Consider the following 576,716-nt stretch of genomic DNA (forward strand, 5'->3'; position numbering starts at 1 on the left):
GTCACTTAACTTCTCTGAGTCTCAGTTACCTCATCTGTAAAATGGGGATTAAAACTGTGAGCCCCCCATGGGACAACCTGATCACCTTGTAACCTCCCCAGAGCTTAGAATAGTGTTTTGCACATAGTAAGCGCTTAACAAACACCATCATTATTATTATTATTATTATAAAATAATGAAATGAATGTCTCAGATAATACCAGGCAAGAAGGAAGAGAAGCAACAGTGGCCCAGTGGAAAGAGCATGGAGCTGGGAGTCAGAGGACCTGGGTTCTAAAGCCATTTTCTGGTTGTGAGACCTCGGGCCACTCCCTTAATTTATCTGTGCCTCAGTTATCTCATCTATAAAATGGGGATTAAATCCCCCTCCCTCCAACTTAGACTGTAAGCCCCATGTGGAACAGAAACCGTGTCCAACCTGATAGACTAAGATCCACTCCAGCACTTAGATCAGTGCTTGACACGTAGTAAGCACTTAACAAATATCAAAAGAAAAAGAAGTAACACTAGACAAGATAAGACAGACCTGCGAGATCACAGGTGAGACAGAATACAGACCATAACGTTTTGGAACGTGCCTCAGCTTCCTCATCCGTAAAATGGGGATTTTACCTGCTCCTTTCTACTTAGACACTGAGATCCATGTGGAACAGGGACTGTGTCTGACCTAATTAACTTGTATCTAGCTCAGCTCTTAGGACAGTGTTTGACATATAGTAAGTGCTTAACAAATACCCTAATAATAAGTCAGTCTCTTAGCACTAAAATGATGCTTACCTCAACACAGCTCTGCAGGGTGGGACACTGTGAGGAGAATGAACAGCAAGAATACACCAACAGCCAGAAAGAGAGCTGAAATTGGGAAACCAAAAGCAGGGAAGACATAGAAATTAATTAATAATAATACTTGTTAAACCCTTACTATGTGCCAAGCACTGAACTAAGCACTAGAGTAGATACACGATAACCCGTTTGGACATTCATTCATTCATTCATATTTCAATCATATTTATTGAATGCTTGCAGTGTGTAGAGCACTGTACTAAGCGCTTGGGAAAGTACAATACAACAATAAACAGACACAATCCCTGCCCACAATGAGCTCACAGTCTAGAGGGGAGAGACAGACATCAATACAAATAAATAAATTACAGATATGTGTATAAATGCTGTAGGGCTGGGGTGAGGGGTGAGGGGGAGAACAAAGGGAGCAAGTCAGGGTGATGCAGAAGGGAGTGGGAGAAAAGGAAAGGGGGAGCTAGTCTGGAAGGCCTCTTGGGAGATGGGCCCTTAATAAGGCTTTGAAGTGGGGGAGAATTAGATTCTGTTAAATTTGAGGTGGGACATGATTCCCTTCCCACATAGGACTCACATTCCAAGGTGGGAGAGCAGGTATTTAATCCCCATTTTACAAATAAGGAAACTGAGATGCAAAGAAGTTAAGTGACTTGCCAAAGGGCACCCATAAACTTGTGACCTGCTCAGCCTGTGACCAACAGAAAAAGGACAAAGAAAGGCAACTAAAATGATCACAGAGACAGAGCAGCTTCAGCAAACGGACAGATGGAAAAGATTAGGACTCCACAGTTGGGAAGATAAAGGTGGAATGGGGAAAAGATTCAAGTCCACAAATCAAGAAAGGTCAACATGGACTTTTTGTTCACATACCGCAACAGACTAAGAGGGAAAGTCACTGGAGCCTGAAGGTGGTAGGTTCAAAACAAATGAAAGAAATCACATTTTCACACAGTGCATGGAAAACACATGGAATGCATTACCACAGAAAGTTGTGAAGGTAAAAACCCACAGATTCAAGAAAGTTCTGGATAAATTCAGGGATTATTAATTCATGTTGGATCATCCGTTCCCAAGGCTTCGACTATCATCTTCTATGCAGATGACTCCCAGGTCTATCTCACAAGCCTAGACCTTTCTCCTTCTCTGCAGTCTTGCAATATCTTCTGCCTCCAGAACACCTCTACATCCCACCAGCAACTCAACCTCGATATGAACAAAACCGAGCTCAACTCCCCACCTGAACAACCCCACCATCATCCTCACCTCAGAAGTCCACAACCTTGGTATTATCCTGGACTCCTCACTCCTAGTCAACTCTCAGATTCAGTCTGATGCTAAATCCCACCACCATTTCCTTCACAACATTTCCCGATCCACCTCTTCCTCTCTGTCCAAATAGCGACCACCCTTACTAGACCTGTTATACCCTTACTAGACTATGGAATCGGCCTCCAGTTTCTCCCCTCCCCAGTCCATACTTGACTCTGCTGCCTGGATCATTTTTCTAGACTGTAAACTCATTGTGGGCAGAGAATGTGTTAACCAACTCTGTTTGTTCTGTTATACTCTCCCAAGTGCTTAGTACAGTGCTCTGCATACAGTAAGCACTCAATAAATATTATTGATTGATTGATTAAAATGTACTACACACTTCTCCTCACTCTTCAAAATCCTCCAATAGTTGGCCGTTCCCTTTTGCATTATGTATGTGATGAGAACTTTAATGATTTGAGGTAGAAATGTAGGTTTAGAAACTGTTAAAATTTGTCTGATAAGCATTCTTTGTAATGCAAAATAAATAACCCCAAATAGGAATTGCCAGACACTCTACATGTAGGACAGCCCAATTTGCAGAAGGCCTGAAAGTTAGGCAGCAAATATTTTCTTTCACTGACATCATGAATAGTAAATGGCATATCTCTGGATGATTTCCTGGAGAAAAACTAGTAGTTTTGTATATTTCTTATAAATTTGTAATAATCCTACCTGGAAGAAAGCAATATTTATGTCAATATGAATTCAAAACATTCTCTAACTCTTAGGTGAAGCGGTACAGAGCTGGCCTGAGGTCTAAATGTCAGAAAGGGGAGGAGGGAAAGAGAAAGAGTGTGTGTGTGTGTGTGTGTGGGGAGAGAGAGAGAGAGAGAGAGAGAGAGAGAGAGAGAGAGAGAGGAAGAAAGAGAGAGAATTTACTAAACTGACTAGCAGACTTCTCTTCTCATTAAACCACTTGATTTGTTGGAAGTATCTTTCTACTAGCTCTCCTTAGATCAGGTATGTCAAATATGCAACCCTCATGTGGCTTGCAGTTGAAATCCAGCCAGCAGCAGATTGTAAATTCCCCCTCCGCAAATCCTGAATGTAGTCTGTCTCTTTGCGCTGGACTGAGGGGGGCTGTTGCTGTCTCAGGCTGTTTTTTTTTTCAGGATTCCAGGGGGGCCAGAAAACTCTGCAGAACATCCCCCAGGAACGGGAACAGCATGTGTCTCTCTGTCTCTCTTACTGCTGCAGTGAACTGAATGGAAGAACATCTGGACGAGTATAAATGTGTGTGGGAATGCGGGAATGCATATCTCTCTCTCTCTCTCTCTCTGTGTGTGTGTGTGTGTGTGTGTGTGTGTGTGTGTGTGTGTGTGTGTATGTGTGTGTTCGGGGTCCCCCACCCCCTGCCTTTCTGTCCCGCTGAAGCTAAGTGTGTGGGAGAGTACAACATAACAATAGACAGACACATTTGAACACAAACCCAAGGGCTGGTTTCAGGCATTTGACTCTGAAGCTGGGAGAAATTCAGTGCTGCCTCTCATTCAATCCAACATCATCTCATTATGCTGGGTGACACGCGACATTCTATATGATATCATGTTATGCTGCATGGCTTCCGTCCCCTACATTCCACTGAAACTTCCCTCTCAAAGGTCACCAATGATCTCCTGCTTGCCAAAACCAACGGCTCCTACTCTATCCTAATCCTCCTAGAACTCTCAGCTGCCTTCGACACTGTGGACCACCCTCTTCTCCTCAACACACTATCCAACCTTGGCTTCACAGACTCTGTCCTCTCCTGGTTCTCCTCTTATCTCTCTGGCCATTCATTCTCAGTCTTTTTTGTGGGCTCCTCCTCCCCCTCTCAGGCCCTACTGAGAGCTCACCTCCTCCAGGAGGACTTCCCAGACTGAGCCCCCTCCTTCCTCTCCCCCTCGTCCCCCTCTCCATCCCCCCGTCTTACCTCCTTCCCTTCCCCACAGCACCTGTATATATGCATATATGTTTGTACATATTTATTACTCTATTTATTTTACTTGTAAATATCTATTCTATTTATTTCATTTTTTAATATGTTTGGTTTTGTTCTCTGTCTCTCCCTTCTAGACTGTGAGCCCACTGTTGGGTAGGGACTGTCTCCATATGTTGCCAACTTGTACTTCCCAAGTGCTTAGTACAGTGCTCTGCACACAATAAGCGCTCAATAAAAATGATTGATTGATTGATTGATCCCCTCACTGTAGGGGTTCCTCAAGGGTCAGTTCTTGGTCCCCTTCTGTTCTCTATCTACACTCACTCCCTTGGTGAACTCATTCGCTCCCAGTTTCAACTATCATCTCTACGCTGATGACACCCAAATCTACATCTCTGCCCCTGCTCTCTCTCCCTCCCTTCAGGTTCGTGTCTCCTCCTGCCTTGAAGACATCTCCATCTAGATGTCTGCCCACCATCTGAAACTCAATATGTCCAAGATGGAATTCCTTATCTTCCCTCCCAAACCCTGCCCTCTCCCTGACTTTCCCATCACTGTTAATGGCACTACCATCCTTCCCGTCTCACAAGCCCGCAACCTTGGTGTCATCCTCGACTCTGCTGTCTCGCTTACCCCTCACATCCAAGCCGTCACCAAAACTTGCCGCTCTCACCTCCGCAACATCACCAAGACCCGCCCTTTCCTCTCCATGCAAACCGCTACCCCGCTGGTTCAATCTCTCATCCTATCCCGACTGGATTACTGCATCAGCCTCCTCTCTGATCTCCCATCCTCCTGTCTCTCCCCACTTCAATCTATACTTCACACTGCTACCTGGATCATCTTTGTGCAGAAACGCTCTGGGCATGTTACTGCCCTCCTCAAAAATCTCCATTGGCTACCAATCAACCTACGCATAAGGCAAACCCTCTCTCGGCTTTAAGGCTCTCCATCACCTCGCCCCCTCCTACCTCACCTCCCTTCTTTCCTTCTACAGCCCAGCCTGCACCCTCTGCTCCTCTGCTGCTAACCTCCTCACTGTGCCTCGTTCTCACCTGTCCGGCCGTCGACCTCTGGCCCACGTCCTCCCCCTGGCCTGGAATGCCTTCCCTCTGCACATCCGCCAAGCTAGCTCTCTTCCTCCCTTCAAAGCCCTACTGAGAGCTCACCTCCTCCAGGAGGCTTTCCCAGACTGAGCCCCCTCTTTCCTCTCCCCCTCCCCATCCCCCCACCCTACCTCCTTCCCCTCCCCACAGCACCTGTATATATGTTTATACAGATTAATTACTCTATTTATTTTACTTGTACATATTTACTATTCTATTTATTTTATTTTGTTAATATGTTTTGTTTTGTTGTCTGTCTCCCCCTTCTAGACTGTGAGCCTGCTGTTGGATAGGGACTGTCTCTATATGTTGCCAACTTGTACTTCCCAAGTGCTTAGTACAGTGCTCTGCACACAGTAAGCGCTCAATAAATACGATTGAATGAATGAATGAATGCATGTGCACATAATGGCATCATGCCTCTTTGACTCCCTTCCACCATCTGTACAATGAGGCCAGCGTTAGCTTCAGACATTTGACCAAGTGAAACACGGGAAACATTAGCCAAGCCTGTTCAACCCTGTCATCATCTTAGTAGTGACTGTACTTATTCAAAGCTTAGTGTACGCAGAGCACTGGACTAACTGCTGGGAAAAAGACATAAATGGGAGTTAAACACGGTCTTTGGCCCTTCAGGGACTTATTATCCAAAAGCAAGTTTGGGAATGGCTTGGTGACAGACACAGTAGGAAAGACAAATGAAGGGAAGCAGCGTGGCCTAATGGACAGAGCACGGGGCTAGGAGTCAGAAGGACCTGGGTTCTAATCCAGGCTCTGCCAAAATACAACAGAGTTGGTAGACATGCTCCCCGTCCACAACCAGCATACAGTTTAGAGGGGAAGACAGACATTAATATAAATATCTTTTCATGATAATTTATAGATATATACATAAACGTTGTGGGGTTGAGGATGGAGGAAATACCTACTGTCCAGTGGTCAGAGATCCAAGTGCAGAGATGACGCCAAAGAGCGAGGGAGCAGGGGAAAAAAGGGTTTAATCAGGGAAGACCTCTTGGAGGAGATGTGCCCTTAATAAGGCTTTGAAGGATGGGAGGGTGGTGGTCTGGTGAATATAGAGGGGGAGGGAGTTCCAGGCCGCAGGGAGAATGGGAGAAAGGGGTTGGGGCACAGTGAGTAAACTGGCCCTAGAGGAGCGAAGTGTGTGGGCTGGGCTGTTATTTTCCCCTCCCTGCTCCCTGTTAACACAGGGGTCGTGTCAGACTCAGACTAGGTGCTTTAAATTTTCGCACACCTCCCACGAGAAGAAAAAGAAGCATGGCCTAGTAGAAAGAGCACGGGCCAGTCAGAGGACCTGGGCTCTAATCCCGACTCTTGCCAATTGCTTGCCAGGTGAACGTGGGCAAGTCACTTAACTTCTCTGTTCCTCAGTTTACTCAACCGTACAATGGGGATTCAATACCTGTTCTCCCTCTTACTTCAGACTGTGAGTCCCATAAGGGACAGGGATGGTGTCTGACCTAATTAACTCATACCTACCCCAGCACTTAGAAAAGGGTTTGACACATAGTAGGTGCTTAACAAGTACCATAAAACAAATGAAATGAACACCCAGAGCTGACCCAGATTGAGGCCTGCCTCCCAGGAAGGAACTCACTCACTCCACATGCCACCTGTTCCATTGGTGTATGGAAGGAAGAAGCAGAAGTAGCTAGCATATCTCTTTTATGGTATTTGTGAAGTGCTTACTATGTGCAAGGCACTGTACTAAGTGCTGGGGTAAATACAAAGTAATCAGGTTGGACAAGGTCCCTGTCCCACGTGAGGCTCACAGTCTTAATCCCATTTTACAGATGAGGAAACTAAGGCACAGAGCAGTTAAGTGACTCACCCAAGGTCCTACAGCAGACATGTGGCACAGCCAGGATTAGAACCCGGCTTCCATTTAGAATGTTTGGAAAGTTGTGACAGTTGAACTCTGAGGAGCCTGAGAACTACTTGAACTATCATTTTCACACTCTTATTGTATTGATTGTTCTTGTTTTGTATTGTCTTATTTCAGCCTCCTCCAAGCCTTCCCTGACTAACCTCTAATCCTCCCACCTTATTCTTCCTCCCTTCTGTCTCACTTAGGTACTTGGTTTCTGTACCCTTTAAGTACTTTGATACTCACCCTCCGGGAACCTCACCTCCCTTAGGTATATATCCTAATTCTCTGCTGCTTCCCCTAAATGTCATAGTCACCCAACCTCTTGGTGTACTGCTCTGCATAAAGTGCTCAATAAATCCCATTGATTGATTGATTAGTTTCCCATGGGTTCCTCACCAAACTCTTCCCCCCTGCCCTGATCCAATTACCTATTCTTGGACTGTTAGGTCTTTGTGGTCCAGAGACTGTGCTTGAATGATCATACCTGTAATTTTCCCAAGTGCTTAGTACAGTGCTCTGCATACAGAGCAGCATGGCAAGGTGGATAGCACACAGGCCTGGGAGTCAGAAGGTCATGGGTTCCAATCCCAGCTTCACCACTTGCCTGATGCATGACCTTGGACAAGTCACTTCACTTCTCTGTGCTTTCTGCCTCTGTACCTCTTCTGTAAAATGGGGATTGCAACTGTGATCTCCTCATGGGACAGGGACTGTGTCCAACCCGATTTGCTTGTAAACACCTGAGCACTTAGTACAGTGCCTGGCACACTGTAAGTGCTTAACAAATCCCACAATTACTATTATTCTACAGTAGGTGATCAGTAGATATTATTTAATGTCAATGAATGAATGGAGTCTCTGACTCTGCTCTCCTCATTCAAGCTCACTAAGGGCAGGGAATGTGTCTGCTAATTCTGCTGTACTGTACTCTCCCAAGCGCTTAGTACGGTGCTCTGCATATACTAAGCATTCAATAAATACGACTGACTGTATCATATTTACTGGGCACCTATTTTATGCAGAGAGCACTGTATCAGGCAGCTGGGAGAGGACAATAGAAGTCATAGTCCGTGATCTCGATTTTACAACTGAGTGGGGGGAAACGATCACAAATCGTATAGTACGATGGGGGGGTGGGGGAGAAGAAACGGATACACCTGGTAAAGGGAAGTGAGGCTAAAATGAATAAATAAATGGAATAAATAAACCAGTAGGGACTATGTGGTGGGAAGGCACCAACTCTGCTGCACTGTACTCTCCCAACTGTTTAGTACAGTGCTCTCATACAGTGAGCCCTCGATAAATACCACAGATTGATTGATTAAACTGGGGATTAATCCGGGAAGGAATCTTGGAGGATCATCCTCCCCACTGCCATCTACACCCACAAGATATTAAGACTTTTATTTCCCCATTTCATTTCCTTTTATTCTACATAATGATAGGCTACTAATCATTTTACAAAGAGTTTACTAGTAATTGGCAGGCTTTGAAGCAGCGTGGCTCACTGGAAAGAGCACGGGCTTTGGAGTCAGAGGTCATGGGTTCAAATCCCAGCTCCATCAACTGTCAGCTGTGTGACTTTGGACAAGTCACTTAATTTCTCTGGGCCTCAGTTACCTCATCTGTAAAATGGGGATTAAGACTGTGAACCCCCCGCGGGACAACCTGATCACCTTGTAACCTCCCCAGTGCTTAGAACAGTGCTTTGCACATAGTAAGCACTTAACAAATGCCATTATTATTATTATTATTTGAAAATTGCAGACTGCATATTAACGGCTAAAACCTCAAAAGCGGTCCGGTCCGTCCGCAGGAATGAGCTCCATACTTCTTCCTGAGATGAATCACCAGAAACAACCCTGATGTTCTCCTGCGTAATTGGTGTTTACTCTCCCGACTTGAGCTCGACTTGCCCGGAGTCGGATCGCATATTCTATCATCTGAAAATTCCACCTCTATCTCGGCTGTCCCTGGAGGGAAGGGACCAACCCCCCTCAACTTTTAGCGTTTACACTTAATCCCCTCTTTGCTCTCTGCTTATGGCAGCATCCCCCTTCTTTGTTCCCTGTTTTTCGCAGCATCCCCGCTCTCGGCTCTCTGCTTTTCGCCGCTTCCCCCCTCTTGGCTCTCCATTTTTTGCAACACCCCCCACCCCCACCCCACCCTTTGCTCTCCCTTTTAATAATAACAATGGTATTTGTTAAGAGCTATGTGCCAAGCACTTTTCTAAGTGCTGGGGGCAGGGGGGGCAAGGTGATCAGGTTGTCCCACGTAGGGCTCACAGTCTTCACCCCCATTTTCCAGATGAGGTAACTGAGGCCCAGAGAAGTGACTTGCCCAAAGTCACACAGCTAAGTGGCCGAACCGGGATTAGAACCCATGACCTCTGACTCCTAAGCCCGGGCTCTTTCCACTGAGCCACGCTGCCAACTTGTACTTCCCAAGCGCTTAGTACAGTGCTCTGCACACAATAAGCGCTCAATAAATACGATTGATTGATTGTGTCCCCCCCCCCCCGCCCCTTCGGTTTCTGCTTTTCGCAGCATCCCCTCCTCGGCGGAGAACTTCTCGGGAGCGCAGACGCCCGTCCCACGGGCCCGCTCCCCGGGGCGCACCCCCCCCCCCCCCCGGGGGGGGGGGAGGGTGTAGGGGCCGCTTGAACGGAGGCCCGGGCCGGGGCCGGCACGTGGCCTAGGCAGGGGTGGGGCTGCCGGGCCAGAGCGGAGCGGGGCGGGGAGAGAGCGGGTGCCCGCCCTTGTCCCGCGTCGATTGGCTGAGTGGCGGGAGGCCGGAGCGCGGCGGGATTGGTCCCCGAGGAGCGCGGGGGGGCGGTGCCGATTGGCTGCCGCGGCCCCCGTGACGAGGGTGGTGCCTGACGGCTCCCGTGGCTCCGGGGCTCCGCCGATCCCGCTCGCCAGGTTCCAGGTAGGTGCGCCGCCGGGCAGCGCGGGGACCTCCGTCTCCCCCTTTGGGGGGCCCCGCCGGCGGCCCCTCCGCGGAGCCGGGGATCGCGGGAGTTGGGCCTGTGTCCTGGAGAGCCCCGAGGCCGGGAGGAGGGATCGGGCTGCCGCCGGGCGCCCTTCCCCCCACCCCGCGTCCCCCGGGTCGGTCAGCCGCTCATGGGCTACACCCCCTCGCTCCCTCCCTCCCCCCACCTCGTCTACACCCCTCGGAGGGGTGCGGGTCAGCGCCCCAGTGATGGGCAGACCAGAGGATCTCCTCTTTCACCCCGTTTGTGTGTGTGTGTGTGTTTGTCATTGTGTGGGTGTGTGCGAAAGACACACAACTCTGCGTCCCAGCAGGCCCCTCCCGGGAAACGGATCCAATCGCTAAGGAGGGGCGCCACCCGCTTCTTCCCCACCCCCATCCCGGCCTTTTGGACTGGGGAATCGGCCCGTCCTCATATACTGACCACCCATCCTCCCTTTTAGTCGGATACGGGGCACTTAAACAAGGCACGCTCTGTTGGACTTTCTTGTTTTCTTTCTTTCTCTCTTGGCCTGTCGGATTCGTGAAAGCCGATCATCTGCTTGCTGCCCGTCTTTTACATTTACAAGGACTACTGGATTATATTTCGATTTCTTTTTTGGTTAGCTACGGTATTCTGATGTTCGGGAGAAGTGCACATGCCTCACCACCCAGTTCACACATTGAAATGACATCTAGTAGTTAAAAGTCGGCTGTTGTCAGTCCCCCCCCCCCCCCACCTTTAGAATCTAAATCTTTTTCACAGGCAGAGTGAAAAGGCGGTGCAGATAAATAGGGGGAAGGGAGAAGAGTTGGGTTGGCCCAGTTGATAAGCCATTGGTTTCTTTGTCACTTCGGTGATACCATCAACAGTGGTACTTGAGCGCTTACCAGATGATAAGTATTTGGGAGAGTATAATGCAACTGAGTTTATACCAGTCTTTTTCCATTTATCTAATAGGGTGGTACTTTTAGAGTAGATACCTTGCAAGAACCAACAAAGGTCAGTGAAGTACCTGGTACTCTTTGGAATAAAGGTCCTGTGTAAGGAACTTCAAAAGCACAGCCGTCTTAGTAGTGTTTTCTAGCGGGGTCATCAACCTTTTCTTTTCAAGGGGTAGCAGGACTGAAAGGAAAGACATTTTCTAACCGAAATGACACCACCTGGGCAGATGACAGTGTGAGGACAGGACAGGGCGAGTAGGTTTTTTTGAGCGGAATCAAGTGGGCGAGCTAGGTTGTTGTTGGGGAAGAGAGTAGGTAAGTAAGAGGGAGAGAGCTGACTGATGGTCATAAAGCCATCTTCTGCTTGATTCGGTGAGGAATGGGTCGTCACTACAGGTTTTGGAGGAGTGGTTCATGGGGGCAGAATGACGTTGAAGGAAAGGGATCTGGGCAGTAGAGTGAAACGTGTGTACTGGAGGCACTGAGGTCAATGAGGCGGTTGATGCAGCGTTCGAGTTGGGTGGTGACAAGGGCTTAGACCAGCAGGGTGGCCATTTGGATGGAGAAGATGGGGCAGAGTCTGGAAGTGTTATCCAGGACAAGCTGACGGGCAAATGGAGAGAGAGGGAGGAGTCAAAGGACAGTGCCAAGGCTGTGGGCTTGAGGGACAGGATGGTGGTGGTGTCAGCTGTGAGGTGGAGGAGGGGATTTAGGAGGGACGATGAGGAGCTTTGATATTGGACCCTCCCGAGCGCTTAGTATGCAGTGCTCTTCACACAGTAAGTGCTCAATAAATACGATTGATTAACTGACTTTGGCTCCCATCGACCCTTGGAGGTGGGCACCTGTGCTTCTGTAGCCACTCGTGCTCTTTTTCAGCTGGGGCATCTCGGCCGAGGGGCTTGGAGAACCTAGCCGAGCATTGAGCCCTGGCTGTCGGAGTAGCGGTTTAATGAGTGGAGGTTTCAACTCTTCTTCTTCTGCCTTCCTTTCCTTGCTCCCCCGTGTCAGTCAATAACACACAGAGGAGGAATCTGGACCCTGAGAAGGGAATTTCTTCCCTGTGGAATGTGGGGCGAGGGGGAAGAGTTTGAGGTGCAACGTGGGCCTGGGAGTCAGAGGCCCTGGGTTCTAACTGCTGCCCCATACCTGCCGTTTGACCTTGGGCGGGTCCCTCAATTTCTCTAGGCTTCAGCTCCCTCATCTGCAAAATGGAGACTCAATGCCTGCCCTCCCCTCTACTTAAACTGTGAGCCCCATGTGGGATCTTACATCCAGTGCATAGGGTTGTGCTTAGCATATAGTGCTTAATAAATACCACAGTTATTATTGCTCATAATAAGAAAGAGGGTATCAGGGATTCTGGCTGTGATGTGCAACTGCTCTAGACCGTAAACTTGTTGTGGGCAGTGGCTGCGTCTGTTTAGCATTGTACTGGACTCTCCCAAGCACGTAGTACTTGAACCCATGACCTCTGACTCCAAAGCCCATGATCTTTCCACTGAGCCATGCTGCTTCTCTGGGGATGAAGACTGTGAGCCCCCTGTGGGACAACCTGATCACCTTGTAACCTCCCCAGTGCTTAGAACAGTGCTTTGCACATAGTAAGCGCTTAATAAATGCCATTATTATTATTATTACAGTGCTCTGCACACAGTAAGCACTCAATAAATACGTTTGAATGAATGAATGCTCTTCCTTGCCTGCTGTAAGGAGAGCCCTGTATTTCAGACCAATTTGTGAAGGAACAATCAGGGTCAAGGCACCTGCTGGGAGGGCTGTAAACCGGTAAATGTTTACAAACACTGAGATACTTATGACAATGGGGTGGGGTAGGAGATTAAAGCACTACAATTATCGATGTAAATAGAATACAAATTATCCCCTTTCACTTCAATGGTAAGTCTTTTTTTTTTCTTCTGCTCTAGTTGTTGGCAGTAGTGAGTCCAGGATTTAAAGGGCCATTAGTACAGCTCGAGATCAACTTCAAGGGATGGAAATGCCAGCAGTTTTTAGAAGAGATAAGTTAAGTTTTTGGCAGGCAAATGACTTCCATTTTACCTTTAACTATTATGTGGCTTTTATTGCTTGAAGGAACAACATTTAAAATTGCATTCAACCGACAGCTTTTTGAGGGCAATGGATTAATGGGTAAAAATGTAGGGAATGAGTAATTAATAATACTTATAATGATGATGGTATTTGTTAAGCGCTTACTATGTGCCAGGCACTGTTCTAAGTGCTGGGGTGGATACCAGCAAATGGGGTTGGGCACAGTCCCTGTCTCATGTGGGGCTCATGCTCTCAATCAATCTGCGCATCAGGCAGAAACTCCTTACCCTTGGCTTCAAGGCTCTCCATCACCTCGCCCCCTCCTACCTCACCTCCCTTCTCTCCTTCTACAGCCCACCCTGCACCCTCCGCTCCTCTGCCACTAATCTCCTCACCGTGCCATCGACCCCCGGCCCACGTCCTCCCCCGGGCCTGGAATGCCCTCCCTCTGCCCATCCGCCAAGCTAGCTCTCTTCCTCCCTTCAAGGCCCTACTGAGAGCTCACCTCCTCCAGGAGGCCTTCCCAGACTGAGCCCCTTCCTTCCTCTCCCCCTCTCCATCCCCCCATCTTACCTCCTTCCCTTCCCCACAGCACCTGTATATATGTATGTTTGTACATATTTATTACTCTATTCATTTATTTTACTTGTACATATGTATTCTATTTTATTTTGTTAGTATGTTTGGTTTTGTTCTCTGTCTCCCCCTTTTAGACTGTGAGCCCACTGTTGGGTAGGGACTGTCTCTATATGTTGCCAACTTGTACTTCCCAAGCGCTTAGTACAGTGCTCTGCACACAGTAAGCACTCAATAAATATGATTGATTGATTTTACAGATGAGGTAATTGAGGTATAGAGAATTGAAGTGACTCATCCAAGGTCACACAGCAGACAGGTGAAGAGCTGGGATTAGAACGCATGACCTTCTGACTCCCAGGCCTGTGCTGTATCTACTACCCCATGCTGGCTTCTCATGGTAATGGTAATTCAAAAGATACCATTGGAAGTTTGATTACTGTTTTGTATGCTTAGAAGTTTGGCCGAGGTTCTGAATGTGGACAGAAATTATGTTGATATGCCATGTGTAAACTTGTGGGCATTGAATGTACCTGTTTATTGTATTGTACTCTCCCAAGCACTCAGTACAGTGCTTTGCACCCAGTAAATGCTCAATAAATATGATTGAATAGAATGAATAGAAACTGTCATATTGTCCTGGTATAGTGCTCTGCACACAGTTGGTGCTCAATAAATGCTGTTGATAGATTGACTAGACGATAGGCTCGTTTTGGGTGGGAAATGTTTTTACCAACTCAGTTGTATTGTCCTCTCCCTAGCTGTTAGTACAGTACTTTGCACACAATAAGCACTCCGTAGATACTATTAATTTAACAGGATGTAGCCTCCCATTGGGATTGATAGGCAAACCTCAGGCCCGGGACTGCCGGTCTGGGAATCAGAGCGAAGAGTTACACAGTCTCCTCTGAAGCCGATTGCGTTCCCTCTGGGACACAGTGTGCAGTCAGGTCATAGATGGGCAGAGAGGCAAAACACTGTCAAGGGCAAATGCCCGCTTTGCCCACATACGGCAGCTCCAGGCAGATAGCAACTTGATGTCCAGAGAATATTACAAAGAGAAATCTGCGTGACCACATTCAGCTCTGGAAGCTGAGGTGGAGGGGAATAAAATGGCATTTTGGTAATCAGATCAGGAAAACAAAGCTGGAGGTACCTGCTAGGCACACAAAATCATTTGTTATTAAAAATTGGGCCTCATTCGTTTCTAAAGTAGAACACTTGAACTCAAAATAATCATCTCCCTTTTGGTACAAAACCAAGAATGTCAGGCGATCTGTGTTCTTCTAGCACAAATAATGCACTTTGGTCACATTGAAAATGCCCTCTTGTAATGGGAAAAATAAAATGAAGAGAAATGCAACAGTTCCCTGAAAAGGACTCTCATTAAGAGTAGTATCATTTGATATTTAGAGATATTTAAGTGGGAACCGAAGCGGCAATTAAACCTAAACTTTTAAGTTTTGCTTTAACCGAAAGCAGTTTTAATCCTTAATTTGAGCAAGTGAGCGAGAATAGCTATGCAATGTATGTAACCCTCTTCCTTATTTTAAAAATTTCAGCTCTCTATCTGATTTAAATTGTCTTCTTTCTCTAACGTCTGGTGGAGTAAGTCATTGCTACCCAAGAGACTGCCTTTCATCTTCTTAGGATATCACTTTCTTACAGTAACCAAAAATTGCTCTGAAACAAGTTTTGTTTTTCAACAGTTTTGTTTTAAAACAAAACACTATTGTTTTGAAACTCAGCTGTCTGTGTTTATCCCTTGATTCTTCTCTTTTACATTTTTCTAAACTGTAGCTTCCTACTATACTTTTCCGATTCACAATCTTCTTCTGGGAGGAGAATTACCTTATCTTTGTCCCAAATTCACTTTTCCAAATTAGGTTCTGAGCAGTAGAGATAAAATACCATGAATGTCTTTTGGGTAGAGTGCTTTCTTTTAAACAAATATAGCTGTAAGGGCATTTTCACTTGAAAATTGGGCTATAATTTTTGCTCTTCTTGTTAAAATAGGTTTTCATGGATGAGCTATTTTCTCATCAGGCACTGAATTACCACTTTCAATTCCTTTCTTTATGCCTCTGGGACATCTCCACTTGGGTGACCCAACAGCCCCTTAAACTCAATATATCAAAAACTGAACTCATCTTCCCTCCAAAACCTTCACCCATTCAGTGAGTGGTATTTATTGAGCACTTACTGTGTGCAGAGCACTGTAATAAGCTCTTGGGAGAGTACACTATAACAATTGGTAGACATGTTGCCTGCCGCCCTTTCCTCTCCATGCAAACGGCTACCCTGCTGGTTCAAGCTCTCATCCTATCCCGTCTGGACTACTGTATCAGCCTTCTCTCTGATCTCCCATCCTCATGTCTCTCCCCACTTCAATCCATACTTCATGCTGCTGCCCAGATTGTCTTTGTCCAGAAACGCTCTGGGCATGTTACTCCCCTCCTCAAAAATCTCCAGTGGCTACCAATCAATCTGCGCATCAGGCAGAAACTCCTCACCCTGGGCTTCAAGGCTCTCCATCACCTCGCCCCCTCCTACCTCACCTCCCTTCTCTCCTTCTACAGCCCAGCCCGCACCCTCTGCTCCTCTGCCGCTAATCTCCTCACCGTGCCTAGTTCTCGCCTATCCCGCCATCGACCCCCGGCCCACGTCATCCCCCGGGCCTGGAATGCCCTCCCTCTGCCCATCCGCCAAGCTAGCTCTCTTCCTCCCTTCAAGGCCCTACTGAGAGCTCACCTCCTCCAGGAGGCCTTCCCAGACTGAGCCCCTTCCTTCCTCTCCCCCCTCGTCCCCCTCTCCATCCCCCATCTTACCTCCTTCCCTTCCCCACAGCACCTGTATATATGTATATATGTTTGTACATATTTATTACTCTATTTTACTTGTACATATCTATTCTATTTATTTTATTTTGTTAGTATGTTTGGTTTTGTTCTCTGTCTCCCTCTTTTAGACTGTGAGCCCACTGTTGGGTAGGGACTGTCTCTATATGTTGCCAACTTGTACTTTCCAAGTGCTTAGTACAGTGCTTTGAGCACAGTAAGTGCTCAATAAATACGATTGATTTGATTTGATTTTGTAATATATAATTTAAATATCTGTCCGTACATGCTTTTCCATCATTGTAGACAACACCATTGTGCTCCCTTTCCCAGAAGCTGACACTCTTTGACCCCTCTTTGTCCTCTCTCTTCTATCATATCGAGTCTCTAAATCCTGCTGGTTTTTCCCTTCTGTGATATTTCATTTCCCCCCTGCTTTTCCATCCGTGTGGTTTTTCCTTCTGTGATATTTCATTTCCCCCCTGCTTTCCCATCCGTGTGGCTACCGTTACTTCCCCGCTCAATTGCAGTTAACAGCCATTTTGCTAGCCTCCCTGCCTCCAGCCTTTTCCCTCTTCTGTCTATCCTACATTTTTGCTGCCGAGATCACATTCCTAAAACGTCATTCACTACACATCACTTTGCTCCTCACCCCATCACTCTACTCAAACTGCTCGTCTAACTGTACAGGACTTTCTCATTTCCAACCCTCTGAACCCCACCTTTTCCCCTGCCTGGATCTCTCTCTCTCTGACTCTCTGTCTCCCTGTCTTTCTCCCTTTTTTTCTCCATCCCTGTCTGTCTCTGTCCCTGTCTCTCCCTGTCTATCTCTCTCTCTCTGCCTCTTTCTCTTTCTTTCTCTCTCTCCCCATCTCTCTGTTTCTGTCTAGGTCTGTCTCCCTGTGTGTCTGTCTATCTCCCTGTCTGGGTGTCCATCTCCCTGTATGTTTCTGTCTCTCTCTCTCTCTCTCTGTCTCTCTCTCTTTTTCCCTCTCTCCCCAAAGCTGCCGCTTCCTTGCTTTCAAAGCCCTCCTAAAAAAAGCCACCACTTGAAAATGCTCCCGTTTCTTTGCTGCCTTCCCGCCGATCTTCTTTGGCCACAGGGGCCTAGTGCAAGTGGCTCCTTGGATCCCTGCCCCAGGGCCAACTAGTGGTTTGCCTCACTGTCCCCATGGGACCACACCAGCCCCTGTGGCATTGGCTGGTGTCGCATTGGCTCTGTCGTGGCTGCAGAGTCCCCCCCCCCCCACCTTCCCGCTCGCATCACAAGGACTTCAGCCTACACTTGTACCGCACAGATTCCAGCCTGTGTCCAGCTCCTGCTTTAACTGCGGAGACCCGAACCCCCTTGGGTGCCCCGAGGATCCCAATCCCTGCTCGTGCCCTGTTCAAGTTGCGAGGGCCCAGCCTGGGCTCGCACCGCAGAGATCCAACCCATGTCTGTCCCTACTGCGAGGACCCCAGTGCCCCCCTCCATTTCTGCCAGGAGGAGCCCAGCCTATAATAATAATAATAATAATGTGGTATTTGTCAAGTACTTACTATGTGCCAGGCACTGTACTAAGCGCTGGAGTAAATACAAGCTAATTAGGTTGGACACAGTCCCTGTCCCAAGTGGTGCTCACAGTCTTAATCCCCATTTTATAGATGAGGTTACTCAGGCCCAGAGAAGCTGAGTGACTTGCCCAAGGTCACACAGCAGACGAATGGCAGAGCCAGGATTAGAACCCTGGTCCTTATGACTCCCAGGCTGGTGCTCTGTCCACAAGCCATGCTGCCCATTCATGGCGTGAGGATGTCAGCCCCCGTGGCACCCCCAAGACCTCAACCCACTCTTGTGGCAGGGGGCAAGAGGTGGAACTGCCATCCAGTCTCCTCTTGATTCTTTTCCATCCCCCTCTAGGCTGTAAGCTCGTTGTGGCCAGGGAACATGTTTACCATCTCTGTTATACTGTACTCTCCCAAGCGCTTAGTACAGTGCTCTGCACACAGCAAGTGCTCAGTGGGTACCATTGATTTCCAAGCGTGAGGCAGACTAGCTTATGCTACCCTTCCTGCCTCCAGTCGGTGGGAGTGAAATGCCAATGGAGTCACCTTCATGGGACAGTAGCCCCCTTTGTCCACTCAGAGTGGAATGACGTGGTGAATTCTACAGTGGGAGTTTGCTTTCGTCGGAGTTCTGCAAGAATTCACCTCTCTGGTTATAGGGAACTGGGTGTACATTTTTATGATATTATGTAAAGCGTCTAAGAATTATAGCACTTGAAGGAACTTTGAGAGACTATCTCTTTGAAGCCTCCTGGTTCCAGGCAGATGAATGCCCAGCCCAACCAGAACAGACGGTTGCCTTTTTTCTTTTCTTTCTTTTTTTTTAAAATTTAATGATCCTTAGTGATCCTTGATAGCTGGTCTCAGGGTTGTGATGTACCTAGCAACTCTGTCATATTGTACTCTCCCAAGATCTTAGTACAGTGTTCTGCACACAGTAAGCGTTCAAGTGCCAGTGACTGATGTCCAATCAAATTCTCTCCTGCTTTAGTGAGAAACAAAGCAACTGCCCAGCACTTTTCTCAGAAAACCTATTCACATGCTTAAAAGCAATTAATGCTACTACTAATAATGATAATTGTGGTATTTAAGCACTCACTATGTGCCAAGCACTGTACTAAGGATAATCAAGTCCCACGTGGGACTCACAGTCTAAATAAGAGGGAGCACATGTATTGAATCTCCATTTGGCAGATGTGGGAACTGAGGCACAGAGAAGTAAAGTGACTTCCCCAAGGCCACACAGCAAGTAAGTGGCAGAGGTGGGGTTAGAACCCAGGTCTTCTGACTCCCAGGCCCGTGCTCTTTCCAGTAGGCCATGCTGTTTCCTTTAATCAAAGGCATCCTTTAGTCTTTGATTTGACAGCATTAATAGCCTTCTAGACTTCGAGACTGTGAGCTCGCTGTTGGGTAGGGACTGTCTCTATATGTTGCCAACTTGTACTTCCCAAGCGCTTAGTACAGTGCTCTGCACACAGTAAGCGCTCAATAAAATATGATTGAATGAATGAATAGCCCTAATAACTCTTTCCCATAGGACCTATTTTTCCCTGTAGTTAAAACACTTTTCCTGCTTTTATTTAGATGTTCTTCAGTTTCTCACTGTCCTTTTCAAACTACAGTTGCCAAATTCAGACCAGGTAGTAAGCATGTGGCCCCTCCAATGTGCAGTGGAAAAATTATTTCCGGGATCATGCACATCATATCATCTTACTGTCCTACATCTTATTGTCAAGATGCCAACTTGTGCTTGACTGTGACCATCCAAATCCTTTTCTTCTCTGCATCATCACGCTTGTCATCATCATTAATAGTATTAGTAATATCTGAGTCTATGTATAGATGTTTAATGTGCGACATTGGCCTGGTCTCTGCCTTTAAGAAGTTTACGATCAAATAGAGGTATTTATAATCGAATATACTTTTATCTAGCTAATTTTTCCTCATTCTAAATTTATGGCAGTGGCCTTGTTTCAACTTTTTAATTTTTTTTATGGTTTTAAGCGCTTACTATGTGCCAGGCACTGTACTCCAGGATAGATACAGGCTAATCAGGTTGGACACAGTCCATGTCCCACATGGAGCCCACAGTCTCCATCCTCATTTTACAGATGAGGTAACTGAGACACAAGGAATTGAAGTGACTTCCCTAAGGTCACATATTAGATAATTGGCAGAGTCCAGATTAGAATCCAGGCCCTCCGCCTCCCAGGCACGTGCTCTGTCCAGCGGGTCACACTGCTTTGATTGAGTTTCAGCCAGTTTTCTGAGCCCATTTGCCCAATTTATCAAATTCACTTTGAATTCTATTTCTGCCTTTCAAGGTATTAGGAACCCAGTTAAATATTGTGTGACTATTACTTCATCCGTCATCAATAAAAAATATTGACTAGCATCTGCCCCAATCAATCAGTGGTATTTAGTGAGTGTTTACATTGTGCAGAGCACTGTATTAAGTGCTTGGAAGATCACGATAGCGTTGGTAGCCCCTACGTTCTGTCCTTTTGTGACAGGCTTTGAAATGCCATGCTCTTATTGGGTTGTAGGCTTATCCATTAGATTATCAGTTCCCCAAATGCCAAGTGTGGTGCTTTGCACAAAGTAGGTAGCTAATAAATCCTGATGTTGGATACTCTCCCAAACGCTTAGTACAGTACTCTGCACACAGTAAGTGCTCAATAAATACAAATGAAAGAATGAATGATGGTTAACTCTCTTTTGAGTGCAGTCTCCGGGGAAGTATGCTCCTACCCTATGTCCATGAGCCGTACCTTTGCCCCATTGGAAAGAACATGGCTTCGAGAATCAGGAGGTCAGCAAGGAGGCTGATACAGTAATCAAGGCGGGATAGGACGAATGCTTGGATTATGGCAGTTTGGATGGAGAGGAAAGGATGGATTTTTAGCAATGTTGTGAAGGTTGATCTGACTGGATTTACTGATAGATTGAATATGTGGGTTGAGTGAGAGAGAGGAGTCAAGGATAATACCAAGGTTATGAGCTTGTGAGTCAGGAAGGATGGCGGTGCTGTCTATAGTGATGGCAAAGTCAGGGGGAGGGCAGGGCTTGGGTGGGAAGATAAGGAGTTCTGTTTTGGACGTGTTTGGTTTGAGATGCCGACAGGGCATCCAAGTAGAGATCTTCACAGGTGTCTATCTTTAACTACTTTCCAAAAGTTAATTTCATTAATACTGCCGACCTCTTTCCTCCATTTCCTTAGGCTCTTGGATACATCACTTCCACCAAGGTTTCCAGCCACTTTGTTGATTTTTTTTTTCTCTCCTCCTCTAAGTAATTGTAATCTCCAAAGGCTGGGTTGCCCAGCACCTTTCTAAATGAAAAGTCGGCACTTGAATAGTCCCCATTCGAGGAGAATTTTGGAGATTGATCCTTGTGGAGAAGAAGTTGGACATGTTTCAGCCCCTTCCCTGTGGGTTTGTAGCTTCCCGGGGTATTTGCATGAGCCACTGCTAATCTGATTAGTAGAATCTGTCACCTCTCAATCACTGAGCTGCTGCTTGTCCACTGCTGCCTGTTCCTTGGGTATATGCTCTTCCCTGAGTGATTAATAAACATTTCTGTCCCTTTAACAACCATCTCAGCACAAGTTATCTCCAAAACTAATCAGCAAAGAGTCCTCTGAATGTAAAGAGATGTTTCCCTGTGCCAATACCTTGGGGTTTAGAAAAACCACTCATCAGCTGTATTTATTGGGCTTCTACTGTGTGCAGAGCTCTGTACTGAGTACAGTAGAGTTCATAGGGTCTGGACCCTGCCTTTGAGGATCTTACTACCTAAAGGGGGGAGACAGACATTAAACTACAGGTCTGGGAAGCAACGGAATGTAAGGATGTATATACGTGCTATCGGGGTGGGGTGAGGTTCTGAGTGCTTAGGGAGTACAGACTTTGTGTATAGGTGATGCAGAAGGTAGGGAGAGTAGGGTGGTGGGATGAGAGAGGACAGAAACTCCTTACCATTGAATTTAAAGCACTCGACCAGTTCGCCCCATCCTACCTCACTGATCTCCTACTCCAGCCCCGCCCACACACTCCGCTTCCTCTTACTGTGCTCGGATCCCCTCTACCCCTTTTCCACCTGTCCCACCTAGCCTAGAACCCCCTCCCTCTCCACATACACCAGATCAGCGCTCTCTCCACCTTCAAAGCATTATTAAGGTCACATGTCTTCCAAGAGGCCTTCCCTGACCAAGCCATCTTTTCCCCCCGCTGGCTCTCCCTTCTGCATCAGCTGTGCTCTGTCTGTGACCTTTGGATATTTGATATCTGCCCCAGCCCCTCAGAACTTATGTACATATTAAATTATAAATTACTTCTTTATACTAATGTTTGTTTCTCCCTCTAGTTATAAACATGTGGGTAGGGAACATGCCTCCTATTTCTGTTGTAGGCTCCCAAGCACTTAGTACAGTGCTCTGCACCCATTTCAGACCTGATCCCTGGCCCACAGGAGGCTTCCGGTTGGAAATGGTGTAGGACAGACAAGGGGCACCATGAGAATAGTTAGAACAACAAGAAGACTGCCGAACAAAATCCAAGATATCAAAAATGTTGTTTTCTTGCTGCTTCAGACTAGAGTAATGATAATTGTGGAATTTAAGTGCTTACTATGTGCCAGGCACTGTACTACACCCTGAGGTGGATCCAAGCAAGTCAGGTTGGACAGAATCCCTGTCCTGCGTGGGGCTCACAGTCTTAATCCCCATTTTACAGATGAGGTAACTGAGGCCCAGAGAAGTGAAGTGACTCACCCAAGGCCACACAGCAGACAAGTGGCAGAGCCGGGATTAGAATCCATGACCTTTTGATGCCCACACCCGAGCTTTATCCTCTGTGTCAGGCTGCTTCCTGTATCAGTACCGGTGTTCCTGGGCCTTATGCTTCATAAAACTAGCATTTGGCTTGACACCCTATATTTTAGTGTCCTCTGTGCAGCAGGGGTTGGATGAGGTGAAAAAGTAGCTGAACTGTACTATCTCCCAGAGTTGTCTGAAGTTTTAAAAGAGTACTGGAATTGTTTCACAGTACTAGGTTAAAAGGCCAGTTGTTGTGAGGAGCCAAGACTTTGACTAGGATGTCATGTGTTATTAATAGGCCAGCCTTGATTGAGCTTGCTAATGAGAAGCTGATCTATAGAGGGAGGCACAGATATATTATTGTACACCCAGGAATCTCCTAATGTGGATGTCATGTTCTTGCAGAAGCCTGCAGTAAGGAAATGCCCCTTGTTGAATCCCTTCAGACCTTCCAATTCGCTGTATCTATTCAAACGTGCATTGTCTTCCCTCATTCCTGCTGTTTCATTCATTTCTTGAGTGCTTACTGTGTGCAGAGCATGCTAGCCAAAATGCATGGCGAAGCTCCTCCACTAAACTGTAAGCTTCTTGTGGGTAGGGATCATGTCTACTAACTCTTGTACTCTCCCAAGCCTGGCACAGTGCTCTGCATGGAGTAAACATTCAGTAAATACCAATGATTGATTGAAAACACTTGGTATTGCAGAACTGACTATAGTTAAGATCTCTTTGAGACCATCTGCCGGGACATTCCCCTGCCTCCCCTACTCTTGCTTGGTTAAACATTTGGATTCTGACAGTGGTTTTGGAGAAATAAATGTCCTTTTATAGTAAAGTGTGAACATTGGAGTAAGAGTTTTTTATGGTATTTGTTAAGCAATGTTCTATACCCTGGGGTAGATACAAATGAATGGGGTTAGACCTAGCCCCTATCCCACCAGGTGCTCACAGTCTAAGTAGGAGAGAGAACAGGTATTGAACCCCCATTTTTGCAGATAAAGAAGCTGGGGCCTAGAGAAGTGAAGTGACTTGCCCAAGGTCACACAACAGGCAACTGGCAGAGCTGGAATTAGAATCCAGGTCCTCTGACCCTCGAGGCCTGTGCTCTTTCCACTAATCCACACTGCTTCTGTTAGGCTGATATTTACAGCTATATCTGTTTTATTTCTGGTCCATGACTATGTAAATAACATACTGTGCATTGTTAAGTATAATTTGCTCTCCAAAAATGTACTTAAGAACTGTGACACAAGCTAATAAAAGTAATATGTCATGGTTAGTATTTCATTGTAGTTCCCATGATAATAAAGGTTAAATATCTTTGTTTTGGAAATTCTAATTTTGTTGGAATGTAGTAAATAGGAAAACTTCTGAGTTGGAAGGAACTAGTTCTTAAATAGAATCACTAGCATTTTTCCAAAATATCTTAGTTTATGATCTTGATCATGACAAATATGTCTGTTTTGTATTTTTGCTGTGTCTGTAGTATTTTATGTCTCCAGGCTTTCTAGGAGCTCCATGTTTACCACATTATCGAAATTGCTTTTGTGTGTTCCACCGAAGTAATGGGGAACATTTCAAAACATTGCAAATCTCCAAGATACAAGTCAGCATTTTTCCAACTGGGGATCGTGACCCTGAAGGGACAGCAGGGGTGTTCCAACTGGGTCTCCAAATCGGAGTTTGCTCGTTCGTGATGTTCCCACTAATTTTTCTTTTGCCTCAGTGGGTGGGGGCTGGTGGTGAGCTTGGCACCCGTTCTTTTGGCGGAAAGTTTCCAACTCGGTTTGGGAGTTGTATGACGCCTGGAAGGAAGTGCACACCAGTGCCGCTTCCTGTCCTGAGAGGACTTAGGTGGACACTTTCCTCTAAGGTGCCGGCTTGCGTGCCCTTCTATTTGTGATGCATTGTGAGGACACCTTCAGGATTGCTGTGAGCCTTGGCTCTGCACGGCAACACTATTATTGTTACATTGGTGGTCTGTTCCTAATGATGGGTGTAACACAAACGTAAGACAGTTCTGGGAAGAACACAGTTCAGCAGCTTTTTCACCTCCTCATCCAACCTCTGCTGCCCAGAAGACACTGAAATATAGGATGATCATAATTATAATGATGGTATTTGTTAAGCGCTTACTCTGTGCCAGGCACTGTTCTAAGCGCTGGGGTAGATACAAGGTAATCAGGTTGGACACAGTCCCTGGCCCACATATGGCTGACGGTCTTAATTCCCATTTTACAGATGAGGAAGCCAAAGCATAGAGAAGTTAAATGACTTGCCCAAGGTCACTCAGCAGACAAGTGGTGGAAGGCGGTATTAGAACCCCTGACTCCCCGGCCCGTGCTCTGTCCACTGCGATGTCAAATCAAACATGGGTGTCATGATGCATAAGGCCCAGGAACACTGGTACTCTAGTCTAAAGCAGCAGGAAAACAACACTTTTGATTTCTTGGATTTTTTTTTCACCAAGACTCTACTTGATGATGATGATATTTATTAAGTGTTTATTCTGTGCCAAGCACTGTAGTAAATGTAGGATAATCAGACCGGACCTAAACCTTGTCCCACAACGGGGCTCACCGAAAATCATAGAAGCAGCATGGCCTAGAGGAAAGAGCTCAGGTCTGGAAGTCAGAGGACCTGGGTTCTAATCCCGGCTCTGCCGATCGCTTGCTGTGTGACCCTGGGCAAGTCACCTAACTTCTCTATGCCTTAGTTTTCTCTATTGTAAAATGGCGATTCAATACCTGTTCTCCCTCCTACTTAGACTGCGAGCCCCACACAGGACACAGACCGTGTCAGACCCAGTCAATTTGTACCTACTCTGGCACTTAGAATGGTGTTTGGCCAGGCATGAGCTTTGGGGACTTGTACTACTGCCCACTGAAGGGGAGATTGCTGGGACATGCCTACAATCGGCTCTCGGATGCCACTGGGGCACTGCTTCTGAGTTTACAGTGCCATGTTGAACCCTGGAATCCAGGACCCAGTAGGCAGTGGCTAATAACTGAGCACCCAGAAATGCCACTCCAACCAGTTTTGTCACCCACAGGCTCTGTTCTCCCAACCACTGCTCCCATTGTTCCTGCTCCCTAATAAGGTAGCTTGGGTAATCAGTGGTATTCAGCGCTTAGAACAGTGCTTTGCACATAGTAAGCACTTAATAAATGCATCATTATTATTGTCATTGCGTGCTTATCATGTGCAGAGTACTGTGTTAACCGCTTGGGAGAGTACAGTGCTACAGAGTCGGTGGGTGCGTTCCCTGCCCCCGTGAGCTAAAGGTCTATCCATTGATTGATGATGTTTATTGAGTGCTTATTATGTGCAGAGCACTGAATTAAGCAGTTGGGAGAGTACAGTGCAACAGAGTTGGTAGATGTGTTCCCTCCCCACAGAGAGCTTCCAGTCTAGAGACTGTAGAGGGCAACAGCAAGTGATGCAAGGTGCCTGGGTTAGCAGTGCTACTCCCTGAGCTTCTCTTCTATTTTATTGTGGTTGAATTAGTTGTTGGAAGTGGGGATTGGGGATGGGGGGTGGGGGTGTGCATCCCCCAAACTCCTTATTCATTTCTTGATGTAAGTCCCAGCTGTGAGTGGCTCCATTTTCAGAGCTCGCAGAAGAGACCCCAGAACGTGACATTGGTGGGTAGCTTCAGCTGGGGCACCAGGGTCTCTTCATGGAGCCTTGAACCTGGCCCCCGGCAGTGATCAGAATCTAACCCTGTATTTCCCCGTAGGCTAGTTTCTTGCCATGTTCTTCCCACGGCCGTTGCTGTGGTCCACGTTCAGAACTCACCGCCACCAACCTTTCGCCCACGTCCTGCCTCTGTCCTGGAACACCCTCCCTCTTCATATCCAACAAAAAAAATTACTCTTCCTACCTTCCAAGCTGTATTGAAGGTGCATCTCCTCCAAGAGGCCTTCCCTAAGTCCTCATTTACATTTCCCTCGTTCTCTTCTACATCACCCTGATTTCCTCCCTTTACTCACCCACCCCGCCCCCAGCTCCACCACACTTCTGCACATAGCTGTAATTTATTTGTATTAATGTCTGTCTTCCTGCATATCTGGCCCCTCCACTGGAATGTGTGACCTGCTTGCTTTAAATGCTGGTGGGATTTGTGCTTGTATCCACTCCAGCGCTTAGTACAGCACTTGGTACATAGTAAGTGCTCAACAAATACCATAATTATTATTATTTGGTATCAGATCAGCATCGGTTCTAGATAGCACGTTATTAACAGCGCAGACCACTAGCACTATAATCAACATCTTCGAACAGATTCAGTCCTGAAGCCTCAGAACCAAAGCTTGTCTATCCTTGATGGGAGACTCTATTATTAACTTTTCAGATTTTCTTCATCTGTAATGTAGGAGGTTTTCACTAGGTAGTTTTTTTTGTTGTTGTCATTTTTTTATGGTATATAAGTGCTTACTGTGTGGAAGCCACTGTACTAAACACTGGGGTAGATACAAGTTAATTAGGGTGGACATGGTCCCTCCCCTTCATGGGGCTCACAGCCTAAGTAGAAGGGAGAACTGAGGCATAGAGAAGTTAAATGACTTGCCCAAGGTCACACAGCAGACTAGTGGTAGAGCTGGGATTAGAACTCTCACTCCCAGGCCCATGCTTTTGCCACTAGGCCATGCTGCTTCTCATAATTGGATTGCACCCTTCATCCTGAATTGGCATTTATTAACACTTTATCTGAAACTAGATTGTAAGACTCTACAATGTAAGCTGCTTGTGGGCAGGGAAGGTGTCTACCAACTCCATTATAGTACATTTTTTAAAGTGTGTAAAACAGTGCTCTGTACACAGTAAGAGCTCAGTAAATATAATTGATAGAAGCTTACTAGTTATGCTATTCCTTAGCTCAGAGTAGTGTGCAGGAGTGTTCGTAAGAAATTTAAATCATGATGGTTGGCAGCGCAGTTTATAGAGCCAAGTAAAAGACAAATGTTTAAATCCTGTTGATTTAGCAGCTTAAAACTGCAGAATGTGGGTTTATGACTTAACCAGCAGTCGGATTTTTTTTGTGTGTGTGTGTGTGTGCCAAATGGTAAGTTATTCCTAGGACCAGAAAAATGAGTCATCTCAAAAGGGTTTCAGCCCCAAAGTCCCCCTTAGACAGTGACTGCTGTTTTTCTGTGAGGGTCTAGGGCAAGTGGGGAGTGATACATTGGAGAGCTAACTAGTATTTCAAGTTTACAAAAGTTTTGAAATGTGCAGGTCAGAAGACCAAGTGATGATGGCATATCTGTGAGAAGCAGTGTGGCCTAATGGATAGGCCCGGGAGTCAGGAGGATCTGGGTTCTAATCCCACGTCTGCCACTTGTCTGCTGTGTGATGTTGGGCAAGTCACTTCACTTCTCTGTGCCTCATCTGGGAAATGGGGATTAAGACAGTGAGCCCCATGTGGGACAGGGAATCCGTCCAATACGATTTGCTTGTATCTACCCCAGCACTTAGTACAGTGCCTGGCACATAGTAAGAGCCTACCAAATACCACAGTTATAATTGTTGTTGTTATTATATCTGCTCTAAGATGTCCTGGGCAGGGAATGTGTCCACCAACTGTGTTGTACTCTTCCAAGCGCTTAATACGGTGCTGTGCGCACAGTAAGCACTCAGTAGGTACCATAGATTGTAGAAAAACCACCCTCTGCGTCTTTTTGAAAATACCAAGGTTAACATTAAATTTTCTCAGAGGGAAGGTAGTGCTGATGACAGTTTTTTTCAGTCATGCAGCTGGATGCCTGCTCACTATGGACAGGCACCACGGGAAAGCTGGCATCCTGTCTTTTTTTCCAGTGGCTCCTACGTTCCATCATACCTCGTCTGAGAAGCCTTGACACGTGGTTTCAGTGAGATTGCTAGACAGAGTCAAATGGCCTCAAATACCGGTGAAAACATGGCAGCCAAACTCACTTTATTTTCCTCACTATTGAATGTATTCATTAAAACAGTTGAGGGGGCAGGATAAAAATCATCAGTGTTCTACACAAGAATTCCTAGCTGGGTTCAGCAGTTGGGAGAGAACATCAAAAGACCTGGAACATTTAAAAATAACTTTAGAGAAGCAGCATGGCCTAACAGATAGAGCACGGGCCTGAGAATCAGAGGGACCTGCATTCTAATCCCGGCTCTGCCGCTTGTCTGCTGTGGGACCTTGGGCAAGTCACTTCACTTCTGTGGGCTCCAGTCACTTCAACTGTAAAATGGGGGTTAAGACTGGGAGCCCCATATGGAACATGGACTGTCTCCAACCAGATTACCCCATATCTACCCAAGCACTTAGACCAGTGCCTGGCACATAGTGAGCACCTAAGAAATATCATTAAAAAAAAGAGAGATTGGGGATCTGGTGGACGGTCCCCAGTCTGAAATTTTAACCTCCTGAAAGAGAATCCACCTCTTTTGAACAAGTTCTTTTAAGTCCATCAATCAATAGTATTTATTGAGAGTCTGATTATTATGGTGTTAAGCACAACACATCAAGCACTGTTGTAAGCAACGGCTGGTGTGTGCAAAGCACCCAAGTGCTTGGGAGAGTACAGGAGAGGTAGTAGACAAGATCCCTGTCCTCAGGAAGTCTACAATCTAGTTGAGAGACAGACACTGAAAGAAATTACAGAGAGGAGGACGAAGGACGTGGGAAATGTTCATGTGTTAGTATCGAATAATAGCACTTATACCCATATCTTATCTTCTAAGGGAGATGATGAAACCACAGTTGTTCAGGGAACACAGAAGTGCCCAAATGGCAGTTGGTGAGGTATAAATGGGAGAAATGTTCTGTACTGGGATTAGAGGAAAATATGATTACTTCTGTAGGTAAACAGTTTCAGTGTTTTTCATAGTCGATTTTTCCCCTTAATAAAAGAGTCAGACAGTCCATCATATTTAATGAGTGCTTCCAGTGTGCAGGACACTGCACTGAGTGCTTGGAAGAGTACAGTATAACAAGAAAACAGACATTCCCTGCCCATATGGCTTACAGTTCTTTGATGTGCCATCTGAACCTGATCCATGTCCTTTCCTCTGTGGTCATGGCAAACTAGTAGCCGTTTGTATCCTTATTAACCATTTTGACTTTTTAAATGTATGTTTATTCAGGGACACTCAACTATCAGTTAAGTTGACTCTTTCCATAAGTATTTTAGGTCAACCCTATTAAGTGTGTACGCTCCTTTTTGGTAGGGAGCATGTCAATTATTTGGTACTTCCGAAGCACTGACAGTGTACCCAGTGGGCTCTCAGTAAATTCTGTTATTTCTATTACTGCTTTTATAGGTGATAATGTCTACCTTTAGCCTCCTTTTCTGAATAAGACTAACTCTCTAAATGTCTCCTCATAGATTGTGTGCTTTGAACGTAGGATCAGTCCTGTGTCTTTGCATCCTCTCCAAGAAATCTACCCAAAACCTAATGTGTGATACTCCAAAATGGATGTTCTACTTTGGTGGGCTCTGACTAGTGATTCTTAGCCAGGTAGGGCATGGTTTATTTTGTTTATTTGTTTTTTAATAATTTTACTTAGGCTATGACTCTCCTAATAATGCATCCCAAAATTCAGTGTATCTGGAAAATATAAACATTTTTGTGTTCTTGTTCAGTTTGTGGTCCTCTGTGGTATTTCTCTCATTTCCCTTTTCCTTCACCTACCATTTAGCTAGTCTTTTGCAGCTTCCCACTTGTGATATTTATTTGTCCTCCCTAAACCTGGCATTGGTCATATTGCATTTCGTATCATTTAATTCAAACTTTCCTGCCAACTGGTCTAAATTGTTTTGGATTCAAGTCCTGTCCTCCAAAGTCCTGGCAGCCATGCAACTACATGCCTTCTGCAAGTCATTTGAGAAATGTTGCATATTGCATCCAAAACAAATCCCTGGGGAATGGCAACTGCTGTCTTCCCAACTTTATATTCCCCTGTATCTATATTTTCATTGTGATTTTAGAGCCATTTCAAAATATTCCATGTATATCTTATTTTCATAGTTATTTCATTAGTGCGGGGGTTTTCATCTTTTCTAAGATACTGTGTCTTTTTAGCCTCAAGTTTCACCTGAAGTACCCAATCCATCAGATATCTCTTTCTCAAATATTCCTCCTCTCTCATCCAGGCCCCTCTTAATAATAATAATAGTAATAATAAATTGTGGTGCTTAAGTGGTTACTATGTGCCAAGAACTGTACTAAGGGCTGGGGTAGATATAAGATAAGCAGGTCCCACATGGTGCTCACAATCAAAGTAGGAGGGAGAGCAGGTATTAAATCCCAGTTTTGCAGATGAGAGAACTGAGGCCCAGAGAAGGGAAGTGAATTCCCCAAGGTCTCCCAGCAGACGTGGCAGAACTGGGATTAGAACCCAGCTCCTCTGACGCACAGGCCCATGCTCTTTCCACTAGGCCACGCTGCTTCCCTTCTGCCCAGTTTCTCCTTCCCCTCTTCTCAGCATGTGCACAGACACACTTTCACTCACAGAAAATAAAGCAGCAGAAATTGGGTAATGCAGGGAAAAAAAAGCCAGTAAAAACCAACATCGTTCCCATGGTCTTTCCCTTGGTTCGTTATAATGGCTGTATTCTTTACAGTGCTTTGATAACCTCTGAATTCATGTATTTCATGACCCTGTGTGAAAAAACAAACATTCTTGCTTTCTTTGCATGTTATCATCTTGGCCTTTGTAAATAGATTTTCTTCCCTAGGAATTGCTGCACAGTCTGTCTGGAAATTAAGTTAACTTCTCTGAGAGTCCCAGGTGCCTTTCTATTTCTGCCCTTTTTTTTTTCCAGTCATCTGCGTATTTTCCAGGCCTTGACCCTGAGTCCTTAAATATGATCTTAATGATGCTGGGATTTTATTATTCACTTCACTGTACCCATTAGTGTAGATTTCCTCAACGTTAGTGTGTTCGAAAACATTTCATTCTGTTCACTCTCGATTTTACTTCCATTTCTGTGCCTGCTTCAATAGAATTTATGGAAGACCCTGGGGTCACGTTAATAGTTTTAGGGTAGGCTGAAAGAAACTTTCAGCCATCTCGGTGCTACCTGTCATTTGTTTTTCCCTTTTGAAATCCTAGGCTTCTGTGTATAACCTGCTATTTATTACTTCTCCCTACTAATTAAGGTGTTTGTTAGTCATGCTTCTACTATATTCATAAAATGCTCTTTTTATCCTTTATATCCCTTTCTATTTACAACTCCCTGTGTTCCATAAATATTTCAACTCTGTCCTAGTCCGCATATGCTCATATATTGCCTCCTTGGCAATTTGCCTGTGCTCTCCCTTCCCATATAATTGCTTTTAAAGTTTCCAATCTGAAAAATGACTAAAGTGTTCAGGAGAGATGGCTTTTCTTTTAAAAAGATCACCAGGCACAGAGAATCAGCAGCCTCCCTAAGTAGCCTATGCTAGTGTTACTTGATCCATGCAGTCAAAAATGTCTTCCTCCTAGTAAATTGAACTCTCTCTCTTGATAATTTTTCAGGTTGCTTAATTGTTTTGGATTCGAATCCTGTCCTCCACAGTCTTATTGAAGGCACATCGCCTCCAAGAGGCCTTCCCTGACTAAGCCCTCCTTTCCTCTTCTCCCATTCCCTTCTGTGTCACCCCGACTTGCTCCCTTTATTCATCCCCCCTCTCAGCCCCACAGCACTTACGTACACATCGGTAATTTTATTTCTTTATATTAATGTCTGTCTCCCTCTCTAAACTGTAAGCTCATTGTGGGCAGGAGATGTGTCTTCCACCTTTGTCATGTTGGTATATTTTACTCTTCCAAGCAATTAGTACAGTGTTTTGCACACAGTAAGTGCTCAATAAATGTGATTGATTGAGAACAGATATTGAATCCACATTTTATGGATGAGGAAACTTTACACTTTCTTTTTTTACTCAATTTGTTGGTGAAGCTCCTTTTCCCAGTATTAGCCCCCATTTTCCAGACTGCTGAGCTGGGGGTGAGGGGTGGGTCAAACCAAGATGGGAGGGAGGAGGAGGAAGAGGAGGAGGAGAAGCCTAAGTAGGGGACATCCCCCATCCCCGTAAATTTGGCAGTCCCAGAAACAAGCTTCAAGCTGAGAGAGGAAAATGACCAGTGGCAAAACGTTGGAAAATCAAAGCTCATTGCAAGATGGGTCTGGCCAGTTTGCCCATGGGGCGAAGGATGGGGACACACATGGAGCTGTGGGGGAAATTAGGAAAGAAAGTTTTAAAAAGCGAGGGGGAAGGGATGGAAGTTTTCAGCCAGAAGTGAGAGGAGCAGGGAGAGTACAGAATCAAGGTGGGGTGTATCTGATCGCCATTCTGGAAAGCCAAATGCGCTTTGTCGAGAATCAATGTTATTGAGTGCTTACTATGTACAGAACACTGTACTAAGCACGTGGAAGAGGACAGTACAACAGAGTTGGAAGACATATTCCCTGCCCAGAAGGAGCTTACAATCTGGGGGCATGGGGACAGACATTAATAGAAATAAATTATGGATATGTACATAAGTGTGGTGGAGCTGTTATTCCCCAACCTTCTCTTTTTCAACCTAAAATCACAATTCCTTTAACCTTTCTTCATAGAACCTATTTTCCATAGCTTGAATCATTTCTTCACTCTGTTCTCGCCTCCTTTCGGGTTCTGTGCAGTGTATTAACCAATAAATACGACTGGTTGATCCCAGATCCAGCTTTCTAGTATACTGGACCCAGTATTCTAATAAGAGATCTGACCAATGTAAAATATAGTAGAAGAATACTTCCTGGTATTTGCCTATCAAACCATTTCATCCTTATATTATGTTTTAATTTTTAGTCACGGCACTGATAATTCACATTAGGAGTTGACTAAGAGCTCCTAGAGGGCAGAGATCATGTATATCCACTCTTCCATATTGTACTCTAATAAGCACTTTATACAGTGCCCTGCAATGAGTAAGAGCTTAGTATATATCACTGATTGTTTCCTAGGTCTTTTTAAATTTTTTCTGTACTCGTTCCTAGAAAGTTTTTGGCAGTCTTGGTACTGTTAGTGTTTTTTTTTTATTTTGGTCCCAAAGTGTACTATCATACACTTATTTCTTTAGGTCCTACAAAAACAGGATGAAACGTTTTTTATTTCAATTTATCAAGGTCATTTTGAATTTTATTCCTGTCTTTTAAAGGATAGGAACCCCAGCTCCAAGCCAGCTTTGCTTTTACCTTTTTTTATGGTTTTTAAGTGTTTACTATGTGTCAAGCACTGTTCTAAACATAGGGGAACATACAAGTTAATCAGGTTGGTCACAGTCTAAGAAGCAGCATGGCTTAGTGCCTAGAGCATGGGCCTGGGAGCCAGAATGACCTGGTTTCCATTCCCTGCTCTGCTACTTGTCTGCTGTGTGACCTTAGGCAAGTAACTATACTTCTCTGTGCCTGTTACTTCATCTGTAAAATGGGGATTAAGACTGTGAGTCACTTGTGAGACAGGGACTGTGTCTGAACTGATTAGTTTGTATCTACTTCAGTGCTTAGTACAAGTGTGTGGTACATAGTAAACGCCTAATAAATACCCCCACAGCACTTGTATATATTTGTACAGATTTATTACTTTAATTGTACATATTTACTATTCTATTTAGTTAATGATGTGCATATAGCTTTAATTCAATTTGTTCTGATGATTTTGACACCTGTCTACATGTTTTGTTGTCTGTCTCCCCCTTCTAGACTGTGAGCCTGTTGTTGGGTGGGGACCGTCTCTATATGTTGCCGACTTGAACTTCCCAAGCGCTTAGTACAGTGCTGTGCACACAGTAAGTGCTCAATAAATACAATTGAATGAATGAAATACTGTTAAAAAAACCCAAAAACAAAACAAAAAATCCTCCAGGTATTGAATCCCCATTTTGTAATTGAGGAAACTGAGGCACAAGAGAAGTTAAGTCCAAGAAGTTGTTCAAGGTCCCACAGCAGGCAAGTGGTGGATCTGAGATTAGAACCTAGGACCTCTGGCCTCCAGACCTGTGCTTTATCCATTAGGTGACACTGCTTACCTGACCATATTTGCATGTGAGCACTGTATTGGACAGGGATTGTTTCCGATATCATTATCTTGTATTGATCCCAGTTCCTAGCACAGTGTTTGGCATATGGAAAGCACCATAATAAATGCCAGAATTAAAAGGAGGAAATCGGATGGGCATGATTTGGTCTTTAGTAGTTTTTTTGCCAGTGTATTATTTTGTTCTTGGAACTAGCGTGGCCTAGTGGAAAGAGCCTGGACCTGGGAGTCAGAGGATTTGGGTTCTAATCCTGATTCCCTCACCTGTCTGCTGTGTGACCTTGAGCATGTCACTTCACTTCATACTCACACCCCATGCAGAACAGTTCTGTCCAAACTGATAACCTTGTATCTACCCCAGCGCTTAGAACAGTGCTTGGCACATAGAAAGCACTTAACAAATACCATAATGATAATAATGTATGCAGCATTAAGTTAGCATGCTTGAAACAAGTAGGGTCATCCTTTGACTTCCCCATTGAACCGAATTTGATGTCATGCCTAGGTCACTGATGAAGATATACTTAGCCATCTGTAATGTTTTCCAGTGACAAAGCTTGTTCTGGGGTCTGCGATGTCTCATTGAACAGTCGATCTCCCGGACCAATGTGCAACCTAAATTTAGTGTTAATGAGTTATTTTGTCCAGTTCCCCGAGGTTTGTACACATACCTGGAAAGCAATTTTTCTTCATCGGCTGCCTTAGATTCCAGAACTGTACCATTTAATGAACGTTGTCCTCGTTGTCTTTTAAGATGTGCTTCAAATACTGTGAGATGACTTGTTTTACTTATTTCCCAGAACGACCCTGGCTTATTGGCCAATATTATCCTCATTCTGAGAAGAGGAAATTGAGTCTCAGAAAGCAATTTACCCAGTTGAACAGCCAGTCAGTATAGCATTAAGTTTAGAGCCTATGAATCCCAGTGCATTGCCTAGCTCTTTGAGCCCCACTGCTTCTTGACAGCATGTATTGACGGATGAATTCGCACTGTTTTTGCCTGATATTAATTACAGAAAGCTCTAGATTAGAACTACAACTACGTACATTGACAGATGAATTTGTACTATTTTGCCTTATATTAATTGACAGGAAGTTTAAGATCACAACTAAAACTACCACCTCGTGGATGAATCCCAAATCTACCTGGCTAAGTCATGACCCTGCTAATTCTCCCCAGTTTTGCATTTCCTCCTGCTCCAAACATCTCTCTTTGGATGTCCCCCTGGCACTTGAGTTTTAACATGTCCAAAACTAAACTTTTCAGCTCTTCTCCTTCCCCTCAGGATCCCCAGACTATCCCCAGGGATTTTCCAACTGGAAAAGTAATTTATTTCCATCATTTGTTTGTGTAGAGAAAACCCATTATTTTGTTTCAACAAAGTGGACAACTTGACATCAAGTCAGTGTCCTAGTCCGCCTAGTAATAATATTTATTGAACACCTACTGAGTGAAATACACTGTCCTGAGCATTTGGAAAACTACAAATGAGATCCGAGACAATGTCCCTGCCCCAAAGGAGCTTGCAGTGTAGTAGGGGAGACTGACATGAAAATAAATTACAGATAGGGGGAAGTAACAGGATATAAGGATTTATGTAAGTATTGTAGGAGTGGAGTGAATATGAGTGCTTAGAGAGTATAGACTAAAGTGCATAGGTGATGCAGAAGGGAGGGAAAAGAGGGGTAGGAGATGAGAGGTTATTCAGGGAAGGCTTCCTGGAAGAGATATGGTTTTAATAGGACTTAGAAGATGGGGGAGAGTAGTGGTCTATTGGATATGAAGGGAGAGGGAGTTCCAGGCCAAAGGAAACTTATCTCCTTATCTGTAATTTATTTGTCTTCCTTGCTCAGCTAGATTGTAAACTCTTTGAGGGCAGGGATGGTACTTTCTCACTTTACCCAAGCACTTTCTTTAATGTTCTGGGCCCACTAGGCTTTCCAGAGATGATATTGAAAAAAGGTCATTTTATTTCCTCCACCGACTTTGGCAGATTCTTTACTTTTTTTTTTTTTAACTTGACTGATCAAATCAATTTGCAGTGCTGCTTTCTCCTGTCTCTCAATTATAGAATTTAGTGCCCTGTGAAATAAACAATCTTTGATTTTTAAGAACCTATAGTTGGAGAAGCAGGTACTTTTCAGAGCTTTTAACAGAAAAATATGCTAATTGGATGATAGCATTTGCATTTTGAAGATGAGTGTGTTCTTTTAAGAAATGCTATTTTCAAAATGAAGTGCTTGCCTATTGGATGGGTTTTGTTTCTTTGTGTCTCTTGGCCAGGGAGTTGTTCCAAATTAGGCCACAGAATGTCGAGGGTGTCAGGTTAAGTCTGTTGCCCAATCCTTTTGTTAAAAAAAACCCCAATTCCCCCCCCCCCAAAAAAAAAGCAGGTTCCCACTTCTATGTTCCTGTTCCTTTGTCACTTCAGTTTAGCTTCTGAAGACTAACTTCAGAGAGAAAAACAGTTCAACTATATTACCGTAGCATCCCTTCTTTGGACTAGCGAATGTTCAAATAAATACATGGATTTGGAAATTATGACCAAAGAAGCACTCTCCTTTTTTTGTCATAAGAGAAATCAGAAAGGTCAGTAACTTTTTTAATTTAGAGGACTGAACATTAAAATCAATACCTATTCATATTAGGAATTGAAAATTTTGCCATTACAAGAAATGATTTCTAGGTTCTACTTTTTGTAAGGTAGCTTGGAGCCCAGTGGAAAGAACCCTGCTCTAGGAATTAAGAGACCTGGATTCTAGTCCTGGTTCTGCCTGAAGCTGGCTAATGTAGGCACTTCGCATGCACTTTACAATGTGATGTGCCCTTGCCCATCGACTTGCTCAGTCAGTCGTATTTATTGAGTGCTTACCATGTACTGAACTAAGCGCGTGGGAGAGTACAACATAATATAGCAGATACATTCCCTGCCCATAAGCTTACAGTCTGTGCACTCTGTGTCCCAGAAGAAAAGGAAAAGGCAGACTGTGGAGCACTATGCAGGAGCAAGGGGTATTTCATGCCAGAGGAGGGAACTCGCAAAGTTGGAGCAAGAGTCATTGGAGGCCCTTTTTTTGGTATTTAAGCATTTACTATGTGCCAGACACTGTACTAAGCACTGGGGTAGATACAAGATTGGACAGAGTCCGTGCCCCATATGGGACCCACAGTCTTAATCCTCATTTTACAGACGGGGTAACTGAGGCACAGAGAAGTTAAATGACTTGCCGAAGGTCACACAGCAGACAAGTGGTGGAGCTGGGATTAGAACTCAGGTCCTTCTGACTCCCAGGCCCGTGTTCTATCCACTAGGACGTGATCCTTCTTTTTTTTTTTTTTGCCCCTTCTTTCTTTACAGCCGTTCTTCTTTCTTGTAATTCCACCATAGGACGTGGAGTTTGTGAATCAAACAGCTGTGAAACCCGAAGGTGGAGCAAAGAAAACCTTCTTTAAGCAGATGACTAAAAAGTGTAAACCATAAAGGGGGAACGTGCAGTAACAGAGTTGTTTGTGATTTATCATGAACAAAAACTTAGGGTATTTGTGGGGCCACCAAGGGAAAAAGCAGTGAATTCTATCTCTAGAAGCTTCAGAGTGATTGAAAACCAGTATTCAAACTGTACCTCTTTGAACCACCTCAATGCACTCTTAATTTCAGTTATGAAAAACAAGTGTCTCTGAAAATCTGAATCCTTGCACATAGAGCAATGGAAATCTGTCCCAAATCAGAGATCCTCTCTAATTTAAGCTCTGCTCTGGCTTCAGAAACAATTCAAAGGATAGTAACCTCTCTTGAATATCAAGCAGTCTCAGTTGAGTGGAACCAGGCCTATCATTAATAATAATAGTAATAACTGTGATATTTGTTAAGCACTTAATATGTTCCAAGCACTGAACTAAGCGCTGGGGTAGATACAAGATAATTGGGTTTGACACAGTCCCTGTCCCACAAAGGGCTTAGAGTCTTAATCTCTAAGTGGAAAAGGCCCAGGCTTGGGAGTCAGAGGTCATAGGTCCTAATCCCGGCTCCACCACTTGTCAGCTGTGTGACTTTGGGCAAGTCACTTCACTTCTCTGTGCCTCAGTTCCTCACCTGTAAAATGGGGAGGAAGACTGTGAGCCCCAGGTGGGCTCTACCCTAGTGCTTAGAACAGAGCTTGGCACATAGTAAGCACTTAACAAATACCATCATTATTATTAATCTCCATTTGACAGATGAGATAACTGAGGCACAAAGAAACAAAGTGACTTGGTGACGTTCACACAGCAGACAAGTGGTGGAGCTGGGATTAGAACACAGGTTGTTCTGACTCCCAGGTTCAAGAAGAAACTAGACTGAAATAGATGCTTGTATGCTTTTTTTGTGGATGATTGTACTTGTGTAATACAAGGTTGGCCACCCCTAGCCCATCAGCCACAGGGTGGCACATGAAGCCACCCTGTTTGGATACCTGAGGTAGCCAGTTGAGCAAGGCGTTGAGGGACAGTCGTGGTTCAATCAAAATCCTCTCCTACCTCCAACCCCCTAACCTGCCTCTCCCCAAAAAGGTTGTGGCCATGAATTCTGAGGTCTGGGTTTCTATTAGTTGTAGGTTCTCTTATGGCCTCTTGGGAAATATGGTATTAAATCACAGCTGCAAGCTCTTTCCCACTGAGTATAGAGTTGATAGTCTTTTTTTTCCTTCTGCTTTTCTTCTCTCAGTACCTTTGACTGATACTGTCTTTCACTATCTGATTTCTTCCTTTCTGCTTGATTTCTCTTCATCATATCTCTTCCACCCCCATCCCCTCAAAGCCTTTCCCCGTCTCATACAGAGCAAGACATTTGGAAGATGCGTAAGCACAAACTAATTGCCTACTCCTCTGCTTTGTGTCAGTGGTTTGGATGTGGGAAGAATTAGCAGCTTCTGAGTTTTTTTTTGAAGAATAAATCCATCTAGTAGTGATTATTATTACAGCTGATACTAATGTAGTGTATATATCCATCCATTTCATATATATATATATATATTATAAGTTATGATATTAAGTGCTTACTATGTTCCAGACACTGTACTAAGCACTGGGGTAGATACAAGATAATGGGGTTGGACACAGTCCCTGTTCCACATAGGGCTCCCAGTCTTATTTTTCGGAGAAAGTCATTCATTTGTTATTCACAGTATCTCTTGAAACCATAATTATCCTTATGTTATTGAAGAGGAAGTTCACACAAAGGATAACTAACACCATCATCATCATCTATATTTTTTAATCCCAACAATATTAGTATTAGACTGTCAGCTTTTCAAATGTCCACTTGGCTGTATGACCCAGCACTTAGGCCTTGACAGAAAGAGTGCAACCTCTCTGCCTTGCTTCTTTTCTCCACTCTTCAAAATTAAGGAATTCATGGTGTGGCTGTGTTGGTTTTTTTTTTTTAGCATAGGCTGAAGGAGTACTTCCATGTACACATCAAGGACTGTATTAACCCCACTGTGGCTTTTTTGCTACCCTTGCACAATGGGTAATAGAAATGTACCATTTTGCTTGTCCTCCTCCACACAGTAGAATTCCGTTTAGAATTATAGGGGATATTTATTTTATCTTTTTTGATTTAAAAAAAATGTAGATTTCCAGATTCCTTTGAGTGCTGTCCCCTACCTCACATCTCTTGCAAACCAAGAAATGTCATCTTGGTGTCAGATTACTTTGAAAGTTGATCTCCTTTACAGTAATAAGTGACTGCTGGAAGTGGCTAAGAGGTGGTTAAGTAATTATTTTTTTGGAATACTTGCATCTCTTCAAATGGTTAATTAAAAAGAAAAATCCTTGCTTAGAAAGTTAGGAATCTCTCTAAACTCTAAGTTCCTTGTGGGCAGAGAACATGTCTACCGTAATATATCTGGCTCAATATTTTTGTTTAGATACTGTCTTTTCTCCTGAATGCCTTACAGAAACCCCATAAAAATAGGGGATTATAGAATACATCCATTTTTGGGGGCTGGGGTGGTGTTGGGGGATTTGTTTCCACCTGAGGCATCTCAGGGATGTTAAATATAAAAGATTTGATGAAAATCTAATGGCTTGCCATCATGTCCATTACACAAATTTGTTAGTTTGTATCGTATCTCGAGGTATTTGTAGTAATGGAAGAATTTCAACGCGAAAGGTCTTCACCAGGAAAGGTACTCTCCTCTGGTTCCTCGCCAGTGGTATTTATAAAATGTTGACAGTGTGCAGGGCACTACACTAAGCGCTTGGCTCTTAACATAAGTGTTGGGAAGCAGTGCGGCCAAATAGAGCATGGGCCTGGCAGTCATAAGGACCTAGGTTCTGATCCTGGCTCTGCCAATTGATTTCTGTGTCCTTGGGCAAGTCATTTTACTTCTCTATGTCTCAGTTCCCTCATTTGTAAAATAGAGATTGACTGTGAGCCCCATGTGGGACATGGACTGCATCCAACCTGATTAGCTTGTTTCTACCCCGGCTCTTAGTACAATGCCTGGTACATAGTGAACACATAAATACCATTTTTAAAAAGTTTGCGTGGATGTTTGGGCATTAGGAACCCTTCCTTGCTTGCATAGTTGTGCAGGCATGCTATCAAAACCAGGTGCTTCATTATTTTTCACGGATTGACTGCAACAATGATCTGTGGATGGTATTTGATAACTTTTGGTGTACAGAGCACTGGATTAAGCACAATAGAGTTGGTAGACATGATCCCTAACCACAAGGGACTTACAGTCTAGCGTGGCTGAGTGGAAAGAGCCTGGGCTTTGGAGTCAGAGGTCATGGGTTCAAATCCCGGCTCCGCCAACTGTTAGCTGTGTGACTTTGGGCAAGTCACTTAAATTCTCTGTGCCTGTTACCTCATCTGAAAAATGGGGATTGAAAACTGTGAGCCTCCCCATGGGACAACCTGGTCACCTTGTAACTTTCCCAGCGCTTAGAACAGTGCTTTGCACATAGTAAGCACTTAACCAATACCATTATTATTAAGAGGAACTTTTAGTCTGGAGTCATTTTAGTCACCCATTTTGGACCTCTCATCTAAGAAGTTATCCAAACTGTTCTTGCACCAACCGAGATTTTCAGCCTGCCCAACTTCCTGTGGTAACCAATTCCATATGTTTGCCATCTGCTGTGTGAAGAAGTTGTTTTTTTTTATTATTCATTTTGAGCATTCCACCTTTAGTCCTGGTATAGCGGCATTTGGTGAACAGGAATCCTTTGTTTACCCTGCCCAGACCTTTCATGATTTTTGAGAGTTCAGTCAGCCTTGGTCTTTCCACACTATCAAATCCTAATCTTTCAAGTCTTGTCTCCTATAGAAGCCCTTATATCTCCTTGATCATCTTGGGTGCTCTTCACTGTAACTTTTGCAGCTCTAGTCCAGCCTTCCTAAAATGCAGCAGGCAGAACTGTACACCATATTATGTGTGGATGTACCCTGTTTTTATATAATGGCAAAAGTATGACTTTGGTATGGTTTTTCTCTGCCTTTTATGATGGTGTTCAGTATTTCCTTGGCCTTTTTAGCTGCTGCCAGACTGATAATTTGAAGAAACAGTCAACAGACGTTTTTGACATAATGATGGTATTTATTAAGTGCTTAATAGGAGCCAAAGTACTGCACTAACCTTTGGGGGGTAGATATAAGATTACATGTGAGGCTCAGAGTCTGATTTATAGAGCTGAGATCTTATCCCCATTTTATGGATGAGGAACCCAGAGAGGTTAAGTAACTTGTCAAAGATCACCTGGCAGCCCAGCTAGAGCTGGGACTAGAATCCAGATTTCCCAGACCCATGCTCTATCATTAGGCCTTGTTTACTGGTTATTCAAAGCCTGTCATAATGTCAGTTTTGGAAGGATTATTTGTCCCTAGGTGTATGACTCTGCACTTGCTCACAATGAAACTTCTCTGCCACGTTTTTGCACACACACTCAGCTTTATACAATCAATCGTATTTATTGAGCGCTTACTATGTGCAGAGCACTGTATAGCGCTTTATACGATCTTTATGCCCCACATTTTGCCACCCCTTTTAAATAAGCTTCTTAATCATACCTCGCTCTCACCTTGTCTGCCTGTGTCTGTCAAACCTTAGTCATATTTATTGCACACTTACTATGTGCAGAGCACTGTATTAGCCACTTGGGAGAGTATAATATGACAATATAACATCCAACCTGTTCCCCAGGCCTAGAATTCTCTCCTTCCTCAAATCTGACAGATGACAACATGCCCCTCATTCACAGCCCACTCTCTCCCCCCGGCCCAGAATCTTTCCTCCTCCAACATGCCTTCCCCAATTAGTTGCCAGCACCCCAAATCATACAAACTCACCAGTCATCTCTAGCACTTATGCATCTGTACCCTTCTTGAGTATTTTAGGGGCCTCAGTTGCCTCATCTGTAAAATGGGGATTAAGACTGTGAGCCCCATGTGGGACAACCTGATCACCTTGTAACCCCCCCAGAGCTTAGAACAGTGCTTTGCACATAGTAAGCACTTAATAAATGCCATTATTATTAGAGAAGCAGCATGGCTTAGTGGAAAGAGCATGGGCTTTGGAGTCAGAGGTCATGGGTTCAAATTCCGACTCCACCAATTGCCAGCTGTGTGACTTTGGGCAAGTCACTTAACTTCTCTGTGCCTCAGTTACCTCATCTGTAAAATGGGGATTAAGACTGTGAGGCCCCACCCCCCGGGTGGGACAACCTGATCACCTTGTAACCTTCCCAGCGCTTAGAACAGTGCTTTGCATAGTAAGCGCTTAATAAATGCTATTATTCTTATTATTATTGTTATTGAACTGTACATTCCATTACTTTGATGACTTGGTTTTAAAATATTTTTAGCATCTGTTTTCCCCCTTAGAGTGTAAGCTCCTGGGCAGGCACCATCACTTATCAATTTTGAATGACCTAAGCACTTAGTACAGTACCTGGTACCTAGTGGATGTTCAGTAAATACGGTTAATACTTGGAAGAGCTTAGCATCACCACCTTCCCTCTTCCAACTCTTGTACCAATATGTTAAATAAGACTAATTCTAGCATTGGCTCCAGGTGGACACCACTAGTAACACCCTTCCATTCCTATAAGTGGCCATTTTGAGGCCTATCTTTTAGCCAGTTTTCTATTCCAGCCCAAACATGCCTTTTAATTCCCAGGTGACTCAGATTTGACAAACAGGCTTTGAGGTGTAACCTTGTCAAAGACCTTTTAAAAATCTAAATACATTATAGCTCTAGGTTCTTCTCTATCCACACACCTATTGATCCCTTCAAAGATGTGAATTTTCCTTATCGAAACGCAACCTGATGGGAGAAAGTCACTATGATTTCTCAAAGTACTCACTACCCTAAACTTGATTATTGGATTTACTAGTTTTCCTGGCACAGAAGTAGAACTTAGAAGTCTATCATTTGCTAGATCACCAATGAAACCTGAGAGAAGGGGGCTGTTATGTTGCTGATGAAAATATCTAAATGTGAACTTTCCACCTAAACCCACTCCTCAGTCAGCGGTATTTATTGAGAGCTTACTGTGTGCAGAGCACTGTTCGAAGTGCTTGGGAGAGTACAGTGCAGTAGAGTTGGTAGACACATTTCCTGCCCACAGTGACTTTACAGTCTCGAGGGAGAGACAGTCTTTTTTTTTGTGGTCTTTGTTAAGCATATACTATTTCAGATACTGGAGAAAAAAACAAAACCACTGGGGTAGGTACAAGTTAATTAGGTCAGAAACAGTCCCTGTCCCACATGAGGCAGTATCGAATTCCCATTTTACAGTTGAGGAAACTGAGGCACAGAGAAGTTAGGTGACTTGCCCAAGGTCACACAGCAAGCAGTTGGCAGAGCCAGAGCCAGCCAGTCAGTCCTTTGACTTCTGTGCTCTTTTTGCTAGGCCACAGTGCTTCTATATAATTTACAGATATGCCCATAAGTGCTATGCGGCTGATGGTGGAGCGAATACCAAATTCTCAAAGGCCCTAGATCCAAGTGCATAGATGACGTTCCTCCTAACTTTCCCATCCCTGTTGCTAACACCACCATCTTTCCAGTCTCACAAGTCTACAGTCTTGGTGTCATCCTTGACTCTTCACTGTCTTTCCGTTCTCAAATCAAGTTAACTATTAAATCCTGCCAATTCTTCCCCCACAGTATTTCCCAGATCCACCTCTTCCTCTTCCTCCAACGGCTACCTCCCTGTTCCCAGTTTTTGCCACAACAATCAGTCAATCAGTGGCATTTACTAAGTGCTTACTGTGTGCAGAGCACTGTACTAAGTGCTGGGGAGAGTACAGTATAACAGAGATTAGACAACTGTATTAGCCTTCTTGCTGTGGCACAGAACATCTTCTTGATGTATCGCTCAGTCAGAATTTCTCCACTTCTCAGAAATCTCCAGTAGTTACTTGTCTCCTTGGGAACTGCTGCAGCCTCTTAGCATTCTAAAGGTTGGTAGAGAAGCAGCATGGCTTAATGGATACAGAATGGACCTGGGAGTCAGAAGGACCCAGTTTTTAATCCTGGCTCTGCTACATGTCTGCTGTGTGACCTTGGGCAAGTCACTTCACTTCTCTGTGCTTCAGTTTCATCATCTGTAAAATGGGGATTAATACTGAGAGCCCAGACTGTGAGCTCTTTGTGGGCAGGGATTGTCACCGTTTATTGTTGCATTGTTCTTTCCCAAGTGCATAATAAAGTGCTCTGCACACAGTAAGTGCTTAGTGAAGGAATGAATGATGCAGATTGTGTCCAACCTGATTTAGCTTGTATCTACTGCAGCATTTAGTACAGTACCTGGCGTATAGTGCTTAACAAATACCATTAAAAACAAACAAAAAAGCTAAAACAGAAAGACAAAAGCAAAGATCTGCAGGATACTGATGTGTTATTTTTTTAACTGCTTAATATGTGCCAAGCACTGTACTAAGTGCTGGGGTGGATATAAAACAACCAGGCTGTACACAGTGCCTGCCCTGGTTATGTGGTTAGTGGAGCAGAATTTTCAGGGTCCTCGGGATTCAGAACTCCTTAGTCACAGTGGCAGCCACAGAGAGCACCAGTCAGTCCAACAGCCATTCGTGCTTACTGAGCACTAATCATGTGTAGAATACTGTACTAAGCACTTGGGAGAGTACAGTATAGCAGATGCATACACACACACACACACACACACACACACACCCCACCCCCACCCACACCCCCATCCCCACAGCAGCAGCTGCCACAGTCTTCCTGAAGCTTTGTGGAGTCGGTGCCAGGCTCCCTTGTCTTGCTGGGGTGGTAGAAGGCAAGATGGCCTGGAGGTTGCTCGGTGACATGGAGGAGAGCTGGTGCAACATCCTGGGGAGGAGCCATTTTGGTCAGGTAGAGGAGGATGCCGAGAGCCCCCAGAGCCGTGATTAGCCGGCGGGGCGGACAGATCAATCAATCAATCAGTCGTATTTATTGAGCGCTTACTGTGTGCAGAGCACTGTACTAAGTGCTTGGGAAGAACAGGTTGGAAACACATAGAGACGGTCCCTACCCAACAGTGGGCTCACAGTCTAGAAGGGGGAGACAGAGAACAAAACAAAACATATTAACAAAATAAAATAAATAGAATAGTAAATATGTACAAGTAAAATAAATAGAGTAATAAATACGTACAAGCATATATACATATATACAGGTGCTGTGGGGAAGGGAAGGAGGTAAGGCGGGGGGGGATGGAGAGGGGGAGGAGGGGGAGAGGAAGGAGAGGGCTCAGTCTGGGAAGGCCTCCTGGAGGAGGTGAGCTCTCAGTAGGGCCTTGAAGGGAGGAAGAGAGCTAGCTTGGCGGATGTGGGGATGGAGGGCATTCCAGGCCAGGGGGATGACATGGGCTGGGGGTCGACAGCGGGACAGGCAAGAACGAGGCACGGTGAGGAGATTAGTGGCAGAGGAGCGGAGGGTGCGGGCTGGGCTGTAGAAGGAGAGAAGGGAGGTGAGGTAGGAGGGGGCGAGGTGATGGAGAGCCTTGAAGCCGAGGGTGAGGAGTTTCTGCCTGATGCGTAGGTTGATTGGTAGCCACTGGAGATTTTTGAGGAGGGGAGTAACGTGTCCAGAGCGTTTCTGGACAAAGACGATCCGGGCAGCGGCGTGAAGTATGGATTGAAATGGGGAGAGACAAGAGGATGGGAGATCGGAGAGGAGGCTGATACAGTAGTCCACATGGGATAGGATGAGAGCTTGAACGAGCAGGGTAGCGGTTTGGATGGAGAGGAAAGGGCGGATCTTGGCAATGTTGCAGAGCTGAGACCGGCAGGTTTTGGTGATGGCTTGGAGGTGAGGGGTGAACGAGAGAGCAGAGTCGAGGATGACACCAAGGTTGCGGGCTTGTGAGATGGGAAGGATGGTAGTGCCGTCAACAGAGATGGGAAAGTCAGGGAGAGGGCAGGGTTTGGGAGGGAAGACAAGGAGTTCAGTCTTGGACATGTTGAGTTTTAGGTGGCGGGCAGACATCCAGATGGAGATGTCCTGAAGGCAGGAGGAGATGCGAGCCTGGAGGGAGGGGGAGAGAGCAGGGGCAGAGATGTAGATTTGGGTGTCATCAGCGTAGAGATGATAGTTGAAGTCATGGGAGTGAATGAGGTCACCAAGGGAGTGAGTGTAGATCGAGAACAGAAGGGGACCAAGAACTGAACCTTGAGGAACCCCCACAATAAGGGGGTGGGAAGGGGAGGAGGAGCCTGCAAAGGAGACTGAGAATGAACGACCGGAGAGATAAGAGGAGAACCAGGAGAGGACAGAGTCAGTGAAGCCAAGGTTGGATAGCGTGTTGAGGAGAAGGGGGTGGTCCACAGTGTCGAAGGCAGCAGAGAGGTCGAGGAGGATTAGGATAGAGTATGAGCCATTGGATTTGGCAAGCAGGAGGTCATTGGTGACCTTTGAGAGGACAGTTTCCATGGAATGTAGGGGACGGAAGCCAGATTGGAGGGGGTCGAGGAGAGTGTTGGTGTTGAGGAATTCGAGGCAGTGTGTGTAGATGACTCGTTCAGGGAGTTTGGAAAGGAATGGTAGGAGGGAGATGGGGCGATAACTAGAAGGTGAGGTGGGGTCAAGAGAGGGTTTTTTTCTGGATGGGAGAGACATGGGCATGTTTGAAGGCAGAGGGGAAGGAACCAGTGGAGAGTGAGCCGTTGAAGATGGAAGTTAAGTAGGGGAGAAGGGATGGAGCGAGAGATTTCATGAGATGAGAGGGAATGGGGTCAGAAGCACAGGTGGCCGGAGTAGCACTTGAGAGGAGGGAGGAGATCTCATCTGAGGATACTGCTGGGAAGGATGGGAGAGTAGCGGAGAGGGTTGAGAGCCGGGGGGTTGGAGAAGCGGGGGGAGTGTCTTGGGGGAGGTCAGACCTGATGGATTTAATTTTATTAATGAAGTAGGAGGCCAGATCGTTGGGGGTGAGGGAAGGAGGAGGGGGAGGAACCGGGGGCTTGAGAAGGGAGTTGAATGTACGGAAGAGCTGACGGAGATGATGGGCATGGGTGTCAATAAGGGAGGAGAAATAGTTTTGTTTGGCAGAGGAGAGGGCTGAGTTAAGGCAGGACAGGATAAAGTTGAAGTGAACGAGGTTGGCATGGTGTTTAGACTTTTGCCAGCAGCGTTCGGCAGCTCGAGCATAAGAGCGAAGGAGGCGGACAGTGGCAGTGATCCAGGGCTGTGGGTTAGTGGTATGACAGCGGCAAAGGGAAAGGGGAGCGAGTGAGTCTAGCTGAGTAGAAAGGGTAGAGTTGAGAGCAGTAATCTGATCATCAAGATTGGGTAGAGAGGAGAGGGAGGCAAGGTGGGGTGTGAGGCGCTCAGATAGATGGATGGGGTCAAGAGAGCGGAGGTCTCTGTGAGGGAGTAATATGGATTTACAGGGGAAAGGAGTATGACTGAGGAGGCAGGTGAGAAGATTATGATCAGAGAGAGGGATTTCAGAGTTGGTGAGGGTGGACACAGTGCAGCGGTAGGAGATGATGAGGCAGATGCCCAGTGTCGTCACGTGGCCCTTTGGTGGAGAGGTGCAGGTGGGATCAGTAGTGACTGGAGTCCTTATGCGAGGCAGCAGGGGCACCCGAGTGATGGCTGCAGAGGGTTCACGCCGGATTTGCTCAGGTGCGATGGAGAGGAGCCGAGGATGCTCAGCCATGGCTCAGGTCCTCGCGGCCTGGTGATCACAGAGCGTGTCGGGGGCCAGGGCCCCTGGGTGGCAGAGAGGGAAGGGGCTGGGCTTCCCCATTGTTTGCTTGGCTGGGGTGGACGTCAAATTAACATGGATAGAGATTTTTTTTTCCCCTCCTGGGGCCAGGGGAGAGGGTAGGGGAGTATTTTTCTATTGGAGAATTCTCTGTGGGCCCACTCTCCAAGGAGTAAATTTCACATACAATCCAAAGCCTAATGTTGGGATGAACGAAGATGGGTAATGCTTCTGAAGCCATATGCCACTAGGCTTTTTGTCAGGAACCCTGATGTCAGCATGCATATCTATTTTATTAAGTACATTTCTATACTTGTGGTCACTCTTCTTTTTTTTTTCCAAATTACAAATTTACATCCAGTACTGCTTCTATGGTTTGGTGGTTTTTTTTTGTTTTTTGGGGTTTTTTTTTTTTGGCTCTTGGGTCTTTACCTCCTCCTCTCTTGTTGCTGTGGCACAGGATAGGGGAAGACGTAGGATGTGAGAGAAAGGGAAGGATGAAATAGGCGTTAAATGTAAAATGTTTTTGAAGATCTGTGAGCTTCTGGATTAGCTTCCCATAAACCACCAAGGTAAAGTTTTTCATCGGCTCCTGACCTAACACTGCTTTTGGTAGACCAAAAATAAGAAATCCCCCTGCTGTGGAGAATTACAATAGACTCTACCCAACAGCAACAGGAGAAAAGTAGCGTGGCCTAGCACATAAAACATGGGCCTGGGAGCCAGAGGACCTGGGTTCCAATACCGGCTCTATCACTTGCCCGCTGGGTGATCTTAGGCAAGTCAGTTAACTTCCCTGTGCCTCACTTTCCTCAACTGTAAATTGGGCATTCTTCTTCCTACTTGACTATGAGTCCCATGTGGGACAGGGACTGGACCTTGTCTCACTTGATTAACTTATATCTACCCCAGTGCTTTGAACAGTGCTTGACACATAGTAAGTGCTTAACAAATACCGTAAAACAAAAACAAACAGGAAATTAACTCCATGCAGACTGGGCTCACAAGGAATTCTTCAAATTCTTCAATAGAAAAAAACCACCTCCACCCCCCACCCCCACAAAATCTTTTTGGCTTTTATCTTAACCCCCAAGCATTTTTTTTGCCTTTTCTCCATAATATAAATCAAAGTAGAGACCCCTATTTCTCTGTCATGTGGTTTTCTACTGCAAGTAGATGAAAAAGCCAATTTGGCAAAATCAGCAATATCAAAGAACAGTGCTCTGCACACAGTAAGCGCTCAATAAATACGATTGATGATGATGAAAGAAGAGATTTGAGACTTTGTATGTAACTTCATTTTGTTTCTTCCTCTGCCCTGACCCAAATTAGATCTCAGATTTTACCCAATGAAAATGTATCTAATTTTTGTAGTCCTATTTCAGGACAATCAGCAATCATCATGTGTCCAGATTTCCTTTTCTTTTTTTCAGTGGTATTTAAGTGCTTACTATATGCCAGGCACTATACTAAGCACTGGGGTAGATAGAAGATATTCAGGTTGGACACAGCCCATGTCCCACATTGTGTTCACAGTGTTTATCCTCATTTTCCAGATGAAGTACTGAGGCCCATAAAAGTGAAGTGATTTGCCCAAGGTCACACAGCAGACAAGTGGCTGAGGCAGGATTAGAACCCAGGTCCTGCTGACTCCAAACTCCTGCTCTGTCCATTAGGCAAAGCTGCTTCTTTTCTCACCTGGCCTCCTCTACATTTATTGTCTCAGCCTCCTTAGTTAGACCATAAGTCTCTAGGTAGCTAATCTGTTCAGGTTGCTGCTGCTCCCAGCCCCATGGACCAAATGTGCTACATCCATCATCAACTCTGTCAACTCTATTGTATTGTACACTCCCAAGTGCTTAATATGCTGGCCTCCACACAATAAGCGCTCAATAAATTCCACTGATTGATCAATCCACTTCAATCTTCTCTATCTTATTAACTTTACATAGGCTTTCTTGGTTTCGTGTAAGCGGTTCTAGAGGAAAAAAAAGAGCTACTAATCAATCAGTGGTATTTATTACACACTTCCTGTGTGCAGAGAACTGTACTAAGCTCTCGGGAGAGATCAATACAACAGAGTTAGACACATTCCCCACCCACAACGAGCTTATGGTCTAGTGGATGTTAGCACATAAGAAACTAATCCAGGCTATCTCAGAAAATATAGACTAGGAGAATGTAGAGAATGCAACAAGTTCTGGCTCCAATTTTCCTTGCCCTCACCATTGATCCTTACCCACTCCGTGAAAAGATACACGCTTAAAACCAGCACCTCACTTTTAAGGCTCTTGCCAGCCTCTTGGACATAAGAAGTGTTCATTTCAGTAGGCATTTGAATTTATGTAAATTGCTTTAGGATGGTGTGTGATACAGGAGAGTTGAGCAATTTCCCCCTCATATCAGATTCAAAGCAGAGGAATTAATTCTCGTGGAGAATGGAGATAAATTGTTCAGTCCCGTGTAGCCTCCGCTGTATCCTAAGGACTGCGCCCCCCCCACCCCGGGGGGGAAGCTGATTTGAAAGCATTTCAGTATTTGGTGGGAGCCTTCAGATCCATCTTGATCAGTTAACTTGAGTCGCCCAGAATGTGGGGAAAATGGCTGTTCTCTGTTTTCTCCATTTGGGAGACTCAGAAACGTATTAGCTTTCTAGATGAGACAACCATGCTTAAACATAATAGTTCTTTTCTCTTTGCCATTTGTCTTAGGGGAAGCCAGCTGGATTTGACGTGAGACTGGTGTTGGCTGTTTATGCCTTCTGTTCATCCAGCTGGCGTTGAAAGAGTATTGAACTTTAGGAAACTAGAGCATATGGGAAAGTTTGTCATATGCTTCAGGAGATGGAGTTGACCATCCCTAAACAGGATAGTTACAGGGAAGTTACAGTTAACTGAGGTTCAGATAATCAAATGTTCTATTGTAGTAACTTCTTGGTTTGAAATTGTGTCATAACTTTTCATTACGAGACCATCAAGTTCCTCTTTCATGCATTTATGGTTTAAGCTTCATTTTCTCTCCAGGTCCAGACATGTGCTGACCAGAAGACTCTTTTTTGTATCCCGTGGAGTAGATTGTGCCTTATAAAGATGGGGTTTGGAAACGACCTGAAGAATTCACATGATGCTCTGTTAAAATTGCAAGATTGGGAGTTACGGCTACTGGAAACAGTAAAAAAATTTATGACTTTGCGGATAAAAAGCGACAAAGAATATGCTTGTACTTTACAAAACCTCTGCAGTCAAGTTGATAAGGAAAGTACTATCCAAATGGATTACGTTAGCAATGTATCCAAGGTAAGAAGAATTTTATCATTTGAAAGTATTGAAAATGTATTCTTTATCGAGACATTCTGACAGTAATTGTGCTTAAAAGAAAGGATTGCAAGGTCTAAAAAAAGTACATATTGAAATGTTGCTCTCTGTGTTTCTGCTCCAAAACCGTTATACCCATAAATGTTGCTCTGTGTTTCTTCTCCAGACCTGATGTACCCGTTGTCAGCTCCTTCAAGTTCTAGTGATTTCTTTGTTTTCATCTCTTGGTGATGCATTTCTTTCCTGTACTCTTCCACTCTAAACTCTGCATTAGGTTGACCATGGGTCTGGCATACCGTGTGGAGTCCATGAATGCTTCCTAAATTGCTAGAGGGTTATGTGAGAACCCCCTAACCCAAGGTCTGAGCGCAAACCTCTTCTGCACCTGGCCTTGGTCATGGTCAGCCTGAAGCTAGAGACTTAAACTGTAATCCTACCTTACTGGTGAGCTGTCTAAAATTTCTAAATCAATTTTGCAGGGGTAAAAACAGATTTTTCTATTTTGTGCAATGCTATTCCATTACAGGAAGATCATGTATCAAAAAAAAAGAAAAAAGCAAAACAGACACACAACCAGGGTTTTCAAAACTAAGTTGGCATTTTGACTGTTTTGCTGTTCTTTACAACTTGAAAAAAGTAAGATACGATTCAAGGTTGACATTTCTGATTTTCCCTTAAAAACATCCATTTTATCCTCAATCGCGAGCTTGTAGAAATGTAATATATTTTACCTTGTTGGTCAGAAGTTTTTTGTCTTCAAGTTAAGCCTTTTCTAATATTTAAGGAAGATTTGAAAAATGTTTTCAACTACAGTCCTTACTAGTGGGTAAAATGAGGGAACGAATTGCTAATGTCATAACTCAGTAATAATTATGGTATTTGTTAAGCGCTTACTATGTGCCAAGCACTGTTCTAAGCACTAAGCACTGTTCTAAGTGCTAAGCACTTTTTATTCCAAACCATCATCTAATGAAGCTCACCAATTTGGGGTGAGAGTTTAAGGGCAGACACCTTCAAGGGCCAGCACCTATGGGGTTTTTGAAACGTAGTCTCCTATTTACTAGAAGTAGGTCCATTATGAAAGATTGATCATGGACAACAAAAGGTTAATGGGCAATTCTTATCACTACTTCCTCCAACCTGGATTTAGACTAGTAATCAGAAGGTTCTTAGCATATTTTTCATAACTAGGTGTTAATTGCACCCATAAAAGCTCTAGTGGTTAAACTCTTGACAATTTGTTGACCTTCACAGTAGGAAATATTGATTGAACAGTTCTCTATAGTTAAATACCACACCAGGAGGGAAAAAACCACATTTTACAGCACTTGCAAAACCTGATTGTTTGGGGGCAGGGGAGGTCGTTAACACCTTGAATTAGCCAGATAACACAGTTCAGGAAGGCTAAATTTGAGACAATGAAGTTCTAGACTTTTTAGAGTGCTGGTGTGTGTATATAATCATCTTCTGTTGATACCCATTATTGGCTCTCTGTAAAATTCACATGGGGCGTAAAAGAAGATTGATTTGCTTTTGCTCAATGTGACTTAGACTGGATTTTAGTGAATTTTAGGGATGCTCAGAGTAATTTTTCACCATCCTGTAATTAATGTTTTCATTGCATTCAATTTTTCTATCCACCTTCTTTCTGATCTTATTTAGAACACTTCTTTAACTTTCAAATTTCAGTTATTAATGGATTTTGGCATCTTTTTCCATCAAGATACTATAATTTAGGGTATAAAGATGTCATTCATATTTAAAAAATGTGGGAATATTTTGAGCTGCTTTTCCCCAAAATGTAATCCAAGTCTTAAAGTGGCAGGCTAGAATTTGTCATTTGAAAAAATAAATTCCCAACTGTATATCTAGACAATTGATCCCCTTCTTGTCAGAGTGGGTAAAACTCTTTAGGAAATAACCAATTTTTTAAAAAAGGAATTAGTTCAAATGTTTTTATTTAATTTGGCTAAGATGTGTTTTAACAAAGCATCTCATATATAGGTAATATGCACTCTGCTTATGTTGAAACTTAAAAGTATTATCTTTATAATAGAGAATGTGTTTGAATTAAATACTATAAGGGACAATCTATCCATGTGACTTTGAACGAAAACCTTTCTTCTGTTGGTCATAGCAGATCATGGCTCTGAATCAGGAAGTCTAAATTTATGGGGTCCCTGAAGGCTCCTCTGTAGATGAGTAAAAATTTAAGAAAACATTCGACCCTTTGGGACTCTGTCATTGGTCTAGAAAATTCCCATAAGCATCTAAGTGCTGCCTACTTTTAATTTTCAAAGTATGGATTAGTTTCCCCCGGGGGACTATTCTTGTTAATAGTGCGATAGGGCTGGGATAGAGAAAGCCATATTGTCTCTTTACACATTTGTGCTGTGTCAAGCCCTATCTTATTTCCAAGAGTGAATTAATCTATCAGTGGTATTTATTGAGCATTTATGGTGTGCATAGCACTGACCAAAGCACTTCGGAGAGTTGGCAGACACGTTTCCTGCCTCCACTAAGATTGAGTTGTTAAACGATTAGAGAGTTGTTGAGAATGGAGCGAATGTCTGAAAAAGGGAGGAGGAGACTAGTGGATAAAATTCAAAATGGAGCAGCAATAGAACCAAGAGAAGTGTTTTGAACATAATGTCTGGATAAATCGGAGATGGGCAGCTCACATCCCAATAACTTCACAAGATCTGGTTCAGTAAGCTTTCAGAGGTAAACCAAATTGTAATTCAGTGTTCTGATGTGACTCCAAAAGTAATTGGATAAGACTTAAAAAAGCATGGTTTTTAATTTTTTTATGACAGGACCTGCATCTGTTTCTGAATTATGAATTTTCTGTATTAAGGTTGAATCGCTTTTTTGAGAAACATATTATATCATCCTCAGTAGCATTTATTGGAGCACTTGCTGTGCTCAAACCACCCTGCTAGGTGCTTGAAGGCAACCCAGAAAATGGTTATAAAATGCAGTACCTGCCTTAAACTGACAAAAGTGACCTAAATGGATGAAGTAATAGTTTTTTTTTTATGGAATTCGTTAAGCATTTACTATGTCAGGCCACTGTTCTAAGTACGGGGGTAAATACCAGGGAATCAGATTGGACCCAGTCCATGTCCCACATTGGGCTTACAGTCTTAATCCCCATATCACAGATGAGATAACTGAGTCCCAGAGAACTGAAGTGACTTGCCCAAGGTCACACAGTCACCACGTGGCGGGAGCCAGGATTAGAACCCAGGTCCACCTGACTCCCAGGCCCGTGTTCTATCCACTAAGCCATGCTGCTTCTCTAATAGTTGAGGGTATGGATAGGTATACTAAAAACCAGTCGATGAATAAATAATAAATAAACAGAGATATGTATGAGTGTCCTGAGGTGGCGAAGGGGACGACATTGTCTGGGAATGTTGAGGGAAGTGGCTGTTCAGAAGGGAGATGAAGAATGAGGTTGTCAAAGCTGAAATGGGGGAAAAACATCCTGAGCAGTGGAACAGAGATGTACAGTTAAGATGGAGGGGGTGTTGAGAAGGTTTGCGTGGGGAAATCGGCAAGCACAACCTCAGGTCTGGTAAGAGATGGGGGCAGATCGGTCAGAAGGAGCTAGCTGATGGAGTACCCTGAAGCCAATGGTGACGTGTTTGTTTTTTCTGCAAGGAGCAATGGGGGACCTGGACATTTTCCAGGAGGGAAATAATCTTTTAGAAAGATTGTAGGTGTGAAATAGATTGAAGAAGGGAGAGGTTTGAGGCAAAGAGGTCAGTAAAGGAGCCTGTTTTTTTTATGGTACTTGTTAAGCACTTACTATGTACCAAACACTGTTCTAAGCACTGGGGTAGATACAAGCTAATCACATTGGAGTCAGTCCATGTCCCACATGGGGCTCATCATCTAAGTAAGAGGGAGTGGGCTTTAATCCCTGTTTTCCAGAGGGGGTAACTGAAGCACAGATAAGTGTCTTGCCCAAGGTCGCACAGGAGACAAGTGGCAGAGCCGGAATTAGAACCCAGGTCCTCTGACTCCCAGGCCCATGCTCTTTCCACTGGGCTACACTGTTTGTTACAAAAGTCCAGCTCAGAGGTGATGAGTGCTTGACCAGGATGGAGCTAGTAAGGGTGGCCAGGATGGGATCTGAAATGTAGAGGGAGAACTGCCAAGATTGAGAGATGGGATGAATTTGGGATGAGTCAAAGGATGGCACCAAGGTTCTGAGTTTTAGGGACTGGGAAGATGCCAACAGTGATGGGGAAGGCCAGGAAGAGGAAAGGGTTTAGTAGGGCAAATCAGTTAATTTTGGCTAATATTAAGTAGAAGGTGCTGGTGGATTGTATAGCTGGAGATGTTCTGAAGTCAGTAGGAAATGCAAGTTTTAGAGCAGATGAGTGGCCAGGGCTAAAGTTGAAAATCTGTGAGTTGTCCACATGGAGCTGGTAGCTGAAATCATGGGCCTGGAAGAGCTTCTGGAGAGAGTGAATAAAGTGAGAAGGATAGGCCAGAACTGAACCCTAAGGAAAACTCACAGATAAAGGATGAAGGGAAGAAGATGAATCGGTGGAGGAAAGTGATCAGGAGTGGTCAGGGAGATAAGGGTGAGAACTAGGTAAGTATGAGTCCTTCAAACTAGGTGAGAGTGAATATGTAGAAAGGACTGGAACTGTCATGATTCGGGATGCCAGATTTTTCATTTTGAGCTTTGTGATGTGGCTTTGGATAAAAAAAGGGGACGGCAGGAAATGACGGAGGAAAGTAGAGGGGGAAGAGGAAGAGTAGTGGGGATAAAGGTGGGAAGGAAGAGGAAGTTAAAGGCTGTCTCCTCCTCCTCCTTTGCTGGCACTTTTTTGATCCATACCAGGCAATGGTTCTGGGTGCAAGCAATCCCTCTCTTCCTGGTCCCCAGAGGCCCACGAGGCAGGGGACTATCTATTATTAAGGTATCCTCGGAAGCCACTGGGGACAGAACCGCTTTCCAGCCAGGATCCGCTGGGCATTTGTTGCAGCTGCTAAAATCATTCAATTCACCTAGCTCCATTGCCGGACCAGAGGTGACATCCTTCTCTCTCTAATCAATTAATCAGTGGTATTTATACAGCACTTACTATATGCAGAGCACTGTTCTAAGTGCTCAGGAGAGTACCTTACAAGAGAAGAAGCAGACATGTTCCCTTATCCTAGATTGTCAGCTCCTTGTGGGCATGGAACATGTCTACTAATTCTGTCAGATTGTGCTCTCCCAAGTGCTTAGTACAGTGCTCTGCACCCAGTAAGTGCTCAGTAAATACGATTGATCGATTGACTCCTTCCAGTGGAGGGTAAGAGGGGTAGCTGATAGAGGTCAATGAGAAGGAGGGAGGAGGCTTTCTGACTGGTGCTTTAAATTGTGATTTTAATACAATCTACCATACTTATATTTTTTTTTTGTTGAAATAAAATGCCAACAGATTCTATTTGTTCCTGGATTGCCCTTTAATAGTTTTACCATGCAGTTTTTAGCACCTCGTATATTGTGGGATCAAAAAGCACTTTGCAAACTGATACATAAGGATCATTCTGCCAGTGAAATATGGCCATCTCCATTTTGCTGGAAAAGCAAGGGGAAATATGCAGAAGCCTACCGTATGCCAACAACATTATCTTATTCCTTTTATTCCCTTTTTGAAATGATGACTGCTGTAATATTTCTTTAAACTGTAGGAGTTAGGTTATCTTACTTGAATTTCATATAAGTTGGGCTTAACTAAAACTCTTTGCAAAATTGTTTTGTGATTTACTGGGAAAGTTAGAAGTTTGGATTTTTCTTGGAATTGGCAGGAATGTCTTCCGGTAATTCCTGTATCCCTTGGTCGTTTATCTCTCCCTGATTTAGTAATCATTTGTGGGTGGGGCTTACTTTGGTTTGGTTTGAATGTGTCAGCAGGTCGAAGAGATTATTTTTGGTGGTCTCAACTTTTCAAAGTTACACTTCCCTCCTAGTTCCCGTTCTTCACCTCATTGTCTTCTCTGGCCACCCGAGCCCTCTAACTCCCTATTTAGCCTTCCCATCTTGTGCCTTGTGCTACCTGATTGTTTAAGTGCATGGCACCTGGCGGAGGGAGAAGGAGGAAGGCAAGAAAGGGAGAATGGGTTTGTCGGGGAGAGATAGAAAGAGACTGACAAGACACCACTTCAACCTCGCATCGTTCCACCCCGTCCCATAGTCTCACTTTTGTCTCTCAACTCCCTTGACCCTTCTGCCTCATTCTCTCTTCACCCTGCCCTTTGGTTTGCCATTTCCCTATCTCCTTGTCCTTTGGCTTCCCCCTGCTTCTCTCTCCTACCCCTTTCTCTCCTTCTGTTCTTCTGGTCCTCTCTCATTCCCTTCTGCCCTTCTCCTTCCTCTCTCTGTTCTTCAATTATTTCCTCAATTCCAATCATCTGATGTCTTTTTGGTAGCTTTTTACTCTTTTTCTCCCTTTGCTCTATCTCTTCTTCCTTGTTCCAAATCTCACCCCCGGTGAGCTGTAGCAGTCACTTGAAATGAGCGATGGCTTTATGGGCCTAGATCATGGTTATGGGGCAAAGGCAGCAGCAGCCATTGTTGACTCCTGGAAGTCCTCCAATGGCCAAGGGGTCCACAGTTCCACATTTAAGGAAAAAAACTAGCCTATATATTTCTGTCTCACATGCTTACTGGCTTTCAGAATTTCCAGCGTAGGCATCAGATGTTTATGACCAGTCAACACCCGTCCTGCTTCTTTATGTGAGGAGCAGAAATAGGGCCTGGGAGAACTCTGGGATGAGTGGGAGGAGGTCCAGGAAGACACCTGGCCTTGGGGAACTGGCAGAAGCCAGCAGAGTGTCATCCATCAATCAATGTCAATCATATTTATTGAGTGCTTGCTGTGTGCAGAGCACTGTACTAAGTGCTTGGGAGAGTATAATAAAACAGATACATTCCCTGTCCACAATGAGCATCCAGTCTAGAGACTAATTCAATGGCATTTGAGTGCTTACTATGTGCAGAGCACTGTACTAAGCACTTGGGAGAGTATAGTGTCCTCTGTCAAGGTCCTCACTGGCACTTCTGTCTCTCCACCTCCATCAACAATCAGTCAGTTAGTGATATTTATTGACAGCCTCTCCCCTGAGAGTCTACCATATTGGCCTACCGCTCCTACCTCTCACTCCATTCCCTCTCTTTGCTGCCATCTCCACAAAAGCTCCTATTGGGGCAGGAAAAGCTTTCTATTACTATTTCTTCTACTGTGGTAGTTCTATTTGGTATTTGTTAAGCACTTACTATGTGCCAGGCACTGTACTAAGCGCTGGGGCCGATGCATGGTAATCAGTTGTGGGCGGGGAACGTGTCTGTTTATTGTTATATCGTACTCTCCCAAGCTCTCAGTACAGTGCTGTGCACACAGTAAGTGCTCAATAAATATGATGGAATAAATGAATGAATGAATGATGGGCCACAGTCCACATCCCACATACGGCTGACAGTCTGAGTCCCCATTATAGAGGTGAGGTAAGTGAGGCACAGAGAAGGTAATCGACTTGTCCAAGGTCACACAGCAGGCGAGTGTTGGAGCTGGGATTAGAACCCAGGTCCTCTAACTGCCCCCCAGACCCATTCTGTTTCCACTAGGCCATGCTGCGGCCTCTGCCCTAGCAGCATTTGACAGGGTCCTTCAAACAATACGTACTATATGACCACTTGGGGCCAGTCACAGCACCCTATAGTGTGAGCAGCCAACTTGAAATGGGGAAAGCACAGATCTCACCTGCCATTAGCATCTCCTTCCCAAGGGTTGCTTTGCTGTTCTCAACTGAGTAGTGGTGGAGAGGAAAACGCAGAGAGCAAGGCATCGATAGGGACTTCTTTCTTTTCACCCTCCACTAATTCATTCAATCGTGTTTATTGAGCGCTTACTGTGTGCAGAGCACTGTACTGTACTCCACTAATAAATCAGTCAGTGGTGTTTATGGAGCACTTACTCTGTGCAGAACACTGTACTAAGTGCTTGGGAAAGTGCAATACAACAGAGTTGGTAGATGCTATCCCTTGCCCACAAGGAGCTTACAGTCTACAGGAGGAGACAAGAATTAAAATAGATTAAGGATAGGGGAAATAGTAGACAGTGAGTCATATCTGTAATTTATATTAATGTCTGTCTCCACCTCTAGAGTGTAAGCTCACCGTGAGCAGGGAACATGTCTACCAACTCTGTTAATGTATACTCCCCAAGTGCTCAGTACAGTCCTCTGCAAATGGTAAGTGCTCAATAAATACGATTGATTAGGTTGGACACAGTCCCTGTTCACTTGGGCCTTGCGGTCTAAGTAGGAAGGAGTAGGTTTTAATCCCCATTGTACAGGTGAGGAAACTCAGACCCAAAATGTGTGACTGGCCCAAGGTCACACAGCAGACACATGGTGGAGCCGGGCTCAAACCCTAGTTCCTCTGACTCCCAGTCCCTGGGCTTTTTCCACTAGGCCACACTCCTTTCATCAGGCAGAAACTCCTCACCCTGGGCTTCAAGGCTGTCCATCACCTCGCCCCCTCCTACCTCACCTCCCTTCTCTCCTTCTACTGCCCAGCCCGCACCCTCCGCTCCTCCACCACTAATCTCCTCACTGTACCTCGCTCTCGCCTGTCCCGCCATCGACCCCCGGCCCACGTCATCCCCCGGGCCTGGAATGCCCTCCCTCTGCCCATCCGCCAAGCTAGCTCTCTTCCTCCCTTCAAGGCCCTGCTGAGAGCTCACCTCCTCCAGGAGGCCTTCCCAGACTGAGCCCCTTCTTTCCTCTCCCCCTCGTCCCCCTCTCCATCCCCCCGTCTTACCTCCTTCCCTTCCCCACAGCACCTGTATATATGTATATATGGTTGTACATATTTATTACTCTATTTATTTATTTTACTTGTACATTTCTATCCTACTTATTTTATTTTGTTGGTATGTTTGGTTCCGTTCTCTGTCTCCCCCTTTTAGACTGTGAGCCCACTGTTGGGTAGGGACTGTCTCTATGTGATGCCAATTTGTACTTCCCAAGCGCTTGGTACAGTGCTCTGCACATAGTAAGCGCTCAATAAATACGATTGATTGATTGATTTCTAATGCTCAGGGCAGCAGGGTGAAGTATGGACTGGAGAATGGAAAGACAGGAGGCAAAGAGATCAAGGGGCTGAGGCAGACAAGGGAGGATATGATAAGTCCTTGGATCGGCGAGTAGCAGTTTGGATGAAGATAAAAGGGGGAAGTCTAAAGCTGTTATGAAGGTAGAAGCGGTAGGATTTAGTGACAGGCTGAATGCACAGTTGGAATGAGAGAGATGAGTTGAGGAAAATCCTGTGGATCCTGAGTGTAATTTCCTTGTGGCCAGAGAATGTGTCTTCCTATTGTCTTCTGTTGTACTTTCCCAAGTGCTTAAGAAATGCACTGCACACAGTAAGTGCTCAGTAAATTATATTGATTACTTGGTGGTGTCCACAATGAGGGGAAAATCTGGAGGAGGATAGTGTATGGGTGGGAAGATGAGGAATACTGTTTTACATATTCTATTGGTATTTTCTCCATGGTCACCTATTAAAATTGTATAAATATTTTTACCTGCCCACAGCCTGGTTTTGGGCCTGATATATTTAACTCTTATTAGCTCTTGATTTCTCTGCTGTGTATGTCAAGGCAGTGACTCCCTTTCCCAGTGGCCTTAGTTGTGCACACTTTGGCTCTTCACTACCTTACCGGGAGAGAGATTTGAGTTGACCAATACTGACTTAGCGTGGTGACTGGCAGCAGGGGTAAATTTTAACCCTTCCCTCCCGTCCCTAACTCTGTTTCCCTAAATTTAGGCCTAGGTGATCTTTGTAAAAAGATTTCACCGATGTTTAGGTTTGCCTGGAATCAGAGGAATAGACAGGTGATTTGTTAAAGCTAAAGAATTGGAGGAGTACGGAGACCCTAACAGATCATCTGTTCTGACTCCACCTAAAGGCCAGAAGGAACCTTAGATTAGCACCGCTAGATTTTTTCCTTTAAATTCTTTTTCTTTTATCAATCAATCAATCGTATTTATTGAGCGCTTACTATGTGCAGAGCACTGTACTAAGCGCTTGGGAAGTACAAATTGGCATCACATAGAGACAGTCCCTACCCAACAGTGGGCTCACAGTCTAAAAGGGGGAGACAGAGAACAGAACCAAACATACCAACAAAATAAAATAAGTAGGATAGAAATGTACAAGTAAAATAAATAAATAAATAAATAAATAGAGAAATAAATATGTACAACCATATATACATATATACAGGTGCTGTGGGGAAGGGAAGGAGGTAAGACGGGGGGATGGAGGGGGGACGAGGGGGAGAGGAAAGAAGGGGCTCAGTCTGGGAAGGCCTCCTGGAGGAGGTGAGCTCTCAGAAGGGCCTTGAAGGGAGGAAGAGAGCTAGCTTGGCGGATGGGCAGAGGGAGGGCATTCCAGGCCCGGGGGATGACGTGGGCCGGGGGTCGATGGTGGGACAGGCGAGAGCGAGGTACAGTGAGGAGATTAGTGGTGGAGGAGCGGAGGGTGCGGGCTGGGCAGTAGAAGGAGAGAAGGGAGGTGAGGTAGGAGGGGGCGAGGTGATGGAGAGCCTTGAAGCCGAGGGTGAGGAGTTTCTGCCTGATGCGCAGATTGATCGGTAGCCATTGGAGGTTTTTGAGGAGGGGAGTAATATGTCCAGAGCGTTTCTGGACAAAGATAATCCGGGCAGCAGCATGAAGTATGGATTGAAGTGGAGAGAGACACGAGGATGGGAGATCAGAGAGAAGGCTGGTGCAGTAGTCCAGACGGGATAGGATGAGAGCTTGAATTAGCAGGGTAGCAGTTTGGATGGAGAGGAAAGGGCGGATTTTGGCAATGTTGCGGAGCTGAGACCGGCAGGTTTTGGTGACGGCTTGGATGTGAGGGGTGAATGAGAGAACGGAGTCGAGGATGACACCAAGGTTGCGGGCTTGTGAGACGGGAAGGATGGTAGTGCCGTCAACAGAGATGGGAAAGTCAGGGAGAGGACAAGGTTTGGGAGGGAAGACAAGGAGCTCAGTCTTCGACATGTTGAGCTTTAGGTGGCGGGCGGACATCCAGATGGAGATGTCCTGAAGGCAGGAGGAGATGCGAGCCTGGAGGGAGGGGGAGAGAGCAGGGGCAGAGATGTAGATCTGGGTGTCATCAGCGTAGAGATGATAGTTGAAGCCGTGGGAGCGAATGAGGTCACCAAGGGAGTGAGTGTAGATTGAGAACAGAAGGGGACCAAGCACTGAACCTTGGGGAACCCCCACAGTAAGAGGATGGGAGGGGGAGGAGGAGCCTGCAAAAGAGACTGAGAAAGAACGACCGGAGAGATAAGAGGAGAACCAGGAGAGGACGGAGTCTGTGAAGCCAAGGTCAGATAACGTGTTGAGGAGAAGGGGGTGGTCCACAGTGTCAGAGGCAGCTGAGAGGTCGAGGAGGATTAGGACAGAGTATGAGCCATTGGATTTGGCAAGCAGGAGGTCATTGGTGACCTTTGAGAGGGCAGTTTCCGTGGAATGTAGGGGACGGAAGCCAGACTGGAGGGGGTCGAGGAGAGAGTTGTTGTTGAGAAATTCTAGGCAGCGCGGGTAGACAACTCGTTCAAGGAGTTTGGAAAGGAATGGTAGGAGGGATATGGGACGATAACTAGAAGGTGAGGTGGGGTCAAGAGAGGGTTTTTTTAGGATGGGAGAGACATGGGCATGTTTGAAGGCAGAGGGGAAGGAACCAGTGGAGAGTGAGCTGTTGAAGATGGAAGTTAAGGAGGGGAGAAGGGATGGAGCGAGAGATTTCATAAGATGAGAGGGAATGGGGTCAGAAGCACAGGTGGCCGGAGTAGCACTTGAGAGGAGGGAGGAGAGTTCCTCTGAGGATACCGCTGGGAAGGATGGGAGAGTAGCAGAGAGTGTTGAGAGCCGGGGGGTTGGAGAAAGGGGGGATGAGACTTTGGGGAGGTCGGACCTGATGGATTTTATGGTATTTGTTAAGCACTTGCTATGTGGTCTCCTGCTTCTCCCTCCCCTTTGGAACACAGACTTGAAAGGCCAGCTGCTTCACTTGCTCTGCTTAGGCAGGACCCTGGGGAGGAAGGCAGGAAGGCAGCACAGAATGGGGGAATGGTGTGGGGAGAGGAAATGGAAGTGGCACCTAGTCTACCTAAGTTGTCTCTCTATCCGTATCTTTACTGTCTTCCTCCTGAGATCCTAACCAGTGAGGCCAAGCTGAGCTCCAAGTTTTCTTTAGTTAGAGGGTGAACCTCCTATTCAGCTCCTCCCCAGTTTCATCTCTTCCTTCTCTCCGCCCCCTCCTGAACACACATTTGGTGCCTGCTGTTTTGGAGCTGACTTGTCCCAGGATAACTCCGCTAGCTCCTTCTGATCTAGCAGCGTGGCTCAGTGGAAAGAGCCCGGGCTTGGGAGTCAGAGGTCGTGGGTTCTAATTCCGACTCTGCCAGTAGTCAGCTGTGTGACTTTGGGCAACTCACTTCTCTTCTCCAACCCTTTCTCCAACCCCCCAGCTCTCAACACTCTCTGCTACTCTCCCATCCTTCCCAGCAGTATCCTCAGAGGAGCGCTCCTCCCTCCTCTCAAGTACTACTCTGGCCACCTGTGCTTCTGACCCCATTCCCTCTCATCTCATGAAATCTCTCGCTCCATCCCTTCTCCCCTCCTTAACCTCCATCTTCAACAGCTCACTCTCCACTGGTTCCTTCCCCTCTGCCTTCAAACATGCCCATGTCTCTCCCATCCTAAAAAAACCCTCTCTTGACCCCACTGCACTTCTAGTTATCGCCTCATATCCCTCCTACCATTCCTTTCCAAACTCCTTGAACGAGTTGTCTACACGCGCTGCCTCTAATTCCTCAACACCTACTCTCTCCTCGACCCCCTCCAGTCTGGCTTCCGTCCTCTACATTCCACGGAAACTGCCCTCTCAAAGGTCACCAGTGACCTCCTGCTTGCCAAATCCAATGGCTCATACTCTATCCTGAATCTCCTCGATCTCTCAGCTGCCTTCGACACTGTGGACCACCCCCTTCTCCTCAACACGCTATCCGACCTTGGCTTCACAGACTCCGTCCTCTCCTGGTTCTCCTCTTATCTCCCTGGTCGTTCATTCTCAGTCTCTTTTGCAGGCTCCTCCTCCCCCTCCCATCCCCTTACTGTGGGGGTTCCCCAAGGTTCAGTTCTTGGTCCCCTTCTGTTCTCAATCTACACGCACTCCCTTGGTGACCTCATTCGCTCCCCCAGCTTCAACTATCGTCTCTACGCTGATGACACCCAGATTAACATCTCTGCGCCTGCTCTCTCCCCCTCTCTCCAGGCTCGCCTCTCCTCCTGCCTTCAGGACATCTCCATCTGGATGTCTGCCCGCCACCTAAAACTCAACATGTCCAAGACTGAACTCCTTGTCTTCCCTCCCAAACCCTGCCCTCTCCCTGACTTTCCCATCTCTGTTGACGGCACTACCATCCTTCCCATCTCACAAGCCCGCAACCTTGGTGTCATCCTCGACTCTGCCCTCTCATTCACCCCTCACATCCAAGCCGTCACCAAAACCTGCCGGTCTCAGCTCTGCAACATTGCCAAGATCCGCCCTTTCCCTTCCATCCAAACCGCTACCCTGCTCGTTCAAGCTCTCATCCTATCCTGTCTGGACTACTGTATCAGCCTTCTCTCTGATCTCCCATCCTCGTGTCTCTCCCCACTTCAATCCATACTTCATGCTGCTGCCTGGATTGTCTTTGTCCAGAAACGCTCTGGGCATGTTACTCCCCTCCTCAAAAATCTCCAGTGGCTACCAATCAATCTGCGCATCAGGCAGAAACTCCTCACCCTCGGCTTCAAGGCTCTCCATCACCTTGCCCCCTCCTACCTCACCTCCCTTCTCTCCTTCTACAGCCCAGCCCGCACCCTCCGCTCCTCTGCCGCTAATCTCCTCACCGTGCCTCGTTCTCGCCTGTCCCGCCATCGACCCCCAGCCCACGTCATCCCCCGGGCCTGGAATGCCCTCCCTCTGCCCATCCGCCAAGCTAGCTCTCTTCCTCCCTTCAAGGCCCTACTGAGAGCTCATGTCCTCCAGGAGGCCTTCCCAGACTGAGCCCCTTCCTTCCTCTCCCCCTCGTTCCCCTCTCCATCCCCCTCATCTTACCTCCTTCCCTTCCCCACAGCACCTGTATATATGTATATATGTTTGTACATATTTATTACTCTATTTTACTTGTACATATGTATTCTATTTATTTTATTTTGTTAGTATGTTTGGTTTTGTTCTCTGTCTCCCCCTTTTAGACTGTGAGCCCACTGTTGGGTAGGGACTGTCTCTATATGTTGCCAACTTGTACTTTCCAAGTGCTTAGTACAGTGCTTTGCACACATTAAGCACTCAATAAGTACGATTGATTGATTCTCTGTGCCTCAGTTCCCTCATCTGTCAAATGGGGATGAAGACTGTGAGCCCCACGTGGGCTAACCTGATCACCTTGTATCCCCCCAGCGCTTAGAACAGTGCTTCGCACATAGAAAGCACTTAACAAATGCCATTATTATTATTACCGCCATTATTGTCCCCATTTGGGTTTTTCCCTTCCACTTTTCCCCCTTCTTAGGCCTTAATAGTTGGCAATAAAAAGACAAGAACAGTTAACAGTTTTAAAGTTTGTCCAATGTTTTTCGGCATCTGTATTGTCTCAGATGGGAACTCCATGGGAGGCGACCATGCCTCGTAAATGCACTTTTATTTAGAACAGCGTGCAGTTCAGTGCTAAGCAAATGAGGATGATTGTGCTGCCTTTTTTTTATTTCAAGGATAAACATCACTGCCAAGGAAATTTGGGAGGGTAGGAGTAGATCCATTTTTGTAGCTACTTCTTTCCTTTGCTTTTTTGTTACCCTTATTGTTTTCAGTTGACCCAAATTCTCAGATGATGAGATCCTACCCATACAGAAGGGTGTAACTGAGGATGAGGAACTTAGAATTTGTTCCACATTGTATGCACATAAAGATTATCCTTTGCCACATTGCTACATTGATCACTCGGAGAGCCTGTCTTTGTTTTCATATCTGCCTCTCTGGATCTCCAGTTTTCCCTCTGTCTTATTGAAAAGAGAAACCCCATCCCTAATTGCTACATATTGATGATGATGATGGCATTTACTAAGCACTTACTATGTGCAAAGCACTGTTCTAAGCGCTGGGGAGGTTACAAGGTGATCAGGTTGTCCCACATGGGGCTCACAGTCTTAATTCCCATTTTACAGATGCGGTAACTGAGGCACAGAGAAGTTAAGCGACTTGCCCAAGTCACACAGCTGACAATTGGCGGAGCCAGGATTTGAACCCATGACCTTTGACTCCAAAGCCCGTACTCTTTCCACTGAGCCACGCTGCTTCTCTGCTGCTGATATAGTCTGACTATGTCTAGACATAGTCTAGTCATAGACATAGGCTTGTCTGCTGCTGACACCTATCAATCATTTATTGAGGGTGTACTGTTTGAAGAGCACCCTACTCAGCACTAGGGAAAGTACTATATAACAGAGTTGTTAGGTACATCCCCTGTGCACAGCAAGCTTACAGTCTGGGGGCAGACCCATTAAAATAATAAATTACGGATTTGTACTTCAGTGCCATGGGTTTGAAGGAGGGGTGAATAAAGGGTGCAAGTCCAAGAGCAAGGGTGAAATACACCTCTCCAGAATCTGGAATTATGTCCTGTAGTTGGAGACTGCCCTTCAGTGTGTCTTTAAAACTTTGTTTTCTGTTGTTGTCTGTCTCCTTTCAATTCAATTCAATTTCAATTCCCCCTTCTAGACTGTGAGCCCACTGTTGGGTAGGGACCGTCTCTATATGTTGCCAACTTGTACTTCCCAAGCACTTAATACAGTGCTCTGTACACAGTAACCGCTCGATAAATACGATTGATTGATTGATTAGATAATAATTCCATTTCAACCCATCTTACCTGTTAACCATCCAATCCTCTCATATATGCTTCCCTAGATAAACTGTGTTGAGATGAGTCTTTCTGATTGCTGGTGATAAGCAATATCTGCCTCTCTAGACTGTAAGCTCATTGTGGGCAGGGAATGTGTCCGTTTATTGTTATATTGTATTCTCCCAAGCACTTAGTACTGTGCCCTGCACACGGTGCTCAGTAAATGGGATTGACTGACTGGTGATCTGACTGCTCAGAAGTCAGTCAATCATATTTGTTGAGCACTGACTGTGTGCAGAGCACAGTACTAAGTGCTTGGGAGAATACAACACGATATAGCTGACACATTCCCTTCCCACATTGTCAGTACTCCTGTTTTTACGTTTTGGTATTGAGTCTGGCTTGTCCGTGACAATGATTAAACTGCTCAAGAACCTGGGTCTACCCAATGTGATTGGTTCAAGTCTCAGCCATATAGAAGGATGGACAGTGCTACAGTTGTGTAGGCAGTTTGGAGTGGAGCTTGATGTCTTGTTGTGGTCACACTGCCACTTTTCCAAAAGACCTGCTAGTCATTTTAAATGTGTTTTCTGCCTCATTTTCTCTCCGGGTAGTGCTGGATAGGGTATTGCCTATGTGGCAGAATTAGGTGACAGCATTAAGTTCTGGGTTCCTGTTGGGAAAAATAAAATCTCTGGTTGTGTATAGAGCATCTCCTGTGTAGGCTAGCATGTTATAGTGTCATCTTGTTCATCAGCATCAGGTCATATGGCTCTGCTGGACTTGTAAAGTGGTTTTTTTAGCCTCCTCGTAGTGATTAATTGTACCTCTCCAATGGCCGTTTCAGAGATTTTTGATAATGCTCATCACCTTCGCTTCTAATTAGGGGTGTAAATAGGTCTCACTTCCTTCACCTTAAAATCATACCTTGTAAACATAGGTTTTTTTTAATGAGAGGCTGGAAGAGAGCATTTTCACTTTTCCTAACAGAAAACAGCCTGGGTTAATCCTTGAAAAATAATGTGGCTTATAACTATCAGTGTGGGGTTCTCTGCATAGGCTTGGGAAGAGTAGGAGATCTCAGCTAGTGGAAGCTTTTAAAGACATTTTGGCAGTTCTAGGTCAAAGCTCCATCTCATTCTGTGTGCCAGAGAAGTCCCACCCCTGCCCATGCCATGGGCTGCCAAACCCCGCTCGAGGTTTTGGCCAGACTGACGGTAACACATGCTCTCAGCTCAGTTGCTGGGCAGAACTGTGCCAGAGGAGAAGTCCTATCCCTGCCAACCTTAAATTCTGAGGCATGGCTTGGGTTCTCCATGGTCCTCACGTGTTTGCCTGTCTCTTCTCTGACCCGAGCTCCTTTTGCAGGTCTGGGTATGGACGTTGGGGTATACTCCATTTATCATTCGCAGACCAAGAGCAAAAATTTAGGATTTTTTGGGTGAGAATTGGACCCATTTAATTTTTGTTTGTGCATTTCCGTTCCTTAAATTCTGAGTCCTTGACTTTACCCAGCACTTTGAGTCGCCATCTCTTCTTTCTTTTCCAAAGCATTTCCTTATCATACATGTGAGGGAAGGAGAAGGAGGTATTATTGTCTATTTGACAGGTAAGGACAGTGAGTCACAGAGAGGTTAGGTGACTTGTATCTGTCACCCAACAGATCAGTAAAAGTCAAAGCAGTAGACCTAGGCCTCTTCACCTCCAGCTCTGCACTCTTTCCAATAGCTTATGTCACCTTCCAGCACTAGAGGTTAAATCCTAGCCAATCATCTATTTTTATCTTTTTTTTTTTTCCAGTCTTGGTCACTCATGATCCAGCAGACAGAACAACTTAGCAGAATAATGAAGACACATGCAGAGGACCTTAACTCTGGACCACTACATAGGCTTACCATGATGATCAAAGACAAGCAACAAGTTAAGAAGAGCTATGTAGGTGTTCATCAGCAAATTGAAGCAGAGATGTTCAAGGTGCTTTTTTTTTGCCACATCCTTTCTTCCTTTGTTCTGTTTTACTGTATTATTGAAGTGTTTTAATCATTTGCCTTTTCGAGGTTGTTATAAGGTAGTAACCTTATGGAGAGTCGTGTTAGATGAAGTTGCTTTCCATATGGTGCTGTGCTGTAGTATCATAGACCAGTGGGTGGCTGCCCGGGTAGTTGTCTCAGTAACCGCTGTGGTCTTCGCCAGCCATTTTAGCCAGCTATATTTGAGGATTCTAGCTGGACCTGTCCACCTGGTTGTGAGTGGTGTTTTTGGTTAGAATCCTTCACCACTGAAGGAGCATTCCCCTCCTCCACGATGTTTCAGCATTCCCCTTTTCCACCCACCAGACTTTAGGTGAGGGAGTGGGGACATGATCCCTGCCACGATCACTTTGACCAAAAATTGGCTTTGGGTGTAAAATTTGTGTGTGTGCTTTGAGGTATGCCACATGTTTGCCTGTTTACTTGTTATTCCTATTTCTGCAGTGGGAATTGGACTGACAGGCATGAGGGAGTTCAGTGGTGCAGCGTAAGCCACCATTGTTCAAGTTTATTCCTTGTTATTTTAATGGCAGCTTACTTTGTGCCAGGCACTCTACTAAGCACTGGGAAAGATATAAGCTAATCAAATTGGACACAGTTCATGTCCCACATGGGGCTCACAGTCTTAATCCCCATTTTATAGATGAGGTAACTGAGGCACAGAGAAGGTAAGCGACTTGCCCAAGATCACACAGGTTGCGCCAGTTCTCGGTCTTGAGGTCTCTGTGATGGGATTCCAGCTCTTCTGTCATGTAAGATGGGAGACACCATCATTATTTTCCACATGGAAGTGAAAATTTTTTATTGATGAGCTTCTTTAAATTATTTTCCAAATTTTAGTCTGTCCTGAACTGTCCTAGGAAAGCAAAGTTAGTAACCATTAATCCCTTGACCGAGAGAGCCTATCTCTTTGTGGAATTTATATTTGGTTATTAATGAACCCCACTTACTGGAATTTAAAATCATTGTGAGTTCCTTCATTGAGTAGAGGGGCAGCATATAACAACAAATGAAAGAACAATTCTGACCTAGCAGAAATGGAATACATTCCTAATCTCATGGAATTCAAGTTTAGCATCCTTTCTCTAGTTTATGAATTGAAGTGCTTGTTAAATGCTTTAACTGTTAGAGTCTAACCTGTTTCTGGATTTTATTTCTCTGATAGGTCACAAAGACGGAATTGGAGAAATTAAAATCGAGCTACCGTCAACTAATAAAAGAAGTGAATTCTGCTAAAGAGAAATACAGAGAAGCTTTGGCTAAAGGTATGCTGCAGTTAACCTATTTAAAATATTGACTTTGAACTTTTGCCATTTGACAGATAACCATTTTGAGTCGTCTTTGAGCAGTTCTCCTTTCAAAATCCCACTGTGTGAAAATCATGATATGTTGATAGAGCAATTCTTTTTGTATTCCATCTTCAGACCATTAGTGGTCCAAATTTCAGAAGTATTTTTATGGGATTATAAGAGGGCTTTCTTTAAGAATGATTGTTCTCCCCATCAATAGATCTAGGTTAATAAAAATCAGAGAATAAACTAATGAAAACGGGGTCTGTGACTGAATATCTTCTCCAAGGGCAAAGCATTTGATTGGCAAGATCCAATGTTGGAAGGAGACTAATTGTTCTAATGGCATTTATTGAGCTCCTCTTGACTGCAGTAAGCTAAAGTACAGCAGAAGCACAAGACGTGTTCCCTTCCCACATGGAGCTCAGAATCTAACTAGGGAACCAGCCACAGAAGATATACCAATTATGGGAGCATTAGGAAGAGCAGGATTCAGATTGGGAGTTAAATGCTTATCCCAGGATGAAATGTCAAAATGAATAATTGAATGTCTAAATGAATATACATATACAAGCAGCATGTCTCAGTGGAAAGAGCCCGGGCTTTGGAGTCAGAGGTCATGGGTTCAAATCCCGGCTCCGCCAATTGTCAGCTGTGTGACTTTGGGCAAGTTACTTAACTTCTCTGGGCTTCAGTTACCTCATCTGTAAAATGGGGATTAAGACTGTGAGCCCCCCGTGGGACAACCTGATCACCTTGTAACTGCCCCCCCCCCCCCAGTGCTTAGGACAGTGCTTTGCACATAGTAAGCACTTAATAAATGCCATCATTAAGTGCTGATGATAGGTGGAAATAAAATTCATAACTGATAGAAGTGACCATTTTGTAACTGTTAAATTCAGTCAGCCATTAAATTCTGCCAGTTATTTCTCTACAATACATCCTGAATCCATTCCATCCTCTCTTCATCCATGCAGCTATCACCCTCATTCAGACTCTCGTGACTGCCTGACTAGATCACTGTTTGAGCCTCCTTATTGGCCTCCCTGACTCCAACCTCTCCCTTCCTCAATCTGTACTCCCCCTTGTCTGCTGGATTGCTTCTCAAATGTTATTTGGTACACATTTTTCGATACCTTAAAAACGTCCGTGGCTACCCATTTACCTTTGTATTAAGCAGAAACTCTTGATTTTTGCATCAAGGCTCTCCACCAGTTTGTGTTCTCGTTCTCTCTCTCTCTTCCACCCCCCCCCCCCCCATTTTCATACAATGGGTCACTTTAGACTCTCTGGCCACTAACCTTTTCCTCACTACCTTCCCCATTCCCGGAACTCCCATCCCTTTCAAATCTGCCAGATTACAACTCTCCTCATCTTAAAAGCCATCCTGACACCTGACTTCCTCCAAGAGGCATTCCTTGATTCATTTCAAAAACTCCAGATCTTGTCAATCCAACAGTCACCCTTAGTACTTAGTTCTATATAACAATCCTTAGCACTTGGTGTTTGATTTACATAAACATTTCAGGTGTTTTCTATTTATTAACCTATTCATCTGCTACTCCCAGTTGTAACTTTTTCTTCTGCTCCCAATATTTGCAAATAAATAGTGTCTACCTGTCTAATTAGTAGGCTTGTTGAAGTAGGGACTGTTGTTTTTTTCTTGTCCTTTCCCAGTGCTTAAGGCAAAGCTGTGCACACAGTATGCCCTCAACAAATACTATTGTTTGATCATTTATTTTCCATTTTCCTCTGGATGCCATATATTAATTAATGATGGTATTTGCTAAGGATTTACTATGTGTCAAGCATTGTTCTAAGAGCTGGGGTAGGGATATGGTCCCTGTCCCATACGGTGCTCCCAATTGAAGTAGGAGGAAGACCAGGTATTGATGTTGAAAACAGATATATGTTGATGATATTCTGCAGGGTCAGTTGAATTGTAATAGCTCTAAAATTTAAAAAGTCTTTGTAAAATGAAAAAATGATTGATTTTCTGTTCCCATGAAATTGGTTGCCTTACTGTACTCTCCCAGGTTCTTAGTACAGTGCTCCAAGCACAGTAAGTGCTCAATATAAATATGATGGAATTGAATTATTTTCCTTGGTCTTATTTTTCTCCCCTCTGGTTATTACTTTTACCAGCTGCCTCATGCTTCTGCTTCCTTCAGCATTTCTTAGGGCTTCTGTTGCTTTTTGGAAAGTGTTTCCATGGTTTAAGTTGATGATTTCTCTTTTAAGTGTTCTTCCCATAGATTGCCCAATAGGATAGTCTTACCTGTTCCTTCTCAAATTTAAATTCCTAAATGATTTGGGTATAAAATAAATTATGGTGTGTGAATTGTATATTTCTATATTGGAAAAAATTATGTTTCAGTGATATTTCAAGATGCCATAATAATGCACAAGAAATGTGTATTTCTCGAGTTCTACTGTAATGCAGGGCTTTCATTCTTGCAAAATTCTGCATTAAGCAAAGCTTGTGCTATAGTAGTCACCCATTCCAGCATACCACGTATGCACACACATGTTCACACAATGCATGCACACAAGCCATTTCCTCTGGTTCTGTGGTGTGCTGTATCCATGTAGACAAACATTTCTCAATTCCCAAAGAATGTCATAGCCAAGATGCATAGTGAGAAAATAAAGTGTGGCTCAGCACGGGCCTGGGCGTCGGAAGGACGTAGATTCTAATCTTGGCTCCCCTTAGAACAGTGCTTGGCCCATAGTAAATGCTTAATCAAGTACCGCAGATGATTATTTATTATTATTATTATTATTATTATTATTATTATTATTATTATTATTATTATTATTATTGCAGACCGAGTATACTGTGAATTTACCATGAAAATAGTTACTTTTGACTTGGGCATATAAATGTTTGTCTTATTTCTTTTGTTACCTATGTCCTTCCTAAAGATAGGGTATCCTTTTAAAAAAAATTTGAGCTGCTACATTTTGTCCTTTATTTGCAAGCTGTAGTCTAGGACTTTGTAATGCTAATTCTGGTACTAGAATAATGAGTTACTTCTGGGAGTTCATCATGCTTATCCTGCATCATGCATGGATAGCATCGCTTGTATTAATTTTGATCTAGGTAGGCTCTTATTTGGTATTCTATTGTATACTATAAGATGTAAAAACAGTAGGAGCTGAAGACTTTTTTACTGATTATCAATGTTTAATAAAATAGAATCTGATAGTGAAAGTGCTTGCCCTTCACTTCGTACTTGCTCTTGGCAAGATATGCCAGCTCCAAATAAATCCTCAGTCGTTTAACCTATGTGTGCACTTGCACACTACCTTTTAGGTAGAGAATGAGCCAGAAAATAGCATTCATTTTTAGATTGTCATCTTTATTGGAAAGTGGAGGGGGAAAAGGTAAATTTTAATAATATGAAATTCCAACTGTACATAGTCTTCTTTACTGGAAAATGTAAATTACTGCCATGGTGACGTTTAATCCGCTTTTACCACTAGTTTTTTCATTCTCTGATTTCTGTGATTAATAAAAGGCCAGTGGAGAGACACACTTTTTGGCAGTATCTAGAAAGTTGTCATTTCTTAGATATTTACTTTCTAAAAAGGCCTAAATTGAGATAATTTGTATGCATTGAGCAGCACTAATGTAGCTATTTAGATTAGCAATCACCGTTTTTGAAATGGACTATTTTGATATGGAATATTTTGCAAGCACTTTTAGTACATATTTAATTTCACTTCAGATCATATTTTTTTCTTCTAAAATAGTATTTTTCCCAATCAGTCTTTGGAATAAGTGGTGGGCACTACAAGATAATTATGATGATTGTACTCAACAAATATAGGCTGACAATTGGATGCCTTGACACTGTCCTGAAAATTAAGCATAGATTTTTTTAATGGTATTTGTTTCTCAAGTGCTAGGCGCTGGGGTAAATATGAGATAATCTGGTTGGACACAGTCCCTGTCCCACATGGGGCTCACAGTCTAAACCAGTGGAGGGAGTAGGATTGAACCCCCATTTTATAAATGAGGTAACCGAGGCACGGAGGGCAAGGTCACAGAGCAGACACGTGGTGGAGCTGGGATTAGAACCCAGAAACAGTTCCTGCTACTGAGGGGTTTTCAATTTAAAGGGGCATGAAAAATGCCTAGGAAATGGAAAGTCCTGGAAAATGTCCATCTGAAGGGTAGACTTAACCTGTGAATTAAAACTCAGAAGGGTTTAGAAACTCAGAAGAATTAAAACCCAGACTTATAGAAGGAGAGGGATAGGTCTAAGCATGTGTGGCTGCTCAAGCAAAGATTCAGAGACAGGCTTAAGGGCTTTAATTTAACTATGAGCCAGAGTAAGTCCCTTTCTTTGACTAACTCCAGCTCCCTCCTTGACCCAATACAGTCTGACTTTTGCCCCCTTCCCTCCATTGAGATCACTCTCCACAGGGTCTCCTTCTTGCCAAATCTATCAGAATCTACTCTCTCCTAGTCCTGCCTCAACCTCTTGGTTGCCTTTGGCATTATGGACCATAATATGGACCCAGTGAACAGTGCTTGGCATATAGTATGCACTTAACAAATACCACATTTTTCATTACTTTTTATTGTTAAAGCCTACCAATCCTGAAGAAATAAAGTCCACCTTTGGGAATGTAGGTACCCTTTGGCATCCGTTGAAAAGTCACATAATTTTATTTCTCAGAGGTGTGCCTTCAGATGGGCCAGGTGAAACTCTTGTCCTTTTGTGTTGTTTTCCAGGCAGCAGCAATAGCCTCCAGATCACCATACCATATTGCATGGTTGGAAAGAATTCAAGATGCATAATTCAAGTGCTATGTGATGGGAAGTAGTTCAAGTTACAGTTGGTGGCACCATTTGAATATAGATTTCAATCTGGATATGTGTCAGTTGAGTTGGTTTTTCACAGGTTTTTCATGATTTCCTTTTGCTCTCATAGAGACTCAGGTTCACATTCATGTCTGGATTAACAGGAAATGAATAAAATAACATTCTTCCAATTCCACGCGCTCTACAAAACTTGCAAGTGACCTGGGAATTATAAAATATACTTTTATTCCTTGAGAGAGGCCTTGAGTCTCCAAATAATGCTCTTGTGGGTTAGGCTACAAAAATAAAATATTCATACTACTCTGAACAATTTTAAAGTACATGCATAATGAGTTACCTTGCAATGATTAGCACAATTACATTTCATTAAAAATTGAGCTGTCCTTTTAAATGTGCTTAAGTAATTCAAGGTTTTAATAGGTTTAGCTTTTGAGACAGGTGGATGTTTAAATATCAACTTAAAAATATTATCTTGGTTTTTAAATTTCATGAGGAATAAAAGTACACCCCTCTCCTACAGTAGACTGTGAATATTAGGAAATGTTTTATTAGTAATTTTATAGTGCTTTTCCTCTTAAAAGTTAAAAGGCTGTAAAATACATCTGGGGGTGGACTTCCTAAAGACTGTAGTGCAGAGGAGAAAGCTGAAGGCAGATGCTCAGTTTTTTTATATGACTCACTCTAAATGACAGTTCTGGGGTTTTTGGTGTTTTTTTTTTTAAATTTTGTCATTGTTACGTGATCCACCAACAGCTAGCAAAAGGAATGAATGTTCATAGTTGCGTGAGGCTTAATTTGATTGAACTTTCTAATTCATAAAGAATAATAGCCGCAGTAGTTATTAATCCAATTTACATCAGTTTAAAGTTGCTCGAAAAACAAAAGTTACAATACCCTGATTAGCTCCCAAGATATTATGTGAGTTGGAACATGGTCAAAGCTTCATTTGTACTGTGTAGTTCTTTCAAATGTGACTGAGGCATCAGAATCAGAACTGTGCCTACTTAGCTTTTCCTAAGTCGACTAAGTTCAAAGAAACAGGAAGATACCCACATTTGCTGATGCATTGCGTCTCTAAAAATAAAAGATATTTGCATGTATTTTGTTCCCCAGAACATTTTCTTTGCACTATTAATTCTCTGACTAAAAATATAGGAAGAAAACTAAAATACATACAAAACCCCAAACAGACCCTACTGCCAATTTTTCAGTCACTCCATCGTGTCTTTGTAGTGCTAGTTCAGTGAAAGTGTAAAAAGATTAATAAAGTTGTAAAACTGCAAATAGAACTATTTGTTAAATCGCATAATTTAGATAATTGACATTTATTTTGAAAGCAGTAATTCCAGTGAGGATGAGAAGCACGCTAATGAATCTTGGGAGCTTCCTCAGGGTCTAAAGAATCATAATTGTGTTGATATTCTAATAAGGTGAACAAACCTCTTAGGTATGAAAAAACAACAGAAGCTGGAATTTTTTGTCTCTCCTGTGCGAAGGAGGAAATTAAAGTGGAAGAGAGCAGGGCATTGGACTTAATGTCAACTGCCAGCCTTTCTCATCAGAGGAAATAATCTCATTTTCTTGAGCTTTTCCTCAGAGGTTTCATTTTCTGATCTATCTGCCGGTGTCTCTAGTCTGAGACCTCACCAAGTCTTCCATGTGACCCTTATAGAGCCCAGAACTGGATGCAGTTCTGCCACAATGCGTGCTTTCACCACACATTTTGGATAAAATATGCCAGCGAATGTAGGAAACGTCCCTCTGACAAGGGTGCATCTGTCTGACTAGAACGTGATGCGTTGTCGGAAATAAAGGTTGCGGGCACGCATGTGGAAATGGACACACCATGAGTACTCTAGTATGCGTTTCTTTAATGAAGGACTCTCAAAGAACGCAACCTCTGTGTTACAGGAGAACTGGCTGTAATCGTAAGGACGCTATCAGTACTGAGCATAGGATCCAACTCCTATGGGGCAAAGGGGGCAATTGTCCTCAAGGGCTTGGTATGTCAGGGATGACCATCAGTTTCATTCTGATCATGAGCGCCTAGAGGGCCTGGACATTCTCAGCTCTGTTTTTGTTTTTTTTCCCCAGAACTTAATACAGTGCTTGGCCCAGTTTAGTTGCTTAATGAATTATTTTACTACTACTATTCCCTGAATTTGGGGTGGGGTGTGTAACTGGCCCAAGCTACCTCTTGGAGTCAGAAAGGGGCCATAACTGAAGCCAAGATCGTCACATTAAGGATAAACCAGTGGAGTCGCAGCATAAGCCACAGAGACCTTGGCTCTGCTGACTCATCCTCGGAGGTGCTGGTGCTTCTTCGAGATGACAGCAGCTGGTAGGCGGTTGGCAGTGTTAGGGAGGGAAGGGGTTTAACAGCTCCTGGTGACTTCATTCATTCATTCATTCAATCGTATTTATGGAGCACTTACTGTGTGCAGAGCACTGTACTAAGCACTTGGGAGGTACAAGTTGGCAACGTATAGATACGGTCCCAACCCAACAGTGGGCTCACAGTCTAGAAGGGGGAGACAGAGAACAAAACAAAACATATTAACAAAATAAAATAAATAGAATATGTACAAGTAAAATAGAGTAATAAATACGTACAAACATATATACAGGTGCTGTGGGGAAGGGAAGGAGGTAAGGCGGGGGGGATCGAGAGGGGGAGGGGGGGAGAGGAAGGAGGGGGCTCAGTCTGGGAAGGCCTCCTGGAGGAGGTGAGCTCTCAGTAGGGCTTTGAAGAGGGGAAGAGAGCTAGCTTGGCGGATGTGGGGAGGGAGGGCATTCCAGGCCAGGGGGATGACATGGGCCGGGGGTCAATGGCGGGACAGGCGAGAATGAGACATGGTGAGGAGATTAGCGGCAGAGGAGTGGAGGGTGCGGGCTGGGCTGTAGAAGGAGGGAAGGGAGGTGAGGTAGGAGGGGGCGAGGTGATGGAGAGCCTTGAAGTCAAGGGTGAGGAGTTTCTGCCTGATGCGTAGGTTGATTGGTAGCCACTGGAGATTTTTGAGGAGGGGAGTAACATGCCCAGAGCATTTCTGGACAAAGACAATCCAGGCAGTGGCGTGAAGTATGGATTGAAGTGGGGAGAGACAGGAGGATGGGAGATCGGAGAGGAGGCTGATACAGTACTCCAGATGGGATAGGATGAGAGCTTGAACGAGCAGGGTAGCAGTTTGGATGGAGAGGAAAGGGCGGATCTTGGCAATGTTGCAGAGGTGAGACTGGCAGGTTTTGGTGACAGCTTGGATGTGAGGGGTGAACGAGAGAGCGGAGTCGAGGATGACACCAAGGTTGCGGGCTTGTGAGATGGGAAGGGTGGTAGTGCTGTCAACAGTGATGGGAAAGTCAGGGGGGGGCAGGGTTTGGGAGGGAAGATAAGGAGTTCAGTCTTGGACATGTTGAGCTTTAGGTGGCGGGCAGACATCCAGATGGAGATGTCCTGAAGGCAGGAGGAGATGCGAGCCTGGAGGGAGGGAGAGAGAGCAGGGGCAGAGATGTAGATTTGGATGTCATCAGCGTAGAGATGATAGTTGAAGTTGGGGGAGCAAATGAGGTCACCAAGGGAGTGAGTGTAGATCAAGAATAGAAGGGGACCAAGAATGAGGAGCCCCTACAGTAAGGGGATGGGAGGGGGAGTCAGAGCCTGCAAAAGAGACTGAGAATGAACGACCGGAGAGATAAGAGGAGAACCCGGAGAGGACGGAGTCTGTGAAGCCAAGGTTGGATAGTGTGTTGAGGAGAAGGGGGTGGTCCACAGTGTCGAAAGCAGCAGAGAGGTCGAGGAGGATTAGGATAGAGTGTGAGCTATTGCATTTAGCAAGCAGGAGGTCATTGGTGACCTTTGAGAGGGCAGTTTCCGTGGAATGTAGGGGACGGAAGCCAGATTGGAGGGGGTCGAGGAGAGAGCTGGCAATGAGGAATTCGAGGCAACGTGTGTAAATGACTCAAGGAGTTTGGAAAGCAATGGTAGGAGGGAGATAGGGCGATAACTAGAAGGTGAGGTGGGGGTCAAGAGAGGGTTTTTTTAGGATGGGAGAGACGTGGGCATGTTTGAAGGCAGAGGGGAAGGAACCAGTGGAGAGTCAGCAGTTGAAGATGGAAGTTAAGGAGGGGAGAAGGGACGGAGCGAGAGATTTCATGAGAAGAGAGGGAATGAGGTCAGAAACACAGATTGCCGGAGTAGCACTTGAGAGGAGGGAGGAGAGCTCCTCTGAGGATACTGCTGGGAAGGATGGGAGAGTAGCGGAGACTGTTGACAGCCTGGGGCTTGGAGAAGCGGGGGGATTGACTTTGGGGAGGTCAGACCTGATGGATTTAATTTTATAATGAAGTAGGAGGCCAGATCGTTGGGGGTAAGGGAAGGAGGAGGGGGAGGAACCGGGGGCCTGAGAAAGGAGTTGAATGTACGGAAGAGCTGACGGAGATGATGGGCATGGGTGTCAGTAAGGGAGGAGAAATAGTTTTGTCTGGCAGAGGAGAGGGCTGAGTTAAGGCAGGAAAAGATAAAGTTGAAGTGAATGAGGTTGGCATGGTGTTTAGACTTTCGCCAGCAGTGTTCAGCAGCTCGAGCATAAGAGCGAAGGAGGTGGACAGTGGCATTGATCCAGGGCTGAGGGTTAGTGGTATGAGAGCGGCGAAGGGAAAGGGGATCGAGTGAGTGTAGCTGAGTAGAAAGGGTAGAGTTGAGAGCAAGTAGTCTGATCATTAAGATTGGGTAGAAAGGAAAGGGAGGCGAGGTGGGGTGTGAGGCGCTCAGATGGATGGGGTCAAGAGAAAAGATGGATGGGGTCAAGAGACTTGGGCTCACAACAGCCAGGAGTGAAACTAATCTTTGGTCTGGCTTTTGGCATGGAAAGGATGGACTAAAATGAGGTTGTGCTGGAGGAAGGGAGTGAAATGGTGACAAAACAACAGTGGGGAAGAGTTAATTCATTGAGTTCCTACTGTGCACAGAGCACTGTTCTAGGCACTTGAGATAGTACAGTAGTACCATAGAAATAATAATAATGAATGAATTATAGATTGAATAATTCATTCAATCGCATTTATTGAGAGCTAACTGTGTGCAGAGCTCTGTACTAAGCGCTTGGGAAGTACAGGTCGGCAACATATAGAGATGGTCCCTACCCAACAACCTCTCAGCCTCTGGTGCCCCTTTACCTTCCTCACCCTCCCTCCCTCCCCATTTTCCTTTTCTAATCTCCTGTCATCCTCAGTCCTTTCCTTTTTTTTATGGTATTTATCGAGTGCTTATTATGGGTCAAGCAGTATTTATCGAGTGCTTATTATTGGTCAAGCACTGTCCTAAGTGGTCAAGTGACCTGATACAAGTGTATCAGGTTGGACCCAGTCCCTGTCCCATGTGGGGCTCAGTCTTAATCCCCATTTTCTAGATGAGGTAACTGAGGCCCAGAAAAGTGAAGTGACTAGCCCAAGGTCACACAGTAGACAGGTGGCAGAGCCAAGCTTAGAACCCAGGTCCTTCTGACTCCCAGCGCCATGTTCTGTTCACTAAGGAGAGTTACTTGGGAGAGTACAGTGTAACAGAGTTGGTAAGCATGTTCTCTAGCCACAAGGTGCTTACAGTCTAGAGGGAGAGACAGACATTAATATAAATAAATGACGTGTTTGTACCTAAGCACCTCCTTCGGACAAGTAAGCTTTGCTTAGCTTTAGGGAACAGTAGTGCTACAGTAGGCCTCAAAAGGTCATTTGGCCAGTCCCTATGTGACCTTTAGGCGAGTAAGTAGTTGCTCCTTGGCCTCGGATGTTTGTTCCTTTCTTAACCTTTCCAGGGATGGAGACTATGTAACCTCTTTAGGGAAACTAGTCTAGGGCTCTATCACTCCGAGACAAAAAAAGGTTCCTTCTTATCTCCATCAGAAATCTGTTCAGCTGTGATTGAAGTATTTCCTCTTGGACAGCTCAGCAGACACACAGAACAGGAGGTCAGTTTAGCATCTGCACTACTGTGGATTTAATGAAGCAAAACAAAACAGAGACTCATTGCCAGATTTTTAATTTTGAGAGAGAGTAAATTTTAAGTCATTATTAGGAAGCTCTGCACTAAAGAAGATAGTGTGACAGAAATACTGCAGAAGTTTATATTGGAGGGGGGAAAAAGGAAATATTTGGCTTCCCAGAATAGTTTGAGTATTCAAGCTTCTCTCTTGTAAATGTTAAGCTTGCATAATCGAGTTTTGCCAGCTTCATAAGACTGTTTATGGCATGACATATTGTATACTCAGGCTATTACTACAAACATTAAACAGATTTGTCAACAAGCGATGGAAAAAGAATTATAATTAGATTTCTTTGTGAAATTCATTTTACGGGTAAAGAGAAAGTGGATGTTTTCTTCCTTTTTAATTGACAAGTAGAACAGCTCTGTGCCCTGCTTCACTGCATCTCATCACTTAAAAAATCACAGTGAAGAAGAGACAAAATACTGTAGCTGTCAATATGGGTTTTATTCATTGAGTTCCTTTTATAGTAACTTTAAATCCAAATGCTGTCATTTACAAGTTAGATTGTCTAATAATTGTCTGCAGTATTCTGAAACTAATAGCTTTATGCTGCAAACGAATAATTTGTGACAAAGTGTTTTCTCTTGTTAAAGGAAGGTTAAAAGGAATGATTTTGACTTGCTTTGGAGACATGGCTTTCAGGTAGAATCATACATTTTTCAGCATGGTATATGGGTTGTTGTCAGTACAATTCTGTCAAGGCTTATTTTGGGGAACCCCCCCCCCCAAAAAAAAAAAAAACTGAGAAACATTAGATTCCTCTTCCAATCTAGTGCTAATTTCTTTTTCCAGTGTCAGAGTACCCGCAACCCTTCCAAGAAAAAAAGTTCTACCATATTTTTAGAAGGCCCTAATATACACATATATGTTAATATGGACACAGATGTAAAATGATTGTGCTTATATGGCACATGAAATGTAGTGTAACTAGCACCATGGGTTTTGCTAAGGCATATGATTAATTTTTCTGGCCAGGCTGGATGAGCACAGATGAGCCCTTACTAGTTCATATTCATGGGAAAGCTTTTCTGTAGAAAGATTTTTCTTGAATTTTTTAAAATAATACAAACTGGAATAGTTTTATTTTATAAATTTTTTTCTAGTACTAATTTCAATGGTATGGGTATTGTGAATCATTCCATATTAGTTTAAAGGGCAGATGAGTAGTATACGCAATTTAACTGTCTGGCCAATAATAAGACAGATGGGTAGTATGAATAGCTTAGTGTGGCTGAAAATGTTTGGGAGGAATTTCACTTTTAACATGGACATTTTGAATGAAGACGTTTTTAGAAATAATCATGTTTAAATGAAGTAAACATTGCTCTTCCAACATATGTGAGCCTTGTATTCCTGGCAAGTTCTCTTTGAAATTGTTTACTATAACCTTAGTACTGGGACACAGAAAACCCTGAAGCTAAATCATCTTAATGGACTGAGTTCTCCTACCCAAACCCTGTGTCCTTTCCCTGACTTTCCTAACACCGTAGGCAACACCACCATCCTCCCCTGTTTCATGAACCCGTAACTTTGGCGTTAACTTCTACTGATCGCTCTTAATAATAATAATTATAATAGTGCTTGGTAAGTGCTTATTATGTGCCAAGCACTGTTCTAAGCACTGGGGTAGGTACAGGTTAATCAGGTTGGACACAGTTCCTGTTCCACATGGGGCTCGTACTCTTAATCCCCATTTTCTAGATGAGGTAGGCACAGAGAAGGTAAGTGACTTGCCCAAGGTCACACAGGAGACACACGGCGGAGCTGGGATTAGAACCCAGGTCCTTCTGACTCCCAGGCCCGTGCTCTATCCACTAAGCCTCGCCACCCAAGTCACACATTCAGTCTGTCACAAAATCCTTTCAGTTCTACCTACACAACATCTCTCTAGAACCTGCGTTTTCTTCTCCATCTAAACTGCTATCATGCTGCTCCAAGCACTCATTTCCCACCTTACCTTACTGATTTCGTATTACAACCCAGCCCGCACACTTGGCTCCTCCAGCGCCAACTTACTCAGTGTACTTGGACCTCATTCATCTTGCCACCGAACCCTTCCCCACATCCTCCTTCTGGCTCAGAACCCCCACCCCCTTCATATCCTTTCCATGCTGTATTGTATCTACCCCTTTAGACTGTAAGCCCCTTGTAGGCAGGGATCTTGTCTACCACCTCTGTTGTATTGTACTGTCCCAAATGCTTAGTACAGTTCTCTGCACACGGTGAGATTGACTGATTGATATCCAACAGTCCCCCAGCCTCCCTACCTTCAAAACCCTCCGAAAAGCACAGCTCCTCCAAGAGGCCTTCTTGGAGGCCTTCATTTCCCCTACTCGCTCTCACATCCCTGTTGATTATGCACTTGGCTGTGTACCCCTTAAGCACTTGGATATTCACCCTGCCCCACAGCATTTACGTACATATCCTTATACTCTTTTTGCCATCTGTAATCTATTGTGAGTGTCTGACTCCCCCGGGACTTGAAGCAGGGATCTCACTGCCAGTTCTATTGTCTTGTACTTTTTCAAGTCCTTAGTTCTGTGCTCTGCGCACAGTAAGTGCTCAATAAACACCACTGATTCATTGATCGGCTTTCAGTTTTCTAGATTTGAGGAATGTTTCTCCTTGAATTCAGAAAATTTTGTTCTAAACACTTCACCTACAGTATTTCATTTTTGTTTCTGATTCAGTTGAAGCGCAGAGTTGAAGTGCTTCAAGAGAAAACTGCCAGTGACGTAATGCGTCTTCACTTGTTGCAGAAAGTTTCAAAAGTGTCCTTCAGAAATTCTGAGTGGTTCTCTGAAAGGAGTCATGAACTAAAAATCATGTGGGTTTTCTCTTAGTCACTGTACTTTATACATCATTTTCTTTTAAGAAAATGGTGAGTGCTTTGGAAAACTTTAAGGTACGTTTCCTAAGAAGTTTCAGAATCATCTTGTCAGGAATGTTCACGTACTGAGAGCTCACCTCCTCCAGGAGGCCTTCCCAGACTGAGCCCCTCCTTCCTTTCCCCCTCCTCCACCTCCCCATCCCCCCAGCCTTACCTTCTTCCCCTTCCCACAACACCTGTATATATGTTTGTACATATTTTATTACTCTATTTTACTTGTACATATTTACTATTCTATTTATTTTGTTAATATGTTTTGTTTTGTTGTCTGTCTTCCCCTTCTAGACTGTGAGCCCGCTGTTGGGTAGGGACCGTCTCTATATGTTGCCAACTTGTACTTCCCAAGTGCTTAGTACAGTGCTCTGCACACAGTAAGCGCTCAATAAATACGATTGAATGAATGAATCCAAGGAGCTCTTTTCCTCTTCGTGTCTGCCTCGTGAGACTCTTAAGCACAATGTTCAAATTACTAGTAATCAAACAAGATTACTCATGCAAAGAGCAAGGGTTTTGGAGTCAGAGGACCTGAGCTCTAATCCCACCTCTGCCGCTTACTTTCTGTGTAACTTTGGACAAGTAACTTAACTTCCCTGTCCTTCAGTTAAATACCAGTTCTCCCTTACATTTAGTTTGTGAACCCCATGTGGAACATGGTCTGTGTCTGACCCGATTATCTTGTATCTGCCCCAGCACTTAGTACAGTGCTTGACACAACATAAACACTTAACAAATACCACAGTTAGGATTTTTTTCCCATATATTCAATCTTGTTCTAGCATTAGATAGAAGATGATCCATTTCTGGAATGTTAAACTTGTGGCCTCTAGATTGTAAGCTTGTCTCTAGACTATAAGCTTCTTGTGTGCAGGAAATGTCTGTTTATTGATATATTGTAGTCCCAAGCGCTTAGTACAATGCTCTGCACACAGTAAGCGCTCAATAAATATGACTGAATGAATGACCCATGGGGATGGCATCTGCAACCCACAGCAGCAGAGAAGTGGAAGAGAAGAGCCTGTTCCTTCTTGACCTTTGTATATGTCCCTCAGAGTTTGCCTGTGTGTGTGTGTGTGTGTGTGCGTGTGTGTGTGTCTTCCTATCCTGCCTTCTTCTCTCGGCTGAGTTTTTGGGCCACGTTCCCTTCCTGAAGTGGAGCCACATCCGTTATCCTCTTGTCTGCAAAAAACTGAAGGTGACTTTATTCTCAAATTTTCTTTACTTTTTCATTGAATGATATCGTTCATTAGGGTGCTACTAATGGAATGCAAATTGTATTCATAATTGGCAGCTCTTTCTAAGTGACTCATTCATAGAACCGAGTTTGACGGTCTCAGTCTCTGATTAAATGCTATGTCAGTGATCCCGGTCCTCCTCTCATAATTGGACTTTTCACAGTGTGCAGTGGTCAACGTCATGCATAGAGAGAAAAACCGTTCTACAGAACTCGTTAAATCAAACTGCTAATTTGTCCACTTTGTCTGCCCCCAGGGAAGGAAGCAGAAAAAGCGAAAGATCGTTATGACAAAGTTACAATGAAACTTCACATATTGCACAATCAGTATGTGTTGGCTTTGAAAGGTGCACAGCTTCATCAGCATCAGTATTATGACACTACTCTTCCTCTGCTCCTGAACTCACTGCAAAGAATGCAAGAAGAAATGATAAAAGCACTGTAAGATATGCCTCCTGTTGCTTTGAATTAATGGTCTTTGCTTTTGTCCAATCCAATTGGGTTTCAGGAAGAGGACAGAGTTTGGATGAGAAGATGAGTTCTGTTTTAGGTGTCCTTCGAACATACGATCATTAATGTCTTGACTTCAGAGAAGGAGAGAGCTCAGGGTTGGTGAGGCAGATTTGGGACTCATCCATGTAGAGGTGGTAGTTGAAGCCACAGGAGCGAAAGAGTTCTCCAGGTGGGTGTAAATGGAGAAGAGAAGGAGATCCAGAACTGAGCCTTGAGTGACTCCCACAGTTAGAGAGTGGAAAGCAGAGGAGGAGCCTGGGAAAGAGACTGAATAGGAATGGTTAGAGAGCCAAGAGGAGAACCAGGAGAGGACAGAGTATTGACGTCCTCTAGATTTTTCTTGACAGTGAGCTCTAGATCAGTCAGTCAGAATTGTCTAAAAGAAAGAAAATGATGTGAAGTTCATTACCTTTTCTTCCTGTGCCAGTTTCTTCATTCTCTTTTGATTTCACCACTTAAGTAACAACTTGGTTCATTTTTTTTAAATGTAGGCATACAATAAGAATCCTTAGGGCGACTCAGACAAGAGAATTTTTCTTTGTTTAATGTCATTGATTGAAGTAAGTTGAATGAGAGAGATAAGTTGAGGATAGTAACAAGGTGATGGGCTTAGGAGACAGGAAGGATGGTGGTGCTCTCTGTAGTGATAGGAAAATCAGAGGGAGGATGGGGTTTGGGTGGAAAGATAAGGAGTTCCATTTTGGGCATGTTAAGTTTGAGGTAATACTAATAATAATGATGGTTTTTTGAAGTGCTTACTATGTGTCCAGAACTGTTCTAAGCACTGGGGTAGATACAAACTAATCAGGTTGGACAAAGTCCATGTCCCGAATGGGGCTCACAGTGTTAATCAGTCTTAGAGAAGCAGCGTGGCTTAGTGGAAAGAGCCTGGGCTTTGGAGTCAGAGGTCATGGGTACTAATCCCTACTCCGCCACTTATCAGCTATGTGACTTTGGGCAAGTCACTTAACTTCTCTGTGCCTCAGTTACCTTATCTGTACAATGGGGATTAATAGTGTGAGCCACACATGGGAAAACCTCATTACCTTGTATTTACCCTAGCACTTAGAAAAATGCTTAGCACATAGTAAGTGCTTAGCAAATACCATTATTATTATTATTATTAATCCTCATTTTACAGGTGAGGTAACTGAGGCCCAGATAAGTCAAGTGATTGGCCCAAGGTAACACAGCAGACAAGCGGCAGAGCCAGTGTTAGAACCCAGATCCTTCTGACTCCCAAACCCCTGCTCTATCTACTAGGCTACGCTGCTTCCTGAAGGCTTACTGAAGGCAGAGCACCATACTAAGCGCTTGGGGGGAGTACAGTATAACAGAGTTGGTAAACATGTTCCTGCCCACAATGAGCAAATATATACCGAGTGAGAAAAAGTCATTTTCAGATTCATCCTTCATTCATTCAATCGTATTGAGCGCTTACTGTGTGCAGAGCACTGTACTAAGCACTTGGGAAGTACAAGTCGGCAATATATAGAGACGGTCCCTACCCAACAACGGGCTCACAGTCTAGAAGGGGGAGACAGACAACCAAACAAGACATGTAGAAAACTGGCATTGGTATTTTGTGATCACAGTGTATGAATAAACATATCAAATTTTATCTACAGAAAAGGGATATTTCATGAATACAGTCAAATTACCAGTCTTGTTACAGAGGAGATTGTAAATGTCCATAAAGAGATCCAGACTTCAGTTGAACAAATAGATCCTAGTACAGAATATGATAATTTCATAGAGACTCACAGGTATGGTTTTTTTTATTCCAGTTCTTCCACTGACATAAGGTGATAAATTGTACTCCTTGTGTTGTCGCTAAACTTATATTTAACTCTATTAAGCAGTATTAAGAAAATGTTGTTCATTTTACCTGTCTACACGCATATTTTAGAGATCCTTTTTTCTTAAAATAGCATTCTTTTTCACTTAACCAGTGCTGTTAATTTGCTATTTATTGATCTATTACACTGAAGCAAATTATTTAGCTTAATGTCACTCCTCCTAAGAAAATATTTTCTGTTTTGAAACATTATTATTTAAATGAAGATGGGGTGCAGGAGAGTTGTGAGTGCTTAGAGCAGTGCTTGGCACATAGTAAGCACTTAACAAATACCATAATTATTATTCTGATCTGTTTTGCTCCCTGTTTACATCTTTGCAGCTTATTAAAGTAAATGATTTCGTATTTTGGAAAAGAGTAAATGTTCTGATCTGCACAAGGAATTTGTGCATGTTTTTGATGTATATTTTTCTCTGTGTAGAACAAATAATATGTACATTTGAATCACAATTATTTGGCATACTTTACTAGAGCACCAGCTGTTAAACAAGAAATTGAATTTGATACTTCCTTACTGGAAGAAAATGAAAATCTTCAAGCTAACGAGATCATGTGGAATAATTTAACTGCAGAAAGTTTGCAAGCTATGTAAGTACTAAGGAAATTGAGGTATTTTTAATGACTGTGGTGTTTAAAGTTTCTACTTTTTAGCTTATTAAATTTACACAATTTTATCAATCTAAAAATCCTTCTGAATTGCATTTGAAACTTTAGAAATAGCCTTCCTGCTAATTTTATATTTGATCTGAATAAAACATTAGAAATATAATTAAATACTATTGAATTAATGAAAGTATCCAAGTTCTCTATACTCACCAGTTTTGAAGTCCCAGGAAATCAAATCACCATCTAGGATTGCAGACATTTGCTTAATATTCATTTATTGCTATCAATGCATGATCACTAGCTTAAATTTCTAAATTCAGCTGGTGAACATTATTTAAAAGGGCTAAAATAAAGTTTTTAATGTGACACACACATATTTTTCCTAAAATGAAAAAAAATTTCTCAGCAATTTTTGAAGAGCAGTTTCTTATGTTTTTCATTTTGATTTCCTTTCCTCCTTTTATCCAGAAACAGTGCGGTCATACACACCCTAGATGTGAGCACTTAACAAATGCCATAATAAAAAATAATAACAGTCCATGTTCCACATGGGGTTTAGACTTAATCCCCATTTTATAGATGAGGTAACTGAAGCGTGGAGAAGTGAGGTATTCACAGGGAATCATCTGTAAAAGGCCCCTTTCTGTACCCATAATCCGTTGGACAGTAACCTCTTCGCTATCCTCAGCTGTCAGGAGGGAAGACTGTAACAACTGCTGCTTTCTTTACTTCTGACTCATCTAATGACTTTCCCAGAGTTACCTGCTGAAGGGGCAGTAGTTGTAAAGAATGAGGAAAGAACTTGGAGCTCCTGAAATTCTCACTTAAAACAACAGATGTTACCTATTCATTCATTCATTCATTCAATCATATTTATTGAGCGCTTACTGTGCGCAGAGCACTGTACTAAGCGCTTGGGAAGTACAAGTTGGCAACATATAGAGACGGTCCCTACCCAACAGTGGGCTCACAGTCTAGAAGGGGGAGACAGAGAGCAAAACAAAACTTATTAATAAAATAAATAGAATAAATATGTACAAATAAAATAAATAGAGTAATAAATACGTACAAACATATATACAGTGAACCCACATGCACTTCCCACTCAGGAAGAATCCACTTACTTTCCCACATGGGAAGAATTCATTATATTACCTGCGCACGTAGTGGGCGGCTAGCTCTCACTATGTGCTCTCCCTACATGGGAGGAATCCACTCATGATTCCCATCAACAGCGGGGTACCAGGGTCCCACCCATGAGACACTCACCCGTCCTGCGGCCCTTGCCTCAGTGTGTTGGTTCTGGTTGCAGAGCGGGCATCTGGCCTTCTGGGCAAAGAGAGACACGTGGGCTGCTGCTGCTGCTGTGGCTGCTCCTCCTACTGCTGGGTGTACTGGATAAGTTTCATATCAAATTTAAATGATTAAAACAAAGTCTGCTGTGGGAGAATCCCTGATTTCTCACAAAAATCTTGAGAGATCAGTAACTTGCTGAAGTACATTTTTCATTGCTTTCTCTTAGACCACACAGGTGCCAATTGCCTCTTGAAACATATGTACAACTCACACTGATATATATACATTCAGCTTGAACGAATAGACCTTGGAGTGTAACATACTGAAGTTAAAAGCTGATGTTTTTTGTGGAAGCAAATATTTCATGGGCAACGAAATAGTTGATTTTTATAATTGAGGGTATAATGAAAGTAGAGTTGGTTATGCTCATAAATCTTTATTTCCTAATTATAGTGATGTAGTAATTAAAAATGCAATAAATTAAAGACAACAAATCTCTGATAACGTGATTGAGAATCTAATTATTTAAATACCACGTGGTAAAGCTTTTGTTGTTTCCTAAAACAGTCAGGTAATGAATTGAAAGGTTAAGATCTTGTCATGAAATCATAACTAACTAGTTGCAAAGCGCTTGCTATATGCCAAGCACTGTGCTAAGTGCTGCAGTATGCACTAACATAACAGTCAGACAAAGTCCCTGTCCCTCTTCGGGCTCACAGTCTAGATGGGGGTAGCCATATGAAGACAAGTGTAACAATGGATTGCAACACCACAGCACAGAGTCAACAGGCCAAAGTCACAATGTCAGGGTAACTACTAGCACCCAGCCTACACACGTTTCTCCTTTCAGTCAGTCAGTCAATCAGTGGGATTTAGAGAGCACTTACTGTGTGCAGAACACTGTACTAAGCATTTGGGAGAGTACAATACAACAGAGTTGGTAGACACGTTCTGTGCCCACAACAAGCTTACTTCAACCCAGCCCACACACACGGTTCCTCTAACGCCAGCCTACTCACTGTACCTCCATCTTGTCTTCTCTAGCCAATGACCCATTGCCCACATCCTGCCTGTGGCCTGGTAGTCCTTCCCCCTTCATTTCCAACAAATGATCACTCTCTCCCACCTTCAAAGCCTTATTGAAAGCACATCTCCTCCAAGAGGCCTTCCCTGACTAAGTCCTCATTTCCTCTTCTCCCACTCTCTTCTACTTCACCATTGCGCTTGGATTTGCACCCTCTATTTACCCCACCTTCAGCCTTTCAGCCCTTAGGTACGTATCCATAATTTACTTATGTTAATGTCTGTCTCACCCTCTAGAATGTAAGCTTGTTGTGGGCAGGGAATGTGTTGTATTGTTATGTTGTACTCTCCTAAGCGCTTAGTACAATGCTCTGCACTCAATGAGCGCCTGATAAATATGATGATCATTTGAAGGCAAGTCAAAGAATGGTCTTGACGATAGGAGTCTTCAGACTCCCCACTGCTCTAGGTAAACAGACCTTAGTTATTGGATATTTAGGTCCTTTTTTAATTTATTCACATTTACTTATATCAGTGTATGTCTCCTCCTCTAGACTGTAAGCTCCTCATGGACAGGAAACCTGTCTAGCAACTCTCTTGTATTGTACTAAGTGCTCAGTGCAGTGCTCTGAACACAATACACTGATTGATTAGTTGGTTGATAGGCCCTTGGTTTGATTTGAGGCTTGGTGGAGCCACACTCTGACATTGTCCCAAGGCCTTTTTGATTTAGCGCCTCAGATCCATGTTATCTGCACTGGCCAGTGTGCTAAGTGTCAGTGATTATTTGTTGGATATGAGGAGGGAGGGCATTCTAGGCCAGAGGCAGGACATGGGCGAGAGGTTGGCGGTGAGATAGAAGAGATTGAGGTACAGTAAGAAGGTTAATAACAATAATAATAATAATGACATTTATTGAGCACTTACTATGTGCAAAATAAGCGCTGGGGAGGTTACAAGGTGATCAGGTTGTCCCATGGGGGCTCACAGTCTTATTCCCCATTTTACAGATGAGGTAACTGAGGCCCAGAGAAGTTAAGTGACTTGCCCAAAGTCACACAGCTGACAATTGGCGGAGCCGGGATTTGAACCCATGACCTCTGACTCCAAAGCCCGTGCTCTTTCCACTGACCCATGCTGCTTCTCATTAGCATTAGGTTAGCATTAGAGAAGTGATGTGTGCGGGCTGGGTTGAGCTGAAGTGGTGGGGGGATTGAAAATGAAGAGAACAGAAGAAACATTTAAGGCTCATAATGAAGTGAAACCTTGGATGAGGCTCTCAGCCCTAGGGCTCTTGTGTGTAGTCCCCAGAGAAGCATGTGCATCAGCATGAGTGCCTTGAGTGTTGGCGTGGACCCGGAGCAATGGTGACAAGATCGTGCATCAGTTGTACCAGAGAACATCAATGCAAAATGAACTTTCTATTCTACCATGTGTTGCTTGTGTTGAAACAGCGTGGCTTAGTGGAAAGAGCCTGGGCTTGGGAGTCAGAGGTCAAGGGTTATAATCCCAGCGCCGCCACTTGTCAGCTGTGTGACTTTGGGCAAGTCACTTAACTTCTCTGGGCCTCAGTTACCTCATCTGTGAAACAGGGACTAAGACTGTGAGCCCCATGTGGGACAACCTGATTATCTTGTATCTACCCCAGCGCTTAGAACAGTGCTTGGCACATAGTAAGCACTTAACAGATACCATCATCATTATTATTATTTACAAAGAATCATGCAAGACACGGAATGTTTGTCGAATGTGTTTGAGTACCTTTAAAACTGGAAAATGGACCTGAAATATGTTAGAATATACGTTAGTAAGAAGTGCCAATCCAGAAGGTGATTTGTTCGTATGTCTATCTGCTTATTCGATTGCTCGTGGATACCTGTATGGTTATACTCATATTTTTTGCGTGTATATCATCCATGAAAGATATACCTGTTTTTGATGATTCAGTAAATGTGTATTCCAGGTTAAAAACAGTAGCGGAAGAACTAATTCAAACACAGCAGACCCTTTTAAACAAGGAAGAAATCTTGCTTGAACTGGAGAAAAGGATTGAAGATTCTTCGAAGACCTGTGAAAAGAAATCTGAGTAAGTATGATAAGCATAGAAAAGCTATACATGAAAATGTGCAATTTTCAGGGTCTCATCTTTTCAAATTTCCCAAATATTTAGGTCTCCTAGGATTCAAATCTCTGTTGTTTTACCATTCAGCAAATAGTTCAGCCATTAATAATAATAATAATAATAATGATAATAATAATGGTGTATGTTAAGCGATTACTATGTGCCAGACACCGTACTGAGCAGTGGGGTGGATATAAGCAAATTGAGTGGGACACAGTCCTTGTCCCACGTGGGGCTCATAGTCTCGATCCCCGTTTTACAGATGAGGTAACTGAGGCACAGAGAAATGAAGTGGCTGGCCCAAGGCCACATAGCAGACAAGTGGCAGAGCCGGGATTAGAACATAATCATTCATCAACATAATTATTTTTCCCTGTCATTGTTTTTGCATGACTCTCGATCCTGTTTTGGAAGGAAAGCAATAGCACTGTTAACATTTCTTGAGTTTATTAAATGTGTACCAAGTGAAAATAGTTCTATTCCAATCCATATTTTCCATTATTTCCCAACTGCTGTGGTTGAAACTGTTAGGTCACAGTGTGATTATTTTCCTATATCATTATGTTTATAATATGTAATTATCTAGTTACTCCATATGTAATTGATATGTATATAATCACTATTTTATACTTCATATTCTGTCCAACAAAGAAGCATGTTATATTTGCAACATATTAAAAGGGGCTTTTTGGTTTGGGTTTTTTTATGATATTTGTTAAGTGCTTCCTTTGTGCCAGGCACTGTACTAAACGTGGGGTTGATATAAGCTAATCAAGTTGGACACAGTCCATGTTCCACATGGGGCTCAAAGTCTTAATCCCCATTTTACAGGTGAGGTTACTGAGGCACAGAGAAGTTAAGTGACTTAAATTAAGATCACACAACAGAAAAGCGGTGGCACCGGCTTTAGAACCCAGGTCCTTTTCTTTTCTCTCTAGGTGAATCCTTCAGTATCCTGGTTTCAAGAATGGCTATGGGAATGAGAATTTTGTTTCTCTCAATGGACTTAAGTATTTGAAACAATGTTTTTAACATATGTTACTAAGCTTATTCCTGCTGAGAGCTACTTCAGACCTACAAACATTTCAACAAATTAGTCTGAGCAATATGATAGCAGTCCCTTTTTGAACACGTGACAGCAAGATTTATATACAGCAATATGTTAATATAGGTTGGAGAGGCCTTTCTGGAAACTACTACTTAAAACAAAATTACTTATAGGGAGTTATAATTTCCTTTAGGCATATTGGTATTAGTAGGGGTTACTTTCCCAGGATTTTCTCAAATAACACATACATGTGCATACTCACACCCCTTTTGTGCTGGAAAACAAACATTTATTTTTCTGCACTGTAGTTTGCTATCAATCATAATTAAATCACAGGTTAATGGGATCGAAGCTACTGTTTTGGATACTGAGGAGTTGAAGACTCTGGCTCATCTCTAGACTGTGAGCCCAATTGTTGGGTAGGAACTATCTCTATATGTTGCCAACTTGTACTTCCCAAGCACTTAGTACAGTGCTTTGCACACAGTAAGCACTCAATAAATACGATTGAATGAATGAATCCATTAACTAGTTGGTTTTTTGGCGAACCAGTTTCACTCACTGATCGGCTAGCTAATTGGGGGTTTGCCAGCCCCTTAGCTATCGATTCCAGATGTGTAGCTCAAACTTGCCATTTGGTTAGTTAGTCGTCCATCTGGTTAGATGGCTGCTTTGCTACCTAGCTGCTCTTTGTTCATCCGTTGATCATCCACCAGGTATATTTTCAGTTGTCAGCTCTCCCTGCAGAACAATAATTGTAGTGAATCCACCACTGAGGGAAGAAGGAAAGGCAGGGAGCCTTCTAGGGCAAGCCATTACCATTATCTCTCTGCAGCTGGTAGACAAAGACTCAGTAGGAGCCCTCCTGTCTAATAACATCTTAAGACAACAAACCCTAACAGTGAAACAAGGGAATGTATAATGAAAAGTGTTCCCTAATTCCTTGGCAGTGGTTTTGCAAAACAACTTAGAGAAGGGCAGGTTATAAAGAGGCTGGTGCTGCTGATGAAGTGGGAAATGGTTTTTGTATTGTAATGCTACATTATCTTAAACAGTAGAAAAGGATTTGGAGTGGGGGAGTTATTGGGATGCAGTGGACGATGAAATTTGCATGTTTTTTAAAGAAGCAGCATGGCTCAGTGGAAGGAGCACGGGCTTGGGAGTCAGAGGTCAATCAATCAATCAATCAATCGTATTTATTGAGCGCTTACTATGTGCAGAGCACTGTACTAAGCGCTTGGGAAGTACAAATTGGCATCACATAGAGACAGTCCCTACCCGATAGTGGGCTCACAGTCTAAAAGGGGGAGACAGAGAACAGAACCAAACATACCAACAAAATAAAATAAGTAGGATAGAAATGTACAAGTAAAATAAATAAATAAATAAATAAACAGAGTAATAAATATCCCAACTCCACCACTTGCCAGCTGTGTGACTTTGGGCAAGTCACTTAACTGCTGTGTGCCTCAGTTCCCTCATCAGTAAAATGGGGATTAAGACTGTGAGCCCTATGTGGGACAACCTTGATTACCTTGTATCTGCCCAGTGCTTAGAACAGTGCTTGGCACATAGCGCTTAACAAATGCCAACATTATTATTATTATTATTTCCTCTGGTATTTCAAACCAGTAAAAAGTTATATTGCCCCAGTAGGTATGAAATTCATTCATTCATTGTCGTATTTATTGAGCGCTTACTGTGTGCAGAGCACTGTACTAAGCACTTGGGAAGTACAAGTTGGCAACATACAGAGACGGTCCCTACCCAACAGTGGGCTCACAGTCTAGAAGGGGGAGACAGAGAACAAAACGAAACATATTAATACAATAAGTAGAATAAATATGTACAAGTAAAATAAGTAAACAGAGTAATAAATACATACAAACATAATACATATATACAGGTGCTGTGGGGAAGGGAAGGAGGTAAGACGGGGGGAGGAGGGAGAGAGGAAGGAGGGGGCTCAGTCTGGGAAGGCCTCCTGGAGGAGGTGAGCTCTCAGTAGGGCCTTGAAGGGAGGAAGAGAGATAGCTTGGCTGATGTGGGGAGGGAGGGCATTCCAGGCCAGGGGCATGACATGCGCCGGGGGTCGATTCCATACCTGAATCTTTTTTTTTGAGTAGATATGGACCAAATGGAAATTTCCAAGAATTCTGTGGTCAGTCAGTGCTTTGAGTGCTTAACAAGTTATCACATGGGGGGTGACCTGCATATCATTATTCCTGGTGGATGGTGAACTTGAGTCAGGGAGGGGAATAATGGGCTATGGCTTTGGGTGGTTTTCTCCCAATTTCTTATGGATTTTTACCCTAGGAACTACCATTCCTCAAGGGAGATTCCCCAAGATGCAATTCATTTTGCAGGCAAATCCCTGGAATTAACCCTAAATTGAGTAATTAGTGGGTTCCCCTCCTCAACAAGTTCTCCACTGATGATGAGCCACAAAATGCAGTCCTTTGCTCCCTTTTTTTACTGCCCCTGTGCTATTAGTGATTGACATCAGCAACTTGATTGATTGGTATGACCTTTAGTTCATTCCCTTCATTAATGGTTCATGCAACCTCTACCTCAGTTAAGTATCATCATCTTTTGTTTTAATTCAACATATATTGGTTAGTTACATTCTTTTTTAATGGTGTTTAAGTGCTTAGTATGTGCCAAGCGCAGTACTAAGCACTGGGGTAGATGTAAGGTTGTACAGAGTCCATGTCTCACATGGGACACATGGTTTTAATCCCCATTTTACAGATGAGGTAACTGAGGCCCAGAGAAGTGAAGTGACTTGCCCAAGGTCACACAGCAGACAAGTGGCAGAGTCAGGATTAGAACCCAGGTTCCCTGGCTCCCAGGCTGGTGTTCTGCATGAAACTCCCGTATGCATATCAGGGGATTCTGACCTTCATTATCCGATTACTGCTCTTGCGGCAGATCTGCATGGAGAACTGCCTGTGAAGCAGCAGGGTTTAGTGGATAGAACATGGCTCTGGGAGTCTGAAAGACCTAGTTTCTGATCCCAGCTCTGCTACTAGTCTGCTCTGTGATCTTAGGCAAGTCACTTCACTTTTCTGTGCCTCAGTTACCTCATATATAAAATGGGGTTAAGACTGTGAGCCCGATGTGGGACAGGGACAGCATCCAACCTGATCAGTTTGTATCTACTGCAGTGTTTAGTACAGTGCCTGGCACATAGTAAATGCTTAACAAGAAAGATAAGAAAAAAGAAGAGAAAAAGAAACTGAAAGAATGAGAGCAGATGGGCTAGCAGGCAGAGGGGTGAGATGTCTCTTCCCTTTTAGGCTCCCCTAGGTGGCTTTTTCTGACAGCTGCTCCTCCTCTCCTTCAGGGCCCTTCAAAACAGAACTAGTCTGCAGAGAAACTTTGAGTGATAGTGTCAATAATCCAAAAAGCAATATCCAAACCCAAAACCCATCTTCTAGTTTTATTAGATACTCTTTTCATTAGCACTAAAACACTTTAGAAACCTGCTCTGTGCCTCTGTCAGCTTGTTCCAATGAGATAATTTGCCCTCAATTAGCCAAAATGAACTCTCCAGGGTTTTGTCAATGTGTGTGGAAATTCAGTTTTGCTACTTCTTTTCATCATTAGCTGATGACAGCACACCTGAAAAGTTTAAGAAAAACTATGCTTTGAATGTTGGAAACTAATGACTGAATAAGGGATCAAATGATTTTTGGTCCTGCCCCTTTCTCCTATTAATTCTCATCATCATCAATCGTATTTATTGAGCGCTTACTGTGTGCAGAGCACTGTACTAAGCGCTTGGAAAGTACAAGTTGGATTCTCTTTGGTTTCACCTAGAAACAGGAGAATCCGTACTGCTGTATGTAGGGGAATATTGCTGAAATGTGACCTCCAAGAGAAAACTACAAAGTGAATGATTGGGAAGTATCAGTTTGTTCCTGAGTTCCTTTTAGAGTAGAAGTAAGGAATACTCACTGCCATCACTATTTCTTCTTTGATGGTGATAATAATAGTATTTGTTAAGCCCTTACTATAGCAAGTGCTGGGGTAGATAAAAGATCATCAGATATAGTTCCTGTTTCACATGGTTTTCAAAGTCTGTCTAATCCCCATTTTACAGTTGAGGGCACTGAGGCAAGAATTTCAGTGACTTGCCCAAGGTCATATAACAGGCAGGTGGCAGAACTGGGATTAGAACACAGGCATCCAACTTGTACTTTCCAAGTGCTTAGTACAGTGCTCTGCACACAGTAAGTGCTCAATAAATGTGATTGAATGAATGAATGAATTCTAACTCTTGGTCCTTGGTCTTTCCACTAAACCATGCTTCATATTGTCCAAATGTCCTGGGAAGTAAAATAAGGTTCCTGTAAGTATGACATTTTTATTTCATTTCCAGTTTTTGCTGGTACTACTTGTACTAGCTCATTCACTGCAGAGGTACTTACCCTACTCCTTTTTTCCCCCCTGCCATGTACCCCCAACCCTTATAGCTTAGTGGATAGAACACGGGCTTGGGAGTCAGAGGTTGTGGGTTCTAATCCTGATTCTGACACTTGTCAGCTGTATGACTTTGGGCAAGTACTTAACTTCTCTGTGTCTGTTACCTCATCTGGAAAATGGGGATGAAGCCTGTGAGCCCCACGTGGGATAACCTGATTACTTTGTATCTACGCCAGTGCTTGGCACATAGTAAGTGCTTAACAAATACCACAGTTATTATTACTGTTATCCATTCTTTCCTCACTTTCACTTACCCGGCTGTTTCTCATACCATTTACTCTCTTCCTACCTGGGTAACATGCACCTCCTTTGCTCCTAGGATTCTCCTGTGTTCATTTTAGTTTTTTCACCTCTCTCTCTCCCTCCCCTGTCCTTACTTTCATTTTCATTTCTGATTCTGTCCCCATTACCCTGAACTTTCATGGAAAAATCTGAGATGGCCCAAGACACTAGTCACTGCTCCATTTAGAGGAATAAACCTGAGACTTGATTGCCGTAGCAACAGATGTAGCCTGATCCTGTAGAATTACTGTAGAACCTGAGTTGTGGTTACCTTGATTGTAGCCTAATCTTCTAAACAGGCATGCTGAGTGCAGTGCACTCTCTGTCTCCTTACTAGCTCCTTTTCCTGCCACTGCTGCTGTCTCCCTGAAGGTATGAGAGGGGGATTCTTTATTTATATTAATGTCTGTCTCTCTAGACTGTAAGTTCACTGTGGGCAGGGAATGTGCCTGTTGTTATTGTATTCTCTTAAGCGTTTAGCGCAGTGCTTTGCATACAGTGCTCAGTAAATACGATGGAATGAATGAATGACAGCAGCACTGCCTTGCAAAGCAAGACTGTCCCTATTCCCTTCTTCCTGATGGAAGTCTGATTAATGAAGGGCACTAGCTGCAAGGAGTCAAGAATGTAATGGGTCTCTTAGGGTTGATCAGAGTGCAGGAAAAGGTGTATTGGCTCTCCTCTCATCCTCTCCTTCACCCCCCCCCCCCCCACTCATTAGTTATTTCAGTGTTTCAGTCTTTGATGCCTCCCTTCCCTTAAGCCTTCCCCCTTCTACAAAGGCCCTCCTCCACCCAAATCCTCCTTGACATCTCAGTTAAAAAACAAAACAGTGGGCCACTCCTTCGTCCTTGACATGCTGATCAATTTCACATTTGCTGAAGGTACTAACCTGGTTTTCTTGCTACCCTTCTGGCTGCCTGCTCTTAAGTTGATTTGCTGGATCCTCTTTCAGCTGTCCCTCTTTACTGCAGGTGTCCCTCGAGGCTCTGTTCTAAGGCACCCTTCCCTTCTCACTCTACACTCACTCAAGGAGCCTGTCTGTTGAATCAGTCAATGGTATTGAGTACTTACTGTGTGCAGAATGTTGCTTTAAGCACTTGGGAGAGTAAAATATAACAGAGTTGGTAGACACATTCCCTGCCCATAAATGAGCTCACAATCTAGAGTACCGTAGTCTATCAGTTAATGGTATTGATTGAGCATTTACTGTGTGGAGAGCACTGTATCACCTCCCTGCCGGCAACTCCTGCCTCTTTAGCCCTAAAGAGTGATCGTCTGTCGGATGTGAAGGGGGAGGGGGTTCCCGACCAGAGGCAGGATGTGGGCGAGGGGTCAGCGAAAGAGAAAGACGAGTTCAAAGTACAGTGAGTTGGTTGGCATTAGAGGCATTGGGTTGTAGTAGGAAATCAGTGAGGTAAGATAGGAAGGGGCAAGGTGATAGAGGGCTTTAAAGCTCACAGTAAAGAGTTTTTGTTTGATGTGGAGGTGGATGGACAACTACTGGAGATTCTTGAGAGGGGAAACATGAATTGAACTTTCTGTAGAAAAATGATTGGGGCAGCAGAGCAAAGAATGCACTGAAGTGGGAAGAGACAAGGCAGGGAGGTCAGCAAGAAGGCTGATGCAGTAATCAAGGTGGGATAGGATGATAAGTGCTTGGATCAACATAGTAACAGTTTTGATGGAGATCAAAGGGCAGATTTTAGCGATGTTGTGAATGTTGAACTGACAGGATGTGGCAACAGATTGGATATGTGGGTTGAATGAGGGAGATGAGGATAAATGCCAAGATTACAGACTTGTGAAATAGGGAGGGTGGTGGTGTTGTCTACAGTCTCTCTCCCCCATTAAATTGTAAACCGTTTCGGTCAGGCAACACATTACTTCTCTGTGTTGTACTTTCCCAAGTGTGTAGGACAGTACTTTGCACTTTGTGTGTGCTCAGTAAATACTATTACTACTGCTACCTCTTGGCTCTTGAGGAGCTCAAGTTCCTTTTCTTCTCTTTTGCCATTCCCCAACCTGGCTTAGAGTGGTGACTTGCCTTGGAGTTGATTAGAGCCACACAGTGGAAGGAAAGGATTTTCTCAGGCTGCTTTCGCCCTGGTCTAAGTGCAGCACCGAGTGAAAAGCAGCAGAAGCACGATGTGAAAAATTATTTCACCCAACGTCTGAGCTTCTACCCCTGCCACTTCACTCCTGTTAGCTGACGCCAAGTGTCTATATGGTGGGGTGAAAATGTTGGGTGGGTGAAGTTGTTTTCAACTATTTTGTTCAGTTTGAGTGAATAGTGGCTCTTGACAGACCTGCCTCCTCAGGGAGTTGTCTGGGTAACTTGCCTCTAAATCTAGGTCTGTTGATGGTGAATCATAAAACTGTAGGGACAAAGGAGTCCTCGGAGGTCTTTTTGCTCATTTTTTTTGTCTCCAGACAGTTTTCATATGAACCATTTCTGTTAATTTAATGATGTGTAGAGAAAGATGTTTCACAGTTTCCCTAGGCAACTCATTCTGGTGTTAGAAATGAGTTCACTGACAAAGTTCTTTCTGTCTTCCTGCTGCAATTAAACCTGTTTCCTATTGCTTGTCCCTGTCCTTTTTATAATAAACTTTTATGTACTTGAAGACAGTTACTAAATCCTTCTTTACCATTCTCTTCAGATTTCATATTAATCTCAATTCCTTAAACTGCCACTCTATTTTTGGTGCTCTTCTGAACCTACTCCAAGTTTTCCATCCAAAGTTGAGGAGTTCCAGATGGGCACAGTATTCTTTTATTACTCTTCATCAAGGACCTGACCAGTATAATATTAAATGGGATGGTGGCAGAGGGGGATATATTTACTCTATGTGGATCTAAGTGTCATTCTTCCTTTATTTACTCCCATGCTATATTCATCTTATTTTTCACCTACAGTCTTTTCCTTGTTTGCTCTAGTGCTATGTTCATCTTAATTTTCACCTATAGTCTCTTCTGCTGCGTGTGTGTGTATATTTATATATATATATATATATATATATATATATATATATCTACATCTACATGTATATGGCCTTTCATTCCCCACATTGACTCTTTATGGCATTTTTCCCCTTCCTGAAATGCCCTTCTCATTTATCCCTATTCACCTTATTTGTGCTAGTTTCAGAAATTCTCCAACTTGTTTGCTTTGAATCTATCTAATTTGGCATATTTCCACAAATTTGCTCTCTAAATATGAGTATTTTTATAAAAAAAAGATATTTTTCTTGGTGTCATTAAAAAAAATTTGCCTAATGTTGGTCGTAATGTTTTCTCATAGGAAAAGAGGAAATGAGGTGGAAAAAGTACTTGGCTGGGAAGGGCAAGACTTGATATCTAGTCCTGGTGTTGCCAGTAATTAAATTTCTGACTTTAGGCAAGTCCTGGGCCTAGTTCTCCAACAGTAAATTAAGGAATACAATACCTGGCCTGTTGTCCCTAATTTGTAAGGATTTGTGAAGTTTCGTAAAATATCTGGGACAATAGTAAACTCATTTAAGTCTATGAAATGGTAAAAAAGCTTTCATTTTTAAGATTAATTTGGTCTTTATATTTGGTCATAAAAGCAACATTAGCCAAGCACATTATAATTAGCTATAAATATTTTCCTTCATTATTTATATCAGAATCATCATCTTGGAGTCTAGTGAAAATTTGAAAATATTTTCCTATTCCTAAAACCTTGAAATCCACTGATTTGAGTTCCTGGGTCATTGATATGTTGAAATCCTAGCAAAGACATGCCCAAAAGAGAAATTACCATTTTTTTATACAATTACCTGTTGGGCCGATAAGTTGATTGTGTGGTTTGAAAAATTGGTTCTGGAAATATAGTCATATTATTATATTACAAAGTTATTTTTCTCCTTTGAAAATTTCTCATGATTAACTGTAATGATCAATTATGCCCTCACTTGAAAAGCTTTTCTTTAATTTCCATTCAGTTTTGGATGGACAGCTTTTCTTTGGTGAATTTGGTTAGTCTAATCTTGCAGATGAACTCCCTTATTAAGAATGTAGGCTCTTGCAGATGGGGAATGTGTCACTTCTTTGTTTTGGCATTGTGCCCGGAGGATGCTTCAGTAAATATTATTCATGATACTATTACGATTTAAGATGATCTTCACTGGCCTACAGAATTTGGACCCTCTTCATGACAGTGCCAGGATAATCATGCATTCAGTGTTGATTACAAAGCTAGAGAAATATTTTTTCCATTTTTATTAGAAAGGTGCTGAAATACCTACTCATGTAGAGGAAATACACTTTCTTTCAGCTTCAAACCTCAACCCAGACTTTTTGATCCATGGCCTGTGCTAACGTATCAGTCATATTTGTTTAGTGTTTACTGTATACAGAGCACTGTACTAAGCACTTGAGAGAGAGTAATAATAATAACAATAATAGTATTTGCTAAGCGCTTACTATGTGCCAAGCACTGTTCTAAGCACTGACATTCTATAACGGAGTTGGTAGATACATTCTCTGCCCTCAGTGAGCTTACAGCTTAGACGGGGAGACAGACATTAATATAAATACATAAATTATGGTTATATACATAACTGCTGTGGGGCTGAGGCAGGGGTGGATAAGGGTGCAAATTCAAGTGCAAAACTTCAGAGAGGCAGTGTTGCCTAATGGCTAGAGCATGGGCCAGGGAATCAGAGGACCGCTGTTCTAATCCCGGCTCTGCCAGTAGTAGTCTGCTGGGTCATCTTGGCCAAGTCACTTAATTTGTCTGTGCCTCAGGTCCCTCATCTGTAAAATGGGGATTAAGACTGTGTGCTCCATGTGGGACAGGGACTGTGTCCAACTTTTATGATTTTATATCTACCCCAGCTCTTAGTACGGTTCCTGACATATGATTGGTTAACAAATACCATTAAAAAATGCCATTAAAACAATGGCTAGGTAATATGTTGAAATGAAACAGTTTGTGCATGTAAAGAGGTATAGCTCATCTAGGAAAAATGCCCTTTGTCATTAGCACTGGCACTTATGACTTTGTCTTTCATGGGGGTGTTGAATACTTTGTGAAATTTTGTTTGTTTTTTTTCTGACTTGAAATGCACTTAGCTCCAAACCTCCCAGCTTAGCCACCTCAAGGGAAGGGAAGAAAAGAAGAGAAATACTTGTGTTTCCCCTATTTTTTTATTTCACTCGGATTAATTTGAAATTATTTGTGTTGGATTTCTTCCTTTTAGTATTGTGCTCTTGCTGAACCAAAAACAGACACTGGAAGAATTGAAACAATCAATCCAGCAGTTGAAATGTACTGAAGCTAAATTTGCAGCCCAGAAAGAACTCCTAGAACAAAAAGTGCAAGAGAATGATGGGAAAGAGCCACCGCCTGTTGTAAATTATGAAGAAGATGCCAGATCTGTCACATCTATGGTAAGTGAACGCTGTTGCATATGCTGTGAAAGATGGAATGCTATTGGAAAAAGGAATGTCTACATTAATGGCATGATTTTTCTCATTTGTCATAAATGCAAATCAATACCTGTGTCCATATTTGTAATAAGCCAGTTAGTGTCCTGGTTTATCAAAATGAATCATTGCTATAAGTTTGCATTTTATTAATCAGAAGAAACCAAGGGTTTAGTTAGAATCATCAGGAAACTCACAATTGGCAATAATTGAATGTATTTATTGTTTCACGCTAAGTAATGCGACAAAGCCCAAACCACTTCAGCAGTTGGACAGGATATAACTACTTGTTTAGATTGTACAATTTTAGTGGTACTGAAAATATTGTCAGCAAAAGTGTATTTGATATGAAGAAAGATGAGATGATAAATCAGCCCATCTTTTAAAATAATTAAAATACAGACTGAAATCATGTGGTTGTTTTGGTATCATCAGCTGTTTTTACAAAAATGCTGTTTAAAGGAAAAATAAGCATCATATTTTAAAATGTTTTCTAATCATTTTTCAAAGTAATTTTTTCATTGTTTTTGAATGTCTGGGATTTCTATGCATAGAAATACATAGGTGATGAAAATGCTAATGCTAATAAAATGAAAAAAGTTGTCTCAAGTGATGGTTAAGATTAATATTCTAAAGTATGAACAACAAGTGTAAATTTAGTTAAGCAGTACATTTAGATATTCAGGTTTAAAGAGCTGAGGTATAAATGGGCTAGGTAGATATTTTAGTAGAGTGAGTATATATCTAATAGATGTTCAAAATAAAATTTGATACAAAAAATTCATAGATTACTACTTGGTCATTAGACAGTTTAGTAATTGAATTTATACCGATTATTTGCCATCAAAAGCTCTAAATGTTATTGAAAGGTAAAGTTGCTTATATGTAGTTAACTTGATCTGTGTTGTACATTTCCCTGATAATTTTTTTACATCCGTGTTTGAAATCCCTATCTCCCTCAAATTTAAAGTACTTCTGTAATTACATTTGATAAATAGAAATAACTTAGAAGCCTTTTCTCAATTCATTAAAGTTTGAAGTCCAATTTAAATATCAATCAAGATATTTTGAAAGGGTTTTAAAATTTTGATGTGGCTTTAGAACAGAGCTTTCTAAAATGAAACCGCCTAGTTGTTTTCTAGCGCCATAGAATATAAAATGATACTTCCAAGGAGTTTAAACTGGGCAGCTGACAGGTGGTGATAGGGTAGGTTTGGTTGAGTCTCTTTTTCCTCCTCTGGGGTGTCCTCCGGGGAAAGAGTATTTGGGTGAGAGTGTGGAGGGGAATGTGGATATATATTTGTCACTTTTGGCTTCTATTGCTTAAGTTTCCATCGTTTTTCCTTTCTCACTCGCTCTTCCTTCTCAGTGTACCCATTTGTATCTTTTCTTCCCTGATCCTTATTTTGAATCCTCTCTTCACCAGCACGAAGCCCTGCCCGTTAACCTTGGGAAGCAGTGTCGTCCATGGAAACAGCACATACCTGGGAGTCAGAGGATCTGGGTTGTTATGCCGGTTTTGCCAGTTGCCTGCTGTGTGACCTTGGGCAAGTCACTTCACTTCTCTCAGCCTCAGTTCCCTCCTCTGCAAAATGGGGATTCAATACCTGTTCTCCCTCCCACTTGGACTCTGAACCACATGTGGGACAGGAACTGTGTCCAACCTCTTTATTCTATATCTACCCCAGTGCTTAGTACACTGCTTGGTACATAGTAAGTGCTTAACAAATCCCATCACTGTTATCATCATTCAAGGAATTAATAGTGGGATTACAATTTAATTTATTTTTCCTTTAATAACGACTTAAGATGCTAAGATTTTTATAAAGAATTCATTAGTAATTTACCACTTTCTAAAGCAAAGCCTGTATATGAAAGCATAACTCCAGTCCTTCCACAGAAATGAGTTAAACATGCAGTCAATTTTCCCATAATTGTATAGAACACTATCGAAACTTCTGGGAAAGCTCTTTCCACAATGTGCATTAAAAAAAATATGATCTTTAAATGCAGTCCCTGTTCCTCACGGGACTCAATATAAATTGGAGGGAGACCAGACATTGTTGCAGGATTAGAACCCAGGTCCTTCTGACTCCCAATCCTGTGCTCTTTCCACTAAGCCAAACTGCTGAGAACACATCATGGGCGTGTGCACTTTGCAGAATGCCTTAGGTGTTTCTTCAGTCAGAAACCTTCACCACTAATGGCAAGGCTCCATCAGGCAGAAGCGGGACTAAAACTCAGGTCTCTGGATTCCCAGAACAGTGCTCTTTGCACTGGATAACCACAGGGCATGATACCTGATGGGGCATTGGTCAGGGCCAGCTTCAGAGAGTGAGCAAGTCTGCCTTGTCAGCAGAGAGGCAGAGTGGCAGTGGTTAAAAATTTTAGACAGCCTATCCGTTGGCAGCAGTGCCTGTGTGAACAGTGGCCTGAGCGAGGGAGTAACGTAGATGATGCCCGAATTAGCCACCAAGTCAGTCGGCTGATGGTTCACAGGGCTATGGCCCAGCATAGGCTCCTGTAACAAGAAACCAAAGCTGTGTACTTTACAGTGTGCCACACCCCTGTCGGCCTACTCACTCTCTGACTTCTGTCCCACAGTTGGAACCTGACTGGCAAGATGGGAGAGTGTGGGTAGTGCCACAGATTACACTTAATGGGATTTTGGGTCTTTGTGGATCTTTTTCTTTTGTAGTCTGAGTTCTTGCACATTTAGAGAGGTGTGATTTGTAATGAAGCAATTGTCATAAATATGATAAAAGTAATAATTGTGATAGTTTTGAAGCATTATGTGCTAAGCACTATACTAAGTGCTAGAGTAGATACAGCACAGTCAGATCAGACTCAGACCCTGTTGCACAGGGGGGCTCATAGTCTAAGGGGGAGGGAGAACAGGAATTGAATCCCCATTTTATAGGCGAGGGAACTGAGGCACAGGGAAGTTAAATGATTTGCCCAAGGTCACACAGCAGGCAAGAGACTGAGCCAGGATTAGAACCCAGGTCCTCTGACTCCCAGGCTATGCAAGTTATTTGCAGTAAGTTTGTTTAGTTATACAGCTGATTGTGAGACAAAGGATTTGAATTTGAAGGCAGTATTTGAAGAAATGAACAGTCATAATTCGTGAGAGTTTCAGGGGTTCAAGTTTTGTGGAGTCTCTGGATGGTGATTAATAATGAATTGCTTCCTCTTTTTTTACTGTATTTCTTCCAGCCATTTGGAAAACCAAAACTATTTGGCATGCCATCTGTTGTATTCATCATTCAGCAGATTCTTCTATTTAAAATCCATTTAACTTTTTTTCCCCCCTTCAAACCAAGACAGGCTATTTCATTGTTCTCAATTTCATTGTTTATTGATCTTTAAAATTCATTGTGATGATCTGTTTTATGAATTTTCTTCTTGATAAAGATTTTGTTTTTTCTGTCTTGAATGTAGGAAAACATTTGCCAATCCATTTAAATCCACATTTTAGAAATTCAACTTGAAGGGCGCTTTTGTTCCAGATGTTTGAAAGTGGAATGTTAGCTTAAGAGGTCTCTGTCAACTTTCTCAATCTATTTGAAGAGGAGAGATGTGTAGCATTATAATTGATCCTTTAATCAAGTTTAAAAATCTTTCACAAAAAAGTTTTTGAGGATTTTATATACATTGGACATTCTTTCACATTAAAATATTTAGCATTTTTATGGCAGTACTTTTATCACCAGTTTGTTTTATAAACTGTTAATGAGAAAGCCCAGTTTGGTGGGGAGGCAGTTTGGGTCTCTTCTTTACTGGGGAATGCCCTTGGGTTTTCCATAGAAGTCTTCTTTAAACTGCAGCAATATCATTTCAGACTCCAGAAAGTCACAACTAGGCAATGGTTCTCTGCCAATTGGCCAATCCAACCCCTAATTAATCTTCCAAATACACTACCTAGTGAGATTAAGGTAAAAATATCCTACTTATTTCATAAATAAGGAATCTAAAATAGCCTAGATTGATTTAATATGTCTGGGTCATGGAGGAAGTTGACTTCGGAGTTCAAATTTGGTTGTAGGGACTGTGGATTGTTCCTCAAACCACCAAGCTATTGTACTTTCTGAGGAGATGAAAAGGGTTTTTTTCTGCTATTTTTAGGGTGTACTGTGTAAGCGCTTTGTGGGCCGAGAATGTGTCTACCAACTCTAGTATTGTACTCTCCCAAGCACTTAGTGGTCAGTACCAAATAAGTGCTCAGTAAATACCATTGATTGATTAGGACATTAGATTCTGCCTATATTGGATATTGGAGATTGTCACAAGGTGTTCTCAACACATGGTTTAATCATTACAATTATCTAATGCTTTTTATTTTGAGCTATGTTCAGTTTTATTGCTTATAAAATATACATAGTCTGTTGTTATTTGTCCCCTGTACAAGTATTTTATAGGAAAAGGAAATTGCTGGATTACTCCATCATTTTTATTCGTGGCTGAATGACATGAGGTGAAATCCTCATAGTCATGAAAACTTTTTGTGAAACTTACTTTTGCACCATCTCCTCTCCTCTTCCCCCCTCCTCCAGATACACCAAGAGTAATGGGATTATACATAGAATTGTACTATAATGAGAAGAATGGTAACCAGATTTGATATATTTGATCATGTTTTCAACCAATTAATTCCCAAATGTCACAGTGACAAAAATTGAGTCAGGTGTTCTGAAGTTTGATCATGTAGAATTTCCAGCGTAATACACATAGACAGTAGTTTCATATCATCTTTATATATAATTAAACTTTTGTTGACACCAACTTGTTTTTCCATCAGAAGACTCGCCAGTCCAGTTTGGTATTTCTCAAAATATATTCAGTAATGTTCTCTTTGTATTCTACACCCGAGTATGTCATGCATAAAGGAGTCGGACTTCAGAGGGAGAGTCCTGCATTAAAGAAATACCAAGGAATCACATATGGGTGTATAGGATGTAATCTTCCATTTTGTTTTATTATTGAGAGCAATTAACATCCAAATGCTTTCATGAATTTAATTACTACCACACAAGTTAGACATTTGATCTGTTTATCAGTATCATCAGTACTTAAGGTTAATGAATTAGCAATTTCTTATTGTAAAGTGCACACTAATTAGTTTTTCAAATGGTAGTGCTGTCTTTTGAGGCACATTATATGCTGTATTTTGTACTGATTAAAAAGATTTTGAGTACTCTATTATCTGATTTACATTTAAAATGTATGGGGATACTCTGGCTATCCTGTGAAAGGTTTTCCATGGCTAATTTTGTGTCAGGTCATGCAAGGAAACTTTCTTGGAGGGTAGGGGGTCAACATGGCTTGATTGCTGTTGTGGATCAGACATGGATGCTAAATATAGAACCCCTTTCTGGAAGTTTAACATTTTAGGGTCCTTTTTTTCCCTGAGAATACATTCAATTCTGCTAGACTGTGTGTTTTCACTTTGCATGTTGGCTGGAACACTGTTAGGGAAATAGAGACTGTTCATGTGACAGCTAGGGTGGACACTGAAGACACCCAAACATACCAGACCAAGAGGTATATGTGATGTGGCCCACTTTCTTTATGCCCGGGCCCACAGCGTAATGATGTCATAAACGGCATTCACCCGAACTAGAGCATTTCTCTTTGGGACCTCCTCTGCTTCACCATCTTGTCCCAGAAAACTTTTGCATTCCTCTGAACAGAGGCATCACTTCTGAGTTGCGGAACTTGGTGGCAGGAATCATGTTGGAGGGAGGTTCCATATCCACATCAGAGGACTGACCAGCTGAAAACAAGATGGCCCAACATAAAACTGTAAGCCTGCCCATCCTCCCAACAATGCGAGCCCATTTGGATTACAGCCCACCATGGTGTTGGGGAAGAATAGCTTGTGTGTATGCGTGCAGTGTTGAAATGGGGGGAAGGACTTCAGTGTGAGTTTCCCTTACTGTGGTGTTTTACAAGAGCACAACCCCTGCATTACAGGAAAACAAGGTGGACTTAAAACTAACTCATACTACGAATGAATTTTTAATGCCAGACACCCCTGATGAACGATTTAAAGTAGGCATTAAGGCAGACATCAGGTTTCAGCCATCCCACACACAGTCTTTGAGAATGTGATGAATCTTACACTGGTTCCTCACTTAGTGCCGCAAGAACTGTGCGATTTGCACGAGAAGCTTGTTGTCAGTTTACAAAGTTGTCTGGGCGGCCTACTGGTTCTACCAATCCCAAGGCGAGTTCCTGAGGCAGTGACAGAGAAGCAGCGTGGCTCAGTCGAAAGAGCCCGGGCTTTGGAGTCAGAGGTCATGGGTTCAGATCCTGGCTCCGCCACTTGTCAGCTGTGTGACTTTGGGCAAGTCCCTTAACTTCTCTGGGCCTCAGTTACCTCATCTGTGAAATGGGGATTAAGACTATGAGCCCCATATGGGACAACCTGATCACCGTGTAACCTCCCCAGCACTTAGAACAGTGCTTTGCACATAGTAAGCGCTTAATAAATGCCATTATTATTATTATTATTATTATTGACATCCCTGTCTCTTTCCTTGTCTCCACCTCTGTGATGGCTCTCCATGATGGTATTCGTTAAGTGCTTACTATGTGCCAAACAATGGGTCTGCTGTTTCTATGGCAACAGGCCTGTCGGTTGGAGGCAGACATACCTGAGACAGCTGGGTTCCATTTTCTGGGAGCAGAAGTACTTAAGGAAGCCAGGGGGAGAATGTTAGAGCCACCCAGAGAACAACTGGGAGGACAGATCAATCAGTAGGATTTATTGAGTGCCCACTCTGTGCGGAACTCTAAGCATTTTGGGGGAGTACAGCAGGAAACATGATCTCCTAAGTCTGTTAGGAGTTTACAACCTAACAACGGAGACAGGCCCATGAACCAAGTCAGGTCCCGTTGTTTGGAGTGTCTGACTGGTAAAGCCAAACTGCTTGGAATCACTGTCATATTTATTGAGCACTTACTGTGTACTGTACACTGTAGCACTGTACTGAGCACTTGGGAGAATACAATATAACGGAAATGGTAGACGTATTCCCTGCCCACAAGAAGCTTACAGTATAAAGGGGGGGACAGACATTAATATAAATTAATAAATTACGGATGGGTGCAGAAGTGCTGTGCGGAAGATCTCTAGGGAATATATCTACCAAATCTTTTGTATTATACAATCCCAAGTACACAGTACAGTGCTCTGCACACAGTAGGAGTGGGAAGCAGCATTGCGTAGTGGATAGAGCATGGGCGTGAGAGTCAGAAGGTCATGGGTTCTAATCCTGATGTGTGGCCTTGGGCAAGTCACTTCACTTCTCTGTGCCTCGGTAAAATGGGGATTGAAACTGTGAGCCCCACGTGGGACATGGAGTGTGTCCAACTCGATTTGCTTATATTCACTCCAGTGCTTAGTACAGTGCCTGCACATAGTAAGTGCTTAACAAATACCATCATTGTTATAAATGCCATTGATTGATTAATGAGGACAGAGTGGGAAAGAAGTAGGCTGAGGGGAGGGAATTAAAATAACTATATTGGTGGCTTTAATTAAGCACCTACTATGTGCCTAGCACGGTTCTTCACTCTGGAGTAGATCTGAAATATTCAGATTGGATCCAATTCCTGTCCCTCATGAGGCTCAAATTCTAGAAGGGAGGGAGAACAGATTATTTTTTATCCCTGTTTTCCAGATACGGGAACTGACGTTAGATGACATGAAACAATGGGCAAGGGGCAGAGCAAGCACTAGAACCCGGGTCTCCTATCTCCCAGCCTTGTGCTCTTTCTACAAGGTAACTGAGGCCCAGAGAAGTGACAGGAATTGAGTTGCAGAGACTGAAGTTCAAACAACCACAAAAAAAAATTGGAGCATGAGGGTAGCTGGGGACTGACACAAGGGATGAAATGTGTGTATTTGGAGTTTGACGGGCAGCATGGCCTAGTGGAAGGTGCGTGGGGCTGAAAGTCAGGAGAGCTGGGTTCTAGTCTCAGTTTGGCCAGTGGCTGGCTGCTTGACTATGGGCAAGTCACTTAACCTCTCTAGGCTTCAATTTCCTTCTCTGTGAAATGGGGATAATATCAATTGAACCAGGAGGCGGAACAGGAACTGTGACCTTGGTTCTACCCTACCATTTAGCACACAGTAAGCACTTAATAAATGTCATTATGATCATTATAGAGAGTGAGGAAGGAACACTGCTTGGAAGTGGTGAGGGGAAGGAATGAGCTCCTAGTGGGCAGGTATCATGTCTGCTAACTCTATTGTATTGGACTCTCCCAAACACTTAGTACAGTGCTCTGCACACATTAAGCATTCAATAAAAAGAGATTGATAATAATGATAAATAATAATAACAATAATAATAGTGGTATTTAAGCCCATGCTCTGTGCCAGGCACTATACTATGTGCTGGGGTAGATACAAGGTAATTGGGTTGGATGCAGGCCCTGTCCCACGTGGGGCTCACAGTCTTAATTCCCATTTTCCAGATGAGGTAACTGAGGCACAGAGAAGTCAAGTGACTTGCCCAAGGTCACAGCAGGCAGGTAGCTGAACTGGGATTAGAACCCAGGTCCTTCTGACACCCATGCCAGAATGCTTACTACACCACAAATGCGTACTAGGTACTTAGTGCTGGAGTTGATGCAAGATAATCAGTTTGGACACAGTCCCTGTCCCACTTGCGGCTCACAGCCTAAGCAGGAGGGTGCAAGATTTAATCTCCATTTTACAAATGAGGAAATTGAGGCACAGTGGATTCTGGGATTGAGAAGGTGTTCTAATGTAATATATACTTACCTGACAGGCTGTCACGTCAGCGGTGGTTCTGGAACAGGAACTAATTGCTTACAAGTAAATCTTTGGAAAATGTACCCCACAATAAGCCACATATTTTAGGATGTGTCTGTACTAATTAGCCTTAATAAAAATTAAGTTCTTATTGGGACTTCAATTACCAATTTTTTGATCCACAAGGCAAATTGGGCTTTTGTTATGAGCATTTAGGTCTGTTGTCGTTTAAATGTAATGAAAGTTATAAATTATTTTGTTTTAAGAAGTGTTGAAGCTTTCATGTCCACAAATGGATTAGAAAACTGAAAAATAACCAAACATCTGTAGAAATAATGTCTGTTTGAAAACAAATTACCAGCAGATGGAGCTCAGTGCCAAAAAAATAGGGTTTCTAGATGATTAAGTTCTATGATCCATTTGTGTTTTTTAAAAATGAGATTAACTAGTTCTTTATTTCACAGAGGACAAAGTGATTTCCACTTGCCTCAAGCTTTTAAACATATTTGCAAAATCTTAGCATCTCGTCTGTTGTAAAAGAATGACTCTCTGAAGAGCTAACTTTACCCTCTTAAAAGCCTTGTTGTCTTAGATAAAAATAATTGAAGCAGTTTAGAATTTCCTTCCTCAGTATTTAGGTTTACTGGCTGTCTAAGTCTTAGAGCAAAATTTTCACTATTTTATGGAATGATCATAATAGTTGTTGAGCTGCCCACGGTATGAATTGTAGCAGCCCAGTTTAAACAAAGGCACACCTGTATTGTGTCCCTGATGAAAGTTCTGTAGACTGAATTGGCAGTCCCTGAGGTGGCAACCATTAAATTTTGTCGATTCTATCATCACAACATTTGCAAAATTTGCTACTTCCTCTTTATCCAAACTGAATCCATACTGGTTCTAGCACTTTTCATATCTTGCCTCCACTACTTTATCAGGCTTAGTGGACAGAGCCCGGGTTTGGGAGTTGGAGGTCGTGGGTTCTAATCCCGGCTCCACCGTTTGTCAGCTGTGTGACTTTGGGCATGTCTGTGCCTCAGTGACCTCACCTGTAAAATGGGGATTAAGACTGTCAGCCTCACGTGGGACAACCCAATGACCTTGTATCTACCCCAGCACTTAGAACGGAGCTTGGCACATAGTAAGCGCTTAAATACCATCATCATCATCATAAAACTACAACTTGGGACTCCTGCCTGCCCTCAGGCTTTCCTCAACCCCAAGTCATCTACCATTTGGAAAGGAGCCTTGATTAATGCCAAGTGGCAAATGAAGGATGGGAGTTTCAACTACTGCATCATAGTATACTTGTTTCTGTAGATTAGACAAAAAACCTTCTTTCTAGATTTATACGATGAAATCAGAATTGGGCTTCGTCCAGAAAACATTATTGACATTGTGAAAACTTTGATATCCCTGACAACTCGCACAGAAAATTTCAAGGCATGAATCTCTTAAAGATTTAACAGACTAAGCCACACTGCTTCTGAGTTTCATGGCTCTCCATCACCTCTCCCCCTCCTACCTCACCTCCCTTCTCTCCTTCTACAGCCCAGCCCGCACCCTCCGCTTCTCTGCTGCTAATCTCCTCACCGTGCCTCGTTCTCGCCTGTCCCACCGTTGACCCCCGGCCCACGTCGTCCCCCTAGCCTGGAATGCCCTCCCTCCCCACATCTGCCAAGCTAGCTCTCTTCCTCCCTTCAAGGCCCTACTGAGAGCTCACCTCCTCCAGGAGGCCTTCCCAGACTGAGCCCTGGAGCGGAGGGCGGAGCCCCCTCCTTCCTCTCCCCCTCATCCTCCTCTCCACCCCCTCCACCATCTTGCCTCCTTCCCTTCCCCACAGCACCTGTTTATATGTATATATGATTGTACATATTTATTACTCTATTTTACTTGTACATATCTATTCTATTTATTTTATTCTGTTAATATGTTTGGCTTTGTTCTCTGTCTCCCCCTTCTAGACTGTGAGCCCACTGTTGGGTAGGGACTGTCTCTATATGTTGCCAACTTGTACTTCCCAAGCGCTTAGTACAGTGCTCTGCACACAGTAAGCGCTCAATAAATATGATTGATTGATCAGCCTCCTTGCTGACCTTCCAGCCTTTCCCTTCTCCAGTACATTCTTCACACTGTTGCTCTCATCGATTTTCTAAAAAAAATCATTCTGTTCACGTCTCCCCACTCCGCAAGTGCCTCCAATGATTACCCACCCATCTCCACATCAAGCAGAATCACCTTAGCATCATATTCAAGGCATGTAGTCAGCTCTCTCCTCCTTACTTCTCCATCCCCCTCCTACCACAACTCAGTCAGCACACTTAACTCCCCTAATACCAACCTACTCATTGTGTCTCCCTCTGGTAGGGAGCTCCCTTCAATCAGTGGTATTTATTGAGTGCTTCCTGTGTGCAGAGAACTGCACTAAGTGCTTGGGAGAGTGCAGTACAAAGGTGTTGATCGTCATGTTCCCTGCCCACAATGAGCTTACAGTCCAGAGGGGAAGATGGACATTAATATAAATTAATAAATTTTGAACGTGTACAGAAGTGCTGTGTGGTTGAGGGTGTAGCAAATATCAAATGTCCAAATGTCACAGGTCCAAGTGCACTGACAGTACAGAAGAGAGGGGGAGTTGGGGGAAAGAGGGCTCAATTCGGGGAGGGCCTCTTGGAGGAGATGTGACCTTTTTAAGACTTTGAAGATGGGAAAAGTGGTGGTCTGGTGTATATGGAGCAGGAGGGAGTTCCAGGCATGAGGGAGGTTGTAGAAAAGGGGTCGGTAGTGAGATAGACAAAATGGGGACATAGTGAGCAAGCTGGAACTAGAGGAACAGAGCGCATGGGTTGAGCTGTAGTAAGGGATCAGTGAGGTAAGGTAGAAGGGGACAAGCTGACTGAGTGCTTTAAAGCAGATGGTAAGGAGTTTTTGTTTGTAGAGGAGGATGCGCAACCATTGGAGATTCTTGAGTGGGGAGACATGGACTGAACCAATTTTTAGAAAAATGCTCTGGGCAGCAGAGTGAAATACCGACTGGCGTTGGGAGAGACAAGTGGCGGGGAGGTCAGTGAAGAGGCAGATAGAGGAGTCAAGGCGTGAGAAGCACCGTGGCCTAGTGGGAAGAGCACGGACCTGGGGGTTGGTGGACCTGGGTTCTAATCCCGACTCTTCCACTTGGCTGCCGTATGATTTTGGGCAAGTTGCTAAACTTCTCTGTGCCTGTTACCTCATCTGTAAAATGGAGATTAAGACTGTGAGCTCCACTTGGGACATGTGTCCAGCCTGATTATCTTGTATCTATCTCAATGCTTAACAAATACCATGAAAAAAAGTGGGATACAATAAGTGCTCGGATCAATGTGATAGCATATCTGACAGACCAGGACTCTCTCCCTCTTGAAAACCCACTGAAATCAAATCTTCTCCAGGAGTCCTTCCCTGACTAAGCATTCACCCCCTCACCATATTTTCCCTCCCTACTGCCTCATCCATATACCTAATCCGACCCCTTAAGCACTTAGGTGCATATCTTTATACTCTGTTGCTGCCCTTTTCTGTAATTTATTTTAGAATCTGTCTCTCCCACAAGGCCGCAAGCTCCTCGAGGGCAGGGTTCATGTCTATCAACTGTATCACACTTTCCTGCATTTTCCTCTGTCCCTGCTCTAGCTGCCTGGCAGCTTTTGCTGCGGAGGAGACCAGGCGTGTATTCAGCCTGGAGACACTTCCAGCGGTGGCAAAAACTGAATGGCAGACAGTAATAGTACGATCCTCTACCAAGCCTCCTGGTTGCAGTTAGCAAGTGGGAAATGGGTGATGGGGAGTGTGGGCGAGTGGATGGGAAGGCTTTACTTCTGAACATAGTCTCAAAGCCCAGCTTCAGCCACTGTCTCAGCAGGAAGACAGTCCCGAATTGGTGTGAGGGAGAAGAGGCTTTAAGTCTGCCTAAGGTCTCTGCCCCCTCCGTCCGGCCCCATCTGTGCTGTCTTCCTCATGAGACCTGGTCAAAGAGGAGTAGCTGACCTTCAAGTGCATTTTGGGAAAGCTCTGGGATGGAGGTGGCATGAAGAGGGAATTGATTTCCATGCAGGGATTCAACATAATATTCTGGGCTATATCTGCCATTTTTTGTTGTTGTTGCTGTTGTTGATGTTATGATATTTGTTAAATGCTTACCATGTGCCAGACACTGTACTGAGAGCTGGGGTAGAGGCAAGGTAATGAGGTTGGACAGCAGTCCATGTCCCATGTGGGGCTGACAGCCTTAATCCCCATTTTACAGATGTGGTCACTGAGGCCCAAAGAAGTGAAGTGACTTGCCCAAGGTTCCACAGCTGAGAAGCACTTAGAATATGGTGCATCTTTGTATTTTATGTCATGGGGGTCTTCAGAATGGTGGGTATGACTGGAAGTTGATCAGTAGATGATAAACACTAAAGACTAAAGAAAAAATCCTTCCAGTAGAATGACAGTATGTGAACTAATTAGGCCCAGAATGTCTTGTAGAGCAATAAGTTGAATGATTCAATCCTCCTTGTCAGTAAGGAGGGTGGGAATTTCAGCCATTCCCCATTGACTTCATGCTTATGCTAATTTCCTTTTAGGCCTAACCTCTTCAACTTGTAATTTCCTGTTCCTGTTTGGTTAAATGCAAGGGAAATGTTGGATGAGAAGAAAGAAATGGTTGTGGGTATTGAGAGAGTGTGTGTGTGTGTGTGTGTGTGTGTGTGTGTGTGTGTGCGCGCGCGCAAATATGGTGGAATGCTTGCTTCTATTTTTCTGGGGAATAACTGGCTTTTGCAGCATTGTACTGTATCTCCAAGCTTACAAACCAGTTGAAAAATAAAATTCTTTGTTGCATGTATTTTCTGTATTTGTTGAGCAACAGAAAAAGAACCAAACTGTGCCTCATTTTTCACTGTTGCTTTCCAAAAAAGTAAAATATATTTCCAATAAATCATTTTGAAATTACAAGTTATAACCTAATATTCTGTGAAAATGGTATTAACTCTTTTTAGGGAAGGTTGGCTTAAAAACCAGTTTTCTAGTGTGGATCGTGTTTGAACTCTCAGAAGGGTTCCCCTCAGGACTGATTTAAAAATTGAATGTTTGAAACACATGAAATTGCACTTGTCCTTGACAAGAAAACAAGGCAACCCAAAAATTAGGGTTGCTAAAAGAACCAAACGGGACATTTAGTTAGCAGTTGAATGGAACAGAGATAGTGTAACAAATGCAGGAAAAAGTCTAAGACCAGAAGGTGTAAAAGGAATTCTGAGATGCTGAATAATTCAAAAGAGAAATGAGGGATTTTAGGCAAGGGATAACTTGATAAGAATTGTGAACGCAAAAGACAATTTATAGAGCAGCAAATTAGATTCATTGAATGGGGAAATATATTAGGGGTCAGTTACAGATATGGAAAAAGTTGTGAAGATTATTCTTCAGGATAGATATAATTGAGCTTTGCAATGGAATATTCAGAAAAGAACAGGATTCTACTATTTCCCCCGTCCTCTAATGTACTTTAATGTTGGTCTCCACCATAGAATGTTTACTCCTTGTAGGCAGGGATTGCATCTTCCAACTCTGTTGTATTATCCTTTCCCAAGCCCTTAGTATTCATTCATTCATTCATTCAGTTGTATTTACTGAGTTCTTAATGTGTGCAAAGCACTGTACTAAGCACTTGGGAAAGTATAATATAACATTAGACACATTTCCTGCCACAATGAGCTTACATAATACAGTGCTCTGCACACCCTGTGTAAGTAATCAATACTATTGGTTGACCACTTAGTATTGATTAAGGATTGATTGATTATGGTGCAGAGCACCATATAAGCACTTGGAAGAGTACAGTATAACAGAGTTGATAGACAAGTTACCTGCCCACATGAATACCACTGATTGGTTGTCTCAGAGGGGAGAGTGGAAAGAGTGTCTTGGAAGTAGTTTGAGGTAATAATGGGCTCAGAACCCTGAGTGATAAGTGAAGTGGAAGAGAATCATAGTTATCCTCTCAAATGGGGGTTGGCAACAGTTTTGTGCCAAACAAAATGAAACCTACGAGCAGTGGAAGCACCAAGAGCCAATTGTACACTTTAAACGCACGTGAATGTAACTTCACTGTGAGTAGAATGGTTTTAAATGCCTCATCCCCCCATGATCAGACAGTTCTGCTCAGCAGTCACTGTGCCAGAATAATACTCTGTCCTCAGGGTGGCCTAGTTTTATGAGGCCCCTTCCAGCCCACAGCACTTAGGTGCATATCCTTAATTTATAAATTTATATTAATGTCTGTCTCCCCTTGTAGACTGTAAGCTTATTGTGGACAGGGAATGTGTCTATGACTTCTGTTATGTTGTACTCTCCCAAGTGCTTAGAACAGTGCTTTGCACACAGTAAGCATTCAATAAATATGATTGATACATGACATGATTACTTCACCGCTGCACCTATACTGTGTTGCTGATTGAGAGCAATAGCTGTTGGTGCCAATGGGGCAGGGAAGGGGCGGAAAGGGGGAAATAAAGGAAGGTTAATCTCTTGTCCCTTTTCTCTTCCTTCCCCTCCTCTCTCCCAAGGGTGGCGAAAGGGGAATGCCCACACAGCCAGGTGTTGACAGTCAGTCAGTGGTATTTATTGAGTGCTTGGTCTGTGGAGAGAAAGCAGTGAGGTAAGGTAGGAGGAAGGGAGAGCTGGTTGAATCCTTAAAGCCGATGGTAAGGAGTTTGTGTTTGAGGTGATGGATGGGCAACCATTGAATGTTTTGGAGGAACGGGGAGGAGAAAAATGTTCCAGGCAGCAGAGTTAAGTAAGGACTGGAGAGGGGAGAGACAGGAGGCAGGGAGGACAGCAGGAAGGCTGATGCAGTAGTCAGGGCAAGATAGGGTAAGTACTTGGATCATCATGGTAATAGTTTGGAGAGAAAAGGGTTTTTCTAGAGATGTTTTGAAGGTAGAATGGATAGGATTTTGTGAGAGGTGACAGATTTTGGCTTTCCTGTTCCAGTGTGGGGGTAAGGGAAGGGTATTCTGGGGCTTTAGGGTGACTATCTCAGACCTGCTCCTGCTTCAGCCCTTCCTTCGGCTGCTCCGAAGAGCAGCCGGACCTGCGGGAACCTCCAGGATGGGAAGGATTCCTCTCAGCAAAAGGATGGAACATGGTTGAGGATTTGCCAGGTAGGGGACCAGGTCTTTGGCCTTCTGGGGGGTCAGTGTCCACTCACTCTACACAGTGGAGAGCCCCAAGTTGGCTCCCTGTTACTGACAGGTACTTGTGTGTATGTGGCTGGTGGGGGGAGGTCTTGCTTGTTGCTGACTCTCCCACCCTTTGGCAGCCATAGTCCGGATGGAGCCCAGCAGCCCCGTGCCATCTGCTGGAGCCTTTAGGTAGTTGGCAGTGGTGGTACCATGCATGGCAGTTGCTAAGCATATTGCAGGGCTCTCTTCTCTTAGCCCAAGGCCCTGTGTGGTGGCATTAACTGTCTCCTTCCTCCTCTCTGGCTCCCGAGGCACATTTGGTTTGAAGAAGGACCACGTAGGGCTCCAAGGCCGTAGGTTGCTGACATCTGCTCTGAAGCATCCTGGCAAAATGGCTAGCGATACCAGTTTGCATGTCAGGAGGCCTCTTGAAAAAAGAAAGGAAAATGATTGGACTCTTACAAGACTGAACTCACTGGTTTGCAAGTTGATTTTTTTTCAATGGGATGATGATTGTAATAGATTTCCCATTTCCTACACTGATTTATGTTTGGGTTGAAGTGCAGAGGAGGTGAAAGGAAGTGGAGAATCAACATGAATTATTAAGGTCCTTAGTCAGAGGTACAGGTGGATGCAACTCTGTAATCAAGCTTTAGTATTTTTTTTTAAACATGTCTGTGGTTTTGTTTATTTTGCCCAAGTGCTGCTTAGATTCCAGAAAACCTTTTCCTGGTAAAAAGTAGAGGCTTTGTGGTTCTGTTAAGTCCTTACTGTGTGCTACACTCTGTATTAAGCACATGGGGGTAGATACAGGAAAATTCAGTCCAAGCACAGTCCCTGCCCAACCTTGAGGCTCACAGTTTTAGAACAGGTATTGAATCACCATTTTACAGGTGAGGAAACTGAGGCCCACCAAGATCACCCAGCAGAGGAGTGGCAGAGTCCAGATTAGATCCCAGGTCCTTTTACCCCAGCCCGATGCTCTTTTCACTAGGCCACCCTGCTTCTTAATTACTAACATTTAAAAAGTGTTTCCAAGAAAAAAATAATTTAATTCTTTTTAAGCATTTAGGCTAACAATCATATCTCTTTTTCTCTTTGCCCAATAATTACTGCCCCAAAGGGTCAGAAACACAATTTATAATCAATCGATCATATTTATTTAAGTGCTTACTGTGTGCAGAATAGTATACTAAGAGTTTAGGAGAGTACACTATAATGAGGGATTTCCTTACAGTAGGAACTGGAAGATTTTGGAGAGAAGAGATATAATAAAGGATTTTTTTACATTAAAACATAAATTTATTTTCAAGTGGACTGCTATTTCTAGTTCTCCATTCTAGTTTTTCAGTTCAGAAAAAAGAAAACAGGGATGTTGCTCAGGAATCAAGCAGGGAAAACATTTGTATGTTTGTTCTTTTTTGTAAATGGCATTTGTTAAGCACCTACTATGTGCTAGGCATTGCATTAAGCACTGGGGTAGATACGAGCTAATCAGTTTGAACACAGTCCATGTCCCACATGGGGCTCACAGTCTCAATCCTTATTTTTCAGATGGGATAACTGAGGCCCAGAGAATTTAAGTGACTTGCCCAAGGTCACACAGCTGACAAGTGGCAAAGCAGAGATTAGAACACAGATCTGTCTTGCTCCCAGGCCTGGGCTCTGTCCACTAGGCCACGCTGCTTCTCATACAGTTCCAACAAGCATCCTGATGCAACTTTTGGAAACAGAATACTGGGATGGTTATTCTTTTGGTCTGATTTAGGAATGGCATTTCTTTATTTTCTTTGTATTTATGAAAGTGTTCAACCCAGGGTGGTGGATGGCTTGTAGAACTTCCTAGTCAGCAGGGGGAGACAGAGCTATTTGATGATAAGTGGTTCTCTTGTGCCTCCTTATCTTGATTTTACTTGCGGGGAGACAGAGCTATTTGATGATAACTGGTTCTCATGTGCCTCCTTGTCTTGATTTTACTTGGGGAAGCCTTTCTGTTGAAAGCTCTTCTTCCAACAGACCCTTTTAAGTGATTCCCACCCAACCTTAGTACTCAAAAACGGGCACTATAGTGGACCAGCTATAACTATTGCTTAGTTAGCTCCATAATGGCATTTACCCATAAATACACTAAATGCTGTTGTCTGCAGGCTACAGCTCAGGATGAACTTTGTAGACACTGTGCACAGAAAGAGTGTGCCGAGGCTGGCTGTGTCCCTTCTACTTCCAAGGCAGCGAGAGAACAGGTAAGAGAAAGATCAGCTCTAATAATAATTAATAATTACGGTATTTGTTAAGCACTTACTGTATGCCAGGCACTGTACTAAGCGCTGGGGTGGATCTAAGCAAATCAGGTTGGACACAGACCTTGTCCCACATAGGGCTCACAGTCTCAATTCCCATTTTACAGATGAGGTAACTGAGGCCCAGAGAAGTGAAGTGACTTGGCCAAGGTCACACAGCAGACAAGTGGCGGAGCCGGGATTAGAGCCTATGACCTTCTGACTCCCAAGCCCATGATCTATCCAGTACACCATGCTGCTTCTTACACTTGTCTGCTGTGTGACCTTGGACAAATCACTTAATATGTCTGTGCCTCAGTTACCTCATCTGTAAAATGGGGATTAAGACTGTGAGCCCCATATGGAACATGGATTGTGTCCCGCATGGTTTTCTGACACAACCTAGTGAATTTAGGGATTTGGGGAGCTACAGTTTATTTGAAAGAGAAGAGGAGAAAATTACCTTGAGGTTTGAGTTAGATTTTTTTTTTCCCATGGTATTTGTTAAGCATTTACATGCCAGTCACTGTATTAAGTGCTGGGGTACGTACAAGATAATCAGGTTGATATCCTTCTGGCCACTCATTCTCAGTCTCTTTTGTGGGCTCCTCCTCTGCCTCCCACCCCCTAACTGTGGTAGTCCCTCAAGGCTCAGTTCTGGGTCCCCTCCTTTTCTCCACCTACACCCACTCCCTTGGAGAACTCTTTTGCTCACATGGCTTCAACTACTTCCTCTATACAGGTGATTCCCAAATCTCTAGTTTCAGCCCCAGTGTGTGTGTGTGTGTGTGTGTGTGTGTGTGTGTCTCTCTCTCTCTCTCTCTCTCTCTCTCTTTCCTCATGCTTTCAGAACATCTCTACTTGGATGTCCCACCGACACCTCAAACTTAACATGTCCAAAAACAGAACTCCTTATCTTCCCACCCAAACCCCATCCTCCCCTTGACTTTTTTGCCACTGTAGACCTCACCACCATCCTTCCTGTCTCACAAGCCCATAACCTTGGTGTTGTCTTCAACTCCTCCCTCTCACTCAACCACATATTCAATCTGTCACCAAATCCTGTTGTTTCAACTTTCCCAACATTGCTAAAACCTGCCCTCTCCTCTCCACCCAAACTGCTACCATGTTAATCCAAGCATTTATCCTATCCTGCCTTGACTACTGCATCAGCCTCCTTCAGCCCCACATCATTTATATGCTTCCTGCCTTCTGTCTCTCCCCATCCTAGTCCATACTTCATTCTTTTTCCCAGATCATTTTTCTGCAAAAAATGTTCAGCCCATGTTTCTTCACTCCTCAAGAAACTCCAGTGGTTGCCCATCCACTTCTGCCTCAAACAGAAACTCCGTACCGTTGGCCTTAAAGCACTCAATCACCTTGCCTCCTCCTACCTTATCACACTGCTTCATACTACAGCCCCGCCCGCACACTTCACTCCTCTAATGCCAACCTACTCACTGTACCTAGATCTCATCTCTAGTGACCAACCCCTCTTCCACATCCTGACTCTGTCCCTGTTCATATCCGACAGTTACTCTCCCTCGCTTTCAAAGCCTTATCAAAAGCACATCTCCTCCAAGAGGCCTTCCCTGACTAGCCCTCATTTCCTCTTCTTCCCCTCCCTTCTGCATAGCCCTTGCACTTGTATTTGCTCCCCTTATTCACCCCTCCCTCAGCCCCTCAGCACTTAGAACAGTGCTTTGCACATAGTAAGCGCTTAATAAATGCCATTATTATTATTATTATTATTATGTACATATCCATAATTTATTTTTATTCATGCTGCTTCTCTACTTTTACTTATTTTACTTATTTTGTGTTCATTCTGTAGTTCCAAAATGTTTTTAGTATATATGTGATCTGTGTAGTTAAACTTCAGTGGATACAACTATTTATTTGTGTTTGAGAAAATAGACATCCTTTTTTTGTTGTTCCTTGAATATTGTAAACAATTTGGGCTTTAAAATATGAGCAGAAATTCGAAACACTTGTGCTAGTGTGAAAGCAAATTCTAGTGAAGCAAATAAAAAATGTCACCCCAGCTGCAGCTCTGCAGGTGAGTGGAAAGCCAGAGGGAGAAAAATCGAATGACCTTGGCACTGCTGAGCTTTGAAAATTGTTGTTCTTGTTGTCGGCATAACCAAAGCTCCTGCTGAGTGAAAGGATCTCTGGGACTAGACCTGTGTCACTGTAAACGGGTTTTGTGGAAAGGTGTTGCTGTAGCTAAAGAGAGCTACTAAAAATCAGAGGAGAAAATGAGTGATGCAGAAGTATATCCTTTTTACCAAATGCAACAAGACTCATGAGCTGTCTAATCAGTTTTTAGACCCATTGTCCCAAATGATGTACTCTGGGTATTTATCACTAGTGATATTCTCACTTCAGTTGAAGCAAAATGGTATTTTACAAATGTGAAGTAGGTCATTATAAACCAGGAATTTCTGCTGACGCTAGTTACTAAATAGCCCAAAGTAGCTGCTGACTGGCATAGAAATCTTTGTCTTATCCTGGATTGTCACCTGGTAAGCAGAAGGTATTATCTCTGTAGCCTTTCACACTCACAGGCTTGTCAGGAGAATAATAGTAATGACCATGGAATTTATTAAGCACTTACTATGTGCCAAGCACTGTTCCTGTTCCATATGGGAATTACAGTCTAAGGGGGAGGGGGGGGGGACCAATATTTCATCCCCATTTTACAGATGAGGATACTGAGAAGTTGATTTGCCCAGACTCACACAGCAGACGAGTGGTTGAATAGGGAATAGAACTCAGGTGTCCTGATTGCCAGCCCTGTGCTCTTTCCACTGGGCCATACTGCTTCTCACTAAGATTGAACCAAAGTCAAACCTACAGAGGTGCAGTAGGCAGCTTGAAGGGAGAAAAGATATACTTTTTGGCAAGTGGCATAAATCTGTATATTTTCAGGAGAAGAATCTTTACCTAGATCATTTTTTATTATCATTTCATGAGCTACCAGCCAGCAGAAATGGTGGAAGCAGGATTGTCTCATGGTAAAATGTACACTTAATGAGAGAGGAATATTAATGAATAAGAGTATTACTAAAATGATAACAGCTAAATTTTGAAGAATTCTTAAGTGGGCTTATGAAACATTGAAGTCACTTGAAAATTTAAATGGCTGGGCTATATAAGCTCCTGTTATTACTTTGCAGAACTTCGTAATATGTGGCACAGTAATGAAGATTAAAAGGGTTGATTTACCTTATTGCTCCAAAGCCAAGAAGAACTGTGAGGGTAGGGCATTTTTAGCATCCAGTAACAGAGAGGCAACTGCAAATAGCTATCTAAGCCCTTACACCCATAGATTGACAGTTGAGGCCACCTAACTTGATCCTTGCGATTGAAATGGGTGAAACCTTCAATCAGTCAGTTGTATTTATTGAGCAGTTACTGTGTTCAGAGCACTGTACTGAGTGCTTGGGAGAGTACAACATAACTGAGTTGGTAAACACGTTATCCCTGACCTCTGTGAGGATACAGTTTAGAGTGGGGAGACAGACGATATAAACAAATAAATTATGCATAAATTATGCACTGATGTACTGTGGGGCTGAGGGAGGGGTGAATAAAAGGAGCAAATCCAAGTGCAAGGTCGATGCAGAAGGAAGTGGGAGAAGAGGAAATGAGGGCTTAGTCAGGGAATGTCTGTTGGAGGAGATGTGTTTTAATAAGGCTTGTAAGGTGGGGAGAGTGATGACCTGTTGGATGTGAAGAGGGAGGCCATTCCAGGCCAGAGGCAGGTCATGGGCAAGGTGTTGGCAGCAAAGTAGAAGAGCTTGACATAGAGCGAGTAGGTTGGCTTTAGAAGAGTGAAGAGTGTGGGCTGGGTTGTAGTAGGAAATAGGGAGGGAAGGTAAGAGGGGGCAAGATGATCGAGTTCTTTAAAGCTTGTGGTAAAGGGATTTTGTTTGATATGGAGGTGGATGGGCAGCCACTGGAGGTTCTTGAGGACTGGGGAAACTTGAACTGAATGTTTTTGTAGAAAAATGATCTGGGCAGCAAAGTGAAGCATGGACTGAAGTGGAGGGAAACAGGAGATAGGGAGGGCAGCAAGGAGGTTGATGCAGTAGTCAAGGCAGGACAGAAAGATTGCTTGGATTAATGTGGTAGCAGTGTGGATGAAGAGGAAAGGGTGGGACTTTAGCGATTTTGTGAAGGTTGACCTGACAGGATTTGGTGACAGTTTGTATATTTGAGTTGAATGAGAGGAGTCGAGGAGAACACCCAAGTTTATGGGTTTGTGAGGCAGAGGCCTTGTTTGGTTCTGGATAAAGTGCAAAAAGCATGATTTTTGTTTGTTTCCCAACATATTACTGTGCTTCCTCTTTTGTTTTTGTTTTAAGGTATTTATTAAACACTTCATATGTGCCAGGCAGTGTACTGAGCGTTGGGGTTGATACAATACAATTGGTTTGGACACAGTCTCTGTCCCACATAGGGCTCACAGTTTTAATCCTCATTTTATAGATGAGGTAACCGAGGCACAGAGAAATGAAGTGACTTGCTCAAGGTCACCCAGCACATGAGGGACCGATCCAGGATTAGACCCCATCCAGGTCCTCTGATTCCCAGGCCCGAGCTCTTTCCACTAGGCTGCACTGCTCGAAGCAGTGTGTCCTTGCGTGTGTGTGTGTCCCCTTCAGTCAATAAATAGTGTTTTTTGAGCAACTTCTGTGGGCAGAACACTGGACTAAGTGCTTGGCAGAGTTCAAAGTAAGAGTGTACTGTGAGAAGCAGGATGGCATAGTGGATAGAGCATGGGCTTGGGAGTCAGAAGGACCTAGGGTCTAATCCTGGCTCTGCCACTTGTCTGCTTTGTTACTCTGGGTAAGTCACTTCACTTCTCTAGGCCTTAGGTACCTCATCTGTAAAATGGGGATTTAGTGTGAGCCCCACATGGGACAGGGACTGTTTCCAACCTGATTAGCTTGTATGTACCCCAGTGCTTAGTATAGTGCCTGGTACATAGTAAGTGCTTAACAGATTCCATTAAAAAAAAACCCAAAACACAGAGTTTGTAGACACATAATGAGTTTCCAATCTGAGGACTCACTTTTTCTCCATGTCTCTCTCTCTGTCCCCCAGAGTTGGTCTCCAGCAGAGGTTCTACTTTACTTCTGCTCTACCTCTTGTAAATATACATAAATTGTAAAAAGCTGGAGCAAGGAATGGAAGTTGTATATATTTAAAGAAAGACAAGAGGAGTGACTAATAAGGTGACTTGGAAACAGACAAGAGAAACACATTTAAGATTGGGATAAAAGTAAAGAAAAAATCCTTCTTTTGGAATTTCAAGCAGGCACTGTAGGATAGTTAGTGGTGAGGGGAAGGAAATTTAGGCAAACTCCTTCCCTCATTTGCATTACGTCTATCTGAGGTTTGAAGTGTGGGCTATTGCTCCTCCTTCAGCCCGCTTTGATAGTATGCTCAGGTATTCGCTTTGGGGACCATTGAAGATGAATGTGAAGTCATATGCTTTAATTCTGGGCTTGCAGTACAAGGGAATGGAGAGGCTCTGGCTGCTGGCGAGAAGCAAGAAGCAATGGTGTCAATAATAATAGTAATAATAATTGTATTTGTTAAGCATGTACTATGTGCCAGGCAATGTTCTAAGCCCTGGGATGGATACAGGCAAATTAGATTGGACAGAGTCCCTATCCCACATGGGGCTCAAAATCTTAATCCCCATTTTACAGATAATGGGGATTATCTGTAATCTGTAATTCACTGAGGTCCAGTGAAGTGACCTGCCCAAGGTCACACAATAGACCTGTGGCAGAGCGGAATTAGAACTCAGATTCTTCTGTCTCCCATGCCCATGCTCTGACCAGTAGGCCATGCCACTTTTCTGGGTACATGAGAGTGTGGGTAATGGCTAAAAGAGCTGGAGCAGGAAGTAGCATACTACAGCCTACCACTATTGCAGCAGAGTAATTTTCATATTGAAGTGGCTCTTCTGGAATTTGGGTTTTACCAGAACTTAGTTCTGACCCATTCTTTTTTTTTTTCTTTTCATCCCTGCATTTAGAGGGAGTGGGAAAGGTTGAAGGGGCACGGAATGTGTCTACCAACTTTGTTGTGAGGTACCCTCCCAAGCGCTCTGCACACAGTAAACGCTCAAATATGATAAATTATTTTTCCATTCTGAACATAGGCAGTGACTACATGGGGGCAAAGGGAGGGTTGCCCACTTGAGGTTTGCCTAGTAGAAAGAGAACAGGCCTGGAAGTCAGAGAACCTGGACTCTGATCTCAGCTCTGCCCCTTGTCTGCTAGGTGACCTCGGACAAGTCACTTACCTTCTGTGCCTCAGTTTCCTAAGAAAATGGGGGTCTAATCCCTGTGCTCAATCCCCCTTAGACTCTGAGCCCAATATGGGATGGGGACTGTGTCCAATTTGAATGTGCCATCTCTACTCCGGTGCTTAATAGAGTACTTGGCACATAGTAAACACTTAGCAAGCACCACAGTTATCATTATTATTATCATCATTATTATTTATTACTTTCATCATCTTTTTTTTCCCCTCCTCCCATTTCCTTTCCTCCTTCTCCTTCACCTGTTTTCTTCTTTGCCCTATTTTCTTTCCTCATCTCCTCAAAGTCCCGTTCCTCTGAATGCTCTAGCCCAAGTGCTCTCCATTGCATGGAATAATGGAAAGTTGTCATCTTTGAAGGGATAGAGCATATCTTAAATCCAAAGTGAACTTGGTTTTAGAGCCACATTATTTCCGCAATTTTAGGGATTAGATGACATATTTTTCTTATTTTAAAATAAACCTTCGAAAACATCAGTGAAAACTACGATCTTAGAGTTTGATGTAATGTAAATTTTCTGTACCATCACACAGCCCCAAATACAAAATGAATAAAGAAAATATTCTTGCAGAGGGTGTCGGCAAAAGAAACTTTGCACCAGCTGTAAAATTGAAAGTTTAAAATTTCTACCACAGTTTTCCATAAGTTCATCTCTTTCTGTTAATTACACGTTTGAACATGTTTGCTTTCTTGATCTGTGTACTTCATTTGTAGCACTATGCAATCATTGATTTGCTGTCATCTTAATTTGGGGAAATGAAAACATTGTCTAAACCAAGGGAAAAAAATCCAATTACACAGTAACAGCAATAATGGTATTTGAATTAACAGTCCATTTAACTATTAAGACAGCCATCCCACCCAGATTCCTTCATTTAAATCTGCCTCTGATGTCTTGTTAAGGGAATTGCATTTTTGTGAAATTACATATCTAATGTTAATGCACAGAATGACTTTAATGAGCTAGCAGTGACCTGTTGGCAAACAGAAACAAATTTAAAATTATAACTGAGCTCTGAGAGAAGAACCAAATGGGTTTTACTCTGTCCAGTGAAGTACTGTATTATTCTGTAATGTAAAAGCTAAACTGGTTTGGAGAATATTTTCTTTGCTATCCAAACAGTACCGATTGTGTTTAAGTGTAAGATGTCTGTTTTACAGAGATAACTGACCATATCTTTCTAACATGTTTTAAAGTGGAATACAATCGCTAACTGTTCATATGTAAATTGTTTTTTTTCATAACTTCTAATTGTGGAAGTGAGGCCCTGAAGCTCTGCGAGACCTCAAATGTCTTGTCCACTATTCAAGATGGAATTTTCCAGAACATCTTAATTGGATTTTTACTTGATTCATTTGTTACAAAGAGTATGTTTAAAATCAGTTGCTTTTTGTTGTATTATTTGTTCTATACAGTGAACCCTGTAATTCGACTATGGGACTTATTTAGTGATGATACTCTGCTATGTATTAAATTGTCCTGTTCAAATTTTTTATCCTTCACATTTGGACTGACTTAGAATTCAAATTTTCAAAATTTTCCTGCAATAGCATTCTTCTTTTAGCATTCTTTTGGAATATCACTATTGAATTTTAACCCACATCCCTTACACCCATGACTTAAGCACATCCCTTCTTTTCTCCCTCAATTTATCAACTTTATTGATGAACTTGAATAGAGTGATGTAAGCCCACTTCAGTTAGCCTTAGGTAATAATAGATGTATTTACCATAGATGACAGATCTCTAGTCTGTTAGCACAAGATGCCTTTTGGCTGAATGAATGAATGAATGAATAAACCCATTTATTACTCTATTTATTTTACTTGTACATATCTATTCTATTTATTTTGTTAATATGTTTTGTTTTGTTCTCTGTCTCCCCCTTCTAGACTGTGAGCCCACTGTTGGGTAGGGACCGTCTCTATATGTTGCCAACTTGTACTTCCCAAGCGCTTAGTACAGTGCTCTGCACACAGTAAGCGCTCAATAAATATGATTGATTGATGGAATGAGATGTGAAAAAACAACTCCTTGAAAGTTATGTTTACATATGCACACACAAAAACATCTGAATCAAAATCTTTTATAATTGCTATTTGATTGGTTGGCTAATTTTTTGGTCAATTTTATGATTTTGAGGTGGTATTAAATGCAATCTTACATTATATCCAATGAGAAACTATACTTAATTTCATGCTCTAATTTTGTGGAATGACTCAAGAGTACTAACTAGAGTCTAGCAGTATACAATTGGTTCTCTTAACTTGTAATACTAATAATGATGTGCTAAGCACTGGGGTGGGTACCAGCCAGTGAGATCAGACACAGTACCTGTCCTACATGAGGCTTAGTCTTGGTAGGAGGGAGATCATGCATTTCATCCCAATTTTACAGATTAGGAAAATTAGGCAAAGTCAAGTTAAATGACTTGCCCAAGGACACATAGCAGGCAAGGGATTAGAACCCAGGTTCTTTGGACTTCCAGGCCTTTGCTCTATCCATTATTCATTCATTCAATAGAGAAGCAGCTTGGCTCAGTGGGAACAGCACGGGCTTGGAAGTCAGAGGTTGTGGGTTCTAATGCCGGCTACCCCACATATCTGCTGTGTGACCTTGGGCAAGTCACTTAATTTCTCTGAGCCTCAGTTACCTCATCTATAAAATAGGGATTAAGACTGTGAGCCCTGCATGGGACAACGTGATCACCTTGTATCCTCTCCAGCGCTTAGGACAGTGCTTCTCACATAGCGCTTAACAAATACCATCATTATTATTATTATTCAGTAGTATTTTTTGAGCGCTTACTGTGTACAGAACACTGTACTAAGCACTCGGGAAGTACAAATCGGCAACATATAGAGACGGTCCCTACCCAGCAACGGGCTCACAGTCTAGAAGGCCATGCTGCTTCTAGGTCATGTAACAGTTTATTATGTTTTTCAATAAAAATTTTAAAAAGGCAAAAGAATGACCATTGGGATTTTGGTTACATGAGCCTACAAGCAGTAGAGCAAATCTCTGGAGTCACATGAACCAGCACCATGGAAATGGTTTATTCCTAACATAGAGCTTTGTACCTGAACAAACTTTTGCTTCCAGGCCAGGTGGATGACTAAACAAGAATGGAGACTCCACCATCTTCTTTGTTTTCTACCCCATTTCAGGGCATTATTACCCCAGCAGTAAGAAGTTCTTTCCTGCGTCCCACCAATAATTCTCCTGCATTAAGTCCATTCCTTTATCATTTTTCTGGTAATTACTTCTGAGGAGTATTTTATTTCTTATGATGTCTTTTTTTGGTTCCCTTTTGTTTTCACCTCATTAGCAATCTAAACTGGCCATGTTTGGTTGTATACTTCGGTTGGCTAGAATGTTGTTTACGAGCCTGTTTGGATCCAGAAATGCTGCAGTGTTGTAAGAAATGATTTGTGTACATGGGTTGGACACTGTGAATACTGATTTTTCCGTAACAATGGGTTTTGTGAAGCTACAACCTAACCTTCCCTCCCCCCTCCCCGTTTTAGTAAAAGTAGGTGTAATCTCACTAATTCGGGCACAGGAAAGATAACCAATTTTGTTGCATTAATGGTGGAATAAGACAAAGGGCCTATATTAATTAATTTCTAGATCAGTCATTAAACTCCCTTTTGTCATTAAGTTTAAAAAATGTGCCTGCCAGTACTGGATATGGTATACCTTCTGTCCTGGAAAGAAAAGAGAGGTATAGCAGAATTCACTGGGCCAGTGGGGAATAACCAAGGAGAGATATGTTTAAATGAATGATATTGGTTGAGCGCTTACTATGTGCCAAGCACTATGGTAGATACATGTGAATCAGATTGGACACTGTATGCCAAGAAGCTCTGGGGAAGATACCAAATAATCAGGTCCCACATGGGGCTCACAGTCTAAGTAGGAGAGAGAACAGGTATTGGATCCTCATTTTATAGATGAGGAAACTGAGGCACCAAGGAATTAAGTGCCTCGCCCAAAGTCCCAGGCCTGTGCTCTTTCCATTAGGCCATGCTAGTTTATTTTCTGTGCTGTTTTAGACCCCAGCAATTGTCTTCTGTTCGCCTGAATATTTCTCCCTACTCACTAAATTGGATTTTTAGGGAGGATCTGGGCAGAGATGCCATGACTTTATCAGCAAGTCTATAAGGGAAGTCTTAACTCATCTTTATTCAGGGCAGTAGGTGTAATTCATTGGTCTTTACAACAGGTTGGATTCTAGAAATCTTTGGGACAAATTTTGATCACCTCCTGGACTGTTGCTCAAACTTAAGCGTTGACTGGTCCCTTATCCATCACTGTAGTGGCTCTTAATGGAAAGAACATGGGCCTCTAAGTCAGAATTACTTGGGTTCTAATCCTGGCTCTGCCACTTTTTGTCAAGTACTTACTATGTTCCAGGCACTGTTCTAAGCGCTGGGATAGATGCAAGGTAATCAGGTTGGACTTGTCTGCTGTGTAACCTTGGGCAAATCACTTAAGTTCTCTGTGCTTCAGTTCCCTCATCTGTAAAATGGGAATTAAGACTGTGAGGCATATATGGGACAGGGACTGTCGAACCTGATTATCTTCTATCTACCCCATTACTTAGAACAATGCCTGGGACATTGTAAGTGCTTAATAAATACCACAATTACTATTATTACCATTATCTTTCCTGCCTGGTGTTGGTATCGTATTCACTAGGAGATGGCAGATGAAGCAGAAAGAAAGGGGACTGAAGTGCTCATGCCAGTTATTTCCCACTGAATGTCCTTCACTTCAAGTATGGTGAGAATTGGTACAGTGCAACTATCTCTTGAGAGTCTTTATCCTTAGTTTTGCTGTGTATTGTAGCTTCACGGTCTTTATTGACACGTGCACTTTTTAGCTCCATATGCAGTAGTTAGGTAAATGTACTGCAGTTTGAAGCAGTGTGCTATTTCAGGGAATAATGGGTGTTTTTTTCCCCCCAGAACTCAGAATAAATAAATCAGTCATACTTATTGAGCACTTACTGTGTGCAGAGCACTTGGCAGAATACAGTACAACAGAGTTGGCACACATGCTCCCTGCCCACAGTGAACTTACAGTATATAAGGGGAGACAGACATTAATATAAATTAAAGATATGTTCATAAGTGCTTGTGGGGCTGAGGGATAGGTGAATAAAGAGTGCAAATCCAAGTGCAGAAAATATAAAAGTAAAAAATAGGGATTCAGGTGTTTAACTGTTAGAAAATGTTAAATAATCCCTCTTTTCCCCTGTCTTGCTCTAGGATCATGTAGAATAAGGCCTTTGGCTTTTTAAAGAATACCATAGCCTAGGGAGTAAAGAACCTATTGCTCCCAGCTGAGTCTGATTTTGAGCCTCTGTAGGTCAGCTGAAAGCCATCAAGGAAGCCGTACATATGGAAACGGGGGTGGGGGGAGTGCACACATCTCCCTGGACGGATGGTATGGAGGGATTGAACCTGGAATGTTCTGGAAAGGCGCTCAGTATGCTAACTCCAAGGAGAAAGAACGGGAGGCTGAGGTATTGGTGCAGTTTGGAGGAGAAAGTGTCTCAAGCTGAATCAATACACCTGTTCATTCATTCAATCGTATTTATTGAGCACTTACTGTGTGCAGAGCACTGTACTAAGCGCTTGGGAAGTACAAGTTGGCAACATATAGAGACGGTCCCTACCCAACACTGGGCTCACAGTCTAGAAGGGGAAAACAGAGAACAAAACAAAACATATTAACAAAATAAAATAAATAAATAGAGTAATAAATACATACAAACATATATACATATATACAGGTGCTGTGGGGAGGGGAAGGAGGGGGAGAGAAAGGAAGGGGCTCAGTCTGGGAAGGCCTCCTGGTGGAGGTGAGCTCTCAGTAGGGCCTTGAGGGAGATCGGAGAGGAGGCTGATACAGTAATCCAGACGGGATAGGATGAGCGCTTGAATGAGCAGGGTAGCGGTTTGGATGGAGAGGAAAGAGCGGATCTTGGCAATGTTGTGGAGCTGAGACCGGCAGGTTTTGGTGATGGCTTGGTTGTGAGGGGTGTGCTCTGCACATAGTAAGTGCTCAATAAATACGATTGATGATGATGAGAGAGCGGAGTCGAGGATGACACCAAGGTTGCGGGCTTGTGAGACGGGAAGGATGGTAGTGCTGTCAACAGTGATGGGAAAGTCAGGGAGAGGGCAGGGTTTGGGAGGGAAGACAAGGAGTTCAGTCTTGGACATGTTGTTTTAGGTGGCAGGCAGACATCCAGATGGAGATGTCCTGAAGGCAGGAGGAGATGCGAGCCTGGAGGGAGGGAGAGAGAGCAGGGGCAGAGATGTAGCATTCCCAGAGAACGCTGTCCGTGGTTTGGGGTAACCTAGTGGTACTTTACAGGCACCTTAATCTACATTAAGTCTCTGTGCCTCTTTCTTGGCATACAGCTGTCTCCCAGAGACCTTTCCCTCTGCCTGGGCAAGGTCTCCCTTATCAATCAATGGTATTTATCAAGTGCTTACTATGTGCAGAGCACTGTATTGAGTTGGAAGACTGCTTAGTTAAGGTGATGAGCACACAATAAGTGCTCAAATACGATCGAATGAATACAATGCTAGCAGACATGTTTCTCTCCGCAATGAACTTAGTCTCCCTTTATAGGGGTAGTACTTATATAAGTCAGGAAACTATTTGGGCAATGAGTAACTGTGATCTTTATTTTTGCCAACTAGAAACTTGAATGCCTATATTTTTTTTTTTGAAAGAACAACCATTTCTCTATGTATAACAAGGGGGTATACTCTACCAGCTTTTTGGTTGCCTCACAGAGAAACTGTGAGGATTGAGAGAAAATGCTGTCTGTTCCTTGAAATAAAGTGTCTTTGTATAGCCAAGCATTTCAGTATTAGTCTGTCCATTAGAATGACTAGACTGTTCTTGAAGGCAGTTACTTCAGGGTGGTGATGGAGTAAATCCTTTTTTTAACTAAATGGCATCTTGTTGTTTTTATTGAAGGTGGTATACTTGTCTTTCAGAATTTAGTAAATGCCAGATTCTCTCCTAGCACTTAGTACAGTGCTCTGCACATAGTGAGTGCTTAAATACTATACTACTGATGGTCTAACTACTCCAGGGTTCTGGACAGTCAATGACAAGCTTACATGGGTGAACTAATCTCACTTCAGAGGACACAAGCAATGATGATTTGTGTTCTTTTTAGCATTTTAATAAGAAGGGTATAGCCATCTGCACCCCAGATTGAACAGTGTATGATTGTGTAATCTTAATATAGCTTCAGGAAACCCATAAGGCATTTTGTGTATCTTTTTTTAAATTGAGATATTTAATTAAAATGTTCAAAGTGATTCTGAGATTTCAAAATTGAATAATGTGAGTGAAAACTAAGATACTTTATGTACAGGTTGTACAGGACCCATGTCTGTGAGAATATTTAACTTTGTGCTCCATCCACTGCATCAGGTATGGTGATACCCATAAAAATGTTTCTTTTTGGGTAATTCCTCTTGGCTCTTTTTATATTGAACATTCCAAAACTCCTGCCCTATTAACATCTGTCTCCCCTTCTAGACTATAAGCTTGTTGTGGGCAGGGAGCTTGCCTACCAACTGTAATATCATACTGTCCCAAGCGCTTAGTACAGTGCTCTGCACACAGTGAAGAGCTCAGTAAATGATTTTTTAGTTGTTTGAAAATTGTTTTTGTGTATCTTAATTTCTGTAGCATCTTTATTTTCTGAACTTCCTACACATTAGTTATTGTATTTTATCTTTACCTTTGAGGTAGGGAGAAGCGGGAAGTTAAGTGGCTTGTTCAGGATTACCCAGTAGTGGCACACCTGAACCCAGTTCTCCTGACCTCCCTATCTCACATTCATTTTGTTACTCCTTAGTGCCTCTTTCTTTTAGAACAGCCTGGTTCAACCTAGCTAAGATAAATGTAGCCCAGTGGCTATTGTACATCCCTATGGAGTGAAGAAAATAAAATTTATCTTTGAATTTTTCCCCCCTTCAATGATCCTAGTATACTTTTAAGATTAAGAATGGATTCCTACTTCACTTCAGAGGCTTTCTCCAATATCTATGTTTTGATATTGAAATATTTTGAACTTTCATTAGCCTGTTAATTGCTCTTAAAAAATTCTGCTCTGCAGCCTAATGATCTCAATCATATTTAAGACTATATATATGTTTTATATCAAAAAATTTTAGTTGGCCTGATACACAGGCAGCAGAGCTTTCAAAATAAAGGTTCCATTGGGTGCACTTGGATAATTTAGTGAATTGTAATTTTTTTATTCAGTACATTTGGTTATCACTAGTCATTGGGCCAAATTAAGCCATTAAAATGCAAAATTGGCATAACAGTCTATTTTTTCCAGAGAAATTAATTGGATCTGTCTTACTACTTAGCTAGTGTTACTTAATCTATATCAAATATTGAAGGTACAGTAGGTGTTATATATAAAATTTAGAAGGAAATACAAATACATGTGCTCTAGTGAACTCAAGATCAGAAGTCTGGCCCACTATAGAATCCTGGGCTCAAGAGGAAAGGGGGATGCCTCTGTCTTTATTTTGGTCTCTCTACATCCCCTTCTTCCCTGCCACCCCATCGCCTGGGTGGAGTGAGACCATTTTTAGCTGCCTTCCTACCTGGAATCAGAGCTGTGGGTGAGAAGATGATACCTGGTGGCTTTTTTTTTTTTGTTTTTTGTTTTTTCTGAAAGGGAAATGGATGGTTGTGCCACTTCCTAGAACCCATTTTGAATTCCGAAAACAGAGGCAAGCATGCCGTGACTCTCCCTCAACTCCAGATTCATTCAATCGTATTTATTGAGCGCTTACTGTGTGCAGAACACTGTACTAAGCACTTGATCAAAGTGTGAAGTTGACATAGATAACACAGAAGGGGTGAAGGGAAAGATAATAGTCAGGGAAGCCTTCCTGGAGGAGGTGTTATTTTTTATTTTTTAAAGGACTGAATATTGGAAGAGTGATGGTCTGTTGGACATGAAGGGGGAGGGAGTCGCAGGAGGGAGGGTGACCAAAGGGTCGATAGGAGGAGAGAGGAGAGCAAGGCACACTGGATGTGTTGGTATTAGGGGAGAAAAGTGTGTGGGTGGGTTGTAGCAGAACAATGAGGTTCAGAAGTGGGGGAGGTTGTTTGCAGAGTTGGATGGATATCTATTGGAGGCTTGGGGAATGGGGTAATGTATGTAGAATTATGTTTTTTAGAAAATGATACAGGCAGCAGAGTAAAGTATGGACTAGAGAGGATAAAGGCCCAGAGATCAGTGAGGAGGTTGATGCAGTAGTTGAGATGGGGTATAAATGCTTGGACCAGTGTGGTAGCAGTTTGGAGATGAAGGGGCAGATTCTAGAAATGCTCTTAAGGTGAAACTGACAGGATTAGGTGACAGACTATGCGGATTGAATGAAGATGCTGATTATGACATTTAAGTGCTTACTAAGTATCAAGCACTGTGATAGATTCAATTTAATGAGGCTGGACACAGCCCTTGCCCCACTTGGGGCTCACAGTCTAAGAAGGAGGGAGAATAGGTGTTGAATACCCATTTTACAGTTGAGGAAACCAAGGCCTCAAGAAGTGGTTTTTAAGCATTCAAACACATTGCCCCATCCTACTTCACCCCGCTACATTCCTACCACAGCCCAGCCAGCACACTTTGCTCCTCTAATTCCAACGTTTTCACTGTATCTAGATCTTTTCTATCTTGACGCTGACTTCTCACCCATGTCCTGCCTCTGGCCTGGGGTGCCCTCCCTCTTTGTATCCCACAGACAATTACTCTCCCCACCTTCAAAGCCTTATTGAAGGCACATGTCTTCCAAGAGGCCTTCCCTGGTTAAGCCCTCCTTTCCCTTTTCCCCATTCCCTTCTGCATCTCCCTGACTTGCTCCCGTTATTCATTGCCCCCTCAGCTCCATAGCACTTCTGTACATATCTGTAATTTTGTTTATATTAATGTCTGTCTCCCCCTCTAGACTGTAAGCTTGTTGTGGACAGGAAATATGTCTGTTATACTGTTATATTGCACTCACCCAAGTGTTTAGTACAGTGCTCTGCACACACAAATGCACAATAAATACGTTTGACTAAAGTGAAGCAACTCACCCAAGGTCACACAGCGAGCAAATGGCAGAGCTGGAATTAGAACCCAGGTACTCTGACTACCAAGCCCATGCTCAAGGCCACACTTATTGTCTTGTTTTATCTTGGTTCACTCATCAAAAAGTAAGTCTTCAGTGACAGAACTATTATTTTTCCCGGGATTTACAAAGATCTTTCCTTTTTAATTTGAATATAAATCCCAGGTAACATAAAATAAGTTGCCTATGGAAGTAGATTGTGAATTATTTGACTTGGAATGTTAAGAATAAAAGCATTTCTAGCTGTTGATTTTCTGCTAACCTTAAATTTTCCTCTTCAGTCAGAAAACTAACAACCAATGGCTTCCTTACAGTACATCAAATTAAGTCTGTTGGATAATTTCAGCTCTATTATGTTTGTCTGTCTCCCCCTCTAGACTCTACGGGCTTGAGAGTCAGAGGTCATGGGTTCAAATCCCGACTCTGCCAGTTATCAGCTGTGTGACTTTGGGCAAGTCACTTAGCTTCTCTGTACCTCAGTTCCCTCATCTGTAAAATGGGGGTGAAGACTGTGAGCCCCACGTGGGACAATCTGATCACCTTGTATCCTCCCCAGCTCTTAGAACAGTGCTTTGCACATAGTAGCGCATAACAAATGCCATCATCATCATGGGCAGGGAACGTGTTTGCTAATTCTGTTGTATTGTACTCTCCCAAGTGCTTAGTACAGTGCTCTGCACTTAGTAAGCACTCAATAAATATGATAGTCTACTGTATTAATATTGTTATAATTAGCGTGTTTCTCAGATTTACAGAGTTGAACTTCAAGTACTGAAAAACTTTCCATTGAAGACGATGCTTTTCATAGTGTAGATATTTATAAAGCACTCTTGTTGTATCTCAAACATTTGGGTATTCTCAGTGTCCCTGAGTTCAGAGATGCATCCGACAAGTATATCTTAGCTATTTAAAAGTCATCTCTGTCTTTATGCCTGAACAGACTATTCTCTGCAGCAGAGTCTAATTGTAAAGCAAGTTTATACTAGGTAATTTAAAGATGATTACAGTACTTAAAAGAAGGTGATGTTGATGGTTGAAGTCCAGTGCAACCTAATTATGGGGCCCTAAGAGCTTGGCCATCTAGGACATTATGATATAACTGGTGTTCAAAATAAATGCAAGTCTTAATGCAATTGCTTGTATAATGATTTTTGGAATAGGGTCCCTATTAGTGCTGCTTTGTAGAGAATCTGCTGAGTTATTTTGCACATGTTTAGTTTGAGACATAACTCCTTTAGAAATGTTCTCTCTGGGCTGTTCTGTAACTTGCAGAGAATGCATTTTATTTATTTTATCTGATTAAAGTCATTTCCAAGTAATGGGAATATACATCCTTTATGTATAAAAGTGGTAATTTACTGGCTAATGTGCACCTGTAAACCCATTAATCTAATAATATTTGAGCAGAAAGCACGTTAGCTACATAATATTGTAAATGCATGTCATTTTTTCAGGTATTTTTAAATAGGTTGATTGTAGATGCAGAGGTAGTCATTGTGAAGTATTCATGATGGGGGTGGGGGGAGGTGATGAGGACACTCCTGTTGTACGAAGCAGTTAGCAAATAAGAAACTTGGCAAAACAAAACTCTGGGAAGTCATCCGAGAGTTTATAGACAGAGTTCATAGCCAGGTGACACTTTATGTTGTGTACTAGCGGACTAGTTCAGTGTCAGAAGAATCAAGGGTGTAATTACTGAACTAGAATGATACTGGACCTCAGTCAACAGACCACAGTAAAATAGCGATGTAACAAGGGCGCCCCGTGCTGCACTGAGAAATGTTAACACTATGCTTTTAAAGGAATATAATGACTTGAATCATTTCCAATAACAAAAACATTTTGTTACAAGACCCTGTATTGGCAGACATGTTTATTTTTAATTTAGTATTCTTGTTAAAAATGTTTTGAACTCCCTCTTAACCAACATCACCCATTTTGGGACACATTAGGTGGGAAGCAGCATGCCTAGTGAAAAGAGTGTGGGATTGGGAATTGGAGGACCTGGGTTCTAATCCCAGATCTGCCACTTGTCTGGTGTGTGACCATGGGCAAGTCACTGTAACTTGTAACAGGGCAAACAGTAGAATATAAGGATATTGACATAAGTGCTCTGGAGCTGGGGCAAGTGTCTAATTGCTTAAGTGGTATTCAGCCAAGTGCATAGTCAAAGCAGAGGAGAGGGCGGAAAGGGGAAATGAAGGCTTAGGGAGAGGGCACAAGTGGTGGATAGATTTAGCAGTTGAGCAGTGATGGGGGTAGATTTTTTATGTTGGGCGGGAGATCTCCTGGAGAGACAGCTCTCTTACAGTGCTCTCTTTTGCATAGGTGGTAAAGTAATATTGGTTGATTCTGTATCAGTCAGTGGTATTAAGGACTTACTGTGTGCAGAGCACTGTATTAAGTGCCCAGGAGAGTACAGTAGAGTTGACAGACATGATCCCTGTCCACAGTCTAGAGGGGGAGACAGACATTAAAATAAATCTCAATTAGGGGAAATGGCAGAGTTCAAAAGTGCTGTGGGGTGAATATCAAAATGCTTAAGGGATCTGGACCCAAGTGTACAGACGACACAGAAGGAGAGAGAATAGAGGAAACGAGGGCTTAGTCAGAAAAGGTCTCTTGGAGGGGATGTGCTTTTTTTTTTTTTTCTTTTTAGGGAGGGCTGATAAATGTGACTGGGGAAGGTGTTCCAGACCAGAATCGGTGGCATGACAGAATAAATACGATTCAATGAATGAATGAATTGAGGTACAATGAGCAAATTGGCATTAGAGGGGTGAAGTGTGCAGGCTGGGTCATAGTAGGTGATCAACAAGATAAAGCCAATGAGGGCGAGGGGGAGGTGATTGAGTGCCTTAAATGCATTAAAGCTGATTGGAAGGAGTTTGAGCTTTGAGCAGTGTTTATTGAGCACTTACTGTGTGCAGAGCACTGTATTAAGTCCTGGGGACAGTAAATATAGCAGAGTTAGTAGACACATTCCATGCCCACAAGGAGCTCACAATCTAGAGCAGAAGATAGACAGTATAAATTATGGACGGGTGTGTAATTGATGTGAGGCTGAGGGAGGGGTGAGTAAAGGGAGCAAATCAGGGAGACTGTAAAGGGAGTGGGGAAAAAGGAAATGAGGGCCTAGTCAAGGAAGGCCTCTTGGAGGACATGTACCGTCAATAAGGCGTTGAAGGTGGGGAGAGTCATTGTTTGTCAGATATGATGAGGAAGGATGTTTCAGGCCAGAGGCAAGATGTAGGCGAGAGGTCGGAAGAGACAGGCGAGATCGAAGTACAGTGAGTAGAGGAGCAAAGTATGCGGGCTGGGTTGTAGTAGGAGAGCACTGAGGTGAGATAGGAGGGGGCAAGGTGATTGGCTGCTTTAAAGCTGATGGTAAGGAGTTTGATGTGGAGGTTGAAGGGCAACCCCGGGAGGTTCTTGAGGAGTGGGAAAACATGGACTGAATTTTTTATTTTCAAAAATGATCCAGGTAGCAGAGCGAAGTATGAACTGGAGTGGGGAGAGGCAGGGAAGTCAGCTATTGGACACGGTGTCATGGGCGGGACTTTAGAATCTTGGGTTTCATCAGGATGTGTGTGACCTATTCCCATATTTTATGTATTGTGGGGTGTTAGGAACCCAGGGTATATCCGTAGTCTCCCAAGCGCTTAATCCGTGTTCTGCACACTGTAGAAGCCCCATAAATACACAGAGTGGCTTGATTCATGGATAGCATCCATAGCAACAAAACCACCATCATTAGCATTTATGGAGCACCCACTTTGTGCAAAACATTTTAGTATAGCCTACTACAAAAAACAGAGTTCCTGCCCTCAAGGAGCTTATAGACTAAGGGTCTCTGGGCCTATGCTTACTGTCCATTTCATAAGACTGAATGGGCATTAAAGACTGCAGGCATTTTAATAGTTCAATCATTCGTATCTGTTGAGGGCTTACTGTTTGCAGAGCACTGTACTAAGCATTGGGGAAACTACAATATAACAGGCATGGTAGACACGTTCCCTGCCCACAACAATCTTAGCAGGTCAAGGAAATCACAGATGACATTGATTTGTTGGGCAGTAAAACTGCCCATATATCTTCACCTTTGAAACATTTATGAAATCAGTGTCTTTCCAATGTTTTTCCATATGCCTTGAATTCACTAAAGAGTGGAGAATTGGACAAAAAAGAGTAGCGTCCTTACGTCCCATGTCCCTCAATCAATCAGTAGTATTTATTGGACACTTACTGTGGCACAGGGCACCCTATTAACATTGGGAGAGTATAAAAGAAGCAAAAGATAAACCCTTCAGGGGCAGAAATCATGCAGTTCTGACACGGGAGATGAGTTGGACATTATTTGTAAATAGTGGGAGGAAGCAATGAATAATAAAACAGCGTAAGACACGAGGGCGGTTCGAGTTCACACAACAGATTAGAAGTAGCCAACTGTTCGAGGATTTTCCTACAGGGCCTTACTTTTATGCTTAAAAAAACAAAAAACCAAAATAAAACTGATTTAGTGCACATCTCCCCACTCCCTAAGAACCTCCAGTGGATGCCATCCACCTCTGCATCAAAGAGAATCTCTTTACCATCTGCTTTATAGCACTCAATCACCTTGCCCCCTCCTATCTTGCCTCCCTGATTTCCTCCTACAGTCCAGCCCACTCCCTTTGTTGTTCTAATAATAATTATGGTATTTAAGTGCTTACTATGTGCCAAGCACTGTTCTAAGCACTGGGGTATAAGGTAACAAGTACCTTGATATGAGGTAATCAGGTAGATACAAGGTAATCAGGTTGTCCCACATGGGGCTCACATTGTCAACCCCCATTTTACAGATGAGGTAACTGAGTCACAGAGAAGTTAAATGGCTTACCCAAGGTCACACAGCTGACAAGTGGCGGAGCAGGGATTAGAACCCCCATCCTCTGATTCCCAAGTCCGTGCTCTTTCCACTAAGCCACACTGCTTCTGTACACCAACCTGCTCACTCTACCTCAAACTGGTACATCTCACACTCATATACATAGCTTTACTCTGTTCCATGTGGGCCGGAAATGTGTCTACCACCTCTGGAGTTCATAGTCCAATAAAAGAAGGCAGCAGTTATAATTGACACGTGTGAGGCAATAGAGGTTCCAACACATGATATGGCATCTATAACAGAGGGAATTGGGTCTGTTCACCCTTGTTTCTAAAAAGATGGAAGCTCAACTTGGCAGTGTGCTAGATGTGGACTTTGGCATAAAATTCCAGTCATGATAGGTAGTTGGATCTGTAAAGGGGTATTTTTCAAATTTATATTTGTGGTTTGTCTTTTCTGGATGGCTATGTTTCTTTTCAGGCAAGCTGAAATTCATGATGTAGTGTTGTTCTCTAAGAAAGAAGCAGAATGCATCAATCAAATGCAGTTTTTTGTCCCTCAATTGTGTAGCTTGATGTCTTTAGCAGAATTTAGTGATATTTCAAATATCAGATGACAGAGACTTATTTTGCTTTGTTTTAGGCATAAAATTTAAAATCTTGAGGGGATTTTTAGATTCAGAAAAATAGCACTTTTTTGTTGACATGCAAGACAGCCTCAGGTGTCAGGAATATTTAAAATTGGTGTTCGAGTTGTAAATTGTGATTTGCTTTCTTTGTTTTAAAAATATTACTTTGGTGTTTATGCATCATTTGAACTTTATAAAATGTTATGTAGCAATCTAATATGGGAACTGGTGGGATTTCTCAAGATAGCCTACTTTGTGGTGGTCAGGTTCCTTTTTGGAAGCCATTATTACCCTTTTGCACAATACTAATGGAAAAGGGGGGCAATTTCACTTCCCCAAGAAGGCAAATAAGGCTGCCCTTTGCATAGAATTTTGCTTCTGTGGAAATACCAACTCATACTCCCAGGACATCCCCCATACAAATCGAGTTGGGCATAATCTGGAAAGTGCTTGAATTTTTCCAAGGGGCGGAGTGTTGCTTTGAGATTTCAAATTTTCTACATCAGTGGTGGTAAGCCTCAACAGACTATCTAATGTGCATTGTTTTAATCCTGATATGTGTTGGAACCATATGTTGTTCCCTTGGATTGCTTTATGATTTCTCCATAGTTTGCATCACACATCTCATAGTTACGAAATGAGTTATTTGTTTTCACTATAACATAAAATCATACCAGCCATGAAAAAATGGGCCGAATTTTATATTTTTCTTAGCTGGTTGGATGCATGATGAATATTGAATACAATAAATATAAGACAGTAAGCAGTATTTTGGTGATACACTTGAAAGCATTTTCGCATTGATTTATTTCATCAGTTGAATAAAGAATAGATAGCAAAGTGTATATCATCAGAACTAGTTTTATGTTCTGGATTGATCTCAGAACCTAGTTGTGGAGAGAAAAGCACCCTGATGGGAGGAAATATAAGATCATTACTATTTGTGAAAATGTTTCTGATACCACAGTACATTAAGTATTTTTTTTGTGCAAGATTGTTTTTAAAGGTTAACTAAATGTCAGTTATGCAGCTGCTCTTAAAATCAAAAACAAAATCTCCCTTGTCAGCATCTGACTGACCGCCCCCTACTCCTGAAAATGTTATCCAACCTCAGCTTTACTGATGCTGTCCTCTCCTGGTTCTCCTCTTACCTCTCTGGCTGTTCATTCTCAATCTGTCATGGGCTCCTCCTCTGTCTCCCATCCCTTAACTGTAGGAGTTTCTCAAGGTTCAGTTCTGGGTCCCCTTGTGTTCTCCACCCATATCTACTCCCTTGGAGAATTCATTCACTCCTGTGGCTTCAACTACCACCCCTATGCAGATGATTCCCAAAGTTACATCTCCAGCCACGATCCCTCTCCATCTCTGCAACCTTACATTTCCTCCTGCCTTCAAGACCTCTCTTCTTGGATGGCTTCCCATCATCTCAAGCTTAAAATGTCCCAAACTGAACTCCTCTTCTTCCCACCTAAACCCTGTCCTCTCCCTGACTTTCCCATCACCGTAGATGGCACCACCGTCCTTCCTGTCTCGCAAGCAAATGCACGCGTAAGCATGTGGCATAAGCTAGGATGCAAATGCCATATTCCTAGTTTCTTTAATAACATGATTCATCTGTTAGAAGAGAACTGAATATAGTTTGAGTATTCGTGTTAGAGAAAAAGGGGGCCAGGAAAATGTGACCCTTGGAGTTCATATGGGAATGCTTATTCTTGTGGCCTGATGCCATGTGAGTCTTATTGGTAATATCATACACCGTAGAGTGCCATAATGTTGTCATTTTCAAGCAATATGGGAGGCTCAGTAGTAAGTCAAATGTTGTTGCTTTGCATAGTTGGTTTTCCAACACATTTCAGAGTTTGAAAATGCTTTGCTGAGCAAGGGGGACTGTCTTTCTCATAATAAATGTTCTTAATATGCAAGCACCAACCTAAGAGGACTGCATGACAAACTCAACTACCAGGCATTGAATACCTTTAAAATTATCTTCCTTCATTTGAAATGCAATTGCTAAAATAAATCATTTAGAAAGAGTTTTAGTAGTTAAATTGTGTGCCCTAGTGAGGACAATGAAATATAAACTGTTCACACATAAGTCTCCTTAGGAACTCGGTATTTGCAGAAGCTGCCGATGATCATTTGTATAGAAATATCCATTTATTGTGAAGTTCAGTATACATGAATCTGAATTTCATGTATACTGTGAAGTTACTAAATGGAAAGCTCAGCATGGAATTTGCCCCTTAGTGATTTGTTTTGGGGGGTGTGGAGGGAACTCATGACCTTTCATTGGGCCTTTCAGCTCCATTAGCACAAGTGGATAAAATCCTATCACAAGGAGAGTCATCATCATAGGAGAAGGATAAGCAAAATTTGACCCACCAAGGGATTAATCTAGCTCATGGGATGGATCTGTCATGACCTCAACTGAGGTCCCAATTGCTTAATCAACTGTAGTATACCCAGGGATTTTTTAAGTACTTTCTATGTGTGAAACACTGCTTTAAGCCCTGGGGTAGCTACAAGTGAATTAGGTTGGGCACAGTCCCTGTCCTGCTTGGGTCTCACAGTCTAAGTAGGAGGGAGAACTGAAACACAGAGATAAGTGATTTGCCCAAGGTCACACAGCAGATCAGGGGTGGAGCTGGAATTCCAGCTACCTCCATTTCTCTCCTTCCCTCCTGCTGCCACTCCCTGACCCATGCAGCAGGAAGGGCTCCCATTGCCAGGGTGACCAAGCAAGCACCTGCAACCCTGAAATTCCCTTCCCACTTCAGAATACAGTAAAACTCATCAGGAGTCTGGATAAACTTAAGCAGAATAATTGAGAGTTTAATCCAGAGGTTGGCAGCCCACAAAATCTACCAGGTTAATAATAATAGTGGTATTTAAGCACTTATTATGTGCCAGGAACTATACCAAACACTAGGGTGGATAGAAGCAAATCTAGCTGGACACAGTCCCAGCCCCTATTTCACTTGGACATATTTACTACTCTATTTAATTAATGATGTGCATAAAGCTATAATTCTATTTATTCTGACGGTTTTGACACCTGCCTACATGTTTTGTTTTGCCGTCTGTCTCCCCCTTCTAGACTGTGAGCCCATTGTTGGGTAGGGACTATATATGTTGTGACTTGTACTTCCCAAGTGCAAGGAGAAGCAGTGTGGCTCAGTGGAAAGAGCCCGGGCTTTGGAGTCAGAGGTCATGGGTTTGAATCCCAGCTCCGCCACATGTCTGCTGTGTGACCTTGGGCAAGTCACTTAACTTCTCTGGGCCTCAGTTATTTCATCTAGAAAATGGGGATTAAGACTGTGAGCCCCATGTGGGACAACTTGATCACCTTGTATCCCCCCCAGCGCTTAGAACAGTGCTTTGCACATAGTAAGCGCTTAACAAATGCCATTATTATTATTAGTAGTAGTAGTAGTACAGTGCTCTGCACACAGTAAGCACTTAATAAATATGATTGAATGAGTGAGTGTCCAATGTGGGGCTCACACTCTTAAGCTCCATTTTACAGATGAGGTACCCGAGGCACAGAGTGGTAATGCAGGTCACACAATAGACAAGTGGTGGAGCCGGGAGATTAGAACCCATGACTTTCTGACTCCCAAGCCTGTACTCTCTCCACTACATCGTGCTGCTGGTTCTTCTTGATACCATATGGAGCTCTTGAGTATAGGGCCCTGCTCTGTGCTAGACTTGGGGCCATGAGAGTGAGGCCATTTGCTCTGCCTGCAAAATTTTGGGGGCCGGATGGAGCTTGCCTGCCCCTTTATACTGGGAAGAGGCCAAAGGGAACTCAATCAGTCATATTTATGTGCAGAGCAGACTAAGCACTTGGGAGAGTACAGTGTAACAGAGTTGGTAGACTCGCCCTCTGCTCGCGACGAGCTTGCAGCGTGGAAGACGAGCTTCCAGTCTAGGGGGCAGTCCAGATTGCAGTTCTCTGCCAGAAGAACATGCATCCAAGGTGGCCCAGGGATTAGCAAGTGGTTCCCATCATCTTCATTAGAGGGTAGGTTGAGCTACAGGTGCTCTTACTCTTCCTCTTCCCAGCAGCAACACCCAGCGGGTTTCATTTTATTTGGCTTTTCTGAATGCAGTCATCATGGACCTCTGGGTTAATGCATATAATGCATTACTGTACATCAAGCACTGAGCTAAGTAGGAGATAGACCCGAGATAATTAGATCAGACCCAGTTCCTGACCCACATGGATCTTTCATTCTAAAATGTCTCCTATCCCTGTTTTTAAGATTGAGGAGGGGATCAAGACCCAGAGAGGTTGTGAAATCCTCCCATCATTTAATAATAGATGAAAAATCAGCTTATTGTTTATATTGTAGTGGGTGCATTTACTTTCATTAAAATACAAAAATTTGACTGTTTCATTTAGTTTTAACGTAATGACAGATTATCCTTAAACTGAGGTCTGAGTCCGATTGCCTAGCTGAGAATGTGCTACTCTTATCAGTAAAATCTGGTCTGTGAGAGTAGTTTTATAGCTTTAATTTGATATATTTCCTATTTCTAATCATTATACAAGATTGTTCCTGCAACATTTGTAGCCAAGATAGGAGCAGGATTCATTTAGATTTACCTAATCCTTGTGACTGGTTTATCTGGAGAAGGGCCTTTATCTTGTCATTACCTGATTTGCCTGAAATGAGCTGATCAACCTTGATCTGGGCAGGCCTGCAGGCACTGTACTTCCAGGAATGCAGTGAGGAGGAGTTTGACTTAATTCACTGATGGAAAACCAGCCTGTTTGGGGGATGTCTGTTTTTTAAACAGACATTAATTCTAAAATATACCTATGTTGTGTAAATGTAAGACCTGCGAAAGGAGGTCCATCTGTTTCCAAATATCTGGTTATCGAGTGGGAAAAATGGTTTATAAACTTCTTCAGTAATTTTTGGGTGGAATGGTAAGCCACATCTTTTTATTGTTGCCCTTTTACCTACATAAAGCAGAAACTCCATACCATTGACTTTAAGGCACTGTCAGCTGATCTACTACAACCCACACTGCGATTCTGTAATGCCAACCTACTCCTTGTACCTCCATCTTGTTTATCCCACCGCCGACCCCTTATCCATTCATTCATTTAATTGTATTGAGCGCTTACTGTGAACATCCTCCTTCTTTCCTGGAACGTGTGAGAGTTAAAAAAATTGTAAATACACTGGAGGGTTTAGAATAAATCACCTAGGAGTGCTGAGATAAAATTTTTGGAGAAGCAGCGTGGCTCAGTGGACAGAGCATGGGCTTTGGAGTCGGAGGTCATGGGTACAAATCCCGGCTCTGCTGCTTGTCAGCTGTGTGACTTTGGGCAAGTCACGTAACTTCTCTGGGCCTCAGTTACCTCATCTATAAAATGGGGATTAAGACTGTGAGCCCCCCATGGGACAACCTGATCACCTTGTAACCTCCCCAGTGCTTAGAACAGTGTTTTGTACATAGTAAGCGCTTAATAAATGCTATCATTATTATTATTATATGACAAACCACCACACACCTCCACCTTCAGAACCCTTCGAAAATCACATCTCCTCCAAGAGGCCTTCCCTGACTAAGCCCTCATTTCAAGTATTCACCCTCCCTTCTGCACTGTCTTTGCACTTGCATCTGTACCCCTTAAACACCTGATATTTACCCCACCCTCAGCCCCACAAGACTTATGCTCATAGCCTTATACTCTCCCATTTCCCCTACCTATAATTTATTTTAATATCTGTCTCCCCCTCTAGACTGTAAGCTCCTTGGGGGCAGGGACTGTGTTTACCAACTTGTATTGTACAGTCCATTGCACACAGTAAACACCTAATAAATACCATTGATTGATTTCATTTTTTTTATTACTGTAGCATTTATAAGCACATAGTACAGTCTTTGAATGCTGTCCTGTTAAGAGAAGCAGCTTGGCCTAGTGAATAGAGCACAGGCCTGGGAGTCAGAAGGACCTGGGTTCTAATCCCAGCTCCACCACTTGTCTGCTGTGTAATTCATCAGTGACCTTGGTGGGAGCGGTCTCTAGGATTAGGGGTGTAGAAACCAGATTGTAGGGTGTCATCGAAGGGATTTTCGGGGGAGGAAGTCGAGGCAGTGGATGTATACATTGGAGAAGTTTGGGCAGGACCGGGAAGAGGGACATGTGGGTGATGGTTAGGTCATGCTCTGAGAAATTTTGGTTGTGCTTGAAGGCAAAGAGGTAAGAATCATCTAAGAGTGAACATTTGAAGATGGTAGTCAGGGAAGGGAGAAGAATTGTCATAAGTGTTTTTAGAAGGTGAGAAGAGATAGGGATCAGAGATGCTCTCCACTCTCCTCCTCCTCCACTAGGTCAAGATAGCTGCATTGACTAAGTTTTTTTCTATTCATATAATTGATTTAAAAATTTGGATTAAATTAAATTATTTTCTCTACTTTTTCCCTTTGCAAGTAATTATTGCAGCAGTGCTCTGAATTTAAAGGCAGTTCCATCAGGTCTCATTTGTCCAGCAAACATGACTATGAGGCCAAGAAAGAGGGGGCAAATGAAGAAACTGTGAAGCCCAAGCAGGTTAAAGCGTTCATGCAAAGTCATGCATTGAGACAGTGGCATTAGCCAAGATCAGAACCCAGACTTCAGCCGGGTCTGCAGTCTTTTCACTAGGCCACAAGACTTGTATGGTCACATACAGATGCAGATCTACCTTCACAGAGAGTCTCTGTAGAATTTCCACATTCTTTTGCTCTCTGAGGGATCACAGGAAAGGAGTTGTTAAAAAGCAAATAAAAAGTAGAATGATACAGCAGACGAGCTGTAGGAAAGTTGAGTGCAATAGCTTAAGGATTACATCAGACATAGAAATATCAGCTTTAGAAAGTCTGATTTTACTAGTGATTTTTAAGCAGTTGAGTAGCAGGTATTAACTCAGGATGGGTAAGTGGCATCTTCAGCTCTTTGAATTTATAAAATATTCCTCTAAAGCACAAAGTGCTTTCCAACTTCCGATTCCAGTTAAAGGACACAGATGTGGTTTCCAAATTTCTCAAATCAGTGGCCAAGGCAACCTACCAAATGATTTTAGTTCTACTCCGTTATATATGAAAATCATGTTTCCGGCAAAGCTTCATTTAAAATTCAAGAGCTGACTCTGGTGTCTGGTTGATCACTTCTGGATGTCGAGGGCTGGATTTAACAATTGTGAAGTGAAAATCTGAATATTTTCAGCATGAAGTTATCAGGGCCTCAGTAAGCACTGAGATCTGTGAGCCCGCTGTTGGGTAGGGACTGTCACTATATGTTGCCAACTTGTACTTCCCAAGCACTTAGTACAGTGCTCTGCACACAGTAAGCGCTCAATAAATACAATTGAATGAATCTGTAGAGCTTGGTTGGTAGCTGCAGTGTAGAAAATTGGAATTGTAAGATTTTTGTCAGCGGAGATCATGCCATTTCTTATTACACTCTCCTACATCTCTGTTAGTCCTCTGACTACAGCAGGTTGAGTAAATGAAATTGAATGAATACATGGAAATTATTAATTTTAGTTGGTATTTCATAGTGTGGAAGTAATTTCAATCAGTTTGTAGGTACAAATTTCTCCCTAGATAGTGATCATCAAAATGCTTTTAATATGAATTTAATGATACCTCAAACAAATATGTATGAAATTTTAGAATAATTGTAACTCTGTCAGCCTTGGTCAGGTAGAGTGTGATCATAGTACTTGATGAATGTGCCTAGGTTATTTGGTGATCCACTACCTTGGATTTCAACTATTCCCATATTTAGAGAAAAAAGAATACTGTAATAAAATTGATAAGGATGTTTTCTGCTATGCTGCTGTTTTCGCTGGTCAATTTGATTCCATTTAAATTGTGTTAAGCAACAGAGCACTAAAAGTATGTAGATGATGCAGTAAGCTGTGGTCATGGTCAGAATTGAACCGAAACCTGCACAGAAACTTTAATTCAGCATCACTGAAGCAGTGTGGTCTGGTGGAAAGAGCACAGGCCAGTGAATCTGAGGACTTGGCTTCTAATCCTGGTTCTGCCACTTACATGCTGTGTGACCTTGGGCAAGTCACTAAACTTCTGGGCCTCAGTTCTCTCATCTGCAAAATGGGGACTCAATATCTGTTCTCCCTCCTACTTGAACTGTGAGCCCAATGTGGAAACTGCTTATCTTGTACCTATCTCAGGACTTAGTGCAGTGCTTGGCACACAGTATTGTTATTATTATTATCTTAGTGTGCTGGGTGACAGTACCCCTATTCGTTGTTCCCCTGAGTAATGTACATTGATCCATTGCCAAAAGCAGCATGGCTTAGTGGACAGAGCACGGGCCTGGGAGTTGGAAGGACCTGGGTTCTAATCATGACTGTGCCACTTGTCTGCTGTACGATCTTGGGCAAGTCACTTCTCTTCTCTGTGCCTCAGTTACCTCATCTGTAAAACAATGATTAAGACTGTGAGCCCCATATCAGATATGGACTGTGTCCAACCTGTTGAGCTTCTATCTACCCCAGTGCTTAGTACAGTGCCTGGCATGTGGTAAGCACCTAACAAATGCATTAAAAATAATAAATAAATCAAACAATGTGATTAAATCAAGGAACATAGTTACCAGATCAAATAGTAATGCAAATATGCACCAAGAACGAAAGTTTTTTTAATTAGATTTTTTGATGTGCATTTGTGAACACTTTACTTAATTTTTAAAGTTTTATCCTTTGCATCCTGTTTAACAAAAAAGCACCTTGCACTAACAAATCTGTCATTATTTATGCTAGAAAAAGTCATTGTCTCACCTGCTAAATTGAAATGGGCTGTAATTTAATATCCATTGAATCAAAATACGTCAAAGGGAGGGGAAGGAAAGCACTAAAGCCCAGGTAAACTTTTTAAGGTTATGTGAGACAGTGCTGTAAGAAATACTGGTATTAAAATTGAACAGCAGTCTTGAAAGAACACTAAAAGAGTTATATTGGGGGATGGCTGTATATACTGTTTGGCTGACTATTTATTTCTTTCCCACTACCTAGGAAAGGAAAGAGAAGGTATCCAAATTTGATACCCTTCGTCATTCGATTGCAGGCATGATACGGTCTCCCAAATCTATGTTGGGCTCTTCATCGGTAAGTAGGATTAACCTTACAGTTTTCCTAGCCAAATGTTATAATAAATTCTGGCAAATATTCATGTATAAAATAGATATGATTGACTGACATAAAGCCACTGTAGTTCGATAGCTTAGCCCAGGTTACAGCCATCCCAGGATGCGTGCAATCCATGGATATATTCTTTTGTTGTTTAAAAGCTCAGCAGTCCAGTGCATCGTGGCCAAATGCTGAAACATAGCACTGATCTCTATGAGTTTGAGTCTCGCATCCTTTTAAAGATGAAATTACAAAAACTGATCGAAGGAAGACCCTGGTCAAGAAAGGAGTTCAAAGGGGTGAAGAGTTGTTCAAAGGCATTGGCCTATACTTTGAGGACCAGAAGACTATTGTTCAATTGAAATTGGACAGATTCCCGATTAAGGTTGAAAAACCCCTTTCTTGCAGCATTCTGCAAGCTTAATAATTGTACTATAGTCATTCATTTTGTTAATGCTGGGATATTGTGTTTGAATTACTTTAGCAAATATTAAACAATGGTTTAGTGATGCATAATGTAGCAGTACACAGCCCATAAAGGAATTTCAAAATTTTCCAGAGGTTTTTTGGAATTGTTCTCAATTTAGACCATATGAGCCTATTTGGGAAGGAAAGTGCCACAGGAACAGTTGGTGATAAATGCAGCCTTGCAAGGGGAAATCTTTGCATGTACAATGAAGAAGGAATTGGCACTTAGACATTGGTTTTATCAGCTACACTTGCACACACTAATTTTTGAAAAAAGCATCCGTCACTAGTGTCATCTTGATGTGTATACATCTATAATTCTATTTATCTATTTTGATGCTATTGATATCTATTTACTTGTTTTGTTTTGCTGTCTGTCTCCCCCTTCTAGACTGTGAGCCCATAGTTGGGTAGGGATTGTCTCTATCTGTTGCCGAATTGTACTTTCCAAGTGCTTAGTACAGTGCTCTGCACATAGTAAGTTCTCAATAAATACGATTGAAATTTGAATGAAAGATGAATCAATAAATCAATTTATTCAACACTTATTCAACACTGGGGTATGTATAATGGTGAGAGAAGATAGGATCCTAGTCTATAAGGAGCTTACAAGCTAATGGGGGAAATTAAACACAAACTGAGTTACAGCTATGAGGAAGAAGAGACTTGGTTGATGGATATCTGGAAAGGCAAATGCCTTAATAGCAATCAATCACTGGAGTTTAGTAATTGTTTACTGGATGCTTAACACTGTACCAAGTGTTGGGGAGAGTAGTAAATCAAAATGTACAAAAGTTCTGTAGGTGATTTTTCTTTTTCTTTTTTTAGATGGTATTTGTTAAGTGTTATGTGCCAGGCACTCTTCTAAGCACTGGGGTAGAAACAGTGTATTCAGGTTGGACATAGTCGGTGCCCCACATGGGGCTCACAGTCCTAATCCCAGTTTTTCAGATGAAGTAACTGAGGCTCAGAGAAGTGAAGTGACTTGCCCAACGTCAACCAGCAGACATATAGCCGGGTTTAAAACCCAGGTCCTTCTGATTCCCAGGCCCGTGCTGTAGGCCATGCTGATGCTGAGGTCACACAGAAGATCTCACATGGTAATTGGGAGAATATGACCTGGATAAAGGAGGTGGGATTTCAGAAGGGATCCAAAGGTGGGGGAGAGCTGTGTGTTGCAGGTGTGAATGAACAGGGCATTCTAGGTAGGGATAATGTTGGAAGCAGGGTGTCAGAGATGGGAAGGTGGCATGTGCCACAGTGACAGGATGAATTTGAGAGGAAGAAAAAGAGTGTACTGGAGTATCAGGACAAGACTGGATAGGTAAGAAGCGGGGAGCTGATGGAATGACAAAGCCACTGTGGCAAGGATTTCTGTTTGACGTGGAGAGGAATGGGTGACTACTGAAGGTTGTTGAAAAATGGAGAGATGTCAGAGTGATGATGTAGGAAAAAATGGCCCAGGGCACAGACCAGAGTATGGAGTAGAGAGGAGAGAGGCTGGAGAAGGGGAGGCCAATGACACCAGTGAGGAGTCTCGCTATGATATGACTAGTGCCTGGACTAGGGTGGGGGGCATTTTGGATGGAGAGGAGGGGTTGGGTGCTGGAAAACATTGTGTATATAGCTATAACTTTGTGTGTGTGTGTGTGTTTGTGTGTGTGTGTGTGAGAGAGAAACTAGCTGAGTCTGAGTTACATTATTCATGTCATTATTTTACATACCATATAGTGCATAATAAAGGATAGTTGGATTTCTTATTCTCATTAATGAAGTTTATTAAAACCAATGTCTGTCCCTTTGCAAAATTGAGTTTATTCATCTCAGATTCTTTCAGCCTCCACCCAAGTAATATTAAAATGTGTTATTGTTGGCCACTAGCTTCACATGGGGGGAAAAAATCATCATTTTGCCTTTCATTTTTTTTTTAATTCAAGTTCTTTGAAGTAATACCTACAAGTGAGAAACCTTTGCCAGAGCAAGACTGGTATCATGGTGCAATTCCCAGAATAGAGGCCCAAGAACTGTTAAAGCAGCAAGGAGACTTCTTGGTGCGAGAGAGCCACGGGAAACCTGGTGAATATGTCCTTTCTGTGTTTTCGGATGGACAACGGAGACACTTTATTATACAGTTTGCTGATGTAAGTCACTGGAATTCTCTTTTAATGTCTTTGAATAATATTTGAAATTGTGAAAGTTGTCTAATAAATTCTTATTCCAAATATTGAAAAACAAGCTTGCCTAGTAGGGTGGGGAAAATAGGCTTTTAAATTCTTCATCAGAGCCAATGAAAGTGTGCTTCAAAACTTTGGCCACGTTTATTTTTTCCATTAGGGAAGTAGGTACTTAAAATAATTTTAAACAAACTAAATTAAGTTTCTAGAAATTTATACATGAGATTCTCGTATTTTCTCTAACACTAATGTTACTTTGGGGGGAACAAAATAGCTTTTGTATATAGATGTAAAATTTTAGATGCTGGTCTTTTAAATTACCACCATGAACTATGCTAATACAAATGTCCGGTATTGTGCCACTGAATACTAATTAGATTTCTTGATGAGAAGGATAATGGTAGTTCTAGCAATTTTATGATTCATCTCATATTGTGCAATGTATTTTTTTTCCATTTATAGTCATGTGTGGTGAAAAAAAGATTCAATGGGCCAAGTATAGAAAATAGTCTGGCTCAAGCTAATTTTCCCATACTTAATTTCTTATGTGCTAACAAGACTGTCTCCATTCCATGTCATAATTTTATTACTTCCATTTCTACATAATCATAGATTGCTGGACATTCCCCTTTTATCTAGACTTTTATCCCTATGGCTTTTGGAATCTCCACCTCTCATTCTTCCCTTCTATTTCTCCTCTTTTCCCACCACCTGAAGACCAGCTCCTCCATAATATTATTTTTTGTTTTCTTAACGTTCCTAGTCACTCAGTGTAGTGACGAGCAAGACAAATGGTTGGCTATCTTCCGGCTGTTTATTATTATTATTATTGTATTAAGCTCTATGTGTCCAGAACTGTTCTCGGCTCTGGGGTAGATACAAAGTTAACTAAATTGGATACAGTTTGTAATGTATCTGTTGAAGACATCCGTTAGGATTGAGCCTGAAGGTGATTAGTCATGGAAGATTTAAAGTTTAGCATTTTTGAGGCATATTTCATTGTGCTTAAATCAAAATTGGATTTTTTTTTCCTTTTCCAGCCCTTGGGCTGTTGGCCTTAGAGCTTGAGAAGCTCTTAACTTGCAGGCTTTGAGAAACAGCATGGCCTAGTGAAAAGAGCATAAGCCTGGGAGTCAGCAATTGCCTAATCCCTTTTAGTACAGCTAGGTTGATGGCCAAACCTCTGTTTTTGAAGGCCTGTTTCCACCTGAGTCCAGTCCCTAGTTTATGTACATATCCTTAATTTATTTCTGTTAACATCTGGAAGCTCGTTGTAGGCAGGGAATGTGTCTACCAACTCTGTACTGTCCTCTCCCAAGCGCTTAGTACAGTGCTCTGCAGACTGTAAATGCTCAGTAAATACCATCGATTAAGGAGAATATTTTTGTGGGTCTGCTTTCCCTTGGCCCTTGGGAGCCCCAGGTATGGGGAACATGCCGACCCCAGGGAACGTCAGGAATCGCCAGCTTTCATCCCAGGCCACACTCAGTTGAAGGTACATGACCCAGGCTTCACGCCCTCCAGCGGGTGCTGTGGGAAACAGCCTGGCCAGCTGGGCATCCGGGAACACCACCGACTCAGCCATGGGTGACTGGGGTTAGACTTTCCAGAGGGAAGTATGGCTTGGATGTTGCGCCTGGGCGAAGCTGCTCATGGAGTCCAAGTTCTGGGCTATTAACTGTTAGTCATCTTTGTAAATCAGTCAATCAGTGGTACTTGAGTGCTTATTGTGTGCAGAGCACTCTACTAAGCACTTGGGAGAGTACAGTAGAACAGAGTTAATAGCACATCAGTCAGTCATAATTACTGTGCACTAACTGGGTGTAGAGCACTGTACTAAGCACTTGGGAGAATACAGTATAACAATATAACAGACACATATCCTGTCCACAACGAGCTTTACAGTCTAGAGGGGGGGACAGACATTAATATGAATTAATTTCAGATATGGACATGAGTGCTGTGGGGCTGGGGGTGGGGGAATGAATAAAGGCAGCAAGTCAGGGCGACACAGAAGGGAGTGGGAAAAAAAGAAAGGAGGGCTTAGGAAAGGCCTCTTGGAGGAGCTGTGCCTTCATAAGGCTTCGAAGCAGGAGAGAGTAATTGTCGGATATGAGGAGGGAGAGCGTTTCCTTATAATTCTGATTTGAAAAATAGCCTTTTTATACTTTATTGACCTAGGATTTGTTCAGTATTTATGCCAGGGTTGATACATTAGTATGGTTGAAATTGTCAGATTAGACAATTAAGAATTTCGTACTCAGAACTGGCCTAAAAAACAGTGCATATGGAGATGTGCTTTTACTTGAATGACTGATGTCGCCTTCAGAGTGACACTGATTAAGTGAACTTCAGTTCTGTGGTTAATTGAACAAAGAGGGATATGGGAAGCTTTTTTTTTTTTGGCATGGTGACTGGTAGGAGAGGCTCTCTGCCTGTTCAAATTATGGATGAGGCATGCTTTCTTGGGCACCTATGGTCCTCTGGAAAAAACCAGTCAGGATTGTGGACTCGAGAACAGACTGAGAAGTTGGCTACTTCGTAGGTGGGCTTACAACTAGACAAGCCCACAGGAGACCCTTCTCTCAGTGAAGCAGGCACACTGCACCTATCAGCTGAGCAGGCAGACATTTTAGGTTTGAACATTAAGGGACATTCTTCTCTAAACTCAATATAACTAAAATAGTATGAGTCAGTTTGTACTAGTTGCTCATTCTATATTCACATCTTATGGTACTGCCTAAGATGTGGGACTTTTTTTTTTTCAATCAATCAGTGGTATTTATTGAGCTCCTTTTGGGCCAGGAATGTTTGTAACCGACTCCGTTATGCCGTAAGCTTCCAAGCACTTAGTTCAGTGTTCTGCACACCGTGAGCACTCAGTAAATGCCATTGATTAGTGAGTGCTTCCTGTGTGCAGAGCAGTCAGTCAGTATTTATTGAGCACTTACTGCATGCAGAGCACTCTACTAAGTGCTTGGGAGAGTGCAATGTAACACACATTCCCTACCCACAATGAGCTTACATTATTCGAAGTGCTTGGGAGAGTACTGTACAATAATTTGGCAGCCATGATTCCTACCTACAAGCAGCTTAGGGATAGGGTCCTCTGAAATAGTCACTCAAAGGATCTTATTACCATGGACATTGTTTTTTCTTCATCATATGCTTTTAGCTGGTCCCCTTTCATTTTTCTTTTATTTTAATCGTCAGGGCCAAGTCATAGAAGAGAGAGCATGGCCAGCAATCAATTTTCATATGGAACTTGATGCCATTATACCACCTGAATTGGAAGCAGCAATATGTGTGCTCTCGCTCTCTCGCGCTCTCTCTCGCTCTCTCGCTCTCTTTTTCTCTGCACCCCCCTCCCCACCCCCAGGCAGGGGTCCATCCAGCCCAGTATATGGGCTGCTGACTTATACTCCCAAACACTTAGTACAGTGCTCTGCACACAGTAAGCACTCAATAAATACAATTGAATGAATCAATCAGTTTACCTGTACCTTTCCCCAAAGCTGAGTTGAGTGACTTATACAGAATAAGCAAGCAACACAAATAGTATTAATTTGATCTCAGGTGGTGGTACCAAGGATGATGGTAGAAACATTATCCTCTTGACTATAACATTCCCTTATATTTAATATTCTGTGGTCTATGACCCATGAATCTCATCTAAACCTTTTTGAACCAATCGATATTTCAGGCTACACAATTTCTCCAAAGTGTCTGTTTAAAGAGTTTAAAATTTTTCAACAAACCTTTCAGTTGGGACTTCATCTTACAGAAGAATCATCCTTTTCATGGTGATTTAGGCATTCAGTCTCATTGTCTTCTTTGAATTAGCACTATCCTCTCCCACACTCAGAATTGATAACTGATCACTTTCTCTTTCATAAATCTCAGATTCATCCTTACTTATGAATCTGGTATTTTTTTTATGATGAAATTACAGTTATCGACTCATTTCAGGAAGCCTCTGCAGCCATTCATCTTGTTTATAAAGTTTAGATGCTACTCTCAATTTCTCTTCTTCTCCTCCTCCCTCTCCTTCTCTACTTACTGTCTTCAGGGATATGAAGGGTTTTTATGGGAAGGTGATGATTGGTTGCCATGTTTTACAAATCCATTGACAAAAGGGATTTGAATTAAAACAAGAGAAGTTTCAGTTGTACTAAGGGAAGAATCTCTTCATGATTGGTGGTTTTTTTTTTTAAAAAATTGCAGTGGACTACAAAGGGATGTTCATCCCTGTTGATATTTTTTATTTTTTAAAGAAACAGTAATAGCGAGCCATCTGTCCTTGGTGATTTAGCCATTCCTGGAGGCAGGGTTCCCCATCAGACTATCTCTTAATGGCCTTTCCTGGTCTATAATTGTGTGACACGGCAGGGTGGGCCCAGGGCATTTTGTGTGCTCAAAATACGTTGGATAATTTACAACAAAGTTAATCGACTTGCTATAATTGATAGTACCCTTAAACGGGATTTAGAGTAGTAGTGATTTTTGTGAGCAAAAATTTGAACCTTTCTCTTTACACACTGTGTCTCTCCCCTCGCCCCCCACCAATTAAAGCATTCAACTAATAGTATAACAGAATTCAAAATAGCTGAATTGCAATTTCTTCTGATAGGCCTAAGGTACTTTTGGAGTCACAAATGATATCATTTTTAACAATATTTCTGCTTCCAGCTGGAGCCTAAGATGCCAATTTTAATTTAAAACTTTATTTTTGAATACATTTCACAGTTCTTTTAACATAGCACATCTCGTCATGTGAACTTTAAGGCTGTTTCCCTGAGCAATATGGGCACACATTTCTTTCAAGCTGCACATTCCTACTAACTCTATTAAGTGCATAAAGAAAAGTCAGCTTGCAGGCATATTTTTTTAAATATACAAGAATAAAATTAACTAAATTTTTCATTTGGATATCTTTTTAAATTACCAGAAATATATTAATAATTCCTGTGGACTGGCTTTTCATTATCAATTAGACAATTTTTGGAGTGGCAAGATGCTAGGATGGATCTGAAGACTCTATCTTTTGGATTAATAGAATAATTAAATAGTCTTGGGTCAAGAACTGTGCGGGTGGGTTTGTTTTCTCATTTCCTTTTTCTTCTTTTCCACCTTAATCTTCAACTACTGTCTCACTCCCTAACATTGCCTCTATTAAGAATTAGTAGTTGTAACTATCCGATTAACTTTCCCTTTATTAAATAATAGTCATTGAGTTAATGATTATGGTTTTGTCGTTTTTTTTTTTTTTTTTTTTTTTTACAAAAACACTTTTTGGAAAGTTACAGCTTTGTCAAATGTATTCATCATTTGAATTTGTCACATTGGTTGTCCGTTCATAGGACTTGGCTTTGCTATGCCACTGTTGGGTAGGGACTGTCTCTGTATGTTGCCAACTTGTACTTCCCAAGCGCTTAGTACAGTGCTCTGCACACAGTAAGCGCTCAATAAATATGATTGATTGAATAATATGATTTGGGTTTATCACATTTTCTTGTTGTTCTGTGTAAACTCATTTCAATTCCCTTGCCAAAGTTTCTGGAAAGATAGAAAGGTGTTCTGTTAATCCATGTCCCCTGAGGGAAGCAATGAACCAGAACACAATTCTATGAAATGATACCTTATGAGGATTTTAATGTACGAGACTATGATACATTTTATAAGTTAAGAGCATTTGTCTTCAGATGTGAAATTATTTATTAGGCCTTGTCACTGTTTACTAACAGGTTTGTAGCTTTATGGGAAAGCTGTTCTTAATCGGAACCCTTCTGACATGTGTATAGATATGAGCAGAATAATTCCCTTATGAGCAAACCAATGATAGTTTAGCAATTTTGTTTGCATAAAAATAAATATCTGCTACAAGTTCATTACATTGTTTTAATCCAAGATGAAAATTATGGAGTAATTTTGTGTTTACATTTCTTTTTTCACTAGTATTGTAGAAAATAGGATGACATACTGAAAACAAAATGAGGGTAGATTCTGTATTCAGGTATTGAAAGATGAAATTGTTGAGTGGGGCAATCTATTCTGCTTCCTATTGTTAGTTATTCTCTTTTTTGAAAAGGAGTAATCTTTTCCCGAAACACTTTTTCCCCATAAAGTGGTATGTGTGCACACGTGGGTATGTAGGTGAAAATAATGTTAACTTTTTGGCACTGCATAGCTCATTCTAAATTTTATTACTTTTAGTTACCTTGTTGGAGTACAGTGCTTAACATGGCAAAAACATTTTGAGTCTTTGTCTTTTTTTTTTTCCATCAATTAGTCATCCTGTTGTGCATTTTATCTTTGGAGTTTTCTCTTTGCAAATTGAATTACATGTTTCCTTCTACAGAATCAATATCGATTTGAAGGAACTGGGTTTTCAAATATTCCTCAACTCATAGACCATCATTACACAACAAAACAAGTCATTACTAAGAAATCAGGTGTCGTTCTGCTGAATCCTGTTGTTAAGGTATGTTGAGCTGTATTTTTTTACTTTTTATTTATTCTTTGCTTTTTGTACTCATCCGGTCCAAACTGTTCATTCATGCACTATTAAGTAGGTCATTTGATGTAATGGTCATTACAACATAGCAGGCTTGAGATTGAAGGTTTCACTGATTACATTTGAGACAGCCGGCCTACCTATCAGCTTCTGTGTTGTGACTTCAGGACTAAGGACACCTTGTTTTCTCCCTCACATCCACTTTTGTACAGCTCTTGAATGTGGTCCTGATTTTGCACTCTGATTCCCCCCACCCCCCAGGTTAATTCTCCCCCCCCAACCTTCCCACCCCCTGCCAATTTGAAGGGCCCCATGTTGTTCTGTAAACAGTGAGTCGCATTTTTGAACAATTTACATGAATTAGGAAATGTGTTAGCTCGACTTAGTCTCAGAGCCTAGGAATTAGGAAAGGCACGGTGAGGATTTAATAGATAAATAGATATTTTAAAAAGGCATTCTGGGTCACATTGATCTCTCCTTCACAGAACTGTAAGCAACCTCTGGGACTAGTCCCAAAAGTAGAGAAATATGAGCCCTCCATTACATCTTTTTTTTAATGGTATTTGTTAAGTGCTTACTGTGTGCCAGACACTATACTAAGTGCTGGGGTAGATGCAAGCTAGTCAGGTTGGGTGCAGCCCCTGTCTCACAGAGGGCTCACAGTCTTAATCCCCATTTTACAGATGAGGTAACTAAGGCCCAGAGAAGTTAAGTGACTTCTTCAAAGTCACACAGCAGACATGTGACAAAGCCGGGATTAGAACCCAGGTCCTTCTGATTCCCAGGCCCGTGCTCCATCCACTAGTCCACGCTGCTTCTCACATCCTTCCTCATGCTTTAAGTGTACCTTCTTTTATCATCCTTCCCCTTTCCCCTCTAATCACCCATCATGAACCGAAACCTTTCTTTAACCTACTGATATGTTTCTGGAAAAAATGATCAAGAAGGCCAAGAAAATGATGAGGTGGCTGTGACAGCTTCAGTACTGATGGTGAAAAGATTAGGACTGTTCAGTACAGGGGAAATGAAGGTTGAAAGGAGGTAGGATGGTGTGCAAAATCAAGAAGGGTCTGACAGGAGCACGGAGTTGTTCACCAAATCCTCCACCACTGGGATGAGGGAGTACACTATTGGAGCATAAATACAGCAAGCTCAAGAGCAACAGGAGAAACAAGAGGGGTCAGTTATGTAAAGAAGTGTGTCTTTCTCATTCGTCTTTGGTGTACCATACTGAAGCTGCGGAAGGTTGTTTTTGCCTTATTGCTCACTGATCCTACATTTAATTAGAGTTTGTGTCAGTTTCCAGGTATAGAAGTGAGCCTCCCAGATCTGTAATCCTCAGTGTCACTTCTGACAACTTTTTATACGTGAGTTCTATGGGCATTCCTACAATCGCGTGGCCGTGTGTAGCCGTAGGTTCTCTCCAAGTTAGGCGTGGGTCTTGTCAACTCATGAACTAGTTATCCCTTCCAGGTTGCCTGAGGAATTGGAGCCGCTGTAAAAAACTTCAGGGCTGGCCTGCCAGGAGACCTGGGACATGCCTAGGAGGGTCCAGACCCAGCCCTCCTCCCCCCCTACAATGGTCTCGGAGCAGGGCAGCCCTCCCTCTCCAGATTTCCTTTCTGCGCGAGAGGAAAGAATGCTGCGAACTGAAGCTCCTTCAGTGAACTTCAGAGGAAGCTTCTCCTTCAAGGTAAGTCCGTCCTTTGACCCAGGGCAGGGTAGGGGGACGTAATTGCCCCCTCCTCTTCTCCACCTGAGCAGAAGTGGGTTTCTGACCCCTCCCTCTCCCCACCCATTTTAGTGAGCCAGATTTTCTCCTTCCTTTCCAGCCTCTGGGCTGACCCTTTCTGTCAAAGGCCTATGGGCCAGCCCAGACCACCTCTGCATCAGAGAGACTGAGGGAAGATGAAGCACAGCATTACACCAGCTCTCTTCTCCTCCCTGGAGCAACAGTGAGATTGCTTGCTGGTGTGCCCTTCCCCTCTAAACTTGGAGAGACTGAAGCCTAGCTCCTCTCCTTTACCCCCTGCCCATGTCCTGCCTGGTTCTGGGTTGTGGGAAGGCTCCCAGACTCCCCTCCACTTCCCTCAGGGGGAGTCCCCTTCCCTGGCTCCTAGTGTACAACTCTCCCACCTTTCCCTCCTCCCACTGCAAGCATCTGGGCAGTCCCTGCCACCTGGATAGGGAAACAGGAACAACCTCTTCTAGCTATCAGCTCCAGGCAGAGCCTCCCAGCGAGGCTGGTGGTGGCCATTTTGGATTGCTAAGCACATAGGAAGCATCCCTCATGGTGACTTGGGATGGCGGGGGGGAGGAGGGAACAGAGGGCGTGCACATCCCTTTTTAAGCACACCATCTCTTCTCGGTCCTGTGCCCCCGCCCCCCAGTTCCCACTAGGAGGACACAGGTCAATGTCATTAGAGGGTCAGAGGCTTTCCATTTTCTCTGGAACAGTAGGAACTGCAGACATGTTCCTCTCACTGCTCCCTTACACCAAGGCAGGTCTGGTAATGGGAGACTGGAAATGGAGGGGGAACTCCTCTCCTTGGGGAACTAGAGGATGGATCATGGGGATATGAGTCCTTGAGAGGAGGATATTCAGGGGGAAAGACATCTCCACCTCCCCCTCAACTCCAACCAATGAAGAATTCAGGTTGGGAGCATTTTAGGAGAAAACTTCTGTTCTGAGGCTTCCCCTCCCCTGTCAGCTGGGAGCCTACTGGAGCAATCAAGGGGCTTCAGGCCAGCCTTTTGCTGTCCAGATAGTCTGCAGCCTCTTGCTTCTAAGTACCATGGCTTTCACCCTCAAGCCTATAGCCCACAAACTCTTGGCGTACATGTCAAGGCTTTCCAAGGCCCAGGAGGAACAGCGCAGATACTGCGTGGACCGCACTGCTTGGGTGGAGTCCGACACATCCCTCCTGCCCTTGGAAACCCCAGAGGAGCTCATCTGTCCTGCACCAGCTGATCCCTCTCCAGGCCCCCAGCCCTTCCCATACCCTTCACTGCCCTCACTCCAGTGGAGGCCCCAGCAAGCACCTCTCTGCAAGATGGGACTTAGCCACTCCAAGATTCTTTCAAGGGATTAACATCTTCAGTGGTCGTGCAGCAGGCTTCTGACACCCATTGCTCCCTAATCAGTCTTCCCACCACTCTCCGAAGAGGACTAGAGTCACACCAAATCTCAGGAGAACCCCACATCCTCCCATTCCTTGCACTGCAAGATGTACAGTACAGAGACCCTAATTTACCGGGATCCTCGCTGTCAACCAGTGAATACAAGAGTTAGGTGGCAGCCTTTTCATCTCCATCCAATTCAGAGGGCAACTGACCCCATAAATGGTCATTAGGTTAGCAAAATATTCCGCATAAGGTAGAGGAAGGCGGGAGTCAAGGAGGATGTCAACCATCTCAGTGTTCCTCCCAAGCATTTTGTTACCACTGTTGGAGACAGAATACCGCCCTCTTGGCTGTCCATCCAACTCATTCATCATCAGCATTAGCAACTGCTTTGATTGAGCACCTGTCATGGGCTGAGCAGTGTTCAAGATGCCTGGGAGCAAGTAATATGGAAGTAAAGGATGAAAAAAGCAACCTGCTCCAAAATATGTCCCCTTTCCCTCCAAGTCTTGAAGGCAGACTGGACATGGGGGCTCCAGGGGCTGAAAGTCTTCTGTGATAGGTTGGAGGTATGAGATCTGGCTGTGCTGGCCAACCTCATGAAAAGACCACAATCCAATATGAAACACAAGATATTGGGCTAAAGACGAAACCCCCAAAGCCCTAAAGAGCCACCAAAAGGGTGACTAGTACAACCCTAAGGGAAACAAAAGCCCTGCTAAAGAAAGTGCATTCCAACTTTTATGTAGTCATGAAAGGGACAAGGACTTCTACCAGGGCTTGCCCAAATTGATTGGAGTCTAAAGACCCATCATAGACCCAAGGGTGATGAATCTTTGTTTGAAGAAAGTTTCAAGATGGCCTCTGTACAGAAGATCCTCCCTTCTCACACCACTGGGGGACTGACTATGCATCCAGGAATATGCCCTAGCCATTCAAAGCACCTTCTCCTTTTTTTGTCATGGGTACTAATTTTGGTGGTGGATTGACCCACAAGTCTCAATTTTCTAAGGCTTTCTCAGGACCAGTGCCAAATTCAACACCAGAAGCCCATGATACTGTCCTTTTCAATCTCTCTCTTGAAAGCACAGCAGACACTGGATGGGTGGGCTTAGAAGCTATGGCCCCAGTTCAAAGAGAACATCTCAAATTAAGAGAATAAATAGTATCACCATTTTATAACATTGTCCACACCTTGCCACCATGACCCCTTTCTCATGTCCCATCCTACTAGTGCTCAAACAATTCTTAAGCCTATCACCATCTGGATGTCGGGTGTCATCTATCAGATTTCACCAAGCCTGCATCTCCATCCTCGACCAAGCAGTAGTGGTACTCTCGGTGGGCTCCAGATGTTTTGCCTCCAGATACCCAGCGAAGACCTATCCAAAGTCAGCCCCCTGCCACCCCTACGGGAAATGGACATGATTCCATTTCCATTGGGGAGCAGCGTGGCTCAGTAGAAAGAGCACAGGCTTTGGAGTCAGAGGTCATGGGTTTGAATCCCGGCTCCGCCACGTGTCTGCTGTGTGGCCTTGGGCAAGTCACTTAACTTCTCTGAGCCTCAGTTACCTCATCTGGAAAATGGGGATTAAGACTGTGAGCCCCACGTGGGACAACCTGATCATCTTGTATCCCCTCCAGCGCTTAGAACAGTGCATTGCACATAGTAAGCGCTTAATCAATGCCATCATTATTATTCCTCTCCAACGAATGAAAGACTCTTTGGAGCCACTGCACTCCTGCTCCCTAAAATTTGTCACCTGGAAGAGGCTGTTCCTGATTGAGAGCGGTGCCTTCAGTGAGATGACTCCATGAACTGCAACCTTTGGTTCTCCCTGAATACAAATTTGAAAAGACAGGGTCAACCTTTGCGCACATCCTGGTTTTCTCCCTGAGGTGACAACCAAATAAATCAACAAAGTGTCATCTCAGTCATATTCCCCACACTCATGATGACAGAGAGACTCCAGAGAGGCAGTTCTGCATACCCTTGTTACCTGAAGGTCCGCAAGCCACTACCTGGAGAGAACAAACCGCATCCGACTTCTGAAGCAACTTGTCATGTTGTGTGTTGCTCAACCAAAGGGGTCAACCTATCTTTAAGTGGACCCCGTCTAGTGGCATATAGATCACATCAGATTCTGCTACAGGAAATTTGGCGTGACACAGCAGGCAATTTTCATAACATGTATCAGTGGCATTTGCAAGGTGACAGTCTGGTTTACACCGTACATAGACCTCCTCCATCACTACTATCTGAACCCATCAGAAATCCCTTCTGTGCATTCATTCCTCTAAAATCTGTTCTGGTAACAGCCTCCATCACCCCTACCCATAGGTCTCACAGTCCACCTCATGGATGAGCTGATGAGCCCCATAGGCACCCCCTTGAGAGAAACAGGTTACGTACTGTAACCTTTGTTCTTGGAAGGTGACTGTTCTTGGCAGCTCATCACACCCTTCCCACCTTCCCCCCCTCAAGGGACAATTTTGGGGCAAATGTCGATACTATGTATATATTCCTTTTCAGTTATGTGTCCTGGTCCACTCCGTGCAGTAATTGGAGAAGGAGGGCTGCCCAGCTTGGAGAACCGTAGGGTGGGAGAAAGCGGGGTAAGGAGCGTCCTGAGAAGGTCCCAGAAGGTCAGCCCTGAAGCTCTTTATCACTAACTCCGATTCCTCAGGCAATCTGGAAGGGATGCCCAATTGATGAGCTGACTAGACCACATTATTTCAGAGAGCAAAGGTTACAGGTAAGTAATCTCTGGTTATGCACTCTTGCCAGAGTGCCACAGCTTCCCCTCCAAGGTCTTGCAGACCCTTTGACGGATGGGTAATCAGTTCCAGAGACTAGTGGTCTAGTTTAAATCTAGGTTAGTAATTGAGCCTAAAGCATCTTGTGTGTTGTTCCTGAGCACTTTTTAATCCAGTACCTCTTAACTTGTCTCTGAAGAACAAGTATATATGTACCTGTATATATGTATATATGTTTGTATGTATTTATTACTCTATTTGTACATATTCATTCTATTTTATTTTGTTAATATGTTTTGTTGTCTGTCTCCCCCTTCTAGACTGTGAGCCCGCTGTTGGGTAGGGACCGTCTCTATATGTTGCCAACTTGTACTTCCCAAGCGCTTAGTACAGTGCTCTGCACACAGTAAGCGCTCAATAAGTTCAATTGAATGAATGAATGAGTGAAGAACAATTAGTTAAAGAATTCTTTGATTCCTCTTGCTTATTTGTTTCTGTCTGAGTACCCATCCTTCATACCATGAACCACCAAATAAGTCAGTTAATTCTTTAGCTGGTTTCCTACTTTTGATATATTTAAAGACTGTCATTAATAACTGTGGCATTCCTTGTAAAGTGCTTCCCCTTTGTCTCCACCCCAGCTTTTTTAAGCTAGCCTAATACGCTGTCTGCGTCTGAGATGTATTTCTCTCTAGGCTTTCCTGTTCCTACTTGGATAAACTTTCCATTTTTGGACTTATTTTCCTCATGTTTTCAGTGCTCCTTTTTGATAATTATCTGCGGAGGCTTTGGTTTATTACCCAGTTTTGTTTTTTTTCCAGAGGTACACATTTTACCCAGGATTCTAATGTGGTGTTGTAGTGCTTACGTTATTCTTGGGGTTGATGTGCAGTTTTGTCTTCCCTTACCATAGATTTCATTGTCCTGAAATTGCTATTAAGGTATAAAGTGCCAGTACATCCAGGATTAGATTCCATAGATGCTCACAGTCAGAGCCGGCATATTTCTTGGGACTTACTGTTCCAGAAAATGGTCATATCTGATCTAACAACCTTGTTTTCCCTTTTCATATGATTAGGACCAATTATAGGGAGGATAATCGAAATCTCTTACTATACCTACCTTAATTATTCAGATTTCCTAATCTCTTTTAACACTTCCTGCTATGGTGCAGGTGGTCTGTTAAACAGTCCTACTAGAAAATGTTTTAGAATTAATTTATCTCCAGAAATTCTGTATTGCACCTCCTAGATTGTAAACTCATTATTTTATCACTGTTCTGTTGTCCTTCATATATTGTGCTCTTCACCTGCTTGTCCCCAACCTACTGACTTAATTTCTTCTGAGAAAACCTTCTGACCATATCTTGCTCTCCTGACTCTCCCACCTCCGTCCCATGGCTCACTCTTCCCCAAGCCTGGAACTTCCTCCCTCCCCTAATTTGAAGACCGTAGCTCACCCCATGTTCAAAGCCCACCTCCTCTGACATACCTTCCCCGATGTAATTCCCAACATCCCATGGCATATAAGTCCATCATCTATCTCTAGTACTTATGTATGTACTTATACCCAATCTTCAGTACTTATGCGTATACATTCTTTCTGTTTGTGTTTATTTTGATTGCTGTTTAAAAACTTTCTCATCTCTGCCTTCCCACCTTCTCCTTTATGGCAAGGAATGTATCACTTTTCTGTTGTGCATTTCCCCATTGTTTAGTATAGTGCATTGCATCCCAGTGGGTGCTCAGTAAGTCCAATAACTACTGCTGCACACCTACCTAGTTGCCCATCCATAGCTGTCCAGTAGCTTTTAGCCTGACAGTATTGTTTCCCATTGGATTTTTTTTTACCAATCCCTTTGAATCTCAGAAATGCTAATTATATCAAAGTTCTTCACTAGTTGTAAAGCATTCTAATTCACACATTTAGTCTCTAATGTTAATACAGAAGCATTTGTATATGTTTGACTTGGATCTTTAGCCAATTTCCACATATACCAGTTTCCTTCTTTGTCCAGCCCTTTTAACCCTTCCCTTTTCAGCACTATCATCCTCTGTAGCCACTTCTTCCTGAGGCATGTGTTTAAATAGGGCTTGCTTTGCCATCTTCACTGACTTTCTTCCAGTTTTTTGTTTGAAGATTGCTCTTTGACTTACAGTCCCTCTAGACTGTAACCTCATGTGGGCTGGGAATGTGTCTGTTATTGTGTTGTATTGCACTCTCCCAAGCGCTTAGTACGGTGCTCTGCACACAGTAGGTGTTCAATAAATGTGATTGACTGGCTGACTCTATTTCCACACCAGCCCCTAAAATGAGTAAGAGATTGTTAATTACACATTGATTTTTGTCAGCCATTCTGGTACGCTACAATAAAATCTCACTCTTAGTAGGGTCAGTAGTTTTAGATAATGTGTAAAGCAAAGATGACCTTAAATGATTTTAATAAGTATATTAAAGTTATTCCCCCCAAAAAATCTAAATTTAGAAGAACAATTTTAATTTTGTTTTATAGTGACCCCCTTTAAGGTCTACATTTATTCTTCTGTGTTGATATCATTCCATTCCAATTTTGAAATTGTATTAAACTGCATACCAAATCTGGATTAATAGAAGCACATAGGCAGGCTATAAATATTTACTCCAACACAGATCTGGGTGTATGACAGCCAAAAAGCCTGATGAAGTTAAACTATTAAATCCAATATCAATTTACTCCAACTAGAGCACAAATTTGAAACAACTGCTATTCCCCACAGACTTGGTCCTGTTCTCTAACAAAACGTCAGTGATTTTGAATCCAATTACATCCATTCATTTTTCTCATTTCCAGTTTAAAATGAATTAGATTTTTCCAGTATTTAAACATTTTAATGAAAATTTCACAAATACATTGTTAATGTATATCTTCGTAAATGTAATCAAAACTTTTCAAGTAGGAATACAGGTGAGATCATCCATTTACTAAAAAAATTTTCAGACATAGCAAAATTTTTAGAATATATGTGACACTGCCTCAACAGTGATCATAAGCAAGCATTATAAAATTATTTTCAAAAATGTGTCTCAAATGGAAATATTTTTCTCTAAATTTATGTATAAAAGCCAAAAAAGGTTATTGGGTAATTTTCTTCCCTATCACATAGGTAGTCTTGTTTGCATAAAATTTGCTCCCATCTTACTTTAAGAAAATCAGTCTTGATTTTTCTCATTCTCCAACTCAAGCCACAAAACATTGAAACTTTCAAAGGGGAGATTTGTCATGTAAAAATTCCTTTCCCGAAAACCAGCAATACTTAACTTTGCTAGGCCAATTGCTGTATTGTTTAGATTTGGCAAATATTGGGTCCAAACTCTAGATCTGCCAGAAAAATTAGCTTCACAGTACCTAACTGAAAATTCTGCTTGACCTAAGAATTATTGAAAAAATACCTATTGATCAGATTTCCAGAGTCATTTAGGATAATCTTATTGATTCAGCTTTGTAATTTGCAATGAGAAATTGAGATGTATGATGATGGTGGGGGGAGGGGGAGAAATGTGTATTTTTCACATTTGTACAAAAGCAAAGAAGTCATCATCAGGCAACTGTAAAATAAATGGCAAAGTTGAGCATATATTAAAATTTAATCAGCTCTTTTAAAATCAACAAATATACAGAATAATTTGCCTTCTGAATAATAATAATAATAATAATAATGGCATTTGTTAAGCGCTTACTATGTGCAAAGCACTGTTCTAAGTGCTGGGGGGATACAAGGTGATTAGGTTATCCCACGTGGGGCTCACAGTCTTAATCCCCATTTTACAGATGAGGGAACTGAGGCCCAGAGAAGTTGTGACTTGCCCAAGGTATAGAAATGCATGAACTCCAACTGAGTAGAAAAAAAACATTCACCCAGTTCTTAAATTATTCTCTACTCCATTTAATTTCAGTAGAGCAACGTTCTGCAGCATGGCAGGTCAATTAGAAGGTCTGAAATGAACTCCGAAATATTCTGATACCCTAATTTCCAACCCATACAAATACTAACAGTTTGCAGGCTCAGTCAGATGTGCAGTATTAAAAGCAAATCAGGTTTCTGGGAAAATATTCAATCTAACATAAATGCATCTGCTTAGGAATTGCAAAGCCGATACTGATAATGTAGTGTGTGACTGACAAAAACATTGTCTCTTAAAGTCCCTTCATCATTTGCATATTAATGCCTGCCTCCCCTTCTAGACTGTAAGCTCATTATGGGCAGGGAACCTGTCTGCTAATTCTGTTGCATTGTACTCTCCCAAGTGCTTAGTACAGTGGTCTGTACATAGTAAGTGCTGGATAAATATGATTGATGGGTCCACATTGTTCTTCGCTGTTCGAGTTACATTTGCTGCCTGAAGTGTTTAACTCTACTTTTGATTTTGCCCCTTGTCATCAGGTTCTTTCTGAAGTCTCTGCTGTGAACCAGTCATGACATGGCCAATTTTAACTCACCATTTTATTATATGTTGGTTGTCATTGCTTCCCAAATGTCCACAGCTCTGTGATGTTGCTCCAGGTTTTTTGTTGTTTTTATTGTTGTTTTTATGGTATTTGTTAAACCCTTTCTATGAATCAAGCGCTGGGGTAGAGATACAAGTTAATCAGGTTGAACACAGCCCCTGTTCCACATGAGGTTCACTTCTAAGTAGGGAAGGAGAACAGGTATAGAATCCCCATTTTACAGATAAGGAAACTGAAGCCCAGATCACTTCATTGACTTGCCCAGTGTCACACAGCAACTTCTGACTCCTAGGCCCTGGCTTTTCCCACTGGGCCACACTACTTTTGCTTCAGTACTTCTTATAGTACTCTCCCTTGAGCTCACCAAGCAGCAGCCATTTGAATAGCCTTCCTTGGAAGTTGATGTTGAGGGAACTCGGGTCATGGCAAATGGAACTGCTTAAGATGTTGGATGTGGCATCTGCCCCCGATCTAGGTCTTGCAGCTAAATAGCAGTGTAGATGCTAGGAATGCTCATAAATCTTTGGTGAGGTCTAAAACTTGATGTCTCCGGTTCTATCCTCCATCAGCATGCCAAATGACATGCAGCTGTGAGAATCTTTATGCATAATTTTGAATTTATTTTGTGGTACTTCACACAGTGGTGTAAAACCACATTGTGAATCCAGAAGTCTGGAAGCCTTGGTCGTTCCAGAAAGACTCCAGCTAGGATCTTGCCAGAAAAAAGAGAGGAGTGAAGTGCCACGATTGTTTTGTCTTGAAGTTGGTGATGAGAATGGATCTGTGAGATCCTGGGTCATCTCTTCAGCGTTTATCCATTATCGAGGACATTTGAACCCGAGTCCTTTGAAACCCAAACCCATGCTTGCCTGTATGTTTTGTTTTGTTGTCTGTCTCCCCCTTCTAGACTGTGAGCCCATTGTTGGGTAGGGATTGTCTGTATCTGTTCCCGAACCGTACTTTCCAAGTGCTTAGTACAGTGCTCTGCATACAGTGAGCACTCAATAAATATGATTGAATGAATGAATACTCTTTCCACTAAACAGAGCACCATATATTCAAAGAATGTTTTTGTTTAGTCATGTTTTCCCTAGGAACATTCTTAATTTATGATCTGGTTTTATTTTTTCATTTTTGTAGGTTTTGTAATATTGTAGTTTTGAAAAATTCAGTGAATATATGAAAGTGAAAGAATGGCCATAGTTTGTTCTTGAGAAAAGAATATTATTGAATCTCTTGTCTAAACAAGACTAGCAATTGTAGAAACCCAGAAATTTGAAAAGAACTTCTCCAATTTCAGTAGTTGCCAAATAATCATAGTACTGTTAAAACAGATGTATTAGATCAATGAGTTGAGTTCAGCAAAAATAGAAAACAGCAGAAATATTAAAATGCTAACCCTAAACAAAGTATGTGAAGGGTAACAATCTCTGCTGCATTATCAAACAGCCCCAGAAAAAGAAGACACACTTAGGAAAAGACTAAGATTTTTGGAGGATTTGAAATTTGCAGCTGAAAGAGAATCCATAGACTGTCTGCGTCAAAGTACATTGGCAGGTTGACAACCTGTATATTAAAGGCTTTGTGGCAAGAGGAGTGAAACTTACCAAATACTTCCATATATAGCCCATTTTTTTTTTCCTGGGAAGGATTCCTATTGAGAAGGGTAAGATGATAAAATATAACAATAATAATAGTTGTGGTTAATCCTTTGCCCAAACTCCATCAGGTGAGAAATGCAGTGCTTCAGTGTAAAATGTTGGACTTTGTAACAGCATTCTTTGGAGTAGACCTGAGGTAATAAACAAACCCCCTCTTATAATTAATGAGCATCCTACCATCACTACTGCATGAAAATGAGAAATAGACCTGGAAAAGTTTAGGTATTAGGTCTGTAACTGAAACACTAGTTCATGATCCTAGGAAACATGCTGTCAACATAGGTAGCTGTCCAGGAAACTCTCCTAACAATTATGGTGGATGATGTAACAGTTTTAATCTTACAAGGATGCAAGGGAAAGTGATGCACTCTTAATCTGGAGCTCACTGGTTTATTGCATAATATCGTTCAATTAAATCTCACTGGTGAGAGAGGAAGAGAACCCCCCCCCAAAAAAAAGCCTTGCTCTCACCGCTGCAGGTCTGGAAGTTGAGGAAGGGCCCCAGGGGGTGGGTAGGGGAGAAGGGAAAAATAGGGTAAGTCTTTTTCTTTTTTCCCCTACTGCTTCAGAACCAGCTCTGTGAGGAAATGACAGCGAGAGGGAGGAAGAAGGTGGAGCTCTTTCCTCCTACTTTGTTCCGAGCAAAAATTTGGACCCAAGAGCCGAAAAGCATTTTTTAATATATTTTTACCTTCTCCAGCTGTAGACTTTTTACTACAGCTGAATAAAGCTTAGTGATTTAGTTACATAAGTAAAATTTGCTTTGAGGAAAATAGACCTGCACCATTTCAAACCCTATAAAAGTAATCATTTGATTTTTCTCGTCTTTCACTCAGTGCAGTATTTGGGCTCATGATTCAGGCTTTCATGCAGCTATTTAATATTTAAACAAATTTAATGATAGCAAGCTACTATGATAATGTTGCTGGGCATTTTATACGTTATGTTACCTCTGCAAACTATTTGATCAGATATTAAATATTCATTTGACATCTTGGCAAGCTTCCTCTCAAATATTCTTCTTAGTGTTAAAGCCATTTCTGACAGTTGTTATCTTTGGGTTTTTTTATGCAAATGACCATCCCTGTAACAACCTATTTAAAAAGCGAAAATGAATGAGCAAGCATCACCAAAGGAGATGATCCTATATATTTTGTTTTTATTATTGTAGGAACCATGTTTATCTTTCTTAACCATATTATCTAAATTAGTGCTCCCCTTCTGTTATATTGTCCTTGAAAAGAACAATTTTAATTGTTCCACAAAAGGCCTGTCCCACATCCTACTTCTAGTAGACTAAATCTGCCTGATGAGAATTTTAATGACATAGAAAGAATAGAATTTGAATTAGGAAGGTAATTAAAAAGGTGTGTGTGGTTGATTTTTTTTTAAAGGAAAATCTTCTCTTTGATATTGATTTATGATCTGTGGAGAAAACCAAGTTTATGTGCTTCAATTTATTTTTGACACCATGGCTAGTGTCTGTGACGACACTAATTTTAGGCCAGGAGAGGATGGGACTGTAACAGGAAAATGTCTAAGCATTCCCTGGAACTCTGCATGAACCTGAACAATGACAGTGAGGTTGAACACCAGATGGAGACAGATCACCAGTGCCCTACTTTCCTCTCAAGTGACTCTAGTCGATCTAGGCCCACTTTATGACCGGTAATGGTGCTGCAGGAGCCCAGGAATGAATATATCGTCCTGAGGTTCAGCATCCTCTTCCATTTTTTTATGGTATTGGTTAAATGCTTACTTGTGTGCCAGGCACTGTTCTAAGCGCTGGGGGAGAAGCATTAGGGTATAGTGGATAGAGCATGGTTCTAGGAGTCAGAAGGTCATGGATTCTATTCCTGGCTTTGCCACTTGTCTACTCTGTGACTTTGGGCAAGTCACTTCACTTCTCTATGCCTCAGTTACCTCACCTGTAAAATGGGGATAGGGACTGTGTCCAACTTGATTGGCTTGTATCCACCCCAGTGCTTAGCACAGTGCCTGGTGCATAGTAAGCGCTTAACAAATGCCACCATTATTATTATTCAAGGTAATCAGGTTGTTTGCAGTCTCTGTCCCATATGGGGCTCAATGTTAATCCCTACTTTACTGATGAGGTAACTGAGGCACACAGAAGTGACTTGCCCAAAGTCACACAGCAGACAAGTGGCGGAACTGAGATTAGAATCCATGTCCTCTGACTCCCAAGCCCATGCTCTTGCCACTAGGCCATGCTGAAGCACAGTGAGTAAAGTGGCATTGGAGGAACAAAGTATGCAGACTGAGTTGTATAGTAGGAAATCAGCCAGGTAACATAGGAGGGAGTGGGTTGATTGAATGCTTTATAACTGTGGGTAAGGAGTTCCTGTTTGCGGCGGAGGATGGGCAACCATTCTTGAGGAGTGGTGAGATGTGGACTGAACTTTTTTTTTTAGAAAAATCATCTGGGCTGCAGAGTGAAGTATGGATTGGAGTTGGGAGAGACAGGAGGTGGAGAGGTCAGCGAGAAAGCTGATGTGGTCATCAAGGTGGAATAGGATATGTTCCTGGATTAGCATAATAGCAGTTTGGATTTAGAGGAAAGAGTGGATTTTAGCCATGTTGTGGAGGTGGAGCTGACAGGACTTGGTGATGCATTGACTATGTGGGCTGAATGAGAAAGGGGAATTGAGGGAAATGCCAAGGTTATGGACTTGTGAGATATGGAAGATAGTGGTATTATGTACAATGATGAGGAGGAAAGGGTTTGAGTGAGAGGATGGGGATTTCTTCTGTTTTGGACATGTTAAGTTTGAGGTGTAGGTGGGGCATCCAGGCAGAGATGTCCTAAAGGTAGGAGGAAATGCCAGACTGCAGAGAAGGAGTGAGATGAGGACTGGAGAGGTGTTTTGGGAATTATCTACATAGGGATGGCTTTTGAAGCTATGGGAGCAAATGAGTTCTCAATCAATTGGTTTCATTTATTGAATGCTTACTGCATGCAGAGCACTGTACTAAGCACTTAGGAGAGTACAATATAATGGAGTTAGTAGATATGTTCCCTGCCCACAGGAGCTTACAGTCTTAGGAGTGGTATAGATGGAGAATTAAAGGGGGTGGGAGGCAGAAGAGGAAACTGAGAAGGAGCAGCCAGAGAGATGAGGAGAACCAGACAAGGACAGTGTTAGTGAAGCCAAGTTTAGATAATATTTCCAAGAGGAGGGGATGGTTCATAGTGTCAAAGGCAGCTAGAGTTTAAGGAGAATTAGGATGGAATAGAGGTTGGATTTGGCAAGAAAAAAGTGTCATTGGTGACCTTAGGGCAATTTCCAGGGACTGAAGGAAACAGAAGCCAGATTGGAGGGAGTCAAGGAGAGAATTGGATGAGAGGAAATGGAGACAACACACTCAAGGAGTTTGGAGAGGAATGGTAGGAGGGAGATGGGGTGATAACCGAGGGGAGTCATGGTGTCGAGAGAGGAGTGTTTTTTTTTTTTTTTTAGGATGGGGCAACATGAGCATGCTTGAAAACAGTGGGGAAGAAGCCTTTGGAAAGTGAGCAGTTGAAGATGGTGGTCAGGGAGGGAAAATGTGGAGAGACAAATGTTCTCATAAGGGTGGGGTTTGAGGCACAAGTTGGAAGGGTAGATTTTGATAGGAGGTGGGAGTTCTCCTCTGAGATACTTTTAGGAAAGATAGGAGAGTCAAAGAGGGTTCAGAAGCAGGGAGGGGTTGGAAAGGAGCAGAGGAGATTTAAGAGAGTTCATGCCTGATGGCTTCCATTTTATCAATAAATTATGTGGCCAGGTCATTGGGGGAAAGAGATGATGGGCAGGACAGGGGCTTTAAGGAGAGAGGTAAATGTCTGGAACAGCTGCCGTGGGCAATGGGTATGGGAATCGATAATGATGGAGAAGTATTACCGTCAGGTGGAGGAGAGGGCAGAATTTAAAGCAGGAGATGATTCCCTGGTGTTAAAATATAGGATTGATAATCACTTCAGCCAAAGCAATTCATCGAAATAAATTTTTTTCTAAACATCCTAATGGCCAGTGGTTTGCGAAGCAGAAATTTACACTGCTCTGCAACCAGTTGATATTCTGCAATTTATTTTTTTTGGTCTCTTTAGAATTTAGAAAGAAAGATTTATAAAATAAAGTTCTAGTGTGAAATTTGCCTTTTACAGTCTTTGCATTTCCAGCTTGGACATATACATTATGCATTTTCACAGCCATCAAAAAGGCATTATTTAAAAGATGGATGTGACTAGAATGCATCAGTCTGAGACTAAGAATTGTTAAAAAGTAGTTTGGAGTTATGAGGACAAGGTGAATTTAGAAATAGAGCACTGCTCCTGTGACCATTTCTGGCATTCTCAACTATCTCTAACATGTTTAAATCCCTGAACTTAAATTTGTTACCTTTCTCTTCTGGGCCTCAGTGTCCTACCTGCTTCATGTTATCACGGTCTTTTGATATGAGTTTACTTTCTACAGACAACTAAACAGCTGCTACACATACCATTCAAAAAAAAATCTAAACAATTAATGGGCCATTAGGATGCTACATAAAACCCCACCATGGCTGAAACCTGTAGAAAAATTATATTTTTGTAAAGGTCTTAGCAGACTGATCGCAGCGCTTCCAAAATCTGACAGGCTGAATCTCATGGGAGACTTAATATACACATGGGCACTCTTGGTAGAAGAGGAGAAAAAGCATTTAGTAAAGCAGGGTTGTTAAGAAGCCAGAGTGGCTGACTCCTCCCCATTGCCTGTGCTAAACAACAGCTCATAATCATGAGCCCAGTTTTTTTAGGCACCCAACATCCGAACAGTGGCACCTTATGAGCATTCTTCAGGCCTTACAGGTGAATGATGTCATAAGATGTGCTTGACCAGCCATGAAGAGAAGCAGTGTGGCCTGGGATTCAGAAGAACCTGGGTTCTAATCCCAGCTCCTCGCCTCATCAGCTGTGGGACCTCGGGCAAGTCACTTCACTTCTCTGTGCCTCATCCGTAAAATGGGGATTGAGATTGTGAGCCCCGTGTGGGACAGGGAGTCTGTCCAACATAATTACCTTGAATCTACCCCAACGCTTAGTACAGTGCCTGGCACAGAGTAAGTGCTTAACAGATACCACAATTATTATTATTATTATTATTATCTGAGTAGACTTCAGACATTGTTTAATGGTAATAATGGTATCGTTAACTGCTTGCTATGTGCCTGGCATTGTACTAAGTGCTGGGGTGGATACAGGCAAATTGGGTTGGACACAATCCCTGTCCCACATGAGGCTCACAGTCTGAATCCCCATTTTACGGATGAGGTAACAGGCACAGAGAAGTGAAGTGACTTGCCCAAAGTCTCACAGCAGATGAGTGTTGTATCACAAATGACATCCTGGTGGCCAAATGCCAATCTCCCGGAGAAAGAAGACACTTGCAGAAAATTTTATGAAAACATCAATGCATCACAGTTAAGGCAAGAAGCACACCCACTTCTACCAAAGTAACCTGTGATTTACCAGGCACCCTTTAAGACTGATGATCCTGCCAGAAGAAAATATCAGGAGTGGTTTCATAAGTGACTCTGAAATCAAATGCTTACTTGGCAGAAGAACAAGCAATACATTATCATTACCTTACAGATCCTTCCTGGACCAAAAGATGCATAAGCACAGACATGTAGTGGACAGCTAAGGCTGAAGTGAATACAAGACTATGCAGATAGAAAGTAAATCAAGGATTTCTATGTTCCCTAAAGAGTTTATTTGGATTCATACCAACACCAGAACACCACTGAAAAGTTGAGGTGATTCTACCCTGATTACAGGCCAAAGAAGAAATCTTAAAGAGGTGGCAACCTTACTTAACACATCTTCCATCGTTGGTGAAGGTTCTCTAAAAGAAATAGCTAACCTGCCATCGTGTGAAAACATGGCTTTTATTCCAACACTTGTCATCCACTGCAAGGGCCAGGAAGAATGGAAAAGCTACGGGTCCTAATTAAGATGTACAAGCAGGGAGGGAATGTTCTTTCTCTCTTGCACAAGCTGTTCCTCAGCATGTGGAAAACTGAGGAAATGCCACAAATACCTTGAACATAGCACCTCTAGAAAAGCAGGAGAGAGCTGTTGGTATGGGATCTTGTCATCCTTTTTTGGCAAGATCCCAGACTGACAGTTGAATCAGTCAATCAGTGGTATTTACAGAGCACTTAATGTGGGCAGAGCAATGTACTTGGGAGAGGACAACACAGCTGAGTTGGTAGGCATGTTCCCTGCCCACAGGGAGCTTACGGTCTAGAGGGGGAGACAGACATTAATATAAATAACAGGTACACAAGTGTTGTGGAGCTGAGGGTGGAGTGACTGTCCAGTCCTTAAAGGGTACAGATCCAAGTGCAGAGGTGATGCAGAAGGGAGAAAGGAATAGGGGAAATAAGAGCTTAATCGGGTGAGGCCTCTAGGAAGCAATGTGGTTTTAACAAGGAAGCTCATCACTGCCCTTAATATTATTATCATTATTATTATTGTACTAAGTGCTTACTATGTGCCACACACTAGTTTAAGTGCTGGCATAGATGCAAGTTGATCACATGCTCCCAGAATTGCAGTGCAGCTTTAAACACACAGTGAGGCACAGGGTTCATGCCTTTTTAGCAGGGCAGGTATAGGAGAAGGATAGGGACCAACATTAAGACTGCCACCCAGCTACTCTAGAGGTGGCAAAAACTTAGAGATCTGGGCTCTAGCAGTGACTAAAAAAGTAAACATTAATCCATTCAATCAGTGTGGTCCAGCCTATTGTGATCGGCAAAACCAAACCATGGCAAAAGCAGCAGCAGGCTCTTCCATTCTTGTCATGATTGCAAAGATGGAGGAGTCGTCCCCTTTGGATTGAGACCATGTTACCCACTGTTCCAGGAATTGGAAGGGATTGTCCCTTTATCTGATTTTGCTCTGGCTTCTTGCACAGAATAATGCCAATCTGATGCTTAGGAGTGCATAAGCATCTTTCTCATTTCCTACATTCCAGAAAAATGAGGTAAACACATCATATTATAGATGCCATCATTAAATTGTCTGAACACTGGGAACTGGAGTCTACCCCTTTTAGACTGTGAGCCCACTGTTGGGTAGGGACTGTATGTGTTGCCAACTTGTACTTCCCAAGCGCTTAGTACAGTGCTCTGCAGACAGTAAGCACTCAATAAATATGATTGATGATGATGATGGAGTCTCCAGAAGCAACCAGAGGAGGTTCATTGGCCACCTGAAGTAACCCATATTCAACTTTGGTTTCATGATGGGACAATGCTGCATTAAACTGCACTCAATAGTCACCCCATCCTCAATCCCAGGACATTTGCATCCAGATTCGTAATTTATTTTTATGTTTATTTCCCCCTCTAGACTATAAGCTCCCTTAACGTCTCTGGGCCTCCATTTCCTCCGCTGAGGAATGGGGATAAAATCGTGGGACAAGCGCCGGGTCAGACCTGATGGGAGCCACCGCAGGGCTTAGCACAGTGCTTGCTTTAGAGAAGCAGCGTGGCTCAGTGGAAAGAGGAGTCAGAGGTCATGGGTTCAAATCCTGACTTTGCCACTTGTCAGCTGCGTGACTTTGGGCGAGTCACTTAACTTCTCTGGGCCTCAGTTCCCTCATCTGGAAAATGGGGATTAAGACTGTGAGCCCCCTGTGGGACAACCTGATCACTTTGTGACCTCCCCAGTGCTTTGAACAGTGCCTTGCAAGTAGTAAGCACTTAATAAATGCCGTTATTATTATTTATGGCGAAAGTGTTTGACAAACGAAAAGCATTTGTAACAGATACTACAGCTGATCTACCCCTCCTCCCCCTCTCCATCCCCCCCGCCTTACCTCCTTCCCTTCCCTACAGCACCTGAATACATGTATATATGTTTGTGCGTATTTATTACTCTATTTTACTTGTACATATTTATTCTACTTATTTTATTTTGTTAATATGTTTTGTCCTCTGTCTCCCCCTTCTAGACTGTGAGCCCACTGTTGGGTAGGGACCGTCTCTATATGTTGCCAACTTGTACTTCCCAAGTGCTTAGTACAGTGCTCTGCACACAGTAAGTGCTTAATAAATACGATTGAATGAATGAATAAGCTCCTTGTGTTCAGGGAACATGTCTACACACTCTGTTGTATTCTCCCAAGCACCTGGTATATTTCATCACATTAACTATTAATGATATAATCCTATAAAACTTCTTCCCTGTGGCCCACTTAATATGTATTTTATTTCCTTGTTTTTGTGTGTCTCCTATAAAGCCTTACGGATATTTTGAGGGGTGTACTATATTAGAAATATTTGGAGCTAGGAAAATAGTCCATGGACACCAAGTCTTTCCATTTTGAAAGTTTTGCTGGTGTAGGAATGATGTATAATGTGAATTTAAGTTTTAAGATGGAGAAGGTGGACATGTTAGCTTTAAGGTAGCAACAGTCATTTTGTTTTTCAATCGTATTTATCGAGGGCTTTCTGTGCAGTGCACTGAACTAAGCGCTTGGGAGAGTACAGTCTAAAAGAGTTCGTAGATATGTTCCCTGACCACAATGAGCTTGATCATTAATTTTGAGGGAGTTTTCATCCAGCACTTAGAACAGTGCTTTGTGCTTAACAAATGCCATCATTATTGTTATTATTTCAAAGAATTAAAACTGTTCAGCTGAGTGTTAATGAAGGAACTATTTGAAAAGGTAAAGATTCTTTCTTTGCTTTAAACCCACCTAAAACCCTCAATACCTTTGTTAAGTTCATTAATTATTGTTTTCTAAACTCAGTATAAACAGACTTGAACTAGGATTTGTTTTCTAAAATCACTATAATTGTGGCACCTGTCTTTTCTCACTTTCCTAAGAATTTTGATGTGGACATCATAGTAATGGGCCATCAAATCCAGAGTGTCAAATTTCTATTTAAGCAAAAAATTCATTTCAATCTTGATTACCTTTGGAATGCTTTATGAAAGGAGCTTTCTAAAGGGAAAGTTAAAAGTATGGGAGGGTCTCAGTAGTAATTTTTAGTATAATTGTCTTTTGTCAAAATAGACAATTTAAGACCCTTGTGCAATTTATCCATTTAATTTCCAGAAAAAGATTGATTTCAATCTATCATGATATATATCTGTGTATATATGTATGTGTATATATATGTATGTGTATATATATATGCATGTATCTATATATGTATGTATCTATATATGTATGTGTATGTATCTATATATGTGTATATATATCTACATATGTGTGTATATATCTATGTATGTGTATATATATATATGTATGTGTATATATGTATGTGTGTATATATATATGTATGTGTATATATATATATGTATGTATATATATATATATGTATGTGTGTATATATATATATATATTTCCTTGAAAATCTGCCAGGCTGTGAATGCCAAAATTGTTGGCATTCCAAGGTAGGGAAAACTAGTGCTGGGTACATAGCTGAAGACATTTATACAGGCACAGCAATAGGAAAACTGAAGTTTCCCTATTCCCTAATAAGTCTAGATGATTTATTAAGCTAAAAAATAAGCTTATTTTTTATGGAAATGAAATCCCTGTAAAATTGGTTAGTATCTGATATATCTTAGCCTAGAAAGGGGCCAGAGATAACTGATTTCTGAGTGTGTATATATATAGAAATTGAATAATTAGATAACTTCCGTGTATGTTTATACAGAAATGATTAGATGGGCCACAGATATTGGAAATGACTTTCTCCTAGTTGACTTTTTAAAGCCTCACGATATTTCTAAGTCTTTAGTTTTGTAATTCAGTATAAACATGTACCATCTTACATTAGCTTTGATTGTTTTATGTTTTCGTTTCCAGTTTTGTTCTTAATTCAGATGTTGTCACAATCATACAATTGAATTTTATAGGTTGGTACATTATAACGTGTTACTGTTTATGACTGCTTGGATTTGAGAATTTGTCTTAATTAGTGGTGACTTATTCCTGATTTTTTCAGAATCTTTCCTGTTGCAATGTCCTTATTTCCTTTTACTATGATTGGTAAAATAAATCCCAATGATAATTCATTTTATATTCACTATTTCAAAAACATAAACACTTAAGTGACTGTCAAAAAAAATCACCTCAAGCTCTTCTGCTCTACCAGTGAATTCAACCTTTAGCTTTTAGAAGTTGACAATATTTGAATCATTTCCAAATAACTGAGTCTCTTTCAATCAGCCAGAGAGTTGGTAGACATGTTCTCTCCCCACAAAGAGCTTACAGTCTAGAAACTAGCTTCTTTTTTTAATTGAAGGATTTATTGTGGCACTTCCATGTCAATTGTTTGCCTTTCCTAATCCTATGCAATTCCTGGCCTTGGAGTTCTGTCATTTGAAAAAGGGTTTTGCTTCATTGGGAAGGGACCTGTTAAAGGGAGGTAGCTGAATTTGAAGGCATCTCATTTTGTTCTTTCCATGACTCTTCTGTTAAAGTGGCAGTCACTTCACTGCATTGTGCCTTTAACCTGGAGAAATAACTTATTTACTCTTTGATAATATTTGTAAAGCTTTGGAGTCTTTGAAAAGCTTTTTTTAGAAATGTATATAATGAGCTTTAGAAGGTAGTGCTATAGCAATTATTTTTATTATACTATAATTACAGTATGTAGCTTTTTATTGTCCTTATGGAGTACTAGAGCATATAGGAATTAGATCCTTAGAAAGCATCGATCCTTTGATATTCTACCTAAAACTAATAGTTCCATTTATACTTAAACATTCAAGAAATCGTTCATACTGTCCTTTGGACATCTTAGCTCTTTGATTCAGTTTCTACCCCACAGTTTCCTAAAACCTGGTAGAAATCAATGTAAAAGTTAACTCTGAAATACTTTTTAGTTAGACCACAAAATCAAATATTGACCAGAGCACATAGGTCATCTTTGATGAAGTTGAAGACAAAGATATTCTCAAGTGATTCAATTAGTAAACCCCAGAGCTTGGTTTCAAACTGTATTACAAGAAGAAAGAACCTCTTTTTTTTTAAAAAAAAAAAAAAGCTGTGCCTTTTTAAATTGTATGCCCTTTACTCACCCTTTTTGATGTATTCTTATAGTTAGTGTATGGACAACCAGTGTGGTAAATGTGAAAAAGGCCAGGTGGTTTATGATAGATAATGTTAGCTGGTAGCTCAAGAAACCATTCTCTACCCCTTTTAAAATGTATGGTGAATGCCAACTTCATTTATCTATTCAGAAATATTTCTAAATAGATATGGGGTACATTGCTGCAATTTGTATTGCAATGTGGGGGAAAAAACTATGGAATATTTCTTGCCATTGCTAACTTCTTATTAAAAGAAACTGTGAATTGGATAAAATGCAAAGAGTGGCAAAAAATAGATAATGGGATTTGAGAAGATGACAAGTAAATGAAACTTTTGAAGCCTGAATAAGGGGGGGAATGAGGAAAAGTATAACACTGTATAAATATTTGCCAGGTGTTAATGGGAGTGAAATCTTTTTTTTTTTCCTGTAGAGAGATTTACTGAGTAATAGCGGCAAGTCAAAGACAAGAAACACACATTCTTATAAGGGAAATTTATAAGAAAAAATGACAGTGTAATTAAACAGTGAAATAAACAGAAAGTTGTCATTTCATCAAAACTTTTTAAAAAATGAGCTAAGTCATTGGTGGAGAGTGTTAAGTGTATGGCAGGAGCACGAAGTTTTTCCAGCATGAAATCCAGATCTATCAATCATTTATTGAGCACTTACTGTGTGCAGAGCACTATATTAAGCATTTGGGAGAGTACCATATAACAAGAGTTGATAGGCATGTTTCCTGCTGCTTCTTTTTAGTAATAATAGTCCCAATTCCCAAGGGACAAATCCCAATAATCCCAATTCTGTGACAAGACTTGAGAGTTTCCATTCAGGTCTGAAAAGACCCAAAATATTCTAGTTTCTGACCCTGGCTTAAAGTTTAGGGCATGATTGGCTGATTTGTGAGTGGTGAATCGTTAAAGTCAAGGCAGAAAAGGAGATGAGGTTCCCACAGCAATAGCAAACAAAAACAGCTGAGCAGGGGAACTAATTTTGTATAGCACTTATAAGAGAACTGAAATTTGGCAAAATAAATGCTGCCATGTAATGTTATGTTGAGAGGAAATGGGTTTTGTTATGGCCTGGGGATATGCTGGAAGCCAGATGCTACAAGAAACTAGTGTTTTTCTAGTGAAAAGTCATTATAAAGCTAGGTTTTTTCAGGTACACTAACAAATGTAAATGTCTTTCATTGTCTGTAACATCATCTCTGTGTCCCAAGGTACCTAATATACTTTTTTTAATGGTACCTGTGCCAAGCATTATACTAAGCACTGGGCCAGATACAAGATGATCAGGTTGGGCACAGTTTATACCATATGGGGCTCAGAGCCTAAGGAGGGAGTAGGATTGAATCCCCATTTTACAGAAGAGGAAATTGAGGCACAGAAAAGTTAAGTGGCTTTCCCAAGGTCACACAGCAGACAAGTGCAGGAACCAGGATTAGAACCCAGTCCTGATTCCCAGGCCCATGCTGCTTCTGTATTTGCTTTACTTCTCTTCCTTCATCCTTGTGGTATGGCAGTGTACCATTTAAATTGTTTTTCTTATAGAACTTGGTTTAATAGCTTTGATTTAAATTGTTTCTTTGCTTTTACATTCCTTAACTTTTCAGTTTTTTTCATTTGCCTTCTATGATAGCTTATTTCAATGTAATTTATTTTATTTATATGCTGATTTTGAAAAGGTCAGCTTTTGCTTGCGTTTAGAGTACTAGGCACCATGACTGAATTTAATATTTCCATATTTGTTTTCTGATTTTTCTTTTACCTGCAACAGTAATTTGTCGTATTAATTTAATAATATTTTCATGGTATGTACTCTGCTTAAAATCTCATGATGCATTTTCCCATCCTACCTAAAGATTTTTTCAATTCCAATTCAATTTATTTTTATGGGGACTAGTATTAGCATAATTGGTATAAAAGAAAGCAACATTATGAATTTATAAATTATTGTTTTATGCAACCAATTTACGTATTCAGATTAGAGGACACTTGGAAAAGCTTTTTCATACATGTGAAACTTTTAAAGTAGGGTTAAAGCGATTTAGGAAGTTGTGAAAAACATTAGTGGGTATGATATTAGGTGTAACTAATGGACATTTATCTTTTCTATGTAATGATTGAAATTTGTGATTAGAGATCTTATTTTCTTCAAACGTAGTTGATTTTTGTTTGGCCATGGCTCTCTGCTTTTAATGTGAACTTTTGCTTATTCTGTATATTTTGAAACTGAAATAGGGTTGGTGGTTTTTATTTAAATATACATTAGTAGGACTATCTCCTGAAGTTTGAAGTTGGATGATGATTTATTTGATCTTCCTCAGTCTAGTATGGTGAAAGGGGTACTTGGGTATGCCTGGGAATCGGGGGTAGCAGTTGTTCCAAAATTCCATAGTCACATGGAAGTAAGGTGCCATTGATGACCCTCATGAATACTAAACAAGGAAATGCATGTTATGCTGTGTTTATAGCATAGCGACATGGGCCGTTTCATGAAACTTTTGCCGATTTATTTTTTTCTTTTTCTTTTTTCATTTTTATGATTCTGGAACATTGCTTTAGGGATATCCCTCAACTCTTTACTTGCTTCAGAACCATGTGTTCTCCCAGGTCCATGTGAATTCTGGCACCCCGCTTGAAGTACAAAATTCGACAGTAGGAGCATAGAGAGAGTCTGGTATAAACCTCTCTGGGAAACAGCATGGCTAATGAAAAGATTACGGACTTGGGAGCCAGAGGAGCTGGGTTTTGATTCTGATTCTGCCACTTGCCTTTTGTGTGACTTTGGGCAAGTCACTTCACATGGGACTCTCAATCTGTCAGAGGTAAAATGGGTATTTAATTCCTATTTTATAGATGAAGAAACCAGGCAAAGAAATATTTAAACGACATGCCCAAATCACGCAGCTGGCAAATGGCAGAGCTGGTATTAGAAACTGGGTTCTCTGACTCCCAGGCGTGTGCTCTTTCCCCTAGGCCTCACCACTTCTCAAATTAACCATCACTTATGCTGAGTCCTCATAGGACAAACCAAATGACAGATTGAATAAAGAAAACCTCATAGAATTCACCTCCATTTGAGTGACATTAACAGTATCTGACTCATTGGAGATGTTGTGATAGAAAAATTGACTGCTGTATTTCCTTCAGCCAGTAGGCCTGAGAATTGATAGATTGGGGGTTGTTCAAACTGGGCAGCTGTGAAGTGGGATTGCATCTATAAACAAGTCTTCCAATTGCCTCTGGAATTCATCCAATTCACAGGTTTTTTTTACTTGGTAGCTTCCTTGCTCTGGGTTACTCCCCTGACTCTTTGGCAGCCTGCCTGCAATTCTCTGATTCTCCTCAGCATTGGGTGTTTCTGGGGTGAGACTAGTAACATGGTAGTAAAAAATTTTGTTCTACTTGCACAGTGAATGATAGTTTGGTACATATACATGACCTATACATTTTTGCAATTTAAAATGGAATTTTCTGCAAGGAAATTCCCATATCTGACCCATCCAGACAAGATCTTAATTTTGTTGTGATAGAATGTTTAATACCAATTTTTTTATAATAAACAAGTAATTGTAAAATCTGAATTTTCAGAAATCATCAAATGTCTGTTTATCAAGCTAACATGGCTGCTGACAGTGGCATAGTTCTCATGTCTGTGGGTATGTAAATGCACAACTAGCTTAGTTTTAAGACTCAGCAATAAGGCAATTTAATTATTTTTTATTAAAGCAACACCCACAAGTCCTTTTACAGTCATTACAATTGTCATCCTTTCCATTTATAAAATATACCCTCAAGAGAGCCATAAAAATTCTCTGAAACCTCAAATACTAGTACTTGGCAAATGAGAGCATTTTTCTTTTTAAATTAAATTTTAGGTAGAGCTAAAATGGATGCGATAAGGATGGAGCAAAGGAAAACCAGGAATTTAGCTACTTTGAGCAAACTTGGTTGCAGTTCCGCAAAGAATAAAAAAAGATTAAGAATGATGTTCTAAATCAATCAATCATTTTTATTGAATGTTTAACTCTGTGTGTGGAGAACTGTACTGAGTACTTGAGAGAATAGAATATATTGGAGTTGGTAGACATGTTCCCTTTGCACAAGGATCTTACAGCGTAGAGTTTAGAGTCTAAACCATATAGGAAGGCATTCTTGATGTGAAAATTGAGTTGCTTTTTTTCATTCAAGAAATTATCAGTAATCAAAAGATATGTCTTTACCTTTTGGGTAATGTTTACCACAAAATTTCTCTTGGAAAAACTGTAAATTGCTCAAGTTACTACATTGTTTGTATTCATCTGGCATACACATAGTAGTTTGAGATTGAGACAGAAACCTAGAAATCGCAGGGCATCTAGGCATTTAATGATCGAGTAGTCAGCCTTCTCACTCCTACTTCTCCCAGCTCACTCTTTGCTCCTCTCAAGCTAATCTACTCCCTTTTGCCTTGTTCTCATGTCTCCCACCACTGATACTCTCCCTCCCCCTTCACATCCGACTACAAAGCCCTATTATAAATGTATCTGCTCCAGAAAGCCTTCATCGACTAATCTGTTATTACCCCACTCTATTCTCCCTCCCATCTGCATCACCGATATACTTAGGTACTCTCCTCTTTCAGTATTTATGATCACATCCTTATGACTGGTTGCCTCCCCTATTTGCAAATCATTTTAATGTCTGACTTCCTGATTAGGTAATAAACTCTCTAAGGCTAGGGATCGTTGTCTACTTTATGATGCTTTCCCAAGCTCTTATTACAGTGCTCAGCATTCGATAAGAACCACTGATTGATTGGTGAATTCTGTAGGCTGCCCATCTCCCCCTCTCCTTCACTTTGGAGCTGTGACCCCACTCATAAATAATAATAAATAAGTGTGATATTTGTTAAGCCCTTACTATGCTATTAGTAGTTATTAGCCCTTATTATTATAATTATTATTGTTATTAGCCCTTACTATGTTATTTGTTAAGCCTTAATCTGCCCACCACCTAAAACTCAACATGTCCAAGACTGAACTCCTTGTCTTCCCTCCCAAATCCTGCCCTCTCCCTGACTTTTCCATCACTGTTGACGGCACTACAATCCTTCCCGTCTCACAAGCCCACAATCTTGGTGTCATCCTTGACTCCACTCTCTCGTTCACCCCTCACTTCCAAGCCGTCACCAAAACCTGCCGGTCTCAGCTCCACAACATTGCCAAGATCCACCCTTTCCTCTCCATCCAAACCACTACCCTGCTCGTTCAAGCTCTCATCTTATCCCATCTGGATTACTGTATCAGCCTCCTCTCCGATCTCCCATCCTCTTGTCTCTCCCCACTTTAATCCATACTTCACGCCGCTGCCTGGATTGTCTTTGTCCAGAAACGCTCTGGGCATGTTACTCCCCTCCTCAAAAATCTCCAGTGGCTACCAGTCAACCTACACATCAGGCAGAAACTCCTCACCCTCGGCTTCAAGGCTCTCCATCACCTCGCCCCCTCCTACCTCTCCTCCCTTCTCTCCTTCTACAGCCCAGCCCACACCCTCTGCTCCTCTGCCGCTAACCTCCTCACCGTGCCTTGTTCTCGCCTGTCCCGCCGTCGACCCCCGGCCCATGTCATCCCCCTGGCCTGGAATGCCCTCCCTCCCCACATCCGCCAAGCTAGCTCTCTTCCTCCCTTCAAGGCCCTACTGAGAGCTCACCTCCTCCAGGAGACCTTCCCAGACTGAGCCACCTCCTTCCTCTCCCCTTCCTTCCCCCTCCATCCCCCCACCTTACCTCCTTCCCTTCCCCACAGCACCTGTATATATGTATATATGTTTGCACGTATTTGTTACTCTATTTATTTTACTTGTACATATTTATTCTGCTTATTTTATTTTGTTAATATGTTTTGTTTTGTTCTCTGTCTCCCCCTTCTAGACTGTGAGCCCACTGTTGGGTAGGGACCGTCTCTATATGTTACCAACTTGTACTTCCCAAGCGCTTAGTACAGTGCTCTGCACACAGTAAGCACTCAATAAATACAATTGATTGATATGTGCCAAGCACTATTGTAAGCGCTGAGCTAGATGCAAGGTAATCAGGTTGTCCCATGTGGGGCTCACAGTCTTAATCCCCATTTTCCAGATGAGGTAACTGAGGCCCAGGGAAGTTAAGGTCACACAGCAGACAAGTGGCGGAGCTGGGATTAGAACCCACATCCTCTGACTCCCAAGTCCATGCTCTTGCAACTAGGCCATGCTGATGCCTTGTGACGTGTTCTAAAACCTTCACTAGTTCCTGGTTTTGCCTTTGAGAAAGAAAGGAAGAGGTGATAACACTTGAGTGCTAACACTGGTGATACGTTGTGATAACTAGGGCAAGTGCTGTAATACTCTACTGTGTTGCTCCAAAAACAGAGTGGCTATCAGTCGTATTTATTAAGCACTTACTGAGTGCAGAGCACTGTACTGAGTGCTTGGGAGAGTACACTGTAACAATAAGCAGGCACGTTCAGATTAAACGCATGGATCCTGTTTTGGGGGTTTAGGGAAGTGATGAAAGTGGCTGCTTAGGTAGGGGTGGAGGATGAAAGGATAAACATTTTTAGATTTTAGCATCATCTGGCATATATGGAACAATTTCTAAACAAACTTAATGCCAAAATCCCTTATGGAAGTAAGATTTTTTCATTCTATAGAAATTTTGCCATATCGAGGTGACATTCATTAACTGCAAACATGGTGAGTTGAAGGGGGGAAAAAAAGGCCACAGTTTCCTCACTGATCTCCCTGCCTCCAGCCTCTCCCCATTTCAATCCATCCTATGAGCTTCTGCGTATTCTAAACTGTAAGCCCACTGTTGGGTAGGGACCGTCTCTATATGTTGCCAACTTGTACTTCCCAAGCGCTTAGTACAGTGCTCTGCACACAGTAAGCGCTCAATAAATATGATTGATTGATTGAAGAGTTGTTCAGCATACATCTCCCCTGGGTAGCCACCATCTCTCTCTGGATCAGGCAGAGTAACTTGAACGCTGTCCCCGAGATTACTTCATCATACCTTTTGGTTCATTTCACCCAGTACTCCACAACTTGCAGTCGTCACTCCCACCAAACTCACCATCAAGCTCTATCTCGCTCTTGATTCTCCCACCTCTGACCCACATATCATACTGCTCTGTTGGTCCACGATTTCCTCCCACAGCAATTGGGACAATTGATTCCTCCCAATCAGTCAATGTGTCAAACCACATCTCTCATCTTATATAAATAAAAGTATATATATACAGGGGTACGGAGGATGGGAATAAAATATCTTAGTGCCAAATGGGTTGATGTGACTGGGGTGTTGTATATCATTTAGGGAAGGCTTCCTGAAGGAGATGACATTTTAGAAGGGCTTGAAAGATGTGAGATGTACCTTAAATAAAAAAATCTTTGAAAATACATTTTAATGACGATTGCTATAGAAATACATAAATTAAACAGATGGTTCCATTGAGCAATCTAACCAGGTCTCATAAATGAATCTTAATGAGTCACATGTATATAGCCAAATGCTTTTCCATGCGCTTTCTTCAATAGTATGCATATGAAAAAATATTCATACCTGTACCTTGCATTAAACAATTTCAACTAATAAGTGTGTGGTTGCTCATGCCCCTAGTCTTGGGCTTTGGGGCCCAAGATTGTTGAGTTAAGGACATAATCATAATTCTAGCTCCTGATTATGATAATGAGTGGCAGTGTAACCTAGTGGAAAGAGCACAGGCCTGGGAGTCAGTGGATCAGGCCTGGGAGTCAGTAGACTGTGAGCCCACTCTTTTAGACTGTGAGCCCACTGTTGGGTAGGGACTGTCTCTATATGTTGCCAATTTGTACTTCCCAAGCGCTTAGTACAGTGCTCTGCACATAGTAAGCGCTCAATAAATACGATTGATGATGATGATCTGGGTTCCCATCCTAGCTCTGCCACTTGTCTGCTGGGGAACCTTGGGCAAGTCACTTTTTTCTCTGTGCCTCAGTTCCGTCATCTGCAAAGTGGAAATCTAATACCTGTTCTCCCTACTTTTGTGAGTCCCATGTGGGATCTGATGATCTTTTCATCTACCTCAGTGCTTAGTACAGTGCTTGGCACATAGTGAGCACTTGACAAATACTATTGTTGTTATTATCATTATTAGAATCGTATGTTTTTCTCCATTATCATTCTTTAAACTTCTTTATTATGCAACATAGATGATAGAGAACAATTCAACAGTGAACTAAAATTTCTCACAGCTAATGTTTGATCTTATAAAGGGTGACCTTTTTAGCAAGGTCCCATTTTAATGGGTAATTTGAGCAATTGGGACATTTAATGGTCCAGTTGTAGAATAAGTGTATGGTAATTATATCCTAGTTGTGTGTGCAAAACTTCCATTGCCTGTACTGAGACTTGCTCTTTAAAAAAGATATCAGGACATGATTAGGTAAGGTAGTTTTATGAGTATGTTTATTGTAGAGCCAGGGTATTGTGTTCTGCAGAAATCATTTTCCTCCGATTCTTGGGCTTCCCTACCCTGACAGTGATTTTTGAGATGTCTGAAAAACTCATATTAGGGCCTACTCGCTCTCATGAAAAATCATTTCCACTAGATCCTTTTATTGCTACACTTCATCTGTAGAACCTCAGACATATAGTTTATGATTCATGAAGTTCATATTCACATTAGATGAACTATTGTAGGTGGCTTGAAAGAATAGAGCTTTGCTAACAAGATCATTTCTCATTTCCCCAGTAGCAGACTGTATCAACAGGTACACATCTGTTATTCACCTTCATTTCTTTATATGGTTCACCAAGTTTTGACAAATGATATTTGAATACTCAGTTCTGATGAAAAATGGAGTGCAGTGATGGTTTTCATTTCCATGAAAAAAACATTTAGCTGTAATTGTCTCCAATATTGAAAATGGAAGATTGACTTTCCTTTCCTCATCCTTATTTTCAGTTTTACTTTGAACTGTGGTAATTTATGCTACTGCAACTTTGTGCTTTGAAGGAAAAACCTTTCTTTTACATAAGTGTATGCAACCTCACCGAAGCTGTCCTTTTTTTAAAAAAAAAGTTATCTGCATGCATATGTAAGTGTGCCCATTTGTACCCTTTGCTCTGTAGGGCTTGGAAAATGTACATTGGTGTAGTTCACATTTTCCAAGCTCTATCCTTGTCTGTAACTGTATTAATCACTTTTCCCCTCTGACCATTCTCCTCTACTCTCTCAACCCTTATCAAGGGCTCATCACGTGAGTTAATTATTATAACTACTTTCTTGCTAGTCTTTCAATCTTTCCAGTTGTTGTTTTTTTACATTCAGCAGCATGGATCTTTTACCCTCATTATCTCTCCCACTGTTGACCTATTACTCACACCTCCCCCCTCAACTGAAATGTCCTCTTCCTTTATATTATTACCAGGCCTCAGTTCTTCCCATTTCAAACCCCTTCTGAGATCACAGTTCCTCCAGGAAGCCTTCCCAGATTAATTTTTCAGCTTTCAAGTTTATATTTCCCTGACTGCTGTTTCTGAACTTCCTCCCCATCTAATGGTGTAAATAATCTCAACCTCCAGTAAGAGCAATAATAATGATAATAATCATAATTGTGATATTTGTGAAGCTCTTACTATGTCAGGCACTATACTAGCGCTGAGGTAGATACAAGCAATTCGGGTTGGATACAGTCCCTGTCCCATGTGGGGCCCACATTCTCAATCCCCATTTTACAGAATGTAGAATGTGTGCATTCTTCCACACACGTAGTACAGTGATCTACATGCCACAGGCACTCAGTGCTGTAAATTAGCCTTTTAGCATCTTCAAGAAATGGCTGTGTAATAGGCCCCCGGGTGGCCCCCAACTCTTGCTTAAAATTTTCCTTTGTGCTATGCTGAGAAATCCAGAAGTTACCCACATGCCCTCTTTCCTGTCAAGGCACAGTGAGTAGGTTAGCTTGAGAGGAAATGAAGCAGCATGGCCTAATGGAAAGCGCATGGGCCGAGAGCCAAAGGACCTGGGTTTAAATCCCAGCTTCACCACTTGTTTGCTGTGTGACCTTGGGTAAGTCACACAACTTCTTTGTGCTTCAGTTTCCTCAACTGCAATATGGGGATTCAATGCCTGTTCTCCAACCTACTTGACTGTGGGACAGGGACTGTATCCAGCCTGATTAACTTGTATCCACCCCAGCGCTTAGAATAGTGCTTGACATATAGTAAATGCAGAATGTCATAAACAAAAAAGAAAGAAGATTTTGAGGTAGGTTGGGGTGGGAGAAGAGCAAGGATGGGTAGTGGGGAAGAGAGCTGATTGAGTGCCTTAAAGCCAGTGGTGAGGAGTTTTTCCTTGATGTGGCAGGTAACCAAGGGACAGCCATCAGAGGTTTTAGAGGAGTGGTGAGACATCTTATTGTTCTCTGAGACTAAGGGCAGTGTGCTTCCCCCAAATATACCCCTCCACACTCCCATTTTCAGTCTGAGCAATCTTCAGGGCAGCTTTGAGATACCATAAAAGGAAAATGCAATGCAATTTGCTGTTGTGCTGGATGAGGATAGGAAGGAGGAAAGGAATGGATAAAGAAATATTTGACATTTCACGCAGATTGTTTGCTGAAGGAATAGACAGAATACTTGCAACGTTCACAGTGATAGAGAAACTGGGTCAACCAGAAGGTTTAAGTGGAAAAGCCTAGAATTCAGTATTTTTTCTACTGCTGGTTCTGTTAGAATGTGAGTTTCCATTAAATGATGGAAAAATTATGGGGTGTTCTTCCTGCAACACAAGACTGTTCTGCTATTACCTGATCAAAAGTAAATGCAGTGTGATTCCTTATAGGAAAACCAGCAGTGTATATGTGCATGGCTTCAGTCAAGTTGTGATGCTGTTATTCTTCTGAACCTCTGCCTCAGCTTGACTGTGCTGTATGATGCAATACTTTGTGCTCCTTTGTGTTTTTTATCTTGAGATTACCATTGTTATCATCATTATTTTTGAAATGAGTGGCACAGGTGCAAAGCATTTTACTTCTGTTGGAAGGAATGCTATAGGAATTCATGTCAAAAAATGTTTATCATAGTTGTATTATTGAATCATCTGTCCCTGACCCATTAATTCCCTTTGAGTCAGAGGTTATTATAATGTGATTTTTCTATACAATGAGGTGTTTTGAAGAACATAATCCCCCCAACACCCACCCAACATTATAGGAGAGCTCTTTGTATTCAATTTCAGGTAGTGACGTATTTTGTGCAGATAAGTTACTGTCCTGAATGTCCCAACAACCCCAGCAATATTATATAATTAACATTTAGAACTTCTAGCTTCTGTTTATTAGAAAGCAATTACTTTTCTTATGGTTCATGTTATATGTTTCTGCATACTGATAAACTCCTGACATCCACCTGTATTTCTTGAGCTAACTAGGCTTTTGTGAACTAGCTGTAAAAGAGGTTCTAAAATATGTGTGGGAACATCTCATTTTCTCTCCTTTAACAATTGGTGTTCTTCAGAGACTTGTAGGTAGTTGATTACTTTAGAGTCATCACCTGTATTATAATGTTATTTTATATTTTTTCATACAGTAAACACCACTGTAGGTTGAAATGTGACTGGACTCCAAAGGGGTTACAAAATAGCCTAGAAGTATTAAATAAAATTTCAAATTAGAAAATCTAAACTTAGACCCATATTCATTCATTAGGACTTATTGCTCTCTGTGGGCAGGAAACATGCCTGCCAATTCTGTTATATTTTACTCTTCCGTGCATTTAATACAGTGTTTAGCAAACAGTAAGTGCTCATTTAAATGTAGTTGATTTATTGAATGTACATTGGTTGCAGAATACTGTTCTAGACAGACATTCAGTGGTTAAAAAGATTAATGAAAATTTGTCATGAAGATCTCTGGAGTTGATAACATAAAATTTTAGAAGATTTAAGTGTTAGCTAAAACTGACAATTCAAAACCTCTAACTGCATTTAAATCCCCTTTTTCTTTACCACTACTTTTTTCCCTTGCCCCGCCTCTACTTTACTGTTTTCCCACCTACCTCCAACATGTTGTCCCCTACCCCACTTCATGGTCAAAATGTCTTTTAGGTCTTATTCCCTGTATGTCATCCCTAATTTTACTCCTCTTAGCCCTCTTCCACCATCAGATATTCTCCCATTCATCCTACTTACTCTGTCCCTAAACACACTTATTTTGTCCAACACACCCTTCTCTCTCCTCCACCACAGATATGGGCTCTGACTCTCAGAGCTCAAAGGACCCAAAGGCGTAGATGGACATGTGGCTTAAAGTCTCCCCTGGTTTCTGACTCTTTGCCCTGCTCGTTCATTCATTGTATTTATTGTATTCATTGTATTGTATTGTATTGTATTCATTGTATTCATTGTATTGTGTGCAGAGCACTGTACTAAGTGCTTGAGGGTTGAGGGTTTTTGAAAAATCCTATGTGACATCTGGGCCTGCCATCCTTCAGGCCCTTCTTCCCATCTTGAGTCCTTTCTCTACTAGAGGTGGAATTGCTGTAGCTGCCTCAGGGGTTGGAGACAGTAAGTTTGAAGAGAGGAACAGGGTTTAAAAAAACTTGGTTTCAATAGTCGTCTCCAAACCAACCACTGTCAGTTTTCAGGGCTGGAAAGATCCACAGTTTGGGATAGTTCTAGAGCTTGCTCGAATGAGGCAAATGTGTTATAACAACTCTGGTATTTAAGTACTTCCTATGCTCCAAGCACTGTACTAACAAGGTAATACAGTTGGACACAGTTCCAATCTCACATGGGGCACACAATCTGAAGAGGAGATCGAACATGCACTGAATCCCCATTTTATGCATGAGGCAACCAAGATACAGAAGTAAAGTGATTTGCCCAAGGTCACACAGCAGGCAAGGTGCAGAGCCTGGATTAGAACCCAGGTCTCTTGACTCCCAGACCCGTGCACTTTCCACTAGGTCACACGGCTTCCCATGTTGGGAACATATATAGTCCGTTGTCCTTTAGTATCTGTTTTCAGTCAGCTTTCTGGAATGGAATGCTATTGGGAGTTTGGGAATGTTCCTCTGACAATGTGTGTCTGGACAGAGGGTGATGACATCCTTCAAGATATGTGTACAGTAGTACAAGGTTTCCTTTACATGGAGTTCTTCAAGACAAACACCTCACATTGTATAATGTTATAATAATGTTGGTATTTGTTAAGCGCTTACTATGTGCAAGGCACTGTTCTAAGCGCTGGGGGGAATACAAGGAGATGAGGTTGTCCCATGTGGGGCTCACAGTCTTAATCCCCATTTTACAGATGAGGGAACTGAGGCACAGAGAAGTGAAGTGACTTGCCCAAGGTCACACAGCAGACATGTGGGGGAGGCTGCGTCTAGCACCATGTCCTGGTTTACGCAACCTTCACTCTGCAGTCAGTATGTGACTTCACACAGTAAATGCAGTGTTACTAACAGGTCGGGCTGGATTCCCATCAAACCCTTTTTGTTGCTGTGGGAACAATGTAGGGTCAAATCAGTAACCAAAACATTTTATTGAAAGTATTTTAACCCAAGAGAAAAGTACTTTAAAAAGGGCAGCATCATTAATAACATCATTAATAACCGGAAATTAAACAAAGGAAGTCACAAAGTATGCTCTCAGTATTTGATTTTGACATTTCAATTTTGAGGACTGCTGCCATTTCCACAAGCTTGGAGGTTCAACTGTAATGAAATACTGAGTGTTTTTACTAAATATATGATAAATTTGATCTATGCTGTATGTTTTTCCCATGGTTCTTAAGACAGGATCTAATTTTTATGTTTACAAATTACTGTTTTGGAGAAAGAAACCATTTCTTTCACCTTTTTGGAATGGGGGAGATGTGGCTATTCCATCAAATCCTGAAAATGTGATTGAATAGGTCAGGAAAAATTTGAGTATTTATATAACTCTGTATGTCCTCCCCCTCAGGACTGTCAGCTCCTAGTGTACAGGAAATGTACTCCTGCTCCCTTCTGCGTCACCTGTAAGCATTTGATATTCACCCCACCCTTGGCCCCCAGCACTTATGTAGATAGCCATAATTTATATGTCTACCCCTCTAGACTGTGAGCTCCTTGTGGGCAGGAATCCTGTCTACCAACTGTATTGCATTGTACTCTCCTAAGCATTTGTACAGTACTCTGCACACAGTAAAGACTCAGTTAACACCATTGAATGAAAGTGAGAAGTGAACAGGACATGGATATTTGAGTACCAATACCTAATGTAAAGCATTTTATATTTCATAATTTTGCCTTTATACCCTTTTTAATTGTGTTTTTTTCTTAGGTTATTACAGTTATTTGTATATTTCTATGTGTGTATACATGTATATAGTGAGGTATGTGTGTTTATATAGATGCTGCTATCTCTCACTGCCCCCCTGCCCCCCTCAAATCCCCACATCTAACTGCTGATAGAAGGTTACATAAATTATTTTTTCCTATTCCACATGTATTTCAGTAGAAATAATGTGTTATGTATTTAGAGCTTATCATGTACAAAAGGTTCAGGTAGATAGAATATATTGGACAGAGCATCTGTCCCCCATGAGGTTTACAGTCTTTGGGAGGGAGGTAGATGAGGAAACTGAAACTGAAGCAAGAAGAAATTTGGTGACTTGCCCAAGGTCAAAGAGCAGACAAGCAGCAGAGCTAGGATTAGAACCCAGGTCTCGTGGCTCCCAGCTTTCTGGTTTTATTTAATATATTGTCAGCAGTGTTAAGCTGAAGATTGAATTATTCACAAACATCTTTCTGATTGCAATAATTTGAATACCTGTGACATGATACCCTTATTGGGGAAGTCCAAAATCCATGAATTCTCAATAGATTCCTCTATTTCTGTTAATCTTGGTCTTATCGCTATTTTATTCTTCAATTAAACTCTTTCACCTTTAATTTTCTTTTTTAAAAAGTTGTTTGTCGGATTGATTTCCAGTTTTTTGGTCTCTTTGACCTACACTAGACATGATTTCTGACATTCTGACTTTAGTTGTCTTAATTTAGAGTATTTTTCATAGAACAGTTCACAATACTGAAGAATGATGGTGATTTTATTCATTATGCTATTGTGGTTTGTATTACTTTGGGTTGCATGATGTGGAATATAAATAAAGAACAATCAAAAGCAGAATGATTTAGATGCTTGTTTTGTACTGCCTTCATAGCCTCCTTTTTTAAAGCAAAGGATGAATAGAATGAGTTAGAAAATAGTTAAAGGATGTATGAAATTTCATTTGTTGTCATTCTAATGATGATGAATTAATTGTTTATAATTGTTTATTGGTAATTGACCTAAATTCAATATAAGAAATTAAAATGATCTTTAGGAGGATAGTGTAAAAATAAAAACAAAAATAATAATTTACATAAATATAATGGTAATAATAAAAGAACTCCTTCATAAATAGGTACCATTAATTTTCAGAAAACTCTTGGATTTTATGGTATTGATATGATGCATCTGAATTATCTTTTAATGTCTAACACCTCAAGAAAATGATTTCAACTAGGAAAATAATTTGCATATTCATTCATTCAATCATATATTCGCTTCTATGTCTCTTAATGTAGCCCTGATAACTTCAGTGACAGTGGTGAACAAATTCTGAATTATCATTTGTTTCTACAAATGCCCTTAAACTGAAATTTTGAGTAGAGCAGTGGGTTAAACTAGTGTATTGTAGCAAGCTGACTAAAAACCTCTATGTAAAAGAAAAATACAGATGACAATTATTTCCCAATATGAATAATAGTAGAATTAAATTTTCTGACAATCATTTTATGCAATTCAGGTTGCCTTTTTTTGTAATTATTCTTCTTAAGGATTATACATCAGGCTTTGGCTTCAAAAGCAAAGCTCTGAAATGCCATGTTGTCAATATTTTCAGAAACCCATTTACTGAAGGATTAAATCTTTGGAACGTGATTTAAAAAAGTCCTCATTTGAATATTTGCCAGTTTGCTCTTGACTTTTTAGTAATTCTGCCTTAAAGCAGAGATGTTCTTGACATCAAATATTTTAAGGGAAAATGCTCTTTTCAAAGAACTAATTCTCTTTCCCACTTTCATCAAATGGTCATATGCATCCATTGGTATTAATCTTGAATGGAAATAGTGTCCATGTGTATTCAGTGACGACCTCCCCTATAGAGTGATTTGTCACATTGTCACAGCTCGGGTAGGTGCAGATTAATTTCAAGATTTGGGGTTTTAGTGCTTTAAATGGTACTTTTACTGCATTTCCAGATTTTTTTATGGCTGATGTGCTTGTTTGCACCACTGAAGCAGACGGGTTAGGATTTACAGAAACTAGTCTCTGGTAAAATGTACCATCCTGACAATATAATCTAGGTATGTTAACTCCAACTGAAACTGGATATTTTGGCAAGAGGCTAGATTATTTCTGCACATCATTCATCCTCTGTGAGACTCATCATTCTGTGATCTGGAAAGTTTGGCACAGCTGTAGGAATTGCATTTTTAAAATAATGACTATTCCATCTAAAGAAAATTTAATATAAAAGATCTTTAAAATCTTATGTTGACATTTGAGTAAACTGTTAATTTAGTAGTTGAGGCAGAATATTATCTCTGCAGTGTAAATGGAATAACTGAATCAGTCTATAAATCCCTCATAATATGACTTAGAGTTTGCATGAGATACTTTTGAGGACAGAGTTTAATCCACCAGAGATAGTATAGGATTTTTTTCCTTAGAGATTTCATCATTGAGGTATAAGATTAAAAATATAATCCTATGATATTCTCATCTTCCCACCCAAACCCTGTCTACCCCTGACTCTCCTATCACTGTAGGAAGCACTAATATCCTCCCTGTCTCACTTGGCATTATATTTGTTAAGTGTTTACTATGTTTGAAGCATTGTACTAAGCTCTAGGTAGGTACAAGTTAATCAGGTCATACATCCCTTGTCCCATATGGGGCTCACAATCAAATCAAATCCCTATTTTATAAATGAGGAAACATAGGTACAGAGAAGTAAAGTGACTCGCTCAAAGTTGCACAGCAGGCAACTGGTAGAGCTGGGATTAGACTGTAGGCCCTCAGATTCTCATGCCTGTGCTTTTTCTGCTAGGCCATATGGTCAACAACTGCCTCCTCTCTGACCTCCCTGCATCCTATCTCTCACCTCTCCTGTCCTTACCTCACTCGGCTGCTTGGATCATTTTTCTGAAAAACTGTTTAGTCCATATCCCCTCATCTCCTCAAAAATCTCCATTGGCTGCCCATCCACCTCTGCACCAAACAGAAGCTCATTACCATAGGCTTTAAGGCACTCAATCAGTTCTCTCCCTCCTACCTAACACTTTTCAGCTACTACAACTTACTCTACCTTGATTTTGTCTATCACACCACCGACCCCTTGCTCACATTCTTCCTCAGGCCTGGAACTCTTCCACATAAGTATTCTTAGTACAGTGCTCTGCACATAGTAAGCGCTCAATAAATACGATTGATTGATTGATTTACCCTATCCCTAATCCACTTGAATGTCTGTCTCCTCCTGTAGACAGTAAGCTCCTTGTGGGCAGGGATTGTGTTCACCAACTCTGTTGTGTTCCACTTTCTGAAGTGCTCAGTACAGTGTCCGGCACCTACCATTGATTAATTGATTGATTTAGATTTGGGAATATCCATGAAGAGTTGGTAGTTGGATCGATGGAAATGGGTGCTCTCCCCATGGCAGTGGGTGTAAATGAAGATTAGAAGGCGACCCAGACTGAGCCTCAACGGATTCCCACAGTGGTTGGGAGGCAGAGGAGGATCCAGTGAGAGAGACTGAGAAGGTCCCACCCAAGAGCTAAGAGGAGAAGCAGAAGAGGGCAGTGACAGAGAAACCAAGGTCTGTTAGTGTTAACAGGAGAAGGGGGCAATCCATGGTTTTGAAGGTGGCCGAAAAGCCGAGGAAGAATACGATGGAATAAAGGCCTTTATATTTGGCAAAAAGGAGGTTATTGGTGACTTTGGAAAGAGCAGTTTCCATGGAGTGAAGGGAACAGAGGCCAGAATGCAGAGGGTCTGGAAGAAGTTGGAAGAGAGGAAGTGGAGACAGAAGGCGTAAACGACTCGTTTAAGGAGTTTGGGTAGGAATAGTAGGAGGGAGATAGGGCGATAACTGCAAGGGACAGTGGAGCCAAGGGAGGGTGTTTTCAGGTGAGGAGAAACGTGGCTGTGGAAAGGAGGGGGAAGGAGCCATTGGAGAGTGAATTTTAAGGCTGCAGTGGGGGAAGGAAGAAGAGGGGGCACAATTGTTTTAATAAGGTGCAAAGGCACAAGTGGAGGGAATAAATTTCAAAAGAGTATGGGAGATCTCTTGGAAGATGGTTCTAGACCTTGAATTGGTTGTGGGCAGGGAATGTTTCTGTCTGTTTATTGTTGTATTCTCCCAAGCACTTGGTACAGTGCTTTGCACGCTGTAAGCGCTCAATAAATATGCTTGAATGAATGACTGGGAAGGATGAGAAAGATGCAGGGTTTGGAAGGGTCATGGTTTAAGGAGGGAAGGGGGAGTTTTGGGGTGTTCATGCCAACCAGTCAGTGAGTCTTCCTTAAATGGGCTTCCTGAAAGTATCAAATGTCAGAATTTTACAAAAACTTTCAATATCAAATTGCCAATATTTTTCCCCCTCATTTCAGTAGTGAAAATGCACACAAGGAACCTTAACATTTTCTGTAACTCAGTAGAAGGTAGTGGGTTTGTGTGGATTGATGTACTTCAAAATCTATTCAGTTGAGGCAGGAACATATGTGAGTGTATACACACACACACACACACACACACATATACACACACACATATATATATATATTTTTTAAAAAAAGCACACCTGATTTAGATCTTAGGACAGATGGCTTGGAGACTTCTAAATTATTTGCAATCCAAGTAGAAATGCTGTTGACTGAACCTGCAGCATCTTTTATTTATAAGGGATATAGCAGACATAAAATATGTATATAAGATAAAATTATAATGGTTTAGAATGGACAAAGTGTGAATTTTTTTCTGAAATATTTACACAATCTTCAAACCAACTCTGCTTCAATCAGTATATTCATAACAAAAGAAACACTATTATTAAAATTTTCAGAGTAAATTATTAAAACAAATATATAAATCAGTTATGTATAAGGAACCTTGCATGGTGTGGGGTTTTTTTGTAGACTTTAAACATAAATTCATGTTTTGTCTGTAGCGACATGAACATGGTTGCATTAAGGAAGGAAATGAACCAAAACAAATGGTCCCAAATAATCAAAAAGTTTTCCCAGGTCTTTGAAATTATTTTTCATTTTTGTCTGGGTGGGGTTTGGTAATGTTTATAAATGAGCTACAGAATAAAAGACTGCCCAAATCATTCCAGAATAATATTTCCTTGTTAAAATTCTGAGACTATTTTTTATTTTTAATGATATTTTAAAAATGATATTTATTAAGTGCTTATTATTTGCCAGACATTCAACTAAGCGCTGGGGTAAATACAAGCTTATTTTTTAAATGGTATTTTAGTGGTTACTATGAACTGAACACTAGAGTAGACACAAGGTAATTGGGTTGAACACAGTTCCTGTCCCACATAGTGCTCATAGTATTAAACCCCATTTTCCAGATCAGGTAACTGAGACAGAGAAGAGTTAAGTGACTTGCCCATGGTCACACAGCAGATACATGGCAGAGCTGGGGTTAGAACCCAGGTCCTCTGACTCCCAGGCCCTTGCTCTTTCCACTATGCCATACTACTTCTCATTGTGGGTAAGGAATGTATCTACCAACTCTATTGTATTCTCCCAAGTGCTTAGTACAGTGTTCTGCACTCAAGTGCTCAGTAAATGCCATTGATTAATTTGTCACAGCTCTGTGATCAGTCATATACTGAGCATTTACTGTGTGCAGAGTACTGTACTAAGCACTTGGAAGAGTACAGAATAAACAGAGTTCGTAGACTGGTTCCCTGCCCACAAGGATTTTTTGGTCTAAAAGGGGAAACAGACATTAATATAAATAAATGATGGATATGTACAAAAGTGCTGTGGGCTGAGTTTACGGTGAATAAAGGGTGCAAATCCGAGCGTAAGGGCAGTGCAGAAGGGAGTGGGAGAAGAGGAAATGAATTGGGGAAGGCCTTCTGGAGGAACTGTTCTTTTATTAAGGCTTTATTAAGGTGGGGAGAGGGATCATCTATCAGATATGAAGAGGGAGGGCATTCCAGGCCAGAGGCAGGACATAGGTGAGAGATTGATGGCAAGATAGACAAGATCGAAGTATGGTGAGTTGGTTGACATTAGAAGAGAGATGTGAATCTGCTGGGTTGCAGAAGGAAAGCAGTGTGGTAAGCTAGGAGGGAGCAAGGTGGTTGAGTGCTTTTAAAGCCATTGGTGAGGAGTTTTTGCTTAATGTGGAGGTGGCTGGGCAACCACTGGAGGTTCTTTAGGAATGGGGAAACATGAGCTGAACTTTTTTTTTTTTTAGAAAAATAATCCAGGCAGTAAAGTGAGAGTACTTACTGTGGCACAGAGTACTGAAGCACAGAGTACTTACTGTGGGCAGAGCACTGTACTAAGCACTTGGGAGAGGACACAGAACAATGTAACAGACACATTCCTTGCCTACAATGAGCTTAGAGTCTAGAGGGGGATACAGACATTGACATAAATAAATTACAAATGTGTACGTAAGTGCTGAGGGTGGGGGTGAATAAAGGGAGCAAGCCAGGGTGATGCAGAAGGGAGAGAGAGAAAAAGAAATGAGGGTTTAGTCAGAGAGAGTACTTAAGCACTTAGCAGAGATGATCCCTGCCCAAAACTAGCTTAAAGACTAGATGGGGAGGTGGGCATTTTTTTAAATGGCATTTATTAAGTGCTTACTATGTGCAAAGCACTGTTCTAAGTGCTGGGGGGATACAAGGTCATGAGGTTGTCCCACGTGGGGCTCACAGTCTTCATCCCCATTTTACAGATGAGGGAACTGAGGCACAGAGAAGTTAAGTGACTTGCCCAAAGTCACACAGCTGACAAGTGGCGGAGCCAGGATTTGAAGCCATGACCTCTGACTCCAAAGCCCGTGCTCTTTTCCACTGAGCCACGCTGCTTCTCAAGATTAAGATTTAAGGACTGAGAACTTGCACAGAGGAATTGATTCTAGTGTTACCATAGAGTAATGGATAGAGCATGGGCCTGGGAGTCAGAAGGTCATGAGTTCTAATCCTGGTTCCGCCACTTGTCTATGTGACCTTGGGCAAGTCACTTCACTTCTCTGGACCTCAGTTACTTCATCTGTAAAATGGGGATTGAGGCTGTGAGCCCCACCTGGGACAGGGACTTCGTCCAACCTGATTTGCTTGTGTCAATCAATCAATCATATTTATTGAGCGCTTACTGTGTGCAGAGCACTATACTAAGCGCTTGGGAAGTACAAGTTGGCAACCTATAGAGACAGTCCCTACCCAAAAGTGGGCTCACAGTCTAGAAGGGGGAGACAGAGAACAAAACCAGACATACTAACAAAATTTGTACTTCCCAAGCGCTTAGTACAGTGCTCTGCACACAGTAAGCGCTCAATAAATATGATTGATGATGATGATAAAATAAATAGAATAGATATGTACAAGTAAAATAAATAAATGGAGTAATAAATATGTACAAACATGCATACATATATACAGGTGCTGCGGGGAAGGGAAGGAGGTAAGATGGGCATGGAGAGGGGGACGAGGGGGAGAGGAAAGAAGGGGCTCAGTCAGGGAAGGCCTCCTGGAGGAGGTGAGCTCTCAGTAGGGCCTTGAAGGGAGGAAGAGAGCTAGCTTGGCGGATGGGCAGAGGGAGGGCATTCCAGGCCCGGGGGATGATGTGGGCCGGGGGTCGATGGCGGGACAGGCGAGAACGAGGCATGGTGAGGAGATTAGCGGCAGAGGAGCGGAGGGTGTGGGGTGGGCTGTAGAAGGAGAGAAGGGAGGTGAGGTACGAGAGAGCAAGGTGATGGAGAGCCTTGAAGCTGAGGGTGAGGAGTTTCTGCCTGATGCACAGATTGATTGGTAGCCACTGGAGATTTTTGAGGAGGGGAGTAACATGCCCAGAGCATTTCTGGACAAAGACAGTCGGGGCATCATCATCATCATCATCATCAATAGTATTTATTGAGCGCTTACTATGTGCAGAGCACTGTACTAAGCGCTTGGGAAGTACAAATTGGCAACATATAGAGACAGTCCCTACCCAACAGTGGACTCACAGTCTAAAAGGGGGAGACAGAAAACAAAACCAAACATACTAACAAAATAAAATAAATAGAATAGATATTTACAAATAAAATAAATAAATACAGTAATAAATATGTACAAACATATATACATATATACAGGTGCTGTGGGGAAGGGAAGGAGGTAAGATGGGGGTGATGGAGAGGGGGACGAGGGGGAGAGGAAGGGGCTCAGTCTGGGAAGGCCTCCTGGAGGAGGTGAGCTCTCAGTAGGGCCTTGAAGGGAGGAAGAGAGCTAGCTTGGCGGATGGGCAGAGGGAGGGCATTCCAGGCCCGGGGGATGACGTGGGCTGGGGGTCGATGGCGGGACAGGCGAGAGGGAGGTACGGTGAGGAGATTAGTGGTGGAGGAGCGGAGGGTGCGGCCTGGGCTGTAGAAGGAGAGAAGGGAGGTGAGGTAGGAGAGGGCGAGGTGATGGAGAGCCTTGAAGCCCAGGGTGAGGAGTTTCTGCCTGATGCACAGATTGATTGGTAGCCACTGGAGATTTTTGAGGAGGGGAGTGATATGCCCAGAGCGTTTCTGGACAAAGATAATCCGGGCAGCAGCATGAAGTATGGATTGAAGTGGAGAGAGACACGAGGATGGGAGATCAGAGAGAAGGCTGAAGCAGTAGTCCAGATGGGATAGGATGAGAGCTTGAATGAGCAGGGTAGCGGTTGGGATGGAGAGGAAAGGGCGGATCTTGGCAATGTTGTGGAGCTGAGACCGGCAGGTTTTGGTGACAGCTTGGATGTGAGGGGTGAATGAGAGAGCGGAGTCGAGGATGACACCCAGGTTGCGGGCTTGTGAGACGGGAAGGATGGTAGTGCCGTCAACAGAGATGGGAAAGTCAGGGAGAGGACAAGGTTTGGGAGGGAAGACAAGGAGTTCAGTCTTCGACATGTTGAGCTTTAGGTGGCGGGCAGACATCCAGATGGAGATGTCCTGAAGGCAGGAAGAGATGCGAGCCTGGAGAGAGGGGGAGAGAGCAGGGGCAGCGATGTAGATCTGGGTGTCATCAGCGTAGAGATGATAGTTGAAGCCGTGGGAGCGAATGAGGTCACCAAGGGAGTGAGTGTAGATTGAGAAAAGAAGGGGACCAAGCACTGAACCTTGGGGAACCCCCACAGTAAGGGGATGGGAGGGGGAGGAGGAGCCTGCAAAAGAGACTGAGAATGAATGACCGGAGAGATGAGGAGAACCAGGAGAGGACGGAGTTTGTGAAGCCAAGGTCAGATAGCGTGTTGAGGAGAAGGGGGTGGTCCACAGTGTCGAAGGCAGCTGAGAGGTCGAGGAGGATTAGGATAGAGTATGAGCCGTTGGATTTGACAAGCAGGAGGTCATTGGTGACCTTTGAGAGGGCAGTTTCCGTGGAATGTAGGGGACGGAAGCCAGACTGGAGGGGGTCGAGGAGAGAGTTGGTGTTGAGGAATTCGAGGCAGTGCATGTAGACAACTTGTTCAAGGAGTTTGGAAAGGAATGGTAGGAGGGATATGGGGCGATAACTAGAAAGTGAGGTAGGGTCAAGAGGGTTTTTTTTAGGATGGGAGAGACATGGGCATGTTTGAAGGCAGAAGGGAAGGAACCAGTGGAGAGTGAGCGGTTGAAGATGGAAGTTAAGGAGGGGAGAAGGGATGGAGGGAGAGATTTCATGAGATGAGAGGGAATGGGGTCAGAAGCACAGGTGGCCGGAGTAGCACTTGAGAGGAGGGAGGAGAGCTCCTCTGAGGATACTGCTGGGAAGGATGGGAGAGTAGCAGAGAGTGTTGAGAGCCGGGGGGTTGGAGAAGGGGGGGAGTGACTTTGGGGAGGTCGGACCTGATGGATTTAATTTTGTTAATGAAGTAGGAGGCCAGATCGTTGTGGGTGAGGGAAGGAGGATGGGGAGGAACCGGGGGCCTGAGAAGGGAATTGAATGTATGGAAGAGCTGGCGGGGATGATGGGCATGGGTGTCAATAAGGGAGGAGAAATAGTTTTGTCTGGGAGAGGAGAGGGCTGAGTGTCCACCCCAGTGCTTAGTCCACCTAGTAAGCATTTAACAAATACTATAAGTATTATTATTATTATTACTAGGTTGACTCACCCTTATCCCTGTCAACCATGTTCTCTCTGAACCACGGAGTGGGTGCAGTACATGGTGTCAGTCCAGCTTCTGGCTGAATCAGACTGTAAATGTGAATGTAAGCTTGTTGTGGGTAGGGATTGGGACTGTTTATTGTTGTATTGTACTCTCCCAAGTGCTTCCTACAGTGCCCTGCACACAGTAAGCACTCAGTAAATACAGTGGAAGGAATCGGGACTAAAATCCGGGTCCCTGGATTCCCCTAGCAATGCTCTCGCCACTGGACCAACAGCAGAGATCACCTAAGACATATTTTTCTCCTCTCTAGAATCTGTCCAGCATCAGAATGAAAGTAGGCTTGATTTAAACCACATCTTAAAGCAGTATTGAATCTGAGTGCATAAATGACCGATGAACAAAATGAGCAGTGCAGCACAGAAAAGCTTTGAAAAAGAAGTCTAAATTATCAGTGAAAACACACAAGAAAGAGGCTTAAATATTGGCAGTGAATTAAATTTTTGCATGAATATCTAGCTACAAAATGAGCTCTCAGTATTCAATTCACGAAATAATTGAACAGAAGCATTTTGTTGAAGAGAAAAAATGGTCCCTAGTGCAATCACTAGCTTTGAAAGCATTTAATGCATATGATGGTTTGTAATAGCATGTTTGCATCACTGGTCTTCAGTATTGTACTGACACTATAATTGATGTTTGTTGTTTCATTATAATACAGGATTTTATTCGAGAAAGCTATGGAAGTATATGCTATAGCTTTGAGAAATGCTGATACAAGTCCTATTCATATATGGAAAATGTGTTCTCTTTTGTGTGTTGGGGGTAAATAAATCATTTTCTTGGATCAAGTGATAATAGGGCCTTTTTTGTATTGCAGAATGAAGTTCTCTTACCTGCTTAATCAAGTTTTTTTTAAAAACCCCCACAAATAATAGATGTAGTTTGAGCCTTTTTGGGAGGAGGGGGGTGGGCGGGAAGTATGCTGTGCTCTATTTCCATATATAGCATCATCCTGAAGGATTAGTCTTAGAAAATTTCTGTAATGTAGATTTTAGTACCGTATTGTGAAGCAATGTTTCTTTCATCTGTTGTATGTCGTCTTGGGGTTAAAATGTCTTAGCATGCTGTTGATCAAATAGTCTGAATGCAATATTCCTCTAGATTTTTTCCCACTGACTCAGATACATCTTACAAGAAATGTTCCTTTGTTGTAGGACAAGAAATGGATTCTCAATCATGAAGATGTCACACTGGGAGAATTGTTGGGCAAGGTAAGTAATCATCTAAGCTAAATTTTACAAGTCCTTTTCAAGTTTGAAGTTAATATTGATGGTGGCGTCCATAACCTTCATTATTCAGGGATTTTTTTATGTTTTAATATACTGTGAGCCATATTTCATGTTAACATATAAAAACATGGCACTCATAGTTTAATAAAATGTTAATCTAGTCTGTTACTGCTCATTGGAATAATTAGGTGAAAGGAAATCTGGAAGGATTTAAAGTTCATTGATAAATGTTTTCAATAAGAAATAAACTGATAGGTTAAAAGAATGAGAAGCATTGGTTCTTAGTACATGCTGGAAAAAAATCACCTGTGTTGTCACCTGAAATAATCCCTTTTTGTGTTTTCAGCATTGTTTTCAGTCCACTTACTTTTCCAAACTTCATTAGGATAAAGTGTTATCTTTGAAGAATTAGCAAACCATACAATACACAGGAGATGAAATGACTGACAAAATGCACTACTCCTCGGTGCATAGTCTCTGTCATCTCCAGAACACCAAAGCACTAAATTTCCATTGAACATGCCAGGAATGTGTCACTTTTAATGGCCATAGCATCCATTCACAACATCGCTAAAATCTACCCTTTCCTCTCCATCCAAACTGCTGCCATGTTAATCCAAGCACTTATCCTATCCTGCCTTGATTACTGCACCAGCCTCCTCTCTGATCACTCTGCCTCCTATCTCTCCCCACTCCAATCCATTTTTCACTCTGCTGCCCAGATCACAAAACCATTCAGTCCATTTCCCAACTCCTCAAGAGCCTCCAATGGTTGCCCATCCACCTATGGTCGTCTTTAAAGCACTCAATCCCTTTGCCCTCTCCTATTGTCGTACTGCGTTCCTAATACAGGTCAGCCCACACACTTCACTCCTCTAAATACAACTGTACTCACTGCACTTCAGTCTCATTTATCTTGCTGCCAACCTCTTGCCCACATCCTGCCACTGGCGTAGAACACCTCCCTCTTCATATCCAACAGACGATCACTCTCCCCACCTTCAAAACCTCATTGACATTTTTTTCAGACTTCCTCTGACTAGACCCTCATTGCTTCTCCTCCCCGTGAACTTAGATTTGTCCCCTTTATCACCCCACCCTCAGCTCCACAGCACTTAGGTACATGTCTGTAAGTTATCCATTTTCATGAATATCTGTCACCCCCTGTAGACTGTAAGCTCAATGTGGGCAGGGAATGTGTCCTATAACCCCATTATATTGTACTCTCCCAATCACGTAGGACAGTGCTCTGTTCTTAGTAAGTGCTCAATAAATAAGATTGAATGATTGATGAACTTGAAGAATGGCAAGCCAGATAAAAATAGCATGTATGATTGACTGCTGAAGTGGTCTAATCATTCTATAGTAAGCATGCATTAATTGGCCCTAGGTCAGAGAAATTCAGAATCCTTTTTGGAACCGAAACTAGACTTGAAAATCTGCTCAAAAGAATGAATTAATATATTCTATCATCCAAAGCATTTTCTTCAACAAGCATGTGTTTTTAGGAAATAAGACTTTTTCTATTGTAAGGAAAATTATTTTTGTGAAAAGCAAACTGCCAGTTCAAGTGCCCTGTAATATTGTGGTGAACTTTGGTCCAGTAATAAAGTCCCCCATCTAGACTGTGAGCCCGTTGTTGGGTAGGGACCGTCTCTATATGTTGCTGACTTGTACTTCCCAAGCGCTTAATACAGTGCTCTGCACACAGTAAGCGCTCAATAAATATGATTGAATGAATGAATGAATAAAGGTTTCAGGACCAAGAATCTACCTGAAGGAATTGAGTTAAAACTACATCTCCAAGAGATCTTCCCCAACTAAGCCCTCGTTTCCCCTATTCCCTTTCCCTTTTGTATCATCTTTGCACTTGAATCTGTATCAATCAGTGGCAATTATTCATCATCATCATCAATCGTATTTATTGAGTGCTTACTATGTGCAGAGCACTGTACTAAGCGCTTGGGAAGTACAAATTGGCAACATATAGAGACAGTCCCTACCCAACAGTGGGCTCACAGTCTAAAAGGGATTTATTGAGCTTCTACTATGTGCAGAGCACTGTACTAAGCACTTGGGAGAGTACAATACAACAGCATTAGTGGACATGTTCCCTGCCCATAACAAGTTTACAGTCTAGTCTGTATGATGATGATGATGGCATTTGTTAAGCACTTACTATGTGCAAAGCACTGTTCTAAGCACTGGGGGAGGTTACAAGGTGATCAAGTTGTCCCACAGGGGGCTCACAGTTTTAATCCCCATTTCACAGATGAGGTAACTGAGGCACAGAGAAGTGAAGTGACTTGCCCAAAGTCACACAGCTGACGATTGGCAGGGCCGGGATTTGAACCCATGATCTCTGACTCCAAAGCCCTTGCTCTTTCCACTGAGCCATGCTGTATCTTTTAAGCACTTGATATCCACACCACCCTCAGCCCTCCAGCACTTATGTATGTATCCATAATTAGTTTTAACGACTCTCTCCCCCTCTAGACTGCAAGCTCCTGCTAGGCAAGGTATGTGTCTACCAATTCTGTTGTATTGTACTCTCCCAAGTGCTTAGTACTGTGCTCTGCACATAGTAAGCACTCAATAGAGAAGCAGCGTGGCCTAGTGACAAGAGCATGGGCCTGGGAGTCAGAAGACTTGTGTTCTAATCCCAGCTTTGTTACCTGTTGTGTGACCTTAGGCAAGTCATTTCACTTCTCTGTGAAGCTCAATTCCCTCATCTGCAGAATGGGGATTCATTACCTGTTCTTCCTCGTATTTAGACTGTGAGCCCCATGTGGGACCTGATTATCTGGTATCTACCCAGCACTTAGTACAGTACTTGGCACATAGTAGGTGTTTAACAAATACCAGAATTATGCCACTGATTGGTTGATTTGATCAGTAAGCCATTTCAATGAGTGTAGAGTAAAATTAGCCCAAGAGAAAGGAAGCATAAAGATAAATGCTTAGTACAGTGCTCTGCACACAGTAAGCGCTCAATAAATACAATTGAATGAATGAATGCTCATTTCAAGAAATTTAATCACCTTCCTCTTAAAAATTACTGGAGCCTCAAAAAGAAATGTGGGATTGTTGATGTATCATCCATTCTACCCATTGCTTTCCAAATAAGAGAATTAATTAGTTTTTCACAGGAGTAAAATGAATGGAAGAAAAATAATTGGCCAAATAGATCCCATAATCATTGATCATGGGAGGTTAGGTAAAAACCACCTATTAGAGTACATCCTCTCCCAATCTCATTGAAATGATATTCACTGACCATTACCAAAGGTAGAAGGATGGATATTGCTCATGATTAATTACCTAAAAGTAATGAATGTTTTTGAAAATGAATAAGCACTGGTATGTTTACTCAAATGTAACTATTATGAGAAAGCAAATGATAGATACAGTCTAAAGAATTAACCAGAGAATCACACAAGGAAACATTTTAAAATGCATTTGCACTCTAAATTTGTTACCCATTTCTGACATATGACTACATTTTGTCCTCACAATTATCATGTCATTAGTAGCTCTTCGATAAACAAGAGCAAGTGTGAGATGGGAAAAGATACCATTAGAAAGTCATTAAATTGAAAAGAAAAGTTCAGACAATTTCATCTGTTAAATAGTTTAGCTAATTTTGAATATATCACTCATTAATTTTACATATAGAGAAGCACTGTGGTTTAGTTAACGAGCACATGCCTGGAAGTCAGAGGATCTGGGTAATAATCCCAGCTCTGCCACTTACTTACCATGTGACCTTGGGCAAGTCACTTAATTTCTGTATCACAGTTCCCTCATCTGCAAAATGGAGATTCAGAACCTGTTCTCCTTCCTAGTTTGACTGTGAACTCCATCTAGGACCTGATTATCTTGTATCTGCCCCAGCACTTAACAAATAACACAATTATATAGGAACAATTTGGCTTGTAGACATCATTTTGGTGTGATATGTGTTTAGGTTTTCAAGGTGCTAAGCTTTAAGTTGAACGAAGTCTGCTTGGCAGACTGGGAAAATTCCCAGAATAACACCACCCTGAGTGGAGTTGGGGCTTCAAGGGATTGATATTTTTCTTTATCCAAAAAGTGCAACCTTAGTGGGGATCAGAGATATGGCTGGGGGGACAGATGCATGGACTTTGTCCACCCCTTCTCACAGGAATCCACTGATTTAGTCTGTGACTGGGAGCCCCATGTGGGACAGGGACTATGTCCAACCTAACTTGTATCTACCCTAGAGCTTAGTACATTGCTTGACACATAATAATAATAATAATAATAATACAATACACTGGAGTTGGTAGACATGCTCCCTGCCCATATATAGCTTACAGTCAAGGAGGGGAGACAGACATTCAAATAAATTACTGATAGGGGAAATATCAGTAAGGATATGTAGGTAAATGCTGTGGGATTGAGGGTGGGGTGACTGCCAAGTACTTAAGGAATGCAGAGGTGATGCAAAATGGAGGGTAAGTAGATAAAATGAGGGCTTAGTCAGGGAAGGCTTCTTGGAGATATGATTTTAGGAGGGCTTTGAATGGTCTGTCAGATATGAAGGGGTAGGGAGTTCCCTGCCAGGGGCAGCAGGAGATCAAGGGGCAAGGGGTCCACGGCAAAATGGATGAAATCAAGATTCAGTGAGTAGATTGGCATTATTGTTATTAAGTAATTATAGACTATGCCCTGGGGTAGATGCACAATTATCAAATTGTACACAGTCCCTTTCCCACCTAGGAATTGCAGGGTTTTTGATCCCCATTTTATAGTTGCAGAAAGAGAGGCCCAGAAACTTTCCCAAAAAGTCACAGCAGGCAAGTGGCAGGGCTGGGACTAGAAGTCAATCAACAGCATTCATTCAGTACCTTCTTTGTGCAGAGCACTGTACTGTTTGGGAAGTATAATAGACATGAGCTCTTTCAATCAGCCCAGATATTCAATCTATCATTAAATCCTGTTGGTTCTACCCTCACAGCATGGCTAGAAGCTTCCTTTTCCTCTCGATCCAAACTGCTAATATGCTGATCCAAGCACTTATCCTATCCTGCCTTGACTACTGCATCAGCCTCCTCCCTGATCTCCCTGCTTCCTGTCTCTCCCCACACCAGTTCATACTTCGCTCTTCATTCTCCCTTCTGTGTCATATATACACTTGGATCTGTGCCCTTTGGGCTTTCAGTATTTGTCCCACCCTCAGCCCCACAGCACTTAATGATGATAGCATTTATTAAGCGCTTACTATGTGCAAAGCACTGTTCTAAGTGCTGGGAAGGTTACAAGGTGATCAGGTTGTTCCATGGGGGGTTCACAGAGAAGTTAAGTGACTTGCCCAAAGTCACACAGCTGGCAATTGGTGGAGCAGGAATTTGAACCCATGACTACTTGCTCCAAAGCCCCATGCTCTTTCCACTGAGCCATGCTGCTTCTCTGTTAAGTACATAGCTATAAATTAAATTACTTATATTAATGTCTAGACTGTAAACTCATTGTGGGCAGGGAAGATGTCGGCCAACTCTGTTGTACTCTCCCAAGCACGTAGTACAATGCTCTGCACCTAATAAGTACTCAATAAGTAACATTGATGATTATGATGATGATACAATAGACCACCACTCTCCCCATGGTCAAAGCCTTATTAAAAGCATATCTCCTCCAAGAGGCCTTCTCTGACTAAACCCTTTTTTCCCCAACTCCTCCCTTCTGCTTGGAGAAGCAGCGTGGCTCAATGGAAAGAGCACGGGCTTTGGAGTCGGAGGTCAGGGGTTCAAATCCCGGCTCCGCCACTTGTCAGCTGTGTGACTTTGGGCAAGTCACTTAACTTCTTTGGGCCTCAGTTACCTCATCTATAAAATGGGGATTAAGACTGTGAGCCCCTTGGGACAACCTGATCACCTTGTAACCTCTCCAGCACTTAGAACAGTGCTTTGCACATAGTAAGCACTTAATAAATGCCATTATTATTTTATTTATTATTTATTTATTCTGCATCAACCTTGTATTTGGATCTGTACCCTTAAGCACTTGAAATTTACACCACCCTCAGCCCCACAGCACGTATGTACATATCCATAATTTATTTTAATGTCTGTCTCTAGATTGTAAGCTCCTGCTGGGCAGGGAATGTGTCTGCCAAGTCTATTATATTGTACTCTCCCAAGCATGTAGAACAGTGCTCTGCACACTGTAAGCACTCAATATAATTGATTGTTCTCTGCACTCATGGAACTTATAGTGTAGAGCCTGCATACCCTAATTCCCTCCCCATCCAATTTTCTTTCCACAATGCCAAATGGATTAATATTTGAAGGATGTCAGGGCCAAATTAAATTTATGTTCTATAGGTTTTGTTGGCAGGAGGGCAAGTTTATATTCCACACAAAGTCAAATAAATACTTCTATCATGGTATTTTTCTAGGTATGTGTAAGGGAAAAATAGTGATTAAGAGAATCCCTCTTGATTACCCCTTGATTCATTACTTTTCTCATCTTTGGTCTACAAGCAGATTTATATTATCAGTGGTAATGCAGGACAGGGGGAGCTGAATAATTGGAATGCACTGATTGCTCCCAAGTGATTTCAACCATTAGTACTAATCTTTTCTGCCAGATTGTTTTACCAGAGATGCTAAAAAGTAGCAAAATTGTTCTTGTTATGAACTACCATTTTCCCTCATCATTGGAAAAAAATATATCTTTTTTGACAACCTCTTGCAGGGGATAAGCAGAGTGATTTACTTGCAAAAACAGGCATTTTCAGGTACTAGGAGGAGCAGTGTGGTCTAATGGAAAGAGTGTGGACCTTGGAGTCAGAGGACCTGGGTTCTAATCCCTGCTCTGCCACAGACTGAGCCGCCTCTCCCAGACTGAGCCCCCTCCTTCCTCTCCCTCTCCCCCCAACCCTACCTCCTTCCCCTCCCCACAGCACCTGTATATATGTTTGACAGATTTATTACTCTATTTTACTTGTACATATTTACTATTCTATTTATTTTATTTTGTTAATGTGTTTTGTTTTGTTGTCTGTCTGCCCCTTCTAGACTGTGAGTCTGTTGTTGGGTAGGGACCATCTCTATATGTTGCCAACTTGTACTTCCCAAGTGCTTAGTATAGTGCTCTGCACACAGTAAGTGCTCAATAAATACGAACGAATGAATGAACATGCCTGCAGTGTGGCCTTGGGCAGGTCACTTACTTTCTCTGCACCTCAATTTCCTCATCTCTAAAATGGGGATTCAATTCCTGTTTTCCCTCGGTCTTTGATGTGAGCCCTATGTGGGACAGGGACTGTGTCTGACCTGAGTACTTTGTCTACGGCAGCGCTTAGTGCATTGCTTGACACAGAGTAAATGCCTAACAAAATACCACAATTATCATTATTACAGTGGAGTAAAATGAGGATAAATTTTTGAGAGCATCATAGAAATGGAGGGACTGCAAAGGATCCTCACCTGATTCAACGTTCTCAATCAATCATTTATTGAGTGCTTGCTGTGTGTAGAATGCTGTACTAAGCACTTGGGAGAGTACAGTATAAGAGTTGGTAGACATGTTCCCTGCCCACAACGAGCTTACAGTCTAGGGGATGAGCTAACAGTCTAGAGGCAGTTCTGCCTTGAGGCAGCTTGTAACGACTATCTTTCTCAATCTGAATATTTTTCCTGGGTTCTAGTAGCCAGTTCCAAGGTTCCAGAACTCCCAGAGGCAAGTTTTCCTTTCAAACTAAATTCTCCTCCTTGTTTTCTTTATTGTGTTTCTTTGTGGACATAGAGATCTTTAATTCTAACAGGCAAAATGTTGTTAATCCTACCAGAATTGGAGGTGGGAGGATACGAGAACCAAAACACATTGAAATTTCCATGTGGATTATCGTAGAGGCTTGTAATGATATTCCTTAAAATGGAATAAAGTGGAGCAATAATAAAGTAGGTTGTTTAAAATCATTTTAAATTCAGATTTAATGTGAGGTTTTTTTAATAGTAAGACTTACCAAACTGTTCATCACATTCTTCCCTCATATTTCTTAGTTTGCTCAAAACAAGGAATGTATTGATTTGCTTTTTCAGGGTAACTTCGGCGAGGTGTATAAGGGAACATTAAAGGATAAAACTCCCGTTGCCGTGAAAACTTGTAAAGAAGATCTTCCTCAGGAACTGAAAATAAAATTTTTATCAGAGGCCAGGTGAGTTCTCTAATGTGAACCAAAATTTGTATCTATTATGGGGTCAATTGGCTGCTTTCAATGTAAGAAATGGGTTTGACTTTTTGATTACTGTTTCAGGCACTTAGTACAGCACGCTAGGTGTTCAGTAAATGTTGTTGATTGATTGCTTCCCAATGTGGGGAAGTGAAATAATCACTTTTCTTTGACCAGAGTGCCAGGGTCTGGAAGGTCATTTCAAGAACCATCCAAATTCTGGAAGCATAAGCCATATGTAGATCGATTTGCCCATTACACTTGAATAAATCAGCTGATAAAGCAACAGTAAATATGGATTTTCCAAGCGCATTTTCAATACATTACTGTCTTTTCTTCCTTCCTCCATTTATACATTATCTTTCCCTCCTTTTCCCTTTGTCACATTTATTCCAACAGGGTTAAGATTTAGGATGTAATTCCCTTTTTTCAACATTTCTAATCTCCCTTTTCCAGTCCTATTTCCGCTTCTTCCATTTCTTTTGATTGTGCCTTTTATCTCTGACTTCTCGGGTCTTTCCCTTCCCTCATAGTCTATCTACATAGATGCTTTCTTTCTGCTGCTAGGGAAAATTGCATGCCATGCCATGACGTACCCAATGGTGCAGGCAATTGCAATTATTCAACCAGTAACTCAGCTGAAAGTTTTGATTTTTAAAAAGTGTAAAATGCTTCAGATACAAAATCATAGATTTTTGTTACCTTATCGAAAATATGGCTGCAGCTAGGCTCCTGGAATACCAGCTTCTTCCTCTTTTTTTTTTCTTCTCCTAGTTAACTGTAGCAAAACCTCGTGTATCCAGCTTTGCTTATCCTGATTATGCATTTTATCTGGATTTGGATGGTTTTTTTTTCAATCTTTCCCCATGGAGCCCAGTTAAATAAACATGGGCCAAAGGCTGTGACCAGGCAGATTTGATTGTCAGCAATGGAAAATAAGTGTTTGATTCAAGGGACAGAATCCTTTGGAGGGGTGGAATGCAGGATAATATATCACCTGCAGAGCAGGAATATTGGCTGTAGTTGGCAAAGCCTTAATGAAGCTCCACATTTAGCCATCTCGCTGCAGAATAAAGTTATGGCCTACCTATATTTTTCACTTGTCTGGATTATGCCCATTCCTAATCAGTCTATACTCAATATGGGATTGAATTGCATTTCATATCAGAGGGCATAAAAACATTAAATTGAAAAATGATTTAATTTTTATAACAATATTAAATGTTATTTTTAATGGCTTCCTAAAAGAGCTTATCATGTTCATTCAGTCAGTCATTCAGTCCTATTTATTGCACGCTTACTGTGTGCAGAGCACTGTACTAAATGCTTGGTCAAGAACTCTCTTAAATCCTGGGGTAGGTCAATGCTTAGAACAGTGCTTCACACATAGTAAGTGCTTAACAAATGCCATCATCATTATTATTAATATTACAAGTTAATCAGATTGGACACAGACCCTCTCCAACATGGGGCTCACAGTCTAAGTAGGAGGGAGAACAGGTGAGCCCCTTGTTGGGTAGGGACCATCTCTATATCTTGCCGGCTTGTACTTCCCAAGTGCTTAGTACAGTGCTCTACACACAGTGCTCAATAAATATGATTGAAAGAATGAATGAATCCCCATTTTGCAGATGAGGGAACTGAGGCATAGAAAAATGAAGTCACTTGCCCAAGATCACACAGCAGGCAAGTAGCTGAGCTGGGATTAGGAACCCAGGTCCTCTGACTCTCAGGCCTATCTTCTTTCCATTAGGCCATGTTGCTTGTCATGTGCATGATTTATGTAGCACTAAATGTATCTAAAATAATATAACCAAGTGTACATTTGGGTGTCCCTTTGTTTTCACATTCATTCATTCACAAGCTCTTAGTACAGTGCTCTGCACACAATAAGTGCTCAATAAATACGAGCGAGTGAGGAAAGGAAGCTTTAAAGTTGTTAGCAAAATGCTTAAATAAAATAATTTTTCCTATATGATTTGACATTGTGGCACTGTTAGCATAGTTTGAATTGCTCTCAGAAATATGATCATAAAGTTTTAAATTTAAAATGGAAAGTAGCTTTATGCAATCTGCCAATAAACAGCAGCAGTACACATTTTGAGAAAAGGCTCTAATTCCATGTATATTCATGCTATCTTATATTCATGGAATTTCTGGATTTAAGAAACAGGCTTTAACCCAAGAGCTTATTCCTTTTGAATTCAAGCAGTCTAAATCTTTTGTTTCTCTTTTTAAAAAGACAACGGGTGGCCACAGTCTGTAGAAATCTGTCTTTCTTTGCATTTACAAATAATGATATGTTCTGATGCCAGAATCAGCTGATGGGCATGTTTCTTACTATCCAAATTAAGGTTCTCCCTTTTTTGGGGAGTGGGGGCGGGAAGAATGATTTTCATGCATTTTTAAATGCTAGTGAATGTATTAAATTAAGAGAATGTTAGTAATTTTGGTTTTTGTTAACCATTTACTGTGTGCCAAGCACTGAGATAGATAAACAAGATAATCAGGTCCCACATGAAGCTCACAATCTAGGAGGGAGAACAGGTACTGAATCTCCATTTTGCAGGTGAGGGAACTGAGACACACAACCAAAGTGATTTGCCCAAGGTCACAGAGCAGGCAAGTGGCAGAGCTGGGATTAGAACCCAGATCCTCTGGCTCCCAGGCCCATACTCTTTCCACTTTAGCAAAGCACCGTGGCCTGAAATCTTAGGGTAGGAAGAGGCATTGAATGATCAAGTATTTCCATCCAACTGTATGTACTATTCTGGACAGATCTCCCATATTTTCAAAGAAAAAAGATTCCATAGTATTTCCTCAAAACCTCTTCTACCATATAACAGCCCTTACTGTCAGGAAGTTTTTTCTGACAGTCAGCCTAAATCTCAGTTGTAATACTTGTAGTCCATCTCTTCATCTTCTGTCCTCAATTTAGATGGAAACCAACTACTGACCAGCTTCTGGATAATAAACCTGAAAGTACTGAAGGAGCATTAGTATAATCATTTGTGACATTGGTAAACACTTATTAGGTGCCAAGCACTGTACTAAGTAAAGGGGTAGATAAGGGATAATCATATCAGAAACAGTGCCTGTGAGGGAGAAAAAGTATTTAATCATTTGCACTTGCATCTGCACCCTTTAGTCACCCCCATACTGAGCCCCACCACACTTTTGTACATACCCAAAATTTATTTATATCAATGTCTGTCTCGCCATCTAGACTGTAGTCAACATTAAGACTTATTGTTTATGTTAGTGTGGTTTATTGTCCTAAGAAGAGGTCTGTCTGTTAAAACCAAAGGTTTAGATTAAAAGTAGATTAAAAGTGAAGCTTACTTTTAGTGTATAACCACTATTTGCAGTGATGGTTTTTGAACTTCCTTCATAATTAATGTAAATTGTAATTTCCTTTACAGAATACTCAAACAATATGACCACCCCAATATTGTCAAGCTTATAGGAGTATGCACACAAAGGCAGCCTATTTACATCATTATGGAACTTATTCCAGGTAACTTTTATAATTATGGTTTATCTAAGGTTCATTTATTTTTCATGGATTTTATTTGCTGCCTGGTGATCTATTCTCCACCCCCTACCCCCCCCCCCCCCCCACCACATCTCCTTCCCCACTTTTCCAGGAACTTGTTCATAAATTTTGGGATTCAAGGAGCTGAGAATTTTTCCACTAGGCTACCAAGCCTTTATAAAATATTAGAAAATACTAGCAGACATGGGTTTAATCATGTTGTTCAATTTCAACATTGAATAAGCTGCTTCTGACATAATGGGGAATCAACTTAATTGATAATGCTCATGTTACCAAAGCTTAAAAATTGATGTACAAGGGGAGTCTGCTTTATGTTTTTAGTGGGCATTATGATGTATAGGTGAGGCTGAAAAGACATTACCAGGGGTTCCTGTGTGTGTAACAACAAGCAGTAGTGCCTACAGTACCCTAAGTTACCCCAGCAATGTCTCGCTTGCCAAGGAGCACTAACCCATTTTCTCCCATGTGTGATCTTAATTGTTTTGGACTCTGAGACAAGCCATAGCACTTCTTTCAGAATAATAATAGTTATAATTGTGGTATTCGCACCGTATTAAGCTCTGGGGTGGATTCAGGATACTCAGGTTCCAGATGGGATTCACGGTCTAAGTAGGAGGTAGAACAGTTATTGAATCCCCATTTTATTCATTCAATCATATTTATTGAGTGTTTACAGTGTGCAGAGCACTGTACTAAGTGCTTATGAGGAAACTGAGACACAGGAAAGTGAACTGACTTGCCTAGGGTTACAGAGCATAATAGCATAATAAGAGCATAATAGTAATAATGACATTTATTAAATGCTTACTATGTGCAAAGCACTGTTCTAAGTGCTGGGGAGGTTACAGGGTGATATAATTGGCATTTGTTAGGCTCTTACTATGTGCCAAGCACTGTTCTTAGTGCTGAGGTAGATACAAGGTCATCAGATTGTCCTACGTGGGGCTCCCAGTCTTCATCCCCATTTTACAGATGAGGTAACTGAGGCACAGAGAAGTTAGTGACTTGCCCAAGGTCACACAGCTGACAAGTGGCAGAGCCTGGATTAGAACCCACTACCTCTGATTCCCAAGCCTGGGCTCTTTCCACTACGCCATGCTGCCGGAGCTGGGATTAGAACCCAGGTGTTCTGACTCCTGGGCCTGTGCTTTTTGCAGTAGGCCACACTAACCATCCCCCTTGGATTTAGGGACAAGTGGGCTCTCCCCAAATCCAGAAGTTCTTTTACAGGAAAAGCAAAATACAGATCCCCAGATGAAGACTGTATAGAGGAATTGGCCCTACCCCCTCCTTCTGTTGCATTCCACTGACGAAACTCTGTTGGAATGAACAAGAAATCCTGCTTGCCACAGGACCACAATGGCAGGGACCCAATCTTAGCCTCAGAAAACTTCACTGTTCACCAGAGCCTTTCCTAAAGTTTTCATGGGCTCCTGAGGAAGGAGAAATATCCATGGTCTACTTATTTGAAGAGTGTCGTATTCTACTGAAGTAATTCCAGTAACCCACCTGTCTGGCCAGCAGAGGTTTTTTTTTAGGTTTTAATCAGAAACTCCTCCACAGTGGTTTGACTGTTTCCAGAAGGACAGGAAATTTAGGTAGCTGAACCTCCCTCTCAGAAATCATCCTCCCTTCACTGGACGGTCAGCTTGAGAAAGGAAGAATTCCCAGTGAAAGGTTTGTTGAGCATGTTGTCAGAATTTGAGTCATCTGCTCGCAGGGCTCCAATTCCCACCTCTGGGTGGGTGACTCCCAAATCTACCTAGCTGGTGCCGAATTGTCTCTTCAGCAGGCTCGTATCTCCTCCTGCTTCCAGGCTGTCACTTCATGGATATCCCACTGGCACCTCAAGCTCAATATGTTCAAAACTGAATGCCTCAAATTTCCTTCCTAAGTTCTCTCCTCCACCTAACTTTACTATCACGATTAACACCACCAACTTCTCTGTCTCTCAAGCCCTTAAACTTGACGTTATCCTTGACTGCTTCTTCTATTCAGTCTGTCACCAAATCCTACTGGTTCTTCATCCACAACCCTTCCAGAGTCCACCTCCTGTAGACTGTTAGGTCTTTGTGGGCAAGGAACATGTCTGTCTGTTCTGCTGTACTGTACCATCCCAAGCACTTAGTAATAATAATAATGATATTTGTTAAGTGCTTACTATGTGCAAAGCACTGTTCTAAGCGCTGGGGAGGCTACAAGGTGATCAGGTTGTCCCACAGGGAGCTCACAGTTTTAATCCCCATTTTACAGATGAGGTAACTGAGGCACAGGGAAGTTAAGTGACTTGCCCAAAGTCACACAGCTGACAGTTGGCGGAGCTGGGATTTGAACCCGTAACCTCTGACTCCAAAGCCCGTGCTCTTTCCACTGAGCCACGCTAGTACAGTGCTGTACATACAGTAAGCGATAGTGTAGTGGATGGAGCATGGGCCTGGGAGTCAGAAGGTCATGGGTTCTAATTCCAGCTCTGCCACTTGTCTGCTGTGTGATATTGGGCAGTCACTTCACTTCTGTGTCTCAGTTACCTCATCTGTAAAATGGGAATTGAGACTGTGAGCCCCATATGGGACAGGGACTGTGTCCAACCCAATTTGCTTGTATCTACCCCAGTGCTTAGTACAGTACATGGCACATAGTAAGTGCCATACCATAATTATTATTATTACCATAATTATAATACCATTGATGATGATAATGATCTAAATGGGCTATCAGGCTGGTCTAGGCATCGGTCATATTTCTGCTTTTCTACTACATATTCTTCTTTGCTGACCTCCTGCTTCCAGTCTCTCCCTTCTCTGTACTTCACTCATGCCTGGATCAAGTTTATAACAGGTCTTTTCGCTCATGTCTCCCCACTCCTCAGAAACTTCAAATAGTTACCCATTTGTGTCTGTTCATTAAGCAGAAACTACTGACCACTGACAGCACTATTAACCAGCTCTCTCCCTCCTAAATTATCCACTTTTTTCCCCAGTGAATCCCACCTCAAACTCCTCATTCCTTTCATGTTCACCTTGGTCACTGAATCTCCTTCTCATCTCTCCCACTGCTTGACTTCCTGCTGATAGCTTGCTAGCACTGTGGTAGCACTGGGGTAGGCACAAATATGACAGATCAGACACAGGCCATATCTCACAAACTAGGTGGGGATTAAGGGGTAATAAGGGATTGCAACAACAAGAAATAATAAGGGCAACCGAGAGGACTAAGTATAGACAAATAAGACTGGATCTTCAAGGTGTGAGTCCTCAAGTTCTCCACTGTACAGTCCTTAATGATGAACCATCCCATCATCCCCAGACTTTAAAAAAAGAATCAGCTTGGCATAGTGGAAAGAGCATGGATCTGTGAGTCAGTGGTCCTGGATTTAAATCCTGACTCAGCCACTGGCCTGCTGTGAACCTTAAAGTTTCTGTACCCGGGTTTCATCTGTAAAATGGGGATTCCAAGACCTGTTCATCATCATAATCATCAATCGTATTTATTGAGCGCTTACTATGTGCAGAGCACTGTACTAAGCGCTTGGGAAGTACAAATTGGCAACATATAGAGACAGTCCCTACCCAACAGTGGGCTCACAGTCTAAAAGGGGAGACAGAGAACAAAACCAAACATACTAACAAAATAAAATAAATAGGATAGATATGTACAAGTAAAATAAATAAATGAATAGAGTAATAAATATGTACAAACATATATACATATATACAGGTGCTGTGGGGAAGGGAAGGAGGTAAGATGGGGGGATGGAGAGGGGGACGAGGGGGAGAGGAAGGAAGGGGCTCAGTCTGGGAAAGCCTCCTGGAGGAGGTGAGCTCTCAGCAGGGCCTTGAAGGGAGGAAGAGAGCTAGCTTGGCGGATGGGCAGAGGGAGGGCATTCCAGGCCCGGGGATGACGTGGGCCGGGGGTCGATGGCGGGACAGGCGAGAACGAGGTATGGTGAGGAGATTAGCGGCGGAGGAGCAGAGGGTGTGGGCTGGGCTGTAGAAGGAGAGAAGGGAGGTGAGGTAGGAGGGGGCGAGGTGATGGAGAGCCTTGAAGCCCAGGGTGAGGAGTTTCTGCCTGATGCGCAGATTGATTGGTAGCCACTGGAGATTTTTGAGGAGGGGAGTAATATGCCCAGAGCGTTTCTGGACAAAGATAATCTGGGCAGCAGCATGAAGTATGGATTGAAGTGGAGAGAGATACGAGGATGGGAGATCAGAGAGAAGGCTGGTGCAGTAGTCCAGACGGGATAGGATGAGAGCTTGAACGAGCAGGGTAGCAGTTTGGATGGAGAGGAAAGGGCGGATCTCGGCAATGTTGCGGAGCTGAGACCGGCAGGTTTTGGTGACAGCTTGGATGTGAGGGGTGAATGAGAGAGCGGAGTCGAGGATGACACCCAGGTTGCGGGCTTGTGAGACGGGAAGGATGGTAGTGCCGTCAACAGAGATGGGAAAGTCAGGGAGAGGACAAGGTTTGGGAGGGAAGACAAGGAGTTCAGTCTTCGACATGTTGAGCTTTAAGTGGCGGGCAGACATCCAGATGGAGATGTCCTGAAGGCAGGAGGAGATGCGAGCCTGGAGGGAGGGGGAGAGAGCAGGGGCAGAGATGTAGATCTGGGTGTCATCAGCGTAGAGATGATAGTTGAAGCCGTGGGAGCGAATGAGGTCACCAAGGGAGTGCGTGTAGATTGAGAACAGAAGGGGACCAAGCACTGAACCTTGGGGAGCCCCTACAGTAAGAGGGGGTAACCTGTTCTCTCTCCTACTTCGATTGTGACCCTCATGAGGAACAGGGACTGTGTCTGACCTGATGATCTTGTAGATACTCCAGCACTTGGTACAGTGTTTGGCATATATAAATGCTTAACACATATCATTATTACTATAATTATTAATGATGATAGTAATAATAGTCGTGAAGGTAGTCTTCAGGCATGCGATGCTGCAGGAAGCTTGCCTGAATGGTGCCTCGGCCCAAGGCGGGCTCTGAGGTTTGTGTTTCATGGTAATTGCTTAACATATAATTTCAAATTATTATGATGGTTGTTCCACAGATATACAGTTGAGGGCTTTCCTAGTGATAAAGTTTGCCGACCTCTTGTTGCCCTAGCTACCTAACCACTTTTCTGTGGGCATCACAAGCATTTCCCCCATCATCCTGTTTCCTCAGTTGATGGCTCAGTTTTTGCCTGATATCCTATCTAGAGGAAAGAAAAAGGTTTCCCCTACCCCAGGTTCCTTCTCTTCCTCCATTTTGTCCATCTCTGGCTAAAGCCTGGATCAGTCACTTTCTAGTCATACCCTTCATTAATTTCCTTTCCAACTGTCATTTACTGGACTCTAAGTAGCAATTTCAGATCTCCTCCTGCCTCAAAGACAGCTCTACATAGACATCCCACTGGCACCTCAGTATCAGTATGTCCGAATCTGAACCAATTCCCTCCAAAACCCTCACCTCCTATCTTGCCCATTGCTGTTTACAACACCTGTCTCTCAGGCCTGCAACCTTTCCATTGTCCTTGACTCCTCTGTCCTTTTCAACCCCTATATTTAGTCAATCACTGAAGCCTCTTTCCTCCAAACGGGGCATTATGAAAAGATTTAGTACAAAATTCATGGACAAGCAAAATTGCCCACAGGCTTAGCCTTAGAACCTCTTGCAAAACACCTACATATTGTAATGACAGTGAAATGCCACATCACCACAAAATATTCAGAGTGTCACTTTGTGGAACAATACTTTCATGTTTCTGAAGTAAAACAGTAATTTACTTCAATTACTGCACAAACTGACAGATTCAAAGTTGTCAAATTGTCTGAAGATAAATAAGCACCACATTACCTGAAAGATCAAAACCAAAATTTTAGTAATGCAAAAATATTGTTGCAGTTGTTTCCAATCCTTTTTATTAGCAAAATTCTTCTGCAAGTTTTCAGTTTGCAGTAATTTTAAAAACAGCTGCAGAGTAGATCATTTTGAGGATTTTATATAGCAATACTTGTACTTGAATGTACAATTGAATATGTGCTTGAATGATACCTGCATCCAAGATGCTAAGCATACTTTTCATGCTGTCATCAAAAAACGTCCTGTGAGTTGGGAAGAATGCATTGTGTTGTTTCAGCTCGAAGAAACTGAGGCGGAGGTAGATTTGCTAACATCTCCAAATCATATATAGAGTTAGTGATAGGCCTGGGAAGAGAATCAAACACGTTTAGCTCTAAAATCTTGCTCTCACCACTTGCATCTTTGGTTTCATAAAGTCAGCACTAAAAAAAGCCATAAATATATTTATGCGTTTGTATCTATAATTTATTTATTTATATTAATGTCTGTATCCCCCTCCCCCACAGACTGTAAGCTCGTTATGGGCAGGGAATGTCATTGTTTATTGTTGTATTATACTCTCCCAAGCTCTTAGTACAGTACTCTTCACACAGTAAGCGCTCAATAAATTCATTCAATTCATTCATTCGTATTGAGCGCTTACTGTGTGCAGAGCACTGTACTAAGTGCTTGGGAAGTACAAGTCAGCAATAGATAGAGACAATCCCTACCCAACAACGGGCTCACAGTTTAGAAGGGGGAGACAGACAACAAAACAAAACAAGTAGACATGCATCGCTAGCATCAAAATGGTCAGTCAGCGATGGGAAGTTTGGCCTCTACTTTGGATTCTTCAAACACAAAGGACCAGTGCAAACACCAACTCTGGCTCCTTTCCTTGATGGCCTGGAGGGAGATGAGAGGAGATGGAGAATGAAATGACAATGGAATACTGAATAGGAGGAAAGTTTCATTCTGATCGGTCTCAGCCAGCACTGAAGCATGAGAGAGAGACATGGTCCTGTTCAGCTTGGTCTTCCTCCTGTTGGGAGGTGAATAAATGCGATTGAATGAAGGAATGAATAGAAGGGGACCCAGAACTGAGCTTAAGTTAGAGGGTGGGAGTCAGAGGAGAAGCCTGCAAGACAGTAAGAAGCAGCAGCCAGAGAGATAGGAGGAGAACTGTGGTGTTTAAGTACTTGCTGTGTACTAAGCACTGGGATAAATACATGGTAATCAATTGGACGCAAGTCCCTGTCCCACATGTGGCTCACATTCTAAATAGGAGGGAGAACAGGTATTGACAACATCAGTGAAGCAAAGGGTAGCGAGTGTTCCTAGGAGAAGGGGTTGGTCCACATTGTCAAAGGCAGCTGAGAGAGGTCTAGGAGGATTAGGACGGCGTAGAGGCCGCTGGATTTGGCGAGGAGGTCATCGGTCACCTTAGGACAGTTTCTGTGGAGTGGTGGAGACAAAAGCCAGATTTCAGGGCGTCAAGAAGAGAATTGGAGCAGAGGAAGTTATCAGAGGTGATAACTGGAGAGAGCCTGGAGTCAAGGGAGGGTGTCTTTTTTAAGCTTGGGAATACATTAGCATGTTTGATAGCATTAGGGGCGGAAGCATTGGAAAGTGAGAGGTTGAAGATGGCAGGGAGGGAAGAAGGAAGGGGACAAGTAATTTTATCAAGTGTGAAGGATGTGATGGAGGGGTAGATTTGGAGGGGAGGCAGGAGATCCCTTGGAAAAGATTGGGAAGTCCAAGAAGGGGTAGGAGAATGGCAGGAACTGGAGGGGAGCAGGGGAGATTTTCAGGAGTTCACACCTGATAGTGTCATATTTATCGATGAAGTATGTGGCAAGGTCATTAGGGGTAAGAGATGGGGGTGGGGCTGGGTGTATGTAAAGGGACTTAAAAGCATGAAACAGCTGGCAAAGACAATGGACATAGAAGTCAGTAAGGATGGAGAAGTGTTGTTGACCTCCAGTCAGTCTTTCTGTTTCCCAGATTATTTTTCTTAAACACCTTGTGCCACTTGAACTCACAACTCCCTTAATTTCTCCTATCTGTAACTTTCTCCTATCTTTCTTTAAATAGCCTTTTACTTTCCTATTTCCCCTATCCATAACACATTTTAAGGTCTGTATCCCCCATAGACTGAAAGCTTGTTGGTCAAGGAATGTGTTTGTTATATTGTACTCTCCCAAGTTCTTAATACAGTGCTCTGCACACAGTAAACTCTCAACTCAGACTTACTGTAAACTCCCTTTACGTAGGAATCCTTTCCCAAATGCTTAGTCCAGTGCTCTGCACACAGTCAATAAATACTGTCAGTTGATGTCAAATCAATTTTTGTGCCCTTCTCCTCTGCTAGAGTACGAACTCCTTGAGGACAGGGATTATATCTCCTAATTATGTTGTACCCTCACAAACGCGTAGTCCAGTGTTCTGTACCCAACAGGTGCTCAAATACTATTGATTGAGCCACTATCAGAATCTAGTGTAACCTTGGAGGATTTTCTAAGGAAATATAAAATGCTCAAGTTGAAACTGCGCAGAGGTAATGGACAAACTAGTTCTTGATCTTTCACTATGGTGTCTTCCCTCTTGTAATTCTCTAACTCTTAGAGATCAATTGATCCATGATGCTTATTGAGCACTTACCATGTGCAGAGCACACTGTACTAAGCCCTTGGGAAAGTACAGTACAACAGTGTTAGCAGACACGTTCCCTGCTCACAGCGGGTTTACCGTCTCAGTCTAGATGTGTCATGAATTTCAAAGTAAATTACCTCAGTTTTATTTCTGTGATCTGGCAAATAGTTTACAACAACCAGAGAACCAGATAGTATTTGCATTAACTTGAAGATAAAAACAGGACAGGAAAGGGATTTAAAAATGAAAAGTTTAAATAGAAAGAGCTAATTATTGTTAATCAGTGAAAGGAAGAGCCTACATGACTGTGCAGCTAATTTTCTTTTCATAATGAATGCATTCACAAGGGGCCCTAGTTTTCCCACTACAAAACAACGGATTAATAAACTGTCCAAATAAATACTGTCTTAGTTATCTGTGCTTGGAAAAATTTGGCAACATTAACTGGTTTTTATTTTTTGAAATTCTTTGTGATGCTTTTCTTTTCCATGTTTTAATTTCATATTTTCCAAATAAGAAAGAAGCTTCAACTTCTTGCTAAACCCAAGGATTCATTCATTCAATTGTATTTATTGAGCGCTTACTGTGTGCAGAGCACTGTACTAAGGATTAAAAATGCCCATATGCTGCAGTGACTTGGAAAGATGAAAAATGTGATCCAACTCTTTCAACATATTTGATTCAAAACTCTTTTTAGGGTGGATGTACAAGCAGCTGAAATAAATACTGAAAACATTAAATTTTCTTGAGTGCCAAAATAAAGGGATTCTTTATATCATTGCAACCTCATTCTTGCAAAATGTAGAAGCAATACCTTTGCTTTATAAGCCGAAAGCCTATGGACTCATTTTTCATTGATGAAATTGATCTTCTACTTACTAAAAATACCCTTACAATGACGTGCCAAGTGAATTAACTTTAAGAATCTTTGGTAGTTTTTTTCCCCCTCTTTTTTTCTTCAATTTTATGCTTTATATCAGTTATTTCCACATGGTTTAGATACTCTTTTCTCTGGCCCAGGCCTTTCAAGGGGAATGAACTTTATTGGACATTATTGAGGTTTGTTGATTTTTTTTTTAATATGGACAAATGTTAAGAATTATGATTATAGAAAGGTTTCTATATATTTTGAATAATTATTGACTTCATTTGCTTTTCTCTGAGAGGATTGGAAGTAGATTTTCATAGATTCCATGCCTTTAAATAGGCACTAGTTTCAAAGTGTGAAATTTGAATTTCAGAAAGTAAAGTATCATGCACAGCTTTTGACTGCAGTTGAAAGTCCAATAAATTCACTTAAGGAAAAAAACGGGTGTAAAAGAAAAAAAGACGAAATTCTTCTATGTCAAACTTATAAATAAAAGCTTAGTATTTGCAAGTATCTGAGTGTATAAGTAAAGGTAAATGTGCTTTGTATCAGCAAGCAAAAACAGATGATAAAAACAGCACCCTTAATAAGCCCCCTCTGCATGATCAGTGACTAAGTTTGTTAAATATGTTCAGGTCAGCAGCTATTTCTAGGCATACTGTTTTTTGTCTTCTAATATATCACAGTCTGTTTGCTTTAATTTCTAGAGAAATCTCAGCAATTTTCCAGTCTTTTGATAAAGACTTCCTAGACAATTTAGTTCATAAAGTGATATTTATTACCAGGAAATGGTGCCATGCCCGTATTTTCTGTCATTGCTGTCATAAATTATAGGACAAAATTTTCCTCTACTTGTTGGGTTCGATGCCAATTTTAATCAGTTTAAGGAATGAGATTTTGGAGACCCATTTTTGATGTTGGTTACGTATTTTATAATATATTTTCCATCAAACTGTTTCCATATAGCCAGTTTTTGGTGGAAATGTATAATGTGAATAATCATTGAGATAATGCACATCATTTCTGAAGAATCTATTAGAAAATCTTAACATTATTATTTCATCATATGGAATGTTGATTCATTCTTCAGAATGACAAAACAACATGTATTGTGATGAGAATCAACTCATTCTCATTTGGGGAATTTATTTTACCATGTTTTCACAAGACACATCTATTTTGATATTGATAAGGTTTCTACATGCAGTTTTCTAAGATTTTTAAAGCATTCCTCTTCTTAAAAATTGCATTGTACTATGCTTTTTCCCATCACTATTCACAGATAAGGGATTAACACTATATGCACAATATACAAAGTCACTATTGCTATATGTTACCCTATTTTTTTTAAAGCTTATCTTTAAAGAAACTTAAAGGACTTCTAGAATTGGGCCTGATATTTATGATGAAAATTAAATGAGTTATTCATCTTTTGAATATACCTGTATATATGTATATATGATTGTGCATATTTATTACTCTATTTTATTTTACTTGTACATATCTATTCTATTTATTTTATTTTGTTAATATGTTTGGTTTTGTTCTCTGTCTCCCCCTTCTAGACTGTGAGCCCACTGTTGGGTAGGGACCATCTCTATATGTTGCCAACTTGTACTTCCCAAGCGCTTAGTACAGTGCTCTGCACACAGTAAGCGCTCAATAAATACCATTGATTGATTGATTGGATGGCTACAGTTCCTGTTTTTTTTTTCCACGTCCTTTAGAAGCTGACCTCTTTCTGGAGGTCTGAAAGAGTTAAACTAATCATAATGATATTAATTATGCTATTTATGAAGTGCTTACTATTTGCCAAGCACTGTATTGGGGTTGTTGGGGTAGATACAATATAAACAGGTAGGAAATAGTCACAGTTCTACATGGGAATCTCAGTCTAAGGGAGAGGGAAATCAGGTAGTAAGTACGGTGGTGAGTTCCAGTCAGTGAATTTTCTGAGTCATGGGTTGTGTTCTTCCAGAATCTTGTGTGAAGGAGCCTTTCAATCCATCAGTCAAAGGTAACTTGCTGAGTATTACTGTGTGCAGAGCACTGAACTAAGCACTGTGGAGTGTACAATAGAGTTGGTAGACACATTCACTGCCCACAAGGAGGTTACACTTTAGAAGAGGAGCTTAAATTGTAGTATCCAGTAATAATAATAATGATAATAATAATAATGGCATTTATTAAGCGCTTACTATGTGCAAAGCACTGTTCTAAGCATTGGGGGGTGATAGAAGGTGATCAGGTTGTCTCACGTGGGGCTCACAGTCTTAATCCCCGTTTTCCAGATGAGGTAATTTAGGCACAGAGAAGTTAAGTAACTTGCCCAAAGTCACACAACTGACAAGCGGCGGAGCCGGGATTAGAACCTATGACCTCTGACTCCCAAGCCCATGCTCTTTCCACTGAGCCACGCTGCTTCTCTGTATTCACTATTGGAGGATGTGTCCTTGGGGACACATTGAATTTGTAAGTTCAATATGTATATCTATCTATACATATATGTAGATAGATAGATATCTCCCTCTGTGTGTGTGTGTGTGTGTGTGTGTGTGTGTGTGTGTGTGTGTGTGTGTGTGTGTGTTTCCTAGGCACATCCCATTTGATCTTCTACATCTAGGGGTTTTTATCTTATTATTATTGTTTGTCCATGAAAATTACCCAATCGGGTATACCTACTGTCACAGAATTAAATTTGTCAAAGTAAGCAAAATGTTCCCAGAACTAAATAATGAAATTTTAGGATGGTGGTTTATTTTCCAGAAGAAGGACAGAATCCATTTAAGGCACAAGTGCATTACTAACAACATCTTTACAGTAAACCCAAAGCCTAAATTTCTTTTTTGAAATTGTTCCAGGGGTGAAAATGTGCTTTACCCAATTGAACTGCTTTATTTTCCCTAAGTGTTTACTTGTCACCTCCACCTTCAGGTTTAACTCAGTGTGATGGAGGTCACGATAGCTGTCTTTACTCGAGAGAGATTCCTCTTTGGAAACTCTGCTGTTCTTCCACCTTGACAATCCACAATCTTCTGTCTAATATTGTAATGCATTACCCTGCTAGTTTCACTCTGTTTTTCACTCTGTGGAAGCAGTGTGGCTCAGTGGAAAGAGTACGGTCTTGGGAGTCAGAGATCATAGGTTCTAATTCCGGCTCCGCCACTTGTCAGCTGTGTGCCTTTGGGCAAGTCACTTAACTTCTCTGTGCCTCAGTTACCTTATCTGTAAAATGGGGATTAAGACTGTGAGCCCCACATGGGACAACCTGATCACTTTGTATCCTCCCCAGTGCTTAGAATGGTGCTTTGCACATAGTAAGTGCTTAACAAATGCCATCATCATTATTATTATAATTTTTAAAAATGGTGTATAAAAATACTTGATTTCAGTTGAGAACCCCTACTTATACTTTATGAAAACAAAAGCTATCTCTTTAACTTCCCAAAATCTCCCTATCCCTTTCTTGCTCCTCTGCTAGTCTCTGTCCCAACCCTTCTCTGTTCTACCTATTTCTCAAGAAAGTCTGTTGCTGGCTGTCAAAAATCTAAATGTTCTTGATGTTTGTTCCAGTCCCTTTCCCCCACATTCTCTTAGATTGCGAGCCCCATAGAGACCATGTCCAATCCCACCTAGCACTTAGTACAATTGTCTGCACACAGTAAGTGCTTAAGAAATACTACTCCCAATACCTGTGCCTCAGAACCCATCTCCTCTCTTGTTTTAAGACATGTGCTCCCCTCGCCTCCCATTCCTTAGCGCTCGCTTAATTTCCCACTCTTAGTCAATTCCTTCTTCTCTATCTCCCTTGCACTCCTGTCCCTCTTTCGATCTCGTACCACCAACCCACAGCCCTGGAACAATCCTCACTTCCTCCTCTTCTGTTCATGAGCTGCACACAGTAAGCACTCAATAAATATGATTGAATGAGTGAATGAGCCCTGTGAGGGGCAGTGACTGTGTCTGACCTACTCCAGCATTTAGAACAGTTTTTGACAGCAAACGTCTTCCTCCATAGTCCTGGTCACCTTTTCATTTTTCTTTCCTTCAGAGCTTTCTGCTGTTGAAGCAGTTTGTTTGAATTGTTTGAGTTGAGGGGCTCTGTAGCACACTTTTCAGCAGTTTGCATCTTATTTTTTCAGCTGTGCTTCTCTGCCTCTCTGTTCGTGCTTCTGTAGATAATTTGCCAATTCCCTGAGTATTTCTGAAGATTCAGTCTTGGTGCTCACGCTTTTGAAAAGTCATGTATTCTCTCAATGTTTATTGTTTCTATTGTTTTCCCTCTGTTGTTCTATAGAATGAGTGATGCTAACTAAATCATGAATAATACTTATGGTATTTGTTAAGCGCTTGCTATGTGCCAGGCACTGTACTAAGTCCTGGGGTGGATACAAGCAAATCAGGTTGGACACTCCCTGTCCCACATGGGGCTCACAGTCTAAATCCCCATTTTACAGATGAGAGAACTAAGGCCCAGAGAAGTGGAATGATTTGCCCAAGGTCACACAGCAGACTAGTAGCGGAGCCGGAATTAGAACCCATGACCTTCTGATTCCCAGGCCTGTGCTCTATCCAGTACATCGTGCTGCTTCTCACTATGCCTGAATGTAGCTTGATAAAAAAATGTGGGCTTGTTTCATTAATTGTCAGCAAGCCAGTAATACTAGCATTATCACGAATACTGTTTTATGTTGCAGATTTTGGATGTATGTGGGAATTTAGGATCAGTTTTCCTACAGAACAAGAGTTGTACTGTTTGGTTATGACAATTCACAACAAAAAAAGTTGGTAACCCTCTGAAGACTGCCGAAAACAACCTACACCCTTGCTTTTCTTTCTCTCTTGCTTTCTCTCCCCCCGCCCCCATCACCCTTCCAGTTCCTCTGGGTTGGTGTAGTTCTGAAATGCCATTCAGTATTTTTAACCTCAGTTTCATGGCTGTCATATTGTTAAAGTTTTAGAAAAACAATTTTAAGAAGCCTAACCACTTAATTGTTTGTCACTGTTGTTTTGTAATGCCAGGGTTGTACATGTAGTGCATTTGATCTCTCTCCTCCACTTACTATAATAATAGGTTATTGACTGATCTGTTAGATAGTAACCAAAATAACAATTCAGTGATCAGATGTATTTTATGCAATGCCCCTTTCAATGCAGAAATCTTTTGAAAACTTTAATTCTTTCCATAATAGAATTGGAATCATTCATTCATTCAATCAATCGTATTTGAGTACTTACTGTGTGCAGAGTCCAATTCAAAAGGGTGCATTTGACTACATTTCCTGTTAAATGTATCCCCAGTGTCTAACTCACTTAAAATGTAGTGCATAGTGTTTCACATTGGGCTGAAATTCATCTGAAAGCAATCTCTAAGATTTCTGTAGGTTCTCCTGAGGGTGTCCTGCATTGATTTTTGACCACCTTGAATTCCTGTTGTAAACATTTGAGATGGCCTTCACGAGTATAGATCTGTTAATTCCAAAATTCCATCACAGTCACTAAACTGATCTCAGCTGAGGTTTTCTGCTTCATCTGAAGCAAAAATCAACAGTTTGGAAAAACTCCCTTTTAAATATTTCAGTTTCTTGCTTCTTAAAATGAATGCTGTAATGAAGACCTGAGATTATTTGCATTTGCATTTTCACTGCAATGTTAAGCCATGATGTGGCTGAGTTTTGTTTTATTATAGAAATAAATTAAAGTCAACTATGATCTAAATGTAATGTCTTTTGATGACCCTATTAAGATTTGTTTTTTAAAGACTTTATTTCCATCATGCTTGTGCAACCGACAAGCTTTCAAATCATGAAACAGTGTTAAGCGCTTAGTACAGTGCTCTGCCCACAGTAAGTGCTCAATAAATACGATTGATTGATGAAACCATATGACTATTTTAAGACCATCTAATTGGAAGTGATTTACCAACATTTCCTACGGCCAAAAGAGCTGTATTTGGAAAATGAGTTAAAGTAGTCACCTTCCCAGATCTGTTTGCTCATTGACATCTCCCATTTGGGGAACACTAATTATGTGCCAAAGTTATTGTTCGAAGAAATACAGACCTAGTTTCCCTTCCTCTTTATATTACATGGAAGTGTCTAATAATATTGGAGCAAAACTCTGCTTCTGGCTTCTTCACATTTAGTTTCATTGGCTTAGTACCCTCTTTCAGTAAACATTTGAGTTCTTATGTATGAATGAATGTTTCCTGCATTAGTTGTTAATGGATAGTGTTTCCCCATCGTGTGGTTTCTTTGTTCTTGCTCTTTGAAAATATTGAATTTCTGATGCTTGTAGTTAATAATAACAGTAAAAATGAGGTCTGCAGTTCGATTTTCTAAACCAGTAAACTACTGCTGAAACTATTCAGGCTGATAGGAGCCATAAACAGGAAATCCAGGGTGTCAACTGTAATGAGAAACTTTATTTTTAAATATATTTCAGAATTTATAAATAGGATGACCCCATCACTGCAAGGAAGTTCTAAAAATTGAATTGACAGAACAAATTGTCTTCACACAAGCACATATAGGTATATGCTGCAGTAAGCCAAAATGTCTCTCCTGGCAGGAAGCTTTTTTCATGTCCAAGTAACCGATGGCACAAATATGAAGTGCTGCCCCAAGAAGGACTTCATGTATTGACAGCAAGTGCATGGTGAAGCATGTATCAATTTAGACCTGTCGATCCCTTCTCAGAATTACCCCCCCAAGAATTGACACTTTTTATTGTCTTTTAAAAGACATTTTACCTTTCCCCAGAGATTCAGTATCTGCTTGATTAACTGATTGTGATTGATTTCTATTGCAGATTAACCACGCCTTTCCTGCAGCGCATCTCGGGCACACGTGCCCAAGCCAAACCCCAGTTTTTTGCTGCAGGTCTTACTGTGCAAGCTAGAAGATTTTGGGGTTTTTTTTGTTCTGTTTGTTTTTTTTTTCATGCATTTTAAGTGTGTGCTCTATGCCAGGCACTCTACTAAGCACTGGAGATAATACAACCTAATCAGGTTGGACACAGTCCCTGTCCCACATGGGTCTCAAAGTCTTAATCCCATTTTTTAGGAGAGGGGACTGAGGCCCAGAGACATGAAGAGACTTTCCCAAGGTCACACAGCAGGCAAGTGGCAGAGCCAGGATTAGAACACAGTCCTTCTGACTCCATGGCCTGTACTCTATCCACTGGGCCATACTCTTTTGGACTTGTGTGTATCGCTGCATCCACCAAGGGGTTTCTAACCTTCCCAGCGAAAGTTGGAAATTCTCTGGTTCACCTCTGATGCCCAAAAACCTTGATGTGGTGGCCCCTCTGGACCGAAGAGCTCCAGCTCTTGGTCATCAGAGATGTTTTGGGTTAGTTGTACTTTTTGCTTTTATAATTCACCTGAGCCAGAGGTGAGCCCAGACAATTGAGAGTATTTTGTAGGTATGATTGTAGTCAATCTCTATGTCTGCTTTAAAAAAACCAAAAACTCAAAAATCCCTCTCACACAACTTTAGCCCCATTGAGGGTTTGTGGATTTAGAGAGACTGTCTCTCCCTCTTCCTCTCCCTCCTCTCCCCCAACCTCCCTCTCTCTCTCTCCATATATATAATAATAATAATGGCATTTATTAAGCGCTTACTATGTGCAAAGCACTGTTCTAAGCGCTGGGGAGGTTACAAGGTGATCAGGTTGTGTCATGGGGGGCTCACAAGTCTTAATCCCCATTTTCCAGATGAGGTAACTGAGGCCAAGAAAAGTGAAGTGATTTGCCCAAAGTCACACAGCTGACAATTGGTGGAGCCGGGATTTGAACCCATGACCTCTGACTCCAAAGCCCACGCTCTTTCCACTGAGCCACGCTGCTTCTCCAATATATGTATAAATTTAAAATATATATGTACCTTAATTAATTGGCTTGCTATAGTGTATTGATTTCCCAAGGGAAATGTGAATTTTGAAACAAATTGTAAAGGGAAAAAATGGATCTGGAGGGTTAAGCTGGTATTTACTTTCTAGGCCCTGTCATTAAGTGGAAGACCAGAAACCCATTAAACCATCACCTCATAGCCTCTGTATCTAAAGAAGACTAGATCTCTGACAGAGAGGTTAAAAAGTGTGGGAGCTAGCAACTAAATTGCTAATCTTTTGCACAAAACACACCATCTTAATATCTGGAGGCTTTCATAAGACAAAAAGCAAGGCAGACTGTTCTTAGTGAAGATCTTTCCAATAATTTTTTACTTTATTTTTCATAATGTGAAATATAAATAGGTAGGCAGTTCTATTAGAGAAATCATAACTGTAATTTCTAACACTGTGGAAGGAAGTGTCAGTTTTCAGTGTTAAAAAATTACAGTTTATGAAAAGTGTCAAGGGGCATTTCCCAAGGGAGACCCTTAGTGTCCATTTGTTGTACAGAAATGGAATATGGGACAATGGTTCTGTGCCTAAACCTTGTCATATCAAAGCCCATGGCAGGGTTACTGTCAGAGCCAATTCATTAAAAACAAAATTTGTGGTTCTAGTCGTATTAGTTAACTTTGAGAATTTTAAGTACGCCAAATATCGTAAAGTTTGGATCATAAACTTCCTACCCAGAAAGACATTTGAGCCTATGAGCTTCAGTGTTCGCAATTTTTCACATAAGTGGTGAGCAAACAGTAGCGGCTCCGACTTGTTCCTAATATCACTTCCAAACCTATCACCCGGGATGTCCCAATTCTCGTGATCCTCTGATCTAAAACCCCACTCTGCTGTCTGGCATTCTAGGCCTTTACCTGGTTACGAAATGAAGGTAATCAAACCTCGGACACTGTGTGCGAATCATATGTTCATAAGGCAGAATCATTGTCCTATTTTTTTTGGTAATCATCGAATCTAATTTCTGCAAAGTGTATTGCTTTTTGCCACACACCATTTTTGTTAATCAACAATAGTCAACATATTTTTGTTATTACTATTTTTATGGGTGTTGAAGTAGAGAAGAAATGTGTTTTCATGCTTTGTGCAACTTTCAAGTGTAAAACATTAGAACACTACAAGAAGGCTGTTTTCTGATGAGTCATTTGCCCTTTCCATTTTCATTTTTATCCTAGCCTAAAACAAATTGGTTGAAAAGCGTGGCTGATAGTGTAATACTTTTTGTTCTGTCAAGCATCCCTGATGGGAGATAATGTGAGTATCATTGCTGTCATGTCTCATTGTCCATATGTCAATTTGTCTAGGCGGTGATTTCCTCTCCTTTTTGAGAAAGAAGAAAGAAGAACTAAAACCCAAGCAGTTAGTGAAATTTGCATTAGACGCTGCAGCTGGAATGGCATATCTGGAATCTAAAAACTGCATACACAGGTAAGAAAGAAACTTATTTTGGGAATTTTTTTTTATGCTAGATTTTCTAGAGTAGAAAATGGCCAAGCCCAATGTCGTGAAATTTGGATAACTCTTCAGAACAGTGACTAATTCATTTCCATGACTGAATCTGTATTTTGAGGCAACATGTCTCCTTGAGTACTGTTTTCTTAGATTCTTCTTCAAATGCTATCGAATCATTTCCAATCCATAGCGACTCCACGGACACAACCTCTCCAGAATGTTCCATCTTCTGGTATGGGTATCCATTGCAGTTTCTTGGTAAAGATACGGAAGTGGTTTACCATTGCCTACTTTTGCGCAGTAAAAAAACCTGTGTCTCTGCCGTTGTCTCTGATCAACATTCTGATCACTTGATCATCTGCCTTTGTTGCCTAGAACAGGTGATTTGACTTTGATGCTTAGGCTTGCACCTTTCCATTATGGGTAACCCTTTATGGCATAGCTCTAAGCTTCATCAGCGTACGCAAACTCTCCTGCCACGATAAGGTGTCGATTCATAAGAGAGTTTCTCAGTTTAATCCCAACCAATTTAGGTCAGAGAAGCATACCACTAAATATATATTCTGTGTTTAATAGCCATTGAAGTAAATGAAGCTAGTTAAGCAGAAAATTACTTACCAAACAAGAACTTGTCATAAGATCTTCATGAATACTAGGGAGTCAAATACAGGCGTCAGTTAAATCATCTAATTAATTAATCATCAGGCTGCTGCCATACTAGCAAATTGAGCAAATCAAAGGTTCCAATATTCCGCCATTTTCTAGTTTTTCAGGTGGACTGGAATGGACAACCTTGTAAACCCAAGATAAAAACAGAAATACCAAACACCGTTGAACTTGGTCAGTTAGCCACAGGGAGAAGCAGCGTGGCTCAGTGGAAAGAGCCCGGATTTAGAGTCAGAGGTCATGGGTTCAAATCCCCGCTCTGCCAATTGTCAGCTGTGTGACTTTGGGCAAGTCACTTCATTTCTCTGTGCCTCAGTTACCTCATCTGTAAAATGGGGATTAAGACTGTGAGCCCCTGGTGGGACAACCTGATCACCTTGTAACCCCCCCCTTGCGCTTAGAACAATGCTTTGCACATAGTAAGCGCTTAATAAATGCCATTATAATTATTAAAGTTATTGGAAACTTAAAAAAGAATAAAGTCATTATTGAATGGAAACTGCACCCTTCTGACTTGTAATGTCCCAAACCACAGTAGTGAGCAGATTGTGAAGTAAAAAATTTTAAACTAAACATGATCCTTAAAGCTAAATGTCAACAATTCCTTTAATATAATGAAGGGATACATCTGTTTTTTCCCTTTGGCCAAGTTTACCCTAATTAAGTGAAGTTGAGAATAAAAGCAATTATAACGATAGCTCAGCCCAGCAAGACCTTTCACCTAAAAAAGTCGGAAGATGCAATTGTTTTTCTTATAGTTTGTTATGATTTTTGCATTCAGTTCAAAGGGGACTACAGTGTTGATTGCCTTAGAGGGAAGAAATAAGGCAGGTAAAGCTGTGCCCTAATTTTCTGGGCATCTTAACCAGCTACACCTTCTAAAAACTATTCAATTTGTATTCCAAAAAAAAAAAAAGAAACAGAGAATGAAATGAAACAAGCAATTAATGCTTGCTAAAGTAGTTTTTCTTTGTTTTTAGTAATGCAGTAATGAAGTTAAAATGCTTCAAAATTTCTTTGAAGATATTTTCTTAAAATAATAGGGAAAGGGAACAAAATCCCATCCCCAGTGTCCTTAGCAACCTCCCAAATGTCTTTACGGATATTGCTTTTGCATTGAGAATACTTCCTTATCCACGACAGAAAACCTGCCAGTGTCTTAATTTCATTCTCATTTCATTTTATGCATTTCTGTGAGATTAAAATCAGCAAAACTTAGACCTTCTATAAAAGAAGCCTAACTTTTTAAAAATAATGATTTCCTCTTTGCTGCATCTTGCTTATTCTGTAGATGTGATTACTGCGAAAGTAGCACAGCGGTGTTTCATTACAGGAAAACAAGGTGACAGTGGAAAAATTTAAACAATAGTTGCATGAATAATTGGTCTACTTTTTAAGCATGGACCCGTGTACTTTCCGTTTAAACTCCAGAGATCTCTTGAGATTATCATTCCAGTTGAAACGACTACTGTCTACTCTATATGAATTGCTGGCGTGTGTTTGGTTTGGCTGGTTTCAGTCATCAGTGTAGTAGTGTCTGGATTTTCTTTAAAGAGTATGTGAATTTGGTCAGTTCATTTAGCATGAATATTTGGCACATAAAGATTCATTCAAATGCCTTTTCTTATTTAGTAGTGTATTAGATTGTTAGGTGTTACCCATTCAGGAATCCATCAAATTAGATTAATTTTACTACAGTCAAGTGCTTGGAAATTTGACAGTGTATTGAATTTAATCAGTTGTCTAGTGGTGACATTTAGCTTTTTTATTTTTTATTGCTGATGAACTCTTTCTCCCAAGCTGTATTTTTAATGAGTTTATTCCTAAAAACCGTTTTCATTCTGTACTGTTTTGCATCTGGGAAATAAAAGATGCCATAAACGCTTTATTGCCATTAGAGTTGATGACCAGTGGTGATGGAAAACTATATAAATGCTACGGTGTAATAATAGTATACTATATCATTCTACATTTTTTGTGCCACATTTTTGGTGCATTTCTGTTCATTTTCATTTTCTGTAGATTTCTGTTTTCTCATCTATTCATGCAAGAGATGACTGGTTTAGGTGGTGGATAGTGACTGAAAAATAAAATGAACTCATTCTGCAACTCTATAATTACATCATTATTTGTCAAGAACAGGATGTTTGAGTTGATTTGTCATTAATGGTACTGTTTGAAAACACTGTGCCACATGCCCATGGCCTAAGGGATCATCATTTTAGGTGATAGAGTCGATGTAATCCAGGAGTAAAATATTCCAGATAAGGGTCTCCCTGTAGACTCCAATACACAGTCTCTGAATGGCTGCCTAGCAAATAGCCATCCTTAGACCTGACTTTGAGACTCCCTATCACTCTCATACAACTTTAAAAACAACTAAAACTATTAAATGGCAACATAAACAGCATGGGGTGTAATGACCAACGTTATAAAAGGAAATCACCAGTGAAAGGAAGTAATTAGATCCTAATATTTAATTAAGCAAGAAGCTTATCCATTGAGGAACTGTAGTGAAGTTCTTCACTAGCCCCTTTTTTAGCCTGCCTTTATCTCCATGTTGTACATACTGTATGTATTTGTGCAGGTGGATTATACAAAGTGTAAAATCAGAGACTTTTAATGTATCTGAGTGATTTCTAAGTCTCTGCTCTAGTACCTCTAAATTCAGAAAATGTGTTCCCTGTTCATGATTAAGAGCAGAAGAGGATGCTCAAACTAGTGGAATTATTTTTTTTAATTTGCATATTGGAGGGGTTATGAAAAAGATAAAAAATGAAACAGTTGTTCAGTGCAACAACATTTAAAATTGGTTTCTCCATTTAATTAAATTGAGTTGAAAAATTGTTTCCTTTTATCATGTTTTTCCATATACTGTTGTTTAGATTTTTTTCATTTCATCTGTTAATTAAAAACTCAAGATTAACATAGTGATGTGGTAATCTGTCAAAAACGGCAAGCCCGTATGATTTTCTGCTCTAATATTTGATTGCCGTTATTGACTACACTTTGCTTTAATTTTATTTATAACTTTTAAAGCTGTCTTGCCACAATACAAAAAGGGTTGCCTCATGGTCCTTAGAGTGTATTTGATCCCTGATGTCTTCCTTTTCTGTGGTAAATCAGCTTGGATACAAGAAATGAGAGAGTGATGAGTGATGATGTGTTTTTTACCCAGATACCAGATATGAAGGGGAGAGAGTTCCAGCCAGGAGAAAGGGCATAAGGAAGGGGTCAACATGGGAAAAGAAGAGGGCAAGGGACAGTTAATAGATTCATCTTAGAGGAGTGAAGTGTGTGGGCTGGGTCGTAGTGGAAGAGGAGGAACAGAGCTGATGGAGTGCCTTGAATCCAATGGTGAGGAGTTTCTCTTTGAACAGTGCTTGGCACATAGTAAGTGCTTAACAAATGCCATCATTATTGTTATTATTATTATTATTATGTGGAGATTGGAGGTGTTTGAGTGGGGAAGATGTGCACAGAATGAATTTTTGGTCATTACATGTTCCCAAACTTTCATTGTTTCAATTGTATTTATTCAGTGTTTACTGTGTGCAGAGCACTGTACTAAGCGCTTGGGATAGTACAGTACAGTGATAAACAGAGGCATTCCCTGCCCACAATGAATTGACAGTCTAGAGGAGGAATGAGCTCTGATGTGATGACTGAGTCCTACAAGTAATTAAAAATTACTCTGTATAATAGCACTCCCCATCACTCCTCTCCCCTCCCGTATTTCGAGGGACTTCCTTGACCCACCACCGCCCTCCACCCATCCCCACCTAAGCATGGCACCATCCACTGCTGTCTCCCCAGCCCCGATCCACTTCACCCTTTGTGGGGGGATGAACCAGGGATTCACCCAGCACCTATCTGGCAGGAAGATGTCTCAGCTGGGACCTAATGGCCAGATACCTCAGTCCTGACCCCAAATGTCAGGGAGCTGGTTCGATTTGACCCGACAACGACCCTCACTCATACAATCATATTTCTTGAGCGCATGATGTGTGCAGAGCACTATATTAAGCGCTTGGGAAGTACAATTTGGCAACAGATAGAGACACCCTCCTTCTAGACTGTGAGCCCATTGTTGGGTAGGAATTTTATCTATCCCAGTGCTCAGTACAGTGCTTGGTACCAGATAAGAGCTTAAATAAAACCACTATTATTATTCTTCCTGCTTGGAACTCCCCTTCAGATTACCCAGACTCCAACTCTCTTCATTATCAGAGCCATCCTGAAATCTCACCTCCTCCAAGAAGCTTTTCTATGCTCATTGTCAGTCCTTCAGTCGTATTTATTGAGCATTTGCCGTGTGCAGAGCACTGTACTAAGCACATGGGAGAGAACAATATAACAGACACATTCCCTGGCAGTAATGAGCTTGTCAGCATCCCAAGTCACATTAACCCAATAACCACCCTTAGCTCTTATGTATTTATGCCCATTCAATTATTTATGCAGTTGTTTCATAGTGGTAACCTTGTGCTACTACTTACTTTATCCTTGTTTGTCTGCCAGTCTGCCCCATTAATAATGATGGTATTTGTTAAGGACCTACTAGGTGCCAGGCACTATATTGAGGGCCGGGTTAGATACAAGCTAAATGAGTTGGACGCAGCCCCTGTCCCATATGGGCTTCACCATTTCAATCCCCATTTTACAGATGTGGTAACTGAGGCACAGAGAAGTGAAGTGACTTGACCAAGGTCACACAGCAGACAGGTGGCAGAGCTGGGATTAGAGCCCAGGTCCTGCTGACTCCCAGGCCTGTGCTCTATCCACTATGCCATGCTACTTCTCTAGATTGTAAGCCATTTGAGGGTAAGAGAACAGGAGTCTTTTGCTTCTGATGCACTCTTCTAAGTGCTTAATACAATATTCTGCAGACATTAGGTGCCCACTAAATACTATTGGTTGATTGGAAAAAACTTTTGATACTTAAAAAAATACTGTAGTTCAGTAAAGGGGCTTTGCACACCATGATCCTGAAAAGTCATCATTCCTCACCATTTGATTCTGTTCGGGAATGTGAGTCAGTGTGGGTTAGTCAGGGGGGTCCCCAACTTGAAACAGCTCGAGTGATCTGAATTATGTGAACTGCATGAAGGAAAAATGCTTCGTCCAGGCATGAGAAAGATTTGGATGATGCAGCCATTGGCGTTCCAGCTGGGATATCCATAATGATGCTGCTCTTACACCCACTCCTTTCATCACTCTTGTTCATGGGCTTTTATTTCTTTCCAATTACTGTTTTCAAGCTTTAATAAAGCCATCTAATGAAAGGGGGGAATTGGGGTGTAAGAGCAGCAGCTCACACATTTGCATGACTGTTGAGGCCTGTCTTTCACAGTCTTACTGAAAAAAAATAGTTTTTCCATACTTTGTATTCAGGCCTCATCTAGCACTGATGCAAGCTGTTTTATTATGGCTTTTAAAATCAATCAGTAAACTACAGAGCACTGTACTTAAGCTCTTGGGAGAGTATGATATAACAGAGTTTGGTGGTAATAATAATTGTGATATTTGTTCAGCGCTTAGTATGTGCCAGGCACTGGAGCGCTGGGGTGGATACAAGCAAATCAGGTTGAACACAGTTCCCTGCCCGCAAATAGCAGCATGGACTAGCGGAAAAAGCACGGGCCTGGAAGTCAGAAGACCTGGGTTCTAATCCTGGCTCCACCACGTGCCTTCTGGGTGACCCTGAGTAAGTCACTTCACTTCTCTGTGCTTCAGTTTCCCCAGTTGTAAAATGGGGATTCAGTACCTATTCTCCCTCCTATGTAGCCTGTGAGCCCCATGTGGGATAGGGACTGTTTCTGACATGATTAATTTGTATCTAACCCAGCGCTTAGAACAGTGCAAGACACATAGCAAGCACTTCACAAATATCAAATACCAGGAATTTACAGGCTTTTTCATTCTTAAAAGGAGTATCCAACTTTCAAGCAAAGTATGCTTTACATTTATTTTTTTACTGATAATAATTGTGATTTTTTAAGCACTTATTCTGTGCCAGGCACTGTATTAAGTGCTGGGGTAGACACAAGATAATCAGGTTGGAAACTCCCTGTCCCACATGGGGCTCAGAGTCTTAATCCCCATTTTACAGATGAGTGAACTGAGGCCCAGTGAAGTGACTTGCCCAAGGTCACACAGCAGACGAGTGACACAGCCAGCATTAGAACCCAGGTCCTGCTGACTATAACCACTAGGCCACTATTTTTTTTTACTAGTAAGGTAGATTTAACTCTTGCTAGCAGATTTGTTGCTCTTGATCCTGGTGTCAGCCCAGCAGACCCTTACAGCGAAGGAGAGACTGATCTCCCATGATCTTTCTGATGGTATCTGAGTGTCAGCATAACACCATATGGCCCTGTAATATGCTATCTCAGAAAACTCTGTAGAGTGCAGATGGCGCCATTCTCATCACAGAAAAGGAGGGAATCCTCAACAGGTGGCAAAGTCATGTCAACATCCTCCTCAACACGCCCTCTCCCACTGAAGACGGGCCTCGGCAGAATGAACAGACTCCTGACAGGTGAAGACACGGCAGTTGTACCAAGTATTGGAGAAGTCACTGCCGCCGTCAGAGCCGTGGAAACTGGGGAAGCATCTGGAGTCAATCAATCAATCGTATTTATTGAGCGCTTACTGTGTGCAGAGCACTGTACTAAGCGCTTGGGAAGTACAAGTCAGCAACACATAGAGACAGTCCCTACCCAACAGCGGGCTCACAGTCTAGAAGGGGGAGACAGAGAACAAAACCAAACATACTAACAAAATAAAATAAATAGAATAGATACGTACAAGTAAGATAAATAAATAGAGTAATAAATATATACAAACATATATACATATATACAGGTGCTGTGGGGAAGGGAAGGAGGAAAGATGGGGGAGATGGAGAGGAAGAGGAAAGAAGGGGATGGCATCGATGGCATCCCTGATGAGCTCTTCAAACATGGTGGTGAGACCCTGCCAGAGCATTTGCACAAACACTTGATCATCATATGGAGTGTTAAGAAAGTGCCGCAGGATCTCAAAGATGCTCCCATCATCACCATCTCCCAGGAGAAAGGGGAAAGATCCGCTCATGGCTATTAGTGATGAGTCCCTTCGCTCTCCATTGTCGGCAAGATCCTAGCCAGAGTCCTTCCGGATCCACTGCTAAAGAATGCAGTTCACCTGTCGCTTCCAGAGTCACAGTCTGGCTTCAGATCAGTCAGTCAGTTGTATTTATTGAGTACTTGCCGTCTGCAGAGCACTGTACTAAGCACTTGGGAGAGTACAGTATAACAGAGTTGGTAGGCACATTCCATGCCCACAATTGAGCTTACAGGCTAGAGATCAACAATGAAATGGATTTCTGGGTAGAGCTTCAGTTAGGCTGAGGCAAAAGAGAAAACAGTGCCAGATACTGCAAACATTAAGTACAACACAAGGGACATTATTTTTGTGTGCCCCATGTGGCCAAGACTGTATTAGATGTTTTCAATCAGAATATAACTATCAGTATACTGTAGCCTGTGGCAAAATAGAAAACTTCATTTTCTGCCAACTAATAGCAGAAAAGCTGAGGTCAGTAACAAGAAGAATAAATATGCTCTTAGATTAAATATTCCTATAGGGTTTTCTGCACTGGAAGAATTTACAATGTAATAATAATAGTGGCATTTGTTAAGTAGTTACTATGTGCAAAGCACTGTTCTAAGTGCTGGGGAGGATGCAAGGTGATCAGGTTATCCCACATGGGGCTCACAGTCTTAATCCACATTTTACATATGAGGTAACTGAGGCACAGAGAAGTTAAGTGACTTGCCCAAAGTCACACAGCTGACAAGCGGCTGAGCTGGGTTTTGAACCCTTGACCTCTGATTCCTAAGCTCAGGCTCTTTCCACACCCACACTGCTTCTCTAATGTACATAGTAAACACTTAAATCCTATATATGTGTGTATGTGTGTAAATATATATATACATATATATATATATATACACATATATATCCTTTGTACTCAAAGAAACACTATTGGTGGCCAGATTGACTGTGAGCCTTATGTGGGACAGGGACTGTGTCCAACCTGATTTAATTTGTATCATCTACCCCAGCACTTATTACAGTGCCTGGCACATAGTAACCACTTAATAAATGCTATATATACACATATATATATTTTTTTGCACACCAATTCTACATTCATTCATTCATTCAATTGTATTTGAGTGCTTACTGTGTGCAGAGCACTGTACTAAGCGCTTGGGAAGTACAAGTCAGCACCGTATAGAGACAGTTCTTACCCAACAATGGGCTTACAGTCTAGAAGGGGGAGACAGACAACAAAACAAAACATGTAGACAGATGTCAAAATTGTCAGAACAAATAGAATTAAAGCTATATGCACATCATTAACAAAATAAATAGAATAGTAAATACATACAAGTAAAATAGAGTAATCTGTACAAATATATATACAAGTGCAGTGGGGAGGGGAAGGAGTAGGGTGGGGGAGATGGGGAGGAGGAGAGGAAAATGGGGGCTCAGTCTGGGACATATGTGTGTATGTAAGTAAGTAGAACTGGTATACAATTGACCCCGCAAGCCATGTAACAGTGTCATTTTAGGCTGGAATGATCAGGCCCTAGTTAAAGAATCAATCAATCCATGATATTTATTGTGCACTTACTGTGTGCAGAGCACTGTACTAAGTGCTTGGGAAAGTTCAATAAAACAGAATGGGTAGACCCATTCCCTGCCCACACTGAGCTTACAGTCTAGAGGGAATCTATAGAAGCAGCGTGGCTCAGTGGAAAGAGCACAGGCTTTGGAGTCAGAGGTCATGGGCTCAAACCCCGGCTCTGCCACTTGTCTGCTGTGTGCCTTTGGGCAAGTCACTTAACTTCTCTGTGCCTCAGTTACCTCATCTGTCAAATGGGGATGAAGACTGTGAGCCCCCCGTGGGACAACCTGATCACCTTGTAACCTCCCCAGTGCTTAGAACAGTGCTTTGCACATAGTAAGTGCTTAATAAATGCCATCATTAATATTTAGGTCCTCTCAGCCTTTCTGTGTAATTCAGCAATTCCAGTGAAACTGGAAAAGAGAACAGTCAGTAGAAAATATTTCCCCATCAGTATAAGAAAGTAGTAGTTAAGCACTGCACATAGTAAATGCTCGATGAATACCACTGATTGTTATTCTTGTGTGCGAATTATCCCAAAGAACTGCAGTGTAATAAGGCCCTTAATTTTGGGCCTTAGCCAGGTTTCCATTGTTGAGACTTCCCCCCATACGTTTTGACTTTGAAGCTTTCTTTTTGATATTGACTTCCTGGACTTTCTCTGCTCAGGGACTTCTCTGTGTTGCCCAGAGAGTCCAGGGTGGGAGAGGACAGAATGGAAGGGTTAGCTCTACTCTGCTGGGCCTCAATTCTTACCTTTCCATTAGACTATTAAAAGCAACTAGCTTCCATTTTTGATTCCTACCCTGATCTTTGGAATGTTCTGGTGTGGCTGATATTTCCCACTTTCCGTATTTTTTTTTCTACTGGCAAAGTTAATTTAAACAATTGTAAATTTTACCAATGCAGAAAACCCTATAGGTATATTTAATCTAGGAGCATATTTATTCTTCTTGTTATTGACCTCAGCTTTTCTGCTTATATTAGTTGGAAGAAAATGAAATTTCCTATTTCCCCACGAGCCAAAACGTACTGATAGTTTTATCTGGTTGAAACCATTTAACATACATAAAAATAAGCCACAGGGGGAAAAGAGCAGATGTATCAAGGCCCAGAATTAGGAAAATGATACAATAAGGCAGAGAGAGAATGGTTTTTTGAATGGTTGAATTATTTTCAATTTTTTTTAAAGTGAATTTTGTGTTGCTGGATAGTGCTGAATCGACCCTCCTGAAAGTGGGACTTCATATGGAGTCTCATCTCAGCTAGTGATCACTGCAAGTTTCCCCATTCCCTGGATTTTTTTATGGTATTTGTTAAGCATTACTATGTGCCAGGCACTGTACTAAGCACTGAGGTAGATACGAGATGAGGTAATCAGGTTGTACACAGTCCATGTCCCATGTTAGACTGTGAGCCCACTGTTGGGTAGGGACTGTCTCTATATGTTGCCAATTTGTACTTCCCAAGCGCTTAGTACAGTGCTCTGCACATAGTAAGCGCTCAATAAATACGATTGATGATGATGATGTGAGGCTCACAGTCTTAATCCCCATTTTACAGATAAGGAAACTAAGGCACACACAATTTAAATGACTTGCCCAAGGTCACACAGCAGGCAAATTGGCAGAGCTGGGATTAGAACCCAGATCCTTCTAACTCCCAGGCCCATCCTCCCCCGGCCCACGTCATCCCCCTGGCCTGGAATTCCCTCCCTCCCCACATCCGCCAAGCTAGCTCTCTTCCTCCCTTCAAGGCCCTATTGAGAGCTCACCTCCTCCAGGAGGCCTTCCCAGACTGAGCCCCCTCCTTCCTCTCCCCCTCGCCCCTCTCTCCATCCCCACCGTCTTACCTCCTTCCCTTCCCCACAGCACCTGTATATATGTATATGTTTGTACATATTTATTACTCTATTTATTTTACTTGTACATATCTATTCTATTTATTTTATTTTGTTAATATGTTTAGTTTTGTTCTCTGTCTCCCCCTTCTAGACTGTGAGCCCACTGTTGGGTAGGGACTGTCTCTATATGTTGCCAACTTGTACTTCCCAAGCACTTAGTACAGTGCTCTGCACACAGTAAGCGCTCAATAAATACGATTGATTGATTGATTGATTCTATATCCTCTAAGCCACGCTGCTTCTCTTTTGGATTAATGGCACTTGCCCCTCACGGACAGAAACAATCACAAAGATGCATGAGTTCAGCCAAATGAATTCATTTAAATCGTATTTATTGAGTGCTTACTATGTGCAGAGCACAGTTTTAAGCACTTAAGTGAATAGTGGGCATGGCAAACCCTCACTTAACACCAACTTAGTGTCATTAGTCCTGTTCTTTTAGGGTGCCAAATGGCCAGAAAGTGAAGTGCTGAATTGAGACCTGTGGGAATGCAGAATGGGATATGATGATGATGATGATGATGGCATTTATTAAGCGCTTACTATGTGCAAAGCACTGTTCTAAGTGCTGGGGAGGTTACAAGATGATCAGGTTGTCCCACAGGGGGCTCACAGTCTTCATCCCCATTTTACAGATGAGGGAACTGAGGCCCAAGGAAGTGAAGTGACTTACCCAAAGTCACACAGCTGACAATTGGTGGAGCTGGGATTTGAACCCATGACCTCTGACTCCAAAGCCTGGGCTCTTTCCACTGAGCCACGCTGCTTCTATATGAGCAGTATATGAGATACCTAGTATATGAGATACTAGTCTGGAAAGGCATCTTGGAGGAAATGCAATTTCACAAGAGCTCTGAAAGTGGGGAGAGCAGTCATCTGCCAGATGTGAAGGAGGAGGGCATGAACAAGAGATTGGCAACAGGAAAGACAAGAAAGTGATGCTGTGAGTAGGTTGTCTTGAGAGGAATTAAGGGGGTTAGGTGGGGTGTAGCAAGAGAAGATAAATAGGAGCAGAAGAGCTGATTGGGTGCCTTAAAGGTGACAGGCAGGATTTTTCTGCTGTATGCAGAGAAGAATGGGCCACTCTTAAAGGTTCTTGTGTGTACGTGAGTGCAAAACAATGCTTTAGGGAAATGATCCAGGCAGCAAAGTGAAGTATTAGACTGGAGAGGGTGAAGTGCAGAGGCAGGGAGATCAGCAAAGAGGCTGATTCAGTAGTAAAGTTGGTATCTCACAAGTGCCTGGAGCAGCATGGTAGCCATTTGGATGGTAAGAGAAGGAATAGATCCTTGAACTGTTGTTGAGGAAGAAAGGATGAGATTTAGTGATAGACTGAATGTTGGGCAGGTGGGGTGGGAGTTGAAGGAAAATGAGTTGAGGATAAAAGTAATAATAATAGTATTTCTGAAGTGCTTACTCTGTGCCAAACAGTATATTAAGCACTAAGATGGATACAAGATAATCAGGTTGGACACAGTCCCTGTCCACATGGGGCTCACAGTCCAAGTGGGAAGGAGAACAGGTATTGAATCCCCATTTTACAGATGAGGAGCCTGAAGCTCAGAGAAGTTAAGTGACTTCCCCCAGGTCACACAGCAAAGTGACGAGTAGAGATTAAAACCCAGAGACTCTGGCTCCCAGGCCTGTGCTCTTTCCCCTAAATCACAATGCTTCCCATGCTGCCTATAATAATGGGTGACATTTAAGCACTTACCATGTGCCAAGCACTGTACCAAGTGCTGGGGTAGATACAAGATCATCAGGTCCCACATGGGGCTCATACCTTTAGTAGGAGGGAAAAGCCACTCATAACTTACCCAAAGTGAATTTGAACTTGCTTCTTAAAGGTGAGTTGTCATTCAATGTATTATTTTTTCCCCTTAAAACTTTGTAATATATTTATTACCAAACTATGTGCATGCATCTTGTAAAGAGTGTGGGGCTGGAATTCAGGAGATCAGGGTTCTAGTCCAAGCTGTCTGTGTAGCCTTCTTTGTGACCGTGTCCAAGTCACCTAATCACTTTGGGCCTTAATTTCCTCATATATAAACTGGGGATAATAATACCTGCCTCTCCCTACCTCATAAGGCTGTCTTGAGGAAAAAATGAAGGAGCTGACAAGAAAGCAATTCAGACATGTTTAAAAAGGGCTAAGCATTATTTTTATTACATCAATTTCTCTCACATAAACAGGTGGCAGGCAGTTTGATTGTAGGATATCTGAATAGACCCAGTTGAGGGTTGCTGGGGAAACAGCTAGTTCTGCTGTTAATAGGGTTCAGATTAAGTAGAACAAAGATGGTAATTTTCTTCATTTGAGATCACCCCTTCGTAGAGCTTTGAGTTTTGAAGATAGTAGCCAGTAGGGGCACGGGCTTTTCATTGCCTTTTTCAAGCTGCTTTTCCAGCAGCATCTGAAAGTTGGGCAACATTTCAAAACCAGGGCAATGGCCCTGGCTGCACTGCTTACGGAAAGAGCACAGTCCTGGGAGTCAAGGGACTTGGGTTCTAATCCAGGCTCTGCCACATTCCCTCATCTGTAAAATGGGGATTCAGTACCTATTCTCCCTCCTACTTAGACTATGAGTCCCGTGTGGGACCTGATAATCTTGTACCTACCTCAATGCTTAGTACAGCACTTATAGTAAGCACTTAACAAATACAACAATCATTATTACTGTTCTTACTGAGTGGAGGTGCAACTAATGGCCAGGCAACCAGGGCCTTGATCTACCTCGATCCATGGAAGGGAGGTTATTTTTTTCATTTACTTCCAGAGGTGAAGAATGGAGTCATGCTCTGCTCCAGAATAGCCTATCCCCTGGTTACATTGGTCCCAAGGACCTCTGGTAGGTTAGGTTTTTTCGAGGCCAGCTTTGGGGAAAGAAGGGAATTGATTCTGGTGTGAACTATACTCTTGGGTCCTCCAGAAAGCAGATTATTATTATAATAATAAAGTTTATTACTATTAATATTACAATCATTGCTATTATGATTATATGTGTTTAAGGCTTATTATATGCCAAGCACTGTTCCAAGTGCTGGAATAGATACAAGTTAATCAGGTCGGACACAGTCCCTTTGCCATATGGGGCTCACAGTCTTAATCCCCATTTTACAAATGAGGTGACAGACACAAGGAAATCAAGTGAGTTGCCCAAGGTTACATGGCCGACACATAACAGAGCCGGGATTAGTACCCAGGTCCTCTGATTTCAGGCCTGTGCTTTTTCCCAGTGCTTAGAACAGTGCTTGGCACATAGTATGTGCTTAACAAATACCATATTATTTATTATTATCATTTTCCACTAAGTATGAACACTTATGGCATACCCTGAATCAATTTGATATCCCAGAGAGATTCTGAGGCTGGGCCAGGCTGCTGGAGAGGGAACCCCAAGTAATACTCTAGTGTGAATCTCACACCCTGGGGCTTGGGTTGCACCCGGGGAGTCTCTAGAGAAGAGAAAAATGAGGCATCATTGACCCCAATTTTTTGTTGTACTTTGGGTTTGTTGTTGTTGTTTTTTTGTGTGCGTGTGTTTGTGGTATTTGTTAAGGGCTTATTATGTGTCAAACACTGTTCCAAATGCTGGAGTAGGTCAGACACAGACTGTGAGCCCCATGAGGGACAGAGACTAAGTGTTTTGTGCTTTGTTGGGCTATAATAATAATAATAATAATGATGGTATTTGTTAAGCGCTTACTATGTGCAAAGCACTGTTCTAAGCACTGGGGAGGTTACAAGGTGATCAGATTGTCCCACGGGGGGCTCACAGTCTTCAGCCCCATTTTCCAGATGAGGGAACTGAGGCACAGAGAAGTTAAGTGACTTGCCCAAAGTCACACAGCTGACAGTTGGCAGAGCCGGGGTTTGAACCCATGACAGCTGACTCCAAAGCCCGGGCTCTTTCCACTGAGCCATGCTGCTTTTAATGGGGCTTATGGGACTATGCCCCATAACCCCCATAGTCGTCACTTCTAGACTGTGAGACCATTGTTGGGTATGGACCGTCTCTGCCACTTGCTCTTCTGTGTGACCTTGGGCAAGTCACTTAATTTATCTATGCTTCAGTTCTCTCATCTGTACATAGGGAATTAAATACTTATTTTCTCTCCCTCTTAGAGCGTGAGCCCCATGTGGGACAGAGTATTTCTCACATGATGGCATTGCATCCAGCTCAGCACTTAGTACAGTGCTTGGCACATAATAAGCACTTAACAAATACCACCATTGTTATGAATTATTATATGAATTATATTATGAATAATAATACTTTTTATATTATAATGAAAAGGATATCAGTGCATTCAGCATTCTCGGATGTTTTGGGAATGTTGTCGTAAAATAACGTTGCTGTGCTTTATATCATGCCTACCCTGGTTGTTTGACCCATACTTCTAAAATTAGGCTTCTCTGCACGTCACCTTCATGTTTGCTGTGTTCTAGAATCAGCAGTCCTTTGACAAGAAACTTCCATTGGTGAGTGCTTTTGCCTCTGGAAGTACAGCAGTCTCCAGGTGCAGAATATTTTTATTCTAACTTGAATGGGTTGTATTGGGTGCAGAATGGGTAAGAAATATGAAAATGAAAGTTCTGACTCACAAAGGAAATTTGGAAGTTAGAAGTTTGTAAGCAAATGGAATAGATGGATCAATGGAGTGTGAGTGTATGTGGGCGGTTTGAATTGAATTAACTTTCACATCATTTAGCTACCTTTCTAGTCATCATTTGCTCAACGTCATTAATGGCCTGAAAGAGTTACTCCATCACCATCTCCTTGAATATATCAATGGTATTTGAGGGCTTATTATGTACAGAGAACTTTAATAAGTGCTCGAGAGATTACAGTACAACAGAATTAGCAGACATGTTTCCTGCCCATAAACAAGCTTACAGTCTAGAGGACTGTCTAATTCACACCAAGGGAGAAACAAACTTACCTAGCAAGATCTGATCCATTGTTTTCTTGGAATGGGATAAGCACCATTCTACCAGCTGTTTCAGAAACTTATCACAATTGAATCATCAATCAATCAATCAATCAATCGTATTTATTGAGCGCTTACTATGTGCAGAGCACTGTACTAAGCGCTTGGGAAGTACAAATTGGCAACACATAGAGACAGTCCCTACCCAACAGTGGGCTCACAGTCTAATTTAGTTGACTTTCATCTCATGAAGAGTGTTCTGTCAGATAGTAGCAGAGACCAGCAGCAGAATGTCGTCAAAAATTATTTTATTTTTTATTTGGAATGTGACTTGGCAAGTTTTTTTTCATTTTATATGTTAAGAAAGAAAATAAAATTGCAGAATTTGAAAATAAGATTTGAAACATTAAATCAGTGTCGTTGTTTGAATATGACGATCTGCCATGTGTTAAAGAAAACAAATGGGCATTTTGCATTCTGTTCTCAGACTGATGCCCTTGATTGTAAACTGCCACTGTATTTCAAGATAATTGTTAATGATGCAGAATGCTTTCTTATACATAGAAAATTTGCATTAAATTTTGCCTTTGGGATGGTACTCTTTGTAAGCAAAGACAGGCACATAGTTGGAGTATTGACAAATGGTTGTCTGAGCACAATGTTACTTTCCATTTTTCTCTCTGGTATAAAAAAGAATTATTCAACTGTTTAGTGACTAAAGTAAGATGAGTAATTAGAAATACACCTAAATACAGTCATGTTTATAAAAAGGTCAGGCACCTGAAGATGAATAGAATTCCTAGGTTTGTGATAAAAGATTTACTTCCCTTGTGTCATAATAAATGTCAGGGCTCTTGGAAGAAAATCTATTGTAGGACAGTTGGTAAATGCTTTCAGACTTCAATCCATTTTTTTTTAAGAACTTGGCTTTCATTTTAAGAGAGTTTGGGAGTAGTTATTTCTGCTAAAATTGAAGTGTGTTAAACCCATTACAGTTATGCATTCATTCAGTCATTTATTGAGTACTTACTGTGTGCAAAGCACTGTATCAATTATGGTGTTAAAACTTGCGGCATTTGTTTTTCCCCCTTGCAGGTTAGTATTTTAGTAGTTGTAGTGATAGTGTTTATTAAACACTGTGTGCAAAGGACTGTACTAACTCTTGTGAAAGTATACAGAGGTGGGAATTAGACATAGTCCCTGTCCTTTAAGGGGCTCACAATCTAAGGTGGGAGAGAAGACTGGAGACAGACAGGCATGTAAGAAAAAGTGAAGCAATAAAATATGAAAGCAGCGTAGAAGACAAGGACAAATACAAACACACACACAAAAAAAATCAGCAGAGTGCTGTTGGTGGAGGAGCAGAATTTCAGTCTCCTAGTGGCTCAGAGTCCACGCAGCCACAGCGACCACCACAGCAGCTACCAGTCTTCCTGGGCTGTTCTGAGGTCTCGTGCTGTGGCTGTTCCTTAGCCACAGGCTGTTCCTGTTCCTGGCTGAGCCAGTGCTTGCTGGTTCCTGGGGAAGAGGGGTGGTCGCTTAGAGCCTGCAGCGAAATAGGTATAGCATCCCCCCGCGCCCCCCTGCAAAAAAAACCCAAAAGCTAAAATGAATATTTAAAAGTTCACTTAATGCATATATATCTATTTGGAATTGTCAACTGCATTGTAATTTATGTAGCATAACATTTAACAAGATGGTAAATTTACAGCCCATGTGTTAAATCAGAAAAGTTGAACTCTTTTGCCATAAGTGAATTCATTTAATTTGAATACCTCTCTTGATTATCTGATTTTCCATTCACCTAGGAAAAGAACTACTGGATAGAAGTGTTATTTCTTCTTCTTTATTTTTTGCAATATGTGCAGTTCTTGTCTTGTCAGTCATACAAAGTTATCTCACAATAATCAGACTTTTTTGAGGTATTTGTTAAGCACTTACTGTGTCAAACACTCTTCTTAGCCCTGGGGTAGGTACAGGTTAATTAGATTGGACACAGGCCCTGTCCCTCATGGGGCTCACTGGTGGAAGTAAGAGGGGGGATAGGTATTTAATCCCCGTTTTACAGTTGAGGAGACTGAGGCACCAAGAAGTGAAGTGACTTGCCCAGGGTCACACAGCAAGCAATTGGCAGAGCTGGGATTAGAACTCAGGCCCTCTGACTCCCAGGTCTGTGCTCTTTCCATTAGGCCAGGCTGCTTCTCGCCCAACATTTCTTCTAACACCCTTCCTTCTGCACATTTCTCTGGGTGGAGCAAACGAAAGGCAGGAGAAAGTAGCTAAGATTGAGCCCAACACAGAAAACCACTAAAGGCCATGAAGGCTATTCGCACTGGGCTCAGTTTTGTTTTGTTTTGTTTTCTCTATTTTCTCATGGTATTTGTTAAGTGCTTACTATGTGCCAGCCACTGTTCTAAGCACTGGTGTACATACAAACTAATCAGGTTGGATACAGTCCCTGTCCCACATAGGGCACACAATCTTAATCAACATTTTACAGATGAAGTCACTCAGGCCCAGAGAAGTGAAGAGACTTGCCCAAGATCACATGGCCGACAAGTGGCAGAGCCGGGATTAGAACCCAGGTCCTTCTGACTTCCAGGCCCGTGATCTAGCCACTGGGCAACGCTGCTTCTCAGTTCAAAGCAGTAATGATATCGAAAGGGCAAACCCAGGCCTTCGATGCAGATGTAGGTTGGCTGACAAATAATCATGGTGCCTTGGTTGTGAAACAGGCTTTTAATTTCATAGAAATTTTGCTTCAGAGACCAAGACCTGAAAGCGTATTGATAGGTGGTAAAACTGTGAAACCAGAAGTGTTGTGTGCTCCCTGGAATGCACATATGTGCCTCGATGTATAATATGACATGATTTCCTGTTCCTTTTGAAAGCTTTAATTTTTTTTCCCATTTCTTCACTTCAGAGCTTTTTTACGTCTGTATTGGGAACATTTCTTGTTGGCATTATTTCAGCTAACAGCACAAAAAACTCATTCTTTTGAGTAAAAGGAACTTTGCATTACAATGTTCATGACAGTGTAACCTCTCCCCTGTAAACAATAGTTAACTGGGGAGTAAGAGGGATTAGAAAAAGAGAAATTTGGGGTTTGTCAGACCTTGTTTTTGATGGCTAGCCTCCAAGTCAGCAATGTTCTTAAGGCTTATCTTTAGATTAAGTGCTAAGTGCCAGAAACATAAAGGCAATGGAAGATTGAAAAGCAGCATGGCCTAGGGGATAGAGCACAGACCTGGGAGTCAGAAGGACCTGGATTCTTCTCCTGGCTCTGCCACATTATCTGCTGTGTGATCTTGAGCAGGTCACTTAACTTCTCTGTGCCTGTTACCTCATCTGTAAAATGGGGATTAAGGCTGCGAGCCTTATGTGGGACAGGGATTGCTTACAACCTGGTTAACTTTAATCTACCCCAGTGCTTAGTACAGTGTCTGGCACATAGTAAGCGCTTAACATACCATAAAAATATATTTAATTTTGTTTCTAATATTAATGGAATTGGAAAAAAACTTTGGAAAACGTCTCATAATGAGAAATTACCAATCTCTCCTCTGCCAATCAATCAATGGCATTTACTGAGCACTTTGTGCAGAGCACTTTATTAAGCACTTGGGAGAGTAGCACACAACAGAATTAGCGGGCACATTCCCTGCCCATAAAGAGCTTACAGTATAGAAGGGGGAGACAGAAAATAATGTAAATAAGTTATCTATAATTTAAAGATATGTGCATAAATACTGTGGGATTGGGGTGAATATCATAGAGAAGCAGTGTGGGTCAGTGGAAAGAGCACGGTCTTTGGAGTCAGAGGTCCTGGGTTCAAAGCCCGGCTCCACCAATTGTCAGCTGTGTGACTTTGGGCAAGTCACTTAACTTCTCTGTGCCTCAGTTACCTCATCTGTAAAATGGGGATTAAGACTGTGAGCACCCCGTGGGACAACCTGATCACCTTGTAACCTCCCCGGTGCTTAGAACAGTGCTTTGCGCTTGGAGGCCTTCCCAGACTGAGCCCCTTCCTTCCTCTCCCCCTCGTCCCCCTCTCCATCCCCCCCTTCTTACCTCCTTCCCTTCCCCACAGCACCTGTATATATGTATATATGTTTGTACATATTTATTACTCTATTTATTTATTTTACTTGTACATATCTATTCTATTTATTTTATTTTGTTAGTATGTTTGGTTTTGTTCTCTGTCTCCCCCTTTTAGACTGTGAGCCCACTGTTGGGTAGGGACTGTCTCTATATGTTGCCAATTTGTACTTCCCAAGCGCTTAGTACAGCGCTCTGCACATAGTAAGCGCTCAATAAATACGATTGATGATAATAAATGCCATTATCATTATTATTATTATCACGTACCCACAGGCCACAGGTTGAAGTGCATAGACGATGCAGAAGGGTGAGCGAGCCGGTGAAAAAGAGGGCTTAAATGGGGAAGGCCTCTTGGAGGAGATGTGACTTTAATAATGCTTTGAAGGTGGAGAGCGTTTTTGGCATACATGAAAGTGTCCCAAGAGCAGCAACCTGTGGCCAAGCCCATGTGCTGAAACATGACCTGGCAGTTTGGCAACTTATGAGATGAAGCAACACTTCATTAGCCGGTGCCACCTGTTAATGCCTAGGAGTGATTTTTTTTTTTCAGTGGCTCCCCTTTTTTTTGTTCCTTTATGCCATCACTTTTTCCTGAATACCTTGCCATCTGCCAACTATAAACTCTTTCTGTTTACCATTTCTGGCTTTTGTGAAAGGAAAAAAAGAAATCATGGTAAACTCGCATTTTTTTTCCAATTTTCTGGAAATCTGGAACATCGGGACACGTTGCACTTCAACTCTTTGAAACAGTTTCTATATGTGCCCTGACCAGATGTGGGAAACTGGATCCTTAAAAAAGGGTCAGTTAGAAAGAATTTACCTAAGGAAAGCAGAGGATCATGATGGAATTCCATTTATAGCTATAATAGAAAGTTGTTCTCTTCTGATATTGACACTATTGGTCATGTTATTAACTGTGTCTGTCGATCCATATGGCAGGAAAACACATTCTTGACAAGCCTTCGTTTCCACGTCAACTGTGCCGGTGGACTTGGTGTTCATTGACCTCATTTTCTCTCTGATCTCCCATCCTCGTGTCTCTCTCCACTTCAATCCATACTTCATGCTGCTGCCCGGATTATCTTTGTCCAGAAACGCTCTGGGCATATTACTCCCCTCCTCAAAAACCTCCAATGGCTACCAATCAATCTGCGCATCAGGCAGAAACTCCTCACCCTGGGCTTCAAGGCTGTCCATCACCTCGCCCCTCCTACCTCACCTCCCTTCTCTCCTTCTACTGCCCAGCCCGCACCCTCCGCTCCTCCACCGCTAATCTCCTCACTGTACCTCGTTCTCGCCTGTCCCGCCATCGACCCCCCGCCCACGTCATCCCCCCGGGCCTGGAATGCCCTCCCTCTGCCCCTCCGCCAAGCTAGCTCTCTTCCTCCCTTCAAGGCCCTGCTGAGAGCTCACCTCCTCCAGGAGGCCTTCCCAGACTGAGCCCCTTCCTTCCTCTCCCCCTCGTCCCCCTCTCCATCCCCCCATCTTACCTCCTTCCCTTCCCCACAGCACCTGTATATATGTATATATGGTTGCACATATTTATTACTCTATTTATTTATTTATTTATTTTACTTGTACATTTCTATCCTATTTATTTTATTTTGTTGGTATGTTGGTTTTGTTCTCTGTCTCCCCCATTTAGACTGTGAGCCCACTGTTGGGTAGGGACTGTCTCTATGTGTTGCCAATTTGTACTTCCCAAGCGCTTAGTACAGTGCTCTGCACATAGTAAGCGCTCAATAAATACGATTGATTGATTGATTGATTTTGTTCATCCAATTTGTGGCTCTTAGTGAAACTTTCAAGAATCCATGTATGAAGTCTTAATAATAACAATAATAATTGTGCTATTTGTTAAGCACATACTATGTGCCAAGCACTGTTCTAAGCACTGGGGTAGATACAAGATAATCGGGTTGAACACAGTCTTAATCCCCATTTTTGTATTTTAATTTTTTAAACTGTATTTGCTGAGTGCTATGTGCTAGGAGCTGAACTAAACACCTAGTTAGATACAAACTAATCAAGTTGGGCACAGTCCTTGTCCCACATGGGGCTCACAGTCTTAATCCCCATTTTACAGATGAGGGAACTAAGGTACAGAGAAGTGAAGTGACTCACCCAAGGTCACACAGCAGACATGCAGCAGAGCCCTTGCTCTATGTTCTAAGGCATGCTACTTCTCTAATGAATATAACAAGATATGAATGCACTATTAGGTGCCCTTGGTATATGAATGTCTAGAAAAAGAGGCAGCTCTGGTGTTACTTACAAAAACATAGAAGCCAAATGGGAAAGAGACAAAATTAGAAGCCCAACAGGGAACAGTGTGGTCTAGTGGAAAGAGCATGGGTCTGGGTGTCAAAGGCCCTGGGTTTTAATCCTGGTGCTGCCACTTGTCTGCTGTGTGACTTGGGGCAAGTCACTTAACTTCTCTATGCTTCAGTTACCTTATCTGTAAAATGGGGATCAAAACTATGAGCCCCATGTAGGACATGGACTATGTCCAACCTGATTGTCCTGTGTCTACCCCAGTACTTAATACAGTGTCTGGCACATAGTAAGAACTTAACAAATACCATTAAAAAAAAAATTGCATCCCATGCCCATTCTGGTCTAGATGTTCTGAAGGGAAAGAGAAATGAAAAGATGTTAAATCTTGAGTTTTATGTTATAAACTGGAATAAAAGCATTGTTTTTGTTGGTTGTTTTCATGGGTCTTAGAGCATTCTTAAAATTTTGAAACTTTTAAGAGATTATCTTCCAGAGAGCAGTTGTACTGGCCAGAAAAAATAATGGAATATAAGTGTTTGAGGATGAGTGGAGAAGAGCTAAATATAATTTGTGGTGTCAAATTAAATTTACATTCTGAAGTATCCAATTTTGTGGGGAAAGGCAATATTTTAAATCCATGGTCAACTTTGTTTTGGAGCCACTGGTAGTTCAGGTTTTGTACTTTAACTGAGAATAACATACTTTAAACTCTTTGTCTTATTGAAATGTTACATGACCTGTTCATTTGAGAATACTAAAGTGTGATTAGCAGTATATACTTTTTCTAAGTTTATGTAGGAGCCAGTTATTTTCTCTCAGCAGTCAATTAAGCAATGGTATTTATTGAGTGCTAACTATGGGCAGAGCACTGTACAAAGTGCTTGGGAGAGTAATACAACAGAGTTGGTGGACACATTCCCTACCCACAGAGTTTATAGTCTGTAAATGAGCAGCGAACTAGAATACTGAAAGCCACCGAAAGTCTTTCACCAAAAGACTGGCCAAGTGCAGTCTAACAATAAGTACAATTAAATATTTATGAACATAAAATACCTCAGTAGTCATTAATAATAATAATAAAAATAATGGTATTTGTTAAGCACTTACTATGTGCCAGGCACTGTACTATGCACTGGGGGGGTACAAGTAAATCGAGTTGGACACAGTCCCTGTCCCACATGGGGCTCACAGTCTCAAGCTCCGTTTTACAGATGAGGTAACTGAGGCACAGAGAAGTGAAGTGACTTGCCCAAGTTTACATAGACAAGTGGCAGAGTCAGAATTAGAACCCATGACCTTGGCAGCCGTAGATGAAATTGCTAATAGAGGTGTAGACTGTCAGCTCCTTGTGGACAGGGATCGCATCTGCCAACTCTTTTGTATCTTACCTTTCTAAGCGCATTGTGTGATGCTCTGCAGACAGTGAGTGCTCAATACATGCCATTGATTGATTGATGGAGGTGTATAAACAACACGGCCCTGATGATTTCCTTGAAAATGTGGTCATACTGTGGGATGTGTTTTTACTTAGACTTATGTGTTATAAATTGGGATCCATTCCAAAACCTAGGAAAGCATGAAATTCCTTTGTGCTATGTATTGTTATATTAAGCTTCACTAAACTATTGTTTAATCTTTGTAGTTTAATGAATAACATCCCACCATTCACTAAATGATGAGTTGTTGAATTATGAATCTTTGCAGAAGACTGCAAATGTTGACGCTTGTTCTGACAGTTGTGGCAGTGGTTTGTTTCACTATAATGAAGTCTTTATCCCATTTAGACTGAGCAAACAGCCCTCTTTTCTTCACAAAAGTAGCTCGTAGCAAGACAACTCCTAAAGACCTCTTCACATCTTTGAAATTCTCATTTCATCAGAGCCTTCTCCAAACATTTTTAGAAATTCATTTGCTCTCTTTCAAATTGATGCAAGACTTCTTAATCCCAGAATCTTAGTTTGCGGTGGAGATCAGTACATCATCATCCATTTGAGCATCTTGCAATGATGCATTGAATTGATGAGGTGTCACTGTCTGCATACTCAGGTTGTATTTCTCATAAGGTGGCTAAAACCTGGGATAATCATTCAATCAGTGGTATTGATTGAGTGCTTTATTGTGTACAGAGCGCTGTACTAAACGCTTGGGAGAGTACAGTATAACAAAGTTGGAAGACACGTTCCCTGCCTACGATAAACTGACATAGTAGCTGTATTTCTGGGCTGTGTGTATTGTGTGAGGAAGCCCTAACCTTGGGTGTGCCTAAAACGTATAAAGAACCGGTATGTAAAATGCAACTTCTGACTTAACTGTGGAACTAGAAGACAAAGAATTGGATTACAGAAGAAATGGATCTTTTTCTGAAGCCAATCATTCAATGATAGCGAGGGTTTACTGGGTGCAGAGTAATGTACTTAGAAGACCTGCCTTCTCGGAGCTGGAAATCTAGCAGGGGAGATAGATATTAAAATAAGTGATGGATAGGGGAAGCAACAGAGTAGAGGTATTAGGAAGCAGTGTGACCTAGTGGGATAGAGCATGGGCCTGGGAGTCAGAAGGACCTAGGTTCTAATCCTGGCTCCACCACTTGCCTGCTGTGCAACCTTGGGTAAATCACTTAACTTCTCTGTGCCTCAGATCCCACATCGTAAAATGGGGATTAAGACTGTGAGCCCTATGTGGGACAGGGGCTGTGTCCCTCCCAATTATCTACCCCAGAGCTTAGAACAGTGCCTGGCATATAACAAATAAGTGCTTAAGAAATACCATAATAATTATCATTATTAGTAGGAGGGCTTTGAAATAGGAGGAGCGGTGATCCATCATCTAGGGAGGAAGGTCCAGGCAGGAAGGAGTGGGTGAGCAAGGGCTTGACAATGAAAGAAACAACATCAAGGCAGAGTAAGTAGATTGGCATTAGAGGAGTGAAGTGGCTGGCTTGTAATCGGAGCAGAGCGATGGTAGGTAAGTGGCAGAGAACTAATGGAGTTCCTTAAAACTGATAGGAGTTCCTGTGTGAGGTAGAGATGGGTGGGTAACCATTAGCGTTTTTGAGGAGAAGGGATGTGCAAAGCCAGTATTGTTAAACAGCTGGTGGGTGGAGTGATTGTTGTCTTCGACAGTTAAACAGAAAATGATAATAAATACCTAGGGTCCTTGTTAAGCACTTACTATGTGCTAAGCCCTGTTCTAGGTGCTGGGGTAGATGCATGATAAGCAGGTTGGACACAGTCTCTGTCCCACATGGGGCTCACACTCTTAATCCCCATTTTATAGATGAGGTAACCGAGGCCCAGAGAAGCATAGTGACTTGCCTGAGGTCACACAGCAGACCAAGTGGTGGAGCCAGGATTAGAACCCATGTCCTTCAGACTCCCAGGCCCATGCTCTATCCACTAAGCCACACTTCTGCAGCCAACCCTGCTGCGGGCTCAGTTACTTTTATGGTACCCTTAAAGCCCGATGCTCACATGACCCGAAGGGCTGGAGCAGTCCCTTAAACCCTATGAGTGTATCCCAGCTCTAGAAACAGACATATTGTTCAGTTATCCTTTTCATCAATCAATCAATCAATCGTATTTATTGAGCGCTTACTATGTGCAGAGCACTGTACTAAGCGCTTGGGAAGTACATATTGGCAACACATAGAGACAGTCCCTACCCAACAGTGGGCTCACAGTCTAAAAGGGGGAGACAGAGAACAGAACCAAACATACCAACAAAATAAAATAGGATAGAAATGTACAAGTAAAATAAATAAATAAATAGAGTAATAAATATGTACAACCATATATACATATATACAGGTGCTATGGGGAAGGGAAGGAGGTAAGATGGGGGGATGGAGAGGGGGACGAGGGGGAGAGGAAGGAAGGGGCTCAGTCTGGGAAGGCCTCCTGGAGGAGGTGAGCTCTCAGCAGGGCCTTGAAGGGAGGAAGAGAGCTAGCTTGGCGGAGGGGCAGAGGGAGGGCATTCCAGGCCCGGGGGATGACGTGGGCCGGGGGTCGACGGCGGGACAGGCGAGAACGAGGTACAGTGAGGAGATTAGCGGTGGAGGAGCGGAGGTTGCAGGCTGGGCAGTAGAAGGAGAGAAGGGAGGTGAGGTAGGAGGGGGCGAGGTGATGGAGAGCCTTGAAGCCCAGGGTGAGGAGTTTCTGCCTGATGCGCAGATTGATTGGTAGCCACTGGAGATTTTTGAGGAGGGGAGTAATATGCCCAGAGCGTTTCTGGACAAAGATAATCCGGGCAGCAGCATGAAGTATGGATTGAAGTGGAGAGAGACACGAGGATGGGAGATCAGAGAGAAGGCTGGTGCAGTAGTCCAGACGGGATAGGATGAGAGCTTGAATGAGCAGGGTAGCAGTTTGGATGGAGAGGAAAGGGCGGATCTTGGCAATGTTGCGGAGCTTAGACCGGCAGGTTTTGGTGACGGATTGGATGTGAGGGGTGAATGAGAGAGCGGAGTCGAGGATGACACCAAGTTTGCGGGCTTGTGAGACGGGAAGGATGGTAGTGCCGTCAACAGAGATGGGAAAGTCAGGGAGAGGACAAGGTTTGGGAGGGAAGACAAGGAGTTCAGTCTTCGACATGTTGAGCTTTAGGTGGCGGGCGGACATCCAGATGGAGATGTCCTGAAGGCAGGAGGAGATGCGAGCCTGGAGGGAGGGGGAGAGAGCAGGGGCAGAGATGTAGATCTGGGTGTCATCAGCGTAGAGATGATAGTTGAGATTGTGATTGTGACCGTCATTCTGTCTTTTTTCTAATAAATGTTAAGAGATTTCATGCTGAGTATGGAGGACTGAGCAAATCTAAGTCTTCTAGAGAAGGTAAGCCCAGAGTTGTCGTTTGGCTAGGGCATGTTATCGTAAGAACATGCACGTTTTCCTGACCTTGCCACTGGCAGTTCTCTCCATGTTCTCAACTGTGGTTTTGATGAATTGCATTTATTGAAGGCTTCTCCAGTTTCAGTGGGTGAAGTAAGTCTTAGTGAGCGAGATGGGCAGCCAGTTAGCTGGAAGGGGCAGACAAACTACAGGGTACTAGATGGATTGCAATAAAAAAAATTGAATTAAAGGGAAATCATGATTCCAAATTGCCAGTTCCCTGCCAAGGACCTTATTGAATCTTGCCAGAATATAAAGGACAAGTTCCCTTCTTTGAACCATAGAAAGACTTTTAAGTGCCCATTTAACAGAGCTAAAGCCTGCCTTTGAGCACTGTGAATTATAGTCTCTCTTTGAAGGCAAGTACTACTGATTTTGTCAATAGTGTAAAAACCCTATTTTTCATTCTACTCACACAACAAGTATATTCATATCATTCAGAGAATTGTTGGTTTATGTCAACATTCCTTGCAAATAATTCAAAAAGGGATTAACAGTTGAGAAATGTCACCTGTGATAAACCAAAATTGCTTATTCCTTTTGCTCATACTGTGTATGAATTTCACCGAGGGAAAAGAACAGAAAATATCCGTACTGATATGGCATGAAGGAAATTATGAACTTCACCGGCTACATTTAACAAAGTCTGTCACTAGGTTAGAATCGTTTTATGGTGATGTCGCCTAGAGTCTGTCACAATCTCAAGGAGTTGACTTGCCAGTTGTGAAGATGAATCAATGATTGGGTGACCTCCCCCTTGGATCCCGTGATCCAGCTTTTGGAAAAGGGAAGTATCTTGAAGTACATGCTCCCAGCAGTCATTTTTCTCATGGGGGGAGGCTAATGACCATGGAAAATATGTGAGGAAAAAACTGACCAAATCAAAGAGTTCAACCAGAGAGTTAGTCTCTCAAACTGCTCTCTATTAAGGAAACATTTTGGAGCTCAGAATTTCTCCCCTTTGACACCACTGTTAATGAAGGAAAATGCTAAAGCCATCCATCTTCTAACCGGAGAAACTGGGAAACACAAAAGGATAGCTGCTTGCCAGAAATGGACATTTCACAGTCTGAGTCACCAGATAATGGGACTGGAAGCTGTTCCATTGAGATTCTGCAATACAACAAAATAAGAGGGAAAGGATTGAGTAGGAAAGAGATAGTCCTATTCTACTGATCTCGCCTTCTTTCTTTCATCACCCTCTCCTCAAGTCCTTCCAACCATAAACGAATGATTGAGGGCTCTTAACAAATGGATTCTTGTATTTTGTGCTGTCATGGACGGACAGATGTGATTACTTGAAGAACAAACAACAGAAACCAGCTAGCATCACTTCTGACTACTTGAATTTCTAAGAGAGCCTGTCTACCTTGAGTGAGGCTTTCCGATTTCATTAAGGAGGAGTTTGGGGTCAGTGAAAAATGCTAGCACTTTGATCATCATTTTAACTGACATGAGCCATCAGAATCAGCAGTTAGAGCATTTAGAGCCTTCTCGGCAGAGCAGAAACAGGGAACGAGATTATGTTGCACTTGCTCCAGGTCCACTTCCCCAACATGATGGAAGAAGCTTGTCATAGGCTTTTTCTGCTGGGTGACTGAAATATAAATTTAGCTGTCCTCTTGCCCACAACATGAGAGTCGGGGTTTGTGATCCACATTGGGCTGACAGGCCGTTTGAATTAAATCCTGAGTGGATTGATTTTTTTTTTTGCCACCTTCGTTTTCTCATCCAAAGACGTCCTGTCATCATATGCATATGCAATCCGCATCCTCACTTGTGTCAGAAGCATATCCAACTCACACCCCTGGCACTTGAGCTGCAGAAAGCAGGGCTTGGGAGGAGATCAGAGCTATATCAGGAGACCAAGCATTGGCTCTGTCTTCTGCAGATCAATCACTCTGTGCAGAGCAGTATACTAAGCGCTTGGGAGAATACAATATAATAGTCTAATAATAATAGAGAATACAATATAATACTTACGTTCCCCTGCCCACAAGGAGTTTGAAGGTGGAAGGAGAGGGACAGATATGCGTAACTGATCAGGAAGACTGTTTATCTGATCCCTCCTCTGCCTCCCCTTCCTCTCAGTTTCCCTGCCCCCTTTAGCCAGATCCATTCAGAATGATTATAACAGCAGACCTGTGTAAAAATTGAACAAAGCAAAAAAACAGCTGCAAAATGGATTTTTCTGAATTGGATATGATTAAAAATGCCCTTCTATAGCGATTTCTCTTTTCTCACCGATCATACCTCCTTGAAAGTTGGAGCCTCTTGGATTAATGAATAAATTTTACTGCTGTTGATGGGGAGCAGAGCTTAGTGGGAACATATTTGATCTGCATTGCTACATGGAGGGTGGCTGTTTGCCAAAGGAATGCCACCATATATCTTATTAAGGTATAGAAAGTCAGCCAAATTCCATGCATCTGAAGAGGAAGAGTCATAATTCTGAAGGCAATACTATTATTTTATCCACAACAATTTTAACTGGGAGGGGAAATATGTGGAGAGTTGAGAACAGTTATAAGGCATTGTGATTGCTGTTATTTTGCATTTATACGGCAATTTTCATCCAAGGAGATCAGTGAGCTTTGCAAAAATCTGACAGTAATTCTCTCATCACCCCGTTATTGTTGTTTTCTTGGTTAAAAGAAAGCACAGCCAAACTTTTATTGTTGTTGGACTACTTTAAAACCAGAGTGACTTAAAGCTAAATGAGGAGAGAACTCATTTTTAATTCCCCATATCTCCTGTAACCTTGAAATTTTCCAACTGTTTAGAAATTTCATTCAGATAAAAGGTTTAATCCCCTAAGCTACACAAATCCCATACTGCAGGGGCAGAATTTTCATTGAGGCAGCAGAGGTGGTGACTAAGGGTCCCATCACAAGTGTAAGACAGACAAGCTGCCCCAGAGGCAGTTACGTGATCTGAACTGGGATCTCAATTATATCAGTGGCACTTGAGTGCTTACTGTGTGAAAGCACTGGACCTACAGTAAGCACTTGGGAGAGTACAATACAGTAGAGCTGGGAGACACGATCCCTGCCCTCAGGGAGCTTACAGTCTGGTGGGAGATATGAAAATTTAAACTGAGGTTAGGCTGTGCAGTCTAAGAGCATTTGCTAATGAACTTTGACCAAGATTGTCTCTGGCCCTTTAATGATTCTTAATTCCCACTGCTATAGTAGAGTCTGGAGCAAGGGGATGCAAATGAAGCCAAAGTAGCTCAAGGAATCTTGGAGTTGTTTCAGCTAAACATGGAGAGGATCTGAGGCCCTCTTTGGAAAGAAGACCAGAAAATGGCAGAGTAGGCACCCCCATTTGTGAAGTTAGAGATCTGTTAGAATCAGCAGATCGATTAGATCAAACACCTGACTGGGAAACAGAAAAAGTAGGACTGTTCTCAGCCTTAAGGCTTTGGGGAGTTGTCTGGGTCCTACTTTTTTTGTATGAGTAAAATGGGGATGGTTTTTCATTTGCTGCCCAAGAGTTTTGAGTTGTGAAAATTCAAGTTGCAGGACTGTTTTTCCCACTTTGCTTGTGGTGCTTCCTTTCAAGTCACTGGGAACCACATCTACTAGTGCAGCAAAAATGGAAAAACATGTCTCCTTTCAGTCCAAGTTAATCTTTGCAACCCTTGGAGAATCTAGCCAGCTTTATTTTGTGAATTGTGCTTAGTGTACTGATGGCAGTGCAATATGTTTAATTTCAGAAATGCTCTCAACAACCTACACATGGTTCCCACCAAAATGTTAGCCAGCTATAGAAATAAGGCCTACTTGCCAAGCAGTCTCATAAGCCAGTGTGTCACAATCACTTTCTGGTGTACATATCTCACCCCAGAGCAAATTAGAATACACTAAAGCCGTTCATAAAAAATAGAAGTGAGAATCGATCAGTCTTACCAAGTTAACTGGGAAATGAAAACCATAAAAAAGACTGCATAAAATAACAAGTCAATCAATCAATGGTCTTTATTAAATGCTTACTGTGTGCAGAGCACTGTACTAAGCCCGGTGTGGGCAGGGATTATCTCTTTTTATTGCTGAATTGTACTTTCCAAGCGCTTAGTACAGCGCTCTGCACACAGTAAGCGTTTAATGGAAAATGGACATTAAATAACCCCACTTCTTAAGTCTTATTTGCATGTGCACACCATCTGCTTATAAAAGTAAAAATATGTTCTCATTGGAAAGAAAATTGAATCCTTCTAGGAACTTTCAGAAAGCTCGTTGTGGGCAGGGTACATGTCGTTATATTGTTATATTGTACTCTCCCAAGTGCTTAGTGAAGTGCTCTGCACACAGTACACGCTCAACAAATCTGATTGTATATTGGAATGGTCTTAGAAGGGGCAGAATTTCATTTACGTACTGACTTCAATATGCCCCACATTTCTTCTGGGGAACTACTATACTATTTAGTTTAAAAGTACTAAACTATTGAAAAAACGCCAAAAGCATGTAGTTTTGATGTAGTCATCTTACCGGAACAGTCTGCTACCTCTTTGTGGTATTTTGAATATTTGATCTTGAAGAGGAACGCATTATGGACTCTAACTCTTTTGACATTCAAGAGGACTGTGAGCCACACCTAATTATTTTAAAGTCTTCAAAACTGAGGCCATTAGCACTCATAAGTTAGGAAACTCATTCTTTAGGTTTTTGCAAATTTGTCATTGGACAGAAATTGTGACAAGTCTAAAGGAATGAATTGCAGGCAAGAGGATTGAAGAACTTTGATGACTAAATGTCTTCAATTAAGTTCTTTTCCCTTCTTGAAAAGGGGATAAATAGTCCTAAAACAGCCTTCCTGAACAGAAAATTTTAGTAATTTGGTGAAAGGTGCTTTCCTGCTGTGATAGATACATAGATAGAATACTGAATCAAGAAAGTTAGTAAGACCTTTGGCAGACTGAGCATAGATGTCAACGTAGCATCAAGAATCAGACTAAATTCAAGATATATGTAGCAATTTCTTTATGGTTTCAAAACCATGATGTACCCCAATCATGTTGGATTTTTTGAGCAATCCTATCAAATGACAATGCAGGTTCCTGAAAGGCCACTCTGTATACACATGCACACTCTTATGAGTGCTTCTGATTTTAAAAGTGCTTTCTTTCTATATTTCCCAGTTTAAAAATTTCAGGCCTCATATTTTTCATAGGTATATTCATTTACCACAGCAAGCAGAAGGTGACATTCGCTTTTCATCTTTCCAGTGGATTTGGTAGTTACTCTGCTGAACGCAAAGTAAATTTCAGATACATATGCAATCAATCAATCAATCGTATTTATTGAGCGCTTACTGTGTGCAGAGCACTGTACTAAGCACTTGGGAAGTACAAGTCGGCAACACATAGAGACAGTCCCTACCCAACAGCAGGCTCACAGTCTAGAAGGGGGAGACAGAGAACAAAACCAAACATACTAACAAAATAAAATAAATAGAATAGATATGTACAAGTAAGATAAATAGAGTAATAAATATCTACAAACATATATACATATATATACAGGTGCTGTGGGGAAGGGAAAGAGGTAAGATGGGGGGATGGAGAGGGGGACGAGGGGGAGAGGAAGGAAGGGGCTCAGTCTGGGAAGGCCTCCGGGAGGAGGTGAGCTCTCAGTAGGGCCTTGAAGGGAGAAAGAGAGCTAGCTTGGCGGATGGGCAGAGGGAGGGCATTCCAGGCCCGGTGGATGACGTGGGCCGGGGGTCGATGGCAGGACAGGCGAGATCGAGGCACGGTGAGATTAGCGGCAGAGGAGCGGAGGGTGCGGGGTGGGCTGTAGAAGGAGAGAAGGGAGGTGAGGTAGGAGGGGGCGAGGTGATGGAGAGCCTTGAAGCCGAGGGTGAGGAGTTTCTGCCTGATATTCATTGTATGTATGTGCAGTCCATCCCTATAGGGGCCAATATATGAGGCTAAAGCCATCTGGGGAAGAGTGGGGTGGGGGTGGGGGCAGGAGGAAGAGATTAATCTGAGTATGAAATCAAAATTTGAGTAGCGAGGGGGTGATTAAGCGCTCCATCAATAGGAGATGAGAAGCAGTGTGGCTTAGTGGCTAGAGCACGAGTCTGAGAGTCAAAAGGACCTTGGTCTAATCCCGGCTCTGCCACTTGTCTGCTGTGTGACCTTGGGCAAATCATTTCCCTTCTCTGTGCCTCATTTCTCTCATCTGTAAAGTGGGGATTAAAACTGTGAGCCTCAAGTGGGACATGGCCTGTGTCCAACCTGATTACTTTGAATCTACCCCAGCACTTAGTACATGTGACTGGCACATAGTAAGTGCTTAACAAATGACATAAAAAAAGGATAGATGCCTAGTACAGACAGGAGAATTATATGGATGAGCAAGTCGGTGAGTGAGTGATTGTAAGTGAACAGTTAAACTGGACCAGATGACAAGTGAGATAGATCAAATGCAAGTTGTCACAGCTAAAAATCTGCAGTAATTCTGCTAATTGTACAGTTGCTTTTGGCAAGTAAGTAGTTGCTTCAAAACACCAAAAATCATAGGATCTCAAGAATTGAAAAAACATTTCCAGGCTTGAAACTTCATGTCACACCATGAGCTGAATTGGGTGCGTGTGGATGGTGAGGGGGAGGAATGCTAGTCACATATGTGAGGTCTGAAATCAAACCATGAAACAAAATGAGTACAGAAGAATGTTGGTTTGAACTCTTCAAAGTTCATCCCTTCTCCACAGAAAGATCAGGTGGAATCCAAAGTCGTCAAAGTACAGGTAAATGAGGGATAGAGCATCTAGGCAGAAAAGCAGCATGGCCTAGTGAAAAGAGCACAGTCCTGGAAGTCTGTGGACCTGGGTTCTAATCCTGGCTCCACCAAGGGTCTGCTGTGTGACCTTGGGCAAGTCACTTAACTTCTCTGTGCCTCAGTTATCCCAAGTGTAATATGGGAATTAACACTGTAATAATAATGGTAATTATGGTATTTGTTAAGCACTTACTGAGTGCCGAGCACTGTTCCAAACACTGGGGTAGATACAAGGTAATCAGGTTGTCCCACGGGTGGCTCATAGTCTTAATTCCCACTTTACAAATGAGGTAACTGAGGCACAGAGAAGCTAAGTGGCTTGCCCAAGGTCACACAGCAGACAAGTGGTGGAGCCAGAATTAGAACCCATTTCCTCTGACTCCCAAGCCAGTGCTCTTTCCACTAAACCATGCTGTTTCCTGTAAGCCCCATGGGGGACATAGAATATGTCCAACTTGACTAGATCTCCCCCAGAGGTTAGTACAGTGCCCAGCACATAGTAAGCAGTTAACAAATACCATTAAAAAAAAAAAAGAGGAAAAAAGAAACCAGGACATCAGAGATCAATTTGAGCCCTTAGGGAAACGGGGGCTACTGTTAAGGCTAAAATCCTGGGCCACAAAAAACAACACAAAAAAAACCTTAGCACTTAGTGAAATAGGCTGATGCTAATTCTGTTATACTCTCCCAAGTGCTTAGTACAGTGTTCTGCACATATAACTCAAATACAATTGATTGACCACTGTTTTCTCCATCCAGGGGCTAAGCTGGCAATCCACCACAGCACACAGAAGTCTGAGCCCTTAGGGAAACTAGAAAAAAATGACAGTAAAGCTAAAGCCCACCCAAACAGGCAGTAGCCTGGCTAACAAGGACATTGTCAGTTGGTTGTATTTATTGAGCACTTACTGTGTGCAGAGCACTGTACTGAATGCTCGGGAGAGAACAGTATAACAGACACATTCCCTGCCCACAGTGGGTTTACAGTCTAGAGGGGGAGACAGATACCAATATAAATAAATATATGAACCATGAGACATGGAGGTAAAAGTGAAGACAACATCAGGTACTACAAATAGAGTACAATAAAGGAAAGGTTTAAGGTGTGGATTGTGTGTCAAGGCCTGTGAGTCCCACATTGACCATTTCAGCCACACAAATCCATAGGTGAATTTCAGTGGGATCCTCTATGTATATATAAACTTCTTACTAGACAATGTTGTGCTTTTAAAATTTGCTAACAGATCATTGTTGCACAGAGTTTCTAGCAAAGACACTTTAAAATTCAATTTACTGCTGTGATCAGGAAAGGGCTGTAAAATTTTCAGGGTTCTAAATTCTATTCACTTTGATCATCCTTGCCTTCACGGTAATTTTTGTAAATCATTTATTGTCTAGTTGGCATTTTCTGCTGGAATATACATTGCTGATGTGGTTTCATTTGATCACTGGGAATAGTTTTAATTTTTTTTCCTGTTATTGAGCATATCAATAACAGGAATGAGTCAACCTCTGCGTTAGTGCTGTTAACTTGGATAGATTTCCAATTGCAATGACAAACTTCTAAAAAGAATTTAATTACCTTTCTTAGTGACTTTTCTTAGTTATTTTTCGTAGTAGCTCTTCTGAAGTTTCTTGGTTTGCTTAGGTATTTTTCTTTAATGACTTTTTATGGAACTTCACAGTTGTATGTGTTTAAATTGAAGCTTTTAATTTACTTGCCTTTGCCTTCTCTCAGCCTAGAATTTTATTCATGGTAAATTTACAGTTTAATAATTGAAATGGTCTTTTTTAAGCTGTTTTGGGGTGTTGGAAAGAAATGTTGAAAGAGCTGTGGAACAGTCTAAAGAGTCTTTTGTGTACTTCTGCATCTGTCAATATCTTTTTTTACCTCCTAATATTAAGTTTTAAAATTCACCGCTCCATTTAATTGTCAAATGCACTTCCACATATTATTGAAATAACAAGCAAAAGGGACTGTGGGATAATGTTATGTGCAACAGCTTGAAGTATCTAAGAGTGTCCTGGGGCAATGGGGAGGAAATAAAACCAGATCCATTACTCTCTAAAATGGAGTACTTTGTCATTAACATTATTTTCCTCTTTACCTGCACATTGTTACTACCAGCATCTACGTCCTTTGACACCCTTCTTTTAACAGCATGAGGCGAGCAATTTCTAGTGTTAAAAGATGATGGATGGCAATGCTACCTTCCCTTTTCATTTGTAATGATGCTCCCAGAGATCTTTGTCTATGAAAGACTGCCAGTCCAGTTTGTCCTGAAGTGGGTAGCTATGGTTAACCAGTTGATGAGAAAGAGCATTTGTTGTTTTCAATATGATGCATTGAAAATAAGATGCAAAATTCTGGTTCCAGGCCCTTATAATGAAAACCAATCAATTCAGGGGTATTTATTGAGTTCTTAACAACCATTCGATCATAGTTACTAAGTGCTTAGCAGTCAGTAATATTTATTGAGTGCTTACTGTGTGTGCAGAGCACTGAACTAAGGGCTTGGGGGAGTAGGATATAACAGAGTTCTGTTTGGGACATGTTGGAGGGTTTGGTGGGACATCTAAGTAGAGATGCCCTGAAGGCAGGAGGTCAAGTACAAGACTGCAGAGAAAGAGAAAGATCAAGGCTGGAGATGTAGGTTTGGGAATCATCTGCGTCTAGATGATAGTTGAAACCATGGGAGCAAATGACTACTCCAAGGGAATGCGTGTACGTGGAAACTAGAAGGGGACCCAGAACTGAGCTGTGAGGTACTCCTTCAGTTAGGAGGTGGGAGACAGAGGAGGAGCCCGTGAAAGAGATTGAGAAGGCGTGGCCAGAGTGATAGGAAGAGAACCAGGAGAAGACAGTTTCAGGGAAGCCAAGACTAGATAACGTTTCCAGGTGAAGGGGGTAGTTTTCAATGCCAGAGGCAGCTGAGAGATCGGGGAGGATGATTTGGATGGAGTAGAGGCCTTTGCATTTCGCACGAAGGAGATCATTCATTCATTCATTCAATTGAACTTATTGAGCGCTTACTGTGTGCAGAGCACTGTACTAAGCGCTTGGGAAGTACAAGTTGGCAACATATAGAGACAGTCCCTACCCAACAGTGGGCTCACAGTCTAGAAGGGGGAGACAGAGAACAAAACAAAACGTATTAACAAAATAAAATAGAATAAATATGTACAAATAAAATAAATAAATAGAGTAATAAATACAAACATATATACATATATACAGGTGCTGTGGGGAGGGGAAAGAGGTAAGGCGGGGGGGGATGGAGGAGGGAGGAGGGGGAGAAGAAGGAGGGGGGTCAGTCTGGAAAGGCCTCCTGGAGGAGGTGAGCACTCAGTAGGGCCTTGAAGGGAGGAAGAGAGCTAGCTTGGCGGATGTGTGGAGGGAGGGCATTCCAGGCCAGGGGGCTGACGTGGGCTGGGGGTCAACAGCGGGACAGACGAGAACGAGGCACGATGAGGAGATTAGCGGCAGAGGAGCGGAGGGTGCGGGCTGGGCTGTAGAAAGAGAGAAGGGAGGTGAGGTAGGAGGGGGCGAGGTGATGGAGAGCCTTGAAGCTGAGAGTGAGGAGTTTCTGCCTGATGTGTAGATTGATTGGTAGCCACTGGAGATTTTTGAGGAGGGGAGTAACATGCCCAGAGTGTTTCTGGACAAAGATAATCCAGGCAGAGGCGTGACGTATGGATTGAAGAGGGGAGAGACAGGAGGATGGGAGATCGGAGAGGAGGCTGATACAGTAATCCAGATGGGATAGGATGAGAGCTTGAACGAGCAGGGTAGCGATTTGGATGGAGAGGAAAGGGCGGATCTTGGCAATGTTGCGGAGGTGAGACCGGCAGGTTTTGGTGATGGCTTGGATTTGAGGGGTGAATGAGAGAGCGGAGTCGAGGATGACGCCATGGTTGCGGGCCTGTGAGACAGGAAGGATGGTAGTGCCATCAATAGTGATGGGAAAGTCAGGGAGAAGGCAGGGTTTGGGAGGGAAGACAAGGAGTTCAGTCTTGGACATGTTGAGTTTTAGGTGGCGGCAGACATCCAGATGGAGATGTCCTGAAGGCAGGAGGAGATGTGAGCCTGGAGGGAGGGAGAGAGAGCAGGGGCAGAGATGTAGATTTGGGTGTCATCAGCGTAGAGATGATAGTTGAAGCCGTGGGAGTGAATGAAGTCACCAAGGGAGTGAGTGTAGATCGAGAACAGAAGGGGACCAAGAACTGAACCTTGAGGAACCCCTACAGTAAGGGAATGGGAGGGGGAGGAGGAGCCTGCAAAAGAGGCTGAGAATGAATGACTGGAGAGATAAGAGGAGAACCAGGAGAGGACAGTCTGTGAAGCCAAGGTTGGATAGCGTGTTGAGGAGAAGGGGGTGGTCCACAGTGTCGAAGGCAGCTGAGAGGTCAAGGAGGGTTAGGATAGAGTATGAGCCGTTGTATTTGGCAAGCAGGAGGTCATTGGTGACCTTTGAGAGGGCAGTTTCCGTCGAATGTAGGGGACGGAAGCCAGATTGGAGGGGGTCGAGGAGAGAGTTGGTGTTCAGGAATTCGAGGCAGCGCTTGTAAACGACTTGTTCAAGGAGTTTGGAAAGGAATGGTAGGAGGGAGATAGGGCGATAACTAGAAGGTGAGGTGGGGTCAAGAGGGGTTTTTTTTTGGATGGGAGAGACATGGACATGTTTGAAGGCAGAGGGGAAGGAACCAGTGGAGAGTGAGCGGTTGAAGATGGAAGTTAAGGAGGGGAGAAGGGACGGAGCGAGAGATTTCATGAGATGAGAGGGAATGGGGTCAGAAGCACAGGTGGCCGGAGTAGCACTTGATCCTTGGTGACCTTTGGTGACCTTTGAGAGTAGTTTCTGTGGATTGAAGGGGGCGGAAGCAAGATTGGAGGAGGTCAAGGAGGAGAGGAAGTGGAGGCAGCAGTGTAGATAACTCGCTCAAGGAGTTTGGAGAGGAATGGTAGGAGAGAGATAGGGCGATAACTAGAAGGAACAGTCGGACCAAGGGAGATTTTTTTTAGGATAGGGGATAGATGAGCGTACTAAGTTCTGGGGAGAGTACAATACAATTGAGCAGGTAGACACAGTCCTTTCCCACAAGGAGGTTACAGTGTAGAGAAAATGATTTGCCAGGTAAACTTTGAATCCCTGTACTGAATTTTTAGAGTCTAGTATCAACTGATGTTGATTCTTTTACTTCCCAGACCATATAGGGATAAACAAGAGAAAATTCTAAATGAATGAATGAGAAGACATCTGTGGGTCATGTGTCTTGTCAGTCAACATTGTTCTCTTGTAAATTCAGAAGGGTTTTGGATAGTTCACTGTCCTTTCCTGCCTCCTCAGTGACCTGAAAGTTCCTTTAATGGTCGGAATAGTCTAATGCGAATCAGCAGTTCTGTTGAACAGTTTCTTGCAGAGGGTTAGTGAGGGTCAAACAATTATTATGTCTTCTGCCTCTAGGAATCCCATCATACCATAAAACTCCCAGTTTGTCTCATGTAGTTTCTTTCTCTCTCACATGTTGCCACCTCCCAAGCATTCATACACATAACGCATAGCTAGTTCATTCCCTCTAGGTTTTTTTTTCCCTGACCTAAACCCATTAATGCACTGTAATCCTGCTTTAGAGGCATCCACTTTGTCCCCATTCTTTATATTCTCCCTGAGCTACATTTGGAGTGTTTTTCTAGAACCACCTCTACTCTGCACACTTTCCAAAGACTGAGGTCAGCAGTCACTGAACAACAACTACAATTATGTTTCTAAGTCAGAGTCACTGAGGTGTTTAGGTAATTGAGCATCATGGAGGAAAGAAGAGAGAAACCTTGGGGGATTAAACCAATTGTAAAAGCCATACTGAGAATTTCCCCCACAGGTGAATTGAAATGTGCAGGGATGGTGGTATGTTTGGGGTTGGGGGGTGATGGTGGTGGAGTGCATTGAGGAGAGTTCACGAGTAAATAGAATTCTTAAATCAGGTACACAATAAATGTGAAGATGTCAAAATGAATGCACTGAGAGAGGCTCGGGATGCTCATTAGGGATGGTTTTGATACTGAGCGGGAATTAATGGTAATAAGTGCAAGTCCCACCTCATCATTCGCCCATCTTGTAGGGCAAATCCTATGCGTCAATTTGATCAACTTTTGAAATGGAATCACTCTAATTACTGGCTATGAAGCAGTTTTGAAAATGAACACATTTTCAAATAACATTTTACAAAATGAAATACAAATTCATGTGCAGTGTACGTTGCTCCTCAGAAGTCATTTAAACATTATGGGAAGTTGCTTGCACTTTTGTAAATATGAACTTAGAAGCCATTAGATGACTATGGCTACACTCACATGTACACACACCCATCCCTCATTTCTGAAGAGGGCACTCCTGCTGGATGAATCCCTTCCACATAAGCATAGCTGTAAACACTTATCTATGATTGATAATCCATTCCACATTGTGAGCACATAAACAGAGTTCCTTTTTCTAAGACTAACCCTTTTTGGCAGATCTCTGTGAAGCATCCTTTCAAGAAGCGCAGTCCCTCTCCTGATGGCTGTCCACCAAACTGATCTAGTGACTGAAATTGTCTTCTGAAAGACTACGGCTATATTTCTTTGAGGCTGAGCTTCACTTGTCTCGAGTGCATCCCCTTTCAGTTTACCATACAGTACTTGTTTAAGAATCCTACTATCATTCAGTCTGTCCACATGTCCCACCCAGGATAACTCTGTTAATGAAGGAGCACTATCATAGTGTTGGTGAGCTGACTGCAGTGTAGGACCCTTTTGTTGGTCATTTTACCCTGCCTTTTGATGTTGAGTAAAGCTCATAAGTGACATTGATGCTCAAAAAGCTGGATGTGTCTTCTGCAGTTAATCCAGGTCTCAAAGCCACATGACAGATTGGATGAACATCATTACAGTTAAACTTAAGTTTGATTTATCAGGCAGAAACTCCTCACCCTCGGCTTCAAGGCTCTCCATCACCTCACCCCCTCCTACCTCACCTCCCTTCTCTCCTTCTACAGCACAGCCCGCACCCCCCCACTCCTGTGCCACTAATCTCCTGACTGTGCCTCATTCTCACCTGTCCTACCGTCGACCCCCGGCCCACATCATCCCCCGGCCTGGAATGCCCTCCCTCCGCACATCCGCCAAGCTAGCTCTCTTCCTCCCTTCAAAGCCCTACCGAGAGCTCACCTCCTCCAGGAGGCCTTCCCAGACTGAGCCCCCTCCTTCCTCTCCCTCTCCTCCCCCTTTCCCTTCCCCACAGCACCTGTATATATGTATATATGTTTGTACGTATTTATTACTCTATTTATTTTACTTGTACATATTTATTCTACTTATTTTATTCTGTTAATATGTTTTGTTTTGTTGTCTGTCTCCCCCTTCTAGACTGTGAGTCCATTGTTGGGTAGGGACTGTCTCTATATGTTGCCAACTTGTACTTCCCAAGCGCTTAGTACAGTGCTCTGCACACAGTAAGCGCTCAATAAATATGATTGAATGAATGAATGAATGATGCTCTGTTGTCACCAAACTCTCATTCTTCCAAAATGCTGTGCTGGCCCGTCTTTCTTCTGTTTTCTATTCCTTTTTCATTTGTGCATTGTTAAACAGTACATTGTCTGGGTAGCAGAATGCAGTAGTAGCACTTGGTTTTGTGTTGATGATGAAAACAAATATATGCCAAAATTCATGCACTTCCAGAAATATCTAACTGCTCCCAAGGAGTAACTTTAAACCTCTAGCAGTCTGGAAACATAGTGCCAAATCAGTCAATCCATGGCATTTCTTTAGCACTTACTGTGTGCAGAGCACTGTACTAAGTGCTGGGGAGAGGACAGTGTAGTAGAGTTGGTAAATTATCCCTGCCTTCAAGGAGTTTACAGTCTAGATAGACAATAGACTGTAGAGTGCCAAATAATTATACTACGTAGATGTTGACTAAAATGCAATGAGAATCAAATGCTTATTTGTTTACAGAGTCCAAACAAATCCTTATTTGTTTCCTTCCTAAAACCTAAGTACAAGCACCAGATTTCTCCTGCAAGGATTTATGACATCAGGGTCCTGCACTGGAGAATAAAAACAGAATTTTTTCTGTTTTATTTAGGGGTTAATGAAATTGATATATCTTAAATCACAGTGTTTAGCAGTTTAAAAATCTTTCAGCTTTCTATTTAAATAGATTTATTTGTGTAGCTTGGATTTTAATTTAAATTTTAATTAATCTAGTTATTCTTTTGATGATTTGTGGTCCTAAAACAAAAAACCTATTTTGAATACAGCATGCTATTATGCTAAGTACTTTATTAATAATACATTTGTGTCATTACTCTGACTTTTTTTCCTAAGCATTTCAGAGTATTATCTCACTAATCTTTATGACCCCTCTTGTCCCCTTCATAAACATGCACTGCTGTCAGCGGGAGGATCTTGGATTGTTTATAAAGTTACCTTTTTAGTTTAAACATTTGACTGTATCACTAAACATTTATAACCTGCATCTTTCTCTTATCCCCTTTGACATCATTTCTGATATATTTTCAAAAGTGCCCTAAGCCAAACTTTTACCAGACTGCCTTTAGTAACCATGCTGAAGTTCTTTCGTTCATTTGGACTAAAATAGTGTCAAAAATTATTCATTCCACGTCACAAGGCCACGCACATACCCCAAAATTCAAGAATGGCCAGAACTCAGCCCCAGAGTGAATTATAGTTATTTTTCTGACCAGAACCTAGTTAAAGAATGATAGTGCTAGAAGGAAGAGTGCCCCTCGAGCTAGAACCTGCCACTGAAACTTTTCTGGCGGCCTGCAGCCCCTCTCTTTCTGGAGTTTCTGACCTGAGATGTAACAGCAGGTGCTTGGGGTGCTGCTGGATTGGAAGTAAACCCAGGCTGAGCACTGAGTGCCCCAGGTCCCAATTCTAGGTACAGTGGGGAGGGACATTCTGCATGTCCCTCCATTTTACACATTTAACACATCCCCAGGCTGTGGGAATATTCCTGGAACCTCATGCGGGTGATGGTAAATGGGTGGCCGGGACCTCGGAGAAGTGAATCCTGGGCCACCTCCTTTTTGGTCCAGGCTCACGTCCAGTCCAACTCAGACTCATTAAGGCCTTGGATGCTGGGGTCCAGAGTCTATTCAGGGTAGGGTGGGTGGCATTTAGAACCTCCACCTCTTCCAGGTGGGACTGCCCTGAACAACCATGGTGAGGTGTTACCCCTTTTAGTAAAGTGGCAAATGGCAATAAATATGATTGACTGACTGGAAAATATTTGCAGGAAATATTTCCATTAAGGGATTTCATAGGTATGTCTTGGTTACAGTGACACTAAAAAAGATCTCACATCCCTTATAGCCTAGGAAATTATTTATATTTATGAACCTAAATACCCTTATCTTCCCCTCACAAGTTGAGATCTATTCCTGCTGGTCCTGAACTCGTTAGCCTTTCATCGTCAACCTCATTGATTAATATCTATCAACCTGCCTGGCATCTGACTGGAGATTATATAGAGTTTTGCTGAATGCAGGGAAAACGTAAAGCACAGAACCTGTCTTTGAAGGGTAGGTCATTTTTTCAGGTGGTGAGTTTTAATATCCTTGCCGCACTCCTCTGGGTGAAGCAGGATGTGTTGTCCTTGAGTTTTCTCCTCTAACCAATATTGACGTACTCTGGATGAAATGCTGCCCTTCTTTGGTTCTAGGGACCACCACCATTGTCAAAAAGCTAAGAGGATGACTGTATGGAAAAAAACAAGGATTCATTTTTCCACTACCAAAAAAACAAAAATGGCTATTTTAATACTAGACACGTCAGTAAATCCCACCTTTTAGCCCTCTGCAATTTAGAATGTGTTTATTCAATTATGCAAGTAATCATTTCAAATCCAAATAGTATATACATTTTTGCTCTTAGTTCTATGGCACTGGTTTATGGAATGTGACTCATCTTTCCCTTGAACATGACATGGAGATATAGACAAGTGACGTAGAGCCGGTACAGGTCTTTTCAACTGCTAGACCATTTTCTGAAACATTGAATCCTTTGGTAATAGCAGAAAACACGTGCTGAGACATCGTAAGCAAGTGTAATAGGGGCCAATAGAGAAGACTTTTATTGTGTTTTATTAACCTTAAACTGAAGTTTCAAGATATAGTAATTCATTAGTAAAGTGGATTTTATGGTAGTTTGATCAGTCAATCATTTATTGAGCGCTTACTCTGTGCAAAGCACTGTACTAAGATCCTGGGACAGCACAACAATATAACAGACACAGTCTATTAATTATTTGCCTGCTGTTTCTCTCTCTTTTGGTATTCACTCATCATCATCATCATCCACTCCTAGCCTAGTTATTGTAGTTCACCTTCCTCTTTGCAGCAGATTAGACTGCGTTAAATCTCAATTTATTTTCCCTGCTCCTGTTTACAGCCTATTTTTTAAACTGATTTTTGCAGCACCTCCCAATTTATCTTCAGCAAAAGTAATTGTAGTAGTAGAAATAATGTTTATGAAGCAGTTACTCTGCAAAACACTGTATTAAGTGCTGGGAAAGTACCCGGTTGGGCTCATTGTACAAGAATAAGGTGGTGGGTAGGGAATTAATCAGGGAATGCCCCCTACAGGAGGTAGGATTTCAAGAGGACATTGAGGTTGGGGAGGGCTGTGGTCTGTTATATCGGGAGGAGGTAGCTTGCAAGACTTCTGAAGAAGATTGTCTCATGGTTTTGAAGTTTCAGAAGAAGGAGATGTCAAGGCTATCTCCATTGTATGTCCCATTTTCCCGTTAACTTGACCTTCTGAAAACAGAAATTATCCTAGAGTTTAGGTGCATATTCTTGCAGTCTCTCATATTACACAAAATGTTTTGTTTTCACTGCAGTAGGGTTCCTAGTAAACAGATCTCCAAATGGCTCATTGAATAAGCCCTTAACAAGCTAACAACTCTTATTAATTACTATGTGCCAAGCACTCTGTTAAGAGCTGGGGTAGATAAAAGATAATGAGGTTAGACATAGGGAGAGGGAGAACAGGTATTGAATTCCCATTTTACTGATGAGGAAACTGGGGTACAGATAAGTTAAAGTTGCCCAAGGCCACACAACAGGGAAGTGGTGAAACCAGGTTTCCTGACTCCCAGGCCTGTGTGCTGCTCCTCTAACCTTTATCTTGATTTTGCTGTAAAGTTAAAATCTTTTTTTTCCTCTAATGATGATGATGATGATTGTATTTAAGTGCAGAGCACTGTTCTGAGCACTGGGGTAGATACAGGGTAATTAGGTTGTCCCACGTGGGGCTCACAGTCTTAATCCCCATTTTGCAGATGAGGGAACTGAGGCACAGAGAAGTGAAGTGACTTGCTCAAAGTCACACTGCTGACAATTGCCGGAGCCGGGATTAGAACCCCGGACCTCTGACTCCCAAGCCCGTGCTCTTTCCACTAAGCCACGCTGTAATGTGGGCCTTTAGTGTGTTAGGTCACTTGTAATACTATAGTAGTAATACCCTCAAGACTGGGCTCAACCATCATTCTTGAAAGAAGATTCCATCATTTCATTAGGATTCTACTTTGTGTGTGTGTGTGTGTGTGTGTGTGTGTGTGTGTGTGTGTGTGTGTGTGTAATAGGCCTTCCACATTTATGGATGATGTAATTCACAACATCCACTTTTTTGTCGAGGACACTTGGGATCCGTACTATTAATGATGTGCTTTTTAGAGCTGTGTTTTCTTCATTGACCTCTAGAGTGTAAGCTTGTAGTGGAGAGAGAACGAGTCTACCAACTCTGTTGTATTGTACTCTCCCAAGCGCTTAGTAAAGTGCTCTGCACAGAGTAAGCACTCCATCCATTCTATTGATGACTGATTCATTTGATTGATCGCTCCTACCATCACCACCACCATTTTTCCCCCAGGGAAGGCAACTAACCCAGTATGGGCACAAGAAGTAATTTTTACTCTTAACATGGATGAATTGGGTCAGTAATTGGCTGTAGTAATTACTGGGATCTCTTGGGGATCCTTAGGGGAATCACTCTTTGTGAAACTGAACTGGACATGGTAAGGATCACTGATTTTGAATGGTTTAGTGAATATATATTGTAAGTCAAGGGGCCTTCTTGTTTAACTACTGTCAGATTTCTGAGCAAAGTTAAAGTGATCGTTACTAATTATTTACTGAAATCAAGGTTGCTATAGCATATCTGTCAGAATGCCACAGAACTGAAAAACAGATCTAATTAAAAGTTCTCATTGGCACTGAATGGGAAATTTCAACTAAAACATTTGTTTTCCAGCCAAACAGCACAGGGACAGACTTTTTTTTTGTTCACTCACAGCTGCTATTTTAGTGGAAAGTAAAGATTTAATTTGGAGATGGTGAAATGGAATTCAAGTAGTAGCTTGTATTGGTTAGGGGTTTAAAATAGTCTTCTCATAAGCAACCAACTATTTTGAAATTTCATAGTTAAATACTTCCAGGTAATAATAATAGTTATGGCATTTGTTAAGCACTTACTAGGTGCCAGGCACTGTTTTATGTGTTGGAATGGATATAAGCAAATCCTGCTGTCATTTATAATAATAATAATGTTGGTATTTGTTAAGCACTTACTATGTGCCAAGCACTGTTCTAAACGCTGGGGTATATTCAGGGTAATCAGGTTGTCCCACGTGGGGCTCACAGTCTTAATCCCCATTTTACAGATGAGGTAACTGAGGCACAGAGAAGTTAAGTGACTTACCCAAAGTCACACACCTGACGAGTGGCAGAGCTGAGATTAGAACCCATGACCTCTGACTCTTTCTACTAAGCCACACTGCATAGAAGCCTGTCCTACCCAGACAGGCTGAATTCATTAGAGTATTTGTTAAGTACTTTCCACACGCCAGGCACTGTACTGAGCACTGGGGTTGATTCAAGCAAATCAAGTTGGACACCATCGCTGTCCCAATTCCAGCAGGACCATTTTAAAGAAGCAGCATGGCGTAGTGGACAGAGCACAGTCCTGGGAATCAGAAAGTCATGGGTTCTAATTCTGGCTTGGTCACTTGTCTGCCATGTGACCTTGGGCAAGTCACTTCACTTCTCTGGGACTTAGTTACTTCATCTGTAAAATGGGGATTGAGCCTGAGAGCCCCATGTGGGACAGGGATTGTGTCCAACCCAAGTTGCCTGTTTCCACCACAGTGCTTAGTACAGTGCCTGGCAAACAGTAAGCACTTAACAAATACCACAATTATCATTATTATTATTATTATTATTATTAATACTATACCATTTTGTTGGAGAAAATGTCTGGCTACCCTACCATATTGTTTTAATATGGCTAGAATGCAAACTCCTTGAAGTCAGGGATTGCATCTATTAGCTTTGTTGAACTTTCAAATACATAGTATAGGGCTGTGATAGAGTAAATGCTCAATAAATAGTATTGATCACTTGTCAGCTTGCCCAAAAGTTTTAAGGTTTTCAGCCCAGTGTCCTTATTAAATTTCTACATGGATAAATACAATTTCCACATGTGATTTCAGTTAAACTCAATAACGTCCCTTCTCTTCTACAGCTGCATAATATTCCAAGTTACTCTTAAGCCGCTGCAACATTTCAACTCAAATCATTTATAGATAATTTACCCAATTTGGAAAATGTGTAAATTAACATTATGTTGTCCACCTTATGACATAAAGCCAACCCACTCATATATGAAAGGATTGATTCCTAATCCAATCCTGTGGGCTTATCTCTTTCCCTGAATATTTTCCTTCCACCCAAGACTGTCTTGGAGAGGCCCAAAGACCATAAGTTTATGTAAAATAAATATTCGCTAAGTGAATTAAGCTGTCATGAACATAAAACCTAGATCAAGTGGGGATTACATGAAAAGTCAGAGAACCAACAAGCAGCAATGGCATTGGGGAAAAATATAAAGGAGTTTACTAGTGAAAATATTAAGTAAACATTAAAGAAATCCTTCATCTCATAGAATTGGGGAGAAAAATGTAAAATATAGTGGCACGTAGGAGATTGAGTCTTAATATAATGCCATACAAATAAAACCTTATCAAACATAATGCTGAATTATTAAAATTGGGCACAGATAAAGCAAGCTTTCCTGACTGTAGAAAGAAAATACATGGGACAGAAAAGAAATTGAATTCCAGATCTTTGTTTCAAGATAAAAATGAATTATAGCAAAATAGACCCATATTCATAACTTAGTCTCTCATATTTGAGTTTAGTACATTGAAAGCAATCATAGGAGTAGCAGAAAATTTATTATAATGTCAACTGGGATATCACTCCATATATACATAAACAAAGAAAACTACATTAGAGATTGAAATGGAAGTAATGAAAATGTCATTAAAAAAGTAAACGGAAGATATAAGAAAATACCTGTTAAGAAGCCTACAACTAAGAGCCTCTTATCTCTCTGCAAATATTGCATAGTATTTCAAATTCTTTTTGAAATCGTTGAGTCGATTCTCTCGTAATACTCAGGCAGCGCAAGCTTGTGTTCAAGAGCGGTATGCATCTTGGTCTGTCTTAAGGCAAGGGAACTGTTGAGGCCCCAGCTCTGACCTAGCAACTTGTTAATGGTCTGCTCAGGTCTGAATCAGGGTTGGAGCCATTGTTTTAGCCTGTGGTGATTCTTCCTCTGCACTGCAACAGTGTTGCCAGCCACTTCCTTCTCCCTGGCTTCTTTAACTGCCTTGGAATTCACCCCTCCAAGAGGGTCCTGGGGGGAGGGAAAATATCCAGGGAAAGAGATAAACACACAGTGTTTGCTTAGCAATCAATCAGTGGTATTTATTGAGTGCTTACTGTGTTTGGAGCACTGTAATAAGTGCCTGGGAGAGTACATTACCATTGATTGATTGATTTCAATGCAGCAGAGTTTGTAGATACATTCCCTGCCCACAATGAGAAGTGGCCTGGCCTGGTGGGCAGATCACGAACCTGGGAGTCAGAGGAGCTGGGTGTTAATCCCCGCTCTGCTACTTGTCTGCTGTGTGACCTTGGGCAAGTATTTTCACTACTCTGGGCCTCATTTCCCTCATCTGTAAAATGGAGAGTAAGACTGTGAGCCCCATGTGGGATGTGGACTGTGTCCCACCTGATTAGCTTGTGTCCAATCCCAGCGCTTAGTACAGTGCCTGGCACATAGTGAGCATTTAACAGATACCATAAAAAAGAGCCTATAGTCTAGAGAGGACTTATCTCCCCTCTGCATTCAGGAAACACTAGAGCTTGTATTCCCCTGCAGGAGATAAAGAGGATGGACCCAGTGGTCACTGCAGCGTGTTATCCTCAAATCTTCTGCTTTCCAGATCTAGGTAGACATCTCCTAATTACAGTATGCTAGTTCATTAGAAACTGATCGTTTTGCAGGCTGTAGAAATTAAAATGATCCTAACCTCATTATAGTAACGAGTACATCCAAAATTACATTGTTGTTTCGAGCATTATGTGCCTGTCATATCTTCATTTACCTTCAGTTCTCCAATGTGTCTAAAAGCATGGACTCTTAAGAAATGATTATAGAAAAATTGTGTCGATATATAGAAGTGAAAAGTAGTAAATACTTTATGTGTCCTTATTACTGGCATCTTTTTACATTTACACCCCTTCTTCTCCCCCCCCCCCAAAAAAAAGTATAATTTCAACAGCACTTCGAAAGGATGTATATGTGATTAATTAATATGCTTAAAAGGGAAATTTCTGGGTTAGAATGTTAGAAATCAGTTTAGGAGGGGCCAGAAGAAGGCAGCAGTTGGAATCTTAACATTTGTAGTCTTCCAGAAAAGCAAAAGCCTGCTGGACATATGGAAGCCAAGCCACAGGTTTGATATTTTTGCAGAAGTGAAATTTAACCTCAAAGTCTCAGAACTTTGTCTGAGATCATGTATATAGTTGTCCTTAGTATTCGAAGATGACACCACCAACGGTGAATTTCCCTCTGAGTGCATGTGAAGCAGCCAATGCACAATCCTGGCCACATTGAGAACACAAAAGGGTTGTCCTTTGTGTTGCCATTTTTAACGTTTGCAGCACTTGGCAGTGTTTTTCTTTTTGCCTCATTCTTTATGGAACTTTTTCTCAAAAAAGTCACACCTTTCTGGATAGCAGAATGTCATGCTGGTTTGTCCTCAGTTGGGAGGCTACATTTTCTGTGGCCCGTTTTAACTCTGTCCTTCAGGTGTTTCCCAGTTTCTGCCCCGTAGTTGTCTGAAGGTCACTCATTCTCCAAGTGTTCTACCCAGTGTAGCTGGAGGGTTTTTTTGTTGGGTTTTTTTAATGGTATTTGTTAAGTGCTTACTATGTGCCAGGCAGTATTCTAAGCTCTGTTATAGATACAAGCTAATAAGGTTGGACACAGCCCCTGTCCCACATAGTGCTCACAGTCTTAATCCCCATTTTATCGAAAAAGTAACTGATGCCCAGAGAAGTTAAGTGACTTGCCTAAGGTCACACAGCAAACAAGTGGCAGAGCTGGGATTAGCACCCAGGTCCTTCCAACTCCCAGACCCATACTCTGTCCACTAGGTCATGGTGCTTCTTAAGGGAGCATAACTTCAATACTAGGAGACTGATTACTTTCCACAACTTAGACACTTATCCATAGCTCATTTTAATGTCGATCTCACCATGTAGACCATAAAAAGGGACCGTGGGCAACTCTGATATGTTGTAGTCTCCCAAGCGCTTAGCCCAGTGCACTGCACTGCAGATAACAGCTCACCAGTCATGGTTTACTGATGACCTGGGTTTGGGTGAGGCAGGAAATTTCTAGAGATACATTTTCTAGGCCCCTGCCCCGTTCAGAGAGAGCAGTGACTCCTATTTAGGGCTGCTCAACCATCTGGGGCACTGTTGAGCCACACTGCCACATCTTCAACCACCCCCAGCTTCACGGGCCATCTCTACACAGATGAGTCCCAAATGTACCTCCCCAGCCCTGACCTCTCTCCTTCGCTGCAGTCTTGCATTTCCTCCTGCCTTCAGGACATCTTCCAGTGCTTAGAACAATGTTTGGCACATAGTAAGCACTTAACAACTACCATTATTATTATCTCCTCAAAAATCTCCAGTGGCTACCAATCAACCTACGCATCAGGCAGAAACTCCTCACCCTCGGCTTCAAGGCTCTCCATCACCTCACCCCCTCCTACCTCATCTCCCTTCTCTCCTTCTACAGCCCAGCCCGCACCCTCCGCTCCTCTGCCGCTAATCTCCTCATCGTGCCTCGTTCTCGCCTGTCCCACCGTTGACCCCTGGCCCACATCATCCCCCTGGCCTGGAATGCCCTCCCTCCCCACATCCGCCAAGCTAGCTCTCTTCCTCCCTTCAAGGCCCTACTGAGAGCTCACCTCCTCCAGGAGGCCTTCCCAGACTGAGCCCCCTCCTTCCTCTCCCCCTCCCCCCTCCATCCCTCCCGCTTTGCCTCCTTCCCTTCCCCACTGCACCTGTATATATGTTTGTACATATTTATTACTCTATTTATTTATTTATTTTACTTGTTCATATTTATTCTATTTATTTTATTCTGTTAATATGTTTTGTTTTGTTCTCTGTCTCCCCCTTCTAGACTGTGAGCCCACTGTTGGGTAGGGACTGTCTCTATATGTTGCCAACTTGTACTTCCCAAGCGCTTAGTACAGTGCTCTGCACACAGTAAGCGCTCAATAAATACGATTGAATGAATGAATGAATGAATCTTTACTTGGATGGTCCTTTGGCATCTCAAACTGAATATGTCCAGGACAGAACTTTTCATCATCCCACCCAAACCCTGCCCACCCCTTGCCTTTTCCAGGTTGGGAAGTGGCATGGAGAGACAGGGAAAAATTGTTCCCTTGACCAGCAGCTATACCTCCCCCATAACAGCTAGAAGTTGGCTGAGGGAGCCCAGTTTAACCAGTAGTACTGGGAGAAGGGATCCTTTAAGCAGGTAACTCTCTCTTGGTACCCCATTTTCCTTGCCCATCAGTGGTAGTAGGATGTTTGGAGGACCTCTGTGATGATTGTCCTACTTAATAGCCATCCTAGTGGTTAGAGAGAGACCATCTAATATCCCTAACTCTACCTCTAGTGAACCATTGTAGATTGCTCATCCAGGTATTTATCCAAAGCCCCGTTGAACCTGCTGATGTCTTTAGCCTGCAGAACATCCTGCGATGACAAATTGTATATGCCTACATATACATATGCCTCTGTGTGGAGAGGTGCTTTTGTAACAGAAGACTAGATAGCTCCCCAAGGAAGGATGATACCACAGGTCACGGTTCACAGCGGCAAATCTTCACACACCCTCACCAGGGAGGTGTTCCAGCAGCCGCTAGGCAAACAATCTCATTATCCCTGGGGCAGGCGGGCACGCAGCCCCATTTAATCCCATTACCTTCCTTCATCGCTTCAACAGAGGCAGCAGTCCTGCTCCTACCCCTCTGACCCCAGCAACCCAATTCCCTCTTCACTGCCTGGGCTCATGATGTTGCCCCTGACACGTAGCCCCTCCCTCTATATACATCTCACCGAGGAGAACCTTCCTCATTTATGCCACAGCCACCACGTACACCAATGGGCCACGGGGAAACCGTTTCCTAGGGTTTTCTGGAACCGAACACCCTCACTTCCCATTGAGTGTAGAAGGTGGTCAAACTAGTGAACAGTTCCGTATTTGCCCTATCCAGACCCTTGATTTTTGTAGACTTGACTGATATCGCTTCTCGGTCTTCACCTTTTTCTCTCCTCTGGAAGTGTCTGAATCAATCAGTGAATTAGTAATATCTTATGAGGGCCTAACACTCTTAAGTAATTGGGAAAATATAACAGGAGCCAGTCACACTTTTCCTGCCTTCAAGGAGCTAATAACTTGCTTGCTTTTCTCAGAAGCTTCTCCAACTCTTATGACCTTCCAAAAATGTAGTCAATCAGTAGTATTTGAGTGCTTGCTGTGAGCTGAGCACTGACCAAAATGCACATAAACACTCCTAATATTCACGTATGGTGGTGTTTTACAGTGACTGAACCATGGCTTGTTTTGTTTTCCTGACTGTAGCCATCTAGGCTTTTCCGGGCTCCTAAAACCTTCTCTCCCGAGTGGCCCCAGAGGTCATGGTGCTAAACTCATTTTAGACTGTTGGGGGGGGGGGGGGCGTACATTAATTATGTTCAGAAATAGTTCTGAATGAGGGATGTATGGAAGGAATTCGAGAGAGAGAATTGAAGAGCATTTTTCTTTCTTCTAAAAGGCCAGTATCAAGAAGTTTAGGCCTCTTTCTTGCCCAGATTTGCCATCACCCAGTTTCACTGCTCCCTGAGAGATAGTTTGTCAGGCCTCCTCAGTTATTAGGAAAGACATGGATTTTACCAACTGGCTCTCTGTGACTAATGTTTAGTTGCTTTGGAAAATATTCCCAAAAATCACCCTCCCTCCCCCTGCACATCTAGAGACTTTTTAAAGCAACACAGAAGGTCTTTATCCAGGAATAATGAAATGGAAGCATCATTCCCTTTTGGGTCCAAATTTAATTTTGGAATAATGGGAAAATATATTTCATTATTTTTACTTCTGGATGTTGGTTTGTGTTATGTTGTTATATCAAAATTGGAAAGCCCCAGGACCTAGTAGAGGATGAGGCTACTTGATTTTCTCAGTCCAGCGATAGGTGTAATATGGTGGTTCAGTATCATCTATGCCCAGTTTGAATAGCATTCAGTACAACCAAGTAAATATTTCTTTCCCTTTTCTTCCTGTGTTCAGGGTAAATACTGTCTTTGTAGAATCCTAGCAGCAAGTGATAAATGATGTATGAATTGTAATAGCAAGCAGAGAGAGAATACCAACTCCATCAGCAACCTTTTCTGGTTTTACCTCCTAGAATTTATTGTGATATTCGGCACACAGTGAGGAGGGTTGCACGGCTTTTGTTCATTTTAGATCTTGAGGAAAATAAGCATCAAGATGTGTGGAACATTTTTAGAGGAGTGTAATGTATATTTACGGGATGGAGTTCTTTGTCACCTAAACCCTCAGAGGTAGATTAGCACATTTAAAAACTAAATTGAACTACAGTATGCTCTTGATTATGCAGGGAAGGATGTGGAATTAATTTCCTCCTTTTGGTCATATTATCTTCCTCATTTCATGCTGCTTGTGTGACATCATTGACCCGTCCCTTATCCAGGGATACCCTATCACTCTTAAAATTTACTGCTCTCCTCCACTTACTCATCATTCCTGCAAAACTCCCATGGGTGCATGTCTTCAACCTGCTCTTCGCGGGTTGTTTTCTTCAACCAAATATTTTCCAACTTTCCAACAGAGAAGCAGCATTGCCTTGTGGAGAGAACACGGGCCTGGGAATCAGGGGGACCTGGGTTCTAATCCCGGTTCTGCCATTTGCCTGCTGTGTGACCTTGAGCAAGTCACCTCACTTCTCTGCTTGTTACCTCATCTGTAAAATGGGGATTAAGAATGTGAGCCCCACACAGGACAGGGGTCGTGTTCAATCTGACAAACTTGTACCTACCCCAGTGCTTAGTACAGTGCTTGGCACATAGTAAGCACTTAATGAATACCATTAAAAAAACCCAAAAAACCTTCAGTTATATGTTTACCCTGTCCAAACGCTTATTAATCAATCAGTGGTATTGACTGAGTGTTTACTGTGTGCAGAGCAGTCAGTCATATTTATTGAGCGCTTACAGTGGGCAGAGCACTGTACTGTACTTGGCGCTTGGGAGAGTCGGGAGGTGCATTCCCTGCTCACCAGGAGCTCACAGTCTAGAGGGGGAGACAGACTCATCTGAGGTGAACCTGAACCTCCCTCACATTCATCAGCTGGTCTGCCCAGATCAAATGTGAGTGTCAAAAGCTTTAATTTGTGCCTTGACTTGTGGGTGCTCAATCATAACCCCAGTGTCAGGGTGCATGGCCTGCTGGATAGAGCACGGACTTGGGAGTCAGAAGGACCTGGCTTCTAATCCCAGCTCTGCCACTTGTCTACTGTGTGACTTTCGACATGTCACTCCACTTCTTTGTACCTCAGTTCCGTCATCTGTAAAATGGAGATTAAAACTGTGAGCCCCATGTGGGACAGGGACTATGTCCATCCTGATTAACTTGCATCTACCCTGGCTCTTAGAACAGTGCCTGGCACATAGTAAGTGCTTAACAAATACCATAAAATAAAAGAACAAACAAACATCAGCCAGCTTAAAGAGAAGCCAGTGGAGGAGCACCTGCTCCTCAAACTCCTTCCTCCTCCTCCAGCTTTCCAGCCAGGAGAGTTTTAATTCCATGGCGGGGATTGTGAGAAGCACCCTGGCACTTCTCCCAGTACAAATTAAGAACTGGGGTGTCTGTCATCAACATTTACTCATCCAAGCCCCCTCTCCCCAAACATCTCCTTGTTTGGTCCAGCCAGCTTTAATAGCCTAATACATTGATAAATATGACTCTGTTGCTGTTGAGAGAGGAGAGATCATTTTGCCATTCCTCCCCTTTGTATCATTATTGGGAAGAAAGTGGTACCACACTATCTACTTTCACCATGGGTCACAGGAAGTGCGAACCGGGCCAACCTACAGGATTAGAAGCGGTTGGTTGTAAATTCACAATGGGAGTTTGATTTCAGTCCACCTTTAGAGAAAGCTATTTATCTCAGAGGGTAGTGTGATCCCTTTTTAAATGAGGTCTGAAGCCACTGGGACTTGCATTCGTTATCTAGGACATGTTATACCAGTTTGGGAGAATGTGCTTTCTGTTGTATGTTTTTGTCATTTTTAAAATTGTATTTGTTAAGCACTTACTAAGTACCAGGCACTGTACTAAGATCTGGGATAGATATAAGCTAATTGAGTTGGACACAGTCCCTGTCCCATGTATGGCTCACAGTCTTAATCCCCATTTTACAGATGAGGTAATTGAGGTGCAGAGCAGTTACGGTATGCAGCATTACCAATCCACATCTCTTCACAGGAATAATAGGTTTATCAAATTCCAAAAAGGAAATACTTAGTTTAACAAAATTACATGGCACACATTAATGGGATTTTGTTTTCCTCTCACTTTAATAAGATTCTCACTCTAGGCCATGTATATTAAACTCATTCAGTGGATAGGCCACTTAAATATTTATGCATTCATAAACTGACCACACTTTTGTAAGGCTGCAGATTACCAGTACATCATTGGTAAAATTATTAGCAATCTATTACAATATTATCAAATAGGAAAGGAAATTGCTCAACTATTTTGATTTCTCACGGATGCTTTGTGTTACTGGACAGCACATATATAGGGGCACAGTAATTGTTTCAAGGTTTGGGGTACTGTAAGGAGGAAGCAGAAACAGGACAAAGAGGAGCGAAAGACACACACTCTGTCTCAGCCTGTCTCTCTGTCTCCCTCTCCCTCTCTTTCTCTGCCCCCCCCACTCCCTTTCCCTCCCCACTCCCCCTTCCCCAAGAATTCCAAAGAGCAGTTTTCAGTACTGACAACAGTAGCATCTCCAGGCATCAGGAAGATTTTTCAGAAACAACTGTTTTCTACCACTAGCTTCCAAATAGCTTAGGACAGCCACTAGTTGGTCAAGAAGACACAGATAGCCCAATTAAAATGTAGATTCAAAATTAAATTTAGTGTATTAAGTCACTTCAAGACATTGCTGATTATTTATATATAACAACCAGTTTATCAGGGTATTTATTGCCTCAAGCAAAAACAGTTATCAACTGTTCATAATGGAGGTTTTCTCAAAAACAGTGCCAACATCAAGTTTATAATTCTTTCTATTAGGTACCTTTTTTTTTTTTTTACAGTGTACCTAAATCATGCCGTGAGGTTGAAAGTACATCCAGTTCCCCTGAAATGCAGAGGTTGTAATCTTGCAATTAAGGAAATTCCTTCTATAATACTCAGCAGCATCCTGTAGCCAAAAAGCTAACATTGTTCTTGCTGAAATATGTTGTGAAAACATCCGTTCTGGTGTAGGCTAAACAATGAAAATACATGCATACATACATATACACACCTGCACATGTGTGTGAGAGACAGAAAAGATCATAATGGCAGGACCACAGTCCCAATTACATCATGCGTGAGCAAAGACTGTCTTTTGCCGATGTGTTTGTTGTTTGCAACATCTGTAGTTGTTTCATTTTTCTCTTGTCTCTCACTATTCCTTTGAAGCTTCTGCTGAAAAGGAGCTGCTCCTTTGTTCATTGCAGTGCACCATGATGAGCTATCCATGGCAGTTAACTCTCAGTTGTTAGCTGGGATGCAGCAAAGTCAGAGGTTTTGTTTTATTGTCTCCATAAAACATTGTCTTTATCCTACAGGAGCTGTTTGCAGTATATCCTGCTGTCACCCCTTATCTTCACTTGTCTTATCCAGCACAGTTATATGATGATGAGCATGGCCTCAACGCAAGGAGTTTGACTTTGTTCCAGGACTTTAATGTTTGTGTGATTCTATCTTCCCTTTTTTTAATGGTATTTAAGCTGTGTGTCAGGCGCTGTTCTAAGCCCTGGGCTAGATACAGGGAAATTAGGTTGGACACAGTCCATGTCCCACATGGGGCTCACATTCTTAATCCCCATTTTGCAGATGAGGTAATGGAGGCCCAGAGAAGTTAAGTGATTTGCCCAAGGTCACACAGCAGACATGTGGTGGAGGCAGGATTAGAACCCAGGTCCTTCTGACTCTCAGGGCTGTGCCCAATCCACTTAGCCACCCTACCTCTCTGCTGCCACTTACCTTCTGTGTGACTTAGGGCAAATCATTTTACTTCTCTGTTCTTCAGTTTCCTTGACTATGAAATGGGGATTCAATACTGGTTCTCCGTCGTCTTAGACTTTGAGCCCCATGTGGGACAGAGACTGTCTCTGACCTGATTAACTTGTATCTATCGTTATGCTTAGAACAGTGTTCAGCACATAGTAAACACTTAACAAATGCCATTAAAAAAACTGGATGAAGTTCCCATATGACAAAAAAGATGGGAACAAGTACTAAGTTGTAATTTCATTGTATACCTGTTCTAAGTGTAAGAATACAAAGCCCCATGGTTGTAAATGGGAAAGAAGCCTAGGTTTCAGTCTAGCAGGTGCTTTCTGTGTTTAAGGTCATTATGGGCAGGGAACTGTTTGCTAATTCTGTTGTATTATACTCTTCCAAGCCCTTAGTGCTCTGTACAAAGTGAGCACTCAATAAATACCAGTGATTGATTAATTGATTGATTTTTGCGTAACACAGGGACCTCGCTGCAAGAAACTGCCTAGTGGGTGAAAATAACATCCTGAAAATCAGTGACTTTGGAATGTCTCGTCAAGAGGATGATGGAGTCTATTCTTCTTCTGGCTTAAAACAGATTCCCATTAAATGGACTGCTCCGGAGGCTCTCAACTATGGTATGGCTATACTATCACTTTCCTTTTTGGGATGGCAAGTGAATCCAACATTAAAAAAGATTCATCATATCTGTTGAGGGATTTACTGTGTTTAAACAGAGCAGAACCTTTCTTCCCTGATGTGCCAGTTTAGAACCAGTTCAGGGATGATTCAACAGAAATGACATGTAAAATGTTAGGCATTAACATTTAATATGAAAAAGATAAGGTAACTGTAGACCACTTATTTATGAAATTATGACAAGGGTGGCATATTTATGCCTAATTTGGCATAGATGATAAATATGTGTAATATTGCAGAAATACGTAGAATGATTTTCCTTTTCTCAAAACATATTTTTGAGTGTTTTTAATAACTGAAATATATGCATAATAACTGATGCACTGCCTACAGTGCTACGTCTTTGCAATTGGATATCTCATAATCAGTTGAAAAACCCCTTCCATCAAGTTTTTGAAAGTCACAGTGGAACAAAAGTTAGTCTTTCTTGAAAATTTACCTCATTTCTCACTATCTTTGGAAGTTACGTTTAGATTAGCCTTGAGAAAAGAATGAAAAAAAAAAAAGGTCTTTTGGGTTTTGCTTTTAAGTAGCTGGGGTTTTTTCCCCTGGAATTCCTGTGTGTGCTTTGCCACTTAAAAATAAATAAATATAGTCCACGTTATGCGTGGGTGGGGTAAAAATTGGCCATATCAAGATGGGGAACTGCTCAGGAATAAAAAAAGAAAAGACCAGATTGTGCTTCAAGTGAAATTAGAAATCACATGTTCATTAAGGGAAAAGCATTTAGAAGTAGCATGTGGGCCTCAGGTTGGTCGAACAAAAGCCCCATCAACTTGTTCTTTGCTGATTTAAAGCAAAAAAAAAAAGGACTCAGGTGACAAATGATACCATTTGCTCTTACGTTTAAAGTTTCTGCACAAATTAACTGTGCCTTCATGAAGCCTTTGAATACAGAACGAATTGGAAGTTAAATTAGTCTTTGATCTAGGCAATATGAATATTCCACCATGAAAATAAAGGTTTGCCTCCCCATCAGTGAGGAATAATTCAGACCTGGCCAAAATCTGTTTCTGAAAGATTTTCGTTCCAGGTGGCCCATCTGTATTAATACCCAAATTATAGGGTTTTTTGTTTGTTTTTTTCTTTTCATTTGAATTGTTCCGTGACATCTTGAAGCTCTTTCTATTTCTCACAATATTCTTCCTAAAATGCCCACCAATGAATAGACTACAAATGCATTATCCTCCTCGTTGTCAACTTTTTCGTACCAGGGTACCTTAGATCCCATAGCCAGGAGACAGTGGTGGAGTGAACTGACTTTCTGATAGATGCATTCATACCACTTTTCAAGTGTATATTTAGTTCTCTGTTTCATTGGTGGTTTCATGCACATCATGATGAGTTATGTATGGTCCTTGAAAATAAATGAATATGAAAATGGATAGAGCCTTATAAATCCCATTTAAGCTTCATTATTTTCTTTTAATTTGTGTGAATTTACTGCTCCTGAAAACCAGCGCCAAATAGCCCTAGCACTGATTGCTCTGACTAATCGGGCTGGCAAACTCCATGCAGAATTATCTCTCTCATTCAGTCTAAAATGCTTATCTTTGACCAGTTGGATGCCTGTTAATCTAGGCCCGAGTAGAGAGCACCAAAACTTGTTGAAGTGTGCATAGAGTGGATGGGCACTGACTGGCCATTTTTCAAAGAACCTAGCTCAGCAGAGTCTCTAACCTCTTCCCCTCCCGGCCTGTATGTACCCCAGAGCTTAGAACAGTGCCTGACACGTAGTAAGTGCTTAACAAATAACACTGTCATTATTATTATTATTAAAGCTACAAGCCAACAAGAGACTTGAATGTTTCAACAGTCGCTGATCAATTCCGTTATTTCTCTTATTTTATCTCTAAAAGCTTTACAAAAGCTAAACTTCCTTGGGCTTGTTATGGAGTGCGCCATAGAGACGTATGTGTATTCATTGCAAGAGTATTTATCAAGTACCTATTTTATGCAAAGCACTGAACTAGGAACTTGGGGATGTTGAACAATGACAGAATAAGATCTAGAATTTTTAAAAAGTCTTTTTGTCTAATGCCTCAGAGCTATTTTCCTACACTGCCACCTTGTGAGGAGTGGAGGCAATACTGTATCCCCCATTTTCTACCTAGAGAAATAGAGGCCAAGAAAAGCTCATTGAAGTGTGTGCACAATAACCACAATGCCTGCTTTGTCCTTGTAGCGGCCTATCTCGTCATCAGGCTGATAACCATATCCAGTATTTAGCTTCCATTGCCTAGTACTCCCCCATAATTCAGCGTTCTTGGTACGCTGTTCACTAAGATTGTTCCCTTTGAAATTCCTCACCCTAAATTGAATTTTGATTGAATGAAGAGCTAACCTGCCTTCTCCTCCTAATGTGTATTAGCTTATTTTCAAGTCCAATCAAGCATAAATTTGGCTTTGCATTTCCTGGCTTTCCACTGACCCTTACACTCCACTGGTCAAGCTATAAGCCATCTGATTAATATGTTCAATGAAAGATCTTTTATATTAACTTTAGAGAGGCAAAGAAGAAAGTCAGAGAAGAGAGGAAAACATCCCCGGATGGAAAGGAAGAGGTGAAGGTTTGGAACATCTGCCATCCAAACCAAGCTACAGAAGCAGCCCAAGAATGCCTCTGACCACAAAAAAAAAAAAAAAATCTCTGGCAGATCTAAATGCTTGAAAGACTTGGTCTGGCAACTAACTAATGCTTCTTTCCAAGAGTTTTGCAAAATTCTGCTGAAAGCATAACTGTAAATGAGTGTTGAATAACTAATTCATTTTGAAACCTAATTTGGGCTTTCAGTTTTACATAGGGATAGATTGGGGAAGAGAGTAACAGCCTATTTTGTTTTTCTTTATTTTGGAAGCCATTTTCTACCACAACCTTTTTTCCCCCTACTGTGGTTTTGCATGTAACATTACCACTGACACAAAGGTTGCTGCCTTTGAAAAGAGAAAATAAAATTCTCCCAAACCCAATTTTGCCAATTCTTTGAACCATTGTAATGCTCAGGAAGTAAATGTTCAGTGTGTGTTCTGGGAGATTTCAGCTGGACAACTCTCCATCGTTTGGGTCTGTTACATGGCCAAGTACCCATTACAGTGCACAGAGATTGTCTTGCCAGGTTAAGATTGAAGGCGCAAGTCTGTGCCATTGGGTTAAAAATACTTCCACAATTTTGCTGTTGATTCTTGATGGGTTGTTGGTATGAGCCAGTATTTTCCCCATGATTCATCAATGGAAAGAATGTCCTTAATAATTTCTACCAAGATCTGATACCCCCCAATTGATCATTGACTTCATATAACCTGACTTCTTTCAGAAACTCATTCTTTTTTAACTTGTACCCATTGAATGACTTTAATTAAAAGTGTTAAATTACTGGATGCCAAATTCTGAAGAGAGTTGATATACACAAGAAAACTAATCTTAGCACCAACAGAATAGTGAATGTCCGTGATTGCTATCTACTAAGAAGGAAAGCTGATTTAACACAGCTGGAAGTGATAATCAGTAAGTGGGTACCAAGCTTCCTGGTCAGAAAAGTTAACACAATTCAAACCTTCAAGAACATTAACTTCCTTCAGGAGGGAAACCTGAGGTCTCGCTTAAAAAAAAAAATAACCTGCCAGCTGAGGGGGCAGGGCACTTAAAGTATTTGAAAGACAGTGGTTGGCCAATGAAGTGAAAAAAGTGAAAGAGAACCAAAAAATTTGAGAAATCTTAAAAATGACTCCAAATGCCAGGAGAATAGAAGGAAGTTAAATTGATGGTTTTGCCCCTAAATTGGAAATTGAAATAAAAATGTAAAAACACTAGGAAAAGCTTAAAAATTCCCTACTGCTTAAAAATTAAGGGGTGTTTTTTGTTTCTTTGAATGGGCTAACTCTTCAAAAGGGGTTTTAGTTTGTGTTTGTCCCTGGAACACTTTGGGAAACTACAAAAGCCAAATTTTAAGAAAGTGCATAAAGCAAAAAATGAAGCAGGTGCACAAGGGTATTTTGACCCAATTCATGCTGTAATTTTAAAAAAGGTGTTCTTAGTCAACCATCAGTGTTCATTTCAGTGCCATTCAAAACAGATTAAAAGGTATATTTTAGGAAAATGGAGACATAGGTAGGGGAAATTAAACCATTACATACTTCAGAAAGTCTTGAAAAGAATGAAGAATATAAAATGTAAATGGAAGATTTTCCCTATTGCCTTAAATATGTAAATCATTGGAGTGGGAAAAGAAAATTCATTTTAGGCCAAAAGAAAACTGCAGAAATCTAGTCTGTTTCATCTCTCAAAAACACAGGCCTGTGTAAATATACCCGTTTTTCTTTAGAAACTAGTATTGCTGTCCAATGTTGCGTGGAAAGCGAGCCCACATCTTTGCTGCATATTTTCATTGTCTGAGAAAGGCTTATGGGCCATGAAAAATGAGATTGTTTTGGTATAATGTAAATATCTGAAGACCTTCCATTTAGAAGTAGTCTGTGATAAGCCAGTTACTATTTCTGTGAAATGGGCCTCGTAAATTGTGATGAGGACATTCTTTTGCCTGTTTTTTATATTTTTGTGTATATATATATATATATATATATATATATGGCATTTAGATACAGTAGTTGGAATTGGCCTACAGCAGATGTTCAGAAACACTGTATACATTTAAATGATCCATCTGTGTTCCCCCTTTTCTTTCTCCTTCTGTGTTTTCTCTATCAGGAAGATACACTTCTGAAAGTGATGCCTGGAGCTTTGGGATCCTTCTCTGGGAGACCTTCAGTTTAGGTGTCTGCCCATACCCCGGAATGACCAATCAACAAGCACGAGAGCAAGTTGAGAAAGGTTAGATGAGGAAGTCCCTCCACTCAGAAGGACTGGAAAAACACAGCAAAAACCTCACTGACTCAATGTCGAGGCCACCATTGAATGGCCCTTGTGGGTGACATGTAGAGGATTGTGGTTTAGATTCTCTTCATTCTCTTGTCAAGCAGGACATTTTTTAGATGTTTCAGATGAAAGGGTACAGTCTAGGAGCCCAGTACTGCCCTCTACTGGAGTGGTTTGGATTCGGTTTCAAGGGAATGTGGAGCAGCATGGCTTACTGGTTAGAGCCCGAAAAACCTGGGTTCTGATCCCGGCTCCACCCCCGTCTGTTGTGTGACCTTGGGCCTCAGTTACCTCATCTGTAAAATAGGGATTAAGAGGGTGCACCCCACGTAGGACAGGGACTGTGTCCAACCTGATTAAGTTGTATCTACCCCAGTGCTTAGAATGGTGCTTGGCACATAGTGAGCACTTTACAGGTACTGTAATTGTTATAATTATTAATAATTATTATGCCTGCACAGTCCAGCCTAGAAAATTACAGTCAATCAATCAGATTTATGGAGTAATGAGCATTGAACTAAGTACTTAGGATAGTACAATATAACAGAGTTGGTAGATATACTCTCTGCCCACAAGGAGCTTCAGTCTGTGGTCCCCCAAAATAACCAGAAGTGGTCATGCAGTGGGTTATAGAGCTTCTTTCGTCTTGCCTTGGGCAGCCGGGCAACTTCCAAGGATTCCCCGGACCTCTGTAGGTCCAGGCTGAGGCAGGCTGGGAAGTAGTGTGGTTTAGTGGAAAGAGCACTGGCCTGGGAGTCAGAGGGCTGAGGATCTAATCCCGGCTCTGCCATTTGCCTTGTGACCTTGGGCAAGTCACTTCATTCCTCTGTGCCTCAGTTACCTCATCTGTAAAATGGGGATTCAATACCTTCTTTCCTTCCAACTTAAACTGTGAGCCCCATGTGGGACAGGGATTGGGTCCAACGTGATAACCTTGACTCTACACCAGTGCTTAGAACTGTGCTTTATATATAGTAAGTACATAACAAATTGCCATAATTATGTAGGCTCAGGTGTATATGCCTGGCTCCATCATCCCATTTTGTGCAGAAAGAAGAAAACCATCTCCAACTAACATTTTGTGTGCCAGCCTCTGTGTTTTGGGTGCCAGTTTTTGTTCTTGTTTTAGTGAGACTATTTAATCTTTGGCTGTCATAGTAAACTCTGTTTTCTTCTTTTGGTGCTTCCCACAGGATACCGAATGTCAGCCCCTCAGAAGTGTCCGGAAGACATTTATAAGATAATGCTCAGATGTTGGGACTACAAACCTGAAAATCGCCCCAAATTCAGTGAAATTTTTAAGGAGCTAAATTCCATCAAGAAGAAAGTGACATAATGACATAGTGAAACAGTTATGCCAGGCTCAATCCACTGAACTCTGTTTCCCAACAAAGCAATCCTTTCCCTCATAAACACCATGAGCTATATACCCATTATCTGTAATTTTCTTCTAGGGTTACTTTATAAATTCAACTGTTTTTTGTTTTATCGATGCCATTTTGAAAAATGCTCAATGCATGCATTTAAAACAACAACAAAAAACAAACCAAAAAAGTGGGTTTTGCCAAGTGCTGTATCCAGTCACAGTAATCTTGCCATTTAAGATCAATGTAAATAGAAAAGTGCACAGGCTATAGATGTAGGAGACCATGGATTCTATCTGTAACAGTTTATTAACTACTCTGGATATTTCTCAAATGTTTTCTGCCTTATACTCCATTCAGCAACTGCTGCCTTAAGGTATAAATACCTGTTCCATTGGTGCTAGAAATCTGCTGGCAGTGCCACGTTTGCATTGGCACATGACTTTACCATAAAAGCCCCTTGAACGTTAATGAGACAATGTTATTCTTTCCAAATTCTTTCCCAACCTCGTAATTTTTATAACCAGCATCATTTCAAACTTGGAATTTGCTGAGTTGTATACTGCAATTTTGTGTTTGATATAACTTTTTTTTCCTGTTTTTTGACCCAAAATACTAAGCACAGCATATTTGAATCAATATGCACAAATGTTTTATGGCTGGGTGAGGGTCTCAGTACTCAAACCTGCAGTTTTCTTTGAAAAAGAAATTTTGGAAAAACATCTCTCCTTAAGGACATGGTCTCAAGCAGTGGCCACTCCATTAAAATGTGTAGCTAAAGAAATGTTGTCCACAGGAAATGTGTCTGAAATGGAAAACTTCAAGCCAGCTCTGGCATGATGACAGATGAGCAAAAAGTAAATGGTCAAAATTGACTTTCTCAGACAGGCTGGCTGATATATCCTGAACTTTATTTGTACTAGGTCCTTCTTTAGAGCACGTAATCAGTACTGAAGTTACAGAAGTTATGAATATTTGGTAGATCCTACAGGGAAAAGGTTTTCATGGGTATAAGGGATTTCCAAAGAAATCAAAACATACATTGACATGTGTAACAATTACCTCTGTTAATTCTCTTCAGTTATGAAGAAGGCATGGCCAACTTTGCTTATGCCCCAGTTTTTCGTATAACTGCTTGACTGTTAGGACTCCAAAATTGGGAATTCCAGCTAATGGGTGCCCAAGAAAGAAATCATGTCCATAACCAGTGAGAGGTGATCAAAAGGCAAAATAGCATTACAGTGGAGAAAAGCATAGCAGCAGCTTGGTGCCGGGATTAATTTCTGATGCATTCCTCTCAGTGACCACTAGTCAGTTTGCTAACTAGGAATTCTTACCTTTAGCAGTCAGTTATCAGGTGACAGTGAATATGTTCAGTGTGTGTATGAATGTGAAGCAGAAGAAAGAACGAATGGGGCTCGTTAAAGCATTTACCAGTGTCAGATATCATGATCAGTTTTCACTTGACGATACCTTTTTTTCCTCCTCTCTAGAGTGTACCTGTGCCGGGGATAGTCATGCCCAGGGGAATGGTAATTACTTCTAATCATGGATGGGCATTGAATATTTCCACATCTTAGATTTTTGTTATTGAGAGCATTTCTAAGGTCCTTGGTATTTTTGTATTGCTTCAATTTAAAAAGGGTTTCAAATCCATCTGCCTTCTCTTCTGGGTTGGTACCTGTAGTGAGGTCATCATTGCCCAGGAACCAAACCCAGCATTTAAAAGAAGAAGAACAAGGAAAAAAAAGGTAAGGCTGAGGAAAAGGGAAAGGAAAATAGCCTATATTCATCATTACAATCTCCTTGTTTTTAAAAAAAAAAAACTCAGATGGTTTTAAGGTTCATTACATTGAAACCAAAATGAGTACATAATAATCTTGCCCTCAAAGATTTGTCTCCATTCGTGAAGCACAGATTTGTTTTAATCAGTTTCCTCTGCAGTGCTATCAGGCAATGGTAAATTAAGTGAGCTCTCACTTGCTGATCAAAGTGGGGGTGGGGGGGAGGGTTAAAGAAATGCATGAAAGTTCCAAGTTTTTTTAAAAAGACTTGAGCCAAGATCCCCAAATCATTACCATTATTGTGTAGTAGGCACTTGTTGCCTTTAAAAGCAAAGAACAAGAGAATGTTTTGTCATTTTCTTTTTTTGTTAGACTTCTCTAGCTCTTAACCCTTCCTTTTAATCTTTCTTTTTTAAGAGAGAAGAGCACCCTCCTCTCACTTTCAGAATTTTAGCAGGAAGATAGTAATCCTTTTTGTTGAATTTTATGTACAGGGCATGTAAGGATACCATAGTATCTTAACATTATGGTGTAAATGATAGAAACAGCATTGACATTTCACTCATCTATGCTGTCAAAATTTGCAATTCATATCATAACTCTGTGTTTAAATTGAAAAAGCTTTCCAAACACGGGGACACCTGCAGCATTTAGATTCCACTTTATTCTTTGTCCTAAAGCAGGCAGCAGTTCAATTCAAGATTAATAACACTTTGGGAGACTGTCAGGATTAGATCAGTTTTACAAAATGTCAAATTTAATATAGGCACATACATTTTGGGGGGGACAAAACATATACGAACCATTTTCTTACTGCTAATTCTGTGTGTTTTCAGACATAATTTATTCATCCCTTCTGTCACTGGTAATTATTGGAATTATGTACTCTAGGAGGCTAATCCATACCAAAAAAAAATCCATGCATATAAATGCTGTTCTTAATTTGCTGGTTTAAGAGGAGAGAGAGAGAGACTGGAAGAGATGCACAAAATACTGTGATTTGTTTAATGAAAATACAGTTGTAGCATTAGAGAACCAAGTTTAAAGTTGCATTATGCTTTTGTAATTGTCAGGTCCAAACCATTATGGTGTTAATGGATAACCCAAGTTTTGGACATTTTGCTTTTGTATAGGGCTTTCTACAGTTTCTTTAATTTGGAATAAGATTAGAAGCTGCCTCTTCAGGTCACACTTCACTGCCTAAGGGATCTAACCATCACTAACCTACTTGGGAACTTTGATAAGCTTATATTAGAAATGTTTATGTAATCCATCTCCTATACCTATCATATGCCAGGTTAATGTTTTATTATTAACACATTTGAAGGTATATTGGATCTACTGGAACCTAGGGTGGTAGTTTAGAATCAACAAAACCTTTCTTTTCAGTGGAAAGAGAGAACAAGGCACAGCTTATAAGGGTTTACCACCCCAAGTGTTTGTTTTGATAAATTTGGTTGGAATGTGCAGAATGGGAAGATCGCAGTTTTAGTGTTGGTTCAAAATGGTTGAAAGATCCTACCTTAAATAATAGCATTTCCAAACTTATGTTCACAGTCTTTCAAAAGGTGCAATAATGATAAAATGCTGTGTTTGTAGGCACGGGTAGATTTTTGAGTTGAGGTAGAAGTGTATTATGTTTTGTATAGTATACATTTCATTATTTTTTGTCATTTTTATCCAAAGGAAACTTCAACAATGTGTTTAACAGATGAAATTGTTTAGAGGTTTCTTTAGACCTTATATTTTTGAGGGTTTTTTTCTGTCAATTGCATACTGGGTTTCAGTTTGGCAGGATATTTTTATACTCAGTGTAGCTTGACCCCACTAAGATGTTTGTCACAAATTCATTACTGCAAAATCCCATCAGTAGGCAGTATATCAAAAACCAAATTACAACAGCAGTATATACCTCACACCGAGGACCACGTACTTGGATGGACACAACAGAAATTGTAAGGAAACAGTAAGTTTCTGGTTTGTACATCACTGTAGTTTCCACTGTTTATCTCACTGTTACACTTATTTATGATTCTCTTGTGCTTTTTCAGATGTTCAAAATTTGTTACTGAAACATAAATCAATATACTTTTGTGTATACTATTTATGGCTTTGTGTCTGTCATAATGAGATAAGTTCATACATTCAGTCGTATTTATTGAGCGCTTAATGTGTGCAGAGCACTGTACTAAGCGTTTAGTGGTATTTGTTAAGTGCTTACTATGTGCCAAGCACTGTACTAAGCGCTGGTGTGGATACAAGCAAATGGGGTTGAACACAGTCCCTGCCCCACTTGGGGCTCACAGTATCAATCCTCATTTTACAGTTGAGGTAACTGAGGCCCGGAGAAGTGAAGTGACTTTCCAGAGAGGAGTTGTCAGTGCCACTTCCATTTCCTTCCACACATTCCCATCACATCTAGTTTCTTTCAACAGAATCGTTGGCAGCAGTGAAATAGTGTCAGTGCTCTGGGTCTTGAAAAATTTGGATTTTATTGTTTAGAAGGTCACAGCCTCTTACAGAACAGAAGGTGCTGTGCACTAGTACAAGAAAGGGGTGAGTAGAGTGATCTTCTTTTCACACTAATATCTTGTTAATTAAAAGGAGTCAGAAATTCTTGATGCCTAAGATGGTTATACTATATTTTCTTTACATTCTGAACTCAGCATGAAGGTTGGCCATTAAAAGAAGTTGCCACCTCTTTGGTTATGAATTATAGTTTCCTGAAATGTATAAGGGTTGTTTTATTGAACAGTTGAGTTTTTCCTTTCCCTATTTTTGATCAGTTGAATATGCACTCTAAATATTGGATCCTCGTCTGGTATTCAGAAATAATTGATTCCTTCTCTCAATTGGCAATGCTGTTGAACTTGTTCTCCATCCCAAATCCCCCAAATAGGAATTATTTGTTAAAAGAAGGAATAACACCAATTTTTGTTTGGCTTTTTGGAGGGAGAGTGGGGGAGAAATCTCATAAATTTCTCCTTAAAACAGAAACAATTTCCGACAGAAAAATGTAATTTAAAAAACATTTATTCCAGCTATCTTAGAGCTAGAGTGAACATGAATTTTGGTGCTTGTGACCAACCCTTCTTTGTGCCTTCAATCTGATGATAAAAAATTCAAGCCTAGTCTGTTCTATATTGATATCAACAGTCTTCTGACTAATAAGGCCATGTTGATTGTGTTTCTTGGGGAATAAGGAAGCAGCTGTAAATTGCTAGTCATTTTCAATTGTATAGAAGGAATTGCCATAGACTGCAGCGTATCTGCTCATAAGAAGTTTGCATAATTTTCCACAAAGGCTGGAAAGGGGAAAAATTGTCAGTGCACTACACGATGACATGGGCTGGCCCCTGGGATAGAACACTTTTAGCGGTCTGAGGGAGTAGAAATCTGCAGTAAGAATTCATGGGCTAGTGCTTCCCAATTCCTCCCCTTTCCCAGCCAAAAAGAAAATGGTCACGGGACCAAAGGAAGCCAGATGGGCCACTCACCCACTTGTGGGTGAACTAGACCTTATCTGTGACCAAAGGATGGCGGTCATCATCATTTGGGAGGAGCCCCTGTACTAAGTGTCCAGGGCTGGAATTGGCAATGCTGAAATCCCTTAAAGCAAGGCTGATTGGGAAAAGGAAGAAAGACGGTTCCTGGGAAGTCACTGGATGTTAATTTTTGGCAACCCTCATTCCCATCTGTCAGTTGTGGTCATGATAGGCAACCCCCCATATCATCAAAGACCAGATGACTAGAGGGACAATCCTCTACAAATCATTCATCAAATATTTAGTCCAATTGACTGAACCAAAGATCAACACCTATCTTCAGCCATTAGTCCTTTCCCTAAACCTTTACACTTACCCCATCCCTAACTCCGTCCTTCACCTTAATCCAATTTTTAACTAGGTTTTTCTGGTCATTGAGCTTGTCACTGGCCTGACTTCAGATTTTGAAAGTGGTGACAGAGAAATTTGCTTAAAATATTGGTGTTGATTTTTTAGTTATTTCTGGCTTTTCCTGGGGTGTCCAAGAGATCCAGAACAGTGTGTTTTGTTGCTGGAGACAGATCAGCCTGGGCTCTGATCGGTTCAGATCTCAAATGAGTAGCTTTTCCCCCTTCATGGAGTATAGAGCAGGGCCACCTTCTGGGTGATGCTTACGTCTGTCTAACAAGGATAGGGCATAAATAGGTCAGGTAAGCAGAGAAAAATAAGATTGGGGAAAAAAGAAAGTCGAGAGAAAATGACTTGGTGACAAAAAGACTAGGAAAGGTGACCACAATGCTATCCTTCAAGGTGAATGGAAGTCTTGAAGTGCATTTTAGGGTCTGTTTCTCCAGGAAGGGCTCCACAGAAAATTCCCAGTCCAGAGTCATCTTGCTCACAAAGTGGCAGCATCAGATGTTTTGATTCAACTGTGATTTTCTTTCTGCTTTCTCTAATGCCAGGATGCGGCCGTTCCGTTCTTTGAATTGGAATTGCCCTCTTGTTCTTTTCTATTTTAAAGCTGCAAGCATTAATTTGTAGTTTAGACCTACTCCTCTGAAAGAATAAAACTAAATAATGACCAACATTATCCTTGAGCAGTAGACATATGAACGGAAGCACAGTGAGGAAGCTTGAAGCAGCTCAGCAGGACTGTTAAGTGGGAAGGGGGGCCTTTACTTTTGATCTTATTTAAGGGAACTTTATTCTTTAAAGTCTCCATTAGAATGCTCGTTTATCATCCCTCTCTCTGCCCTCCCCTGCAAAAAAAGCTTTTACACATCCAAGCATGGAGAAATCATGCACTTTTGCTTATTTCCCCACACTCCCCCAACCATCCTGTAGGGAAAGGAGAGATAGATACAAGAGAGAGTCTGGTGATATAACACTAACTGCCATCTTCCATGTCATGGATCTGAAGGGATAAAAAGCAAGAGATGTTGGGCGGGGGGTGCAATGCAACTTTCTTTAATCAAGCGAGGGGCAGGGCATGTTTGCAAAACTGTCCCTCCAATTTGATTTCTTTGGTTTCCCCTTCTGATACTGCCAAAGATTTTTCTGTTTCAAGGGTAGAGATGCTTTTCTACTGGTGATTTATAAAGAAGCTTGGGATAGATGGGTTTTGGAGTGGGGGTTTTTTTGCCTTTTTTTAGGGTTTTTTGTACATGAGGGGAATTGTTTTGCTCTCATCTGAAAGATCAGTCATCCATTTGTGCCAGGCACGGTATGGGCCAAAGGGGGATTGCCTAAACATCAGATGTCATCTTTGAATCAATCATTTCACAAACTTAAAAGTATCTTGATGGCAGGAGAGATGAAACCTAATGTTGAACCTTGATGACAAAGAGGGCTGATTTACCTTGAATTGTAAGCTCAGTGGGTGTTATTTTGAAATCCCCCTTTTTTAACCATTTCCCAGATGAGTATCCCAGTTCATATTTCCCCAACCCAAATGAGTAGGTTTCAGCAAATCGGCTACCCCAAAGAGTTGATATAAATAGCTCACCCGTGGTTCATTCTGAAGCATAAAAACCAGTGGGTGAGCATTGGTTGGAATTGTGCGGGGTAGTAGGTACTTGCCAGTCTTACCCTCAGTGCCAACCCCAACACTCCCCCGCCCCCCATCTCTCAGGAGAGTACCTTGCAATCAGGTAATATTTGTAGCATTGTGGGCCGCTGTTTTTTCCCATGGAACACTGACACCAGTATGTCTCCCTGATTGATGGATGTCACCAGGCTTTTCCAATCCCCGGCCCTGTCTCTGGTCCCTACTGCCTCCCAGAGGAGCCTCGTACCCATCTCAGAATCCAGGGGTGGGGGGTGACAGCTCTTAATCAGGAGTTTGGAATACCCAATCCTAAGGTCGAAAATGCCCATTCTGCCCAGGTGGAGACTGACAGCTCTCGGCCAGTTGCTCAGTATTATGAGAAAATGGGCCGCCTGCCTGACCCATTTTGGTTGAATGAAAAAAAAAACTGGAACTATTAACACCCTTTAGAAACATGGGGGTCAGGAATTATTTTGGCAATGAATGGGCACAGCTTTTGTGTGTTTTTTAAGGAAGTGAGGCAGTAATGGGGTGTCAATGGAAGAGAAAAGAGCAATGTAGAAAAAAATCCACCGTAGATTATAAAATTCATTCAATTCATTCATTCAATCATATTTATTGAGTGCTTACTGTGTGCAGAGCACTGTACTAAGCGCTTGGGAAGTACAACTTGGCAACATATAGAGACAGTCCCTACCCAACAGCAGGCTCACAGTCTAGAAGGGGGAGACAGACAACAAAACAAAACATATTAACAAAATAAAATAGAATAAATATGTACAAATAGAGTAATAAATATGTACAAACGTATATACCTATATACAGGTGCTGTGAGGAGGGGAAGGAGGTAAGGGGGGTATTCATTCAATCGTATTTATTGAGTGCTTACGGCACTTGAGGCATAAAATGCCTAAAGCAATAAAAACCTCATGCGAGGAGTCTAATTTTTCCAGATCAGCCTTGCTTTGAAGGTGAAGGATGAGGAGAACTTATCATTGCATTAAGCAGTAGCACACAAATGCATATCATCAAGGGCAGTTCTCTAAACAAGAAATCCCAGTTGAGGCTTTTCATAAAAAATGAATTAGCAGACTTTTTATGGTATTTAAGTACTTACTCTGTGTCAAGCACTGTTCTAAGCATTGGGGTAGGCCCAAGTTAATTAGGTCTGACATAATCCCATCTGGAATGGGACTCCCAATCTAAGTAGGAGGGGAAAGCAGGTTATTCAAACTCCATATTACAATTGAAGAAACTGAGGCACAGAGAAGTTAAGTGACTTGTGCGAGGTCACACAGAAAGTGATCGGCAGAGCCAGGATTAAAACTCAGGTCCTCTGACTCTGAGGCCTGTGCTTTTTCCCCTAGGCCACACTGCTTCCTAAGCTTGATTTTAAATATGCAGTGAATTCATCCAAAATATCAGACTTTGCTAGGGTTTATATTTCTAAATGAAATATTTCATTTAGACCCTAAGCTCCTCTCTTTTTTTAATGGTATATGTTAAGCGCTATGTGCTAGGCACTGTACTAAGAGCTGGGGTAGATACAAGCTTAGCAGGTTGGACACAGTCCCTGTCCTGCATGGGGCTCTCAGTCCTAATCCCCATTTTACAGATGAGGGAACTGAGGCACAGAGAAGTGAAATGACTGGCCCAAGGTCTCACAGCAGACCAGCGGTGGAGCTGGAATTAGAACCCAGGTCCTTCTGACTCGCAGGCCCGTGCTGTATCCACTAGGCCACACTGCTTCTCTGTGCACAGAGAATGGGTCTACCGACTCTGTTGTACTCTCTCAAGTGCATAGTACAGTTCTCTGCACACAGTGCTCAATAAGTACCCCTGATTGATTAATCGATGAATAGCTCCTTCATTTTCGAGTCCTCTTTCTAGTCAATCGTAATTATTAATGTGTGTTAAATGCTTAGGAGAGTATAGTTTAACAGGGGTGGTAGACGTGTTCCCTGCCCACAAGAAGCGTACAGCATAGGAGGAGAGACCCAATTTAAGATGTTCCGGATATGTACATAAATGCCGTGGGGCTGAGTATGGGGTGAATAAAGGGTGCAAATCCAAGTGCAGAAGGGAGAGGGAGTGGAGGAAATGAGTGCTTGATCAGGGAAGGCCTCATCTCATTTCTCGAGAGTCTCGTTAGTGTGACCTCCAGTGTTATAGCTTAGCTGAGCTATATAGGATGATTGGGAAGCTAGATTTTGCCTCTTCCCTGAAGTCTTGAACAAAGGTCTTTTGGGTATTTCTCTTCCAGCTAACTGGTTTCAGCTTTGTACTTTAAAAATAAAAATCCAGGTGAACCAGAACTATCTAGGAACTCCCCCTACCTATCAGAGAGCTTTTCTTGGCCAGTTGGAGTCATGCCTTCCATAAAGAAATACTGGACTGCAATCTGAATCAATCAATCAATTATATTGAGTGTTTGCACTGTATTAAACACTCGGAACAGGGGAGCAGTAGACTTGATTTTAGTATTTCTGTGGATTTTTTTCTTAGGGTATAAAGCGATTACTCTGTGTCAAAAATTATTCTAAGCACAGGGGTAGGTCCAAGTTACTTAGGTCATAAACAGACCCTGTTCTGTGTGGGGCTCACAGTCCAAGTGAGGAAGAACACATATGTAATCCCCATTGAACAGTTGAGGAAACTGAGGCAGAAAAGTTAAGTGACTTATTTGCCCATGGTCGCACAGTAAGCAATTGGAAGAGCTGGGATTAGATCTCAGGTCCTCTGACTCCCAGGTCCATGTTCTTTCCACTAGGCCATGCTGCTTTGCCTCATGCCACTTGTACTTTTTCTTGTGCTTAGAGAACAGCATGAAATTACTGTGCTTTGATTGCTGTCAGGAGAATAAATTCCAGTGTGATAAGTGTTCTTAGGTATTTATGCCTAAATACAAATTTCCACCCAGTATCAGCAAAGGAAATTATCCAGGGGTTCTTTGAATTCCCAGAGTATTTGAGTAATGCCCATCCCTCTCCTAAAATAAAATGGTGAACAAAGAGCGTTAGTTTTCCATAATTGCCACCCCTCCTCCATATTGTCTTTCCCACATCCTTGGATAATGATTGTGGTATTTGTTAAACGCTTACTCTGTACCAAGCACTGTACCATAGGGACTGGGGAAGATATGCAATCTTCAGGTTGGACTCAGTCCCTGACTCACATGGGGCTCAGAGTCTGAGGAGGAGGGTGAGCAGGTGTTACATGAGCTCCAATTCTCAAGTAATGGACACTTCACACTCTGGCCCATGGAAAATTGATATTTGACAGGGCCCCTAAGTTTACTCTCACTGATTATTGAAGCAGTTAATTCAGCGATGCTTAAACAGGCTTTCCACCCGAGATAATTTCAATCCAAGCAGAGACAAAAGTTTCAAAGCTATTGTAGGGAGTTTTTGTTTCAAATCCCTAAGTGAAGTTAATGGCAAACTGGCTCATTTAGTTTGAATGAAATCTGGTCTCTCTCCAATCCCACTTTGATATGGACACACAGAGAGAGCACCAACTGGACCATACCTTCCACTGAAAAACTTACTTTCCTCTTTATTCTCAAGTGCCTACTGAGGATCAATATAATTTTTTTCTATGGTATTTGTTAATCGCTTACTTTTGGGTCAAACACTGTTCTAAGCGCTGGGATAGATAAGAGTTCATTAGGTTGGACACAGTTCCTGTCCCACTTGGGGTTCATAGTCAAAGTAGGAGGGAGAACAGATATCCTCATTTTACAGTCGAGGAGACTGTGGCAAAGTGAAGTTGTGACTTGCCCAAGGTCACACAGCAAGCAATTGGCAGAGCCAGGATTAGAACCCAGGTCCTTCTGATTCCCAGGCTACACTGCTTCTCTGTTCCCTAGTCAGGTGCTTCCAGAGAGATTCCTAAATTTCGAATGTATCAGAACTGGCTGGAATTGAATTTACATTGACTCTGTGAAGGTAGGAGCACAGAATTTTGGGGTGTTTTAAAAATAGACTAGGAAATGTCATGTAAATATGCAAACCATGCCTGCCACATTGATTGGTGTGAGCTGCAGCCATCAGCAGAGATACCACAGTGCAGTCTGGGAAATTACTTTTTCCACAGGAGACTCTTTCCAGCCCATAAGCTTGTTGTGGGCAAGAATTGTGTTCCCCAACTTTATGGTATTGTACTCTCCCAAGTGCTTAGTACAGTGTTCTACACACAGCACTGAAGGGCATTGATTGACTGAGGAGATTGCCGGACCAGGAGTTGTAGCAATATAAATTTCCAGTTCTGTTTGACTCCATTCTGTTTTCATTTTAAATGTTTGTTGGATTTGGTGAGGGGGAAATGTCAGGGGGGTACTGGCAATATGCTTCAAGCGGGAATGTTCCACCTCTGTCTCCTAAAATCTTGCAATATATTTAGAATTTTTTTTCATTTTAGTGCCAAAGTATGCACCAGCAAGTTTAATATCAGGTAAAGCACCTTTAATGCTTTTATTGTTGTGTTTAAAAATAATATATTTGTGAAATCCAAAATATGTAACACTGGAAATGGGTGCTTCTTCCAGAAAGTCAAAGTGTAGAAAGGAATGATGCCTAGGGTAGGTATAGGTGGCTTTTAAAAGTCTAAAAGTGATCTCATTCAGTATGTTGAACAGCTAGTTAATAGTTGTAGGCCTTGAGCATTTTAACTCAGATTTGCATTTAATATTTATTTGCTAATCTTCCATTTGTAGAAGATAGATTTTTGAGTGTCAGCTAACATGTTATTTTTCCAGTTGTTTTTTTCTAAGGGAGTTTCTTGTTCTTGTAGACTGCAGACCATTCCCTAAGTAGCTTCTCGCTCTTCAAATGGACCAATTGCCACTAATGTGTCTGCATTTCCCCTTTTCACTGTATTCTTCCAATAAATGTAAAATATTTGTACCACACTGTGTCTTGTCTTGTTTAATCTTTGCATGTAAGTGTAGTTGAGGGTGGAAAGGAAAAGAAGTGGTCATTTCCATAGGAACTTGCCTCCTGGGCTCTTTTGGTGCAGAAAAGAAATGATTTGTTTTTTCTTTGCAGTAATTAAGCTTCTGAGTTGTGATGGTAATGGGCATATTTTCTGGTTAAAGAGTCAATCAGGGCTTCCTCTAGCTAAAAAGCGCACAAGCTCCTGAATTTGAGTTCCATTTGTCAGAGCGGATTAGCTGTTTGCCAGTAGCGTGATTGAGAATCAGTTTGGTTACTGCTTAGGAAAGCATTCAGAATGGCCACCCAAACAACAAGGCAGCAGGAACTGGAGAAGCGTTGGGAGGGGAACATCAAAATGTGCTAGTCCCAAGGAATTCTAGTTCTGTGTTCCCGCTTGTCTCTGGTGATACTGAAAGACCCAGGAGGGAACCTGCGTGTCTTCCTTGACTTCTATTTGCCCCTCCCAGGAAATCAGTGGTCTTTCTGAAGCTGCTCTCTGTCCTTTATACAGGTTTCCCAGGACCTGGACATCCTCTAGGTTGAGAGTCCTGACACTTTTCATTCCAACACTTCCCCCAGATTAAATCTTTTCACCCCTGCCACTGAGAACGTGGCTTGGAAGAGTGACTCTCCAGATCTTTAAGGGCATTTGTTTACTGTGTTTTGTGAGACTGACGATCTGACCTTCTTCCTTCCCAGAAAAGCAAATCCACAACCCTCCCTGTCATTCTTTCTGGGGTCAGTGCAGCTTTCCAGTCCCACCCTGTGATCTTCTTGCCAAGGGCTTGACTTTTTCAATCACTTCCAGTTGCCCAACCTGTGTTGCTTTTTCCGTTTTGTCACATTTGAGCTGTGACACAGTACTTTGGCAGCCTTGGTTTTTGAGAAAGTTCAGTGAATTCATTGAGCGCTTACTATGTGTAGAGCACGGTGCTAAGCGCTTGGGAGAGGACAATACAACAGAATTAACAGGCACATTCCCTGCCCGTAAGAAGCATATGTAAGCAAGAAGGAGTTAATTTTCTTTCTGAAATGCCTGATCAATCGGTGGTATTTATGGAGAGCTGACTGTGTGCAGAGCACTGTGCTAAGTGCGTGGGAGAGTACAATATAACAGAGTTGATAGTCATATTCCCTGCCCACTAGGAGCTTACAGCAGCTTACAGTCTGTCCATCTACTGTAAGATACCTGGTGTAAAGAATTAAGGAAGTGTTTATAGTAGCCAACAGATGTAATAATAATAATAATAATAATAATAATAGCACTTGTGTGTGCCAAGCCCTGCACTAAGCGCTGGGGTAGACATGGTATATGCAGATCACTCACAGTCCCTGACTCACAAAGGGCTCACAGTCTAAGAGGGAAGGAAAACAGGTATTTACAAATGAGGACACTGAGGCACAGAAAAGCCAAGTGACTTGCCCAAGAGCATAAGCAGGCAAATGGTGGAGCCGGGTTTAGTACCCAGGTAATAATAATACTAATGATGGGTTTTGTTAAGCACTTACTATGTGCCAAGAACTGTTCTAAGTACTGGGGTAGATACAAGGTTATCAGGTTGGCCCATGTGCGGCTCACAGTCTTAATCCCCATTTTACCGATGAGGTAACAAACGCAGAGAAGTTAAGTGACTTGCCCAAAGTCACACAGCTGCCAAGTGGCGGAGCCGGGATTATAACCCATGACCTCTGACTCCCAATCCTGGGCTCTTTCCACTAAGCCACACTGCTTCTAATGTCCCTGATGTCTAATGTCTCCTATGGTCGCTCTTTGGTGAGAGCTGCATAAATTCAAAACATCCAATTGGAGACCCAGTTAAAAGTTGGCAAGGGGACGGCGAAGAAGGACAAGGGAAACTGCATTTCCGAAGAAGCAACGGGTCTGACTCGCTACCCTTTGCAATGATAAGAGGCTGTCCTGGATGTAGCCTAGCTTCCAGAGTTTGTAATTATAATGATAATAATGATCGTGGTGTTTGTTAAGTGCTTACTATGTGTCAGGCACTGTACTAAGCACTAGTGGGGAATATAAGCAAATTGAACACAGTCCCTGCCCCACATAGGGTGCATAGAGTTAATCTCCATTTTGCAGATGAGGTAACTGAAGCTCAGAGAAGTGAACTGACTCGACCAAGATCACACAGCAGACAAGTGGCGGAGCCAGGATTGGAATCCATGACCTTTTGACTCCCAGAACCATTGTTCTATCCACTAGGCCATGCTGCTTCTCTATACTGTGGAGTGGGTGAGGCGGGAAGAAGATGGACGAAAATCTCCTTTTTCCTGGCTCTGGTGCAGTGAGGATGTCTTCCAGCTCCACACAGAGTTCTTGTTTATCACTTAAGTATGCTGATGGGAAAATAATAATCATAATCTTACTTGTGGTATTGAAGCGCTTATAATGTACCAAGCACTGGGGTTGATACAGTGCCTGGCACATAGTAAGCGCTTAAAAAATGCCATCATTATTATTATTATTATTATTACTAGATAATCAGGTCCCACATGGGGCTCACAATCTAAGTTGGAGGGAGAGCAGGTATTGAATCCCCATTCTGCAGATGAGGGAACAGGCATGGAGAAATGAAGTGACCTTTTTTATGCAATTTGTTAAGCACTTTCTGTGTGCCAGGCACTATACTAAGCGCTGAGGTAGAAGCCAGCTAATCTGGTTGGGCACAGCCCCTGTCCCACATGGGGCTCACAGTCTTAATCCCCATTTTACAGATGAGGTAAATAAGACACAGAGAAGTTAAATGACTTGCCCAAGGTCACAGAGCAGATATGTGCAGAGCCGGGATTAGAACCCACGTCTTCTGACTCCCAGACCAGCATGGAAGGGGGCGGTAGAAAAGTGAATGGGATTTGGGGAAGGGGAAATGGTCACCCAGTCTGGAAGAAGCTTTTGCTGGGCCACCCAGGAAGAGGAACCAAGTCATTTTAAGGTTAGAATATTGAATCTCTTCTTGTGTTCTTATATGTTTTGGGCTTAATTTGAATTTCTTCATAGAGCTTGGGATTGAAAAATGCAATATTAATGGTGTGATATTATGCTTTGAATTGCTTTAACAAAGGTTAAACGGTATCTTAGTGATGTTCAGCATTATGTATACTTTTTCTAGAGGTTCTGGAACAGATCTTAATATATAACAGGTAAGACAACATACCCCACGATAGAAGCATTCATGATGCAGCCACAATTCTAGGGAACATAGTAACCCCACTATTATGTGGAGTGGGTCTGTACTTCCCTATTCCATCAGTGACAAGGAACAACCAAAAAGTGACTGGAGGGTTCGTCAGCCGTGCTGTGGAGACCTGTGTTTGTTCGTCATGAGGTGTGAGACCTGGATGTCAGAGGGGATTAGGGGAGAGACTTCGGTTGATTCGCCAAAAGGAAGCCTCTTGTCTTTCCCCAGCTCCAGGATGTGGAGAGAGGTAGGTAATTCAAGATTATAAATTTTACTTTTGAAGCATCTGTATGCTGACATGTGGCCCCATAGGATATTTAAGTGATAATGTCAATGAAATACAACATTGTGAGAGGCTAATGATCTATCACGGCAATATAAATGCCAAGGAGTTAATAGAAAATAAATGTCAAAGGAGAGCCAGGACATTTATTTTCAAGCCTGTAGAATCTTATCCTCAGGTTTACCCTTCCCAGCTAAAATTGGGGCTGACTCTAAATCTCATCATTCCTAGTCTAATCCCTAGAGCTCTCAGCTTTTCCAGCTGGCCCCAATTCAAATGGATTTTTCCCTTCCACTATCATCCACTTTCCATTGTCCTTGCTTTTTATTTGCTGAGATGCACCCCATAAAATCAGTCAATCAATGGTGTTGAGTGAACCCTCACTGTGTGCAGAGCACTGTACTAAGCACTTGGGAGAGTATAATACAACAAAATTGGTAGACACGTCCCCTGTCCACAAGGAGCTTGCAGTCTAGAGGGGGAAACACGCTTCCATTCCTTTAGAAGGAACATATTTTAATGTCTAAGGATATGGACATTAATGTTGTGGGAATGAGGGTGAAGTGAATTTCTAGTGTGAAGGGGAACAGGGGTACAGATCCGAGTACAACACAGGAGAGAGGACAAATAGGAGAAATAAAGGCCTAGTCAGGGAAGGCTTCTTGGTTGGAGGTGTGATTTTAGCAGCGTTTTGAAGGTGGGTAGAGAGGTGGTCTGTCAATATGAAGGGGGAGGAAGTTCCAGGCCAGAGGGGGAGGACATGAGCTGTGTTCAGAGGTCTAAAAACTAGTCCTTGGGATTTGTACATAGTACCATCACAGAACCCTCAGTCTGAACAATCAATCAATCAATCGTATTTATTGAGCGCTTACTGTGTGCAGAGCACTGTACTAAGCGCTTGGGAAGTACAAGTTGGCAACATATAGAGACGGTCCCTACCCAACAGTGGGCTCACAGTCTAGAAGGGGGAGACAGAGAACAAAACCAAACATATTAACAAAATAAAATAAATAGACTAGATATGTACAAGATGGTCCCTACCCAACAGCGGGCTCACAGTCTAGAAATAAATAAGTTTATTCATTTAGTGGCTTAATAAAATAGCACTGAATGAATGACGGGGATAGGCCCAAAGCTGATCATTTTCAGTGGTGCAGCCAGTCACAATTCAGCTTGCTTTGCTAGACCTCTTGAATGAGGCAAGGATTTTTTTTTTTGCATTAGCTGAAAGCAGTGTGCCCTAGTGAAAAGAACACAGGCCTGGGAGTCAGAGGACATGGGTTCTAATTCTGGCTCTCCTACTTGTGTGCTGTGTAACCTTGGGTAAATCACTTAATTTATCTGTGCCTCAGTTGCCTTTTCTGTAAAATGGGGATTAGGACTCTTGGCTCCATTTAGGGCATGGACTGTGTCCAATTGGATGGCCTTGTTTCTACCCCAGGGCATAATACAGTACCTATAGCATAGTAAGCACTTAACAAATACCATTAAAAATCCCCTAAAACTCTTCTTTTTAACTTTAATCAGCAACTGAGGAGTAACCATCCAGTTGCTGGCACCAATTTCCTTTTGTGCCCATCCAAATCCATTCCCTTCTTAGATTCCTTTGCTGGAGAAGGAAAACGGGAGACAATGTCCCTCACTCGCTCCCTTCCAGGTTCCTTCTCCTTCAAATCCCTTCCCTTCCTCCATTGCCGTGTGCCAGACCAATAGAGATGTAAAATACAATGCTTAGATTCCCCTCTCAGCATCCCCATCTTCTGACAGCAGGAGATGATTGATCCTTGTGTGTGTAAAGGACATTACAAAGTAAATGCTATCTCTTCCTCAGAAGAATCTTCAGATTTTTCTCCCTTGCCACAAGAATGATATCTTTGTCTAGCTGCCGCAATTCCACAAGAAAGGAGAAAATTAAGGTATCTTGTTTTGGGGTTTTTTTTAATGTAGAAGCATTTCATCCTGTTTTGGGGCTTTTTGTTTTCAACTCAAGTGTTGGAAGCAACTGGAAAAAATAGTGTCAGTGGGGTTAAGTAATGGGATACATTTGTTCATTCTGTCTCCCAGGAACAGAAAGCTGTTCAGTTGCCTTCACTACCACTCGTGACAAAACGGCAGTTGGCTGAAATAACAATTATTCAGGACTCATCTGGCTTCATATTATTAGGTAAATTTCATCCCTCAGTATGACTGTTGAAACAAAAGAGTTTCACCTTTAGCCCTTGCCTCCATCTCCCTACATTCTCAGGAGCTTGTCTTCACACTGTCCTCCTAACCTCAGAAAATTCATTTTGTCACCCTAAATAATAATGATTATGGTATTTTTAAGCATTTACTATGTGCCATGCACTGTTCTAAACACTGTGGTAGATACAAGTTAAGCAGGTTGGACACAGTCCCTGTCCCTCATGGGGCTCACACTTTTAATCCCCATTTTACAGATGAGGTAATTGAGGCCCAGAGAATTTAAGTGACTTGTCTGAGGTGTCACAGCAGACACGTGGTGGACCTGGGATTAGAACCATGTCTTTCTGACTACCAGGCCTGTGCTCTATCCACTAAGCAACCCTCTCTCCAAAGTCCACCTGCTCCTCCTTTGTTGGGTTTAGTGGGTCATAGCCTGGGGAGGATATTATTTCCCAATAAAAACCCACCAAACTTGCAGGTTAGGGGTGGGGTGGGGGGGTGGGATAAACAGACTCCTGAACAGCCGGGGGCAGGGGGGTGCGGGGGCTCTAATAAAGACCTCTGGATTGAATCATTCTGCCTACACTGGCACCCTCTTATTTTGAACAGCTCTTCCCCAAGCAGTGGAAGACTTTAGAGGGGTCGGCTGAAAATCATTCTTCTGTGGACATTTGGCCAGAGGCCGAGTGGCTTTGGTGGTTTTGATGTTTCTAACGTTTGACATGTTCCCTGTAAGGTTTTTTGAGGGGAACCAAAATCCAATGTCCCATGGCAGGTTTTTCGAAACTGGCATTTGGCTCCCTTCCACCTCCATTCTGCCTGTCCATAATGAAATTGCCAACCCTCCTTAAACTCTGGAGATGGATGAGATGAAACTTGGTCTAGGCAGGGTGCTCCCCGATACGTTAGGGCAATAGGGATGGATGACTCCAGACTTTCTGCTCTACTGCTCCTATACTTGTCCAAACCCATTTCCATAGGACACCAACACAATGGAAATTGGCTCTGGTGTAGATTGACGCAAGCCACCTAAACCTCCATAGCCCATTTCCCCCACCAACATCTCCCTCTACTAGGGCTGCTTATGTTTTGATCTAAAATGTGACTGTGCCAAAGTGATAGCTTTCTGCTGAGAAAAGAAAATCATCAGCAGAATGTACACTCATTTTTCTAATCATCTATCAACCTAAGGTTAATAGTCTGTGCTAAGCCTAACATCGGGCAAACACATTTTTCACTCCCTCCACAAAAAAAAAAAACCCAAAAACAAAAAGCTAGAGCAGCAATATGATATTTCTCAGCAGCGGGCTTGAAATCCCAGGGATTGGGTACTAATACTAGAACCAAGAATCAAATACAGCCAGTTTGAGACTCAGGGTTCATTGGCCAATTACCTGGGGTTTATCACTGGACAGTAGGTTAAGGAATTTATGATATTGCATGACCTTGGGAGACATGGGTATGAGAAATCCAGTAGTTCACCTCAGGTAGATATAGCACTGTTGAAACTGATTATTCTGGGAAAAAGGCCCCTCAAAGGGCAAATGGGTTGATCCTCCAGCTAAAAATTAAGAGCTAAAAAAGCCAAATTTATGTCTCTGAAGAAGAAACATCAAAGGAGCAATTAAGTTAGAGGAGTGAACATAAAATCATGGATGGGCTGTCTGATTTTATCAGCTCGGCATCACTAGTGGAACCTGGCATCTCAGTGGAAAGCCAAAAAGAAAATACAGAAATAGAAAGCATTTCAAGAAGAGATTCAATTTAGAAACAAATGTCCTGGGAAGAGCAAGGTGTTTAAAATTAATAAACAAGTCTTATCCGAATTGGCCTTATTCATTATTGCTAGATTTCACATCCCCTCTAAGGGAGAGACACGACAGATTATTTTGGAGGCTTTGATTAGAGGAGTGGAGTGGGAAAAGTGTGAAAGAAAAAGAGAAATTAAAAATGCTGTGGGCAAAAAATACCTCAATCAGCCACTGCAGGGAAGCAATGAGATGTCATTTTAAAAGACCCTGCCTTCAGCACTTACACCCATTGAACAGATGAAGTAACTGTGGTCTTTTTAAGAACACTGGAGAGTTGGGTAATAATAATAGCAATACCTTGAATTTGTATAACACTGTTACTTTTTTACTCTCACATTACTTATTCTCAAATCCTCTTGTGAAGTAGGAAGGGACAGGCATTATCTCCATTTGACAGATAAGGAAAGTGAGGAACAGAGAGGTTAAATGACTTGCCCAAGGTCACACAGAAGACAGGTGGCAAAACTGGGACTAGAACCCAAGTTCTCTGATTCCCAGGATTGTGCTCTTTCTACTAGACCATGTTGTTTTGGTCTATGACCTGCACCCAGAAGTCAGTTGTTATAAACTTGAGAATTCCAGCTGAGGCTGTCAAACAGGTGGTTTGGAAGACATTTATGTCTCTGGTCCTCAGAAGCTTGAGACATATAAATTTCTTCCAAGACCCTTTGAGGATTAAGATTTATTCATATTAGAAATTAAGGCATTGTCTTCCTTGTGTTATTCATCAATGGTATTTGAGTGCTTACTGTGTGCAGAGCACTAAACTAAGCACTCGGGAGAGTATAATACAATGGAGTTGGTAGACATGTTCCCCTCCCACCAGGAGTTTACAGGCTAGAAGAGGAGACGGGCAGTGGCTCAGTGGAAACTGCCCCATCTTGGGAGTCAGAGGTCATGGGTTCTAGTCCCAGCTCCGCCACTTGTCAGCTGTGTGACTTTGGGCAGGTCACTTCTCTATGCCTCAGTTTCCTCATCTGTAAAATGGGATTAAGACTGTGAGCCCCACATGGGACAACCTTGATTACCTTGTATCCCCCCCGGTGCTTAGAACAGTGCTTGACACATAGTAAGCGCTTAACAAATACCAACATAATAATTATTATTATTAATATAAATTGCTGCTATGTACATAAGTGCTGGGAGGCTACAGATGGGGTGATCATCAAATGCTTAAAGGGTACAGGTTCAACTGCATAAGCGACATAGAAGGGAGAGGGAATAGGAAATGAGGGCTTAGTCAGGGAAGGCCTTCTAGAGGAGGCGTGATTTCAATAAGGCTTTGAAGGTTGGGAGAGTAGTGGTTTGTATGATTGTAAAGGTTTTTGTTAAGTGCTTACTATGTGCCAGGCACTGTACTAAGTGCTGGGGTAGATATAAGGTAAGCAGGTTGGACATAGTCCCTGTCCCACATCGGATACACAGTCTTAATCCCTACTTTCCAGATGAGGGAACTGAGGCCCAGAGAAGTGCAGTGACTTGCCCAAAGTCACACAGCAGACAAGGGGTGGAGTCAGCATTAAAACCCACATCCTTCTGACTCCCAGACCTGTGCTCTATCCAGTAGGTCATGCTGCTTCTCTGTTGGTGGTCTGCTGGATGTGAAGAGGCAGGGAGTTCCAGGCCAGAGACAGGATGTGGGCGAGTGATTGGCAGCAAAATAGATGAGATCTAGGTACAATGAGTAGGCGTTAGAGGAGCAAAGTGAGCGAGCTGGATTGTAGTAGGAAATGAGCGAAGTAAGATAGGAAGGGATAAGATGATTGAGTGTTTTAAAGCCAGTGGTAAGGAGTTTCTGTGTAATGCTGAGGGGGTCAGGAAACCACTGGAATTTTTTGATGACTAGGGAGATGTGGACTGAACTTTTTTTAGTAAAATGATCTGGGCAGCAGAGTGAAGTAAGAACTGGACTGGGGAGAGAAGTGTTTGATGGCCTTTCAAGTAGCCTAAAGCTGTTTTGCTTAGGGACAAGTACTAAAGAAGAAATTAGTAAACCAGCCTCGAATGCAACAATTTGCCAGACCAAGAATCGTATTAACCCTCTCTCCAAAAGGTTTTTTTCTTCCACCTTCCAATAAGCTCTTGTTATCTGGTCATCCTTCTCTCTCTCCCTCAGGAGTATTATCTGGTGAGACCTTATCAACTTCAGTATTCTGGGACCATCCTTTTCTCATTCTACTCATCCCCTCCTTCACCCTGAATATGTGCTGAAGGGAAACTGGAAAAGGTTTCAGAAGCCAAGATCTAAGATGTGACAGGGAGAGCTATAGAAATACAGAGGAACAGTAATGTTTTTTGTTGAACTCCCACCAGGTATCATGCACTGCCCTAAATACTTGGGAAGTCGGAACAGAGAAGACACATTCTCTGCCCCTAAAGAACTTACAAAGGAGAGTCGAGGGTAGGGACTCGAGTTGACTTGCAGGCTCAGAGAAGTGAAGTGACTTGCCCAAAGTCACACAGCAGATAAGTGGCAGAGACAGGATTAGAACCCATGACCCTCTGACTCCCAGGCCCGTGCTCTATCCACCATGCCATGCTGCTTCTCCTCTACGTATTCAGCGAAAAGGCTGGCTCCAGTTGGTCAGCAAAGTATGCAGTTATTTCAGGGCATTGTGCAGCGGAAGTGGTGGTAACAGTCCCCGTCCAAGATGGCAGCCGTTTAACTCTTCTCAAAGATTGTGGCAGTGCTGCCCTTCGCCAAGATGGTGGTAGGACAGAAGTGATCCGTTCATGGGATGTAAGTAGGACTCTCAGGCACTGGATCAAGGGGCGCTAGCAATGGGCCAGAGAAACATTCTTCCTTAAACGGTTCAAAATAGCTTTTATATGAAGCAGCATTCCTCACCCTATGTCTGTAGGTGGCCCTACTCAACAGCCGTTATTGAACAGCTTCAGTTAGTCTTTGCCAACAATAGCGGATAGTGAAGAGGCTCTTCTTCAGTCTCCTTTCTTTTCCTTTTCCCTCTCCATCTCCCCCGTGAGCTTTGGCCTGTGAACAGTCCTAATAGTTTCTTAAAGGTAAGGCCCTGTAACCTTGCTAGATTTGAAGCCCCTCGAGGGCAGGAATCATGTCTACCAATTGTGTTGTAGTCTCTCAGGAGCTTAGTACAGTGCTCTTCCCAAGTCAGCACTCAATAAATGCTAGTCATATATTTGTCCATGCCTTTCCTAAAAGTTTGGTGAAGTTCGACCACCATCAGTTGTTTGTTTATAACAAAATGTGGGCCTTGTGTTAGAAAATAATGGTGCATGAGTCACCTCCCAGTTTGTAGCAGGGAGCTGGGGTTCCCATCCACACAACTTCTCCCTTCATTTCAGGTGTGGAACCATTAACTATATTCTAGCTACTGCCATTATCAAAACAATAGTAGTAGGAGGGAGCCAAGAGAATCATCGGGAAAGTAATGCTGGGGTGTAGAGAAGGGGTCAGCCTAAGTTCTGAAATAAAGGGTGACTTTCCACCACTGGCTGTCTCCAATGCAGAACTTTTGAGACTGAAAAGTGAGAGGGGAATCATACTGCTGCTTGTTACCACGTGATCAATTCATTTGCTGTGTGTCTCCGTGGTATTAGATGCAGCAGGGCAGCATTGAGAGGGTGTGGTAGACTCTCCTCCCCTTCCTTCACTCCTCCCAGATCTGGAATTCAGTTTGCCAATCAGTGGTATTTATTGAGCACTTACCGTATACAGAGCACTGTACTAAGTGCTTGGGAGAGTACAATATGAGTTGGTAGACATGTTCCCTGACCTCTAAGAGCAAGCAATCTTTCTGGTTTTGGTGGTATGTTGTTGTTATTTTTTGAGTGCAGAGTAATTAGTTGGTCAGGAATCTCTGGCAGCAAGGCAAATGGTTCTTGCAAGCAAGTGTAAGCCATCTGATCTAGACCGGCTTTCATGACCTCACCATAACCCCTCCTATAAGCATAAGGCCCCACGGTGGCTTCTCCTAACACTTTCCATTCAGCCTTGCCAGGGTGTGGGGTTTAGCAGTCAGAGAGATTGAGGACTCATCTGGGCCTTGGTTGGGGGTGGGGTGGGGTTGGGGGATCAATTAAAATAGCTCTCAGTCCCTCCCATGAGAGCTATTTTAATTGAGCCCCCCCCCATTATTCATTGCTCAATTGCCCTCCAACAACCAACTCCTTAACACCCCAATTTCTCAGTAAGTATTAAACTTTCCCCCTGTCAGGATCGCTCCTGGAGGGTTTCCAGTACTCTATCAGTGTCGGCTATGAGAGGGAGAGTCAAGCAGAGGCATACACATTCCATTCCTAGTTTGGGCAGTGGCTAGCGTGTGGAAGACAATCTGCTACAAGTCAAAATTCACCTGTGCTGGGCAGCAGCGGCCTGGAAGAGAGTCGAGGGTGGAGGCTCAAGTTTATTGTGTGGAAGAAGGCAATGGTAAACCACTTCCAGATTTTTACCAAAAAAACTCTATGGATGCACTACTGGCATGATTGCAGATGGAGGTGGGGCATTCTGGGAGAAATGTGTCCATGGAGTTGCTATGGGGAGGAGATGACTTGACAGCATAAGACAAGACAAATTAAACCTTCAGATCACAGAAATGTGGGCTTTGCTGACTCCCATGAATGAATCTTGGTCAATAAATGAATGGCCTGGACAGAACAGGCCAAGGTTGTTGGTATGAAGAGTTTGCTTCTGGCCATTCCTGTGGGAAACAAACCTAATAGTGATGTACCAACTTGAGTGTGAGGAGGGACTGTGTCATGGAGGTACTTTGTACCTGCCTAGGGTCAATGTGGTCTATATAGATGGGATAGGGCAGAGTCTTCAGGGGACTGGTAGAGAGGAGAAAAAGAGACAGCAGAGGGGACAAAAAAGGATTGGGCAAGAAGGAATGAAAGGAAGAGGAGGGAAAGAGAGGGAAAATATGAAGACGGGGGAGGGAAGAGCCTGGGAATCAAAAGGACCTGGGTTCTTCTAATCCCTGTTCCACCACTTGTCTGCTGTGTGACCTTGGGCAAGTCACTTAACTTCTCTGTGCCTCAGTTTCCTCATTGTTAAATGGGCGTTAGGACTATGAGCCCCTCATGGGATAGGGACTGTGTCCTACATGAGTCACTTGTATCTACCCCAGAGCTTAGTACAGTGCCTGGCACATATTATTATTATTATGAGAAAGAAAAGGAGCTAATAGGAGAGGAATAAGATGTGCCTATAATCACCCTTCTTCCAACTCCACCACCTCTGCTTGCACCCAGCAGACCCTATAGCCCAGCAACATGGCCCCTGATGAGCTAATCAATCTGCGGCTCACTGAGGCAGCAGAGAAGGAGATGGCACAGAATAGACCAGACAAGTTCACTCAGGACCACCACCACCCAGATGTAGTGGTGCTGTCAGCCATCCTGCCTGTCCTGGCTCCAGGTGGGGTTGTATCTAGTATAGTGCATGGCACATAGTAAGTGCTTATCAAATACCATAATAGCTTAATGCTCTTCAGCCCTTCCCAGCTAAATTGGGGGGAGAGGGGGAGAAGAGACAGAGGGGTGCCCTTAATGCAGCTTATTTTCATCTCCCTCCAAAATTAGTTGGCTAATGGTGTTAAGGTCAGTAAGCTTTGGAGCCATTAGGACAGGTGTTTCTGTAGTTTTTCTTCACCTGCTCTTGTTCGGACCCCAACAGTCATGGCCAAGGGTTGCCCATCAAGGAGCCATCTTTTTGTTGCTGTCCTTGTTCTTGCTGATCACCATTATCTCTCTGTCTTTGGCAATTAGCATCAAATCTTGGCCTAGGATTTTGCCTCCCGTCTCTTCAGATGGATGGCTGAACCTGGCCCTGCAGAAAAGCACTAATCTCTCAATCAATCAAAGCCAACCACACTGCTGAAGGCACCAGTATCTCTGTGCCAACTTCACTGCTCTCAAAATGAATGATTTCAAACAATCTTATTCTTCACTTGAAGGACAAAAGCACTCCCTTTGGTTCTCACTGACCACTTGGGCCCGAATACAATTTCCAGGTTGCCATGTAAAAGTGATTTATTAATTTGATCTTCCCCTGAGAACTGCCTGCCAGTTATAAATTCCCAAAGGGGGCCGTGGGGGAGGGGGTTTTCGGATTCAGCAAAGCTAAATTCATTTGCTTTGAGGACCGTTATTCCAAGATGGGTTGATGCACTTTAAATTCAATCTTTGTTTTTATTTGAATGCAGTGTTCCAGTTGGCAGAATTACCCAAACCCGGGGCCACCAACGCAGCACTTGGCTGATATACGTCAGGAATGCAGGGATTAGGCTCTAATCCCAGCTCTGCCTCTTGTCTGCTGTGGGACCTTGGGCAAGTCACTTCACTTCTCTATGCCTCAGTTACCTCATCATTAAAATGAGGATTAACACTGTGAGCCCCATGTGGGACATGGACTGATCTGCTTGTATCTACCCCAGCACTTAGTACAGTGCCTGGTGCAAAATAAGTGCTTAACAAATGCTATTAAAAAACCCAGAGAAAACTTGGGCAGACACCCAAGTGTCTGAAACAGAGAGTTCTTTCAGACCTTTCTTCCTCAAATAATTTATCAGAGCATCTCACCCTTTTTAAAAAAATGGTATCTATTAAATGCTGCCAGTTCATTCATTCATTCAATCGTATTTCATTCAATCGTATTTCATTCAATCGTATTTATTGAGTACTTACTGTGTGCAGAGCACTGTACTAAGTGCTTGGGAAGTACAAGTTGGCAACATATAGAGACAGTCCCTACCCAACAATGGGCTCACAGTCTAGAAGGGGGAGACAGACAACAAAACAAAACATATTAACAAAATAAAATAAATAGAATAGTAAATATGTACAAGTAAAATAAATAGAGTAATAAATCTGTACAAACATATATACAGGTGCTGTGGGGAGGGGAAGGAGGTAGGGGGATGGGGAGGGGGAGAGGAAGGAGGGGGCTCAGTCTGGGAAGGCCTCCTGGAGGAAGTGAGCTCTCAGTAGGGCTTTGAAGGGACTTTGAAGGGACTGCCAGTCACTATACGGACCTGTTTCTGATTCCTTTTAGTGTAATACCTGTCCTGTCACTGGGTTGTATTATTAATTGTGGTGTTCGTTAAATGCTAATTATGTGCCAAGCACTGGGACAGATAGAGAAGCAGCATGGCTCAGTGGAAAGAGTACGGGCTTTGGAACCAGAGGTCATGGGTTCAAATCCCGGCTCCATCAATTGTCCGCTGTGTGACTTTGGGCAAGTCACTTAACTTTTCTGTGCCTCAGTTCCCTCATCTGTAAAATGGGGATTAAGACTGTGAGCCCCGCTTGGGACAATCTGATCACCTTGTATCCCCCAGCACTTAGAGCAGTGCTTTGCACATAGTAAGCACTTAATAAATACCATCATTATTATTATTATTGTTATTATATGAGATTAAGTATATAGTGTCGAACTGAAGTCCTTGGTGTTTCTGAGTACTTCCTGTTATGTTTATGGCTCTCTGCTGAATGTGCTCACACTCCTTATCTTGAGTCGGAATGAATGAATGAGTCTCGGATTGGGGCAGTAAAGTTGCAAGATGGAGGGATTTGGAGGTTCTGGGCTGGCCTCTCACTTTTTGACTAGAGGAAAAGCTCATTGTGGGCAGGGAATATGTCTGTTTATTGGCATATTGTACTCTCCCTAGCTCTAAGTACAGTGCTCTGCACACAGTAAGCGTTCAATAAATATGATTGACATTGGAAAAAAAGATACCTGGAATGGATGTGACTAGCAGATTCCCTGGCCCCTTCACACCCCTGCCTGCAGAAATGTCTCCCTCAACTTAGTTCATCTTCAAGTCTTCCATGTTATTTTCCTAGCCTACCAAATGATGCCTTGCTTTCAATCAATGCTATTTATTAAGCACTTGTTCTGTGGCAAGCACTGTACTAAGTGCTTGGGAATAATAGAGTAAGTGACTGAGTGGAAAGAGTACAGGCCTTGAGGTCAGAGGGCCTGGGTTCGAGTTCCAGCTCCACCTGCTGTGTTACATTGGGCGAGTCACTTCATTTCTCTGTGCCTCGGTTCTCTCATCTGTAAAATGGGGATTAAGACTGTGAGCCCCATCTGGGACAGGGACTGTGTCCAACCCGATTATCCTGTATCTACCCCAGCACTTAATACAGCCCCTCGAGGCCCTTTAATCATCAAACTTGTTGAACTCTGATCTTTGTCTTTTTGGTTGTTTTTGGATATGTAGCATGCCTAGTGTGGGCTTGGGAGCCAGAGGATCTGGGTTCTAATCCCACTTTGCTACTTAACTGCCATGTGACCTGGGGCAAGTCGCTTCACTTCTCTGTGCCTCATTTTCCTCATCTCTAAAATGGGGATTCAACACATTCTCCCTCCTACTTAGACAGTGGGTCCCACTCTTACCACTGCCTCAAGGGAAATGTTGGCTCTAAGGGAGCTCTCAAACCTATAGAAATACAGTATTCCCATGGTGGACTACACTACTGATTTTTGAGGCCCAGGAATTGGCTAGATCATTGCAAAATATATGTGTCCTTGAGTGTCAAATTTTAAGAGAATGGAGCTGAGAGATCCTCCCCAGCTGGGGAGCATCTGGCCCTCAGTGTAGCAGCAGCTGGTGGGGCTAGTCAGTGAGCATGATCCAGTCTTTGATCTCAAGGGGAACAGAATTTAGACTTAAACTGAAGTTCCTTGCTGATTGCTTCCTTCCCCTGCTACCATCTCATCATGCCATGGACCCCCATGTGGCCCTGTTTTTCAGGATCAGATTTGCCTGCTATTGCCAACCTTTCAGTTTACCGATCAGTAGCAGAGTTCGGCCTTTTTCCACCTGGTCTCTGAGCTCACCAGCAGGGTCAGACTATCTTCTTCTTAATTCATTCATTTATGTGATCATATTTATTGAGTGCTTACTGTGTGCAGAGCATTTTATTAAGTGCTTGGGTGAGAACAGTAGAACAACAAACAGATACATTTGCTGCCCACAAGGAGCTGAACTGTTTGATACCAGGAATGGGCTGTGCTTACTCTCCTGCCCTGCAAATCTTCTGAGATCATCCCATCCACCTGTATCCCCCAGCCCCTGGAAAAAATGACTGAGGGATGGGGGCTAATGTGTTGTCTCTTATTCCTATACCTTTCCCCCTTTTTCAACTTGTCCCTTTCCGAGTCAAACTCTTGGAACTGGAAGGGACTTCAAGGATTCATCTGGTCTGGCCCCCTGTGTCTCCAGGCAGGTAAATACCTTAACCATTCAGGGCAGCTGCTGCACTCAGGGAACTACCTGAGTCAAGGACCTTTTCTTAGGAGGGACTTTTGTACAGAACTGGGTGTGTTCAGAGGAATACCAGATAAATTGCATGTTATATTGAGCACTCACTTTTGGTGATCACTTTACCATCCACCCAACCTTTCTGTCTTCTAACTACTCCACCCCTCCTTTCTCCATCCTCTCCTCTTTCCTCCTCCCTACAGCCTTTTTGGTCTATCCCACCTGTCACTTTCATGCTACTAAAGGTCTCTGGTCAGACATTTGGGCACCCTGAGGCAAATACTTGCCATTTTTTTTATGGTATTGGTTAAGAACTTACTATGTGTCAGGCACTGTTTAAAGTGCTGGGGTAGATCAAGCTAATAAGACTGGACCCAGTCCCATATGGGGCTCACAGTCTTAATCCCCATTTTGCAGATGAAGAAAGTGAGGCACAGGAAAGTTAAGTGATTTGCCCAAGGTCACACAGCAGACACGTGGCAGAACTGGGATTACAAGGCAGGTCCCTCTGACTCGCAGGCCCGTGCTCTATCCACTAGGCTGTTCTCTATGAAGTCAGTCAGGCATTTGTATTTATTGAGCACTTACTGTGTGCAGAACACTGTACTAAGTGCTTGGGAGAGTACAATAAAACAATAAACAGGCACATTCCCTCCCCACAATGAGCTTACAGTCTAGAGGATGAGCTTACAGAAGTCATTGCATTATGATGTGCACGCACAGAGCAACCCGTTTGTGGCCCGTATGTTGCCCTGTCATTTAAACGCCCTAATTTAAAAAGTCTCATCGGGGGACCTCCTGACCCTACTTTGCTCCAGAGCCTTTACAATCCCCTCTCAGGTCTCTGTTCATTCAGGCACTGCCTTCCACTCAACCTGAGCACTCGAGCATTTAAACCACCACCACTCCCTCTGACGTTGCACCCTGAAGTAGTTGCTACACACACACACAAACACACAACCCACCCCCGAAGCTGGCTCCGGGCACCTTGCCTTGCTTAGCTGTGAGTATTATTTTGGAAGAAGTGGACTGTCATGTAGTATGCACCATTGCCATTTTCCTATCATTTTACAAACGGGCACCCAGAAGGAACTGTTCTTCCTGTTCAAGGGAAGAGTGAAGAGGGGATATGAGATTAGATGAACTGCATTTTCTGAAAATTCTTCATTCAGGAAAAAAAAGCACTCAGCCTTGTTTTTGTCAACTTTTCTTGTTTAAAGTTTTTCTCCCCTCTGGATTCTCAGAGGCCCACAGAACATAAACATGCTGACCTTGGCTTTTGTTCTTTTCCCATTTCTTTGGTTTTGCTACTTCTGTCTCCAACTGTGACCTTTTCCTTTCTCATGTTTGGCTTTTCTTTGCTAATTACTTAGAACTCTATTAATATCTTAGTTTTGGAAAAGATTTGTCAACTCATCTCTAGGTGCTGACATTTTTAAAGGCTCCAGAAATGAATTTGCTCATTCTTAAAGTTGGTGCCGAGTTTTTTCCTAAAATCTATCTCTGTCTGTAACCATCGTTTTTTGTCATAGCTGCTGTTGTCAAGCCCTTAATTTTTTAGCTTCCTTAATCTTCCTTTCTCCCCCAAATGTAATACAGGCAATCTCAATAGGAATCAATTTGATCTTGTTGTCTTTTTTGCTGATCCTTTGGAGCAATGCTACATAATCTAGGTTTGAGGAAGACATTATGTTATTTACATGGAGGTAGGATTCAGCATTCAGCTGGCAGATGGTGATTTGTATCCTTCCTTTTCAAAATTGAGTGAGATTACTTTGCTGAGTTTCTCTAAATGTCTGAGGCAGTGCTGAGAACAGCCAGAGAACAAGACATTCAAAGTGAGGGGAGTGGGAGAGAAGGATGATGGGATAGGGTGACCAGGTGTCAGCCTCAGGGAGCTAAGGTGACCAAAACCCTTTCAAGGAGGTGAAACAGGCCATGGGGATCTTGAGTCCTTTATGCCCAAGGGAGTCATTTTCCATCCTCCTAGTCCTCTGGCTGCTCATTCTGTCTTTTTTGAGGACTTCTCCTCTGCCTCCTATTCCTTAACTGGTGGGAGTTCCTCAGGGCTCAGTTCGGGCTTCCCTTCATTGGAGAACTCATTCGTTCCCATACCTTCAACTACCATCTCTATGCGGATGATTCCCAAATCTACATCTCCAGACCTCATCGCATTCCTTCTCTGCAGTCTCATATCTCCTCCAGTTTTCAGGACATCCCTGCTTGGATCAGTCAACAAGCAAATTTATCGAGCACTTACTGTGTGCAGAACACTGTACTAAGTGTCTGGGAGGGTACAGTGTAACAGAGTTGGTAGATGTGTTCCCTGCCCACAGAGAGCTTATAGTTTAGATGGGGAGACGGATATTAAAATAAATTACGAATATGAACCTAAGCGTTGTGCATTAGGTGATAAAGGGTACAAATCCAAGTGCAAGGGCAACACAGAAGGGAGAGGGAGTATGGGAAATGGGGGATTAGTCGGGAGAGGCCTCTTGGAGAAGATGTGATTTTACCAAAGCTTTGAAGGTGGGGAGAGTGGTAGTCTGTTGTATATAATGAGTGTCCAGGCCCTGCAGACACCTCAAACTTAAAATGTCCACAACAGAACTCATCATCTTCTCACACAAACCCTCTCCTTCCTCTGACTTGTAGACAGCACTGCTATCCTCCCAGTCTCACAAGCCTTGGCTCATCTCTTTCATTCAGCCCACAGAGGTAATTTGTGGTGCTCTGCTAACATGGTAATCTAGGCATTTATCCTAACACATCTTGATTACTGCATCAGCCTCCATGCTGGGCTCCCCTACCTCCTGTCTCTGCCCACTTCAATCTATACCTCACTCTGCTGCCTGGATCTTTATCTGCCAAACCATTCAGTCCATTTTTCCCCATTCTTCAAGAACCTCCATCTCCATCCACCACCACATGAAACAGGAAGTCCTTTTCATTGGCTTTAAAGTGCTCAAGCACCTTGATTCCCCCCCTCCCACTCCCCAATCTTACCTTTCTGTTTTCCTACTATAATCCAGCCTATGCTTGTCATTCCTCTAATGCCTATGGACTCAATGTACCTCACTCTCATCCATCTCACTTGCTAACAAATCCTCATCCATGTCCTGCCTCTGGCCTGGAACTCCCTTCTCCTTCATATCTGACAGATGACAACTCTCCCCACCTTCAAAGCCTTATTAAAAGTACATCTCCTCCCAGACCTTCCCTGACTAAGTTCCCTCATTCCCTCATTTCCTCTCCTCCCACTCCCTTCTGCGTCACTGTTGCCCTTGCATTTTTGTACCCTTGATTCACCCCACCCTCAGCACCCCAGGACTTATGTACACATCTGTAATTTATTTACAATCATGTTTGCCTCCACCTCTAGGCTGTAAGCTCCTTTTGAGCAGGGTGTGTGTCTATCCACTCTTAGATTGTACTCTCCCAAGCACTTAGTACAGTGCTCTGCACACAGTAAGTGCTCAATAAATGCAATTGATTGATATGCCACCAAATCCTGTCAGTTCTACCTCCACAACATTGCTAAAATCTGCCCTTTCCTCTCCATCCAAATTGTTACCATGTTGATTCAAACACTATCCTATCCCACCTTGACTACTACACTAGCCTCCTTGCTGACCTTCCAGCCTCCTGTCTGTCCCTACTTCAATCCATACTTCACTCTGCTGCTTGGATATTTTTTCTAAGAAAAGTTCAATTCATGTTTCCCCACTCTTCAAGAATCTTCAGTGGTTGTTCGTCCACCTCCACATTAAAAAGAAACTCCTTACCACAGGCTTTCCCCATCTAGATTGTAAGCTCCTATGGGCAGGGAACATATCTTCCAACTCTGTTATATTGTACTCTCTCAAGCTCTAAGTACAGAGCTCTGAACATAGTAGGTGTTCAATACACACTAGTATTTCTTTGTGCATAGCACTGTGCTAGGTGTTTGGGAGAGTCTGTTCAAAGTGTAAAATGCAGTCTCTGCCCTTGAGGAGTTTACAAAGTAACATATTGTATTCTCCCAAGTGTTTACTACAGTGCTCAATATATACTATTGATGATAAAGGGGGGGCAGGAAGGGGTTGGGGACTCCTCACCTCAGGTTGAGAGGTAGAGCATGGGCCTGAGAATTAGAATGACCAAGTTTCTAATCCCAGCTCTGCTGTATGCTGTGTGCCCTTGGGCAAGTCACTTAACTTCTCTGTGCCTCAGTTACTTCATCTGTAAAATGGGGATTAAGAATGTGAGCCCCATGTGGGACAGGGGCTGTGTCCAACTTGATTAGCTTGTATCTACCCCAGTGCTTTGAACAGTGCTTGACAAGTGGTAAATGCTTAACAAATGCCATCATTATTATTTCCCCCCCCCAGAGAATACAGTCAGCTCTCTCAATTATCTAGGTTCCTCTCCCCTTCCTCCTTTCCTATCTCCTGAAAAGCTCATTCTCTGTGGCAGGAGCAACTACAATTGATCCAACAAGGAGAGACTCTTGGACCCTGTAGCCTGGTGGGGGTTTTTCTCCCTATTCCCACTTTCTCTGCTTTTCTAATATAAATGTAAATTTTTGGCAAAAAAAAATTAGAGTACTGATGGTCAAATTGAATCTGTGTGTATTAATTATGCATTAGCAAAGATTATTCCACAATTCAACCCAATCCTCCCAGTCAGCCTTCAAATAGAGGGCAAATGCAGAAGAATATAATTTTTCTTAATAATAATAAAAAAGTCAGCTCCATTCTTGTTAGAACTCTAATCAGGAGAGATGTTCTTGACAAATTGCATTCTTAACTGTGCTGCCCAGGGGGTTTACAAACAGTTGGTGTCCGTGGCCAAACACTGCAAGATCAGGCTGGCTTTGCTTTGGAAACACTGAGTGCAATTAAAGTCATTTTTCACTTCAGGATAAATTATCCCTCTCTGAGATTTCCTATGACCAGAGTGGAGGCTAATGGATCAGCTTATTGATCAAATATTTGCTGTGATTTCCTAGCCCCTTTGTTTCCTTTTTGAATTTCCAGTTTAGTCACCAGCTGGCATGAAGAAAGGAAGGGGGGTATGTTGAAAGGTGGGAAGAGAAAGGAAGAGGGAAGTCTCTCCAATGAGATTTCCCACTTACAGGTTTGGAGCTTGATTTAACATCACTAAAGACTCGTAAAGAGAAGCAGCGTGGACTGGTGGAAAGAGCACAGGCCTGGGAGTTGGAGGACCTGGGTTCTAATCCCAGCTCTGCCACTTGTCTGCTGTGTGACCTTGGGTAAGTCACTTCACTTACCTGGCCTCACTTTCCTCACTATCCTACTCCTATATATCAGGCCGATTTTATCCATCTCCATCTCACCTATCTCACCGCCGATCCCTCACTCACATTCTGCTTCTGGCCTGGAACACCCTCCCCCTTCATTCTGACAGACCATCACTTCCCATATTGAAAACCTTACTAAAACCACATCTCCTCCAAAGGCCTTCCCCGACTAAGCCCTCCTTTCCCTTCTCCCCCTCCTTTCTGCATTGCCCTTGCACTTGGATTTGTATCCTTTTGTCACCCTGCTCTGTCCCACAACATTTATGTACATATCGGTAATTTATTTTAATGTCTGTTTCCCCTCTAAACTGTGAGCTCATTGTGGGCGTGAAGCGTGCCTACCAACTTTATTATATTTTACTCTCCCAAGCACTTAGTTCAGTACTCTGCACACAGTAAGCACTCAATGAAAATGATTAATTGCTTGATTATTCCCTCCTACATAGACTGTGAGCTCCCCGTGAGACCTAATTATCTTGTATCTACCCCAGTGCTTGGCACAGAGTAAGCACTAAACAAATACTATGATTAAACAGCATAATTAAAGGGAGACTGAAGGAGAAGGCCTCACTAAGATATGGGTAACCTTTTCAGATTTTAACAGTGATGACTTCCACAGTTACCTGTGCCTACTGCTTATCCATCCACAGATAGGTTTGGCTCATTGTCACAAAGTAAGGAGCTAAATCCTTTCCAAGAATAGGTGAAATACGACAGAGAAAGCTCCTGGTGTCTCAGCAAGTGAAACCATTCCTTCAGAGTCCCTCATATCCAAGGATTATGTGAAAGGGAAAGCAACGTGACCTAGTGGAAAGAGCACGGGCCTGGAATCAGGGGATCTGGGTTCCAGTCCTGACTGTGCCACTTACCTGTTGTGTGACCTCGAGCAAGTCACTTCACTGCTCTGTGCCTCAGTTTCCTCATCTGTCGAATGGAGACCCTATCCCTGTTTTCCACCCTACCTAGAGCTCCAGGTGGGACAGGGACTGTGTCCAACCTGATTATCCCACACCTACCATAGAGGTTGGTACATGGTAAGTGCTAAACATGTTCCATTAATAAGAGGTGGGGCGGGGTAAGAAAGGATAATGACCTAGCCACTTGGCCCATAAAAGGGCTTGGGACCCAGAAGAGCATGCACCTAGAGGCTGAGGTGGGAAGCACCGAGTTTCTCTGCAGACTAAGGCTGTCCTGGAACAGAATTAGAGAGTCTTGTTCCCTCCCTCGCATTCCTTTACCATTTGATGAAGATGGGTCTCATATATCACCTTCCCCTCCAGCACAGGATGGTCAAAGCTGCAGGAGGAACTGGAAAGATGGTCTTGGAGTTTCCTACTGGGGGTTTCATCCTTCACTGGTGGAAGATCGACCTCTGATGGGGGCAAGTGCTACTGAATTACTTCAATCTCTTCAGTGGATCGTTGACAGCCAACCTGAACGTGAAAAATGGATGCATGGCTCCTTCTGTCAACTCTCCCGAGAGATGGAGGTGGGAAAAGCCATTCCTGAACACTGCCCCAATCCTGGCGCCTGGAAGGAATTATCCATCCAGTGCCAGTACATCTTTCCATCTGCTCAGGGCCTGAGGACTCTTGATTTTCAACGTGCTTTGGGGTCCACAAAATTCTTTGGTCCTGGATAAAGAAAGGTGACTTCAATGGTGCCTCCCAGCTGGTTGTGAGATACAATTAGCCTTGGCTCTTCCTTCCTACTGGTGAATGCTCAGAAAACCACATGGCACCCGGTCCTATGAAATCGGAATCAAGTCCTGGATCGCTGCCCTTTCAAAGTGGGGAAAGAGGGGGGTGATGTTTAACCCAGTTTACCTAGCCAGCAAATAGCCCTGCCTGTCGAAGGGAGCTAACATTTTCCAGCAGAATTTGGAGCCCCATAAATCACAGCAATGCTCAGTGGGGTTTTGATGGGAATTATTGCCGGGCCTCCTCTCTCTCCCTCATAAAATACCGCCTGATTCCCTGACTCGTGATTGATGGCCTCTGCCACTGTTTGCCATTGATCCCAGATTCTGGTTGAATAGTAAAACAACCTCCTTTGCTGCATTTACATCATGCAGTGACATGTGTCTTAAACATTGAATTAAAGTTCCCAGTACTATTCCTAGCCCACCGTTAGCCATGTCGATGGAGGAGCTCCCTGTACCAAATGGCTCAATTGCTCATCATCTTGCTGCTTTTTAAATTGCGTTTGTCAGCTTATCCTGCAATGAAGACTATTTCATCATTAATCAGAACCAATGATCTGCTGGGATGAAAGATCACCTCTCTGCCTGGCTAAAGGGAAAGATTTCAGTTCTGAGCATGCCCTTCATCATTTCAAGGCAATTGGAAATGACTCAGAGCATCTCGGCTCTTGGGGCTGCTCATCTTCAAGCACAGTATTGGTGAATGGGAAGCTGGCAACATAGCAGGACCAGTCCTTTTGTTTGTTGTTAATTTTTTTTTAAAAAAAGGTATTTGCTAAGCGCTTATTATGTGTCAGGCACTGTTCCAAGTGCTGGGGTAATTAGTTTGGACACAGTCCCTGTCCCACCTTGGGCTCACAGTTTTAATCCCCATTTTACAGATGAGGAAACTGAAGCCCAGAGAAGTGAAGTGACTTGCCCAAGGTCACCCAGCAGGCAAGCAGCAGAGGCAGGGTGAAGACTCAGGTCTTCTGATTCCCGGGCCTGGGCTCTTTCTGCTAGGCCACACTGCTTCTTAAATCTATCTAATCTCACCAGAAACAAGTCTCACTTCATGAAAAATATTTTTCCCAGTTCTCACACAGTGATGTTATTGCTATTGTTGAAGTTTCTAATGACATTAGGTAGAGTGACAAATTAATTTCTCTTGTTCATCACTCGGTGACAGAGCCGTCCCCTCCCCCTCCGCCCTGCAGTCCCTGATGAAGATTCCCTCCTATCCATCTTTTCTGTTTGCACCCCTGAGGTCTCCGGCATCTCATTATAAAGACCAGTTTCTCTCCCTTCAGGTGTGTCCTGGCTTCATCACACAGGCATGGCCACTTGACCCACGATCCACGACTTCTGTCCTCCCAATATTCATCACTGTTCCCCTTTGGAGCCGCATCTTCAGAGTGACGGGCTAATCCATCTCTGCCATTCCAACTTGGAGGTGTAAATGCAGTTGATTGCCTTTTGACAACAGCCAGCTGAAATACGTGAGTCTCCCTCAGAAGTGAAAATACACTTTTAAACAAGGGGTGCTGGGATAATTTGGCCAGAGGATACCGCAAGCTTGACACCAGTAGATACTGGTACTGAAGAGGCCCTAGCAACTTCTCTCACTGGGTGCAAAAAGGATTCTTTCCCTTATCACAAGAGCCACTTAGACACTCTTTCCTTTATCAGGATAGCGTGGAAAGGCAGACTGAGAACCCACTGTACTGGGTGCTTGGGAAAGGATAGCAGAAACAGAAGACACGTTCTCTGTGTAAACTCTAATAAGGTGAAGACATAAAAATATTTACCAAGAGGGTAGCCAGAATAAATAATTGAACATCCATTTGATTCTACACAAATATACTTACATTGAAGTAGAGTAGCCTAGTGGGATGAGTATGGGCCCAGGAGTCAGAGGACCTGTGTTCCAATCCTATCTCTGCCACTTGTCTGCTGTGTGACCTTGGGCAAGTCACTTAACTTCTCTGTGCCTCAGTTCCCTCACCTGCAAAATGAGGATTCAATACGTGTTCTCCTTCCTATTTAGACTGTGAGCCCCATGTGGGACCTGATTATCTTGTCCCTACCCCAGCACTTGGTACAGTGCTTGGCATGTAGTAAGTGCTTAATGAATACCGCAATTCTTCTTCTTCTTCCTCTTCCTCTTCCTCAACCTAATTAGACTTTCCTGATGCAAAGTCAAAGGTTTTGCCACTGGCAGTTCTGTTGTTCTGAGATTCCCCACTCACGAATTCCCCATTCATAATCCCTCCTATTCCCTTGACAGCTACATCCCAGAGCTGCTTTTGGCAATTTTCATAAGAACTGCATCAAAAATTACCAATTAAAAGTAGCAATTAGTTTACTGATGCCCTAAGGTCTCTTTCAGTCATACTTTTTTTCTTTTATCGATCAGTTCAGATTTGGTTTGTCCTGTTTAATAGATGGTTACCCAATTAACAATCCTCTAATCACAGCCTCAGCCTCCTAAAAAATCCCTTCCTGTTGCATTGATCAAGCTAGAACTAAATTGCCCTATCAAAAATGTCCACTTCTCATTTGATTAATCACTCGAAACAAAGCGCACGTGTGTGTGTGTATCTGTGTGAAAGGCACACACACACACACAAAATGAGACACTGCTGCCAGTGGAATTTTGTCCACAGGTGTGTGTTGCCAAGGAATGTTCATTTCCACATTAGGAGCACAAAAATGCAGTTGGGGTACCTCTCCTACAAGCATGACAGCCCTGTTCAGATGCCAAAATGCTGTTGAATAGCACTGATGTCTCCAATCTGGACACAAACCTAGGGCTTCCTTTAGTTTAGGGTTTATGGGGAGGAGAGGGAAGCAGTGTTGCCTAGTGGAAAGAGCCTAGGCCTGGGAATCAGAGGACCTGGGTTCTAACCCTGCCTCCATCCCTTACCTGCTGTGTGATCTTGGGCGAGTCACTTAACTTCTCTGGGCCTCAGTTCCCTCAACTGCAAAATGGGGATTCAATACCTGTTCTCCCGCCTGCTTAGACTGTGAGCCCCATGTGGGACCTGATTATCTTGTATCTGCCCCAGAACTTAGTATAGCCCTTGACACAGAGTAAGTGCTTAACAAATACCATAATCATTATTTTGCCCAATTCAGAGATGTCATTTAATCATCGTCATCTTCAGTGGTACTTATTCAGCACTTACTGTGTGCAGAGCACTATACTAAGCACTTGAGAGAGTACAATTCAACAGAGTTAGCAAAATGTGTGACAGTGGAGCTAGTGTACAGGAACACGAAACTCGACTACCACTTATGGTTGTGCCTGGATTTCCGAGATGAAATGTGCTGGTTTGGTGCAGATGAACACATTCTTTTGGTCCTCATAAGTGGAAAAACCTCCATTAACGGCATCTGGACAACTCTGGGTTCATGTTACACTAATGCTGGCTGACAAGTGCAGGGAAAATGAAGAAGGGGAGGGAGGTCGTTTTCAGGAGAAACACAACACATGACCGTTTTTCTCCCAGATCTCCTGGCACTGTCTTGAATATCAAGTGACAAACAGCCTCAGAGATCATACCTAAGACCAGAGGGGTGACAGCCAGGTGAAATGATTTAGGTGCTGTTGGTTTCCAGGGCCTGAGAAAAATGAAATGAACCAGGAGGGGAAGTTTTCAGGGCAGCAGATTTTATGTTAGAATGAAATGACTAATATGGTCAAACTGGAGTCATTTGTTTTGAGGGTGGAAGATACAGAACCACCCTTTCTGGATGGTGAAGAAAGAAGAAACCCCAAGGCAAATGCCTTGAAAATGCCCCTTATTGGGTCCTGCAAACCCACTTCAACATCACACTGCATTTACCCTGACCAGTTAATAAGTTAGCCACAGTTCATCCATCAATGCTGGCTGCATCTCCCTACTGGAGAATCTAGTGTCTGATTGGGGCTGACTGAAAGGCTTGTAGTGATGAAAGTTTGGATCACTGGGCTTGGCTGGAGGGCTGATGAGCAACAAGAATCAGACAGGGGGAGACAAATGATATTTATTAAGCTTCTAGAGCCTGGCACTTATGTTGGCTCCCAGAAGAGCTAATCCAAAATGTCATGGTCTTTATAGGGTTCCTGCCAATCTCAGATTAAGTGAGGGGGCTGGGAGGGGAGTTCTTAAAGTTCAGATCATGTTGGTCGCCTATGGTTTCACTCCCTCCACCTTACCACTGGCCCAGATTTTCCAGGCTGTCTGTGTCAGACATCCAAGCCAGAAACAGGAGTGGAAAATTTAGTAGTAGCCTAAGTTAGGGGCCCCTCTAGCAGGGCAGAGCACTTTTTATGCTTTTGGGAAATAGGGAATAAAGCGGTAAAATGCTCCAGACCCACAAGGAGCTTCCAATTTAGCTGACAGGAGGTGCTGAGGGTTATTACAGCTCCTGCTTTGCCCTTCCCACACATTTTTTAACCTGGAAAAAATCTGGTGGTGAATAGGAAATTGGGATCAGGGAATGCTCCCTGTTCTCCAGTCACCTCCAATTGGCCACCAACCAAAGTGTTAATCCTGGACCTTGAGACTGCAAGCTTGTTTTGGGCAGGGAATATATCTACTGACTATATTGTACTCTCTCAAGTGCTCAGTACTGTGCTCTGCACACAGTAAGCACTCAATAAGTACCAATGATTGGGCTGACTTGAGGACCGAGACAGTTTCTTATATTTCTGTTGTCTGTTCTCAACTGTCTAGTACAGCACTATGCGCATAGTTAGCACTCAAATGCTGCTGCTGCAGGGTTTACATTATGAACCTAAAACCTCAAGGACTTCAATAAGGATGGGTGTCCAAAAGTGCAGCCATTACGCTGTTCCTCAAAGCATCCTGTTATTGTGAAAGGGTCAAGGAGGGAATTGGAAGAGAGGAAGTGGAGGCAGGAGTGTAAACAATCTGTTCAAGGAGTTTGTAGGGACCGTCTCTATATGTTGCCTTTTTGTACTTCCCAAGCACTTAGTACAGTGCTCTGCACACAGTAAGCATTCAATAAATATGATTGAATGAGTGAATGAATGGACTAGAATAGAAGGAGGGAGATGGGATGATAGCTAGATGGTGGAGTGGAATCCAGAGAAGGTTTTCTTTAGGATTTTTAGACTGTCTAAAGACTGTCTTTTAGACTGTGAGCGCACTGTTGGGTAGGGACTGTCTCTATATATTGCCAATTTGTACTTCCCAAGCGCTTAGTACAGTGCTCTGCACATAGTAAGCGCTCAATAAATACGATTGATGATGATGATGATTTGCCTGATGTGCACGTGTTTCAAGGAAGAAGGGAAAGAACCGTCAGTGAGGGAGGGAAGGAAGATGAGCACAAGTGTTTTTAGGGAAGCAGCGTGTCCTAATGGAAATGGGTCTGGGAGTCAGAGGCCATGGGTTCTAATCCCACCTCCATCACTTGTCTGTTGGGTGAACTTGGGCAAATCACTAACTTCTCAGTGCCTCAGTTGCCTCATCTGCAAAATGAGGATTCAATACCTGTGCTCCCTTCTAAATAGAACGCCAGCCCCATGTGGGATCTGATCATCTTGTGTCTAACCCAGTGCACATAGCCAGCACTTAATGGATACCATTATTATTATTATTATTATTATTATTATTATTATTATTATGTGAGAAAGGATAGGGTTGGAGGCACAGGCAGATAGATGTAGAAAGCAGGCTGGAAATATCCTCCTCCAAGATGGCCAAGATAGATGAGACAGTGGATATAGGCATGGGAGGGTGTTGGGGATGAGAAGAGAAGACTTTGTGGAGCTCACACCTGATGGTTTCAGCTATGTCAACAAGGCAGTTGGCAAGGTCAGTGGGAGCAAGAGATAAGGAAGTTTCAGGAGTGTGATAAATGTTTAGGATAGTTGGTAAGGGCAATGGGCATGAAAGCGGATGAGAAAGAGTGTTACTGAGTGGAAGAAAGAGTAGAATTAAACAACATAAGGTTGGCATATTTGTGACCAAAGTTAGCCTGGTGTCTGGATTTCTGCAGCACTAGTGCAGGGGAGATGGAAGTGTATTGTGGAGATGATCCAGGGCTAGGGATTGGTGATGTGAGATTGATGGAACAGCAAGGGGGTGAAAGAGTCGATATCAGCAGCGAGAGCAGTGTTGAAGGTGTGGATTTGTATATCAAGAGACTGGGTGGGGAGAGGTTAGGAAGAGAGTTTAAATGGGGCATGATGGCCTGTGCGGGGGGGAGGGGGTCAAGAGATTGGAGGTTTCTGTGGGTGGAAGAGCCAGTTCGTTAGGGAGGAGGATGTGAGAGAGAAGACTGGTTAGGAGTTTGTACTCAGAGAGTAGAATTTCAGAGTTGGTGAAGTTGTACTTTCCAAGTGCTTAGTACAGTGCTCTGCACACAGTAAGCGCTCAATAAATACGATTGAATGAATGAATGAATGAAGTTGCAGATGGAACAGTGGCCAGTGATGATGTGGTCCAATATGTGTCCAAATTGGTGACATTGTGAGGTGAGCTAGAGCAGGTGGTTGGCAGAATTGAGGAGCGAAGAAGAAGCCAGGCACTGGGGGATCATCAGGAATGTCCAAAAGGGTGCTCGAAAGTCAGTGTAGGGAAGGAGAGAAGGACAAGGATGAATGGGAATTTGCCTATGATCGTGAGGGCAAGCTACATTTAGGTTTGGGGAGAGAAGATGTGAGTGATGGGGGTAGGGGATGGAGATGAGCTAATGAGGACAGGGTGATTTGGGGTGACAGCAAGAGAGGGGGACAGAGATGGAGGTGTGGGGAGGTTATGATGAAGTCCTCAGTACTCAAGCGCTACACCTTCCAGTCTCTTGCCCTGAGAGATTACAGTTTCCAGGCCCTGGTCCTGAGTAATTGCAGCCTCAAGGAATTTACTGCTCTGTAGTCCAAAAGGTTGGCAACAGAGTCACCCCTCCCTGCTGCCTCAGGACTTTTGTAGGTCACTCCAGCTCCAAATCTGATGGAACAGAGGATTATAATTCTTGCTATGCAGATGAGTCCACGTTGATAGGACCCAATTTGGAAGGGGATTCCCAGGGCAAAGGAGTCAGGACATCTGGGTTCTAATCCCCATCTGCCACTTGTCTGCTGTGTGACTGCGAGCAAGTCACTTCTCTGGGCCTTAGTTTCCTCATCTTTTAAATGGAGATTCAATATCTGTTCTCTCTTCCTACTTAAACTGTGAGTTCCATGTGGGATAGGGACTATGTCCTACCTGATGATCTTGCAACTACCCCAGCACTTAGAACAGTGACTGGCATAATAGTAAGTGCTTAATATATACCTCAGTTGTTATTATAGGGAAAGTGGTTGGGACATAGCAAGGAATCTGCTCCCCACTGAGGCCAAGGACAGGAGAGAACCACAATCACAAGCCCTCTAGTAGTTTTTTTTTTAATTTGGTTTTATTATGGTATTTGTTAAGCACTTGAAATATCCCATGGACTGTAGTAAGCGCTAGTATAGATACAAGCTAATCATGTTGGATACAGTCCATGTCCCACATGGGGCTCACAGTCTTAATCCCCATTTTACAGATGAGCTCACTGAGGCCCAGAGAAGTGAAATGACTTGCCCAAGGTCATGCAGCAGAGAATAACAATAATAATGATGGCAATTATTAAGCGCTTACTATGTGCAAGGCACTGTTCTAAGCGCTCGGGAGGTTACAAGGTGATCAGGTTGTCCCACAGGGGGTTTACAGTCTTAATCCCCATTTTACAGATGAGGGAACTGAGGCCCAGAGAAGTGAAGTGACTTGCCCAAAGTCACACAGCTGACAAATGGCCGAGTCAGGATTTGAACCCAAGACCTCCGACTCCAAAACCCGTGCTCTTTCCACTGAGCCACTCTGCTTCTCTAAGAGAGAAGTGGCAGAGACAGAATTAGACCCCAGATCCTTCTGACTCTCAGGCCCGGGCTCTATCCACTGGGTTGCGCTGCTTCCAGCTAGCCCCCATTCCATTGATAGGGGCAGGGTAGCCATTGCTTCAAACGTTGTTGTGGTGAAGGCACTGATTTCACCCCCAAAGTCCCAATTCTGTGAGGGTGATGGCCCCCATTGTGCTCCACTCCCACTACCCCACAACTCATAACCTCCAGGAAAGGAGTGAATCCACCAAAGAGAATGTAGAATTAAAGGGCTCCTGCAAAAGTCAAAGAAAAATAAAACTCCTGAAAGCCATTGTTCAAGTTAATAAACTTACAGAAACATTTTTTTAATACCATTTGTCTTGTAACACTTATGTATTAATATATATTTAATGAATTTCCTACACTGTGCAAAATTTTTTTAATTAAAATGGAACTGTAGACTACAACTTATTCTTACACAGTAATCACTTACCCTGTCCTTGGGGATTAAATGAACAAGTTAAAGGCTTTCTAATTACAGAAAAAAACCCAGCTGTTATCACCTCAGTATTGCAAAAGGAGAAAGTGCAATTAATTTATTTGCAAGCAACAGTTCTGAAACCATACCCAGAAAATAAAATTTTACCAAGTATTTTTTTTAAAGTAATGAATTTTATTACGTGCACACTGGAGAACAATAAATCACCTCACCAATGCAATGCAACCAAGGAAGAAAATAACTAGGGAAACTTATTCCAGGAAGAATGTCAGGTTTATGCCATCGAGCCCATCCTCTTGTCTCTCCCCACTTCAATCCATACTTCATGCTGTTGCCCGGATTGTCTTTGTCCAGAAACGCTCTGGGCATGTTACTCCCCTCCTCAAAAATCTCCAGTGGCTACCAATCAACCTACGCATCAGGCAGAAACTCCTCACCCTCGGCTTCAAGGCTCTCCATCACCTCGCCCCCTCCTACCTCACCTCCCTTCTCTCCTTCTACAGCCCAGCCCACACCCTCTGCTCGTCTGCCGCTAATCTCCTCACCGTGCCTCATTCTCACCTGTCCCGCCTTCGACCCCCGGCCCACGTCATCCCCCTGGCCTGGAATGCCCTCCCTCCCCACATACGCCAAGCTAGCTCTCTTCCTCCCTTCAAGGCCCTACTGAGGGCTCACCTCCTCCAGGAGGCCTTCCCAGACTGAGCTCCCTCCTTCCTCTCCCCATCCTTCCCCCCCACCCCCTCGCCTTACCTCCTTTCCTTCCCCACAGCACCTGTATATATGTATATATGTTTATGTATTTATTACTCTATTTTACTTGTACATATCTATTCTATTTATTTTATTTTGTTAATATGTTTTGTTTTGTTCTCTGTCTCCCCCTTCTAGACTGTGAGCCCACTGTTGGGTAGGGACCGTCTCTATATGTTGCCAACTTGTACTGCCCAAGCGCTTAGTACAGTGCTCTGCACACAGTAAGCGCTCAATAAATACGATTGATTGATTGAGCCGTCCTTCATATTCAAAGATGGTGAAGTCTTAGGCACATGATGTGGGTATGCTTGAAAAGATTTATGAGCTACTGTTTTTCCATCCCACACTCTGAGCGTGTGAAAATAGTCTGATTGGTCTGTCTGATGTAGTGATATCCTGTCAATCTGTTGCAACATCATTTCTTTGAGACTTTGATTCGCTGTATCATTCTTGCACGTGCCCCCTTTTGGATCACAGCACCTGTTTGGTTTCAACCTATTAATCATATTTATTGAGTGCTTACTGTTTTCAGAGCACTGTACTAAGCACTTGGGAGAGTACAGTATAACAATAAACAGATGCATTCCTTGCCCACAGTGAGCTTACAGTCTAGAGGGGGAGGCAGACATTGATATAAATTAATTGTGGATGAATACATAAATGCTTTGGGACTGAGGGAGGGTTGAATAAGCGGAGTAAATCCAAATGGAAGGGCGATGCAGAGGGGAGTGGGAGAAGAGGAAACCATCTCGCTATTATCTGTTCTCACGTGTTCCATTTATTGGATCTGTGTTGCAGTCCAAATGGTTGTCCTATCTTGCCATTTGAACAGGGGATCAGTGATCAATCAGTAAATACCAATCAGAGTGCTGTACTAGGCACTTATTAAGCACTTATGATCAATCATTGGTATTTGAGTGCTTACTATGTGCAAAGCACTGTACTAAGTACTTGGGAGTGTACAATGCACTAGAATAGGCAAATTCCCCACTAATAAGGAGTTTATGGATTAGATGTATAAAAATACTCAGTGATGTTATTTATTAAGCACTTCGTATGTACTGTACCCTTTACATCGTAAGTGCTGCTACTACTGATTGATTATTAAGTAGATCTGCCAATATTGTAATTATATGAATGTCTGTCTCTTCCCATAGATTGTAAATTCATTGTAAATTCATGGAAAGAGCACAAACATGGGAATCAGAGGACTTGGGTTCTGCCACTTACCTGCTGTGTGACTTTGGGCAAATCACTAAACTTCTCCAGCCCTCAGTTTCCTTTTCTGTAAACTAGGGGTTAAATACCAATTCTCCCTCGCATTTAGACTGTGAGCCCCACGTGGGACAGGGATTGTGTCTGATCTGATTATCTTGTTGTTATAGCCCAGGATCTAGTGCAATGCTTGGCACATACAGCTTAACAAATACCACCATTCTTGCTATTATTAGAGGTAGAAGGCATGAAAGCTAATGAACTTGTGAGATCCCTGAGAGAGTTAATTATAGGGCAAGAAGAGTGAGGAACCCAGAACAAAGCCTCGTGGGGGGAAGAGAACCAGCTGAACACTGGATTGGCTGAAAGCAAGGTTGGATAACATTTCCAGAAGAAGGTAGCCAAATGGTCAAGGGGAATGGGGTCGGAGTAGAGCCCACTGGACTGGGCTGTGAGAAGCTCATTGTAGATAATAATAATAATAATAATGGCATTTATTAAGTGCTTACTATGTGCAAAGCACTGTTCCAAGTGCTGAGGGAGGATACAAGGTGATCAGGTTGTCCCATGTGGGGCTCACAACCTTCATCCCCATTTTACAGATGAGGGAACTGAGGCCCAGAGAAGTGAAGTGACACCCAAAGTCACACAGCTGACAAGTGGCAGAGCCGGGATTTGAACCCATGACCTCTGACTCCAAAGCCCGTGCTCTTTCCACTGAGCCACGCTGCTTCTCTTAGTTAGTGGGGCAAAAACCAGATTTCAGTAAAGAGAGAGTTGGTGGAGAGGAAGTGGAGTTGGCAAATAGATACAAGCCTTCCAAGGAGTTTGGATAGAAAAGGGAGGAGGGAGATGGGATCTAGAGAAGGCTTTTTTGGATAAGAGCATGTTTGAAGGCAGAACAGAAGGAGCTAGGGGAGAGTGAGTGAGTGGTTGACAATGGTAGAAAGGGAGGAAGGTGGGTGAGAGCAGGTTCTTTTAGGAGGTGATGGGGGATGAAGTTGAAAAACCAGGTAGTAGGGATAGATTTTGAGAGAAGATCTCTACTCTGTCTTAGTTTACCTAGGGGCATGGTTCTGCTAATAAGAAAACTGAAGCAAGTCCTTGGGCATCCTCTCGGGGTTTTTTTATGGTATTTATTAAACACTAACTATGTTCCAGGCCCGGTACTAAGGACTGGGGTAAATATAAGCTAATCAGGTTGGACACAGTCCCTGTCCCACATGGGGTTCACAGTCTTAATCCCCACTTTACAGATGAGGTAACTGAAGCCCAGAAATGTGAAGTGAATAGCCCAAAGTCACACACCAGGCAAGTGGCAGAGCTAGGATTAGAACCCAGGTTCCTCCGACACCCAAGCCTGGGCTCTTTTCACTAGGCCACACTGCTTCTAAATAAATAACAAAGAAAACAAGAGAACATGGCAAAGTGATTAAGTTAACTTGAGAGAATGAAGAGTGTGAGCCACAGGTTGGTGGGTAAGTAGGAGGAAGAGAGTAGATTGAGTCCCTTAAAGCCAATGGTTGGTGGTTTCTGCTTGATGGGGAGAGGAATAGATCACCATTTGAGGTTTTTGAAGAGTGAGGATAGGTGTGCCGAATGGTATTTTAGAGACATGATCGGGGCATCAGAGAGATATATGTGCTGGTGAAGGGAGAGACTGGATGTAGGGCGATCAACAAGTAGGCTGGTGGGAATAGTGAAACCAGCATTGACCTTAATATGGAGCCTTTTGCCTAGTTCTTGCCAAGGGGTAGGTGATGGGTGTGGGCAGGGAGTGTATCTGTTATATTGTTCTCTCCCAAGTGCTCAGTACAGTGCTTTGCACGTAGCAAGCACTCAATAAATTCAATGGACTGACTGGGCCAAAAAAAGGCCCTGGGTATTCTATTTTGGATTCAGACTCAGACTCAGGTAGAAGGGGAGCAGCAGGATAAGTAAGCCCTTTCTCCCTCTTCCAACTCTGTTGTATTGTACTCTCCCAAGTGTTTAGTACAGTGCTGTGAACACAGTGAGTGCTCAATAAATGTCCTTGCTCTCTTCATCCCTTCAAGGCCCTATTGAGGACTCACCTCCTCCAGGAGGCCTTCCCAGACTGAGCCCCTTCCTTCCTCTCCCCCTTGTTCCCCTCTCCATCCCCCCATCTTACCTCCTTCCCTTCCCCACAGCACCTGTATATATGTATATATGTTTGTACATATTTATTACTCTATTTATTTATTTATTTATCTTACTTGTACATTCTATTCTATTTATTTTATTTTGTTAGTATGTTTGGTTTTGTTCCCTGTCTCCCCTTTTAGACTGTGAGCCCACTGTTGGGTAGGGACTGTCTCTATATGTTGCCAACTTGTACTTCCCAAGCGCTTAGTACAGTGCTCTGCACACAGTAAGCACTCAATAAATACGATTGATTGATTCATTGTATGGTATTTTTTGGTGTTCTTTTGGTTTTTGTTACTTTAGCTCAGGAGGGGTGAGAGAAGCCTCCTAGTCAAAGATGGCCTTCAATCATTACTAGAGTTCCCTAATTCCTGAAGAACTTTTTAGCCAAAACATATGCCTTCCCCACCTCAGGAAGCAGGTTTTATTTAAGGGTGAGTTGTTGAAGAATGCAAAGCCAATATCTGGTGAGCCATGAACTCAGACAATTTGTTTCGCTGTTTTTTGAAGTGGATTGATTACTTGTCACTAGAAAGAGGAAGGGAGCAAGGTGTAAACCATATAAACTTTCCATTCCTATCCAGATTTCCTCAAATCCTTGTAAGCTCATTGTAAGCAGGGAACATGTCTACCAACCCTATCATTTTGTACTCTCCCAAGTGCTTAATATAGGGCTCCGTACACGGTAAGCGCTCAATAAATACCATTTATTGAGAGAAGCAGTGTGGCTTAGTGGAAAGAGCACGGGCTTTGGAGTCAGAGGTCATGGGTTCGAATCCCAGCTCCACCACAAGTCTGCTGTGTGACCTTGGGCAAGTCACTTAACTTCTCTGAGCCTCAGTTCCCTCATCTGTAAAAATGGGGATTAAGACTGTGAGCCCCACGTGGGACAACTTGATCACATTGTATTCCCCCCAGCGCTTAGAACAGTGCTTTGCACATAGTAAGTGCTTAACAAATGCCATCATTATTATTATTATTATTGAACAGACTCTAGATTCTGGTTTGCTCTTTCCTTCAGCAGCTCAAATTCATTTAGTTCTTCATCATCAGTGGTATTCATTGAACATTTACTATGTGCAGAGCACTGTACTAAGCACTAGGGAGAGTACAGTGCAGCAGAATTAGCTATGTTCCCTGCCCACAATGAGCTTATTTTAGTTGGAAGATTGATCCTGCAGTGAAGAGAAGGGACAATATGGGTGACTATTCATAAAGAACTATGTCATTCATAATGGCTGCAGCTTTTTCTGAGTATATTTCTTTTTGCTGAGTTGTGATGCTGTTGTGATGGCATAATGTGGGTGAATTTTCAATTTCCTCCTTCTTGTGGCTATTTCACCATAGTGCTTCTCTCTTTTTGCCAGTAAAAGACTCCTAAAATTATGTGTCGATAAGGGTAGTGTAGTACAGCATCTCATTCTGACCTGCACAGGGAGTTCATTGTCGGACAAGTAAACACAGCAGGCCTGGTTTAGAATCTCCAATGAGGGTCAGGAATGCTTGCAAAAACAATCTTATTTCTCTTACCTACATGAAAAAAAAAAGAGAAAAAATGGAAGCAAACAAAAATCTCATTGAAAGCGGAATACATTCAGTGAACTCAGGTTATGAGAAAAGTGTGTGTTGGGGAAAGCCTGTTTACATATCCAGAGCATGAAATGTTGCCACTTATGCAATATAACCAATCAAATAGAATTTAGAAGACATGTGTGAGATGAAATGACTAACAGAGAATAGAAAATATGAATTCATTAAGAGATTACAGGTACACTGCATTACTCACTGATATCTTACTACAGCCCAACCCGAACGCTTCACTCCTATTACGCTAGCTTGCTCACTGTGCCCCAGTCTCATCTATCTCACCCCCGACCCCTTTTCCACATCTTCTCTCTGGCCTGGAATTCCTTCCCCCATCATATACACCAGTCCACCACTCTCCCCACCTTCAAAGACTTATTAAGGTCACCTCTCTTCCAAGAGGCCTTTCCTGATTAACTGCTCATTTCCCCTACTCCCTCTCCCTTCTACTTGATCTATACACTTTGATCTGTACCCTTTGGAAATTTAGCATTCACCCTGCTCTCAGCCCCACAGTGCATATGAACGTGTCTATCATTTATTTTAATTTCCGTCTTTCCTTGAATTTGCACTTGGATTTACTACCTTTTTCCACCCCCTATTCCCCAGCACTTATGTAGATATCTGTAATTTATTTTTTTAGATTAAAGTCTGTCTCCTCCTCTAGACTGTAAGCTCACTGTAGGCAGGGAACATGTCTACCAACTCTGTTGTACTCTCCTAAGCACTTATTACAATACTCTGCACATAATAAGCACTCAATACCTGATTTAAGGAAAATATTTGCAATGTATCATTGTCAGTGAGTGATCCCCAAAGTGCCCAGAACAATAGGCCTATTTGTGAGTAGCATTTATACCCAATCATCTTTTATCAGTTTTATAAAGTTCTCCTGAATTGCTTCCTATCTGCTTCCTTATCCTCTTAACATTTTCTTACCGGCAATCGCTAACACAAATTTTGACTTTTTTCCAGGACAGAGAAATCACATGATATTCACCCCACATTCAGCCTCACAGTGTTTACGTATGTATCTGTAATTCATTCATTCATTCAGTGGTATTTATTGAGCACTTACTGTTTACAAAGTACTGTACTAAGCACTTGGGTGAGTACAATTTAATTTAATATCTTTCTCCCCCTCTAGATTGTAAGCTCTGTGAGGGCAGGGAATGTGTCTATCGACTCTGTTGTATTGTCCTCTCCTAAGAGCTTGTAAATACCATTGATTGATTGCAGTAAGATGTAGCATGCATCCCCAAAAGAGAATTCCATCTGTGTTTATCCTTTGGAATTCTGCTTTAAACATCCAGTGGAGCAAGCTTTCAGATAAGCCAATGCAGGATCAGTTTTTTTCATTTGGATAATATCCATCTCATTCAAAGTAAGCCAAGGACTTCTCACCTTTTAAAACTTCCCAATGCTAGGCTCACTGCTACCAACCTCATTCTCCCACGTTATTAGTTAGCTCCAAGACTGGTGTCATCACCCTTTCTCACCACTAGAAATAATTCTCTTTATTCTCTTTAGAGTGTTAAATTCCTGCTATCTGATCTTATTTGAGTCACTTAATCATTCCATGCCTCAGTTTCCTCATTTGTAACACGGGGGTAATGATAATTAAAATGGTATTTGTTAAGTGCTTACTATGTGCCAGTCACTGTACTCAAAGCTGGGGTGGATACAAGCAAATCAGGTTGGATGCAGTCTCTGTCCTATGTGGGGCTCACAGACTCAATCCCCATTTTACAGATGATGTAACTGAGGCACAGAGAAGTGAAGTTACTTGCCCAAGGTAACACAGCAGGCAAGTGGTGGGTAATAATACCTGTCTCTCCTTGCCTCAAAGGGATGTATTGTGAGGATGAAATGAGTTTATTGATGTGAAAGTGCTTTGGGAAAATAAAAAAAAAATCACTATACAAATTCAAGGCAATTTTATTTTTAATCTTGGCATACAGTCCAAATTCATCCTTTTAAATTATAATTATATCAGATGAAGGATTTGCAAAATGTGCATTCTAAAGACAATTTTACAGGATAGAAATGTAAAATGAGGGGGGCGGGGATTTTCCGGGACCTTTTGCCTTATGAGATTGGACTCTTTATCCTTAATGTTTGCTTAGGTCACATCTCTTGGTTGATTGGCTTGTCATGTGAGATTGAATGAAAAACCTTTCTGAAGTCCAGATAGGTCCTATCGCTTGCTCCTTATCTATATGACTTTGCACCCCATGAGAGAAGGAACTTAAATTGGAAGGGCACAACTTGCTCTTCACAAAGCCCTAGTGACTGTAGCTTTCATTCATTCATTCATTCATTCAATTGTATTTATTGAGCGCTTACTGTGTGCAGAGCACTGTACTAAGCGCTTGGGAAGTACAAGTTGGCAACATATAGAGATGGTCCCTACCCAACAGTGGGCTCACAGTCTAGAAGGGGGAGACAGAGAACAAAACAAAACATATTAACAAAATAAAATAAACAGAATAAATATGTACAAATAAATAGAGTAATAAATACATACAAACATATATACATATATACAGGTGCTGTGGGGAGGGGAAGGAGGTAAGGCAGGGGGATGGAGAGGGGGAGGAGGGGGAGAGGAAGGAGGGGGCTCAGTCTGGGAAGGCCTCCTGGAGGAGGTGAGCTCTCAGTAGGGCCTTGAAGGAAGGAAGAGAGAGCTAGATTGGCGGATGTGGGGAGGGAGGGCATTCCAGGCCAGGGGGATGACGTGGGCTGGGGGTCAAAGGCGGGACAGGCGAGAATGAGGCACGGTGAGGAAATTAGCGGCAGAGGAGTGGAGGGTGCGGGCTGGGCTGTAGAAGGAGAGAAGGGAGGTGAGGTAGGAGGGGGCGAGGTGATGGAGAGCCTTGAAGCCAAGGGTGAGGAGTTTCTGCCTGATTGAGGAGTTTCGATATCACTGACCACTGCCTTCCACAGTAGAGTGAAGCAGAGAAACGCAACTCCCAACAATGGCTTACCAATTTAAGCAAAACATCCTGTAAATCATCCCTAATGGTTTCCTGTATCGTGGGAATTGGAGAAGCTGAGGCAAATGTTCAGTCTCTTCTTGCCATTGAGAATGCACACTCTGAGACTCTGCCCACCTGCTAATGGCTCTCTGTCAGATTTTGCCCACACCCATACCTCTGAGTGTTTTTTCTCCACCTGTTCCATCGCCCCTCTGTTTATTTAATGGCACATTTTAAGCACTTACTATGTGCTAGGCACTGAACTAAGCGCTGGGGAAAATACAAGCTAATCAGGTTGGGCTCAGGCTGTGTCCCAGGTTGGGCTCACTTTCTTAATCACCATTTTACGGATGAGGTAACTGAAACGCAGAGGAGTTAAGTGACTTGCCCAAGGGCACCCAGCAGATGAGTGGCAGAGCTGGGATTAGAACACTGGCCCTTTGACTCCTAGGCCTGTGCTCTTTCCACTAGGTCATGCTGCTCCCTGTTACCACTGAGAAACTAGATCTGCTCCCACCCCCTGAGGCAGAACTTAGAAGGGGAGATGTTATCAACAAAGTACAAATGGTGGGGGGCCGTAGGGGATGAGCAAATTAAACTCTCAAACTTTTGAAGGTGCTCTGATGACCCCCTTCTTAGATCAAGGCCTATCTCGAGTCTCCTCCCATCCACCCTGCCCTCCAGCCACCATCCTCTCCTGCTACAGAATGCGGTTTTGTGTTACCTGCAGCACCATAAAGTGATATTATTCCCACTTACACATCCCAAGAGTCTTTTTTGGCTGGCAACCGATGTCCCACCACCATAGTGTCAGTTGTTTAGGAATGATGATTCTGTCTGATCTTTCACTAATGAAATACTGAGCAGAAGTTTAAACCTGGAAAGGAGGTGTCCTCCTATATCTATCTTTTTTATGTTACTTGCTAAGCCCTGTTCCAAGTGCTGGAGTAGATAAAAGATAATCAGGTTGGACACATTCCCTGTGCCACATGGGGCTCAAAGACTTAATTGGAGGGAGTAGGATTTAATCCCCATTTTACAGATGAAATGGAGGAAGAGAGAAGTGAAGTGACTTGCCCAAGGTCACACGGCAGGCAGTTGGCAGACCTGGGATTAGAACCCAGGTCTTCTGACTCCCAGGCTTGTGCTCTTTCTACTTACTAGACCTTGTTATTTCTCAGGCCACAGTGATTTCAGCATGTTGAGCAAGGTAATGACATGGAACCTGGACACTCTTGTGAGTCAATTTTAGAGGCACAGATTGCATGACTTCTGGATATATAGTCTCTAGACTCTCTCTGTAAGCTTGTTGTGGGCAGGGAGCATTTCTACCAACTCTGTTATATTGTACTCTCCCAAGCACTTGAGTGCACAGAGTAAACACTCAATAAATGCAATCAATTGATTCTGGATGGATCAGATAGGTGATCTCCCAAAACCTGATCTGAGTTTTCCCTATCTGAATTTTCCCTTGGCTCACCTTTTGAAACTTGATGGAAAAATCCAATAAACAACGAGTTAAAGCTTAACAACATAGGTTCATGGGTTTTCATTTGGGCCCTGCTATCTTTAATCAGGACTGCAGGTGTCATGGCAGAGTGTTCTATGTTAGATGAACTAATTTATGCTGCTGTGAATGTCTTGCTTTGAGGCGATGCTTGTTTTTAAAACAATTAAGAGCAGAACAGATGCAATAGATCTTTTAGGGATGAAAAACTTCCAGAGATAATGAAAATCAATTGGAATAATGTTAACTTGGAAATGGCTTTCAGGAATGGTTAAGAATGGTTTATCATAATAAGCCATTATCAAAACCTTATCAGAATACTTGCCCCTTCCTTCTCCCCTCCCTGTCCACCATCTCCAGCTATTCACTTTCCAATGGCTTTCCAATGCCCCACTGCTTTCAAACATAATCATATATCCCCTAACCTAAAAAATCCTAAAAAATGTGGGACAGGGACGGTGTCCAACCTGATTATCTTATTCTACCCCAGTGCTTAGAGCAGTGTTTGACATATGGTAAGCACTTAATAAATACCTTCATTAATTAATCCCACCTAGAATACTGCATCAGTCTCCTTTCTGACCTTCCTGTCTCTCTCCAGTTCAGTCCATACTTCACTCTGCCCCTCCGATCAGTTTTTCTATCGAAATGTTCAGTCCGTGTCTCCCCACTCCTCTAGAAACTCCAGTGGTTGCCCATCCACCTCTGCATCAAACAGAAATCCCTTACCATTGACTTTAAAGCACTCAATCACCTTGCCCCTTCCTACCTTACCTTGTAGATTTCCTATTACAACCCAGCCTGCACACTTATCCTCTAATGCCAACCTACTCACTGTCCCTCAATCTCGTCTATCTCGCCGCCAGCCTCTCGTCCATTTCCTGTCTCTGGCCCGGAGCTCCCTCCCTCTTCATATCTGACAGACCATCACCCTCTCCACCTTCAAAGCCTTATTTAAATCACATCTTCTCCAAGAGGCTTTCCCTGACTAAGCTCTCCTTTTTTCTTCTCCCACTCTGCGTCAATCTTGCACTGGGATTTTTACCCTTTATTCACCCCACCCTCAGCCCCACAGCACTTACATACATATCCCTAATTTGTTTATATATAGTAATCCTTGTCTTCCCTCTCTAGAGTGTAAGCTCATCGTGAGCAGGGAATGTGTCTACCAACTCTTTCGTAGTGGACTCTCCCAAGCGCTTACTACAGTGCTCTGCACACAGTAAGTGCTCAATAAATAGGATGGATTGATTGATTAGTCACAGCCTTAGAGAAATTAAGGAAATGTTACACATATATTATGGCACAGGGACCCCTTTTCTCAACTATATGACTTTGGACAGAGATCACCTACCATTTCATGGAGATTTATCTCATGGCTCTGTGCGGCACCATCCTAGTTCTGGTTTTAAATGATGGACAGTTGAGAGACAGTAGCAGACAGTCCATCCTGTTAAATGCTCTGGACTTTTGTGAATGTCAGTGGTTGATATGTCCGCTGCGTGACTGACAGTCCCTTTACTATCCTGTGCCCATAAAGTTCATCCCTTGCCGCACTGATCCGTCTATTATCCACGGCGCCCGACACTGATGAGATTGAGCCCAGGTTTGACAGTTTAGTTACTGCATTGATGTTGATTGGACTGTGTTATCTCGACCGTTTTCTCTTATTTATGTGCCTAGAATTTTTGTGTTTATATAGGATGTTGCATTAAAATGTTTTCTTTAATTTTCTCATTCCTAAATTTTGAGACTGGGATTCACAACTGTGGCACGAAATAATGAAAAATCCAGGGAGTATTTTAATGCAGAGATTTTGAGATCATTACAATGAGGGAGGAATGAAATGGAGTCCCGAACCCACTTCTCTTACCCATTTCAATTCAGTAATTCTCACAAAAGAGTTAATCAAGAAACTCAGTCACCAACCAAGATGCCAGGTGGAGGGGCATACACAGTCAGAGGATCCCAAATCTTGATCAGAGGAGAAGCAGCATGGCTCAGTGAGAAGAGCATGGGCTTTGACGTCAGAGGACCTAGGTTCTAATCCCAACCCTGCCAATTGTTTGATGTGACCTTGGGCAGGTCACTTGTCTTCTCTGTGCCTCAGTTTCCTCACCTGTAAAATGGGGATTTAATATCTGTTCTCCCTTCTATTTAGACTGTGAGCCCCAAGTGAGACAGGGACTGTGTCTGACCTAATTGACCTGTACCCACCCCAGTGCTTAGAACAGTGTTTGATACATAGGAAGCACTTAACAATGCCATTAAGAAAAGGGAGGGAAAGGATGCAGCTTAAAGTAACTTCATAGCCAATGATATTGCTTCTACAGCTAGCCCTGAGGCCTTTTCTCTGCCTTTCTCCGCTCTACCATAAGATCAGAAGGAGTCAGAAGGACCTGGGTTCTAATCCTGGCTCTGCCATTTGTCTGCTGTGTGACCTTGGGCAACTCACTTAACTTCTCTGTGCTTCAGTTCCCTCTTCTGTAAAATGGAGATTTAGACCGTGAGCCCCAGGTGGGATAAGGACTGCAGCCCACCTGATTAGCTTGTATTTCCCCCAACACTTAGTAGAGTGCCTGGCACATAGTAAGCGCTTAACAATTACCATAAAAAGTGAGGTGTGTAGTTGTGTGTGAGTTGCTTTACATAGCTTTCTCTTCTCCCTCTATCATTCACTCAGTGGGCAGAACTGGGATGGTTGGGGGAAGGATATTTCTGGTTCTTGGGATGGTCATTTTAGAAGAGAAACTTACAAGGAAATCTGTGTGGAGATATGTGTTTCCAGTGTGGGAAAATTGGGGCTGGTTTTCCCTCATCACCTGACTGTACACTACATATTAACAACAGACAGTGGCAGGCAGATACTATGCCTACAGCTGCATCTATAAAAATGTGACAGATTGTATTTAGTTGTTCTGAGATTCTATTCTATTCTGTTCTGCTGTTTCATTTTATCGAGCAACCATGAGAAGAGCCATTGTGATGGCAGAGACACAGTTAAACAAAAATCCTGTCTTTTTCCAGTCCCCTAGGTTGATGACCCCTTCTCAGAATCACACATGGACAGTTTCCAGTACTCTACCAATCTTAACTTTGGGAGGAAGTGTCAAGCAGAGGCATACCTCTTCCATTCCTAGCTTGGGCAGTGGCTAACGAGTGACAGGCCATCTGCCACAGGTCAAAACTCACCTGTGCTGGGCAGCAGCCAGCATGGGAGAGAGTCGAGGGTGGAGACTCAAGTTGACTGCATGGAGGAAGGCAATGGTAAACCACTTCTTTATTTTTCCCAAGAAAATTCTATGGCTGTGCTTAACAAGTACCGTAATTATTATTAACTCTCGGGATCCTTTCAGGGTGTAGGACCTTCTGGAAGAAACTTGGTTCTGGCCAATAGAAACTCTGGGATACAGTCAGGGTTTAGAATTCCAAGTTAGAATTTTGTGAGGAGCAACAAGACCTTAGTGGAAAGAGCGTGGGCCTGGGAGTCAGAGGATCTGGGTTCTAGTCCTGCTCTCACACTTGTCTGCAGTGTGACCTTGGGTAAGTCACTTAACTTCTCTGGGCCTCAGTTACCTCAATCTGTAAAATGGGGATTAAGTCTGCGAGCCTTATGAAGGATAGGGACTGAATCCAACCTTATTAGCTTGTATCTATTGCAGTGTTTAATACAGTGCCTGGCACATAGTAAGCACTTAACAAATGCTATAAATTTTTTTAAAAGGCAGCCAGGAAATATCTCCAGCTCTCTTCAGCCCCAGCTCTCTCTCCTCTCCATGTGGCAGCCATAATTATAATTACATGGCCCAGACCATATGTTTATGCCCAGCAAACTTTGGGCTATGACATTGTACCTTTACTATCCCTGCTGGGTTGGCTTATATTAGAAGAGTGAGTAGCTATACTATTGGCTTGGGGATGTTAAGAGTCTGCCAAGTGGACCATCTTTGTCAGTCTCAGGTTTAATTAATAATAATAATAATAATGATGGCATTTATTAAGCACTTACTATGTGCAAAGCACTGTTCTAAGTGCTGGGGGGATACAAAGTCGTGAGGTTGTCCCATGTGGGGCTCACAGTCTTCATCCCCATTTTACAGATGAGGGAACTGAGGCACAGAGAAGTTAAGTGACTTGCCCATAGTCACATAGCTGACAAGTGACGGAGCTGGGATTTGAACCCATGACCTCTGACTCCAAAGCCCGTGCTCTTTTCCACAGAGCCACGCTGCTTCTTAATTCATTTTAGGAACTTGAATATCTGTTTTAGGAGAGAAACTCCCAGTTCTTCCCCATTAAAACATATTCTCCTTAACTCCGGTGAGTCTTCTTCCTGTGAAATGATGAGAACTTTAACAGAAGACTCCAGTAATCAAGCAATCATATTTATTGAGCACTATGTGCAGAGCACTGTACTAAGAGCTTGGGAGAGCACAACACAACAGAATTAGCAGGCACATTCTCTGCCCATAACAAGCTTCCAGTCTAGAGGGGGAGACTAACATTAATTAGCCTTCACCATTAGTCATTTGGCTCCTTCTACAGGAGTAGAGAATCTAACATGCCCATTTTACAGTTCTCCTAGATCAGTTTTATCCCCAGTCCCTACCATAAATGGCCCTCATGGCCTCATTTATTTCATCTCTCTTCTCCCTCACCCACAACTAGCTCTCTACCCATCATTTCTAATACGTAAACTGGAGCATTAGCTTTGAGCTTTGGCAACAGTCTTGGCTAGGGATGAAGGGACTGGGCATAGCCCAAATCACTTGGGTCTTCTGGACTGAACTTGACTTTATCCTTTTCCCAGAGATAGCAAGCTGGACAGGGAATGTGTCTACCAACTCTGTTATACTGTACTCTGCTCATAGTAAGCGCTCAGTAAATGCCATTGATTATATAGAAGGGCTGGTGTGGGATGGGGGCTTTTCAGGTAGCGTTTAGCTGTGGCCATTTGTATTTTAAGCCATAGCTCATCATCTAGCTTGGGATATAATGCACCAAGTGAGGGGGGACTCTGTTTCACCCAGTTGATCTTTATTAAGATGATCTTCCTCCTCCTCTTTGCCATTATTGTTTATGCCATGCCATGAACATAAATAACTCTCTGTGTAAATGAGCAATTTGGTGCTGCTTTCTCACACAGAAAATTACATTCACTGAACATTAGCACTTGAACGTATGTATGTCTTTGACAGATCACTCTCTGCCTTCTTGGTGATAGATTAGAGAAGCAATCAGAATTATCTAAGCATGAAAAGTTACAGTGTTAATGGCCTCCTGAAGCCACTTGGGCTGCATGCTCATAGAAAACTAATCACCCGATTCAGTCCAATTGAGGCTGTGCAAAGGGGAAGCTGTCATTCCCAGACAGCCCCTTCCTCCCACCCAAACCAATGAATGGATTTGACAGGCTGCCCAAGCTGTAACTCACCACAGAACCTTGGATCCAACTTCCTGGCATTGACACTGAAACAACAACCTACGAAGAGAAGACCTTTCACTTAATCATCATCATCATCATCATCATCATCAATAATTATGGTATTTGTTGAGCACTCACTATATGCCAAGCACTGTACTAAGTACTGGGGTAGATACAAGATAATTGGGTTGGACATAGTCCCTGTCCCACATGAGGCTCATGGTCTTAATCCCCATTTTACAAATGAGGTAAGTGTGGCACAGAGAAGCTAGTTGATTTGCTCTGGCAGACATGTGCCAGAGCCAGGAATAGAACCGCTTCTTTGCCAACCACTTCATTCATTCAAACGTATTTATTGAGCACTTACTGTGTGCAGGGAAGGGGGACACTTCCCCTTGCCATCCTGCACCCAATCTGACAGATGGAATTATTTAAAGAGCTTTTGACACCTATTACCCTGCAGGCTACAGTGAAATTGCCACAAGCCACAGGCTTTTTAAGAAGCATTTGCATTTTGTTGTGGGTTAGTGGTACCCATTATTTTCCCTCTCCAAAAACTCAATCAATAATCAGTGATTTAGAGGAATTGTTTTCATGAGGGGCCTGTAATTTCATTGCACTTTTCTTCGTTAGACAATTGCCTGGGTTACCCTTCCGGTGGTTTGGTTAGAGTCACTTGAAGACCATGTACCAAGCAAGACAATGAAAAGTATTAGCAAGGGAAATTAGGGACTGTCCTTTCATGGAAACGTTTCCAGAAGACAGCCCGCAGGGGCAGGCTTGGGGTGGAAGCAGGAAATATGCCCTATGGCTTTATAGAATGGGGAGTAAGTCGGCCTTCTGCATGCTCGCAGCCTCCTGGAGTGGCACAACTATACCTGCTGGGTATTGCCTAGGCTCAGAGGACTGGCATCATCCCTTAATGACCATTTTCTGTTCCTAACAACTTCCAGAAAAAAGAGATTACCTTCCTTTAGCCAGAGTCTCCTTCTTCAGTTGCCCAGGAGCCATTTCAGCAGATTGCTATGCGAAGCCCAGTGGATACCCTGTCCATCCAGATAAGAGTCCATTTCAAGATTCAGGTGCTTGTTTTACTCCCCCAGGCAGAGGTCTCAGGGAGAGAACCCAATAAAAAAGATTTTCTTAATGCATATTCAATTGTAGATCATTAGGGAAATACTGGGAAGTAGACTGAATCTATTTTGAAGAGTTTGAAACATCACTCAGTAACTCCTGTCCCATCTCCTTGATTAATTATGACTGTAAAATCATTGCAAAGAGTGGAGCTTCAAAAATAGAAAGTGCCATGTACTCTCAGATTAATGCAAACCAAGAAGGATTTCTTAAAATAGTTCCAATTTGGCCATCTGATCCAGCTAGTCCAAAATCTCAATGTTCTCATGGCTATAAATTTATTAGATTCTGATTGTTAAATTTAGACTTTAAAAGAACCTGCACATAGCATTTTGCAAAATCAGGCAATCAATGGTATTTACTGAGAGTTACTGTGTGCAGAGCACTGTACTAAGCGTGAGAGAGTACAGTATAACAGTGTTGGTAGACACATTCCCTGCCCACAGTGAGCTTGCAGTCTAGAGGAGGAGACAGAAGTTAATATAAATAAATAATTTATGGATATAGTAGATTAATTACAAATATGAAAGTTGTATAAGCTAGAAACAGCTTCTGTTTCAATCATGTTTATTGAGTGGTTACTTTGTGCAGACCACTGTGCTAAGAGCTTGGGAGCCGTCAATGTAACAATAGACACAATCGCTGCCCACAATGAGCTTATTCTGCCCACTCAGTGAGACACCTGAAAAGATACTGCTGCCTTCAATTGGGCAGTCAAAACAATCTCAAAGCATCTAAGTTATGAGAGGCATACTTAGGATGGTTTAATTAATCAATCGGTAGTATTTATAGAGTGTCCTCTGAGTGCAGAGCACTGTATTAAGTACTTGAGAGAGTATAATAGAGTTAATGGTGATACCTGTCCTCAAGAAGCTTACATTCTAGTAGGGTTGACAGAAAAATAATTTATAGATTGGAGGAAGAAGGAAAAGTGGAAATGTAGATGAGTGAGTGCTGAAGTAATAGGGTATGTAAGTCAATATGTACAGAAGTGCTAGAGTGCTGAGTCGGGAGAGTTTTCCACTGAATGTTAAATGAGAATCAATGTTTTGGGAACATTTACCTCAAAACCTCACTGTTGAATGGTCTGGAAGATAGATGTGGGAAAGACTGAGGCCTATGGAAAGATCCAGACTTCAAACTTTGCACTGGCATGGTGAAGTGGATAGATAATGGGCCTGTGAGTCAGAACGTCATGGGTTCTAATCCCAGCTCTGCCACTAGTCTGCTGTGTGGCCGTGGGCAAGTCACTTCACTTCTCTGTGTCTCAGTTTCCTCATCCGTAAAATGGGGACTGAGACTGTGAGCTCCATGTGGGACCAGGACTGTGTCCAACCTGATTAGCTAGTTTCCACCCCAGTACTTAGTATAGTGCCTGGCACATAGTAAGCACTTAACACATACCACAATTATTATTATTATTCCCCTCAGGCCACCTGCATCCTCTCAAACACTCCCACCTACCTCTCTGGTTATAATGTGTCCAGGGTAAGGGAATTCAGGGCTAGGCTTCCACAAAGACCAAACTAAATGGAATAGCATCCCTTTTAAAGCCACACTGGAGGAGGAAAGTTTAATTGGGCATAGGGGACAGGGAAGTAGCATTAAGCTCCTAGCACCATGTTAATGAGCACTCTCCCCTCAAAGAATAGATTCTGATTCATTCATTTGATCTTATTTATTGAGCAGTTACTGTGTGCAGAACACCATACTAAGTGCTTGGGAGAGTACAATACAATGATAAACAGATATATTCCTGGCCCACAACGAGTTTGCAGTCTAGAGGCCAGGAGACAGACATCAGTACAAATAAATAAATTACAGATATGTATGTATGTGGTGTGAGGCTGGGAGGGGAGAAGAGCAAAGGGAGCAGGTCAGGGACATGCAGAAGGGAGTGGAAAATGTGGAAAGGTGGGGCTTGAAGTCTCTCAGTCACTGCCCCCATTTCCGTAAAATTCAGGCCCACCTTAGAGGGAAGTGAAGTTCTGTTGCTTAATATTGTGATATTTTTAATATGTGTTCGAATGAAATAGGAAATAGAACATAAAACCACCCACTCGTATTCTAGATTAAAATTGAGGCCCCAGATCAGCTAAAATCTAAGCTCGGGCATAGTTCAATTGGAGGCTCGAACATCAGCTCTCAGCCCCAAGGAGAAGGCCCCTAAATTGAACTCCAAGATCCTAGGTGGAGCAGCAGGGGCAATTATTTTCACAGACTCCTCTGCTCTCTCCCAAGCTGCTTGACCTATTTTGAGGAATAAGTGATGATTCTCAGAGCCCCTTAGGACCCCACCTGCCCCTAACCTAGAAGCTGCTAAAAGACCAGGAAGGCCAAGGATGGGGGAAGGCATGGTTGATACAGGAGGGGTGGGTCAAAGAGGAGACCTTCTTCTCTTCAGGTGGTGTTGGATGATGGTCTTCAAATGTGGACATTTACCAGAGAAGCAGCGTGGCCTACTGGATAGAGCACGGGCCTGGGAGCCAGAAGGACCTGAGTTCTAATCCTGGCTCTGCCACTTGTCTGCGTTGTGACCTTAGGCAAGTCACTTCACATCTCTGGGCCTCAGTTACCTCATCTGTAAAATGGGGATTCAGACTGAGCCTCATGTGGGACAGGGACTGCGTCCAACCTAATTAGTTTGTATCTACCTCAGGGCTTAATACAGTGCCTGGCAGATAGTAAGCACTTTATAAATACCTTAAAAAAATCACTACCTTCCTTTGGGGCTGCTTTAAATAGCTACAAAGCCCCTTTTGGGGCAGGATGAGAGGAAGGTAATGCATGGTTTGGGGAATTACTGGGATTTAGTTTGCAAAGCTTTTGCTCCTTAGTTATTCCCAATTCTGAATCATCTTTGGACTATGCTCATAGCCGAATTGAAACAGAAATGTTACCATTAAAAAGTGTCTTCTGTTTTAGATCCCAGAGGAAAGACCTTCCTTAGATGTGGAAGAAAAGAGTGGTGGACAGGGATATGTATTGGAATTTACTGGCCCAGTGAAAAAGCAGAGCGCATTTAACTTTGCCTTTGTTGAAGATATTAAATCAATCAATGGTATTTATGGAATGCTTACTGTGCAAAACACTGTACTAAGTGCTTGGGTGAGTTCAAGTCAATATAATTGGTAGACAAGATCCCTACCCTCCGAGCAGCTTCCAGTCCAGAGGGGACTGTAGTGATGCCTTAGTTTTGCTGCTATCAGGTTATTAACTGAAAATTGGTCAGTTGTCCAAAACATGTTTATCTAATCCCTAGAGAGGTGACACAAATATATTAGCAGACAAAATCATGAGCATGTAACATTTTCCCAGTTTTCTCTGGCTCCAGAGCATGAAATTAAAATGTGGTAAGTACTAACATTCAGATATATGGAGAAGATGGATCTTAGCAATTTTAAGGATTTCTTCATTGCACATCAGCATCTCCCCTTGCTGTTCTACAAACAGCAAGTCAGAAGTAGCATGGCTTAGTGGATAGAGCCCGGGCCTGGGAGTCAGAAGGTCATGGGTTCTAATTCCAACTCCACCACTTGACTGCTGTGTGACCTTGGGTAAGTCACTTCACTTCTCTGTGCCTCAGTTCCCTCATCTGCAAAATAGGGATTGAGACTGTGAGCCCCACATGGGACAGGGACTGTGTCCAACCCAATTTGCTTGTACCCACCCTAGTGCTTAGTACAGTGCCTGCGGCATAGTAAGCGCTTAATAAATACCATTATTATTATTATTATTTTCTGCCCTGGGGCTGGGGGAGAAGGTACAATGCCTAGGGCTGTTACCCCTATTCCCTAGCTGAGCTACGAAGAGCCTCAAATCATTTTTCCTCATATAAATGGGTGTATTTCAGATGCATGACAATGACACTCTTGCAGATGAACAAACTTGACAGACCCAGGTAACATTCATCGTATAAGCCTATCCCTTCATAATTTCCTGTGTATAAATACTATAGGCTTCCGGAACACAGCAGTGCAGCAATAGTTCACAATGAATTCCAATTTTGATTAGCGGAAAAAAAATTATTCTCATATGCAGCGAAGCTTATCTTCACTTTCATAGAGATCATTTCCCACATTAACAGGTCACTAGAGAATGCTGTTCCTCAATTTAGAAGACAAAACACTCCCTTCATTGTAGAGTTGTTTTTTTTTACACAGTGTGTTTCACGTTTCTAGGCTGTCAATCACTGGCTCCTAGCGATCGTTTATCAGTGCTGTCATCATTAAAAAGCAAAAAAAAAAATAAAATTCATCCACTCTTTTATTTCAATGAAGAACCTGTCAAAGGGCAACTCAAGCTAGTGCCCAGGGAAGGAAAGTTTGAGCCCAGAACACCCTTGTCAACCTAGAAACTGCACAACAATAATAGCCCTAATAGCCTGGGCTGCCAGAAGAGTCAATTACAAGTTAATAGAGAGTCAAGGGTTAGTTGTTGAAAGTTGTTGCAGAAATATTTTTTTTCAACCTCCAACAGCTGAGGCAGACAAGGACAGATCTTTTTTTTTTAGACTTGGACTTTTATTTATGACATGGAGTCTTTGCCTGAATAGAACGGCTACCCTACCCCACCCTCAAAGTGATTCCATAGGAAGAGTGCTCCAAAATGCTAAAGATTCAACCCCTCTGGTTGTAGGAATGGAGATCCTCCCATTCTGTCAGGATCCTGGGATAGGTGAATAAAGAGACACCTGTGCCTCAGGGAAGATCCCAGAAGACAGTGCAAACGGACCCTGGAATGGACAAAATAGCTCTTTAGCCAAGTGATGTCCCAGAAGATCATCGTGGCCTTAGGTACATGCTTGATTTATTTTTTTAGCCCTCAGCTTTTCCACAAACCTTTCTAGCAGATCTGCACTGGAGCTGGGGATAAGGGCCGTATACTATGGGAGACCTGCTGAGTCACTTGGAATCCTTTACTCGAGATGATGCCAAGCTAAATCCTCATGCCCCGGTGAAGTGAAAGGGCACCTTCTCTTGCTGTGATAGTGGTATGGGGAGCCTGGGACCTGCTACAGTCCTGGAGCCATCCTTGGCTCACCTAGGCAACAGCGGGGATTCTTCCTTGGGCCAGGGGACAGAGGAGACCTGGCCTTTTTGCTTTGCTTTGCTGTCACAGCAATAAATCCCTATTCCAGCCCCCACAAATAAGGGATTTAGCTTCTGACCAACCCCTTCCAAGCTTCAAGGGGTTGAAGAGGCTAGCTACCGCTACCCTCTCAGGCCAAAAAGCTGTGGGGTGAGACTAACAGCATCTAGTGAGCATGAAGGCTGGAATATACGGTGGTGAAGGAGCACAAATCAGGCATTGAGTGGAGAGAAGCAAGGTAAGGAGTAAGAACTGAAGGGGGGAGATCCTCAAGGGAAAATGGAGAATTTAGCAGAAGAGAGGAGATTGTTGAGGCCTGGAGATTTTGACTGAGAAGATAAAGACATAATAGCTGGAGCTGAATGGGAGTGTTTCTTGGGAGGTGTCTCTCTGAAATGAATTTAACACCAAATGTAAATCAAGCCTAATCCTAACAGGTGACTTTGAATTCCATTTAGGAGCAAAGAAAGTAGCTATTTTTAATTTCCCCTTCAACATGGAGTTCCTGCTTCATTTTCTCACTGTTGAATGATCCTTTGTAGAAAGAATATCTAATTCTGTGGTTCAGGAATTCTCTCCATCTACAAGGCTAAAACCTATTTGTGATGGGATAATCACATCTCTGGAGAAGCTGTATGTATCGCCTAGATCCTAGGAAATATATGAATTTCAAATTAACTTCAAATTGTGTCAAGACATTCGAGAACTCAGTCCCCCAGATTACAGGGGGTGGCAAATCTCAAGTCTACCATAGTTAACTGTGTTCCCAGTTAAAAGAAGCAAATCCCTTATTGGTGTACTTTTTATCTTCTAAAAGGTTAGTCTGCTCTTTTGATTAATTGGATTATTGATTAAGTGAAACCGTATAAACCCTACCTATTCATCTTGGCAGTAGCAAAATAACTGTTCTGCTGAAATACAGCATGCTCTGCACCCATCCACTCTCTTGATCACCTAGTAGAAACCTTTGTATACAGCCCCAAATGATTCAGCCTTGTTTGCAAAGATGTTATAATTGTTTGGAGAAACTGTGCTGGAATTAGGGGGAGAGGGCTAGTCCATAGCTGGTTTCTGCTATGGGTTGCCCAGAGGGTGGACAGGAACCCTGGCAGAATTCTGACTCCTGGTATAGAAAACAGCTGGGGTATTGGAGATATTAGGGGAAAAATCAGAGTCAAGAGGACCTGGGTTCTAATCCTGGCTCTGCCACTTGTCTGCTTTGTGACCTTAGGCAAGTTACTGCACTTCTCTGTGCCTTAGTTACCTCATCTGTAAAATGGGGACTAAAACAGTGAGTCCCATATGGGACATGGACTGTGTCCAACCTGATCATCTCATAAAACAGTGAGTCCCATATGGGACATGGACTGTGTCCAATGTGATCATCTCATATCTACCTCTACAGTGCCTGGCACTTGTAATCACTTAACAAATGCCATAAAAAAATCCAAGGTAGACGACATCAAGGTGAGTAGGCTTATTTATGAGCTAACTGGAGGGATTACCTCTTGGACAGAATTAGATCACAGGCTAGACAATGCCGACTGGGGTATTTTATCATGCAGAGACCATATACAAGTAGCATTACTGTTGCCAAGATTCTCTGACTAATGAAGGGTCGGAGCAATAGTGTATTCTTTTTCATTGCTTGTGGCACGTATATGTAGCATTTCTTATGAGAAAAGGCACTCTAGGGTTTCAAACAGAAGCTCGAAGTTTAACCTTCTAGGAGGAAGGTCTGTTAGTTTTTATTGATATAGAAGAAAGCAGCTTTATAGGAATATGAAGGATAAATCTGTGCTAAGTAGAAACTGTTAAAAAGCAACCTTTTTATGAAAATAAATTGGAAAACTTTTGTTTACAAAGGTTTTATTTCTGTTGGTCCTCAGCATAGCCATTAGTTTCGCCAAGCTAGCTCTCTTCCTCCCTTCAAGGCCCTACTGAGAGCTCACCTCCTCCAGGAGGCCTTCCCAGACTGAGCTCCGTCCTTCCTCTCCCCCTCCCCCCCTCCATCCCCCCTGCCTTACCTCCTTCCCTTCCCCACAGCACCTGTATATATGTATATATGTTTGTACATATTTATTACTCTATTTTACTTGTACATATCTATTCTAGTTATTTTATTTTGTTAATATGTTTTGTTTTGTTCTCTGTCTCCCCCTTCTAGACTGTGAGCCCACTGTTGGGTAGGGACCGTCTTTATGTGTTGCCAACTTGTGCTTCCCAAGCGCTTAGTACAGTGCTCTGCATACAGTAAGCACTCAATAAATACGATTGATTGATTGATTATGATTAGTCACTTGTCAGTGTGGGGGATTTGGGGTTTCTAAACAGTGAGTCTTCCTTAAACCAAAAAAACTTTCTCTGAATCCCACTGCCCCCTCCAGCTAGCTCCCTATCTCTCTGGTCCCATTTCTGTCCAAAATCCCAGAATGGACTGTATTCACCTGCTGCCTTCAATTCCTGTGCTCCAATTCTCTTAACTCATTCCAATCTGGTTTTCAACCCCCTCACTTCACTTTAACCCCCACTCAAAGATCAGCACCGATGATCTCCTAATCAAATCCAACGAATTCTATTCCATCCTAAACCTCGATTTCTCTACTGCCTTTTATACCATGGACCATTCCCACCTCCCCGGCACAATCAATAAATCAATCAAGTGTGTTTATTGATTGCCTCTAGTGGGTGGAGCATTATACTAAGTGCTTGGGAGAGTACAATAATAATAACTGTGCTATCTGTTAAGCGCTGTGGTGGATACAAGCTAATCGGTGGGACAGAATCCCTTTCCCACCTGGGGTTCACAGTCTCAATCTCCATTTTACAGATGAGGTAACTGAGGCACAGAGAAGTGAAGTGACTTGCCTCTGGTCACACAGCAAACAATTGGCAGAGCCAGGATGAGAACCCAGGTACTTAACTCCCAGGTTAGAGCATCTAACCATGAGAGATTAGTATTATAGTGAAAGCAGGGATTGTGTGCTATCCTCAAGGTGCCTGCAATCTAGCGGGACAGACACTGAAATTACAGATAGGAGGAAGTAATAGAGCACATAAGATATGTACAGATGCGCTATGGGGGCTATGAGTACTGAGGGCTTTGGTGGCGCCCGAAGGACTGAAGCAGTAGATGGGGGAAAACAAAGTGGGGAGATTACTAGGGGAAGGCCTACTAGAGGAGATGTGATTTCAGAAGAGCGTTGAAGATGAGGAGAACTGTGGTCTGTTGGGAGAGGGCAGGAGAAAGAAATAGTTGGTGGAAAAGGAGAGAATGAGACACTGAGTAGATGAACTTTAGAACAATGAAAAGTGGAAGTTATGTTGTGAGAGAAGGGAGTGAGATTTTGTGAAAGAAGGACGAGAGCCATTGTTCAGGACCTGGGTTCAAATTCCGGCTCTGCCACTTTCATTCAATCAATCGTATTTATTGAGCCCCCACTCTGTACAGGACACTGTACTAAGTGCTTGGGAGGGTGCAATATAACAACATACTGACATATTCCATTGGTCTGTGCGTGACCTTGGGCAAGTCACTTAACTTCTCTGGGCCTCAGTTACCTCATTTGTATAATAGGGATTCAAATTGAGAGCCCTATATGGGACAGCAACTGTGTCCAGCCTGATTACCTTGTATCTACCTCAGCAATTCTGATTTACTCCTGCCTTCACAACATCTAATAGCAATGAGAATGATAATGGTATTTGTTAAGTACTTACTATGTGTTGAGGACTGCTCTAAGCACTGGGTAGATACAGGTTATTCAGATGGGACAGAGTCGCTGTCCCACATGGGGTTGACAGTCTAAGTAGAGGGAGAACAGGTCTGGATTCCCATTTTGCAGATGAGGGAACTGACACCGAGATTAGTGATTTGCTCAAAGTCACACAGCAGGCAAGTGGTGGAGATGGGATTAGAACCCAGGGCCTCTGACTCCCAGTTCTGTGCTCTTTTCATTCAGTCATGCTGCTTCCACTGTACCTGGGTCTCCTACCAGCACCTCCAACCCAACATGTCCCAAATTGAACTCCTCTTTTGCCCTCCCAAATATTCTCCTCCACCCAACTTTTCCATTGCAATTGACAACACCACCGTCCTCCCCATTTTTTAAGTCCGTAATCTTGGAATTTTCCTTGACTACTCCTTCTCTTTTAACCCCTTTTCAGTCAGTCACCAAATTATGTTGGGTCTTCCTCCACAACACTTCCAGAATCCTCCCCTTTCTCTCTGCTCATACAGCTGCCAACCTGATCACAGCTCTGGTACTCTCGTGGTTAAATTATTGCACTAGCCTGTTTGCTACCTCCCATCTCTCCCCACTTCAGTCAATCAATCAGTAGTATTTATTGAGCACTTACTGTGTGCAGAGCACTGTATTAGGCACTTGGGAGAGCACAGGGCAGTGGAGTCGGTTCTGTGCCCACAAGGAGCTTCCAGATTTGGTGGCTACTCCATGATGTTACAGAAACCATCTTCTTGCAGTGCTTCTCAGCTCACATCTCTCCATTACTCAAAACCCTCCAGTGGTTACCCAACTCCTGCTTCAAGGAGCGACACCTTATCAAAGGCTTCAAGGTTCTTCATTAGCTTTCTCCATGTTGCATATCAGCTCTCTTTGCCTACTACTACCTCTGTTGCACTCTTTGCTTCTCCCAAGCTCACCTTCTAACTTGTGCTCTACTTTCCCACCTAGACTGTACTGTTTTCTCTGGCTGGAACTCCTCCCCACAATTTCTCCCCCAACTGCCAAATCTGCCAGATTAAATTAAATGTAATTAAATTTCATTTTAATCCCCAGGAACCCCTTCCCTGGTTAACTCACAACATCCCAGGTATGTCAGACCAACACTCACCCTTAGCACGTAAGTACTGTAATCCTATCTTCAGCCCTCATGTACATCTGTAGATTCATTTAATCTCTTCATTCAGTTATCTTTACAGCTCTTTCATCTTGTTTGGTTTTTACTGCTGTGTGTTGATATTAGTTCTTCCTCTGACTTTCACTATCTTTAAATACTTTTGTCTGTCTCCCTCCTTAGATTGTAAATTCAGGAGGAGGAATTGTCTGCTATTGCTGAACTCTCAATAGTGCATAGCGCTTATCACTTAGATGCTCAATAAATGCCACTGATTGATTGATCTAAGTGAGGAAGAGATGATGTTTTTCATTGTCTAGTCTAGCTGGTGATTTTGTAAATGACCTGGATAATTTTCTATTGTTCTCACTTTGAAGCACCCACATTCCACCTATCATGCAGCTTAGCAGTAGAGCCTCATTAGCTAGTTACTGAAAGGGGGAGTTATTATTCTAGCTTCACAGGGATGGGATGAGGTTGAGATTGTTTCAAAAGGGATTTTTTTTCCTGTAAGATGACATTCTCGTTCACACCTCCCGTTTGGCTGGGGAACCAATCTAATTGACGGCTGCTGCCCAAAGAGGTGTGTGTGTGGGGAGGTCTCTGTGCTGCTCCTCTCATTCTGCTGCCAATGTGGCTGAACTCTGCAACTTCTATCAGCCCCCCTCACCACCACCAGTTTTACAGTGAGAGGTTGCAAAGGCTCCCAATATAGGGTTCATGGGATGAGTTGGAAGTGGGTTCCTGGTAAACACAGCCTGTGGCTCCCTCATTGTCTGCCTCTCCCCTATACCTTTCCTCCTCATTTTTTCCCCTTCCTCCACCCTTCTCTCTCTAAACTAATCCAAGATGAATATTGTCCCCTTAAGGTTTCCACAATCTCCCCTTTGCCTGGGCAAGCCACAGTTGAGTACATAGCAGTACTGAACCAGGCTTCAGGATCAGTGCCCAGAGAAGTATTATTATTATTATTGTTATATTAAGTACTTACTATGTGTCAAACACTGTTCTAAGCACAGGGGTAGATACAAATTAATCGTTGGACACAGTCCCTGTCCCACATGGGGTTCACGGTCTAAGTACATGCTGTCCTACCAAGGTCTGCCCTGATGTTGATGATTGTGGTATTTGTTAAGCCCTTACTGTGTGCCAGACACTGTTCTTAGCTCTGTGATAGATATAATCGGGTTGGACACAATCCCTGTCCCACATGGGGCTCACAGTCTTAATCCTCATTTTACAGATGAGAGAATTGAGGCACAGAGAAGTGAAGTGACTTGCCTAAATTCACACAGCAGGCAAGTAGCAGAGCTGGGATTAGAACCCATGTCCCTCTGACTCCCAGGCCTGTGCTCTTTCCACTAGGACATGCTGCTTCTCTCTGTTCCCCAGCATTAGGGAGCTTAACAGTTAGCATCAGATGCCGATGGTCTTGCTACTGCTGTTTCTGCCCACTGAATCCTTCCTGAGAATAGAAGCAGTGTGGCCTAGTGGAGCGAGCATGGCCTGGGAGTCAGAAGGACCTGGGTTCTAATCCCAGCTCTGCCACCTGTCCTGTGACCTTGGGCAAGTCTCTTAACTTTTCTCTGCCTCGGTTCCCTCATCTATAAAATGAGGATTAAGATTTTTGAGCCCCATGTGGGACGGGAGGGACTGTGTCCAACCTGGTTATCTTGTATCCACCTCAGGACTTAGTACAGTACCTGGCACGTAGTAAACACTTAACAAATACCTTAAAAAAAAGTGAACAGAAACTGAAAAAGCAGTAGGAGAATGATGACCAAAGATGAAGGGAGGCAATGTCTAGGCTCCCTTCCTGTATACAAAGCAGTATGTAGTTCCTGCAAATGTCTTGAACACAAGGTTATAATGGTACTGTTGACATCAGCATCTGGCCATGTAGATAGTGCATCTAAGCCTATTCATTGGTCAGGGACGGTAGCATTGGGAATGTAGGGAAGCATAATGAAGAGGAAAATTCTTTTAGTGAATTGGACACAGGGTCAAGCAGTAGAGCACATTGCTAAGTTTCTTCCCCATTCAGAAATGTGAAAACACTTGACTTTTAGAGAGTTATCTTCCTCCTCACTGCCTGAACTCAGCTGCTAGAAGGGTCTTACACATTTCAGGTTATTTCCTAGGAAGTCTGGGCCTGGCTGAGGTGAGCTTGGGAGACTAAGTTTGAGAGAAGGCAATGCTGTCTCATTGCTCTTCCATCCTATTTTCTTACAATGGCCTTTTTTGCATAATAATAATAATGATAATGGCATTTATTAAGCGCTTACTATGTGCAAGCTTTTGAAAAATGTTCTAATGGAAAATTTTTCTCGATCAGTCTCTACCTCTGGGTCCCCTCTCTTCTGTTGCCAGAATAGAAGACAAGCAAACAGCAGCAACCCCAAATAGCAGATATCAGTTGGCTGAACTGCCGGGGCGACCAGAAGCCACTGATGAGAATGTAATCTTAGTCGGTCAGTGGTATTTATTGAGCACTTACTGGGTGGAGGGCACTGAACTAAGTGTTTGTACTCTTGTACAGTACAAATTGAGTTGGTAGACATGCTACCTACCCACAAGGAGCTTACACTCTAGACTGTGTTGATGATGAACTAATTATCGTATTGTTCAAGAGGTTCCAAGCACTGGCAAAAAGAACAAAATGGTCGGAATCAGTCCCTACCCAACACAGGACTTAAACTTTCGAGGTAAGGAGAGCAAGTATCTTAGCCTCATTTGGCAGATGAGGAAATGGAGGTCAGGTGCTGTTGAATGATGTGCAGAGAAGAGCTCTAGACTGTAGACTGTAAGCTCATTGTGGACAGGTAATGTGTCTGTTTATTGTTATATTGTACTCTCCCAAGAGTTTGGTACAGTGCTCTGTACACGGTAAGTGCTCAATAAGTATGACTGAATGAATGAAAGATTTGTCTGTACCAACTCAGCCTACAAGATGGCTGAGGCAAATTCCACTAAGGCTGTTAAACATGTGGAGTCTGTTTTTTTTTTTTCTTTCCCCCAGGGGACCATAGTTTTATTGCAGAGGTAACAATCTGCACTGTCCTTCCCACCCTGTTCCCCATTCCTGTGGGGATCCTGTCCCACCAAGATTATTTTCAGAAAAGAAGGAAGAATAAACACTTAGAAGCCACTGGCAATTGCCTAGACTTGGAAGTGATGGAAAATACGATTTATGAGGAGATGCTGAAGGAACTGGTGTGTCTAGAGAGCCCAGAGAGAATAAGGCTAGAGGATAATAATAATTGTGGCATTTGTTAAATGCTTACTGTGTACCAGGCACTGTATTAAGCACTGGGGTGGATACAAGCAAATCAGGTTGGAAACAGTCCCTGTCCCACATGGAGCTCACAGTCTCAATCCCCATTTTAGAGATGAGGTAACTGTGGCCCAGAGAAGTGAAGTGACTTTGCCCAAGGTCACACAGCAGACAAGTAGCGGAGCCAGGATTAGAACCAAAGACCTTTCAGCTGACCTAAAGGACTTCAAGAATATGAAAGACTTTTCGTGAGAAGGATGCTAACCAGTTCTGCTCTCCTTGTCCACCGAGGACCAAAAGAGAAAAGTGGGGTCAAAGTCAGAGACATTTCAGGTGGGCAAAAAGAACTTTTTGACTCTCAGGGAGATGGGAGTCTTTAAGAAAAATATATCTGACAACCATCTGGACTGCATGATTTTGTCTATTCAGCTGGCTATAGGCGAAGTCTCTTGAAGGGCTTTCTATCTGGAGGATTCAATCAATCTGGTATTTATTGAGTGCTTACTGTGTGCAGAGCATTGTACTAATTACTTGGGAGAGTACACTATAACAAACTTGGTAGACGTATTCCCTGCCCACAGTGAGCTTACAGTTCAGAGGGGGGGATTCAGTGACATTATGCTGCTGCAAGCCATACTTACATCTGGGACAAGAAATGTTGGCGCATGACCAGGAATCCTTTCCTCAGACAGATTGTTCTGGGTCTATGCCACAACTCAGTCAATCCATCTATCCATGGTATTTATTGAGCACTTACTATATGGTGCACTTGGGAAAGCACCATAGAACAGTTGGTAGACAGAATCCCTGCCCACAAGGAACTTGGTTAATGTTGCTTTGCTCTGACATTATGCTTTTTTTTTCTCATCCTGTTGGCCACTTCCTTGTATTGGTTGTCCATCCATCCCCCTCAGGCATGAACTAAGCCCTTCATATAGTAGGCCAGTTGATGTGGGGGAATTTGAGGCAGTGGCATCTTTAAAACTTCCTTCATAGTTCACAAATATCGTTGTTTCCGCTGACACAGGGAAAGATGCTCAGCCAACATGTCCCAATTCACCTCACATCTTTTTGCCTTGGATAACCATTTTCTCAACATTAAAGGAGCACTTTAGTACTGGTGTATTTCAGGTGTTCATCGCTATCTCATCAGTCTGCATTAAGGTGCCCATTCTTGATAGGCCACTGCACAAACAACCCAGCCCACGGGAGCTGTTTGTTGGGACACCAAGATGATCTGGTCGAGCGGCGAATGGCAGAATAGAAGTGGGAGCATTTATAACATTTTCACACTTACAGCTTCCGTACATCTAGTGGTAATAGAGAAAGATCAAATGGCAAAAAGGGCAGCATGGTATAGTTTAAATGGCTGGTGGTTCAGTTGAAATGATACTCCTTCAGGGACAAAATGAAAATCAAGTGGTTCTATGTGACACACTTGTTCCTTGGGGAAATTTGACTTTTAGAGATGAAATAATGTGGGGGAAAAGCATTTGCTCTAAGAATTCTTCAGAGCTTTAGCAGTTGTGGGATTGATCGATCAGTCATATTCATCGAGTGAGATTGAGATATTTGATGCTTATTCCGGCTGGATATATCTGTCCTTTTTTGACTAGGGAAGCAAATTTCTTTATGAAATGGGTTGGTCTACATCCAGTTCCCCACAGCCAGGTTTTTACATCACAATCACCACTATTTAGCACTCGGCAGTCAAGGCTTGAAAGAGAGTGGAAAATGAAGGCAAATCCTCTTTTCCTAGAGGAAGTCACTTTAGAACAGGGTTGAGGGTGGGGGAGTAAGGGCAAACTACCAGGCTGTATAGAGAAGCAAGGCCCAACATGCGAGACTGCTAGTGATTGCCACCCATTGTCAGCATTTGGATTAGGAGAGTAGAATGAATCAATTTCCTCCTATCCAAATGCCAGCCTCCCTCACTGTTTTGTTCCCCAGAAACTATTTTTCCCTAAGATGTCAAGTGACTACTAATCCCTCTCCTTAGGAATCAACGGAGGTATTCTAGGAGGAAGTGTTTTCTGGCCAAAACCAAAGTAACTTGCTGATGCCCACCCTCCACACTTGAATCAAATCCATCAACTTGAATCCCGTTGGAATTTAAAGCAAAGAAACCTTAAGGTAAATAAATACAGCTTTTCCATAATAATAATAATAATAACTGTGGTATTTGTTAAGCGTTTTCTATGTGTCAGGCACTGTTCTAAATCCTGTCCCAAATAGGGCTTCACAGTCTTAATCCCCATTTTATAGATGAGGGAACTGAAGCACAGAGAAGTAAGTGACTTGTCCAAGGTCACCCAGAAGACAAGTGGAGAACTGGGATTAGAACCCAGGTCCTTCTGACTCCCAAGGCTGTGCTCTATCCACTAGGCCATGCTGTTTCTCTGTAAGAACTGGGATTTCTGAGTGTAGGAAGGCACTCCATGACTGAGAGTTATCAACTGTTGGATAAAGTGATTTAATCAATCAATCGTATTTATTGAGCGCTTATTGTGTGCAGAACACTGTACTAAGTGCTTGGGAGAGTACAACAGAACAATATAATAGACACATTCCCCGCCCTCAACGAGCTTGCAGTCTAGAGGGGGAGAATATCCGACCGATATTCTGAGACAAGGTCCAAGGTCTAAAAGTCCTGGTGAGATCTTCCCCGAGTTCAAACAAAAGCCTTCCAAGAGTACCTCCAAAGCGGTCAGAACACAGCTGTATGAGCTTCATGGCTACGCTGAGGTCTTGGTAACTCTAGTCTCAAAAGCTCAGTAGCATGACAGCATAGTGAGAGCGCTGAGATTGGATTGGTCCACAGGGGGAAGGTGGGAAGAAAAAATCACCAGAGTCCCCAAAGAAGAGCAACAAAAATGACAAATATGGCTGGAGAAAAGGAATAGGGATTGTGTCTATCAACTCTATTATATTGTGCTCTCCCAAGCATCGTCATCAGTTGTATTTATTGAATGCTAATCAATCAATCAATCAATCATATTTATTGAGCGCTTACTGTGTACAGAGCACTGTACTAAGCACTTGGGAACTACAAGTTGTCAACATGTAGAGACAGTTCCTACCCAACAGTGGGCTCACAGTCTAGAAGGGGGAGACAGAAAACAAAACCAAACATATTAACAAAATAAAATAAATAGAATAGATATGTACAAGTAAAATAAATAGAGTAATAAATATGTACAAACATATATACATATATACAGGTGCTGTGTGGACGGGAAGGAGGTAAGATGGGGGGCATGGAGGGGGGACGAGGGGGAGAGGAAGGAGGGAGCTCAGTCTGGGAAGGCCTCCTGGAGGAGGTGAGCTCTCAGTAGGGCCTTGAAGGGAGGAAGAGAACTAGCTTGGCGGATGTTGGGAGGGAGGGCATTCCAGGCCAGGGGGATGATGTGGGCCCCGGGTCGACGGCGGGACAGGTGAGAACGAGGCACAGTGAGGAGATTAGCGGCAGAGGAGCGGAGGGTGTGGGCTGGGCTGGAGAAGGAGAGAAGGGAGTGAGGTAGGAGGGGGCGAGGGGATGGACAGCCTTGAAGCCGAGGGTGAGGAGTTTCTGCCTGATGTGGCACCTACGTTGTAGGTTGTAGGTTTTAGACTGTGAGCCCACTGTTGGGTAGGGACTGTCTCTATATGTTGCCAACTTGTACTTCCCAAGCGCTTAGTACAGTGCTCTGCACACAGTAAGTGCTCAATAAATACGATTGATGATGATGATGATGATGATGATACAATATAACAATAAACAGACACATTCCCTGCCCACAATGAGCTTACAGTCTAGAGAATGAACTTACATTAACAGTGATGTTTCTCAGCCTTCATGACTGTGTCCTGCTCCCATGCTTTGGTCTTTACAATTATGAAGAAGCAGAGAGAGCAAAATCCTAACGTGCTCCTTAATAACAGTATAGTGAAACACAGAGGGATGATGTCAGCGCTCATTCTAATCCAGTCATGTTGCTAGGTGGAGTGGTCACAGGTTGATGGGTGATTTCCCCATCTAGGGAATGGTGCTGTGTGGGAAGTTCCATTGAGTCTTATGGAAAAACCTATTTCCTACAAGTTTTGTAAGGCTCTCCAGGAGTGTGATTCAATCAGTGGCAATTGTTGAGCACTACTGCTGAGGACTGTTCTAGGAAAAGTTTAGGATGGGAAGGAAGACAAGAAGAAGGGAGGGAGAATTCTAGGACTCCCCTGCAGCAGCAGAGACTCCTCTCTCCACGGTCCTAATAATAATAATAATATTTATTAAACTTACTGAGCACTTACTATGTGCCAAGCACTGTAGTCAGCACTGGGCTAGGTACAGGATAAACAGATTGGATGCAGTCCTTGTCCCACATGGCTCTAATGAGGAGAACAGGTATCTTTTCTCCCTTTACAGATGAGAGGAAACTGAGCCACAGAGAAATTAAGTGACTTGTCGAAGTTCACACAACAGGCAGGTGGTGGAGTCAGGAGTAGAACCCAAATCTCCTGATTCCCAGGTCTGTGTTCTTTCCACTAGACTAGGCTGTCTCATGGACAACCCCTGAACTTTCTCTTTGAATCAAGGTTAATAGGCATCTAGACTATATTTTTGAGGCTTACAGGACTCCAGTCGGAGTTTGTTGATTCAGAGATGTGGTTGCATCGATGCCAACTTTGATTATGGCTATATTGATTTCTCTGAAATCTTTGAACATCGATTCCTCTAATGTTCACAAGAAAAAGCAGTGATGGTATAAATACATGAATTGAGCATTGTAAATGTCCACTGAGAAACTTTTCTTATTACTCCTAATTTAGACACTGAAGTAGAAATCATAAAATGATACAAATAATAAGAACTGAAGACTTCATTAGCCTAGTCAGTTCCCCTGAAAAATTTTGTTTCCATTTGGAATCTCGTGAAAAGAACATGGGCCTGGGAGTTGGAGGACCTGGGTTCTAATCCTGTCCCTGCCATTTGCCTGCTGGTGACCTTGGGCAAGTCACTCATCTGCTCTGTGCCTTAGTTTCCTCATCTGTATAATAGGATTCAGTACTTGTTCTCCTGCCTACTTAAACTGTGATCCTCATGTGGACAGGGTCTATGTCCAATCTCATTATCTTGTATCTACTCAGTGTTTAGTACAGGGCTTGGTACATAGTAAGCACTTAAGAAATATCACAATTATCATTATTATTATTAAGATCCAAGGAACAGTTCTATCAAATGTATCATTTTAGAGACATAAAAGGTGAAAAAGGAATTAATACTCCCCAAAGGAAATACACAGACCTCTAGATTTCAGCAATTTTTTACAATGTAAATTTTAAGGAAAGAAAAAGTCAATGTCCATTATTGGTCAGGCAAGTGAATGAATGTGAGCCCTGTGAGGGACAGGGACTGTATTTAATTAGCCTGTGTATTTTCTCCCAGCATACAGTGCTCTACCCACTGTAAGTGCTTAGTAAATATTATTAAGAAATGAAGTAGAAATAATGCCATTTCTTAAGTACGTAATGTGCGAAGAGCGCTGTACTAGGCACAGGGAATGAATACAGAAATGGGGGATCGGGGAATGATGATTATAGGGGGCATAGCATTTTTTTCCTAGTTTGGTGATAATGATAATAACAATAATTGTGGTATTTGTTAAGCAGTTACTATGTGTCAAACACTGTACTAAGTGCTGGGATAGATACAAGATAATCAGGTTCCATATGTGGCTCACCATTTAAGTAGGAGGAAGCACAGGTAATGGATCACCATTTTGCAGATGAGGGAACTGAGGCACAGAAAAGTTGTGACTTTCCCAGGGTTAGGCAGTAGGTAAGTGGCCAAGCCATGATTAGAACCTCTGACTCCCAGGCCTGTGCTCTTTCCACTGGGCCATGCTGCTTCCCTAAATCTTGCAGAAAGGAAAGGCCTTTTTTTTATGGAACAGCTGCTTTTATGAGAAGGAAACCTAGGCTCTATTATCGCTAAGCTATGTAATGTTTCGCAGATTGAGTAAAGATGCTTAAAAGGAGGAAATTATAGGAGGAAGTCAGCACATTCATTTTCACAAAGTACATTTGAGAATACATTTTCAACTGATCTGACCCCTACACACCCTTCACAGTGATAAAATGATATGGACAGATTAGTAGTAGTCGTAGAAGTAGAAGTTGTACATATACATAGTTGCAAAAATACTATGAATGGGCATAAATAATTATGTAAGTATTACATGAAGTATTATGACAGTCATATGCCCATTCATAGTATTTTTGCAACTATGTATATGTACAACTACTACTTTTACTACTAATACTTCACAATTTGTGAAGACAAAACGGGAATAGACAAATTGTGATCACGTTGTGGTATATTAATACAATATTAAAGCTGAAAATTTATGCATAGAAAAGGTCATGAATTGGTTAGAGTTTCACTCACAGCCATATTACACACATGCATTAATTTTTTTAATTCTGAAATGATGGTTCAAGTATTATGGTATTCAATATATACTCTGCCTGACTGTAGTATATGCAAAAGGCACAGTGTGCCGAAAAGAACTTTTGAGTTACCTAAAGTTTACATTACTTTTTATATAGTACACATCACTCACGAGGAAATTCACCTATGATTGTGTGTGTGTGACTGAATACGCAAATGCCAAACCCACAATCCCGGCCACATTGTGCACATGTCAATTCCTTGGTCCTCCTTACTTTTCATTACCCAATTACAACTGACCATACAGAATCTGTTTAGCTGATGTCATCACTTCTGCTAACATGTCCCCCCAAAGTAGTAGTGTTAAGATGGGCATATCTTCAATGCGAGAAGAATGAATTTATTTTGCACTTCACTTTTTGGATCTTAATTTGCAACTTGAGAAGCAGCGTGGCACAGCCCTGGGAGAGCAACTGGGTTCTAATCCTGGCCCCGCCACTTACCTACTGTGTGAATTTGGGCAAGTCACATGACTCTGTGCCTCAGTTTTCTCATCTGTAAAATGGAGATTAAAGCTGTGAGCCACATATGGGCTTCAGGAAACCTTCCCGGACTAAGATCTCATATTCCCACCCCTTCTGACTCTCCCATGCACCATTCAGTCATTCATTCAATCGTATTTACTGAGCACTTACGGTGTGTTTGGTTCAGAGCACTGTACTAAGCACTTGGGAAGTACAGATCGATAACATACAGAGATGATCCCTACCCAACAACGGGCTCACAGTCTAGAAGGGGTCCTTAACCCCAAAGCACTTAGGTACCTACCCAGTCCCGCAATGCTAATGTACAGATCCTGGTACTCAGTTGCTTCCTTTACCTGTAATTTATTTTAATGTCCATCTCTCCCATTAGGCTGTCAAATCCTTGAGGGCCGGGACTGTCTCCTAATTTGATTGTATCATACTCTCCCAACTGCTCAGTACAATGCTCAAGTAAGCGCTCAATAAATTCCTTCGATTGATTGAAATGGGGAGAGGTGGGAGGGTGGGAGAGCAGCAAACAGTGTAAATAATAATTTATTTTACATGCATAATTTTTTGGGATTTTTCAAAGGGTATCATGTGATATGTAAAATAGCCTTTTAAGCTTTTTCCTCAATTCAAAGGAACAGACACAATATCTTGAGTCAAACTGGCCATTTGAAGGCTTTGGAAAAGACACAACCAACTAACCAATTCATCTAAACTGTGTCAATGAATCAAGCACAATTAAGCACACTAATTGTACCATGAGTTTTATTCACCTTATCCTGAGCTAGAATAATTAAGGTACATCAATCACTTCACTGAACTGGTTATTTCATTGCATGTCTGTGCCAAAGACCAACTGTAACAAATTTTGTATTTTCTGGATTTTTCTAGTTAGGCAAGCTTTGGATGCTAGTTTGAGAATACTATTTTTCAGCGAGTATTCCAAAAATCTTACAAGCCAAATAACTTTCATGGAAATATGTATATATTAGAGGCATTTGGCACATTTCAAACATCAACCACTTGAGCACCTCTTTAAGCACTTTGATATTCATCCCACACCCACAGCACTTATGTACATATCCTAATACTAATTTCCCCATCTGTGATTGATTTTAATGCTTATCTCCCCCTCTTAATCATAAGCTCCTTGTGGGCGGAGATCAATTCTACCAACTCTGTTGTATTGTACTCTCCCAAACAATACAGTGCTCTGCACACAATAATACATTTGTTCTGGGCCTCCCCCTCCAGCCCTATTTGCAACTTATTTGATTTGATTGTAGCAGTGTTTATTTGACCACTTATTGATTCATCCGAAAGTGAGACACAGAGTAGAAACATTCCCAGAAAACTACATTGTTGTTAACATATCAAGGCTTTGATGTATTAGAAAGAAAAGAATGATTAAAAAATAAACCACCACAAGACATTTTAATTATTTTATTTCTAAAGAAAACAACTTTTTAACTACTCCCGTGGTCACAGAAACCTTCAGATTTAATGCAAATATGCAAGATTACTTAAATCACTTTTAGTGGCACTATCTTGTTTAACAATACTGTTGCTTTAAATTACACAATACTGTTTCTAAGCCTAACTTTAATAGCAAAAACTCCTAAGATTAGATTATCATACTTATAATTTAACTATTAAGCTTGTTCATGGCAGGATATTCTATTGAAGAAATCCGGTACAGCTTCTAACTCGCAGTTTACAAAACGGACTTATCTTAATCTAACTAGAGTTCAGAAAGCTCAATACTCTCTAAAACAATATAATGCCTTATAAGTAACCTATTTGTTATATATGCTAATGAACTATATTTAACCTAAACAGACCTTAATGCTTTAATTCTATATGTTGCTCTCATTTTACTGATTTCCTGTAGCCTTGGAGCCCGGAGCCTCAGAGCCAGTAGCACCAGAGGCTGTGGCGCCGGAGGCCGTGGTACCGGGGGCCATCGCGCCGGGGTCCGTGGCTCCGGAGGCCGTGGCGCCGGGGTCCCTGGATGTGCGGGACCTGTCGCTGGGGGCCACGGTGCTGGATGCCGAACCTGGAGCCTCATCATTAGCTGTGAAGGAAGTAGCAGCAGCGGCAGCTCCTCCAGAGGATTGAAGAGCAAGCACATAACGGCAAATGGGGCATGTTGCTGACTGAAGGAGAGGAAAAAGAAAAAATAAATCATCGACAAATGAACCGCAAGTAGAAGTCAAACATGTCAAAGGCTCAAATCTTTTAATCAAGGAAAAATATGTCCTATGGCAGAATAAACACCACTACAATCAGATCAAATATCTTGCAAATGGGGCTGGAGGGGGAGGCCCAGAATAAATGGATTCATAATTGTTTACCATCGCATTTGGATACTAGCCAATGAAACGGCTGTACTCTCGAACATAAGCCCTACGCTCCAGGGAAACCCTAGATTAACCTAATCGACTCCACCCTCTACCCCAAATCATTCGCTTCCAACGTAAAAAGCCCATGGAAACAGTGTTTATCTCTGTCATAGGGTTATCTTTTGTAGTGTGGAAATGTCATGGCACGTTCTTTTTCCACTCTAGTCCTAACCCAGAATATCCCTTCCCAGTAACAGCTGGTAAATATTGGGCAAGGGAAATAAGGAAACAATGTAAGCCCCAGCTATCACAAAAAAGCCCAACTAAATGATGGGGCTTCAATGCTAACTTCATCAGTGCTCTGCACACAGTAAGCGCTCAATAAATACGATTGAACGAATGATTCAAGGGAAGGAAAAGTGTATATATTTAAGGGGTAAACCAGAAAAACCAAGGTCAAAGGGTGGGCAAAAAATGGCCCTTCTTCCCCCTCCAATCCCACAGTGAGGGAGCCAAGTGTGGGCTCTAACCTTTAAAATGTTGGAAAGGTTGTGGCAATTTTTTCAACAGGGAGCATTTGCCTGGAGCACTGAGGTACCTAGAACTGCCCCACCCTGTATGGCTTTATTTACATATTTTAATGTTAATATTGAAAATTGTTTGATTTTGACATGTTCGAAGAGTTAATGCTGGAAAGCAGTGTGGCCTAGTGGAATGAGAATGGGCCTGGGAGCCAGAGGATCTGGGTTCTAAACCCCAGTCTACCACTTACCTGCTGTGTGACCTTAGGCAAGTAACTTCACTTCTCTGTGCCTCAGTTCTCTCATCTGAAAAATGGGGATTCTATACCTATTCTCCCTACTTCTTAGACTGTGAACCCCAGGTGAGACCTGATTGTCTTGCATGTACCCCAGGGCTTGGCACATAGTAAGCGCTTAATAAATACCACAATTGTAATTATTATTGTTAGTTGTTTGGCTTTACATCCTTATTGTTCTGTCTGTCCACCACATTTAAATCGTGGGGCACAAGGACTATGTGTTCGATTTATCTCAGTGTTTAATGAACATTAATAACAGTAACCATTTGCAGTGTCGGGCAACATTCAGAGATTTGAAGTTCAAAGTGCTGGGTGTTAAATTCCTTATGACAAATGCCAATCTACTGAACATTAAAATGAGAATCAGTCTTTTCTCTGGGGAGAAAGCAGCAGAAACATGAATTTCCTGTGTTTTCAATTCCATATGGTCCCAAACCATTTTGGGTCATGATTCTCCATTCTACCTGAAATCTCCTGGGAGAACGATATTGTTTCAGAGGTTCTGCACCAGGTGAAGCCAACATACAGATAGTCACCACTTGGCCAAACAGTAGGAGTTGCAAGATTGCTGCCATATTTGTGTTCCCAACAGAAAGAAAACTGGGCTGCTACTTTCAGCAAAACCCAAACAAAAGAAAGAAAAAAAATGTCTTGGCCTGGGAAGGCCATGTTATGTTATAATACAGTAATATCATACTATAAAACAAATCTATTTTAGTCAATTGCTACATATCTAAGGCACTTTAAATAGGGATAATACTATGAATTGTCTTTCGAAGTATTTTATTTTGGGGCTATAAAAGTGTAAATTTGGCACCAAAGGGTAATTTCACTAACCATTATATAAATTGTTGGGTGTTTCAAATGAGAACTTGAAAGAGAATTTTTGAACGAATGGCTCTAAGCAATTTTGATAATGTGACAGTTAACCTTCAGGTTAAATACTGATTTCTCATAAGATTTAAAAAAAAAAATCAGAGTGAACTGCCATTGAACGGCTCCAAATATAAGGAAAGAGTTTTAGTATAAATATTGTTAAAATGTTTTGTTTAGGATTAACTTTATGACACATTTCCATTTTAATTAGATTCATACATCATTTAGTCATATTTTAAATTCAAAAAGATTGAGATCTGTATCATTCCACTTAAATCTCTACACTCTGGAGAGTTCATATTGATGTTTTATTTTTTGCCTGAAGGAATAGAAATTGAGACGGCTAATAATATTTAAACTTCAGATAATGGTGCAAAATAATTGAAGGGAGACCCTTCAGAAGAGATAGGAACTTCGACTCGTTCAATGGGGTGAAATTAAGCCTGAGCCTTGTCAAGTGACTGACCAGCTTTCAGAGCAGAACTGCAAAAGCATACCCTAACTCCCAAATACCCTGTCAGGTGTAGTGAAGGCCTTGAATGATTTAGAAAGAAATCCATATTTATACTCCTAAAGGGGTGCAATGTTGACAATACTAGGTGCAAGAAATCTTGAATTTTCACATTTTAAACATATTCAACTTTCTCCTCTTTTTCCTAGGTTCATTCAACTAATATAACTGGTAAATGGAGACTATGAAGGCAATGCATTTCCATCATGGATCAAATTGATTATGTTTATAAAGGAACCATTCCCACCTTCAGATGATTTGTCCGGCTGCTTAACTAATCAAAAAGGGAAGAAAAGGTAAAACACACCTTTTGTAACCATATAATGAGGCATGCCTTGTGAAAGTAATGGCTACAGGGTAACTTCGTTATGACATCATTTTCAACAAACTCTTGGCAGCATATAGTACAGCACAGCTCCATAGCTACAGGCAGAGAAAAAGAAAACATTGATGAATGTGCATTCCTGAAAAGATAATTTTAATAAATTTGAAAATGAAAAAAAGCTCCCCATTACCTTGAAGTTGGTGGCAATTTATGGTACTATGGTACAGTCTTCTAGACTGTGAGCCCGTTGTTGGGTAGGGACCATCTCTAGATGTTGCCAACTTGTACTTCCCAAGCGCTTAGTACAGTGCTCTGCAATCAATCGTATTTATTGAGCGCTTACTGTGTGCAGAGCACTGTATTAAGCACTTGGGAAGTACAAGTTGGCAACATATAGAGACGGTCCCTACCCAACAGTGGGCTCACAGTCTAGAAGGGGGAGACAGAGAACAAAACATATTAACAAAATAAAATAGAATAGATATGGACAAGTAAAATAAATAGAGTAATAAATACGTACAAACATATATACATATATACAGGTGCTGTGGGGAAGGGAAGGAGGTAAGGACGGGGGGATGGGGAGGGGGACAGCAAGGAGGGGTCTCAGTCTGGAAAGGCCTCCTGGAGGAAGTGAGCTCTCAGTAGGGCCTTGAAGGGAGGAAGAGAGCTAGCTTGGCGGATGTGCGGAGGGAAGGCATTCCAGGCCAGGGGGATGACATGGGCCGGGGGTCGACGGCGGGACAGGCGAGAACGAGGCATGGTGAGGAGATTAGCGGCAGAGGAGCGGAGGGTGCAGGGTGGGCTGTAGAAGGAGAGAAGGGAGGTGAGGTAAGAGGGGGCGAGGTGGTGGAGAGCCTTGAAGCTGAGGGTGAGGAGTTTCTGCCTGATGCGTAAGTTGATTGGTAGCCACTGGAGATTTTTGAGGAGGGGAGTAACATGCCCAGAGCGTTTCTGGATAAAGACAATCCAGGCAGTGGCGTGAAGTATGGATTGAAGTGGGGAGAGACAAGAGGATGGGAGATCGGAGAGGAGGCTGATACAGTAGTCCAGACGGGATAGGATGAGAGCTTGAACGAGCAGGTAAGCGCTCAATAAATACGATTGAATGAATGAATGAATACTAACCCTAGCAGAAATGAACTTCTGCAAAAAGAGTGCTCTATCTGCCTCTGACAAGCTAGCTTTAGCCCCAAATTCTACTCAAATGTACTGTCACATTATCTTCAACAACTAAATTCTATTACAAAATTGTAACTGTTATAACGTTTCTGATGTTAGCCATATTTAAATGAAGCACAAGATTGATGGTAGCAGTGACCCACTGTATATTCTCTGGAACCCATTTTTCTCATACCCATTTGCTCTGCTTTAACAATGATCTCTGGGAGCAAGTTGAGGCTTTCTCGGCTGGCTGGTGGACAAGTCTGTTCCCCTTCACTTATCAGATGCTCCAAATGAGCCACAGCAGCCTAAGATGGAAAAAATTAGTTATTCACTCATAAGTGAGAGCTCAATAAGTACAATTGAATGAATACCAAATGGAAACCCGACCAGTAATTCAAAAAGAGAAGATTGGCTGGTAATTTCCTAGATAATAAGCAGTGTGTAACCTAAAGGAAGGTGCCAATAAGCTACACAAGCATACCCCCTCTCCCCCCAAACACCCTCACACCAATACCAAAAAACACCCAAACCACTTACCTGCTAGGCTCACACTCTAGTCCTCCAATGAAAGCTAAGGTGGGAACCAAATAGAAGTAGTGGCCCTGGGTTTTTTACCCATTCCCCCCTTCAATCAAAAATAGTGAGAATAACTCTTCCTCATCTGGAATGCTTACTGAGAAAGAGATTTTTTTTTTTTTTTTTTTTTTTGTGTGTGTGTGTAGGTGGGGGACAGGGTGGGGAAATTACTTGCTTGCTGATGTATGGTCATGTTCAGCTCAACCTCTGACCAGTAGAAAAATAAATTAGGTTAATGTGTTAGCATACTCAGTGGTCATACTGCAAACCAGAACCAGGCATCCCAATTTGCTACAGATGAAGAGATTAGGGCTGAAATTGAAGCTGCTTAAAAGATCTGAGTTAAATGCAATGGTTTTCCAAAGATTTTGATCTCAAAATCAAGAAGTGGCCTGCTCTGCAAAGTCTCGCTCTGAAACGCTTAATACTTGTGTAATGGATAAAAAAAGCTGCTGATGTGAAAACTAAAAGCCTCCTTTATGGTTGAAAAGTGATTTGCTTTTCCCCGCTCCTCAAACATTTGAAGAAAAACAAATTGACAGAACTTTTTTTGAAAAATGTCAGCCAAGAGAATATGGAAAAATTCTACTCTATTCCCCAGTATATTATATGCAAAAAAACTAACAGTTTAAACTCTCCTTAAGCCTGAATGGCTTGTGCTTGTGGGATTTCCTGGAGGAAAAAAAAATCAATATGGTAATAAATGGGAGTTCCCTTTTGGAAAGGAGACCATCATACCTGACCTTTCCCATACATAGTTTATTCCCTATATTAAAATAGTGTATCCATTTTACTATACAGTCACTGGAGAATAGGCCAAAAAGTCAGAACCGACCTACAGTCATGCTTCAAGTTTTCTGAAATTCAGGAATTTGATTATGGGTAAAATTTTGGGCTACATTCTTCAGTTGACCTAATCCTTTGTTCCTCTTTCAAATTTTTTGTAAATTCAAAAATTGTAAATTTTAAAATTGAAGATCCCTCCTGATTTTATCTATTAAAAAAACATGGCTTTTTGTAGGATCCTGCAGCCTCGCGAGATTTTAAAAGCCTTGAGCACTGTACTTGGCACTTGGGAGAATATATTACAACAGAGTTGGTAGACACGATCCCGAATTGATGTAATTATTTGGGGTAATCAAAACATAGAAAAATATCAAACTGGAAGGAAGAAAGATGGGAGAACAAGTTGAATGTTAGTTGAACACCAGTCTCTTCTCAATTCTGTTCGGTTCAACCTCCCCTTATTCTCCCTAGCTTTGATGAGACTACAGCTTGCTGTTGCTGACAATATTAGCCAAGCCTGGTTAGTTCAGGATTATTAACTCCTGGATTTCATCAGTATCAGGGCTGTATGATGCTGAGTAACAGCAAAAAAACTCAACAACCTCCCCCCCCCAAAAAAAAAAACAAAACAAATGATTAGTAATTCTGGAAGATCCTTTTAAAGCTTCTCCACTTCTGTTACAAGGCCACTTCAGCCAACCAATCAATGGTCTTCATTTCCCTGCTTCTCCCCTTTAGTATATCAAATACTCCGGTGCCCAACTCTGGTTCCTTGTGTTCCATTCAGAACACATCACTCCCTTCCTAAAAACTTCCAATAGCTAGCCCTTTCTCTCTGAATCAAACAGAAATCCCCAACCACTGGATTTAAGGCTCTACACCAGCTGTCTCCTTCTTACTTCTTTCCACTCCCTTCTTCTCCTATGTGTACCCATCTCACATTCTTCACTCCTCTCAACTACCCAGCTCAGCTTCTCAACTCCTCAGTCTCCAACTCACTGTGTATACCTTTCCCTTTGCATGGAACTCTTTACTCCCCATAAAGTCTGCTCCTCTGGGGGAAAAAGAAACAAAACCCTCCTTCAGAGGGCACTGCCTATCTAGTCACCACCCCATGATCAGCCATTTCCTTGCCTTTTTGTTTTTACCAGTATTTTCTGTTTCCTCCTTTTTCTAACCCATTATATCTATACCATCTGTAGTCTGTCTCCCCAATTAGATTGTAAGCTCCTTGAAGGACATGGGCTGTGTCTTCAACTTTAATTGTATGCTTTAAAGAGCCTATTCAGTGCTCTGCACTCCATAGGACTCAATAAATGCGGATAATGAAGACGTAGGGTCACTGGTCCTCTATCAGGGCATAAATTGACTTTAAATTGAAATCAAAGTTCAAACTATCATTCCTTTTGACTTTGAATATTTATTATTTTAAGATTTTATATTATGCCTGGAATTACAGTAGACACATAAGATTCATTTTGTGGGTGTGCCTTTCTGGGTTGGTTATAAAAGTGCACCAGGCCTTATTTTTCTTATCTTCCCTCCCCTAACTATTCCCCTTGTTTTGAACTGTTTTACTTTTCTGTTTTGATAAGCACTTGACAGTAAATTATCTTCAATATTTGCTCTAGCAACATTGTGAAATGTCCATACAACTTTAAATGATATTAGTGAAGAAAAGAATGAGTCTTTTATGGGTGATTTATTTTACCAGAATCAAATCAGGTGGAAAAGAATCCAGAAAAAAAAATATCAATCTGACTATGCTTGATTCTTAGCAGAAAAGAAAATCCTGGTTTATTAAACTGAAGAACAAACAACACAAGTATATATTCTTGTCAAACATTGGTATAAAGAAAAAGAAAACCTGAATAAAGATGGTGGCTATGAAAGTCATCTCATTTAGTCTGGTTAGGGTATTAAATAATTTAAAACAGCAGGTACTTATTGAAAAGGAAAGAGTTGGCAGTATATGTGCAACTTAAATCACTGAAAAATGAAATATTGTATATGAAGGGAAGACAAGTAAGCTTTAGCAAAAATTGGTTTGGGCAAATGGGGTTCTCAAATATAGCTGCTATGATTGGTATAAAAGGGAAGAAATAGGGTTTAAGAGGGAATTTCACGGAATTCAAGCCCAGTGTCAAATGTTTAAGAAATAGTTTTGTTTTTTTCCTTAAATGGTATTTGTTAAGCATTTACTATGTGCCAGGCACTGTTCTAAGTGCTGGGGTAGCTACAAGTTGATCAGGTTGGACACAGTACCAGTCCCACATGGAGCTCACAGTCTTAATCCCCATTTTACAGATTAGGTAACTGAGGCACAGAAGTTAGGTGACTTCCCCAAGGTCATACAGCAGACAAGTGACAGAGCTGGGATTAGAACCCAGATCCTTCTGACTCCCAGGCCTGTGCTCTATCCACTAGGGCATGCTGCTTCTCTGAAGTGAGTTGGTTCAGGAGGCTTTGCATAGGGTATATTCTTAGAGCGAATTCAAGCTCTACGTGGTGGGGACAGGGATCCAGAAGGGAAAGGGAAGAACTCAGCTGCCATCAGGAGGCAGCTGTGCCATGGCACAGGAGGAGGGAGGTGGAAGTCAACTGTCCTATCAGCCCAAGCCAATGACCCTCATTCTTCCCTACCTTCTTTATTGTTTCCTGAGCAGCACTTTATGCGGGATGAAGATGGGCCAAAATAAAAGGCTGTGCCAGAAGCTCAAAAACAATCTAGCACAGCTCTTCTTGATACCAAGCAGAATGATAGAAATGGGTCAGACTCAACCAAATTTTAGGACTAGCTAAATACGGAAAGGGAAAGAAGCAGACGGTTAGGTCTGGAAATCAGGCAAGAAAGCCATTGCTGAGAAGAACACCTTGCCACAAGAAAATGTGTTTTCCACTTGCACAAAGGATTTGGTTTCAGTGCAGCAAGGAAAAGAATCATTTAAACACTGTAAGCTCATCCCTTAGACTGTAAGCTCATCACGGACAATACTCTATTGCATTGTTCTCTGCACATGGTATGCCCTCAATAAATACCATTCACTGATTGATCAAACGGAAGATAGCAAAGAATGAAAAAGACCTTGGGGAAAGAGGCCATGAAAATTGAATGGACAAATAAAAGTGTGGAAATTGAGATACTTTAAACCCAATAGGAAAATTTGGTGGCATACAAACACTTGACAGTGTTAACTGCTATGCTGGGGAAAACATTTGCTGAAAAACAGTGGGTCAGAGCCCTAATGAACAATAGCCTGTAAGACCAATTTAAAAAACTGAATATTTAAGCTTCTAAATTGGATTTTTCCTGGGGAGTTGTAAACTTTGAATAATAATTTCTTCATAAAGAAAATAAGCCAACTGTAGAATTTTTTTCTTGTGAATAAAACTGCATCTCAATAGTCATTCAACCACAAAACAACTCCTAAGTTGTGTTGAAGAAGAGAATTTGTTTTGCTTGATTTACATAAAAATTGCACATCATTTTTATCTAGCATTTATTCATAATGAATGGGAGGCAACTTTGTTTTAAATGCTATTTTGAACTTAATAGATGAAGTGTGCACTTGGTACTTTAAGAAGCTACTGCAGACCATTGCTTTGCTTTCACATTTTTATCAACCCTCTGATCAAGTGCCAAATTGTAAACATTACTGACAACATTTATTTTAAATGTCAAGGTTTATCACTGGCCATACGAGGAGGCACTCAACCCTGAACTGCATTAAATAGATTTCATTATTGACAGTGGATACAACTTTAGAAGCCCTGATGCAATTAAGGAGAACAGCAGAAGAAATCTCTGAAAAAAAAAAAACCAGGAAGAGCTCCTGGTGACTTGCCTACCAGGTGCTAAGGTAGCAGATCTACAAACCTTCTAGACAGATTTGATATTTATATATTTGATAGGTGCAAATATATCTATCTGTATGACATCTTGATCTGCCAGGTGTTACCATAATTGAGTTTTTTTAACATAATGTGCCCACCCCTTTAATGCCTAAAGCTATTCCTTGGGAGTGAGTTAGGTATTTGGGGAGAAGCATTACCCCTTTTGAATTAGTTTAGCCCATTGCTGCCTGTCGTACTCACTCATTGCACTCTATGCCCTAGTGCAAACACAACTGTCAGGGACAACACAGTGCAAGTGGTGCTGTGCCAACCAGTAAGTACAATTGTAATCCATTCCTTCATGCAAGTTTTCATTCCCGGAGTATTTATGACATCCAGCCACTTGAGGTTTGCCTGCACTGTGTCTTAAAAGCATTTCCACCCTGTTCCACCCTACAAACCTTCTAGACAGATTATTGGAGGGGACAAGAGAGGATCTGGTAATCATGGTACATGTTGGGACAAATGGCACAGGAAAGATATAGCAGAGAGAGCCTGGAAGCCAAACTGAGGTTGCTAGGTAGGAGAATTAAAAATCCAGGACCTCAATGGGAATGCTCCCTGAAATGCTGCTGGTTCCATGTTCGGAGCCCCAGAGTTTCAATGCATGGCTGAGAAAATGGTGCAGAGTAGAAGGATCTAGATACATAAGGAACTGGGGGACCTTTTGATGGGGGTGGAACTTGTTCAGAACCCAAATGACTTCAAACTACTATCATTAAAAAACTAAAAGGAAGGAAGAGACTCAAAAGAGCTTGAGGAAATAGTGAATGTGGAAATGCATAAGACACGAATTGCTACTGTGGAGGAAATCAAATGGAACATTTGAGGAACATGAAGGTAGATATAGACAGGTCATGAAACAGGGAAATCATGCATTTGTTGAAATCAGCCAAAAAAAAAAAGCAAAGCCAAAATATACCGGTGTTTAAATGCTAATGCTAGACGTCTATCAAATTAAATGGGTAAATTGGAATGCTTGATGGCTAAAGAGGAACTTGTAATAATTGTCATCTCTATGAAGTACTGATCAGTCATGCATTGATCTGGTCAGCCACCCTTGCACCCACTATTAAAAGAAAAAAAATCTCACTCTGGGCAGTGTCAGCTGTCAGCTTTGAACCTGAAGCATTGGGGTACATGTGACATACCTCAATACCCTGGTAATGTGTGCACTTTAGCAGAAGCATTAACTCTTTCAGACTACTAGTGAAGGTTTAGTGTACAGCTGAAAAGTATGCTGAATGGATATCCAATTTGTAGAGCAATTCCATCCATGCTACTGCTGCGCCATACTTAGCAGAAAGCATCACAAACAATGAGGCCTTGGAACAGTGTTAGTCTGTCGGCACAAGGCAATACTACTGCATTCCCTCTTGGCTGGGAAGGACATTGGAGGAGGAATGAATGATAGCAAACTACCAAACCACTGCTCTCTAGTGAGCTGAAATAGGGTAACCAAAAACAGGGTGGAAATGCTTTTAAGACACAGTGCAGGCAAACCTCAAGTGGCTGGATGTCATAAATACTCCGGGAATAAAAACTTGCATGAAGGAATGGATTACAATTGTACTTACTGGTTGGCACAGCACCACTTGCACTGTGTTGTCCCTGACAGTTGTGTTTGCACTAGGGCATACAGTGCAATGAGTGAGTACGACAGGCAGCAATGGGCTAAACTAATTCAAAAGGGGTAATGCTTCTCCCCAAATACCTAACTCACTCCCAAGGAATAGCTTTAGGCATTAGAGGGGTGGGCACATTATGTTAAAAAACTCAATTATGATAACACCTGGCAGATCAAGATGTCATACAGATGGATATATTTGCACCTATCAAAGCATCCGGCAACACCATTCATTATCATGTCATACCTCTGAACCAGGTGACCAAGTAGTAGTAGTAGTACAGATGGTGAAGCAGACAGGTTTACTACAGTAGAAACAGTTAGTTGGCCCAAATCCAAAATACACGCATGAATGATAATTGATTATTTCCCAAATCTAGTCAGCCTCCTAGACTGTAACTTTTTGCTTTTGGAAGTGGCAAAATTGAACAGCCAAGAGGATACTGTGCCTAACCATATTTAAACTGTGAGCCCCATGAGGGACAGGGACGGTCTCTACCTGATCATTTTGTACCAACCCCAGTGCTTGGCATATAATAAGTGCTTAACAAGTATAATAATAAAGATGATGATGGCATTTGTTAAGCGCTTACTATGTGTGAGGCACTGTTCTATGCGGTGAATAGTAATAATGATAGTAATAACAGTGGTGTTTGTTAAGCGCTTACTAGGCACCAAGCACTGTACTAAGCACTTGGGTGGATACAAGCAAATTGGGTTGGACACAGTCCCCGTCCCACGTGGGGCTCACAGTCTCAATCCCCGAGGCAAAGGCAAGTGAAGTGACTTGCCCAAGGTCACCCAGGAGAGCCAGGATTAGAACCCAGGACCTTCTGGCACCCAGGGCCATGCCTTGAGGTCAGAAATCACGACTACTAACTTTCGTACTCTCCCAAACACTTGGCAGAGTGTTCTTCCCACAGCAGGCACTCAAACATCATTCACTGATTGATCATTTTTCTCACATGCACAAAAATCTGAGTTAAAGAAGTACCTCCATAGCTTGGTTCAGGTGCTCTTGCACTGTCACATAGTTGAGAATGTCCGACTCCTCAGGAAAAAAGGTGGGGATAATTCCATATCTGCTTTCATATTCATCCAAGAGCCTAAAAAGACATTTCAGGAAATAATTTCATCTGGCAGTGGTATTAACAACCTCTAGGGAGAAAACTCTAAAACCTTGAAAAAAAGTGAAAAGGCCAGCCCAAAACAGTACCATGAACCCAAGGGGGGGCCCCTCAATACAAGTATGTTTGATGAAAACTTACTTGGGCCAAGTACCTCCTATCCTGCCATCATCTTGGCTCTTAGAAGAGCTGAGGAAACTTGCAACTCTGATATTTGCCTTGGGCTGAAAGGTGGATGCCGGGGAGGAAGGGAGGTTAGACTGCAAACTGCTAGACTGCTTTTGGGCAACTAAGTCAAGGGAAACTTCATTCCTGAGATCTGTCCCTTGACCGCTTGCTCCTAGATCAATGCACCATCACCAGCAGCAGCCTGAAGCTGCAGTTTTCAAACTTCACACCCCCTTGAAGATCAGCATAAATTATAGTTAGGCAGCATGGCTATATTTAAACAGTAGTGCAGCAGTTCTATCACCTAAGCAGTTTATTCCCACACACTGCAACTTTGTCTTTCATCAAGCGAGCGTAGCACGGTGCTCTGCACACAGCAGACACTCAACAAAATCATTCATCGATTAGTTGTAAGGTACTGGTATTTACTGAGAACCCACTGAGTGCAATGCACTGTATTAAGCACAACAAAAACAGGAGATATGTTTCCTCCCACAAGCAGCTTCCATTCTAACAGGGGAGATGTTAACATGTCCAAGACTGAACTCCTTGTCTTCCCTCCCAAACCCTGCCCTCTCCCTGACTTTCCCATCACTGTTGATGGCACTACCATCCTTCCCGTCTCACAAGCCCGCAAACTTGGTGTCATCCTCGACTCCGCTCTCTCATTCACCCCTCACATCCAAACCATCACCAATACCTGCCGGTCTTACCTCCGCAACATTGCCAAGATCCGCCCTTCCCTCTCCATCCAAACTGCTACCCTGCTTGTTCAAGCTCTCATCCTATCCCGTCTGGATTACTGTATCAGCCTCCTCTCCAATCTCCCATCCTCCTGTCTCTCCCCTCTTCAATCCATTCTTCACGCCGCTGCCTAGACTGTCTTTGTCCAGAAACACTCTGGGCATGTTACTCCCCTCCTCAAAAATCTCCAGTGGCTACCAATCAACTTACACATCAGGCAGAAACTCCTCACCCTCAGCTTCAAGGCTCTCCATTACCTCGCCCCCTCCTACCTCACCTCCCTTCTCTCCTTCTACAGCCCAGCCCGCACCCTCCGCCACTAATCTCACCATGCATCATTCTCGCCTGTCCCACCGTTGACCCCTGGCCCACGTCATCCCCCAGGCCTGGAATGCCCTCCCTCCGCACATCCACCAAGCTAGCTCTCTTCCTTCCTTCAGGGCCCTACTGAGAGCTCACCTCCTCCAGGAGGCCTTCCCAGACTGAGCCCCCTCCTTCCTCTTCCCTTCCTCCCCCTCTCCATCCCCCTGCCTTACCTCCTTCCCCTCCCCACAGCACCTGTATATATGTATACGTGTTTGTATGTATTTATTACTCTATTTTATTTGTACATATTTATTTTATTTTGTTAATATGTTTTGTTTTGTTCTCTGTCTCTCCCTCCTAGACTGTGAGCCCACTGTTGGGTAGGGACCATCTCTATATGTTGCCAACTTGTACTTCCCAAGCGCTTAGTACTGTGTGCTCTGCACACAGTAAGCGCTCAATAAATACGATTGAATGAATGAAATGGACGTACAAAAAGTATACGAATGATTAATCAATAAACACATCGACTACAGTCGAGCATACATATGAACGTAAATATGTTAGTGGCTCGAAGGAGCTGATGGGTTGCTCTATTTTGGTGTGTGGGGAGTTATTTGGGGAAAGCTTGTTAGAGGAGGTGGGCTTTTAGAAGGGCTTTGAATGTGGTGAGAGCTGTGACCTGATGGATACAGTTGGGGGAGTCAGCTCCAGGCTGGTGGACCAGTGTGAGCAAGGGGACGGAGGTGGAAGAGTCGAGAAAGAGATCGAGCTAGAAGGTTGGGAGGAGCAAAGGGGAACTGTGAGGAGGAATGCATGAAGAGACGGTAGAGGGCCTTGAAGTGGAACGTGAGTGGTTTGTGCTTTCTGTGGTGAGATGTGGGAAGCCTCCCCTAGAGTCATGTCATCCTTCTGATGTATTTTCCCAAGCGCTTTGTGCACAGCACTGTAGGTGCTCAATAAATACTATTGTTTGGTGATTCCCAAGCACTTAGTACAGTGCTCTGCACACAGGAAGAGCTCAATAAATGATTGAATGAATGAATGATTCAAATCAATCAATGCACAGTAAGTGCAAGACACTATACTAAGCACTTGGGAGAGTACAATACAACAGAGTTGTTAGATACATTCCATGTCCACAATGACCTTATTGACTAGAGGGATATTGCAGTGCACGACAACAGAATAACTGTACAAATCATATTGTAACTGGACTCTTTATCTGATCTATTTTAATCTCTATGACCTTTTAGCCAAAACAAATGTTCAAGCTAGTTTACGGTATCTGGGGTTTATAAGTAAGACACTAGATAGTCTTTGACTAAAGCTCTTTCAAGCAAAGGCAATGGTGCTTGCAATGGTTCTTAATAATAATAATAATAATAATAATAAAAATAATAATGCTATTTGTTAAGTGGTTACTATGTTCCAAGCACTATACTAAGCGCTGGGGTAAACACAAGATAATCAGGTCCCTCAAGGGGCTCACAGTCTAAGTAGGAGGGAGAACAGGTATTGAATTCCCATTTTGTAAATAAGGGAACTGAGGCAGAGAGAAGCTAAATGACTTGCCCAAGGTCACAGTGCAGGTACGTGGCAAAGCCAGGATTAAAAGCCAGGTCCTCTGAGTTCCAGGCCCATGTTCTTTCCACTAGGCCACACTGCTTTTTTAAAAGCACTCTTTCAGCTTTACAATGCATCAATTTCAATATTAGCCTCCTTTCATGGCACTAGGCCTGGAGGCAGGTTGGTGGGTGGATAGAAGGAATACATAGGAGCCACAGAGAAATGGAGAAACAATTTTAAACTTTCCCTCCCATGGATCTAGGAACCTCCATGACTCAGGATAAATAAATGCATTAATGTAGCTAATTACTCATTTGTAATTGAGCAGATAATAATGCTGGTACTTAATAAGCACTTCCTATGTAAGAAGCACCTTGGTAGACACTGGGGGAGTACAAGATAATCAGACAAGACATAGTCCCTATCCCACACTAGGCTCACAGGGAGGGAAAAGAGGTACTTAATCCCAATTCATACAGATGAGGAAATTGGGGCACAAAGATGTTAAGTGACCTTCCAAGTTCCCACAGCAGGCAAGTGGCCGAGATGGGATTAGAACTTGGTCTCCTGATTCCCAGTTCCATGCTTTCCCGTAGGCCACCCAGGTGGGTAATTATGGTAAAAACAGGGTATCTGATCTCAGTTCAGGAACCAATCCCTCACTCAAAACATTGTTTCTTTGGGAAACCTGGTTCCGACTAAACAAACTGTGTCGGAAGTCTGAAGATCACTGTGATACTTGAATCTCAGGTATTCATAATTTCCTATCTTCAAATACAACTGAATGAATGAATTCAGCAAAAGGAGACATACACACAGTCTATGAATTCTGAATTGTATAAGTTCATGCCTTAAGTCTAAAATGTGGAGGCAACCTCAGAAAAATTTTCAGACAAAGTCAATGTATCTTGAGGAAATTGATTCTTACCCGGGAATTTCTTTGGTAGTTTTTACATGCCAGGTAACTAAAATATTATGAGTAGTGCATACACACTCAGTTTGGGTATCACGTGTTCTTTTCACTAAGTGTTTTGGCTAGAACACTGTTAGAGAATTAGGGAGGCTTGTCCAAACTGACGAGCCTTTTTAGATAACAGCAGGCCACGGTGTTGGAAGAAATGTTTTGTGTGGATGCACACGTGCGTAAGCACTAGATCACAAGCTTTCTTAATGCTGGGTTTTGCAAAAACACACCTCCTATGTCATAGAACTGGGTACATTCCAACTCTAGAGGGAAACTTACCTTAATCATCCTTTGCCTAAATATACAAGCCCAACAAGTCTGTGCTTTCCAAGTGTTTCTTGTTTCATTTGAAATATTTTGATAAAAATTATATCAACATTTCTGGGAAGCCATTTGATAGTTTAACAGTTCTCAATGTCAATACTTTTCCCAACATTTACATATTGAAATTAGTAAGTGTGACTATAATTATACATTCATTATCATTGGCTCTGGAACAGGAAACTAACAAATTACATTTAAATGTATGGGAAATTACTTTTCCAAATATGATGGTACACAATACACCCACATTTTTGAGGACTATACTTATGTATCCTGGGGTATACATATGTAAAAATGAGAAGCAGTGTTGCCTAGTGAAAAGAGCATAGGACCTAGGTTCTAATCCCAGTTCTGCCATGTACCTGCTGTGCAACTTGGGCAAGTCACTTAACTTCTCTGTGTCTCAGTTCCCTCATCTGCAAAGTGGGGATTCAATGCCTGTTCTCCCTCCTAGACTGCGAGCCCCATGTGGGACCTGATTATCTTCTATCTACCCCAGCACTTAGTACAGTTGCCAACTTGTACTTCCCAAGCGCTTAGTACAGTGCTCTGCACACAGTAAGCGCTCAATAAATACAATTGAATGAATGAATACAGTGCTTGCACATAGTAAGTACTTAAATACCACAATATTATTATGCCTGTACAGTATCAGTGCAGGATAGAAATTGAACTCTTGTCAGTTTCAGCAAAATTTCTATTAACTGCCCATCACGATTTCAAATGTGGACAGTGGCCTGAACCTTCTTTCCTTGGATTGTGGATTAGCCAGCAAATTAATTGTGGTAAAATTAAAATGGAATAAAAATATATGATTGCATTATTTTAGAATCCACATAAATTCCAGAATATCAGACAACCTCCTAGGAAGTTTTTCACCCTAAGAGCATGTGAATGAACTGTCTATTCATTTGACAGTCGCTTACCAGTGAAAATACAATGCTTTGGTGTGTTCACAGTCAGGTTTCTATTGTTACTATTCTCATTTTGTAGTTTTATTTCTAGCCTGAAGGTGGTGACAGTAGGGTTTTGCCAAACACTGAATCATGAAAATTTGGCTTAGCCTAATTTTCAAAGAAAACGATGCTCTGATTGTCAGTTATTAAAATCAATTTCTCTGTGAGATCAGACCATAAACAGTGATGAATGGCAACACCCAAACTACATGTATTAATTCCTCCCCTCGATCTCCCTGGACAACTCCTTTGGAATCTCTTTTCCAGATGCCTGTTCTTTACCACTTCAAATAGGGGAATGCCACTCTAAACTCAGACAGACACACAAAAATACATATCTGAGCATGCAGCCAGAACTCGGAAAGCAACTCCTTTCACTGTCTCACAGCTTGTCCTTTTTTTTTTTTTTTTTTTAAATTAGCCAAGCAGATTGATCTCCTTTGGAAAATGTTGTAATGAAAAAAACCCAAGGGCTTCACAAGTCAGCAGTTTTATACATTCATAATTATAGTTCTGAATTCTTTATTAAAAACCATATGGGCTGCCCTGTAGTCTAGAATTTAATAAGGAACTCCTATGAAGTATTCAGCAGAGATTTATTCTGTAATTATTGTGTAACCATGCCTGCTAAATAGCTATTTATCATACAAGAGATTAAATTACAAAGTGAAATAGATAAGGTTCTGCCATCAATGTTCAAAATATACTACACAGCATGGCATATTCTTCCACAATTTGTTACATATCAGGAAAGAAAAATCTATAATACTGTATATTTCTCTATATCTGTGTAAAGATATAACTATATAAATATATATAAAAAGATACATCTATATATACATGGGTGTGTGTGTGTGTGTGTGTGTGTGTGTGTGTGAAATTGACCTGCCCTTTTGAAAACTCAGAATGACAAAGTAACCTTGGACAGCAGATCTTTAACCCCACAGGGGGGAATTCAGGCTCCTTAAAATAGTATATTATCATATTTTCCCTGACAGGTGAAATGATTGAAAGACTGATTTTTCAATACAAGTAGTAGTTAGCTGTGGAATGTTCTGAAGTTCCCTTTTTGAAGAAATCATGATAAAAGTGTACAGTTCAGCTTTACGTGGACATAGATTAGCATTTGCCAGCCCACTTAAACTCTTTTAAGCCATTCCCTCCCAAAGGAAAAGACAAACTTGTAAAACAAATACAGTGAACAAGTTTTATCATTCTGTGGCATAAATTCTTACTTGAGTTGGTCACTGCTGCTACCTAAACAAAACAAATGCAAATCTAAGATATATAATCCATTACTGATATTTCTGTCCATTTACTGTACTTACAACAACAGGAATCATTTTCCCTTTGGTTTCGTTGTTATTATAAGCCCCCCGTGGGCAGGGAATATGTCTACCAACTCTGTTATGTTGTACTCCCCTAAGTGCTTACTACAGTGCTTTGCACACAGTAAGTGCTCAATAAATACCATTGATTGATTGCTTGTGGCAGGAAAATTAAGTTTTAACAAGCTATTGAACATCATAAAATAAAACCAAACAGTTCATTGCTTTGTGAATGACCTTGGTTGCCCAAGGCTCACTGGGTTTTTGCATTTCTAATTTCAATTGTTTCAGCATTTTGGGGACTGTACTATCATCCCTACTTGAAAGATGAGGAAATGGAGGCATATAGGAGGAAAGTGATCAGCCTGGAAAGGAATTGAGATAGAGAGACAATATGTACCTCCACTCCAAATCAAAATCGTCACCAAAACTGATGTCATCTTCAAAGTCGTCATCCCCCCAAAATTCTCCTATGATGGAGGAGCCACTTTCATCTTCGATATTACTTGCTGCTGCTTCAAAGCTAGGCAGCATAGTCAATTCAACGTCTTCCAATGAGATCCGGAGCCTTAGGTTTTAGAGAGGAAAAAAACCTAATATCAAATTCATTGAAAAATGAAGAAACATTTAAGGAAATGCTTACATTCAAAAATAGTTCTTTGTACTATATTTTGCTTTTTATTCTCTTCCTAATTGTAACATTTTCCCCTCTCAGGGTTGCACCTGTAGAGTTTCCAGTACTCTACCAGTCTCGACTACGGGAGGGAGAGTCAAGCAAAGGCCTACCCATTCCATTCCAAGCTTGGGCAGTGGTTGGTGAGTGAAGGGCCATCTGCTACAAGTCAAAACTCACCTGTGCTGGGCACAGAGAGTCAAGGGCAGAGACTCAAGTTAACTGCGTGGAAGGAGGTAATGGTAAACCACTTCCGTATTTTTACCAAGAAAGCTCTATGTATACACTACCGGAACAATTGCAGATGGAAGTGGGGTGTTTGGGGAGAGATGCGTCTACGGTGTCGCTATGGGTCGGACATGACTCGACAGTATAAGACATGACAATTGTAACATTTAGGGGCTTTCTTTTTCTTCTTCAACATCATAGCTACATTCAGTTAATTCTCTAATATCCAAGGACTGAAACATCTGTTTTTCCCTTTTTGCAGGGAAAGGAAGAGGTGAAATTTTGATTTATTTAGCTCTTTGTTAGAGAGATTGGTGGGAAGAAAAGTGTAAACCAAGTTTACCAAAATGTGGTTTTTAGGGGACACAAAAGGTTTGCCCTACTAAATTCAAAACTCCACTGTACTCTCCCAAGTGCTTAGTACAGTGCTCTGCACAGCTTAGGTGCTCAATCAATTGTATCTGTGTGTTTTTACTGTATGCAGAGCACTGTACTAAGCATAAATACTGTTCACAATTCAGCTAAATTCAGAGGGAAATAAAGAAGCAGCATCTTTTCTGTAAAGTGCTTTAAGGTTTTAATATGAGCTAGCTCCTGCAGTTCTACTACATCCTGTTTAACACTCTTAATTGGATCCATGAAGTGTTAAGTTAAAGAGTGCTGAATGAATATAGTTTCCCATTGGAAAAAATTTAAGATGTGCCAAAATGGGGCAATTAAACTTCTCACAAATTAATATTTTAGTCAATATTTTCATTCAATGACTTTGCTATAGCAGATTTATAACAAACTAGCAGACAATTTTGGAGTAAAGGGCTAGCTACCATAGCAAGTTACTTCATTAAAATGGTCTTTCAATCCCCAGACAAACTACAAATATGCCTCATCATAAAGAATCCAAAGAAAAAGAAAACTGAAGATGAGCTTATTACTCTGCTTGAATGGCAGCCCTTTGTATGTCTATTCCATCTATCTTTCTTAAATGTTTTAATTTCCTAAATTGAACAACAGAATAGCAGACATGAGAGACAATATTGCAGTAGATCAGTCTAGCCAAACCAGAATGACTACAATTGCCCTTTAATACCTCCAACACCCCAAGTGAATCCTGAAGTTCCAGGTTTATGCAGGGATTAGACATTCATTTGAGGGTGATAAAATTGGACCTTAATTAGGCCTACATTTAGGGATAAATGAAAGGCAAACTGGATAGATTCCCAGTAATTTTTGTGGGAAAGAAAAAAGGTAAATGAAAATAATTACACCTCTTAAATCATCCATTTGATTTCTGCCCCTTCAATGAATCTTGATAAGGGAGTCTCAGGAAAAGCTTATGTGAAACTTTAAAAAGATTAAACTCAGTTTAGCACCAAGAAAAATTTCATCTTCATTTCTAATCTACTCCTTACAAAGGAAAAAAATCTATCATCTTCATTTCCAGTCTCTCTGGGAATATATCACAACTGTTTAATTTTGCAATGCTTCATATGCCTGTGTGAGTGAAGGAAAGTCTTTAGAAAGCAAGATCTCAAAATATGAAACACCAGCAATTCTCTTTGCAATTGTTCAGTAGTGTGGGTGGAAAAATAGAAGTCCAAAATTACTGTTTTCTTTCAGCACAGAAAAGGAACAAGAATAAATCATTCTGAATATCAGCAGTCATTTGCACCAGGTTGGGACGCTGCTCTGATGCTATATAAACCACTAGCTCATTCATATAAAGAGAGTGGAATTAATCAATGGCATTTACTGAGCACTTATTATCCACAGAACACTTTTCTAAGCACTTGAGAGAGTGCAATACAACAGAGTTGGGGAATACATTCCCTGCACACAGGAACTTACACTCTAGAGGTGAAAATTAAAAACAAAACTCCACAGAACTAAGGACACAGAAAATGCATTGTGCACAGCACACATTATTCAATGACATTCTTTGAATTCTGCAAAATAATAATATTAATTGTGGTATTTGTTAAGTGCTTAACAAACACTCTTCTAAGTGCTGGGGAAGACATGACATAATCAGGTCAGAGACAGTCCCTGATCCACACAGGGCTCACAATCTCAGTAGGAGGGAGAACAGGTATTAAATACCCATTTTACAGATGAGGTAGCTGAGGCACAGAGAAATTAGGTGACTTGCCCAAGGTCACACACAAGGCACATGGCAGGGCCAGGATTAGAACCCAGGTCATCTGATCCCAGGCCCGTGTTCTTTCCACTAGTCCACACCGCAAAATCTAAAACCTTAAGGGTTACTGCCTAGCTCTCGCATATTAAGAGGCCCCTTAGACTTTCATCTCCCTGTGTGACAGGGAATGTGTCTAACCTAATTATCTTGCATCTATCCCAGTGTTTAGTACAGTGCCCTTCCCCCTCCCAGCCCCACAGCACTTACGTACATATCTGTAATTTTATTTATTTGTACTGATGCCTGTCTCCCCTGTTCTAGATTGTAAGCTCACTGTGGGCAGGGAATATGACTGTTTACTGTTGTACTCTCCCAAGCACTTAATACAGTGCTCTGCACACAGTAAGTGCTCAATTAGTACGACTGAATGAATGACTGGCACATAGTAAGGGATTAACAAATTCCACAATTCTTACTCCTGGGCCCTGACTTGCACAAAGTGAACTGGCTATGGAGAAAGCGGAATTTAACACAACCCTGGAGAATTTTGTCTAAATTTCTGGTGAATTGAAGTTGTGGTCAATGGGTTTTTATTCAATGATAATAATAATAATAATAATGGCATTTATTAAGCGCTATGTGCAAAGCACTGTTCTAAGCGCTGGGGAGGTTACAAGATGATCAGGTTGTCCCAGGGGGGACTCAGTCTTCATCCCCATTTTATAGATGAGGTAACTGAGGCCCAGAGAAGTTAAGTGACTTGCACAAAGTCACACAGCTGACAATTGGCAGAGTTGGGGTTTGAACCTATGACCTCTGACTCCAAAGCCCGTGCTCTTTCCATCGAGCTACGCTGCTTCTCTACACAGCTACAGAGCATAAGCAGCATGGCCTAGTGGCAAGAGCCCGGGCTTGGGAGTCAGAGGACATGGGTTCTAATCCCGGCTCTGCTACTCATCTACTGTGTTACCTTGGGCAAGTCACTTCACTTCTCTGGGCCTCACTTACCTCATCTGTAAAATGGGGATTAAGACTGTGAGCCCCATATAGGACAACCTGATTACCTTGTATCTACCCCAGTGCTTAGAACAGTGTTTGGCACACAGTAAGCATTTAACAAATACCAAACTAATAATAATTGTAATAACTTAAGTTGTGGCTTGATTTTCCTTCTACCTGTCGGCTTAACTACGAATCAGTGTTATAAAAACAACCTATGGAAAAGTGAGCCTGACATATTGTGTAAAATTCAGTGTAGAGAGAAGCACTCACTGAGTATGGCAAGCTATTTTGATACCAACAAGATGAAAAATAAGAGCTTACTCTTCTCGTGTAGGGAATTCGGGACTCTCTTCTGAGTCACTGCTCAGAAGCAATTCAGATTCACGTTGTCTCTGGACAGACAGAGTTTCATAGCTCTCATCACTTGAGGATTCAAAGTTTTCTTCAGCATACAAAGAAGGAGGCTCAGGCTTGGTCACCGACACTGCCATATCAGCACATTCAGAATTGCACGTGCCAATGCATTCAGAGCTGCAAATTAAAGAAAACAATGCATTTAACATTACATCATTCTAACAATCAGGAATCAGTTAGCACCCATTCCCCACCACAATGAAAAGACTTGTAAGCCACACAATGAATTGAGGATGCAGACCATTTCATTCAAGTTTAGTAAAGGGGTAAACTCTTATCAAGTAACTTAATCTTATCTGAAAATCTGATTCAGTTGTCTATCAATCAATATTTACTGAGCGATTACTGTGTGCAAAGCACTATTGATCCCTGCCTTCAAAGGGCTGAAAATGTAGTAGGGGAGGTAGTATATTTAGCATTTGTTAAGCACTTACTAAGTACCAGGCACTATTCTAAATGTTGGGGTAGATACAAAATAATCAGGTTGGGCACAGTCTATGTCCCACTTAGGGCTCACAGTCTTGATCCCCATTTTACAGATGAGGTAACTGAGGCACAGAGAAGTGAAGTGACTTGCCCAAGGTCACACAGCAGACAAGTGGCGGAGCCAGGATTAGAACCCAGTTAGATGTTAAAATAAGTTACAGGGAGGAGGAATGAAGAGAGTGTAGAGTACACATATGCACACAAGGTATTTGAGTAGGTAAATGTTTAGTTAACTCAGCAGTACTGAAGTGGCCGTTGGGAAATGTATAGATCCGGTGGGGATAGAAGAGATTAATCAGGGAAGGCCCCTTGGAGGAGAGGTTCAAGGGAGTTGAGTTCAGTGGGGAGGATAGACTTGAGCATCAAGAGAGGACTATTTCTTGTCGCATTACTGTAATTCACTGCACAAGGTATCCAAAGTCATGTAAAAATTCCTGTCAGTGGCATGAAAATAACCTCTACATGTTCATTGCTCCCTTCGTTGACATGATAAAATCTAGTAGACAAAAACATGAGGAAATATTACACTAAATTTGGAGGTTGTGGTTCATTCATTCAATCGCATTTATTGAGCGCTTACTGTGTGCAGAGCACTGTACTAAGCGCTTATTGGTTAATTGGTTATGGTATTTGTTAAGCACTTACTAAATCCTAAGCACTGGAGTAGATTATAACACAATCAGATTAGACAGTCTCTGTCCCAAACAAAGCTCAAAGACTAAGACAGGTAGCCAGAGATTATCACCCTCATTTTACCAATGAAGAAATCAAGGTTTAGAGAGGTTAAGAAGCAAGGTGGCCTACTGGAAAGAGCATGGGCCTGGGACTCAGAGGACCTAATCCTGACTCCACTAGTTGTCTGCTGTGTGACCTTGGGCAAGTCACGTAACTTCTCTGTGCTTCCGTTCCCTCATATGCAAAATGGGGATTCAATACCTGTGCTCCCTCCTACTTAGACTGTGAGCCCCATGTGAGACCTGATTATCTTGTACAGCACTTAGTATGGTGCTTGACATGTATTTGCTTAAATACTATAAAAAAGTACTTAAATACCATAATAATAATAATAATAATTATTATTATTATTATATATGCCCAAGGCCAAACAGCAGACCAGAACCCAGGTGTCCTGACTACTACTCTCATGCTTTTCTCATTTGGCCACAGTGTTATCCAATTCATGCTCCTTTATTCATATAGCTTCTGGTATTTCACTTTTATGCTGAAATCATCATTCTTAGAAGTTGTAAGGAATGCTGGCGCAATTCTATAAATGTTCCTGACGCTGGCTGTATGCGGTGTATGGCAATTAAATACCTTTAATCAATGCTGACCCCATAAAGTAATATTTTCAAATTATTTATTTAACCAATTTGTGGGGATAATCCCTAAATTTGATAGGTTAAAGTCAAACCTAATTTAGAAGAGAGTGGAGTGGATTCCTAAAGCTTCTTTTCCAGAAGCAATAACAATTCTAATTCAGGTTTTTATCTGCATATTAAATCACTGATCAAGCTGTCGACTTCCTGCCTGTCTTCTGGTTACTTTACTAGGCTCCAAAAATTAAAGTCTGAATCTGAAATCTCTTTAACAAGCATTTGAAAAGTCCCAACTGCCCTTGCTCCAAATTGTCAGAACCTCTTAAAATCTGGTAATGGCTCCTCTATCCTTGTGGTAGATTGTGGAGGATCACCAAGTGCTTAGTACAGTGCCCCTGTCTAGACTGTAAACTTGTTGTGGACTGGGAATGTGTCTGTTACATTGTAGTCTCCTTAGCGCTTAGTACAGTGCTCTGAATACAGTAAGCACTCAATAAATACCATTGACTGATTCTGCACACAGAAAGCACTCAAATATTACTGAGTGATTGACTATTGTATGGAATTACTTTTTATCTACCCCAGCACTTGGCAAAATGTAAGCCAAAACCAATTAGAAAAGATTGCTTTGTACTGGTCTCCTTTCAAAGGCAGCAGCATTTCATCTAGGTAATCCCTGTTTTTACTCTGATAGGATTCACCTTCATGTTCAGCAATATCATTTAAAACACCAGTGCAAAGAGTTATCTATCTAGGTAAAAGCTCATGCCCTGCACATAGTGGGAGTTGTAGTAACGGAAGATATACTATAGTGGGTATCTATACACAAAAAACATACAGTAGAGCAAAGAAGGCACAAATATGAGATACTAGAGTGACAAAAAAAAATGGGACTTCAATTTTAGCATTTATTTGAAAAGTTATTTTGAGGAAAAGAAAAAGTGATCCTATTTAAAACTAAATATGAAAAAACAACTTCCTGTCCACTCAGTAAATTCAAAATTTAAACCCTAATCACAATCCTCTAGTCCATAAACCCTTCTATGTATGCAACTTGAGAAAGAACATTGAGGCTAAAACCTCCCAATCACATAATTGAGAAGCAGCATGGCTCAGTGGAGAGAGCACGGGCTTTGGAGTCAGAGGTCATGGGTTCAAATCCCAGCTCTGCCAACTGTCAGCTGTGTGACATTGGGCAAATCATTTAACTTCTCTGGACCTCAGTTCCCTCATCTGTACAATGGGGATTAAAACTGTGAGCCCCCCCCATGGGACAACCTGATCACCTTGTAACCTCCCCAGCACTTAGAACAGTGCTTTGCACATAGTAAGCGCTTAACAAATATCATCATTATTATTATAATATGATTTAGCAAGCCATCAATTCTGTGGATCAATTAGAACATCAAGTTTCCCAGAGGGTAGGTCAAAACACTATTTTCACGAATACAATTCCTACAACCAGAATTAGGGCTTCATATTTAGTCTGAATAACTTGCCTGACACATCTCCTTCTGCCAGATGATACGTACAAGACTTTCCAGTTAAGCAGACTAAAGCCAAACTCATTTAGGGATGGGAAAACTCGAGGGAAAACCCAAGTCCTGGAGGAAGTGGTGTTGATAGATCAGCAGGTGGCACTCCTTCCCTCAGGTTGGTAGGAAATGGCTAACCCAGAGAGGGCAGAGATTTCAGGGGATGCAACTTTTCCAGGGAGGTGCCGCTATTAAAGTTCTCAGGGCATATGTCACCGGAGTATAGGCTGCTAATCTCAGCAGCCTGGTCCAATTCCAAGTCGGGTAATTATGTTCTGCCTATTAAAACTCCCCCTGCAGATGCAATTTAATAAGGTGGTGCTTAGTTCCTGTCAAACAGCCCAGAGCAATACTATACAACTGCTGCATTTACCACAGAGAGTTTCACATTTCAGTAGTGATTAAGTGATCTCTATGTACAGTTTGTAAATCACTTCAGGATTCTTCAGAATAAAGAAGCGTGTGAATAAAAATATTTGGATAAAGGAATCACTCCACACATTTATATATTTAAAAAATTATAGATTTTACCCACCTCCCCCCACTCCCACTGACAATTTTAGAATTTCTGCAATCCATTAAAGCCTTTTTTTCTTGGCTGTTCTTTTAATGAGAACTCTTCCACCTAGAGCATGACTGCAAAAATTTCCACACCAATCAACATTTGAATTTTTTCAATAAACTGTTCCACAAAGCATCGGACAAACTCAAAGGGAAAGAAGAAGAACTTATGCTTCCTCCTTTCAAGTCTGCATGGAGGATTTTCACTGTGCTCTAGTCTGCAGATGTCAGAGGAGAACCCCCTACCACTAAAACACTAGTTGAGCCAGCAGCAACAGCAAACTGAGTAGGAGTGGATGACTCTATTCAATTTCACTCCTCAGTTGGCTCCATGCAAGAAGTGCTTTTCTTTGGCAGCTGGAATACTTTGGGAGAGCAGAAACAGAATTACTGCTGCAAAGTATAAAGGCTCAGGAAGAGAGCTACTGAAATGCATCTTTGCCAGAATAAGTGTTTATGTATACATGCAAATGTAAGCAGAATCTCACTTACATACACACCTACTTTCCTTCACATAGGAAGTTTCAAAAAAATGATTGTCGAGGCTTCCTAACAAGTTTCCATATGCCTCTTTTTAAAAAAAGAAATGAGTGTGTTTATGGCCAGAAAAAAAGCCCTCTAGGCTGTACGCTCCTTGTGGACAGGGAACATGTCTACCAAATCTGCTCTATTGTACTCTCCCCAAGTGCTTAGTACAGTGCTCTGCACACAGTAAGCACTCAAATACCAACAACTGATTGATTAATCTCCATCATCAAGTGCTTGAGACCTCAGGCAAGGTAGATCATTCTTTCTCTGACTACATACCGATTGACTGACAAATACTTTTAAAGAGTCTATCTCAATCCCCAGCCTGACTTTTTTTCCCGGCTGTCAAGCTTGCTCTAGAAATTGCCTGTTCAACTAACTGTGTTATTATTCTTTGACTTCTGTGCTTTGCAACTACTGGTACTCAGCTGGAATTGATCACACCATCAAATGCAGGAACACCTAAGTGAAAGTGATCTTTCAATGAAAACAGCAAGCAATATGGAAAAAGATTCTTCAAAATCATTCCCTATCCTCAAAAGAAAAATCAAACTTTTTTCCCCTGGCCAAAAGGCAGACTGATTGTATCTGAAAACAGAACAAAATCAGAATAAAAAAAAAAAACCCTCACTTCTTAAAACTTTGCCTAGACCCTTAAATCAGCATTTCTCAGGAGGAATTTGCTTCTAGCATGAGAATAACTTTTGTCTGGAAACAATACTGGAAAAAGAAATGATTGTGCATGCCCCTGAGGGACAGCAATCCATGTCTAAATTCCAACTAAATATTCTTTCCCTGTGCTTAGTACAGTGCTCTGCACACAGTAAGCACTTAATAAATACCACGACTATTACTACAGTCTGAGGCCACAACCTTCAGCCATGACAGGCTTCAGAAATTTCCATTTTCCCTTGCTACCTTAAAAAAACAAATAAAAACGCATTTGTGGTGGGACAATTACAGATACTACTTCCTGATGTAATAATCCACATTTTCAGGACAGTAAAATTTATGTTTGAATGATTTTTAAACATTTCCAATTTGGGGATTGTGGTAGAACTGCAAAACTGATGAAACCGACTCCTATCTTTCTCAGCACTTAGTATAGTGCTCTGCATACAGGCTGCACTTAATAAAAATGATTACTACTACTTACAATTAAATGGGGAGACAGACAAAAATTATTTCTAGAAAATAAAGGCCATAGAAGGAACAAGGATAAAAGCCAAAAGCAGTACAAATGGACTAAGGAATGCAAAACTCTCCCAAGTGCTTAGAATAGTGTCCAGCAAAGTTCAGTGGCCTTCCTGGATTAAGAAATACTACCACTCAGGGAAGGAGGCTGTGACACGGTTGGCTGGGTTACAGCTGAAAGAGGAGGGAACTTGGGCAGACTATCGAGTGGCACTGCTGCTCAGAAAGAAACTCAGACCCATTTCTCACTTAGCCCAAGCTGGGGCTCTGATATCACAGTCGGGAGCCGGGACCAGATACTGGAGCCAACCACAAATAGTTAAGCACTAAAGGACAGGAATAATATAAAATACATTAGTTCAGAGGGTGGCTGCGATTTGGGTGCTGTGAAGTATTTGGAAGGTTGGGGGGGGGGGGGAAGAGTTCCTGAAGGAGATGAGATTTAAGGAGGTCTTTGAAGATGGGGCAATCTGTGGTCTGGTGGATTCCTGGCTGGGGAAACAGTCCAAGTGAGGGGATAGAGGTGGGGAAGTTGACAGTCAGGCACTGTTAGAAGGTGGGCTGGGGAAGAATGAAAAGTGTGAGCTGGGGGAGGATTGGGTGAAGAGAGCATATATGGAAATGGGGAGAGTTGGTGGAGAGTTACCGACTCCCCCTGACGGTGTTGAAAATGAAATTAGAACCAAAACAGCTGCTCCAATTTCTTTACTGCACTACGTCATCTGCAGCAGGCATATTTAGCATGCTGAGTGTAGTGAAAACTCACTTTCCCTGTACTTCTTAGCTTCTACTCTTCAATTTACAATTATAAAAAAAAATGAAACTCTAGTTTCAGAAGAGCACAAAATCTTACCTGCTTTCAACACTGCTGTTGGACTTGGGATCATTTTCAAAACCCTCCCAAGCTGTAGCACCATCTCCAACAGACTGTTCCTTCTGCAAAATTTCATCTTCTGCATTGATGTGAGCAGATGTTTTTTCCTCTCTCTCACCTGCCTTGTCCCCTTGGTCAGAGACTATCCTGGGAGCTTTTTTTCCTGCACTGCTTCCCAGAGACCCTCCTGAGGTGCTTGACTCAGGTTCCAGATTCCCTCTCCATCTCTTGGCACTGTAATTTTCCTCCTCATCACTAGACAGGGCATCATTCTGATTCACTCTGTTTAAATACTCTCGATTCCTAATTTTGGGTCTCACTACCAATTTAGATGAAGCTCCCACTTCATCTTTTCCATCACTGGCATTCAATTTATCACTGGTGCTCACAGGAGAACCAATGGAGACTTCCTCTACATTCATCCTCTGCCTTTTGTAGCTACAGCTAGCCAATAATTTCTTTGCATCCGCTTCCACTTTGGAAGTTGGCCACTGAAAATTTTGAGGGCCAAAATCCTTCTCGCTATTGGAATACTTCCCTAATGGCACAAGCCCTACTGCTTCAAAACCTTGGTTTAATCCAGAGGACTGTGGCGGTACACCATAGCAGTGGGTTTGCACACTACAGAAGGATGTTCCTTCATTTCCCAATTTAAATGAGATTTCAGGGAATTTCCCAGGATTCTCCTTCATGTTAGAAAGAGAAACCAGATTACCCTCATCCTCAGAGCTATCTGACTCAAAATAATCAATATCTTTCAACGAAATCACAACTGGATCTTTTGAAGGGCTACAATTTTCTGAAGAATCCTTAGAACTAACTTCAACATACGAATTTATTCCTGAGATCTCCCTGGATTGGACTAGAGAAGGCACTGGGGAGCTTCCCTCGGTTACTTGAGATGGAGCAATTTCAGATTCAGGAATTTCAGATTCAGCTACCTCTACGAAAGAGTCACTTAATATCAGGAATCCTTGAACCAAAGTACTGGAAGCTATAAGGGACAATGGAAGAGAATACATTTAGAGAAAACAAATCAGATAAAATTGGATCCAATAATAAATTATTCAAGGAGAGGTCTATACCGGCATCTTAATCTTACCACATAACCGAGTATAAAGGGGCCACATCACCTACCACCCTACATCTGCAATGAGCAAAATCTCCCTTACTTGCTCTGCTACATCTTCATTACATTTTTGGGCCCTGGTAGAAGAGTGGACCAGCCACTTTTGACTCATCTAATTGTATTAAGGCCACTTCTCATCCTCACTCACACACCTACAAGAAAGAAAAATGAACCCTACCAAAGGAATACTATGTTTTTAAAATATTTTCAAATAAGAGTCAAGAAATTGTTTTTTAACAACAAATCTTGATTAATTATTCTTGAAAGCTGTGTATCATAATATTTACATTCAAAACAGGAAAATCACACATAAAGATAACTATCTACAAAAAAATACTCGCTTAATTTGATGACTTTTCCTTCAGAGTTAAACCAAACTAAATTTAAATTGATGAGGAAGGAAAACCACATCTATCTAGCTTTTTATGAGAAGCTTGAGGATGAAAAAGAAAAATTTCGATCACTTTTGGAAGACAATTAGAATGTTAGGAACTTGGCTATATTTCCATAATTGTGACCCTTCCCATTTTATTTTGCAAGGATAAACACACTAGGCACACAATACTATTAAACCTTCAAAACAGAACTCCTAGTTACAAAAAGCTTAACGTTGTGTTCATTTATTGTCTTAGAAACCATAATATTGTGAATACCTATGCATTTTCAAAAGAATGTGTAAATCAATCCTAATATTAATTTGAATGATTATATGCCACGTACTTGTTGCCCTTTCACTCTGAACATCTTCTTGCCCGGGTTCTTCACATTCTTCGCACTGCTGACTTACAGGCCTTGCTTGATTGGTCAAAGTTGGTCTAAAGTTGACATAAGCAAATCTTCTTCCATACCTCCTGCCTGTAATGGTGTGATACCCTGATGTTTTGTTCAGGGAAGACTTGTCGCCTTTCATTCTTATTTCTGAAAGAGAAAAATGAACAAACAACATGAAAATATTAGCTCAGTGAGAAGAAATTGGATCTGTCCCTTTGAAGCACTAGATAGTCACATGTCTACCAACGCATAAGTTGTACTCTCCCAAGTGCTTAGTACAGTGCTCTGAACACAGTAAAGAGTTCATAAATACCACTGACTGATTGTGAGCAGGGAACATGTCTACCAACTCTGTCATACCGGACTCTCCAAAAGTGCTTAGTACAGTGCTCTACACACAGTAAGCATTCAATATTTGACTGATTGATAAGTAAACTGCCTGGAGGAATGTGATACCCTTTCTTATATATCTTGACGTAATCTAAAACAGCAGCTTCAAACACAAAAATTATATCAATCCGGAGCAATTAAATATTGTTGCAGCCAATTCAATGAAGTACCCTCTGATTTTGTTTTTTAAACTTACTAAATATTTACTATGACAAATCATTTTTTACTTCCGATGGAATAATTGGAATCACTAATACTGGTGAAGCTGTTACACTGCCAACAAAGCATTTCTGGACAATGGGGGGGGGGGGGGGGTGTAGGGAAAGATCCAGAAGTGTGCAAAAAAATGTCATTAAATATCTGCATCCCAAAGTCAGTATTCAAAGTAAATTTGAGATGAGGTATTCAGAATAGCTGAGATGGGGGACCATCTTGGTTTTGAGTGGCCATCAAAACCAAGAAAGGGGACTGAAAGCAGCTAAGAAAGGTGACATAAATTGGCTGAAAAAAGCAACTGGACAATTAAAATGGCCAAGAAAGGGGCTTTAGAGCAGGAAAAGCAAGAATTGTACCAAGCACTTTGTATATTGCTCAGCGGTCAAATACTATTGACTTAACTGGGTGAAAAAATTGAACAGAGACAAAAAAAAAAAAAATCAACAACAACAAAAAAGTAGGGGTGGCAAGAGAGACAAATAGAGAAAGAACAGCAGAAATCTCAGGATGACCACAAATTATTTGCAGATTTCAGCTAGTATTCACTAATGTGTGGTTTCATAAGGGTGAGAAAAATGTGATTTTGGGGGGGAAATGCTTATGTCTACTGGTTATTTGAAAATAGCAATGCATCTGGACAATACCTACTCCCTCCACAAATGTATAAATGAATGGTGAGATGGATGAATTACAGCAACTGAAATGTAACGCCTGTTCTTCATGATGTTCATTACATAGTCATTGGTAACTCAAGAAAAAAATAATCTTTAAAATTCCATGTAAGGAACTGCTCCTACATTCAAACAGGGGTGGAGAACTATCCAACACTATGACAAATAGTGAAGAAGTGTCTCGGCAAATGCCATCCTGACCCCGTTGTTGGGTAGGGACCGTCTCTATATGTTGCCAACTTGCACTTCCCAAGCGCTTAGCACAGTGCTCTGCACACAGTAAGCGCTCAATAAATACGATTGAATACTACAAATTACTCCATTATTGACCCCCAATCTGAAAATATGTAACCTGTCTTTTGACAGTACAGGAAGTTTAATTTTTCATCTCATTTTCTCTTCAGCTACAGCTGACCACTTGACATTGATTCAGATCCAAAGAGAACAATATTTTCAGTCGGTGGGAATGCATTAAATCTGTTTTAGCAACAAAAAGTGTTGATGCACTAAAGTTTTGTAATTAAAAAGCATGCCAAGCTTACAGGTTCGTTATCAATTTCGGTACACACAATCCATTTGGCCAAAATATTTTTTTTTTCTGTTCCTCTAACTCCCTCAGCAGGACAATGGGAGCTGTAATGGTACTCATCTTTAAAATATAGTTCAAGTAAGGTTATTTTCCATGAAAGCGGTATTAAGATGAGAGATTTCAAAATGGAAAAGGCTGGCGCTATTACCTTTCTTTGACAGGCATGCACACTACTAGAAGTGCTTAATACAGTGCTTTGAACACAGTAACCATTCAATAAATACAATTGAATGAATGCAGGACGTAACTGCAATTCTAATCCAGGTTGGCATAACTCCAAAACAAAGGGGGCACTGCAGACAGAAAGGAGAGGGTCTCGGACCCTGGCATGACCAGTGGCTGACATGCCTACCACCCCTTTTCCATGTGCTCCAGAGGTTGCTAAGACCCCTGTTGTCTTCTATCTGTGGCTCTTCTGGTTCCACAGCTCATTTTATAGCATGAACTGACAAAACCATCTATTTTCCTTTCAACTTTATCATGTTCTAGTTGTCACTATCATGGATAGTAATAGTTATTGGGGTTGACAGTAACAGAATCAATTGTCAATGAGAAAAGATCAATATAAAGATGGAATTGCTGGACTCCCTCTTTCAGAAGTTAAATTTAACTAATTTAAGTGGAACTAGAGAGTATTTCTCTCAAATTTTGGCCCAAAAGATTAAAGAAATAAGCCATCTGACATTTCAGTTTGCGTTATTAAAACTGTAAGCTTGCATCCAGACCTTTTGAGTTAGATCAGCCAAGAGTCAGTGTAGCTCAATTTGTCCTTTTCGGCATTGCAAAGGCCGGAGGGGAAACCTTTTGATATCCTATTCACTTGGGCGGGGGGCAGGGGATGCCTGATTAGTGTTTCGATCCTTCAGGGAGAATAAGCCACATTTAGTTTTTCCTAATCACTTCCCTCCAATTCCCCCAAACCTTCAATTGGCGCAAATCCCTTTTGGTAAATACCAAATCCTTGGGGACATTTAACATTTTTTCCCTTCAGTGAAACGCAATTTAACAACCATATCAGATGCATTTTTCATATACATTTTTGGCTACTTGCACGGACCTATCAAACCAATGAATTGTAGAATGGTTAAGTTCAAGTGAAATTCCTCAAGCTTTTCTAGAGCTTAGGAAGACTTGAACATTGCCAAAAGAGTTGTTTCATAATTACTAGGGTAAATCATACTTCACTCATTTGCTGGGGCTCTTTGAAGAGGGTCAATATTTATAAAGTCTTAGGGGAATCACTGGATTAAAGTATATTTATACAGTTGAGATGATTTTTAAGAGTTATGGGATTAGAGAGAATGTTCTATTATGTATAGAAAACTGTATAAAAGATAGAAAATAGAGAATATGGATAGACTCTTTTTAAAAATTAAGAGGAGTTGCCTTAGGCCAGTATTGCCTAGTGGCTAGAGCATGGGCCTTGGAAATCAAAAGGACCTGGGTTTTAATCCCGGCTCTGCCACTCGTCTGCTGTGTTACCTTGGGTAAATCACTTCTCTGTGCCTCAGTTACCTCATCTGTAAATTGGGAATTAAGACTGTGAGCCTCATGTGGGACATGGATTGGGTCCAACCTCATTATCTTGTGTGTACCCCAGTGCTTAGCACAGTGCCTGACGCACAGTGCTTAACGAATACCATTATATATAAAAAAGGACCAGTTTAACATTTCCAATCATGATCTAGAAGGACTATGCAGTGAAGCCTTTCAGTGGGTGAAATGCCATGCAGATGGAGATAAACTGCACAAGTATCTCAGAAGGTTGAGTGGGTAGGCAGAAAAGTGGCAAATGAGCTTCAAGCTGAGCAATTTCAAGGAAATGGGAAAAGTAATCCACAGCAGAGCAATATAATAAGGACAACATTAGTTATGCACTTACTATGGGCCAGGCACTGTACTAAGCGTGATGGGGTCTAAGATATCAACCACAATTCAGGAAAGAGGTTTGGGGAGTCATTGTTAATTGCTCTTTCAACTCCATCATCCATGAATGGCATTTATTAAACCACTTACTTACAGTGTAAGGCACTGTACTAAGTGTTTGGGAGTACAATAGAGTAAGTAGAGACAATACTTGCCCTCAAGGAGCTTACAATCTAATCACTCATTTAGCATTTAGCATGTGGCACTGCCCAAAAGGCCCAAACAAAATTCTGGGCAGAATCAGGAAGGATATTAAAAACAAAACACACAGTTTGCTATTATATAAAATCAGAGGAGTTCCACACCTAGGTTCATTTCTGGTAGCCACATCCATGCTAAACAGAGCTGGAAATGGTACAGAGATGGAACAGCTTTCATCTAAGGACAGACTACCAAAATTTGGAGTCTTCAGTTTTGAATCAATCACTGTTATTTGAGCTCTGTGTGCGGAACACTGTATTAAGCACTTGGGAGAGTCCATTAACAGAGCTGGTAGACCTATTTTCTGCCCACGGTGAGCTTACAGCCTAGAGGGCGAGACAGACAATACAAATACTGTTAAACTCTGCCCAGTCTCTATAGGATGAAAACTGAGCAGGGATCTGATTACAGTTTATTAAATCACAAAAGGTACAGATGAGGAAAATATCAAATTATAGTTTACCAAACCCCACAACAGGGCTACAAGATACCATTTGAAATTTGAAGGTCCTAAGTTGAAAACAAACAAAAAAGCAGCCTAAATTACTTGTTATTAAATAAATTGTGCAAGTCTAAAATGCTGCTAAATTCAACAAGGATTTGGAAAAAAAAATGGGGGGTGTTAAAAGATTCATTGCTAAACTTAAGGGTGAATATGAGAGCAACCATTATGTTCTCCAAAATTCAATTATACCAATGTCAAAGGCAGAATTTCTGAACTGGCCTAGTATAGCATTGTCTATTGTCTTATGATGAGCTACTCAGGGAAAAGGGCTATGAAATAAGTGAATATATTAAATGAATAAATTATATTCTAAACCATGTTCCACTTAGAGTGCACATGCATTTTTTTTCCAATCCAAAGACAAGAGGCTTACCTGTGAAACTTACCCTTGGAGTCTGGAACCTCATTAAAATACACAAATTTTCATACATCTTGTAAAGTAACTGTGCTCTTCTAGTTTTCCTGGTGCAAGGCCCCTTATGGGACTTAGTTTCAAAGCACACTGAGTCCTAAAAACAGCGTCAATTTACATTGCACACTTCACATATAGGGCTTATAGACTTAACCTGGGAAGGTCTAGCAGCTATAAAACTGTAGTTTTCTAAGCTAGTCCCCTGGGATCTGGACTACTGAATGCATTATCCAAAATGCAGTTTACTACTTGGGAATAGATTTCTCAGCAGAAGGATTAGGATCGGGTTTATCAAAGGTAGGTTCAGAAGATCACTATGTGGGAGGCAGGAATCATTATTCCTGTTTTGCGGCTGGCCTGGAGAAGTTAAGTGTCACAAGCCATACAGTTTGCCAGTGGGAGAGAAGGGAATAAAAAGGAAAAAAAGAGGTCATCAGAGGTAAGTTAGAAATCTCACCGAAGTGAGAATGGATGACCCTTTAAAAAGTGACTGATGTAGTTCAAACAAAGCAAAAATAGGCAGGCCAAAAAGGAGTACCTTACAAGAGATCAATCAATCGATGGTATTTATTGAGCACTTACTGGTGCAGAGCACTGTACTAAGTGCTTGGATAGACCCCTTCACAGAGCTCACTAGGCCATGCTGATTCCCCTGATAATATTACTTATTATTGGGAGAGGCAGCATGGCCTAGTGGACAGAGCATGGTCTTGGGAGTCAGAAGGAACTGGATTCTAATCCTAGCTCCGCCACTTGTCTGCTATGTGACTTTGAGCAAGGCAATTAACTTCTTTGTGCCTCAGTTGCCTCATTTGTAAAACAGAGATTAAGACTGTTAGCCCCATGTGAGACACACCAGATTAGCTTGTATTTACCCCGGTGCTTAGCACAGTGCCTAGCACTTAGTAAGCACTTAAATGTCAATAAAAAATACAATTATTAATACATATTTATGATTATTATTTATCATCATTATTACAAAGCATTTGATTTATTCTGATATTTCATCCTGGCATATTCATTTCCTATATGATCCCTGTTCTTTCCACTCCTTCCACCATTAATATTTTGAATGTCTACCTCTCTATTACAGAATAAGCTCCTTGCAGGCAAGGAACTTGTCTTGTGCTTCTGTTGTACTTTTCCAATACAATGCACAGTACACTGCACTCTGTAAGAGTCATTACTACTACTCATGCTTTTTTTTTTTAGTATTAAGCACTTACCACGTGTCAGGCACTGAACCAAGCGATGGGGTAGATATAAGGTAATCTGGTTGGACACAGTCCCTGACCCACATGAGGCACAGAGAAGTTAAGTGACTTCTCCAAGGTTAAACAGCAGAGAGAAGCGGGGAGCTGGGATTAGAACTCAGGTTCTTTAACTCCCAGGCCTGTCCTCTTTCCACTACACCATGCTGCTTCTAATCAGCGTGCAAGATCATGGCTTTCCAGAGTTTTTTACGGGCAAAATTTTTTCAGTTTTTTAAAAATAAGTGTTTGCTAGATAAAAGACCTTTAGGATGTAAAAATTTTTAATTGCATGCTTCCAACACCCTATTTAAACTGAGAGCCCCATGTGGGACAAAGACTGTTTCCAACCTAATTAAAATGGACCTACCCCAGAATTAAGACTAGTGTTTGACATATATTTAGCACTTAATACCATAAAATTAGAAATTAATAAAAATTAAAATTAAAAATAAAAAAAATTAAAATCACCCAAAGGTTTTTTTTTTTTTACTTACTGAAATTTGGATTACTGAGGAAAAGTGTTTAAAGAGATCCAGAAATAATACTAACCCTCAAAGAAGAATAAAGTCTCCAAATTTACCTGAGATCTAGTGTAGCGGAAGAAAAATAGCAGTCCAGATGGAAATGCTCTCACAACACCTCTCTGTGACTCTCCAGTCACGCCAATTCAGGATAAAGTACCTCTCGAGTATATTGATTTTGATTTCAATAGAAGAGACCTAGGATAAAGAGACATAAAATTCAAAGTTTAGGAATCTCCTCTAAGAGGTGGGAAACATGTTTTAAAACATCAACTACAAAATCTGCTTAGGATAAATAATGTTGACATTTTAAAATACTCTAATGAAGCCTGGCAATAATTTATCTTACTACAGAAACATCATTTGCAGGGGCCAGAAAACAAGAGAAACCAGAAGCAACAGGACTATGATACTTGTTTCCATCAAGTGTGGTTTTGGCTGGAATTAACCTTGAATATCACTTGTCCTAGGACTCAGATGCCTAGCAGTCTTCCCAAGTGTCTAACTCATTTTGCTTAGTTTTTTTCTTTTTTTTCCAAAGCATGAAGTGATTTTGTGAGGGCTCATAGGTAACTCCCCATAGTTTTCAGAGTTGATCTCCCAGATTCATTCATCCCAAACCTGTAATAGATCTAAGAGTTTCCAGTCGGGGCTTTAAAGACCCCAAATGGTGTTTTCTGACCTATTAGTTCCCTCAAGCCTGTCCTCTCCTGGTCCTAACACCCCCTAAAACCCTTACTCTCCTTTCTCTCCTGCACTTACAATAAAAAGTTGGCTCCTATGTCACTCCCCTGGAGTGAACAAAATGGAGACGAAGCTCTACCTTCTCCTTCCCCTAGGAAACATCGTTCTGAACTAAGTAGCCAAGGGGCTTCTTCCTTAGTAGGAAGTCTGCCTCCTTTTCCCCTAACGATTGGCCATGCACTGCTAGACAAATGATTGGTTGCCACATTGACCAATCCTCTGCGTAGGAGATTTTACCTGGTAATAAGCAACTATCATTCTGGAAGCTTCTATTTCACTTTATGGCTCCGGGCTTGAGGCTAACCTAACATGGTCTTCACAAAAACATAATGGAGTCTGGGGTTAGAACAGAACCACCGAAAGCCTCTTTAAAGCTTACAACTAAGAGTAAATTTTACAGCTGAGGTTCCAAAATATAAGTTGTTCAGTTGTGCAAGTTTCTTTTAAAAAATGAGCAGAATAACAAATATTCCAATGTTTTTTCTTCATTTTACCATTTTAAACATGTCCTTTGCTGATCAAATTCAATTTCCCTTTTCTTGTTTTAAAGAGAGGAAAAACAACCTTGAAAATTTAAAACTACTAGAGATTCATTTGATTCATTCGGTTGTATTTATTGAGCACTTACTGTGTGCAGAGCACGGTACTTAGCACTTGGAAAAGTACAATATGACAATAAAAATACATATTATCTGCCCACAACAAGCTTATAATCTAGAGGGAGAGACAGACATTAATATAAATTAATAAATTACAGATATGTACATAAATGCTGTAGGGCTGGGAAGGGGGATGAATAAAAGGAGCAAGTCAGGGCAACACAGAAGGGAGTGGAGCAGATGAAAGAAGGGCTTAGTCAGGGAAGGCCTCTTGGAGGAGATGTGAGGAGGGAGGGTGTTCCAGGCCAAAAGCAAGATGTGAGTGAGGGGTCAGTGGCAAGATAGACGAGATCGAGACACAGTGAGGTTAGCATTAGAGGGTGAAGTGTGCAGGATGGGTTGTAGTAGGAAAGTAGTGAGGTGAGATAGGAGGGGGCAAAATTTAGGAATCTCCTCTAAGTGGGAAACTTGTTTTAAAACATCAACTGCAAAATCTGCTTAAGATAAATAATGTTGACTTTTTGAAATACTCTAATGAAGTCTGGCAATATTTTATCTTATTATAGACACATCATTTTCAAGAGTTAGGAAACAACAGGACTAAGATATTTGCTACCACCAAGTGTGGTTTTGGCTGAAATTAACTCTGAATATCACTTGTCCTAGCAGTCTTCCTAAGGTTCTAAATACCTAATTTGGCTTAGTGTTTTTTCTTTCTTTTCCAAACCACGAAGTGGTTTTGGGGGCTGGGGGTGGGGGTGGGGGAGAGACACTCATTGTTAGGTAGTTCTCCATAGTTTTCAGAGCTGATCTCCCAGATTTACTCATCCCAAACCTCTAAAAAAATCTAAGAGTTTCCAGTCATGGCTTTAAAGACCCCAAATGGCATTTTCTGACATTAGTTCCTTCAATCCTGTCCTCTCCTGGTCCTCAGCCCCCCTCAAACCCTTACTCCCCTTCACATACTATAAGAAGTTGGCTCCTACACCACTCCTGGTCCTTTCTGAAAGTGAGCAAAATGGAGATTGAGCTCTATATTCTCCTTCCCCTAGAACACGTGGTTCTGAACTAACCCAAAAGGCTTCTTCCCTAGTAGTAATTCTGCCTTCTTTTCCCCTTATGATTGGCCATGCACTGCTAGACAATGATTGGCTGCCACACCGACCAATCTTCTGCCTAGGATATTCAGACCAGTAATAAGCAACTATCTTTCTAGAAGCTTCTATTTCACTTTCATTCTCTAGGCTTGAGGCTAGCCTAATCTTGTCTTCACAGTAACAAAATGGAGTTTGGGTTTAGCAAATAACCACTCAGAGCCCCTTTAAGCTAATGACTAAGAGAAAATTTTACAAGTGAGCTCCCAAAAATAAAGTATTCAGTTTCATAAGTTTAAAAGAATGAGCAAAAAAACACCAGTGTTCCAACTCCCCCCACCTTCACTTTACAAATATCTTTTACTGCTGAAATTCAGATGACAATTTCCCTTTTCTTGTTTTCAAGAGGAAAAAAAAACCAAAAAGTATGTGCCAGGCACTGTATTAAGTGCTGGAGTAGATACAAGATAGTCAGGTTGGACACAGTCCATGTCCAACAGAGGGATCACAGTCTTAATCCGCATTTTACAGATGTGGTAACTGAGGCACAGAAAAGTTAAGTGACTTGCCCAAGGTCACACAGAAGAGAAGTGCTAGAGTCAGGAGTATAACCCAGGTCCTCTGACTCAGGCCTGTGCTCTTTACACTAGGTCGCACTGCTTCTGATGCTCCTTTTTGTCTTAATGTTATTTATATATATATATATATATATATATATATATATATATATATATATATATATATATAAACTTCCCTATACATTTTGCACATTGCTTTAAATTACTTAAAAAATTCAGTGCCATTTTATTCAAACAGCAAGCCTCAAGTTGCAAAACAAAATCTGTGTATTGCTACTCTTCACAAACTTATGTAATGACTTTTCAAATTTAAATATTTCTTAATGAAAGGAAGCCTTCCTATCTCTTAATTAAATGGATAAATGCTCCTTGTAGGCAGGGAACATGTCTACCGAGCACTGTCTACCAGTCTACATGTCTACCAGTGGTCTCCCAAGCACTGAATGCCGTGCTCTGCACACAGTAAGTGCTCAATAAATACAATTGATTAATTGAGACCTGGTGTCACTACCTGCTCACCCAACTCTGCTCTGATAAGCTTCTGGGGTGACAAGTTAGACCAGGTATCTCCCCTTTCTTGTTTTAAAAAATATAAATTGGAAAAACATATCTTTTCAAACAAAATCAATTTCCTCTTCTTAGACAGGGTTATTGTTCTGGCACATTTTGATATGGTTCAAATTGAAAGTCTATGTTCATTTTCTCTCCCAGAATAGATAACAAATAACTGCACCTGACAGCTAAAAGAAAGGCTCTAATGTTAAGTGATCACAGCAATTTTACAAATACTACAAATATCCAATCTGATCCTTTAAGTAGTACTTTTCTCTCCCATTCTTTTTTTTTTTAATTCTTTAAATAATTATTGCTGTCCCTTTTCGCTCCGCCAGGCACACAAAAGGCAAATCCCTCCTGCCAGAGGTGACTGAGGCACAGAGATATTATGTAACTTGCCCAAGGTCACAAAGCAAAGAAGTGGTAGAGCTGGGATTAGAACCCAGTACCTTCTGACACCCGGGTCCATGTTGAATTCAGTAGGCCACTCTGCTTCTGGTACTTGACACCACTGCCGCATGAGCTGGGCAAGGAGCAGTGGAATAGAGGAGTAGATTCGTTGATAGCAGGGAGAAGAGAAGGTTCAGAAGTAGGCCTTCCCAGACTGAGCCCCTCCTTCCTCTCCTCCTCCTCCCCACTCCACCCCCCCGCCTTACCTCCTTCCCCTCCCCATAGCACCTGTATATATGTCTGTATGTATTTATTACCCTATTTATTTATTTATTTTACTTGTACATATTTATTCTACTTATTTTATTTTGTTAATATGTTTGGTTTTGTTCTCTGTCTCCCCCTTCTAGACTGTGAGCCCACTGTTGGGTAGGGACTGTCTCTATATGTTGCCAACTTGTACTTCCCAAGCGCTCTGCACACAGTAAGCGCTCAATAAATACGATTGATTGAATGAATGAATGAATGAATGAATGAAGTAGATGTGGTGGCTTTGTTTTAGGGGTTCTGTTGAGCTCCTTCACAGAAGCTGAACTGGAGCCATCACCGATCTGTGCAACTACCTCAGAACTCTCCCCCTTCCTCTCCACCATCCACCACTTCAATTTTGATCAACCTTGCCCTCCAGTTACCATAACTGAAAATAAAGACATCAAACATCTTAACCCAACTGTTTCATCCCCTTCACCTCAAGTGGTTGGGCTGGAGTGGCCTATCATGCTGCACCAGCACTGACAGACAACTCGAGATGCCGTTGCTAAAGCAGCTATTGCTTGCCTCACCCTGGCATTCAGTCATTCAATTAAATTTATATTCAGCTCCTATTTTGAGTAGAGAACTGTGCTAAGCACTTGGGAGCAAACAACAAAGGTAGAAAAAAACACCCCTAAAATCTAAAGGGGAAGAGGCACAAAATAATGTACAGCTAGGTGAACTGCTTAAATAGTCAACTGATATGCACCCAAGTGTGTTGGGAGGTTGTGAGTGCATAAATGCTGAGGTGGTACAGAAGTGCTAAGATGAGAGTTGGGAGGATGTTGTGACTGGAGGAGAAGAATTTATCAGGGAATGCCTTCTGGAAGTGGTAGCATCACATCCATTGCTTCAAAAGCCCTCATTAGGCTGTTTCAACTACATACCCCCTCCCTTACCCATCTGCTTCACCCAACCCTGCTGAAAATACTGAACTGTTCCCTTTGTTCAATCTCAAACTCTGGTCAAACTTGATCTCTGCTAGAAAAATTTCCCTTCTTTCCTGCTACAAATTATTCTTCCTTCCCTTGTTCAAAAAAATCTACTACACAAAGCCACTTCCCTGTCCCTGAGATAATCCTGATGCATTGGGCAAGCTTTCAACAACAGAAATTATGTATATCCCTTTGTGAGTTTTATCAGCTGATTACTAAAGTACCAAAGAATCATGGAACTATGCAGCAGATTCAAAACAATCAACATATCCTAAACACTAAATAGCAAAATCGTAGCCAAGAACAGCAATAAAAATAGATATACAGTTGTCTTCTGCAAAACTAGACATTTCTAGCATAAATAACCTTTAAACCTTTGGAAAAATTGCAAAAAGCATGATGAAATCTTCAATATGTCAAAATTCCTCCTAATCAATTGAAAATGCCTTCACATCACAACAGCATTAACCACCAGCTTGCTGAAAGAATCTTTCCTTTCCATTTGGAAGGCACAAAATAAGATTTAGGATGGTAACTGGGTGTAACTTTAGAAAACCCTCTAGGTTGTTTAATTTCTTAAGCACTCTTCAAATAAGTACTAAAATCCCTTTCATGGTTATTAAGGGTGTACCATAATTTTAACTCTCTTCAAATGGATTTAGGCATCTTAAGAATGCACTAGTTCCTGAAACACATCTAATAATAATAATAATAATAGTACTGTTAAACATTTGACAACCACAGCCAAGCACTGTGCTATACATTGGGATAGGCAAAATGTAATCAGAAAAATGGGCATTTAATCCCCATTTTGCAGGTGAAGAAATTGAGGCACAGAAAAGTTGTGTTGCCCAAGGCCACACATCAGGCAAGTGCTAGGGCTGGGATCAGAACCCAGGCCTCCTGACTTCAAGCAGCTTGACCTAGTGAATAAAGCACAGGCCTGGGACTCAGAAGGTCATGGGTTCTAATCCCAGCTCGGCCACTTGTCTGCTCTGTGACCTTGGCCAAATCACTTCACTTCTCTGGGCCTCAGTTCCCTCATCTGTAAAATGGGGGACAGGGACTGTGTCCACCCTGCGCTTAGTACAGTGCCTGGCAGATAGTAAGGTCTTAACAAATACCATTATTGTTATTACTAGATCACACTATATCTTATTCAGAGAACCAGTTACAGCCTACATACTTTCCAATGGAGACCTAACCTTCCTCTCTTGCTTTCCCTCTCTTCCTCAACACACTTCATCTACCCTAAGTAGAAAAAAAAAAAAACTATGGACAAGCAAATTCTTATACAATTCCCATCCGAAAAGATGGGACCTCCTAAAGATGAAACCTCACCAAGATGTATATATGTAGCATGTATATTCTACTTGCCTCCCCAGTCAGCTTTCACTTTAGTGTATAGCTTAAAGATAGATGCTTTGTCAGCATGGTGATACACACTATACATGCACATTGAGAAACCAGAATATCAGGGAAAATAAACTAATACACCCTTTCTTAAATAAAGACATTACTAGAATTTTATGGAATACAAATTCATAGGGTCTAACTTCCATAAAGGAATCCAAATGTAAACATTCGTCAATGGTCACTGCAGTACTAGCCATTGAAATGTAGGTCTTCTCCTGTATCTAAACTGCTCAAAAGCTTTTGGGGCCATAATAGATATGCTTTCATTCTGAGGAGTCCCAGAATGAGACAGTTTAAATTCTAGTTTAACTTCCTTCTATTGATTCTTCAAATCACAAATAAAGTATTCACTTCCAAAATTTTCTTGTAGTCATATTTTACACTGCTATTTCTTAAAAGTAGACCAGAATTGTACACTTATTCCTGTGGATCTAGAGGAAATAAACATCATCCTCCATTCATTAAACTCTGCACTGTGGTGCACAATTTACAACTGTAATCCAGGCCCATTTGGACTGAATACACTGAATCAGTAAGGCACCATCTTCCTCTAGTAAGATTAGTTCTCAAAATGTAAAATTTTTTGACAAAGTTCTGATATGGAATGCAGCTTTATTTCCTTCTAATCCTGCTGTTGCTTTTGAGTAAAAAACTCACATGTATTCTAATAACTTTTATGGCCTATAGAAGAAAATTGTTATTTTGGTGCTCCAAAACTCTATGTCTTCCTTGCATATTTTTCCTGCAGGACAGGTATTTCTTATCCAGGATAATCTGTTTCTATCTTCTCAACACATTTCAAAGACACCCCCAAAAACCTAACAATTGAAAGTATCGATGAGTACAAAATGGTTGGCATATAACCAAAGCTTTCAGGTAGCAGAAGAGCTATATGATCATTTTCACCTAAAATATTTCTACCACACCTGAAACCTAAAAATTCTAGTACAAGCAGAAGAATTAGATTTCAAAATTTTAGCTAGAGTCACAGTAAATTGTCAGGGAAGCAATGAGACTTAATGGAAAGAACTAGGACCTGGGTGGCAAGGGAGCCTGGGTTCCAATCCCAGTTCTGCCACTGGCCTGCTATGCGACCTTAACTCCTCTGTGCCTCAGTTTTCTCATCTGTAAAATGGGAATTCAATACATGTTCTCCCTCTTCCTTAAAATGTTCATCCCCTGTGAGACAGGGACACTGCCTGACCTGATTATCTTGTACCTACTCCAGCACATAGTAAATACCTAACAAATACTATTAGTATTAGTATTATTACTATTATTAGTATTGCATGAGTAATAACACCACAAACATTTAAGTCTCTTGAAAAATCATCTCAACATCTTTATCAGAATAAGAACTAAGAGAATTTGTACCCTGCAAATTTAAATTTGATAACATTATTCCACTCACAATTTACTAAAAAATTACATTGGTTATCCCCTAGACCCAAAATACAGTACTTGACCTATTAACTCACTCCCCTCCCCACTCTCCCTTTTCCTCTCCCCACTTTCTCCCCCCCTGCATCCTCTCCCCCTTCCTCTTTTCTCTTTCCTACCCTCTCTCCTCTTTTCTCTCTTGCTCTTTTCACCCCCCTCTTGATCCTTTTGCTTTCTTCCCCTCATGTCATCATTCAATTTCAATGAACAGGAAACTCATCTTCAAGACACCCTCCCACCCCGAGCTTTGGTGCGCTGAGGCCAATGCTTACCTTACTTAAGGTCTGAAGTCCTTGGCCCTCTGAATCCTCACTTCAACAGGGCACATACCCAATTGAATTTACATATGTACTGGAAAACTCACTTGTTGACTCAATCATACTATGCACCTCTGTTCAGCATCCTTAATTTTCTTGATTCTTCCCTCTGTGATTGAGAGGTGTAGACAGTAGAAATATCTTCCTCCATCTCTTGCCCCTACTTTCTTTCTTTTTCAGTTAAACATACAGAGAAATGGCTTAGCCATCTCATTCGCTTACAGGGCAGTCAGGAGAAACAGCACTTCCTAAGTAGTGTAATTTATACTCTGGGTTGGGACAATGGCAGGTGCCTCAAATATGGTACCATCAGTCTCAATCACCAGATCCACTACAGTCACTCCCCTTCCACGGGTGTGCAGTTAAGACAAAAAGCAGGTGGCTTAGCCAGGCACAACTGCTTCTCCTCAGCATGGGGGTAGAATCAGGCACAATATGTCATAATCACAAATACCATTTTAAAAAAATCACTGACTGAGGCTAGCAATCCTGAAATGTTGATGGTCAGGTAACAGGAAAGCACAAATTATATGGGAAGAAAAGGTCTTGACCACAATCTGGTACTGTAAAATATTTGGTTCGGGGTTGGCTTTTTTACTAGCAAGATTTTATTATTATTATTATTATAATGGCATTTATTAAGCGCTTACTATGTGCAAAGCACTGTACTAAGCACTGGGGATATTACAAGGAGGTCAGGTTGTCCCACGGGGGGCTCACAGTCTTAATCCCCATTTTACAGATGAGGGAACTGAGGCCCAGAGAAGTTAAGTGACTTGCCCAAAGTCACACAGCTGACAATTGGCAGAGTCAGGATTCGAACCCATGACCCCTGACTCCAAAGCCCGGGCTCTTTCCACTGAGCCACGCTGCTTCTCTGATGAAATTTGGATGAAATCTGGAACTTCCCCCATTACAAAACAATGGCTAATTTTTACAAGTGAAAGTTGTGTCTTCACATTCTCTCATGCAAGAAAAGAGGATATGAACTTTGGATCTCTGGAGGAAGTGCCTGAATTCATTGAGGAAACACATCGGACAGCCACCAACCCCCGTACCGGCTCCTTGACGGAGCACTATAAGAAATAGATGACACTTTTCTTGGCCCCCACATGTCCTCTTCAGCAAAAGCCTCACAATTCTCCAGCTAATGGATGATGTGAGACAGCTAAATTAAGGAAATAATGTGGACACATCCAAGGAAACCCTATGCAAACTCAACAAAAATTCTAAAGGCACTTTCCCAGCAGTGATAACAATTGCAAAGTTATTACGAAATTAAGAACATAATGTCATCTAGAAATACACAAACGACATGCTCGCTCAAGGGTTGGAACAATCCAAAGCCTACTGCTGCTTACAGATTGTCATCTTCTTCGAGATTAGCAATATTACCTGACTTTTTTTTTTTTTAATGGTAAAAGGGTCAGTCCTTTCCCTGGGGTAAGTGAATTTTTCTGAGTGCAGCAGTATACTTGGGTCAGTATGGAAGATGAGAGGGCCATTTAGGGCCAAAAAAGACACTCGAGTTTCCAAGGAGCAGCACTGCTTTATTTTAATGAACTTACAAATATTAGGCACATTTCCCCCCAACATTAGACATAGTATAAAGTATGCTTTATTAATTGAACAATATACATATATATGTAGCTTCCTTCGTGGATTGGTAACAATGCCTCTGAAGGGGAGATTCACATATGGGGGTATGTGGTTTCCTTGGTGCAGGTTGATATATTACTTCAGCCCTTTTATCAGTCTGTACAGCATTACTTCAGTCCTTCCCTCAGTCTGTACTGCCTGATTCAGGGATGGCTACTGGAAGTCCCTCTGCAATTCTATCATATAGTCAAATGACATACCACTCTTTGGGTTGTGGGTGCAACCAGATGTCTTTCTTTTTGTGGCAGAGAGATGAATTAGTCATCACTGGATGTTTACTGCACTCAGGAAAAGTAGGCTATCACTGTTGAGTTTACCACTCCACTGGATCCAAAGATGTTTTTCTGCGAGGGCATTGCTATCATCAACTCACTAATTATAACCAGTTTATTCAATGTCAGTAGTCCTGTATCGAGGGCCTAAATCTTCGTAGAATTCTTCTTCTTCACTTCAGTTTGTTATTGGGGGTCGGGGGGGGGGGGAGGAATAGCTGGTGATTATGAGATGATGATAGCAATTTGCTTTCAGGGGTAGGCAAAGCATCATCAGATGGTCACATATCGCTGGGCAGATTTGGAAGGCCCAATACAAGTGATTATCTGATTGCAATACCAACCCCTGACAGTTGCTGTGCTGAAGGACAACCTCTTCAATGAAAGGGGCATCTGGCAACTGTCTCTGTTGGCAGTTCTTCATTTGGTAGTATAGTTTGGTAGCACTGCAAAATCATGTGAATGACAAAAGTCCGGTGCCTTCAATCTCTACTTTTAGAGATTACAAGACAACTCCAGGTAATGAACTTACAACAGACTTATGACCCCCCCACCCCAGACTGTAAACTTGTTGAGGGCAGGGAATGTGTCTGTTTATTGTTATTATGTACTCTCCCAAGCATTTAGTACAGTGCTTTGCATACAGTAAATACAATTGAATGAATGAATATGGCCATTCCACAATTTGCAAGTTGGTGATTTATCCCAGCAGTGGCTGCCCTTCCCCAATAGTTTCTCTAATCCCTGCAAGTATGTAGATTCTCCCCCACCCCTGCTGCCTCTTCCTTCCCCAGCTCCCACCCTGTTCCCAGTGGTTTCCTGCTCCCACTATGCCTACTCTGAATTTGCTGTGTAGATGGTTATTTATTGAGTGTTTACTGTGTTCAAAGCACTGTGCTAACCACTTGGGGGAGTTCAAAACAACAATTTGTAGATGCATTCCCTACCTATAAGGAGTTACAGTCTAGAAAGGGAGTGAGACATTAAAATAAAGTATGGTGTGGGGCTGTGGGGCAAGCAGAAGCTCAACAAATACCACTGATCACAGAGGGAAAGTATTTATTCTATGAAATAATAACAGTAATAATAATGATGGCATTTGTTAAGCACTTACTATGTGCAAAGCACTGTTCTAAGTGCTGGGGGGATATGAGGTGATCAGGTTGTCCCACGTGGGGCTCACAGTCTTAATCCCCATTTTACAGATGAGGGACCCGAGGCTCAGAGAAGTTAAGTGACTTGCCCAAGGTCACATAGCAGACATGTGGCAGAGCCAGGATTAGAACCCATGACCTCTGACTCCCAAGCCTGGGCTCTTTCCACTGAGCCATGCTGCTTCTCTACAAAATTAAAGATATGTAACAAAACTTCATTCAACCATACTCTTGAATCCTTGCTTTACTTTGAATGATCTTTCAAAATTACGGTTGAAAGAGGCTAGAATTCTGAACAGCATAAAAAAACTGACTTTAAAAACATATTTGAGTCTCCCAAATTTCAGCTTGTCAGAAGTGTCATATGTAAAGAATCTAGGCTCTCCAAAAATTGTTTAAATTTGGAAACCCCCCCCCCCCCCATCCATGGCAAACCTCTACTTTTATAACTATATTTTAACCATTCAGCCTTCCCCTAAGTACAGGTTTGTTAATATACTTTGTCTGGCACATATTTACTCTTTAAATGTCATAAAAGTACTATATAGAACATTATCCTTTTTTAGATGTCCAGGGCAAGCTCAAAGAGGCCCATTTTAATAGTTTCCAAAATTACCCATACCTACTTGTGATTTTTTTGGAAGCCAGAAGAATTCCTGCTTCTCTCACCTGTGCGCCTCCATGTCACCAATATGGATTTATGGTGAAGTGAAAACAAAGCAAACGTTTTTGGGGAAACATATCAAGAAACCTTGACGGAAGATGTGGGTAACAGAATGATGTGCTGGTGAGGAAATGGCATGCTGTGGGATGACAACGCTGGTGGCCTATGGGAATATCAGGGTGACAGAAGTGGGGACAAGAGGTGCCCAAACTGAGGCAAGGAGGGGGAAGAGAGAGAGACAGACAGAGAGAGCGAGATTGGGAGCTAAGGAAAGAGACATTGAAGGAGTGTGACGCAGATAGATGTTGAATGAGCCCGCTGTTGAGGAAGACTGAGCGTTGAAGGCGAGAGAGCGAGGGCAATGAGAGCCCAATAGAGACTTCGAGTTGAGGCCAAGTTTTATTGGGAGTCAAGACTTCCCTGTTAATAAGGGGGATTAAAACGAAATAATAACAACAATGAGAGTACTTATTAAGCGCTTACTATGTGCCAAGCACTGTTCTAATGTGGGGTGTTAGGAAAGGTAGTGTGGGGACACATCTGTGCTGGGACCCGGGGCATGTGAGGGAACGGGGCAGAAAAGGGGTTCGGGGGAAGGCAGGACGAGAAATCAATTTCGACCCAAAGTTTGAAGCTACCCAAACGCGGAGACCCGAGGGCACGGAGCCACCAGTCGATGGGCCAAACCCCCTCAGGGTGGGGAGGCTTCGAGCGGCCCATCCGAGGACAGCGCCGTCTAACCTCTCACTCCCCAATTTGGGAGAGGGGAGAGGAGGGAGCCGAGAAAAATGAGAACCTCTCACCAAGACCCAACAGGTCCGAGAAGTGAACAGTGCCGGGGGCGGTCCTCTCCGCCTCCTTCGCCTCCCTGTTCTTCTCGCTCCGCCTCTTCACTGGCGAGCGAAGCCACCCCGCCCGCTGAAGCGCGCCAACAGGTGGGCCACGTGCCGCAAGCCGCGCGCGAGGCAGACCTTCCGACCAATCAGAACGGCGAATTCTCCAACCGCCGTGCTGCCCCCAACCGTCAAATAGGCCCCGCCCACCGTCTCGAGCGCCCTCCTTCCCCCCCGGAACCCCGACGGAGCCGAGTGAATTGGGTTTGGACCGGAATATTCGAGGGCGGAGGCGCGCGAGGCCAGGTGAGAAAACGGAAGTGCATAGACAGTCCTGAGGGGGGCTGCCTGCTGCCCTTCCCTTCGAAGATGACCCGGCCCAGGGGAGACTGCATCCACGAGGCAATGGAGATATCCAGTTCGGATGGAACTGTCACATCTCGTGCTCTCCATCTTCCCCTGGCAAACCCAGAAAGCTCATTTTCAACTGTCAACTTCTCCCTCTTGGGGCTTTTTGACCAACAGGTTTAAATCACGTGACTTGAGGAAGCAAGTAAAACCCCCCAGAAAAAAACAGGTGGGAGGGGAAAGGAAAGGTACCCAACCTGAGGGCTCAGTTCCCAGCATGTCATCTAGTCTGTGCCATGCACCTGGCTTTTGGGGACTGACCTAGGCAGACCGGCCAGAAATGACCTCAAAGTCTGGCATTGGGTAGCGGCACATGCTCCTGCTACTTTCCTCCACTTTTCGGGTTCATTTGGACCAACTTCCTCTTTACTTAATTATTCACAGTGAGAGGAGATGGAGCCAGAGAAGCCTTCTAGCCCACTCCCCACTACACATCCCGAGGAGTTAGGTGAAGGAAAGCGAACATGCCTGGCAAAGTATGAATGAGCTACTGGGAAGTCCAAGGACCAGACCTTGTCAAGGTGGTCACTATACATGTGTAGAGTCCTCATCCACTCATCCCTGGCCCCCTCTGATATTGCTCAGGATGCTTGACATTTTGAGACTAGCTCTGGGTGGTTCTGCCTGATCTGTAGCTTTGTGACGATGTGGGAAGTTGCCTTTGGTTCTGCATTTTTTCTCTCCCATCACTCTGAAGATATCAATTCCACTCTTTAAAATTATTCCACTGCTTTCCTAAGTTCCCTTTACAAAAATATCAACAATGCTTAGAAACAAGAGGACAGTATTTTGAGTCTCCAGAGGCGGGTCGTCAAAGTGTCTCCACCTACGGACCTGTTTGCGTTTTGAATTCGGATTAACCATTTAGTGAGTGGTTTAGTCTGGGGAATTCTTTTGGACTAGTTGGGAGGCTGCAATCTTAGGCCTCCAGTAGAAAACATCCCCAGTTTCCCCTGCGTTAGTGACTTCCTATTGTGGAGTTAGCCTTGGAAACTCCAGGGCAAGTTCATCCTGGCTCTGCCAACTGTCAGCTCTGTGACTTTGGGCAAGTCACTTAACTTCTGTGTGCCTCAGTTACCTCATCTGTAAAATGAGGATTAAAACTGTGAGCCCCCCGTGGGACAAGCTGATCACCTTGTAACTTCCCCAGCACTTAGAACAGTGCTTTGCACATAGTAAGCACTTATCAAATACCATTATTATTATTATTATTATTATTATTATTAATAATTTGTCAATCCATCGGAGCAGAGTGTCACTCAAAGACCAAATCATGCCTTCGCGTATTTCACCCTGACACAGCCATACTACTAACTGTTGTATCCTTGTTCTTCCTCATGCTTCCTCTGTTTATAAATATTGTTTCTGCTTCTATGTCTCGCCCATTAGATTGGAAACTCGTTGATGGCAGGGAATGTGTTTGTGCTTGCACTGTACTTACTCAATGTTTTAGTACAGTGCTACACACTTAGGGGCTCAATAAACACTGTAGGACTCAGCCAAACATGAGACCAGGTTAGATCATGGGTGGCTGGAATCTGGGGATTACCATGCTTTTTTGTTTTTTGTTTTTGTTTTCTAAACAGTATTTGTTAAGAGCTTATGTCAAGCACTGCTTTAAACACTGGGATAGATACGAGTTAATCAGGGTGGACAAAATCCCTGTATCACACGGGGCTCACAGTCTAATTGATTTTTTTTTAAATGGTATTTGTTAATGTGCCAGGAACCATACTAAGCTAGCTCTCTTCCTCCCTTCAAGGCCCTACTGAGAGCTCACCTCCTCCAGGAGGCCTTCCCAGACTGAGCCCTCTCCTTCCTCTCCCCCTCCTTCCTCTCCCCCTCCCCCCACCTTACCTCCTTCCCCTCCCCACAGCACCTGTATATATGTATATATGTTTGTACGTATTTATTACTCTATTTTATTTGTACATGTTTATTCTATTTATTTTATTTTGTTAATATGTTTTGTTCTGTGTCTCCCCCTTCTAGACTGTGAGCCCACTGTTGGGTAGGGACCGTCTCTGTATGTTGCCAACGTGTACTTCCCAAGTGCTTAGTACAGTGCTCTGCACACAGTAAGCGCTCAATAAATACAATTGAATGAATGAATGAATGGGGTAGTTACAAAATAATTGACTTGGACGCAGTCCCTGTCCTCCATAGGGCTCACAGTTTTTATCCTCGTTTTACAGATGAGGTAACTGAGGCACAGAGATGCTAAGTGACTTGCCCAAGGTCACCCAGAAGACAACTGGCCGAGCTGGGATTAGAACCCAGGTCCTTCTGACTACCAGACCCGTGCTCTTTCCACTAGAACAGGCTGCTTCCCAAGCGAATTTATGCCAGATGACCAGATGCTTTCTGCCTTTGAGGAATTTTTCATCCAAAGTAAGCAAGCCTTATATCTTATTTTCAACTCCAATTACTTGTTTATTTATCAGTCATTTCATTTAATCACTTATTTTCCCAGAAGGATGTCTGAGGCAAAAGTGATTTAGATGGATATTCCCTTGCACTCACCTGGCCCTCTGTTTCTTATTGGGTTCAGATGCCTCCAACAGGCAACTGTCTAGGTCTTTTGGCTCTGGGGTAGGAGGGAGACTTGAAATCTTTGCCTCTTGGCTGAGATTTCTGTCCAAGTGGATAAGGAGCTTATGCCCTCAGGCCTCCGATTCATTATCATCAAATTATATTCATTGAATATTGAGTATCTGATACGACAGGAAATATCCGTAAAAGACCCACCATTCCTGCCCTCAGGGGATTTATATAATAAAAAGGTAACATGGAGACACAAATATAGGGGGGCATTTTTCACATAATACAAAGGATGATCATTTCATTTGTTTTACTGCTTCCCCACATGTTCAGTATCCAGGTGTTTGGAATAGAAAGGCAGAATACCCAATGAGAGACTGCAAAGAGGGAGACATTAGAAGAATGAAACACGCTACAGGGTAACAAGATTCATTTTCTTAATAATTGTAGTATGTTTTAAGTGCTTACTATGTGCCAAGCACTATACTAAGCATTGGGGTAGACACAGGCTAATCATATCCAGTCATTTATTGGGCACTTACTGTATGCAGGGCACTGTTTAAAGTGCTTGGGAGAATACAGTGCAACAGTACAACAGACTCCTTCCCTGCTCAAAGCAAGCTTACCGTCTAGAGGGGGAGACAGACATTAGTATAAATAAATTAATTACGGATATGTACATAAGTGCTGTGGGTCTGGGAGGAGGGGATGGTGAATAAGGGGAGCAAGTCTGGGTGACAGAAGGAAGTGGGAGAAGAGGAATGGAGAGCTTAGTCAGGAAAGGCCTCTTGGATGAGATATGCCTTCAATAAGGCTTTGAAAATGGGGAGAGCAATTGTTTGACAAATATGGAAAGAGGGCATTCCAGGCCAGTGGGAGGACGTGGGTGAGAGGTTGGAGGCAAGATAGATGAGATCAAGTTACGGTGAGGAGGTGGCATTAGAAGAGCAGAGTTTGCGGGCTGGGTTGTAGTAGGTGAGTATCAAGGTGAGGTAGGAGGGCGCAAGGCAATTGAGGGCTTTCAAGCCAATGGTAAAGAGTTGGATGGACAACCACTGGAAGTCCTTGAGGAGTGGGGAAACATGGACTGAATGTTTTTGTAGAAAAATGATCTGGGCAACAAGCAGAGTGAAGTATGGACTGGACTGGGGAGAAAAAGGAGGCAGGGAGGTCAGAAAGGAGGCTGATACAGTAGTCAAGGTGGGATAGGCTAAGTGTTTGGATTAATGTGTTCGTTTGGTTGGAGAGGAAAGGGCGGATTTTAGCACTGTTGTGAAGGTTGAACATCCCACATGAACTCACGGTCTAAGTAGGAGGGAGAGCAGGTATTGAATCCCCGTACTGCTGACTAGGGAACTGAGGCACAAAGCAGTTAAGTGTCTTGCCCGAAGTGGCGGAGCAGGGATTAGAGCCAAGGTCCTCTGACTCCCAGGCCCTTGGCTCTTTTTAGTAGGCCATGTTGCTTCCCTTTCAGTTGGGGTGTTGGTCCTTATTCAGTGCCTGGCACTGTTTTCCCCTTAGCTGCCTTCAAGGAGAATAAAAACTCCATAACTGTGCAGGAATGGCCTGATACAATTTGGCTAAACAAATATCAATACTTTTTCCTCCTCCCAGAGGGAAAGAACTGGAAAAAGAGTCTGCAGGGGATCAGGGACTGCTGGTTTCTTTCACATCATCAACTCTGTCAAGCAATGTGGCTCAGTGGAAAGAGCACGGGCTTGGGAATCAGAGGTCGTGGGTTCTAATCCCAGCTCCACCACTTGTCAGCTGTGTGACTTTGGGCAAGTCACTTAACTTCTCTGGGCCTCAATTCCCTCATCTGTAAAATGGGGATTAAGACCTGATCACTCTGTATCCCCCCACAGCGCTTAGAACAGTGCTTTGCACCTAGTAAGCACTTAAATACCAACATTATTATTAGTAGTAGTAAGCGCTTAACAAATACCATTATAATTATTATTACCAACTCTATTATATTGTTACATTGTACTCTCCTGAAAGCTTAGTACAGTGCACTGTACTCAGTAAGTGCTCAATCAATATGATGGATTGATTGATCATCTCTGGCCCTGATGCCTCATCTGTTCTCTTCCCTAATATGGCAAGGATTAGATCAGCCAGCAGGTCTTTGCTCACGACTAGAATTGGCAGGCTGGATCTAGGTCCCCTCTTGCTCATCATACAGGCAGTCCTCAGACTTATGACACAATTGATCCTGAAAACTGCATCCTAAAACAAAATGTTGTGTCCCCCCTGCTCCTGTGTACCTCCCGGCTCCACCACTTTCTGCCGTGTGACCTTGAGCAAGTTACTTTGTTTCTCTGGGCCTCAGTTACCTCATCTGTAAAATGGGGGTTGAGACTCTGAGCCCCACATGGGATAGTGACTGTAAGCTTGTTGTGGGCAGGGAACGTCTGTTTATTTTTGTATTGTATTCTCCCAAGCGCTTAGTACAGTGTTCTACACACAGTAAGTGCTCAATAAATATGATCGAATGAACCCGATTTGCTTGTATCCACCCCAGTGCTGAGTAAAGTACCTGGCACATAGTAAGCGCTTAACAAATACCATAAGTATTATTATTACTAAGCGCTTGGGAGAGTACACTATAGCAAAATAAAAGACACATTCCCTGCCCACAACAAGCTTACAATCTAGGTAGGGAGAGGAAGAAGTCTTATTCCCATTTTACAGCTGAGGGAAATAAAGCACAGGAAGGTTAAGTGACTAGTCCACGGTCACACAGCGGATCAGTGGTGCAGCTGGGATTAGAACTCAAATCTCTTGACATCCAGTTCCTTGCTTTCTCCAATAGGTCATGCTCCTTCTCCAGCATGCCCCTCTCTCCAACTGCAATTAGCACTGCAGTATTTAAATGTTCACAACCTCCCAAAGCACTTATGTACATATCCTACATACTCCATTATTTAAACACTAATTTATGTACATACTCTTTTCTTCTTCTCATCTTTAATTTATTTTAGTGTCTGTATCCCCCACTAGGCTGTAGACTCCATGAGGAGTTTCATTTTATTGCATTCTCCTAAGTATTTATTATAGTGCTCTGCACACAGTAGGCACTCAATAAATATTATTGACTCACTGATAGGTAGTCCAACCCTGGATAAAGTTTATTATCAGAAGTGACATCTTTAAACATAAAGAACAACTATATTTACACTGTGGATCACTCCCTCCACCATCTAATCTTGGTTACATACACACGGTTCTCTCCTGGTTTTCCTCCTACCTCTCTGATTACTCTTTCTCAGGCTCTTTTTCTGGCTCCACTTTTGCCTTTCACTGCTAGCTCTGTTCTGGGTCCCTACACTTACTGTTTGCCCACAGGACATCACCTTACCTTACTGATTTCCTACTACAACCCAATCCGCACACTTCGCTCCACTAACACCAGCCTATTCACTTTTGTGTGATATAATAATTATGGTATTTGTTAAGCGCTTACTATGTGCCAGGCACTGTACTAAGTGCTGAGGTGAATACAAGCCAATCGGGTTGAACACAGTCCCTGTCCCTCATGAGGCTCGCAGTCAATCTCCATTTTCCAGATGAGGTAACAGGCACAGAGAAGTGAAGTGACTTGCCCCAGGTCACCCAGCAGACAAGTGGTGGAGCCGGAATTAGAACCCATGACCTTCTGACTCCCAGGCTCATGCTCTATCCATTACCCCATGCTGCTTTTTATCTGCTCTGCTACTGACCCCTTGTCCATATCCTCCCTCTTCTCAATATCTGACAGACCATTCTTGCCCCACCTTCAAAGCTCTGATAAAATCAAGCCTTCTCCAACCAATGTCTGACTTGATTGACTTGTATCTAGCTGATGCATAGAGCAGTAAAGTACATAACAGTAAGTGGTTAACAAATAATAATGGTAATAATAATAATAGTGATAGCTCTTTCCTGACTCCATCCTCATGTCTTCTTTTCACCCTCCCTTCTGCATTGCCTATGTATTTTGATCCATATCCCATAATCACTTGTTATTCACCTCACCTCCAGCTCGATAGAACTTATCCACCCCAGCGCTTAGTACAATGCCTGGCACACAGAAGGCACTTAACAAATACCATCAGTATTATTATGTACACATCCCTATTCTCTCCCACTTCCCCTCTCTGTAATTTATTTGAATTTCTGTCTCCCCCTCTAGACCGTGAGCCCCCTGTTGGCAGGGATCATGCCTCTCAATTCTACTGTATTGTCCTCTTCTAAGCACCTAGTACAGTGCTGGGCAAACAGACATTCAGCAAGTTCCATTGATTGGTTGATTGACTGATCAAAGGGAGCCCGAGTGTGTAGCACGACATGAAATTGGACAGAATCCTTGTTCCACCTTGTACCAAAGGAAGCATAACGATTGCACATAATAAAAGGAATAGAAAGCCCATTATACAGTGTGATTTCCTCATTTTTAGGTTTGTAGTTGATCATGCATAATATGACTTGCCAAGCCTGACCAAGCACCTTTGCAGAAAGGTCTATGAAATGATCAGAGTAAAATAAAGCACAGGCTATGATTTTTCGTACTAAATGCAGATCTGTCTGAGTCCTTTCATGGACTCTTTTGCAGCCTGTTGGAGGAATGGATAAACGATTGACTACAATGCTGATTATATCTTTGAGAGTTCTGTTTCTGTCTAAAACTTCCATAATGTTCTCCTTCCCTGGGTTCTGTTCTTTGATGACTGCCCCAAACACCCTTTTGGGAACAATTGCATCGACAATGATCCAAGGAAGTTATCTTGCCAGTTGGATCAAAGTGGCCCAGAAAGATTTGTGGACCTAATCTGCAAAGGACTTCAGGATAGTGGTGAGACTTCATCAGCAAATGACCTTTAAATGAACAGCACGTAATGGAGAACAGAGTTCCAATTTAGGTTTTCTGATAAAGCAAAAATGAGACATCACCTGGATTCAGATAGAAATCATATCAGAAAGGCCATGCCAGGTTTGCAGTCGATTTTCCAGAGGAATGTGGGATTTTATTATTTTATTAGCATCAGTCCTGCCAAAACTTCCCATAGAAGTTTTAATTAGATTTTTTTTCACCATACTGACATCTCCCAAAGCTCACAATTCATTTTTAACCTTACCTTTTTTCTTAAAAAAAATATAAAACAGATGGGGTGCTCTGTCTCAATTTAGCTAGTCTACGAAAAGGGGAATAAAAGAAGAGCTCCATCTGTAGAGGAGCCATGTGGACAATGACAGCTCAACCTGGAGAGTAAAAATGAATGGCTACCAGCCATATATCCATTTTCTGTTGCCCATGTATTTCCCATCAGGCCTAATCTCTCTCCCACCTCCATCAATCAATCAATCATATTCATTGAGAATTTACTGTGTGCAGAATACTGTACTAAGTGCTAGGGAAAGTACACTATAATACAACAGACACATTCCTTGCCCATAACAAGCTTACAGTCTAGAGGACAAAACTGTGGCCCCTCTGAAGCTCAAACTCAGGACCTTTAGATATGTCTCTTCTGTCTGCCGTTCTTACCAACTTACACCACCTCTCCCAAATTACATTTTTTTTTAAATGAGGGAAATGTGTATTTGTTGTTTATCAAAGTTCCTAGTGGATGTTTGTCCCTATTCTGTAGAGCTGAGTTTCCCCTGACGAGGTGCTCTCTAACTTTGACCAGGACACTTAAAGTAGCTCCTGTCTATGGCCACTCACCATGGATAAATAATAATTTTTTAAAAAGCCTGGCTGATCCATTTGCCACCTTTCTACATTCTTGGGGAAATGGACAATAAAACTGAAAAAATTCTGTTTTATTGCTATTAGCAGGCATGGAGAGGAAGTGGAAACAAATAGCTAAACTCAAAGTAGGGAATTATCCTTGGATTTCGATGCTGTTCCTGCCACCATTACAAGGAAAAATTGAGTCAGTTCTCTTGCTGTAAATCTAGGCCTGTAATTAAAATGAATTCTTTACTCCCTTCAGAATAATTCAGCCTTACTCCTCTAGGTATAGTCAATTGGCTTTCATATTCAAATAGGATGCTGCTAACTTTCTGGCATGGCTGTGGTTGAAAGACCAATGTCTGACTAATCCCTTCCAGTGTGTTTGTGTGAAAACGGCCTTATAATAATAATGGTTGTGCTATTTGTTAAGTACGTACTACTATGTGCCAGGCTTTGTACTAAGTACTGGGGTAGATACAATGTAATTTAGTTGGACACAGTCCCTGTTCCACATGGGGCTCACAGTCTTAATCCCTATTTTACAGATGAAGTAACTGAGGCCCAGAGAAGTGAAATGACTTACCCAACAAGTGGCAGAGCTGGGATTAGAACCCAGGGCCTTCTGACTCCCAGGCCTGTGCTCTATCCACTAGGCCACCCTGCTTCCCCCTAGGTCACAAGTCTGCTCCTATTGGCTATTACTTTTTACCACTCAGTTGATCAATGGAGTTTGGAAGAAAACTATCACTAGAATTGATAGACACATTCCTTGCCCACAAGGGGCTCAGAGTCTTTCCCTTTTGCCTTATAGCCTTCATAATAGTTGTGGTATTTGTTAAGCGCTTTCTATGGGCCAAGCACTGTACTAACCACTGGGGTAGATACAAGATCATCAGGCCTTACAGAGGGCTCACATTGTAAGTAGGAGGGAGAATAGGTATTGAGTCCCCATTTTACAGAGGAGGGAACTGAGGCCCAGAAAAGTTAAGTTTCTTGCCCAAGGTCACACAAAAGACAAGTGGCAGAGACAGGATTAGAATCCATATCATCTGATTCCCAGGCCTTTGCTCTTTCCACTAGACAACACTGCTTCTCTAATAGTTTTGCTCCATTGGCATACATACCCCAAGTTGGTCTATTGGTCTCTTCCTCCTCTGGACAGTGAGCTCCTTGTGGGCAGGAAATGTGTTTGTTATATTTTTATATTGTACTCTCCCAAGTGCTTAGTACAGCGCTCTGCACATAGTAAGTGCTCAATACATATGACTGATTGACTGATTATTGGCATCTCTTCCCCCTCTAAACTGTGAGCTCATTGTGAGCAGGGAATGTGTCTATTTTTATATTGTACTCTCCCAAGTGCTTGGTTCAGTGCCCTGCACACAGTAAGTGCTTAATAAATATGATTGATTGACTAATTATTGGCACTTCAGTGCTCTGCACACAGTAAACACTCAAAACATACCATTGATTGATTGTTGTTTTGGATAACTCCACAACTACCAACTTTGTTATATTCTACTCTCCCAAGTCCTTAGAACAGTGCTCTGCACACAGTTATGTGCTCGATAAATACGACTAATTGAGCAATCAATTGATGCCCCATTGTTTGAGGTGGTGTTTAACTATGTTCTTGGAACGTTTTCTTATGCCTGCTGTTCCCAAAGACATCCAAATAAAGTTCACCGAAAGCAGCTGCTCATATATCTTAGGGTAATCCATCCTCTACGTATGTCCTGTCCATTGGAGTGTATTACAGCAAATACTGATTTTATGCTGTTGGAGTGGACTCATTCTAGTTTATCCTGTTTCACTATTCAAATCAATGGATTAATCAATCTGTCATTTATTGAGCACTTAGTGTGCAGAGCACTGTACTAAGCTCTTGGGAGAGTACAATATGACAGGTGGTGGACATGTTTCCTGTCCACACAGAGCTGACAGACTAGTAGGGGAGAGAGACGTTAAGACAAAATTTGGATATGTTCATAAGGGCTGTGGAGCTGAAGGTGAATTAAGGTAAGGTGAATTAAGGGGCAACACAGAAGGGAGAGAGAGTAGGGGAGTTGGGGGCTTCATTGGAGGAAATGTGATTTTAATAAGGCTTTGAAGGTGGGGAGAGTGGTGGTCCGTCAGATATGAAGGAGGTGGGAGTTCCAGACCAGAGGCAGGAAGTGGGCAAGGGGTCAGTGGTGAGGTAGACAAGATTGAGGTACAGTGAATAGGTTGGCATTGGAGGATCAAAGTGTGCAGGCTGGGTTGAAGTAGGATATCTGTAAGGTAAAATGGGTGGGGGGGCAAGGTGATTGACTACTTTTAAGTCAATAGTACTGAATTTCTCTTTGATGCAGAGGTGGATGGCAACCACTGGAGGTTCCTGAGGAGTAGGGAGACATAGAATGAACTGTTTTCTAGATAAATGTGCTGGCAGCAGAGTGAAGTACGGACCAGAGTGGGGAAAGACAAGAAGCAGGGAGGTCAGCAAGGAGGTTGATGCAGTAGTCAAGGTGGTATAGGATAAGTACTTGGATCAACATGGTAGCAGTTTGGATGGAGAGGAAAGGGAGGACTTTAGCAGTGTTGTGAAGGTAGAACTGACAGGATTTGATGACAGACTGAATACGTGCATTGAATGAGAGAGATGAGTTGAAGATAATGCCAAGTTTACAGGCTTGTAAGACAGGGAAGATGAGGGTGCTGTCCACACTGATGGGAAAGGCAGGGAGAGGACAGGGCTTGGGTGGGAAGAGAAGGAGTTCTGTTTTGGTCATGCCAAGTTTGAGGTGTGGGTGGGACAGCCAAGTAGAGATGTTGTGAAGGCAAGAGGAAATACGAGACCACAGAGAAAGAGAAAGAACAGGCCTGGGGCTGTAGATTTGCTAATCACCCACGTAGAAATGGTGGTTGAAGTCATGGGGGCAAATGGATTCTCTAAGTGGCGTATATGGAGCAAAGAAGGGGACCCAGAACTGAGCCCTGGGGACTTCCACAGTTAGGGGGTGGGAGGCAGAGGAGGAGCCCACAAAAGAGACTGAGAATGAGCGGCCAGAGACCAGAAGAAAGTCAGGAGAGGAGTGTCAGCGAAGCCAAGGTTAAGATGGCAACACCACTTCAGTGATCTTAATGCACCTTCCAGCAGTGAAGCTAATGCTCTATAAAGAATAGTTTTTGGAGACATGGCTTTTACTCCAATACTTAGTGAAGTCATCACTGCAGTCAGAGCCATGAAGAGTAGCACAGCTCCAGGATCTGATGATATACCATCTGAGATTTATAAGAAAGGAGGGGATGTGCTGCTTAGTCTGCTTCACAGGCTGTTCTTCAACATATGGAACATTGAGCAAATGCCACAAGATTTCACTGTCTTCAAAAAGACTTTAGAAATGGTCATGCAGTCACAGTGCTTTCCACTTCTGACAAGATCAAGGGCATTAATGCATTCCCAAGATCAAAAAAGTGGCCAAAACAATATGAGTGAAATCTAACCAATATAGTTTCATAAAAGCCCTTGTAAGAATGTACCAATAATGAGACTGTGAGCCCGCTCTTCTAGACTGTGAGCCCGCTGTTGGGCAGGGACTGTCTCTATGTGTTGCCGACTTGTACTTCCCAAGCGCTTAGTACAGTGCTCTGCACACAGTAAGCGCTCAATAAATACGATTGATTGATTGAGAGATTTTTGACTTAGATTTTTTTGTGCCCATAAATAGATTGCTTAATTTTCAAATTGTTATCTTTCACATCCTAACATCCTCTTTTGCAAAAATGCACCCTGGGTTTGTAAACTAGAGATCTGCTATTAGCCATGCTGATTATCAGTCAATCAATGATATTTATTGAGCACTTACTATGTACAGAGCACTGTACTAAGCCCTTGGGAGAGTAGAATAGTAACAAATAGATATCATTATCTAATGCTGAATTGAAATAGGTTTTAAGCACTCTTTTATTCCGTCAAAATACTTCAAAGCCATGGTACATTTTACAGCATTATGTCAAGGTGGGAATGTGCTGTAATACTAGCAACAAAATTTCATATCACTATTATGAAAGACTGTTAGAAGAGCTTTATGGTGATGACTGTTTATAGAGCTTACCTAAGTATTGGACACCATCAGTGGACCTGGGTTCTGGCAACTAAGGAAAACATTTGGCAGTCCTGAATAGTTCATCAAGATGCTAAGGTGATGATGATCTGACCAGCCACATCATAATTGGAGGGGGATTGTCTGATTCTTTCCACACCACCAATCAATCAGTCAGTGGTATTTATTAAGCACTTGGGAGAGCCCAATATAGCAGAGTTGATAGACACGTTCCCTGACCCCAGTGTGCTTTACAGTCTAACAATAATAATAATATAATAGCTTAAGTATTTGTTAGGCGCTTACTATGTGCCAGGCTCTGTATGAAGCTCTGGGATGGATGCAAGCAAATCAGGTTGGACCTAATCCCTGTCGCAGGTGGACTTCAGTCTTAATTCCCATTTGACAGATAAGGAAACCGAAGCACCGAGAAATGAAGTGACATGCCCAAGGCCACACAGGAGACAAATGGTGGAGCTGGGATTAGAACCCAGGTCCTTCTGACTCCCAGGCCCGTGCGACAGACATTAATATAAATAAATATATCCCAGATATGTTAATAAGTGCCATGGGACTGAGGGAGGGGTGAAAGTGCAATGTAAATCAAGGCTGTATATCAGATCCAGGGAGAAGGAAAAGGAAAGGAAAGGGAGAGAAGGGAAGGGTCAGGAAAGGAAAAGCTGATGAGAGGGCAGCTGTTGCTCCTACTTCTATTGAATTCTCCTAAGTTCCTAGTCCAGTGGTTTGCATACAGGCAGTGCTCAGTAACTACTAATGAGAAAAAAATGCCACGTATGAACTTACCCCATCTCCCATGCCACCTCCTCCTCCATCTCCTCCTCCTGCTTCTTCGCTGCTTCTGCTGTTTCCTCTCATCTTGTGGGGGTACTCTTCCCCCTGGCCTGGGAGCCAGTGAAGATAAACTTTGGGAACTGCTGTGGTGGCCGTTTAAGCCCCACCAGGGTCTGACCATTTCCGTGCCCCTGGCTCTGTGACGCCACCGCCTGCCTACTGCCATAGTCATCCGCTAAGCAGCAGAGGCTCTGCCTCGGCCATCCGTCTCTAAGAGGGCCACAGAGCTGCTGCTGTCAGCCCGATGACAGCAGCTGGGGCTGGGCACAGGTGGCACCAGGCTGAAGAGGAGCCTGGAGATTGCTTAGCCCCATGGGGCTTACAGACTCTGCAGTGATTCCGGATGACTTGTCTGCCTGGGCTTGGGGGCAAGAGGTGGAGACTGCATTTCAGCTCCACCTCTGGCCTCTTTTCTTCAGCCTCAAGGGACCGAGCAGGCTAGCTGGAACTGCCTCTAGACCGTAAGCTCATTGTGAGCAGGGAATGTGTCCGTTACATTGTACTCTCCAAAGCATTTAGTACAGTGTTCTGCACCCGGTAAGCACTCAATAAATGATTGACTGACTGTGATTCCCTCACACTCATGAAGTTGTCACCTGTGATCTGGATGCACACTCATGAAGACTTGCACTCATGAGTATGAACATCTTCCTGGAATCACCAAAGTGCCTTGGATCAACAATTAGCTGGAAAATGTAAGTTATGTACCAGCTCCTTGAGGACAGGGATTCTCTTTTACCTCAAGTGTACTCTGCTACTATATTAGGACTTAGTACAATGCTCTGCATAAAATAAATGTTGATTGAATAATTGGCAAACCGTACCCACAACCTAAGATCTCCCTCAAAGATAACAGAATTGGAAGTTGTCAATGAATTCTGTTATCTAGATAGTCCATTTGCCAATGGACTGTAATTGTAGATAAGTAGAAACCAAAACAATACTGTAATTGTTCCTGCAGACAAATAAACCAAGTCAAGAGGCTAATATGATCTCTGGAACAGTAAAAGACTGCAGATGGCACCAACATGGTGTTCAGTTTCAGACCAAAGTTAAAGTTTATAGGGCACTTGTAGTGTTCAACCTTCTTTATGGCTGTGAGACCAAGGCATACCATAGACACCCTATTTAACTTCTAGAACAGTTCCATATATGCCACCTATGGGAAATGTTTAACATCAAATTTAAAGACCCCAATCACAGAGAACAGTATCGTCTTAAACAGTATTATCAACACCAGATTACCAGCATCCAAGCATTGATTGGATGATCATGTGAGGAGAATGATAGAAAACAGACTACCCAACAGCTGCTTTGTGGTGAGCTGAAACGGGGAAGCCATAAACAAGGTGGAGAGAAGAAATGCTTTCAAGAGAAGCAGTGTTGCCTAGGGGACAGAGCACGGGAATTGGAGTCAGAAGGACCTGGCTTCTAATCTTGGCTCCTCTACTTAGCTGCTGTGTGACCATGGGCAAGTCACCTACTTCTCTGTGCCTCAGTTACCTCATCTATCAAATAGGAATTAAGACTGTGAGCCCCATGTGGGATATGGACTGTGTCCATCCTGATGATCTTGCATCAACCCCAGTGCTTAGTTAAGTGCCTAGCATGTATTTGGTACTTAACAAATACCATTAAAAAAACATACAATCAAGCAAGCCCTCAAACAATATGGCATTGTAGCTCGTGTGCAGCAATTGTGTTTGACCATCCTAGAGCAGAACCTTTGGGAAGATTGTGACACCAAAAGGGAGAAAGCTTCCAGCCCTGTGGGCAACAAATGTAACCATGCAGCCAGAGACCATTTCAACAAGTAAATGAAGTGGAAGAAATTGCAAGGGCTGATAAAAATGATGTAATAATAATTGTGGTATTTGTTAAGTGTTTACTTCAAGCCAAACACTATATGAAGCACTGGAGTAAAGTGTAAGTAGATCAGACAGTCCCTGACCCATGTGGGGCTCACAGTCTAAGTGGGAGGCAGAACAGGCAATTTAATTCCCATTTTACAGATGAGGAAATTGTTACACAGAGAAGTTAGTGACTGACCCAAAGTCCCATAGCAGGCAAGTAGCAGAGCTGGGCTTAGAACCCATGTTTCCTTACTCCCAGGCCCAGGTTCTTTCCATTATGCTGCTTCTCCCCTCAACCCACCCCCACCCCCAAAATCTCACTGTCATTAATGTCATATTCAACCCTGAACAACAGTTACATACATGCATGAAGTTTAGGGGTGTTGATAAAGCTTCTCAGTAAGTGCATGTGATTACAACTGGTTCACATTTCTCAGTCATAAAAACAGATGGTGAACAATTAGAGGTCTGCAGGAGTGGAAGTATGTCCAGTCTGCTTTTATGTCTGCAAGATGTGAACTAGAGTCCAGCCAGCCACAAAAGGATGCTTTGATTGCTTACTGTGTGCAGAGCACTGTATCACGCTCTTAGGAGAATACAGTATAATGTAGTTGCTAAACGTGTTTCTTGCCCACAAGGAGCTGACAACCCTCCAAACCCTTTTTGAACCTACTGTTTTCAGCTTCCCCCACTTTCTGTAATAAGAAAGTTCACTTACTGAATGAAGTAGTGTTTTCTTCTGGTTTCTCTTGAAGTAGTCAATCAATCAATGGTATTTACTGAGTGCATAACACTGAATGGAGTGCTGGGAGAATAGAAAGCGTAAGTTAACATGATTCCTGTCCTTACAATCTAGCAGAGACAGACATTAAAATAAATTGCCAATAGGTGAGGCTATCAAGTATAAGGACTCAGCTGTGTGACTTTGGGCAGGTCACTTCTCTGTGCCTCAGTTACCTCATCTGTAAAATGGGGATTAAGACTGTGAGCCCTATGTGGGACAACCTGCTTACCTTGTATCTCCCCCAGCACTTAGAAGAGTGCTTGGCACATCGTAAGCGCCTAAATACTATTATTGTTATTATATGCACATGAGTGCTGTGGGTGGGGGGTGAATGCCCAAGTTTTTAGGGAATAGGATTAAGTAATAATAATAGTAATTGTGACATTCATTAAGCACTTATTATGTGTCAAGCATGGTTCTAAAAATAGTGGGGTAGATACAAGATAATCAGGTCAAACACAGTCCCTATCCCACATGGGGCTCATGGGCTAAATAGGAGAAAGAACACATATTAAATCTCCATTGTACAGTTGAGAAAACTGAGGCCCAGAGAAGTGAAGTGACTTGCCCAAGGTCACACAGCAGACAAGTAGTTGAGCAAGGATGATAACCCAACTCCTCCTGACTCCCAGACTCATGTTCTTTCCACTAGCCCACACAGCTTCTCTTGAAGCATTTCTTCTCTCCACCCTGTTTATGGCTTCCCCATTTCAGTTCACCATAGAGCAGCTGTTGGATAGTCTGTTTTCTTTCATTCTCCTCACATGGCCATCCAATCAGCATGATGAGCATCGCTTGGGTGCCGGAGAGCTGGTGTTAATGATACTAGTCAAGACTTCAAGGCCTGTGCTCTTAAGTGCAACCTTCAAGCTCAGTGGGTGCCCCTTTGTCCTAGGATTTGAAGGATTTGGGGCACCAGACTTCAGATTTTCCCTACTTGTGTCCACTGTGTCTACCAGTCTCCTAGGAGGCCTGCTACTTCTTTGATTAGAAGTCTATCACTGGATCATGGCTGCCAGGTAAAAGAATGTTGTGACAATGACTTCTGCATTGTCAATGAAAATTCTGATCTGTTTAAAGTCTTTCTCCAATGGTTGTGCATACATGGCCTTAACCTTTTTTAAACTAGTATTCAGTCTGCAGTGCCAGGTTGATGCTGCAAAACAGCACATAATAATAATTCATTCATTCAATCAATCGTATTGAGTGCTTACTGTGTGCAGAGCACTGTACTAAACACTTGGGAAGTACAAGTTGGCAACATATAGAGATGGTCCCTACCCAACAGCATAATGATGGCATTTGTTAAGTGCTTACGATGTGCAAAGCATTGTTCTAAGCGCTGGGGAGGTTACAAGGTGATCAGGTTGTCCCATGGGGGGCTCACAGTCTTAATCCCCACTTTACAGATGAGGTAACTGAGGCCCAGAGAAGTTAAGTGACTTGCCCAAAGTCACACAGCTGACAATTGACGGAGCTGGGATTTGAACCCATGATCTCTAACTCCAAAGCCCAGGCTCTTTTCCACTGAGCCACACTGCTTCACATGATAGCTGTCTCTGGGTGTATATTTCCAGAGTACAATTATTAGCACACGACAACTCCCGAATGTTTTTCTTTTGATACCCCTTGTCTGTTCAGTTGGAATCATGTCCTAGAGGACTTGAGAAGAAGCAGCATGACTGAATGGATAGAACATGGGCCTGAGAGTCAGAAGGACTTGGGTTCTGATCCTGGCTCCGCCATTTGTCTGCTGTGTGATTTTGGGCAAGTTACTTCACTTCTCTGGGCCTCAATTACCTCATCTGTGAAATGGGGAGGAAGAGTGTGAGCCCCATGTGGGACAGGGACTGCATCCAACCTGATTAACTTGTATCTACCCCAGCACTTAGAACAGTGTTTGGCACATAGTAAGCACTTAAGTACCATTATTGTTATTATTAGATAACATAGCTTCTGGGTCCCTTGTTGCATTCTTAAACATGGCTGCTGAAATTCAATTGAAGAAAATTGGACTTTTAGTACACCATTCTGCTTCATTCACTTGGCAGTAAATGGTTGGAATGGGACACCACTGATCGCAACAAAACAAACTCTCCAACCATGGATTAAATGGTAGCTTCAAGTTTTTCTATCATGTCTTATCAAACGCTGACAGCGATGGCTGGAACGAGTGAGTACTGAGGAAACTAGGTGGTATCAGGGGATAGATATATCAAACAGTTACACAGAAAGGGTGAATAGATTGTTTCTGAAATTGAAGGCTTTGTTTTCTTTTGAAACTTTGTGATCACATTCTGATCCCATACCCCAAATAGTAAACAATGACTTCAAACATTTTTTTTTCTGTATTAAGACAGTGTTCTAGGTGAGAAATTGGAGGAACAGAAAAGAAATTATACCTATAGAAAGAATGTACTCAATAAATGTCACAAAGATAAATGAGAGATTTTCATATCTAAAAAATGTGTTTCTTTAGGGAGCACTTTTGACCCAGGGGGAACATAAAAGGCACTCCCTCCCACCATCTTATTTTTCTGGTCTGTCACAAGCGTTCAAATTCCAGAAGCAATGCTATTCTTCTTAATAGAAGTTTCCTTTAAAAAACTTTAAGGGTGAAATCAGATGGAGTTGAAATATTTGCTCTTGGCTTGCTTTGTTTATCGGAAGACATCCTGAGCACAGTTCAGAATGCCATATCTGGGTTTTACCTTGACAAACGAGGCATTAGACAGAGGCTATAGAACTGTCATTGGAAGCCCTCACATTGACCTGCCAGGTACAGCAAAATGGTTATATACTGTACCCGGACTAGCAGGCCTGGATTTGGAGCTATATTTATGCGTTCCAACCTCGCTATTGGAATCTTTATATCCTCAAATAAGTTGCAGGTGGAGGCATGAAAGGTAACTTTCCCACCAGAAATGATGCAAGGTCCGACCTTACTGAAAGAAGAGGATTCATCGGAGGAAAAAGGGTTTTCATCTCTAGAGCTCTGCGAAAAGACTGTCAGAAAGGATTTCTAAAATCGAGTTTTCGTACACTTGATTCCAGACCCATCCAGCTAAAGAACCAAATGCCCACGTAAAATGACTTTCAAGGTAGAATGCATTCAATATTGGTACAGTCAGGTCCAAAGATTGTGAATTGGTTATTTAAATATATATATATTGATTGCTGACAAAGAGCACTCTCGGGTGGGTGGCTGTCTTAGGCACTGGCCCAAGGCAGACACTAAGTGAAGTATAGGGGGTTCTGAATTAGAACTCATAGAGCTACCTGTGGCTAGTCTTGGAATTAGCTCTCTCTCCCTGCACTGCCATGAGTTTCCTGTCACGCATGCCCCTTGCAGTAAGTGTAAGGGGCCTAAGGAGACTGCTGTGTGACTGGATGTCACAGAGGGAAACAGTATGGCCTAGTGGAAAGAGCATGGGCCTGGGAGTCAGAGAACCTGGGTTCTAATCCCGGCTCTACCACTTACCTGCTCTGTGATCTCGGGCAAGCCACTTCACTTTTCTGGGCCTCGGTTCTCTCATCTGCAAAGTGGGGATTCAATCCCTGTTCTTACTCCTACTTAGACTGTGAGCCCTCTGTGGTACCTTATTATCTTCCTCCTCTAAACTGTAAGCTCCCCCTCTAGCCTGTAAGCATGTTGTGGGCAGGGAGCGGGTTTACCAACTCTGTTGTACTTTACTTTCCCAAGTGTTTAGTACAGTGCTCTGCACATAGTGCTCAATAAATATCATTGACGATGATGTCTTCCTAAACCCAGGTGATCAAAGATGTCAGATCAGTTCTATCTTCGTAGGTGATCCTGGTTCCTACCCCAGGATAGGAAATGTCTAGTTGTCATTTACATTCACTAACAGGTGATGATGAATTTTTTCCTACAGGCCCAACATCATGGGGTAGCATTCCAGAAATTATAATATCTTTCAAAATGGAAATATTGACTCTCATTACCTTCCCCCCTTCTCTGCATTTGCCCCCATCCCATCACACACACACACACACACACACACTCACAGACTCATATACAGTCACACTCCATCTCCACTTAGCAACAGTCAGTCTTTAACGCTGACTGAATCTCCTCTCTCCAGTCACCTGACAGACTGTCTTTTCTCTTGCTTGATAAATACTTTGATTTTGGCCACAGTCTACTAGTTCTTCTTCCTGTTACCACGTGTTCTCCCTTCTCTTTCATCTACGACAGCATGGCCTACTGAAAAGAGCATGGAACTATGCTCTATGGATCTAGGTTCTAGTCCCAGCAGTGCCTCTGGCTTGCTGTATGACCTAATCATTTTATGCAGCTAGAATAGATTTTCAGGGTGGGCAAAACTGGCAGATGCCTGGGTTTGCCAAATTTAGCAGTATAGTCAATGCTGAATATCCCAAATCCTGAATATCACTGTTATATTGATTTCTTTCCATAACTGTAGGGATGTGTTATTTAAGACAAAGAAAGTGCCAACCCTGAGATGACAGCACCATGTTATTCTTTGATTTTAATATTCATTTGTTTCGTATGCTGCTAAGTCTCTCCCAAGATGATTTTGAACTGCATTCTACAGAAATTTCCTCTCCAAATTAACACCAGGGGAAAAGGAGGAATCAGATGATCCATCAGGCAAAGAAGGTCCATGTCGACTGTAAATGGATTTAATTCATTTTTTTGAATGGTATTTGTTAAGCACTTACTATTCTCCAGACATTGTACTAAACGCTGGGATAGATACAAGATAATCAGGTTGGACACAGTCTGTCCCATAAGAGGCTCACAGTCTTTTATAGTCCCCATTTTACAGATGAGGTAAATGAGGCACAGAGAAGTGAAGTGAGTTGCTCAAGGTCACACAGCAGACAAGCGGCAGAACCGGGATTCGAAACCAGGTCCTCTGACTCCCAGGCCTGTGCTCTTTCCACTAGGCCATGCGGCTTCTCTTGATTTGCATCCCTCTGATGGGCTAAGAAACATTTTTACCATGATAGAAATTTCAAATGCTAGTCAGCGAAGGATGAAATTACTGAGTTAGTAAAAGACTTGCGTAAACACATCTATCCATCCTGCCTGCAATATGTTCCCTTCTAGGGACCAGAGAATGTTCTTCAAGAGCAGCATTTTAGCAAATTCCAGACAATTTTCTAGTAATCCTGTTCAAGTAAAAAAACAGTCAATGATTTTTCCACTGTGTACTTTGAAACAGGAATCTCAGCAAGTAATTTATTAACATGTCATTTTAACACCTGCCAGTTCTTAGTTGATATCTGGAGCCAACCAAGCTGTGATTGTGACAAGGGGTTTCCCATTAGTACTGTCACTACTTTGGAGTTGTCAGAAATATTTGGGCTCTAGGGGCAAATTATTTCCTTCTCTCATAAGAGACAAACGAATGGAAACGAGACCAGGTAGAAGAAATAACCTCGTCTATTTACAGTGATACATAGAGAAAAAAGTTCCAAATGGAGATATTAAATATTAGAAAACCAGCAGCATAGGTCACAAGCACATCAGTAACTATAATGACACTCTGAATTTCTACTTACAGAACCTGCTCAATCAAATTTTATTTATGCTATTTATTCCATGTTTATTATGTGCCAGGCATTGTATTAAGTGCTGGGATAGCTCCAAGCTAATGAAATTGGACACAGTCCATGTCCCACATGGGCCTCACAATTTAAATCCCCATTTTACAGATGGGGTAACTGAAGCACAGAGAAGTTAAGTGACTTGCCCAAGGTTACACAGAAGACAAGTGGCAGAGCCAAGATTGTGTTTAGAACCACAGATCCATTCTGAAGTTGCATTCTGAGAAGTAATTCAGTATGCAGCATGGCTCAGTGGAAAGAGCACAGGCTTTGGAGTCAGAGGTCATGGGTTCAAATCCTGCCGCCCCACTCGTCAGCTGTGTGACTTTGGGCAAGTCACTTAACTTCTCTGGGCCTCAGTTACCTCATCTGTAAAATGGGGATTAAGACTGTGAGCCCCCCGTGGGACAACCTGATCACTTTGTAACCTCCCCAGTGCTTAGAACAGTGCTTTGCACATAGTAAGCACTAAATAAATGCCATTATTATTATTATTGTGCACAGTTTTGCTGGGTAGTTAAGTAAAAAGCTCTAAGGTTGTTGGAGAACCATCTCTGCTCATTTTAATTCATTCATTCAATTGTATTTATTGAGTGCTGACTATGTGCCGAGCACTGTACTAAGTGCTTGGCACTGTACTAAGCATTTTGTAAACTGTGTTTCACATTTTACCTCTGTGTTTTTTTTTTAACCGAAGAAAGGAAGAATGTTATCAATCAATCAATCATATTTATTGAGCGCTTACTGTGTGCAGAGCACTGTACTAAGCGCTTGGGAAGTACAAGTTGGCAACATATAGAGACAATCTCTACCCAACAGTGGGCTCACAGTCTAGAAGGGGGAGACAGAGAACAAAACCAAGCATATTAACAAAATAAAATAGAATAGATATGTACAAGTAAAATAAATAAATAGAGTAATAAATATGTACAAACATATACAGGTGCTGTGGGGAAGGGAAGGAGGTAAGACGGGGGTGATGGAGAGAGGGACGAAGGGGAGAGGAAGGAGGGGGCTCAGTCTGGGAAGGCCTCCTGGAGGAGGTGAGCTCTCAGTAGGGCCTTGAAGGGAGGAAGAGAGCTAGCTTGGCGGATGGGTAGAGGGAGGGCATTCCAGGCCAGGGGGATGATGTGGGCCAGGGGTCGACGGTGGGATAGGCGAGAACGAGACATGGTGAGGAGATTAGCGGCAGAGGAGCGGAGGGTGCGGGCTGGGCCGTAGAAGGAGAGAAGGGAGGTGAGGTAGGAGGGGGGGAGGTGAGGTAGGAGGGGGCGAGGTGATGGAGAGCCTTGAAGCCGAGGGTGAGGAGTTATGATAACATGAAACTTTTTAATTCAGTAAGTACCTGGATGAGAAACCGCAAAGCCTAATGGAAAGAGCCCAGGCTTGAGAGTCAGAGAACTTGGATTCTAATCCCAGCTCTGTCACTTGTCTGCTGTGTGACCTTGGGCAAGTCATTTAACTTCTCTGTGCCTCAGTTACCCCATCTGTAAAATGGGGATTAAAACTGTGAGGTCCATGTGGGACATGGACTGTGTCCAACTTGATTAGCTTGGAGCTACCCCAGCGCTTAGTTCAGTGCTTGGAACATAGTGCTTCACAAAAACCACAATTATAATCATTCAAAATTATCTCTGTCCCCAAAGTATTTTTTTAACTGAAAATGGTCCTGAACTTTGAATTTCTAGGTTCAAGCTAAACTGTGAGACTGGGATAAGGCCATGGTTAAGTCCCTCCATAATCTTTGTCCTATAGTGGGATGTTATTTGGGTAGGATGGGTGGGAAAGGGGAAGAGAAAGGAAGCAGTGTGGTCTAGTGGAAAGAGCACAAAACTGGGACTCAGAAGACCTGAGTTCTAATCCTGCCTCCACTTGTCTGCTAGGTGACCGTGGTCAAGTCACTTCATATCTCTTTGCTTCAGGTACCTTATCTGTAAAATGGGGATTAAGACTGTGAGCTCCATGTGGGATGGTCTGTGTCCAAGCTGATGATCTTGTATCTACCCCAGCGCTTAGTACAGTGCCTGGCACGTAATGACCACTGAACAAATACCATTTTTTTAAAAAATGCACTTACATTCTTCTTATTATTATTCCGATTTGAGGCACTGCCCTTAAATATAGGGACTATTCCAGTTGGAGCCAGTATAGTGACTCACCTGGGCTTTAGAAGTGGCTTCCTTGACATGAATAACATTAAGGGAGCAAGGGAATGTAAATCACAGCCCAGATTTGGGAACTGAGACAATCCAGGATCACATCCCTCTACAATTGGTGACATTGTTTAGATAGTTTATGGTGTTACATCCTAACAGTAGAACCATACTCTGGAATGTTCTTGACATAGAAGGTATCCTACATGTATGTTGAAGAAGTTCAAATCATACATCCATGGAGTCAGAGATAGAAGGAGAGCCCATCTATTGTATATGTTGAACTGAACGATTGAAAGGACAAAGAAAATGAAGGCTGTTAAAATGGAAAGTTAGGAATGTTAAAAATAAATTTGGGGAACATATGGCCTGTTGGAGCAGTTGATAATTGGTACCTTAAAAGTTGGTGCTTCATATTCAGATGTTAAATGATTTCGATTTCACCTTTGGAGTAAATGCTAATTTGCTGAAACCTTTTATAGTTACCATTATCCTCATTAACAAAGGCTATGAGAGTTCAGAATTCAAACCTTCTAGATTGAATTAGTTGAGGAGACTCATTTACTGGAAGTTGTTTTGCATCATTCAACATAGAACTAAAAGTTACAATTGGAATCGTACCCAACGCTTTTTCCTCATAGTATTCCAGTAATATGTCCCCTACAATATTATTGATTTAAGTGGCAAATTAGTTGGCAATTTTACCTATTCTTAGAGGGAAGAAAAGGCCATTGATTTTTATATGGCTACAGTGTATGACAACCTGAAAAGTTTAAATGAAATCTACATATAGGCACAATTCCAACCAAGCCATCTTTTGAGTTACATCATTTGTTTATAGCCCAGGATTCTATTGATTCTCTTGAAATGCAAGTATTCTCTAGAGATTCATACTTATGGATCACACATTCCTCATGAACATAACCTCTGATGGATATTGATTGGATCTGAAAGTTCTAGAGAGCCTCTAGAAAGTCTGCCAGAGCCTTAACAAAATGTCACGGTTGTTTTGAATGCTGTTTCATGAACTTTAAGTTAATTTTCTTCCTGGCTAAAAACCAAGGTTAACCTCACATTGTCTCGTCTGCGGAGCTCAGAATTTCCTGTAATTAGTTAAGACTGTCCTTTCCTGACAAATCTTTGCAAAAAAACTTTGCCTTGATTTCTTGATTACAATATGAGCCCCTTGTGGGACAGGGTCCATGTCTAATTCCCACCCCTATACTTTTTCCCGGAGCTTAATACAATGCTCTGCACATGGTAGACAGTGTGGTCTAGTGGAAAGAGCACGAGTCTGAGACAGAGAGGATGTGGGTTCTAGTCCTGGCTATTCTACATGTCTGATGTGTGTGATCTTGGGGAAGTCATTTAATTTATCTAATCCTTAGTTTCCTCATCTGTAGAATGGGGATTAAATCCTATTTGGACTGTGAGCCCCATGTGGAACAGAGACTATGGTGTTCAACCTGATTATCTTGAATCTACCCCAGTGCTTATCATGGTGCTTAGCACATAGTAAGCACCTAACAAATACCATAACTATTAATAAGTGCTTCATAAATATTAGTCCTACTACTACTCCTGATACCAAATTCTTCAACTTCTTTATTTTGTGGGGAGTGTTTGCTTGAAATGTGGTTGGTTATGTATAGTTTATCCTGATCATCTTGTCATTGTTGTCCATCAGGTGTTGGCCAATTGATTGCGCTCCAAAGAGGGAAGTGGGGAGTGAGGATACTGGTTAAGGTGACATAGCACCAATGTAAATCTTGGAGGGTCAAATATAAATTTCATGGGCCTAACCTTTTTGAAAACTATTTTGAAGGCTGTGTAAAGCAGCACAACCTCAACCCTGACTCTCCTGCTTAGTTACGGTACATCTATCTGGGACCGGTGTTTCTATTACCAAAATATGTAGCTGTCCTTCATATTGAGAAAGAGGCCAGTAATTGATGAAATTCAGCTATGAGGGTGTAGTAACCACTGAACAAATACCGTGATAATAGCAATGAAATATTGTGACCCTCCAAGAAACAGAGACCATGTCTAATTCCCAGTGCTTAGTAAAGTGATCTTCCCACAGCAACCATTTCATAAATACTATTACTACTACTACTACTACTACTACTACTACAGTTCTCTAGACCTTTAGTTTGGTCTGGAGCCTAATCCCAATCTGTTCTACACTTTGTTTGACAGTCTCCCGAAAAATGTTCTGACCTTCTTGACACCTTTCTATTTCCTTGTCTCTCGTTGCATCATTGGTCAGTGTGCTGTCTAGATAACCAAATGTTGTGACAGCATTTAGGGCTGTAATGCCAATATAAATCTTTGATTGTGGATGTCTCTCGTGCAGGCAGTTAATCAGCTCAGGTTTCCTTAGCCTTGTACAGTCAGTAATGCCTGGCTGATTCAGTGAAGTGTTTACCATCATTTAGTTCTGGAGAAACATCATGGCCTAGTGGATAAAGCACTTGCCTGGGAGTCAGAAGAACATGGGTTCTAATCCTGGCTCCATCCCTTTTCATTCCTTGTCTGCTGCATGACCTTGGGCAAGTCACTTCACTTCTCTGGGCCTCAGTTAACCTCATCTGTAAAATGGGGATTAAGACTGGGAGCCCCATGTGGATAGGGACAGTGTCCAACCTGATTTGCTTGTATCCTCCACAGCACTTAGTACAGTGCCTGGCACATAGTAACCACTTAACAAATACCACAGTTATTATTATTATGTCTTGGGTTACTGCCCATCAGAGAGCAGTCATCTGCATACAGTGATTTTTGAATCTTGGTCTCTAGGAGTTTCTTAGCTTGAATTCTATTTACATTCTCTGAGCCAATTTTTAAATTTCAACCTTCAAAAGTTATTCTCAGTCAGTTGCACTCAACTTCATAAGCCAAACTCTGGGTACCTAGGGAAATCTGATTGTCACAGTTTGAGTTGTGTCATGCCTTTTTTATGGTGTTTGTTAAGCATTATGTGCCAGACACTGTACTAAGCCCTGAGGTAGATAGAGTTTTATCAGGTTGGATACAGTCCCTATCCCCCGTGGGGCTCACAGTTTCTTAATCCCCATTTTACAGATGAGATAACTGAGGCACAGAGAAGTGAAGTGACCTGCCCAAGGTCACACAGCAGATAAGTGGCAGAGCTGGAATTAGAACCCAGGTCCTTCTGACTCCCAGGCCCATGCTCTATCCACTAGGCAACACTGCCTTTTCTCATCTGGGTTTAGGCAATGGTCGGAAAAAGAGAACAGACAAAATGCTCACTGCTCCACCTTCTCTTCAGCACCTATAGCCATACAGAAATGGATATCCTTAAATACAACAAAAGTGAATAAATCAATAAATGGCATTTATTGAGTGTTTACCATGTGCAGAGCACTGTACTAAAGAGAAACCATGCTGCTCTGTTATTTAACTACTTAACCTGGTGTTAAATGTTGACCTACTTAAGATGTAAGTGCTCTGAACAAGGACTTGGTAGGCTTTGAGACTTCCAAACTCTCCATGGATAGGAAGCTATGGGAATTCCAATATGTGAGCCTAGAATATACCAAGCTACCCTCCATTTGAGGAGAATTGTGGAGGGAAAAACGTATCCCAAAATACTGGAATGCAAGGATACTTCTTGTCCCATACATAGTTGGGAACTTCAGTGTATGCCTCACAATACCATTCCGGAGTATTCTTAAACCTTCTGTGTTATTCCAAGTGAAGTTTCAGTTCTTTTCTCTTCTTCTGTAGACTATGAGCTCAATGTGGACAGGGAATGTGTCTGATGTTGTATTGTACTCTCCCAAGAGCTTAGTACAGTGCTTTGCACACAGTAAGTGCTCAATAAATACAATTGAATTCAACTGAATTGAATTCAGCCATGACAATCTTCAATCGAGGTGGTTTCAGGCAGGAAGAAGGCTTAGGCATGAAATCAGAGAAGCTTGGATTTACTCAGAATGCCACAGGTATTACGTAGGACTCCTGGGCAAAGCACCATTGTTCTCTAAATGTGAGAATGGTATATTCTGTTTTCTTTGAATTCAGAAACATGTCAAGGCCTCTTGAGAGTAACTGAGATAAATCCATTTAAATGGCCAATGTACTTCCTGGTCATTTAATCAGTCAGTCAGTCAATCACATTTATTGAGCACTTACTACTAATTGTAATTGTGGCTTTTGTTAAGCACTTATTGTGTGCCAAGCACTGTCCTAAGCACTGGGATAGATACAAGGTAATCAGATGGTGCAGAGCGCTGTGCTAAATTCTTGGGAGAGTATGCTATAACAATATAACAAGCACATTCCCTGCCCAACAGCAAGCCTACAGTCTACTACACATGTCCTTAAATATTGATTCCCACCCCACCCCACAAAAAAAACCTCACTAGATTTTGCTTACCCTGTTCTACATCTCAATAAGAATGAATAACACACCTAATGGAAATATAAACTTCATTCCTCGAGAAGCACGTTTGAGGGGCCATCAGTAAAATGTGATAGGGGAAGAGAGAGGGTGAATGAACAGGAAAGTCAACTGACCCTAAATATAACCTGACCCCCAAAGTAGCTGTATTTAGGGCAGGGCATCCATACATAAGATGTCTAAGCCAAGTGACTTAAATTAGTTTTGAAAATGCTATTGGGGAGTAAGTATTTGGCAAGATGATCAGCTATGAAAGCAACATAGAAGAAAAAGGAAATCCTCCGAGTTTCCAAGGGGCTTTGGGTCTGCTGAGCTAGCAAAGGCTGCTGGAACAATTGTCAGCACAATTGACATTTATCTCTATGGCGGCTGCTCTAATCCACCGTTCCAGCTTCCGTCTAGGCATCTGTTTGAATCCCAGGAATTGAGAGCCAACAAGGTTAGCAGCCACATGGGCCAAAGGTCAAAGAGCCCACACACTGAATGATTGGTAAAATATTCACTGGTCCCAAGAAGGGAAAACACTGAATGTCCCTGGTTAGGCTCTGGTCTCCTAGACCGGTGCCCTGTTTTTAAAGGTGCAATGACAGCTTTGTGGGGTGGTGGGGAACGTACTATTTGTGTGGCTTTGAAAGTAGAGTTGTGGTTTTCCAAAAAAACCCCAAGATACTGGGAAAAGCTACAGTTACTACCGGAAACCAGTCCGGTGATCTTCATTCAGTCGTATTTATTGAGCGCTTGCTGAATGCAGAGCACTGTACTGAGCACCTGGGAGAGTACAAAATAATAATAAACACACTCCCTGCCCAGAATGAGCTTACAGTCTAGAGAGTCACACCCCAACTGGAAAAAGAGGAATAGTGATATTCTGCTATGACTCCAACCCCCAGCTTGTACAAGGCAATCACAACTACCTTACTGCTCACTTCCATCTTGAAATCCCTTTTTCCCACGACTCTCTGGATCAGGACCAGGAACCACTTCCATGCTCCATGGCTCTTTATCAGACTACCCTGAATTTCCTAATTAGATTCCAGGCCTGAGCCCTGGAATCCTTTTCTGTCCCAGCTCACCCCACTCTCTTCATTCCAGAGCTCCCAGATGTTTTGAAATCCCACCTCTTGCTTTGAATCCAATATGTTTCACGCTTCCAGGCCCCATACCAAGCAGTAGGGCCTAGTGGAGGAGCAGCATGGCCTAATGGCAAGAGCACAGACTTGGGAGACAGAGGATGTGAGTTCTAATCCCTGCTCTGCTGCTTGTCTGCTGTGTGACTTTGGGCAAATGGCTTCACTTCTCTGTGCTTCAGTTCCCTCATCTGTAAAATGTGGATTATGACTGTGAGCCCCATCTGGGACAGAGACTGTGTCCAACCTGATTACCTTGTATCTAGCCAAGTGCTCAGAACAGTGCTTGGCACATAGTAATCACTTAACAAATACATTATTATTATTACCACACCTCGTCCATGCTTCTCTGGCTGCCATACGCAGAAACAAAGCACTGTTCTGTACAACATTTGTGAATGACAGGAGGGGTTTTATGGAAATGCATGATTTGGTTGGGGTATATGATATCTCTCGCCTCCTCTCTAAATCTACCCTCTCCACCTGTGCTTCTAACCCCATTGCTTCATACCTTTCTAAAACACTCCTTCCCTCCCTCCTTCCCTCTTCGACTGCCATCTTCAACTGTTCACTTTCTAATGGCCTCTTTTTCACTGCTTTCGATCATACCTATGTATACCCTGACCTAAAAAAACCACTCTCCCTTGACCCACAGCTCCCTCCCTTTATCACCCCATCTCCCTCCTACCATTTCTCTCCAAACTTCTTGAGAGAGTTGTTTACACCTATTGTCTCCACTTCCTCTTCTCCAATTATCTCCTAATTTCCCTCTAATCTGGCTTCCACCCCCTTCACTCCCCCAAAACAGCCCTCTATAAGGTAACCAATAACTTCCTTCTTGTGAAATCTGATGGCCTCTACTCCATCCTAATCCTCCTAGACCACTCAGACTCACTTGACACTGTAGACCACCCCCTTCTCCTTGAAATGATAGCCAACCTTGGATTCACTGACACTCTCCTCTCTTGGTTATCCTTCTATCTCTCCGACTGCTCCTTCTCAATTTCTTTTGCTGGCTCCTCCTCTGCCACTCACCCTGTGACAGTAGGGGACCCTCAAGGCTCAGTTCTAGGCCCCCTTCTATTCTCCCTGTACACCCATCTCCTTGGAGAACTCAGTCGTCCCCGAGGCTTCAATTACCATCTCTATGCAGACAATTACAAAATCTACATCTCCAGTCCTGACCTCTCTTCCTTTCCTGCAATCTCACATTTCCTCCTGCCTTCAAGACATATCTACTTGGGTGTCCGGCTGACACCTCAAATTAAACATGTCCAAAACTGAACTCCTTATCTTCCCACCAAACCCTGTCCTTCCCTTGACTTTCCCATCACTGTAGACAACACCCTATCCTCCCTACCTCACAAACCCGTAACCTTGGCGTTGTCCTGGACTCCTCTCTCTCATTCCACCCACATATTCGATCTGTCACCAAATTCTGTTGGTTCTACCTTCACAACATTGCTAAAATCTGCCTTTTCCTCTTCATCTAAACTGCTACCATGCTGATCCAAGCACTTATCCTATCCCATCTTGATTTCTACATCTGCCTCCTCGCTGACTTCCCGGCCTCCTGACTCTCCCTATTCCAACCCATGCTTCACTTTGCTGCACGAATCATTTAGCAACAAAAATGTTTAGTTCACGTCTCTCCACTCCTCAGGAACCTCCAGTGGTTGCCCATCCACCTGTGCATCAAACAGCAACTCCTTACCATTGGCTTTAAAGCACTCAATCAGCTCACCCCACCCTACCTCACTTCACTAATCTCTGACTCCAGCCCAGCCCGCACGCTCCGCTCCTCTAGCTCCAGCTTATTCGCTGTGTCCTGATCTCATCTATCTCATCACTGTCCCCTTTCCCACATCATCCCCCTAGCGTGGAACTCCCTCCCCCTCCATATACACTAGACCACTACTCTCTCCATCTTCAAAGCATCACATCTTCTCCAAGAGGCCTTCTCCGATTAAGTCCTCTTTTCCCTGGCTCGATCTCCCTCCTGCATCGTCTATGCACCTCAATCTGCGACCTCTGGACACTTGATATTCTCCCTATGCCCAACCCCACAGCACTTATGTACATATCTTTAAATTGTATATTATATTATTCATATTAATGTCTGTCTCCTCCTCTAGGCTGTAAGCTCATTATGGGCAAAGAATGTGTCTGCTATTTTTGTTGCATTGTACTCTCCCAAGTACTTAGTAGAGTGCTCTGCACACAGTAAGCACTCAATAAATATTGATATGTCTTTTTGTATGTTGGTAGGCTTTGATATTGTCTACCACTGACTAAAAGCTCCTAAAGAGCAGGCACCAGGACCATTTGGTTATAATTTGTGCAATGTCCAGCACAGCACCGCACAGATGGGGATAGCAATTGCTTCTCTATACACAGTAAGTGCTCAATAAATATGATTGATGGATTCCAATGACGGTAATGCCTTCTCTAGCCTTATGGAAACTCCCTTGACCTCCTTCTTTATCCCTGGAAAACACACGTGTTTGTCTTCTTGCTGGTTTCTCAGCTTCTTCCCCCTTAAAATAATATAGTAATATTAGTAAAAGTAATATAGCCTTTCAGACTTATGATTCTATGCCAGACTTCATTGCAATGAACAGTTGACCTCTATGCATTCTTAGTATTTTCTGACTTTCATAGTTGGGGGTAGTGGGACAGATCTTCTTTGGAAGGGAGGTGCAAATTAAGAGAGAGAAAAAGGCAGTAGAAGGATTTACAATAGATACGGACAGAACCAGAGAGCAAGAGACGCAGAAACCTTTACATAAAAAGACATGGAGAGAGCAACACACACACACACACACACACAAAAAAAAAAAAAAAAAAAATCCATAGTTCTTCCCAGGTCTTTCCGCTCCTCAAATTGTCCATTATTCTCTGCATCAAGCAGAAACTCTTAACCATTGGTTTTAAGGCACCCAATCAGCCGTCTCTTCTCCCCCTACACCTTGGCTTGCACTGTTCATTCCTCTGAAGCTCACCTACTCACTGTGCTTATCTCTTCTGCCACTGACTTGTTGCTCACACCCTCCCTCCTGACCAGAGTTCCGTTCTGTTCTCCTCCCCTATCACATATGACAGTCCACTGCTTTCCCCATCTTCAAAGTCCTCTTGAAGTCACATCTCCTCCAGGAAGTCTTCCCCGATTGATCTCCAGTCTCCCCACCTTATATCCCCCAACTGCCATTTCAGCACTCCCATACCACTTAAGCAATTCCATACTCACACCCCCTGTAGTACTTCTGTACCTATCTTTATACTTTCTTACTTCTCCCTATCTTTATTTTAGTCTCTCTCTCTCTCTCTCTCTCTCTCTCTCTCTCTCTCTCTCTCTCTTCCCCCCCCCCTCCACCCCCCCACTGGATTATAGCTTCCTCGAGGGCAGGGATCACATACACAAATTCTATTGTGCTCTCCCAAGTGTTTGAGGCAGTGCTGTGCACACAGTAGACATGCAATAGTCAAACAATGCAATGGAGTAATTGATTGAGAAAGAGACAGACACAAAGGCAAGGCAGACATGCACACGCACACACGGACACATGCACACACACACACACACACACACACACACGAAGACCTACGGGTACTCAGATTACATTTTCACGTTGGGGCCGCCAGCTTTGCCAGCATCAGGAGAGCAGAGAGAAAGAGAGAGTGAAGCACTGAGTTTTCCCCTTCCCTGCGGCTTCCTGCACTACAATGCTAACAGTGCTGCTCCAGGAGCCAACACCAGGAGCCACTCCACAAAAACAAAGAAACAAAAAACAAACCCAGAGAGAGTAGGATGAAAGCAGCATGGCACCCAGACTACTGTTACTTCCCATGGTGGTAAAGGCAGTGGTGGAGAAGGGACTGCCTTGGCTGGCCTTGTTTCCAGCAGGTCAGTTGGCCCTGGCCTTCCCCCCTGTGGTCAACACAGCCTTGGCCAAAAAGCAGGACTTTGGTTGTAGTGGTGGTGTGGGGGGCGGGGTTGGGGGACGACTGCTCATCTGTTAGGGTGGGGAGACAGGGTCATGAAATCTGAGCGGGTCTTGCATAATGTGGACTCATGGTCATCTTAGCTCACAGGACTGACTCAAGTTCAACAAGAGCAAAAACTTGGGTAATGTGCCCTCTGATACATTAGTTCAGACACAGCACTTAGGTGTTAGCTAGATACTGGTAATACCTCCAGTGTCTAGAGGCAACAGGAGAAGAGAATATTCCTTTCCTTTATTTTTTCAAATCTTGTCCTTTAATTTAATTTTTCAAATTTTGTCTAAAATGATGTTCTTTTTTTAACCTCTTTCACTGCTCTCTCTTTCCCTCTGGTATTGGCTTTTTGATGTAATGCTTTAATTTACTCCTCATACAATACTCTTGCACGACTATTTTTGGTAATTTATACCACATGCTGTCCACTCTCTTGTGCTATTTTATTCTGTAGAACACTCTGGAAGTCGGTTTGCATAAAAGATGCCAGCTGAAATGAAGTCGTATTGCAGGTCACATTATTATAATTTTCTTCTCACTTTGGCATTGCTTCACCTTGCAGAGTAGCAAGATGGTTGATGCAGGGCTGAAATTTAAATGGAAACACTATTCGGAATTGATGTTCATATATTACTTATTTAATCTGCTGCCAGAGCAATCCACTGTTGAGTTCTCAGCTTCCAATATATTAAAAGGTCTCCTCTGACATTTATCTTGCTTACTTCATCACAACAATATTATACCTCAGATACCATTGCCGATTCACTACAAGCTTCTGGAAGAGTTGTGCCCTGTAGACAGCGACACACAGTTCTCATTAATAGACTTACTCTATTCTTATACGAGGCATAGAGGGGCACTGGATGTTATTTTACAACTAAATCGTATTACTCAGGGATTGATATTCGATGCTCCAGATTTTTGAGTTCTTCTCTTTTCTCCTCTTCCTGCTACTGGCTCTGTGGTCTCATCGGTGCATGTTTACACTCTCCACAGAGGGTGTGGAAAGTTAAGTGAGGAAAAGGGAAATTCAGACTAGTGTATTTCATCATCTATTAATTTATCTGTTTTTTTTTTTAAGTTTGGTGAGGGAGAAGTGTGAAATCAGTACTTAGAACAGTGCTTTGCACATAGTAAGCACTTGACAAATGCCATCATTATTATTATTTAGGGCTCAAATATAATTTATTAGTGTGGTTTTCAATTGTTCCCGTTCCCATGGGACCAATAATTAAGAGTTGTGAGCCCCCTTATTGATGGTGAGCCCCTGGAGGGACAGTGATGGTATCTAATCCCCACCTTTCTATTCTGTCCCAGAACTTAGAACAGTATTTTGCACACAGTAAGCAATTAATAAATAATATCATTAGTACTCCCCTCTTAGGGTCACACCAGGAGAGTTTCCAGTACTCTACCAGTCTCGGCTACGAGAGGGAGAGTCACAGAGGCCTACCCATTTCATTCCTACCTTGGCCAGTGGCTAGCAAATGGAAGGCAATCTGCTACGAGTCAAAAATCACCCATGCTGGGCAGCAGCAGCATGGGAGAGAGTCGAGAGAGGAGACAATGGTAAACCACTTCTGTATTTTTACCAAGAAAACCCTATGGATACACTATCAGAATGATTGCAGATGGAGAGCGGGGCATTCTGGGAGAGATGTGTCCGTGATGTTGCTATGGGTACATTGTTCTGCACACAGTAAATGCTCAATAAATATGATTGATTGATTGCTATAACATGCTTAGAATGGAACCCGATACTCTGAATGTAAATAACAACTGCCATCCAAATCCCTCCCATCTTGCAAGGTTTTCATCAAGATCAGTCAGCAAATCCAAGAATAACCTAGTGAAGCCTGACTCGTTCAATTAGATAGCACGGCTGATTTAATTCCCTTCTCTATTTCTTGCTACTATGCATTTCTGCTATCAAAAAATGTAGAGTCCCTATTTAATAACTATCTTCAAGTATGCAAAGGGCTTTTCTGTGGGTGATGCGGATTAGTTCCCCTCTGTATCACAGAGAACCCAATGACAGGATAGAGACTTAAACTAAAGCAGGAGAGATTTCAGTTGGACATAAGGAAGTATGCCCTCACTCCCGGCGTGGTAAAACACTGAAACAGGGAGGTTGTAGAAGCTATTCTTGGAGATCTTTAAGGAAGGAACAGAAAAGCATCTGCCCTGGGTGATTTAGTCTTTCACAGTCTAGAAGCAGGGTCTCGGACCAGATAGTTCAGATATTCCCTCTAGGCTGAAAGCTCATTGTGGGCAGGGAACGTGCTTACCAACTCTGTTCTGTTGCTATATTGTACTCTCTGAAGTGCCTAATACAGTGCTGTGCACACAGTAAGCTCTCAGTAAGTAGGACTGATTGTTTACTTGATTGATATCTACACTCTAAGCTCCTTGTAGGTGGGGATCATTTCTACCAACTTCATTGTGTTGTATTCTCCCAAGCGTTTAGTACAGTGCCCTGCACACGGTAAGCACTCAATACCATTGATGGAGTGATTGATTGATGATCTCTCACACTGTTTCACCTCTGGAGTTCCCTTCCAGAGTCAAAGATACTATAATCCTGCAAAGCTTCGAGTAACTAACTGCCTCAACACTCTTAAAATAACCAACGGGAACTTGGTGGGTCTTTTTCCCATTTTCCTACTTAAATTTCCCTGATCCTTCTTGCCCTAAAGACAGTGGGAGGAGTCCACACAGAGCACCGATTTGAAAAATAAAAAAAGACAGCCGCATCACCAATGTTATTAATGGAGTGCTTACTGTGTGCAGAGCACTGTACTGAGAGCTTGGGAGAGTACAATACAACAGAGTTCATAGACATGTTCCCTGCCCACAGTGAGCTTACAGTCTAGAGGGGGAGACAGACATGAATATTCATTGTGGACAGGGAACGTGTCTGCTAATTTCTCTTGTATTCTCCCAAGTGCTTAGAACAGTGCTCTGTACATAGTAAGTGCTCAATAAATACCATTGATTCACTGATAATATAAATATAATAATATAAGTAATTTACAGCACCCGCATGTGTTTTCATGACCCATGAAGTGTTTTTGTTTGCCTGCCAATAACAGGATGATTTGGTACTAGAATGTTTTGTTGTAACTGAAAGAACAGAAGGACTGAAAAACATTAATAATAACAATAATAATTATATTTATGAAATGCTTACTAAGTGCCAAGTATTCTTCAAAGGCCTGAAACAGATACCAGACAATCAAATCAGGCACAATCCCTGTCCCACACAGGACTCACAATCTACTGCTCATTAGATAGGGGTCGGGAGGCCAGGCTTTTGTTTCTTTAAAATTTTAGCTCCATGGGGGCTTTCCAGTTAACCTGATAGTCTCCCTGATTGCCAGCTGCTGATCAGTGGATGCTAGTGACTCTGTTCTGCTCCTTTTACCCAGTGGTCAGCCTGCTTGGATTATCAGGGCTTTCTTAAGCCTCCCCAAAGTAGCAGTGATGGTGAGGCGGGGGAGAGGTGGGAGAGTGTATGTGGCAGGGAGAGGGCGATGGACTTGGAAAAAACTGAAATGCAGACATGTTCTGTATGTTAAAGCGGTTTGACAATAATGTGCCCTTTAAGCATGTTCTGACAATGGAAAATAATACCGAATTATACTGTAAACTCATTGTGGATGGGGAATGTGTTTAGCAACCCTGTCGTATTGTACTCTCCTGAGTGCTTAGTACAGTGCTCTGCACACAGAAAGTGCTCAGTATATACCATTGATTCAGAACCCAAAATCTATATTGACCTAGTCTCAAGGCAATAGCTAATGCAAGAAGCCAGCTCATGTGAAATAACCTGAAATTTCCAACCTGGATTTATCCTACTCAGGTCCTCATCTTATATTCAAGATCACTGAGAATTATTTGCAAAGTCACAGTTGTATTCCATGCAGATAATCATCTTAATTTGGAATGAATTGCAAAAACACACCCATGATTCCCATATATACTTTGCTACTGTACATTTGAATTGCAACAATTAGTTGAGGTTGAGAGATTTCAAAAACAGAATCGACATCGACCCTTCATAGGCAAGGATCTGCCCGCAGTCCACTGTCAATATAGCTTCTTGCATTATCCTGGGCAGTGAGACTCACTAAGAATTTTTTTAATGATACTCGTTAAGTGCTTACTATGTGCCAGGCACTGTACTAAGCATTGGGGTAGGTGTAAGATAAACAGGTTGGACACGGTCTTAATCCCCATTTTACAGATGGGGTAACTGAGGTCCAGAGAAGTGAAGCATCTTGCCCAAGGTCACACAGCAGACAAGTGGCAGAGCGGAGATTAGAACCCAGGTCCTCTGACTCCCAGGCCCATGCTCTATCCACTAAGCCACACTGCTTCCCAACTCCATCTATGAGATGTGAACATTGGTTCAAGCAAGACTGAAAGTTACAACCACTTGATCTGAGTTCCTTCCTTTGTAGCCGCTTTCCCACTGAGCTCTCAATTATTAGTGTTCTTTAATCTAACTGTTATGGAATAACTTTTAAGGGGACATAGAACAATAATCTCACATCCCAACGCTCAACCACCAGAGGAGATAAAAGACGACAAATCTCTAAAACAACACATTCATGTGTGTGAATTCTCAGAACTTTTTGTGCTGATTGCTAGGATTAAATTTACACCTGGATAAATGGATTGTTCAAAATTTCTGTTTATACCAGACCACCAAAAGAGAGGCAAATTCCAAAGACGACATCCAGAGATAAGACTCGGTGTTGTGAGTGGCCATTTGTAATAGGTTTTTAAAATGACACCCCTTCACGATCCAAATCCTGAAAAAATAAAAAAAGAAATCTTTCCAGATACTTTCAGAGCATTAAATCCATGCCACATCAGAAAGATAATGAAGGCATTTGACAGCTTAAAAATCTTACCCCACATTTTGAGAATAATCTATAAAGGAAAATAGTTCAATTTCATTTAGCACATCCTGTTGACTTTTCTCAATGCTTTTAACAGTGGTAAAAGGGAAACCAGACCAATGGGAACAGCCCAGAAAAAAAAAAATATTTTAACAAGATTTCCAGGTTCCAGAGTCTGGTAAAACAAGTTATGACTGAATGTGCTTGTTATTAGTAGAGGGTGACTTTTCATCCATGACTGATTTTTGACCACACCGATTTATCTCCTCCTCACCCACAATGCTTAGGTAAAAGAAAAGAAAGACTGTTCACTGAGTTGGGTGTGGGGCGTCGGGGGAGCAGGGGTGCATGCATCGGGGGAGGACAGGAATGTGAAGCAGTGTGGCCTAACGGATAGAGCACGGGTCTGGGAGACAGAGGACCTGGGTTCTAATCTTGGCTCCACCACTCAACTCTCGTGTGACCTTGGGCAAGTCACTTAATTCTCCTGGGCCTCAGTACCTCATCTGTATAATGGAGATGGGGACTGTGAGCCCCACGTGGGTTTGTGCCTACTGCAGCGCTTAGTACAGTGGCACATAGTAAGCACTTAACACATACCATAAAAAAAAATATGGGTACTTTGATCCGCTGGCCCAACGTCTTCCACTCCCAGGGTCCATCAGTGGCTTGAACCGGCCCCGCCCAGGGGAAATGTCCATTACAGTGGAGCCGGGCAGCCGCCAATAACCCACAGGTCAACCTGAGACATGTGCAGACGTGAAACAGTGAACTCTCTTTCATGGTTTCAGTAGGAGAAAGCTCGTACTCTGGCCTCTCTTCAACTGGAGAGCACATTTTCCGAGTAGACCCCCTGTAGACTTAGCAGCTGTCTGGCTGATGTGCTGGAATCAAATCCATGCAGGATGCATCCATTGGAAATTCACTAGCACTTTAGCGCTCCAGGGCAATACCTGGATTCAATTCAATGTCAATAATGGATGTACCTTTCTGCCAATGCTCCCTTCACTTGCCTGATAATCCTTAAATCCAAGATTTTGTCATTCATTCATTCATTCATTCGCTCATTGTCGTGTTTACTGAGCACTTACTGTGCACAGAGCATCAGTTCTTTTTAGTCAGTAGAAAAACTAAATATCTTTTACCAAGGAACAAATAAAAATATAAAAAGGAATTGTGAGCAGCTTTATGGCTAGAAGAGAAAGATGACAATGTAGAATGGTGACAAAAGACGCTTAGATGTTCTGAACTCTTGAACGACCCAAAGCAAGTGGTGGTCATGTCCTGAGGAGACCTGCTCCTGCAGGCTTTCTTCTTAGTAGGTCTTTCTCTATTAAGGCCATTGGAATTTAGATTGTGGAACAAGCACCAAAGCAGACCTTCAGTAGAAGCAGTGTGGCTCAGTGGAAAGAGCAGGGCTTTGGAGTCAGTGGTCATGGGTTCAAATCCTGGCTCTTCCAATTGTCAGCTGTGTGACTTTGGGTAAGTCACTTAACTTCTCTGTGCCTCATTTACCTCATCTGTAAAATGGGGATTGACTGTGAGCCCCCCGTGGGACAACCTGATCACCTTGTAACCTCCCCAGTGCTTAGAACAGTGCTTTGCACATAGTAAGTGCTTAGCATTATTATTATTACTACTATTTTCCATACTCATACAGTGGTGCGATTCATAGGATCCCATTCCCCATCTGCCCCAGCAGAGCTTGGGGGCTTGGAGATGATAAAGGGAAGACCTATATGAGGACAATGTGGCCTAGTGGACAGAGCATGGACCTGGGAATCTGTAGGATCTGGGTTCTAATCCCGACTCTGCCATTTTTCAGCTGTGTGACCTTGGGCAAGTCACTTCACTTCTCTGGGCCTCAGCTACCATGTCTGTAAAATGGGTGTGAGACGTGGAGTGTGTCCAAACTGATTAGCTTGTATCTACCTCAGTGCTTAGTAAGTACTATGCCTGGTGCATAGTAAGCACTTAACAAATACCATTTTTTTAAAAAAAACTAACTCCAAGGGAAACACAGCTGGAGGGGAAAGAATTCCTGTCACTTCCCCCCAGGAGCCTGGAACTGACTTTGTGAGTACTTGCGAGTTTGGGAATACCAAGTACCAAGTTCCTCTAGAGAAGAACGCCACTCTCTCCCTGTCATAAGGAAGACTGGCTCAAGTGAGAAGTGGGGATGAGGGGCAGAAATTACTCCAGTGAAGTTGAAGTAACAGAAATTTCTTCACTGGGCTGGAAGTTGAATTAGTTATGTCACTTTAACCTAACTAATTTTGAAGAGAAGAAAACATGAAAATTCCACTACCTAGTTATTACTATTGATTGTACAGTCTTGACAACTGCAAAATGAGAACAAGAGCAAAGTATTTAAGACAATGTTTTTATCTCATGAGGTCTTGTTTTCATAGTTGTCAAAGTGGCTTTTTTCCTGGCGTCCTTTCTGCATTCAGCTAGAAAAAATCGTGTTGAATATATCTGTTCCATTCGATGTCACCTTCAAAATAAAAATCCCAGTTAATAGGTACAGGTCTCAAAGTCTCTCTGCCTCTCTTTCATGAGTACCCAAAATTCTAACAACATAAAGCATTCAAGTGTACACTGAGGAAGTCAGAGATTTAAATTAAGAGGTGGAGAGTTAGTTTCACCAAAGGGAATCCTGGAAGAAGAAAGTTAAGATAGAGTTGAAGAGAAGAGTTCAGGTTGGATTGTTCTAAGGCTTCTACACTGCCATGAAATCGTCTTATGAGCTCACCAAGAATACCCCTTTGGATTAAAATAATAATTGCATTTTGCCATATGACACAGAACAATCCCTTTCCAATTTCCCAGACGCCAGATCGAACATGTTCTACCATATAAACCACTGTATCGAAGAATGGAGAAGGGAAGGACCTTCACAAAAGGCAAAAAGTCATCTCCAGAGATTTCAAAGACTTCCTTAAAGCGCTGTTAAATAATTCAAAGGCTCCTCTAGGAGCAGTCACACTTCTCAACTCAGAGAAATTACTTCAAATTTCAATGCTAATGCAGTCTGGCAAGTTCTCCATTTTGCTCTTCCACACTCTGTTGTCTCTAATTAATGCTTCACTTTGAACTGAGAGAGTATCAATTTTCTTGGCTGTTCCTTCTTCCATGGAATTTGCCATTTTTTCCAAATCCTGAACTTTGGTTTCTTTTCCCAAGGAAATTGATGACTAGCATGTACTTTGGACTCCCTTCTATTAGCAGCCAAATATAGTGTTTCTAATTTGGGAAATGTGAGGCTCTGTGGATTCCCCCCTCCAGCATTTATCTTCCAAACCTCTGCCTGCAATGACAAGTGATTGTTAAAGCTGAATTGCCCTCATGCCCACCCCTAAGAGACTTCTCTAGAGAGGTTGGCAGGTATGACAGTTTGCAATCTGCCAATAAACAAGGAGGAAAATCCATAAGCTGCGAGAGTCATTAGAGAGACTAAGTTTTGTCATCTGACAAGGAAAGAAAATAGAGTTTTGAAAATGCCCCCAAAATTTTCTCTAACTATACCTCAGTAACTTTATACTTCCTGTTATGCCCCAAGCAGACAGGAATCAGAGCCAGCCCTCAGAGCAATCAATGGTATTTATAATGGTATTTATTGAACACTTACTGAGTGCAGAGCACTGTATTGAGCACCTGGGCGCATACAGTATAACAGAGTTGGTAGACACATTCCCTGCCCACAATGAGCTTACAGCCTAGAGTACTATATAAGTATGCACATGGTCCTGTGATGTTAGCTTTCCCACAGCTGCCCAAATCATTTCTCTGTTCCCTGTAGACAGCTCCCTAATGTACCGATTTTAATAACTTACAGGCCAAGCTAGGCTACATTTGAGAGACAGATAGACCTAGATAACATTGGCATAACAATGAAAGTGAACCTGATGCTTAGAAATGATTTAACCCAAAGGCAGAACATAAATTGTTATCAGTGGAAAGGTCGAACTTGGAATTGATCCTGAGAGAACCATACACAAGGTAGCAACAGTGGTAGATGGATAAAAGAGAGAGAGAGAGAGAGAGAGAGAGATCACATTTCAAAATCAAGCTATGGCCCCAATAGCATGACAAAAAGGTGACAGCAGGCATTCTTCACTGGTACCTTGTCCTTTTGGCTGAGAAATCCTACAGAATATTGATGGGCAACTGTTTTTCTACCCACTGAATCCTTGGTTGAAGTTTCCACAAGGTCTTGCATGTGTGAAACTACTCCATCTTGTAGACTCTTCTACAGCGTTGGGAAAACAATATCCCCAACAATAAAAAACATTTTTTGGTAAATGGAAAATTATACTATTTATTGAGAAGTCCAGGAGGCAGCTCCCTGAGACAATTTAATGCTAGAAAAATTGATGTGGTTTAAAAGTTACATGGGGGAGTAAAATCCACCTTATGAACATTTACAATCACCTAAAGATTCATAATGAACAAGTCACATTGATTTCATCACAAACATCTACCACCCTCCACCTGACTTCCTCCACCTTGTCAGATTTTTCTGAAAGACAGATTTTTTGTAAGAAAAGCAATCCAGGTTTTCTTATTGGCTAAAAAGCATGTCAGCTTTGTCAGCTGTCAGCTTTGTCAGCTTCTCTGACAAATTGCTGTCTCCACAATTTTCCCTTGTCTGTCCAGGTTCCGTGCTTGATTCCTACAATTCCTCCCCACCTCCCACCAAAACATCTTGTTAGTTTTCAAAAAGAGAGCACTCAGAATCCCTAAAAACCGGCTTGAATATGAGCCTGCAGGTTGGTTAGTAAAACATGGCTTTGGATTTGGGTTTTTGGTGGATGTGGAAGTGCTATATTTCAAAACCATTCACCTGAGAAAGTCTCTCTCAGAAACAGATTAAAGATGAAATCTGATTGTAGCTTCACTCAGTGGAATTCACTCTGCAATACCACCAACCTTTCAATGAAATGGATAAGAATATTTACTTGTGAGAGCGATATGGACTCACACACATACATCAAACATTTTCCGCTCTTGTGTGTGGTTATCAGTCCACTTACAGAACTCTTAAATTGATTTATGATCACCTCAGTTTTTCAATCAAGATCAATCATTCCATACCCTTGCAGCTTACATGGAAATTATCCAATTTTGAAATAAAGTTACTATGGAAGCTGGATTTATCGTAATATGAAGTATTAAGTAATAAATATGCAGGGCTTGGTTCAGTTTGACTCAAAATAACTTTTTTTGCTTCATTTATTGTTCAGTTTCAAAAGTTTTATTGGCATGACCAAGGATTCAATTACTGAGAGATCAGTTTCAGTTAGCCAATAGCCATGATTAACAGATTTTGAAATGTGTATCTGCACTTTCTAATGGTGTTCACAGCTTAACAGAAACTGGAGTTCAGTTTGAAGCTGCTTTTACAAACCGTTTCTCTTACCAAGTTCTTCCTCATTTCTCCATGGAATATTTATCATATCAGATATTTTCCAAGCAACTTTAGCTTATTGATCCTCATGTTTTGTAGCCTGCCATTGAAAATCATTCTTAAAGTGCTTTTGTTTTCTCTTTGGTTTACTGCAAACATCCAGTTGTCACTAGTCACTTAACTTCTCTGGGCCTCAGTCACCTCATCTGTAAAATGGGGATTAAGACTATGAGTCCCATGTGGGACAGGGACTGTGTCCAACATGATTACCTTATATCTACCCCAGTGCTTAGAACCATGCTTGGCACATAGCGCTTAACAAATACTACTATTGTTGTTACTGCCTCTCTCTCTCTCCCTCCCTCCACCTTTCTCTCATTCTGTCTCTGTTTCTGTCTGTCTGTCCCTTTCTCCCCTCCCCCCCTTCACATCTTAGTTCACTATAAACAGCAAAGCAATGAAGTTTGAATGAAACAATACCTTTCACTCCCTTCATCTAAATATCAGGTAAACATACAAGTTTCTTCCTAAATGGGTCATGTCACTCGGTTGGGTTTCTCCCTCCTTCTTTTATGTTCACCTGATAGACAGAGAGAGTGAAAAGTATTGGCTCCAAGTCTCTCCCACTCCAGTCAATTCCTCAACCTGGGAGAGGGTAGAGGATCGGAGAGGAAAGCAGGTATGCAATGTGTCAGTTTATTGTTGTATTGTTCTCTCCCAAGCGCTTAGCACAGGGTTCTGCACACAGTAAGCTCCCAATAAATAAAATTGAATGAATGTAGGAATAAATTGTATATCATTTCTCTCAGGCCAGTAAACGTTTTTTTACCTTTGTCCCCATTTTTTCAGGAAAGAAAGCTAAGACCTAAAGACTCCCTAGGGACATGCAACAAGGGTGTGTGAGAAATTCTTCCAGCTGACTACTGCTAGGTGCTTTCATCTTAATGTGGAGATCTTTGTAGTTTGGGATTTTGAAATTAACTTACATATACAAATCACTATCAAGATCATCAAATTATATTTGCAAATACAAAATACTGATCAAAATGAGCAGGGTTTGATACTCTATCACTCAATCGATCAGTCGTATTTATTGAGTGCTTACTGTGTGCAGAGCACTGTACTAAGTGCATGGGAGAGTACAGTATGAGAGTTGGTAGACACATTCCCTGCCCACAACAGGCTTACACTTTAGAGGGGGAGTTTACAGTCTAGAGGAGGTTATTAAGATATAGCTAACCAATCACCCATTTTTTGCCTAGAGTGACAGAGGGTTTCAAACATATATTGTTAATTCAATCTCAAAACCCGAACAAGTCCATTTGTTTCTCTTCCTTTTTCTCTTCCGCTTAAAGTGGTGTTTTCCACGCACAGACTCGCTGTCTGTGGCGATTTTAGAAAAACATACAAATATCTGGGAATTGGAACTGTCCTAGTTAAACTGGTCCATCTACCTCACACTGGCCCCAGTTTCCCTTTTTTACTTCCAGGTTGGCACTGGGACAGTGTTCAGTACATGCTTAGTTTAAGGTCTATAGAATTCTGGGACTCATCATTGTGCCATAACAGAATGTTGGGATCCCTTAACCCCACAGTGGCCTCTTCCCCTCCACCCTAACTTCACCTCCCTGCTCTCCTGGTCTCCTGGAAGGGAGAAGTCTTGCCATATTGGGATGGGCAATCTAGCTATAAATGACTTCACTTCCCTATCCACTTAGGCATTCAGTATTATCTTTCTAGAACATGTACAATCAATACTGAATAATTGCAAATTTAAATACAATGGTGCAACATGCCAACGTTAATTGCTTCTCCCAACAATTAGGATACTTCCCAAACAATTAAGCCCAGAGTGGAGTTAATATACAGTACTTTCAATCCCAATCTATTATGTCTATTACAAATCATTCTGTGTTGTCTGGTAGTGCTAATTTGTGGGTTGTATTGTTATTTTATTGGTCCTTTTTGCTAATGACCTGACTGCCACAGTGTCCACATCATTCAACATAGATTAGCTGTAGAGTTCTTTCCTGCCAATGAAGAGTCAGATCGATGCCAAGATCGGCTTGTTCTGTTGTTTTCGGGAACAGAGTCTGAGACATGGAATGTTGCTCACCTAGATTTCCAAGATGTCTCTCATTTCACCACTCGTTCACCAGTCCTGTCAGAGATCCTGAATTTGCATTTCTTTTCCTGCCTAGGTCAAAAGAATCGATCAGTCGTATTTATTGAGCACTTGCTTGTGTGCAGAGCACTTTGCTGAGCGCTTGGGAGAGTACAATAGAACAGAGCTGGTAGACATGTTCCCTGCTCACAATGATCTTACAGTCCAGGTTAGTAGTGCACAGATTTTTTGTTTAGGCCAACGAGCATATAGTGTTTATGTGACCTAAGTTTCTGATGCCTAGATAAAACATCTCGAAAGTTGATGATTCCTGGGAGGTAGTGAATAGGAAGACAACTATTTATGTCTGTTTCTGTGCTGTTCTGGCACGTGTGTGTGTGTGTGTGTGTGTGTGTGTGTGTGTGTGTGCGCGCGCGCACACGCATGTGTGCGCATGCATATCTGGGTCTATATGTTTATATCTGTGTGGCCTAGTGGCAAGAGCATGGACTTGGGAGTCAGAGGATGTGAGTTCTAATCCCGGCTCTGCCACTTTGCTGTGTGATCTTGGGTAAGTCACTTAACTTCTCTGTGCCTCAGCTACCTCATCTGTAAAATGGAGATTGACTGTGAGCCCCATATGGGACATGGACTGTGCCCCACTTGATTAGCTTGTATCTACCCCAGTGCTTAGTACAGTGCCTGGCATGTAGTAAGCACCTAACAAGTACCATGAAAAAAGAAAAGCAAATCAGGGCAATTTGATAGATCCTTAAAAACCCAAAATATATTTTTCTGGAAACCTATGAAACATTTTTGAACTTAAACAACATTTTTTTCAATCAATAAATCATGTTTATTGAGTGCTTACTCTGTGGGGACCACTGTACTAAGCACTTGGGAGAGTATAATGTAACAGAATTGGTAAGCATGTTCTCTGCCCTTGAGGAGTTTTCCATCATGGAATGATGTTGATGTTTACCTTTAACAGGTCTCCATTTGCATCAGTAGGTTTGGAATTAAAGAAGGAATCATGGCTCTCAAGCTTTGCAGAGCCTGGATCCAACAGTCCTGTTCCTCTGAAAGATAGCCTGACTGCTAATCGGAGTCGTGGTCCTTCTGAAGATTTGAGGTTTGCTCTTCTAGCCTCTGCTGCTAATTTTGCCTCCAAATCTCTGGAGAATTGCGGCCTGATTTTCTGCTCCTCACAGCAGAGTTACGATTCTAATGGATCACCTAGCATCCCCTCAGTCCTTTGCCTGGAGTAAATTGGTAGGAATTTAATCAGACACTTATTTTCTAAAGTTTGAGGAGCTCTTTCAGAGAGCGGTGACCATTTGCAGGTTCACCCCAGTTACATTCCTTTTTAAGCTCCCAGGAAATGATAGGTTACCATGGAGTCCAGCCAGAAAAAAAGGAGAGGCAGGAGAGCCCGACATGGGCTTCCTTATGAGTGTCTAGCATCTTCTTTCCAAGGAGCCCGGAGCACTTCATGCAAATGGAACCAGATTATATGGGGATATGTTACAAGCAGGGAGTGTGATCCGCCCTGTGGGCTTTCAATAAATACTCTTCGACTTGGAGAAGCTGTATCCATGCCTTTTGAACACTAGAACGTGACTACTTGAGTGCACTAAATGGTTTTCTAACTGTCTGAAAGAGTTAATGGTGTATCCCAAGGGCCTTATGAACTCTTTTTAGCCTGCAGTGTACAACCCAAGCGTTCCCAAGGCCCTTGGGATACTCCATTAGTTCCTAACAACTGGACCCATTCCTGAAGGCTGTAGAGCAGATGGGGAATTTGCCTTTACTCCTGACAATCTCCTGACTCCCTGGCCTACTCTGAAATGTGAGGTTTATGGGGCATAATCTAAAAGTGGAAAAATGGCCCCTTTATGGTAGTTCTCAATTGAGATGAGGGGCTTATTGTGCTTGTCACTATCCCCTTGCACACCTTTCCTCTGAGGATAGTGATTCTTGAAGGGACCACCCACAGATCACAGTTGGCAACAGGTCCATGTTTATTGACACTGGCCCCCCAAGACCAGAGTTCACCCATCATGGCATAATTCAGAGGTGGAGCACCTGATACAGCAAAGATCCCTACATCTATTAACAAGGAACCCCACCCAACCAAGCAAAACTCCTCCCATGAATCCATAAAATAATTATAATAATAATATCCCATTCACACAGCAGACATGTGTCAGAACCAGGATTAGAACCTAGGTCCGCTGAGCCCCAGGCCCTTGCTCTTTCCACTAGGCTAGGCTGCTTCAAACAGCCCCTCTCTTTGTACCTATACCTTTTGTCCATCTTGTACCAAATTTCTGCTCGTTTCTCCTCTAATTGGCAGGCTTTGCAAGTTGCTCTTGAGTTCTTAGAGTTACTTTTCCAATTATTTTTGAATTGATCCGTTCATCACTTTCCAAATCAGTGTCAAGTCTTATCTGCTAATCTTCCTGAAAAGCAGGGTGCATCAAAACATGTCCTTCTTGGGGATCTGTGTAACGGCAAGCTTGTGTGGAAACAGAGATAATAAGCCACCAGATGGCAGGGTGATTTACCAGGCTTCTCAGCATGGCGTAATGGCAAGAGCACAGGACTGGAAGGCAGAAGACCTGGGCTCTAGGCCCAGCTCTGTCCCTGGTCTGTTGTGTGACCTTGGGCAAGTAGTTTAACCTCTCTGCATCTCAGTTCCTTATCTACTGTGATGAACCCCGAGGGAAACAGGGACTCAGTCCAAACTGATTAACTTGTATCTACTCCAGTGCTTAACACATGATAAGTGCTGAAGAAGTGCCATCACTATCATTTTCACAAGCACAGCACTTAGGTACAAGTCTTTAAATTATATCTGATCAATTATGTATGATCAATAAGTAAGTACTTATATTAATGTCTGTCTCCCCCTCTAGACTGTAAGCTCGTTATGGGCCGGGAACGTGTCTGCTAATTGTGCTGTATTGTACTCTCCCGTGCATTCATTCATTCACCTGAATGAATGGCTATGTGGCCCCGCCACTTGTCTGCTGTGTGACCTTGAGCGGGTTACCTCACTTCTCTGGGCTTCAGTTACCTCACCTATAAAATGGGGATTAAGACTGTGTGCCCCATGTGGGACAGGGACCGTGTCCAACCTGATTATCTTGTATCTAGCCCAGCACTTAATGCAATGCCTGGCACGTAGTAAGCACTGAACAAATACCATTAAATTAAAAAGGAGACAAAATGTTTGAAGTTGTCAAATCCCAGACAATCCCTCCAAGATGTGCTTTCATCTGGGGGCTTCTAAGTAAAATAGTGTTCACTTGGGAGTTTAACAAACAGTCTTCATGTTGCTACCTCTTTCTCTGGGAAGCCGAAGCCTCAAGCTCATATGCAGTAGAATGATGAAAACAATGACATTTGTCAAGTGCTTACTATGTGCCAAGCACTGTACTGAGCACCAGGGTGGACACAAGATAGTCAGGTGGAACACGGTCCCTGTCCCAGGTGGGGCTCCCCACTTAAGGAATGCCAGACCAAAGAGGCAGCCAGTAGTAGTAGCAGTAGTATTTAATAATAATAATAATTATGGCATTTGTTATGCACTTACTATGGGCCAGACACTGTACTAAGCGCTGGGGTGGATACCAGCAGGTCGGGCTGGATCCAGTCCCTATCCCACTTGAGGCTCACAGTCTCAATCCCTATTTTACAGATGAGGGAACTCGGTGCAGAGAAGTGAAGTGACTTGCCCAAGGTCACACAGCAGATAAGTGGTGGAGTAAGGATTAGAACCCAGGTCCTTCTAACTCCCAGGCCCATGCTCTATTGGCTACACTACGCTGATTTAACTCACCCAAAGTCACACAGTAGGTACGTGGTGGAACGGTATTAGAACCCAGGTCTTCCGACTCCCAGGCCCGGGGTCTTTCCACTAGGCCACGTATCTTATGAACCTAAGTAAGCAAGGGTGATAGAATAAGTGCTTCAGGGCTATAGCTAGGTACAGTCCCAAGCAATGTGGCAGAGCTGGATTCCTGGGAGATTTCTGGGCATACAGACCAGCCTAGCTTGTGGCATTCAGGAAAGCGGGCACTTTTAGAGAAGAGGCTTTGGAAAAGATCATGAGAGCAAAAATAGAATCACAAAAAAAAAAAGCTCCAGGCCCTGAAGGCAGCAAATTCAACAGCACAGCCAAGTGGGAGCACTGCATTTGTACAGTGTGGAAGGGATTATTAATCACATCTTGGTCTTTTAAGCCTCACACGCCCAAATGGGTAAATATCTCATTGTCAGTGGCATCATCTTCATACCAGTGGCAAGTGATACATGCAGCTTCATGTGAGTATGCCAGAAGTATGTTAGAGGAGGAGTCCGAGAGACATGGGGTCATGAACAGGAGAGTCTCACATGCTCAGTCAGAAACACCTTCGCAGATACACTAGCAGAGTTTTTTTGTGGTATTTGTTAAGCACTTACTATGTGCCAGGCACTGTACTAAGCACTGGGGTAGATACTAGCCATGTCACACATGGAGCTCACAGTCTTAATCCGATTTTACAGATGAGGCAACTGAGGCACAGAGAAGTAAAGTGACTTGCCCAAGGTCTCACAGCAGAAAAGTAGAGGAGCTGGGACTAGAACCCGGGTCCTTCTGACTCCCAGGTAAATTAACACATGTTCTCGCCGGAGACATCCTCAGATCAAAGGATGTGGTTGTGATGATGATAACCAAGCACCTTCCAGGAAAACCATGGCAGATGGGGTGTGTGTGTTGTGGGGGTGGGGCAGAGGGGGTGGATCACTGTGAAGTTTTTCATAAAAAAGTAGTTGCTACTCTCAGGCCGGGAAGAACACTCCCCTTTCCAGCTAACTCCGTAAGTCATTCTTTGACCCAGACTTGGCTTCTCATAAGACTTCTAAGCCACAAAAGGAGATGGCAACAATTTCTCTTCATAGGTTTAAATGGATCCTAGAGTATCACCACTAATGGATGAGTTTGGCTGAACTTCTTGAGCGTCTTTTTTCCCTCCTCACTCTCACGCTGCTAATCCTCTTGTGAAAACTGGCTTCATCATATATTTCAAACACAGCATCTTGAGGGACCTCTCATTTCTTTTTTTTTTTTCTATTGTTGATGCTTGGAAGAAACCTTGGCTGAGTCACTTGACTGTACAGTTCCCTGGACTCAGTCCAGTTGGCAACTGAGCCTAGACTAGTTCTATTACATCTCTGCTCAGGATTCTTTGAGGGAGTAAACCCCACTTGATACTGAATGTGGGTGGCTGTGCATTCATATCTGTATCTCTTATTTCCATTAATTTTGAGCTGCTCTCACAGATTTAGTGCCGGTTGTGGAATCTTTATCTTCCTCGTGTGACATTATAAAAACAAATTCCTTCGTTTGGATCTTCCCAGAGACTGTGCTATTAAGTCCCGATCTGAATACCAGACATTATATTGACACGATCTGTTGCTGGTTCTAAACCATGACTTGATGTGGAGGGAAGAGAGGGAAGAGTAGGAGAGTCAATATAACAATAAACAGGCACATTCCCTTCCCACTAATCAGGTGCAGGATCGTGAATAGAACTCTGGGAGCAAATGCTGCTCTTTTTTGGTAGCTAGTCAGGCAAATCCTCTTGAAGGCAGTGGAACTTCACTAATTCAGGTCAGCACAAGTAAGTTACCAGTGGAGATTCTGCTCAGGATCACACCTGGAGAGTTTGCAGTACTCTACCAGGCTTGGCTATGGGAGGAAGAGTCAAGCAGAGGCCTACCCATTCCATTCCTAGCTTGGGCAGCGGCTAGCGAGCAGAAAGCAATCTTCTACAAGTCAAAACTCACCTTGCTGGGCAGCAGTGGCATGGGAGCGAGTCGAGGGTGGAGACTCAAATTCAAGAGGGCAATGGTAAAACACTTCCATATTTTTACCAAGAAAACTCTGTGGATACACTACCAGAATAGTTGCAGATGGAGAGTGGGGCATTCTGGGAGAGATGTTCCCATGGAGTCGCTATGGGTCGGAGATGACTCGACAGCATAAGACAAGACAGGACAAGTGGAGAGGATGAGAGAGAGAGAGAGAGAGATTGTGTGTGTGTGTGAGTGCATGTGCATGTGTCTGTCTGGGTATCTCCTCAGCCATAAATTCTTGGTATATTTACTGGTCTGTCTATTTCTCTAATCATCTCTAAATCTGCCTGAAGGATGAATGACATGTTGGGCAAAATCACTCTAAATTGTATTTCACTGAGACCTCCCCAGGAACTGCATATTCCCAAGAAGCCAACAAAATGTTGGCATCATCAGGAAGATTGTCATTGTGGGCAGGGAACATGTCTGCTAACTCTGTTGTATTCTCCCAAGGGCTTAGTACAGTGTTCTGCATATAGTAAGCACTTAATAAGACACATTTGAACTTTTGCCACCATATGAAACCATATTCTGATTGGCATGTATTAACCAGGATTTTATAGAACTGGAGAAGGGAAGCGGTATGGCTGGCTGGATAGAGTACAGGCCTGGGAGTCAGGAGGACCTGGGTTCTAATCCTGATTCTGCCACTCATCTGCTGTGTGACCTTGGGCAAGTCAGTTCACTACTCTGGACCTCAGTTACGCCATCTGTAAAATGAGGATTAAGAGTTTGAGCCCCATGTGAGATAGGGATTGTGTCCAACATGTTTAACTTGTATCTACCCCCAACACTTAGAACAGTGCCTGGCACAGAGTAAGCACTTAACAAGTACTATTATTATTATTATTATTATTATTATTTTATTGTTAAGGACTCTGGCTGCCCAATAGTCTTATATCTGGTTTACCAAGCAGCCAGAGTACACAGAATCTTCCACTTCCAGGAATTAAATTGGGGTGGGATGAGGCGGGAAGCCTCTCTATTTCTCTACATGGGGGCCTGAAACTAGCCGTTTGGGGTGAAATCTGTGGACAGGGCTGGCTTCAGACACTACGTAATTCTGACAGCTGTCTCAGGGTGCGCCATCAGGTGTGTAGTGATGAACAATCTGAGAGCTCCCAGCCCGAGTTGGAAGTGGCTGGCATCTGTGTGAGCAGGGATTCAGGACAGAAGAGCGATGGTTCTGGAGCAAGAGGAAGGGTCGGGACCGCCCCGAAGAAACAATCTGGGTTCCTGGATTCAACCATCCTTCCTTATGGCATGATAATATAGTTTCAGTGGCTGGAATAAGACATTGAAACTGTATCATTATTATTATTATGGCACTTGTTCAACACTTACTCTGTGTCAAACACTGTTCTAAGAGCTGGGGTAGATACAAGCTAATCAGGTTGTAAGCAGTCCTTGTCCCACTTGGGGCTCACAGTTTTTTTGTTTTGTTTTATGGTATTTGTTAGATGCTTACTATGTGCCAGACACTGTACTAAGCACTGGGGTAGATCCAAGCTAATCGGGTTCACCACAGTCTGTGTCCCACATGGGGCTCGCAGTCTTAATTCCCATTTTCCAGGTGAGGTGACTGAGTCCCAGAGAAGTGAAGTGATTTGTCCGTGGTCACAGAGCAGACAAATGGCAGAGCTGGAATTAAAACCCCGGTCCTTCCAATTCCCAGGCCTGTGCTCAATCGACTAGGTCACGCTAAGTAAGATGGAGAACAGGTAGTGAATCCCCATTTGACAGATGTGGAAACTGAGGCCCAGAGAAGTGAAGTGACTTGCCCAAGGTCACATGGCAGACAAGTGGTAGAGCTGGGATTAAAACCTGGGATTGACTCCCAGGCTGCTTTTCCAGTTCACAGAAGAGGAGCAAATTTCTCTCAGCAAATTGAATTGGAGAAATTGCTGGAGAGCCTGAGTCACGCAGGATGAGAGGCTTCCTGAATTTAAAGGGCAAGCAACAGCAGTTAGAACACATTTACATTTCAAAATGGAAAATAATCCATAGCACACAAAGAGCATTCAAAGTCAATTTTCATCTACACTGAATTATTTCATGCATATAGAGAGTCTATAGCATTTTGGTTTCCTCCCACAGAGAAGATAGGCTGGTACATAATGAGACCATATTATAGCCCAGGGTCTTTTTGATCATTTACAATTGTCTCATTTTCCTTTCTCCATTGTGTCTGTTAAAAGTGTATTTAAGGAACTGGCTATTTCTTTGTAGAAGATTCTGTCCTAAAGAACTGAAATACTTAGCATTCAAACCATGCATTCTTGCACTGAAATATTGCCAAAAAAAGGTAAAAACAATTGTATCCTGAGTGCTGGAAGAGGGTTTGCTTTGTTTTGGAACAAAAAGTATGGTCAAGTCATCCAAAGCTAGGTTTGGTGCTAAACACTTCTGAGGAATACCTGTGATTATCTATAAAACCAGAGACTCAAACAATTGGAGAATTATGACTCCTGCTTTGTGATTTGGACAGGGACACAGCAAAGGAAGGTAGAAGAAGAGGGAAAGAGAACAGCAGAAGAAATGTGACAAGGTGCTTGTGAGTAAAATGAAGTTGAAGAGGAGCCCTTGGATGAAGAAATCAGAAAGAAAGGAGGATTTGGGAATCCCATCATCATGATCACCAGTAGGACTGAGGGACTAAATAAACTACGAGCATGTGAGTCATACGTGATGCCTACTGCTACCATTCCCATGAGAGCTGTAATAGGAAGAACACAAGAGACTAGAGCTAGCTGCCAATCAAGCATCTTTAATCCCATTCCTCCCCAGGGTGGTGTAACATCCACTCATTTGGAAAGCAGGTGTAGTGGATAGGAGCAGGGGCCTGGGAGTCAGAAGGTCAGAGGTTCTAATCCCAGTTCCCCCAATTGTGTGCTGTGTGACCTTGAACAAGTCATGTCACTTCCCTGTTGGGAAGCAACACAGTGTAGTGGATAGAGCAGGGACCTGGGAGTCAAAAGGTCATAGGTTCTAATCCTGGTTCCCTCACTTGTCTGCTGTGTGACCTTGGACAAGTCACGTCACTTCTCTGTGCCGCAGTAACCTCATCTGTAAAATGGGGATTGAGACTGTGAGCCCCTTGTGGGACAGGGACTGTGTCCAACCTAATTTGCTTGTATCCACCGCAATGCTTAGTACAGTGGCAGACACATAGTAAGTGCTTAACAGATGCCATAATTATTATTAATTATTATTTGCACAACCCTACCCCCGGATGACACAGTCAGCCCCCCTTGGTCCTCCTGAAGATACTCTCCCCCGCCCTCATTAGTTCCCATGCTGTCAGTAGGGTTCTGTGACTTCTGATTGGTGTTTGAGCATCCCTCGGTCCCCAACGGTTCCCATCTGTTGCTCTTAGTCCCGCCTCCAGCAGGCCCCTTGATCTTCCCCTAGTGGCCCGATCTACCATCTCGGGGCCCATGAGGATCGGGGGGGTGGGAGTTGATGAGCACCCTGAAAAGTAGAGCAGTCATAAATTAAGGCATTTTATTTGAAAAGAGAAAAGAGAGAGAAACAGACCACAGGATGTAGCAGTTTGGCTTAGCAAAAAGCGTAAAGAGTTGGGAATTGGGAGACATTTAATCAATCAATCAGTGGTGTTCATTGAGGTTTTAAAGGTGAAGCAGTGTGACCTACTGGATAGAGCACTGCCTGGGAGTCCGAAGGACCTGGATTCTAGTCCCAGCTCTACCACTTGTCTTCTGGGTGACCTTGGGCAAGTCACTTTGCTTCTCTGTGCTCCAGTTACCTCATCTGTAAAATGAGGGTTAAGACTGTGAGCTCTGCATGGGACACGGGCTGTGTCGAACCTGATTAACTTTATCTACCCTAGCGCTTAGTACAGTGCCTGGCCCATAGGAAGTGCTTAAGTCCCATTCATTATTTATATGTGCAGAGCAATAGATCAATCAATCAATCGTATTTATTGAGCACTTACTGTGTGCAGAGCACTGTACTAAGTGCTTGGGAAGTACAAGTTGGCAACATATAGAGACAGTCCCTAGATTTGGTAGGTGCATTCCCTGACCACAAGGAGCTTATGAATCTAGAGTGGGAGACAGGCATTAAAAGAAATTACAGATAAGGGAAGGGACAGAGGGTAGAGATATGTCCATTAAATGCCTTGGAGCTGGGGGTGGGGTGATTACCAGATTGTTTAAGCAGGCCTGTGCAGGTTGGGTTTTAGTTCAACCTCCCTCATCCTGAGGTTAGGTAGAAGGGGGAAGGCTGATTGAGTGCCTTAGTTGCCTCACCTCTAAAATGGGGGTAAAATCCCTATCTCCCTACCTCTTCAATCAATAGTATCTATTGAGTGCTTACTGCATGCACTAAGTTAGTACTTAGTTTGGGAAGGCCTCTTAGGGGAGATATAATTTTAGTAGTGCTTGGAAGATGGAGAGAGTGATAGCCTTTCAGATATGAAGGGGGAGGGAGTGAACCCTGCTTGAAACAAGGGCTGGGTCTCATCTAATTATTATGTTGTACCCCCTACCTGTAGCACATGGTTTGGCACACAGATAAGCATCTAGGAGTGCTGAGATGGTGTAACCTGGATGGTGGAGGCTTAATCTTGGAATACCTCCTGGAGAAAGTGACTCTCTGGAAGGTAAGAGGCATGGGTATTCCAGGCAGTGGGGAGGGCATGAATCATGGTGAGGCAGAATAATTTCAAGTGTGAGATGGTTAGGAGCAGGCCCGAATGTAAAAAAAAAAAAAAAAAAAAGAAAAAAGAAAAGTCCTGCACAATCATGACATGTGTTATGCCTGATATGTAACATGTGCTGATGCCATGGGCCGAGTTGGATTAACATGGGGATAAAAATGTAACAGAGAGGAAGTTGTACTAGAGGAGGATTCCTTCATGGCCTTCCACCTGGCAGGCAAGGGACAGAAATGGCAGCGTGGCTTAATGGGAAGAGCATCGTTCCAATGCTGGCTCTGCTACTTGTCAATTGTGTGACCTTGGGTAAGTCATTTACCTCTTCTGCACCACAGTTTCCTCATCTGTAAAATGGGAATCCCCTACCTCTTCTCCCTCCTACTTTGATTGTGAGTCCCATGTGAGATAAGGATTCCCTTGTATCACCGCCAGCGCTTAGTACAGAGTTGGCTCATAGTAAGTGCTTACCAAATACCACAGTTATTATTAGAAACCCCCAGGAAGGGGGCTCTAGCCTTCTCTTCGTTTCTCCCCAACACCCAGAGTAGCCCACTGGGACCACAAGCCCACAGTTCAGGTGGTGCAAGGGCCATAGAGCCGGGTCACCCTTTCCCATGCAGAACTGAAGTCTCCCTTCTCCATCCCTAATGTGTAAAAGCCCCTCCTCCCTGGAACACCTACCTGGTTCCCTCCCCTAGTATTCCAGTGGCAGGGGTGATAGGGGTGGGAGGGAGGGAGCCTCTGGGTCACCGCCACCCACTTTTGCCTCAGAAACAGCATGATTGCCAGGTTCATGTTGGCTGACGAGTGGGGATTGCCTGTGGGCTCAGTGGCTAAATGGGTGGTGAAGTGGCAGCTGAGAGACCAGCATGGTCTTTAACCAGACCGTGCTGAAGAGGCACAATGCAGCACAACCCAGCCCTTTGTTGGTTAGGAGTAGAAAGAGGTTTTTTTTTGTTTGTTTTTTTTTAGGATGAAGCCTCGATTTGCATATTTTTGCCTTGAACATTAAAATTCCAATTTCCAAAGCCAATTGGATTGGCTCCTGTATTTTCTACCAGGCTCATTATCTCATCTTTAACACAGGGTTTCTTCAGCAACTGCTACAGTTCCAGTATCTGCAGCTCTATCCTGCCAGACATTTCAAACGGCTGCCTACTCTTATGTCATCAAAATGATACCACTCACCAGCCCACGTCCTCTGTGGGAATCTCTTCCAGCGAATAGCTCATACAGCATTATTCATGAGATTCACAGGTAATCGCAGAGACGTTCTTTTGGCACCCTGGCCTCATACGATCGCATCCCATAAATGGCCCAGGTGAGACCAGTTGAATGGGTGAATGGGATGAGGATGGTGTTCTTTCTAATCCATCAGGAAATGCCACGACCCCAGACCGAAAGCTGCTGGGTTCCTCTGGTTGAGGCCGGCTGCGGTTCCTTTCCATCTTTACTGCCACTCTGGCTGGTAGGGCCATAAACGACATTGCCACCCAGCACAACACGTGATGTCATATCTGTGGTGAGGCTTGAATTATTGTGATCCTGGTGTGCCAGTACCCAGCTGGGGGATGTGATAATAAAAGGCGAGTTTGCATTTCTACAGATTGGCATTTACCAAGGGTAAGGAGAGGAGGAGGGGGTGGAAACTGAGCCTCCCTCTGCTCACTGAAATTATCAGAAGAAAGATGCTTCCCTGTTCCCCTGTTTCTGGCCTCCTTAATGCACCAGGGAATATAACCCTGCCTTGACCTGCTCCATTCATCATGGCACCCTAATAATTCCCTGTGGTATTTAAGCGCTTACCGTGTGCCAAGCACTGTACTAAGTTCTGCGGTAAATACAAGACAATCTATCAATCCATCTTTATTGAGCGCTTACTATATGCTGAGCACTGTACGAAGTGCTTGGGAGAGTACAATGCAGCAGAAATAGCAGACACGTTCCCTGCCCATAAAGAGCTTACAATCAGATCAGACACAGTCCCCATCCCACAGGGGGCTCACCATCTAAGTAGGAGGACTTAGACGAGCTCTTGAATCCCTGTTTTACATATGAGGAAACTGAGGTCTAGAGAAGAGAAGCGGTTCGCCCAAGGTCCCACAGTGTACAAGTGTCAGAGCCAGGTCCTCTGACTCCCAGAGCCGAGTTTTTGCCACTAGGCTACCATGCCCTGTGCCATGCCCAGCTCCCAACCTATCAGCCGCCACAGAACTGAAATCCACTCCACAACTGAAAGTCTGTCGGAGCTCTGGAAATTTGGCACAGTTAAATCCAAAACCCGATGCCTCGTCGGTATCCATTTGGCTCCGGTAGTCAGTCAATTCATTAAGCGGCACAGCACCATGCAACAAAACCACATGCAAATGTTCCATTCTGTTAGCTGCTAGCAACTGATTCTGCTTTTTTGGGGGAAATGAATTCTAAATACCACTGTCACTGGGACTGAAATACAATGAGTTATAATAGAAAAGTCAAAGACTATCGAACAGATGCTTTAACGTATCCTCGTATGACACAAGAGTATTAGTCTTGTCAGTTGTGCAATATGTACTGTATCGCTTTCCCCTCTGTTGCTAATATAATTCATGAAGCTAAAACAGAAGCTGCCCACCAGCTGGGAAAGAGTGTAATGTAAAGCAAAATCAAAATATTATGCTATTGAAGATATAAAAGTACATATGTAATTATGCTGCTTCTAATTTGCTTTGGATTATTTCCAAAACAGCAAGTACTATAGGCCCTTCTAGTTTTTTCTATTTTCCCTGAACCACGAAGCTTGGTAGCTGGAGGAAACTTAGTTAAAAACTAAGAACCATAATCCATTATTTGGCTTCTTATCATCTTTGAAATCAAATTATGCTTGATATTGATTGGTATCCCTTATGCAATAATTTGATTATTCCAGGAAAGTTGTTCAGCTTTCCCATGTAGAAACGTATGCACTAGTTAAATTCTCATGGTAATCCACAAGAAGTGTTTAGAACTGGGCTCCTTTACAAATCTTTTTCTTCCTAAGACTGTATTGCTAACACACAGATGTGCTTTCCATGGACTGCCTGTTCTAAACCTCCACCGAGAAACCTTTAACAACAAGATACAATTTATTTTTATGAGATAGCTTTCACACTACATTTCATAAAATGCTTTGGAAAGACAAGTACAATGGAATGAGAGCACTTTACTGAATTGGTTACAGGTCCTTTTGCACAACCTGGAAAGCACACTGACTCGTGGAAATGGGGTAGAGCAAAAGAAGAGAGCCCCCAGTTGAAAACTGGTGAGATCTGTATGATCAAGTGGTCTGGAAATTAGGTGAGCTGTAATTAAGTGCCCAAGGTCACTCAACTAATTAACCTTTCAGGCCTCATTTCTCTTTTCTGTAAAATGATTCAAAGGCACTTGGAAAATGTAAAATTCAAGAGAAAAGAATTGCTTAAACTCTCGGCTCTACCTTTGCAAAATGGGGAATAATTACTTTATCTTAAATATGAGTTAACTACCAAGTTCTCTCAGATGAATGGGGCTCTGGCAGTTGACATGGTATTACAGTCAACCTTGATTATTTAAGGGGTTGAGGCTCCATTTGGGGAATATCCAGGCCCATTAGTCTCCTCTTCTGCCCCAACTTCAGGCCATTTTGGTCCTCACTCAGTTTGCACATCGGAGAGGGAAATTTAAGGCGGTCAATTGTATTGAAATCCAATCTGGCTTACACAGAGGATAGGGAAGGAGAGGTGGGAAAGGTTTGGGGAAGGAAACCGGACTTCCTAAACACTTAGGGTCTCACCCCAAAGTTGTTTCCCCCTCCCTGTAATGTATTTTAGTGTCTGTCTCCCTCACTAGATTGTAAGCTCCTTGAAGACAAGGGATTCTATTCAGGAACTCCATTGTATTCTCCAAACTTTTCATACACTGTTCTTCAGAGTAAGCACTCAGTGAATACTATTGATTGATTGAATGGCCTGTTAAAGGTATGTAGAAAGACACCTCCGAATTTGTATATTGCTGAAGCCTTTTCACTTCCATGATCTCACTTTAACTTCACCACATACCTAGGTATTTTTATTCCCATTTTCCAGATGAGGAAACCGAGGTTCAGAGAGGTTAAAGTGTCTTGCCCAAAGCGATTCTGCAACCTAGCGGCGGAGCTGGGAGTACAGTGCAGATCTTCTGACTCCCAGCCTCATGTTCTTTACACTAAGACCATGCTATCTGTGTCCCCCCGCCCCTCCCCACACCAAGTCTCCCCAACTCTGAAGACTAATATAAGAAGAGGAAGAATACTCTCTCATCCCCTCTCCACCAATCCCTGTACCGGAGCACAAGGGATGACATTGGATGTGTTGGGATTGGATGTGTTGTGCTGCATCAGAAAGTGCACACATGGGAAGTGAATGCAGCCAGGAATGCAATCCACTGTCACTGGACCCTCGTTCTCTACTCCATAGTCTTAGCTCCTTGTGGGCAGAGAATATGTCTACCATCTCCGCTACATTATACTCTCCCAAATGCTTAGTATAGTGCTCTGCACACATCAAGCCCTCAACAAATACCATTGATTGCTTGATAAGCAGAGAAGATATGAAGAGGATGGAGGAAGGCAGTTGTCAAAGTGCTGCGGGAGCATCCAGAGAAAATAAGAGCCTACTTCATGCCCCATGTAAATGCTGTCAAGGTGGGTTTGAGGGAGGAAGGTGGTTTCACTGGCTAAATTGAAGGTTTGCCTAATCCGTGGGTTTTCATTGATCCTCATTACCCTCAGACTACCGGGAGTTGGTTGTATCGTTATTACTGATGCTCATGAGGTGTCAGAGTATTAAGTGGATTTTTTCATAGAGGAGAAAGACTTTACTAATAGCCAGTCCCATTAAGGTGAGTAAGAAACAGATGGAGACTTCAATGAACCCCGGAAGAGAGGGCAGTTTAAGACCGTATGAAATGTTCTTTCCAGTTTTAAGCGGGGCTGTGGCACAGTCCAGTCACAAATGGTGTGAGGTGGTGTGCCACGGGGGGTTAGGAGGCAGGTGGCTGGTGGGCAGCAAGCCTGCCTCCCACACAGCTCCTTTTGTAGCCCCTTTTGTAACTCCTCACCATTAGCTTTCAAGTGGTCAATCACCTTGCCCCCTCCTACCTCACCTCACAGTTCTCTTACTACAACCCAGCCCGCACACTGCACTCCTCTAATGCTAACCTTCTCAGTGTACCTCTATCTCATCTATCTCGCCATCGACCCCTCACCCACATCCTGCCTCTGGTCTGGAACGCCCTCCCTCCTCATATCCGACAGACAAATACTCTCCCCACCCTTCAAAGCGTTATCCAAAGCACACCTCCTCCAAGAGGCCTTCCCTGACTAAACTCTTCTTTCTTCTTCTCCCACACCCTTCTGCATCACTCTGACTTGTGCCTTTTATTCATCCCCCATCCCAGCCCCACAGCACTTATGTATGTATCTGTGGTTTATTTGTATTAATGGCTTCCTCCCCCTCTAGACTGTAGGCTCCTTGTGGGAAGGGAATGTGTCTGTTTATTGTTATAATGTAGTCTCCCAAGTGCTTAGTACAGTGCTCTGCACACAGTAAGCACTCAATAAATACGATTGAATGAATGAATTTATGAATGAATGAATGAATAGCCAGACTTTTAGTCAGTCTGATGCTAGCACTTCAGCTGCCCTGGACAAAACAGAACTCTAGCATTTCCCAGCACCTATCTGAGAGGATGGGGAGGTTCCAAAAATGAACACCTGAAACCACAGGTTATTCTGGTCTTTAAAGACACACAGTTTGGGGCTGTGAAATTCTGGCTTGCCCAGGAGGTGTCAAAAGTGCCACTTTCTTAACACCAGACAGGAATGTACTAACACTTACTCAGAGCCGGTTTTTTGCGTGGTCCTGGGCACAGAATCCTGGATATCTCAGGCCTTCCTGGAGCTTGGGGTGACCTTGGGGAGCCTTCACTAAACAACAGGAACTCTCAGAGAGATTAAACCTGGCATGGTCATTCTCCTCTTTCAGGGCACTTGAGGTGGTTTCCAGAAACCACACCAGGCCCCCAGAAAAAAGGACTCTGGGGTGAGTCTTTGATTTTATTTTTCCCCAGGTCTTCTCCTGCATGGAGCAGTCTCATGGTTACCTGGGGTACCTGAGGTAATCTGGACCTGTTTGGGCTTCCAAACTAGGTTGAGCAGAATTGAGAAGCAGCATGGCCTAGTGGAAAGAGTACAGGCCCGGGAGTCAGAGGACCTGGGTTCTAATCCCAGCTCTGCCACTTGTCTGCTGTGTGACCTTGCGCAAGTCGCTTTATTGCTCTGTGCCTCAGTTACCTCGTCTGTAAAATGGAGATTAACACTGGGCCCCATGTGGGACAGGGACTGTGTCCGACCTGATTATCTTGTATATATCCCAAGCTTAGGACAGTGCCTGGCATGTAGTAAGCACTTAACAAATACCATTTTTAAAAATTGCTGCTACTCCTGCTGCTTTCCCAATTCACTGACAGGATCTCTGAAAGAGAAGTCTTTTTGTGCTCACCCTGCCTCTTCTGGGCCAGATATTTGGGCCTCTGGAGAGAATCTGAGGAGGCTCTCCAAGCCAGGTTCGGGAGCCAAGAAAGTAAACAAGAATTATAGAGGAATAAATAGCAAGACAGGTGCAAAGTTTATCTCATCAGTATAAATATGGCAAGACTCAATAGCCTTATCTGAAAGTGCGAATATTTTTTTTTCTTGATGAGGGATCTAAAACAGCAAACAATAGTTATTCTACGTGAAAGTTCTGCAATCAAATTTCAGGGGTGGAGGGAAAGAGCTGAGTCATGAAGATTTAAATGAACTTCAGAGTAGTGTGTGGGACTGATTTACTTTCCTTTCCAGGGACTGCTACACCCTGAGATGCTCCCAGAAGAGTACTTTATTTTACCTTTCTGAAAGGATTAATGAAGTATATACAAAGAAATGTAAAATCCTAAATTTTTAAGTGAAAGCAGCCCATTGAGAGAACAGTTTTTGAATGTCTTGGATCATATAGAGTAATGATTTAAAAATCACAGGGTATGATAGACTACATACCCACCTGGACCACAGTAATCATGAATCAGAGAAAGAGCAAAGACTCACTTGGGGAGAAAAGAATGCAATTGCCTGGAATCTTTTTTTTTTTAAGTTAAATCAACACTCTAGATTTTATTTCAATTGAATTCAACTCAACTGTATTTATTAAGCGCTTTATTAAGTGTCTTGGTCACATGGTGAGAGAATATTGAGGGAAACCTCTGTCTGATTATTGTCAATCTTGTAGAATGCTTACTATATGCCAGTCACCAAACTAAGTGGTGGGGTAGATACAAGAAGATTGGACACAGGCCCTGTTCCACATGGGGTTTACAGTCTGGGGGTGGGCCGGGAGAACATGCATTTAATCTCCACTTTACGGATGAGGAAACTGAGGGACAGGGAAGTTAAATGAGTTGTCCAGGGTCACACAGCAGGCAAATGGCAGAGCTAAGAAAAGAGTGTGGGCTTGGATTTCTTTTTAGCCCATAGAATACACCTAGCCTAAATGGGGTGTGGGTAGTAGTTGAAGTAGGGGGCTGGGCCAGTAGCTATTTTCCAATCCCACGCTGGTGGTTGGTATGTCCCTGAGCAGGGTTTCCTACAATCAATCAATTGTATTTATTGGGCAGAGCACTGTACTAAGCACTTGGGAGAGTACAATACAACAGAATTGGTTGCTTAGAAAGGCACTGGGCAATGAGTGTTCCAGTGCCTTTGTAAGCAACTACTTCTTTGCTTTAGATTTATAATCCCTAGTGCAAAAGAGGAGATTCAAAGGTGTTGGATTGTATTGTGGCATTTCCGAGAACTCTTCACTCAGGTATTTAATACTCACAGCTATCTCGTGTGGTGGATTAATGACAGTGATAATCATGGTTTTTGCTAAGTGCTTACTGTGTACCCAGCACAGTACTCAAGCACAGGGGAAACTTCTCTTCCAGACTGTAACCTCCTTGTGAGCAGGGAATAGGTCTTCCAATTCTGTTGTACTCTCCCAAGTGCTTAGTACTGTGCTCTGCACACAGTAAGCACTCAAAACTATTGATGGATTGATTGGGGTAGGTGCAAGACAATCAGGAGAGGTGTGCCAGATGTGTTCATTCCCATTATACCCACAGAGAAACAGGCCCAGGAAATTTCTGAGACCTTTGGGAAAAAGTTCTCAAAGAAAGCAGAGTAATCGTCAATCCTCTAACTCCCAGTCCATTACTACTCCTTCTGCTGAAGGACTGTCATTCTAGATTGTGTTACCTATAATACATGATCCCAAATCTGTGCTATAACATGACTAGCACTAACATTGCTATATGTTACAGTTCAGGTAGTCTTTGACTCAAGACATTCTGAATTTCGACTGGCACTCATGTTTCTAAATTTAAACTCGCTTCAGCTTTAGAACAACAGATTGGTTTTGACTTTTTAAAAGCCATGATGGCGGGGGGTGAATAGGAGAAGAAGGGAGAAAAGTTTAAAGAACGTAGAGAGGCTAGGGTTTTCTGATCTCCAGGTGGAGTTTTTAGGGAGGGTGACCATGTCCACTTCACTTCCTACACCTCAAACTTAACATGTCCAAAACAGAACTCCTTATCTTCCCACCCAACCACTCCCACCAACTTTCCTGTCACTGTAGACAGCACTACCATCCTCCCTGTCTCAAAAACAAGCCTGTAGTCGTCACGTTATCTTCGACTCATCTCCATCATTGAACCCACATAGTGTCACCAAATCCTATCAGTTCAAGCTTCGTAACATCAATAAAAACCGCCCTTTCCTCTCTACCTAAATTGCTACCATGTTAATCCAAGCACTTATCCTATCCCACCTTGATTGCTGCATCAGCCTCCTCTCTGACCTCCCTTTCATTCATTCAATCGTATTTATTGAGTGCCTACTGTGTGCAGAGCACTGTACTAAGTGCTTGGGAAGTACAAGTTGGCAACATTATAGAGTTGGTCCCTACCCAACAGTGGGCTCACAGTCTAGAAGGGGGAGACAGACAACAAAACAAAACATATTAACAAAATAAAATAGAATAAATATGTACAAGTAAAATAAATAGAGTAATAAATATGTACAAACATTTATTCATATATACAGGTGCTGTTGGGAGGGGAAGGAGGTAAGGTGGGGGGATGGGGGGGAGAGGAATCAATCAATCGTATTTATTGAGAGCTTACTGTGTGCAGAGCACTGTACTAAGCGCTTGGGAAGTACAAGCTGGCAACATAGGAGGGGGCTCAGTCTGGGAAGGCCTCCTGGAGAAGGTGAGCTCTCAGTATGGCTTTGAAGGGATGAAGAGAGCTGCCTCCTGTCTCTCCCCACTCCAGTCCACACTTTTTCTACAAAAATGTTCAATCCGTGCTTCCCCACTCCTCAAGAGCCTCCAATGGTTGCCCATCTACCTCCGCATCAAACAAAATCTCCCTACCATTGATTTTAAAGCACTCAATCACCTGGCCTCCTCCTACCTTATCTCCCCAATTCCCTACTTCAGCCCAGCCCACTTACCTCATTCCTCTAATGCCAGCCTACTCACTGTACCTCTATCTCATCTAGCTCTCTGCTGACCTCTTGCCCACATCCTGCCTCTGGCCTGGAACACCCTCCCTCTTCATCTCTGACAGATGATCACTCTCCTCACCTTCAATACTTTATTAAGGGCAAGCCTCCTCCAGAAGACCTTCTTCAACAAAGCCCTCATTTCCTCTACTCGCACTCCCTTCTGCGTCACCCTTGCACTTGGTAGCAGTGTGGTCTAGTGGATAGGGCACGGGGCTGGGAGTCAGAAGGAGCTGGGCTCTAATCCCAGCCCCACCACTTGTCTGCCATATGACCTTGGGAAAGTCACTTCACTTCTCTGTGCCTCAGTTACCTCATCTGTCTGTAAAATGGGGAGTAAAACTCTGAGCCCAATATGGGACAGGGACCATGTCTGACCTGATTTGCTTGTATCCACCCCAGCGCTTAGTACAGTTCCTGGCACATAGTAAGCACTTAACAAATACCACAGTTAGTATCATTACTTGTACCCTTTATTAACCCCACTCTCAACCCCACAGTGCACATGCACATGTCCATAATTTATTCATTTATAAATAATGTCTATCCCCCCCTCTAGACTGTAAGCTCATTTTAGTCAGGGAACATTTCTACTAACTCTGCTACATTGTACTCTCCCAAGTGCTTAGTACAGTACTCTGCACACAATAAGCGCTAAATAAATACCATTGATTGTTTCTGATGAAGTAAAAAATCGGCTACCCTATCGCAGAACCGCTTAGATTCATTATAAATGCATAAACATAGCTCTACCACTCATCTATAATTGACTGAACACACAACTCTGAATAATTTAGGCAGAATTAGTGCAAATGACTATGGGGAGATATAAAGGAATAAACGGTTAGGGTCACTGCATTAGTAGAGATGATCACCTGACAGGGAAGGCAGTATGGCATAGTGGGAGAGCTGTGGCCCTGGAAGTCAGAGGTCCCGGGTTCTAGTCCTGGCTCTGCCATCGGTCTACTGTGTATCCTTGGGTAAGTCATTTAACCTCCCCATGCCTCAGTTTCCTCATCTGGAAAATGGGGGTAGTAATAATACCTGAACCCTACCTCACAGGTGTGTTGTGGGGAGCAAATAAAAATACCTAATGTAAGATAATGGAAACTGAGAAGCAATGTGGCCAAGTGGATAGAGCATGGGTCTGGGAGTCAGAGGGACCTGGGTTCTAATGCCTGCTTCACCAGTTGTTTCCTGGGTGATCTTGGGCAAGGTGCTCAGTAGGTACTACCGAGTGACTGATTAACGGATGGCATTTTCCTCCTGGAGAAGAATTAGGAAAAGGCTTTAACTTTGTTACCTTGAAAGCATCAGCCTTAAAAAGCTGGCAGATAAACCACAACTACCGGCCTCCTTCCTCCAAGCCTGTCCACCTCCAGACACCCTGTTCTCCCCAGCTGAGGCTCCTCCCTTCACCCCACTTCACCTCACTCTCCATTGTGGGAAATGGGCATGACCATACAGTGCTGAAGTGCTTAGGACAGTGCTCTGCACACAATAAGTGCTCAGGCAATACCATTGATCGAATGTTTCGAAACTTTTTTCCAATAGCATTCATACCTCTGCAGCGGATGTTTAGGAAACTGTGAACCCCATGCTTAGAGTGTGAGCTCCATGAGGGACAGGGACTGTGTCCGACCTAACTTGTACCTACCCCAGTGCTCGGAAGAGTGTTTGACACAGAGCAAGCACTTAACGAATGCCATTAAAAAAAAGTCTCCTCTCTGTGCCTCAATTTCCTCATCTGCAAAATGGGGATCAATGCTGGGAGCCCCGTGTGAGACATGGACACTATATCTACACCAGTGCTTAGTACAGTACCTGGCACATAGTAAGTGCCTAACAGATACCATAAAAAAAAACCAGGGAAGATGGGGTAAACAAAATAAAAGTAGACATTACAAGGACAGAGGCATAGAGCCACAGGTGCTTTTGACTCCAGAGGGGCTGATAAAAACCTGAGAATTCCCAGCTTCAGCTGAAAAGGCCCCAAATGGAGGCTTTTTGGCCTATTTGCTCTTTGAAGCCTGTCTCCTCTCAGACCCCATCTCCTCCAAGATCACAGCTCCTTTCTGCCTTCCCACTCAAAGTGGAAAGTTGGCACCTTATGCATGGGACAGTCATAAGAACACAAGTATCAGGCATCTATCATAGATTTACAAGGGCTTGCATAAGCGCTAGGGGTAGGATAGGATGAAATCATTCATTCCAACTTCACAGCTTCACAGTGGAGTTGGTATTCTATATGTTCAACTTCCTGCTGCTTAGACATTGTGAAAGTTTCATGACATTTCCTCACGGGCAAAAATTATATCAATAGTGTGGAAAAAGCCCCCAGCAGGGTGATTTACACCCACAATGGGGGACCTAACTAGTAATCCATATTCTAGAGAACTTTCTGGGCTGAAAAAGAGCCCCAAAGACCAGAAGCGAAAAGGCTCTCAATGAATGAGATCAATTTTCCCTTCTTGGGAAACATCCAGGTCTTGCTCCAATAGAGCCTTTCCACAAGGAGAAACTATCTACTGCTTGGAAAGAATTGGCTTCAGAGTCTGGAGGGGTAACTCCTGGGTGGGAACAAGGGATTATTCAGAAACAGACCTAGTTTTCTTTTCTATGTCTTGTAATGATGACCCCATTAGGCTGGTCACCTTGAAACACTGAAAATTGTGTCTAGATAAGATGAAATTGCTACCAAAAGAACAGACTACCTCAATGCCATTTTCCGTCACTTCATAGTCTTTTTCATGCAAATGAAATTCTTCTGTGCCATTTTCTATCCTCATGACAATAGTCGTCAGTAGAATCAGAGGCAGGAAGAATTTACAAGGCCTAACAGAATTTGTGGAACACCAGTTTGCCGTGCTACCGTGACCTTTTGAATATTCTGGATATTCAACCGTTCAGCCATTCTGCTTGTTCTATTTCACAACTCTTCCCTAGAAGAGGAGAAGGTGAATTGACATACAAAGTTGAACAAAGGAGTACATCATAACCATTCAAAGGCAATCCTGTTCTCATAGCTGCTACTTTGAAGTGACAGAGAGGCAAAAGATGATTTGCCTCTGGTGGCATTTTGGCCATCTATATTTGTACACATCACCTAAGATCTGGCACCCCAAAATTAAAACCAAACTTGCCTCTTTTTCCTCTGGTAATGGTAAAACAGGAGGGGAAGAAAGAAAGAAGTAAATAACCACCAATGTCTCTTAAAGTCTTGAACAATTCTGGCACCTAAAAAGAAGGGAATTAATCGGGTGCTATTCATATGGGCCATGAAATATATAGGGTTTCAGAAGGACCAAAGTGAGGTTTATAAATGTATAGATAACCCCCGCCCCTGCCCAAACGCCATTTTGTTTCCATGTTGCAAAGACATTGGAGAGTATGGAGAGTACTCCAAACCTTGGACCACAGTGGATGCGGTGAGCGGGACAGGCAGTCGAGTTCCCTGAGATGAAAGCATAGGAATAAAAAGAAGATAACTACAGGATGATGATGATGATGGTATTTATTAAGTGCTTACTATGTGCCAAGCACTGTTCTAAGTGCTGGGGGAGATGCAGGGTAAGCAGGTTGCCCCATGTGGGGCTCACAGTATTTATCCCCATTTTGCAGATGAGGCAACTGAGGCACAGAGAAGTTGTGTGACTTGCCTGAAGTCACAGAGCTGACAAGTGGTGAAGCTGGGATTAGAACCCACAATCTCTGATTCCCAAGCCCGTGCTCTTTCCACTGAGCCATGCTGCTTCTCATGGGCAAAGTAGGTAGCTCTCAGCAAAATGGGTGGGATTACATATTTGGCAGGCATGAAAAGCTTTGTGACCTATGTTCAGTAATTAGTTCAGAGTACCAAGGAGGAAACAGGATAAGAAGAAAAAATGTATAGTGTGGCTATTAGCACCATGAAGCCCTGATGGATTTAAAATTTCCATTTTCGGATTATCGAATGTCTCCCTTTTCTGGAAAGCATTGTAGTGTATTGTTTGTTCATTCATTCATTCAATCATATTTATTGAGTGCTTACTGTATGCAGAGCACTGTACTAAGCGCTTGGGAAGTACCAGTTGGCAACATATAGAGACGGTCCCTACCCAACAGTGGGCTCACAGTCTAGAAGGGGGAGACAGAGAACAAAACAAAACATATTAACAAAATAAAATAAATAGAATAAACATGTACAAATAAAATAAATAAATAGAGTAATAAATATGTACAAACATATATGCATATATTTGTGTGTCCACAAAAAAAGAGAAAGAAATACAGTGGATATGGCTAGTCCTCCAGGCATTTCCTCAACTAATCCTTGTTTGTTTGTTTTGATTTATGGTACTTGTTAAGCGCTTACTATGTGTCAAACCCAGTTATAAGCACTTGGGTAGGTACAAGTCAATTAGGTCAGACACCCGTGTCTCTCATGGGGTTCACAAGTCTTAAGTGGGAGGGAGAATGGGTATTGAATCCCCATTTCGCAGTTGAGGAAACTGAGGCCCCGAGAAGTTAAGTGACTTCCCCAAGGTGAGCAATAGGCAGAGCCAGGATTAAAGCCCAGGTCCTCTGACTGACTCCCAGGTCCATGCTCTTTCCACTAGATCATGCTGCTTCCTGGTATTTTTAAAATCCATTCCAAATTTGGACATTTGCTTGCTAAACTAGTTTTAGGCAGAAAGCGGGCAGTCCAGTCTTTCTTTGTAATGACACTTTATAATTATTTAAAGCTGTTACTTATTTAATTCTCCATTTTTTTAAAAGGCTGTGCAAATTTGACAAATTCAAAGGAGGTTAGTAAGTGCATAATGAAATATTGTTATTATGTTTAATTTAAAATGCATTATTCAGCATATGGCACAATTTGCCAAAAAAGGTTTTCATTATGCATCAGATAAAACAAATTCATCATTTGTTATATGACATGATAATTTACAGGAAATATTCATAATAGATTTTTTAAAACAAATTAAATGCAGCTTGAAGTGTTTACTCCTGAAAATATCAGTCGTTTATTAGTTTACCTAAAATATTTGTGCTCCTAATTTTTAAAAGTTATATTACCCAGCAGTAGCATACAAGAGCACATTTGAAGCAATTATTCATTTTGCTTGCCAAATCTGGTGTTTAAAACTTCACTCTTTTTGAATTATTGATCTTCAAAAATCCTGTCAATCAATTAGTCAAATGGCATTTATCGAGCCCCACGGAGCACTTAGCCAGAACCCTGGGCTTCACCAAGTAGCAATTGGAACTGCAGGTGTTTCACCCTATGACATTAATGACAGTATGTATGTATGTCGACATACATATTAAAAAGCCTGAAATGATCTGAAGGGTTATATCCGCCACCTTTTTTAAGGAGGTGAATACATTCGGTTATTTTATTCATCCAAATTGAAACATACTGCCAGAAAATAGTACTTAAGGGGCCAGATGAGTTGATGGGTATTTGGACAGAAACTCTTCTGAGGTAATGAAGGCCTTCAAAGCTCCCATGGTTTGTGGCTTTTTATAAACCCAGTGTGACTTCTGGGGTCTGCAATTACATGGGCACATCTTGTCTGAGGCTAGAAGGCGGTGACAGATATAAGCCCTTGACAGAAAGACTGATGTGAGGTGCATTAGGCTGGAAATTTACAACAGGGAGAAATTTCACTCCCTGCTCCAATGCGCCTTGTCTGTCCCCTGGGTAGGACACTACTCCTAGCATCTTTCATTCATTCATTCACTCAAATTTACTGAGCGCTTACTATGTGCAGAGCACGGTACTAAGCCCTTGGGAGAGTATTCTTTCATGAGTGCCATATTGGCCTAAGATGGTTTGATATGCTTATTGGCTAGGGTAAGGGGTTTGTTGGCATTACTGTAAGTTCTTCTTTTGCTAAGCAACAGTGTGAGCTAGTGGATAGAGCATGGGCCTGGGAGGCCGAAGACCTGGCTTCTAGTCCGGCTCTGCCAACTTTCTGCTCTGTAACCTTGGGCAAGTCACAACTTCTCTGTGCCTCAGTTTCCTCATCTGTAAAATGGGGATTAAATCCTATTTCGTCCTACTTAGACTGAGCCCTATGAAGGGCAGGGACTGTGTCCGACCCGATTGTCTTGCGTCTACCCTAGCATCTAGAACAATGTTTGGCACATAGTAAGCACTTAATAAATATTATTATTATTATTTGAATGGATTCAGAATATTGAGTGGAAAGCTCAGGTGGAGCATGGATTTCTGGTTGCAAGACTTCGACTCTACACATTTGTTCTTTCGTTAAATAGTATTTTTGGAGTGTGCAGAGCTTGTGTGCAGAGCTTGGTGCCAGGCACTTGAGAGACTACGCTAGAAGTTGAAGATGTGGCCTGCTAATTCTGTTGTGTTGTACTCACCCAAGGGCTTAGTACAGTGCTCTGCACATAGTAAGCATTTAATAAATATCACTGATTGATGGATGGATTATTCCCGTTCTGAAGGAGCTTGTATTCTAGTGTGGGAGAAAGGCAGAAATAGTATACATTTATTCATTCATTCATTGTCGTATTTAATGAGCGCTTAAATGAGTGCAGAGCACTGTACTAAGCACTTGGGAGAATATGATACAACAATAAACAGACACATTCCCTGCCCACAATAAATACAGTGACACCTCCCAAACCACTCCTTTCCCAGGCCTCATCATCTCTAAAACTTCCTTCCACTGGCTTTATTGAGTACTTCTAGAAGCGGACAATATGGGCCAAAGGCATTCATGTATTTAGTGTTGAGAAAATATGACTTTTAATAAATATTGTGAGCAATATTTCTATGGTTTAAGATGTAATACTGTGATGATTTTAACACTGGGTTCTAATCCTGGCTCCACCACTTGTTTGCTGTGTGACCTTGGGCAAGATTTTGTTTTTTAGTGGTATTTGTTACCTGTGTGCCAAACACTGTTCTAAGCTCTGGGGTAGATGCAAGTTAGGTTGGACACAGTCCCTGCCCCGCATGTCTAAGTAGGAGGGAAACCAGGAGAACCGAGTCACAGAGAAGTTGTTAAGTGACTTGCCCAAGGTCACACAGCAAGCACTGGGCAAAGCTGGGATTAGAACCCGGGTCCTCTGATTCCCAGGCCCGTGCTCTTTCCAGTAGGCCATGCTGCTTCTCTGAAGTCACTGTGGGCCTCAGTGACCTCATCTGTAAAATGGGGATTAAGACTGTGAGTTCCATAAGGGACAATGGACTGTGTCCAACCCGGTTAGCTTGTACCTACCCCAGTGCTTACTACAGTGCCTGATCCATAGTAAGCACTTAACAAATACCATAAAAAAAAGATCTTACAATGAAGTATGAGAACCTCCTGCGGGTACCTTATGGAGCTACAGTTCAAATGTTTTCAGAAGAAAATTACAATTAAATGGAAAAACAATTTGTTGTAGTTGGGCCCCATTCTGTGGTCTTCATTTGATTAAAATATGCGCTGATTTGTCATGAGTAAACACTGTCACACTGGGTTGCTAAAAATATATTGAGCATCAAAGAGTTATCAGTTTTGACTGTCAAAGCTCTGCTTGCTTTTCCCCTTTAAATAGTCACCATGTCCTATTTTGCTAAACATAATGAAAGAAATAGAAATAACCCATCCCTTTTTCCTGGCATTGGTCTAAGAGGATCTTTTCTGTCCATAATCTAATGGGGCTGAAAGAGTAAGAGTAGATTGCTCTAGTAGATTTCTCTCTCTGAGATCATCCTGAAAATGAAGAAAAAAAGAGTGTTAATTTAAGTTTTGTTGCTTTAGTTATCTCCAAGGCATTCTGCCAATTGCCCCATCCTTGCTTTTAGAACTCTTGCCCAGTATTTCATGAAATCCTGTCTGTGTGGCATTGTAATAATTATGGCAGGGCCGGTAACAGTCTCTACCCATTATGGGGCTCACAGTCTAAGTAGGAGGGAGTAAGATTTAATCCCCATTTTAGAGACGAGGAAACTGAGGGACAGAGAAGTGAAGTGACTTTTCCGAGGTTACACAGCAAATAAGTGGCGAAGCCGGGTTTAGAACCCAGATCCTATGTCTCGCAGGCCTAAGGTCTTTCCACCAGACCATACTGCCTCTCTGCCCCCCTTTCCATTTTGTAACTGACTATACACGTTCATATTCAACACCAACGTATCCACCAACAATGAAATCTTGGGGCACAAGGCATCTGAAAGGATTGCCCCAGGACTCCTAAGGTTCCTGGTGGAGGTGGCTCAGTTTGTGGATGGGGTGGGATAGGGCAAGAGCCTAATTCAAGGGCCTCAGCACCCTCAGTTACCCTTCCATAGTTCTGCCCGTGGAAGCACGGGTATCTCTAGAGTCACTCTGGAGATGGAATGTTTTGAAAATGCCTGAACTCTGTAGAGATTTAAATCCTCTTTCTTCCAGCTCATATTTGTGACTCTGAGGAGGGAAAAGATTCTTGGTTTTTCCATAGTCCCCTGTAGAGCGAGTGGAGCAGTTTCTAGAACTACAGATTTGGCATAATAATAATAATAATAATAATAATAATAGCATTTATTAAGCGCTTACTATGTGCAAAGCACTGTTCTAAGCGCTGGGGAGGTTACAAGGTGATCAGGTTGTCCTACGGGGGGCTCACAGTCTTAATCCCCATTTTACAGATGAGGGAACTGAGGCCCAGAGAAGTTAATTGACTTGCCCAAAGTCACACAGCTGACAGTTGGCGGAGCTGGGATTTGAACCCATGACCTCTGACTCCAAAGCCCGTGCTCGTTCCACTGAGCCATGCTGCTTCTCTCGCATGGTTAATGGGACTCCTTGCCACCCCCATTTTCATCACTGAGTCAGGAAAAGGAAAGCATCATCGAAGAGGACACTGAGCAATGCAGTTACCTCTCCAGAGGCTTCTCCCTAATTGTACTTTTCAGGTAGCGGGATGGAGGCTGCCAGGTGCTTTTAGCATTTGCTTCAGTCTCATTGTACCTCTTCCTCTTTAACATGTAATTAATCAGGGTGGCTTAATTGTGCATCCTTCTCAGCTGGCAGTCTTCGATGTCAATATGTTAAATATTTGATTGTCTGACTTTCTAAGTAAGGAGACTTAATCAAAAGTGTCAAGAAGGTCAGCCGAAAATCAAGGACTCCAGGTTGAGTTTGAAAGCAACTTCTCACTACCCCCTCCCCAGATCATATTGTTACAAGGCACAGGCCTCCCAAATGTCTTGCTATTCAAATTTCCTGAATCCAGGTACCAGAAGAGAGGATTGCATTTTCATGTGATGGTGCATAGTTTTTTTATAGTATCCAAATCCTTTCCATTAAGCTAAATATTTAAAGGGCAACATCCTCAAGGAAAAAGAGATACTAAAAAAAACTTAGAAAGTGAATATTTTGTTGGGTGTGGTTGTGCTCAAACGGCAGAACTGCAGTCAAAAGATTGGAAAAGCTGTTTTTGTTTGACATCAAATATGAGGAAGGATATATAAGGGCAAATTATTAAATAAAGTGTGAATTCTATGTAACAAAATGGAAATAGGCTTCAGTTACAGGTTAAGTTCAACTGTTAAAGTGATTGATTATCTTTGCTATAAGAGAGCTGCAATCTGCAAACCTAAGACATTCAAAAAGTGGTCTAGGGGTTGCCATGGTAACATCCCAAAATGTATCCTTGTACTAGTTGGGGTCATTTCTACTTTGGGGATTGACAAGTGGCTGATAGAAAGTGACTATTCAATTGGAGGCTTACCAAGGCAGTCTGGATTTTAGTTCAGAAGATACGTTAGTTATCATTAAGTATTTATGTGTCACTTAATATTTTGTAAAGCACTTTAAGAGTCTGTGCTGGACCTTTGTCCCAACACTGGGAGGCAATTCTGGAAAGTTATTCTCTTTCTACAACTGAGGGAACACAGAAATAGGAGGAGGTATCATTGAAATGACTTCCAGAGCTCAATTAATCCATGCTCCTGCCTCCTCTCCGCCTCGCCCCTGCCCCCAACCGGGGGAATATGGACAAATGGTTTTCTACTCAAATTCAAGGTAAAATTGTTGTTTTCCAACCTCTGACTGTTGGGGACTTCTTATTTATATTATCGAACTTTCCTAAGCACTTAATACAGTGCCCTGCACACATGAAGCACTCAATAAAGGCCACCGATTGATCTAACTTGCATCTCTCCTGCCGCAATTTGAGCCTATTTCCTCTTCTTCCATTCCCCATGCACATGCCGAATAGCTATGGATTAGTCTTCAGTGATCTTTGAGACTATTATTAGGTTTCCCTTCTCCTCTCTCTCAGGCACAGAGAATGTAAATCATTTGCCCAAAGTTAATCACTGTAAGAGAGACTGAGACTAGAAAGAGAGAGGGAGTGGTTCTGTGAATTAAACATCTGAATGGAAATGCAGAGAATTCCATTCCTAGGGGAACTCAAATCCTGAATACCATCGATTTATTTATTAGTCTATTTCGGTTTTTTAGTGTATCTGTTAAGTTCTTGCTATGGGTTGGACCCAGTCCCTGTCTGACACAGGCCTCGGAGTCTGAGGGAGGTGCATTTAATCCCCATTTTACAGATGAGGTAACTCAGACACAGGAAAGTTGAGTGGTCACACAGCATGACAAATGGCAGAGCTGATATTAGAACCCAGGTCCTCTCACTTCCAGGCCTGTGCTCTTTCTACTGGGCCATACTGCTTCTCAGAATTCAAGATACTTAGGTCCCACAAGGAGACTCACAGTCTAAGTAGAAGGGAGAACAGGTTTGAGGGAACTGAGGCCCAGAGAAGTACAGTGACTTGCCAAAGTCACACAGCAAGGACGTGGCAGGGCCGGGATTAGAACCCAGGTCCTCTGACTCCCAGGTCCATGGTCTTTCCACTAGGCCGCACTGCTCTGTACTCTAGCTAGTACTAATAGCAATAGCTCCACACTCTATTTCATCTTCCACATCTATTATTATCCGTGTTGTTCCTCCTGCTCCCACTATTTGTAAATAATTTATGTCTCCCACTCCTCCCATTAGATTGTAAACTTTTTGAGGGGAGAGACCATGTCTTTTGCTTGAGTTGTACTCTTCTACGTAATTAGTGCATTGCTTTTTGCACAGTAGGCCTTAATAGAGCTCTTTGCTTGACTAATTGATCGATTGACACTCCCCACTGAGATATAAACCACTAAAGAATAAAAAAAACTGGTTTCTTTGGTGCATCCTGGATCTTTTCTGGTTCTACGATACTATACTACCACTCCTGGGAACCTTCTGAAGAGGTACCCGAACACCATACCTAGAGGATCTGCAAACATTAAAGAAAGTTTGCTCTGTTCTGCAACCCTTATGGAATAGGAGAAAGCTTGCCAGCTAGATTTATTGGAATATTGGATTTTATGTTTCTTGTATAGAATGCCATATTTTATATGGTTTGCGTCTAAATAAATCTGTCTTTTTTACATTACCCTGCCATACTGGTGCTTATAGATAAAGGGTTCAAGTAGCGTAATGGGATCTGTACTTGGGACACATGACCGTGCATCAAAACTGAGGAATACAAAGGTTTGATCTGAAAATTTCCTGGTTCTCTGAAAAATTGGGTAGAACCAGTTAAGTGAAAGTCCACTGGGAAGATTGAATTTTCTAATCCTGCTCCACACAGTACCTAGTCCAGTGTTGATTAGCAGTAGAATTAAATCATGAGGGTGGTAATTATAAGCTAAAATATAGGCCCAGAGAAGCCTTGTAATGAACAGGCCCAATACTTTCAGGAGATATTTGAAACATTCCTGCTTTATTCTCATCTCACTTTGATTAGGGGTTTGTTGAAAGTCAAATTTCCCTCTGCACTGAACATACAAAAATTAGCTTTGGAAGTAACTATAAGGCTATGCAGTCAGATTAAAGTCTGAAAAAAATAAAAATACTTAAACATGAAAAAAAATATTTAGTGATGTTACCACAATTAATGTAGCCCCTTCTTTGTAAGACTGAAATATAGAATTATTTTCTACTTATAACCAGAGTACAAAATAACATGTCCACTTACATTACAGTCTTCATGCATTAGTCTGCTGTATTATTTGATTTCATGTTTTCATTGTTCCAAAGCAATTTTACCAATTGAATCTAAAAGGATTTTAAGCCACAAAAGTCGTTTTCGATTCTACCTGGAGTTGATACACCTTCTGCAATGCCATACAGTTGTCTGTTAAATTCCACAGCAAAACTTGTTAACTTTCCCCTGGTAGTCCTTTTAAGCATCAAATACTTTTTTAGCAAAATGAATCACCAGTCACTGATGCCAGTGTATAACTTATATGTATACAAATCCTAGTCAATCAGCATGATTTACACTATCAGGTACATCTAGTTTGTTTCAACATTTTGTTTGTGAATGTGTGTGTGTGTGTGTGTGTGTGTGTGTGTGTGTGTGTGTGTGTGTTGCAAGTTGTAATTGCTGAAAGGTGCTAGTACATGGAAAGCGGTGTGGCCTTAGAGTCAGAGGACTCGAGTTCTAAACCACCACTTGCCTGCTGTGTGAGCTGTGTGAGTTGTTTGAGCCTGTTGTAGACAGCACCACCATCCTCCTCACAAGCCTGTAACCTTGGTGTTATCCTTGACTCATCTTTCTCATTCAACCCACATATTCAATCTGTCTCTAAATCCTGTTGGTTCAACCTTCACAACAATGCTAAAATCCACCCTTTCCTCTCCATCCAAACTGCTACAACGTTATTCCAGGCATTTATCCTATCCTGCCTTGATTACTGGATCAGCCTCCCTGCCTCCTGTCTCTCCCCACTCCAGTCCATACTTCACTCCACTGCCCGGATCATTTTTCTACAAGACTGCTCAGTCCATGTATGCCCACTTCTCAAGAACCTCCAGTGGTTGCCCATCCACTTCCACATCAAAAAGAAACTCCTTACCAATGGTTTTAAAGCACTCAATCATCTTCTTCCCTCCTATCCCACCTGTCTGCTCTCCTATTACAACCCAGCCCACACACTTCATTCCTCTAATGCCAACCTACTCACTGTACCTAGATCTCATCTATCTGCTGCCAACCTCTTGCTCACATCTCACCTCTGTCCTGGAACACCCTCTGTCTTCATATCTGATAGATAATTACTCTGTCCACCTTTAAAACACACAAAGGCACATCTCCTCCAAGAGGCCTTCCCTGACTAAGCCCTCATTTCCTCTTTTCCTGTTCCCTTCTGCATCATCCTGATTTGCTCCCTTCATTCACTTCTCCCTTAGCCCCATGGTACTTACGTACAAATCTGTAATTCATATATTCATATTTTAGGTCCATCCCCCCCCGTAGACTGCGTGCTCGATATGGGCGGGGAATGTGTCTACCAATTTTGTTATACTGTACTCTCCCAAGTGCTTGGTACAGTGCTCTGCACAGAATAAGCACTCAATAAATACAATTGATTATTATAATTATTGTTGCTGTTGTAGCTGGTCAACACAATTTCAATTTGGAATCAAATTCCTGCTTGATGGATTGCTTACCCTTTGCTGCCCATTGTACTAAGTTTATTCTTCTGTATCAGGGAACATTTTATCTCTCCTCATATGAGAATCAAGCCATTACAGGGCTCAAGTGGTCTCCCAAATCCTGTCAGAGGGATAATGGATCTTCCTCAGTTGGCTCCTTTCCTCAAAGAGGCCCTCAGTGTTTCTTCTCCATGTACCACCGTGCTTCCCTTATATAACCTCAGCACCCCATCTGAAGCTACTGATGCAACGATCTTCATGACTTTTATTTGCTATGATTAGAAGCACACATCTTGCTTGCCTGTATGATGCCGAGAAGTATCTTCCCCTGGATGTCACTTATTTTTTTTTTTGGGGGGGGGGGGGGATTACTGCATGGCCTAGTGGAAAGAGCACAGGCCTGGGAGTCCGAGGACCTGGGTTCTGATCCCAAGTCAGCCAATTTTCTGGGTGACCTTGGGCAAGTCACTTAACATTTCTGTGCTTCAGTTTCCTCAACTGTAAAATGGAGATTAAATCCTACTCCCTCCTACCTAGACTGTGAGCCCCTTATGGGACAGGGACTCTGCCCCGCCTGATTACCTCATATCTACCCCAGCATTTAGAATAGTGCTTGACACATTATAAGCGTTTCACAAATATAATCTACCAATGGTATTTATAGAGAATTTATGATGTGCAGAGCACTGTACTAAGCACTTGGGAGAGTACGATGCAACCGAGAGAACAATACAATATAGGAAGAATGATAATAATAATAATCCAAGTGCAAGTAGAAGGGTCCTTGACGCAAAATCAGTCATTCAAAAAAACATGCTGTAACCTGCTATACACCACTTTGTTTTCTGCTCTTTTGTGGGGGTGGCCTAGGACTAATTCTAAGCTTTCAACACTCCTGTACATAAGTGATATCAGCTAGAGGACTAAAAGAATGGAATCGGGAAATAAGAGCATTGATAATGGTTGTGTCTCTTTCCAATTCTATTTTTCTTTAGGACCCTTCTGTCCATTTGGATTCATAAAAGGAATACATTTGTTGACCTCCTTAGAAAGGGAGTCAATGAGAGCTCAGTGTTTCTGTGACATGAAGGAAGGCGAGAGATTGATCTAGGAAAAAGCCGTAATAACTCATGAGAGCTCTGAGTGCCTGAGGTAGTCAAAAGTCAGGGAGATTCAGCTCATAGAACAGTGCTTTGCACATAGTGCTTTGCACATAGTAAGCGCTTAATAAATGCCATTATTATTATTATTATTAGCATTATTATTATCTGGGTTGGCCTTCCACCTAAGCTGTTTTATGTGGCCCCAGTTTAGTCCCCTCTCCTCAGGAGGCTACTAGTCCCAAATGCCTGCAATGCTAAAAATACAACTACCCGCCTCTGTGAAAGAAATGTTCATTCCGGCCATCTGAAGGGCAATCGAAAATCCCACTAAAAAAATCAGAATAGCTTTTCTGAAAAAGAATGGCAGCAGTGGGGTTTGAAGTCCCACCAGAGTCATTTTCCCCATCCCCTCACCCTCACCATCTTGGAACTGAGCAGCAGCTGGGGACGATAATTCACCTTCTTTCAGTATGGTCCCTGATTCACTTTTAAATCAAAGGACTGAAACTCCATATTCCTTGATGGACTTTGGGCCATTCACCCTGGTAAAATCAACTTAAGATCTTTCTTTCACTTTGGTATCACTCCGTATCTCTACTTGAACATAAATTGCATGATACTGGTGACTAGAGGCCATTTATAAGGGGGAAGTGGAAAGGTGGGGAATGGGCAGTAATGGGCAGAAGAAGGGAGAGGTCGTGCCCATCTAACTGAGGAAAAATCTGAACTTGTAATGGACCTTGTGTGTGAATTTTTTTATTGTATCTGTTAAGTGCTTACTATGTGCCAGGCACTATACTAAGCACTGGGGTCGATACAAGCTAATCGGGTTGGGCATAGTCCATGTCCCACATGGGACTCACAGTCTTAATCCCCATTTTATAGATGAGGTAACTGAGGCCCAGAGAAGTGCAGTGACTTGCCCAAGGTCACACAGCAGACAGTTGGTGGGGCTGGGTCTGGAACCCAGGTCCTCTGATTCCCAGGACAGTACCCTTTCCACTAGGCCACACTGCTTCTCTATGTATCATTTGCAAGAATAAACAGGGTGCTGTTGTATTTCAGACATTAATTTGGGAGCTTAATTAGTGGCCAAAAAATATGCTGCCCTGGTTGCTAAAGGAAGCATCCAGTGCCGAGAATGATTGAGTTGCATGGGTCCTTTTTCATGAAATGTTTCCAAAAGAAAAAAATTGAACCAAATTGTACTACAACTAGAGGAATGGGCATAAGCTAAAACAGTATTTGGATTTCCACTCACTCCCCCTTCTTTCCCATGTCCTCCCGGGAAACTTCCCCTCCAATGCCCCCACGTAGGCAAGCTAATTCTTCTTTCCCTCCATGGTTCAGGCTGACATAAGCATACAAAATAATGTTTTCTGGATCCATATGAGCCCTCTGGGATGGATGGGAGTTGTGTGCATCTACACAGGTGCCATTCACTTGCCAGTGTTCCCCTCCATTGTGGCTCTGTCATCTTTCCTCTTGAACATCTAAATATATCTACAAGCATGTGGACCCCTTCATGGGACTTCAGTAGATTAGGAGTCATATTTTGCTTTACAGAAACCCTGTTGTTTTCTCTAGCAGCTTGTGTTATTCTCAATGCCCTCAGATCCTAAACTTAATTATTGATTCCACTCATTTGTCAGGTGTAGAAGTGACACTCACTGATTTTGAATTCCCAGAATCACCTCTAGATACCTTTTTATAGATAGGAGTTCATAGAGAAGCAGTGTGGCTCAGTGGAAAGAGCACGGGCTTGGAAGTCAGAGGTCATGGGTTCAAATCCTGGCTCCGCCACTTGTCAGCTATCCCAACCTGCCAAAAGAGAAGCGGCGTGAACTAGTGGAAAGAGCATGGGCCAGGGAGTTAAAGGACCTAGGTTCTAATCTTTGTTCCTCCACTTACTTGCTGTGTGACCTTTGGCAAGTCACTTAACTTCTCTGTGATGCAGTTCCCTCATCTGTAAAATGAGGATTAAGACTGTGAGCCCCATGTGGGACAACCTTATCACCTTGTATCCTCCCCAGTGCTTAGAACAGTGCTTTGCACATAGTAAGCACTTAACAAATGAGAAGTTAGAGAAACAGTGTGGCTCAGTGGAAAGAGCCCGGGCTTTGGAGTCAGAGGTCATGGGTTCAAATCCCAGCTCTGCCAATTGTCAGCTATGTGACTTTGGGCAAGTCACTTAACTTCTCTGTGCCTCAGTTACCTCATCTGTAAAATAGGGATTAAGACTGTGAGCCCCCCACGGGACAACCTGATCACCTTGTAACCTCCCCAGCACTTAGAACAGTGCTTTGCACATAGTAAGTGCTTAATAAATGCCATCATCATCATCATCATCAACAAATGCCATCATTATTGTTCATTCATTCATTCATTTAATTGTATTTATTGAGTGCCTGCTGAATGCAGAGCACTGTACTATGCGCTTGGAAAGTACAATTCAGCGACAAATAGAGACAATCCCTTCCCAACAACGAGCTCACAGTCTAGAAGTGGGGAGACGGATAACAAAACAAAACGAAACAAAACCACCTTCCAATCTTCCGATTCTGTGGCTTTTTGTGACAATACTTTTCTCCACTCTCACGAGGGATTGCATAACTTCCTCTCTGACTGCTGGTAATTTGTTTATATCCAGTTTATCAATGCGATCTAGAACGTTGTGTATGCTCATCACGGTGTGATTCAGTTTCTCTGTTCCCGCTTCTGATTCAGTTGGAAAATCTTTCGTTATGAGCTTTAGCTTCACTTGCAAGCTGCTCTTCAAATTCCTCTTTGGCCCACAGAATTTCCTGTTTGCTGGCCACTTTTTATGGTTTTTCCTGTTCTTCTTATTTGGATGAACTTTTGAATGGATTAAATTTCCCCTCTGATGACCTGTCGGTTCGCCACACAGTATTTCAGCTTGGTTGCTTGTTGTTTTGTTCTGTGGTTCACCTATCACCTGGTCCTCTATTCTGATGTTTTCTTAACAGCCTCTGAGTTTCTACTGAATCACTTGTTTTTCAGCTACCGTTTCAGTGTTTTCCTAACTAAGCTTTACATTTTTTCGTGGCAGGGAACATGTCTGCCAACTCTGTTCTATTGGACTCCCCCAAGCACTTAGTACAGTGCTCTGCACACAGTACTTAGTGCACACAGTAAGTGCTCAATAAATACATTTTTAAAAATGTTTATGGTATAGCGCTTACTATGTGCCAGGCACTGTATTAAGCACTGTACTAGATACAGGCTAATCAGGTTGGGTGCAGTCCCTGTCCCCCCTAGGGTTCACGGTCTTAATCCCCATTTTACAGATAAGGGAACTGAGGCCCAGAGAAGTGAAGTGACTTGCCCAAGGTCACACAGCAGACACGTGGCGGAGCTGGGATTAGCCCCTTCTGACTCCCAGGCCTGTGCTCTATCCACTAGGCCACGCTGCTTCCCTTTGAAATGTAAACAGCTCCCAGATGCTCTCATTCCAGACATCGGGTCACACTAAAATGGAGTCCCTTTGAAAGGAGCAACACTGGAATGATCGGGAGCATAGTGGAATTTTAAAAGTAGAATTTGGGGGCTAGACCATGCTTCTCATCATCATAGGTGTAATTTAGGCAGCTCAATATTTTGTTCCTATAACCCATCAGGATTAAGGTTTTGTACTTAGCTGCCAGGGCCTATTTTGTTAATCAGAAAAGTGCTCTGGAGTTATGTCCTTGGCTTGAATGATGAAGATAGAAGGAGAAAGCAACAAAGATTGAAACTTTCCATGCACTAAAGAGCAATCAGCTCTGAAACTCCCTCTCCGATTCTTTGGTAGCAGGCCCAACCAATATGTGCACAGCAGACATAAGGGAAGAAAGAAGACCGAGAAGACAAACTACTCTGGGGAGAGTAAAGAAGTAAATAAAGAACTGGGAGAAAGGTGACTATGTTTAAGATCATATATTGGAAACTACCGAAATGGCATTTAGTGCTTCAGGCCAATGGTGAAAGTTACATCCAAGGCAGAGCGGACTCTGAGAACCCAAGCATTCAACAAAATGGACCATTGGCAAATTCAATTAGCAGGCTTCAAGGTAAGATGGATCATTTCCAAACGACCCAGAGTAAATAAAAAGAAAAACTAGCGAACCTGATTTTATTTTGTATAGGTTAAAGAATTCATTGAGCCTATCAGCTAACTCCTCTTGATCCCTGAGTGCTCCTCTTTCCATGTGATAGGTAAATGGTGCCCCCATTTCCCAAGCCAGCTTCCTGCTTTTACTGCCTAGCCCGCACCCTCCGCTCCTCCACCACTGATCTCCTCACTGTACCTCGCTCTCGCCTGTCCCGCCGTCGACCCCCGGCCCACGTCATCCCCCGGGCCTGGAATGCCCTCCCTCTGCCCATCCGCCAAGCTAGCTCTCTTCCTCCCTTCAAGGCCCTGCTGAGAGCTCACCTCCTCCAGGAGGCCTTCCCAGACTGAGCCCCTTCTTTCCTCTCCCCCTCGTCCCCCTCTCCATCCCCCCATCTTACCTCCTTCCCTTCCCCACAGCACCTGTATATATGTATATATGGTTGTACATATTTATTACTCTATTTACTTATTTATTTATTTATTTTACTTGTACATTTCTATCCTACTTATTTTATTTTGTTGGTATGTTTGGTTCTGTTCTCTGTCTCCCCCTTTTAGACTGTGAGCCCACTGTTGGGTAGGGACTGTCTCTATGTGATGCCAATTTGTACTTCCCAAGCGCTTAGTACAGTGCTCTGCACATAGTAAGCGCTCAATAAATACGATTGATTGATTGATTGATTGATGTATTTGGAAAATCATTTCCAATTAGCTTGAGCAATACATTGCAAGATATCTCCTGATTAGAAATCACATTAACAAATTATCCCAGTACTTAATATAGTGCTTGGCAAATAGCAGTAGACTGTAGCTTCCTCGTCTAGACTGTGCAGTCCTTCAATTAATCAATCAGTCAGTGGTATTTATTGGGCACTTATTTTGTGCAGAGCACTGTATTAAGCACTTGGGAGAGTACAATATAAGAGTTGGGAGACACTTTCTGGGCCCACAAGAAGCTTACAGTCTAGAGGAGGAACTTACAGTCTAGGCATTCATTCATTCATTCATTCAATCGTATTTATTGAGTGCTTACTGTGTGCAGAGCACTGTACTAAGCGCTTGGGAAGTACAAGTTGGTAACATATACAGACGGTCCCTACCCAACAGCGGGCTCACAGTCTAGAAGGGGGAGACAGACAACAAAACAAAACATATTAACAAAATAAAATAAATAGAATAGTAATAGAATAAATAGAATAGGCGTTGTGAGCTGGGAATGTGTCTACCAACTTGGTTGTATTGTACTTTCCCTAGTGCTTAGTACAGTGCTCTGCACACTGTAAGTACTCAATAAATACCATTGATTGGTCGATTGATTGATATCAAGTATTTAACCAATACCACCATTTGAAGAATCTGGATGAGTGCAGTCCTAGTTTCAAAATCGCATGGGTTGCCATTTGGTCAAAGCGATTTCCAACATTTTCCTGTAGGTTCAGTGTATTACTGAATAATTTTGAGCAACACAACTGTATACAAGGTTGCCTAGAAAAAAAATAAAATAAAGGTCTTTTACCAAACTCTGAAGGTCAATGGATTCAGCTTATGCTAGACCAGATAACAAAGAAAATGTCAAACCTGTGAAGCAGTGTGGCTTAGTGGAATGAGCACAGGCTTGGGAGTCAGAGGTCATGGGTTCTAATTCTGACTCCGCTACTTGTCAGCTGTGTGACTTTGGGCAATTCACTTCTCTGTGCCTCAGTTACCTCATCTGTAAAATGGGGATTAAGATGTGAGTCCCACATGAGACAACTTGATTACCTTGTAATTACCCCAGCACTTAGAATAGTGCTTGGCACATAGTAAGCGCTTAACACATACCTTTGTTATTATTATTATTATTGCACACTAAACATGCTGTACCCATTTTTCCAGTTCTTCTGAGGGCTCTGGGGGCTTGTGGAGAATATGACCTCCATGAAGCATAACAAAGGGCCAGTCAATGAAGTTTAGGCTTCTGAGCTGAAAGACCATGCCTTGAGACATGCTAGGAAGAAGAAAAGCTAGTACTGTAGATTAAAGATTACAAGAGCACACCATTAAGCCATGCCATATCTTTGCAGTATTTACAGATGTTGAGATATTTTAATAGGCTGTACAGACAAGAGCAATTTTATCTGATTTTTACAGACTGTCCATGAATTTATGGGCGGTTGGCAACCCTGGCAGGGAGGCCATTCTGGCCCATTTCTTGTGTCATCGATTCAGTCAGAAGGAAGATTTGTTAGTACAAGTTAATATTCTAGAATAGGTGAGAATCAATAATCTGATTTTTAAAAGGAATTAATGGCACGCTTAAATTGTTTGAATGTAGATCTCATTTTCTTAGAAGGGATACATTAAACCCCGCTGATCATTAAAAATTTAAAAGGTCATGGATTTGGCATGCAGCTTTATTCTCCCTTTCTTACCTCAGGCTCAAGATGGGTGGCAGTGCCAATTAGGAAACCATTTCCTCCAAAATGACTGGAGATTATACAATACATACCAAAGGCTGCTATCTGTTGCTAAATATTAGTACCTTGGGTCAAAATTTTATGTTAGCAAATGTTCCTGTGGTGAATGATGATTGTCCTTAGTTTTAATCGTTTTTTTTTTCTTTCCCCTCTCTTTTTCTCCCTCCAGAATTAACTACTGGGGTTCTACATCGAATCCATTGGCATAAGGTTTTAATTGTGTGGAAAACTGTGTGGATTCAGGGCTATTTTCTGCCATCAGGGCTGCAAATGCATGTCTCTGAGGAGTGACGTAGGAACCATCTGTCACCTTTAATTGGTGATGAAACTCCAGCTGACACAGGTGGATTGAAGGCTATAAATGGTGCTGGATGAGGTTAGTTCTGCTTCCAATCTCTTCAGGGAGCATCTTCAGGATCTATAAATTCCCTCACACCCAATATTCCCGATATCAGATCTTCAGGTCTCTTTGTTGCAAAATCAGATTGGAGCATAGGACATATATAGCAAAGGACATTTCGTCTCAGCATATTCCTAGGTAAGTGATAAAGACTTCATTTTAGGAAATTAAGATATCTTAGAATACAAAGGACACCAAATAATTGCCAAATTGTGTAGGATTAATAGGTGAATTGAATTATGCCCTTTGGGGATCAGCTTCAAGCCACCATCTAACTCATTCACTGAAGTTGGATACGCTGATCACTGTTGAAAAGCCTGCGTATCATAGAGTTAACAGTGAAAACTGGTATTTCCTCTAGACCTGTCCCACCCTTTATGCACCTCTTCCAACCACCTCCCTACTGACTGCACTCTTCTTGAGCGCACTTAAATACCTCCCATCCTTGAGTCTCTGTAGTCACGCTCACCCAAACCTCTCCCTGGAGCCCACATACCCTCTCCCTTACTAATTCCCCCACCTTCCTTCTTCCCCCTCCTAATCTCCTCCTTCTCCTACCCCAATTACCGTCTCCTTCAACCCACTTCTTATTCTACTCCACCTCACCCTTTTATCATGCTAGTGATTTTCCTAGGCTGATGTCCTAGCGGATCAGAGCAGTGGGTTAGAATACTCCCCTCCCAGAACAAGCCTAGGCAGGAAATCCAGATGGCCGATTCACATCCACTAACTCATCAATCAATCAGAGGTATTTACTGAGTGCTATGTGCAGATTACTGGACTAAATGATTAGAAGGCTCTAAACTCATTGTGGGCAGGGAACATGTCAACCAACCCTTTTATTCTACTCTCCCAAGTGCTTAGTACAGTGCTCTGCATACAGTAAGCATGGAATATATACCATTGATTGATTGTTATGGTATAACGGTACCTCGATCTCATCTATCTCAACTCCAACCTCTCACCCACGTTCTGCCTCTGGACTGGAAAGCCCTCCCTCTTGAGTAATCGGCAATGACTCTCCCCCGCTTCAAAGCCTTATTGAAGGCACATCTCCTCCAAGAGGCCTTCCCTGACTAAGCCCTTCTTTCCTCTTCTCCCACTCCCTTTAGGTCACCTTGACTTGCTCCCTTTATTCTTCCACCCTTTCAGCCCCACAGCACTTACGTACATATCTGTAATTTATTTATTTATATTAATGTCTGCCTCCCCCGCTCGACTGTAAGCTCGTTGTGGGCAGGGAATGTGTCCGTCATATCAAGATGAGAAGCAGCGTGGCTTAGTGGAAAGATCACGGGCTTGGGAGTCAGAGGTAGTGGGTTCTAATCCCGGCTCCACCACTTGTCAGCTGTGTGAGTGTGACTATGGGTATGTCACTTAACTTCTCTGTGCCTCAGTTACCTCATCTGTGAAAAGGGGATTAAGACTGAAAGCCCCATGTGGGACAACCTGATTACCTTGTATCTATCCCAGCACTTAGAACAGTGCTTGGCACATAGTAAGTGCTTAACAGATACCATCATTATTATTATTATTATATTGTACCCTCCCAAGTGCTTAGTATGATGCTCTATAAATACGATTAAAAGCTCAATAAATATGATTGACTGACTATAACAGAGTTGGTAGGCACTTCCCCTGTGGTCCTCAGTTGCCTCTGCCAACACTGTACATCTCCATGGGAATGCCTGGGATTATGGATCCACTCTATACTGGTCATTCAGAAGGGAAAGCATTGGCATTTTCCCTCCATCATACTCTACCATTATGGAGTTGGCAGAGATGGATGCATCCGACAGTGGACAAGCATGCATCACCTGATGACTCTCCCCACTCCGTTCCTTCTCATGGAGCAAGGTCAAAGCCGGGCAAGCAAGACCTGATACCAGTTGACGTTCTAGAAAGAGAGAATACCGCTGCAGTAATCACTGCATTGGATGTTGCTGCTGGTGCTGAGTTGTTCAGGGGAGCAGAAGAATCTCTTTGCAGCCCTCTTACACGTCCTAGCTAGTGATTTGGGGGTGCCAGAAGCATTCAGGGCTGCTGGAGCTCTCATCCTCCCTTGCCCCCCCTCACAACCTCCTTCAATCAATCAATCAATCAATCAATCAATCGTATTTATTGAGCGCTTACTGTGTGCAACGCACTGTACTAAGCACTTGGGAAGTACAAGTTGGCAACATATAGAGACAGTCCCTACCCAACAGTGGGCTCACAGTCTAAAAGGGGGAGACAGAGAACAAAACCAAACATACTAACAAAATAAATAGAATAGATATGTACAAGTAAAATAAATAAATAAATAGAGTAATAAATATGTACAAACATATATACATATATACAGGTGCTGTGGGGAAGGGAAGGAGGTAAGATGGGGGGATGGAGAGGGGGACGAGGGGGAGAGGAAGGAAGGGGCTCAGTCTGGGAAGGCCTCCTGGAGGAGGTGAGCTTTCAGTAGGGCCTTGAAGGGAGGAAGAGAGCTAGCTTGGCGGATGGGCAGAGGGAGGGCATTCCAGGCCCGGGGGATGACATGGGCCGGGGGTCGATGGCGGGACAGGCGAGAACGAGGTATGGTGAGGAGATTAGCGGCAGAGGAGCGGAGGGTGCGGGGTGGGCTGTAGAAGGAGAGAAGGGGGGTTAGGTAGGAGGGGGCGAGGTGATGGAGAGCCTTGAAGCCCAGGGTGAGGAGTTGGCCCCCATGCCCCATTTGCTGCTAAAAGCCAATCAATCAATCAATAATATTTATTGAGCACTATCTTTGTGCAGAACACTGTACTAAGTGCGTGGGAAAGTACAGTGTAACAGAGTCGGTAGACACGTCTCTGACCACAAGGAGCTTATAGCCTAGAGTGGGAGACAGACATTAAACATGCATTACAGATATGTGCTTAAGTGCTGTGGGGCTGAGGGTGGAGTGAATAAAGGGGAGAGGTGCAGGTGCCACACAGAAGGGAGAGGGAGGAGGGGAAATGAAGGCTTAGTCATGGAAGGCCTCTTGGAGGAGATGTGATTTTAATAAGGCTTTGAAGGTGGGGAGAGAGTGATCATCTGTCAGATATGGATGGGGAGGGAGCTCCAGTCCAAAGCCAGGATGTGTCTTCTAGACTGTGAGCCCACTGTTGGGTAGGGACCGTCTCTATGTGTTGCCAACTTGTACTTCCCAAGCGCTTAGTACAGTGCTCTGCACACAGTAAGCGCTCAATAAATATGATTGATTGATGTGGGTGAGGGGCCCGCTGTGAGTTAGATGAGATTGAGGTACAGTGCGTAGGAGAAGTGAATATGCTGGTTTGTAGTAGGAAACCAGTGAGATAGGCTAGGAGGGGACAAGATGACTGTAAGTGGTGAGGAGTTTCTGTGAGATGCGGAGGTGGGTGGGCAACCACTGGAGATTCTTGAGGAATGGGGAAACATGTACTGAACATTTTTTTAGAGAAATGATCTGGGCAGCAGATTGAAGAATAGACTGATTGGGAAGAGAAATGAGGCAGGGAGATCAGCAAGGATGCTGAGGCATTAATCAAGGCAGGGAGAAAATAAGGCTGAGGCCCATTAGATTATAAACTCATTTGAGGGTAAGGAATTTGTGCCTTTTCTTCTGGTATTCTATCCCAAGGACTTAATATAGTGCTTTGACCTATTTAGGTGCTCGATAAATGCTACTGCTGGATTGAGGGGATGTGTTGTGAGCAAGGACCACTAAGCCATATAGGAGGAAAAGGCAGGTTTGGGGGTTTTTGTTTTGGTTTGGTTTTTTGTGGTACTTGTTAAGCATTAACTATGTGCCAGGCACTATACTAAGTACCTGGGGAGATTATACTGAGCTAATCAGGTTGGACACAGTCCATGTCCCAAATGGAGCTCACAGTCTTATCCCCATTTTACAGATGAGGGAACAGAGGCACAAAAAAGTGAAGTGACATGCCCAAGGTCACCCAGCAGACAAGTGGTGGAGGTGGGATTAGAACCCAAGTCCTTCTGACTCCCAGGCCCGTGCTTTATGCACTAGGCCACACTGCTTCTCTCCATACAGCAGGAGCAAGAGAAGGGCTTTGTGCTACCATGCAGCTGCCTTCAACCTTCTTTAAAACGGTCTTATGGAGACATTCAACGTAAGCTCTTCTTCATCAGCCCTGACCATACACATCCACTCCTTGATGATGATATAATTGAAGTGAGCATCAGGAGCCTGAAGAAGTGCTTAGGTTATGCCATGTGGATCATTTCTTTGATTTTTACTTCATGTCTTGCCCAACTGCTTTCTTTTAGGCTCATTGGACGGGTACATATTTGCAGGGCAGCTTTAAACCTCTCTTCTCCCAGTCGCTTCAGAAGAGTGTAAGCTCTGAGGAGGCTCTGCTCTCAACACTGTGTCTGAAGGCTACTCTATTTCCCCTCAAAAGAACCAGTTGTCCGAGGCTTTGAGGTGAGAGCTATTTATTTTATTTTGTTAGTATGTTTGGTTTTGTTCTCTATCTCCCCCTTTTAGAGTGAGCACACTGTTGGGTAGGGACTGTCTCTATATGTTGCCAACTTATACTTCCCAAGCACTTAGTACAGTGCTCTCCACACAGTAAGTGCTCAATAAATACGATTGATTGATTGATTAAATCTGGATTTTTGGTTTTGCTCTATTTGAATAAGCGAATATGATTTTGGACTGCAGCCTCGGCACTTCAAATGTGATATACCAAAGGTGTGCTGTGGGCAGAGCTTAAGGCCTGGGATAATTGCCTCTAATCTTTCTGTTGTAAAATGGGATTCAGTCAAGACTGCCTATGCCCAGCATTTCCTAGGTACAGTAGGGCTCTTTCTACCAGATGTGATACTTGTCATATGGATTTGGCCATAGTTTTCTCTTCTGAGGAGAACAGTTCCTTGAAAAGACACCAGGGTACATTTTTGGTCCTTTCTTGTGTTAAGAAAAACAACCCCCCAAAACGGAATAAAACAAAAACAAAAAACCCCGAAGGATATCTGCCAGTTACTGCACCAAAATAATGCCATAATGAATGCAGAAAAATTGTGGTAACTGGGTGCTGAAAGATTCCCAGACTCTTTCTAGGCACAACAAAGGCCTCCTCCAGCAGCTTTTCTCCTACACCATATTGTGGCTAGGCTTTTTGAGGCCCCAGAAATGCTTTTCTGTCATAATGGTAATTTTCTTGTGTGTGCTTTTTATTGGTTTGGCTTTTACCAGTGGCTATTAAAATTCCTTTAATGTACTGTAGTTTTTCAGTGTGGATAGGAATGGGCTTGGGTAGCATCTGATTTCAAAAATAGCTAAATTGACAGATAATGCTGATTGGGGAAGAGCCAGCAAACACAGAAAAACAGAGCAGATTAAGAGATTACACTAAATTAGGCCCAGACTGGCAATGAAGGTCTTTCTGGTTCAGTTTTTAAAACAGTAAGGTAATTAGACTAGGGACAAAAAAACCATAACATGGGTTATAGACCGGGCCAGAGGAGAAGATATTGTTCCAGACACAAACACCGCCACAGACCAATAGTGATGGAGGATAATACAGGGCCTGTGAGTGAGAGAGAGAGAGAGAAAGAGTGTGTGTGTGTGTGTGTGTGTGTGTGTGTGTGTGTGTGTATGGTTTTGTTAAATTATAGATTATAACATTTTATATTATGTTATTTTACAGGTTATAAGATGGAACTTTGGCATAATCAAATACATTAGTAGTCGCTAAAGAAATCTCTTCTTGAGCCCTGATTTCTCAGAATGGGCTCCAAAACATGGCTAGTCATTCTCCAATGATTGTTTCAAAAGACCAGAGGTTTTCAAAATGACCAGCATATTCAAATAAAGCCCTGGGAAAGGAATGGCCTTTCTTTCAGCTGGGATAAAGTTAAGGTGACCATATTTTTGCAGGCTCAAAGTGAAACAGGAGGTGGGGCATCCAGGAGGCAGGGCATACAACCATATAGAGTTGTTGTTGTTGTTGTTGTTGTTTGGAAAGAAATGGTGATAAGTGAAGAGACAGGGAGAAAAAACAAACACAAAAACATTAAGAAGTAGCATGGCCTAGTGGATAGAACAAGGGCCTGGATGTCAGAAAGACCTGGGTTCTAATCCTGGTTCCTCCACTTGTCTTCTATGTGACCGTGGACAAGTCAGTTAACTTCTCTGTGTCTCAGTTGCTTCAACTGTAAAATGGGGATTGAGACTGTATACCCTATGTGGGACAGGGACCGCGTCCAACCTGATTAGCTTGTATCTACCCCAGCACTTAGTATAGTGCCTGACACATAGTAAGTGCTTACTGAATATGATTAAAAAAAGACAGAGGAATGGGAAAACAGAGGGGACTGAGAAGGGTAGAGACAAAGAGATGGAGGACATGTGCCATCCTAGCTGTTGGGTTTCCTCTCACTACCCAGACAAAAGCAAGAACCTAATGTTTGTCCCAAGTGGCAGTATACAGAATTAAAAAATTTTGACAATCCCACTTAAAGCAACATTCATTCATTCAATCATATTTATTGAGTGCTTACTGTGTGCAGTGCACTGTACTAAGTGTTTGGAAAGTACAATTCGGTGACAGATAGAGACAATCCCTACCCAACAATGGGCTCACAGTCTAGAAGGGGGAGACAGACAACAAAACAAAACAAGTAGGTAGGCAACAATTGGGTCACATTAACTGAAACCTAACATTTCTAACCCTGTCCTCCTTCCTCTTGTTCAACTTCCGTCACCCCTGACTCTGTGATTTCTCCCTGTATCTCTTCCAACACATTTCCCTGCTCCTACTGACTCTAGAAATGAGTTCCCAGTTTTTGATTTCTTTTGATAACTGATGCCTTTGCCTCAAATCCTACTGAGCGGAGTCTTTAGATGTTAGTAAATAGACCAGAATAATATAGTCACTCTGTGCCTGTAGGTGCTCAGATTTCCTTTATAAAGGAACGTAACTCATGTCTGAAGTTCAAAGCTTCCTGGCTTCTTTGTATAGTTTGTAACAATGCACAGTTTAGCGCATGTTTGAGGATTGAAAAATAGAGATGTCTCCTCACTGCTGGCAATTAAAAACTTTTGTGCAGTGATGGAGACTTGGAGAGCTAAAGTTGGTAGATAGGGAAATAAACTAGATGTGGTGTGCAGGGCACTGAACTAGGCACCTATAGAGAGAGAAAGAATACAGAAGCTCTAGACACTGCCATTCGTGGCTGGCTGCCTGACAGAATACCCATTTCCTACTCTGGGCAGTTGAACGGCAAACTACTGTTAAATGTGGGTACTGGACCTTTTTACCCCAGCACCAACTCCACAATACAGGCTTAGTGCCCATCAGTTTTTTCCACCTTATCATCTAGAGTCACCATCATGGGCTTCAAAAACTCCAACCAGCTTTCTCATGGAGCAGTGGTCAATGGGGTAGGGTGAGCCAGCTGCTGGTTCATAGAAATTTAAAATATCAGGACTACGGTAAAAATGTCCAGGATGAGAATCTGGCTCTATGCCCTGATCATAACATTCAGTAGGCCTGTTGATGCCTAATCTTAGCTTGGAAGAAAAAGGGTCTTCCTGACAATAATACTGAACGTTAATTTTACTTTTGTAAAATGCCACGCTGCAACTAATGTTGCAATTAGTTGTCTAGGACTTGTGAAGAAAACATACAATTTCCATGCCAAAAGCTTTGTAGATTAAGAATTGTCCATGGATGATTTAATAAATAATAATAATGGTATTTATTAAGCACTTACTTTGTGCAAAGCACTGTTTTAAGCGCTGGGAAGGTTACAAGATGATCAGGTTGTCCCTTGGGGTGCTCACAGTCTTAATCCCCATTTTACAGATGAGGTAACTGAAGCACAGAGAAGTTAATGGAGAGCTGAAAAAACATCATGAAGTGTTTCAGTTTCCAAGGGTTTCTAAACACACAGCCTTGGAGCATATTATCCATATAAAGCTCTAAACCAAGCACTTAGTACATTGTTTTCCGCACAGTAAGCACTCAATAAATACGAATGAATAAGTGAATGAATGAATAAAGCCAGCCATGAAATCAAGCACTTCCATGTTAGCCTGAGCTGAGCAACCTTGTTGCTGGGATAATTTAGGATCATCCCATTCGGCCTATGGGAAATAAGTTTGAGTGTGGTAAATATCTATTGGTCAGCCGGTTTGGATACCTGTACTGGTTAACCTGTACTGACGGTGAGATTGTATCGATGTGAGCAAGCGTGGTTGATAGAATCGATGAGTGACCATTGTACGCAGGTCAAGGGTGTCATCCTGCTCATTCATTCATTCATTCAATTGTATTTATTGAGCGCTTACTGTGTGCAGAGCACTGTACTAAGCGCTTGGGAAGTACAAGTTGGCAACATATAGAGATGGTCCCTACCCAACAGCGGGCTCCCAGTCTAGAAGGGGGAGACAGACAACAAAACAAAACATATTAACAAAATAAAATAAATAGAATAAATATGTACAAATAAAATAAATAAATAAATAGAGTAATAAATACGTACAAACATATATACATATATGGAGGTGCTGTGGGGAGGGGAAGGAGGTAAGGCGGAGGGGATGGGGAGGGGGAGGAGGGGGAGAGGAAGGAGGGGGCTCAGTCTGGAAAGGCCTCCTGGAGGAGGTGAGCTCTCAGTAGGGCTTTGAAGGGAGGAAGAGAGCTAGCTTGGCGGATGTGCGGAGGGAGGGCATTCCAGGCCAGGGGGATGATGTGGGCCGGGGGTCGATGGTGGGACAGGCGAGAACGAGGCACAGTGAGGAGATTAGTGGCAGAGGAGCGGGGAGTGCGGGCTGGGCTGTAGAAGGAGCGAAGGGAGGTGAGGTAGGAGGGGGCGAGGTGATGGAGAGCCTTGAAGCCGAGAGTGAGGAGTTTTTGCCTGATGCGTAGGTTGATCGGTAGCCTTTGTTCCCCACTGCACCTGATTTTGTTTTCGTTTCTCCCTCTCAATGTCATGGTCTTTCTAATGCCTCTGCTTCCAAACAGTCATCCATTTCAAATCGCTGTTCACCAGACTGACTCATCTTCTGCTGAGGGCTGTAATTTAGTTCAATGTCTCTCTCCTGCTTTAGGCTGCAAACTCTTTGTGGGCAGGGAGTGATTCTATCAACTCTATTGTATTGTACTCTCCTAAGCACTTAGTACAGTGCTCTGCATACAGAAAGCACTCAATAAGTACCGTTCATGGATTGTTTGAACTGTCTACATCATTTGAGTTTTGTGTTATTTGGTCTTTCATGTGTTTCTTCTGCCTACTGTATTTATAGTTGCCCTATTTCAACACACCGTAGAGCAGCTGTTTTGGTTTCCTGTTTTTGCCCATCCTCTTCATATGTCCCAGCCCCCGCTACAGACACACACAGGAAAGGTGTAATTTGATGAGCATTGCTTTGAAACTGGTGGTCTGTGTTCCACGAGGTAGGTGGCAATATCCGGTAGAAAGAGCGTGATGCTGAAAGTCGGGTAACCTGAGTTCTAGTCCCAGCACTGCCACTGGCCCACTGTGTGAATGTGGGTGAGTTATGAAACTTCTCTGTACGTCAGTTTCCTCATCAATAAAATGGGAATTATAATACCTGACTGTCCCTATTTATACAGTCATGTTATGAGATAAAATGTGATAGTTGTTAGAGAAGCAAAGTGGCCTAATGGAAAGAGCTTGGGCCTGGGAATCAGAGGATCTGGGTTCTAATCCCAGCTATGGCACATCCCTGCTGTGTGACCTTGGGCATGTCACTTATCTTCTCTTTTCCTCATTTGCCTCATTTGTAAAATAGAGCTTCAACACCTGTTCTCCTTTCCACTTGGACTGTGAGCTTCATGTGGGACAGGGATTTTGTCTGATCTGCTTATATTGTATCAACCTCAGTGCTTAGTACAATGCTGGGCACATAGTAACTACTTAACAAATATCACAATTAGTATTATTTTTTATGGCATTTGTTAATTGCTTACTATGTGCCAGGCACTGTTCCAAGCTCTGAGGTAGATACAAGATAATCCCACATAGGCCTCACTGTTTTAATAATCTTAATCCCCATTTTACAGATGAGGTAACTGAGGCCCAGCAAAGTTAAGTGACTTGTCCAAGGTCATACAGCAGACAAGTGGCAGGGCTGGGATTAGAACCCAGGTCCTCTGACACACAGGTCCATGGTCTTTCCACTAGGCCACGCTGCTTCTCTATTGTTGATGTAAAAGCACTTTGGAAAGATGAAAGCTGTATATAAATTCAAGGTAAGGTGCTCTGTCAAAACACGGACTGTTTCAGAAGGGATGATCAGAGAGATGGGCAGGAAAAATGATTTTGGCACTAATATGACATGAAGCTGTTTGCTTCAGAACACAGAGCAACAACAATATGGACTGCAGCTATGGAATTTCTCCCAGATTGTTCCTAGTACCTCATATCGTGCATGTCATTGTCAATTCTACAAATCAGGTATTGACTGTAGCAGCCATTTCAGTAGTCTTATAAAGTTAAATGGCATTATAATTTAAACATGGGGTAAGAGGAACTGAAGATTCCATTAAAGCAAAATCCTGTAATTATAGATATGGAACTTGTGTCTTCCAAGAAAACAGCTTTAGAGCATATAAAACCAACCTCTTCCACTGCAGTTAAAGCAGAAGAAGATAGATGTCTTTCATTTTCTAATGTAATGACCATGGAACAACTTAATGGAATCACTGCAATAAAAGTTTATCTCCAAATTCTGACCAATACCTTAGCTATAGAGCACTGGGAGGGAGAGATATCTTGAAACACATGGCCTCATCTAAAAATACATTCCTCATTGTCCAAACTTTGGGATAAAGAAAGCGGGATAAACTGAGGCAATGGGAAAGACAGTAAGAAAACACAATCCCATTTGTGCTCAACCATTCATCGCATGAGTCCATGAAAGACTTTCTTATTTCAAAAAGCCTTTTAAAGACCTTCTGAAATCTTTGTCAAACCAGTTTGACTTATGGGAGAAATCATGAAGAATGTGGACAGTGTTTTTGTTTTTTTTATGGTATTTGTGAAGTGCTTACCATGTGCCAGGCACTGTACTAAACGCTGGGGTAGATACAAGCTAATCAGGTTGGACACAGTACCTGTTCCCTATGGGGCTCACGCTCTTAATCCCCATTTTACAGAGGTGGTAACTGAGGCTCAGAGAAGTGAAGTGACTTGCCCAAGGTCACACAGCAGACAAGTGGCAGAACCAGGATTAAAACCCATGTTCTTCTGACTCTCAGGCCTATGCTGTGCTGTTTCTCTAAACCACGCTACTTCTCTAGGTTGAGCCAAATCCTACATTAGAACGAAGTTGGATGATAGTTGGTTCTAAACCGACAGACGGAAGCACTTCAGGCAGCAGGTGGTCAGTATATGGAATTTATTGCCACAAAGTGTTGTGCAGCAGAAAATATCAGTAGGTACATGAAGGGTTTGGCTAGAGAAGCAGCACAGCCTAGTGGGAAAAGCATTGCCCTGGGAGTCAGAGGACCCGGGGTCTTATCCTAGCTCCGCTGCTTGTTTGCTGTGTGACCTTGGGCAGATCACTTCACTTCTCTATGCCTCAGTTCCCTCCTCTGCAAAATGGAGATTCATTTTGCATGAATTCATCTCCACTTTGCAGATTCAATATGGGTTCTCCCTCCTACTTAGACTGTGAGCCCCATGTGGAACCTGATCATCTTGTCTCTATCCCAGAACTTAGTACAGTGCTTGGCAAATAGTAAGTGCTTAACAAATGCCACAGTGATTATTATTATTATCATTATTATTCTGAATTCCTGGATGAGCAGTCCATAATGTATTACCATAATCCGTAATGGGAAAGTTAGGGATGTAGAGGAGAAAATTTAGGCATGTTAAATGGTCCACTAGGATAGGAGCTCTCCAACTATCTTTCAACCTCTATGGGTGCTTCGTCTTCCTAGTGTTGTCAGGGAGGACAACAGTTACACAGTTCTTCTGAGCATGTTTTTGCCATTCTTGGACTCAGGGCTTGGGCTGGATGGACTATTGGTCTAATCCGCTAATGGCCATTGCTTATGTCCTTAAGGAATTAATAGTTTGAACTCATGCATTTTCCTATCTTTCTCTTTAAGAAAAGGCTGAGTTAAAGCTGAAGTCCCTGTGCTGCAACTTTGAAAATTGAAAAGAGAAAAAATTAGTAAAGTCACTGAGCACTAGGACAAAAAAAAAATGCTTGAAACATTGCCCTGCCTTAATGCAGAATGGCTATCAGGAGCATGGGTTACCACCTCTAGCCTATCTCCCCAACAACAAAAGAAAAGGTAATTGGAAAGATCGAAGGTGTTCACATCTAGTTCCTAAAAGCCATATCATGCTATTTGATGAAACAGTAGATGAATGTAAACATCAATGTGATATGATTAAAAGCAACCACATAGAGCTGACCTATTTCTAAAGAACAGATGAAAAATGACCCAGCTTCCTGGGTTTAAAGCTATTGTATTTGGCAAAATGATATGGAGCCATTTCCCTGCTCAGAATAGCAAGCTAACCTCCTTTTCCAGAGGGAAAATGGAAACCCAGTTATGGCCTTTCCACAGTTCTCACAGCAGCTTGGCCTAGTGGATAAGATCCTGGAACTCAGAAGGATCTGGGCTCTAATCCCAGCTCTGCCACTTGTTTGCTGTGTGAACTTGGACAAGTCACTTAACTTCTTTGGGCCTCAGTGACCTCATTTGTAAAATAGGGATTAAGACTCTGAGCCTCATGTCGAACATGGCCTGTAACCAACCTGGTTAGTTTGTATCTGCTCCAGTGCTTAGTACGTGCCTGGCACATAGTAAGCACTAAACAAGTAGTATATAAAAAGAGGTGCAATTAGTGCTCCCATTTGAGGAGTTTCCACTTCGTTTGACTCCCTGACTAATACTGCATCCTTGCTTTTGGGGTTTAGCTCGTGCTTATTCCGTGTTCCATACTGAATGATCGCATGACATCTGTTCTGTGGGAAGGGCAGTCGCCGCTGGTTCTTAGCCTCTGCTGCCACAATGAATACTGGGAATTATGCAACGGTTTAACAGCAATAATCTCATTCCTGTGGCAGCTATTGTCTAAAAACAGCACACATGCTGTGTCAATCACACTGAAGTTGGTCAACTAGTTGTGCCATTAGATGATCTTCCTGGGATTTTATTACTGTGATAGCAGTAATAATGGGAAAAAATGAAGTGGTGATGATCATGAATACCTTACGTGGACATGTTTAGAAATCAACTGCTCAAAATACGTAAAAACATAAGCAAAGCCATTACTGGGTCAGACCATTGGGCCATCCAGCCTACTCTTCTGTCTCTTACTGTGTCAATGAGACGCTTGGAAGAACTGGGTGTTGGTTGTCCTGTTTGACATACATCCTAATAGTTATGGATGCAGCATTTAAGATCCCAAAATTTTCCCTTTAATAACCTATGGATATTTTCAGTCTACTTAACTTCCTGTGGCAATGAATGCTTAGCATCCATTTTTGTGAAGAAGTGTTTATTCTTGTTTTGAACCTACCACCACCTTTGAGCTTCGGTGGATGCCTTCTGTTCTTGCTGTTTTGAGATTGCTTATCAATGATTCTGCATTTGGCCTGTCAATCAATCAATTAGTCCTATTTATTGAGTGAAACCTGCTAGGGAGCCTTTTTAACCTTACAGCAAGCCCTGTTCTCAGAATAATCATGAGCAGATAAGATAACTCTTTTGGTTTGTTTTTCTCAGGTAACAAAATTTCAGTAAGACAAATCCCTGGGGAAAGAGTGAAACTTTTCTTATCATAACAAATGCAATATGTTATTCATATATTGCATATATATATGCTTAAAGAAGCAGCGTGGCTCAGTGGAAAGAGCATGGGCTTTGGAGACAGAGATCATGGGTTCAAATCCCAGTTCCACTAATTGTCAACTGTATGACTTTGGGCAAGTCACTTAACTTCTCTGGGCCTGTTACCTCATCTGTAAAATGGGGATTAAGACTGTGAGCCCCCCATGGGACAACCTGATCATCTTGTAACCTCCCCAGCACTTAGAACAGTGCTTTGCACATAGTAAGTGCTTAATAAATGCCATCAATTATATCTATATCTATATATATAACATAATAAGTACTTAACAAATACCATGGAAAAAAAATTCAATTCTGCAGCTTGCCTAGGATGAACAATGATTTCCAGCAGGTATGGGAAGAAGAATTCTGATCTTTTTTTCATTTATGAATTCCCTGTGAATTGCTGAGTAATAATTACAATAATTATGGCATTTGTTAAGTGCTTACTGTGTGCCAGACACTGTTCTAAGCACTGGGGTAGATACAAGTTAATCAGGTTGAACACTGTCCCTTTCCCACATCGGGCTCCCAGTTTTAATCCCCATTTTATAGATGGGGCCCAGAGAAGTGATGGGACTTGCCCAAGGTCACATAGCAGACAAGTGGTGGAGCCGGGATTAGAACCCATGACCTTCTGACTCCCAAGCCCATACTCTATACACTATACCATGCTGCTTCTAGGGGAAGTAGGGGGAGTATGGGTAGGGGAGACTTGACCAGTTGAAAATGTAGAGTATTTATTTGTAAAACTGCACTATGTAGTGTACTGGATTGAGGACAGAGATGATATTTCAAGAAAGTAAAAGGAATTCACTTTACATATATTTTCAGAACATCAAAAAAGTACATATAAGTCTCTGCCAGAATACCAACTTGAAATCAAGTAACCTGCTCCCCTTTTTTCCCAGCAACCACTCTTAAATCATCATCATCATCATCAATCGTATTTACTGAGCGCTTACTATGTGCAGAGCACTGTACTAAGCGCTTGAGAAGTACAAATTGGCAACATATAGAGACAGTCCCTACCCAACAGTGGGCTCACAGTCTAAAAGGGGGAGACAGAGAACAAAACCAAACATACTAACAAAATAAAATAAATAGAATAGATATGTACAAGTAAAATAAATAAATAAATAGAGTAATAAATATGTACAAACATATATACATATATATAGCATCTTAAATGCTAACTTAGGGATAGTTGCCAAACTAGATGCACTTTTTCATTGATTCAGAACACTTAAAGAAACCACAAAAGGGTGTCAGAAAACAAAAGAAGAATCTGAGAATGAACCTGTTTCAATCACGTCCATTTTGGCTGAGGTGCAAAACTCTTAGATTCCATCTAGACTGATTGGGTTTCCTTTGCCTTGTTAAACAGGGTCGAATTTATGTTCTAGAGTGGAATTTTATCAGTCAAAATCTGAGCTCTGCCAGATTTGCTCTCACAGGAGTTCTGTGTACGAAATATTTGCTTTCCAGCGAATCTCTGGCCCTCTGTCTATGTATACGTTAACTAATTTTAGAACTGGACAAACATCCAGAAAGATGCCATAGCATTAAAACCCGGCAAAGTGTCTTTAAACTCCTCAAGTGGGCCCTGGCAAATTTTCTTGGGCAGTACTTTTCTCGTTGAAAAATTGTCCATCCCCAAACATGAAATTGAAAACAAGCAGCTAGATTCTCCCAGGGCTGAAGGGACTCCCTGATTATGAGTTAGAAACCTTGGGGGACTCCATTGACTCTTTCAGGCCAACACCATAGTGTTTGTCTATCAGATTTTTCCAAACCTGAAGACACTGATAAATAACTTTCAAACTCTTAGAAAACAGCTTATATACTATATATTTTTAAATGCTCTATTGTTGAAAATCAATAGAGTGGGGCATCGAGGGAAAAGCTAGATTAGCAAGGGAAGGTGTTCAAAAGAAGAATCCAGACTATAGTAAAATAGCTAAAGAGTAATAATACTGTAAAGAAGAAAAATGCCTTGAATTTACACAGCACTTCTATTTTTCCAAAGTGCTGTCACGTCAGCAATCTACTTTCTCCGTCATAACATTCCTGTAAGGTACGGAGAGAGAATTATTATTATCCCCCGGTTTACAGATGAGAAAATCAAGACCCAGAGAGGTTCAGTGGTTTTCCCCAAAGCCTCATAGCAATCTAAGTGGTAGAGCTGAACTAGAATCTAGGTTTCTTGATTCCTAGCCCTAAGCACTTTCCATTAGCTCTTGCTACCCAACTTACTAAACAGCACCCTAGAAGCTCAAATGAATCAATATACAGAAGCAATGTGGCCTAAATGGAAAGAGCACAGGCCTGGGAGTCAGAGGAGCTGGGTTCTAATCCTGGATCCACCACGTGCCTGCTTTGTGACCTTGGGCAAGTCACTTAACTTCACTGTGCCTCACTTCCCTCATCTGTAAAATAGGGATTCAGTACCTGAGCTCCCTCTTACTTAGATTGGGGTCTAAGTCTGAGTGGTTCAGGGACTGTGTCTGATGTACGTATACTGTATTTACCCCAGTGCTTGGCACATAGTAAGCGCTTCCTAAGTACCACAGTTCTTATAATTGTGTCCAAAGAGGCCAAACAAACCAAAGGTTTTCCAGACTCAGTAAGCATTGGAGGAACCTGAAGGTAAAGAATAGGGACTGAGTTAATTTCTGTACAATAAGAAGCAGTGTGGCCTAGTGGATAGAGCCCGGACCTGGGAGTCAGAAGGACCTGGGTTCTAATCCTGCCTCTGCCACTTGTCTGCTGTGTGACCTTGGGCAAGTCACTTCACTTCTCTGGGCCTCAGTTACATCATCTGGGAAACAGGGATTAAAATTGTGAGGTCTGTGTGGGGTAGGGACTATATCCAATCTGGTTAGCTTGTATCGCGTGCGTCTAGAATGTACGCAAGTCCCTAAGGTATGTGAATCTTTTTCTCACTTGCAATAAAACACTTTATTCATTTGATTTTCATCCCAAGCAGTCACTCTTTGTGCTGCTCCTTCACAATGCATGTGACAGGGGAGTAATTTACCAGTACAAGACCACCGCTACACCATGTAACTAACATGATGCTATCGAAAAGGTATTGGCAAACCTGACAGTGAAGTGCCTCTGTATTGAAACGCTGGTGGTAGTAACCTTGTAGCCTATCTCTTCTTTCTTTGTGCTCCCTACTGTGACATATGTGGGCTCCATCTGGAATCGAGAAAGCTGGATCCATCTAACTCTGAGTGCATTCCTTTATTCATTCATTCATTTGTATTTTATTCATGGTTATGTACGCTTGTCTGGGAAGGATTACAGAGAATTGAACTGAGAGGTATGGGAATATTGCAATTTAATAGAAGAAACAAATAAATTGTAGCCACCCGAGTTATTTTTCAATCATTTGAACCATTTATTCTTTTTTATGATTTTTATTGATCTGCACCATTTTCTAGTCACTAAACCAACATCAAGTAGTATAACCCCAGTAGAGTATTTCTTTCTGAACTTTCATTCAAGGGAGAAAGTTACTTTTTAATTTCATCTTTTGTACTTTCACTGGAAAATCATTTTCTAGTTCGTTTTACTAAATTTAAAAAAGAATTCAGCCTCCCACGCAGAGTAAAAAAAAAATAAAAAGAATCAGTCTCTTAGACTGAGTGGTGAGTCCATGAGTAGTTTTCACACATGCTGCTAAGTACTATGTAGTATTGCCAAGACCATCCTGTTTCTCTAAGGGGAGCCATATCAGCTGTAAACTCTATTTGCTGTCAAACGTCTTCTGCACCAATGTCAGAAAAGATAGAAAAGAAGAAACATTCCCTGTTGAATCTTACCTTTATTTTCACATGATCTTGCATCACCATTATCATCGCCATTTAGCATTTTTAGGTTGGGAGCCCCATGAGGGACAGGGACCTTATCTAATTTCCACTTGTGTAGTCGTCCTCGATGCATAGTACCACACACATATACACAGCTATAGTATTTGCAAAACTAATGCCTTTCCTCAGCGCTAATTGAGAGGGAGAATGCTGGTTCAGTTATCAACAGAAACGTTCAGTCCATGTCTCCCCACTCCTCAAGAGCCTCCAATGGCTGTCCATCCACCTTCATGTCAAATGGAAACTCCTTACCATCAGCTTTCAAGCACTCAATCTGCTTGCCCCATGCAACCTCACCTCACTAATCTCTTACTACAGTGCAGCCTGCACACTCCACCCCTCTAGCATCAGCTTACTCTCTGTGCCCTGATCTCGTTTACCTCACTACTGACCCCTTTCCCACATCCTCCCCCTAGCCTGGAACTCCCTCCCACTCCATATTTGCCAGACCAGCACTCCCTCCACCTTCAAAGCATTATTGAGGTCACATCTTCTCCAAGAAGCCTTCTCCGATTAATCCTTCTTTTCCCTGGCTCGCTCTCTTTTCTATGCTGTCTTTGCACTTAGATCTGTGACCTTTGGACACTTGATATTTGCTCTACCCCCAACTCCACTGCAGTTATGTCCATTTTAAATTATATATTATAAATGATTTGTATATATGTTTGTACGTATTTATTACTCTATTTTATTTGTACATATTTATTATATTTATTTTATTTTGTTAATGTGTTTTGTTGTCTGTCTCCCCCTTCTAGACTGTGAGCCCACTGTTGGGTAGGGACCGTCTCTATATGTTGCCAATTTGTACTTCCCAAGCGCTTAGTACAGTGCTCTGCACACAGTAAGCACTCAATAAATACGATTGAATGAATGAATGATTTATTCATATTAATATTTGTCTCCCCTTCTAGACTCATTATGGGCAAGCAATGTGTCTGCTAATTCTGTTGCATTGTCCTCTCCCAAGCGCTTAGTACAGTGCTCTGCACATAGTGAGCACTCAGTTAATACAATTGATTGATTGATAGGGCCATTTTCCTGGTAGCTTCAGAAGGAACATACAGGTTGGGATGGGAGGAGGGAAAGAAAGAAACAGAGGGGGTAGAGAAAAGACCCAGATAAATGTATCTTTGAGTGATCTTGGCCCTTATTATTTTTTCAGGGTTTTTGGAGGAGCACAATAGACTCAGATCTACCATAACATGGATTTTCAATAGCATTTTGGCTAGAACACTCTTAAGAAATTAGAGAGCAATCTTCCAAGAATGTGGGCCTGACTGGGCTCAGTTTTGTTGTTGTTGTTTGTTTGTTGTTGTTTTTGTTTGTTTTTTAATGGTATTTGTTAATGGTATTTGCCAAGCACTGAACTAAGCGCTGGGGTCAGTACAAGCTAATCAAGTTGAACACAGCCCATGTCCCTCATGAGGCTCACAGTTTTAATCCTCATTTTAAAGATGACAGAACTGAGGCCCAGAGAAGTGAAGTGACTTACCCAAGGTCACACAACAGACAAGTGGTGGTGGACCAGGATTAGAACCCAGGTCCTTCTGACCCTCTGACCTGTGCTGTAGCCACTAAGCTGTGCTGCTTCTTGGACATAGGCAATGTCCCACATGGGGCTCAAGATCTTAATCCCCATTTTACAGATGAGGTAACTGAAGCACAGAGAGGATAAGTGACTTACCCAAGATCACACAGTAGAGTACTGGCACAGCGGGAAATAGAACCCAGGTCCTTCTGACTTCCAGGCCCATGCTCTATTCACTAGGCTACACTGCTCTCTCTATGTGCTCCGTGGGCCACATTATCAAAGCAACTGCTTGACTTTTATGTGCCTGGTGTTGGAATCGGTGAATGCAATAGCATGGGTTTTCCTTAACACAAGGTTTTGCAAGAAGGCAACCTTGGCATTATAGAAGAACTGAGTGTATAATCATTATTCTCAATCATCATCAATGGTAGTTATTGGGCACTTACTGTCTGCAGAGCACTGTACTTAGCACTTGGGAGAGTACAATACAACAAAGTTGGTAGACATGTTCCTTGCCAACAACAAGCTTACAGTCTAGAGGGGGAGACAGACATAAATACAAACAAATCACTTATGTTTATATATATATATATATATATATATATATATTTATAAATAGTAGATCCCCATTTTACAAATAAGGAAACCAAGACACACAGAAATTAAATGACTCGCCCAAGGTCACATAGAAGGCAAGCAGCAGAGCCTCGATTAGAGCCCAGGTCCTCTGACTCCCAGGCCTGTGCTTTTTCCACTAGGCCACGTCCTTCCCTCTAGTCTTTTCCACATCATGGAGCAAGGAGAGAGAGAAGCCTCCCTACAAAACTGTTTATCTTAAGATAAAAGAAGACTTTACAAATGAAAATGAAAGCAACTACAAAAGGCAAAAATATCTTCATGAGCATTTCCTGCTGCACTGGTATTTTTTTCACAGCTCCCATGAAGAAGAATCAGTGCACAGGAAATATGATCGCTTCATTAAGTTGTCAACTGGTTTAGCCAAGGGAAGGAACCTTGTGTTTCTCATCTTATGGAATGGATATTATTATGTTTCTCCAGAGAGAGAGAATGGGTAGCTTTACATTACACACTTTAGTATTTATGGCCAACATTGCTGAAGAGCACACCTGACCTTATTAGTTGACATAAGAATGTGCTAAGTTTTATATTGCAAAGTAGAAATGAGATCCTTATTGATGTTTAAGATTCATTATGTCTAGGAGGCAAATTAAGAGGCTTGGTAGGTGACCTCGAAATCAAGCAGAGAAATGGGTTATTTCTCTTCCAGAAAACATTTCATGTCAGCTGAGAAATAAGGACCAGATCATGCAGCAAATTTTGTTTTCTTTTTTTACAGAATTTGGATTGCAAGACCTCAGCCTAGGGTGATGTAGCTCCAAATACACTGTCAGTTTCCACCTATAAATAGGACAGCTTTGTAACATAAATATTGAAAGACAAAATATTTACAGGCAAATTAATCAAGGCACCTTGTGAGAAGCAAATACCGTGCTGTGGCATTACCTAGGCTGTATGCTGCCCGTTGGCACGATGATAGATGGGGAAGCAGGAAACAGAATCGATGAGACCAGAATAACCTTTGGGAGGCTGTCAAACAGAGAGTTGAGGTATCAGTCTCCAGACCAAACTAAAGGTCTACAGAGCTGTCACCGTGTCCAACCTTTTCTAGGGCTTTGAGGCCTGGATATCTGACTTCTCGGGCAGATAGGATAGTAATAGTAAGATGGAATTTATTAAGCACTTACTATGTGCAAAGCACTGCTCTAAGCACTGGGGAGGTTACAAGATGATCAGGTTGTCCCACGTGGGGCTCACATTCTTAATCCCCATTTTACAGATGAGATAGCTGAGGCCCAGAGAAGTTAAGTGTCTTATCCGAAGTCACACAGCTGACAAGTGGCAGAGCTGGGATTTGAACCCGTGACCTCTGACTCCACAGCCCAGGCTTTTTCCACTGAGCCACATTGCTTCTCTAGATATACGAGTATAGTATACGATCACTGACAGTGAAGTTCTGGAATGGAGTCGGTCTCCTAGCATTGAAGATATGCTCACCTTAACACAGCGAGCTTAGGTAGGACCTGTGAGGGGAATGAAACAGCGTGGCTTAGTGGATAGAACCTGGGCCTGGAAGTCAGAAGGACCTGGATTCTAATCCAGTCTCTGCCACTTATCTGCTGTATGACCTTGGGCAAGTTACTTCATTTCTCTGTGCCTTAGTTCCCTCATCTGGAAAATGGGGATTAAGACTGTGAGTCCGATGTGGGATGGGGACTGTGTCCATCCTGATTACCTTTTATCTAACCCCAGAGCTTAGAACAGTGCTTGACACATAGTAAGCACTTAACAAATACCATTGTTAATAATAATAATCAGTGATAGCGAGATACCCAAGCAACTATTGTATGGAGGGCTGAAACTGGGAAATCGAAAGCAAGGAAAGCAGACGAAAAATTTTAAGCTCATAGTAGAGCAAAGCCTCGGATTTCCACTTTCCAGCTGAAAATCGGGGGTCAGTTCATTCATTCATGCATTCATTCGTATTTGTCAAACACTTACTGTGTGCAGAGCACTGTATTGAGTGCCTGGGAAGTACAATTCAGCAATGAGGAGAAACAATTCCTGCCCACACCAAGCCTACAGTCTAGAAAGGGGAGACAGACACCAAAGCAAGTAAACAGGCACCAGTATAAATAGAATTATAGATATCTATCTATCTATCTATCTATCTACAAGTGCTATGGGGCAGGGAGGGGGTACAGCAAAGGGAGTGAGTTGGGGTGACGCAGAGGGGATAGGGAGCTGAGGAAAAGGGGGCTTAGTCTGGGAAGGCCTCTTGGAGGACGTGAGTCTTCAGTAGGGCTTTGAAGGGGGAACTGTGACTGGTGGATTTGAGGAAAGAGGACGTTCCAGGCCAGGGATAGGACATGGGCCAGGGGTCGATGGCAGGACAGGCGAGAACGAGGCACAGTGAGAAGGTTAGCGGCACCAGAGGAGCAGAGTGTGCGGGCTGGGATGTGGAAGGAGGTGAGGTAAGAAGGTGCAAGGTGATGGAGAGCTTTGAAATCAATAGTGAAGAGTTTTTGTTTGATGTGGAGGTTGATAGGCAACCACTGGAGATCTTTGAGGAGGGGGTGACATTCCCAGAACGTTCCTGTACAAATATAATCCAGTCAGCAGAGTGAAGGATGGACTGAAGTGGGGAGAGGCAGGAGGTTGGGAGATCAGAAAGGAGGCTGATGCAGTAATACAGTCAGGATAACATGGCAGCGGTTTGGATGGAGAGGAAAGAGCGGATCTTGGCAATGTTATGAGGGTAAGACCGGCAAGCTTTGGTGACGGATTCGATATGTGGGGTGAATAAGAGAGCGGAGTCAAGTATGACACCAAGGTTGCGGGCTTGTGAGACGGGAAGGATGGTTGTGCCATCAACAGTGATGGGAAAGTCAGGGAGAGGACAGGGTTTGGGAGAAAAGATAAGGAACTCTGTCTTGGATGTGTTGAGTTTTAGGTGGCAGGAGTAGAGATGTGAGCCTGGAGGGAGGGAGAGAGAACAGGGGAGAAGATATAGATTTGGGTGTCATCTGCATAGAGTTGATAGTTGAAGCCGTGGGAGCGAATGAGTTCACCAAGGGAGTGAGTGTAGATGGAGAATAGAAGGGGACCAAGAACTGAGCCTTGAGGGACCCCTACAGTTAGGGGATGGGAGGGGGATGAGGAGCTCGTGAAGGAGACTGAGAATGAATGACCAGAGAGATAAGAGGAGGACCAGGAGAGGATGGAGTCAGTGAAACCAAGGTTGGATAGCGTGTTGAGGAGAAGGGGATGGTACACAGTGTCAAAGGCAGCTGAGAAGTCGAGGAGGATTAGGTTGGAGTAGGGGGCGTTGGATTTGGCAAGAAGGAGGTCATTGGTGACCTCTGAGAGGGCGGTTTCAGTGGAGTGGAGGGGCGGAAGCCATATTGGAAGGGGTCCAGGAGAGAGTTGGAGGAGAGGAATTCGAAGCGACGAGTGTAGACAACTTGCTCCAGGAGTTTAGAAAGGAAGGGCAGGAGGGAGATGGGGTGATAACTGGAGGGGTTGTGGGGTCAAGGGAGTGTTTTTTTAGGATGGGGAAGACATGGGCATGTTTGAAGGCAGGGGGGAAGAAGCCATTGGAGAGTGAGCGGCTGAAGATGGAAGTTGAGGAGGGAAGGGGTGAGAGTTTATATAAGGTGGGAGGGAATGGGGTCTGAAGAGCATATGGAGGGGGTGGTACTTGAGAGGAGGCAGGAGATCTCATCAGAAGATACTGCTGGGAAGGATGGGAAAGTTGAAAAGGGAGCCATGAGGAGGCGGGGGTGATTTGGGGGAGCTTAGACCTGATGGTGTTAATTTTCCTAATGAAGTAGGTGGCTAGATCATTGGGGGTGAGGGATGGGGGAGGGAGAGGGACAGGGGGCCTGAGGAGGGAGTTAAATACCCCAAACAACTGATAAGGGTGATGGGTATGGGTGTCAATAAGGGAAGAGAAGTAGTTTTACCAGGCAGAGGAGAGGGCAGAGTTAAGGCAAGAAAGGACAAACGTGTAGTTTGTTGCTTCAGTTGCTGAGGCTAGACCAGCATGGCGTACTGCCATTGAGCAAGGAGTAGTTCTCTTCCAACAAAAGGTCCGTAAAGAACAAGGCACAAGGAGACAAAAGAGAAGAGAACACCAGGTGCTACAAATACTACGTAAGACAACACAACACAGGACAGCCTATTTTGTGTGAACAATGCGGCTGTGACTGTGGGTTCTGCTAGTGACCTTTTCAGCTGCATGGGCACAGGTGAACTTCACAATCAGTGATGTCTTCTTTGAGTAGGAAGGACAACTCTGTGTGTGTGTGTGTGTGTGTGTGTGTGTGCGTACATGTGTGTTTATGATATAAAGAGTAATATTAATTTCTATCAATCAAGAAATCAAAACTTTTACTACAGTATGGAAAATCCCATCTGCAGTTTTGGAAGAAAAAATGGCTCCCAGGGTAAGAATTTCCCTCTCCCCTCCATTCATTCAATTGTATTTATTCAGCACTTACTGTGCCCATGCTCTTTCCACACGAACATGCTGCTTCTCAATGTCATTCAGCAGATCAATAGCAGAGCTGGGATCAGAACACGGCCTTCTTGACACTGAGAAGCAGTATGGTGTAGTGGATAGAGCATAGGCCTGGGAGTAAGAAGGTCATTTGTTCTAATCCCGTCTCCTCCACTTGTTTGCTGTGTGGTGTTGGGCAAGTCACTTCCTTTCTCTGTGCCTCTGTTACCTCAGCTGTAAAATGGGGATTGAGGTTGTGAGCCCCACATGGGACAGGGACTGTGTCTAACCCGATTTACTTGTATCCACCCCAGTGCTTAGTACAGTGCTTGGAACAAAGTAAGCGCTTAACAGAATGGCCAGTATATTCTTCCCTTCTGGTTAAGTCTGCATGAAAGAAGAATCTGAGAGTAGGGTGGATTAAGCTTTCCTATTAAGAAACACATACTGCCCTCTGCACAGGGGAGAATCGAGCAGGCTGTCCTTAATGGAAAAAAAATAAAGCAACAACTTGCCATGAAAACCTTTAATCAATCAATCAATTGTCTTTATTGAGTGTTTATTGTGTGAAGAACATTGTAGTCAGCATTTAGGAAAGTACAATACAATAGTGTTGGTAGACACAATCCCTGCCTACAAGGAGTTTACAGACTAGAGGGAGTTTAGGAATTTTATAATATCAGAGATGTGTCTCCAGATCCCCATAGAGACAATTTTCATTCTTGGCAATAAATATAATCAAGAACAAACAGTGCTATCTACCAACTCATTAGCACCTTCAGAACTGTCTTGGGATTGCTGTCACCTACTGTAAAACCCCTTTGAAAGGAAAAAAAAAATCAACTTTTCACACTAATTACTGACATTATGTAGCTAGCTGGTAATGGATATGGGATTATTTTTTAATAACTTCAATCAAATGTATACCTCAGAAAGAAAGGGAGAATAGAGCTCCAGGACTTTCTGGTCTCACAATCTGCTCATCATTTAGCAGGATACAAATCATGAAGCAGCATGGCCTTGTGGAAAGGGCCTGGGAGTCAGAGGACCTGAGTTCTAATCCCAACTTGGGTGATCTTGGGTGATCTTGGGTACGTCACTTCACTTCTGTGGGCCTCAGTTACCTCATCATTATTATGGGGCTTAAATTCTACTCCCTCTTACTTAGACTGTGAGCCCCTTGCAGGAAAGGGACTGTGTGACCAACCTGCTTATCTTGTATCTACCCAGGTGCTTAGAACGGTGCTTGGCACACAGTAGATGCTGAACGAGTATCAGATTTAAATCATTTAACAATACAATAACCATCTTATCAAGTAAAGTAGGATTCTCTGGGGACGTTATGTCTCTAGATTTTTTGCTCCCTGTCGTGCTAGCATAAAGGTTCCTCTGCAAGAGGGGAAATATTAACATTTGGAATGGCGTTAGCCTCAAATTATTCCATTCAAATTCATGAAGCCTCCTCTCAGTTTGTTCAAAAATATTTTTTGATGTTAAAATCAGAAACTGATTAGGACAGTAAACTTGCCTGCTGGGTAATCTTGGGCAGGTCATTTAACTTCTCTGTGGGCTTAGTTTTCTCATCTGTAAAATGTGGATTTAAATATACCTATTGTCCCTCCCCCTAAAACCATGAGCTCCATGAGGAACAGGGTCTGTTTCTGACTCGATTAACTCAAATCTACTCCAGCATTTAGAACAGTGCTTAACATCTAGTAAGCACTTAATAAATACCATAATACTAATCATCTTCATCCCCATTGTACAGATGAGGAAACTGAGACGCAGAGAAGTTAAGTGTCCTGCCTAAGGTCACACAGCAGGAAAAGTGGCAGTCAGGTTTAGAACTTAGGTCCTCTGACTCCCAGACCCCTGTTCTCTCTACTAGGCAACACTGCTTCTTTAGAGCCAATATTTTGAATTAGGCAGTTGTCCACAAAACCCACATAAATATTTATTTTTCACCTGGACAGAGGCACAGTTGAACACGTTTTGGTTGCATGGTTGTAATATAGAATTAAACAGACTGTTTTTAGCCAAAAAAAAAAAAGATTTTTGAAGTATGAGTGATCCAGCTCAATACTTCAGTTGGATCATAGGTAGACGGGTATTAGAAACAGAAATGAACAATAAATACCGCATGTTGATTTATGTCCTAAGAGTGTCTATAAGGGAATTTTACCATTTTATTTGAAAATGATGGTGCTGAAGGTAAGATCCTATCCATGTTGTGAGGATGAGCCTGAAAAGACCATTTCACATAAAGATTGTTGATATATTTTCAACTCTTTATGTGAAAATCATAATCTTCTTGAAGACTCTTCTCAGGGAGAGAAACCCCTCTCCTAATTACTGTTCGGTGTGTTATTATTGTCTCTCCTAGTCTATTAACTTAACTCATTACCTGAGTTTTTTTTAATCTTTCAAATATCTGATCTGCTTCGCTGTTGTATGTGCCCCCTTAAAGGTCAGCAAACAGCAGCTTTTTGGAAATTCTAATCTCATCCATTCTCTTCACAAATCTCAGCCAGAAAAGCTATGTTGCTTTGAGCACGGCTTCAGTCTTGGTGAACTGACCATATTCTAGGTCCTCTTGTCATCTTATGTTAAAGTGTGATGATGGTATTTGTTAATAACAATGGTATTTGTTAAGCACTTATTATGGGTCAAGCACTGTCCTAAGCACTGGGGTAGATGAAAGGTAATCAGGTTGGACACAGTGTCTGTCCCACATGGGGTTCACAGTCTTAATCCCCATTCTACAGATGAGGGAACTGAGGCACAGGGAAGTGAAGCGACTTGCCCAAGGTCACCCAGCAGACAATTGGTGGAGCTGGGATTAGGACCGTTCTGAGTCCCAGGCCCGGGCTCTAGCCACTAGGCCATGCTGCAACTCTACAAGCGGCGCTTGTAGCTGCTGCTGGTGAAACTCCTTGAAAAACTGGTTCTGTGTTTTGTGGCGCATCCTGTTCTCTCAGCTGTGTGGAAAGGAGAAATGAATTCCATTTTGTTGACCATTCATTTGATATGAAAATTGTTACTTTATTAAAATCATTTTTTGTCTGCCAGAAGAATTATTCTTATAATGATGATTATATTCGTTAAATGCTTACTATTTGTCAAGCACTCTTCTAAGCGGTCTGGCACATAGTAGGCACTTAAGAAATACCTTTAAAAAAAAAACAGAACATGGATTGGCGTTATGCTTCCCAGCTTTGGCCTCAGCACTACCGTACTGGGCCTTCAGGACTTTGTGTTTTCATGGCAGTATTTCATTCGGTAAATTAACAATGAGTGGTGTAAAGCATTCTTCTAGTGGTGGGACAAAACAATAGTATAGGAATTCACATCAGAAATTGTCAGTTATGTTGGTATCTTCTGATCATCTACTCCCTAATCCATGAAATACTCCTGAATCAATGGTTATTATAACATGAGTTTCCTATAACATGAGATTCTTTCCTCTAATCCCAGAGAGTGTGAAAATAGGACTGGGAAAAGGGAAAAGGAGGGGAGAAATATGGGCAGGTGTTTGGGATATTGTCTTCATTTCTCTGATCGATCCATCAATCAATCAATCGCTCTCAGGAAAATCCAGTGGGGAACTGTGGATTGAATTGTCCCATATCAAAATGATTTTGCAGCAGAAGCAAAATAGATTTGAAGGTTGGGAGATCAATAGTATTTATTGTGCACTTACTGTATGCAGAGCCCTGTAGTGAGCTCTTGGAAGAATTTCAGTATAACAAGAGTTAGTAGACCCTTTCCTTGCCCACAATGGGAGACGAAGGTAAAGGCTTGGTCTTAGCATGTTCACATCCAAACTAACCTTCTGCCACTGAGGTGTTTCATCGAAAATCAGCAGAAAGTTAAGGGATGTAGCAGGCTGGGCCCACATAAGCAAAATGGAGTGGAGATAGATGTGATTTTCAAAAAAATGCAGAGCAAAATTTCCCATTGGGGAAAACAGGGGCGCTTTTGTCCTAAATTTTCCATTTGGCTCTCTGCATTGATCCAGTTTGCTGGGTAATTTTTCAACTCTTCACTTCATTTTGTCTGTGTTGACACAGCTTGGGTGTCCGTGTCCTTGCTCTAGATTTTATTATTTGTGCTCCTTGGAGAATAAAGGCATAATTAATCCAATTATTCATTTGGACATTTATTTATAGCATGATTTGAAATGTTACATTATTATTATGGATGATTGGGTATTAGATGTTAGGGTTTTATTGAATTTAATCCAATTTCTGCTTCCTAGTAATTTTTAAATTAAAAAAAATTGGGGGTTAAACCCTCCAATTAAAAATTTTTAGCTGTGGAGTGTTTTGTAAGTTTAGGCAATATTTACAGTGTCATGAACAGAATTCACATTCATTTTGGAATGTGATATCTGCAAGGTTTGGTTATTTTTAAGTGCATGATTTTTTAATTTTTTTTTCTGGGGGAAATCCCCTTCTAATTCGATAGAGTCTAGAGTTTCCTTGGGTAACTGGCACTCATGGTCAGTTTTTGCCATTCTTCTCACTCCAAAATTCAGTCATCCCCTCAAAATGAAGATTGGGACCTCGTTAGGTTTTAGATTAGCACTAGAGTCCCCTACCCCAAAATAAACTAGGTTACTTAACATTACTCCTTGCATAAGCAGTGAGCTGTAGTGTCGAGGATTTGTTTAGCTCTTTGCATGGGAGGCAGCTTGGTTTAGTGGACCAACTGGGAATTAGAAGGACCTGGGTTCTAATCCCGGCTCTGCCATTTGTCTGCTATGTGTCTTTGGGCAAGTCACTTCACTTCTCTGTGCCTCAGTTCCCTCATCTTTAAAATGGGAATTAATATTGTGAGCCATGGACTGTGTCCAACCTGATTAGTGCTTATCTACCCTAGTACTTAGTACAGTGCCTCACACATAGTAAGTGCTTAACAAACACCATAAAAAAATGCCTGAATGGAGCAGTGTTGCTGGAGAAACACTTGTCAGGCTGATATTATTGTGTATCAGTCATAAAAAGGGAATCCTCAATAACTCTGAAAGATTTTCCCCTAATTAGAAGACCACCAATTTCCCCTGAAAAAATCCATACGCTGTGGACTACATGGACTTTGGCCATTGATTTCAACTGTTTTCTGGAAGTTCTTCATCTCGTAGTTTTCCGTTTCACATTTTTCTCCATCTTAAACGAACAATCTGGGCCATATCGACTTAGAGAAAATGAACCTGCACTGACAGGGAGCAATTCCGCTGTTGTGTCTGGAGGGGCGAACTCGATCCTCATTCTCTGCGGTAATAGCAGCCTTCTTCGGTCTCAAAGGTTTGTAAGAAAGAGGAATACCCTATTATTGTAATGAAACATATATTGAGCACTAATGGTTTGCTCGGTGCCAAACTGAAGTAACAGTTTCTAATCACAGCATCCTTTCCAGGTTGCACAATAAACATGCTCAGAATCCCCTGAAAATCGTATAGCTGAAGAAGCACCATTTGAATTTCCATAACCACTGAAATGATGTAAATTGGGTTCCATATGGTAAAGGAACTCCAATAATCAAATGTTTCTAAACATATGTAATGATTTCATTTTGGAGTGCATCAGAATGTCAACGTATCTGACATATTCTCAAAAGCACTTTGAAATCCTGTTCCTGGGTATGAGAATTGCTCTTCCCCTAGAATAGGATCTCTACATTTAGAGAAAGGTATTTTCGGATGGATCATGAAACGGCATTTATCTTCAAGAGGAAGCATATGCTGAATATGCAAAGCGGAATTTTGTATACTTGTGTAGATGAGAAAAGGAGGATATATGTTCTCTCCTTTTATAGAAATATTCATGGGGAAAGGTACCCTGTTGAAACTGATTAAAATGATTTCACTCTGATATTTGATTCTTCATAATTAAAACAAATTACTTGAAATGTAACCATCGGCTTCTCAGTTCTGTTATAATTGGTTCTATTAACACATGGAGGCTAATGTGTTTAATGCTTGGTTTAGCATTTTCTAGCTGTTTCCTTTTCATTCATTAAATATTGTAATTTATTGTTATTTGCCATTGATTCTCTTTTTTGGTGCTGTGTAATTGCTTCCATTCTATTAGGCTTATTGTTTTTCCACTTTGACTTGGTTGATACTTGACCTTATCTGCATCTCCTGGCTAATGTTAATTACTTTTCAGTAAAAACAAGAGCCACAGATAAAACTGCAAATTTTCTTGTTTAAAAGTAGACGTGCTGACCATGAGGCCAGAAGTTCAAGCAAAAAACAAAACTTTGACTCGTTCAATTTCTTGAATGAGATGCCCACTAAACTAAAGAAAACTAAAGACCAATTGCCTAAAATATTAACCTTTCTTGAAAGAGAGCTCTTCTGAATGGTCCACATTTCTGACAGGGAGTTTGCTAATTTATGGAGATGATCAGCTGTGGTCTACCTCAATGGCTGCTGGAAATCAATCAGTCGATGGTATTTATTGAGCACTTACTATGTGCAGAGCAATGTACTAAGCACTTATATGATATAACAGAATTAGCAGACACGTTCCCTGCCCATAACAAGCTTACAGTCTAAAAGGGAAGACGGACATTGATATGAATGAATAATTTATAATATAAAGATTACAATAAAGCCTGTAAATATATATTTAGGGTAATTGTTAAGTGCCTTCTATGTGCCAGACACTGTACTAAGCACTGGGGTAGATATGAGCTAATCAGGTTGGACACAGTCCCTGTCCTGCATAGGGTTCACTGTCCTAATCCTCATTTTACAGATGAGGAAACTGAGGCCCAGAGAAGTGAAGTGACTTGCCCCTCTAAACTGTAAGCTTGTTGTGGGCAGGGAATGTGTCTGTTATATTGTTATAGTTTACTCTCCCAAGCTTAGTACAGTGCTCTGCACACACACAGTAAGCACTCAATAAATACCATTGACAAACTGACACGCACATGTTCCTCTCTCCCAGGAAGCTGAGAGCTCATGATGGAAAGTCTCGCCCTATGTCGTCGAATAGTCTCTGACCCATAGCAACGCTACGGACACATCTCTCCCAGAATGCCCCACCTCCATCTGCAATAGTTCTGGTAGTGGATCCATAGAGTTTTCTTGGTAAAAATACAAAAGTGGTTTACTATTGCCTTTTTCCATGCAGTCAACTTGAGTCTCCGCCCTCGACTCTCTCCTGTGCCGCTGCTGCCCAGCACAGGTGAGTTTTGACTTGTAACATTCATTCAATGGTATTTATTGAGCACTTACTGTGTGCAGAGCACTGTACTAAGTGCTTGAGCACTGTACTAAGCACTTGGCACTGTACTAAGTGCTTGTAGAAGATTGCCTTCCATTCGCTAGCTACTGCCCAAACTAGGAATGGAATGGGTAGGCCTCTGCTTGACTCTCCCACCCGTAGTCGAGACTGGTAGAGTACTGGAAACTCTCCAAGTGCGACCCCGAGAGGGGAGTGATGGAGAGAGAACTCGCCCAAATATCTTAGATTTCTATAGGGCCTGCCCTCCAAAGAGTTCAAGGCAAATCAGCCTTAGAGAAGCAGTGTGGCTCAGTGGAAAAGAGCCCAGGCTTTGGAGTCAGAGGTCATGGGTTCAAATCCCGGCTCTGCCAATTGTCAGCTGTGTGACTTTGGGCAAGTCACTTAACTTCTCTGGGCCTCAGTTACCTCATCTGTAAAATGGGGATTAAGACTGTGAGCCCTCCTGTGGGACAACCTGATCACCTTGTAACCTCCCCAGCGCTTAGAACAGTGCTTTGCACATAGTAAGCACTTAATAAATGCCATCATTATTATTATTATTAAATCATATCTATTGCCTCATTTATCTTTACAGATTTATTGCTGGAAAATATTTCTCTGGGGTAATGGACAAATAGGGACTCGTAAAAAATCATTTAAAATTACATTATTTAAGAAAATCCATTCTTTCCTCTCTACCTTAGCAGTCTGTTGACCACTTTCCCTTTCAATCCAATTGTATTCATTTTTCACATCATATTTCAGAAACTGTTACCAGAAAAGAATAACAGGGCCCAGGAAAATACCTATTCCAGCCCCTTCTTCACTTTCTCAGTTTTCTCTCTTCACTTCCTCCTTGCCCTTGGCATGGATTTTCCTCTCTTCTTCTTTAATGGCCTTGACTCCATATTGATCCTCTTTTATTGACCTTTTACTCCCTAGTTATAATTTAGGATTAGAACTTGGAGCTTACTCTGAACAGGAAGTAATGAAAGAGATAGACTCAAAAATGATTGCTGGGGATTTTATTGCAAGTGTTAATAGCAGTCGTTGGCAGAATGATACCCAAGACCCCAAATTGGAATCAAAGTGAGATCACAGATCGTTTCATGCCCTTAAAAGAAAGAATGGAACACACAAAAGAAGAGGTGATGGATAGTTGGGTTATCTAGCGCTATTATTCCCAACCAGTGGGTTGCCTCAGCAACTTCCTTGATAAGACCTGACAACTTCCATGCGTCACCGTTTCATTGGGCATGCTCAGCATGCTCAGTCAAGTCAAAGATGATGATGGATCCAAACAGAGATCTCACCACCTTTGAGGGAGTGAACAGTGAGATCCCATTTCTGGCAGGAGGCAGGGAGGATGGTGCAGCCAAAGGCCCCCTCCCATGCCATGGACATGTCCCCAACCAAAAGAATGGATAGAGCATGGGCCCAGGAGTCGTGAAGGACCTGGGTTCTAATCCCAGCTCCGCCACTTGTCTGCTTTGTGTCCTTGGACAAGTCACTTCACTTCTGTGTGCCTCAGTTACCTCATCTGGAAAATGGGGGTTGAGACTGTGAGCCTCATGTGGGACAAGGACTACATCCAAACTAATCACCTTGTGCTTAATACTGGGCCTGGCACATAGTAAGCTTTTAAGAGGAGAGAGAGAGAGACAGAGACAGAGACAGAGACAGAGACAGAGACAGGAGACCCAGATTCTAATCCCAGCTCTTTAACTGGCCTTTTGGGTAACCTCAGGTCAGGTCAGCAAATACTGACCTGTCTGGGCCTCAGTTTCAGGGAATGTTTCTACCAACTCTGCTATATTGTACTTTCCCAAGTGCTTAGTACAGTGCTCTGCACATGGCAAGCTCTCAGTAGTAATAGTAAGTGCTTAACAAATGCCATAAAACAAACAAACAAGAAGTCAGGCAGCCGGCAGCTCTGAATCGCTTCACCATCAGTTAATTTACTGAGTGCTCACTGTGTGTAGAATACTATACTAAATGCTTGGGAGAGTACAATATAACTGAGCTCCCTGCCCACAAGGAGCTTACAGTCTAGAGGCTTCAGGAGTCCAGAGTCTGCAGCCTAAGCGTGGCTCTGTCTGGAGCAATGAGAAGCTCAAGGACTATTCCCTCCAACTTCTGTTGAATTTTAATTGCCTTTGCCCTGTATCTTCGTCCTTCCCCGCAAGCCACTTGTGAACAAGGGACTGCGGCTTAGTTAACATCCATGTGTTCACCAAGCAATTAGTACAGTGCTCTTCTTTTGGGAAGAGCTCAATAAATGCCATTAATTGATGGATGGTTCTTCCTGGGACATAAAACAGCATGTCACGCATTGTAAGTGCTTCATTAATCTTGTCGATGGAAGAGTAGAATGTAAAGATGCCCATGCCACTGTATACAATGACGATACTTGTACTTCCCAAGTGCTTAGTACTGTGCTCTGCACACAGTAAGCGCTCAGTAAATACGATTGAATGAATGAATGAGGGAAAGGACCCAAGGTGGCTCCAACCAGCACTCAGAACAGTGTTTGACACATAGTAAGCAATTAACAAATACCATCAACGTCATAAAATACAAAAAAAAAATGGAAAGACCAAGGAATAGTCTGGATGGGTTTGTTTGGTCTCCTTACCAGTGTCTGCCTTGTCACTATTTTGCCTTTGTTTCAGTTTCATCTATACCTTGTTCGTGCTTCTTATTTCTACCCACGTCTGTTTTCCAGCCCTGTCTTGCCCCCTATCTTACCTCTGCCTCTGTATATGTCTTGGTCCCAGTCTCTGTGATGTTTCAGTTGTGTCTTGGTTTCCGCCATCTCTCTGTGACTTTTAGGGGCTGAGTGAAACTGTCTGCCCCATCTTCTAAAAGCCCCATTCATGGAAAACCTACCCCAAGTTTTCTGTACTGCTCCAAATGAAACCTTGGCTCAGGGAAGCAGCGTGGCCTAGTGGAAAGACCATGGACCTTGGGAGTCAGAGCACCGGGGTTCTAATCTCGGCTCTGTCATTTGCCAGGTGAGTGACCTTGGGCAAGTCACTTAAGTTCTCTGTGCCTCAGTTTCCTCTACTGCAAAATGTTCTCCCTCCCACTTAAGACTGTGAGCCCCATGCAGGATAGGGACTGCGTCCGACCTAATTGACTCATATCTACCCCAGCATATAAAACAGTGTTTGACCCATAGTAAGTGCTTAAGAAGCACCAAAAAACCAACAACTAGCTCCACTCTGGAAAAAGTGAGAGTTTTGCACTTCCCTCTCAGATTCTATTTCCAGAGTTTTAAACTATCCTTGTTTTTCACAGAGACATATGTGGAGTCCCTCCCCCCACTTACATGGATAATATATGCAGCCAAATTTAATGGGGAAATAATTTACAATTGCAAAGAGCTGGTTTATTAATGCAGATTCGTTGATTGACCTGTTCCAACACTACTGTGTAATATGGAACCTACATTATCATGACAGAGATCCCTCCCACACCAAATGTATACATCCAAAGAAACTGAAGTTTCAGTCACTTATAAACTTTTTTGAATGCTCAATTACTTCTAGTAGTATTTATTAAGCACTTAATGTGGGCCCTGTACTAAGCACTGTGGGGAGAATATACAGGTGGGAATTTGAATCTTCTGGGCAGAAGAGCTGCTCTCCAGCATTATGTTTGAAGAGATTTATTCATATTAATGCCTGTCTGTCCCTCCAGACTATAAGCTTGTTTTGGGCAGGGGGATGTGTCTGCTACGTCTGTGATATTGTACACTCCCAAGTGCTTAGTAAAGTGCTCTGTACATGGTAAGTGCTCAATAAATACGATTGATTGATTGATTGAGAGGCCATGAGCTTTACTCCTGCTTTGGACACCCACTGCCACGTGGCTACTTGATTCGTTCCAAGTATAACTGAATTGTAAGTTAGCATTAACATTTCATTGCACTTCGATCCCTGGCTTCCCTGGACCTGTTTTCATGAGCTTAAACATGTCATCAAGTAGACAGGGGCTCTGTTTTTAACCCTCCAGATGGCCCATTTTCTAGGATATTTTGGAAATCCAGTCAACATTTGCAATACACTCATTCGTTCAATCATATTTACTGAGCACTTACTGTGTGCAAAGCACTGTACTAAGCACTTGGAAGCTCAACTAGCACCAACCAGGCCTGGCCCCAAAATGCAGTCCACGGAGGGGTGGTCTTGCCCACCCTGGGCCTGTGGAGACTGATATTTGAGGCACTGCCCACCCTCAGCTGAATGAGAACAATGGGATCATTGTTTTACCAGGCCTGACTCTGGTACCGTTGTTATCTACGAGCTGGGGTGATTGGGTCAAGCAGGGGAACAAGGGAAGAAGCGTGGCCTAGAGAGCAGTGTGGCCCAGTGGAAAGAGCACGGGCATGGGAGTCAGAGGACCTGGGTTCTAATCCTGGCTCTGCCGCTTGTCTGCAGTGTGACCTTGGACAAGTCATTTAATGGTGCTTGGCACATAGTGCTTAACAAGTACCACAATTATTATGTAATTTCCCTGTGCCTCAGTCATCTGGAAAATGGGGACACAGATAGCCAAGGCAGCCTCAGCTGGGGGTGGGGCACACTGAACCAGGACCCCCAAACTCTCTGCTGTCATATCAGGGAGGTTGCAATATGAGGTAGGGAGTGGTGAAATCCCTGCTTCCATCGGGACTGTTCCCTATTCACCCCCCTCACTCAAACTTAACATGTCCAAAACAGAACTCCTCATCTTCCCACCCAAACCCTGTCCTCCCCCTGATTTTCAGTTCTCTGTTCACAGCAAGTGCTCAATAAATGTGATCGATCAATTGACTGATTGATTGATCACTCCTGTAGAATCTAGGTGGTGACCGGGAGAGGAGGAATACACAAAGGACTAGTTGGAGTGGAGTGATGAGTGAAAGGAATGAAGGGTGTGGGGCTTCCCATGCACCTCTCTCTCCCATCTCTTCCCTCTACTTCTCTAGCAATCAGAAAAGCGATGAAGGAACATGGCTAGGGGGCTATGGGCCAGAGGAACACATAAGAACACGTAGGGCACACGTGTCAGTTACACGTGTTATCAGCAAGTCCCAAATCCAGGCATTTTCACCCTTGGAAATATTGAACCAAGTGTTCCCTCTTGATTTGTCTTGCTCTGCTGATATGGCAGTCAGCTTTCTTGTGGGTACGTATGTGCTCATCTAGAGTTACAGGCATATGGTCTGTCTTGGATCACTTGCAGATTGCAAGATGGCATTGAAGCCAAGCTTGCTGCCTATTTCATGCCCTGCACATTTAATTACCGCTTCATTCGGATGCAGCATTTTATCAGGAGATGGGTGTCATGGGACAATTTTCAACTGATTGAGGCAGTTTTGAACTGAGGTTGTGCAGAACGGAGTTTTGAGCTACAGATTTGTCGGTCATAAATGTTGTGAGTCGGTATGATCATTTTAAAACTAGATATTAGTGCAAGCTTCTCTACTCAAGGGTTTTCAAGAAATTTACAACAGAGACATTGCCGGTTTCAGGCTTAATGAGAGATTCCCTTACTGGCGTTCAAGCTGATTTTCTTATTTTTTCTGCTCCCTTTTTAAATTTTATTGGTCTCTAGGTTTAAAGGCTTGACCTTTACTTGTGTTATGATTCTCAGCTCAATCAATCAATGTCAGTCAATGGTATTTACTGAGTGCTTACTGTATGCACAACTTCCTCATTTCCTTAAATCTTTTTCTGTTTGGCTTCACCGTAATTGTGTCTCTTGTAAGCTTGTTGTGGGCAGGGATGCTAATTCTGTTGCATCGTACTCTCCCAAGACCTTAATACAGTGCTCTACACATAGTAAGTGCTCAATAAATGCCATCGATTGATTGAAAGAAAAGTGATGCTTTAAATTGGGTTCCCAAATGGTTGAAGAGGAAATGGGTGATCGAACTGTCCAACACCTCATCAACTACGTTACTCAGGGATTAACTGGATCACAGTGCTCTGCACACAGTAAGTGCTCGATAAATACAATTGAATGAACGAATGAATTTGGTGCCTCTGTACCACCCAGTATCTTTTTATTCACTTGTGGTATTTGTTAAGTGCTCGCTATGTATCAAGCACTGTACTAAGTGCTGGGGTAGATACAAGTTAATCAGGTTGGACACAGTAGGAGACATACTCATGCAGGGCAAAACCAGCCCCTCACCATGATACCACTCTCTTTAACTGCTCGCTCTTCTTCCCCTCCATTTGCATACCCACCAGAGTAACTCCTATCCTAAAATATCCCTCCTTTGACCCTACAACCCCTTCCAGTTATTGCTCCACCTCCCTCCTACCATTCCACTCCAAACTCCTTGACTAAATTGTTTACACCCTCTTGCCTCCACTTCCTCTCCTCAAACTCCCTTCTAGACCCCCTTCAGTCTGGCTCCACTGAAACTGCTTTTTCCAAAGTCACCAATGACCTCCTCCTTGCCAAATCCAATTCTCCTTGACCTCTCAGCTGCCTTCGACACTGTGGACCAACCCCTTCTGAGAACACTGTCAAACTTGGCTTCATCGACACTGTCCTTTCCTGGGTTGTCTCCTGTCTCTCTGGCCACTCTTTCTCAAGTCTCTTTCACAGGCCCCTCCTCTACTTCCCATCCCCTAACTGTGGGGGTCCCTCAAGCCTTGGTTCCCCTTCTATTCTCCATCTACACCCATTTCCTTGAGGAGTTTATCTACCTACACAGCCTTAACTACCATCTCAATGCCGTTGATTCCCAAATCTCCATCTCCAACCCCAACTTTCTCCTTCTCTGCAATCTCCTCACATTTCTTCCTGCCTTCTTAACATCTCTACATGGTTGTCACCTCAAACTCAACATCTCCAAAACTGAACTCTTCATCTCCCCTCCCAAACTCTCTGCTTCGCCCCATGACTTTCTCATGACTGTAGACAATGACACTACCCTTCCAGTCGCACAAGCCCGCAACCTTGACATAATCCGTGACTCATCTCTCTCTTCCAATCCAGAGTCAGTCAGTCACTAAATCTTGTCTGTTCTACCTCCACATCTCCAGAATTGGCTTCTTCCTCTCCATCCCAACTGTTGCCCCACTGGTTCAAGCACTTGTCGTATCCTGTCTCGTCCCATCCTGACTACTGCATCAGCCTCTCCGCTCTCTAGCCCATACTTCATTCTGCTGCCCAGATCACCTTTTTTGACAAAAATTGTTCTGTGCACATCTCCCCACTCCTCAAGTGCCTCTAATAGTTGTCCATCCATTACTGCATCAAGCAGAAACTCCTCACTGCCAGATTCAAGGCGTTCGATAAGTGCTCTCTCCCTTAGTATTAATAATAATATTGATAATTGTCGTATTTGGTAAGCACTTACTGTGTGCCAGGAACTGTACTAAGTGCTGGAATGGATACAAGAAAAGTGGGTTGGACACCATCCCTGTCCCATATAGGGCTTACAGTCTCAGCCCCATTTTCCAGATGAGGTAACTGAGGCCCAGAGAAGTGAAGTGACTTGCCCAAGGTCACACAGCAGATAAGTGGCGAAGCAGGATTAGACCCCAGGTCCTTCTGACACCCAGGCCTGTGCCCCATCCACTATGCCATGCTACTTCTCTCCTTATTTATCCTCACCCCTCTCCCACTACAATTCAGCCCGCCCATTTCGCCTCTCTAATACCAACCTAGTTGCTGGCCCTCGCTTTCACCTCACGACCACCGGCCCCCTTGCTTATGCCCTCCCTCCTGTCTGGAACTCCCTCCCTTTAAATCTCCGACAGACCAGCACTCTCCCCATCTTCAAAGACCTGCTGAAATCATATCTTCTCCAGGAAGTCTTCCCAGACTACATACTCTATCCCCTACCCTATTTACCCTCCTTACTGCCTCTCCCATGTATTTAGTCCCACCTCCTAAGCATTTGGATACTCTCCCACCAGCCCTACCCTCCTAATACAGGTTGCTTCTTGACCTCTAATTCATAATGTACTTTCCTAAGCACGTAGTACAGTGCTCTGCACACAGTAAGCGCTAAATAAATATGATTGAATGAATGAACGAATGACTTTTAATGTTTGTCTCCTCCAATGGACTGTAAGCTCCTTGAGAGCAGGGATCATCTACCAACTATGTTGTACTCTCCCAAGTGCTTAGTGCAGTGCTCTGCACAAAGTAAGTGCTTAATAAATACCACTGATCACCTGATTGATTGATTTTTAGGCAAAATGTTTAGGCAAAAACCACTGCCTCGGGTTGAGCACTAAGAGAGTGCTAGGAAACTGGAGTAGTGTGACTCAAATCTTAACCTTGGAATTCTGTAATTCAAATCAATAGTCTACACGTGTTTCTTGCATCTCCCCTGTTAATCCATATAGAATAGCCCCATTAGTAAACCGTGTGGGAAGAAAGAGAGATGGTTATTGGGATCAGCAGCTGATTTTCAAGCCTGGAGAGGCTCGGAGAGGAAACAATAAAATCAATGATCAGATCTGATATTTATAGTGAGAGGGAGGAAGGAGATGAGAGAAACAAAATAGGTTTAAGAAAGTGTGGAAACTTAAAAAACTTTCAACATAACTTACAGATTTTAGCCCGTTGTTGGGTAGGGACTGTCTCTATATGTTGCCAACTTGTACTTCCCAAGCACTTAGTACAGTGCTCTGCACACAGTAAGCGCTCAATAAATACGATTGAATGAGTGAATGAATGAATGAATTTCTCTTCTTTTCTTTTTTTCGGTACAAACTCATGTAGGCAGATGGCTGAATAAAAACAAGAAGCTTTGCTAGTTAGGAAAAATCCTCTCCTCTCTCCATTTAGCTATGTAAGACCATGTGATTTTTCGAGGGAGGAATGAAAATGGCCCAGCCTAAAGTCTAAGGTGAGAGAGAGCAAGGTGGTTTTCAGTAAGATGTTGAATTATGGAGTGGTTGGGTCTTTTTTCTTTTAATGGTATTTGTTAAGAGCTTACTATGTGCCAGTCACTGCACTAAGTGCTGGGGTAGATACAAGCTAATCAGATTGGACACAATCCCTGCCCCACATGGGGCTCACAGTCTTAATTCCCATTTTCCAGATGAGGGAACTGAAGCCCAGAGAAGTGAAGTGACTTGCCCAGGGTCACACAGCACTCAAGTGGCAGAGCCAGGATTAGAACGCAGGTCTTTTGACTCCCAAGCCCAAGCTCTTTCTGCTAGGCCATGCTGCTTCATCTCTATGTGACTTGCTGTATCTTTGGTTATGTTAGGTTACCTTGTTTGTTGTGTTGGTTATGTTACCTTACCTTTTGCTTTTAAAAAATGTAAACAACCAACATTTTTCTTAAATTAGAAAATTGAGGAAAAAAAATCCCCAAGTATTTCAAGTAAGAAAATGAAAGAATGTGTAGCCGCTAAACGGGGCTATTAAAATACAAACATACTATGCAGTAAGTGTACTGTAGTTGTTCAGTAGTAAATAAATAGTAATAATAGTGAATCATTGGCAGCTTTGAGAGCTGGGCTCAAAATGCATTTAAATGCTACCAAATTAAGTAGGCTTAACACACCCTGATGCACTGTCACCATTCTGGATCAAGAATTATCAGGTCTTAGCTCCTGTTTTTGTAACTGTGATTCAGATTAGACCAGGGTGCTTGGAATTTCAATTGACCGTTCCAGCTTGGAGATTACTTCCTGAACTACCTAGCAACAACCTCTGAATAGGACCAGCTTTTCTTAAACTGTATTTTAAAATGCGGTAATATCGCCCGTGCTAATGTGCCACATCCTATCTCGCCTTTCCTCTGGACCCCTGAAAGCAGGTGATTTGTAGGAAAAGGAGAATTGTGTTCTCTCAGTGGTGAGATCCAGACAGTTCCAGATGTTCAGAGGTTTATTTGGTTTGCTGCTGCAGTCAATTGTATGTATTGAGGGTTTAATATGTGCAGAACACCATACTAAGCTCTTGGAAGAGTACAGCTGAGTTAATGGACACATTCCCTGCCCTCAGTGAGCTTACAGGCTAGTTGCTAGAGCAACTTACGAAATCATTTCAAATTGAGCTCTCTGTGCTGGCTCCATATCTGACCATAAGAAGCCAGGTGGATTTTCCTCCAAGTCAAGAAGGCAGTGGTCTAGGGTGGCACATTTTAGGGAGCAGTATATTTCATGGTCACTACTCCCTCCTGCTCCAAACTGTCACTTTCCACCATGGTTAAGCATATAGCTGCTCAGGAAGGTGTAGTGTGGATTAGCTCACCGTGGGCAGGGAATATATCTGCCAGATCTGTTGTATTGTACTCTCCCAAGAGCTTAGTACAGTGCTCTGCACATTGTAAGTGCTCAATAAATACCATTGATTGATTGCTTGATCAGAAAATCAAGAGTCTATCTCAAACACCTGCCCATATTTTTCCTCTCCTTTTTTCTTTTCCCAGCCCTATTTTCACACTCTCTGGGATTAGAGGAAAGGGAAGCATCCCCAAATCTAGTGCTGATGGTAAGAGAAGCAGCATGGCCTAGTGGAATGAGCATGGGCCTGGGAGTCACTTAACTTCTCTGGGCCTCAGTTGCCTCATCTGTAAAACGGGGATTATGACTGGGAGCCCCAAGTGGGACAGGGACTGTGTCCAACCCAATTAGCTTGTATCTAGCCCAGTATTTAGTACAGGGCCTAGCACATAGTAAAGTATTTCACAAATGCCATTAAAAACAGGGAATTGTCCAGTGAATTTAGGAGCTGTCCCTCTTTGCTGTCTGTCCAGCTAGTAAAAGGAGCAGAAACTTAGTTTCCAGTGGTTGATGAGGTCTGCAGTGTGCAACTGATATTTTCACGGCAATAGAAAGGAACTGCAAAGGATGCGAGCCAGTGGCTGTATTGGATTAGATAAAACTGTGATAGGGAGGGTGGGAGTATATATGGTGTGAGGTTCTTTTCCTCTCTGCTGCTACTCAAACAGCAAGGGGAGAGTTCAGTATGTTGCCCCTTAGAGAAAACAGAATGGAATTTTGACATCAAGAAGACTAGGAGTATCCATGGCAATGGGGGCGATCTTTGGGGATGAGTTCCTCTTGGCGCTTAGGCGATCATGTAATCAGGTCTAACATTTGTATATAGAAATGGAAAAGTTAACATAATTTCCATTTATTCTCTTATAAGCCTATCAAGTCTGCAGGGGAGAAGAATGATTGATTTTAAAATGCCAATTGCTCACCTCAGGAGTGGAAGAAAAGATTTATTTAAAGAATAAAATATCGTAAAGGCTCCATGAAGAAAAGTCCCTGGGACAGCTTTTCTCATGAAAGCCATGTTTTGTGTTGGCCAATTCCCTCAACCCCATCCATCTTGGTAGCAAGCTCTCCAGATAGGGAGGGGCTGAGGGAGTAGGGTGGGGAGGAGTTTTCTAGATTAAAAAAAGAGTGGTAACTAGTCCACTTTATGATACATTTTTTGACAGTGCTCCATCTGGCCATTGGAGTGCAGAAGAATTTACTGTGTGTTCTAGAGAAATCCTCTGCTGTTCCAGAACACCTGAGTTGGAGTTAATAAATGTGTTATATCCCTAGATTAAGGTTTATTAGTTGTTGTTTTTAAATGATATGCATTAAGCACTTACTCTACGTTAAGCGCTTACTTTGTGCCAGGCCCTGTACTGGCACTGGGGTAGATCCAAACTAGTCAGGTGGGACATGGTTCTCATCCCACATGGGGCCCAGAGTCTTAATCCCCATTTTACAGGTGAAGGAACTAAGGCACAGAGAAGTTAAGTGATTTACCCAAAGTCACACTGCAGACAAGTGATGGAGCCAAGATTATAACCCAGGTTCCCTGGCTCCCAGGCCCTGGCTTTTTTCATTAGACCACACTGCTTCTTGTTGACTTATTGTTGTTCATGTGATCTCCCTGCCTCCCACCTTCAAGATCCTCCTTAAGTCCCACTTCCTCTAACAAGATTCCCCAAAGAATTATCAGCACCCCAAATCTTATCAACCCTTCAGAAGTCTCTTGTATTTCTGAATCTATTGATTTATGCCCATCCTCAGCCCTTGTGTAGATATGCATACCCTAATAAGCATTCAACTTTATTCTGATTTCACTAATTGGGGAATATTTCTATATCCCAAATATAAGCTCTTTGTGGTAGGGAATATGCTTCGTGTCTCCTGTGAGCTTCCCAAGTGTTTAGTTCAGGGCATTCTACTCAGTACATACTTGATGAATACCATTAATACTAATACTAAGGATCAGGAATTGATTAGTTGTTGAATTTAGAACTGATTAAATCAAACCAATAGGATTTGTTCATCTCAGTTGTGTGTTCCTGAAAAAGAACAAAGAATCATTTCATTTCAATTGTTTTTAAAAAATACATCATTATCACTATTTTCTGTGCAGAACATTCTACCAGGTACATGGCAGCGGGCAACAAAAGTAGAAGACAGCATGATGTAGTGGCTAGAGCACAGGCCTGGGAGTCAGAAGGACCTGGGTTCTAATTCTGACTGTCACTTGCCTGCTGTGTGACCTTGGGCAAATCACTTGACTTCTCTGGGCCTCAGTTACCTCATCTGTAAAATAGGGATTGAGACTGTGAGTCCCATGTGGGACAGGGTCTGTGTCCAACCTGATTTACTTGTATCCACCCCAGCGCTAAGTACAGTGCCTGGCACTTACATAGTAAGCGCTCAATAAATATGATTGATTGACTGAACAGATACCATTAAAAAAAAGCAGGTTTTCAGTGAGAGTTCTTTGCTTTGCAATCTTTTCTCATAAAAAAAGTGCCCGCAACTGTTGACTAACACAGCAGGAGCTTAATGATTGTACCACAAGGAACAAAATGATCCCCAGGTGGGGGGGAACTCCCATTGTGGTTTAGTTATTCATTAAACCTACAAAAAAGGGAGGGGAGAAATTACAAAACAAGGTTTTCTCCTCCTACAAGCCCCAAGCAAAAGCTTCTTCTATTCCCAGAAGGGCTCTGGCAGCTGTAAAGACCAAGTGGGTAAGCTATCTAAATTGCACATAAAGAGCAAGAGACACATTAGCCCATTTTTTCCGATTCACAAAGACCCTGCCAAGGAGGCTGAAAATGAAACTCGATGCTGCTGTTTTAACTTCCCTTTTCAAGACAGTCTTTAGAAAGAGTCTGTGTAGCAAAATAGTTTCAGTTTGATTATAGAAAGAACAAAACAACCATGTTTTGAGTTTTGCAATAATCCTTCTCCTAAAGGGGGAATCATGGTTAGAACACTGTTTTGCCTAAAGCAGGTGCTTAATAGTTTCGAGGACGATAATTCATTCAATAGTATTTATTGAATGCTTACTGTGTGCAGAGCACTGTACTAAGTGCTTGGAAAGTACAATTTGGCAACAAATAGAGACAATCCCTACCCAACAGGCTCACAGTCTAGAAGGGATGACTAGAAGGAATAGAAAGTATAGAAGGGATCATGATGACTGGACAAGTCATGAACTTCCTCCAGGTGACAGCTGTCAATCACACTGAGCCCATCATCACCTCTTGACAAGCTCTTTGTAGGCAGGAAACTTACCCAGCAACTCTTCCATATTGTACTCTCCCAAGTGCTTAGTACAGTGCTCTGTACACTGTAAGTGCTCAAAAATACCATTAATTGATCAGGTACTGTCTCTGAGAGCCCAGTCTTACAGGGGAAAAAAAATGTCTGCATGGCTTCAATTGATCATGTTTCAGTCCTTTATGCTTTATTGAATACTAAAAGTAGAAGTAGCAAATCTCTCTACCGCTAGCTGGTTTGTGAGGCAGTTTGTGTTTCTTTGCCAAGAAATACGTGGATTCTGAATTTTTTTTCACACCAACATGTGTTTCATCCATACCCTTTGACATCCAGCATCCTAGTATTCTAAGACTCAAGTATCTTAATCTCAAAATGATCATCTCTGCCCAAGTTCTATCCCTACACATCGAGTTTGGCAGCAGGTTTGTTTCCAGATCCAACTTCAGTAGCGTCCTGGTCTCTGCTGGATACGCTAGAGCAGTAGATGAGTTCTCTAGGACATCCAGAATATTAATTCACAGAATTTGATTTAGTGCCCTCAAGGAATGGCCCTATTTTTGGAATTTTTGGTCCAGGAATTTATGTAGCAGCCAAACTTCTATTAAGTTCAATTTTCCTCTGCAGTTATGTAATTGTCAGGGGCTGAATTATGAATGTTGTCAGGGGATGAACTTTAGTTTAAGATGAGTCAGTGAACTAAGAAACTGCCAGCATGAAGACAGCAGGACAGAGTTTTTAGAAAATAAAATAGGAAATTGTTACTGACTTTTTCCTGGTGGTGATTTGTAGTACTGTTTGCCCAAGAACAGTTCATGGGGAATTTCCCGGGAAATAATCATGTTGAGGTCCCCTGAGTGTTTGTGGACCAGATAAAAAGAGTCCCCTTTAGACTGTGAGCACCATGTGGGACATGTCCGCCCTGGTTGAATTGGAGCTACTATGTGCCTGGCACAATGTAAGTCCTTAACAAATACCACAAATGTAATTATTATCATGAATAAGAAAGCCTCAGCGATGTGGCTCAGTGGATAGAGCACAGGCCTGGGAATCAGAAGTACCTGGGTTCTAATCCTGACTCCTCCACATGTCTGCTGTGTGACCTTGAGCAAGTCAGTTCACTGCTCTGGGCCTCAGTTACTTCATCTGTAAAAATGGGGATTAAGATGGTGAGCCCCATGTGGGACAAGACTGTCCAATCTGATTGAGTTGTGTTTACTCCAGTGCTTAGAACAGTGCTTGGCACATAGTAAGCACTTAACAAGTACCATAATCATTATTAACACAGTGCTTGAGATATAGGAAGTCCTTAACAAATACCACAGGTGTAATTATTGTTCTTAATAAGAAAACCTCTAGGAACAAAGCCTTTTGAAGAAGGTAAAAATGCAGTAGTCAAAGAGGAGAATAAGAGGCGTTAAAAACGTGATCTTGATGTAGTCCCGACATTGCCTGGCCAAAGGTTCAGTGCTTAGTACAGTGCCTGGCAAATAGGTGTTTACTGAGGTATTTTGGAATTAAGAGGCAGATAAGGAGTTCTCTTGGACCCTCTGGCTACTTTGGGAGCTCTGGTTCTGATCAGGTTACTGCTGCAGTTTTGGGGTTCAGGTTGTTTGTGAACTGGGTTCCCTCTTTCCCCTCCCCCCTTAAAATCATAACATTTATGATTATCATAACATGATAACA

General features: G+C 42.4%; 2 protein-coding genes and 2 non-coding genes across 10 annotated transcripts; 2 read left to right on the top strand and 2 right to left on the bottom strand.

Annotated features, from left to right (window-relative positions):
- The first annotated feature begins 9,905 nt into the window (after positions 1-9,905).
- FER (FER tyrosine kinase) lies at positions 9,906-310,044 on the top strand. Of its 6 annotated transcripts, XM_038770433.1 has the most exons (21): positions 9,906-9,958; positions 52,052-52,324; positions 70,117-70,290; positions 71,512-71,611; positions 86,886-87,069; positions 88,770-88,907; positions 89,471-89,587; positions 93,888-94,010; positions 105,093-105,282; positions 123,453-123,548; positions 154,642-154,734; positions 157,161-157,364; positions 163,756-163,878; positions 169,722-169,790; positions 212,638-212,694; positions 220,782-220,897; positions 224,335-224,429; positions 243,015-243,138; positions 301,682-301,836; positions 306,603-306,725; positions 307,964-310,044. In XM_038770433.1, exons 2-21 carry the CDS (start codon positions 52,118-52,120, stop codon positions 308,104-308,106), a joined length of 2,631 nt encoding a protein of 876 aa, XP_038626361.1. In that variant the 5' UTR covers positions 9,906-9,958; positions 52,052-52,117; the 3' UTR covers positions 308,107-310,044. The 6 variants fall into 6 exon arrangements, with proteins under 6 accessions (XP_038626361.1, XP_038626363.1, XP_038626362.1 ...); XM_038770435.1 differs by lacking the exon at positions 123,453-123,548; XM_038770434.1 differs by lacking the exon at positions 169,722-169,790 and having other exon boundaries at positions 307,964-310,043.
- Positions 310,045-332,036: 21,992 nt separating this feature from the next.
- On the top strand, positions 332,037-332,174 carry LOC119949067. The gene has a single exon (XR_005457163.1). It is a non-coding gene; the product is annotated as a small nucleolar RNA SNORA7 (small nucleolar RNA).
- A 58,681-nt stretch (positions 332,175-390,855) lies between these two features.
- PJA2 (praja ring finger ubiquitin ligase 2) lies at positions 390,856-442,315 on the bottom strand. 2 transcript variants are annotated; one of them, XM_038770439.1, is made up of 10 exons: positions 442,251-442,315; positions 429,378-429,516; positions 422,584-422,781; positions 420,714-421,728; positions 414,145-414,354; positions 410,187-410,354; positions 403,295-403,406; positions 395,608-395,722; positions 394,233-394,348; positions 390,856-391,532 (listed from the first exon to the last, which is right to left on the bottom strand). In XM_038770439.1, exons 3-10 carry the CDS (start codon positions 422,771-422,773, stop codon positions 391,251-391,253), a joined length of 2,208 nt encoding a protein of 735 aa, XP_038626367.1. In that variant the 5' UTR covers positions 422,774-422,781; positions 429,378-429,516; positions 442,251-442,315; the 3' UTR covers positions 390,856-391,250. The 2 variants fall into 2 exon arrangements, with proteins under 2 accessions (XP_038626367.1, XP_038626368.1); XM_038770440.1 differs by lacking the exon at positions 442,251-442,315 and adding an exon at positions 430,081-430,113.
- A 119,287-nt stretch (positions 442,316-561,602) lies between these two features.
- LOC119949063 lies at positions 561,603-561,740 on the bottom strand. The gene has a single exon (XR_005457159.1). It is a non-coding gene; the product is annotated as a small nucleolar RNA SNORA7 (small nucleolar RNA).
- Between the last annotated feature and the right edge of the window lie 14,976 nt (positions 561,741-576,716).

The sequence above is a fragment of the Tachyglossus aculeatus genome, chromosome X3, assembly GCF_015852505.1.
Source record: "Tachyglossus aculeatus isolate mTacAcu1 chromosome X3, mTacAcu1.pri, whole genome shotgun sequence".
Taxonomy (NCBI): domain Eukaryota; kingdom Metazoa; phylum Chordata; class Mammalia; order Monotremata; family Tachyglossidae; genus Tachyglossus; species Tachyglossus aculeatus.

Excerpts from the sequence above, each read along its gene's own strand:
- FER (XM_038770433.1), top strand. The coding sequence starts at position 52,118 with ATGGGGTTTGGAAACGACCTGAAGAATTCACATGATGCTCTGTTAAAA. Across the intron at positions 87,070-88,769 it reads GAAGAAATGATAAAAGCACT|AAAAGGGATATTTCATGAAT; the intron begins GTAAGATATGCC and ends TTTTATCTACAG. Across the intron at positions 105,283-123,452 it reads CCAGATCTGTCACATCTATG|GCTACAGCTCAGGATGAACT; the intron begins GTAAGTGAACGC and ends TGTTGTCTGCAG.
- PJA2 (XM_038770439.1), bottom strand. The coding sequence starts at position 422,773 with ATGAAAGGCGACAAGTCTTCCCTGAACAAAACATCAGGGTATCACACC. Across the intron at positions 410,355-414,144 it reads GAATTCCCTACACGAGAAGA|GCTCCGGATCTCATTGGAAG; the intron begins GTAAGCTCTTAT and ends CTAAAACCTAAG. Across the intron at positions 391,533-394,232 it reads TCATTATATGGTTACAAAAG|TCAGCAACATGCCCCATTTG; the intron begins GTGTGTTTTACC and ends CCTCTCCTTCAG.